The sequence below is a fragment of the Harpegnathos saltator genome, unplaced genomic scaffold (assembly GCF_003227715.2).
Source record: "Harpegnathos saltator strain DR-91 unplaced genomic scaffold, Hsal_v8.6 scaffold789, whole genome shotgun sequence".
Taxonomy (NCBI): Eukaryota; Metazoa; Arthropoda; class Insecta; order Hymenoptera; family Formicidae; genus Harpegnathos; species Harpegnathos saltator.
The window spans coordinates 1,109,701-1,645,327 of NW_020230636.1; the positions used below are offsets into that span (position 1 = coordinate 1,109,701).

A 535,627-nucleotide genomic window follows, 5' to 3' on the forward strand; every position below is an offset into this window, starting at 1 on the left:
TCTAAACGTTGAATTCTATCTAAATCTGAAAATAAATTCAGTCTTCTAATTGATCTTTCAAAATTCGGTGTCTCTTTCAGGCAAATCAATGCAAATAAAACTGACAGAGAGACATGCATATTAAATACGGCATATTGAGCGGCTTTTCGCGATATACTTATGTCATAATCATGAACGAAAGTAACAATTTTTTCGAGGATAACCCGAACTTTTGCTACAGTATAATCCTACGGTCGCTACTTTCTTTTATTGGGAATTGAAAAGTTTACGAAGAGTACAACGAACTCGTCGTCTCGATATAAGAGTTCAGCAGTGGAATAACTGCGCGCATTCGAGAGTTCCAGCGCAGCTCGCATGCCTGTTATCAAATTCTAAAGTCGTTCGTACCGAATTGTCTCACTCATGCTACGATATTGCGCAACCTTCTTCCAAAGCTGTCGACATAATCTCATTTTTTTGTTATACACTTATTGACCTAAGTAAAATCAGGATATATGTCAAGCTGTTAAATATATTGCTGCAGCATACAAAAACGAAAACTGAAATATAAAGAAACCTACTGTTTTTTTTTTTTTGCGGGCAGAGTGGAGTTTAAATAGATATTTAAATAGATATATTTTGAAATAAATTGAAATAAATTGAAATAAATTGGTATATATATATATATATATATTTAAAAATAAACAAGTCAATAATGAGCGTGAAAATCTTTGTGCTGAAAGGAGAGATTCTTTCGCGCGTTTATTACACATATTTTCCATGATGCGCACGAAGATTCGCGGTGTATCATTTTCGGGGTAGTGAGAACTTGGAGACTTGATGAGGACAACTTATCGGGACGCAATCGAGCCCAGGAGGAAAACGCGCGATCGTAAACTCTTCCCTCGGTACCCTCGGTGAAGCTGAGGACGGCGAAGGGAAAAAGGCTGTAATATATCCTCATTATTGAGCTCGCGATTCGCGCGGGTCATGGCGCCATTTGGGGTTTCGCCAGTGGTTCTTCTTAAAAGGAGGAAGTCGTAGTATATTCCCCCCGAAATTTCAAGATATCGCAAGAAAGATACTTGTTTATGCGCCATACACGGAAATTTAATGACAGCACAATAAATTCAAATAAATTGTAATATATAGCAAATGAGAAACCCTCTTCCCGGAATAGAATGGCAGTTTTTTACAAGCCTGTGTATATTATCGATCATAGAAATTATCTCGCTACACACACACACGTCTCAGTGTTTGAAATAATATACCGATTAAAAATACATGTACGACTTCACATTTGGTGTAAGTTTAATATGAATAAATTCCGAATGGACGAGCAAGATTTCCTTCTTTTATGTAACGATATTCTTGAACAGGACAGGTTGTCTCAAACAGGCAAATTCGAGAAAATAAATTTAGATGCAGGATCAAAATATCCTCGATTCAGTTCATAGAAACTTTAATGAACGGCAGCAAGTATTTCTATTTCTACCCTATTCTCTATTTCTACAGGACTCTTGGAGAAGCGGAAAGTTATTTGAAGCAACAAGAACGGACATGATTGAAATTTATTTTATTAATATTATTTAAAATACTCAGAATAGAAAGGGGATGCTTGAAACTAACTGACAGGTCTGGGTATGCAATGGATCTCCCTCCCCCTTGATCATTGCGTATAAATCCGTATTGTATAAATGCAAACACAGGTGTGTATGTGCACGTTCGCTCTTCTGATATTTAAATGCTAATAAAATTCGACGAGAGAAACTTCGCCGGCCCCGCAATTTCGATCAATGAAAAAGCACGCAGATTGCGGTCTGTCAACGACGGAGGATAGAGAGGCGGGGACGACAAGAGGTGTCCCCGCGACAGCTAAGAGATTCCGCCGACGCGGAATCCGGGATCATTATACGGAGGCCAGGCATGCGGTTGCGAATTCCGCGTAAATAATCCAGCACTTCCGGAATTCGGCGGGACATAAATCATGCAAATGAACCGTTTGGCGTGATAAATATTGCGTCCTTGTAATCCGCTCGTTCCTCCCTCGCCGCACGATTGATTACTAGCAGATAAATCCAGGCCGCACATTAAGCCGGAACCACACCGCTGCGGTACGGTGCGGTGCGACGATGCGGCGATGGCGGCGATGGCGGCGACGGCGGCGGCGGCGGTGGCGGCGGCGGCGGCGGCGGCGGCGGCGACGGCGACGATACCGCGGCCCCGACGCGGTGAAGCTCGTGGCGGACTTTGCGCGAGTAATAAAAGCGTTGGGGTCTTAGAGCGGGCGAGAACGACGGCGAGCGCTTTTTCAAACTTCCCCGCTCATCTATCTGAAGCTGGAAAGTTGCCGCGCAAACGACGGTGCTACGACGATTTTGCGACTACCCCATCCACCAGCCCGTCGCCGTCGCGCCATTCTGCGGCCCGACTTCTCCGCCTGTTACCTCTATCTATCTAACTCGGGCGCGCATATCAGACGTGATGACTTCGAAAGAAAACTCTACATGGTGAGAGAGGGAGAGAGAGATAGAGAGAGAGAGAGAGAGGGGAGGAGTGAAAGAGGAGGGGAGAGGGAGAGAGGGCGAGGAAGGTGGAGAAAAAGAAAAGATTCCGTCTTCCTTGCGCGATATCTCGCGCAAAGCCGGCTAAACGAGACAGGGAAGTCGACGCGACCGCGGGTAAAACCACGGCTGATGCTCGTCGTTCGCTGCGCCACGCCGCGCGGAGACTGGCGCCGTCGGATCCATCATCCTGTCTCGAGGCCGTCAATCGAGCAGAGATTCTTATCGCGCTCAACGGTGAATCACGATAATTGTATTATTTCCTGTGATCCGTTTGCAATTTGCGCGACTCGTTTCGTCGTTTTTCCTGATATCGTTGCGATATAATCCTCCGCTCTCCCATCTCGCGCGTCGAGGAGCGGACGGAACTTGGCAGATTTCACTTCGAGATCGGCGAGAGTTTTCTTTTTCCAGTGAGAGTATCGAGCGGATCCTCGGCGGAGGATAACGTTCGCTTGTCGTGGGGGATGGAGACAAAGAGTCCAGCCGTCACGGGCTGGAAAATGGAGAAATTTGTTCGAAACACAAAATTCCGCGCGGGCGTGTACGCGAGACCTCGTTGGATGGCACTCGTTGATTGGCACGTTGGAGGGCGTTTTAGAATCGCGCCCTAAGCGATTAGGACTGAACTCGCGATTAGGCGGCGTAAGTTGCGTTAATAACGGTTTGTAAGTTAGAATTACATACAATTGCGTTCCGCAGCGTCATAATAACATCCGGCCGTCTGCACAACAACTTAGGGGAAATGCGTTTGTATCGCGGAAAGGATGAAAGTTCCTTAACACGGCTGCCAGCCGTGTTACAAGGTGCGGGAGAATGATAATTCGTTGGTGCGAAAACTCTTGCGGTTATCGCAAAGAGTAAAAGTGTAAATACTTTTTCAGCTTGTAATATCACTGCCCAGCGCTTTGGCGAGATGGCACTTTTACGCGAACATTCCATTCCCGATATACCAACGAAATCGAATGAATGCTCACGGAGCATCAACCTCTCTACCGAGAATCGATTCTCTCGCTTTTTCTAAAATCCTTCTCGGCAGCACGAACTTCCAAATTATCTTACACCCTCGGTTTCGATATCCCGCAGTTTGAAGGAACGCCGAATCGACGCGAATAAGAACGCGACCGAATTAGGGAATTATTTTTATTCTCGAAATTCTCCAGAGCTACTTTTAAGCTTCCTGCAACGGTATGCGAATTCAGTTAAACTTCGCATCCCATCTTATAGTGTATAATCCTATTTAGCCCGCCGCAGCTAGACATCGCTAGACTAGATTCAATTTAGGCAATCTCTGATTATCGGGATTATAGTACCAACAGATTAACGTCTACCCCCACGTCCTTGAGATTTCTGAAAGGGATGTACAAGCGCGCATCATAATTAAATCTCTTTCTCGTCTTCGGTCGCGGAACGTTGATAAAATGTAAAAATGTTTAATCTCAGTTAAAAGCGCAATAAACGTTGCGCAACACATTATTCTTGTAAATCGAATTCGGAATAATCTCGAAGGGCGCACGAATCGCACAATCCCCCATTATAATAATAATTCAAATAACGCGTAGATCCTCTCTTTTTTCCTGCCATACATACACACACACACACACACACACACACACACACACACGCGCACACGCATACACATACAGAATAGATACCTGTTAAATCATTTATAAGATTCGTATTCAATGCGCACTGTGTGAAATCGGAGCATTTCCATTTGATGAAAACTCCTTGGCTTTTATGGTGCGATTTATTACATCACGTCTACACGCGCGTGTTACAATTGTTATTCCGCCGGATTTATTTCTCTCCGTTTTACATGTCACGGTCGTAAAGCGCGGCCGTTAAATGTTACTCGTGTTTCGTTGCGGCGGGATCGGATTAAGGAAACCGGCCGCGACTTGGAATATAAGCGAAACACGATCCACACATTTTAATGATATATTTCACATATATCCGAGGTATATTACTAATTTGAATATATGAACTGTATAACACAGAAACGTTATTATAGATTTATATATATATATATATATATATATATACATACGTTATTATATACACTTTCAAGTTGTCCGCGCGGCGAAGAAGAGTAGAGGAGAGGAGCCGAGAGACGACATCGGCGAGACGTGTTTCGCGAGAAACACGCCGCGATTATTCGTGCCGGACCCGTTGCCGGCCGGTATTCTTATTATTACGATGAATCCATTGTGCAAGCTGGATACTGCGAATTCCGTTTGAATTCGCGGACCGACGGCGGATTATAATGGTCTCGCGACAGCCATGTATCCACATATATATGGCAGCGTGTGCCATCGACCACGCGACGTGATGAATCGCGCCTTTATCACCGCGGCGTTCCCTTTACAAACCCCCAAGCGCGTGTCAATAATAGCCTTTATTCGCAATTTACCCAGTTACTCTTATAATTTCCTCATTTCCATTTCACGGAGATGGTCGCTCCTTTCGCTAAGAAGCTCCTGAGTACCTCGCCCGCGGACATTAATATTCAACGGTTTCAGTTATGAAAGTAAAGTGAAAAAGTAACGTCCCTTCGTCTCCTCGCGCGGTTTCCTACCGCCGGCCGTTCTCTCCCTCCCCCGCTCCGCCCCCTCACTCACCCTCCCTCCCGCCCACCCTCTCCCTCACTCTCTCTCTCTCTCTCTTTCCCTCTCTCTCTCTCTCTCTCTCTCTCTCTCTCTCTCTCTCTGCTTCTCTCTCTACCCGCTCACCGCCGACGGCACATAGTGGAGAACGGCATATTTAAGTCAATTATACTATTTAGCATTGTACTCGGATAATAGCGTCAGTTAACTCAATTATTTCGTTGAGAGATTTAGCGATGCGCCGCACGTTCCAATGAAACAGAAAGAGAGAGGGGGAAGGGAAACGAGAGACAGAGAGGAGAGAGAGAGAGAGAGAGAGAGAGAGAGGGAGAGAAAGCGAGAGCAAGAAGACACCCGCGAGATGTACTATATGAGACGAAAGGAAAGTTCCTGCGTTTCCTGAACGCTTAACGATCCGTACGAGCGCCCAATTTGTCTGATGCACGCAACGCGAATGGGCAAGAGCTCGCAACGAAAAAAATTCATCCTGCACGCACGTGCAATACGCGCTCGGCCGAATTCGATTATCGCAATACTCGCGCAGCATCGCGGAATGCTTGTCGCTCGAGCGAAATTACAAATGCGTTGACATGTTTTCCTGAAAAAAGAGAGAGAAAAATATACATTTTTTTCTCTCTCTCTCTTTCTCTCTCTCTCTTTCTCTCTCTCTCTCTCTCTCTCTCTCTCTCTCTCTCTCTCTCTCTCGTTACTGCAACGTGGCCGCGGAAGCATTTCACAGTCGGCTCTTTCTTCCTCTTTGTTTCTGCCTTTCCCGCCTCCTTTCTCGATCTCTCGCGCATACATTCATGGTAATTTTATTATGATAAGAATACCGGAACGCGTGCTCGAAAGAGAGAGATAGAATAGAAATAGCTCGTACAAAGACACACATACACACACACACACACATACACATACACAACGTAAACAGAAACCAATATGAATGTCCGGAATAGTTTTGGTCATGAAAAGCGGTATCCGATTCGGACTGGTACAATGCGGGCTGTGTATTCGAGCGGGCATTGATTACTCGCTTTATGAACCCGCGGACAATCATAAAAATAAACAGGATCAAGTTGTAGTTTGCCGCCTCGTTGAAAAATATAAATCCTGTGCTATTTTTGCCATAGTTGCGTCTATCACGGTCGGTCTACAATCAGTCATACGTAGCAATCATAATCTCACAACTGACAGCCGACACATAAAAATCAAGATTGTACGCATGCGTACGACATACGACAACATATCCCGACTGATTGTAGACTCACCCTTAATACGCGAACATATCTTACAACCGAGGGAAGGAAAAAAGAAAGGAGCGATGAACTTTCGATCGGTGGAGATGTCAATTATTTGACTCTCTCTCTCTCTCTCTCTCTCTCTCTCTCTCTCTCTCTCTCTTTCTTTCGCACGAGATGTTAATCGGCTTAGCAATATATTTTGCCTGTTGCGAAATTAACCCGCGCCGTGACTCTCGACGCCGTATTTTCGCGCTTTAACGGCACGTAATTCGGATCTCCGTACACGCTCGGAGTGCTCGGAGTTCGTTATCGCGTTGTCGCGATTAACATCGCGCCCGGCACTCGGCGGACCGGCGTGTTATTTTAAGGTCGTCAATAAACCATTTCTACATTTTACGTTGACTGTAAAATTCTGCGCGCCGCACGGCCAGCCAGTAAAATTTATGTTGAATCGTTTACACAATGCCGACTGCGGAGTCGCTGTGTGCTCGTCGACGCGTCCCGCAATTACCGAAATAAAAAAGAAAAAATGGGAGCATTGCGCCGCGGTAATGGCTCAGCGCCACGAAAATTGCGACGCCCACGTTTCGATCGTTGCCCCAGCTCTTTATGTGTGTTTATTATTGTAAGTTATGTTAATAACCATCCGGTTCGTTCGCCCCGCACGACACGGTTCTTACGACCGGCTCTGATACGCCGCGGGCTATAATTTATCGCGCGACCTACTCGGCTGACTGGGAGATGAGAAAAAAAGTGACTGCGAAGCAACACGTAACGCTTGCATTTGTTATAACTTCTATTTCTGTTCCCTTCGGTGACAGGTCTGTGCTTCGATCGGAGAGCGCGTTAATAAATGCTAAAACAACTTTCAGAGTACAACTATCGTATACGCGCGAGTATGATATTACCTTATTTTTGCTTCTATCTTTTCTCTCTCTCTCTCTCTCTCCCTCTCTCTCCCTCTCTTTCTCTCTCTCTCTCTCTCTCTCTCACTCTCTCTCTCTCTCTCTTGCTTTCTTTGGCGGAGACGCGATGATGAGCGTAGAAAGTTTGAATGGAAAATTGTTTTAACAGCGTTTGAATTTTTATTTTATTGACGAATAAAAATCTCGACAAAACGGATATGCTATATTGTGCAGAACAGCCGAAAATATTCACAAAAATCCTCAAGCCTTTGTATTCAATCGCTGCGGAGTAAAATAGCATTTACTACGTTCAAAAAACATATTCCGCATACGTGTTCGCGTTGATAAGCTAAGTTTATCCAGCAACATCAGCGGAAACCTTAGATTGGGAATTATAGTATAACTCAACGAAAAACACCTTGATAAATTTTGGTAGGAAGCGTCCGATCGAATAAAAATCAATAACATCGCAAAGGTAGCTCCACTGATGAAACATCAAACGGGAGAGACCGACAAATCGATTAGCTCGATCGTCCGCTTGTTGCATTTTACAAGATCCGAGCTCTCTCGGACAAGTCGTCGCACTGACGTTTGTGCGAAACCCATATAAAACGCTATGCCTTTGTGGATTCGACCGAATGTGGTGACGAGACGACCCTGCACGCCGTAAACAACACACCGTGCGCACGGCGAAAGTACAAAGTGACGTAATGCGACGTAAGTGAAGTATAATATGCGAGACATAATTATCGTCATCTCGTGGCTTTCAACGCGGACGCAAAATCGATGACGGATGTGCGGTTACGTAACGGAACAATAGTAACGTTCGTGAAATCGGAGAACGAATTGCTGCCACGTCGAGGGTTCGAATTGCAATCGACAAAACCAAATTATCCCGATCGCGCGTACCCAAATCGCGGCGCTAATTTTGTCCCTCGACGCGGAACTTGATGCCGACACCCAACCTTTCCGCGCTCGCCCTTCCCGCCCGCGCCCACTCGCGCTCACGTTCGTCCTTTTCTCTCCCTCTTCCCTCTTTTTTTCTCTCGCTCCGCAACCAGAACAGAATTTTCTGCGCGGTCGCTCACGAAGAGCGACGCCCATTGATGACGTTTTCGTTACGTTACTCGGCTTTATTTCCCGGCGTTGCCGATGAATACGAAATTTTATTGTCTGGAAAAAATGATCGCGCACGCGTCCCAGTATTTTCCATTATCCGTGACAATCTCAAACGCGGGTGTTATTTTAGCGACAAGATTCCGGCCACTCTCGTGTATCACTTTATACACACCCGTGTTGATCTGGAAATCAAGCGATCTGTAAGGAACCATTAATTCATACGGAAATCTGGTAAGCATCATTAATCTCCGCTCGGGGATCGTAACGTCTCTCTGATGCAGCTGCGTAGAGCATAATGGTATTCCCAGAATGTTGCCGGAGCTATTCAGCTCGGCTATAGCTTTCGGGGGAAAGCGATATTAATAATTTTATCTTGCCAACCCTCGTCTCCCCTGCCCTCGGCACGGCTCCTACGTAAAAAATACAAGCGAACGAATCGCGTCGCGTCTTCATCTTGGCGCGGCTTTTTGTGTCGCGAAATTAATGTCATGCGGACAACGCGCACCACCTGCAAAATAAGCGTTCCAATTAATAAATTAACGCGCCAACGCGCGTTCGCACGGAACAGACAGCGCGTGGCACGGCGTGGCGTGCGACCCCATAATTTCAGATTTAGTATGCACGTGTAAGGTCTGTCGCGAAATCCGTTACGGCAGCGACAACGAGGAGGTAATAGATAAATTTGGTTTCAGACTGCGTGTCCTTCCGTGAATAACAATCAAGCGCACGTTACGCACGTAACGGCGAATGAGAGTAGTAAAGCCGACGTTCGTGGGGCGAGAGATTAACACGCTCGTAAAGCGGGCGAACAATGACGGAAGGGGTCGTTTTTGTTGCCGGGTAGCAGGCTCGTTGCAGCATCCCTCCCCGCTGACTCTTTAATCTTTACGTCGTAACTTCACGAGACGATTTCCTGGCGCATTAAATGCGGAAACGAAGGGAGCGTCGGGAAATTTTGAAACTTTTAATGGCGTCACTAATACGAAAGACAAATTAGATTACAGGAATTCGTTAGAAATTACGTTGTCACGACGGCCTCTCGCGATGAGCACGAATTCTTATTCTCGCTCTCTCTCTCTCTCTCTCTCTCTCTCTCTCTCTCTCTCTCTCTCTCTCTCTCTCTCTCTCTCTCTCTCTCTCTCTCTCTCTCTCGACAATTTATATGTATAAATCATATACGTATGTACATTCTTGTCTCGGCCTCGAGTTAATTCTCGGATTATGATTGTATTTAAAGTTAAATTGTGAAAGTTATATTTTCATGATGCCTTTGTCTGTTAAATGAAGATGAAGAAGCAACCAAGCAAAGCACGCCGTTGAAATGCATCGCTGCAGCTGCGCCAATTCGTTCTCTTGAATATATCCGCAACCTCGCGATGAAGGGAGAACAGCGGAATCCACCATCTCTTAGGGAAACCGGTCGGCGAGAAAAAGAGAGGAGAGGATCGGCGCAGAATTTTCGAGTTAAAGCCAATGGCGTTGAGCGTCCGCGAACGCCATTGGCCTTATAATTCAGTTTCGATTTAATTATTAGACTCGCACCGCGCGTGCGCTATGTAACCCGTGCTCATCTCCCGCTTTAATAGAAACTATGCCCGAGTACCCGAGTCTTAAAGACGTTTTAATAATGAATTTTGCTACGTGTATAACGCAAGAAATGACGTTGCGAGTAGAAAATATCTATAGTTGCTTCCGCAGCGAGATATACTTTTATAGGAGCGTGTATATTCAAGAGTAAAGAGTTACAGCAAAATGAAAATATTCAAAAAATAGACAGAGAGAGAGAGAGAGAGAGAGAGAGAGAGAGAGAGAGAGAGAGAGAGAAAGTGCGCATTGTGCAATGTCCATTTGATATGCGCCTTTAATTGCAAGATGTGAGAAAATTAATAATCGAAGAATCTCAATCCAAGAACCTGATCAGTCCCAAATTCGCTGAAGAGCGGTGCAAATTATAAAAGAATTAATTGAAATTAATTGACAACGCGAAGTTCAGTAATTAAGATGAATGTCTAAAGCGTATTTCACATGATATATGAATGTTTACACATCGAACCATGAGATTATCAATTCGCATGTGATATAACGCGCGAAAGAGAGACAGCCTCATCGTCGGTGGCATCCGCGTGCGCGACGTTTGCCGTTTAATTAAATATTTTGTTAATATTCATGTCGTCGCCGGATGGAGAAATTCAACGTTCGAAACCGCAGGTCGCGCATTAAAGCGCGATGAATAGTATTCGTTTGCAATTGACATTGTGAGCCGGGCTGACAGAAACGGGTCGGCGCCAGAGAGTTCACGGTTTTCTGTATAAATCAAACAGCGGACGAGAGACGGCGGTGCTGCAGAAAGGTTTGCGTGTGACACCTCTCTTCGCCTCGCGACTTTGCTTCGACGCGGAAACTCGCGCTCTTCGTCTCTCGTCGCTCAAACCTCTCCTCTTGCCCGCCCGCGAGCATCACGAACCGTCGCCCTCTTCTTCTTGGAATATCGTCAAAATACAACGTTTAGTTCGACTCGCACGTAGCGTTTATATAGGGTCCTCTCGCTTCTTTCCCCGCATTGCGGATCACCGGGATCGCATTAACCCTCTCGTATGGTGGCGTACATCCCCCGGCGACGAATCGGAAGCCCGTCGCAGGATTTAATAAAAAGTTTATTTCCCACGACGGGACGCGGATAATTGGAGTCCATATACGCGTCGCTGTAATGAGGTTATATATTGATAAGGGCGCAGGCACGGGCGCGCGACACACTTGAGGGTGGAAACGAGAGACGACGCGCGCCAAGAGGAGAGGGCATAAGGTCGGAAGAGACCACGCGCGCGCGGGCCAGAAGGGGTTATCGAGCTTGACACGGTGATCCAATCATCCCAAGACGCTGTCATGAAATTGCCTCCGAGCTCTATTCTATCCGCGTGGCACGGCCAATTGCCCGCCGCTCCAGAACTCTCTCTCTCTCTCTCTCTCTCCCTCTCTCTCTCGAAGAAACTTTGCTGCATTTCGGATTAAGTCGGCCGGGCTTAAAGCTCTTCGGCGCGAGATCGGCGGTAGAGCGTAACCGTCGCCGGCGACGGGGTGATGGCGTTGGCGTTGGCGTTGGCGTTGGTGACCGGCGGCGGCGGCACGAGAGGCGATGGGGCTGAAAGAATTGTTCTTTCCACCGAATTACGTCCATTAAGTCCGAGGAGCCATGCCGCGCCGCATGAATGGAAGAGCGACGAATAAAGAGCGGTTATAACGAGCGCTCTCTAATAGAAGCGAAATACCGGTGAGATGTCGATTAATAACTTCTCGGGTAAAAGTTAGCGGACGTTACGCCGTTAAGGATAATCAGGCCGGCTGGTTGAGCTAGCGGGAAGGGAGAGGATGAGGAGGGGAGCGGCGAGTCGGAAATATTGTTTCCTCCGTCGGATCGTGCGCTATTAACTTGAGAAATTGCTCGCGTATAAGCGCGACGTGCACAGTGCACGGAAGAGTGTGGCGTGAGTGCGTGCGAGCGACGGAAGCTTCCCATCGTGATGTTACATTTGTTGGTGGGATCCAGTCGGTGGTTAATGAATAAGCTCGACTGCCGTTAGGGTGAAACACGAATAGTTTGATAAGCGGTTAGCTGCGTTTAATTGTCGTTCGTTTGCCAGGAGGTGATAAAGCCACGACGACTTATTTCGTTTCGTGCTAACGAACTACATCAATTGCCAATTAGCCGAACGGGACTAGACAAGTAAGTCGCGGCTACTTAAATAGTTAAGTCGAATATCTAATACCGCCAATTATAACGGGAAATTTCACCCTCCGCAATAACTGACATGGTGCGAGAAAATATACAGGGCGTGTAGCGGGCGCCAAGATTTTACGAGAGAAGAGATGTAGCACGCGAAATGCGACAATCGATAAGGGATATTTTTAGATAGTTTCCAATATGGGTTTATGGAAAAGTGATATTGGAACACGAAGCTATCGTAAAACTGGCCGAAAACCAATGTGAAATTTTCGGTCTGGTGACTTTAGTGCTTGAAATAAATGAAGCTGACGTTTCGCCATAATAACGTCACTTTCGCAAAAAGGAAAATAACGCCCGCCAAGCGCGAAGCATGTATATTGAACTAGAATTAATTTCATGTATTTTCTACATTTAAAAGCCGATCTCACGTCGGCTTTTTGATTTTTATTCTTTCCCGGTATCGAGCGAAAGCATATCCTTATCGCAGTTCTTCGGTCTGAATGTTCAAATACGTATGATTACGATATTCGATATTTTATGTATTATTTAATTCGAACATTTTTTGTTTCAATATTTTCGACCGAAATGTTTTTCGCAAATATAAAAACCGAGTCGATGTTGTTAATAAACGTAACATATAAAATCCGCAAATCTCTTTCTTTTCATCAAAAAACGGGATAAAATCCGGGATTTGTCTGACGGATAGCGCAACGATGAATAGTAAAAATATTAATAACGCGATAACATTAATAACATCGTTATATATAAATGCGTTATATTCTGCTGGTTAAACGCTAATAGAGAACATGCTTCGAAGAATGCTCGCGATATATGATATCACTCACATACCTTGCTCTCTTGTCTCTTTGAGAGAAGATATGACCCAATTACGCCCACAAAAGACTGTGGCATATCGCGTATATAAAGTTCCATAAATAGCACAAGGACGAGATTATTCTTTACCCTGTTCGCCTTGAACGCAGGAAGCTGCATACATTTTTAACCTGTTTTATTTAGGTATCCGAGAGAAATACTCCTCCGTCTTTTCCTCCCGCTTGTTGTTTCGTCCTTATTGCCTTGCATGCATTTTTAAACGCGATTCCTTCGAGATAGCGGTGATGTACGATGCAGTCGATATCGCGCAATGTCATAAGGGGTTGATGCTCTAATTCCGCGAGAGTGTATGCCGGCACACCCTAGAATGGCATGTCGATGCATCTTCCCCGAGATGGATATGTTGAATTAATATACGCAGAATGAAATTTATCGACACGACGGGTTCATGCCAATATTTTTCGCGTCGCAAATTGAAAGGATATATTGGCCGTGACGAAATATGTATTTCACGAGTGTTCGCACTCTCGGGAAGGAAACAAATCCACGCGTTATAACGTGTCTATCGTGCGCGTATATGTACGCGAGTCTTCGTATAATATCGTGCAATATGCTGCATACTATACTTACATTATTATTTCGTGCGCATTGCGCACGCATGCATTCTCTCTCTCTCTCTCTCATTATTCTCTCTCTCTCTCTCTCTCTCTCTCTCTCTCTCTCTCTCTCTCTCTCTCTCTCTCTCTCTCTCTCTCTCTCTCTCTCTCTACCTCTTTCTCTCTCTCTCACCTCACCCTCTCACGCGCTCACTCGCAAATCGCGAGTATTACACGAGGCGATACGAGGAAGACAATTATGCGGCGTGTAACGCACAGCGAATATTATGTGTCGAAATTAGCCTGAAACCTAGACGCGTTCGAACGCTCCGATTCCGTTAATTCAATTCGCTAAATGTCAGCGTACGGCATGCGCGCGATGCTACATCGTGCCTCGTCGTAATTTAATCGTTTCTTAATTACTTCGTGCACGATACCGCACGTTTCCTGCGCGAACTTAAATGGTACTGCTTGTCACTTGCTTATCGTGCCTCCGTCGCACATTAAATCTTTGACAGATATATACCTCCGCGTTTACGCAGAAACGCCTAACGCCGTAAACCGCGCTTATAAATCTTCCAATTATTGCAGTGCGCGGCGCGTAGGTCGCAAACGCGTGAATATTCCCCTAGTGCACGCTTTGATTCGCGCTACTTGACCGTAGCGAGCGTCCGTTTTCACCGAAACATCCAACATATGCGAAGCAATAAAGGATCAGGCAGTATTTGTTAAATACGCATCGAAAAAAGAAATTAAACCGCGCGCAAAATGCACAGGGATGCATCGACGAGTCAGAAACGTGAAGCACGACTACGAGAGAGCCGGGACGACCCTTTGACACATTTACAAAATGGAACGTTGCATAGGACACTTTGAAGAGCCCCCTGTGTTTACGCGCCCCCTGCGTCACGGCAGACTTTCTGCAAAGCTACGAGCGGGATCCCGCCGAGTCGTCACATACGCGAATAACGCGCATACCGCGCGTCATTACGTCATGATACGCCAGTGAATGCACGGGAGGAGGCGAGAGGAGGCTCGATGAAGAAACGACGGGCCGTATTATTCCAAAGCAGGTGAGCCCTCTGCTTCATATACCGTTCTCGAAGCAGTTCTTCACGGAGCGACGTGGAAATCCAGGAGAAAGGCTTTTGGCTGCCGCCGCCGCCGCCGCCGCCGCCGCCGCTGCTCTCCGGGAGAGCGGGAGAGACGCAGCGAGAAAAAAAGAGTCCGGTTGAGAAGGGTGACGGGAAGAAAATGGTCGGTGCCGGTTCCTTAACTACTCGCACAAGAACGAGGGATTGCGCGTTGCCTTCTTTTCTCCCGAGCGCGTTTAATTTAGCTCCGGAGCGAAAATCGAGCGAGTCACGGTAAACCAACGAACGAATAGATGGTGCACTTACGGGGAGATAAGTGGCAGCGGTGCCGGCTCCTTGTTTGCTAATCTAGAAGAGCACCCCGGGATCATCTGTTGCAAGCTGTTGCGGCGAAGAGCGATCGCTAATGGTGTTAGACCCCTTGCTTCTCGCTCGCTCACACGCCCGTCCGCCGCCCTCACTCGGGCCCTCATCCACCCATGGTGCGGATACACGCGTGCACGCGCGCGCTCCAACCCTTACCGTCTCTCTTTGCATGCCTCGAGGAGCCGGGACAGAAGGTAATCGATCACCGACACTCAAACGGAATACCGCGATAGCGCCACGTACTCGCGCTACGATCGGCCCGCTCGATCCTTTAAGCCGGAATAATAAATGCGTGCAAAATCAACGGCCGGCCGTCTTGCAAGCGACGGATGAAGGAGATACCTGCGTCGCTACTGCGTCGAAATGCGAGAATGCACGAAATAACGATATTTAGATTACGATAATTCGAGATATCGCAACAGCGGTGTCAATTTCGTCTGAAAAGAAAAAATAAAGTCTAGGAGAAGAGTGACTTTAGAGACGTTACATCTCGCGTAAGATATTCATGATACGTATCTGTAAAAATTCCAAGTTACGAGGCAGGCGAGACATTTCCACACCGACGAGGATCCTCGGCATTGAAGAACGGGATGGGTGATGATTCTTACGTGCGTGAATGTAAGCGAGCGATATCGCGAGATCGTAACGTCGGAGTGCACACGCGTAGAGAGTACGAATGGCGCGCGAGTACGCGATCGCAATTATATTCTCCGACCCGATGTAAGTTCTTACGCGGACAAAAGCGGGATTTCAATCTCAAAGTTTTCGCCGTGGTTCATTACTCCGTGCGCCGCGCCGCCGCGCCGTGGCACAAAAGCTACGGAATTACATCGGGTATTAACATTGGATTCAGTATGGCCACTTATAACCCCGGGATACATCGGAAAGTACCGAGAGGTCAGTAACAAGGTGAAAAAGTTTATATCGACGTAAAGAAATTATAAAGTTGAGAATCTCATTGCGTTTAATGAGAAAGTAGCCCGGGAGTGGCGGCCACCCCTCTCCGTCCTGTTCTGCGGCCGCGCGCGACCGGAAGTTACCTGCGCGGCCGCGCTCTCGCGCCTAGACGAGAGGAGAACACGGCCGGATGGCTGGCCGGACGCGATACCGCGAATATGTTTCTCAACAGCGTGGAAATTTATTTCCAATTCTCTCAATAGCGTATCCTTCTTATCTCGTTTGATATCCATTTATCGGGAATCCATTCATACCGCGCGCGCCTCGGATTCCCGATGCAGGATGGGCTCGCGAAATTTCTTTATTCCTCCCCGGAGGGCCGTTTGTTCCGTTACCGAGCCCGCGGCCACTCGTCAGGCCGTTCATGCCCGTTTCATGGACCATTCTGGCGCCACTTTTGAATTCATAAATTTCAGTTTTCCGAAGCGGCCGTTGCCAGCCGGGCGGCCGACCGGCTAAGAACAATAACGGGAATTAGACGGAGAAATGCGTAATACGCCGGCGTTCCGGCGCGCGTACCACGAATTAACACCCGCTGGCCGATAATCCGATTTTCCGTCGGTCGTCAATGCGCACGATCGGTGCACGGATTACGGATTGCAGACTCCGGCACAAAGCACAATTACAGGCTTCGTGTATCCATCATTGTATCTTGCTCCTTTCTACTCTTGTCGGGTCTGCTCTCGAATGGCGATTCCATGGGAAGTTGCGCGATTGTCGGCTCACGTTTCATCGCGCCTTAATAATGAACAGCATGCGGACGCACCGCTCGAACGTGCCCGCTCGAAAGTCCGATTTTTGCCCTGCGAAGGGCCCTGCGTGTTTGCGCGTCGGCGAAAGTGCACGCGAAAGAAGGTCAAGATTTCGTATTCCGCTCAATCTGTCTCTGGATTTATAGATATCGCGCGTAGCGTAGCCCCTTCAGTCGTTATGTATTTGTACGCGCGGCACGTTATAAGCAGATACAGAGCAACGCTGGGCAGCGTATCATCTCTGTCTTGTCGAGAGAGACGTGCAGCGTGCGTGCATTTTCATACGCCCGTGTGAAAAGGATCGCAAGGAGAAGCCCGAGAGAGAGAGAGAGAGAGAGAGAGAGAGAGGCAGTAACGTACCGTACAAGTGCCTCATGTACCGAAAGGAAAGCGAGAGGCTGTGAAAGGCACAGCGAGGAGCAGCGACTGGGGGGGGGGGGGGGGCGAGGAGAAGGAGGAGCTGCAGTGCGGGAAGGGTTAGGGGGGAGGGGAGGAGGGTGCGAGCACACGAAGCCCCGTAAATCGTGCTCTATGTAACGATCGGGCATAGTAATGAGGACAAATGAAGTGGCTGAATTATACGCGAATGTCCCTATGGGAAGCAGGTACCCGCTGCTCATGAGTTATTCATGGGAGTCTATCATAGCCACTCCATCCAGATTGCGAGATTAATCGAGCGCGCGCACTCCTTTGCTCGTCTATCGAGCGCGCGCTACCCCTTTACGTCTGAACGTCTCCCAGGCTTCTTCGCACCTCGGACGTTGCCGTCGTCGTCGTCGTCGTCGTCTACGTCGCGAGCCGGGCTCCTCTGTTTCCCGTCGCGTCTACCGAGATTCGACAAACGAGTTTCCCACCGAGTCGAGTCGCATCGCCGCGGCCGATCGTATATTCGCGTAAACAAATCGTTGCGTGGCTCTCTGGCGCCGCATCTCCCCGGGACACCCCGGGTATCTCGGGACGTGCGAATGATAGCTGAGCCGGGCCGACTGTTTGTCGAATTTGGAGGATCGATTCTTCCTCCACGGGAGAAGATGAAACATCGGCCGTGACGTCAAGATCGATTAGCCCGGTGGGTTTCTAGGTAAGCCCAAGTTCACGAATCAATGCGCCGTCCGCGCATTTGTTTGAACTTGACGCGTTAATTTGTTCGGTTAACAGGCAAGTGCGTTAATTGCTATTTGATCGCGCGCGCGCGCAGATGAGCAAGCCATTTGTGAACTGCTCATTAATGTGAAAAGAGCGACTTAATGCGTGGCCAGTTATGCGGGAGGGTCAATTGAGAATCGAATGCGAATGCAACTCGTCGTTTGTGCTGATATCGTTCTAATCGACCTCTTTATAAAGCCGCGCGCACCAAGCCGTCTGTTTACTTGCTATTAAATCACATTGATTTGCACACGCTAATACGCTTTCATTCTCATTACGACCCGACGTTTATTCTCACCCGCTGTAACTGATAATGATAACGGTTAACGATGTCACGTTCTGATAACGCGGCACAAACGGCGTCGTGGATATAGTTTCAAAGTGATACCTCAAATACTGCATGCGCAATTAAATGAGAAATTCTCACCATCAATTCGAAATTGTCACAAAACGGACTGGTTGCTTTTATGGATAATCTTAATTTTGCATGTAATAATTTAATTTAACAAACAAATTAACGCGTCAAGTTCGAACAAGTCGCGGACGACAATTGTTTTGTAAAGTTATTTAAAAACCGACCGAACTGATCGATTTGGACGTCTTGACGATCGTGACAGCCGACATTCCATCCGCTCCCGGCGAGGAAGAATCGATTTTCCAAATTCGATACAAACGGAATTCAGTCGAAACTTTTGACTTATTCTTCCTCATTGCTGATCGGTAAATCAATCGGCTTCAAACCTTTTCAGTTCCATTGCTTTCCGGCGCATTTGACGTTGAGTATTAAAATTTTATCAATTATACATCAGTTATGCACTGCTTGACACATTTTTCCATAACTCGTTCCAGCGTGTGTATGTGCGACGATCGTTTCCGCTGTGATATCGACAAATTAATTATGTCGTATGTATTTGTTCCGTAAAGTGGACGTAAAGTGAGAAAAATAGAAACAGAAATCTTTAATTTACGGTCAGAAAATTCGTAAAATTTCGCACGCATTTCACAGACGCAGCATTCCCGTGGCTGTGAAATACCTCACATCGCGTCACGTTATTCCAACGATATAAAACACACGCAATCTTCTTACCACTACCACTATGCGGCATTAACTTTTAACTACCGCAACCGGCTCTCGCGACGCAATACCCCTTTGTATTTATCGCGCAACGCTTTTACTTTTTGCGCTCTGAGTAAAAGTTTATCTGCGGTCTACGATCTGCCTTGCGCGCCGCGCCGAGATATACGGGGCATCGTTACAATCAGAAAGAAACTTAGGTTCAACGTGCAATTTTCAATTCCGCGCTGTAAATTTCGCGACGCCACAAAAGCGTGCCCGTAATTGCCGGTGTCGCTTGAGCCAATTAAAGCTTGAACTCATATAAAACCGTTAAAGCGACGTCCCCTGCCCTGCTCGCAACGTGACACGCGTACACGCGATATTGTCCGTGGGCGGAACGTTAAAACGTTTATTTATATTGTCCCCGATATTTCGCATTATTGTTGCCACGGCATCCGGGGATTAGTCGTCAGCTCGATCGTCCCGTGGCAGGAGTGTGATTCCAAACTCGTTTAAGCTTTTCAAAACAACGCGCGTCTTTAAAGTTGCCTTCGATCCCACGGAGGTGAGAATATCTCGCTATAATAAAATGGCAAGTCAAATTTGTATCGGATTTAACTTTACATCCCTTTCTTTATTTACCCCTCTCTCTCTCTCTCTCTCTCTCGCTCTCTTCCTTCCGCCTCTCCTTTTGCAGCCTCTTCGAACGAGTTTCCGACGCCGCGTTTGCCTCCAACGTGGCTTGACGAACGCGCGAAAAATAACAATCTTGAAGCGAAGTACAAACTCTTTGTATCGGAACGTGCTTCAGTCTAACGTAATTCTTCCTCCCTTGGACCTCGCACTTGGCGAAACTGCGCCTTACCACTCCCGCCGGTATACACGTAATTTGATCGACCTCGCACCGCAATACGTCATTTTTCCCCGGTGCACGCTCCGTCGTCCTTGCGCCCTCGCTCTCCCCGCTCTTCGCGCTCGATCCTATACCGCTTCGGTCCTTGGGCGCAATATGACGTTTATCCGTTCGATAAGCGAGATTTTATTGCCCGTGTAAATCCGGGCTTTCATCGCGCACGACGTGCGCGACGTCGACCATTTAGATTTATTATCGGCAACAAAATTATATCGGCGGGTCCGACGACGCTAATACTGGCCGGCCGCGAGGGCACGTCGCCGGAATCGGAAATACGCCGAGATTAATGTCGAGATGGCGAGAGCGATGGCACGGGAGGGCGAGGCGGACAGGCGGGCAGGCAGGCGGCGAGCGAGCGCAGACGACGCGGTCCCACCGAGGAAAAGTCTCGAAGCTTGAGACTCGCGCGACAGCGAGGATAACTTTTCAAACGGCAGCGCCGGGGCCGTGTAATCCGGCAACAAGTGAATATACGCTTGAAATTGAAGTCTGTCATCGCGCTGCTTGGGAGATTGCCGGGGGTCAGATCGATTCGGAGCTTGTTCAATCAGGAGGTAAAGCCTCTTTGCCAACGACCGAAAGTCCCTGGCGCACCAGAGACGACGACGATATCGCCAATGTCGATAGTAGTAGTAGCATCGACGATAATGGCGGCGGAGTGAAATGATTTGTCCTTGGCCATTATTGCTGCAGGAACTCGTTGGTGACGGCGGCGGCGGCGGCGGCGGCAGCCGTAGGCAGCAGTCGGCGGCAGGGGTTAAATCGAGTAAAAGCACCGTGAGAGGGAGCCCGGTAACGTGAAAGGGTTTCTCTCACGTACGCGGTACGTGTATGTCGATACTGCCTGTCGGACGGTAAAATAATAATGGAGGGAAGAGAGCAAAGACGTAGAGACGCGGCGAGAGACGGTTTTTCCCTGTGCGCGCGCGCGCGCACGTTTCCAGATGTCGAATATTTTTCCAGGCGACACGAGCGGCCACGAGAGTTGCGATTGTCGCCGAGATGCGGAGATGCACCGGGGCGTGATCGCGCCTGATGATCGGCGAAGGGTAACGAAACTGCTGTCACGGGCGAGAACGCGCGGGCGTTTGAAATCGGCCAGCCGACCTAACCGTTTGTTCTGTATCCGCCGCACGTTTTTCACCCGTGATCGCGGAAATTAGTCCCGCTAGACGACCGTCTCCTCCACCGTGCATTCAGATTTTCATGATCCTCGACGACGACGACGACGACGACGACGAGGGCGCGCGCGAGCCGTGAAGATCGAGTGTAAATCCCGACGACGCGCAGTGACGGGGGGTGAGCAGCGTCGTGTGAAATTTTGAAGAAGCGAGTAGATTAAGGATCGAGTAGATGAACAAGAGAAACAGGGAAAACAAACGAGTAACCGATAGCGGGCTAACGAATACGGCGCGAGGCGCGAGGCACGAAACGGCGTTCGGATTATTATTATTATTATTATTATTATTATTGTATAAAGGTTAATAAAATTTAGCGCAGACTGGATCGATAATGCACGTTAGGTGGCCTAACGGGGCCGGCGATACGCGCGCACACTTGGAACAAAAGGAGAAACTGGGTGGAAACGGGGAGATGTAATTCAAGCGTGTTCCGACGTCGGAGCGGCGCGACGTTGGCACTGTATGTGCCCGAGACAAATTCCTCCTCCCGAAAAGCGCTTCTATCGATAATTCTTCCGCCAGAATGTGGATTTATCCGTGGGATATCCAGTCGCGGTGGAATAAAATATTACAAGAGCCGTGGGCGCGCGCGGTAAAGAAGATGTCGATTGCACGAAACTAGCGGCGGAAAATGCCGGCAGCGAGACAGCTTAAGAGCAACGTACGCATTAACGTCGCTTCCTCGCGAAAGTCAACGACACATATCCGTTGCGTTGGCTCTTGCCTTCGACGCTGAAACGTTAAGTTGCTACCGAGACTGGACGGTGGCCAGCGATTCCGAGTGTCTCTGCGTGCACGATCTTCTCTCTTTGGGGGGTGCAGGGGATGCCCTGAGTAATCTCTCTAAGTACACTCTCTCTCTCTCTCTCTCTTTCTGCGTCGCGGATACCGAGAGTCAGGCTACAAATAATAGCCGTCTCGTTTAAACATTCAGGCATTGACGATCCTTTACACATATATAATAAATGCTCGGAGATATCGCAGAGGGTTTCGATCAAACAACAGCTGATCGATGAAGAATGCGAGTGAAATATTCTTCAATATTTTTACCGACGACAGAAATCGACGAAATCAGGGATAAATTAGATGCGGGCCGTGAAGCCGTCGCTAGAAGTCATCAGGGAACACACGGTCGTCGTAAAACGAGAGAGTCTTCGCCGACACCCGGGGTGCACGCGACGCGATTGTATTTTAAAGGTCTCGCGATGGCAGCCACGAAACGACGGACGCGCTAAAAGAGAGAGAGAGAGAGAGAGAGAGAGAGAGAGAGAGAGAGAGAGATCATGATAGTAACGAAGACATGTCGGGAGCCTGAGGGAGAGTGACGCACGGAAAGAACAGAGGGAGGTGAGATCTTTCTGTCTCTCTTGCTCTTCCGGTATGGATAGACCCGCCGTCGCTACACCACGGAAACCATTCTCCTCAGGATCCTGACATCAGGACGGCTTGGAGCATCAATTTTCCTCGGCTCTATCGTGCGACTTCGTTCGACGATCGTGCGGCAGCGTTTCCGGCTGTACCAACATCCGCCAGTCCCTGCAGGACGCCGTGTACAACGAGCGGGAAAGGGATTGGGGAAGTTCTCTGCTCGGGCACTTTGAATACACTTTGCCTGAAACGACGTAACCCCGTAGACAGATCGAATTCCCTGCCTTCTCCATCTTTCCCTTTCTTTCGCTCTTTTCTCTCCGTCTCTCTTCCCCGCGCGGCCTGTCGTCCTCCGCGGACGCTGGAATACACGTCGTTTTATCGTTCTTTCAATGCGTGCTTTTTATCGCCCGCTCATCGAAAGTATCACTATGGAGATGCGCGGCGAGGGATACTTCAGCAAAAACAAGACGAAGCTGCGAGAGAGCCGGAAATCGAAGCGAGAAATCTTCGGAACGAAGTTTTTCGGACTTTATCGCGGAAACGCCGTTCGTTTGCGTACGTTAGCACGTTTACGCGTCGATTTCCGACCACTAACTTTCTTCGCTTCTTGTCATAATTCAATTAATCGCCCTTTAAGCGAGTCTCGACAAGGACTACCGGTTTGCGTAACAAAGCACCACGGTGTAATGCAGACGGTACAATGTAGCAAAGTATTACTGCGATACGTTCTACCATGGACGCAATATACACCGCGCGTTCGGCAAATACAACAAACCAAACGCCGCCTGCTCACCCTCTCACCTCCCAACGAGCTATTAACATGGCTGTATCGTTATGAATTTAACATTATTTGCCCTGGCGCGCTTAATGCCGCCCCGGTATTATGTTTATCGTATAGGTTCGCGTATAATCTGGTTAAGCCCTGACTACTCGTTGAGAGCAGGCGCTACTGTGCCCGCGCCGGAGAATATTGTGCGGAGGAATATTCGAAGAAAGTTCGCCGTACGCATGAGGAAAGAGCGCGTTGAAAGAGAGGAGCTAACGTAGAAGAAAAATTCTTTTACTGCAATTCAAGGATGTCCCGTGCAAGTCTTCTCCTTTCTCTCTCTCTCTCTCTCTCTCTCTCTCTCTCTCTCTCTCTCTCTCGCTCCACAGCCTCCGGGGTTTTGGCCAGCAAATATTTTAGGCAAATCCTCTCCGTTTCACCTCGCTGCGGTTGCAGATATAACGAGCTAAGCAACGATAAGCTGTTTTTGGCGCGGGTATGCGAATAATCCATATGAGCCGTTTGCTCATCCTCGTCCGACCTGGTGCGATCGCACCTTATGTGCGTCGTAAATAATGCGACCTCCTTCGCGCTCTTCGCGTCGAGTCTCGTCTACGAGCGACAAACTCCGAATCTCTACGTCCGTATCTGCGAATCATCGTACGGGTTCCAGTTGTTTCGTCGAGTTCTCTTCCTCCGCCCGGCCGCTCGTCCTCCACCCGGTCGACAGTTCGCCCACGATCGATAGCGCGCGTCGTTGTATCCAGCGAGGCGAGAGGCATCTTGTGTTCGTGCGCGTCTTCCATTCGACTTGAAAGATCCTCGTGCTTCAGAGAGAAGATACGCTCGTAATACGGGGCGATACATTCATCGTGCCGGTGCTGTGTGAGAATGCGTCGCGCTCTCGCGACAAATGCGAAACGACTGTTTGAAAAGTCACTGCGCGCCTGTAATACGATGTAATTGCGACTGCTCGAAGAGCCAGGGAACAATCGAAGGTTCCCTTTGCGAGTAGCACCCCGGAGATTACTCTCCTTGATTGTGCAGAAAGATACTGGAAGATTCTGAATCATACGGTAGATTTCGTGTCTTTAATTAAATCCTACGACCAGACCGACGTCGTGAATGCGTAATGTCTGTATCACTCAGCGATCGGCCATTGCGTCTGCGACCTACCGATTGTCTCTTAACCAATAAAGAAGAAATGGCTCGCGACCTGCAATTCTCGTTTAGCCGTCCTTCTATTTTTCATGATCTCGTCTAGGAGACGATTTCCCGATTAATCGAGGGACAGTCGCCGATCGCTAGTGATACGTTACAGGGATGCAATGATTTTTCAAAATATCGATAACGATATTATCGTCGTTCAGAACCATCGATAACGATAATATCGATCATTTTGGAAAATATCGACATTTATATCGATATTTATATAAAAAAATGTATACATACAGGGGTATGTGTGTAAAGGGTATACGCGAGAAATTTAGAAAGATCTTTTGAAAATGTTTATCTTCGTATAATTTATTGTCATATTCTTATTGGAAAATATATAATAAATCCGCCGTCGTTTGTCGGAGATCACCGCATACATGGAGCAGATCCATTACGGTTCAACGATTGAGATGAAAATGATGAAACTGAGCGAATTTACTAGACATCGATCAATTACATATAATATTCCCGTGAATCATCCACTCACTTTTGTCATTCTCATCTCGGTCGTAGAACCGTAATAGGCCCCTACAACTGTAACTGAAAAATACGAAATATCAGTAAAATTCATATCGATATATCGATTTTGTCGGAGACAAACAAATATCGATAAACATTCGATATATTGTCTTTCGATATATATATATATATATATATATCGATACTTCGATATTATCGATTTATCGTTGCATCCCTAGCTGATATGGGCGTAACGCTCGTTCGCTTCCTCGTTCGCTCGGCTGTTCGTCGTCGAGCGAATTATCGTACCAAATTTAACTGTTGCCCTGACAAAAGTGGCGTTTGATATTTTCGGGATGAAAATATCGATGTTGCTTAATAAAGATTAATCGGAGCGAATTTCACAGCGAATAAATCCCGTTAGTTTTCAGCGCGAATCTGCGTCGCGACAAATTGCGATGTAAATTTAGCCCGCCCTGCTCCCGGCATGTAGCGGTTTCAATTTCCGCTCTAAAAATGCCATCCTCAAATATAACACACTTCTTACGTCGACTGATATATCTCACAGTCATGTGCAACAGGCCGTTTTTCGATGTTATCTCGGTGTGGTAGCTGCAGTATAAAGGAATTTCTAGAGGTGAGCTCTGAAATTCTGCAGAATGGCTAAATCGCATGTTGCATACGTAACGTAAGACACATCGCCCTCCGCAAGTGTGCGGCGCATTTTTGCGAGAAGTGCAGATGATAGTCGCGCGACGAAGAAACGAGAAGGGTGCATGGGTCATGCCGCGCCGGGCGACGTCATAACGAATATTCGCGGAATCGAATTAATATAGCGACAATTTATCAGTATGGGAGCAAAATAACTCGAGATTAGCGTCGCTCGCGCGATTAATTATTCACGATGAATTGCTCGAATCGAGTTGATACGCGAAGCGTTCGCAGCAACCTGTCGAAAAAAAAAAAAATGCCGACGTCCCACACTTTCTCGCGCAATCCTGCGTAATCGCGTCGCGCGCGCGCGCGCGCGCGCGCGCGCGGTGCCGAGTGCTTCCAGGGTGAGACCGATTACAAATTCGTGAAAGAGCGCACTTTCGCGAGCACAAGTCGCCAAGTTTGTTGCCGAAGTCGACGAAACGCCCGGTATATCGCATAAACAGCTGTACAGCAGCTGATACGTTCCCTGATATTTCAGCCATTCACGCGTGACGACTCCCGTGAATGCTGATGCTCAAAAGTTAGAAGAGGGCGCGTGGAGAAGAGACGGAGTGAAGGACGGGGTGGGGGGGGGGAAGCTTTTCCAGCACAGCACGGGGGGAGAGGGGATGAAGCTGGATAAACGCCGTACACAAAACGTACGAGACGTCCTTAACTGGAAACTGCCTCCGACACCCCGAGGCATAAGACGTGCCCGCTTACAATTCAAGGCATACACCCACCGGCAAGGAACGGCGAGGGGGGATGCCGGTCCACGGTAGATACTCACGCGGTAAACGAATTAGGGGTTGATTTCTCGGGTAGGTAGCCACCTATCCACTCTTCTCGAGCACAGCGCAGCACAACGACCACGCTCTAGCATGCCGTATCGTTCTTCCTGCCCGGTTATCTATCGTCCTCTCGCCACGAATCGAGGCAAAGGGTTAGGTATACCGTGGCAGCGAGCCCGGCGTGAGTGCCGCGGCACGAGAGATAAAACCAATCACATGGCACTATACACACAGAAATTTATTGCCGCAGATTATCTGGCGGCAGTCCAAACACAAACACATTTCTTCCTTCGGCCACTCGTGAGAGAGACGGGCTCGTGTACGGGGGATAACGGGCAGGTTCGAGGGAGGGGATCGAGTGAGTGGTGAGGACGAAGAGAATTGTTGGGGGGGGGAGGGGAGGGGGAGAGACCGCCGGGGAAAAAGGAGGAAGATAGGAAACGCGCAACCTCGGAAGGATGAAGAGGAGATACAGTGAGCGAAAGAGCGGAAAGCTCCGACGATAGGTGCGGGTCGTCGAGCTTTCCGCTCGTCCCTACCATCTCTCGTGCCCTCCCGCCCCACGCATTGGGGGCTCCTCGCGTTTGAATCTCGCGGAAGCAGGGGATTTCCCCAGAAAAGACGTGCATCGCTTTTTATTGTCGGATAGACCATTTGAACAACAGCCAACATGGCAATCCGAGCCCTCCTATGCGTAACGTTGTCCTGTCCGCGTCTCCGCGACCTCTTCCTTTGGCCCCTTTCCCCGCTTTTCGCCGGCGGACTTACTCCGCTATAGCTTACAGCGCCTGTGTCTTCAGCCATGCGAGCCGACTTGTCTTGCTGCTCGCGCGATGCCGGATGCGCGATTTATACGTTTACCGGGGAAAATAGACTGCTACGTATCGAGCTAAAATAATGCGAGAGCTCGCTACGCTGGCTGACGGATGTGCGGGGTAATCCTGTAAGTAATGAATGCACGCGCTTCGCCTCTAAAACGCGCTTAGATTTTACGTTTAATCCAAATTTATGAAACACACATCGTGAATTATTGCATATCGCGTCGCGCGTGAGCGCGCATGACGCAGCCTGCGCGCGCTGATCTTCGCTGAAAATATGTCAAAGATCTCGATGCGTTTAAGCTCAGCGAGTCACGAAAGAAACGATGACGCCTCGATTCGGAGAGCTGCTGTTGCACCAAGTCCAGTTTATTTCCCCGACGGAGATGGGTCTCCGTTGCTGTCAGGAAAATTATCTTAATGGAAAATAACTTGATAGCGAAGCACGAAAAGAGAGATTTACGGAAAATACAAGCATCTAAAGAAATCGACAGGTAGGATGACAGGGAGAGAAGGGGGACAGAAGAAAGAGAAAGAGAAAAAATTCCTCTACCTTTTGTTATTTTAAACGAAACAGCGGAATGAAAATGGAATTGAGATATTTGTAAACAAATAGCGAACAATGTTAACCGTATTTTCTTTAACGGATTCTCTAAACGGTAACATATATGTATATATATATATATATATATATATATATACATATAGATATATATACATGGCTAATCCAATAAACGCACATAACACAAATGTAAACGGTTTTATAATGCGCTAAAAGGTTGCTTTCGTAGCGCGCAAGGCAAACGAAAGCCCGGACGCGCGGGAATAAGAGGTAGCACGTATACGCATTTGCCAAGAATACTGCCGGTATCCAAGAGAGCTGATATCTACTTCCGTATCCCGGCCAATAATCTATCTTCGAAAGTAACTTAACGGGAAATCGACGGAGTACGCCGAACAGAAGCCGCCTATGCTGTGGATCGGGGAGTATCTGCAACGGCAGGAACAACATTTTCCGCGGGGATGAGGCAAAGTGAAGAAGTTTTCCTATCGTTCGCGATCTGATATTTGCATAGCGAGATCAATACCAAGTACCGCTAGATCGAGAACATTGGAGAAATATCTGGTCGTTGTTGGCATATCTCGCGAACGCGCGCGCTCGCGCGAAACCGAACCACCGGAACCGGTCAATGGGTCTAATTTTTCATATTCGCGAATCGAGTGCTTTTATCGCGCGACAACGGTGGCAGCGAGATCACATTGTAATCGTCGAGCGTCGATATATCTGATATCAATTGCGTATATTATTTTTACCGACTTTTCTCTCCCTCTCTCTCTCTCTCTCTCTCTCTCTCTCTCTCTCTCTCTCTCTCTCTTTCTTCCTTCCTTCTCTCCGAGCGATCGGTTGCAGCGTTGAATTACAGCGCTTGAACGTGCAAGCCTTTTGCAGAGCAGTCGAAACGGAAGAAAAAAAATAAAAATTCGTATGAGAATTCTTCTACTGATAAGGAATAAAATATCTGCTCATCCCGGTCGGTCGTATTAAATTTTAAGATTAAATCCACATGACGAGAATTTAAATGGGCATCACGAGCATCCGCTGAGTTTAAATATTACATTGTAGCTCTCTCGCCAAGAGTCACTCCGACGTAGCTTAAAAGTAGACTCCCTCTGGCGCGTCGTACGGAAAATACGACTGACTAGACTTTGCTCGACGTTCCCGAATGTCATTCAGCGTAGATTTGAGGAAATGGCGGCTTTTGTCTTCTTCTAGGTGGCCCATTCGTAGTCGTAGAAGTGGACGATGAAGCAATCGTTTCAAATCGGTCGTTAGTAGGAAAGTCGTTTGGAGAATCTTTCGGCCCGAGAAGAGAAGGATATCTTCAGAAAGTTTCCATCTATAATCGCCGTGCGGTCTTTAATCTGAAATCGCGCGAAATCCGAGTCTTTCTATTCGGTTTAACTCATTCTTTCAATCCAAAATTACGAATTCCGAGGGAAGATAGCGCTAAGAATAACAGAACATCGGCGCGGTCATCCTGTCTTGACTAATCCGAAAATTATCCGTGTGTACGTAAACGCAAGTACAAGTCGAATTACTAATTTCTCGATTCTCCGCTCGCAACGAACGCGGCTTAAGTAATTATTAATAAAGTACCTTTAGTACACACTACTACAGCACATTCTGTGCATTCTGTGTAAAACGGTGCAACAAGCAGCAACAATTGCACCGTAATAATTAGTCGAGAGTGTACACGCATTAATACAAGTTCCGCCATCGTTGAAGTTTCTTGTACGTAGCGCGTGTGTTGTAAACATACTTAATAAAGCAACCGCGTTAATTAACAAGCGACAATTTGTCTTTCCGCTAATGTTTCCTAATGTCTAATAATAAACCGATAAACACCGGCGCATAATATACCATTGTTTGCCGTTACTAAACAGTTCGCTCATTTTAGTTGATTCAGTATCCCATTGCTCCTCGCAAATCAAGCTTATTCAGCGCCGACCGGCCTTTAATTTGCGCAACAATGCTTTTCGCGCGCTATACGTGCCACGGTCGGGCACGACCCACGGTTAAACGTTCCGCGCGGGCGATAGGGTTCCATTAAATATTATCGTGACATTAGAATCGCCAGTAAAGTTCGGGCGCGCACACACGCATATACGCCCCTGCGCTTCCGAGTGCGCGGGCGGAAAAGTTCGGCCGGGATGTCAAACAGTTTCCACCCACAAATACCGGCAGACCGTGAAACTTGGGAAACGATGCGCCCACCAGCGCGGCCGAGCACAATACTTCTTGGTATTCCCGTCACAATGGCGCGGTCTCGCATGCTTTATTAAGGAGTTCCCACCCGAGACCTCGAAAGGTTAACGTGGATTACGGTAGCGAGGCCCGCGGGGCTTCTTTCTAATACTCCTAATTCCCCGTACGCGCGCGCGAGCGAGCGCGCGCGCGTACAACTTCCAGGTCTCTCTCCGTTACCGCTTCGCGCTACCGTTCGAAGCCCGTTGGTGGCCCCGAGGATACCCCGAATCGATCAGGGGGCTACTACCCTACTCGCACCGCCGGAACGGACCGTGTAAATTTCCACCTCCGCATCGTCGACGTTTCTCATTAATCGCTGATCGATCTCCTTGCCGGGTGATTAACGTCTCGTACGGCGATAGGCGAAAGAGTAACGGCGACCGGGGCCGGCTAAGGGGAATCCAGACCGGAAGAAGCGAACAATCGAATGTAGGAAGGAAGGAAGGAAGGAAGGAAGGAAGGAAGGAAGGGGGAAGAGGAGAGAGAGACAGAGAGAGAGAGAGAGAGAGAGAGAGAGAGAGAGAGAGAGAGAAGGATACATAGTAGGTCAACTGAGCGGATGGTCTGACGAATTGCCAAAGTGCGAAGGGCGATCGTGCGCGCAGGGTGACACTCGAAATGCAGCTCGGAAGCGTTCGCTTGCTCGTTCGCTCGTTCGCTCGTTCGTGCGTACGCGGATTCGCGTCGAGACAAACAGCCAGTAGCGCGGTTACAGGCTGTAAGCGAGATTGTAGCGGCGGCTGTTAATTCGCCGAACATCGCGCTAACAGCTATCCGTCTTCCCTACGTCACGTAAGTATGCGCCGGCACTCCACTCGCTGAGGTATTGGGGCGTAAGGAGACACGAGGCATAATTTCCTCCCGTCCCACTGCCATCGCTACGGAGCACATAATGAATACACGCGCCACGGTTGCATAGCGCATAGCTGTGTCACGTGTCGCACGTGACGCGACGGGGGAAACTTTGAACGCTTGTCATCGTGAGGTGGCATTCGCGTGCGAGCGAATGCACGCGCTCGCGCTCGCAACGAGTGCAGCATGGTCATCAGGTTGTTACGTGACGTTTGAGCAACGATGACGACGATAAAAATCCGGGGGGCTCCGGGGTACTCAGGTGACCGAGGAACGAGGCCGAGAAGTTTGCTGTGTGACGAATACCTTTTTCTTCTTCTCTTTTCATCAGAGAAGAGCGAATCTCGTAATCCGATGCACGCGGATTATCATTCAGGATGCCTGATTCGATGGCCGAATTCCTGCTGCAATTTATTCTCAAAAGTGACATCGGAGTGTTTTAATTCGCTCCCCTTGCTAAAGGCGACCTGCGGCGTACGTAATTGTTCCATATTTCTCGAGAAAATCGGCACATAAGTAATTTTATACGTATATACATACATTCTCCCCGTATATGTGCTGCGTATAGGAAAAGTGGACGAGTGATCAAGAGAAAGAGAAGGTGGCGGGAAGCAGGGAGGGAGGTGGAGACAAAAGTGGCGAAAAAGGAAAAGCACAACTACGTTTTATTTCTTTTTGATACGAGTTCGACGAGCGTCCGATAAAACGGTAATCGTTATACTCCGTTGCGTCGTAAAATTCGCGCAGCAAAAGATCCGCCCTCGAGAAGATAGATTTTCCCTCTCGGAGGAAGATCGAGTAATAATTTTAGTAATTTAAATTTTGCGCCGCGATCTCGCCGTTACTTATCAAGCAGCACGTAGTTTCCGTTTACCCGTTAGTAGTCGAATAAGGTCTCCTTTATTACCTCGTTATGCAAACACCTACGACGTCACGCACGTCCAGCACGTCGGTGCGCACAACGACAAATTCTTCGTTGGCGATGAACATATCCGGCAATAACAAGGAATTGTCCGATTGAGGCGGTCGATGGCGACGTGGCTTTCATAATGTCAAAGATTAAATGTCACGCGGATGATGAAACTGTCCGAGTTTCGTCGTAACACTCGATTAAAAAAAGATAAAACTCCGATGACAAGTTAATAACCGTCTGCGCGAGGAGCCGATGAGCCTCGTAAACTTCGGACGATGACTCCTGCGAAGCTGAAAACTTCCAAGAGTGGAGACCATCAACATCAATGCTGTACATCATGCTGCAGCGGTTGTCGCTCCGAGAGACATGTTGCGTCCGTATTAAACCACAAGTTTCATTAAAAGTAAGAAAGTCCGCGCGATAGTCCTGTAATACGCAATCCGAACGGATTGCAAAATGTCGCTGACTAGTGTAATCGGAAGTGTAAGTAGAAACGATCGGAAAATGTTGCGCGAAGATAACTTTCGAAAGGCGTGAAAGTCGATATCATCGAGAATTTCTGAATCGCGAAATACAAAGTAGCCTAATTCGCGAAATACAAAGTAGCCTAATTCGCGTTATCCGCGCAGTGAGAAAATGTGCGCAATTTGATAGATAAAAGAAATTCGAGTCTTTAAACAATTCAAGACTACTTTCGCGCGAACGGAGCCAGCTGCGGGAATAAGGGAACCGTAATAGAATACCCTTTTACGGAATCGTAGACTCGACCGCGCCGATTCTCTGCTCGCCAAATGAATACTGCATTGCCAATTGTAAAATGTACGGGAAGAGAAGGCCACGTGCGTCGTAATGACGTGATATTGCCGACATGTTGGGCGATAGCGGCCGCTCGTTAACGTTAAAGTCTTACATTTCGTTTCCGCCGGCTACGCCCGAAATTCGTATTACGAGAAAAGCTCGATTCACCGCGCGCTATGTTTGTGCGTCCCCTTTCGTGCCGAGAACAATGGCGCGGTGAGAAGCGACCGACCAAAGAGCTTCCGTTTCCGGTGTTACCAAAGATTCGCCCTCTTGCGCCGCTCGTGCATACGCGCGCCTTGACGCGCGACTGAATTATTATCCGTGAGCTTGCAATCCACAAAAAAAGGCCGTACGTTCCGCGTTGCGATGAGTGAAAATACGGAAACGAATATCGCTACTGCAAAGTGGCGATCCCGGTCGCGCGGTCGTTGAATAACGGACGGAAACGTCATTGAGTTAATTGTTATTTGACCGCACGGTGAGTAAGCGGAGCGTAGCGCGCGTAAATCCGCACGCTTAATCGTGAAAATAAATTCGCATAAAAATGAAGAGATATTTCGGCAAAGTGTCTCTACCGAGACATGTACGTCACGTTTGCCCGCGTAAGCGAGTGGTAGGCGAGTGACACAATTAGCTTGAGTAATCGAGAGAATGACTTTGCGCTAGCTCAAGATTACCGGACGATGAACGGATTCGCCGTGTGCAGGAGATTTCCCTCGCGTTTAACAGCTCCTCAAACTGTTACATCTCTCCCGCGGTGAATGAAGCTCTCTGAGAGAGAATATTGAGAAGTATTATTAGACTACTGAGAAAGTGGATTCGTCTCTTATCCAGCATGTCTGTTCTTTTCATCGCGCCGCGCACCGTGCCAAGGAAAGAGGAGGCTCCCGGCTGCTGTTTGCGGTCCTCTGCCTTTGAAAGTGCTGCAAGTATCGGTTCACATGGAAACGCACTAGAGACTGCGGAGACAGAATCAGTGGTGTCAGTGGTTGCGGCTATGTCGGCGATCTGAACGCGCGCAAAACAGCACTTGCAGCTGACGTTTTACGCTTTGCGGTAGCTGATGGTAACCAGATACGTTCCTCGACGCAATTGCGCCCCTCGTCGCACGCTCGCGCGCAATCATCCCCGTCGCCCCACGGCCCGGCGACCCAAGTTCGCACCACGCGAGCCGTCCTCAGCAGGACTGACCTGCGGAGTTTTCATGAAAATTCAGACTTATCGGGAAAACGGCAGCCGTTCCACCTTTCGACCTCCGCTTAAAAGTATTTCGCGATTGGAAACCTTTCCAGGACATCGATATGCCCGAGTTCGAATGGTCTGACATAGCCGTTCTCCTCTCCAGCAGAAAGACATTTCAATGTCGAGCAGTGCCCGAAAACGCGTTTCAACCTTCGACGAAGGGATGTTTATCGAGAAGATTATTGTTCGCGCGTTTCCTTCTTTTCCTTTCTCTTTCGTCTTCTCTTCTCTTTCTTTTTCGCTTTTTACAGACGTTCCAGCTGGCGTTTATTCGGGCTAAAACAGTCAGTCGCTGAATAATTTATTCGTGTAGTCAGGAGCGTCGTGTATCGTGTATCGACGAGCGATATAATTCACGTAGCGTGTTATAAATTGATTCATAAAATGTTATGCAAATATGTTAATCAAAGAAGTGTACGGTAACACGTGTGTATTAATTGGGATACGTGCAAGCCTCTCGTCTGTTGATAATTTCGCGCAGCCTGTGTGTATGTACGAATTCGAACGATATTGTTCACAGGGAAACAACTCACACTCTGTCTCGTGTGTACATTAGTTAATATTCTCTTAACAACACTACACTGTTACAATTAGCTGAACGGTATCTGGTATCTTCGTGTTCTTAAAATTTTACATTTTTCCTTCTTGCGCATCGAAAGAAGACGGTTTTGCATAACAGATACGTGTACTTTTGGTCTCGTGCAATTTTGGTCTCGTTCGTTTCACGCTTCGTCGTAATGCTATACTTGCAACGCGTGAGAGTGTACACCGTGTAGAGACCGCAATAGTGCCGGGATTAGATAAACCGTGCAGTTTTCATTAATTACCAACATTACACAATGTCGATTACCTGGTAATTTTAAAAATAATGCTAAAGGCAGGAATTGATGTTCTCTACTGTGTGCGAGGAACAGGAGCCGATTGGCGATTGGCCGAGCAACCGCGTGGAAATTAATTAGCGAGCCAATTTAACTTTAACGACCGTTCGATTCCATGGAGTTTCCGACGAGGTGTGTACATTGATAATAATTTCCCCGAATGCACACCACTGCCTTACCAGAATGCACCCCGTCAGAAAAGTTAGCAAAGTTAATTTTCTGATCGGCGGTTGATTTTACCGCGAAACAATGGCATACGGAAGATGTGCATTTTAAAAATTTCATGACGTTTGCACTTTCCGTTCAATTGACCGAGGATTTAATTAAAACATGCAATACTCTCGTGCAAATGTGAACAATTGTAAGACATTAGAGAGAAATCGCTCCGTAAATATTGCGTAGGAAGATTCTATCAAATATTCAGCAGCAACTTCAAACTGTCGAACTATTCAAGCTCAAGATTGGACAGATCTGTATGATCAAGATGTGTGATTATACAAATATATGATCGAAATATATTAACCTTTTGATCGGAATAATAAAGTTTAACGTTTGAACAATTCAGGAACATTCGGAACCGTTTAAATTCATCCGCTAATTTAATTTCGTGAGAGATAAGATAAGTCAGTTGCTCGTAAAAGATTCAGCTGATTTATTTACGAAACAATTATACGTATATATATACCGTATCGGTCGTATGTCGAATATAATCGGAGCTGTCGAAGAAAGACGCTGTATCAATAGTTATCGCACATACGCATACTCAATGTATCGAGCACAAGCGCGCCAGCCCTCTCAAAGCAAGCGCGGCCTTTTGCAACAGGATTTTATTTCCGTAAGAGGATCCGAAACTTTCAGTTACACTTTAGACGTACACGTCGTGACGCAGCGTTCAATCGACCGTCTTGAAATTTTTATGAAGTAACAAATCCGCGCTACTCTACGTGACTTTAAAGTTTCAAAATCACTATCGTAGATCGCCTTAAAATGACATTGTCTCGAGTCTCACGACAGGCCGTGCTGAGTGACGAGGAGATTTGCCGAAATTTTGTTAAACTTCCGTAATCGCGATGATTCATTGTGTTCTCGTGTGCACGAGAATCGCGGCTGTCATCATATATTATTTGTAATTATTGTTTGCTAAAATAAGGATCACGATGTATACAATGTATCGTGTTATTTTCACGTATTACTGTTATCATATGGCACGCGATATATTTTGCAAGTCCACCGAAATTGACGGTATGACGAACGTGAATATCACGGAATGAATGAATATTACGTCCGACATTCTGATACTTCATCGCGATTCGCGTGCGTATTACAGCTTAAAATGCAAACACACGTTAACGATGCGTAACCCAAGTGTAGCTAATGCAAGTTTACATAACGAGAGATCCCAAGAGTCTTTTTCCTCGCTATTAAACATCACTCTGCTCGAACGAATGAACGAATCAAGAGTAATCGTTGACGATGAGAGGAAAAGGGATATCGTTTAATGGGAAAAATAAACCCTGTGCATCCTGCTTCTCTCTCTCTCTCTCTCTCTCTGTCACTGCGAAAACTCCTCGAATCGTCGCGTAAACTAGTGGACTAATTTAATATGTGCCAGTCACCCAGGAATGGACTGTCGTCTGTCAGGATCTTATCAGGACGCACGCGATGAAACGGACCGATAGGGTGGGACAAAAAAGGGCTACCGGTGTCCGGCCGCGCAACTGCTCGCCCTTGCCGGATACGTACGCGTCAACTACGTCGCTAAGTTAAATACTCCACGATGCTCAGAAGCGCTCGAGCACCGAACATCGCGTAAGAGATCGTCCGCTCAGACACGCGTCTCTATTTGCATAACAGAGGCGCGTTGCATAATAGAAATTGCCCCGCGTTGTATAACATTGCGTGCTCGCATCGTGCTTGCGCGCGCGCACGCGTGCACCCTACCCGCCGAGAAAGAGAAAGGAATTTCTCTCATTCGCGTGCTGGCGAATAATTAGCAGGCCTGCCCGTGACATGAAGTTTGAAGCTGTTGCTGACTGGATCTGCACAGCTGCCTCACATTTTCCACATTCCTTGGACGGATCGAGGTCGCTAAATAAGAAATTATTTCGCACGAACACCGCCCGCGGGTGTTCTCCCTTCCTCCCTTGGCCCCGGTGAGTTTTTTCTCAACGATATAACGCGAATAATTCATTAATCTCTGCCCGAATTCGTCACGGAGACGTTGTAATGACCGGTTACCGTAATAGATCACACGCGCGCACGTGTCGCCGAGAATTTGTGACGTTACGTATTTATACCGTTGTTATCATTATCGCGCTAATAGTCGTATTACCCTCCTTCTTTCTTTCCCATCGATCACGTGATAGCGATTATCCGTTTGCTCGTTTATTTTTATTTTCGTTGATATATTCTCGGAGTAATTACACGTTCATATCGCTTCACGTAGCCAGAAAGCGGAAGATTGATTGCAAGTGCAATGCGCTCGGTAATGAAAACGCATAAGCCCCAATCGACCACCGTGTTTTCAGATCGTTAGTACGAGAACACCCCGGCCGGCTCTAAGCGTCGATCCATTATGTGTACGCATTGGGAAACAGGTACGATCGACAATGATACGGCATCTTGATAAGAAGATCAGAGTCATATCAGCATCGATTAACGCAACCGCAAGGCTACGCCGTGCGGTTGTCGCTGCTCCGCGAGCGTTTAAATCAATAAAGTTCGAATGTAATTTAATTTTATAAGCATCTCGCACAGCCGAGAATTTTATTTACGCGAACACGAGTGTGTGTATGGCGTTTCGATAGACGTCTCCTAATGGAATTATGACGTAAAATATCACGCTGCCATTTATATTTCTTGCCGCCTTTGGATGCACACAGTTATCGGGGAATAATTGCATATCACGTAATCATTCCACGACGTAGACTGCTGAACATTAAATTCGCGATTTATTTCACGTCGAATTTCTCTCCCCATTTATCGCTGCGGTACGCGAAATCGCCCATCGCGTGAATACTTCCTTGAAACAAACGAACTATATTTACAGCGCGCTACGCTCGTCGTCGTCTAAATAACGATCTATAGAAACGCGCGATGGTATCGTGAGTCTCATGTTCAAACTAGTATTACTCTGCAAACTCTCGGTAACAGTAAGCATTTATACAAAATTGCAAGTGTGCACGTAAATACACGTGCATGTACAGTCGTGACAAAGGAAGGTAAATGACGATGACCAGTCGCCAGTATCTCGAATTATTCGATGAAGAGAAATGTGTGGGAAAAGGTACTCGACAAAGAAGACACAAGAAGAGATGTGTGCATATTTCACGAGTATTTTAATGGAAGAATCAATTCTTGGGCAATAATTCAAGGAAGAATCAATGCGGCAGAAATTTCCGAATCCTCGTGACAATTATCCACTAATTAATAATAAAGATTAATCCGCATGCTATTTTCAGAACAGACATCGCGGTGATAATCTTTTAATGCGCGACCTGCCATTCCGTGCGTTGAATCGAGTACGATTCGTGCTCGCTTGACAGTTTCCGTCGCTCGCGCGACTCGTTGCTGCAGTGGCAGTCCGTCCACCACGTGTCACTGACTCTCTGAGGGAAGAACTCCCCCGGGAGAAATCGAAGGTAAGACTGAGAGAATCGACGGAGTGTCGACCTCGAGTGTCGTCTCGAGCTTTAATTTTTACTCCCGCAAGGCAGTTATCGGATAACGAGGCGGAATCACGTTTGGCGATACGTCCGAGTCGAGAATCCGAATCTACTGACGTATCGGACGGGGAAAGCTCCGACATGACGAAGAAGGATGTTCTCGGTCTCTCACTTGCCACGCGACTCGCGTCTCCTCATCGAATCACGACCGCGTCGACATTCGCCTCTCGTTCGTGTAATCGTAACGCGCGTTCGAGTGATTACATTGTAAATTTGACGTACGCCACGCCGTGCGTTGTAATAACTCCAGTCTGCCATTGTCGCGGAGTGACGCTGAATCCTTCCGACATATCCGACATATGAAGGATGGGGGTGTTTCTATAGCACACACTTCCTCACGATCGTTTTCCCTCCCATATCTTATCGCAGAGACATTCCGGATGTGTACTATTCAACTTGTCGCTATATCAGTACGATTCAACTATCGTCGAGACAAAGCTCGCGAGCTATTATATTCTCAAGTATAATTACTGTTATAATATAATATCTCGTAACGTACCGTGCGTAATAATGATGTTGTGATATCGTTATTTATATTAACGATCAATCGATAAGTTCTACGATTTCTGTAATACTCGATAGGTGAGTGAAAACATTTTAGGTAGTGACAATAATCTACGGTTGGTCATGCATACTGGAACGCGAACTCGAAATGTTATGCTGACGTTTGACACGGTCGTCTAAATTCTAAAGAAAAAAAAGCACGCACACACACACACACACACACAACAGGGAAACAGAAGTTAGAAATTATAGGGTTGCCAGTGTAACCCCCAGGAACACGGCTACGGCAGAAATAATGTAAACCAACATATAGCTGGTGCATTTTAAATCCACCGCTTCGTACCGTCCGGTACCTGTGCGCAGTATACATATATACACAATATTGATCCGTGCTATTCACGATTTACTTGTTCTTTTCGTCCGCGTTGTGCTCCTGTTTCCATCTTTAAAAATGTAAAGCGGCGATAGTCATGCCCGGCCAATCTTTCATCCGATAAATCGTCGGTTTAGCGACCACCTATTCCTATTCCCATCCAGTCCTTTTTGTATCGCGCTATAGGGCGATCGCGCTATTATTCCCGCTTGTTTCCGCTAACAATACCAATTAGCACTTCCATAAATTCGCGGCTTTTTCCGTTTTCTCGTGGATAATACTTCTGTGTCACGCCACCGTGTGCACTCCACAAATTCTCATTTAACTACGCGGGTTTCATCGTTGTTTAAGTCTTCGCCTCTATACACCGGAGAATTTACTAAGCACCACACACACATTTTTCGTTAATTCCGCTCGCATGACAGTTAATGAGACTCAGTTTTTAACTCGTCCTTGCGCTGCACTTTCACGTGTATTTGCGTGTATCTTTTACGTCGGTACTTAATACTTATAGCGTTATATACACGTGCGTGTTCTCTGTGCACTCGCGATGGTAACAAAGTGTTCAACAAAGTGCTTCGTTTCCTCGCTCCGCGTGTCTCGATATTCCTACGATTCATATAAAATCGACGACGAGAGAGAATCAACTCGATTTGCTTTAATTATGACCGTGAGACATTTTGGTATAACAGGCATTTAGGGGAAAGATCTCGTTCCCGCGCGTATTCTGTCGTACGCGTAGCGCGGCCGATGATGTAAAGTTTAATCACGTTGTCCAAGAAAGAACAACGATAGCTGCGAGAGAAGTTGCATGCACAACGCCCGACACTCCAATATCTTCTGCGATATTACGCTAGAAGCTAGAACGACGCAGCAGCAGAAAGCATTAAAAAATACTGAAATGGCGGCGTGTGACTTTATGAAGAAAGTTTCGCAAAATGGCATGTCAAGTTAAGTCAGATTTATGATATAACCATAATGGACGGTGTGCGAAGAGCTCGTATTTAGATGTCGCGGTTCTCTCTTACGCACTTTGCCGAGTGGAGCCGTATATTTTTTTTCCCGCATGCTGTAAACTCTCATACTTCGATATTCGCATTCTCGAGATGCGTTAGCCGTCACTGCGATGCGCGCACTTGCGGCGCACCTTCGCTGTCTCTCTCTCCAAATCGCGACGATAATGATTCCCCGTGGCGAGAAAATGTCGAATCGCGCGAGGACACCTCCGATGCGAGAGACGAACTCGCTCTGTCGTTTGTTCGACGAATGTTTGCGCGACGAGAGAGCGCACTGTGAGCTTGAAAGCGCACTTACCTTCGGATGAGTGCACGAACGCAACGAAGATCCACGCAGTCCACGGGACAAGGATGGCAGTGATTATTGTCATACTTATTATTTCCGAGAGTTCCGCCGTTTAATTTCCGTCACGTACACGCACTTGGTACAAAACCACGCGAGCCGGAGTCCAGATGCAGACTGACTTGTCGTACCGAGTCCTGCAGGAGCAACACGACACGCATGCGTCCTAGCTTCCACGTGCCTGTCTCTTTCGTATCTTTACTAGTTACAGGGACAATTGTGATTTCTCGGACAACTCATTCTCTCCTACTGCGCAGCAGCAGAAACCGAACATACCATCGAACATACCGTGCGTGATATAGCGTACGCTGTGATATACCGCACGATAAGTCGCGAAGGATATAAGGACGACTTGAAGGGGTGCACCTTTTTCTACCGCTACTCCTCCCTGCGTTTCAAACAGAGATGCACGAAATAGAGCGTGAAAATATTTTTATTTAATAGAAAATTATCGAGATACGTATTTTTAATAATTCTACTCTCACTATCGCTTCGATCACTATCGCTCGCCTGACTGAATCTCGCGCGGTTTTAAACTCGCGACGACTTCGGATTTTGTTTGTTCACTAGTTTTTGCCTCACGAGTAAATCATAACGTCATATAAAATGACAGATGTGAAAATTGCATGAGCTCTTATTCACCTGAGAACGGCGGGCAACGTGGTTTATCGAGTACCGTTGTGTCACGTACCGGCATATAACATTGTTAGCTGGAATCACGGCTAAAGGCGGATGGAACAAAAAAGTCAAATTTCCGCGCGATCCTTTCGAAATCCCGTTTGCTCTCGCTTCTCTTTCGCCGGGAAAGAGTGTATCAGGAACCGCTCATTGTTCCCGAAATTAATGCCGGAAACCGCAACTCCGCCTTTACAAACGGTACACACCACGGCGCGCACACGCTTTGATAACGCGAGATGCACGGAAATAGGGAAACGGAATGGAAATAATTCGCCAGGCTGTTGAGGCAGCCGGGATTAGTGTAAGCCGTTAGGTACGTTCTCGCGTCTCGAGCGTGCGTGTGGCAGCGTTTCTTCTCTGGGAACGTCGGGAATGAGGGAAGCAAAAGAGAGGACGAACAAGAGAGAGGGAGGGAGAGAGAGAGAGAGAGAGAGAGAGAGAGAGAGAGAAAGGGGAAAGGGAGAGAGAAGGTGAAAACGGGATGGTGAAGAGGAAGAAAAGGAGGACGAGCGAAGTAAAGGGAAGATCGGAGGAGGATGCGAGAGAACGACGCCGGAAGTGAGCAAACATATTCCACCGAACGAGCATCGTTAGCTCGAGATTCAGCCTTCGACTTTTCGCGTTTGATATGAATTTTTCTCCTTTGCCGGCGGGCATTAGCGCGCGCATTTTTCGTTTAGCGGATTCCCGGCTGAAAGTCGCGCACGACGGAAACCAACGAGGTGGAGCCCGCGTTCGTAACGGGGAAGTCAAACGAGAAAACTTCGCGGATTAAGCGCAATCAAGTACCGATAATTCCCTGGTGAATCGTGTCTCCTCTCTCACTCTCTCCCGTCCACCCCCGGAGTCGTTTGGTCGGTCGGACCGGGCGCAGGACGAAAGCGGAAACGAATGGGTTGGAGAGACCCCTCGCGTGTCCCACAGCTCGAAGGAAAACCGAATTGTTCGGATTGGATGCCGCCATGTTCACGGCAAACGCTATCTCTTACTCGGCATCGACATCCGCGAAAGCACCCGCGGGCGTTATCTACCGTATTAATCAGGAAGTTCCTCGCGAGAGAGAGAGAGAGAGAGAGAGAGAGAGAGAGAGAGAGAGAGAGAGAGAGAGAGAGAGAGAGAGGTCCTTCAACTATATAACATTAATTTTAATATCAATTCGACAACTCGCGGCTCATTCTCTCGCGACGATGACGCTGTTCGCGATTCTCCGCTGCCGCTCGCCGATGTGAATTAATGCAACACGACGTATCGCGGCATAAGTTAGGAAATGAGCCGCGAATTGCATTGTTCGACGGTACTCGAGGCTCTTTTGTGAGTTCCCTCGATCGGGAAAACTCCGTTTCATTCCGAGTGCAAAACAATTATCGTGAATTTGGCAAACACGCACGTTGCGCGGTTTCATTTTCGTATTCAATTATTAATGTGAAGAGAGGGAGAGAGAGAGAGAGAGAGAGAGACAAAGAATAACGTTCGAAATTTCGACGGTGGGGAAACAATTTCGATTTCGATAGAGACGGTATTGCGCTCTGTTCGTCAAATTCATCAATTGCCAAACTTGTTGAACACCCGACGCAATTATGCAACTTACATCACGAGTCGAGAGTCGAGTTCGGCAGTTCTTGGAAAAGTGTAAATACGCGTTTCCCGCTGAAACCCGTGTCGTTGAAGTATGTTAATTATATAACGGGAAGTTCGAAAGGGACATTGGATGTACGACTAAATACTCCATAAGCTCCATATAACTCGAGCATATAACCTCGCTAGATATTACGGTTGCGTCAAGCGCAACGCCTCGTGCAACCACCATCAATCGTCATTATTCCCTTACACATATGGCATTTATGCTTGAGAATCCTGAAAAGTAACGTCCGTCATTTCAAATATATGTATATGATATGTGTGTGTGTGTATATATGTGTGTGCGTGCGCGCTCAACCCGTGCAACTCGCGCTCCTAGCACGTCGGTGTCAGCGAAATCGATCGCGACATAAAACCCCGGCCTTATCAAATAAACATTACAATTTATAAATTATAATATTACGCACATTTCGCCCTTTACAATTAGTTTTCAACGCCGTGATTATGCAATCTGCATGCGTGTGCATACGTAGCCGTACCTTGAAGAATACATCTGCGTCGATAGTTAGTTAATTAAATTGAGCTATATACCGTCACGCATACAAATAGGATCTCGCTACGCCGTGCAATCGTATCCGGCACAACGTATCTAGCGCATTGCGGTTTTCATATTATTAATTTAACGTCAACGCGAAATAAACACATTTCATCGGGAACAATTATTTTGTAATAGCTGACTTTTTAACGGCCAGTTTATTTTAGATACTGAGATGAGGAAGGTTTATGTAAAATTGACGTTATTTAAAATGATAGGCGCGGTAATGAGATCCGATGGGAGCCGCACTCCGTACTCCGCGAAATGTTATTCACGTACGCTCATGAAATTTTAGCGCGACTGTAAAGAATCTTGCGATAAGAATCGTTGCCGCATTTCAATTTGTACAAAACGAAACGAGAGCCATGATATCAGATATTTTTTAATGCTGGCGAAATTATATGCTGGTATTAATGATGTAATATTGTATAAACGTTAGAACGCGTGGCGCAATACGTAACGTCAATTGCTTATTGTTTAAATCTTAAATGTTTCCTCCGAGTAAATAATGTTTAACAATTTTCTTAAATTTTACAAGACGTACGGCAATAGCATTTTATTTATTAACAAGTTAAATTTCTACAATTGGCAGTGCACTAAATAAATACGATAATCTTATAACTTATCGGAAAATGCAAAATAAGCGCTGTGATCAAACTTACGCTGCATTAAATTATTAAATATATAATGAGGCGTAATATATTAAACATTATATTATTGCGTGAGTTGAATTACGAAGTGTAATATGTGGCAAGGAAGACACGTCATTGGTGTGCTAAAGTCACGTGATCTTTGTCATGATACAGCCATCAAAAGCGATAACTCTTGCCGCCATTACGATTCTGAACGCGGACTCGTAAACACGTTAAACGTTCCTTCGTTATTTTCAATATTTTTAATTTGTCAGAATTATATATAAAGCGCGAGTTTACAACATTACAAGGAGTTTTAGCAAGCAGTTGGAACATATTAAAATTTCAAGAGTAATTATCACGCGTTGTTTTTATTTTCTTACAAAAAAGCTATAGTTGTGTCTAGCTTTCGTATCTTTAATACAGTATTATATAACTAATATGAAAAACTATATCTTTTGCTTCAAATCTAACAGAATTCGTGATCACGCAGCGGATACAATTTTGAGATATGCAGATGCTGCACCGAAGGAATACGATTCAGGTTGAACACGATCAAGCTAGAAGGTAAGCTCACTGACTTCTTATATTCCTACATTCAAGTTTTTGTAGCCGAAGCGTCGTAAATTTAAAGGATTACTACCACGTCTTGTTTTGATTAAATTTAAAACAAAAGCGATATGTCAGTTCCGAGAAATCTAAAGTAAGAGACAGGAAAACACGCGAACGTCGAATTCTCGCGAAAAAATTAAAATCGATTAATGAGCTTAAGTTAGAAATTATACTTTGAAATTTTCTGAATGGAATTTTCACACAGAGTATTTCATTTTACGCGAAACACAATATGTATTATATAGTGTAGCGCAACGTAAATATTTATCTTACGGTAGCGCATGTATATAACCTAAAAAGTCGCGCGTTACTACAGTCGAATGACAACTGACGTGTTAGACGCCGTGCGAACTTCGGAGTGACAACACGCACCGTAAAGCGTCGGATTGAGTTACGATTATAACAAATCTTGGTGAGTAAAGACATCAAGACGATTGCATGCGACCCTGTTAAATCAATCCGAACTTACGTAAAATAATATTTTATGTAATTCGCGTCGCTATCATCGTGTTATTAGAATTGTCGCGAGCAATGAAAACTTTCTAAAATTTGTTGGTTATGTTGGTTTGTCACGTTTCGTTCTTTATTAGATTTCGACATAATCGACATCTTTCTATCTCCTGTTTGTCTAGATCGAATTGTAACTAATCATCAACAAAATTATTTCGCTTTCTGTGTATAGATTCAGCAGAATCTACGATCGCACGGCAGAATTGCGGGAAAGGAAGGAGGAGTTCCAAGAGGAAAGCGGTTTCGGGAGACTCGTTTCCACAGGATGCAGGTGTTGTCTCAGAGGATTCAGTTCGGGTTAAACACAGTCAGGTCAGAAGAATAGTGAGTTTACAGAATCTCTACACATGCGAGTCTTGATAATCAGAGCGTCATAAATTTAAAAGAGTACTGCTACATGTTACATATTGTTGAGTTAGAAACAAAAGCACTTTCGATATGCCAAGACCGAACAATATAACGTAAACGTGACGAAAAATTGAGACTGACTTATATTCTGAAATTAAACGTTAGAGTTGGAAACTTTTGAAATAGAACTTTTGCGAAATACTTCATTTCACGCGAAATGTGTAATATACGCTCATGTCGTAAATATTTTGAAATAGCGTACGTCAAATAACCTAAATAGTCGTACGACGTTGTTTCCAAACGGCTGGCGGCAGCCGGCGGACAACGCGCGACCTTCAATATGACACGCCGGTAAGTGTTGAGTTCAATCGCGTTCATAACACATCTTGCCGTCAATGAATGAGGACGTCAATACAACATCGTGCGTCGCTAAATTAATCAAGATTTGTATGAAGAAAAGATTTATAATATTCACATCACGTTATCACCGGGATTGTCGCAAGCGGTGAGAGCTTATTGAAATTTACAAATTAAATGCGTTTTGTTTTCTATCAAATTTGAAAAAAAATAGCCGACGCCTTCCTATTTTCTATTACGATATCGATCGAACTGTAACTAATCTGGAAAATTATTTCTCTTCTTGTTGCAGATTTGATGAAACCTACGACCATGCGGCAGATACAATTACGAAAGGAACAGAGAGCAGAAATGCGGTACCGGAGGAGCCGGGTCGGGCAGAGCGGGGTTGGCTCGAAGGTACATTCACAAACTCATTGCACTTCTTTTCTTAACTCTTTGCGGTCAAAACCTCGGATGATCCGAGGTACGATCGCGAAAGACTAATCTATTCGTATCTATATGCATTTGTTCGTTCAGCCAGATCTCTGAGTCTAACTAACGAAACTATCCTCTTTTTTGTTCTAGATTGTGTAGCGGAACGTTGCCGACTCTGCCGGTGAGTGACAAATGAGTATTGAAATCAATACTCTGAAAATTTATGGTGATGGATTCGTAGATTGAATGTGTTGAGAAAATATTGTCAGGTTCAATGCGATTTACGTAGAATTTTTGCATATACGTGTTTATGTATTATGTCTAACGAGATGTATCTCTGAAAACAATTGGAAGATTGTTTCTTTATACGTATGCATTTTCTAATATGTAAAATTAATATGTAAAGTATTGATATATTTAATAAATAATCTCAATCGTTAGCAAAATATATCTATAGATAGATACGTACGCAATTTTTAAATTGTCAGACTTGATTCAAGATACAGGATTATACAACACAGTTATTTACTCAGTCTTATCTTCCAACTGTTTCTAATAATACATCATGCGCATTAGAATTACGAGCCAACGCTCGCAAAACTCGTGATTATCTTGCTCACGTTTTACGATTACCACGGTCTTTAATTTTTTCTTATTTTTATATGTGCTTCTGCGTCTCGTGATTAAATTCCGAAAATAGACGTGAATATCGTTAAATTAAATTCATTATAATGTGACGCAGATTAATCTCAATAAAGTACCGCGAAGAAATTGGTAAATTCACGTGTCTTGTTTTGGTCGCGCAAACAATTCTTTTGTAAAGTAAAACTCTTGCTCGAGACTTCACATCAAGATTACGTACATAAAAAAAAATAGGATTTTTTCATTATAATCGTTGTTACATCTTGCTCGTATTTTCATATTGATAGATTTGATGAATCCTGCGATTTTTCATTTCAAATTTTTATGCAAACATTCAGATCGCGATTCCGTTTATTAGAGAAACATCAATTTGTCCGTGATGTTAAATTCACAAACATATTTCGAAAATATACTCCGCTGTGATATCGCGGAACAGTCTTCGCAAAAATATTGCGGAACTGCCTTTGCACAAGTATTGCAAAGCTATGTCTTCGCGCAATTATGGCGAAGCTGTGTCTTCGCACAAGTATTGCGGAACTGTGTCTTCGCACAAATATAGCGAAGCCATCATGCGTGAAAACTTCACGCTAGTCATGATTCCTCCGCGCGCGTACCGCATTGAGAAACTTCGCGGTCGGCGTATTCAGTCCTCCTCAATTCGCGATTTTTTACACACGATTCGCGCCGCGAGTGTGATCTTGAAGTGCCGAAATTTATCGTGCCGCGAGTGTGTTGCTGAACTTCTGAAATTTATCGTACTACGACAGACGTTAATTTAACAAATTGACAAATTCGATTTCGTCTTTCGTCAAGTAAATCCGTACATTTCGTCTTGAAATAGACCGACGGTATCGGTGAGCAATATCTTATCAATAGCTGTAAAATCGTAACTTTTTGAGAGGATTATTTCTGTATCTTTTTCATTTCTCATTTATTGGTTATAATAATAGAAAAAGGTACTAACGAAATGCAAAAATATAATTTAGTTTTAAAAAAATTATCTTGTTACAATTACGACGCTTGTCGAGTCGTTCTGTTAAAGTAGTTTCGAAAGCGATAAAAATTGACGATACCGAAAATGGCAATGACTATACAATCCATTGATGCCCGGCATCGAGATGCTCGGTGAATGCCGTTAAAATAAATATCATGTAAATATCGATCGCGCGTCGCAAGTGCAGTGAAGTGAGAGTAGTGAAGTGCCATCGACACGGGACGATGCCGAGAGGAAACTGGACAGTACAAAGTTCCGGATGCGAGGGGATGCAGCAGTGAATTTCGTCGTCGGTGGACTTGACTGGACATCGGTGGATTTCGACGCGAAATGGTGAGCGTTAAATTCCAACGCTCGCAGAGCGTCATAGTGCATGTTGTAAGTCGCATTGATTTTCCACGGAAAGGTACACTAATAAATTAGTGTTCCCGGATGTGAGCTTCATATTACGACTTATTATTTTCAGCTACAAAATCTTTTATTTGACAATATTCCGGTATAATTCCGTTTCATTTCGACATAGGGGCATAAAACGCTCTCGTAAAAACGTAGAACGATTAATGTTGCATCGCTCGTATCCGTTTGCTATTTTAACACGACACCATGTGGTATCGGCGATCTTTATTCGCCAACATATATTTGATTTTGTAGCATTAAGTAATGAGAGTAATAAAGATTCATATAGATAGAACAATATTATCCCGAGTCGAAATTTAGAATCTACAGTAAGCAATTTAAAATCAAATTTACCGTAAGCCTCGCGAATTTTTATTTGTGCTTCTTACAACGCTCAACAGACCGTGAGTTCTATTTTGAATCTGAAACAACGCTGTTTTTTCATTTTTGCCTCGTTATTATATCGAGCCCAAATTTAAATACACATTAATACTTCTATACACACAATTGCTATTTTCCCTCACAATTTTTTCTATAGCATGTATAGCTTAATGTAGAAATTAAATTTCGCTTCGAATAATCGTTCACAGATTTCTTTGATTTATTTGGTATTACAAAACAATTGCTATATACTATAACAATGATCTATATTTGCATATATATGTCTGATTATGTGATATTATATATTGCTATACATGTGATATAACAAAAACGATAAAACGCACAGTCCGATATAAGTTATCTCATAATTAAAGCAACTTAAGGGCGGGCAATAATAGCTGAATATAACTGACCTATCTCTTCCATTTTCGAAAAGTGGTAATTTAGCGGTAGGGCGGATTTCGGCCGTTCGGCGAATCCTGTAAACTATACGATAATGAGGTTAATAATTCGCGCGCGAAAGCTTCTCACGTTCTACGTAATTCACTACTCTAAGTACAATCGTAACATCCGTGCCATTAATGTTAATATACATCGTAGACGCAAACGTGGAGCATCAGATTTCTAATTCTAATAAATCCAGCGCGGAGCGTGCCTGCTTAGATCGCACCCGTGAAATACCGGCAATTGGAGCCTGTAATTCTTTAACGAACAACTCGTACGTGAACACGAGCAGAAGTCAGCTGCACGGTTTGTGGGCGCAGCCACGAACGGATGCGCGAAAGTAGAACAGGTCATACTTAATATATAAAATCAGAAATGTCATGAAAGGTCGATCGATGAAAACGATTCGAAATAAGTATCGAGATCAGGGAAGGGTCAAAATTTATTTTGGATTCTCATTTCTTTGGATTCTCGAAGACCCACGGTAAAACATATCTTGTTTTGTATTGAAAAAATCTGTCCAGAGATGCTGATTTATCAACAGCTCTGAAGAAGCTCTAATATTACATTTGCGATATTAATGTCTGCGATAGAAAATATCTCTCGATTGGAAAAGATTCGAAAGATCAAAACCGTGTTCTACTTTCGAGGAACTTGTATACGCGCACCTAGGGTCTTTAACTTGGTGTATATATGTGAGGAGCTGTTTCTATCATGATTGCCATTAATCTGTTGTGCCAGTTTCATCGCTATTTGGATCCTTAACCGGTCGATTACGAGTTCTGCAGGACATTACCGGTTACTCGGCTGAGATAATTCCAACGTATTCTATATCACGTCGCCGAACGTAGTCAACAATATCCTGGTAATTAATTATGAGACGTGTATTCATAGCGACAATCATGTCGAAATTGTGATAATATTCACTCGCATAAAAAAATTTTAGAATCTTTGAGATAGCTAAAGTAACATTAAATTTAATATTTTCTTCTCGAATACATCATAAATTCTATACTTAGAAAAATACAAGTTCTCTCTCTCTCTCTCTCTCTCTCTCTCTTTCTCGTGATCCTCGTGGTTTCACGATGTTACTTTATTTTATCATTTGAAAGGTATTTTAACGTTTTACTCTGTGCAATATGAGAAACATATAAACTTTTCGAGGAACATATTAGAAAAATATTAAAAGCCGGACTATATTAGAGATTTACACCTAATACCGCGAGCTCTCGTGTCATTTTCGTTGTACGGGGGGGTACGGTGCTCCGGGGATTCGAGGGAGAACGATACATCGGGAATGTTGCACGAGATACAGCCTCATAGACGTAGACTCGCGACTACGGACAGTAAAACTGCATTCACGCGGTAGAAGACACGAGCCTTCGGTACGTTTCTGTCGGGCGTGCTGGCGGGCTGACGGCACCGAGAGGACAAAGTTACCTCGTGGAATCCCACCGCCCGTAATCTGGCATTTATACACGTGTATACTGCATATAGTTCGTCGGGTCTTCAACCGCGAATCCTCGAGGTCCCCTTGATTACATGTGCGAATGTAAAGCTCCTCCTTGCATCACGTCGGCACGCGTTTCCGCCTCCGCTTTCAAGCTTTGTCCGATTTAATGCGAAGATGCCAATTATCAGGCTGCATCGATAGGAAGTCTACAGAGATTACGAAAAGCGTAGTGACAGTTTACTAGTAATTTGTGGTGTATATATATATATATATATATACATATATAGATCTTCCTGCGCGTTATTTTGAAATATATTTACAATAAGTTTTAGGAAATATATTCGTTTGCAGCGACAAAAGTGGGATAATTAAATCTAAATATGTATGTATATGTAAAATACTTGAAAATACGTGTTCATATCTTTTTTACCGCAATTTTCCAATTATTCCCAGAAGAAAGCTTGAATTTCTCTGCTATTCAACAATTTCTTCTTTGTGCAAATGAAATGGTTTATTTTAATAAATGGTTACTGCCCCGGTTTCTCAATCTTATTCAACGTTTTACGAGCTATACGACACGTTTCAACGCAAAGTTCGCGCAACGGACGACTTAATTATTAACCTCGATGTACGTAGCATTAATCGTTAGTTTCATTACGCCAACTTATATTACTTTTTCATTACCTGCGCGGCGGTATGCAAGGCGCGCGCAAATGCCGGGACTTAAGATAATACTTCCCACATCATATTTTAAGCGGCGGATTAAAGGACGAAAAGTTCCCCTCCGGTTGGAAATCGAAACATCTGAGACGTTTCACGACAATTCCGCGCGCTGTCGTATTTCCATGAAGCGTGTCACTTAACGGTGAGAGCGCCTTAAAGTTTTAAGACGGTAACAAGTCGACGAAGGAAATTAAAGCACTTTTCAGAGAGTCTACCACACGGCCCGCGTAGAAGTAGCTAACGAAACAAGTGGTTAATGAATTATTGAAAGAGCCGTCTGCGTTAGCTTCTTGGTTCTCCTCACTAAAAACCTCCCGTGCTACGCGGGATCGTATAATTTTATAGTACGAGCCATCCTCAAAGAACGAAATCTCATTCCGTGTTTGTCATAAACCATGAGGCACTCTCGACGGCATGTGTAGTGTATACAGTATCATTCTCGCGGATGTGTATAATATAAATAGAAACCATAACGTATAACACGAATCTTCGCTAATTCCTCTTACGCGCGTCTCAGGATATAATACCGCTCGAGTCTCTAAATCCACATTGTACACCCGTTACACGTCAAACCGAAGAGCACCGTCGTAATACCTATTGTTAATGTAACCGCAACTTAATGTACCGTGACTGATATAAATGGAATTAGCATTATTTCTCAACAGAGGTTGGAATCGTTCGCGCAACGCATTAACTTCGACTACATAAATCTCCACGTTAATACGACGGACGATAGCTAATTCGACTTCCCTTCTCCGTTCTTATTTAGCTTCTTATCTTTCCTCTCTACATTTACGACGTAATTCTTTCGATATTATCTTCTCTCGCATCCCTGCCGCTTCTTATATAATAATAAGAAAAAAAGTGGGAAACGTTTATCCCGCGGTCAGATTTATTCGTGTTGGCGATATGTCGGCGATAAATATGAAGCGATAAACACCGCGAAGTTGTTAAAAAGCGACAAGTTGCGAAAAGTTGGACTGAAACGAGTAGACTACAGTTCGATGAAATATCCGGATGTAACAGTGTCGCCAAAGATTTAGAAGATTTATCATATTAACGAGAATACCGTTCGCGAAATCGCATAAAATTATCGTCATTGAACGCAGAAAACAATATACATAACGGACGAAGCTCGATCTCGACATCGCGAAGGAGATGCGAATTCGCGTGAAACGTGTAATCTCGCAAATGCGCCACGAAGAATTTTACTGTACGGGAGCGACCGGTATAAATATTAATCTGCAGATTCCAATCGTGCTTACGCAAACAACGCGTGTTCTTTCGAGCATCGCACGCCGACCAGACTAACGCGCACGCGCACGGTCGAGTCAACACTTCGAAAAATATAAATTTAATATAACGCGAAGCTCTGTCAACGAAACGTGCGTGCGGTTGGAAAAAAAAAAAGAAGGGCAGAAAAAGGCACAGTAGCCCGATGCGAAAGTGCAACGGCCTGCTCGCACGCCAAGCAGAGACCCGAGCGCGAAACACGCGCGCCTTGGTCGCGCGGTTTAATTAAATCAGTTGTCATTGTAAACAAGAGCCGGCGTTAAACATTCACCGGCAAAAATTCAGATGCGCCAAAAAATAGCAGCGTGCCGCGTGCCCGCTGCCGGTGACGTCGTGACGTATCGATGCGCTTCGCGGGCAGGCCGAAAAATGCCGAAACGATTTGCAGGAAATAGAGAGAAAGTGTCCCCTCTCTCCGCACCCCGCTCCTCTCCTCGCGGGTTGATTCGTTTGATCAGCCGACGGCAATCTCGTGGAAAAACGCGCGCATAAATATATAATCCGCTTCTCTCCGCGCGCGCTCGGAGAAATCAATCACCGCTGCATGCGCTCGAATGACTCGTGCTACTTGTCAAGCGCAGAACTCGGGCGAATTAAATCTTGCGTGGATGAAATATGTCTCTAGCCGCGCGGCCGGGATACGTTTGCGGCATTACTCGCGCAACGTTCCCGCGCGAGTCATTCATTACCGCGTCGGTCGATTGTTACCATTTTGCGTGCCTTATTTGCGTAAGGCGCCAATGACAGACTTATACCGCGAGGCTCACGGCACTCGTTAGTCACGTCGTCATCGATACGTCAACGCGCCTCGTGCACCGCCCGTCGGTGCATCGTCTGTGTCGCGGGTATAGCGTTTATATCATTTCGTAATCCGTCATAATGCATTAAATGAGTAACACCTTCTGACAAGGCACAAATACATGGGGCAGCTCGGGACGGAAACACGTCACATCTTGTAACGCGGCCTGGCAATAACGTAAATGCCGCTTTCTCTCGGCGAGAGAGCGACGGAGAGAGCGAACAAGTGCACGTCGTGCGGCCGTAACGCGCGGATGCGCCGCGAGTAACACACAAGAAGGCTGGCTGTCGTGCAAATCCGGGAAGCTACCGGAACAAATGCGGCATACACACATTCTTTGTCTCGTTCGCCATCCTTTTCCGAGGCATTACCGCCGGTCCGTACAGAGAGACCGGCCAGCTAGTGGATCCTCGACAGTATTTCAGTGAAGTATCTAAGAAGTGAAATGAAATGTAGAGGGCCGGAGGCGTGACTCGAACTCGTATGAGTCGCGCCAGATGTTACAATATTTACTGCGAGGAAAACCCCTAACCACCCTCTGCACACGTTCCCGACATAGTCCCTTACGTCCTCGCTCGGATATTTGCGATGTGTATATCGCTTAATAATATTAATGTTCCGGCGTAATGACGAAGAGAGCGAGAGAGAGAGAGAGAGAGAGAGAGAGAGAGAGAGAGAACGTGTGTATGTGTGTAAGTGGAGAAAGCACCGATGTCGAGAGGCCTATATTTCGTCGCCGCCCCTCGTCAAGCAGAGTTCCAATAAACTGGTCACGATTACAAGACCTTTGGGCATGTCACTCTTGCTTCGCAAGCTTCATTCTGTTTCTCTTGAGCTCGGTAAAGCCGTTTGATAGCTATCGTTAATTACATGAAATTGAAAAATGAAAATATCAGCGCGTACAGCGGCAATGTTGCAAAACTCGTGCGTTTTCTATGACCAACCAATTTGAAGATCTACTTAGATATGGAGAAAATATTTTCTTGTAGCTTCTGATTTATACAGATGATCACAAGGTACAAAGATTGAAAGAATATTGCGTATTAAGTTTCAAAAATGCTAGACGATCGATGCATTCTCTGTTGTTTGCATAAATTGTGAGAGAATTTTGCGCAAACGCCGGAGAGCCTGGGACTTAATTAAACGCCGCGAGACAGTTAACGTTGAAAATCAAGAAGTCGGGCGCGATGGACGACGCGCGATGTCGAGTCTTTATTAAGGGAAACTATTACTCGAACTCCAGTTTCGTTAAAGAATCCGCCGCCGAGAGAACACGCGCGACTTCTCGCGTATTGTTGCAAAATAGCGAGGTCTACGGGTAAACTTGTCCGCACAGCTATAGCGAAGCGCAAAAGTCTCGGAGAATTTCGCGATCTCTCTCTCTCTCTCTCTCTCTCTCTCTCTCTCTCTCTCTCTCTCGCGGAATACATCCGAAAATAATTATCACTCGCGTCTCGTCCGCGTGTTACACACCACCCAGTGCGTTTTTCCCCCGGCTCTCTCGCAACAGCTCAGATTGCCGCAACAAATTGAGTATATCAGTTTGTACCGCACGATCCGCATCAATCAATCTGTGCGATACGACACGGCGTTTCTCGACTCAATCTTCTCCTAGATTTGTCCGGACGGATCGAGCCGTCAGAGCCGTTAGTTAACGAGATGCCGCGCCGTCGATTCCACTCGAAATTTCATTACTTACGTATGCGCGGCGCGCTATCGCGACGAAGTCATCTCTAGCGACAACGTTGCTACACCGTGAACTTGCGCGGCTATACGTTACATTTGAAACACGTCCAATCTATATCGAAAATACGTGAAATAGCATTCATCCTCCGGCACATGGTGCTCTCTGTGCCGCGAACATTCAATCTGAAAATTGTATACAACGATCGGCGCGCAATCGACGAAAAACCTGGCACAAAATAGTTTCCCATCTTCTCGGCGGGCAGCGTTGATCGAAACGTTGCGTCAAGTGAAACTAGGTTAATTGACTACTATACACTGGAAGAGAAAGAGAGAGAGTGAGATGGGGGGGGGAAGAAGGGGGTGCAAGGAGGAAGAGAGGGAGAGAGAGAGAGACAGAGAGACAGAGCGACACGCGCACGGATGAGAGGGTGAGAGATACATTCCCAAAGGATACCCATCGGCCTCTGATCCTTCCTTCCTTGTTCCCCATCACTCCCCACTTCGCACATCGTCTTCGGATAACGCGACGCCGCATTAATGTGTAATTGGTGGCGAGTCCGGAAAGTGACACGATACCACGCCACCAAGAGGGACCATCACCGGCACCGCGTGATGTAGTGGTGGCAAAGCCTGCCGGCGTCACAGACATTTTACTCGTGGAAGACGCATGGTTCCTGCTAATATGACGTTTGAAATATGGCTCAACTCGCGGCCGAAGATACGCGCCGGGACGACGAGCGGTAAGGGGGTTAAGAGGAGAAAAAGAGCGGATAACGCATGCGAGAGAGGTGCAGTCAGTTAACGGAAGCCATCAAACGGTCGGCTAATAGGGAAATATTCGGTGGAATATAAAACATCGCATTGCCGATTATGTGGTGAATTTTCGGTTGCGCGCGTCATCGCTCTCCGCGCTGATCGACGATAAGTTGCCAGCGGTACCTGTTTTCATGTGTCATTTTTCACGCGTCCCTTTCACTCGCTGCTAATGAGCCACGCGTTGCCGATGATGGTGGTGGAAGAGGAGGCGGTGGCGGCGGTGTCACGGAATATCTATTATCGTGACAATTAGCTATCGCGAATCGATAATCAGACTCCAGGTCACGGGTCGCGAGAAAAGAATCTCTCTAATAGAATTATATTTTTAAAATGATGGTGAACGGTTACTGACAATGAATGAACTGCCAATAATATGTATTTTCATCTTTTTCAATGAAATAAGAGAGTTTACTAATACAGATTTTCTATTTAAAAAGTAGCTGGACATTTTATAAAGCAAGTAATAAATAATTTTGAGTGCATAAGCGAATTATCGTTTTTACAATTATAGAAAATTTCTTCGCAAAGGGGGTAATCCCCCCTCTCTTTCTCTCTCTCTCTCTCTCTCTCTTTTGATCGTAAACTGCAACGGCGCCATGACGTGTATCATTTGATGAATGTGAATATATTGTTGTTTTATATGAAAAGGAAATGAACTTCGAGATGAAGTAAATTATATATACCGGCGGGTGCTTTTTAGATTATAGATACAACGGAATGAAGGAACCAAGTAGTTGATGTTTATCTTTTACTTCGCGGCCCCAAGATTACCATCAAAGTTATATAGACACAACCTCTTCAAAGAAAGATTGTGTCAATGTCTTTTCCGAAGGAAACACATAAATGTTGTAGCAGCAGCAGTAGTCTACAGATAGTCCTCGCTAGAGTTGAAATATTGAATGTTTATTACTATGGCCACTGTATAGATTAACATTTCTTCTAACTTATTATTCATTAATAGCAAATATCGCGATAACATCATCGCTTCTCACTGTTAATACCCTACTTTCCCACAATTTATTTTTATTAATGTTATTTATGATTATTTCAAAGAATATCCTATTCGTCATGTTTATGTAAAAGTAGCTTACACGAAAGTAATTTCCTTTTGGACTTCGTCCTTTTCATTTACGAAGCCAAACGATTAAAAATAAAAAGTGCTTTCGTACGCACGACCACTCCACTATACTCGGTGTTTCACAAATCCGTGCGGAACTTTATATTTATTTATGTTCCCTCGCGCGCGATGCAATATATCTGACCGAATTTTCGAATAAATCCGTAAGCAAGCTAAAAGTTTTAATCGCGGCGGAATTTGTCATTTTCTTCTCCGGCAGACATCGGACATAGCTGGGAGTTTCGTTCGGAACTGATGCATTTTGCAGATAAGTTCGGAGGAAACTTTTGAAACAGTCGTATCTTTCGCGGTATCTGCGTCACCATCTGCCGGCTGCCCTGGTCGCGCGTGGCTCGACATATTTATTAACATTTATTTCATTATCATACATAGCGTAAACTGTTAGTATTATAACTCTCTCGCCCGCTTCAATAACAACGCTACATTTCTGCCTAATTATCTTCGCGACTGCTGGCAAACTGAGTGTTTCCGCCTATATTACTGCCAGCTGCTCGATCAATGCCGATGTATAGCTATGCATGTGTGTACATAAGCAAACGGGCGTGTCGGTGTGCGCGTAATGATGGCTAAATAATACATCATTGCCCGTTACACGCTTGCTCAATGATCGAAATGTCGTGCGGATTGGCGATCCATTACCAAACCGCGACCGATGAGCAGCGATGCCACCGAAATACGTCGGTCACCGGTGAAAATGTTAGCAAGGTGGAACGTGTGTCGTGCAGCAGCGCCAGTATAGACGGGATTTACCGGAAATAAATTGATTTATACGACGTTATTGACAATGCGATTTCCTACGTAAGATACGAAAAAAAGAGAAGAAAAAGAACGCCAGAAGAGAAGCCGTCGATTTATGCAGACCGTGTGCATAGGTTTTTTTCGTGTGATTATTGTTTTCCGCCTTTTAAAAATCAAAATTTGGTTTTCTAAAATTTCCAAAAAAAAAAAAAAACTCGTTCGACTCGTCTATGAATTTTTTTAACTTTTGACACGAGCTGAAATTGCAAAAGCATCAGAGAGAATCATATATTTTTCGAGAACGCGACGGACGCTTATCACTTACTACAAACGCATCGATCGGATACTTATTCCTTTCCTCAGACAAATATGAATCTTTCATCAGTACGGAACCAAATTTTTTTGTCCGCGTCGTTTTCGGAAACGGAGGGATCAAGTCGATCCGGATTACGGAACGCGGATCTTCGGCGGGGTTAGGGAAGGTCTGAGTCAAAGTAGACTCCGTTATAGTCGAGAGCGGTGCGCACTCCGCGTGGTGCCGATTTATTCGAAAATCCAAGAAAGTGGCACGTTTCACCCGTTGTAAGGCGCCTCGCCGTCACCCTTTACACCCCACGGCGATGTCTCTCTCCCTCGCGCCACCTGACGCGGTCGCTCCTCTGCTCGCGCGATCTCTCCTCTTCCTTCGGGCGCCTAACGCGTCCCCGAGCTTCTTACTCTCCCCGTGAGGTTTAGGTATTCCCGTAGCAAGCTTCCCGGAGCCTCGGAGCCAGTTTAGCGTCCTCTCTCGCGCCCCTATCTGATTTCAATGTGGTTCGGTTACGTGCCTCAAATCAAAAACACGAACGTTATTTCTGCACGTGGTCTCCACTTTTCTCGTTCTCCTACCTCCTCTTTCCCCCATCCTTTCCTCTTTTTCTCTGTCACTCTTTCTCTCTCTCTCTCTCTCTTTCACTTTTCGGCGTTTCCTCGTTCCCAACCAACAATCTTTCTGTCGTTCTCTCCACTTCTGTCGTTCTGTCCTACCGACGTTTCTGCTTTCCCAGCCTTCGCGGAGAGCAACGTATCCACACTCGAGTCTTACCTACACATACGTACATACACGCGTTAGCTTATAAACTTTTATTTTCGGAAACGTGGAGGGAAAGTAACAGGGAAGAAGAGAAGATGTGAAAAGGAAAAAGAAAGAGGATGAGGAGAGAACATAGGGGGAGAAAGAGAGAGAGAGAGAGAGTGGGGGGAGGGGAAGAAGGAAGGAAGAGAGACAGGAATAGGTGCAGGGACGAAACGATTCGAGCGGGAAAGAGCGTATGTTCTGTCAAGCTGTCGCTGAGAGGGAGCTCGCCTGCCAACTTATGGGACACGTACAATGCGAGCCAAGAATATTGCAACGTCTGTCGCCCTTCTACCCCTTGCCACACACCCCCCCTTTCTCTCTTCTTCTCCTACCTGCTTGTCCCATGCACCGCTGACGCTTCCGCCGAAAGTATATGTAAGATGTGCGAAAAAGTTCCCACTTGATAGGAATATTGAAAATGAATTTGAGAAAAAACGGACGCGCGACATGACCGATTATTTTTATCGGTGACACCTACCGCGCTGAAACGTTGGACAATCTCCAGCAAAGCGTTTCTCGATAAGCGAACATTTATGAAATATATAAGAGATTGAGAACCAGAGAGAAAGAGAGAGAGAGAGAAAGAGAGAGAGAGAGAGAGAGAGAGAGAGAGAGAGAGAAAGAGAAAGTGAGTGAGTGAGTGAGTGAGTGAAGAAGTGGAAAAAAAGAAAAATGCGAGCCAAGTTTTCGAAGATATCTGAGGAAGAATCGGGGGCAGTCGCGCGAAAAGAGGAAGAGAATTATCTCGGGAGAATTTAAAATGTTGATGACATCCTTGATATAAAAAGTTGAACTCGTCAGTACGAAGAAATATACCGGCCTGAATCTTATTTTGCTTGTTTAATATGAAAATATTTTCGTTATCAAATTTCTTCTTTTGTTATCTTTAAGATTACATTTTTATTATGTACTGTAACAGATTTACTATGTTCTTAAGTGCTGATGCGCGCAACGTTGTATTTTATATTATTAAAATCAGTTAAGTGCCATTAAACATCTTCATCCGCGTTATACATAACATACTTAAACTCGTCTCATAGCAAACGATTACGACGTAATTATATTCTTCGTACATAAATCGAGTGACGTTGCATAATAATATTATGGCCAATCAATTCATCGATTTATATGGTCGTCATAGAAACGGAATTCCGCTGTACTTGATCAAATTATGTGCCTGTCCTGAGACATCCGCCATGTCGTGAATTACGGATGGTAATTCTAATAAGACACGTACAAAGTAAATAAAAGTAGGGCAAACGCAATATGTTCAGCTTTTCTTTGTATACAAATTTAACGGACATTTTAAAATTGAATGATCTCTTGAAAATTAGAACAGAGTAAAATTTTCAAAACATCAAGGAAAAATTAATATTATTTCATCAACAAAAGTAATGGAAAATAATGAATTATTTTGCCAGCTGGAAATAATGTCACAAATCGTCTTCTTTCATTCATTTAATCGATAAAAAGGAGTGTCAAAATATTTAATGGTGAATAAAATAAATAAAAGTTGTTTTTTTTAAATATACAACGTTCTCAAAAATACTATCGCCGGAGAGCGTTAACCGTTTCATTTCGAAGCGTTGCATCTACAATTTAACAATTATCGCGAAAATTCATATTGTAATCTGAAAGTATCTCGCTTGGAGATAATCACCTGATTTCCTCCGCGCTGATTCACGTCTCTTCTCGGCGACGACTTATCGAGTGTAAAACCCGACGTGCCGACGATGCGTCACTCTCAATCCATACCTCAAATCGAGATATATCTTGGTATTCGCGATGCTTAAGACACGCGTTGTAACGGTTTGCAAGGGAGAGGAGTCGCTCGCCCGCGACTGCGATCGTTTGTCACGTCGGCCGTCGTCGAGCCGCTTTTTACGTCCCAACGACGACGACGACGACGACGACGATGGCGATGACGACGACGCGACGCGACGCAAGACTCGCGGGGATTTGGCTTAACGGCGGAAACTCAGTCGCCGATTCCTCGTCTTCGCGACAAGAAACTACCATAAGGTGTCTCCTTAGTGATGTAAAAGGAGGGAGGGATGTCATATAGAGGTTGGGAATAAGGATATATAATACAGAGATGTATGTGAACAAGAGAAGAAAAGATAGAAGAGAAAGAGAGAGAAGAAGAAGAAGAAGTAGAAGAGAGATCATCCGCTTCAACATTCGCTCTCTTCCTATCCGCTCGTGTCCCTATCTTTCCGGCCATCATCCATTTTCGTACGCCATAAGCGCCGACAAGTACGGACACAACGAGATATCTCGTATTTCCGGGTTGCAGCGCGACGCCACTCGACAGACAGCGGCAAAATTTAATTATCGTCGGACATCCTCAGCGACACTTGCGCACGCGTCAAAGTTCTCACGAATTGGCAAATTTTGATAATCTTTTTGACGTCGGAAAAGCGACGAAATAACTATTACTATAGCTTTGAGCGTGCTGCTCGATTGGGGTAGCGAGTAGGCCAATAAAGATCTGAAACAAATGTTTTCACTCTTTAATTACACGTTTTGCTACTATTGATTTTGCGTTGCTGTGGATAATTTTTACGTGATATTTGCATTCACATATCAAAATCATATGACGTGTTCGTATTCAGCAGACCATTCGTCGGCTTAACGATGTTGGCCGAAGCCGAGAACAGAGAAAGAGATATCGCGATATTAAAGCGATCGCTTTTACGCAACATTCGTATTTACGATGTCGCTAACACACACACCCTGCAGCTATGCAAATTTTCACGCAAATAGGGTGAACATAAAATGACGTTAATAGATGCAAATCCGTAATAAGGAGTTATCGATGCCCTTAGATGTACTTCTCGAAGAACATACCTTGTTACCTCGGTCCTTAACCTGACGGTCCTGGTAACCGAGTAACAAATCCCGTTCCGGAATACTACAAAAGTTGAGAGTTCAAGGAATAAAGTTGGAATTATGAATACGGGAACTACAGGCATGAGAAAGTTAAAATTGTCCCCTGGGCAGCTGCCTCTTTTCTGCCGGTCGTTAGAGCAATCCCCGTTGAGAGTTTACATATCACAACACTTAAGAATTAAAAAAGTAGACCGAAATATTATCACAATGCGGTGTAGGTCGTCTCGAAAATAAAACACCGAAATCGAGTTACCGTCTATTTTTCCATAAAACTCAGTCACTCTACTGACATTAAAGACAAAATGTAGCCCAGTTAATTAAAGTTGTACTGAATTGACGATGTTACAAACTGCTCGAGTTGTGCAGAAAGATCGTCAGTGAAGTTTGTTCAAGCGCAAGACGTTTTCTTTTCTTTCACTTATAATTCAAAATTCAACGGGAAAGTAAGTCGAAGTGAAAAGCGTCTCGAAATATTTTGAGCACCCTTGTATATATGTATATATACACAAGGGTGTATATACGTACACTAATCTAAAAGATTTCATACGCTATTACGATCGCATTAATCTTTGCTACTTGGCGATCAGATTAAGCCGTTCATGCCGGACAACATCGCCGTCAACTATTGCATTTCGCTACGAGTATCTACACAATCATACGCGTTTACGTAGGAGAGAAACGCGTATTGATTTCGTAGACCTTCCTCGCGACATTCGATACAATACGCATGATCATTAACGGAAATTATCAAAATGATGTGTATAATGTTATCACATGCATCAATAAGCTCATCGCATCAGGAGCTCAACGTCAGCGCTTGCATTTGGCAATGCTGTTCCTGCCTACCTCCTATATCCTACTCGTAACAAGCAAACTACTTATCTTTGTAAATCTCAAAAACTAAGCTTCAGATAACATTTTGCAAGAAAAAAAAACGTTTTAGAATTTGTTTAAGAACGTGTTTTTTCAAAGACAGGAAGTTCTTTTGGGTCTTCTTATATATATATATATGTATGTATGTATGTGTGTGCGTGTGTGTGTGTATATATATACACACACACACACACATGTTAAATTCAAAAATCAAGCTGTTGCGTAAATTATATATAATAGTTTGTTACAACTGCACCGTTGAGCGATTAAATGCCTGGGAGAAACGATTAGACGGACTTAAGCATTATAGTTTACGGTCTAAGTCGTTCGGTCACGTATTCAGGCCACGATATTAGCGTTGTTAACCCTCTTATGGAGTTTACCTGGAATATACATTTAAGCCGTTCACGTCCAAGAGACCTGGTGCTTTGTGAGACGCCGTTTATCGTACGTACAATAGCACGGCGTTGAATTTCCATTGTATTTATCTTCCGTATCTGAATCATATCATTCTAAATACATTCCGCGAAATTGTTTGAGCTGCGATAATATTACCTCAAAAAGAGAAATATCGTGTTTATAAAGTGACAGAGAATCTCGCGTGTAATGCTGACGCGCGCATGCGAAATCGACTGAAAATAAATCCCATCGAATTGCAAGACTGAAGGGATCTTCGCGATACGGAAAACCCTCACCCTTAACCCTCAGCCTAGCTTATTACCCTTCATCTTATTTATACCAGCGACTATATTTATAATCATTTTTTTTTATACACTCGACTCTTTTTCTCCCTCTTTCTCTCTCTCTCTCTCTCTCTCTCTCTCTCTTTCATCTCTTGATCTAGCATAACGCAACGTAATGTGTAATGTGTTAAACGCGTTATGTTGCGGAATTTAAAATGAAGAGCAAATCGCAACACACATACACACACTCTTACATATAACTCGAAAGTTAATAAAAATTTGAATCTACGCGCCCGGCTTGGATACACTTTTCATTAATTTAATTTTAAACATCGCCGCTTGTGAATATAACCCGGATTGCGGTATCCCACAAAGCGAATATTGCGATGCCGTATTCGTTTATCGGACTTAAAAAGTCGAAGTGACGAGATTCTCAGCGGACGATGGTAAATAGGAAAGAAGGAAGAGAGGGAGGAAGGAAGGAAGGAAGGAAGGAAAGAAGGAAGGAAGGAATAAAGGAAAGAAGGGAGGAATGAAAGAAGGAAGAAAGGAAGAAAGGAAGGAAGGAAGCAAGAAAGGAAGGAAGCAAGAAAGGAAGGACAGAAGGAAAGAAGGAAGGAAGGAAGGTTAGGTGGATATAGAAGTCGCTTTCGTAGCAAGCGCGACCGACGAACCCGCGTCTTCGCGAGCTATTACACCTACCTTGACCGTCCGTAGTTCGCAGATTTATTTCCGCTCGAGGCGGCACGATGTATCCACGCTCGATTTTATTCGCGGCCGAGCAAATTCCTCGGGCGCGAAACTTAGAGTTGGTGGAATAAAATTGAGATGATGGATACGGTAACGCGAACGGGAAGGAATTGGAATTGCGGCACTGAGCCTTAATCGTCATACTTCGTAATGGCGTGGCGCGTGGGCTACTTTTCTTTGCTGCGGAGAGGAATCCGTTGCAAGTTCAACAGGGAATAAAAAGAAAACTAAAAAGAAGAAGCGGACGTGAACGCAAAATTAAAACGACGGAGAATAATTTACTGACGCATGGAAATTGAATTACGCTGAAACGTTAAACCGACACGAATAAAAAAAAAGCCGTTTTTAAGATATATATATTTCACAATCTCACGATTAATTGATATATCTATTCGTTGAATAAAATGCAGAATGTGATTTTTTATGAGGTGTGTAAATGAGAAAAATAACTTCAACGGAAAGTGTAAGTCTCATGTATTGGAGAATAAATGGACCTCGTATATATTACTACTTTTTATGTAAAATAAAATTTTATGTTATATATTAAATACGTGTAAAATTTAACATCGTGCAATAATACGAATAATAAAATATGTGATATAATGTAGCCAAATTGTTAGCCATTTGATGACTGGAATTGCACTGATTGTACGAGTTCTAAATTTATGTGATCTCTTTGTACGTTAAAATATGTTTCAGTGGAATATAAATTTTCATAAAATTATCCCCATATTGAAACACTTTTCGAATAACGGTAACAAATTCAAGATGAACGTTTCATAACTTGGTGAAAGGTCAGAATGAATTAAATACATTAATACATTATGAGCTAGCACATTATAATATAATATGATTGACATGAAATCTTCTGCAAATAACGATCATTAAAGTCCACAATATATCTGTATATCTAACAATGTATGATCCTGATTTTAATTTATCCGTCGGAGACGTTCGTAATAATATTGAAATTACGAATAATTGAAACGATATCGTAAATCGCGCTTTTGAGAAATTCAACTTTATCAGCTTGGATATTTCTATTCCGCGAAGAATTCTCCGCGACAACGACGACGACGACGATGATGATGGTGCTCTCGGAGGGTGAAAGAGAACTCGATCATGATTCGTTGGCGTGCCTACCGACGAATAAAGATGGAAAACGCGACGAGGGTATCGGGTCTCCATCCGATAGTAAAGAACGACAGTCATTCTTAAAATGATGTTAATCGAAAACATCTCGCGACGCTTGTTACCCCGCGCACGTATCAGGTACGTCAAGGCAAGAAGGCAAGCTAGGAAGAGGGTAGTGTAGGCCGCGAGATATCTCGAAACGACCGCGCCATGGACGGCATTCGTAGCTCCAAATCATTTCTCGTCTCTCCATATTGTCAACTACCGTACCAAATTGCGAATCGATGTCACATTGGGCCCTGGGATATTACACGGGGACGAGCGTAGAACCCTTCGGGCCGGGGTAACAAGGTATGAGGGTCATTTCACCTACTTCCCCGCGCATCGAGTCGCAATCGATTAATAAATACTCTCATAGACGACTCAATAAACACGACATGCTCCCGGTAGTCGTACACACACACACACACACACACACACACACACACACACACTCATATATATATTTTTTTAATGATAATACCAATACCAAAATTTAACTCTTACACGTTCGTTTATTGTGTCATGTTATTAACGATAGTAATGGAAATAACTTACTCATTAAACCATCGATAAAATAATTATATACACTAATTGAGACAAATCGAATGTAAGCTTTTAGAGCTTCTTCTGTAGCTAATTACCGCAAACTAATTTGGCTCGAAATGCTCATTTACTGGGTATAAAATAACAAGAACGACCGATCACGGAATTGCTCTCGTGATGTCTTTAATCTGAATAGATGTCAGTACAAGTCATTTTTTCTACAATCTGTTCGCAACTCTATGATGAATATCAAAATGTGAGCATATAAATATTCGTATAAAATTAAAAGTTTTATATGTACATACAAACTTACATTTGCATTATTCCACATAGATATCAGTCCTTATCTTAAACGTATCCATTTATAATTGTCAACCTATTTGATTAACGTATGCTGATAGAAATTGACGATCATAATACATTTCTCTGAATTGAGAGTTCGTAATAAAATGATCTTAATAAATAATATTGGATGGAATATAAAACATTTAGTTACTATCAGAGCATACTTAATAAGCGTATTAGTTTTGTATGAGATAATCGGGAACTGCGTACAGCTCGTACAGAGCGAGTTTTACGATATCGATTATGAATATAAATATAAATGTGACAAATCAAGAATAATAAAATTATTTTGGTGTAGATGAATATGATAAAAATCTAATACGAGATGGGTACGACGTTACAATTAGAGGCGCGCTTGTTGCAGTATACGGTTAAACATTTTGAATAAATGTCTTAAACAACCTATAATTATTTAAACATTGAAACATTTTTCGCTAATTATCAGACTAATTTTTTATTTTAGTTTCCCCACATCTCGCAATCCGTCTTCAATAAATTACATATTCTGTTTAGAGCAAATTTCCATAGCGCAAATGCAACATGCTAATTTGCCTTTATATTGCTCCACAATATTATTCTCATGAGACGTAGCTGTTTACACGGAATACGCAGCTAACAAAAATAGCATTTATACTTGCATTATGGAAATTTCGACGCGTTTCACTTAAACCAATATTTTTGTCCGCATCGGGCGGAATTGAGCTTCAACCCGAACATGGCGTTCACCCGAATACACTTCCCCCTGAACGTTCGCAATTGTTACTATGTCACCTACCGTGCGACAAATTACCGACGTGTAATAAATTACAAATCACCGATAGTTGGTCACATTCCTTCCTGCATTCGCGCTTCTTTAAAATATGAGATCCTTGCAGTACGGTTTCAGTAACCGACGATCGAACACCAGTACCCGGCCGACGTTGCAGGGACCTTCATCGCCTTCCTTGTAACATTGACGGTTGTACGGCCAAAGTATCATGTTATCGGGACATTTTGTAGCGAGCTTGATGTAGTCCGCTTGGTCGGGAAAGTAGAAGGAATCAGAGTTGATCATTTCTGTTATGCCGACAGTCGAATGTACCAGCAGGCACACCGTGATAAGGACGAACGATGCCGACAAGTGCATCTTTGATAACAGCGGTGCTTCGTTAGTTTTCATGAAAATACAACCTGAAAAATACGCATTCGTTATTTATCAATTTGATATGTATAATCATATATTTTGACAACCGTTTTCTATATGAGATGACTTGGAACGTGTCGTAAGATCTATTTCACGGATTGATTGCGAGATAAAGCGATAGATATATTTTATGGCAGCAGCAGAGGAAGATATTCAGAGGATACTAAAACTATTTTACACACTTCACTTATGCGTCTTTTTTATGCAGAACCATACATTTTCGGATAAATGAGACTTAAAGCGACATTTTTAATATCAGAACGTCCGAACTGATTTATCGTGCGATAGGACTGCGAAGTAGAGAAGTAGAGAACGATAAAATATCAGATTAACCAATATTTTCATGGTAAATAGAACGGCATTGAGCTACGTTCGCTGAAATTCGAAGAAAAATCTGTATGAAATAACGTGAATGCATACGTGGTCGTTTGCAAATATTATTTTTTGTTTATACATATTCTGCGCAAATGAGAACATTTAACAACAATTTTGATTCTATTGCACGTTAGATCTGACGAATAAGATATATTTTGTATTTTTACGGAGTACTCTGTCTTTATGGAGTATTCTGCTCTAAATTCGATTTGCCACGGCCATCTGTTCCTCGTTAAGATTGAGATCAATTCTTTTTAATGAAAATTTAATTGGTTCTTCACAATGGAGGGATTTTTTCCGGAAGAACTTAGTAAAATCAAATACCGTCTGTAGTCCATTTCGCAAAATTGTTATATTATTTTAGGGTGAAAAAGAAGGACGAAAAAAGTTTTCAATGGAATTTAATTCTCTTTAATTCGATAATTCGAATCGCGAATAATTCCGTGATAAAATAAATGCGCTCGATAAACTATTCTGCATATACCAACTAAAATAAGCGCATTCGATTAAAATAAACGACCCTCGATTCAATACATATATTTCAACGCGATACTGTCCGGGCATTATTACTTTGTCGTGTATCCTTAACGTTTCCACGAGTTTCCACGAGTTTGCTCTCCGAGCAAATCACTTCGCATCTTGCATCCTCTAATGTATTCAGCGACCTGAGTTACGTGGCAGTATTTCACCAAGGAAAGCACCTTCGGCATACCTCCGGCGCATTAAAATTCGGTAGCACCTCGACAGCAATTAACGTACTAAGACAGCGAGAAGTCCATTCTCTTGACGACAATTTTATTCCATTACGTTTGCGGTCTCCCGAGCCCGATGCGTCGATAACGCCACGCAAATGAGACAGAATAACATTTCGTTTTGCGGAAAACTGCAGACGCCGGATGCATCATCGACATACGGTGCCCGCGCGCGTAATATACGAATGCATTTCGATTCCCTCGTTACAACTTTTCGGAAGCGAGGTTGACGAGAAAGAAGCGCACAGGATTTAGATATCATATCGTAAACAAAATACTTCGCGAGCGAACAGAACACCGCGACCACAGCGGACAGCTGATCTTCGCGTCGCGTCTTGATTGTTGTTTTTCATACACCCGACAAAAATCAAAATTACATTTCGAACGCAACTGACGAATGCACCGCGAACGATTTCGCCCACGAAAGGCGCGACGAGAAGAGATGATACAGTTTCCGTTCTACAATGCGTGGAATTCTCCAGCAATTTTCCATGCTCGCTATCAGCCGCAGATTTCTTGATTACTCTCGCGCGCCGAATCGAATGTTGGGAGATGTCAAAAATGTAATAACGAATTAGAGAAATACCAAGCATTTATACATATATATATATATATATGTATATATAGATATATGGGGACCAAAGTTGTAACCCACGTGCGCGAGTAATACCCAACTTAGGTAGGAAGCCAACTTAGTACGCACGCATAACTTTTGAAGAAAAGCGTCGGAACTCGGCGCAACCGCGGTGAACTCCGACGGTAGGTGAGAAGTGCAAAGAAAGGAGATAATATCGAGTTCCTGCAAAATGGGCGAGGGATACGTGTGCTCGCGCGTGCGTGTTTGTTCCGCCGCTATCGCATTTCGCGAGAGATTTTCGCGGCTAGTTGCCGCACGAGCGCTGCGGTTTACCCGCGCGTTCAAAGGAAGTTCGAATTTAATTTTCCGCCGGACAAAATAGCGCGTAAGCGCCCCGTTTAGACGGTACGGTTCCTGACACGTCGGCGTCGCTTATTACAGCGGTGCGTCACGAAGAATAGGAGAAGAGAGAAAGAGAGGGGCGTGGGGGAACTCGACGCGATAAAGCTCTTGGAAATGCCTCAATGAATGCATGCTGTTTGATATCGGAACAATCTCAAGCTGACGCTGACGTATCTTTCGGTCTCAGACGTACGTTAGATTAGTAATTAGCAACGCAGGCGATTTCGCGCGCGTCGCGCACGAAGACACTCGTCGCGAATGATATTTCCACCATTGCGAAATCGTATTACGTATTTTCGCGCGGCTCCGTATACCCGGATACTCCGTACGGAGATTACTAACCTTCCAGCCACGACACGGTGAATACGAGCCAGATAAGCAGCTTAATGACGGTGTTATTGCAGTTAATACCCGCGTAATATTTAAAAGCGCTCACTGTTTGGCGTCCGCGCGGTCTAATCCGAGTAAAAGCGCTCTCATAAGTAAAGCTATGTACGAAATACTGCCAATGTGGTTCTCGGTTAGGCAGAGAAGACGACAATCGCGCAACCGCGACTGCCATGTCGAATGCCGTTTACGCTTATCGTCGGATTAGACGATTTGAGTATCCAGAATGGAGCGCCGCCCGTTTTATCCGCTCGACGCGCGTCCGATGCAGCTGCTGATGCGCGGTTTCAATCGAGGTTACAGCGCGAGCACACGAGAGAAGTCGTCGGTGGTGGTGGTGGCGGGGAAGTCGGGATGACATGACAGGTCGCGTTGTAAATATTGAAAGCGGAATTACTCGCATACTTATTGGCGCAGGAATGGTTCTTTTACGACGACACAGTTGAATATCGATTCGTCGAAATAAGTATCCGCGGCGATGACGCGCGGTATAGTGCGTTTCGACCGATTGCACTTTAGCGTGGTACAACGGCACTCCCCCCGATGACTCCAGCTCGCGATGTGGCTACTTTACGGAGGTCGTAGCATCGGCAATAAAAATTACGTCCGCCGGCATCGCGATCTGTGACAGCCAGTTCAGAGAACGCCGTAAAATCCCGACCGTAATAGGCGGGCAGTTCTTTCGCACGTTGACGTAAACTTTTATGAAGGATGCACGGTCGACGGGATGCGAGGGTAGGGCAGGAGAGAGGAGGCGAGCAGGGAGAAGAAATATTTTCTTTGGAAAAAATCTCGCGGCTGCAGTGAAAAATCGCGTTAAACGGCGGGCGTTTATCGTCGTGCGAGCACGCGGTGTTCGTATTAGCAAATAAAAATTTTCCGTCGCTTGTTCGTCGCGCATTTGTTTCAGCCAAGCGAAAATAGCGGTGTTTGCACCGGGGCTATTAAAAACTTCGTGTTCGCAACTTTAAATCCAGGTTCTCCTCCAGTTATTTTTAAGCATGATGAAAACGGAAAATATGTGAAAGACGATATTATAAAGTGTAATTTAGAAATTAATTGCTCTCGTTATTTCCTGGAGATTAGACGCTTTTGAATTTGCGGATAGAAAGAGGGGAGAGTTTTTTCTCGTGTGACCACCCAATCGCGTCGTTTGACAGAATTTCATTCTCGTCTGGCCTGAAAATTTGACGTTCTTGTCGTTCTAGATGTTTTTTTCAGAACATCAAGAACTCAAATTTCATAGTCGACAGTATCGCGAGTGCGTGATTCTATTTTCCCCGCGAACTCGATCGGAACAAACTTCAACAAGACCGTTTGCGTCAATTTACGCCGTGACGAGAAATCGACGTCACGACGGCAATCTATTTTCCATAACATACGACGTGTCTCGGTGTCGTGGTTAAACGTCCTTGCAAGAGGACATAAATCGCGGGGAAGTACTTGCACGACTTCTTTCATCATATTCTTGCGGCGGTGGTGCGGCGACGGCGGCGGTGGCGGCACGTTATGTTCCCGCCAAAGTATCCATTAGCGTGGCCTCCGAGCACTTAAATCGATATCGGCTGGAATCGCTCCGTGGGAGCGACTAAACGTTCGCAACAATTGCGTGACGGAGTATCTCGAAGCAATATGTGTATCCGAGACGCAACACGCAACGTTTTCATCAAGATTAGTCACCGCCGTCGTCCCGTGGTGGGTAGCCGACGGTGCACTGGGTCGCAACTACTCGCGTCGACTTCATGTCGTGATGTCTAACGTAAACGGGACACCTGAGACGACAACGGTGGTTACAAGCAACGTTGTGGCGAAATTAAATGTGTATTATACGATGCACATCCGATAAATCGGCCGATCGATTCTCGGCGTGATCGCATATACTCCGCGGAGTTGTGTATGAAGGTTCAGCATGGACATGTAATAAAAACTATCGCGATAACGATAACCTAGCGACGCTCTCCGCGTGATTAAAGACCAGTTAACTCTGGCCTGGAATAAGTCGCGTTATCTTCGTCCTGAACGCTTAAATCCCAAGCATAGAGCGAAACACAATGGGCATGTCTGGCTGCTTCAGGCAAAGTACGCGCGATAATACCGGAGGAAAGTTTCAACGTAACTGCGCTATACAGTGACCGGCTCTTTAGACTAAGTTGCACCGATAGTCTAAGTTAAGTAACCCTCGGTTAGCGCTTCGCTGCTCCTTTCTTGATTGTAGTCTTGCCTGAGATGTGTATATACACATAGAGAGAGAGAGAGAGAGAGAGAGAGAGAGAGAGAGAGAGAGAGAGAGAGAGAGAGAGAGAGAGAGGGAGAGAGAGACAGAATTCGGTACAATTAACTGTTGAAGGGACCAGAGGTAGAGTCGCAAATGGAACTTGCCTCGTGGCTTTTCCATCGTCCACATCTCTATACGGATTTGTAATTTATCTCACGTATCGATAACGATTCGTAGCGCGACCCTTCGCCCGGTGGCATGAGCCGCCGTTTATTCAGCGGCGCCCGCACTTTCCGTCCCGATTTTTTTTTTGTCATCGCGTCTCTCGCGGAGCGAGAGGATTATGGAGCGTTTTCGAGACCAGATATCCATTATAAATGCGCAACGGGTTTTAAAACAATTTATCGCCTAGCCTTGCCAGGTTGTCACGCGGCGGCCGATATATGGTGCAGCGTAATTTAAAAAAATAGGTCCATCGCGCCATAATCCGCAATCGTGAAAATGAAATACACGCGAATACGTCTGCGTTTTCTCTCTCTCTCTCTCTCTCTCTCTCTCTCTCTCTCTCTCTCTCTCTCTCTCTCTCTCTCTCTCTCTCTCGCTCTCCCTCTCTCTCTCTCTCTCTTCTCTCCTCTCTCACCACTGTTCTCTCATTTCTTTATCTCTCTTTCTCTTTCTCTTTCTCTTTCTCTTTCTCTTTCTCTTTTTCCCCTCACTGTGTGATTGCTTTTTTCTTCGTTATTTCTTCCTCCCTATGCGATACCCGTGAGAAAACACAAATCGCGAAGATTACACGCACGCACTAGTTCTCTCCGACCAGCCACCGACGAGAACGATTCATTTTTGCCCGTCTCTCCGTCAACTTGGGCGCATGTCGGTAACCGAAACCGACTAATTTCATCTCTCGCGCACGAAAAATTCGGAGATTAATTCTCATTCGCAAGCAGAGAACGCATACTTGCTTAGTGTCATTTACATATGCACGTTCGCATAAATGCAATCCCCATAGGACGTGAATAATTTTGCCGCGAGGTTCACATGAAATAGCAAAATCCGCGTTCTCGAATGACGTGCCGCGCGAATGACAACGCCAATATATATGATTATGAATAACAACAAATTACTAGTTTTATGTTAATTTTAATTAATTTGACAATACCTCACTCGTGCGTATCTCGGATTCTTGTTGCCGCGCATTCATGCTACTGTCGCCGATGTTTTCGAGTATTATATCTTGTTAGTAGATATTCGATTCACGTCACGTGCGAGTGATCACGGCGAGTAAATCGTTGTAAATCGTTGCGAGTATCGTTGATTGTTCGATGATTATTGATTCCCGGATAATTGAACGACTTCGCTCACCGTTTCACATGAAAATACACACGACTCATAGACAACCGCTGATGCACAACCGCTGCGTGTTTCCACAACATTTCTTACGTCAGAATATTTAGATTCAAGACGTACAACGAGTTCTCGCTCAACATTATACGATGCATTCAGTATCGTGACGAAACTTTACACGAACGTATGAACATCTTCAAGTAGTATTTGAATAGTACGACTGTCTGGATGAAGGAATACTTTCGGACTTTTCGATAAAATATTCGCATACGTTATATACAAGAACAGTTGAGTAATCTCCAGTACAGAAAACTCCGTCAGATAGATCACGCGTTAGAAATCTTTCTTTAATCGAGATATTTCAGACCACTTCATCGTATTGGATTTCTCTATTTATTTTTCGCTGTCGATTTAATTAAAAAATTGCCTTTCTGGGCAGAAAATATACAATCGCTTCGGAAAGAGGCACTGGAACAAAAATGCCAAGCTCGATGGGACCTACGAGAAATAACGGATAGAGGAAATGACGGCTTTCCGCCAAATACCGTAACGTCGCAGCTGTCAGATTGTCCTCGAAATTTTTGATGGGACACTTCCGCGCGGCATATAAACGTTTCTCGAAGGCGAACGCAGTCCCAGGCTGCAAACGATTTTCCCGAGTTGCTGTGGAATCACGACCGTCGCAAGATCGGGCATAAAACCGCGCTCAGTTTGCTTTGCGAACACAAAGGGTTGGACCTAAAGCGCCCGCCAGCGATGCAAATCATTTTGCATAATTTAGATTAAACTTACGCCGCACCCCTCCGCGCTTCTCTCGCGACCAACAAGATTAACGATTACTTTATACTTACGTTCGTTCCTTCGTTCTTCCTTCAGCTCGTAGCAGCTCGCTCGATTCTTCCCTTTCTCACTGCTCCTCGCTTTTCACCTATCTCTCCTCCTTTCTCGCTCTATCTCTCTGTTTCTACTTCCTCACCACCGGCTTCTCTTCGCTCTATACCGTGAACCTACCCGTAATGCCTTCACCTCAGGTTACCAGTCAAATTACGCTTTACGAGCAATTCGCCGGCGCTAATATAAATTTAATAATCGGCAACGGAACGTGTTACGCCGCACACGTACAAATCGGCGCTTGCACGAAGACTGGAGACGCGTATCAAAAGTTAATCTGCGAGAGACTCCATAAGTACTCGGCAGGTTGGTGGTGGAAGGAAAATGGTAGGAGGATGAGAAGCAGGAGTAGGAGGAGGAAGAAGTATCCTCACTAGCTCGAGACGTGTCATCGTTTTTAGACGTTCCGAGAAGAGGAGAGAAAGGAGGAAAAGAGGAAGGATAAGGGACAGATTAATCCGAGGCAAGAGGTGATCGTCTCCCAGAATTGGTCCGATCGTGAGAGGACTACCTTTCCGTTGGTGGTATCTCTAGCTAAGCTCTCGGGAAGTCCTCGGGGAAATGAAAGAATATATTTTATATTTCCAATGTAGCATCGTCCGCCGGGACGGCCGGTTATTCAATGAATTATACGCCCCGCCGCGCGAATAAATAAAGAAGCACTATGTATATCGGGATACATCGCCCCGGCTAGATTTGTTTTACGTTTTGCGTATTTATCAAGTGATGTGAATACTCTCAGGGAGAGTGCTTCCCACACTGCGTACGTTAAAATGGATCATAAAGTAAAGTCCTTGCCGGCCCAATCCGGCCACCTGACGCGCGAAAAATATTTCTGGCACTGTTGTGAGTTTGCCGAAAACTCAAGTGGTGCGTTTTGGTGGAACAGAATACGGTGCTGTTCGATAAAAATTATCTGAATTGTACTTACAAGCCTGTAAGATAAGAACTATCGGAACAAAATGCGATAAAACACGTGCGCCATTTAATTGCTTTAAAAGTCACGAAAATTGGATAACTTATTCGCGGTACGGACATTCTCACGTATAAGTTTCTCTACATATGCTATCGAGAATAACAGAAAATTATCTCAACTTGATCTTCATTATTTGAAATCGAGCAATGTGTTTGTATTAGATGTATAATACATCTAATACAATACAATAATACATAAATCACTAAGAAGCGCTGAAAAATTTATTACATTTCAGATGTTCAAAATGGAGGATACTTTTATCGAGTTTGATTACTTAGCATCTCATTAAATTTTTCCATTGCCTTACCCTTGGAAATATTTCTCGTTATAAAATAAAATATTCATTCCAAGCGTTAGTCATCGCGACGGACAAAAATTCCAGTGAATGGTAACGCAACGTGTCAGTCGTACTCGACGGACGTCCTTAAAACGCGTCGCGGAAATTCGAAATACCGGCAAGCTATTTTAGAATACTGCATGACATTTCGTTCCAACTGGATACATGCAATTAGTCAGCGAGCACCGCGGCAGTCGCGTGATTTGATTGGCATCGGTCTTGTGCCGTAACCTTCACACATGTAAAATAGCTTTCGTAAGTGCTCAGCCGAACAGGTTGAGACGTCATAAGTGAGCACGTCATAAATAATAGGGTGGGGGATCTTCAGGGACGAATGCGCCGAGGCGCTCCGAGAAATGCGTTTTTTTTCATCGCGAAATAATGGCCGAATGAGCACGGAATAGCGCGAGAAAGTCGATCGATACCCGGAAATAATGTGCATTTCCTTTTTCTGCTTCTCAATGTTCTATGAAATGGAGTTTCTTAAGAGCCGATACCGATCGGCTTTGTTTGATGGTAAGCTGCAATTTCGGTCCGCGAAACCGCGAAAATTGGAATATGTAATTCCGAACCGGATATCGATGTGGCTATTGAGATAGAGAGATATTTCAACTTCACTTCGCAACGAAAGTTACTGATTCTGGTCAACTGGTGTAATACCTACTTTAACCGCAACATGTCTCCCTCTCCCTCTCTCTCTATCTGTCTATCTTTCTTCCTTAGTCCACGTGCTCGGCAATGTTTAATTGAGAATCCCAATTAAAGGCCGGTTGCACAGTCAAACGGGTAATTTTTCTGCCGATCGCTCGTGAGTCATTGGCAATAAATTTCTGACTCAACCGCGACACAAAGGGGATTTCTTTGACCATTAATAAGTCATTTAGCATAAATAGAATAAAAAATGCTTTTCCGCTTATTCGAATCTGTGCGATGTTTACACGAAATTTCAGATTAAAACTATCAAACAGGGATGTCCGCGATTAACAGCGCGAATATTCAAGGAAGGAAGCGCAGTCCGTCGGTGTGTTATATTTTAGTGGAGCTCATGCATTTAATTTCCTCATATTGATATCACACATAAGCTATCTGCATGTGACGGAAACGAAAATCAGAATCTCTTCTCCTGAATTTAATGGAATATAATCGCATGGAACGAACAGTGTTTTCCCCAACACTGCTCTTCCGTCTCATCGCGATAAACGCTGCATGAATGTTTTACATAAGAACTGCCGCCTGATAAGATCGGCCGGTTATTATTAATCGTGAAAATTGACATGATTAATAATATCGAAGACTATAATCTCAAACTCTCATCCGAGCAAAAAGTTCACGTACATTTTGCGTCATTCCAATATTCGTATTCGTTATCGTTGTACACATTGTGATTTATCGTTATTCGATTAGCACTTAACGTCGGTCAAACTCGATTGCTGTGAAATACGACTTGTGCATCGATAATTTCTCGCCAGTATTTTTCGACGTGTTAACGCGTAAACATTTGAAATGTAATATTGATTGCAAGGGATTACATAATGTCCAAAAAAATCGCACGAATGTATATATCTATATATTATTAGCTTATAAAAATTCATCAAATTTTTAGCTATATTTCTTTTGTTAATAGTAACAAAATAGCATATACCTTTTTCAAAGTATATATCATCGTTGTTCGACGTTTTTATCGTTTATTAGATGATTGTTTGATTTCGCATGTGTAAAATGACTTCTTTTTTTTAATCAACTTGCGACCAAATGAACTTTCGCACTTTCGAGTTCTTAATAGAAACACATTCTACGATATTCGAAGAAAGAATTCCTATCGACAAGACGTCGGTTCTGCCGTGAAGAACAGAGACATGAAATTTATTGGATTTTCAGAGAATGTTCCAGAGATGAATAATAGAACTGTTCACTCGCTCGTAAAGATTCGCATCTTGCACGATAATGCATTACGCACGATTGCAAAATTAAGCTACAGCAAGAGATTTCTGGAATAGCGAAATTCGTCAATCGTCGTAGCTAATTCTTTTTAAATTTCCGTCATTGTTCCGTCTTTGACGTTAGTTTCTTTAATTTCCTGCTATAGTAGTTCCTTATAATCACTTGTAACAAGAACTTGTTTATGAAATCTCTTATGAAAATGAGATGTTAATTTGCACGTAATTGCAAACGTAATTATAAGTAAGTCATATAAATGCTCGTGATATGTAAATGGGCATTTCGCAATTCTATCGATGCAATATGATCGATGACTTATGTCTTACATGAAAGATATTTTGTCGTGTGACAGCAATACTGAACGACATGCGTCTGTAAAATCGTTTTGCATTTTATGAAAATTAGAAGACTTGTACACGTTTGATGAATCAGACAACAGACCATGTTGTACAATATTACAGATATCGCAATTTGATGCCGCACATGAATATTTCCTCTTTGTGGTTAAAAGATACGAAAGAAACTGTTGCTTCATTATTAATCCATGTGCGAGTGGTTAAAACAGTTGCAATGAGTTTGACGTGTTTGCGTAGGTACGGGCAATATAATGACGAAATTCGATGCAATTATTAGTTACATAGCATCGGCAAATTCCTTTTGCCTTACGTTACGATGATATGTTGTACAAAATGTTATATTGATGACTGCATATCTTAACGGAGTCTTGTGAATATTTAATTATTTGTTGCGGGGAAGATTTGCAAAATTATACATATTGTTACATGTTGTAGCGAAGTAATTTCCTTCCAATATAAAATGTAATAATCTTGCAATATGCATTTCTGATCGACTGATCTGAATCAGCGTTTGTTGAAGTTCCTTTAAATCTTTTGTGTTTTTGAGAGCATTTACGCGATATCGCAGAAGTGATTTTTGCAAATATAATAGTCAATTTTTTATCTAGGTCGTTTGTCTTAATAATCCCTCGACTTAAAATCCCAATTAATCACCCATTGAAATCATGAATAATTTATTCAAGGGGAAAGAAGAAATCGCGTTTCCGAAAATGTCTTGCTTCAGTCGATCTTAATTCACGCCGTCGAGACGAGCCATTTGCTTCAGCCACTTTCATCGCCAGGCATACGTTTTTTTTTCTTTTTAATTACATTTCGGTCCATTTCATTTAGAATTAATAACGGGCCAACTTCTCACGCCCAACGTCTTTTAATATAAGAGTATTAAATATTACCGCGTATAAATATTACCGCGGTTGAAATGGACATGTGCTGCACGCAGTGCAGTATATGAAAAATAGAATCTGGAAGGTACGTTACGATTATACAAGAAATTATGTCTCGGAAATTTATTTGCGAAGAGCAAAAAATCCGATTAACGACACGCTTGCATTTTGAATATATCTTCTCACATAAAATTGTAACGTTGAACATTTTACTTTGTTTTATCTTAAAATCTATCTTGTGAGTGTCGGTTTTATTAGCTAGACAGATTTTTCGTTGAATATGTACAAGTAGTTTATGACGTTTATAACTGAGTTGAAAGTGCTCGGCGAATTTTAGTACAAAACTATATATGAAGATTATATTGCACCGTAAAATGAAAAATGCAAAAACAACACATCGATAAGCATCACGCAAAAGAAGAATTGTTTGTATGTAAAAGTATACATAATAAGAATACATAAAACGTGCTAAAACAAGTTAATTGAAAGAAAAATTATTTAAAAAAAAATGTATAGCCTCCTGTCCCACACACAGATATGCTATCCGCGTTAATAAGAGAATCCAGTAATACCAAATATATCACATGATATATGTGTATATCTGTAACACAAAAATACATTCAAACATATTATCAAAAATGCTTATTGTGTTACGCGATTTTCTTTCATATTTTATATTCTCTATTATAAATTCGAAATTGTTTCTTGTCTTGACAAGAATTTAATAGTGCCTTTTCTTTCCTCTCAATTTATTAATATCAAACAATAAATATTCCTTTGATTAAATTAAATTTCATTCCGCCATTAATAAAATTCCATCATATTACAACTTTGTCGGTATTAAAATTGAATTAAAATTAAAATTAAATTTTACGCGTAAATAGAATATTTTCCTTTATTTGTATTTTTTAAGATGAATAGAATCTATGAGAGATTTAATCGTGAAAAGCAATTAATCGCTCGTAACCCAGCGATGATTGATGTCTGGGCATTTCCGCTGAGAAAAATCGTTAGTCAGTTTGTTCAAGAAATCCATCGTTAAACATGTGTCGAAGAACTCGTAGTCAGATGTGTAATCAATATTCGGAGAAAGTATGTAAAACGGGATCATATATATCGAAGATCGTGGCAGAATATCCATTAGCGTAATTAAAATAGCAACGTGCGAAATGAAATGGAAAGGGAGTTATACGTTGGATAGTTTATGACGCTATTACTAATGTTAATAACCATTAATCTATCCGTCTCGCGTGTGTCGCGCGAGTCGCCGAGTCGCGCGTATTCCATCCGGCGTGCACAAATCGAGCAAAGTTGGCGCGTATGTCTCTCGATCCGCGTAGAAATTAATTTCCGAACGTTTGTGTCAAGCATTTCCGGACGTGCGAATGTTTAAATGAGAAATTACCAACTACAAGAAATAATAATGAATTCAGTAAAATATTATAATTATTTTAGATATAGTAATTATTTTTACCTATTTCCCGCCAACCGAGACAAAAGGGATACTTCGATATTAATGATATTTTGGCATGCAATATTGTCTCGACTAGCGTCGACTTGCGTAAATGCGACCGTGTAAATGTTAAAGGAACGTAAACACTGTGAAAACGTTATTATAATTACTAACGCATGTGCATGCCGTACGTTAACCACTAATTAAATTTCGTTGATTAAATAACTTTCATAATACAAGCGGCCTTTGTGTTCTTTGCGTGTAACCACACACCTAAATTTGTCGCTCCAATTGCACTCGGGAAAATATTTATAAAATGCAAAAAGAGTAGACAATGTTGTGATAATTCCAGATACTAAGCGCGATCTTGCGCGGCTCCTCCTAAGAAATTTCTCGTAACGTTCAAAGCTCAGCGATTGTGCACGTGACTAGAATTTTATTACGCGTTTCTCTCGTCTTAATGGTACCAATTTATAACATTAAAAGAACAAATTCGCGCGAGACGTTCGCATTTGTCTCCGTATTTCCCAGACCTCGGCGCGATTGCGGTGCCGGCGGATCTTCGGCGGTGCAACGGGACTAACTGGCGAAAGAGGGAGGGCACGCGCGGAAGACCGAAGTGTCATTTAATTTTCCGGCTCTTCTGAGTAAATCTTACCGTTAATAGCCGATATGGATGTTTATGCATTCAGCTGTGATTTAGAGCCGACGTCCATTATGGAATGTGGCGCGGTATTCGGGTATGTATTGTACACAGGATCATATACGTATGCGCACTCACATTACATATACGCGAGTCCTTATTAGCGCCTACCACATACACATACACACCGCACTACTCGCTTGGCATCGATTATTACTTACGGCTTGCACTAAATTACCCACAAAGCGCCACCGCCGTCGCCGTCGTCGCCGTCGTCGCCGTTGCCGCTGCCGTTTCGCCGCCGCCGTTTCGCCGCCGCCGCCAAGGCAACTTCGAAAGACAATCTCGATAATTTCGCTGACTTATCGTTGGCCTCCCGCAGCCCCAGCACATATAGGCGATCCGCGTACGGTATCTCCACGGTTTGCCGATTAACTACAAGTTGCAGGATGTGCTGACTTACAGCACGACTGACACGAGCTTCCTTCCGGATAGGATTTGCGAGTCGCAGTCAACGAGAAAATTACCGTTCGCGTGAGGCAAATTGTTTAGGGCGCTAAGACAGATATCGGAAATAGGGGGCGAAGAGCGGGACCGGGGGGGAAAGAAAGTGAATTTTAAATGGAACGGCTACAAGATCGAGAAGATTTATAATCCGAATGGATAACTCGATAATAATTAATATAATATTGACCTGATTCTTACAACTCATCGAGGTTTGATTGACCTGCACTTCGCGGACGTATTATATTTTACGTCATGAAAACTGATAAAATGTTTGACAGATTGGTATGTAATTCTGATAAGCTTCTTTTCCAAGACTCGTTATGGCGAGCAAAATAACCAATATTTAACGGCAGACTTAACAAAGTGCACGTTATATGACATGCGGGATCAACGGCATAACGGCCTGTACCATTTTCGCGTTATGCATTATGCAAAATTTCTGATGCATTATACTACCGGCGATTTGCGAGCACATCGACCGAGTCGGCGGACCCGTGCTCGTCAATGCGCTTCACACAACGATCGTTGCTCGCTCATTACGTTCATTAACAAATTGTACGCCGTGATTAATACCGGAAAAACGGACAATTATACGTAATTACCCGATTTTGCAATTTACCCGTGCTGCGCCATCGCCGTGATCAATGAAATATTTACGTCATCGAGTATCCGGGGCGCTAATGGCGACCGCGTAAAAAAAAGCCCATTTCGTTTTTCGTTCGCCCCGCTTTCCGCCGAAATCCCCCAAATTTGAACGCGTTTCCCCGTCGTATAATACCTAATGACGTTAGGAACCAACGCTCGCAAATCGTTTGCCTACAACAAAGCTCTGGAAGTAGAGAGAGGAAAAGAGCGGGGGAGGGAGGAGAGACGAGAGAGAGAGAGAGAGAGAGAGAGAGAAGAGTATGTTGAACTTGCCTAACCGCCGGCCGCTCAGTCGCAAGAATGAATACCACTTCGTGCTTTTAATGACGTGCTTTACTCGGTCTTCATCTGGTTAAGCGAAAACACTCGCATACACACGAGGATAAAACGATGGATGGGCGGTGCGCCGACCACCACTGCCGCCGCGCGCCGGTACGAAAATTAGGACACCCGATATATAGATAGTGAAGCCGCGAGTCTCGGCGGCGGTGGCGGCGGCGGCAGAGACGGCGAGGTCGGTATATACACGCTGGGGAAAAGCGGGGGCGTTTAGGAGAGAGAGGATGTGTATGTGAGGGGGAGAGAAAGAGAGAGAGAGAGAGAGAGAGAGAGAGAGAGAGAGAGAGAGACTGAGAGAGAAAGAGAGAGGGAGAGAGAACGGTTGGTAGAGGTTGGAGGGTGTCGAGAGAACCCGTTCTGAAAGCGCGAATGGTAGCGGGGAGTCCCGAGCGAGCTGTTTGCAGTTCCTTCCACAAGCCTCCAGTTTGCATTAGTTTGCATACGTGAGTGAAAGTTTAAAGTTTAGTAATTTAAACAGCCGCGCGCTGTCCCTTTTCCGAAGCGCCGTTGGATATACACGCATACGTGTATGCGCACGTATATTATATGTGCATACACGCGGCATCCCACTGCTACTGCTGCTGCTACTGCTACTACTGCTGCTGCTGCTGCTGCTACTGCTGCTACTACTGATGGCAGTGACAGTGGCGATGGCAGCAGTAGTGATGGTGATGGTACTGGTGCGTATGAACTCTTACGCGGAATGCATTTTCCGTCTGCGAATATTCAAGGATGTCCGCAGCCGTTGGGAGACTCGCGTCAACCCCGTCAATCCTCTGCAGGCTGCTTCTTCCTTTTCCTCCTCCTCCTCCTTCTCATACCTCTCAATTCTCATAAATTCTTCTTCCTCTTTTTCTGTCTATATCGCTGGAACAACAAAAAACCCGTCCGCGCTCCTCGTAACCGGTCTTGTTTCCTTTTGTCGGTCTCCTACTCGAGAACCGAGACCTGAGAAATATATACGTGATAGTGTGAATCCCCTTTCTGGCTATGACTTCAGCCTGGACGACATTAAGTTCTGTTTTTAACAACGACAGTCCAAGCTTGTGTTAGCGAAGCTAATATAAATTAATATATTTTCTCTTTTGTTTAATTTCAACTCGTTTCCACCATCCCTGAATCTTAACTCGATCGTTTCTCACGAAGGTAGGAGACCGAGGGAAGGATGACACAAAATTAAATTTTTTCCTTTCTTTCTTTTGTTAATCGATGTCGATTTGGTGAAATAGCCCCGGCTTGAAAGAAGCCGCGCTCGCGTACCAGGAGACCCTGCGGAAACTCATTTACACAGTAATTACCCAGCGCAGGATTATTAAGGTTATATCGCATTACGGTGGCATCGCGGTTAATAAGTAGTTCATAAGTATACGATAAAGTGCGTCTTAGCGCACAACTAAATGGACGTGAAGAGTTCATTACGCGAACGACGGTTCCAGCGATACCGAAGCGATGAGAGTCGCACTTAGTCTTCTCCTCTTGTCTTTTCCTCGAGTTTAACGGCTACCTGACTCATGTGTCTCGAACATGTACACGTACGTGCGTATATATAATCGTTCCATTCTCACCACGCTGCGCCGAGACAATGCGTCCGTGCGATAAGAAACGAATAACGTTGTGTATAAGAATTTCGACTAATAACAGCCGCTTTCGTCTCCTCGCGGTTCGCGAGTCACGTCTTCGCGGGAAACAGAAAGTCGTTTGCTCTCGCCGCGTGGCTCGCGACTTTTTCCCGAGCTGCCTTCCTCTCACTATCTTCCTCCCTCGCTCTGCCTCTCCTTTTCTCTCATCCGCACGAAGGATTCGCGCAGACACGGGCGGACGAAAAGGAGGAAACGCGCAAACGTCGTCCTTTTGCTCCTGTTGACTTCACCGCGATACCACTTTCGAGCCCCGGAGTACGCGTTCCTCCGCCACTCGCGTTCGTCCCCCTTCGCGCATCACCCACTTCTCGTTTCCCCCGCAACGCATGTGCCGACGGTGTGGTTATTTTTCGATGGAAGATTCGACATCGATACGTTATATCCCCGCACGAATACATTACCGGCTTGCCGAGCAATACACGCGCGAATGCATTACGCCCACCCACAATTCGCCGGCCGCCTCGTCCACCCACCCACCTAGCCAACCAGCCAACCAGCCAGCCAGCCAGCCAGCCACCCTCGACGGGTGTATACGCGATTGTGATTTACGACATCGCAAACTACTTTCGAGAGCGCAGCCCCGAAAACGCCAGGCGGTTGCATTAAATTTCTAAACAGCGATATGACCGCGACTAGTCGACGTTGCCTGCCGCCGTCGTGGCGAAAGGTCGCGCGGCGCGGCGTGGCGCGGCGCGGCGCGGCGGTCGCACGCCGCGGAGATCTTCTCGTCGAGCGACTTGTCCCGCAAACAAGCTAGTTCTGTAAAATCCGCTAAAGTGAATTTTACGCCGCGGCCGAGCGCAAAAAAGGGCGGCCGGATTTCGCTCCGGTAAATAGAAGTGTCCGTCCCTCGAGCGCGATGATATGTCGTGACGGGGGGAGAGATGATGTCAAAAGGAAAAGTGATGTTAAAATTACACGCGCACACGGCGGAAGCTTACGTGACTAAGGGCACACGACTTTGAGCCACACTTCGCGATATTGCAAATTACGCGCTTTACGGAGCCGACGCTGGTATGCGTTATGCGTCAACGAGGGAGCGCATTGCGCCATGCGGCGTTCACAATATAATACTCACAAATACATAGAAATAATCCAGTTTTTCCCGTTTCTCCAAATCGTATTATATTTGCCGCCGTAGTTATAACAGCATTACATAACCGAGAAATAGCTTGCTCAGCGCGGAAGTGATAGAGCGAAAATGGCGATGAGATGCCAGTTGAAAATTATTTATGTGAAGAAAATCTTGAGAGCGGAAAAGTGCATTCCTCGGGGGAGGTATTTCACGAACACCGAGACCTTAAGTGCAAATTGAAGGAGGGGAAGGCACGTCTCGGCATGCCTGCTATTCGGGTAGTCTCGTTGCGATTAGATTTTCATTGCATCGCGCCTCTTCTTCTTTCTTTTGCTGCGTCAATAGGTGCGGGAACATGCGACTCTGTTTGTTTTTCGGCATGAGTCAGATTCACGTACGTCGAACGGCAGTATCATGTTGATAAATGGATATTAATAAACGCAATAAGAAGCATGAATAAAAAATTTGCTATTTAACGTGCTACTCCTCGGAATCTAATATATTTGAAGAGTTTTTTTTGGGGGGGGGGGAGACCCCGCCTCGGAGAATGAGAAGGAAGAGAGAGAGAGAAAAATTGCATAACGTAAATAATTTGTCTCTCCTGATTCCTCCAATTTTTTCTCCACGTGATCCAGCATGTCTTTACGTTAAAATGTTTGGGCACGGCGCTTTTTTCAGCAAACGCGCGCAAGATTCTTTTGCAATTTAATATTTTAAAGACACGGCCCTCGAGGAAAAGAGAGAGATATGTAGATTATATTATATTTCCACACACAGAGAGAGTTGGAATTTCATTATTCATAATATTCTTGCCCTCTGAAGTATTATACATTGTAAGTGCCATCATCTCGCGGAAACTACTTACATAATACAAACATATTACCATGCAAAGTATGGTACGAGAAACTCGCCATGTGTGTGCTCTGCTTTGCAACATAGACAAAAGGTCGCTTATCGAACATTCGAGAAAGTAGGACAACACCGCGTAAAACATTTCGTCGGATATTTTAGCATCATCGTTAATATTAGGGAAATATATTAGGGAGGAAATAATATAGGATAATGTAGTTTCGGTTCATTAAACGGATTAACTCTCGCCGCGATGACTTTCGATTTTGCGTTAAGGACACCTGAACGCACGGACCCGTCTGTCGGGAACGATCGATTCTCGCGGCGCCCTTCAGGAGCGGACGGACGGACGGACGATTTTTCGTTTACGTCCAAGTGAAATCGCGGCTCGGTCCTGCCGGTTTGTATCAGTCTTATTTGCATTTAATTCGACGATTCGGCCCAAGGATATCGCGTTCGGCTCCGATTTCCAGCGTTGCAACGGAGAGAGCAGCGCCGAATGCGCTCGGTTGTTACGGGTACGTGCGCATCAGCCGGTTCCATGCCGTCCATTTCCGGTGTCTGGATGGTTTTGCGTTTGTAGCTTAGCTAGGAAGCCTTCCCTACTAACGATGTCGTCTCGTTGTCGTCCTTTCGCCACTTCGAGTACTTCGACCCTGCATCTCGTTGCATTTGCCGCTGATCCCGGATAGTTTCGGATTCTAAGGGACTTCGTCGCCACCGGCAGACAACTCCACTAGCCCGAATTGCTCTCGGTCTCTTCCTTTCCCTCCCTCATCTCTCCCCCTTTCTCTCTCTCTCTCTCTCTCTCTCTCTCTCTCTCTCTCTCTCTCTCTCTCTCTCTCTCTCTCTCTGTCTCTCTCTGTCTCTCTCTCTCTCTCTCTCTCTCTCTCTCTCTCTCTCTCTCTCTCTCTCTCTCTCTCTCTCTCCCCCATCTTCTCTTCCCCTTTCAATCCCTCGCTAATTTCATAGAGACGTGCATCAAAGTCTGGCAAATTAACGGCCGAAGCTTATTACCTGTCGTAACGTAATCACACATAAGGATTACGCGGACAGAGTAGACGTGCGATGTGTCGCGTTGCATCGCATCGCGTCAAGATATTATATTCTGTTACTTCGCGCGTGAATACGATAGCAATAACAATGAAGATAATGATAATTTTTATTACTTTGTAAGAAAAAGAAAGAGAGAAAGAGAGAGAGAGAGAGAGAGAGAGAGAGAGAGAGAGAGAGAGGGAGGGAGGGAGGGAAAGAGAGCGTAGCGCAAAGATGCGCGCCTATCAAGAGATTTTATTTTTCCCTATTTTCACGAATAATGATAATAACGCCAGCCGCTTTTACTGCTGTAAAGACTATGTAAAGTATGAATTAACGTCTCATGGTTCCACTTTTGTTATTATTAGTCTTGCACCGAATAACAGTAAAAAGACAATGTTAAAGACGTAAGGAAACGAGAATGGAAGAAACGGATAATTTCATATTTCGTCAGGCACAATTCTTATTATATCGCATTTTCTTTCGTATTTTATTTGTCGTTTAGATTGCATCTAATAGAAGCGGAAATATTTGAAAGATCGCATGCTCGTGCATCTTCCATTTTATCGACAAACCGCCATTCCTTTTTGAGAAAGATTTTCAGCAAACGTGATAAAATCGTTACGTGTTTGAAAAAAAGAAGGGCGCTTACAGTTCGGCTTGCATTTATCGTTCTTCCATCACTTTTTATCGGGCTGTCGTTAGCCTGTACGACCCGAGCTATTTTTTTGAACGGGTTTTCAACATCAAAAACATTCTCGATCGGGTTCGGTCGAATCGGCCGACGGTGCCAAACCAACCAGGGCATTTCTGTGGTCGACAAGGATAACGAGTTAAAGTTCAGCAAGCTGTTTCTGGCCGTGTGAAGTAAGGTCTGATTAGAATGCGGATGAGGTCGATCAGTTCGTGGTAGTGAACATGTATATTCAACGCGGTTTCCACGAGAGGCGTCGGAAAATCGATTTTGTACCTTAAAGCTCGCTCTTCGAAGGACAGTGCTGAATAAAAGTACGCAAACTGATTTTAAAGCGCCGTCACAGTGTTTCAGCGGAACGTGGACAAAGGTGCGTTGCATAATTTACGAACGAAATTTTATTAAATATTTCACTAGAAATGTAATCCCGTCTGTGTGATTTATTCATGCACGCGACACGCGTGCACGTTGCCTGTTCGAGTAAATGAATTGATCGTATTTCACGATGAGAATTTTATGCTCGATATAACGGTATGAAAATAAAAATTGCGAAACGCGAAACTCTCTATATGTAATAATCTGTTAAAATTATCCGTTAAAACAATTAATTAGTATTTCATCACCTTGATATCCGTATTATACAATTATTATACAGAATAATTGAGATTACGCGCACGCGAAACAATTAGATAATACTAAATATGTTACATCGCATAATATTTCTTTGCCGATGCATCATTATGGATCGGTGAGCTCCAAAGGATTCCCAGTTTTGCGTAACTCGAGATACAAGCTGCCACACAATGTTGTCGAGAGCGCATCTATTGTTGGGATTCGTGTGCGACGTCGCCGCGTTTTCGACGCGCATCCGATAATTCGAACAGCTCGTTTCACATACGTAAATGCCCCGAAAATCGCGCGGCGGAGATTCTTGCTTAAAGTTATCACACATGCCAGCCCACGACACATTTCGGTATACTTGAGCGACTCGAAAGCCGGAGTACCTGCCAGACCGTCTTCCTGGACTGCTCGACTTTTATCGCTGTTATCGAACATATATACTTTATAGATTGTATCGAGGCACAATGTCGAGATACATCTCGGCAGAATGTCGTTACCTTTCACCGTACGAGAGTGAGGTTTCCATTTGCGCCTTTCAACGAATTCTGCAGCGGAGTATTTCACGCCCGCTGCGTTTTTCTTTGGGTGTTCCCGATCGACCTTTATTCTCTTCGCGGTGCACTATCAAAAGTCTTCCAGCATCAAACGTGTGCATTCACGAAATATGTGGGAATCACGATAGACGTTACAAATCTCCGCTCTGGAAAAATTCTTGCGCTATCGCGACGCTCGATAATCGCTTTCGTCGTGTAACATTTAAGGTCGTAAAATTTGCAGGCGTTTTCGCGAACGTGAGATTATCCGAATGTAGCTTATCACATGTTCCGTGCTTATTTAAACGGCGAGTGTTGTTTGTACAAGAAATTCTCTCTCTCTCTCTCTCTCTCTCTCTCTCTTTCCCCCTTTTCTCATCCTCTCTTTCATTTTTGGGATTGTGTAACGTTATGCACAGTTAATAAATGTATTTCTTAGCATAGCAGTAACTGTAGTTTGCATCTAGAAATAAATCTAGAATATGCATGAATAGATTTGGAATAACATTAAGATACGTGCAAACAGATTTCAATTATGTGATAAAATCCCGAGTGCCATAAATATAATATATGTACAAATTAGACACGAACGATAATATTTACGATTGCAATGAAATCTGTGTTCCAAGGACATAAACGCATTTTCTTAAATATTTTTTCAAAGAAATTACGTGCATTCTTTAAAACTGTAGAATTTGTTTAAAAAAGAAGATGAAAAAGTAAAAGAAAAGAAGAGAAAAAAAAAGTAAAAAGTAAGCGGGGTTGACAGCGAGACGAAGAGAGAACATGGAAGTAAGGAGAAGAAAGATGGGTGGAGGATTATAGAGGGAGAGAGAGATTGTAACGCCAGAAAGCGCTCATTACGCGCTCCGACACGGTATTCTCTCAAGCGTTTAATATTGTGTAAGCAAATTTAGCAACTTGATGAGATTACTAATATTTGTTAAAAATAATAATAATAATAATAAGATAATGATAGCGATAATAACTACAAGTAGTTGCCGCTGTAGCTTTTAAAGCGTAATCAATATAGTAAAAACAAATCCAATAAAAATCAGCATCAAGGCTACAAAATGACATAATTGAAATTACAAGACATTTGATGATAAAATGTTATCAGAAAATTATCAGGAAATAATTAAAATAACATATATATTAGAGATGTACGAACTATTCGAATCGAATCGAATCGAATCTAATGTAATTCGATTCGATTCAAATCCAAATCCGAATATATATGATCCGAATAATACGAATAGGAATCAAATACATTATCGTTTGCGTACATCCGTAAAACGGGCCATCTGGGCCTGTATATTTGAACCCTTAACTTGTAATTAATTTAAATTATAATTAAAACTGAATTATAAATTACTTCAAATATTTAAATATATATTTTATTTTGAGATAATATTACAGTATCAATATTCCCTTTCATATTAAAATCTTCCATCATTATTTGCATGCTTAATAGTCATGTTAAATTTTTTAATGACTCGATTCGACTCGAATTCGAGTGAAATTTCATAGATTCGATTCGATTCGAATTCGTATTTAAAAAATGAAATTCGATTCGATTCGATATAAAAATTCTTGATTCGCACATCTCTAATATATATATATATATATATATATATAGGTTAATAAAACAACAATAGTCATTACATTCTCAGCCTTAAATATAAATTTACAACAAATTAAATCCAAGTACGACGAATACTTGTAGATAGACAAATAGATGCATAAATGGACAAAGAGGAAAAGGAAAAGATGAAGACAGAGAAGATGCAGATAAGAAGATACTGTATCCGCAAGTATCGTAGTTTGGAAGAGTTAAACAAGAAAAAGAAGACCAAACTCGGCAGCCGCATTCCAGCTTTGCATCTCCTCGTATGACTCATCACTTCCTTCTCTCTTGTATTTATGTAAAACTATGCGAAAACTGCAATGCCGCCGTGCAGGTATAGTCGAGCAGCCGATTTTCCTTTTGCATACACAGTTAATGGAAATACGATGGGAATGAAAATGTTATCGCAGATATAAACAATTAAATCGTAAGAAGGATACAAGGTAGAATATAAAAATGAAACTGTCTCAACAGTTGCATAATGATAAATAATTGTCGTTACGGGGAAATACTCTCCAGATTCGGAAATACACAATAGTGATACAACGTTTGTCACAACCGTTTAACGTTGTGTCGACGATCTCGCTTATAAATCTATCTGTACCAGGTAGTAAAATCGGGACGATTTAGAGGGAAAGGTCCAAGAAGAAATACTGTTTGTGTCGACGGCACGATATAACATGGGTCCGAGAAATTATTGCCCGATTACCGTGCGACCCGTTTGTTAAGCGATTGGAACAAGTATACCGTAACCGTATTCGATGGAACTCCCGCTGCAGAGCTTACATTCCCTTAATCGCCGTGCACGATAGCTACAAAATAATCTTCCCCTTAGTATTTCTCCCGCGAATTACCATTTTCTTGGCCCACATTCAACGATCTCATATCGGCAGTAATATCGGCGCGCGCGCGCGCGTCCCCTCTCCCGCACTACCCTGCATTATTCGCGGCCCGCCGCCTCTCCCGCATTCTCGGGTTTTGCGCGATCACGCAAATCGCCGAATTATTCCTCGGCTGCGCCGACCGAGTACCACCGTCGTCGATTCCGTCGGGCTTTACTATTACGTACATACTACTGCGCTTCTCTAAGTTCGTTCTCTCCTTCTGTCTCTCTCCTTCCCATCGCTTACGGTACGAATTTAAAACCCCGCCGAACCATCGTTCGTCGACAGAGCGTGACTCTCATTTGCCGGCTCTCCCTCTCGTCCTCTTTCGTCTTGTCGCCATTGCGTTTACGATATTTTATCGGCGGCCGCAAATAGCCGGGACCCAATCGTGATACCCGGTCGAGTATCCCTGGCTCAAAGGGCTTTTCAGCTAGCGGGTTAGCTGGAGAATTTGCACCTCGCTCTCATGCCGATAAAACTGCTTTCTCGCCGTCGTCCCGAGCACCTCCACCCACAGAACGTAACGAGGAGTTTTAAAAGCTCGAGCGTCACTCCGGAAGGCAGCCGTAGATTCGAGTTTTTCTTGCGCCGCGCCGGTAGATTGGGCTCCGGTGACCGCGCAAGGCATCCGCGGATGAGATAAACGCGCAAATTGCTTCAGTCCACTTGCTATGATCTAAAAGTGTCTCTCGGCAGCGACGCTGCACTTTCAACCGTCGACCGCGTTAACGACGCTCGTTCCGAATAAATTAATTGTAGGGCGTCGCGCGAAATACATTCCCGGCACTATGTATGAGGTACGTGTGAGAGGTGTCGTTAATGTAACATCTGACGACATAGATCAAATACGTTACGGCAAGTTAAAGATGAAAAAGAGGCGAGATAAAACTGAATGAAGCACCACGTTCGAACCAGTCCGAATAACGTTATCGCCGAGATGATCGCGCTAAAGTACGCGGCGCGCTGTTACGTCCTCGAGAAAGTATTGGTACGTACGAGAGATTTCCTTCGGCAAAGTTTAATTTTGAATACACAAATACACACACACACACACACAAGGTTGAGAATTAATAACGACGCCGGAGTGCTTGGTGATCCGGAGACCCGTGCTGTGTTTTACAGCTACCACGTCGTCAGTTAAGGGGTTAAGCGAATTACTGCACTACACCAACTTCGTTTCATCTGTGTTAGCGCACTCGACCGAAAGCCTCCACGTGAGAGGTATAAATCTGCATTGTATCCCCTGCGAGGTAAAGCACAAACGAGCACAAACGAGAGGAAACAAGCGTTGCAAAGAGAATGATGATTGCTATCGCATGACCTTTTGAGCGAAAGTACAACCGGCGGACCCAGATATCGTTCGCGTAAAGAACTACTTTACTCTTACTTTTCGTGTGCGATGTTATCAGCACAAATGAATAAATGAATAAATATAATAATACATCTTGGTGTGTCTGATATGTTAAAGTACGAAACCTTTTTAAGTGTGTAACGCTAATATTCGAAATATTAGTAGGGCATCAAAGCTGCGCCTCCATTATTGTTTGAATAATCACATATAAATTAGCGATCGGTTATTAAAACAAAACTGCGATTCGTTATCAGTTGCCGCATCGAAAATATCACTAGAGTCACATGTCTGAATCAATGACTCGGTATTCTTCCCCGAAACACTACTAATTAATTTTACACACGCAACACATTTCTCCTTTCCCGTCCCCAATTTTTCTCTTTCTCTCTATCTCTCTTCTCTCCTTATTCGTCACTTTTCAAACCTTTCAGTTTTCGCTCGAAGCATATTTTTCCCCAAGTCCAGCGACATTATTTCGACATGCTTTACGTGTCTCACATTCACGGGCAAACAAGCCAAGTTTATTATTGGCGATATTCTCTCGTCGTGTAATAACGTCGACCAGGTAAATTGCGTCACGTGCGCGGCAGCTAGAAGAGAGCACGAACGCGCAGGCCCGTGCGAGCAATTAAATAAACGTGTTTACCTACTTGGCAAGATGACACAGTACGAAAGGAAGAGAGAAAGAGAGAAGGAGGTGGAGGAGGAAAAGAGAGAGAGAGAGAGAGAGAGAGAGAGAGCGAGCGTTGGTAATAATTGTGTTCCGCCGTAAACACGCAGTAAAATATCGTGTAGCTAGACCGTCCGGCCCGGGAGGCATCGCGGGAGCGTTGCAGCGCGGTGGAGACGCGGGGTTGTCCCGAGGGTAATGGGGCTGGTAATAAAATGCCGACGGGTCTAAGGAAAGGGAATAGAGGCACGCAGGAGCAAGGCGCCTGGGAGCAACTTTGGCCGCTGAAGAGTCGAGAAACGCGGGCGGGACGGAGCGCGCGATAGAGGGTAAAGTAAGGTGGGGCGGGTGGGTGACGAGGAGCTGAGGCGCGCGAGAAAACGGCAAGACGTAGTCCTAGGTAAAAAAAAGGTGGAGGGGGTGGAAGCGTCTTCGGTCGAAGAGGACGAAGGGAATCTTGAGAAAGCTCGGCACCGGCCGGGACACTGACGCTATGAGAAAGAGGAAGACTGATCTTAGCGAAGAATGAGAGAGAGAGAGAGAGAGAGAGAGAGAGAGAGAGAGAGAGAGAGAGAGAGAGGGAGAGGGAGAGAGAGAGAGAATGCGTGGGTGAGGTCTTGACGCCGGTAACACCGGGCGAGGGTATGGCGCATGGAGTTGGGAAAACGGGACGCGCGACGCCAGGAAGTAAGCGGCAACTACGAGAGAACAGCGAGTTGTAAGTGAACCGATATAAAGGACACTCACGATCCCCTCGTAAAATATTATACGGCTACGTGTCGTTCGGCGACGGGGGACGTTTTTTCACGCGATAACTTCGTCTCTCATCCGCCCTGACCTGTCGGGGTCGCATCCTTGCTCAGGCGTCGTCCGCCCCGTCGCGCGTTCGGCGCGACGAACGGTGTACAACACGATAGGATACCTCGCCAATCTTGGGGATGGCCCCAGCGTTGATACAGAACATCCTCTTCCCCTCCCCCCCTCCTTCCTCCCTCCCCTCTCGCACTCTCTCTCTCTCTCTTTCTCTCTCTAGTTTTCATGGCTGTCTATGCGACACCGGTATGAACACGCGCCATGTACATCCGCTCGAGAGAGGGAGTCGAGGTGGAGATTCGTGTCCGTCGCGCAGCAAGAAATACCGCGACGAACGCAATCAGGTAAGAAGCTGCGCTGTCGCTCCGCTTACTCTCTTCTACCGTGAGACTTCTCTCGCCAACGCGTACTCGCTATTCCCGTCACTCGTGTACATCTTACAATCCTTTTGCGGGGCAAACTCGATATCGATTATAACGACGCATTGATTATCGTGATTGAATCATTTATGATGATTCAGAAGATTCGGAATCACGGACTTTTCACTCCGCGCGAGATTCACACTTCGCGTCTCGAGATATTCTTTGCATGAAAATATCCGCCAAGAAAATAACACAAGTATCGGATCAGACGGGGACGGACTGATCCGCGTGCGGTTAAAGAGAACTTGACGCACGTGATTACGTCGGGTCTTTTTTATACATCATCGCGAGAGGCGTGCGGTACGTATAAACGTCGCCGGCTCGGACGGAAGCAACGGTTTATACGGCGCTCGGAACTTCTGTAATTACACCTATCAAACGCAGGATGGTTCTGCTATCCTAGCTGTTAGCTCAGCGACAAAAAACAGAGTCACTGCGAAGGCGCGTGGCGCAAAAAGATAGACGCCCGGGTTTTAATTAAGTATCGCCTGTGACGCTTCTATTTGCGATGCTGCTAAATGACGTACATGCGTATTTACCTTTTTTTTTATCGCGCAATCGATAAAAAAGGAAATCAATGGAGGGTATGGCGAACTATGTTAGAGTAAACCGCGAGGTAAATTATATGTTGCGCGACATCCGATCGTTTCATCGTCGACATGACAGAGCGCGCGATAATTCCCAAATTATAGACCGGCAGATGCGGCGCAGTTAACAAGCTCGTCGTAACGTTGAACGATGCAATCTGTCAAGTTGTTAAATATTCCATCTTCTCTAGGCACTCTTTCGCACCTCTCTTTTATTCTTAAAGGAGTTATCTCGGAATTTAACAACTCCGTTGACGCGCGCCATCTGAAAATGTAGTTATCTTCCAACGCCGCATCGGGCATCTTTTCCTTTTATTCGACACTTTCGCTGGTTGCGCGAGCGCAGCGGATAACGCGTTTGTTTATCCCGGCTGGCTGCATTCGAGCCAGCGAGATCGCGCACCGTAGCCTAGCACTAGCGAACTCTCTTCGTTATTTATATCCGCGCGCACGCGATTTTTAGTTAACACACACGCGCACATACACCGCGTAATAATACGCTTCTTGCCGCGGCAGTAATTGATCTCCCCCGTGCTGCGAATGGTTCCGAGCGCTTTCACAGAGACAACGTCACACAGCGAGAAGCCAATGCAATAACGAGGGCCTGTGAAACGTGACGCAATTCGTTACTGCACAAATTGGCCGGGCATCCCGACCCTAGGGTATTTATTCGGCCGTGTTTCCTTCATGAATATGGACCACGGCGGTGTCAGCCCTCTCGTCCCGCCGCCGCGGCCGCGGTCGCGGTCGCTCGCAGCGGCAACAAAAGAACGTGCGAAACGCGGCGGAGCGCTTAAGAAATATAACGTGACCGCATAACGTAACGCGTTTACGGGAGAAGCGAGTGCATGCAGAACGCGCTACGCCTACATACACGCGTACGTACACGCGCGTACTCGTGTTACTTCCCGGTGCGAGGGTGCGACTGTACGTCATGTGCGGAAAGCGGCGGCGCTCGGTAACTTGGCCGTGATACGTTGCGTCGCATGTGCAGCGAGAGAGAGAGAGAGAGAGAGAGAGAGAGAAAGAGAGAGAGAGAATATCGGCCGGCATAATGCGCGCGGGATATAAAACGCCATCGAGGGCAAGCGAACGACGGGGCCGGTTGACAAACGGCTCGCGATAAATATACGAGGATCGTCGCGCTTTTGGAAATACGTAAAATTGTAGGCTGCGAAACGTCGGGAACGAAGCGTCGGGATAATTGCGACTGTAATTTGCAGAGTGCATAAAGCGCAGCACGTGTACGGTGCGCGCGATGTACGTCGGAAATGTTGACTGCCCCGTTATCGAAACTCGGAGCCACCACTTGGGCGGGATTAAAATTTTAATGGATAATTGGCCGGCAATTAAGTGGAATTAAATTCTTAATTCGTTCTCCGTACAGCACTTTCAGCTGTGTGTATCAATGTCCCGCTATTCCAATGGCATTGATGAAGCTTCGATTCACCGTCCGACAGACACGAATTTTGTTCGGCATTGATATGAGACGCGAATTAATTTGCAACGCCCGACGGTAATATCAGGCTCAGCAAGTAGCGCAAAAATGATCACGTAATTAGGAGGAGCGTGTCTCTGTTGGGAACAACGCGAAGAATACCAACGACAGGCGAAATGTACGTTAACTAAACTCTTCTTTTCAAAAGCGTACCAAACATTTTTCGTTGTTAAAACTTGGTGTTGATTATCGTTAATTCGTCGCGATGCTGCTCTTTGGCTCGCACTTTTCGAAAATTAATAAAAGTCACTCAAAAATGTACTTCTATGAAATGTACGTCACATACGCGTTTCAATAATAAACAAGAAATCGTGAATTAAATTACGATGAAAATTGTGCATTATGCAGAATGCATGTGTGAATCAGCGACTGATATATTCCCGATCAGTATTTTGTCGAATTAAAGTTTAATTGCTCAACCCGGCAGATTTTATCAATATTTTAAACAACGGGCAATATTTGTGAATTAAACTTTCAAATTTTAAATAGATAATTTTAGATATATTTAAATAGATATATTTTAATATATTTAAGATGGATTTTATAAGAAGCCCGAGTTTTTGAAAATTCATCGTTGGAATCTGAAAAAATTTGTGAAATAATGTTTCGTCGCAATTTTTCACTCGCAATGTCGACTTGAGATCTCCATTAAGATATAAATTGCCTCTGACTGCTCTATTTACCAAGATATTTATGAGTAAATGGATGGCAAATTTAGTCTCAGCTATCGATTCGTCCATATGCCCGGAAGCTGGTAATGTATATTGCGCGCGCAAATATGCATGCATGCGCTCAACCGGGGGTTCTAATGTGTGTCGGCAACGATTCATTGTGCTGTACATGTACATGTAACTCGAAATAAATCTTGGCTTCCTAGCCTCCGAAGTTCGTGATGTCAGCATAAAGGAAAGTTGATCCGTATCCGTTCGTCTGTTCTTCCGCCATCGTACACATTAGTAATATGCGTCTTAACAAAAAAAAATATATATATGTACAGTGGAGACGATGATACAATCGCAGTGCGTCATGTCATGATTCAACATGAATTTATGAGATCCTTTAAACGAATAAATGCTATTCGTGAACAATCTTCATCGATTATCTCATCCGTTTCGCTCGGACGTGTTATCTGCATCGAGCATCTAATTAAGCATCGCTTATCCTACTATAATTCAAATTGGGATGATCAGGAAATCGAGCATGGATTATGCTACGACCGAGAAAATATTTACTTGTCGTTTCTCTTTCTCTTCTATCGTACGCACAAACCCTGCCTTCGTTTTACAATGAAATATGTCTCGTGCAAAACACCTTGTTGTCGTAGGAGAACAAGTTTCTCGTCGAAAATCGATTATTACTTCCATTGAGAACTCTGATACGGAGTAGCAAAAGACGCCGGAGTTTCGGTCAAAGTTACAAATTCAAAACTGGACCGTTACGCGCTAACCTGCATTGAATTCAAAGTTTCAACCACAAATTGGTAGGGCGAGCAATTAATTGCAATCCCTCCCCTGAAAAGGGTGGACCGATTTAGGATCGTTGGTTTGAGTGAACGCGCATTAACCTGTAACAGCTTAATTAAATTTGTCGTATTCGCCAAAACTGCGTAGCGACTATTTTCGTGCAAATTAATTATCGTTAAATTTTGCACTCGCGCTGATGAATTCGACAAAATAAAGCGGAGGGACTAAATACAATCAAAACAGAAAACAGAACATCAACAGAAAATCTCAGCGATGCGACGAATGCGTCTTCTCGCATCATTATTACACAAATATTTTTAAGCAATAATTACGATAGCGTACAATATGCGTCACGGATATATCATTGCGGATTATTATGCGTATTACGGTTATTATCTAGCGGAATAAAATCCAAGATATCAAGCTGCTTGCCGTCTCTCGGTTTCGAGAGATTATCGACTTGCAGACAGTCCCGCCTGTGAGAGCTCCTTACCGGAGGAGTCTCGAGAAAATTTAATGGATCCGAAGATATATGATTCAATGCCCCTCTTTTATCAGACGCGAAATTGATTTCTTATACGCGCGAGCAAGTTGACTTGAAATTATCGTAAACGTAAAACGATGGAATGCGCGTTTCAACGTGCGGAAACATGTCAAGTTGGACGTCTTTAAATTTATTCCGACTTTGACACACGCGCGATATTCGAAACACTTTTGTCTCTCACGACGCGAATATGCAAGGAGGCAGAGTGGGAAGTCCCGAAATTTCGTTTCCGAAAATCTTCCCCGTCGAGATTGTTGACTGCGCCATGCGAGCGAAAATTCTCCTCTGCGAAAGAACCGCAAGGATGTTGGCTGGCTTCATTCGTCTCAGAGAGAATCCCGTCCCTCGGGCTTCTCTCTCTCTCTCTCTCTCTCTCTCTCTCTCTTCCTCTTGCTGTCTTCCCTTAACCCTTCGCTTTTATTTTCTGCGCTTTTTTACCGGATAACTCGCACCCCGATGTAACCTTGTTTCCCATAAAATCATCCTGGACTACGGTAACGTAATTGCCGAAAGCTTGCGCGGGAGAGCGCCAGGCGATCTGAATTTAAGCTTTCGTGATCCCTCTAATAAACTTACGCTCACATTCGTCGCCGTACGTACTCCACGCTAAAGGGGTTAGGGTATTACCATAAGGATGGGAGAGCGGGGTATTTGTCTACGATGTGTAAACTTTGGATCGCGGTATGTGCTCGATGATCAACCGCCCTTCTGAAAGTCTAATAGCTCGTCGCGCACCTAGATGGTTGCCTATGGCAACCTAGACACGAGAAATGCTTCGCTAGAGTTGCCCCAGCTCCCGGGCGCAGCCCGACTACGGCGGAGATTGTCAGGCTGCATCTGGTTTAGCACGAGATTTCCGGTGACTCTGATGACATCGCTAGAAACTATCAATCTCGAATTTCCTGCTAATTTCGCACACGGTTAAGCCACTTTTTCTCTCCTGTTTATTCTCAGCATGTGTATGTTTGTGTGTGTGTGTGTGTGTGTGTGTACATGCACGCGCGCGTCTTTACCGCGTAATGTCATGGCGTCGAGAGTTCACTATCTCGGTACATCGTAGATACGTTTATCCATGGGATTATACGATTGTTTCGCTGTATTATTACATATGCATTAATCCATCCGATGTGAGAATTTCGAGTTCGGTTATCCTCGAAAATCCAAAAAATAACCGAACCTCTAACCCAAGCAAAAAATATGAACATGTGCACGTGACACGCGCGCGCGCGCGCGCTCGCTGTGCCAATGGGTGCGCTCACCGTGAGATTGATAAATACAATTTACAGATACGATTTGACACGAAAAAAAAAATACAAGAAAATATTTTCGGGTGAATAAAACACGCATATCACAGACAGAATAATCGTTCTCGCAAGCGATACTGCGATTTCGAGCACTGAATTATACAGTGCCGTGGATAATCTCTGGCGGAAATAATTCATCGCGTAAGATGAAAATCGCTGTATTCTATAATACAGAATAGAACACAATTAAGCTGTGGAAACGGCGAGTCGATTAGGCGAAACTAATAACTGACGTTTCAAATTCATGGAATGCCTTTTTATTTGCTCGATGGACCAATTACTTCCGGGGGAAAATTCACTGTTAAAACGCGACGTCGAAGAAGGTCAATCGAAGCCGCAGCAGCGTCGAGCCGAGGCAGCTGCGCAAATATCATTAGGCTTAACGCTGGATCAACTTGCAGCATTGTTTATGCGCCATGGCGCGTTGCATATGCTACTTCTCGTATTGGCCGTGTATTGCTAAATGAAGTTCATGAAAGTTCCACGTACGTACGTGAAGCAAATATCATTAACGTAGCTCGTCCTGCTTCAGCCGTTTCCGGCGACAATGTATACGATCGTTCTTGTTCATAATACACGCAATTAAATCCGCCAATTGTTCTGTAAAATGAAAATTTAACGCTGACGTAAATCACGGTGCATTTTCGCCGGCGTTGTCGCGCGTCAAATTTTTCGCAGTTGGCACACACCGTGTCCTCCGTATTTGCCCGCATTGTCCCTCATAAACACCGATTGCTGCCATACTTATCCCCGCTTCTATTGTGCGTCCAATTCAATCGAATGCTCGCCGATACGCAGCGCGGCGAGTATTGGCGATCAAATTATAAGGTGGATACGGATCGATCGGTAATAACCTCATCTAGCTTCCTAAGCTCCGACGATATTTCATCGCTCGGTGACCGAAACATTGATCATTCGGGTATTGATTAGCACACTTCTCTCTTTTTCTCTCTCTCTCTCTCTCTCTCTCTCTCTCTCTCTCTCTCTCTCTCTCTCTCTCTCTCTCTCTCTCTAACGTTATAACCCTCTCGTTGGCGCTCGCGACTGAAATTTTTAACGTGCCGTGTACACAATTGAAAATCCTCACCGTGTGACGGAAACGGAGGGAGGCGGTCGAGGCCGTGAATCATTTCTGCTTTCTTTCTCTTCTTTCTCTTTCGTTTTCTTGTTTTTCTTTGTTTTTGTTTCTGACCGATCATTAATCAACAGCGACTCATAGTTATTCCTTTCACGAGAAACCCCGCATATTTTCGCGCGGGTCGTGCGCGATACGTTCGTGCGCGCGCGTAAAACCTTGGAAAGGTGGAAGTTAATCGTCTAAAAAAGTTAAATCGATAGTGCCCATGCCGGACACATAAATGCGGTTAAAGCGGAATCGATATTTTCCAATGCTCGTAAAGCAGGATATTTCCGCGATAAAATCGCGGTTTATTGCGGATTCGTTTATAGTCGCGGCGGGAAGCCGCACGGTTTGTACGCCCTCGAGGAGGGTTTCGCGCCGAGTCGAGTTTTACAGCGTTAATTAGAATTGTGTATTGACCACCTGAATCCTCGAGCGTCTGATTTAATTTCACCGCGAAGCTCGATCCGCACCCGACTCTCCGCCGCGACGCTTCCTTCAGGGGCTCGGATAAAGCGTGAACATCGGTCGCGCCTCGCAGCGAACGCTGAGAACAGCATGTTTATTTATGAACGATTTACCGAGAATACGTGACGCACTCGCGCCGCGGGAAACTGCGCGCGTCAAGCATGAGAAGAACAAAAAAGGAAAAATTGAATGGAGAGGATAGGAAACGCAGCGCGCGCACGATGATGGTTGCTTAAATGCACTCAAATGCACGAGATATGCGCCATTTACGATGCACCGCGAAGAACGAAGCGTATCTCTTGCTGACGTTCGAATGGCAATTACACGTCGGTGATCATTAAGCGCACAAAAGCGAAGTGGTTCATTCACAGAGTGGGGTAATGTTAAAGAAAGGCCTCGAAACCGTAGATTGAAATGATAAATACGCCGGATGTATATGAGCGCGTGTCTCGGTATGTATGTGTATGTATGTTTTGTTAATCCGGCATTGAATTTTGAAGAAGTCTGAATTTTCAAACCAAAATCTTTCAGCGCAAAATCCGAAAATTAAATACCCGGTTAATTTCAAATATCGTCTGTAATTATACGTAATTATACGATTGCAATTATTCACGTGGAGTGATTCTGTGATCACCTTTCTAGATCCGTTGATAAACAGCGGCTTGAAAACCGGCCGTTGTTCATTGTGTCCGCGAAAAGCGCGATACACTTCGATATTTGTGCGGGAAACGCGCAGAAGTCCGCGCGCTGTGCTTTCACTTCGTAAAAGTGACTCGTAATTTTTTGCTGCCGGGTATTTTTTCAGACAATATTTATTGCACGTCTATCTTTGTTCTCGCTAAATCCACGCGTGCGTTGCGCGCACAGCAATGCTATTTCGATGCTTGTTTTTTCGATGTTTTTCGGTATCAAACGAGAGATCTGAACTCAAGTATCTTATTTTGTGATACGCTGTAACTTCATCAAACATTTATCGGCCGTGGAATCGTTGTTTACTCGTTTGACCACACAAATTTATTTAGTAAAAAGAAGCACATTCCATAAAAAATGATTGAATATTAAAGAAGCTCGGTTCGATTTATCGGCTTTTTGAAGGTAAACTTTTTACGGAATTAATTTTAGAGGCACACGAATATTCGACAAAACATTGTCGAAGAATCATAGATAAGGATATAAATGAGAATATAGCAAAATTCCCTCTGATGATAGATAATTCTTTTTTTTTTCCGCTGAATACAATCGGACCGAACTTTTTTCTGATCGATTCAATGGTTATTTTACACAATATCATTGATATAAAAGCCCCGAAAAAATACTACTTCCCGCTGCCAGTGATCGCCGGGCAAACGAGTGATCCAGTGTTGATGATCCTTGTACAGGAGTCTCGATAGTCGGGTACAGTTTCCGTTTGAAGCGACTGTTATCTCATGTTTGTTACAAGCGTTCATTGAGTACGGCGCGGTACGGCTTTGTCGGGTGTATTCCCTGAAAGAGGAATAAAACTGGCGGCTGGGGGGTATTCGAGATGTGTTTACGGGATACACGTGTATCCCGTAAAACTACACGCGTGTAATGCTCTTTCACGAGCGCTTTCGGGCAGTGTATCCGCCACTGATCGCGTACCGCGAACTTGAGCAGCGAACGAGCACACCTACGAATTATGCCGCGCTCATGCGATCACCCTCGTCCTCCTTTCCGTCTCGTTCATGAAAGCATCGTCGCCCGGTGCCAGCGGGAGAACTTGATACCCCGCGATCTATCGCGTATCAGAGTTCGCGTTCTCACCCGTTCTCAATGGATCTTTAATTCGCTATCGCGCAACGTGGCCGACGAATCACGTCGCCAGACGCCGTCGGATTAATCACCGTGTCGTAATTTCACAGCAGTCGTCGTCACGCCTTGAATAAAGTCGCGCCGGAATTTATCCTGCCCCCCTTCCCACTCCGTCAGGGACTACCGCTCGCCGGTAGATTAAGAGGCGTCTGACATCTTAATTGAATCTCTATTAAGCGGATCCTGTTTTCCGGAATCATTATCGGGGAACTTCTGCTGCAAACATTCAGAAGCGAGAGATCCGGCCGGCTTCTCTGTATAATATCGGCCATAAAACGATTGTCGTCAATGATAACGATCCGTGCTGGAAGTATTCGAGTAAGTGGTGGATGGACGAGCACCTTGCACAAAGAGCGCCTCCTTGATTACTCGACAAAAGTTAGCTCCACGATCTTTCCAAGTATACCGCCGCGCCTCGGTCTCGAGCACCTCCAACCCTCCCGGTTTGTCTATCCTCTCGCTCCACTCCGCCCCTGCCCGCTCCGCCTCGCTCCCCTCTGTTAGCTCCTGCGCCACTCCGCTGCTATTAATTGCAAAAGTTCCTCTGATCGGAGACATCGAACGTTGTGTTAAAAGCAACACGGAGCCGATAGTAATCCAGCTATCAGCGATGGAGTAAAGAACCGCGTACACCGGTGCCGTTATTGATAAACGACAAAGAAAATTTGCTGATCCCCCCCTCCCCCCCCCGCCCCGCGACGGGAGATTATCCACCCTTCACTTGAACTTCCGGATCGAAATCTTTAAGCGTCGGGCGTGCTATGTAATTGCACGATAATAGGTTCCCGACAACAAGGACGGGAACGTCGGTCTTGGATTTGTTATCGATGAAATTATCGAGAGAGATTTTGATTCATCTGATTCGAGATAAGATTTCACGCTATAGGCATATCTCTTCTGCGGAGAGTCCACTCAACGAGAATTCATTTCCGAGATATTCTGCGACATTTGAACACACACGTTAAACATGTGACAATGATATTTCATACATTTTTATATGCGAGAGAGGAAAAAATTATTAGGCCTGCGATACATTATAAGCAATGGTTGTAAAAAGATATAACTCTCTCTCTCTCTCTCTCTCTCTCTCTCTCTTGCGCGTACTCGCATAAATATTTCAACTTTACGTATCATCGTTTTTCTCTCATTTTTTTCTCTTCTTTCTCTCTTCTCTTTTTTTATAATATCAGACTCGAGACTACCACTCGAATAATGCGCATCAGTCTTGAGGTGCCTGAACGCGAAATAACACAGACATCGATCAACGTCAAAATAAAACAAGAAATCGTACGCGGCTATAGGATGACGGAAGAACGTTTAATATAACTTCGATTCTTTTTTCGATAAAAATCTTCCGTCAGAATCAGAATCAACCGAAGACATGATAAATAACTTCATAAGCTACGACTCGGTTTCCTGATACAATAACGTCTAATTAATAAGCGAGCTAACGACTATCATATCGCGTTCGCGACAAGTTCGAGTCATTTTCTGATGTAACAATGTTCTGTCAAACGCAGATATAGTACGTTTTGCTGTTCCACGAGAACATAGAAATTTTTGACATTAAAAAAACATGGACGTTTTTTTGTATACTTTTATTTTCTCCGTCATACAAAGATTATATTATCGTGGAAAGCATTGTCATCTCAGTTAACCGGATAACCCGTTAATTGCCCGTCGACCCGTCGACAGAGTAATTGCCGTAGCTTTCTGTGTCGCCATCAACGATACACATTTGTTTAATTTAACTTTAATTTAATTTAAGTTTAGTTTAATTTAATTTTCCATATGTAACATGTAATTAGTTTTTCAACATGTAACGTAACGAATCTCCACTGTAGAGGAGCAAGCCTGCAGGGTTGGCAGGAAGCAACGTGTATATCGGGTTGTTCTTTTATTAACTCGATACCGCGCTACACAGTCGAATAATCCTTTCGACATGTTCGCTAAATCTATGAGTTTCGGGCACATTTTTAATACTCGACGATACCAGCGTTTTGTGCATGTTGAAAGCGGACGATTCGAGCGGGAGAATCGCCGATGTGTGTTCGTTTAATCATGCAGTCGGTGCGTCGGAAAACTCCCGTGAGAAATGAATACTATAATGTAGCCGGAATCGCGCTCTGGGAAGCGATGCAGCGGAACAACACATAGGCGGTAAGATATGAATTGTTGAGGCTACTTAATTTATGCTTAACTTTTAAAGAAGTAGTACTTTATATAATTTTTCTCTAAAGTGACGCGCACGAAATAAGATAGTGGGGTCCGTAGTATTAGTTCATTCCGAAATCGAAAATATAATCAGAAGTGAAAAAACACTGTGTGTGCGTGTGTACGCGATTGCGGATATAACAAAGATATCACGATATCGTGCTTGTTAACTGCAGTAAGCATCAATTTTCAAATGCTCACGAGACGAATTAAACCTATGTATATCTTTTCATGATATAACAACAATGGTGGAGAGCTCGCCATAATTGATAATTGCGCTCGATATTAGCGGCGCTGATAATACAGCTGATAAAATCGCCAAAACAATACGTATTACAGCATTGTGATGAAATATAAACCGACATGTTTTATTTGCAAAGCGTTGGAATTTTATAAAATCGTCCCGCTCGTAACGTATTTTAATTATACGCGCGCGGAGCAGCTTTTATATATCTTGTGAAAAATATATGTTTTTGAATCTGCAGCGATCTATAATAAAATTCGCCGGGAAATCTGCATACGAACGCAAATGTAATGCATATAAAGTGTTATTTCGATCCCTTCGAGATATCGACTGTCGTATTTTTCAACCAGCACATGTTATCGTTAATAGATTGGCGACGACATTCGAATGAATTATCCTTCCGCAAATAAAGGAAAGACAAACATCGCGTATTTTCATACATCGGCCGATGAAGAACAAATTGCACAGCAATTGCGCGCTGTCCTTACGGTGTCGCGTCACAAATTCATTTGTACGAAGCTAATAATAGTATCAAAAAGCACCGAGATGCGTAATCTATCAAATTCTCGAATCTTACGGTGAATCTTTAGACTCGAAAAGTTCGTCTGAAGTAAAAAATTTACTAGAGGCTCGTCCAGAGGTGTTCGTGTGAGATTTTTTAATAGCTATACTTATTCTATTACTGGTAATATCGAACAAAACGTTCGTCATCTATTATCCACTGCTTTCCGCCAGCTTTCAAATGATTATTTATTTCTGCACAGAGAGAACGATTTAGTTGAATTTAACAAATACTTATTTGGAATAGTCGAAATAAATTTTTTGATTGATCGAACAAAATTTTGTTTGACGCAACAAAAACATTTCGTTGGGACTAAGCTGCAACAATATAAATATTTTTGTTGCGTCAAACAAAACTTGGTTCGATCAATCGAAACATTTATTCGGACTATTCCGGGTAAGCGTTTGTTGGGTTCAACTGAGTCGTTCTCTCTGTGTGCTACCTCGCGTAAAAAATGAATCATTTCTTGATTGAATCTTGATCGCGAGCATCCGATAACTTGACGCGATCGCGCATTATAGCGTTAACAGGCGGGGAAACAGAATCTAGCCACTCGGATTGACGATTTTTCCGGATATGTCTCCGGAACTTTTGAGCCGCTAGGTCTGACTATGTACCAGTATGATATTGCGACAACACCGATCCAGACATACGCAGCAGATGCGTGTAACTCGCGTGTGTAGGTGCGTAGGTAGCAGGGACCGCTAGTCTCGTCATAGCTCATGGATATAGAGAGGTGCGACGAAACTGCCAGCATGTGATGCCGCAGATACACGGGAAGCGCGGAGACGTGCTTCGAAGGGTTCTCATCGCATAACACTATCGCGAAATTTCGTCGTCGGTCCGTGCATCCGTATCGTTCGCGCGCCATTAATTTCATTCCCGCGCTCAAGGATATCCTATCGACGCCGACAATCACGCCGACGATTTGCCACGTATCTCGCGAATAGCACGCGACTACATACGTACGGAGGAGGCGCATGTACGCATCCGGATCGCATCGACGTCAAAGACGCAATAGGCTCGCGAGGAATTGGAGTAAGCTGACGTTAGAACCCTTTAATCGGATCTAGCAGATATTGCCACCGCTGCAAAATTCGTTGTGTACACCGTACCGATATTAGTGGAGATTGGCGGCGGTAAATTCGTAATCGAGTGAGGGAGAGAGAGAGAGAGAGAGAGAGAGAGAGAGAGAGAAAAAGAGGAGAGTAAAGATCGCATATAATAATTTTCACGATGAGATAGGAAGCTCAAAGGCTTCATACCTCATATTATTATAGCTCGTGTTTAGTTTATTAAAGCAAACTAGAGTTCAGCGTGAGTGACGAAATGCACTTTGATGACGAATACCACCTCGAACTACCGCAGTTGGAATGTCAGGGGAAGCTCACGAACTCCCGGCGTTGTGTTTTAAATTTTTTCTCACAGCGTTCAGTTTCTTTATATCATTCGTGATATATATATATATATATATATATATAATACATAGCAATAATTAAATTCGTCTTTTGTTAAAAAAGAAAATTCTCCAGGGTTTAATAACAAGTTAATAGTAACGCAGCAAAGTGTTTTTCCGACTCACGAGAAGTTTCATTCATTAATGTTTGAAATAAGACCGCCTCTTTCTCCAAAACGAACAGCTCGTATATTCTGCAAATAATACTAAACGTTATTTGAAGCTATAACTCTATAAAACTCCGGAAAAATTAGCTGGTCGAGCGGTTTAAGGGCCGCTGCGATTTCAGTCCGATAAACTCTCTCTGCCTTGATAAACATCCATATTACGAGATAGATACTCGACTCATTTGCGGTTTATCATTTATATCTTGTATTGTAATTCGCCACGAGAATTCTCTCTCGCTTGCGAAGAAGAAGAAGAACGTAAACGGAAATCATTGCATCGGCATCGTCTCGGTGATCATATTCACGCGGGGGATTCGTTTATAAATATAAATCTGTGTATACACGATCGATCGAGTCGCGTATATACATGCTTACACTTAACATCGGTATAACGAAAGTGCAAGTTTGGAATTAACTGGATTAATTAACAGGCAGCGAGCAATTAATTACAGTTTGACAAACCGACAATTAATTCGAAGCGATAAACAAAAGTCCGATGACTATGAAACAGTAAATAGTCAATGATTCGCGATGTGCGAATTTGAGAGGCCAGCCAACAATTGCTGAGCACTGATATGTGATTAATTATCCAATCGAATGTTCAAAATAATGCGCGATGGTGTCCCGGCGATGGTGAATGCTATTTCTGGGTAATGTAATCTTTCATAATGAACCGCTGCCGAGACAACGAAGGAGAACAAGCGTGTTTTTCCTTTTCCGCGACGGGAGGTTGCTACGTACAGGATAAAAATGCAAAATAGCTCGGTATGACGTTAATCTACGCGCAGATATCGCTATTAAAACATGACGTACGTCTGCAACGATATCAAGATAAAAAGCTCGACGCAGAAAACACGACGTTTTAATGCTACGCGCGTTGCATTTCCCGGCGAGTCTGTCGCGTTATGAAATATATACGTACGATCGGAACGCCCAAGTTTTGTCGTTTATCCGCTTTTGTGGCGCGTTTTACAAGCTGTTTGCAAACTATTCTCCTGATTTGCAACGACAATGTTGCTGTCGACAAATAGTACGTTTTTCTTTTTTTTTTTTTTTTCGCGTGCCTAGACATTCAAGTGTGTGCAGCTTCCGGTAGTGCGATAAACGCGCAATTAGAGCCAATTGAATCAAGTTGAAATGAAAAATCGGGCCGAACTTTTCGACCGCTCCGTCAACGTCATAACGTCACGCACTCGGCGCGCGAATCCGGTGAAATAAGCCGCCGACGTTGTACCTGACCGTATCGAACATAGGCACTTGCACGTCCATGCAGTGCACTAGTCATGCCCTCCGGAAGAGACTAACGTGTCTCGTCGGGCGGCGTGCGCACTATTGGTGCGAGCTTCTTACAATTCGACCTCATCACCGAAGTGACCCGGAAAGCTCCGTGTATCGCGGCCGATCGACCGTCGAAGATGGTATGCAGCCCTGCGAGACGATACTATTGAAACTGTGCCTCTACTCGACTAGAAACGGCATATCTGGATCTTTCTCCATCGGCAAGCAACATGCTCCAATATATTCGAGGCCGGCCTGACGTTGTCGACGCCGATATATCGCCGTAATCTCGATATATATCGCGCCGTGTGTGTACCTACGTATCAGAGCATACGCCGGGGATCTCCTTGCAAGACGCAGAGCGAGCCGCGAGGACCGGGCTATACGGGGCGGTACGGTTTCAACTTTAATAATTCCGCGCGGAAAATGCTGATTCCTCGCTCGCGAACGCAGCCGCAGACACGTGTCTCTGTTGTTCCTCCTGTTTATTCTTCGTATTTCATACTTGTCGAACACGCGGATTTTTTCTCTCTTTCCTCGGTCATATCTCAGACAGGAGGCAGCGTGCATCGGCATTGCGCACGCTGCGCAAGCTGTACGGGGAAGCGATTATCGACGCTGGATTTGAAGTGTGCTCAGGCAGATCGCAATATTTTCAGAATCAGAATGAAAACTGGACTCCTCGAATACGATCACTCCGCTCTTATCGATCACGCGGACACCTATTCAGCGCGGCGGCATTGCGGAGACGCGGAGTTCTCTTCGTCGAGGAGAAATGTAAATATGCGATCGCGAACGTTAGTTCTGCGCGTTGCACTCCGTTCGATGGACGACATCGCGAATAAACGCGCAGCCGCTCGCGATGCCGGCAAATTCGCAGCGACAGTTCCGAATGCGCCTCATTGTCGCCGAGGGATCCTCGCGCTTTATAAATATTTCAATGCCTTAATCATCGTGTAATCAACATCACTTCGATCACAATATAATTTCCATCGCAAGCATGACTAATTCGCCTCTTTATATGCGAGACGTTTCATAAGCCACGCGAATAAATCAAATGATTAACACTACGTCCAGCGTTAAAGTGGCAAACACATTTTTCCCTGACTGAACACATTTTACCCGAACAGCCCAGCGAGAGAATGTGATTAATATTAAAATTTGAAGCCATAAACCAATCAAGACTCCGGCATCTATCGGCAAAGAAATATGAGCTAGTTAGTCGATTCCGGAATCAAGGAGAGAGTAGGTGGAGGTATATCGTTCATTCTAATAACTCTTTCAATCATCGACATTACGACTCTTCTTTACTGTCGTTCGTTCATTTGTCCGTCCGTTCGTTCGTTCATTCGTTCGTTCTTTCTATCGATCATGAAATTAAATACGACGCCCCGGCGACGGTTTTCCGCGTGACAAAGGAAAACGTGGCGGACGTGGGAGGACGACGAACGACAGGAAGACGGTGTCTGGCGAGTGGCTGCGAAATGGAAAGAGATTTTACCCTACCTCTAAGTAAGGCGGCAGGTGCAATTATTGATGAGAAACGCCACGCGATCGTGTCTCCGACTTGACTCTAGCTTTCTAGCTTTCTCGAATCAGTGACATTTCATAAGAGCGCGGCTTTCGTCGCACGATATTTTGCACGATATTGTGAGCGAGCTAGTAAACGAGAGAGCGCGTGTGACGCAGCGAGATGCGTAGCGAAAGAAACGCTATCACTATCTCTTATTTCTCGGCTAAGAAGGCGCCGTTACGTATCCTCGAGACACACCCGTTGCGCGTCACGTTCCACTCACTATTTGGAAGTATAAGAAATATGTGCAGCGTTATAAATTACTTGGAGATAAACAGCGCGGTCATTAAGGAGGAATATAGGACACAAAACACCGCGCGCGCGCGACCACGTAGCGCCGAACAACAATGAAGAAAATCAATTCCCCGTCTAGATCTTTATCATCCTCCTTACCGCGGGGAGATCTCGAGAAAAGCCGTCGGGGCCGACATCGTATTTTTCAGCGCGTCAAAAACAGCCTGGCACATTTATCCAGCGGGCAGTACGTGTTTGAAAAATTACAGTTACTGGAAAAATAAATAACCGGCCGCCACATCGCCGGTCCGCCTACAAACGTATATTTTATAGAAGGCCGGGTGATAGTGCCGTGGGACGGGGGAGGGGAGAGGAACGGGAAAGCGACTGGCCGAGGGAGGATTGTAGCGAAAGAGAGAAAGAGACAGGTGGGGTCAGAGAAGGTGGGTGGGTAGAGAAAGGGGGGGGAGGGGCGGAGGAGTGAAAGGGGATGGCATGTATGCGAAATAATTGCGGGATGATAAAGCGGAGTCGGCACGAACGTGCAACGTGGAACGGAGAGAAACACGAGGCGAAAGACGGAGAGAGAGGGCGAGGAAGAAGACCAGAAAGATTGACGCGAGAGAGGTGGAGAAGAGGTAGACAAAGAGAAGCCGGCAGAAGAGGATATATAACGTCGAGTGGCCGCGAAGGCCGCGTATAAACGCAAATGGTACTGACTCCGCCGCTCGTTTCTGCCTTCGTCTCTGCCTTTCCTGCTCCACGTTCTTCGATTCTCTCTCCTTTCATTCCTTTCTCGCTCCGTCTATCCCTCTCTCTCTCTCTCTTCTCCTCTCGTTGTAACTGCCCCTCCCCCCGACCCGGACTGACTTCTCTGTGTGCGCCGCAATGCCTTTATTTCGCCCGGTAAAATCTCTCTATTTTCTCAACGATGAAAGCTGCCGTATGTCTTAACTCACGTTGGACGTTGTTACGCCTTTAAGAGCCGGAATCGCGAAACGCGACTAAATCGGGTATCGTAAAACATTTCGATTCGATCGACGGGGGTAATGTCCAGCGCACGAAAGATAGAGAGCAAGAAGAGGGGAGAAAGCGAGACCCTCGAAGAATAACCGACTCCCTGCCTGAATCTTTTATTACCACTGTACACCTTGCAGCTACGCGGTAGCTGCAGGCGGGTCCTTACCGGTGAAGGGATACACCGGTTGCAAGATGATGGAAATAACTCCCGGAATGCTCCAGGGGGAAACAACGTAACGTACCATGTCCCGAGATCGTTTGGAACTCTCGCTGTCAATAGGCATCCATTCCGCGAGCCATTGCTTCGCATAATAGAGAGGAGGCTGCCTCGCTTCGTTTTCGGCAGGGGTGAGAACGACGGACCATTTCCATCGGGGCCATTTCGTCGCGCCAGATGACACCGGATACGTGTCCCGTTGATACATCCTGTTCGAACAAAAAAGAAAAAAAAAGAAAAAGAGAAACGGTGGACTGGCGAATGACGTCACGATATTCGTCGCTGTCGAGAGGACGTAAGAACGCGGGCCGGCCGCGGCGTCGTCGCTCTGAAAGGTTATCGATGGAAAGCGGAAAGCGTGTGATTCAATATGGCCAAATTCAATGTGGATTTCAAAATAACATTTGCGCGGGCACGAAGTGCTGTGCAGTGAGTAACTATCGATATATACCGAGGGTGCTTCACGTCCTCTCTGTAATTCCGAGTGCGCGCTACAATCCCAAAAATATCAGCGCGTTGGCATTTGCCGGTGTGGAGAAGTGCTGCGAGGACTCCGACGATTCGTACGATTGATATAGTGCGTACGGGACGTATGTAATATCAATTATCGCGCCAGGCAGTTCATAAAAACGACGTTGAACGTTGCAATCACAGACCGATAGATTAATAACGCATTGCGTACACGCACACGCATGCACATACACACGCATAACGTGTACGTGCGTACAATGGTACGGCGTTGTCGTATTTTACATATACTTATTGCGACTGATCGGTATTAAATTAAAGAGTCATCAGGAAATACACGAAGGCAAACGTGTGCGCACGTACGCGCGCACTTACGATTAATTGTAATCTGCAATTTGCGTAATTCGGAGGCATTCTGTCATTTTATAATTTATTGTCCGAATTTATATCTGATTATGTGTCTATTTTACTGTAATTTGTAGCACGTTGTAGCGCGCGATAATAATTTATATATTCGGAGATATCGACGAGTACGTATGTATTATATAAATTAATTTACATATCGAATCTACGTTGCGTTATTTTCGGCCGATTTCGGCTTCGTTCTCGCGTCAGAGACGCGTCACTCCTGCCGCGTTAAATCGAGCATCATTGTTGACATCGAGTGTCGCCTCTTTCAAGTCCGATCTCGTCGACGAAACACGACGCACGTACGGTATTGGCGCGCGTACGCATAGGCTTGCAAATCCACGGCGAATCGCCGTACGGTGGCTTGACTTGATAAGTAATTAAGTCGATTCATCGCCGTGTTCCCTCCCGACCGCGCCGACGGTCTCGCGCACCAGAGAAATTTCGAGCGAGTGGCGATTTATCCGTTTTTCAAGTGCTATTTAACCTTCCAATTATCTCGAGTTTACGACTCCAATCTGCAATCAAGATTGGGAAGCTGAGGTCAGTGAGTACCGGTTTGAATTTCCAATTGAAAGTTCGCGCGATAATTCGTTTCGATCGGTCTGCTCTCTCACGCAGCTAGCTCGCGCTCGAACGAAGGCGTGTAGAAGAAGAGGCCGGTGCCAACTGCGGCGGAACAGCCGATAATTCAGCGCGGACGGATTTTCTACGGGATTTTTAAACGCGACACCCATCATACGCGGCGCGGCTGAATGAAAATGAGCCGCACGTTCGTGCCCCACGCGAGTATCGAGGGATGGTACGATAACAGCGCCGTCGATGATCAATAATTACACTCGGCCGAACTTAGGTAACGGTCTAATATCGGCGTAATATCCAATTTTCCATAATCAATTCCGGATCAGCGTGTATCGGTCCTGACAAACTTTGATACACCCGACGCCCCGGCTGGCGCATTTCCGCCGTTAAAGGCCCCGTTAAACGAGGACCGCGTGACAGGCATCAGTTGGTAAATACCATGATTTTCGGTAGTATCGTTCTCACCGTGACGATCGAGATAGCGTAATTTGCGGGAACGCTCGTGTGTGCAAATTCTCACCGCTAAACCCGCTCTCTCAAATGATACAAGTGTATATTTGTGCTCGTGTTCAACCGTGCGAATTCATGATACCCCAGCGATGATCCACGAGTTCCCCTTACGAATTCCAGATCAAATCAGCCGACTCGATGGGAATCGATCACAGCTCAGGTTTACTCGGTAAATTCTGAAATCGCCTGTATCTCGCTGTGATTATCCTGCGTGCGAATAAATCTCAATGAGAGAATCAACGCCCGCCGGCTGGCTCGCGCAATCACTTGTCCGCGTGTCCACGAAGGACGCGGCTCGACGACTGCAATAAGACACGCATCGCCGGCTTATCGGCCGGCTAGGGCAATCGCTGAACTATAATGCCGTGCGAACGAACAAATCGAGCGAAATGAGCTGTGATGCGAGACGCAGTCGCGCGATGGAGTGGTTAACGATGCAATTTAGGCTGAGATCGATTTACACGGGTCAAACCGTAGCACCTGGGCATCTGACGGCAACATTAGTGCGGCAGCAGATTGCACGTCTTTCATCACGTCTGATACGACGTGCATGTATCAAGAGCGTCTGAAGTTAATACACCCCTCCTCCTCTCGCCCCCCCTCCCCCGTGGAACGTGGCTAATGACCGTGGAGCGCGAATTAATAGCCCCGTATTAAAGGGCAATAACGCATACCACTTGCATAATTTGCTTGTGCGAGGAGACGCTCAACGCACACGGCCTTTTTTCATCCTGGATACTCCTCTTCTCGCGATATTGAGTATCGCAAAAAATTTCAGTTTTCCGCTCCGGCTGACGCGTTAAATGTTGCCGGTGCGAGCGTAATTGCTGTATTATGCATTATCAGGTGTTTACCGAGTAATTCGGCTGTGCTGCGTGTGTTGAACGCGAAAGCGCGAAAGGTTGGAAACTTGGCGATTATTTTGCGCGTATTCATTGCGCTCGTAAATGCGACACACACACACACACACACACACACACACACGTGCACGCGGATCAGTGATTTATTTTGTGTTATTACGACGGGACTAATTGTGCACATACGGCTACGCGGCGACAACATGGCAAAATCTATAATCAAGCTTAACGACTGTTCCTTGGCGTAGAATCGAGGTTAATAGCGAGGCGAGATAAGCGCTAAGCGTATAAAACACAGTAGACTTCCTTTAAAATTTCCCCTCGGGAGAGACTATGGAAGAGCGGGATTTCCGGAAGACTGTTCTTAATGGACGTGTTGTCTTTTAACCCGGGGATCCACTTAAACTAACTTGTCTATTAATTACGGCGCCGCGAAGCGGTGGTTGTGTCGCAAGAAGTGGGGATTCTACGTTCGAATTTAATTCGCGGCGTGTTTAAACGATACGGTCGAAAATTACGGAAGACCTTCAGGTATTTGGCGAGAAAGATTGCAGACGCAAACGCGCACGGCATTCGGAAGGGACGAGTCTCGCCAAGTCTTCGCCTTTAATAAGGCTCGTTTTTCACAGTTTATCCAGTATTCCGTATTCGCGAATTATTTTCCGCGACGCGAGCAATTCCGCATCGTCGAGATAACTTCCTCGCCAATATATTAACGACGAGGGTATGTAATACGAGAGCGAGAACGCGCGAAACGCTCGCAAATAAAACGCATACTGCCACGCGTGTGCTTACTTTTAGTCTCGAAGCCTCGGTGTGACATTTACAGAGCATTCCAATAGTATTGATCGCGTGCAGCACCATTTCACCGCGTCGCCATCCTTTCCGAACGAGATCTGCGTCTTTTCTCAGAAAAGCAGTTTCATGCGGATATACCCAGCGCACTTCATGACCTCATTATAGCAGAAAACGCGGTGTGCTGATAAATGCGCGGGGAATACGGCATGCATATAGATGCGGATTGTGAAGAAAGCTGCAACGCAGCATTGATTGCTACTTCCACGATTTTGCCCGTCACGCGAACTCCCGAAACAATCGTGGCTCTCGTCGGTGCAGGGTAAACACGATATTTCACAATTGTCAGTTGCCGCTAATAGAAAATTGATAACGGGAATGCATTTACTGAATTCGCAGTAACAGCAGCAGCAGCAGCAGCGGCAGCAGCATGAGTTTGCTCTTGACTCTGTAACGGGCATCGCCCGTAATCATCGCATATTTGGATAAAGAGAGCACTCGCGAGAGCGAATATATTTATCATGATACCGTTTCACGAAATTCTTCCTCGAAGGAATAACAATAATTCCTCGTCCGACATGGTCGGTCAGTACGTTATTTTCTCAACACAACAATCACATCTCATTAAGATTCCACATCTCGAGACAAAGCGACGTCGCACATTCCTGCAGCTACCGAAACGAAAACGCCGAGATAGCCGCGTTTTAACTTCCGTAAGACGAAACGTTATCATTTGCATACACGCCTCAATCGATATCTCGCTTTTAGAGCTAACATCGCACATTTTCGCACGACATTCAATCCGCCGCACTTCTCTCCGCATACGTGTTTCGCCGCGCCGCGCCGCGTATTTACGGGGCGATAGCAACAGTTTATATCCGAGGCTCTTCTGGCCTCGCCAGATGGTGTCGAATTTTCTAAAGCTCCCCTGAATAGCTTCCACGTTTGCGTACGTGGATGTCGGAGAGTGACAAGGTTCAGCGTAGAACGCGACCCCTTATCAAGCTCGCTCGCTTACCCCGCCACATGACGTTTAATATCCTTTTTGTAAATTTGCTCGCGAGAATACGACTATTATCCCCGGACGGCTCGCCCCGGAGAGTCGCTCTCGAAAAATCAGCCTCGCTCGGTGTCTTGAGGTGTATTGAGGCGAGTCAGAAGCCAAACATTTAAACAGCCGACTCGGTCGCGTTCCGCGCGACCAGCATTGTCGCGTCTCCACTTTTGCCGCGACGCATTTTATCTAATTGTATGCGCGATGCACGCGATACACATATGCGAGGACAGAGCGCGACGTTGCGCGCCAGTCTAGGTATTCAAATCACAGCTTGTTAATTCACACACGCCTTCGTTTGCACGACGTCGGGAACGAGAAAGCGAAATATGTACATGTATATCGCAAGCAACGGTACGCAGCTTGATAAATTAACAATAGCCGACGGTGCGAGAGCACCTCTCACGTCGTCGGGCGTTGTATCTCGATTCTCCGCGCGAAATATCCCTGGCGTTCGATATCCGCCATGAGAAATAAACTCGTAATACGTAATTATTCGTCGTTTTGCTCCATGAGAAAATATGCAGCATGGGAGAAAGTGAGTGAGAGTGAGAGAGAGAAAGAGAGAGCAAGAGAGGGAGAGAGAGAGAGAGAGAGAGAGAGAGAGAGAGAGAGAGAGAGAGAGAGAGAGAGAGAGAGAATAAAAACTGAAAGCAGCGACGCGATTTTCGTTATCGCGTTCGTTAAACGATTCTCACAATGCAGAAATATTTCCAACATGTGTCGCCAGATATTCGTCGGTGCAGAGTTTAATAACGGTTTAACGCCTCCAAGTGAAACAATCGTGTTAAAGTGAGGTGGACAACGAACAATGCGACATATTCACGCGGAATTCGCGCGTTATTACGTAAATAAGAGGGAATTCGGTGGGATAATTTAGATAGTCGTGCAAAAGTCGGTCGACACGATGATTCTCCAGTGATACAGCATTAATAAATACTGCAAATTGAAACACGCAATGTATCCGACTGTCTGTCTACATCGGTTGATTGAATGCAAGTCACACATCCTCTACCTATCGACGGACGTCATCGCGAGGCGACTGCTTAAAGATGACGCGCGCTCGCTCGCGCACGGAGCTTGCTTGAAAATTGCAGCTGCATCGTATTTTCAGGGCAACTTCCGTCGTACGATTTCTCGGACACAGATCACCTATCTTCCCGTGCTAGCGAATTGACCCAAGTCCGTTGCATTATTCACGATATCGGACGGAAGCGACAAGGAGGGCATACGTACTGTCCCGGCATCTATTCATCGTGGGAAATCTTTCGGAACGAAATCCCAGCGCTTTAGGGAGAAACTTTTGTAGTGCGCGCTTTTCGCGATTTGCGGGCGCGTGGCACGCCGTTCGAAAACTGCGCGACCGCGCGAGAGTCCATCGCGCGTACTGCGGCAGACTTTCACGAACTCAGGCGAGCTTTAATCGCGCAACCTCGAGTTTTAATCCGCGGGAACCGACGTACGGCGTGCGCGCGCGCGCGCGGCGCTTTGTGTTGATTGATAGGTGTTTCAAAGGTGGGGAAAAGCCGCGAGCTTTGCGCGTCTAGTTAGCGAGGCACGTGATGCCAGAGCAACGCCGTTTGATGTTCCCTCGGTGAACCCCTTCGACTTCACCATGCATGCAATAAAAATCCGCCGGAGGTGAAACGGTTGTTACACACCGGCAGAACGGAGACGCGTGTGCAAATTAACTCGGGACTCGCAAGTCACATACGATGATGGTAATGTCGATGTTCCAGTAAAACGACACGCTTGACGTGTAATCTCGACGCACCGCGCGCGGAGGAAGAAATGCTGGTGTGTGCCGCGATGGGATTGATCAACAGCGTCGTAATCGAAATGGATCTTTTCGTTTCGACAGAGATATATTATTATTGAACCCAGTGTATATTACATATTTAATAATACATCAGACATTTAATAATTCATTGATAAATCGAGCATTAGTTTGAATGATATTGTTGTTGAAGCAAGAAAATTTGCTCCAATTTTGCGCTGTCGATCAATTTTATTGATACGGCAGCACTTTTCCCGTGTACAAATGGCGCGTTAGATTATCTTAGATTTTCGTCGTAAATTGTTGTCAAAAATGTTCGAGAGAAAAATGGAAGCTTTCAGCTTTGTACGAAGATCAATTTCCATGTTTACTTTTAGCTATTTTGTTGTGAATGACTATTGGCATACTCGAATGCTAGATCCGATACCTTAATCCTCTCCTTTCGAATCTCCAGATTCACAGGGAACATTTAATCGTTCTGTTTACAGATCATCCTGTGTGAAATGATGTTCGTTATTTTAAGATCTAGAAACGTGACTTCACAGCGCTGTGCAGAAATATCTACCGGAGCAAACGATCGGGAAAATATGTCCCGGGGGATGTAAAAAGAGGTCGTAAAAGCGCCGAGAATCCTATGGAGAATATATTCCACCACCCACCTCCTCCCATCGTATTATCTACGCGCGATTATTAAATCGACTCTTCTTTTTTCTCCTTCTCCATCTATATTGCTCGCCGTGACTAAATTGCATTAAAGGCAGTTGTCGCGGAGCCGTCGCAGCGTTGTAAAGCGCCGGCTATCAAAACAGCGTGTCTCGAATCTTGCGTCGGACTTCACCGGCAATTCACGTTAGAAGTCTTAACGAGGGCCCATAAAAACGCGCTCAGTGAATGTCAATCCCGCAGCACCCGCCGTCTCTCCCCCGTTCCCCACCGCTTCCATCTAGCTATCCGACTCTCTCTCTTTCTCTCTCTCTCTCTCTCTCTCTCTCTCTCTTTCTCTCTTTCTTTCTCTTTCTCTTTCTCTCTCTCTCTCTCTCTCCCATGCTTGCCCGTTCCTACCTACCTCGTATCCTCGTTGATGGCTGTCCTCCATCCAGCCACTACCACGCAAACAGAAATTAATTAGAAGTAGTAGAACGTTTGCTCTCCTTACGACTCGCAGCAGTTCGCCGGCGAGTCTGAAACAAGATTACCGGATTTGCTGTTTTTGTTCGGCCGCGCAACGTAATTCGTTTGCAGGCACTCGAATCGTCGTCGCCGTCGTCGTCGTCGTCGTCGTCGTCGTCGTCGTCGTCGTCGCCGGCGGCGGCGGCGGCGGCGGCGGCGGCGACGACGACGGCAGCAGCGGCGTCAGCGTCGGCGTTGGCGTCGTCATCGTCGTCGTCGTTGACGACGACGACGTCGACGACGTCGACGACGTCGACGACGCCCGAATGTCGACGGCACCCTGTCTCGCCCTCGCAAGATAGTATTCTCGTTTCTGCCACGCTGCGCGAACAGCGCGCGTCGCGGGGCGAGACGGTGGATTACGATTTGGCGAAAGAAGCATCGGAGGAACATCGCGAGAGTTAAGTTTCAGATTTTCCGCGAAACTTGCAACCGGTTAATTGGTTTACTTCCGGCGCATACCAGCGGCCAAGGAACTTCCATCTCAGCCTGTTTTATTCGACCAGGGCTGTAAATCGTCGACCAGTCCGTCTCTCTCCCGTTGTAACGTCCCTCTTACCGTCGCATCGCTCTTCGTGTTTGTGCTAATCGGAAAGTAGACGTCTCGTCGAAGTAGATAATTTATTAATCGCTATCTTTCTGCTACTCTTTCTCTCTCTCTCTCTCTCTCTCTCTCTCTCTCTTTCCCCGCGCGTAAACAATTGACAAGCGGCGGGGCATTTACAAAATTTATTTATTTTAGATGATCGAAATCTGCAATTTTTTAAGACGATCTCAAGAAATTGTGTGACACTTTGCATTTTTTAATCACATTTCCCTGAACTGTTAAAAGGAAGCAAGATATTGAATTGAACGCTAACACATCGCAATAGTAATGTTCGAAAACCGTCAGACTTCGAAACACCTTCGCTCCATGTTGTTTCATACAATTACTGTAATACGCTCAGAGTACACCGTAGTATTCGATAATGAAACGTGCAATAACATCACTAATAATAGTCTTTCGCGCTTACTCGCCGAAAACACGAACACAGGCGCGCGCATGCGCATGCAAATAGGCGAAACGTAAATGGTGCGCTGCATTATGAAACATTCGCGATCTCACACCTGCGAGACCGTACGTACCGCGATCTAAGATGGAGATTCAATTACAAGTTAATACAAAGTTGTGGAGCTTTTGTCTAAGCTCAAGTGCGCTATACATTTGTACTTTGCGAAATGCCAGGCATCCGCTTGGAGGAAATTTATCGCACGGGGTAGTCGCACGAAGGATGCTAGAAGGGTGCAAGAGGGTGGGAGGAGGGCGAGTGGTTGAAATGAAGAAAATCAATACCGCCGAAGAAATAACATCCCAGGTATAAGGGAAAGCCGCGCCATCTAAAAATATTGATACTTTAACTAAGGAGAAAAGTTTGGTCGTGAGCGCGCGCGCACGCTCTCTCTCTCTCTCTCTCTCTCTCTCTCTCTCTCTCTCTCTCTCTCTCTCTCTTATTGCCGCGCGGTGCCGACGGGGGACGACGGAGGCGGCCCGGCATCTGCGGCGGCTGGTATTGACGGGTCTCCAATTCTATCAGGCTCCGGGAAAATATATATATATATTGGATGGCACATTATCGCATATTAGTCATAAAACTTTTTTTTCTTCGACGCGAGGACCAAGAGAAATAAGTTCCACGCACGCGTGTCCGCGTAGCTTATCGTCGCGCGTAGGCATCTCAGGCATCGCATTAATCACGCGGCGTGACCGTCACGTCGTTTTGATGGCAGAAAGAAACGTTGAGATTAATCTGTAATTTTTATATGGCGATCTCTCGCAAAATCTTTATTTTGCGCTTATATATTCGTTGATCAGACGCTACTTCGCTACCATGATGCCCTGCTGATTTCCAAAGTAATTGATACAGATGGTGCCGAAAGAAAGCAATTACGATTGCATTGCACTTTTGCTTCTATTGTATATTTCGCGTTGCGATTAATAAACAAGTAGTCGCACTTATTATATCGCTATGGTATACATACTGATACTTGTTCACAATTATTCCGTGTTGAACACATACATTTTATGGTTCTTGATCGTACGCACGTGTATGTGCGCGTACATGTGCGCGTGTACGATAGAAATTTCGATGTATTGTATAATTATCAAACTGAGCTTAACGACTACATCGCTATTACATAAATAATTCATGAAAATAGTTTAACGACGAAACCCTGTGTGCAACAGTATCTGACGCAAAATAAAATTATCATATCATGTTACAGAGTTGATTCGTGGCGTAGAATGTTTTATACATCAAAGCCGTCACCGCGCGATTTTCAAACTCTTTGAAGAGCCATTGTTGTAGTCTGGAAAAAAACTTCAGTTACGAGTTAATTCTGTCGAATATCGATATCATTTGACAGGAGTTGATGCTCTTCGGTGTTATCGTGTCCGGCATATCAATGTTATATGCTCCATGCTGCTTACAACAATTCGCGTTCCAGCCCTTCGTCGCGGCCAGATTAATTTCGTAAACTCCACGGAATGTTGCCGTAATTTCGCTCGCGCCGGTATTAAATTCAACAATTGCATTCGTGCCGTGTCGAGTGCAAGAGCGAGTTATTAATTATGGGAGAGTGCCGATCAGAAGAACACGTCGGGCATACTGATAAACGAAATGATTTTCTAGATAGAGTACAGGCAGTACGCGAGAACGTGACTGTAGAAGATAATGATTGACGGATATCGACAGTCGGCGCTAACTGGTCGACGCTAACCTGTCAACGCTTGACGGCGATCACTTGTCTCGCTGTTACGGAGTTCATCCCGCCGATGAATCGCGCGACAGTGCGAAGGTGTCACTACTCCGTATCGATGCGATTCGTACAACAATGAGCCGTATGATCAGATCTATAGTGGACACATGATATTATATTAATATGTGTGTGTGTATATATATATATATATATATATATATATATATACAAGGTGTTTCATTTTAACTGATATGGTCAATGATCTCGTGAACCGATGATTTTATTGAAAAATTTTTTCAACGAAAGTTGTATGGTTTGAAGGGGCACTCATGATGAAAATGTGGACTTGACCTTGAGTGACCTTGTCAAAATCAGGTCAAGATCATTAATATCTTTTTAAATTCGGTGGTGATCAATGATCGGTCTTGCCTCAACTTTCAAGCCTCATAACTCGGAAAGTACTCAATAAAACGTAACTTTATTATAGTGTTTTGGAAAGCTCTCGAGATAAGCTACAAGAATATATAAAAAAAAGTAGGGGTTTCTATTTAAAAAAACATGAATGACCTTGACCTGATTTTTACAAGATCACTCAAGGTCAAGTCCACATTTCCATCATGTGTCCCCCTTCAAGCCATGCAACTTTCGTTCGAAAAATTTTTCAATAAAATCATCGATTCGCGAGATGATCGACCATATCACTTAAAATGAAACACCCTGTATATATATATATATATATATATATACACATATATATACACACATATACCGCCGCGTGGCTCTGCGCATCAATAATTATCGTTAGCGCGCACGATAGCAGCGCGGGTGAAACGAAATCCGTAATTTGCATAAATTATTGCAACAGCAAATATCGTGAGCTTTTAAGCGGCGGAATGAATACACTAAATGATATGTGTCCGAGTGTTGCCACAGAAATGCGGCGCGACGTATCAGAAATCATGGCGACTGTAATCCACGTGCATTATCAACGGATAGCAAGATCCTCCAGTGCGAACGATTAGTGGTGTGATTCTAGCGCGATCGATTTTATCGTCTCGTTACGCGGGAACGCGTGTACCGTGTATGTAATTATATACCGACGGTACAGAGAACTGAAAACATCGTAGAAAAATGTAATTGGAAACATAATTTGACCGTGCATGATGTAATGCGAGCGTCCGTCGCCACCGGCACGATATGTATATATTCACGAGAAAGTGTCTCGTAAAGTATCGCGAGGATTTTCGCAATTGAGGGACAATTAGAGCCAGCCGATCGTAATCTTTGACCGGACCGATGAAATAGAGCAAATTTCGAGTTTCAGTCGCAGCTAGCAATACATTTCCCGTTTATGAAGAGAATTAAAATCTGCTACTGTAGTTAAAGTCCGCTCTCACGGAACGAGACCATAAATTTCGCTCTTTGTTAGCGTACCGCTCGAGCTGGTTGCCAATAGATTCCCCGGTCCTCCGCATTTCCGTCCAAGTTCGATTTTCGAGCATCTCAAGGAGAGAGAGAGAGAGAGAGAGAGAGAGAGAGAGAGAAAGAGAGAGAGAGAGAGGGAGAGAGGAGGGGGGGGGAGAGAGAGAAGGGAAAGAGAAAGAGAAAAGTCGGTATCACTCGAGCTATTATCCGTAGCCACGAAAACTGTATTCCCGTTGCATGAACTGCATGACATTCGAAGGGATACGCGCCATGAATCATCCGGCGCGCGGTGCGCGTGCGACATCGCGGATTTCATTTATAGAGCAAATAAATCTTTAAGGCGGCAAACCACGCGGGTCAGCAGCATCGACCAGCGCTGGCGAGAGCTTGGGTGGGCCAGCTTTCGCGGCTGTGTTCGTGTTTCGCACGAGCGCAACCAGTTCGCGGGTTAACATCCGGAAGATACGATATTAGCGATTTGCTTCGGGCTTTGCGCACAACACGAACCTTTCTCTCTCTCTCTCTCTCTCTCTCTCTCTCTCTCTCTCTCTCTCTCTCTCTCTCTCTCGGGGCAACGGGGGCGGGTGAATTTTATTAGCGAAAAAACACGTACACCAACGTGCCATTCGGATGCCGCAGCGCGCTCGGACTCTAGTGATCGATGCGCGAAGATTGCGACGTCTAAATAAATCCTTGCCGACACACGAACGAGTAACTCGTCGCGGTATTTTGACGGTATTCCCATCGTTGTTGCGCGTGTCGCGACGAAGGGGCGATTTCTCCGCTTTTTCGCGTTACTTGCAGATTCAGATGCAAGAACACGTGTCTCCGAAGAAACGATGCTCTCTCCTCCTCCTTTCCCCACCCTCTGCTCTCTCTTTCTCTCTCTCTCTCTCTCTCTCTCTCTCTCTCTCTCTCTCTCTCTCTTTCTCTCTCTCTTTCTCGCTAAGTCGTCTTACTAGGAAAGCGCTTGATCGAAACAAATCCAATTATTCGCATCGCGATCAATCAATCCACTCGCGCCAAGCTCCTTTCTTACAGAACGGCGCACCGTGCGCAACTATGTAACGCGATGCCATTACGGATGGACATTGAAACGCAACGCGCGCAGCGAACGGTATTTAACACACAATTATTTCGATGCAATAGCAACGGTCGTAATTTAGCAGGATAATTTGACTAATGTCGAGCTAATTTTGCTTATCATTAATTAAACTTCATTAACGAATCAGCATTATATTCTTTTCGCATGACTGTAATATCAATAACCCAGCGCCGTTAATGATGCGCCGTTACACAGAGCCCGACGCGATACGGCAAACACATTCGACGCGATCCATATTTAATCGACGCTGCGATACTGTTCTCCAGTCAGTATCATTTATCGATAACATCTTCTCCAGCTCCCGGCATACTGCCCACCTCCTGCTCCTCTCATCCGCCGTAATTCGGGTAAACAGAAAATAAAGCCGCGATTAATCTGATATATAAATAATGCATTTTATACGGGAATTATGCGTGTTTGTCTCGATATGTTTGTTTAGCAGCTCCTCTCCTCCCCTCCCGCCCTCTTCTCTCTGCCTGCCGATCCGGTCGTTTCTCGGACGTGTTGCACGTGTCCCGTTGCGTTCGCATACAATCGCAATTAGCGTAGCTACGTATTCGAATATTAATCTCGTATACCGAAATACATTAACCGTTTAAGCGATTAATGACGCAACAAATAACATTTGCAAATTGATTCTCGCGCGGGACGACTTGATCGGTGGCCCCTCGCGATCGATACATCGTTGATCGTATTTAATCGCGCGTTTCAGCGCGCCGGTCGAAGCTGCGCCAGTTCTTAGCCGTTTCCGAGTATAAACAACGGAGATTTCGCGAAGAGATGTGTGATCGCGCTTAAATGATCCCTTCTCGGTCGAGCTTCGATCCCATCACACCCACCCTTCAATCGTGCAAACACGGAAAGTTATCGGCGAGCACACACCGTATGTGTTACCGTCAATATAAAGTCGGACGGAAGGGACGACGTCGGGAACTTTTAATCGGGAGCTAAGATCGTTATAGTTCTTGATTGTAGTCAAGTGGACGACGTCCCGGCGTTCCGATGTCGCTTTGCCGCATCCAATCAGGCGTGTCCACGTGGAAATAGCTGATTCAGCACGCTACAACGATTGCCTGTACGTGAGGTCGTGCCGATATATACACATATACCGTACCGGCTCGCTTCTTGAGTTTGTAATATCCTCTCTTTCTTTCTCTCTCTCTCTCTCTCTCTCTCTCTCTCTCTCTCTCTGTCTGTTTCTCTCTTGCTCTCTCCACTTCATCCCTTGTTTCTTACTTTTCTCCTTTTTCCTCGACCCCCCTTCGAGTCCGTTTCTCCGTCCCGTCGCCGTCGCGTTTTCTCGAAATGTCGCATCGTGGTTCCGTTGCTCCCTCTCGTCATCTCAGCCACTGGCCTTGTTTCACCTGCCGACAAACCTTCGCGAATTTCAATTTTCACGAACACATTCATCCGTTTGAATGAGCTGGCATTAAGACCGCCGAGCGATCGGAGTCAACTGGACGGGAGAGCTGCGGGAGAGTTGCCACACGACCGCGCGTTCACCCTTTCTACCTTGCGCTCGCTTCGGCGCGTTACGCTTTCATTTGCCGTCGCCGTCAACCGGAATCGGCCTCCGAGCTGCGCGCTAGGTAATGGTTTTTGCGGTTATTAACGTCAGAGTAACGTAGGGCGGCCGCCGCGTTGTGCCGGCACGACTCGCTAAGACAGAGAACTCGCGGTGGGGCCGCGGTGCGCGCGCGGCGGTTGCGCTCGTCGTGTACACGACACAATGCGAACTGAACTTCCGGAAACGAAATAATTGAGTTCCTCATTTTCCTACGACCGCTATCCCTCACGTCGCCTTGGCGTGAGCCGAATTAATTGAGAGGGTCGGAAGAAGCAGCTCTAGCCGACGAACAAGAAAGCGTTCCTCTTTAGAGTTCGATCTTCCTCCGCTTTCCGTGAGCTCTTCATTTTTTACGTCGCTCCTCTGTCCTTATCTGCCTCTCGCCTTCGATGCAAAATCGAGCGTCATTAATAGGACGTTCTCGTCTTGCCGTAGCACTCGATCGAGGTAACGCGGTATTTCTCTTCGCATCCTCCGTGATGCCTCGAAGTAACATGCCTCCTTCGAATCTCGAGTGATTAATTTAGCGCAGCTGTTGCGCGATTACAATGTCAGGATATATCTTCCCCCGGCGCGCAACTACCGCGTTCAGGACTGGGGGGAAAAAAATACATTTCGCTGCGCACGCTGGAAAAAGAGAGAGAGTGAGAGACGACGAGAGAGAGAGAGAGAGAGAGAGAGAGAGAGAGAGAGAGAAAAGGGGAGAGAGAGACACTTAAGAAATGGCAGTACGCTTCTTCTATTGCAGCCGCTATCATCTATCCATTTATTCGGCCGAGTATCGTAATCCGACCGCGGAAATCCCCTCGGGCATCGCCCGGCGCCAAAAACGAGCTGTTCCCATCTGTTGAATATCCGCGAAAAATGCCACGGTTTTAGCGAGAACGTGCCGGAGAAAGTATAAACGCTGAGATTTTGTACACACAGCCTCTCCGCCGCCGCGACTCACGTCAAGGGATCAACCTCTGACCGCCGGTTAGCAAACGATACGTGACGTTGGTCCTGTGCAAAGAGCACAGAAATCCTGAAAAAGAGCCTTATCTCCTAGAGCGAGGCAGAAACGCGCAAGGGTGGCTGAGCTCGCAGCGGGTCGCGAGGGTGGGTAAAAGGGCGGTTAGGACGGCGGGCGAGAAGGGGGGTATTCTCGTTCGGGCAACGGTGGAGGTGAGGAGGTTTCGCGGTCGGCGTCGAGTCTCGCCTCGTTTCCATATCGAGCGACTTTCGGGAGGGTAGCGGTGACATCGTAACTCAATTTTCACCCCCGCGCGCAGCCACGGGCCGGGGGATGCCGAGGAACGAAAGTTCCCTCGGCTCGAAGGGAAGGGACGCCGCCGTAAGACGAATCGATCGGACGCTCGTTGATGCTCGATAACATTTCGCGCCTCCGTGCTCGCCGCTCGACCTTTTTCCCCCCGTCGCCGCCGCCCCCCCCCCCCGTCGCCGTTCTCCACCGCGGCCGCCCGCGCCGCCGACGTTTCTGCTCACGTGGAGCCTCCGCCTCACCGGCGGCGGCGGTGGCGGCTTATCCCGCCCCGGAAAGTCCATTAGTTCTTAGATCGTCCTTACCTGTAATTCAATTCCGACGGGTTTTCCAGGTGAGGCAAGGTGAGACGGCGAAAGTTACGGCGAGCTGAGAGGCACAAAATAAAACGCGAAAGCGCGAGGTAGAAAAGTATTTGAACACTTTTACCGAGCTTCCCGACTCGGTGTTTCCCGACGTATCGCAGCTCGGAAGGAGAGACCACGATGTGCGCGAGGATACTTCGCACGGCGGGGGTTCCTCGGTCGGAGCCCACTTGTGCTTAGTATTAATAGTCGAAGCGCGCGTAATTTTCTCATTATAAACAATCGTTGTTGTCCCGCCAATTGAAGCGCTTGGCGATGTACATATCGGCGCGGTGCCGCCAGCGGAGAAATATTTTGCAAATATTGATCTCGAGTGTAGTTTGCGAAAATCTGTCAGAACTCGGATAGTAACGCGAGCGCTCGCTATTAAAGACTCGTAAGTCTCCATCGCACTCGCCGAGCGTGATTTACAAGAACGCGCAGGGCTGCAGCCCGCGACTACTAATTGTGAGCTCTTGCGTGTGAACATTAATCCGTTCTTGTAAAGTCGCCGTTCTTGTAAAGTCGTCACCGGTCGACGTAGCCGTAGGTCACGTGCAAATTGAGTTAGTACGCGGAACATTCCAGCGATTTTCTCGCGACTCTTAAAGCATTTGCGGCGTGCATTCCTCCCGGGGAATGAAACCGTTGCGAGCAGCGGCCGATTTGCAAGTTTAGAGGAAGATAATTGAACGCGCTTGACGCGCGCGCGCGCGCGCGATGCGAAGCGATTTTACAGCGGAAACCGAGTATACAAAATGACGTAAGCGCCCGGGACACACCTTCGTCGAAGATTCTCACGCGCGGATAATGAGTCCCGGCCCGAACACGTTGACAGAATTCTAACGCGAGTGATCGACGATTGATTCGAATTACACGTTGCCGCGCGTGTAATTCGCGCGCGAATGAAAATTCAATTGGCGTAATCCACCGAGGGGACAAGATAAAACGGACAGCGTAATCTGTCGAAATGGACTGACGACAAATTTGGATATGTTGCAAATTTGCCGACGCGCTCGCGCATACCCCCGTATACACAAACATACACACACACACACACACACACACACACACACACACACACACACACACACACACACACACACACACACACACGCACACACACACACACACACGCACACACATGTACACACGCGTATACAGGAAACGAAGGGTGAACTGCGCGTCGCCGACCATTCGCGATATAACACGATAATGATTGCCGGAACTTCCATCCTATCGCGAAATTAGATCGGGTCATATCAGATTCTAACTTTGTTGCCCGGGCCGTAAGCTTTCCTCCCGTCCCGCCGTCGCCACATAGCCGCCATAGTTTACGCTCTCTGTGCCCGTGATATCTCCTTCCACCGACACCACCTCGCACAGAGCCCGGTCCTCCGTCCTCTCTGCGCTCTGCACACCGCGAGCTCGCAACACCACCACTACCATCAGCACCGCGCCACGGCGCTATGCTGCGCCCTGGAATTAGCTTAATAGTTTCTGGCCAGCACGCCATTACGAAGAAAATCTAATTGTTTTGCGGCTCCACGGCCGGCTGAGCACCCGGCGACCGCGTGTCTTAATACGCCGGCCGGATCCCGCATGCGGGACACGAGCGCAACGTGAAGACTTTACGAGCGCTCGCGCGCTGAACGACGATGAATCGAGGCCTCGTCTCTTCGCGCTGCCGAAGCTCCTAACCTCGTCGTCGTCGTCGTCGTCGTCATCGTCGCTGTCGTCGTCCTCGTCGTCCTCCTCGTCGTGCAGTACCGTAGTTTCGCCAATGCCTGTCGCGCGGCCGCGATGAACTTTATACGTGCTTGCGTCTCGGTGTCCAACACGTAAAACGATCCTAATAACGCAGAGAGAGAGAGAGAGAGAGAGAGAGAGAGAGAGAGAGAAAGAGAAAGCGCTGTTTTCGGCGGGATACGCGTTACGAGCTTAAGATACAGCTCTCTGATATATCCCACGACCAAAACTCGAGATATACGAGCGTCCCGTAAACGACGCTCTTTTCGATCTTTAGATTGCTTCTTTAACTAGCGCAGCTCAAACATTGTTCCCTCTTCCAGGCATGTTATCGCGCGCGATTCTGCAAAGCGCATAAAACTGCGTATGCGGAAGCAACGGTATTCACGTTCCTCGTTTATACTAGATTTCTCTATGTCTTGCAGCCGCGAGTCGCGTTTCTCTTAATTACCGAGGGATTCAGCGGCACTGAATGTTTTCCTTTTCTCTCTTTTCTCTCTCTCTCTCTCTCTCTCTCTTTCTCTCTCTCTCTCTCTTTTTTTGCCCGCGCGCATGTTCCTAATTAAGAGGATAATGTTCTTTCTCTTGTTTGTAATTTTCCTGGATATAAACGTCAAGCGGCAGTTTCCCTTACACTCGGGACATTTCTCCAGCGATTGAGCGAGAAGCGGCAAATTTTGAGCGAGCTGAAAAAACCGATATAGGCCGCAATACACGCGAGACGTGTCACGTCGACACGTCGGATCGATGATCATTGACGAAAAAATAATCTATCTCCGTTTCGACGACGTTTCCTTGTGCACATGTTCTTCGCATTCTTTCTCACGCAAAATCCCCTTCTCCTCTCTCCACATTGCCTATTTCCTATTTCTAGCATTGCCTATTTCCTATTTCGATCTTCGTGCATGTATCGAACGAAACATCATTTAGAGAATCTGCCGGGGGAAAGATTTTTCGCATGCAACTTACGGCGCTGAATACGCCCGATGTCGATGCACGACCCGCGCCACTATTTCTCCGTGTGTGTACGTGCAAGTTCTTTACATAGTTCTTTACATAGATACACCTTCCTTATATTATAGGTAGATCTACACGTGAACACACACGTGTGCAGACCGGATGATACATACGCCCCGTTGGTTTCCACCCGCGGAAATTTTTATATACCAATTTCACGTGAATTTTTTTACGATATTTCGCCGTGGCCATTATTTCGCGGGGAGTTTTCCTGTACCTTATGTTATCGCGTATCGTTAGCGAGCTAGTGTGAGAGATGAAAGGCTTCTGTTAATTCCGGCTGTTTTTTTATTACCGAATCTTTGTAATCGCATATAATTCGAGTCGCTCAATATTACGCGGCCACCCGAACATATTTTCAGGAGGAGAAAACGCAATCTCGCATATCTCGCGCAAAAGCGTTTTTTAAACCTGCAGAGCGCGTCGAGATCAACTCAAGTGACTGATGCATCTCGTATCCGCTCGTGATATCATGATACAACGACGTGCGGTGCTTTAACGCGACCTTTGACACGTTCCACTACAGTCTGTCGGCACAGTAATAGCACACCCTCCACATGAACTTGCCCCGAAAAATATCTCGTATTTCTTACACGTGTTACATCATTCGAGATATCCCGGCGATAACAAAACGTATGATGAGGCGCGCCATGGAAATTGTAAACAACACCATTCGTGTTTGCCACGTTGTTGACCACGTTGACTGCTCGATCGAGTCTGCGAACGTTTTCGATACGCAACGTTATCGATCGTAACTATGTGATATACGATTGATAATTGATGGCATTGACAGTATTCGATAGAACGACTACATCTGAACATCTCGCGTGTTGCTACACTTAATACGCAACTTAATACGGAATGGTTCATTTCGCATGCATTTTTCAGCGATAAATTATTTCATCTTATCGGTGAAACAACATTGACCGTATGATGTTGGAACCGTGCGCGCGCTGGATAATCACGGTGAATCAACGAATCATCATTAGCGTGTTTGCATCAAGAAGTAATCGATAAGATTAATCCCCCGCGAGTCTAATTTTACCGGCTATATAATCAAGCCTGATTAACGATTTCCGGCGATTACCTCAAATTAGTTGATTAACTCCTGTACCGTTCCGTGGCACGAACATACGCGCGAGTGTTTATCAGATATGTACTGGTGTAAGCACCGCCAATTATCCACACGCATTTCACTACCACTGAACTCGTCGCGGCTATTGTCATTTGATTTACGCACAGCAATAAGATCAAAGCAGTTGTGAGGATTACGTCAACTAGTCGTTACTCGTTGCAAAAGTCGCGATTATCAATACGATATTCTCCGTGCCTCTCCCCTCTCTCGGTGCATATATATATATATATATATTTTAAAGTACAAAAATAATTTTGTGCATCGCAAGAGATACACATTCCCCGCAACAAGATGATCCAAATGAATTATATAAATGATTTATTATTTATTATATTAAGGTATAAAAAAGCAGTTACATATATTACCAACAAGTCTTTTCTAAAATACATACAAGTAGTTATAGATGAACAATTATTTTTGACGAGGAAATGAAATTACGACTTTTACTTCTTAATCGTCAATATATTTCTCCGTTGTTGACACTGTTAATATCGAAAACATTAATTTAATGTGTTAATCGATGATCGATGATCGCGCCTAAGATATTGTTTCCTTTGCATAGCCGTGCGTACAAAGGCGAACGGCCTTGCCTCTACCATTGCATTCTGCATGTCGATAGAGCGGCGTGCCACGAGCCACTCAACCACGTGCTTCTTTCCCCCACCACGGCGCTCGCAGCACGTGCTGCTGCGTGCCGAGCTGCTGTACCGTGTTCGTTGACAGCGAATGCGGCGGAGACTTACTCGAAGGGCTACTCGCGAACGAATCGACGTAGAGACACGAGATGAAAAACGATCTCCTTGGCGCGTGATCTCGTGCGGCGTTTCGTTGGCGATTCGGAAGACAATCTCTCGCTGACAAATATCGGGAAACGGTATAATTTGCAGGAAACTCGCGACGCTACTTGTCACATTTTCCACTTTTGCCGTTTATCGCGCGCATCGAGAGCGTGAAACATTTGTGTGCGCATGTACGAGGGCACTTTATACGTACGTACTTGCGAAATTAAAATCTGAGTATCTCTCGAAGATATGATTAAACGGCGGATTGATTTCAATCAAGGCTTGTTCGTGTGTTTTTCTCTCTTCGTGTGATCGATGCTACCGCGATTTCTCGGTAATTTTGAAGTAGCCCACACGTAGAAGAGGAATCGTCCGCGGAATTCAAAGGTATCCTTGACAAACACGTTGCGAACAATGGCGGCATTTTACAATATCGCACACCACAATGAAACTACATCTGTGCCGAGGTGACGAGAATTTATTGCCGTGACACGTTACAGCGAGACGCGTCGATAAACACATGTTATTAATACTTCATCTGATATACGGATTAATGTAATACATTATAATAAAGTCATTGTTTGGCGCGCTCGCAAATGTTTGATAATGATATCACCGGCTTGATTACCGTCAAAACTGCAACGCATACTTGTCAAAGCTGCGCGACAACAGCCCGCCCGTCGCGCGCCACGGGGGATAAATGGTGTGATCTCTCTCTCTCTCTCTCTCTCTCTCATAGCGCAGCACCAATTTATATATTGTAACGCGATAGGACATCAATTGGCGGGATCGCGTCACTTTGATTGGCGCGTATCGGCAACGGAGAAATTCCCCGATAAAACCGCAATTAATGCAATCGCTATGCGCACCGATGCATCATAGACATCTCTGTGGAATCACAGGACGCTGTTGTACAACCGGATATCTTAACACTTTGTGGCCGCTGTCAAGTACGCGTGATTTTGTCCTGCCTCACGGTTTTATCATGCCTCGTGAAGAAACGTTTGCCGACAATAACAGTATGTGATTATAATATTATACAGACTGCATGAAAGTAGTAGAAAAGAATTCGCATATGTCCAGACTCTTCTTCAGATACAAAGAAATGTTTGTCTCGTTAGGCACGATTCAAGCAAACTTTCAAAATCTGCTGGCGAATATCACGTGAGAATGTCAAATAATAATTTCACGAGACTTTTAAGGGTTAGCCATGGTAAGATTATACCGATTATAATCATATCGCAACGATGTACAACCGTGACTTTAACCAAGAACATCTTAACGCGATGGAATTCACCGCCTCATGTAAAAACGTGCACGTGTCGTATTTTAATGCATGTGCAAGAGTACTTACATTAATTTCATAATAGAACCTTTCTGTGCGGAAACAATAACGTATCAGAAAATTAGCATCGCGGCTAATACCGCGTTCTTGAGCTTTCGCAGCCGTAGGGTCTCTCCCGCGGCGCAGCGCGGATTCTCAGCTGCTTTTTCCCACGGACCGCAGCGCCCTTTAACTTCCGGCGAGGATCGCACGGCTGTTTTTCCAACGTGCCCGGTCTTTGACATCAGAAAATAGTCGACTGTGGATCCGTGCGGGCGGGAGCGGGTATCCTCTAAGAGGATAAAGCGAGAACGACGTGGTGCCTGCGCCACTCGGATCACACTTGCTCTTTAAATACACGCTCGCGTCGGAACGTTTCATACGTGAGGCGAGCCGGAGATGCAAATGTATATTTTTATTTCGCAACCACCCAAGGCGCGCATAAAACTTAATTCGACCTCTTTGAGTTACGCTTCACTTCCGGATATTCCCACGTATGTATGTATATATGTATACATATATATATATATATATATATATGTATCAGACACACTACAGAACTGTGCTTTCGTTCTCTGCCGCCGGGCTTATCCCTGAGCGAATTGGAACGGTTATCTTTAAAGTTTGTATTTTATCCAGCCGCGTAGTCGGAACGGGAAAAGTGGGAGATTTTCTTTATCGCATTTTCCGTTACGCGGGACACATAAAACCATGCGGTAAAAGCTAGGGTCGATTCCAGAACGGAACGATTGCAGCGGCCGAATTCTTTCAATTGCTTTATTGAATATAATAGCTGAGAGAGAGAGAGAGAGAGAGAGAGAGAGAGAGAGAGAGAGAAAGAGAAAGAAAAGAGTGCTGGAGAGAGGAGAATCTGCGAATGTAAACACTCTCGGTATGGAAAAATTTACTAGCTTCGGTAGCGGATGCTATTTTTTTCAAGGATCCACCGCGTTTTTCCGTCGTGCAAATAGAATTCTGTTCTGGTAAAATTCTTCCCGGATTGAAGCACGAACAAAAAAAAAATACAGATAGATTCGACCGAAGCTGCATCGAACGACGTTGCTGCACCTTACCTTTTCAAACAGCCCAAATATACCGCCAAATCGCGATTTTCGCCGGGAAATTCACCATTCTTTCCATTATCCTCCGCTATTGCTCTCAATTCGTTACGACAGTCGTGTATTAATACGGATATGTTAATTAGGATATTATTATGGACGTCGATGTTAATTCTGGGAATAATCACGTCGCTAATAGTATCAGTTTACCCTTGCTACATGCTCTATTATATATATGCTCTATCATATGTATGGATATATATATATATATATATATTTAATTATATATACACACACGCATACATACACGCTCGCAAATAGGGGGATATGGTGTTACACATAACGTCGACCGATAACGCGTCTCAAGGGGGATTAATTTCATGAATATTTTGTCGTGGAATTCACAAACTTATCGTCTGTGCGAATCAGTCGCCGAGGGCGGAATAAGTGCGTCCTTCTTTACGAAGCGGCAAACGCGTGCGAGTTTCCAGCGCTCGGTCGTCTCCTTGCGAAGTTTCGAGATATCCATGAAGCCGAGCACGCGTCCTCGACGCTACGAAAACACAAACGCAGCGTGGGAACCCCTCGCTTTCTTTCCGTAAAAGTTTCTGTTGCAAGAATTTGCCAGTGTTCAATATTTGAGCGTTTTCTACATAGCTCGAGGATGTCCTTTCCATACTCGCATTGGCGAATCTTCGCAAAACAGCGAATATACGGTTACACGAGACGCGTGTTTTATTGCGACGACGACGGCGGCTTTCATCTTGGCTCGCAATATAATACGGACATAATATTGGAACGATGCCCACGTTTTGTGAGTTATTTTTGTACAAAGACCGCCAAATCTTTTGTAACAATCTGACGTTTTGTTGTTTTCTTTTTTTCAAGAGCACGTTTCAGAGGAAACCTCGTGCTGTGTCTCGTACACAAATAGAATCGCGCGAGCACGCGATAAACTTTTCGCCTGTCGGTGCTTTCGCGCGCTTTGACAAGATGCAAAATAAAATAACAGTTGCCGGAAGTTATTTACACGAATGACGAGCACGGGTTGACGAGGATCGTTCTTTTACCATTTCGTGTAATGACGGGTTGGTTTCATTTCACGTACATGTAATTCCTTTAATTTAAACGACGAATGTGTATGTGTGTGTTTTTTTTTTCTGCTATCGAATGGCCTCGTATAGCGTGCACGCGTTGTGTACTCGAAAAGCTATCAAGACTCGTCCATTCATCATTCCATGACAGAGAGAACGGCTAACATGAAAAGGCAATGAACACAAATTTTAAATAGAAGTATCGTGACCGATTCTCCTCTTATTGTCACAAATAACCGCGATCGACATGCCTGCACATTCCCGTCGTTAATTTGTTCGTTAACATTAAAATAGACGTCTGATTGCGCTTTAATAGCTGTTTACCATTCATTAGAATGCATGCTCCTTTGAATTTTTATTCTCGAAAGAAAACGAAAGGAAAAAGAAAGCTGATACATATAATGACGCGTTTCCGCCTAAAATTTCTCACTGAACGATACTGAAGGAGACAAATAATAAAAAAAAAAAATGAAGAGAGAGAGAGAGAACTTGATTGAAACAGAACGAATATCTATTCCGAGATGCAGTCAGAAACGCGTCATGACCACTCGACTTCACTCGTGCTATGCCGCTTTAACGCCGAGAGAGCTACTAGAGTAGCTTGACTTATATACATAAGTTCCTTGATAAACAGGCCAGCACGCGCGCACGCGATACCTGTAAACGTGATCCACATTAAAAAGCAGACCGCATCGCATTGTTAGAGAAATACTCGAAGCTCTGAAATATGCGCGACCTGTCCTGTCGTTCGTTTGCGATGTACCGACATGTGCCGAGTGTTCTGAGTCCGATATCGATTTTCATCGGTGGATAGTCCTACTCCGCCATAGAGGAATCCACGAATTTAGCGCTAACAGAAGTAACTCATGCCTCCCTTCCTTCTGCCAGACCTCGACGTTCTCTAATTGAATGATCTGCCGATGCGACATTCGGGATTCGTTCATTTTGTCTCTCTCTTTCCTTGCGCGTTTTGTTACTTTTTAATTTAAATGCCTTGTCAACGTGTCATCGCATCGTAAAAGCGTTGTTTTCGTTGCTGACTCCATGCCCTATATCTTTTTCTCTCTCTCTTACCTTCTCTCTTTCTCTCTCTCTCTCTCTCTCTCTCTCTCTCTCTCCCTCTCTCTGCCAAAACGAAAAATCACGAGAGTCTATCTCGATGTTATTATAAAAGATCTTTAACGCGCGTGTGTTTCTAGGTAAACAAAATATTTTCTATTTGCCTAACCTATTTACGAAGTTTCCCGTTAACTTCAGCGAACCTTCCTTTGCTCGAACGTCGCTTTGCGACCTGACAGCGGAAATTGCTATTTAAATTGCTTTTTAATGGATATCGTGTATTTATCATTCCGCACTGAGAAAATGACGTTTTTCTAATTCGGCAGGCTACAAGTCTATTTGCGCGAGCGCCTTCCTCGTCAGCGTTATCCGACTCGTGACGTTAATCTCACGTTAACGTCAACTGTGTTTATGGTCTGTTCCGAGAGTCCTCGATAATTGGCCATCTCGTACATCCTATTAATTATTCAGCGAGCGTGCATTTAACGAGAATTCGCCAAGACAAAACAACAACGATTTATCGCGCGTCCGTTCCTCCATTGTCATCTTTGTTCGGGTTTCGCGACGTATTAGCGTCAAAAACCGAGATCCGACGTGAATCCGCTGTTGATGCACGCACGTCCGCGCTTGCGTCTTCTTTTTGTCGCGACCGAATGCGTATTTGAAGACATTAATAGCGGCTGCTGCTGACGGTATCGTCATGTCCGTCGACTCGCGTGCGCATGTGTGTGCATTTATGTGTGCGACTGGACAATTTAACAAAAAAAAAAAAAAAAAAAAAAAATTCGTCCTCCGCGCGAGAGAAACACGACGAGTATCAAATCGATACAGTGACCCGCGTTGCGCGCGCATCGAATAGTCACGCACCCACTTCGGCTGCACTTAGCGCATCGGTAAACAGCGAAGCACATATGCGACACACGCATGCTGAATTATTCGAGCCCGGGAAGTTATTAGTACACGTCTGATAACGAGGCGATCTCCCTCGTGCGAGGACGTGCGTACTTTCCTTTTCGTGTGTTACGCATGCATCGATGCGTGCTCTTCATAAGAGCAGCACGCATTCGCGGGATCGTTTCTCCTTGCTATCCGTTGCCACTCATTTACCTCTTTGCGCTCCATTTGCCATATCTTTAATCACGAGTTTGCATCCTAAAAATTTACACGGCGGAACAGCGGAGAGGTATTATCGCAGTTTGCGTTTGCGAGGTACACGTGAAAAAAACTCGTGAAAAAAACTTGCAACTCTCAATTACCGCCGGATAGGTAAATAATCAAAGGCGCTCACACGTGTGCGCGTTGAGTAATATAGGTCTGATGAATTAATTCGACGCGAATACGCGCGATATGGCCGCGTTTAATGAGGATTCAAAATTCATATTGGACGAAGTATATATTGATACACCGTGTGTACGCGCGTTGCCGTCGACCGGCACGTATGCTTTGAGACGGCGTCACGACGGCGATACAATCTGAAAACGCAGCGAGTGCGATAACGCACCATCGCCGGCTCGTTGTTTGTCAGCGAAAACGCTGGCGAAATCAGACGCCTTAAAAGCACGACCGGATTAATATTCATGAAAGTGTAATCGCGTCGACGAATATCTAAGGGCTGTACGTTTAAAAGAACCATTAACTGCCACCGTGCGTTCGCATGCGATACGCACGGTCAGCAACGGAATTATGCAGAAAATAATAATCGTCATAGGAAGAACAAGAGTTATAAATATCCGCTCCTGTATGACGTGGGTAATGGTGATAAAGTATGTTATTGTTATCGCGAAATTTTAACGATATTCTCGCTCACTCGTTCGCACGCTCGCTCGCGCGAATTCACGCTGAGAGCAAACGAATATGCGCACTCCCCCCCCCCTCCTCCCCCTCCCCCCCTCCCGACTGTTCCCGATTCTTGTAATTTATACTCCGGACGGTTCTTTGTGCATCCGCGATGCCGAGCCGCTTAATTTAATGAAACATCCGACTGTTCAAACACCCAAGCCGCCGCGTATGCTTGCCCGCTTTTCCATTTGTTGTAAAGGCGGAGTGTACACAATTAAGCAAAGCGCCGCACGTCGCGCGCGTGTTATCGCGTAGAGACAGTGGCAAGCAAATCGCGCCAGATTAGAAAATAACGCCCGCTCGGTCGCATGATGCCGCGTAAGGAAACGAAGAGAGCCGTGAGAAGAAGAAGAAGAAGAAGAGAGGAGAACGGAAAGGAAACCAACAGAAAGCACTCGAATTCCAAAACAAAAACTGCCAAAATAGGAGGAACATTTTCCGACAGTCGCGTGTGTGCGCGCGCGCGCATACGCTTATAATTTTAATTTCGCACGCTCCACGGAAGACGGAACGTGTGCGCACGCACGTCACGAAACGTTAAACGGCAGCGGGGCGGAGCGGGGGGAGGGAGGGGAGGGAGGGTGGAGAACGTCGCGGCTGTCATCGGCGCGTCTATCGAATGTGCAGCGACGCGCGAGCCTATCGGCTGGCTTTTTGAGATGCAGATTTTACGCCTACGCTCGGCGATATTCCGTCGTGTTTCACGATAAACGCGTCACGGTACATACATACGCTCGCACGCGCCATGCCGACCGAGCGTGCTGCGAATTTGCCCGGTCAACCCGGGGATGAACAGCAACGCGCGCGCGCGTCTGCGTGTAACCGGTTCGCAGCCGGAGCGGACATAAATTCCCCCGATTTTCGTGACGAGAAAGAGATAGAAGCTCGGCGTCTCTCCAAAAGAGCACGGCCCGGGACAGGCCGAAACTTTTCCAATTAAAGTGCTCGCGCGCACTCCATCCGGAACGATCGGCAGGACACAACACGTTGATCCGCCCGGTCTCATTAACGCTCCTCCAAGGTGGATACAGCGCGAGACGCCACGGACGTGGCGAGAGGGGGAGGGTGGATGGACGGTGCAGCGGGGGCAGCAGTAGATGGATAAAGAGACCAGATCGGTCGGCTATTTTTCTTGGCTCCGACCATAACGTCCCCCGGGCCGGAATGATAACACGCTCCTCGAGATAGGTAGCGGAACGTTCCGATTCCCATCAACGATCGGACCGCTGGTGTATCGTGAAACCGGTGTATGTGTGCATGTGTGTATGTGTGTGCGCGCGCGCGCGCGCGCGCGCAGGCTGAAGGAGAAAGGGGAACGCGAATAGACCGCACTCTGCGGAGCCGGGGCAATTTTATTCGAAATCGCCCGAGTGTTAAACTATGCCCGATTGAAAATCGATATTTCATTCCGGTCGGACTGCCGACACGCCGGGAGGGTAGACCGGCAGATTTTATACGTCGAGTGGACGGCGCGCATGCCGAGGCTGGCGCAAAAATTCTGATGCGCCGAATAGTTTTGCCGTCTGCCCGATGGATTAACCACGCTCAAGACGCGCCGCGGTATTTTCCCCGTATTGCACGTACACGCGGCTTCGCTCGGCGCTTTTTGATCGATGGTCGATGGGATATTGACAGGCAGTGGAAGCGCGAGAAGGGGGATGTCAGGGGAATAAGACGAAATGCTCGCAAATAGAATTAAAAGCTCTCTTGCTCTCGCGCGCGGAGCATAACGCTCCGGCGATTAAAGTATTTGCGCCGAGTCGTAAGTCGCGCCGCGATCATTTGCATCGCGAAGGCGTCGCCGATGAAAGGGCTTTCTCCCTCTTCCTCTGATGGACATTTCGGCGGTGTGTGACTTTTTTTCTTGTTATCCCATGTTTCCGAGCGCACGCTCGGCAAATTTCCAGTCGCTTTGACACTTTTCTTGCGACAGGAGATAACGCGGGAAGGATATAACGCGCGATACTAATGACACACAAAGTCGAACGGATTTATAGTTTCTAACGGACGAGTTGTCCAACACCTGCTGCGCGATACGAAAAGTTGCAAGATAAACGTGCGACCGAGCGACGCGAGAACAGCACAAAGTACTCTTAAATAGCTTCGACAATTCCGCCCCGTCCCCCCGCGGTCCCCGCGGTCTGAAATATTATACGACGCGCGGACTGCAGACACAACTTTCAGAGTTAATGTTGAGCGGCACGGGAGACGTCGTATATAACTCGCGAATTTTCTTCGCGGATCGTTTAAGGGAATCGTCAGATGCGTGCTCGTTCAGTTCCCATCCGCAGATCCCGCGATTGGAGGTCTCACGCGGGCTCGCTATAAAATTATTCGCGACTACGCGGAGCAGCGCAACGTCATTAGCGCGCCGTCGACGCACCGGCTCGAGTACAACTGAGTTAGGTGGGCATGGTAAATTATTTGACAACGGAAGCACGCAGCCCACTTTGTCAGCGTCGCGTTCGTAGTATCTAGTGGCCAACCTTGTACATATCGCGAAGGTGCGGTAGATAGTCCTTTAGCGCGGGCACTGAAACGAAGTAATAAAACGTGTTACTACAGCGCGAGCTGTTTGGCCGCGCTACCTGGCAATAGTTAGCAAGATTTACAACTTCTACGGAGAATGATTCTTCATTTTCTCGCGCCTCGAACTCTCGAATACTTCCCGTTTATCTGTAAGAAGATGAAGGATGAAGACGTACGGCAGAACGCGGTGGAGATTTATGTTGATATTTAATGCCGGCAACGTTACCGGGGCTGCATTACGAGCATCGAAATAATGAATAGCCTAAACGTGTATCACGAAACACTTTTTCATTTTCGCTCCCGCAGGCTGGGGGGAAATGCGCTTAACTGGGGGAAAAATTGCCCCAATTTTGGTGGATGTTACGAAATTCGTAAAATCACATTTTTTAATTAAGAACTGGAGGGGAAGAGACGAAAATAATATCGCTCATGCTGGAGTGATATCTCTTACGCCGGATTCCCGCGGAATCTATTTGCGATATTATTTCGTCGCGTCTGTTTTTCTCGCTCATTTCCCCGATGAATTCGAGACTGTGAAAGAAAACTCGACTGTTTCCGCGAATTTTCAAACGCGCGTTTGGAGCGCGTGGATAAGTGCATCGGCGACATTTGTATCGCGTTTATTATGCGCCTCGAGTGATTGAGCGAAACGTTAAAATATTAATAGCGAAATGAATGGAAAATGTCAACGAGATGGGACAGATTGCCCGTTTATCGCGTGTCACTATTGTTCCGCGGACATGTGCGCGCACGTACGCGTACAGAAACGTAAATTATATCCCATTTACCGTTACAGAAATATTTTCGTTCGGTGGCCAGGATTAATTTCACTTGGTACATCTCAAACAGGGAAAAGGGCGCTTCTCTTCGCGAGATATATCAGTTGTGCCATTTAACAACACTGCTGCCCCCCTTCTGCCCCGCCTCCCTTCTGATCATGACAAATTCTTCGCGCTTACGAACTCTGCGAGAATTGCCGTTACTTATTGCTCGGTGAATGCCGCGAGTGTCACTGCGTCGTAAATCGGCCAGACTTGCGCAGAGCGGACGCAATTACGGATCTTCCGTGCTATGTAGTGCATCGTAAGATATTAACAGCCGCGCGAGTTGTAATTTTTGTCCCGACGTGTTTTACCCCGGACGCGTTATTGTCCCGCTCGTGAGCGTGCAAAATAAAAAGAAAGAACGGGGCAAAGGAAGAGATAGGGAGGGCGGGGTGGGACGAGACGGGGAAAAAAAGAGGGAAAGGCGATGCCGACATTGAGAAATTTATGCCGGCTTGTTTGTCGCGCAGAGTGTAATTTTCTTAATTCTGCGCTTAATGTATGCACCTTGCGCTGCCGCGCAATAGCCAGATAATATTTCAACGTTTCAACCGTCCTTTTTTCGCACTACACGCCGCGAGACTACATCGAGCAATCAATTCTCCCGCGTCTCCCTCGTGTTTGCGATTGCGACCACGTACGCGTGCATTAGCGGAAATTGTCTGATAAAGTGACTGGCGCGCTAAATAATGCGTGAGTTTAAATGAAGATTGATTAATGGCTCTAATAAACACACGAAGCATGAAACACCTTTCGGTTTGTGATTGCGAGCACCTGCCGAAATCGTTCCAAGGACTTCGCTGCGATGATTCGAGACACCTTGCGTACTACGTAGACTACCTTGCGTATTGTATTTTTATCGTACGCATTTTGTTTGTTCATAGGCAACCGATATTACACTACAAACACACGAAACATATTTACATATTTATAATAATTACGTATTCTTGCAACAATCATTATATAATTCCATATTTTTCCACGATTAGCGTTGAAAATTGCTTGTCTTGCTTTAGATTGGATTCAAATGACTGCGTGTGCGCGCGCGCGTGCGCGTTTTGCCTGAAAAGCCGGAGGGAGTCATGAAAGGGAAAGAGTCCTGGGGATCTTTTTATATCTAAAAATCGAAATTCTCGTGGGTGGCATTAAAATATGACTTTTTTTCTTAGCGACATATTATTCCGAGCGGTATTGTGCCGGAGAGCGTGCGCCCGCATGCTACGACCCAAGTGCTCTGGGCGCGCGTGTGTGTGTGTGTGTGTGTGTGTGTGTGTGTGTGTATGTTTGTTAATCCTTTGAAATACGCCAAGGGAAATACCGCGGTGTCTCTGTCGCGCGGTGTAAAAGCACCGCGGTCTTCTCTAACGAGTCCGAGCGGACTGCGCCGCGATGCGCAATCGTGTATGTTTCGCACTTTTAGGATTAATTAGACGCACTAATTAATTTACATCTCAGGACCCCATCCTTATGACCGACTTATGAGAGCTGCGCTGCCGCGGAAAGTGGGGGTGAATCGCGCGCGCGCCTCGAGCCGTCGTTATCGCCGACGCCGTCCACAGCGGGGAGAGCTGTGTCGCGAATTTTTGTAAGCGACATCGCATGTGCGAGCCGCCAGAGCCTGCCCGCCAGAGATGAATGGCTTTACAATATCGCTAATTGCACTTTTGCCGGGGATTCAAAATCAAGCATACGATCGATCGACACGCTTTTTGGTCGAACGGTCCGACGTGGCGCGGCTCTGGTCGAACGGAGGTAGCTTCATAGGATTCCAGTGGCTATCGCTTCGTGCCAGTATCGAACCGCAACGTCACGCGGTGATTGACAAAGGCAGCCTGAGACAGACAGAGAGAGAGAGAGAGAGAAAGAGAGAGAGAGAGAGAGAGAGAGAGAGAGAGAGAGAGAGAGAGAGAGAGAGAGAGAGAGAGACGTGGCGAGGAGAGCGAAAAGGAAGAAGGGAGAGACAAAGGAGAAGAGAGAGGGAGAGAGAGAGAAAGAGACCGAGGGATGGAGTAATTAGTCGCTCTCAAAATTATCTGCCCGCGTACGTGTGACTAATTAATTACGCACATGTTTGACTTCCCGACATCTTTTCGAGAGAGATGTGGGCCGCGTACGTACGTTTTCATTAATAACCCTTCCTCCGCGCATCGCGCTCGTTTCCTAACGCTGTCGAGATAAAGTACCGCCGCATTGTACGGCTATGAGTGGCCGTGTAAATCAACAGAATACGCAACGTCGCTTTTAATAATTACCAGCTGAATAATTACGAATTAAATTACGCGGTGTTACGTACCGCGGGGGTGGTGCGCGACGCGTCATATGGCCAAACGTGAAAACGCACCTTTTTACGTAATTAGCGATAGAAAGCGGCAAGCATCTATAATTAAACTTGTTCTCTCGTGCGCAGCGCGAATAAATATGCAATCCTCCGCGCGCGACTTTGTCGCGCGCAGTTCAACGCGGCGAACCGAACTCCAAGTCGCCGAGAGGAGGAGACGGCCGTTGCGAATGGTGCTCCAGAAGCAGGAAACGTTAATGTAACGAGGCCGCTCTCCTTCAGCGGCCACGAGAGAACCCGACCTGTCCGACCTACTATCCTTGAGCGTACCAATCATTGATCGAGAGCAGAGAACGACGACGGTGCGATGCGCCACGCAAATGGCCATTATGTCACACTCCGTACAGCCGCATTGAACACACGTAATCAACACGTTGTACATCGCAAAGTCAACGGCCGTAGGAGCGGGAGGAGGAAGCCGAAAGCAATTATGAATCATGAGCCGGCGTGTGTAATGTGTAAGAGAGAGAGAGAGAGAGAGAGAGAGAGAGGGATGCCCGGCGTACACAATCTCGCGCGCGCGTGCGCACGCTCGTGGAAAGATTGGCCGTAATTTTTTGTGCGAATTGCGCGATGCGTCCGTCGACGCGATACGATGGGAGATTCTCCCATTGGAGAAGAAACCTCGCAGACAAAAATTGCGGGCAACCCCTGTGCTCTCGCGATCGTATAACGCGCGAACTCCGAACGCGCTCTCGATTATCCGACCGAGAGATGATTCGTGAAAAAAATTAGTTTCCCGGCATCGCGCGCGATGCAGAGGCAGCGTTCGCGAGATGATCGTTCGCGATGGCGAGCGGCGTTAGCATGGACTTCTTGCAACTTGTGGCAAATGCGATAATGCAAAGTAGAGCGAGGAGAAAATAGCGCTGTAAAATACCACCGCTGCCGTCGCTACCGCCGCCGCTGCTGTTGCCGCCGCCGTCGACGCCGACGCCGACGCCGACGCCGACGTCGACGTCGACGCTGGCGGAGAGCCACGGAAACGACCTTCGGTATAACGAGTAAAGAGCCTTTTTCTTCGCCGCTAACGTTAAATTGCGTTCTAATTGCGAGCACGCGGCGTGCCTCGGATGCCGACAGAATTATGAAAATACGTTTTCTGATCCTTCCTTTATGTTTTATTACGAGCCGCTGATTCTCGCTGCCACCCCCGTCTCCGCCCGTCTCCTTGTCTTCTCGTCCGTCGGTTCCGCTTGTGCGCGTTACAATCCGCCACGGCCACGTCAAACGGGTAAACTCATTGTGCGCAAGAAAATATCCGCGGCTCGCCGCGGCCCGGTAGCACGGCATTTAATTATATTTTTGCAATTCAGCCGAGCACCCCGAAGTACGTAAGTCCGATATCTAGACTGCGCCGCAGCTGCTCACGGCGCTGCATTGCGGCTGTTTCCGCGCACGTTATTCTGTTCTTGCTTTCATCACTTTTCCCGGCGACTCTGGGCGACTTTGGGTAACGCTGGGCGACGCTGGGCGAAACAAAGGCTCATATTTTCGCCATAGATTTGGCGGTAAATGTAACCGTTCGGACTTCGGCTCACGCTCGCGTTAAATGCGATCTTTGTATCGGACGAAGAATTAGACGGACGCATTCAGCGCTTTTGCGTGGGTCGCGAGTGGGCCTTTGAAAACACGCGGGCGATTGTCGCGCATAGTTTGATGAAAAAGCTCTTGTTTCGACCACGTTCGAGGTTCCTTACACGCTTACAAAGCGAGTAAACGTACGATCTCTCATTCTCGTTCTTTTTCTCCCTTCTCTCTCTCTCTCTCTCTCTATTCTTCTCTTTCATTTCCTCCCTCTCCCTCTCCCTCTTTCTCCCTCTTTCTCTCGACGAAGCGTTTAAACCGCACGCGCAGCGGCGGTATCGAAGAGATTGCGCGTTGTTTGCCGAAGATCGATGCGTCGAACATAATTTTCCCGAGCCGCATTTTAACCACGAGATAACAACGGACGGTAGCCCGCCGTGCGTGGCGAGTAATTTCACCGCCGCAACATTGCAATTCAAATGTTAATAAAACGAATCGCTCACACGCCGTGCGCAGCCGATAGCGCACAAGCGGGGAAAAACACGTATAAACGCTTTAATTCGACTAGCTCAATGCAACCAATTCGATGTAACTGATCAAGTCTCTGACACCGCGGGCGAGCGGTGCGATATTATCGCGAAAACGTTGCCTGATTCGGTTGCCCGGCTTGGTACTTGAACCCGGCGTGTACTTGAAACTCAGGTTCGGGTCCTTCCTCTCGCTGAGCTGAAATGTTCACGGAACGTCGGAAACAAACGATGGGCGCGGTACCAATCCGGAAACGGAGGCAAGCATCTCTCTGCACAACCAAAGTCTAAACTACTACACGAAGATGTTGGCGCGTCGAAGGGAAACTTCTCTCGCGAGCTCTCGTCAAGAAGAACGCTCATCGAATTGAAGATCGTCGCAACTGCGACGCGGTTCGCGTATCATACGCGCAATTAGCCGACGCATACGCTCTCTCTCTCTCTCTCTCTCTCTCTCTTTCGGATCACAGAGCTCAAGTAGAAATTTCAGAGTTTAGTCGGACGCGCGTCCGACGTCGGGGCGTACGTGACGGAACTCCTTATGAGCGAGCGCTCGTCGGCTCGATTACTCGATACGTCTACGGAAGGGCAAAGAGCAGCGCAGTCACCCTTAAATTGCCCCGATGAAACGGCAAATCGTCGGCGATACCGTCTACGAGGGAGACAAATGAGCCGCGGCCGTCTAGTCCCGTCCCGTCTCGGGGTCGATCGCGGCAAGCTCGCGGAGCATCGTAGTGATACAAAGTGCCGGAGCGCTTTGTCTCCCGTCGTATCAATCCCGTTGATCGAAGCAGACGCGCGCGAGCTGGCGTTCGATCGAGCGCGTCGCGGAGAAGAAATGCTTAATTTCCTATCCATATGTCATAACGCGCGCGGCAATCTGCGCAACGGAAATGTAACCGCCTATGAGTCTCCTGCCTCTGTGACGAGCGTTGCGAAAGGGATCGCGTCCCCGTGTGACGTGTGCGATGGTGATGGCGGTGGGCGCTATTGGCGAGTCCATCGGTGGAATTCAACGTCGCCGGGCCACGCATCCGTTCCGATGTCGGTGGAAAGCAAACGGTGTACTCGGGACGGGGACAGACACGCCGAGCCATTCATGTTTATGGAAGCCGGTCCATTTGCCGGGATCACCGCTGGAAACTATCCGGCATGAGCTTTAACCCCGACGCTGAAACGCCGAGCTGCCGGCGGTGCACTGTCGCGCTGTGACGGTACATTCATATCTCGCCGGGCCGGACTCGCGCCTATCTTATTCCCGAGAACCGAGCCTAGTGGAGCTCTGCCCGCCAGTGTATTTGTTAGTTAACGCGGCAATGCTCAGTCCCCGGTTACCGGCGATCGCGACTGACGCGTTCGTCTGTTCAGTTTTACGGCGGCGTTAATTACGCTTCTGTTGCGCCATGCGGCTCTCAAAAAAGGGACTCGCACATCCGCGTGTCTGTCTTCTTTAAGAATCTTATTTTTCTTATTCATCGTAGGTCGTTATAACTTTAAAACAATGATACTGCCACCGAACAGTTTGTTCGGAGCAGTTATCACTTCCTGCTTCTTAGACTGGAATGCGTGTTGTTCAAAGATCATCAGACATCTATAAATGAAAATTCGGCTACATTGATTAACACCCCAAATTATAAAAGACACCCTAAAATCTATGTTTCATATTTTTATATTGTTATATTGGATTTCTTGGAAGCAAGAAATTGCTATACAGACGATTAAATTCCATCGTTCGACTTTCGCGACTCGTCGATCCCCGCGGTTTTCCAGCAAAGTCAATATAAGACAAAAAACCGACGTTTCATGGAGAGAGTGGACTTGTTGAGAAATTTTGCGCGAATATTTCAAGCGGCGATCGCGCCGTACACGTTTCGCGAGGATAGACAATACAGCTTTTCGACGTGCGGTAGGGATTTCATAAGTTCTTCCTGTCGCGGACTATTTTCCGCCGATGAAAGCGTGCGCGCACGACAGAGTTTTCGACGGAAGTATCAATGAAAATGGCGTGTCTCTAACAATATGCGCGTACTTGCGGAACGTTCTATCACTGTATGTACTGACGCGGTAGGTACTAAAAGCAGAATCGGCAATTGTCATTTATTTTAACATGCCGAGCAATCGCATTATAGTATTAATAATGCGATCACTGCGGTTGACATCTCCCGTGCGCGTCCATGCGATACAACTAACATTATTATAACAATGTCACGATGAGATTACCGCAAACTCGGGCATGAGCGCCGATCAATTTAGCGGCATCATGTCCTCCAGTGTAAATTATCGAGCGGCTGTCGAGACGTAAGAGTCGATTCGCTGTTATCATAGCTACGATTACAAAGCTATCCAACCTCTCATGAGCGGAAGTTGATTTGGCTCAAGGCAACAGAGCGCGATCATAGCTCGTCTGTTTGCTTTCTCGCTCTCCTTCCCCTCTCTCTCTCTCTCTTCTCTCTCTCTCTCTCTTTCTGTGTGTGGTGGTCTAATTAACGAGACTAATTGACAAAGTTCTCTCTGTGAGATTTGTCTTGCCGATCTCGCGTTTATAATTGGAAATACATTTCGCGACCAAGTCGATAGCAAACCGCCGGAATACTCTGCTGATCCGTTCGTGCGCCGTTCAACGAAATACTGCTACTTATAGCAATACGCACATCTACACATAAACGCGTGCATGTCCTCTGTGTAGTCCAAATTTCGTATTAATTCTCTCCCTTTCTCCTCTCCTCTTCTTCTTCCCCCCTTCTCTCTCTCTCTCTCTCTCTCTCTCTCTCTCTTTCTCTCTCTCTCTCTCTCTCTCTCTCTCTCTCTCTCTCTCTCTCTCTCTCTCTCTCTCTCTCTCTCTCTCTCGCTCTTGCCCGCTCGCGTAATTTTCACAGCGCGTCATGCGTGTCCATGTGTACGTTTTGTATGTACGAATTGTGCAATATTGTAACCGTGCCGATCGTTAATAACTTGCACACGGCGTCTATAAACGCATGGCACATTCGTTGCAGTACAGATGTGCAAATTAATGTAATTCGATATTCAAGGTATGTTAATTAAACAGCCCACGCCCCAATCGGAATGTTCTAATTGATCATCCGGTGCGCACGGCTGACGCACGTTACGACTATGCGTAGAAATATTTCGGCGATTATTTATTTGTCGCTCAACATCGTGACGCCTCTCTCTCTCTCTCTCTCTCTCTCTCTCTCTCTCTCTCTCTCTCTCTCTCTCTCTCTCTCTCTCTCTCTCTCTCTCTCTCTCTCTCTCTCTCGCGCGCGCGCGACGGAAACGCGAGTAGACAGCACAGCTCTTCAGGAGAAAACATTCTTCCGTTCATATTCCGGATTCGCGCGAATAATGACATAGATTCACGGCCGAGTTGAGACACGGTATATTTTACATATGTCGAAAAAATGAGGATGAAGCAACGCATTTGTGTTGCATAAAATATCATCGTGAACCAGCCTTCTTTTATGCACACGGACAATACGGGCGACTTTTCATGCGACAGGTATCTCTCTCCCTCACCTTTCTTTTCTCTCTTTAATCTCGCGCGTGATCCACAAACCGAACATTTTCAAAAGAATACACAGCGGTGCTTCGCGGGAGCGTTCAGCTCGGAAACCATCCATCCTTCAATCGCCGATCTCTTTGCTTGGACCAGCGCGAGACTGTGGTTCCGAAGTAAGACTCTACGAAGCAGAAAACTGTATATCCGAGGTGACGGCAAGCAGTCTCTGGGACACTTCCGACGATTTTGCTGTCGGTCGAGCCGTTCGCGCCGGTACGTAGCGGCGAAGTATGAAAATTGCCCGACCACTTTGTCTCCAAGCAGCAAGTAGATGCGACAGCGCGGGGCCGCGCGAAGGGACACGACCCGTTTCTCACGTCAGAACAGCTATAACGTATGGACAGCCCGGCGGCGGAATAGTATACGTATGTGTATGTGTGCGTGTTGGGATATAGGTGGGGTGGGTGAGAGAGTATGCGGAAGCCTCGCAGAGAAAATAATAAGAATCCTCACGTGCCGGCAGACTCAAGAGGCATTTGGATTCGCGCCACGCCACGCTGAAAGAATAAAGCTGTTCACTCTTGATACGTACACGAAATCCATTGTAGAGGTGAGCGCTATTGACAAAATGAATGATGGTTATACGGCGCCGAGCGTCCCGCCGTCCCTTACCGACGCTATAAATCGTCTCTTGCAGAACCGGTCGTTTTCAATGTGGCGAATACGCTATCCGCGTGCCGCCTTTCTTCGTTCTCCCTTCTGGGTTATCATCCAAGCGCGGCGATCGCCGAGAGATCAAATCGCGCCTGTTCGACGGTTTCGGAGGAACGATGGTTCGTTAACAAGTTGGCTCGGGGAGGAAATCGTTTTCCTTTTCCTTTTTCTCTTCTCTTCCTTTTCCTTCCCCCCCTCCCCCCTTTCTCTCTCTCTCAAACCGTTATTCTCAAACTCGAAATACCGAATGAATAATTGAAATTCTCCAATTGTCGCCCGAAATTATTCGCACACTGAGAGAAAAGTATATGATATTTGGAACTATAATGATATAGTAACTAAATTATAGTCCAAAATATCATATTTATAGTAAGTATTATCACAATATCGGTAATAATTACGATATAGGCATAGTATAACCAACCATATAATATTTCTACTAAGAATTATAGTAAGTTAAACTAAAATTATTGTATGGATACAAGTATAAAATGGTAGGTAAAAGCAACTCTTTTTATATAGTCGATATTACCAGAATATTTGCTAAATGATGACAGAAGTAACTATATGAATATTAAATCTCACTATACTTGCGAATGAGAAATTACCATACATGTGGTGAAAGTAACTGAACAATTATTTAAGACAATCATTGACTATACATTTGTGTAGTTTTCTTATTCTACTAAATTTGCAGGTTTCCACGAACTATAAAAATATGGTTGACGCCAAAATGAACTATAAGATATAGTGAGATTATAGTTGATTCAACTGTATTTTTCCATCAGTGCACCGATTATCGCTGCAAAGCACGACGAGCCTAACTCTTTTATTTCGCGATGAGTTTAAGCCTTTCCGTACGATACAATTCGTGCTCAATTACGTGCTCGTCTCTCTGGCGCATCGATGATCAGGCTCGCTTTTCGCTCGTCGCCCCGTGAACTTGCGCTGGTTTCGTTTCATCTCATTAGCACACCGCACGTACGTGTCCGCCGCGCGTGCACGTGTTAATAGAGAAATAGACGCGGCTAACCGCGAGCGCGCCGACATTACGAGCAGCGTATCAGAAGCGCCGCCGCGCGCAGTGAGCGAGCGTAACGAGTGCAACGGCCGAAATTAATTGCCATTATTTCGGTAGAATTACATTCACAGGCAATAATCGCGTTTGCATAGCGCGCTGAACGAACCGACTTTCGCGGCCGACGCGGCACTTCGAGGACTCGCAACGGATGACTGCGTCCATCACCGGATTGGGAAGCTATTTACCGACCACTCTGCGTCGAAGTGACATCTCGTGCTGGAATGCATGTTGTTCATCGTATAATCCAATTCAACTTCATTACTTCACGATGACTACATAAGTCCTCGGAGAAATCCGCGGGATTATGCGAAATACGCATTGATTGAGTTATAACGTGCTATTTCGTTTTTTCTCGGGGTGAACTTGAATTCACACGGCCGTCAAGTCCGCCGATTAAATAGCGCCCATGTGAGGGTATTCGCTTGAGAGTACTCGCCGTACGTGTTATTGTGTGTCATCTTCTCGAGCAATCCGACACGAAATTCGCGTCGGAGGAGCACGCGAGCGTAACGCGCAGCGTAATGCGCGCGCGAATGATGCGATGCGCGGATCGATGATAATCAGACCGTCAAGCGCGGCTCGGATCGCCTCATGGCCGCCGTTCGCATTTCGTCGCTGTGATAACTCGCGCGCCGAGGAGTTGTCAAAGTTACTAATGTCAGGTAACAAGCGTCATACGCCTGTACGCGCGCTTACACACCAGATGCATGCGATCGATCGATACGCGCGCGCGCGCGCGGCCATACACCAACTAACGCAAATAACAATCCCGCCGGGACCCCAAAAGCATGGCCGCGCTCCGTCTGTCACTGATATTTGCCCCGTGGTGTAATCCTACATGCGTGCAATTGCGCCCGTGCATCGTCGCCGAAAATAACCGTCGCCGAGAGAACGAGGTAGAGCGAGTCCTCTCGCCGGACTTTCAATCGCCTTTCAAACGCCGCTCTCGGTTCGTTTCTTCCGTTTTACCTCGCACCGTCCTTCTCGCGTTCGGCTCTTCTCTTTCTCCTTTTCTTTTCTTGCCTTTTCCATTCTCCCACGATCTGTCTGTTTCTCCCTCCCGCGATTAGAACATTTCCCGCATCGTGCGAAAATACGAATTATACGGGCGTGGCGAATGCTTTCCGCGAATGAGGACCGCGAAAAATTCGGAAGTCTTACGCGATGATCGCGTGACCACGTACGGGTGTAACAGCAACATACAGGTCAGGTATGACGGGTTGCTTGCTCCTATTCGGATGATAATGCAGAGGTTGCCGAAAAAGTCACTCGTTGACTTTGTTGATAATGATATTCGCAGTGTACCTAGTTGTGACAAATGCAACTAACTTTGCACCGTGATCGTTGTGACAGTTCATCGTCGCGACCGTTTACCGACAGAAGTCAAGCCTCATTGAATTAAAAAAGATATTTAACAAATGAAATTGAGAGATAAATATTACGGAATAAAGCAGAGTAAATAAAAGTAATGCTTAAAAAGATAAATAATACAACGTATTTCCTGGTTTTGCATGATTTCTTAATTGTTTTCTCATGTTGGGAAGTTCGATAGGAATTGGAGATTAGAAAGAACGATAGAAAAATATTTGAAAGTCTTGTACTGTATTTCATCCATGTTTCTACAAAAGATCGCTTCTGAAACTACTAGAAACGCAATATAAATATTGGTTGCAATTTAATCGACCGCAACTATCAAGCGACATATTTTCGGTACATTATAGTCTTGTATCTTGGCATCTTTTATCGAAAATAGGGCCTGTTTTACGAAATTTTTTGCAACGTGATAGTTGCGGTCAATTAAGTTGCAACCAATATGTATATTGCATTTGTAGTCTATTCGTATTTTTGCAGAAGCGGTTTTTCGTAGAAACATAGATGAAATACAGTATATAAGACTTTTAAATATTTCTATAACATTCTCTCTATTCTCCGATTTCTATCAAACTTTCCAACGTGAGAGAACAATTGAAAAATTATGCGAAACCAGGAAATATATTGTATTATTTGTCTCTTTAAATATTACTCTTATTTATTCTGCTTTATTCCGTAATATTTATTTCTCAGTTTCATTTTTTAAACATCTTTTTTAATTCAATGAGGCTCGACTCTTGTTGGTAAACGGTCGATAAACTGTCATAACGAACACGGTGCAAAGTTAATTGCATTTGTCATAACTGGGAAATATCTGCAAATAGCTGCAAATATCATTATCAACAAATATCATTATCAACAAAATCAACGAGTGACTTTTTCGGAAATCTCTGCATTATCATCCGAATAGAAGCAAGCAACCCGTCATACTGACCTGTATGCTGCTGTTACACATGCCGCGGCGCGCTTCTTGAGGGGAATAGTTTTGCGTCATCGTGCGCGACGTGTGTTAAAATTTCACGCGCAAGCTGGTAAAATAGTAACTAGGTATCAACGCGGTTGCATAAACTCACGAAATAGGAATATGTTGCGCAGAACGAAGTCCCGACAATTTGGCGCGCCGTAACATAAATGTCTCCGCGACAGAGGCTCGCGCACGTTAGATTGAAATTCAGAGCTTATACTTTCGCGACCATTCAATGGAGCGAGAACCATCTGTCGTTTAACGCGCACACACGTGTACGTGCATGTGACCCGGCCCGTAAATATGCGATGACCCGGTAATATGGAGCACATTCTCCGAGCCGGAGACACAAATCACACAGTGAAACATAATAGTCACATGGAAATATCAAAATGTCCGTAGAAACGTATGTGACATTGAAAACAGAAGAATCTTAGAGTGATACTCGTCAGGAGCGTAAAGGATTTCGAAGGTATTTCGATGATGAGATTAATGGAAGAAGAAGCTCTCGTTAGCAGCCGTTTCATTGCCGGTTAATTATCCGGCGGATTTCAGCCGGGAGAAAATTATCTACAGATTCACAGAGGGATTTGGGGCTAATCGCAAATATCGCGCGACTTTCGCAACCCATGCAAATGGATAAAATTCGTGTAATGAAAATTCGCACATTTTAATATGGCAAATACCTAAAACAGGGAAAATAGAACGAGGAGAAAGAGAGAGAGAGAGAGAGAGAGAGAGAGAGAGAGAGAGAGAGAATACCGAGGCGAGAAATAGCCTCGATTATTTGTTCGCCGTAAATATCATTGCCCGCGTTACCAAAGAATATGCTACTATATGCTATTCTGCGCGCAATCGTAAAATTTTCAGTCGTAGCTAATAGCAAATATTTGCACGAATTTCCGATTTCAAACAGGATAAGTGTTACAACGCGATCATCAACGGAGGACAAGAATCGCAGTGATGCGGAAAATGCGGAGGACTTCAAAGCAAGCGACAGTGGCGCTCGTTTTGATCATCTACAGTCCTTGTGTGTCCGCGCTCTAATTCCGTTTCATTTAATACAATTACAAGGGCTATGTACCACACCAGCGCAGTACACACACACACACACACACACATATATACACGCGCGTGCGCGCGTTGCTCTCAATCACCGAAAGCCGCGTGTGAACGCGTTTTATTGTTTAATCTTAATTTGCGATTGTACACACTCGTAAGAGTATCGCACGCAACCGGTAAGGCGCGAATAATCAATGCAATACGTGATTCGTCATAAACTAAAATGATAGAAAGAACTAATAAATACGACAACAATTAACTATCAAATAAATATAACATGATAAAAGTAGATCGGCGCAATGAGAATGAGAAATGCACAGGAGAAAATGAATGTGTGATGTCCCCGATGTATAAAATATAGTTTATACACAAAAAACACAACGAATAATGTCAATTCACGCGTGAAATTCGCCTCTTGTTTATTGCTAAGAGAAACCGCTTCTTTTAATTCCCGTAAAAATATCCCACGCGCTCCATCGAATCTGACCCGAGGGAACGCGTTTCTCTTACAGGCATTATCTGTCATCTAAGGAAGCAGAGAATTTCCCTGCGAGAAATTCGCGAAGTATAAAGTCCAGCACGTTGGTACGGCACGTTCGCGCGTCTCGTCGCAGTCACGCAGAGCTGAAATCTTGCGCAGTGTCCACATATCGAGATATAGAAGATCGCGTGTGTATGCAGCATCGCAGATGCCGCAAAGAGGCTATGGAAAGAAGGAAAAAAAAAGAAGACAAAAAATGCGAAAACGACAAACCAGCTCTCGCGCGAAAACACCGCGAGAGAATATACGGAGAATTACCGAGGACAAATGTCGTACGTATAATATTTAAGGGCGAGTTTTGCCGTCGTCATTGTTATCGTCATCGCGTTTTCTTACTGTCCGCATTTTTAGCCAGTCGTCCGATCTATACCGCGAAAATGCACGTAAATAAGCGCATTTTTTTCAGTGCTCTCATTTCTTGCACTACGTTTATATGTAAGAATAATATTCCACTTGATTGCCGACATATACACCGCAACAGCCCGCGAAATGCGACGTATGTTTGTCGGATCTTCATATTTTGTATAGTCTTTTTACGTGGCTTCCAATCCGGAATATATTTGCCCACAGTGTATTTGCGATCGCTGATATTGAAATCTCCTGCGGTATCTGTTGTACGATCCACAGCGGTACCGCACGGCAATAAAAGTCTAGTAAAAGAGGAATTATTCGTTGTCCATCTGCGTACAGTGAGCTTGGAAAATCTAGCAATAAATAACCATCATCGACGTATTCGCAAAAATAGAAATATGATATATATCTGTCAAGATGAAAAATTAGTTAAAAATAGTGCTCGATTGAAAAAGGAGATCTATAACCGCACGCACGCGCTCGCGCTCTATTTAGGCCATTTATTATATCCAAACATCATATCTTTCTAAATGGCTTTTTAATATACGGTTCGTACAGAAATCGATCGAGCGGTATTTCTGTGTTTAAAGAGACGGACGGAAGAAAATAGAATCTGTGTGCGTACGGATACGAAGATGTTTCCCTTCGGTTAGCTCGTGAAACGATACGGATTGTTTATCGTGAGTCAAGAAATTGCTTTCATATCGTCGGATTTTAATCTGCAATACCGCGCGCGCGCGCGCGCGCTATATTCACGTTGCTGTCGCTTTGAGGTATCTCTCAAAGACGGAAAGAGTTTTCTTTTTGTTCTCGAGCGAAAACATATTTCATGGATTCGACGGGAAAAATAAACGCGGACCCAATCGCCAATTGCACGGGCGCTATCCGAGTTAGAATATCCTGTTATCATCTAGAGTAGCAAAGAGGTCGCGAAGCAGCCCCGTCGACTCCGTGCTGACGCAAACCGAAAGTATCTCGATATATCAATATCAGGCGTGCCAAAAACTTTGAATACACCGCCCACCTTGACGACGTGCTACGTGCGGCGGAAGTTTTCCTCACTTTTAGAGTGCTATCCGCGGAAAGGTATTCCCGCTAAACTTCTTCCCCCGAACGAGATAAAGCGATAGCAAAGTCGATAAGCTGATTTGATCGTAACAATAGAACCCCGGCTTACAAGGTACATATTGTGTGATAACCAGGAGTTGCTCCACAGTTCCGGCATATCGATTCGCGAGAAACGCTACAAGATGAAGCACACACCGGGGACCGGGACAACCCCTTGCGTATAAATATTCAAACACGTGAGGTCAATAAAATGACTCGGGGCCTTCTCTGCTTCTTTTCTTGCGGATGGGACAGAAGTTCCTCGTCACGTAAGAAATCCAGTCTCGGGCTTACCCTCGAGTTTTTCCCTCGGGATTGTCTTGGCAATTACGTTCGTTCGCTTTTACGTGCGGCGTTTCTCTTTTTGTTTGTTTCTCTTTTTCTTTATCACAATAATACGAATATACGTTCGAATTGTATTTGTATTGTTGGAAGACCACGCGTAGAGCATAACTATTTCCTTGAGTATACCTCGAATATTTTCAACTTTATACAAATTCGTAGTGCATACGAGAGAACGCTCATTTTAGTTACGAATACATTAATAACACGAACTCCGTATAAAACAGAGCTGAAATCGATCGATACGATTGAAATACGATTATAATTTAGCGTATAAATTACTGCGACCACGCGCGCGCGCGCATAATACGCGGTTGGAGTTCCAAAGACCTCATTAATGCAACGCTCTCTAAGCCACAATGCAACGATAAATAAAATCGCGAGTTGACGAGCGATATTAAAAACAAAGGGAGAAAGGGAAGGAAGTAGAAGAAAAGAGAAGAGCTAGGAAGAGCAGCGTAACGCGCGGGTACGCGCACGAATGCGTTGAGAACGATAGTCGGAAGTTTAGCAATAACCCGATACGCGCGCACGCTGGACTCGCGCCCTCAGAGTCAAACATACCGAATTAACGATCGACTTTCCTCGACGCGGCGCACTTTTATCACGTCAATATCCACCGGTATAACCGGCGCAGTCTACGTTATTAACACCGTAAATGCGATGCGGCGGGCCACGGTTGGCTGGCGGGAGCCTCGCAGTCTGCGTAAAGTTTGCGCAGCACGAGATGTAGGCTCGAGGGTAGAACTCGCGGTAGGTACGTACTTGGATCTGGTTTCTCGATCGTCTTGCTCGCCTGGTACAAGGGAGAAACCGCCGGATCGTGAATGTACCGGTGATGTCGCTGGTTTAACGGCACCGTATCCAACGACGGCTGTGTAATTTAATGAGCATAAAAGCCAGAGGCACGATTAATACGCGCGCGCGCTCGTTTGCGCTCACTCGCTAAAACAAGAACGACGATGTCGGCAAGACGCAGTTATGTGTGTATATGCCTGCGCGTGTGTGTGTGTGTGTGTGTGTGTGTGTGTGTGTGTGTGTGTGCGTGTGTGTGCGTGTGTGTGTGTGTGTGTGTGTGTGTGTGTGTGTGTGTGTCGGGTACGAGTGGGTGGATGTGCAACAGCGCCGATTCCGGCCGACACGTGATGTCGACACAGGATCAGGGAGTAAATTGTAACTTCGCAAAGTTTCATTTGACACTGACGTGTCCTTTAATCCCTGAGCACCGACGCGCACCTTCGTGACGTCCACACTCAAGCGGAGGGTGGTCAAACGTCCTGATGGTTATTACATCGAATCTCAAAGACCGCGTGTGTTTATACGTACATGGGCGAAAGTACATCTCGTCTTTTCTGGCACTTTTGCGATAATACTCGACGAGACTCGTGGCGACATTCGTGGCGACGACACCGAATAAACTTTATGGAAATTTCATGCGAGCGTCTCTTTTGTATCGATATTCTCCGCACCGGTGCTTACATTAATGTATTATAATTCAAAGTCATGAAGTGTCGCTTTGAACATATCTCTTTCTTTCTCTCTCTCTCTCTCTCTCTCTCTCTCTCTCTCTCTCTCTCTCTCTCTCTCTCTCTCTCTCTCTCTCTCTCTCCTCTCTCTCTCTCCCTCTCTTTGTTTTTCTTCGCTGTCATTCTTTTTTCGTATCTTTTCTTTTAATGTTATGCAAAATATCGTGCGTTGTCTGTTATCATCATTTCCTTTAAGACACACGAAAAGCATCTGCATCTGTATGTATCTCTGCTTTTCTAAAGTTAAAGAATTTATCATCGCAAAAATCATTCTATGCAAAAGTTTCGAGAACAGAGGAGAATTTCTTTTTATTCGCGCTAACGTTGCAATTTACTTACTACGAATATCTTTTCTTATTAGAAAAGATATAAATTACTTTCAATCTTCCTTAATTTCAATGGTTTCTTGCCTTTCTCTTAAATGTGATGTATAGAATTGCATTTTTCCCTATTTCTATCACTTTATCGCTATGTCGAATGACTTATTTGCGCATCGATATTTACTGTTGTGCTATGCACTTGACGAGGAAGTATGTTGGAAATAACGATGATATAGAGAGAAAGAGTAATTAAAGAACTCATAACTGCCTCAGATTTTCTTCAAAGACGCAAGAACATGAAAAAATGCAATGCTATTACTCGGAAGGGCACGTATATCGTATCACCGCTCCTAATTAACACCAAAGACATCTCTCTGAGATCTCGGTACAAAGGGACCAGGGACGCGATCGGTATGTTCATACGCTATTTTCGTTTCTTGAAAGAAACGGAAGCATGGTTTCAGTGCAATTGCAGCTTGTAGCTGTAACTTGCGGCGTTGATATACAATTAAAAAAAGGAGAACGCGGCGAGATGTATCAATATACAGATATTTCGCAGTAGGTCACCGAAAGCTCTCGGACATACATTATCATTCGACATGTGAGCCGAAAAATAATAAAAAGAAAAAAGAAAAAAGCGGTAATATGTCTCGCAACATCACAAGTGCTGCACAATCGTCGCAGCTTGTGCTGCACGCGAGCGAAATGATGTCGCCTGCGACTTGCAAGTTTGCCTGACCGACCGGCCGACGCACCGGGGTACGGCAGTAGAGGGTTAGGGGATGTGGGCGGAAAGGGGTGACCGGGAAAGTTCAACTTCAGAATTTACAGACTGACGCGAGGAAAAAAGTTTCGGCACACATCTGGATGCGGCCGACCGATAATCGATATGTGCGGCCATTCTTGCCGTGTCGCCGGCACGCCACTCTGAAATCAAAATTTTTCGACTAATTTGGCCCGTAATGCCGCTCCGAACGATTTCCGAGGATGCCGCGAGAAAGTGGGAAAAATTGTCGAGTTCTAACGCTCAGAAAGGATATTTATTTCACGCCGGATTTTGTGTCCTAAGACTTTGTCGCAGTCGCGACTAGGACAAGCGCGATTCGCCCATCCGAGCGAAGATTTCTTTCAGGGACAAACCGTGAGTGCGCCAAATCGGGATACAATTAGAATTTGCAAACTTTCGAAATGCGATTAACGGAGGATCGTCCTGCGATTCTCGCGGGAGAAGGAGTCGAATTATACGAAATGTTGAAAGTTAATTACTCCCCGAGTTGAAATTTTGATGTCGCGTTAATCCTACAAATTCCATCGAACTTGGCGAGCACTATTCATCATATTATCTCACCTTTGATGCTACAATATTGTTTTACTTATCCATTGAGTACATTAATCTTTATTCGAATAATTATTTATAACTACTTAAGTTTTGCTACAATATATTGCTTATAAAAATTTAAGAATACATATTAAATACGGATAAAGTATTGAGATGATTATTATATAATTCTAAAGTAAATCCCTCTTCAAGAAGAGAATAGGTCATTCACTGTTTAACACATCAAGATAAGACAGTAGTCTTTACGATATACTTCAAACTCCTTCGTTGATCCTTCAGAGTTTGGCGGAATTTGCTGGGTTATAATACAGAGAGAAGCAAATCTTCCAGTCGAATGAAATTGAAAATACAGCGCGACATGGAAAATTTGTGTGTTGATTCCGCGCGTCGACAAGCGTCGACCGAATCGAAGACATTCCAAAACATCGCAACGTTCCGCGATTTTAGACAATTTCTTATTATTATCTGCAGAACATACAAATCTCTCTCATGCCCTGTCTATCTCTCTCTAACACTCTTCTGTTAACGATAATCCGTCCGGAAAGACAGAAGGCCCACGGTCATCTTCTTTTCTACCCCATCTACCATATGCTCTCCCTCATTCTCTCTCTCTCTCTCTCTCTCTCCCTCTCTCTCTCTCTCTCTCTCTCTCTCTCTCTCGTTCACAACTATACTCTTCGCCAGGCACTTTCGCTCGAGTGTGAAACACGCCGCATCTGTAATTTCCGTGCAGGAACTCCAGAGTTCCTCTCCTAGCCGCGTCTCTCGCTGTTATCCGTTTGCGTTTTCCTCTCCCTTCTCCTCGTGCCCCTTCCCCTCGTCGACTCTATCGTTTCTTCCTTCGTCGCCGTGTCGTCTGTACATTCACGGGTGCTTTCGCTGGCGAGCGAGTGTCGTTTCCCTTATTTCGCTTATCGCGCAGACCGATTGTTCGCATGGAGAAAGGGAGAGCACGAGAAATAGAGAGAAAGAGGGAACGAGGGGCGAGGATAACGAACGGCGAGTACACAAACGCAGCAGAGCCAGGACGGACCAGCAGGATGAGCGTCGCGCGCGTGAAATACGCAGGTACGTCACGCACGTGCCGTCGTCTCTAAATCAGTCGCGAGTGCGCGCGGGCTCTCGCTCTCGCGAAATATTTAACGACGACTCGTATCCTCCGTGCCTCGTTCCCGAGCCGCGCGCCCCCCGCGCTCCGAGCCTCCCCGCTGAATTTATTGCGTAATTTCAAAACGGTTCGGCGTTTCCGTGCCGACCGGTGACTCGCCGCGGATTGCACGCTCTCAAACGCGCGATAAATTAAAAGTCGCGACGTAACATTCTCCAAACTGCCGTCCGCCCTGCCTGTAACCCGGAATGAACGGTTGTTACGGGATAACAATAGGCAAAGTTGCGATGCGCAGCCCTCCGGCGAGCATTCGCCGCGCGGTATCAATGGTAACGCGAACGTTCGGCTGTAAAGGCTTATTATAATAACGAATCCGCATCGGGGGGTTATAATGGTTCGCAGCGATGAGTTCGAGCAGCGATTATGTGTAATTGGCAGAAATATACGATGTGTGCAATTCAACTCGCGATTCGATACTGTAACAGCAATGTTAAGAAGCAAGCGACAACGATCGATCGATCGGCGCGTTAACTCCCGAAACCTCTTTGACGGCTCATAAGGCACATCAGTTATCAAATATATTTCAAATCTTATATCTAGTGGCTCTCTTACCAGATGGTAAAACGCAGGCATCTGACCAATTAGAGCCAAACGCCAGATATTTGTTAATATGATAGCTTGTGATGGATTTAAGTTATATAAGAGGATAATGTTTCACATTGAAAATATTTATTTATTTGGATAATCTACTGTCTGTCAAACTCACAATTTCGTTAATCGTCGAAGATACTATACATCGAAAGATGCAATGTCTGCACGATATCCGGTAAAATTATTGTAACATTTATTTAAACTACGAATATATTCCTCGCACCTTGCCGCACTCTAGCTGCACGAGAGGCGTGTAATAAAGTACAAATTGGCTGTTGGAGAGTTTATCAGATTCTAGATATTATTACGTGACAAATGATACTACAGCAATATTAACCCCGGTGGTTCCTCAGGCATTGTTTGATATATTACCACGGTCACACATTAAGCTACTGTCAGAACGATTAATTTCTCAGGTCTATCGCTAATGTCGGGCAGAAAAGGAGCTGTCTCCTGCAATTATCCTTCGAAACGATATCATCGCGTAATAATCCAAATTCATGAACCCTTGACATTACAACGGCGTGGTCACTGCTGTGGTAAGCGCAAAATAATAATTAAGAAGAATAAATCGGAATTTTCTTTTTAAATAACGAAAACATAGATGCACATAGATGTAAGGCTTTTCTTGATGAGAAATCAATCGATATGTTTGCTAACTAATAACGATTATTACATTTCTTAATATTAAAATCGCAACAATCGTTCCAGTTAATAAACATGATGACTGACCTTTCTTATCGAGGAAAGCCGTACAATATGCATTTACGTTTCCGCTCTTTGAAAAAAAATATTTTTTTATTTTATTTGATTACCACTTCACATGTTTTATTATATATTTTTTTATTCTAATTTAATTACAACTTATGAGATAAAATATTCCCATATAATAATATTCGATGAATACCAAAATAAACTAATGACAAATGAACACCGCAAAATCTAATCAACCTTATCTTAATAGCATAATGTTTCATTCGCAAAACGCTTTTTACTCCGAATTAGTACTCGCGTTAGACTACTCCCGTTTAATTGGAATAACTTTCATGCGGATCGGACGTGAGGTGCGTAATACAATATCCAACTTGAATGAAACATCCTTCAAATAATCAACGGGTTCCAAGTAAAAATTGTACACCAGGCTGGCTATCATAGCCTTCAACTCCAACATGGCAAATCGTTGACCTAAAGATTTTAATATCATTAGAATTTATTTGCGATGTAGGAATATAGTATCTTATGAATTACCTATGCAATTTCGTAACCCTGCGCTGAACGGTATATAGGAATAAGGGTGACGTTTCTGTATATTCTCTGGTAAAAATCTGTCTGGATCAAATACCTCCGGATCCGGCCAAAAGTTGGGATCGTGATGAAGACAATAGATAAAAAGATGCATCGTTGTGTCTTTTGGTATTATATATGATTCTGAAAATAACAGTGAACATACTAAAGTTCTTTTTTTACGAACAGCGAGGAGAAATTTTAATTACAAATATATCCGTATATAAATTTTATGGCATATAGATCCATTAATTACTCACGTAATTTTAAATCAGTAGTGCAAAGGCGCGATATAAAAATAACGCTGGGATATAATCTTAATGATTCTTTTAAGCATCTCTCCAAATATGGTAGATTCTGTAACGCGTTCATCGTAAGCTTCCCATTATTTTCCTGCATCACCTCATTAATTTCATTTCTTACACGATCCTGCAAACAAAAGTTTATACAATATACATTGTTCACATCCATATTGATTGTTAATTAAATCGAAATTGTTCATATATTTCGAGAATAAGAATATTTATAATTTCTAAGACAATGTTATTTAATTAGAAACAGAGAAACAGAGAGAAAGAGAGAGAGAGAGAGAGAGAGAGAGAGAGAGGGAGAGAAATTTATCCTACACAAATTTTTTACAATCGTAAAGTTGCCTCCAATTATTTGATAAAAACTGATTTACAAAATATGTGGATATTTATAAAATATATGAAATAAATACATAGAACAAGTTTAAATAATTGTATATATATTAGTAATTTATCAGCAGTCGACATTATGGCAAAGAGATTGTTGCAAGATTATTACAGAAAGAAAAGAAATACCTGAATATCTTTATGCTCAGCTAATAATAGGAGACTAAAACATAAACTTGTTGCCACGGTGTCATAACCCTGTAATGATAAAAATTTCTTTGTACAATTTATCATTGTATCAATGATCATATGACCAATAATAATTATACGCTGCAGAGAGCACACAAATAAAGAGCAGCCCGAGAAAATGTTTCACACATATAGTTTTCAATAATTGCCATTTAATATACAACTAGTAATGCCATGTCATAATTATTATTAAAATAATTAGCTTGCAACATATATGAAAACGGAAATACAGCTATATTTTTAAACAATTTCATAAAACACAAGCATTTACCTCGAACACGAAAGTGTCGATTTCTTCTCTGATATCTAAATCACTCAGATTACCATTGCGAGACTCTGCTAGCAAAATGTCCAACATGGCCATTCGTTTCTCTTTGACTTAAATAAACATAAAATACGTTATCTGTGCAAGTGAATTTCATGATATACAGTTATTTTATATACGAAACATACTCCCTATCACTTCTTCATTTTCTGTTTCTGTATTGTTTTCAAAGTACTTCAAATATCGTCCTCCGGTTTCTTCATGATAACGTTTTCTATTCGCAATAATCTACAAAGTCAACAACAACAAAGAACAATAAACTACAAAGATCTACAAAGACAAAGAAAAATATAACTCCAATGTTATTTATTTCAACGCTTCTTAAAATATTTCTTAATTCATCTTTTAACAAACTGATAATTTTTATTTATACAGGGTGAGTCAATTAAAGTGTTACAGACTTATATCTTGGAAATGAATAATTTTAGAGAAAAATGTTTCAGACAAAAGTTGTATGGTGTCAAATGGGACATAAGAAGGTATCACTGATTAGACCTTGATTAGCCATTTGAAGGTTACGTGAAGGTCACCAACAATTTTTCAAATGGAACGCCTACTTTTTTTGGCATATTCTTATAACGCATTTCAGGAGCTTTCCAAAACACTACAACAAAGTATTTTTTTGTTAAGTACATCCCGAGTTATGAAGCTTCAAATTTACAGTATCGTCGGCATTAGCATTACCCAAAGTATACCGCGTGGAGGTTGCACGATCGGATTTACACCTCTTGTGTGCGTGCGTGTGTGTGTGTGTGTGTGTGTGTGTGCGTGTATTTGTGTGTGTGTGTGCGTGCGTGCGTGCGTGCGTGCGTGCGTGCGTGCGTGCGTGCATGCGTGCGTGCAACACGTACACACACACACACATACAAAGAGGTGTAAATCCAACCGTGCAACCTCCACGTGGTACACCTTGGATAATGCAAATGCCGGCAGTATTGCAACTTTGAAGCTTCATAACTCGGGATGTACTTAACAAAAAAATACTTTGTTGTAGTGTTTTGGAAAGGTCTTGAAATACGTTATAAGAATATGCCAAAAAAAGTAGGCGTTCCATTTGAAAAACTGTTGGTGACCTTCACGTAACCTTCAAATGGCTAATCAAGATCTAATCAATGATACCTTCTTATGTCCCATTTGACACCATACAACTTTTGTCTGAAACATTTTTCTCTAAAATTATTCATTTCCAAGATATAAGTCTGTAACACTTTAATTGACACACCCTGTATATTTGCAAGAAGAATGTTTTCTTAAACGTCCAAATAATATAATAACGTCTACATAAGCATACTCACTTTTTCAGTAAATGAATGCAAGATATTCAAATATTTAGATTGTGTGGTGCTCTGAGATGTTAAATTGAATATCGTGTCAATGAATAGCCATGGCTTGAAAAACCTAAGAGTAATTACATAAAATTAAATATGTTTAAGAGAAAGAAACTGTATCACTTCTAAATAATTTAGGTTCATTTCTTTTAACATAGACATTTATATGTTACCTATTGATTATAAGTTTACCCATATGGTGAATGGTCTGCCGATACTGTTGAGACTGATCAGAGTCATTCAAAGAAATACCCATAGACGTTTCTGGAAATATACTTGCCGAAATCATATGAAAAAATTATTGGTTATACTTGTTTCACTACAATAATTTGATACTGTTACACGGATGATATTCACCGTTTTTCATTTGAAACTAGTAGAATATAGAAAGATATAAAGTGCAATAAAGAGCCCCGTATGTGTTTGCTACGTAAAATTACCTTCGGTCATTGCCCGCGCGCGCAAGTATTCAACATTTACGACTATATGCGCGTATGTATCCATTACACACAGAAGAAGATATCAAGTTATTTGAAATAAATACAGTAGACACTCAGATTCTATGTCATTAGAATTCCACATTTTTTTATTCTTGATTTTACGTAGTTATGATAATACGATGTTGTAATATAAATTTGTTCAAAATTATGGAAAGTACAACATATTTCAGAACGGAGCAATTTAACCGAGATCATTTTTTCATAAAAGATATATGGAGTCCTTTAGGACTGGAAGCAATTCGTCACACATTAAAACATACCAATTTCAAAAATTGATAAAAATAATAAAAAGTCCACGCAAAAAAGACGCAAATTTTCGTAAAAAAGGCAAAATATACATATATATACCACATATTGCATTTAATGTATGATGACTGGTAAATAACATCACGTCTGCGATAATTGACTCTTCTGCAGGATTAAAAGATTTCACTGCGCGATTACCCTCTTCAATCAAAGTTTTGACAAATTTCTTCAGTATAGAGAAGTGAAACGCAGGCGTTAGTATCTTTCGTCTTTGATGCCACTTGACTCCTAAGAAAGAGATAAGATAATATTATATACGTGCATAAGTATTATTTTTTAATGTGTTATCATGTAGCACATGTAACGAAAGATGACATTTATTCAACTTATGTCGCGCTAAATTAAGATTAAGCGTACTCACTTTGATAATCGCTAGCGCTTAACGTATCATATTTAGTTTCTTAGGACTCTATTATGCCGTAATTGTTTTCTTCAAAAACTATCAAAGGCAATGATACTGTTCTGCATGAAAATTACGCATGACAAAGATACCTTGACTAGTAAGAAGGCCATCGCCTAACCAAGGATGTATAAGTTTGTACTGATAACCTTTCACAGTATGCTCCATACTGCTTAGTACTTTCTAAAGCCATAAACGACACAGGATTAAAAATCATGTTATTATTATACAATTAACAAATTATACAATTAATCAAGACAAAATGTGACATGCGAGATATGTGTGTGATTTTAAGTAGAAGTTGGTTTCATTAAGTAGTTAAATTGGTTTAAGTAGAAATTAGCAAACATTGGTTTCGATTAACGTTAATGCGAAAATGCTTTATAATTAATAAGATAAATATTTACTTTAACGAATCCTTCGTCAATGATCTTGACCTTGACGTATACAGGGTGGGGGGTTATACCATATATTTACAACCCGAAGTGTGAAGATAGATTGGGTTAAAACAAACATAAAAGTCCCATACCGTTTTGCGAGATTCACAATTATTATCGAGTTATTAATAACAGAAATTTGAGGAGTGGGAGCGCGCTGGCATAGATGATTGGAGAAACGTTGCTGCTGCTTAGGCTGCAACGCGGCCCAATCTACCTTCACACTTCGGGTTGTAAATTTATAACCCCCCACCATGTATTATCAAGGACACGCTCTTGGGTAACATTCAAAAGGTTTTAGCCATCGCTCGTCATTTGTAAAAATATTATTAACAAAAGAAGTTTCATTAACAGAACGTAATTTTTCGGCACATTGTGTCGAAAACGTGTACATGTAGGTATGGCAAACATTACACATATGTGAGCACAGAAGAGGCTTCGCATTCTTAGAGAAACGTACTGTTTATAAAGCAAACGTTACTTATATATTCAGTACGTCTCGAACATTGAAGTGGTTAAGATGTTACTTCACGAGTTTCTGCATTTAACGTACAATTAAGATCAACTATTAGAATATTTATATAATCATTACGTGAATCGTCAAAAAATAATATGTCCTCGGTATAAAACAGAAACTCTTGTGCGACATGAAACAACTACGTTATATTTCGTTGTATAAACAACTATTATAAAATTATTCGTGGTCAAAAGAGAAAAAATGAAATGCAACTTCTTGTATATATTCGGTACAATATATCTCGAACATACGTTAAATCTCGAATGTATATTAAAAATGGTAAATAGTACATATAAGCGAAGCCCCCCCCTGCTTATATGTACTGTATTTCGGAGTAACCTCCTGCAAGTTTTAGGTTTAAATATATATTGTGTCGAAAAATTACGATCGATTAAAGAAATTTCTTTTATTAATAACTTTTTAACAAATGTCGAACAACGGCTAAAACATCTTGAATGTTATTCAAGAGGATGTTCTTGATAACATATGTCAAGGTCAAAGTCATTGGCGAAGTACATATTTACCCATAATAATAGAATAAAATAATAAAAATAAATAATAAAAATTTAAAAATAAAAATGAATGACACAATAATAAAATAATAATAATAGAATTCTTTTATCAACCTGTATGTCGTCCGGGTGATAAATGACTACGTTAGGAATTGTGAAAACCCAATATTTAGTAATTGGATAAAAGCTCTTCAGATAATCGAGTATAAAGAGCCATAATTTTTCTAAAATATAAAGAATATTAAAATTAGATTTTTCATCTTTTCTTATAGTATTGTTCTTTTCGACAACTATACAATTTAATCAGAATTAACAACTTGCATTTTGCTAATAAGCTATTACGCAATTTTAACTACTAATATTGATTTCATTTTTAATTATGTGTTAGAGACAAATAAATCAATAGCTTATTATGTAAAATTTCATATAAATTTTTATTTACCTGGCGAATACCAACAAATTAGTAGATTATTTAGAGTAGGCAGACATATAGATCCTGGTATTTGATTAATAAGTCGTCCATTTCTTCCAAAGTGCGCGACACAAAAATACATGATCACGAGAAAAAGGCATGTTAATAATATTGTGATGATCATTATTCGTCAAAATGATAGCTGCTTTGTCTTTTTTCTAATTCTTAAACGCTATACTGCAACACAAAAAGCAAACGTTTTATGAAAAATATGTCCGTGATGATATGTAAATATATATATAATATATATATATATAATATGTATATTTACTTATTTATTTGTTTATTTATTTATTTCTTTATGTATTTATGTATTTATGTATGTAATTTACACACACACGTATGTAAAATTGCAAATATTCAATAATTTATGAATAAAGCAATTATAACTGTAGATAATATCCTTATATAATTTATATCTTCTGAACACTTTGCCGGCCGCTTACTTCTCGCATCGCCTTTACGCTGCCGCCGGCGAATTTCGCGCGGGTTCTACTGCTCGCCGACGGTGATATTAAAGAATGTCAAGAAAAGACAATCGGAATAATTAAAACAGAAGAATAGTGGAAACATTGTTACCGCGCTGAACCGAAGTCACGCATACATGACAGCGGCCGATAACCGTCGCCGAGCAAAAGTCACGCATACGTGACAGCGCCAAAGTGTTAAAAAATATTTAGTAAAAAATACGTTTTTTTTATATTATTCAAACCCTATTGAAATATGACATTTACGTTGACAAATATAATTGATTGAACAATATATGGTATTTAAATAAAAGTCATTTCAAACGAAGAGATATATAACTTCACAATTCAGAAAAATACAATACAAGGAAACACATGAAACTCACAGCGTTCGAAACTTCAGCAGGCGTTCAATACGTCGTCGAATTGTGTCTGAAGACCTTGTTACAAACTGATGTACATTAACTGAACGTTGAGTTCTGCACACAAACTATCCGCGTAAGTGTGAAGTAGGACTTTATATTATTTCATGTTTACTCAGTCACACATATAAATTATACACCAACGTTGTAGTCACTACTGAAATCAATATTAGAGTTTATAATGTACAATAAAATTTTGAAAATATCATTATTAATTACAAACAATCAGTCAGATACTCGTCATTAGGTGATAAATATCCAAGATACAGAAAAGAAAAAAGCAAAGTATGAAAAAATATGAAATAAATATTTTCGTAGTTTTAATGAAGCAAAATATTACGCACTGTTTCCTGATCAAAGTAGTCGTACAAAGAGTAGCAAACAGCTACTACTATGATAAATATACACATGCACTCATGCGCGCATATAGATAAGAAGCGTGCACAATCTAAATGATATGCCATTTTTCTGTGAATGTTTCATCAGTCAAGGTCAGCAATTTAATATGATAAGATTTTTATTTATTATCCAAGTCCAATCTTGAAGAGGTTAATACTTAGTACTGTACTCGATATTTTTAACCTACAATGTCTTGCGTTATTTGTGTACTTCGTTTGTATAAATTCAATTTGTCTAAAATTGAAAAATGTTTAAACTCTGAGAGAATTGATTTTTCGATCCGTTTTTTTTAAATGTATTTTACTCAGAATATTGTAAATACTATTTACCTTATAACCCTGGAACTCTCTTCTTTAAGGAGATCCTAGATCTGTTTTACCGACATCTGTTTGATTTCAATCTTTCCGCGACTGATCCTTTTATTAACTTCACAGATTGAAAAATCCTTTTGCACAATGAAAATACTTATAATAACAAAGTCCGAAAGACAAAGTTTTACGTAAAATTCAATGAAATATTAAAAAAATTACAATTTCGTTATCGTGTTCTGCGTCATGTTCGTAATATTACTTATTAATTATAAAACTTCTGCAGTTTATTCATGCAAAAGCTTTCGGCCTGCCATAATAGAGAAGAATAATATTAAAGTAAAAAAATGAGCTTAGAAGTCAGTGTAAAAAGATTTTTAGTTGAAAGTAGATGTATTGCATGCGGAATTGTGTTTGCTATACTTCGGGGTAAAACAAAACAGTTGATTAGTTCAGCATAGTCGTGATCGATGGAGCTGCAGCCAGACACAATTGTACTATCCTTGGTTGTTTCATGCATAGAGTACTGTTATGACAATGAAACTGTAATTGTTAAGTTTTCTTTGAATTTTATATGAAATTGTTGCTTTCGACCTTCGTTATTATAAATACTTTCATTGTGCAAAAAGATTTTTCAATCTGTGCAGCTAATAAAAAGATTACTAGTTGAAACTTTCTCGTATCTTTGTCCCCTCGATCGCACGCTTATTAGGCTCATATTACGCTATTGGTTCGCCCACGCTCCACTCACGGTTCGATCAAATATTCTTCCATTGTTTATATTCTACGTATGCACGTTATGAGCATTAACCGTAATATGGATTAAACTATACATATATTCCTCGTACCTTGTCGGAAACAGTTCCTTTTCTCTCCAACATTAACAATAGACCTGAGAAATTAATTGTTTTAACAGTATCTTAACATGTGGCTAATGATATTGAAGAAAGCCGTACAATGTGCACTTATGTTTCCGCTCTTAGAAAAAAAATATCCTTTTTTATTCAAATTTTGTTACCACTTATAAAAGAAAATATTCCTATATAATAACATTCCCATATAATAACATTCGATGAATACCAAAATGAACCATTGAACACCACAAAATCTAAGCAACCTTGTCTTAGTAACATAATTTTTTTAACACGAAACGTTCTTCCTTTCGAGAGTACTCGCGTTAGACTACTCCCGTTTAATTGGAATAACTTTCATGCGGATCGGACGTGAGGTGCGTAATACAATATCCAACTTGAATGAAACATCCTTCAAATAATCAACGGGTTCCAAGTAAAAATTGTACACCAGGCTGGCTATCATAGCCTTCAACTCCAACATGGCAAATCGTTGACCTAAAGATTTTAATATCATTAGAATTTATTTGCGATGTAGGAATATAGTATCTTATGAATTACCTATGCAATTTCGTAACCCTGCGCTGAACGGTACATAGGAATAAGGATGACGTTTCTGTATATTCTCTGGTAAAAATCTGTCTGGATCAAATACTTCTGGATCCGGCCAAAAGTTAGGATCGTGATGAAGAGCATAGATAAAAAGATGCATTGTTGTGTCTTTTGGTATTGTATATGATTCTGAAAATATCAGTGAACATACTAAAGTTCTTTCTGTACGAACAACGAGGAAAAATTTAAATCACAAATATATCCGTATATAAATTTCATAGCATATAGACCCATTAATTACTTACGTAATTTTAAATCAGTAGTGCAAAGGCGCGATATAAAAGTAACGCTGGGATATAATCTTAATGATTCTTTTAAGCATCTCTCCAAATATGGTAGATTCTGTAACGCGTTCATCGTAAGCTTCCCATTATTTTCCTGCATCACCTCATTAATTTCTTTTCTTACACGATCCTGCAAACAAAAATTTATACAATACACATCTGTTGCGTCTATATTGATTGTTAAATCGGAATTGTTTATATGTTTCTAGAATATTTGTAATTTCTAAAACAGTCTTCGTAATTAAAAAGATCGAGAGAGAGAGAGAGAGAGAGAGAGAGAGAGAGAGAGAGAGAGAGAGAGAGAGAGAGAAAGAAAGAGAGAAATACTGAGAAATTTACCGAGACGGTCTTTTACAAGCTTAAAATTCCCTTCAATTATTTGATAGGAAGTGATTTATAGATATTTATAAAATATATAAAATAAATATATAAGACAAGTTTAAATAATCGTATATATATACTGGCAATTTATCATTGGTTGACGTTATTGCAAAAAGTTTGTTGCGAGATTATTTCAAGACGGGAAAAATACCTGAATATCCTTATGCTCAGCTAATAATAGTAGACTAAAACATAAACTTGTCGCCACAGTGTCATGACCCTGTAATGATAAGAATTTCTTTCCGTACAGTTAATTATTGTGTACGTGAACAATAATAATTATACGCTGCAGAAAGCACGTAGATAAAGAGCAGCTCGAAAAAATGTTTCGCACTTACAGTTTCCAATAATCGCCGTTTAATATGCATCTCGTTGTACCATATCATAATTACTATTAAAATTATTAGCTTGCAACATATATTAAACAGAAATGCAGCTATATTCTTGAACAATTTAACAAAACATTAACGTTTACCTCGAACACGAAAGTGTCAATTTCTTCTCTGATATCTGAATCACTCAAATTACCATCGCGAGATTCCGCTAGCAAAATGTCCAACATGGCCATTCGTTTTTTTTTATCTTAAATAAACATAAAATACGTTATCTGTGCATCTCATGACGTACAATATCCTATAGATGAAACATACTCCCTGTTATTTCTTTGTCTTCTATTTCTGTGTTGTTTTCAAAGTACTCCAAATATCGTCCTCCGGTTTCTTCATGATAACGTTTTCTATTTGCAATAATCTACAAAAACAAAGAAAAATATAATACCAATGTTATTTATTTCAACGCTTCTAAAAGTATTTCTTATTTGATCTATTAACAAATTGATAATTTTTATTTATATATTTGCAAGAAGTATGTTTTCTTAAACGTCCAAATAATATAATAACGTTTACATAAGCATACTCACTTTTTCAGTAAATGAATGCAAGATATTCAAATATTTAGATTGTGTGGTGCTCTGAGATGTTAAATTGAATATCGTGTCAATGAATAGCCATGGCTTGAAAAACCTAAGAGTAATTACATAAAATTAAATATGTTTAAGAGAAAGAAACTGTATCACTTCTAAATAATTTAGGTTCATTTCTTTTAACATAGACATTTATACGTTACCTATTGACTACAAGTTTACCCATATGGTGAATAGTCTGCCGATACTGTTGAGACTGATCAGAGTCATTCAAAGAAATACCCATGGAGGTTTCTGGAAATATACTTGCCGAAGTCATATGGAAAAGCTATTGGACATATTAGTTTTACCACAATAATTTGATACTATTATATAGATGGTATTCACCGTGTTTCATTTGAAACTAGTAGAATATAGAAAGATATAAAGTGCAATAAAGAGCCTCGTATGTGTTTACTACGTAAAATTACCTTCGGTCATTGCCCGCGCGCGCAAGTATTCAACATTTACGACTATATGCGCATATGTATCCATTACATACAGAAGAAGATATCAAGTTATTTGAAATAAATACAGTAGACACTCAGATTCTATGTCATTAGAATTCCACATTTTTTTATTCTTGATTTTACGTAGTTGTGATAATGGAGTTGTGATAATGCGTAATTGTAATGTAAATTTGTTTAAAATTATGGAAAGTGCAACATATTTCAGAACGGAGCAATTTAACCGAGATCATTTTTTCATGAAAAATGTACGGGGTCCTTTAGGACTGGAAGCAATTCGTCACACATTAAAACATGCCAATTTCAAAAATCGATAAAAATAATAAAAAGTCCATATGAAAAAGACACGAATTTTCTTCAAAAAAGATAAAATATACACATATATATACCACATATTGCGTTTAACATATGATGACTGGTAAATAACATCACGTCTTCAATAATTGACTCTTCCGCAGGATTAAAAGATTTCACTGCGCGATTGCCCTCTTCAATGAAAGTTTTGACAAATTCTTTCAATATAGAAAAGTGAAATGCAGGCGTTAGTATCTTTCGTCTTTTATGCCATTTGGCTCCTGTGAAAGAGAGAAGATAATATTATATGAGTGCATGAATATTATTATAGTTTATTATGTTATCATGTGGCATATGTAACGAAAGATGACAATCATTCTATTTATATCGCGCTAAATTAAGATTAAGCATCTCCACTTTCATAATCGTTAACGTTCATCATACAATATTTATTTCTCAGAACTCTATTATCTGTTGTAATTATTTTGCTAAAAAACTATCGAAGATAATAATATTGTTTTAGTTGAAAATTACGCATGACCAAAATACCTTGACTAGTAAGGAGGCCATCGCCTAGCCAAGGATGTATAAGTTTGTACTCGTAACCTTTTACAGTATGCTCCGTACTGCTTAGTACTTTCTAAAGCCATAAACGACATAAGATTAAAAATCGTGTTGTTATTATCCAATTATACAGTATTTATTAACATAGATAGAATGTAACACGGGAAATATGTATGCGATTTTAAATAGAAGTTGCAAACATTAGTTTCGTTCAGCGTTATTGAAAATTCTGTACATATAATAAAATGTATTTAATTTCCGTAACGATTCTTTTGCCAACCTGCACGTCGTCCGGGTGATAAATGTTAACGTTAGGAATCGTGAGAACCCAAAATTTACTAATCGGATAAAATCTCTTTACATAATCGAGTATGAAGAGCCATATTTGTTCTAAAATGTAAAGAATATTAAAATTAGATTTTGTACATTTTTTATAATGTTGTTTTTTCAGCAATCTACTATATAATTTAATCAAAATTAACAACTTGCATCTTGCTAACAAGCTGTTACGTAATTTTAACTACAGATACTAATGTTATTGTGTATTAGCGACAAACAGATCAGTAGCTTCTTATATGACACTTTATACAAATTTTTACTTACCTGGCGAATACCAACAAATTCGTAGACCTTTACCTGGAATAGGTAAATGTATGCATCCTGGTATTTGATTAATAAGTCGTCCACTTCTTCCATAATAAACGACACAATGATACATGATCATGAGAAAGAGGCATGTTAATAATATAATGATGACCATTATTAGTTGAAATGGTTGAAATGGATAATTTAGGATTGTGTCTTTTTTTAATTCTTAAACGCTATACTGCAACACAAAAAATAAAGTATCGTTTTATGAAAAACATTTCTATAATGATATTATATACAAAAATGTATATAATATATGTACATATATATATATATCTACGTATATAATTTACATACACACACATGTGTAAAAATATTCAGGAATTTATAATAAATAAAGCAAATATAATTGTAGATAATATCGTTATATCATTTTAGATAAGATTTATTAACAAATATATGTTTTTCTGATATTACGTAAACACTATTAAAATTAATGACCTTTGTGTCGACAGATATAATTGATTATATCAATTGTGGTATTTAAATGAAAGCAAGTAATTTTAAATGAAAAAATTATAATTTCAGAAATAGAAAAAAATGCAATACAAAGAAGTGCATAAGAAACTCACAGCGTTCGAAACTTCAGCAGACATTCGAGACTTCGACGTATCGTATTTGACCTCTTCGGACTTTGTTACAAACTGGTGTGCATTACTTGAACTTCTACATACAAATTTTGCCCGCAAGTGTGAAGCAGGACTTTATATATTATTTCAAGATTATTCAAACACATGTGTAAATTACACATTGACATTGTAATCACTACGGAAATCAATATTAGAATTTATAATGCAGAATAAAATTTTGAAAGTATCATTATTAATTACAAACATTCAGTCAGATACTCGATACTAGACGATAAATATCCAAAATACATAAAAGAAGAAACAAAGTATAAAAAAATGAGATAAATATTTATACTTTTAATGAAGCAAAACATTACGCACTATTTCTTGATTAAAGTAGTCGTACAAAAAGTAGCAAATAGCTTGTTATATAATAGCTACTGCTATAACAAATATATACATGCATGCATGCGCGCATATATGTAAGTAAGACTCTTACGTCTATGCACACTTGAAATATGTAATGTTTTTTATCGGTATCTTATCAAAGTCAGCAATTTAATATGATAAAATGTTAATTATTATGCAAGTCCAATATTGAAGATGTTAGTATTATACATAATACTTTTAATCTACAATGACTTGCGTTATTTGTGTACTTTGATTGTATAAATTCGATTTGTCTAAAATTGAAAAATGTTTATAACTCTGCGAGAGTTGATTTTTTCGACCTATGTTTTTACCAAGTATATTTTACTCATATATTGTGAATATTATTTACCTTATAAGACTGGAACTTTTTTCTTTAAACTCTCCATGCAGACTATTTATTAATTCTACAAATGTAAAACGTTTGGTAAAATATATGAGATTTTAGCAAAACATTTTATAGAAACGCATAAGATTTATGTAAACATTTCCTTGCAATACAACATGATAATCGTATTTTCTGTATAACAAAGATTGATTATTGAATAATAATAAAACTATGAACATCACTAAAATTTCGCAAAATTTTATTCTATGTTTAACCGATGCCGTGTGACAAAAAAAGATTGTTGGTTATTATCTGAGATATAGTGACATAATATCGAAAGCAGTGTCACAATAATTGTACTTCGAGAAGTTATTCAAATTAATATAATGATAGCAAGGAGTCCGCAAATTATATTAACAAACGGTATCAAATATAGATATTAATAAAATGCATTAATAATATTAGGTGTACAACTTTGCTTCCGCCGTTTTTTTTTCGAAATTCGAGACTTTATTGTAAAAAACTGGTTATACATTTATGATTCAAAGTATTGTCCATTGCTGGCCACTACTTTCTCCCATCTTTCGGGCAGCATACGAATCCCGCGTTGAAAAAACTGGTCATCTTTTGAAGCGATCCACGAATCGATCCAATTTCTTACTTCTTCGTAAAACCGGAAATGCTGATCAACCAGGCCGTGTGCCATTGATCGAAACAAGTGATAGTCAGAGGTAGCAACGTCTGGAGAATACGGCGAGTGGGGTAGGACTTCCCATTTCAACGTTTCCAAGTATGTCTTGACCACTTTCGCGACATGGGGTCGAGCATTGTCATGCTGCAAAATCACTTTATCGTGTCTCTCGTTGTGTCGCGGCCGTTTGTCTTTCAATGCTCGGCTCAAACGCATTAATTGCATTCGATAACGATCGCCTGTGATTGTTTCAGTCGGTTTTAACAGCTCATAATACACTACGCCGAGCTGGTCCCACCAAATACAGAGCATGACCTTGGAGCCGTGAATGTTCGTGGAAGTATAGCCGGGATATGCCCATGATTTTCTGCGCTTGGGGTTATCGTAATGAGCCCATTTTTCGTCCCCAGTCGCAATGCGATGCAGAAATCCCTTCCGTCTTTGCCTTTCAAGCAACTGTTCACAAGCAAACAAACGCCGTTCAACATCTCTCGGTTTCAACTCGTACGGCACCCAATTTCCTTGCTTCTGAATCATTCCCATGTATTTGAGGCGTTTTGAAATTGCTTGTTGAGTCACTCCCAATGATCGTGCCAATTCTTCTTGACTTTGACACGAGTCTTCATTAAGTAATATCTCCAATTCTGCATCTTCGAAAACCTTCTCTCTTCCATCGCTATGCCGGTCTTCGACGTGAAAATCACCGTTCTTGAAGCGTTGAAACCACTCACAACACGTTCTTTCACTAATAATGGCCTCACCATACGTATTTGAAAGCATTCGATGAGCCTCAGCCGCAGATTTCTTCATATTGAAGCAGAAAATTAAAACCTCCTGCAAATGACGAGAATTTGGCTGGTGAAACTGACATTCTCAATCGAGAATAACTTTATGATGCAGACACAAATCGACTAATGTTTCTATGGGGTTATGTTGACAGATGCTCAAGTTTATTGCATGACGTCTATGATCTACTTATTTCGACCACTACTTACCGCTAAAGCCATCTATAGGAAAACGGCGGAAGCAAAGTTGCACACCTAATACTATGATACAAGATACTCTTACACTGTCTCTTACACTCTTAAACTATCAAATAGATTAAGTAATTAGCATCGATATTTCAGCTGAGGTATTGACCCGAGCAAGAATATTACCTATTGTCGAAGTTCGGTAAACACCATTCAGACTTAATAAATTAATTTGCATGAGAACAAGTTTGCTATTTATTTCATACCAAACACATTGCCATCCGTAATTTTCCACAATTTTGACTGCTTAAATTATTTCATTCATGATTAAGTTGTATATGATCGAGGCTATCTCCTTTTTTGATTCCACTTGAGACGTTTTGTTGCCTGCTCTTATTGATATTATATTATTGTGTTGTCTTCGATCATTGACTCTCTATTAAAAGCTTACGCTATCAAATATAGATATCCTTTTAACAAATTTATTTAGATAAATGTTCACTATTAATAAAAGTTATCAGGAAAAGATTGACTGATATCGGAGATACACGTAACACATAAGTAATATTGCTTATTTACCATGGATAATAGTATTGATTATATTATATCTTGTTCTTTATTTAGGTTTTATTTACAAATACATTTAATATCAGAGTATCAAAAATTATCTAGTCGATAGATCTATCTTAACATCTACATTTACTGAAATAAAGTTAATTCTAAATTTACCAAGGAATTTACTTTTAAAGTTTAATAACCTACCGTACATTCTTATCTATTTCTGTATTTATTAATATTTATGCATGCTCGTTTCAAGCAACTTCTATTGGAACAAATCTTAAACGCATCGGATGCTTAGGCCGAAGTATCAAACCAGCGCATATCTGCATGTCTTTCAGATAATCTATGGATTCTAAGTAAAAATTGCGTATAATGGGTGCTATCATGGCCTTCATTTCCCACATAGCGAATCGTTGACCTACCAATCAATTTGTGCATGAGAAATTATCCACATATAAAGGAATAAGAATCACGCAACTTTACCTATACAATTCCGTGGTCCTGCGCTGAACGGTAAATACGAATAAGGATGTCGATTTTGTATTTTGTCAGGCAAAAACCTGTCTGGGTCGAATTCCTCGGGATTCGGCCAGAAATTAGCGTCTCTGTGGACGCTGTAAATATTGAGATGTATTATTGTTCCGCTGGGTATTAAGTGTGATCCTGTAAAGTGTATTACATAATTAAATATAATTTATAAATTAGAGATTATAATAATATCTACGTACGAGGGTGGTCCCAGAAGTACCTGACCTGACGTATAGATAGCGGTTGTTGTTTGAAAAGAATGACTATGGTAGAAAGTACCAACCTTATAAAGCTTAAGTTTGAAGTTTGACGGCGCTACGTTGTTTAGTATTTGTTTGGCAGCTATCAATAGTGAACGCTCTCAGTGAATTTGTAAACATGGAAAAAATTGGTCATCGTTATGTGATACAATACTTTCATTTGAAAGGCCTCAGTCCAACCAATATCAAAGCGGAGCTAGATTCTACTCTGGGGGAGTCTGCTCCTTCGTTTACAACAGTAAAATATTGGGTGACAGAGTTTAAACGAGGCTGTACGAGCTGCCAAAATGAACATCGCAGTGGTCGACCAAATGAGGTGACCACGCCAGAAATGGTGAAGAAAATCCACAAAATGGTATTGGATGACCGTCGACTGAAAGTGCGCGAGTTAGCAGACATGGTAGGCATTTCAAAAAATGCACCTCTTATATTGACTGAAAATTTGGACATGAGAAAGCTGTGCGCAAGATGGGTGCCGCGATTGGAACAAAACAGCGTCGTGAGGATGTTTCAATCGAGTGTTTGGCGAAGTTTCGCAGCAATAAAGCTGAGTTTTTGCGTCGATTCATAACCATGGATGAAACATGGGTCTATCACTTCACACTTGAGACGAAGGAACAGTCAAAACAATGGATCAAGGTGGCTTAATGGCTATTTTGAGGAGCTCGACGATTCCCACTATAAACAGGGTATCGAAGCTATTGAACATCGCTGGCAAAAGTGTATTGAGCTGAAAGGAGACTATGTAGAGAAATAAAGATATTTTTCCCAAATTTTTTGTGTTTTCTTTGTTAGGTCAGGTACTTCTGGGACTACCCTCGTATAATGTGAAAAATATATCATATTACTTATGGACGTCATTCTGATTTAATTATATAGTTAATTTTGGAACGTTTGATTTTAAGTATGTATATATATTGAATTATTAGAATTATAATAATAATGAAATTATTAAGAACAAAAGCAAATTTCTTCCATTAGTGGCACATTCCATTTTTTTGTTGTAATTATTTAATAAAGCTTCTATGGACATATATATATATATATATATATGTGTGTGTGTGTGTATATACATATATATATATATATATGTATTTGTAAATATCTATCACTGTTACGCACGTAATTGTGCATCCTCTCCAGCAACTCGCGATATGAAATGCACGGCGGGGTACAGTCGCATCGATTCCTTTAAACATCTTTCTAAATATGTTAGATTCTGCAATGAGGCCATAGTCCATTTTCCCCCACATTCTTCTATCACAGTATTAACTTCCTCCCTCACGCGATCCTATATCATCGACATTAATTAAAACTGTATGTCTTATTACTACGTAATATTTTTATGTACATGCAAAGAAATAGATTTAGCAAATTTTTACGCGTATATCTATATTTATTTTGAAGAGAGATATTTCTGATTGATTTTGTTCAATTTATCATTTTCAATTAATTCCCGAAGTAATACGCTGCAGCAAATACATCTAATATTTCTACCTTTTTAAATGTTTAATCGAATAATGATTTAATGATTGAACAGCATTAATTAGTCATCCCTTTGAGTTATATCATTTGTTTTTCTGTCAACAAGTACCTGTATATCTTTGTGTTCAGCTAACAATAACAGAGTAAAGCATATAGTCATCGCTGTAGTATCGTGACCCTGCAATCAGTTTGTATGTTGAGTATCGTCGTATAATATATTAGGTTAGAAAAAAATTAAATGAGTGTATACTTCGAACATGAACGTATCCACTTCTTCTCTGATATCCGAATCACTCAAATGATTTTCCTGCGAAGCTGCTATTAGCAAATCTAACATAGCGAGTCGCTTTTTTCGACCTGAAACAAACGGGAAAGCTGTAATCAATAAACTGTAAGCAATGCCTATCTTAATAATGCATTTTTATATGTATTTTAATATTTTTATGTATTGTAATTGAACAACATCAATTTTGTTGAAAATTAAAATCCAATTAAAAATTAGCAAAATTAGTATCATTTTTAAATATTTAATTGATATACCGCGACTATGACTGTGCGGTATTAAAACAAAGTCAAAAAGCTTGGATTACGTACTTCCATATATTTCTTCATCATCCATTCCTCCGGAACTGGCATTTGTGAAATTCTGCAAGTATTGGCCTTTCGTACGTTCATGGTAAATTTTTCTTTCTGTAACGATCTATGCAAATATAGAAAACAAGAAATATTAATTCTACTTATGCTTTTTTCGATATTTCGCTGATATCTCGCTATTTTAATATTTCTGATCTGAATTTATATACAGCATCTATGTTTAATTATTGCACATTGGTAATATTAATGAATGTTAAACAACTTTATTCTTACGCACTTTGTCAGTAAATCCATGCAGATCCTGTATTATCTTCTTTTGTAATCTGCCTGTAGGTGACAAGCCGAATGTCAAGTCCCAATACAACCAAGGCCTAAATAATCTAAACAGCATAATTGTGTATGTATAATATTAAGTATAATATTAAGTATAATATATAATGTATAATATTAAGAAAAAATCTGAAAAAATAATGTATTAGTCTATAAATAATTACATCAAAGAAACGAAATTAAAAATTGGGTATACGCCAAAGGCTTCTTCCATTTATCGTATTTCTCTTTTCCTATTTTTTACTTCCCTTTCTTTATTACATATTGTCCAGCTAACACAAAAACAATGCTAACTTTTATTTGATAACATACTCAATCTTTTTCTAATATTTTTCAACATTCAGCATATTAAGAGATTTAAATAATCTATCTTTAAAATCGAAAGACTTAGTAGGTCTGGTTATATGTACACACACAATGCGTGTCATTTAATTATAATTACTTCTCTTCATGTGATACATTAATAATTACTACGTTTGTCGTGCAATTATATAGATTCATACATCATTTGCTGCATTTATCAATTACCTATGAATAACAATGAAACTCATTTGATGAATATCTTGTCGATATTTTTCTTGGAGCTCACCAAGACTATGCAAAGAAGTGCCCATAGCAGTTTCTATAAATACATACAGCAATGATTAAATTATGAGAGCACAACAAAATTATAAATAAATATCATTAGTTTATTATATCGTTGTGTTGCATAAGTAAGTTTTTCCGTTCTCAGTTGTCCCTAGTAAGATCTTTATGCAATTATATGATGAAAATATATAATGATTTTTACCGCATATTGCGTTCAGCGTATGTTCAGAAATAAAGTGTATAATATTTTTTTCAACAGGTCCACCAGCATTCTTTAAAATCTTTGTCATACGTTCACCCTCCTCTAGTAAAATATCAACAAACTGTCGCAGTATATTGAAATGAAACGCAGGCGTTAATATCTTCCGTCGTGAATGCCATTTGACACCTATAACCAGAATAAGATTACGACTTGCATTATTTTTCGAGTTATTTGCGGCGAGAATATTGTCACGAGTTGTCCGATAACGCTGCATAATAAAAGAATAACAACAATTAATCTCGCATGTAGAGAACACTCTATGTACATTGGAGTTTATCAGTTAAGTAATTCATTTTTAGGTGATTTTTATTATTTCTAATTTATTTCTCTTTTATCATCTGCCTCGGTAAATAGCCGTCAAATTATTTCATAAATACGATAAAGACGACGAGTTTCATTTAATAAATGTCTTCTTTTCAAGACACTTATACTGAATAAAAAATATTGACATAAATTCAATGTTATCTTGTAATTAAAGTTACGTTAATTGATAAGAAAAAATTTCTCACCCCACATTTGATAGTTACGTAAATAGAAACAAGCACCGTAAAAAGATACATCGGCAAAATAATTGCATTTGCATTGACCTCATTTTTGCAAGTTTAGTTACAGTTTAATCGTCAAAATTTATGGTAATTAACAGATATATATTAACATAATTAGCAATAATTAACAGATGACTGATATTATTTTATCTTTTCAAATAGTATTTCAGAGCCTCTGTTTATATGTAAAATATCTTCTAATATTATTGTATAATCGTTTTTATAGAAATGCAACAGTATACATCGGGAATGTATAATGGAATAAACACTCAGTATACAATATACAATATTTTTTACGCAGTATTAATATATATGTTTATAATATTAATTTTATTGCATTACCTGCGCTGGTAAGAAGCCCAGTATTTAACCAAGGATGCAAAATGTCGTATATCATGCCTTTATCAATATGCTTCGTGCTACTTAATATTACCTGAAACCACGAGAGATGAAATCGTATATAATAACATTAAGTTATAACATTCAAACTACGCACGTAGCATAACCAACTAATGAATCATTTCACAAACAATTTCAAGCATTGTTTCATCTTTTGAGAGATTATATTTTAAGAAATTATCTTTTTTGATGTGCAAGTAACAAAACATACAAAAAATTTCTGATTCGCAGGATTATCGATATAGCAATTTAATTTAGAAATAATTTCTTATTATATCTGTATTTTTTATTTATTATATATATATTTTTCTCTTAAGTCGTCTCATATTCTTTTTTTTTTAATTACATACCTCGAGATCATCTGGATGACGGATAGATATGGTGGGTATTAATAAATTCCATATTTTAATAATAGGATAATATTTATCCGTATAATAACGCAGTAACGGCCAAAGTTTTTCTGAAGAACGTTCAAATATATTATAAGTAACAATATGCAAAAAATATATATTGTTATTGATCTCGTTCTTTGAGTATACTATAGAAAGCGAAAAGTTAAAGGTGTTACAGGTTATTTTAAGATTAAATAAAATATGAAATTTTTGTTTCCTATTAATCGTTTTATATCGATGATAACATTATATGAGTTATTTTTTTTTTCTGACATGGGAACCGTCTAAATTGTCCCTCACCAATTTCGATGAATTAAATATGTTACAAAGAGTCGAAAAATAAAAGCTAGTTGTTGTTATATATTTTCTAACGTACAGTTTACAGATAGTTCGTTATATTTTTTAACGACGAGAGTCTGAACTACTGCCCAATTTGCTATCCGAGGACGTAGCTTCGAAAAATTCAAATAATTTTTATTCAAGTGACTCTGACAATTTGGGTGTATGAAATTGGATGTCGGAGACTCCGCCGAAAATGTCGGGCAGAGATTGTGGGCGAGCAATGCTTTCGTTCCCTAATCGAAGCTAAATTCTATAACCTTTGCTAGCTAGCCCCCTATGATGTCGTCGGTGAGCCGCTGTCAGGGACACGGTCAGGAAATCCTGATTCAAGAGGAACCGCCTTCTCTTCAACGCCCTCGGGTCAATCAAGACTGTTAAAGTCTTATAAGGCATTCAAGTGAAACATTTCGGTGGTCAATATTATTCCTTTGCATATTATTACATACATATTACAGGGTAAAAGTATATCCTAAAGTATCCTAAACTATATACTTCTAATCCCTACCTTAATAAGGCTTTAATAAGAACATATATAAAGAAATATGAATTTTTATTTTTCGATTCTTTATAATATACCTAACGTCTATCAAAATCAGTTAGGAGCAGTTCTGACGGTTCCCTTGTGAATAAAATCGTCATTTAAAAGTTATTTAAAAGAAACCTTGATCTTTTAATGATCAACATTATTTACGTCAACTACTTACAACGAAAGAAGATTAAAGATTTAAAACTAAGGATATGTAAAGCTTGCGCTAGCATGATTCCGACGCTAGAAATGTTGTTTAGAGTTAGATAAAATTTTGTAAAAAAAATTAATGAATATTTAAGTAAATGGTCAACAGTTCAAACGTTTAATAACATAAAAAATAGAAAAACCATGAAGTCTTTTATAATTATTTTAGGATTTATAGTTTATCATATTAGCTTGAATATACTCTGCTTTAAAGTTTAAACTTTTAATAGAACTGTTTATAACTTTTAATAGAAGTATTTTTCAAAGAGATATTCCAGATAAAGTTTATTTGTTTTTTTTTCCTATATCTAAATGTATAATATTTTTTAGGAAGATCTTTTGGAAATTGGAAATTACCCTCCGCCCCCTTCAAAAGAGAATAGGGACGAGTTTGGTTCATATAATTAATATAATAGAAAGATCCTTCGAGTACATGAAACTTTATCACAGATAACTTTTTGATACGAAGAATATTTTTAGAATTTTCGGGTTGTTACACTTTACATAAGCTATCTTATATATTTAAATAAATATATATCTGCAATCTGACTATGATCATACGTAATAAAAAGTATATATAGAAGTATTATTATATAGTTGAAATATCAAGATATCTGTGAAATAATCTTAATGATTCTACTTAGAGAAAACGATCTTTATCATATGATATTACTTTTGATACCAAATGACTAATAAAAAATAAGAATTTTAAATTTCATTTAATTTTAAAAATAATAATTTGTAACATCTTTAACTTTACACTCTATATAGTTATTTAAGTGACAATAAATTATAGCAGTTAAATGTAACGAGCTAAAGAGAAAGATAAAATCAATTTTTTATAATGTTTACAGTTTTGGTATATTAACACGCAAACTCGGTTCCTTCTTGCATGAATAAAAAGTTGAATGTTAATAAATTGAATTAACGGTGATCATATTTTTTATTTATCAGGAAACTTCTACTTACCAGGTCCGACTTGATATATCAGTATATTACCAATAATTGGCAAAGGCTTTGGTCCTGGTATTTTATTGATTAATTGTCCGAATCTCGAATGATGTACATAAAAATCATAAGCAATATATGCAACAATAATAAAAATAATAAACGTTAATAATACGGCGATGATCATTTTATAATACGACGATAAACAGTAGTGTCTTGTTGAATGTTTGCAGCGCAACTGAGCATTTTGTCAAAGCACTGCGTTGCTATAGAGAGAAATTGATAAGTCTGTGCGAATTGCCACACTACTCACTCAAGTGGGTATGCCGTCCAGCGTGCAAAGTTCTAAATTGATTGATAAGTTTATATCTGAATGTTGTTATTGAGGATATTAATTATCAATATATACGTATATATCTTCCACAATTACTTCTTAATCTTTTTGTCACAGTCGCATAAGTTATTACCGAAAACATTAAATTACTACATACAGTGCCGTTGGCCGATTTACTTGAATCTAAATTTTAAGTCTAAAGTTTAAATCACAAGTGCATTTTTTTTAACAAATTTGAAGTTATGTTATATGTATAGAGATTACGTATTATTACACGCATAAGAATTGTCACATAAATCAAAAATAATTTTATCATACTAATTGCTGCTTAGTATTAGGTAAATCGGAAAGTTCCGTCCGTTTAGCGACAAGTAGCTATAGCTAGAACTGTCATTAACCTGTAATGTCTAAACGAAGCTTAATAGTTTGTTTTGACATCTGTCAATAACATTCAGTACATAAAAGTATACGTTTGCATCAATAACATTGTTTTTCACTGCATCGAAAATGTCGAAATTTGAGCCAAATAAGCGTCATTTGCGCGAAATGTTAATCTTCTGCTTCAATTGGAAGAAAACTGCAGCTGAAACTCATCGAATGCTTGTAGAAGTTTATGGTGATAATGCTCCTTCCGATAAAACATGTAGAGAATGGTTTCAACGCTTTAAAATTGGCGATTCTGATGTAGAGGACAAAGAGCGTTCTGGACAGCCAAGAGTATTCGAAGACGAAGAATTGCAGGCATTGGTGGACGAAGATCCATGTCAAATGCAAAAATAACTTGGAGAAGCATTAAATTGTGCTCAATTTGTCATTTCTGATCATTTGAAAGCCTTAGGAAAGGTTTACAAGAAAGGGAAATGGGTCCCATATGAACTGAATTCAAGAGACATTGAAAAGCGAAAAACCACCTGCGAAATTCTGCTTGCTAGGCAACAAAGAAAGGGGTTTTTACATCGTATCATCACTGGAAAAATGGATTTATTTTGACAACCCCAAGCGTCGAAAAACTATTTACGATCCCTGCCAACCCTCAACATCGATGCCAAAGCGGAATATCCACGGAAAGAAGGCAATGCTCTGTATTTGGTGGGATCAGAAGGGTGTGCTGTACCATGAGTTGTTGAAAAGTGGTCAAACAGTCATAGGGGATCTCTACAGAGAACAAATGATCCGTTTGAGCCGAGCATTGCACGAAAAACGAGTAGAATATGAAACGAGACAGCATAAAGAGATTTTGCTTCATGCAGATAACGCTCGGCCTTACGTCACAAAATCTGTCAAAGAAACGTTAGAAGCACTTCGCTAAGTGCTTCCCCCATGCGGCTTATTCACCAGATTGTGCCCCTTCCGACTACCACTTGTTTCGGTCAATAGCACACGCACTTGCTGAGGAATGTTTCAATTCTTGTGAAAACGTCGACAAATGGATCTCTGACTGAATAGCCTCCAAAGATGAGTCATTCTTTCGCCGCGGAATTCGCTTGCTGACCGAAAGATGGAAAAAAGTCATCGCTAACGATGGACAATACTTCGATTGATGTACTTTTTCATTTTGTTTTTTAAATAAAGCCATACGTTTTGCAAGAAAACAGACGGAACTTTCCGATTGACCTAATAGTTTTCTTAACACTGCAAAACTTAATACCTTTTGTTTTATTCGTAGATTTAGTCATCGTTATCGACTAAACTTGAATATCGACAACGTTGAGATGACATAATGTGACGACATAACGAAAGAGATTATTAATGAGTTGAACAAATTAATTCAAAAAATAAATTAATGAGATGAATTAATGTTGAATATATTATATATAACTCACACATACACACACATACATACATACATTCATACATACACACATACACACACACAATAATGTAATTATTAATCCATATGTGGCGAATAGCATCAGTCATTAATGTGTTTGTTATAACAAATATTTTATTAATTCTGCATGGTCCACTTAATGACATATTATTTTATAAATTATACTATCTTACAAATATCATAGACAAAATATCAATATATTTTTTATTCTAATGTTTTGCGATTACTTCCGTTTGATAAAATTGATTAGAAAATAATACTCTTCATAGAGAGTAAAAACTAGGAAATACAAAAATTAGGAAGTACTCTCGATAGAAAATAAAAAATAGATAATATAATTAATTCTTAAGTTTTTTTAATACGATAGATGGTTGGAGTCAATAGCCTTTATCATTATCATCATCATCATTACCATCATCACCTGTTTTCTTTTTTTATTAATAAAAACCGCGCGTCGAATATAATAGACAGCTTGAGTAAAATTATATTACAACAAATAAAAATATTTGCACAAATAAATAATACTAATAATAATAATTTTATAATACTGCTTGTTACATAAAGATGTCCATTATCGTTGCAAGATATCGTTAGATGCATATCGTATGCAAGAATAAGTGCTCTCAAACTTTGTTACCGGCTACTGAATAATAGTACGTAGCAGGCTCTCGCTTTCTCAAGACAATTACAAATTCAAGTATCATATTATGACGTTGTATATATTATGCATTATTACAAGTACAGGTTACAGTTCAAGGAGACTTACCGACACATTATAAATACAAGTTACAACTATTCGGAGTCAGTTTCCAAGAATTCTTGCAGAGTCTTCCAGAAATAAATTACCGTACGAAAGAATCATATTCGACTGCTGATTCATTTCATAACAAGAAATAAAAAATATTGGGAGTACAAATTAGTTCGGTCCGTTTTTTTGTGTTAAAAAATGTATTTATTTCAGAACAAAATGAATGGACAGATCAATTAAAGTAATTTCCATCACTGGCTACTGCTTTCTCCTATTTCTCAGGCAACTTTTGAATTCCATCTCGAAAAAGTGACTCGTCTTTTGAGGCGATCCAAGTTTGGAGCCAATTTTCGATATCTGCGAAAGAAGTGAACCGGTGACTTGCCAAATCGTGCTGCATCCTTCGGAATAACCAGTAATCAGAAGGAGCAATGTCTGGAGAATACGGCGGGTGCGGTAAAACATCCCATTTGAGCGTTTCCAAATATTTTTTTACGACTTTTGCGACATGAGGCCGAGCGTTGTCATGAAGAAGAATAACTTTATCATGTCTTTCTCCTCGTATTCCGGCCGTTTTTCTCGCAATGCACGGCTCAAATGAATCAATTGTAGCCGATACCGATCGCCCGTAATGGGATTTCCAGGTTTCAGCAGCTCATAGTAAACAACACCCTTTTGGTCCCACCAGATACAGAGCATAATCTTCGAACCATGTGTGTTCGGCTTTGGTGTTAATGTCGATGGCAACAATTGGCTTGGCGTAGTATTTTTTCTTCTTGGGGTTGTCGTAGAATATCCACTTTTCATCTCCAGTTACAATCCGATGCAAAAAACCTTTTCTTTGTTGCCTTTGAATCAGCTGCTCGCGAGTGAAAAATCGCCTTTCAACGTCTCTCGGTTTCAGTTCATAAGGCACCCAATTTCCTTGTTTTTGAATAAATCCCATGTCTTTCAATCGTACGGAAACGGCTTGTTGAGTCACTCCCAATGATTCTGCAAGCTCCTCTTGCGTTTGACTCTGATCTTCTTCGAGTAATGCCTCTAATTCTTTGTCCTCGAATTTTTTTAGCTGTCCAGAGCGAGGCTTGTCTTCGACGTTGAAATCTCCATCCTTGAAATGTCGAAACCGTTCCCTACATGATTTATCAGTTGAAGCAACGTCACCATAAACTTCAACAAGCATCCGATGGGCTTCAGCTGCACTTTTCTTCCAGTTAAAGCAGAAAATTAAAACCTACCGCAAATGCTGCTTGGTTAACACAAAACTCGACATTTTCAACACTGTAAAAAGCAAGGTTTTTGAATGAAACTCACAACGATATAAACTGAATATTATTGGCAGATGTCTAACCTCTCTGAAAGCGCCAAAATCGGCAGTCACTATGAACCATTCATAAAGTCGGAGCCATCTTTTGAAAACGGACCGAACTAATTTGTACACCCAATAGATAATATAGTTAATACTTAACTTCTTTAGTACGATAGACGGTTAGAATCAAAGCCTTCATCATTATCATCATCTTTTTTAATCGTATTTAATCTTCTTTTTTTATTGACAAAAACCACGTGTCAAATATCCGCGTTGTATCCGTTGTTACCACTTTACCGTTATACTTCGTGCAAAGAGAAAAAAAGTATCATTGTTTCTAAAGATATCTTCAGAAACAATTTGATATGTCTCTTATCTTTTAGCTAATATATAATATTTCTACCCGTGTCTCTTACATAAAATATCTTAAACAAACACTATCATTAGACAATAATTGAATATTATTATATATTGACAAAATACTACCTCTTCTCTTCAGCAAACTTGCCTTTTCACATATTTTTGTACTTTATATTTTCTAACGTAGCAACAGATTTCAACACAGTTCCACATGTGAAATTAGCATCGTAAGGGAAACACGCGAAATAAACGGCATACGATGCTGCTGTAACGATAATGAGCGTACTACTACGCCATCCTAACAATACCGTAGCGATATACATACGTATTTTGTGACAGGCGAATCAACGGGATGAATATTGATACATTTGCGCACGGCCCAAGGCAACATGCAATTCCACCCGGTCGTGAGATGTACGACGGTCTTTAAACATGTCAACGAAGCGGTCTATACACAAGCCCATTCCTCCTCTATACAGCAGCTCCCCGTATTCTCTAAAGTCCGACGAAATCGTTAAACCGAACGACGTGGCCGCGCTGCAATTGGAATTCCTCCAGCCGTATTACTCTGTCTAATGCACCAGCTCCTATAATGTGGCACGGGCACAAAAGGATCCCCGAAGGCGTATACGTATACATTCGCGCGTGGCTTGTGTGTGTGTACATATTCGCCGGATGCGGAGAACGTTAAGAGATTTCTTTCTTTTATGGACGAAAATTCGTCTCTTGTCCCCTTCCCCTTCCCCCTTCCATTCCCTCTCTCTTCCCCTCTGTTTGCCACCCATTCTTCGTTCCCAATGCTTCGAGCGCGTCCCAGAAGCTCGTCCTCGGAATTCTTAGAACAGTGGCTTAATCGATATTAGTAACGTTAGAGCCTTCGATATGTGATGTATCCGACGCGCACCTCACAACTTCGTGCGAACTGCAGTGAAGTTCCAAAGCCGGCTCGACGTATCGCAGAGAAGATACGTCGCTGGCTCCTTAGACTTTCCTCATCAACACCGGAATTCTCGGCGTTCCGAGTGCATTTTAATCAACCGCGGCGAAGTAACACTGATACCTCCCACGCATCTCGATACGCTATGCGATATAACGCGTAAACGACAGCATTGTTATACAAGCGCTGGATAATTACTCACGACGCGCAAGAGGATGCGCGGTGATGCGAACGCGAAGAAATTTCGGCGGGGCGAACGCGTAAATCTGTAACTATCCCCACGGGCGTAGAGACGCGATGCGCGACGCCTTTGTGATATTTAAACAATAGTAATAAGCTCGTCGGTCGAATGCGAGGCGCCGTTAAAAGCGTTTAATGCCGTTAAGTCGTCAGTCCACTTTGGCGCGCGGTCTCGCCACGATGGATAAAGCGAAGTGACATTCAGCACCCGGGATGACGCGTAACAATGACGAGGAAGAAGCGCGCGGCTGTCCGGCAAGATAAAAGGGCGCGAGTTTCTGTTTTGCAAGAGATTTAACGACGGAGAATGGCGCGGAGCACACGGCTTACGGCGAGGTTAATGGTGAAATACAAGTAAGCATCGGACCGAGCGCGGCAACAAAAGGGACGCGGGCGAACGAAGGGGAAGAGATGGAATGACGGTGAAAAAAAGAATGGGGGGGAGGTAAGGAAGAAAAGATGGGAGAGAAGGACAGCAGAAAGAGAAGAGAAAAATGGTGAAGAAATGGCCGCGGGTGGAAAGCGGGGTGGAAGAGAGGGACACGGAAGAATAGACGAGAAAAATGAGGTCATGGTTCTCGGTGGGGAATTTGTATCTGCATTTTAGCGCAGTGTATAATCCGGTGAACTGTGCCTCATTTCCAGCGACTCGATGTAATAAAAGTCGAGTTCCTCGCCGGGTCGCGAGCTCAGCGTTGCCCTCCGTTCCTCCGTCGTTGAGGTTCGCGCGGCCCCCTCGCCTCTTCCGTCCGAGCCCGCTTCCTCGTTCTCCCTATCGTCCGTTCCTCTCTCTCTGTCTCTCTCTCTCTCTCTCTCTCTCTCTCTCTCTCTCTCTCTCTCTCTCTCTCTCTCTCTCTCTCTGCATTTCTTGTCCAGAAAGTACACAACCGCGATGCGATGCAGCGACCACACCCTGTCCCGCCGAAGAGAAGAGGGGTTCAATGGTCTCCTCCGTTCGAGATTTTAAAGTGTCTCCTTCAATGCTCGATATGGAAAGTTAGCGTGGAGTAGCCTGTAAAAGGATCAAAACTTAAATGAAGTTAGCGGCGGGATAGACAACTCTCCCGCTCACCTAGCGCGGCGCGAGAGCCACCACGGGGGATGGCAACGGAAACTGCGAGAGGTATATTCCCTCCATCTTCGTTCCTCCCAATTCGTTGTTACCCCTTGCACGCTTCGTCATCCTTTCACCGCCGCTTTGAATAATATTTTGCACAACATTCGAAAGAAAGAGAGGGGAGAAAGAAAAAGAGAGAGAGAGAGAGACAGAGAGAGAGAGAGAGAGAGAGGGTGGGAGAGAGAATGAGAGAGGGTGAGAGAGAAAGAGAGAGAGAGAGAGAGAGAGAGAGAGAGAGAGGGAGAGAACTCCGCGAGATCCGAGAAGGCGCTCACTGACTCCGGCGTTCGACGTTCTGTTGGCGTTTTACTTAACCCACCTTTCCTTCCTCCGCGTAATTCCGCTCCCTTTCTAAGAGTCCATTAAGACTGTTTCATCTTTCCATACAATTTGTTTTCCCTACCCCCATTCGAATGCCGCTTTCGAGATTTCGCGGGACGGACGGTGGAAATACCTCGGAATAGAGTAATCGCGCAAGTCAGACGTTTTCGCGCGAGAACGAGAGAAATCCGCGTCCTTCGAATTTGCTTTCCCGCTCGCGGCTTTCCCGAGTTCAGCGGGGCACGTGAGGACGCCCACGACGGTGCGCGAAACGATGCGAGAGAGGTACCGCTGAAGTCCATTTGCGATTACGGAAAATTTCCTTGCCACGCGACAAAGGAGAGCCAGATGTCCCCTGCTGCTTGCTACGGTTTCGCGGCACCGCGGGACTGAATATTTACTCGGTCGAGTCGCACCGCCGCCCCGTGAAAAATTGCCAAAAGAGACCACTTTCTCACTTTTAGCACCGGGAGTTCCCTCCACGAGGGAGAATAGTCGTCCGTAACACCTTAACGCATCCGAGCAACACGGTCGCAGCGGCGCGAAACGTCATTTATCTCGCTAAACGTGGTATTTACTAAACTTTAATTTTTTTTCTCCCCCACGACTGATTAGCGACTGTCAGTTGCACACTCAGTTTTCATGACTCATTATTTACGCGGCAGCATCATTTGCCGGCTGTTGACAGTTGTGCGAATTGCGAATTGCGAACGCGACGATGAAAAATTATCATTTTTAATAATCACACGATATCGCATGATGATTTGACAATATGTCGCTCTAATCATCGTTCGCCATTAATGACTGCTCCTGTGTCACGCCCGTTTTAAAGTCTTAATTATCGCGCTACACTCTGACTGTCAAATGATGCGGATATTACGCTCTCGGTAAAGGGATATAATTCCTACGTTAATTCCGTCAGGATCTTTATTTCTCGTAAACAATTTACCGGTTGATCTTCCATCCAATTGCCGGTATTAATTACTCCGGCAGCTTTCACGTCCATTACTCGGCGACAGAGAGAGCCGGTGAATACGTTTGCCGAGGGACAGGAACGGAAACGGTAAATGAGGAATGAAAGAAGAAGAAGCGGGAGAAAGACAAAGCTATTACTTGCCAGAGCGTAGCATGGCTTCAATGGCGAATCTTCAGCACCCTACGCTCCAATATAGCCGGCGCTGCGATCAGAAAGACAAGCGCTTCCCCGTAATACTCTAAGATCCGTGACATATATCTTCGCCGAGTTCATTTACGTCGTGCCCCTCCAGTCTCCGACTAGTCTGTACTTATTAATATCCTTTCAATTATGCGCGAGCAGGAAGGACGCGTTCAAGCAACCGGAATTACTCGAGATCCTTTCAGCAAAAGGGATTGTACGCTCGAATATTGTCGTGGAACTATGAGTTTCGCATAGCTTGTTCTTCGTTTAAATGGAAGATACGGCAGCAGAATGTAGGTATTAAGGTAGACCGTCTTAAGAAGAAGCTCATACTAAACGATGATGACATTAAATTAATATGCTAAAATTCCGTTGAATCCATCTGCGAGATAGAAGGAGACAGACAGAGACAGACAGAGAGAGAGAGAGAGAGAGAGAGAGAGAGAGAGAGGGAGAAAAAGAGGGGGAAGGAAAAACAATGGAAGAATTAAACGCAAGATACTTTTTGTGGCAATTTATCGCAATTGATGCGGTTAATGACAATATTAATGCTCAAACATTATATTATGTTCGGCATAGATGATGTGATATTTCGAAACACGACATCGACTCTTCATTGTTACGCGATTATATTGCTTTACCTGCAATTTTTTCTCTCTTCTCTGTGCCACCCTTTCATATTTATATTTTACCGGCTGTCGATCAATTACGCGCGCACACACACACACACACACACGTGCGTACGCGCGTGTTTCTCGATATATATTTAATCGTTAAATGTCGAACATGTCAATACGGTACTTTTTAACTACCCGAATGAACACACTGGATCACACATGAATAATCGATTAACCAACATCGTATAAAAATCATGGCAGTATCGGAGAGATAATCGGTGGTACTGTCGCTTAAAAATTTATTCGCCTGCAATTACATGTAATTGAAAAGCACACAGCGAGAGGAAAAAAGGACAAGCGTAAGAAGCACTCAATTGGTTTTATTAATTGCCAGTAATATTTTAACGGCACATTTTCACACAGCGCGCACACCGGAGAGGAAGAATCATCCGTTGCGCCGAAAGTGAGGCAATGAAGTGAAGTCGGAAATTGCAAAGAGACCTCCGCCGCCGACGCGATTGTGCGAAGATTCCACTCTCCAGCGAAACAACCCTCCGCCCGTTGATACGGATGGCTCTTCACGACGAAAAATCCGCTGAAAGTTCCGTGGGGGATTATCCGTCGAGTTGAGAACGAAGCCAAATAGTTCTTCATAATGCGAGAGCATATTGACCGCGACGTGCGGGAATAATGACACGGGCGCGAATCCGGGGTGAGAGAATCTATCGCAACGTTCTGCCAGAGTTATTGCGGCTGGTTAGCTTCTCTATATCGTGAGCCGCCACGGCGGGCCGCGCGATACGAAGCCGTGAAAAGGGAGAAAGCGAGGATAACACGATGCGCGAGAAACGGAGTCGGAAAACGCCGGAGCGGCGGCACGGTTTGGTGTCGAGGGACCCCGAGAGCGTGGGAATCCGAAGCGGGAAGCCTGGAGAACGGCGACGGCGACCGGCGCGGGCGGGGGGATGGAAAACACGCGAGGCGAGAAAGGTATACACCCCCCGCGACGAGTAAAACTGAGACAGCAGTTATTAGCTCTATGCAACTAGCAACTGGGAACAAACCAACGGCGTTGCCGAATCCTGTGGTAATTACCCTGCACGGACGGTAATTTAGATCTTCCCCCGGCAGGGATTTATGCAAGTGCGGCGGCGGTGAGAGACGGCAAAGAAAAAAGGAAACAATTAAGTTCGCCGACTAATCCGAAGGCGTTCGACGGCGGCGCCCCGCGTGCTGTTTTATTTTTACCGCCCGGACGAACGAGCGCGCTCTTCGTTCGACGCGGTGTTAACTAAGCGGTTGGCGACGGCCAACGAGACGAAGCAGTGTGTACGCACGAGTGTGCACAAAGTGAGTAGTCTCCTCTCCGAAAATCTTTTTAAAGCCTTCCATCGTTTCCATTCCATTCATCAGCGAGATCGTTTTGTAGGTGACACTCGCTTACAGGATATTCGATAAATTCGCGGGGATTTTCACAAATAGTTCGAAATCGATACTTTTCACAGTTGGACGTCACTTTGTTCAATAATGTATCAATAATGGTCGTTTTTTCGACGGCAAAAAGTCGTAAAGAACGAAAAAAGACAAAATTATGCTTGACTGCAGAGTTATCGAGTTTTTCATAAAAGTCCCTACAAACTTATCGGACGGCCTAATATATTCCTCGATCAGCAGACGATGCTAATACACGACGGAAACTTCTCGCCCCTTTCCTTTCATTCTCCGCAACGAATTCTCCGACGTGTATGTCGCGGTAGTGTTCGCTCCAGTTTCTCCAGTAAACGATAATCTTGCAAACATCCCTAACACACGAGCGACCCAATCACTAATTCAATCGTGAGAGACATGAATTTTTTTACACGCTCGCATCTCTCCCGCAAGCTCCCGCGGAAAATCTAAGATTTTTACACTGCGTAAATACGCGCACATTTCCCCTCCCAAAGCATCCCTACGGAACGCGCAGCCACACGCGCGAGTGCGTAAAATATGCGAGCGATCCGACGTAGCTGCGACGACATTGTTAGACGTTTGCATGGAGATTATGGCGTGGAGGAGCGAACACACGCCCGTCTATGCACGTAGACGTAACAAGATACTTCCCTCTCGTAGGGCGACGTCGCACAGGTTAACACTTGGTGGGACGCGTCGCAGCCGCGCGACGTTAAATGTGATAACCGTACTTTGTAACAATACTTCGTCGCAGGTATAATGGCGCCGCGCGTTGCCGTGCAAAGTTATCCCGATTCTGTGAGACGCAATCCACGTTCGAGCAATCTCGCGAAAATCTGCGCGACGCGTTACCCGGCGGCGCGGTTACGGCGATGCTTTATTCCCGCAATTTCGGCGTTCTTATTATTTATAAGGCTATATCGTCGCTGCGCGGAATAGGAGAGCGAATAATACATCGCGAAGATAATCCTCGCGAACAGTGGACGAAACGAAACGCGAACGCGACGCAATATTATAAGAGTGAGGTTCCGCGAAGCGTAGTTGGCTTTGTCTATATCTTGTTTCTATTAGCTCCGTCACACGTTCTCTCATCCCGCTCTCTTTCTGTCTGTAACTTGATTTTCTGTCATGTGACACTCATTATTCGGTAGCATCAAAGTACAAATTGGATTCAGCAGGTATTGACTGAATTTGCTTCGCTATGTATTTTCTTTTCGAGTTTTTGAAGCCAACAATCATCGACGCCCCTTTATCTTCGCGATGCTGTAATACGATCTTTTAGATTCTGGACTTATTGGACGACGAATATCTGCAAATAAACCAATTGCAACACAGGTTGAACTGTAAATTGGATATCCGCCGTACTAATTACGAACACACGATTTCCTTCTCTTTCGATTCATTTCTTCAGCTTGTCCAACATAATGTATCTCATATCGCAGCGTCGCATATCTCGGGCATTCGTATAAAGAGCTGCAGAGCAGAAATATCGGCGGGAAATTAGCGCGAAGTCGCGTCGGAAATCGTGAAAAGTACGTGAGTCGAAATACTGATGAAGAATTTCGACGAGTCGCAAGTTTACGGCGGGTGTATCGCAGCGAGCTCGTTGCTGGAAAGTAATGGTCTAGCAACAGCGTCGCGCGCATACATATATTATCGCGAATATATAAACTATAAACAAGAGCCCGCGGTAGAATATTTTGAGCTCTTTGCGCTAGGAAATGGAACGTTTCCTTTCCCCCGAATAACGTGTTGCGAATTTCACATGAAAACGTATAATGCACCGTCAATTTAAGACGGTGCCGTTTATTCCAGCTACGAAATCCCACTCGCTTGAAACACCACGTCAGTCGCGTTAGCATATTGCACTTTCTAGGCGAGATACAACGACGCGCGAATACGCTTCGAAACTACCTGATACCGCCAGCAACGCATTTAAACAAATAACACCCGTTGTCTCTCGTTTTCAGTTGATTACTGCTTTATTATTGCGCTGTCTATCTTGACGGAAAACTCCAGTGAGCACAGCGTTTGCGATCTCTCAAGAACGTCCAAAATAACGCTACGTAAGAGTGATTAACGAATTATTTTTTTATGTTATTTTTTACATTATAACTATATCTCTGCCAATTTGATGAACTTTCCACACGACAACGACGCGCGATTCTCGCTTTCTAGTGGATACGACTATAGTGATGTCGAAGGAAAGCAATCTGCGGTTTTTGTTAAACACATGGGAGGCATGTGTGTGGTGTCCATTAATGTCGCTGTCCCGCCACGTCCAATCGCGTGAACCCGTAATTGCGCGAAATGAGATTCGGGGCCCTTCCGTAATTCAGATGTGATCAACACAATAAAGCTTTATTATCCGCTTATTCCCCGGCTGAAACAACTTTCGCCGGCTCGTCCTTCTCCGTCGCGAAGGGTGGATACGCACGAGACGTGGGCTTTTTCCGTGGTCGTGGGCACTTATTTGTGCGTTGTTGGCAAGCGACAGGATGAAATGTGCGAGTTCGTAGGATTTCGAAGTCCCGGCACAGGCAACGGCGACCGTGCAGCGGAAACGCTGTCGCCGAAAAACGATTGTGTTAGCACTGAAAGCGGGGTGAGGAGGAACAAACGTTTATCACGAGTTATGACGTGTGAAGATTGGGAGCCCGGATGCCGAAGATATTTCTGTTGACAATTTTCGACGACGAGTTCTCGTCGGCTGAAGAGTATCGCTCGCCGCCGAGATCACGTGTGTAAGAGCGGCCGCCGTTACATCGGACATAAAAATCACCCTGACGACCCAGACAATCCTGAGCGATAACACAGATAAATATCGCGCGAGCAAAATATCGCGCACGCGTACGCGTACGCGTAAAGCGTGAGCTTTAAAGCGTCTTGTAATGATTTACACAGCGCGCGCGCGCGCGGCTACGTCTCGTGTAATGTAATATATGTTTACCGCGCACCACGCAATTAGTTGTCGAGTTAATTACACTGAACCATTAGCTCTTGAGTCGGAAACTTCGGGAGGAAGTTCTAAAGGAGTCGCGTGTGAGGTCGACAGGACGAGTTACGCAAACTATTCATCGCAGCCGTTTAACCATATGGAGAGAAACTGTCATAAATAATTATCAACTTATTTAGTCAGAGTGAGAAAGAGCGCGCGAGCGTACGGGACGAGACGTCGCCCGCGGTGCTGCGTAATCGCCCTGACCGTATGAACGGTAACCTACTTGAAAAGTTTCGCAGTAAGCAGAACCATTTTTCAAGTTTTAGGGAAGAGAAGAGCGCATGAGCTGTAACATTTTGAGCTCGCGGCTCTGCAGCCCCTCCCCACCCTCTCTCTCTCTCTCTCTCTCTCTCTCTCTCTCTCTCTCTCTCTCTCTCTCTCTCTCTCTCTCTGATCTTTCGGCCAGGGCATGAGATGGAAGGGAAGAAAGAAGAGTGGAATAGCACATGCCGAGGACGAAGGAGACGCATCGAGGCGTGAACGAGGAAATCGATGTAAAGTGAACATCAAGGAAGAACCCGAAGCGAGGGAAAGTTTACAGAACCAAAGCAACCAAAGGGCGGCATTGGTTCAGATGACAGCGATTTTACGCGCTGCCATGAGGAGAGAGGTAGCGAAAGAGGCGGAGAGTAAGTACCGCGAGGAAAGTTTTTCGTAAAAATTGAGTGTAATTAGCGCAGGACAAGTGATTCGCACAAGAGTCTGTTTAACGGCGCAACTTCCCGAAGGCGAGAGCCTACGGCATTTCTCATTACTCCCCCTTTCCTCGATCTGGAATTTCCGGATTCCCACTGAGGATTCGAGGACGCGTCGGTGGAAGGTAAATTTGCAAGGAATTCGCGAAGATAACAGTCAAACGGGTCACGTTGATTTCAAGAAGCGCTTTCCGCGCTATAAGGATCGCGTCTCGTCGATCCGAGCCGAAAGTAAATAGATTCAGGGTGGAAGTGACGTATCGACGGCGCTAAATTGAACGAAAAGAATGCTGCGGAGGGACTGTCCCAGACGATTACGACACCCCAGCATCGCTGTCGTCGTCATCGGCAGCACCGTCTGCGACGGCAGCGTCGGCGTCGGTGACGTTACAACATCGCGGCGCATCCAGATAGGTATCGGAAAATGTCTTGAGTGGTGTCCCCGACGGTACCATACGTCATTTGAGACAATCTGCCGTGGGAAGGTTTCCTCATCCGTTACCTTCGATCCTGATTAGTTTTCAGCCCCTCACGAGTATCGTCGTTGATCTACGTCGGTGCAGGCTTTGAGCAGAACGCCGGGACCACCGAAGCAGAGTAGATCGCGTCCCATCCGTGGTTGTAGTCAATGAATTATGGCCGTTGCGGAGACACGTCCTTGTCCTTCGAGCGCGTGTATTGAATGGACCGGACGTAAGCCGTCGCGGATCGTAAAGCTGGATCGTAATTAGTAAGAGCTGGATATGGTGCTTCATGCTTCATGCGCATGAAGATCCCTCGCGGATTACTTCATGGGTATTAAAATTTGAGTACCTCTCGATTGCGCCGTATCGCTAGTATAAGCTCGTTGGGTCTTCTTAATGGGGGATTATTAGTTTACCTTCGTGTGTTTCTCACGATACTATGTCGCATATACGACACGTATCTTACGAGCGCGAGCCGATTCTTCCGACGGGAGAATCTGATGCAGCCAGGTTGAGATCTCGCGTATGGAAAACGACGTGTTGATTGCGAATGCTGAAATAAATTTTCGACAATGTCGTCCTCGAGAAAATTATTTCTAAGGGAGAGGGAAATAATGTCGATGCGAACGCGAGACTCGTAATTCGCAAACACTTGATAACATGCGCGATCGTGCGATTGTGCCGTTTGGAGTCGCAGTTGAACACGAGCCCGGCCCGCCCGCGGCTAAATACATTGTTACATTTTCGCGTTATTAAAAATGTCGCTTCGTAAAAATAAATGGCGCATTGTGTGCGCATTCCGCGGACTGCGTCGAGTGTGTGTCGACCCCCCGACCAAAATATCCGGGACGGACATTCAGGAAATGAATAAACGCACAATAGCTTGTCGGCGCAGAAAAGACGCGATCTGATTTATCGCACGGCGTCCATTTTAAGCGCGTCCAACGATCCCAACGTCATTTAACATTTTGATTAATGCGCGGCGTTATACCTTTTTATCATTTTCGGGGACACGTGCGAGAGAACAGCGATGTCATTCCGCTGGCGCGTTAACCGAATGAAACCGTCAATCGGTACGTTCCGTCGAATGAAGAGAGAGAGAGAGAGAGAGAGAGAGAGAGAGAGAGAGACTGAGAGAGAGAGAGAGAGAGAAAGAGAGAGATTCCCGATAAAATGCGCCAAACAGGCGTGAGAAATTTATATTTCGCTTTCACGAGGAGTGTCGACGCGAAGCACGGCAACGAAAGCGGGACGAAGGAACGTTATGCTAATTGCAGTAATTGGGTTCGGTCGTAACGCAGTATTAACTAGGCCCGATAATGTATTAACATCGATAATGTATACTTCCGCGATACGAGCCGCAGGTGCGCATATAATTATGACCGCGCACACGTGTAAACAGAAACGCTTCTCTCCCCCCCAGCCCATCTCCCCTCCCCCCCCGCCGCCCCCAACCCTTGATCATGCGGAGGCTGTGCAATAAAATGCAGCTGTCAACGATTGATTTGTTTACAGTCAACACGAGAGGCTCTCTCATTCGCTTTTGGGTAATTTAGAATACATGGCCCGTGCAAAGTTTATACAGGCCCCCAATTTATTCTCGTCGTTTTGAAGCCGTACATCTAGCCCATGCGAAATGTATCGCGCGGTGTAAATGGAAATAGACAGCGGGCATCTCTGCTATTTATTTCGCACAAACGGATATGCGTCATTGAGGTGTCGGGCTGGAATTAACCGTGCGCGGTAAACCGTCGTTAAGTAAATGTTGATTGCGCGCGTTCGCGTTTGCCCGCCGCACGGTGGGAATTTAAGACAAGTGATGCACAAATAGCAGTCTCCATGCTGATATAACTTACCGCTTACGAAGTGAAGTTGTCGCTCGGAGCCTTGGACACTAGCAAAAGACACGAGTATAGCGCATGTCATGCGCGATAAGCTGCTCGTATAAAGTTGAAGTGAATGTTGAATGAACTTTGACTTTACACACGATTCAACGTAACTTTCATGTTTACTTACGACTAGGTTCAAATAAATTTCTCAATTATGCACAATATGTCCACATATTTGTACGTCATAACTATGGATTTATTTCGAAGCGACTCTATTCGAATAATCAACAAGCACGATTCACAAATATATATACACATATATCAGGCGTAAACGAAACATTTGTTTGGAACTAAACCTAGTAAATGTCAAGATTATTACGTGTGTGTATACCTTGCTCTTGTTACCACCGCGTTATAGAGACCAAGGGAGAGCTACCAAGGGATTAATTAAGTAATATTAGCAAATGAGTACGTCGGAAGTGGTTCTGTGAAAGTGAAGCTCTGTAAACAATGTCTTATTTAAAACGAGGTTCTCCAAATTGTTGACACAATACCGGTTTGAACATCAGCATAACAACAGTGACAACCATTTCAGAATCTATGAAGCAGAAGCTTTCTGCTTTCTCGTTTGCAGTCTACGCGTACACGAGAGTTAAATTATTAATCATTAGATATTCTGTAGAAGACTAAATAAATCGCTTAAAACAACGTTACCTGCTCCAATAAAATAATATATAATATTACATTATGAGAGATTAGTTTTAACATCGTATCAATTATTTCTATAAGTAATAAATTAGTTGAGTCGTCGCTAAAAATCCTTATCATTTTTTTTATACAGTATTTTTATTATCGGTGCAATATTATTATATACACTGTAAGAAATGATGTGTTAAATTTAACATATTTCATGTCTCAAATCATCCACTCTCATTTATATGTTAATTTAACATACAGCAAATATGTTAAAAAATAATACACATAATATGTAAAAAATTAACACAAAAATTTAACATCTGAATGTCGTCAAGAATCACAGTTTGTGTTAAATTGACACACAATGAATGTTACTTCAACATTTGGGAAAAGTAATGATCTATGATTTAATGAAATGAAAATGTTAGATTGACATAATCTATGTGTTAAAAATCTAATCTTTACATACCAGAAATGTTAACATTATACATTTAACACATGATAACTGTTATAATGAGGAAAGTAACACATTTTAGGCGTTGACTTCAATATATAAAATTCATAGCAAGAATTCTTGCATTTGCATATAAATTGTGTTATTTTAATACTTGGAAATGTCATTTTAACATTTGAAAATAGTTAATCTTAATTTAACACAAGAAAGTCTAGCACAACAACGATATGTTAAATTAACACACGACTGTGTAAAAAATTTAACACAAAACTTTCTACACACAAATAATTTTAACAAAAGTACGAAATGTTTTTAACTGTATAAGCAACGTCTGACTTTCAACTGCGCTTGTATCTAATACGTTCATCGGGAAGATCTCGCGACCAAGATCTCTTGCAGTGTCTTGCAATGTCTTGCAGTGTCTAAGCGAATTTCAATTATCTTCTCGTAATATTTCGCGAAAAATTAGAGGTTGTCGACTTCCCTGCACGGAGACTTCCCTGGGATCGTCTGGTATCACTCACTCGTGTTATTAGCGTGCTCGAGCATGTCCAGCCTAAAAGCACCTTGTTTTCGTGAGATTGAAACTTAAAATCTTGCAACTGTGAGTAATTTTGAAGAGATTGAAGTCGTACACGAATGTTCAACGACATAAATTCCCGCGAAAGAAAAAATTCGTGCCGTTTAGCTGGCGGAGGAGGAAACGGAGTAGAAGAGAAAGAGAAAAAAATTGATATTGGTATAAAAATTAATAAGAAAAAATATTTCTTGATGTGCGATCGATATGTATCGTCTTTAACGCATAGAGAAGAAGCGCGTGTCTGTATTACGTATTAGAGAAATGTATCATACCGACGAAGATATCTCGCTCGTGTAATTACACATTGAATAGACTGATCACGTAGGAAAATGCATTAATCCAACGTGTGTGATATCGTTCGCCTGTTAGATGTCATAGTCGCGTCAGTTATACGTTCAACACTCATGACTTATGCCCATTGTGTTTCCTATTGTATACATGATACCAACTGCACGCTTCATCACAGCCAGTACTGTTCGTCATAATGTTAATTAAAATTTTTATATATTTTGGAATATAAGCGGTAAGAAGGAGGCGTAGAAATAGAAAGTTTCCTGCCGAGAAATTGGATTCGCTTATATGATAAGATTTGCGTTTGATTTTTGTCAAGAACATAGAGACAAGAAGAATTTGATTATTTTTCTTTTCGCGGATTAATCCAATGTTGCCTCTCTTAAAGATTATATTTCACCTTTATATGTGCGATTATTTCACTCACAAAGAAATGAACGATAATGCCAAGATTATTTATTTTTCTCGCAGATTATTGTGCAGATAATTGCACGACGCTCGATATAAGAGATAAAGATATGTAATATATGTTATTAATTCTAAGATATTAATTCTAAGAATAAGATATGTTATTTATTCGTATCATGTTTTTTCTCTTTCCCTCTATTTCTGTGAGCGATAAATACTTGAATTTTGCTCTTTATTCTCGACTTTCTCGTCATCAAACATTGAAAACTTTTCGAGTGAAGAGTACTTCGGTGTCAATCGACAAAGACAGCATACTTGATCTCTCAACTTATAGATTATAAATAAATTGATAACAGATATAATAATAGATTTCTTGAAATTATATTATAATACCGGAAATTACAGATATAAATCCCGGTAGCAATAATTGATAATTGTTGTTTATATCGAGAACATGAGCCGAAAAAGATATCAGACATATATATGTGCGTCCGTATCATTCAAATGAAGTTAATTAACTTACAAAACTGCTACCGTTTTACGATATCCTGATATTCCGGTGTGTTAGATATGTCACGCGTCGACGCACCAGTAGAATCCAGTTTCTTCCTGAGCGGTCCCAAGGAGTACGTGTCAACGACGCAGCGGGACGTCCGCGAAAATTGAACCGCGCACCGACAATTAGCGAGCCCGCTGTGGTTTCGGTTATGTCCAGCGAGAGTTTCTGTATCGAGCTCGTAAAAGACCCGAACGTAAACTGAGATAATGGGCCGACTTGGTCCACTTAAGGCGCTGGAACTTACGACACGCGTTCCACAGGCGAGCACCACGGAGCGGCTCGTAACACTTGCAGCCGAAGGGTTCAAGTACGGTCCAATTTATACGCGTACCATATTACTACTGACGCGTTATGGTCGACTATAGTACGGAGAGTTGGGCGAGTCTATAAGTTTCGGCCCGCGCGAGCCGTATCGCGCCAAATGACGGGCGGCGGTTCACCGGCTGATCGTCGGAGTGGTCGGTATGATTGATGTTAATTAAATGATTACCAGTAACGATTAACAGTTAGTCGCGTCGTTGCATTAATGAGAGAGAGAGAGAGAGAGAGAGAGAGAGAGAGAGAGAGAGAGAGAGAGAGAGAGAGAGAGAGAGGCGAATCATGAACAACCCTGCCGTCGAGCCTCCGGCATTTTTATGCCGCGTAAATATTTGCGCCAAACTGTAACAGTTCTGTTAAACTACGCGCGACGCGTAAGAGCCAACATTTTATGGCTCATGAAATAAAGAAGTTAAACGCCGTTCCGTAAGAAGAAAAAAGGTGCGCATCTTCGGCTACTGTATAGTATAAAAACAGAAGCTTCTCCGGCTCGACGATAATGAAATCGTAATTGCGTGTAACTGATCGTAATTGCGTGCTGTGATGGCGACGGTGTCGGCGGCGATGATCGAGGTTATTTACGACGGAATCAATTCGTGCGTTATAATCGTTAAGTAATGACAGCTCGCCGTGAGTATTTATGACAATGCAAATTCGGCCGTTTGACGATCGGTAACGAATAGCATTTTGGCAGTGGAAGCTGCAAGGATGCGAATGCAATTGTTGGCCCACATCCATTTTTATGGAAGACGCTGGAGCCAAAAGCGGTGTAAGAAATCCGGTCGTATCAGCAGAATCCAAAAACGGAAGTGGATGATTGCTTCCGAAACATTGCACTATTTCCTAAGATTTTCTTCTTGCGTTCTCACTCTCACTCTCCCTCTCCCTCTCTCTTTCTCTCTCTCTTTCTCTCTCTCCCCCTCCCTCTCCCCCCTCTCTCTCTCTCTCTTTTTCTTTTTTTCTTTTTCTTTTCTACTCCGTTTCCTCCTCTGCCAGCTGAACGGCACGAATTTTTTCCTTCGCGGGAATTTATGTCGTTGAACATTCGTGTACGACTTCGATCTCTTCAAAATTGCTCACAGTTGCAAGATTTTGAGTTTCAATCTCACGAAAACAAGGTACTTTTAGACTTTGGACATCCTCGAGCACGCTAATAACACGAGTGAGTGATACCAGGTGACCCTGGGGAAGTCTTCGCGCAGGAAAGTCGAAAACCTCTAATTTTTCGCGAAATATCACGAGGAGATAATTGAAATCCGCTTCTTTTGCCTCCTCGATAACTTAATTAACTTCATTATTACGTCTCGTAAGAGACCTCGCGCGATGAATAAAGCACAAAGCAAAGAGGAGCAAGGAACTAAATCAGCGGTGCAGAAACAGCGTCTCAAGAGTTATTGAGTTTATTTAAAAGATATATTTCAACATTCTGAGGCCCAATTCACCGTAACGTGCTTCTATCAAGGATCGTTTCAAAGGAAGAAAGAGAGAATGAGAGAGAATCCCCGCTTAAAGAATTTTTAACAAAACTAAAAGAGTCACTATGTTTTCGTTCGATAATCACACGCTGTTAGATTATCTTCCGCCGCGACAGATAAGAAAGAGAGAGAGAGAGAGAGAGAGAGAGAGAGAGAGAGAGAGATAGAGAGAGAGAGAGAGAGTGAGGAAGAAAAAAGTTAGATCGCGCATGGCAGAAGAGTGCATCAACAAAAGGATCCCGCGTCGTCGAAAACACGGAATGTCTTTTACTCGTAAGTTTCTCACAATCCTGGAAGTTGCGCGAGAAACAGTCGAGTCTGCCAAAATTTAAAGTGGTTCCAAAACGCAGAGCGACGAGGAAAGGGAGGTGGTAATGGTGACGATAGCGGAGGGTTCGGGGAAAAGAAGGCGACGCGCAAAACACAACGGGGCAATTCGCTTCCGCCGTGGGATGAACGGACCGACCGACCGACCGACCGATCGACCGACCGACCGACCAACCGACCGACCGGCCGGTCGGCCGGCCGGCCGGCCGACTGTCTGTCTGCTGCACTGAAAAGAAGTCCGCGATTCAGCCAATTCGCCTGGACACAGGAAGTCGATGTGCGCTTTTTGCCGGCGGGAAACTTCTCCTCTCGCGAGTACTCGTTTTCTGAGTGATATCTACGCGAAGCTCCTAACGAGTGACAGCTTCTGTTATGTCGCATGCGCTCACTGGTTCTTGTCTTCTCACTTCCTCCTTTGAAAACCTGACTGACGAGCCAGTCCAGAGAGCAATCCGTGACAAAGGAAGAATGGAAAATGCAGAGCTTTATTCGAGAGCATTGGAACGCTCGGAGCAGTAGTGGTAGCAGCGACAACTTCTCGAGTTAAGACCAGACGGTGCGTGTACGGCGCAAATCGATCGATCATCTTTGCATTTATATAAACACGCGTGAAAAAAGTTGACAATAACCACGCGATGTTTATGTATTATCCAATGTCTTTGTCTTGCTTTGTAGTGCCAACCATCGATCAACGTGATAGAATGACCGCATTAGGCTATTTGTGATAACTTGGAAAATAAGTGGATAAGAAATTATATCTCCTGCTGGGAGCGATCGTTTTTATATCTCTGCGCTCGGATTATTTCGTGATTCTTTATTTAATACGCGTCATAATTCTACGATGGATTTAAACTGCGTTATCTATGATTGGGCAGATTGCAAATAATATACTACGTGCCATATCACGCGTGAAGCGCAAATTATTGTAATATGAATTGAAACATTCCATATAGTTGTATCAATCAAATTATATTTTCACTGAAAATACCTCTTTCCTTTCCTCCATCCTCTCCTCCCTCTCTATCCGAAAAATTACCTAATCTCTGTATTTTTACGATTATATCGTGCGATTATAGATTACAGATAAAGAAATATCAGCGATCGCGTCGACAAATATTATGTACAATAAATCTAATTCTTATCTCTCGAGGTTCTTGTTATCGTCGTCGTCGTTCGTTCTTCGTGATTCAACGAGACAGGCTTCTTCCATGCAGATATAAGACGATCTCGGAGATTGTACCTCGAGACGTAGAGTCCCTATGAGATACATTTTCGAAAGTTCATCTTGATCGAACGGGTCACTTTCCAGCACGTCTATAGATATCGCCGTCTCGTATTCGAAAGTAAAAGTAAGCCTTAATCCGCTCTACTGTATTATTGCAACGGATTTCATCTCTTTGAAAGCTCTAACCCGACAGCGAAGACGACGACGACGACGATAACAATTTTCCACTGGATCATCCGCCACTAACGGCGTGACAATCCTTGGAAAATCGGAATCTAATGGGGCGAGGAGTTAGCAGGTGTAATTACGGAATTATGAAGTTGCCCAACGATGACGTTGTCGTCTCGCGACAAAACGGTAACAAAAACGATCGACCAGCAGTGGTGGCGGCGGCGGCCAAGAGAGAAACAATACTCAACTCGTTTCTGGGTCGGCACGCTGGGGAAACGTCGCTTTTTCTTATTCATCGCGGCTCAAGTTAATTTTCTCGTCCGACTCGACCGGCAATTACAACCCTATCCGGTTATTTTTCAGCTCTAGCCTCGTCCTCCGCGCCGCTCTGCACGTTTAGAATCGTGTCGCGGGCACGACTTTAATTTGTTCGTTACATGGATAATTAGCGGGGGCAACGTGCCGTGACCAGCGGGCCGAGGCAGGAATTTGGCGAGCATAATTATTTCAGTTAATGCCGCGGGGTATCCTTTAAATGGCGGCGCCTTCCTAATATCGCCGTACATTAAGCCGTATATCTCGAAGGGGCGAAAAGCGCACGCGAAAAATATATCAATTTGTCTCACGGAATTTCGTGGTCGGCGTCCCGTGAAAAACATAAAACTACGAAATGCTTACACAGTAACGGCGGCGTGCGCGAGCACGCCGCTCTCCTCACGTTCCTAATAATAATAAGAGGAGTCGGGGGTGAAGGAGAGGTAGGGGGACGGTAGTGGGAAGGCGAACGAGACGAACAAAAGTGCCGGAGGAAACGCGACCTACGCGGCACACTGATGCCGGACCCGTTACTTATGCTCGGCATTTTGCCAGTAACAATGAAAAGCATCTCGGAATAATGTGACTCGCGTCCGGGGAAAATGACGGCGCGCCCGCGCCCGCTCGCGTTTGTGCAACGTACGCCACGTTAGTAGCGCTCTATCGTGGCTTATAAGTTATTCATATATGCGCATCACTCCTGCACACATAATCAGCCGCACATAATCAGCCGATCGTCCGCGCGCCCGGCACTGTGCATACCCGCGGCGTCGTTCTGCCGTCGATTGTTACGCGAATCGCTCTCGAATCGATAACTCCGATCCCGGCCGGGCGGATCGTTCTTCTCGCGGTCTGGCCGAAAACTTTTCCATACACGCCAATCGATTTGCGCGTATTATCGGCCAATGAGCGGCCGATTCGCGCGCGCGCGTTCGTACGTTGGAAACCGCACATCAAACGTCGCCTGCCAAGTTGCAGATTTATTTGCATCGGCAAAAAACTTCGGAGATATTTCTCTCTCCCCTCCCCCCCTCCCTCCCTCCCCTCCCCTCCTCTCTCTCTCTCTCTCTCTCTCTCATTCTCTTCTTGCTACTCATACACCACATTTGGGGCAGCGCCGAATAAATACTGTTTCTCTTCCAAGCGAGCGATTTTTCGAGCAACGGGAACCGAACAATGCGGCATGCGATGGAAAAACTCGCGCACAATTACGTAGCGCTGAATTTCAGATTCGCTTCGCGAGCTGCTCGCGCTATTCCTTTGTAGCGCATTGACCAAGAAGAGAAAGAGAGAGAGAAAGAAAGAGAGGGGGAGGGGAGAGAGAATTCCGATTGATTATATTATATATTTGATAATTACATTAAAAATTGTTATTTCTCTCCAGTAAAATCGTTTTACGTGTTAATTGGTGGCGTGCAAGGAGAGAAGAATGTAAAACCTAATTTGTGAAATTCATCATGCCATCTTCATCTCGGGATCCCTCCGACTTAGTCGCGTTAAGCTCCAACTCGATTAACGAACTTCACTTTAACGCCGATGCCGCTGATTAGACGGAGATCATGTAACGCAGCGTGTATCTGAGATCTGTCGCTCACGGCGCGTCGCGTATAATTCCGAAAAATAAAACCGATAATTCCGGTGAAACAAAAAAGCGACATGAGCGCTCGGTAGGTAGGTTAATGTCAATTTTACGATTTTCGCGTTACAAAAGACCCGAATGTTTCATTGTAACAGAAAAGCGGAGAAAGAGAGAGAGAGAGAGAGAGAGAGAGAGAGAGAGCGCGCTAGCACATGAACAGCCGAACGGCCAACGTCACCGTCAGAGAAACATAAAACTCAGCTACGATATCACTCGTTTAATGAGTCGGAGCGAGGTCGGAATTTCGTGGCTGAGCATCCGTCGTCGTTTGCGGCCGCTACAGAGTCGATGCGCATACGGTCCCTTTTTTTTCGTCGACGGCTCGTAAAAGCTTGGATATCGCATAGCCAGCCGACTGACCCGGATGTGCGGATACTGTTATAAAGGGATGTCACGTTTCGCCCTTCGCGCTCATAATACTCGTGTCTCTGCCGCGATTGACGGCTCGGATTCTGTAATGCGTTGGCGGATATTTAGGCGACGTTCTGCCTTTCGCTTCGGCTCGAAATTCTTCTCGCGACAAAACGTACGCGCCTACGAGCGTGCATAATCGAATTTTCCCGTAACTTCATAAGCGCACGAAGTAACTAATTTCACGTGCGACCTCGTTGCGGCAAGATTCAAGTGAATTGCGGTCGTCGTGACACCGCCACAGCGTCGATAATTGACTTTGGCTACTCGTGAAAGTCTCAATTTTCCTATATTTTCGAAGTGCCTCAAGCTCTTGCATTCTGGCTGCGTTAAACGGAAATCCTTACAAAGACAAAGAAGTTTTACTATAGTAAAGAGAGACACGACATTTTGTTTTTCATATTAAAAAAGTAAGCAATTTTCAATTGCAGTTAACTATTCGAGTCCTGCAGTGTGTCGGACGTTTAGATGATGTCTAGAGTTTGGCTCTAAATATTTTCACCGAAATAACGTATGTATCTCTGGTCGTGTATAATCGAATCCCCATGTAACTTTGTAAGCGCATGAAATAATTGGTTATACTCTAACTTTGTTGGGCCAAAATTTACTGTGTATTTCGGAGCCTCTCGTGTATAGCCAGTCGCGATAGCGGTGCAACATCGGTAATTGACTTCGGCCGCGCACGAAATTCTCAATTTTTTCCATATTTTCCAAGTGCGCAAAACGGATTACGCTGAACGGAGGTCGCACGAAGCGCGATGTACTTTGAACTTACGACGAAACCGAGCCAACAACATTCTCCAATGTTAAATCCAAACGGAATCGCGGAGCGTCAAGCTCGTAAATAATTGTTTCCCGTCGGTATGATTTACGTCTCGTCAGACATGCAGATGCATGCTGTACAGTTATTTGTTTAATGCAAAACGTCAAATAGAATTTTTGTTTTAATTAATATCGAGAATGCAAGCAATTAAGAATTACAGCGCGAAATATTACGTAATCATCAGCATAAGTAAAATCTCTCTGCCCTGATATAATTCTTATCGCAATTAGCAACGAGGGCAACGAGTTACTTAAAGAACGGGCCGGGTATATCTAAAGACAAGAGTCGAACATCAGTTTCATCCGTCCTCAAGGATATATATTTATCATTTGGAGGAGGAACATTTATCGCTTAAACGCGAGCCGGCCAGCTTCCCATGCCGCCCGAGGTATATTTTAGACATTTATTTACGATCATAATCCGCGCGCGAGGATGATAATTTTGAAGCTTCGTAATTAACGCGAGATGCGCGTCGTCTTTGCGCGACGATATGATGAATAACGACAAATCGGCGACGATCGGTATTGCACATTATATCGAGATAGGCAGGCTTACGAAAACTTATACTCGCTACATACACGCCGTATACTCATTAACGCAAATGCGTGTGTGATGACGCAAATGGCGGAGCTAAAGAGCAACAAACGACCAGCGTTCCGTCTCTCTCAGCCATTTCCATCTGCAAATCCCTCGGATGGATTGAGGATCGATTTTTCCTCGATTCTGCCGCGACAACGATGGTTTTATGCTCCAATAAAACCTAAGGGTTCATTTTTATCCCGCCGATTGCCCGCGTACGTCATAAATTAAAATACTGTCGGAAAAGGCCAATGGCCGAGAGATCCTCGAACTTTCGTCGACTCGGGGAAAGAGAGCATGCGCGCTTTTCGAGTCGCAGCTAAAATTCGAGTCGCGTAGCCATGTGCATCTGGCAGACTGGGCGAATAAGTGGCTGGACAACCGAACGAGTAAACATCGCTCGCCGACGTTTCACCTGCGGAATCGGCTTATTTTTTAATTATCTTTACGCGGCGCATCGCCGACTTCGATCGAGGACGCGTGCTGCTGCGTAATAGAGGTTTCTCTCATCTCTTTCCTTTGTGTGGGTGCTGTCCGGGCTCGAGACTGTGCCCCGCTGAAATTCTGTGTTACGCAAGCGACGTCCATTAATGAAAATCGATTACCCATCAAGACCGGTGCTTACACCGGCGCGCGTCAAAAGCTCGCGTACACACACACTATCTCGCCAGAGTTAGCAGGCCTGTTGCCGTTATACGTTGTCTAGCTTATATACGTTGATTCCGGAGGATTCGAGGGGACACATTAGCTCTCGGGCTAAAAGACGAGCCTCCGCACTTATCCCTGGCTAAATGTGCTCGATCACCGTACGCGTAATTACAATCGCGTTAATAATCTCGACGCGCGTACAGACACCGAGCCGGAAATAACGAGCGGCGATAATGGACGCGCGAGGACCCAGCGCAGTTTAAATCTGTATTACGCTCGTTATAAACAAATTATTGTCGCACATCTCCGCCTCGCTCGTGCGGCGCTTCCGATGCATGTGTAATGCATCGCAACGCGCCTCCCGCGAGGCTCCGGCCGGCCGTGAAATAATAACGTTTGCGCCACGTGAAACTAACGAGTCACTTCCACAGTACCTGTGCCGACGCGCGTGTGTTTGAAAAATGTCGGATCGGTAAACGAATGCCTCGAACGGTGCGTAAGTGTTGATGAACAGCGCAGATTATCGTGATCCACGACTCGATCGCTCAACTCTCCGTCTGTCCTTCGTATCGGATCGAAACATCTCGCGTTTATATGAAACTCAGCCGGATCATCAGCTCACGTGATCACACGGGCGCACGCGCGCGCGCGCGCGTGTATATGTACAATTACATTTTCTTTACTTTTACACTTCATATCCTCAAGTTGTACATGAAGAGCTCGCAGAGAGAGAGAGAGAGAGAGAGAGAGAGAGAGAGAGAGAGAGAGAGAGAGAGAGAGAGAGAGAGAGAGAGAGAGACGGTGTGGCGTCTTTGTTCGGTCGACTGAATTTCCAGCGGCGTGATTTTCCCAAAAGGGTTACACGGCGCGCCGAGCGGCAAGTTTCACATCGAGCTATAAAATTCTCCGGAACGTGGCGCGAAGGATGGTTGAAGAGGTGGTGGGATGAGGTGAAGTAGTAAGGAGCGAGGGCGGAAAAATCAATTAGACTGCCTTCGACAGCCACGTCGCCATGATTCAGGAAACCGATAAATCTCAGCTCGGCGACATCAGCACCGCGGCTGAAGTCTTGAGTATCTCGCGCCATTTCCACGTTCTCCTTCTGATCCTTCGCCTCGCGCCGCGTCGCGTCCGCAAAGAGTGTCTAACGAAGGCAAAAGCGCGATACTTTATTGGCGCCTGGTAATCCTCGGGCGAGAGGAACACCACGATCCCGTCGACAGAACCGAATCCGAAATTGTGTCGATGCACGAAAACACGATGTTACGCAAAAATTCGAGCGCGGAGGCTTATGCCGACGTGAATATATTCCCGGAGATAATGCGTCGCAAATGCGAATGCATAACGATCGCGTGCAATTTTTATCGCAAATGCAATTCACGGCGGTTCTTTTGTGACTCGAAAATACCCGCCCGTCCGTATAGTTTGATAGGGATGAGTCGTAACTGAAATTTCCAAATTTTCCTCGTACGTCTGCTTTCGACGGCTTCAATTTAACACAATCCGCACTTTAAGCGAATGCAGATGAAAACATACCAACGAGAAGAGACACTGAAGATTATCCCGAGGGCGTAAAGCGCGCTTACCTACGGAAATATCGCGCGGAGATGGAAGACGCGTTTGCGAGATACAATGTTGCGGCATCTCTCTCTCTCTCTCTCTCTCTCTCTCTCTCTCTCTCTCTCTCTCTCTCTCTCTCTCGCTCGATAGACTGAAACGAGAATCGTTGAAATTATCGCCGAGATTCATGCAGGTTCGCAAATGCAGATACGCCATTATGTACGTTCGCATCCGATGTGGCGGGTTAACCGATATATTCCGCTTCACAGACCGTTGTCAATGGCACTTTATAAGCACTCGCCGACTTGAATAATTTTGAACCGCCTGGGAATCGAATCGATAGAATCTATATAAATCGCGATCACAATGTCCGCGGCGACTTTCCCCCGCCTCCCCCGCGTAGATATCGTGAGTACGCGACCTACGTAGTAGGTGCAGATAAGGAATTACTACCATATACCGAGTGAAAAAGGTCCCCCCATGTTCCACCGAATGGATTCTTACCAGGAATATGTCACCGTATTTCTCGTGCTCCGTGCGGCAGCACGCGAAAACGAATAGCTGCATTATAACGATTATACTCGTTCGATTTACAAGCTACGAATTTACAAGCTCCGCACGTCGCAAAGTTTAAATTTTCAACTCCGCGAGATTCGCGTGTCGTTCCACGCGCGTATATTTCATCATCATTTGTCATTCGTCCGCATTTGTCTCTCGTGTTTCACGCGCGTGTCAGGGCGATTTGCACGTTTGCTCGCGCGATAAAGAAACGCGATACGTCAATATCCAAATTCGCGTTCGTGAAATATAGCCCGGTGTTACTCACGAACACCGTTTAATGCCGTGCAATTTCCTCCTTTTTCTTTTTTAACGTGTATGTAAGTGTCATATTGGTCACCGACCGGGAAAAGTTCAACCGCGCGAAAGAGTGACAAAATGGAGTTACTTGGAAAGGACATTAATGACCTAAGAAGGATTTAAGGACGGCGCGCGTTTCTGATGTTTCCTTGTGTAAAAGACACGTTTTCCATTATGGCGACGACAAAGAAATTTTTCCGCGCTTTTTCGCAAAGCTCGAGGTACAAGACGCGAAATGAGCCCGGTATGTTTCACACTTTCGACGATATTTAATACCTTCTCCCGCAAATCCTATCTTCCGTGAAGAAAAGTTGCTAACTCGGAAAGCTTCGGAGCGCTAATTGGAGGACGATTGCGAAGCACTTCGACTTCTCGGCGCGGCCAACGTGATGCAACTCCGTCGTAAGTCACGAACTCCTGTAAGATAGAGGCAAAGGGATACACCGGGGCGATGGATTTGTGTCTTACGGAAACTTCTGAGAATGTGAGGTGAAACATTGTGCCGCGAAGTGATCATTCTCTTTGTTATCGCTATCGTATAAACTGTGTGACTCTTGATGCTCCTGGGTAATTTCTTTTAAACAAAACGTCCTCCCGTATATATTTTTACGCTCAAATAAAACTTTCATATTCTAATGCCTTCGGCATTCTCGAGAGAGACAAAGTTTCTCGAAAGGGAAATCTCAAGCTGCTTTGTATCTTGATGAATAACTTACATGAAAAATCACACTGGTTTGCGCTGCCAGTTTCTGCGATACTCGCGCGTCAGAGGAAAGGCTAGAGAGAAAGGATTAACGTGCCGCCATTATACCAAGAGCGATCTGCACGCAACCGAAAAGTTAGGTTGTATTTTCCAATTTCAATAAATAGATCGTCCTGTAGCAGTAACACCCCGAAAGAAAAGAAAACTGGTTGCGAACAAAGTTCGTTATCGAGTTCGAGAAGGAAAGTATAGCGGGTGTCCAGTGAACTTCCTACTTCATCTTTAGGGACTTTGTTTCGAGGGTTACGGAAAAGAAGGGAAAGCTAAGTGGAAAGGCGATTAAACCAATATACCAGAAGCCCATGTTGTGTTCAAGTACGTTCTTCGTTTCCTTCATTTTCGTCGCTCTCGCCTTCCTTCTTCTTGTCCTCTCTCGCTCTCTCTCTCTCTCTCTCTCTCTCTCTCTCTCTCTCTCTCTCTCTCTCTCTCTCTCTCTCTCTCTCTCTCTCTCTCTCTCTCTCTCTCTCTCTCTCTCTCTCTCTCTCGCTCTCTCTCTCTCGCTCTTTCTCGCTCTCGCTCTCGCTAAGGGACTAACGACTAATTGCATAACTTTGTTTTCACCGTGGCTGATATTTTTCCTTGTCGATGTAGCTTGTAAATGCCACAGCGCACCGTGCTGAATCCTCGTCGTATTACCGTAGGGCGCGATAAAAATTATCAAATTCAGAAGCCGCGGTTGTAATTCAAACTGTCAGATCGCAACGAGATCTGGAGAATGTTATCTGCTTTACGACGCTCGATTTCCATATCTATGTTACATGAATATTCAAATAAGTGGCGTGCGCGTGCATTACGCCAAGTGTGGGTATGTACATAGCTTTTTGATACATGCACTTCTACCGTGGCGCGCGATAAAACGACCGCGGCATCTGGCCGCCATATGAATATCTATTGTATGTTTATGTTGTCCACACACCGGAGACATCGTCTAATATTCAATACGTACGGATCCGTCACGGAGATACTGTTCGCAGCATCTGCCGCTGTGATTTTTAGCATCGCAGCTTTATTTGCCTGCGCTATGAAGTCGACTGTCGATCATCGAGAATCCACGTGCGATGGTTCTTTCGTACTCGCGACTCTGATGGCATTGTGCCGTCCTTTGTTACGCGAGAGACTGGCTAACAATATCTCTAACTGCTTCCTGAGACGCGTCACGGCTCTCTCGCGTTTGCCGAGTGTAAAACTCGATCTTCGATATCACGCATCGGCATTTATTGTAAGAAAACTCGCAAGACACGGAGTGATCTCGAAGAATATCCAACGCGAGTAAAAGCAATCGACATGCTATCGACGGGCGGAAAAGCGCGTCTTTCTTCGGTCGGGAACCACGTGAACACACGTGTGCGCCGAATATTTTCTTTCCTTCTCTCCTTCTGCAGTTTCACGCTCGTTCTTACAAGACAAACCGTAGCGTTTCGGATTCCTCCGCTTTAGATGTGCGGTCAATTAAGCTTACCTCTTCTCGTCCTCTGCATGTGAAAGGACACAATTTTGGACCGAGTTCGAAGCTCGCCGTATACTCTCACGCATGAATCGGTAGCTAATAGTTTAATGTCATCTCGATTTCGCGCTCGATCGTGCCTGTCTAACCATGAGAAACGTAATATAACTAAGGAAGTCCGACGAAGTTTGCGTGCTGCAAGTAAATGTTATGGAAACTCCTGCTTCTCTCTCTCTCTCTCTCTCTCTCTCTCTCTCTCTCTCTCTCTCTCTCTCTCTCTCTCTCTCTTTCTCCGGAAATAGCCGGGGTGAATCGTTTTTTCTTCTCCCGCGTAATTTCTAATTGTCGGGAAGAAATGAGCGAAGATCTCTCTCTCTCTCTCTCTCTCTCTCTCTCTTTCGAGGCATATTTGAAACGAGTCATTCCCCGCTGAATTTGATTTATCATTACGTTAATCTTACTTTATTATTATATCGGTGATCTCTATCTCAGTTTGTCGTGTTCAACGGATTCAACGGTATTCAACGGATATCAAATCCGAAAAAAAGAAAAAATGAGAGAACTGAGGAAAAATAGGTCTTATGCGAGCCGATTGCCGATCAGAAAAATATAATTTCCCAAATTGCCTCGATGATGCGGCTACTTTTCGTATACGCGCCGCGTTTGCGCAACTTACATGGATGTATCGCACGAATTAATCTTTTTATTAGACGCGAAAAAATGTCTGACACTGCAATAGTAATGAATCGTAGCGCCAGCCGTGCATATTTCGTATTTTTAACGTAAATAAATTTTCGCAACACGGACCCGGCGAGTCCGCGTTAAACGTTCTTTCGTATTGCGGATGAACAAAATAAAATACGCGCAGTTGTACGGTGCTGCAGTTGTCCCGACTTACCTATACCACTAACGCATACTCGCCATTTGTTTGCAAGTGAGGAATGCATCCACGATACTTTTTTTTCGAAATAGGACGCTCAACCACAAAAAATATACGTATACGCGCCGCGAAGTAATCATTTTGTACAACCCGTTTTAATAACGCACCTTTCCAAGCGGTATCGAAAATCGCACGATAAAAGCTTCTAAGTTGAACTGTAGTTTCCATGTTTAATTTCAAATACAAATTCCATTATAGGTTATATTGGCGTAATTTGTGCGCGTAATACGATAAATCATTATTTAATTTCTCTGTATCGAATTGTTATAAAAAAATCAGTATTCAGAATTACTAAATATATTTAATTATTATCTCTGCATTTTATCTTTATTCTTAAATTCAATATTCATTATGTTGGTTATATAATTTACTCAGCTGCAGATACAGTGAGATAAGCAAATGCTAAATAATCTAAACGGTAAATGTCCAAGAAAGATAAAAAAGGTCAATGAGTAAGTGACAATGGACATGATTAAGTGGACAAATAAAGTAAATTTTGTTTCTTCATAATCTCTTTGCACTTTCTTCTTTGGCGTTGAAAGTGTAAGAGAAATATATCAATATACATCTAGAAATATATTATACGTCCTAACAAACTGCATCCTCGTCTTCCGTTTTAGTTTCCAGCATCTTGCTTTTATCTGCCTTGTCGTGACAATCGGGACTGATACAACTCGATTAGAGTATGTTAATTAACGCGAGATGCCAATAAAAATCCCATGAAACGTACTTCAAATAGCGGGTGAAATATTTTGCAAGAAATATACCGCTAAGCTCAGTCACGAAAACATGTATGACACCTGAGAGTACACACTAAACAATCGGCAGGAGAGTCATCCCTCTGTCCATCAATTACCATCCGTCGCCGCTCGTTCGCGAGCGATCACAACAACCAAAACATTCCGGGTCCTTCAAGATGGTCAGACATAAACATATTTATATATTACTTCTTCTTCTCCCTTTTTAGATGCTTAATTAGGCTCTCGTTAGTATCACGTTATTTAACACGTACTTGAATCGTGTCGCAAGCATCAGTGTCGGTGTCAGTGTCAGTGCTAATATCAATATCAATATTAGTATCAGTCACGATGGAGCAGCCAAAATGTTAGGTTGGGAAGCCAGGACGAAGGATGTAGGGTACACGAGGCAGCATCACTTCATATATTTACCGAATATGTCAAACTTATTTATTATACAGATTTCCGTTTCGAAACGTTTGACGTTTGACGAACGTATCGAGAGTAAAGAAATACCTGAGTCAAAATTTGGACTGGCATTTTCATAGCTTGTTATCATTTAACAAATAATTGTAATAATGTTTCATGCATTTCCAATTCACCAATCTGCATCTGTAGTTATTACATTATTTCATACAACAAGAAATATTGACCCAAACAACCGAACGGTCCATGTATACGAATTTATAATTTATTATGCACTCAATCAAATATTGTAAATAATTTATAATTATGAATACTACGGCCTTATAACATTTAACATTAATCTTTCAAATGCCGATTTCTTCGTCAAATAATACTCGTTGGATTGCACGTCCTATTTGGAATCTAGTAACGACCTTTTTTGCTTCTGTTTATCCTTGTCATTGTATCGGATCTAAATTTAAATCTCTATGGTTAAATAGCATTATTGGACACATAACTATAACTTTTCCTTTTACAGAGTTCTGATCGGTTCTTTTAAGAGCTTCAAATTTCATTGAACTTTCAAAAAAAGAAACAAAGAAAAGAGAAAATTAGAAAGAAATGAGAAGAAAATGCGTTATATATACAGGGTGCACGATTTATCTGAAGACATTGAAATATCTCGAGAACTATGCATTGGATAAAAAAAAATGGTTAATGAAAGTTGTTAGTCTCGAAGGGGGACATCCAATGATACCAAACTCGACCTCCCACCCCACCCCCTGGGGGTGAGGGTTGGGGCAACTTTGCAATCTTAAATGGGAATAACCATTTTTTATTGCAGATACGGATTCTACGCTACAAAATACGTAAATTCTGTCCGAAACTTTTTTTTTTATTCGTGATAGATGGCTCTGTAATCGCAAAAAATTATATTTTCCGTAATTCTCCAGAAATGATCATTGGATTGAGAAATAAAAAATACCTGTTCAATATTTTTAAAGAACATAATAAAAGTTATTAAAAAGATAAGGTTTATCAACCTAACCTAAAAGATAAGGTTTATCAACAAGTGCCAACAACTCGTGAAAACATGATAGAACGCATAAGAAACGCTTGCGCTGAAACTCCCGCAGATATGCTTCTATCCTGTGTACAGTCATTTGAAAAAAGGATCAATAAGTGTATTGAAGTTGAAGGTAAAAATTTCGAACACTTACTCTAATTAATTGAACAGTGAGAAGCAAGGGGACTCACATTAAAAAAGCACCCCGATCTGTGAGAGGCAAGGGGACTCACATTAAAAAAGCACCTGAAGGGAACATAAAACTACTACGTCCTCGTCGTTGCTCCTGTGTAACGCTAAAAGTAGTTTCTCGGAAAAATTCAACGCTATCTATCACGAATGAAAAAAATTGTTTCAATAAAAATTTCACGTACAATCTAATTCTGCAATGAAAAATGTGGGTCCCCATTTGAGATTTGAACGTTATCACCCACCCTACCCCGAGAGGATGGGGGGGATAACTTTTATTATGTTCTTTAAAAATATTGAACAGGTATTTTTTATTTCTCAATCCAATGATCATTTTTGGAGAATTGCGGAAAATATAATTTTTTGCGATTATCTATCACGCCATCTATCACGAATCAAAAAAAAATTTCGGACAAAATTTACGTATTTTGTGGCGTAGAATCCGTATCTGCAATAAAAAATGGGGGTTTCCATTTAAGATTTCAAAGTTGCCATCCCCAGGGGGTGGGGTGGGAGGTCGAGTTTCGTATCATTGGATGTCCCCCTTCGAGACTAACAACTTTTATTAATCACTTTTTTTATCCAATGCATAGTTCTCGAGATATTTCAATGTCTTCAGATAAATCGTGCACCCTGTATTTTTCACTCATTACCTACCTATCAATTTTTATTGATCATTTAAAAGGTGATTATCTTATGACACTGTCTGCAGTTAAGTAAATACGTGATTAACATGTTGCTCATTAAAAAATTAACGGGAAAAATTAAGTATAAATGTAATAATTGTATTAAAAAATGTAATTATACTAAAATATAATTGCATATTAAATAATAATTGTTATAAATATCAAACAATTCTAAAAAAAAGCCTCTTTCAACACTCGCATGGAAAAGACGGCTGCAAATAATCACAGCATCAAAGTAAATAAAACAATAGTTTTACATCTCGAGATTCCTCATTGGTCTTTTAAGTTTGACGGAATTTGTAGGATTAACGTGGAACTAAAATTTCGACTCGGGTCCCGGCTTCCCTCTCTCTTTCTCTCTTTTCCTGTCTCTAGTATCGTATAACCCGTTACATAAATGTACCACACGAGCGTGCACAAAGCTACAAAGCGACATGTACGGAACGCGTTCCCTGTATGACTGTAGATAAGCCATTGCATTCGTAAATGGACGCGTTTCGTTGCACGGCAGCTCAACATCGCGAGAAGATCAGGATGCACCTTGCCGCGAGCTAGAAACTCGCCAGCTGTTTCTGAAGTTGAATTACGGAAATATCTAGGCGCGCCGCACGATTTGTTTTGTTTCGGTGAGATGAAGGGAGAAAGAGAGAGAGAGAGAGAGAGAGAGAGAGAGAGAGAGAAAGGGAGAGAAAGAAGTGTATATATATTACGTTTTACAGTCAGGTACGGGGCGAACCACCCCCGACTCGTAGCGTATATTCCGCAGTTTATAATTTTCTCGGTGCTGCGAACAAAAGGATGCGCGATTCCAGAGCCGGGGGAACCATTTAATTAACCGATGCGAGAACAGCTACGTGCTATCGCGTACACGCCGGAGAGGGAGAGAGAGAGAGAGAGAGAGAGAGAGAGAGAGAGAGAGAGAGAGAGAGAGAGAGAGGCGGACGGGTGCATAGAACGGAAAAAGATGCGAATAATCCGTTTCAGAGCGAAAGCGGTGTGACAAATCTAGAACCGCCGGATGCACTCATCATTCTGCGCGCTCGCTTCGATTACCCCGACATTCGTTAACAGAAACCGATACACACAGCCGTCCTCTTTTCACCCTTACTCGCCAAACTAGACGGCGCTTTGAATTTCAAGCACATCCCGTGCCTCTTTCACGTTGCACGCGTTGTGCGACTCTTACCTCGTTATTTTATAATTCGAAATTCCCGGATACTATTTACCCATGTTTCACGTTAAATTGTCAGTAACGTCGTCTGTGTTCTCTATATCTCGCGTGTGTTATAATTTCTGATTAAGTATAAATCACGTACCGTATTACTAATTATATTATACGGTATTACTAAGTAAATTTCAAGGAAAGTCATAACCGGTAATCCCATTCACAGTTACACACAGTAATAAGATTACGTACTTATGAACATAATTTATTGATAATAAATGAGTCGATAATGTATACCTCGTACATCAAGCAAGCATCCAGCTGATTACGAATAGCATTCGATTATCAAGAAGGAGTAATCGGTGTGAGTACGGGTATGATTAAAAACCGATACATTAAAGTGGCAAGTGATAGATAACGTCTGTTTCACCTACGACAGTTCGAACGCGGATGAATCGCGATATTAATGATGTGACAGCGCTAAATGACGTGCAATTTCCGTAATCTCTTCACCTCCACCATCATCTTTATCTGTCAAGAAACGCCTCGTGATGCTCACGCGCTTTGCTTCCCCCTGAAAAGAAAAGGATATCGAGTTTATTTGATTGAGATTATATTTCTATTAGATAAGCTATATTCTATTCTATTCTACTTTATTCTATTCTCGTTTCTATATTTCTTTCTTTTTCTCACAGTGCATATTTCTCACGTGTATCTTTTTTATATCTCCGTAGCTTTACGTTTTGAAATAATTGAGTATCTGTGTATCTGTGTACAGTTTTTCGAGTATGAAAGGTATAAGCTCTTAACGCTGCGTCCGATAAATTTGAGAGCTTGCATAATTTACTGTTCTCTGACACAGTATCATATATAAAAATACACAGTCATCGCGATCTATTGCACGATATTCCTCTTTAATTCTACATCGAGACAGAAAAACGGTAACGAGTGTGGTGGGCATTGTTTACTCTAAACGTAAAGAGTGACGTACACATATATGTAAGTCGGGCTATTAATATATTTCGTATATTAATATATTTCGTTTTATATTGCTGCAACATATTTTCATCCACTTCAAACGCGATTTCATGATTTCTCATCCATACGACGTAATGGTCGCCGTATAATGCAAAACATTTTATTAACAAGATTAATAAGATACCCGTCACCATAGTAACCGTTAACTGTACGTCGATCGTTTATTATAGACGTTTTATTCACCGGACAAGTGTAATACCTTCATTGTTATCTTTTTCGCTATTATAGCGTGTGTAAAGTTGGTTAAAGCATTTCATTACGTAAGTCACGAGTAATTAAATTCCCACGAAATGCGTCAAACGATTCCTCGCAGATATGTATGTGTGTATTTATATATATATATATATATATGTGTGTATGTATGTATACACATATGTATATACACATATATATGTATATACATATACATATATATATATCTATATTTTAAAGAAGATTTCTCAAAACGTGATTACTATGCAGGAGAAAGTGGCCATTCACTACGGAAAGATTTCTTTCCTTTTATTTTTTCACCAAAGAAAGCCCCGTAAGTATCACTGTGAAATATAGGCGTCTGCTTTCGACCCCCCTTTATCTGTGGTAATAGGGTATAATATGCTCACATCCCCCTCCCCCTCCCACTCTACAACGGCAATAAATCTGACCGGCACATTTAATGACCCTCGTAATTTAATATGTCTAATTCTATGGAAGATCTACCAATTACCATGGGACAATACTCTACCTGGACGCATAAATCTCATCGATAATGCTAAGGGATAAAGCGAGACTTATCTGGCTATAATTCACACTACACATTGTATCGCGTTTCGTGACGAGTCCCGCAATCTGATGATGACATCACCGCGACGTATCAACATCCTTTCCGCACTCACACGTCCAACGTTTTCGTGAATCTTGCGCGCGCCCGCGCGCGTCTGCCGGATTAATTGAATTATTATCGGTCGGTCCCGATCGAACTAGAGGGTTTGAGAGCCTGCCTGTCGATCCTTGCGAAGTCGTTGAGTCTATCACTTCTAAACTCCGGGCAGCTGCAACGGAGCAAGTCAAATCGGTAGGCGGCGAGCCAGGCTGAGAGAGAAAGAGAGAGAGAGAGAGAGAGAGAGAGAGAGAGAGAGAGAGAGAGAGAGAGAGAGAGAGAGAGAGAAATCGGGAGAGCGAGACAGGAAGTGGAATTTCCTTAATAATTAGTCGCTCCTGACGGAAGTCTCCAGACTTCTGACGAGGCCACTCTGTTCTCCCGTCTTAAGCAATCGTTCGTATTACGAGACATCGGGTGCCGCAACAAAAGATGGAATTAATTAGGATGGTACGATCGCCGGTTCGGTGAAATCCCGTTGGCAGCGGTCCAGTAAACAAGTAGGTATTGATTCAGATGGCGCACGACTGGGCTGGTGCGAGGGCTGAGGGCGCGGAGGAGTCAGGGTGGGACTCGGCTCGCATTAACCGGCTGTCGTGCGTATTTATCCGCAAATTTATATCTTCGCGCATATATGCCGCCATTTAAACACAGTGGCCGGCGCGATGAAAGTTGAACGCGTGAAATACAACGGGCACGCCTCGCATGTGTCAATTAGTATTCAATTTATGACTACCGGCCGAAAGCAACGGGTCGGTGCGGCGCGGATTCACCGCCGCCGCCGCCGCCGCTGCCGCCGCTGCCGCCAACGCCGTCACTATACGGTATTACTGCCCGTGTCCGTTTGTCGACGCGAACGCCCGCAACCTGGACTCTTCCGAAATAACGATAGGCCGGGGCAGTTACGCTTGAAATGAATATCGGCCGGCAAACGCGATGAAAGGTAAATACAGGGGCTCGCGCCATCGCCCGTGTCATCCGAGCGTGCGCGCTCGGTGTGTATATGTCAATCCGTGCGAACGATATTCCGACGGTGCGCGACGAACCAACACGCACGGACGCGCGACTTGGCGAACGTGGTAGCCCCCCAGCGGCATTTCTCGTGAAAGCGTCGTTAAAAGTCACCACGCTACTTTGTAGCTCCGGCCGCGCGATAAAAATGTGATTTGCGCGTAGCGCAGACACAGTGAGCGAAGCAGAACGGTGGGAAAGGAGGCGATGCTGTTCGTCCGCGGTATTTTCGTCAAAAGGATATAATTATTATGCGATTGATGTGAGGGTGGATCGTTCAAGTATCTTACGGGCGACACTCGCGCGCTAACAAGCGGGTGCTAATGTCCGACTAGTGACGTTCAGTTTCTACTTGCAAAGTCGACGCGGCTGCTGCACACTTCGTGTGTATAGCGACGACGTCCTCTCGAACTTCCGCGTACAGTACGTGCGAAGGTACGGTTTAAGGGCGCGCGGATTGCGACTGTAATGGTCCAGAAAACTGTCCTCCACCGCATTACCATAGGAATAAAAGCGATCGAATTTTGTGCGGAAACACTCGGCTGAAAGCTTACTTTTATTATACGGGGCGAGAACGGATTGTCGACCAATAAAGATAACGGTAGCTTTGCGCCTCTCAGCCTTCCTTCTCAAAATTATCCTCAATCTTGCCGCCGCGCCCGTCGGCCTGCTTGTAAGGTTGCGGTTTGAGAATTTGTAGAAAGAGAGAAAGGGGAGGACGAGAGGAGACACGAGAATATTAGAAAAGACCGTGAAATCGCGGAAGTTTCGGAATGTATCGTGCTACGCGCATTGTCCCGACTTCGTTTTGCGTCGGAATTATTTAAGTACGAATAAATGGAAAATATCGCACGGTGTATTTGTATAATCCGCGTATTTTATTTCTACGGATTGAGAGGCAGGAACGCGCGCGCGTGCGTGCGCCCTCGCGTGCAACTTTGCTTTCATAATGTAAAAATAACGAGCAACCGGCAGATATAATTCCGACATAACAATGCAAGAAATTATACCGCGGTATCGTTGCTGCATTTTTGCCTGCATTTTTGTTATTACACTCGTGTAATATCGTATAAAATATTTAGACATTACGTAACATCAGCGTTAAACAACAAGAGACGCATATCGATACAGAGAGGTGCATCAGGGACAGCGTTTTTAGGGGAGATACCTTTTTTCCTTCACATCATGCCCGTGTCCCAATTAAAACCGTTCCCTCGTCGTTTCTCTGGACGCGGAGCGATTTTGCAAATATGTATACCGAAACACGCGCGAAAATAAGCCCAAACGTCGTTGGCGATCTTGTGATTTTTCTCTACCTCTTCTGTACTTGTCTTTTTATAAAGCCATTTAAGAGCCGAACGAAATTACATGGTCCGCGCGTGGTCGGGGTTAAGCGGGACGCTTACGTGTACCTTATATCACAAAGACCGACTTTCCGGTGCCATTAAAACCGCGTCTGGAGAAGCCACGCATCTTCGCGGGATTTCTTCCTGCCGCCGGGAGAGCATTTTCTTGGTGGCGCCCGGTATTGCGGTAGTGCAATGCAAGCCCATCCTGTACGACATCCTTCTATCCCCGACTTTTATCCTCTCCCTCCTTCCGCCCTCTCTCTCTCTCTCTCTCTGTCCCTCTCTCTCTCTCCTTCTCTCTTTATCTTAGAGCCCGTGTTCACGCTCGGGGAGTTCTCCTTGTCCCTGTGGAGAACATTCCGTGGGCGATGTTGCCGACGTTAGTTCGTTTAAAAGAGTTTCGCGAGTTTGCGAGGCCAGCCGCAACGCTATACCGGCCGCGCTAAATTTCTCCAATGGCTCGCGACGTACACGCGTCTCCTCAGTATTTTCTGAAATTTTCTTCCTTTTAGCGACTTGGACTCTGACCAAACTTCGTCCTCGAGTCGGGGCTCAGCCTAACTTCCGGCTCAGGGAGACGAATGATCCCGGCCTCGTGTTCCACCCGCGTCCGCCACCCCACGGCAGCTCTCCGCCTTCCTCCCCCGCCCCCTCCCTCCGTGCACGAGCGTGACTCCACTCCCGCCATTTCCAGCCCGACTCCAGACTTCCGCCCTTCTGCTTTTTCACCCTTAGTCGGGTGACCCGTCGTCGTCTCCCTATCCTCATACCCCGTAGCCGGTCGCACCCCACCCCGCCCCGGAGTCGAAGTTACTTATAAGTTATGTTTTCGAGTGAACTTTGCTGGCACCGCGAAATTTCGAAACTTTGATATTCAATAACTCCGCCTCCGCGCACGGAATCCTCATTTTTCGCTCTTTCAACGGAAAAAGGCCACGTCCGTTCGTACGGGCGTTCCCGCGTCTCACTTCTACCCGCTAAGTCCGCGCCAACCCCCCGCAGTCTGATTCTCACGGCATCTCACGATCGTCTCTCCCCCGCCGCGGCATCCGCCGCCGCCGCCGCTGCCGCCGCCGGTCTCCCGTCATCCGGCTCCCTACGCTCCACCGCCATAGCCGACGCTGACGCCAAGGTTGGATATCCAATCCTTGCGAGACGCTCTATCGCGTTTCCTCGGACACGAGCTCGCGAAGAAATTAAATTTCGTCGGAGTGAAATTCCATCCAGTCGAACGCCCGTTGCCGACCATTGTGATGCGCTCCCGCCTCTCGTCAACACGACGGCCTGTCCACAATAGTTCGTCAGCGCTCGCGGGCGCCGGGAGACCGCGCGAAAAGACATTCTTTCCCGCTCCATGGGGCGAAGTAAGGAGCACCACAATCGCGCGATATTAGCGATGTAAAGGGCCCGGGTTCTCGCTCCCGTGGAGAGTACCGGGTCGGTACCGGCCCAGCCCGGCTCGGCCCGCGCGCGGCCCGAACTTTCTCTCTCTCTCTCTCTCTCTCTCTCTCTCTCTCTCGCTCTCTCGCTCTCTCTCTCTCTCTCTCTCGCTCTCTCGCTCTCTCTTTCTTTCAGCTTGCTTGAACGCTTCGCACCGCATTTACGATCAGTCGCAAATGCGCGAGCAAACGAACGAGCGAGTGAGCGAGCGAGCGAGCGAGCGAGCAAATTCCTGAGCTGGCAGTGCGTGCTGATAACCTACCGGCCCCTTCGCGAGCGTGGCTACCGTCGTACTTCATCAGCCCTCCATTCTCGGAACGCGTCCTTCGCTTCCGCTCGCGCGCGACCCTTCCTTCCGTTACTGAGTGTACATTCAGTCGGTCTCGTCAACTTCCGCCGCCTGTGCCGCTGATGAACGACGCCGAAAGGGAAGCCTCCTAGGGAATAGTCGTTCATACTCGGAGGAGGGAGAAGAGAGCGAGCGGGCGGGAGGGAGGCCTTCGCGTTTTTCGGCGCATTTCGCCGCTGCAGTCGTCTTTCTTATATCTCTCTCTCCAGAGCGTTGGCGTAGATATCGTTGACGAGTGATTGGCTTCGCCAACGGCGAAGTGACTAATGATACCGTAAGAGTGATTGACCTCTCGAGCGCTAATGAGTCTTAAACTTGCGGCACTGTTACTTACGCGGTAACAGTACTCGCCTCGCGCCCGTTACGCGAACTGCGAATCGCGATCTTGAACCAATAGCTTGATTAACTTTATTCTCTCATCCTACCCCTCCAAGACGCACGGGCAAAAATGAATTATGTCAATGGCATAATCGCTTGACATGTCAAATCGCTTTACACGCTCTCTATCTTAATTTGCCAAGGCTTTATCGAGCGGTTGTGCATTCACCCGCCCGACCGATCGATTTGTGTATCGAGACGCATAACGCGACCGTTCGCAAACTTGATTCAAGACACACATACACATACACGACCATTGCGAGAAAATCACGATTAGAAATGTACCTCTTATCCAAAGACGTCAGGCGACGTTAGGGGAGGAAAATAATTGCGAAACGCGGCGCTTTCTTTCTCACGGGAAACTTTACGGATTTATCTCCCACCTCTGTTCCGTTTCATTGTACCTCTCAATCCCGTCTCCAAAGCGTTATTAAATGCGATAGATTTTCTTTTCCATCCTCGCCGGTTAACGATCGTCACGATTGTTTTTCACCCTCAAGCCATTTATTCAGCAGGAATTTTTGAAGGATCGCCGCACGCGATCTTGACCGCCGCCCGTGCTTTCAATTTTCTAACCGCCACCATTCCCCCGGTCGTTGCGGCTCCGTGGATGAATTAGCTAGTCGACTTGCCAAAGGAAGGCCGCGGTGATGCGCTCCCCTCGCGAAGTGGTGGATCCATAGTTAGCGAGGGAGGCTAGTCTGAGAGAGGTCGAGTGGGATGAGATGTGAGAAAAGAATAGGTAGATGGAGACCCCAATTATCCATGTAATCTCAACCAACGAGACAGTACCTCCGAGGTATAAGTCGGTTTCCTTTTTGCTCGATGAGACGAGGTTAAATATAGGAAGGTCGTAGCCCGCCCGTCTCTCGTGGGATGTTCCAAAAGAGAGTTGTATTAATGTAAAGTCTTATCAAATCGCGCTGCCTATCTCCTTTTTATTCATCGTACTCCTTCCGCTCTCGCACCTCCCTCTCTCACTCTCTCGCACTCCTCCGCGACCCCCTTCCACCTCCCTCCCTCTCGCGCGCCCCTCTATATCCACAGATATAGCGCAGATCCTCTCGACGGAGAATTATCTCTTCTTCTAGACGGAGCAAATCCACGAGCTTTATCGACTTTTCGCTCGTGGACATAACTTAACTTTAATTATCATAATGACTGCAATTAAAATCAAGGAGTACACGGTGATTTGTATGGGTGGGTGTGCGTATACTCGCGCGTACACGTTTCAAGTCAAACATCGCGAGATCTTTCTCGCGATGGAGAACATAGCGATAAGGAATAAAATTACTCGGTCGTTATTTACATTTTAATTCATCGTGCGCAAAAATGTACGTTTGCAGATTATATAGAGACTTGTACTTTCTTCTCTCTCTCTCTCTCTCTCTCTCTCTCTCTCTCTCTCTCTCTCTCTCTCTCTCTCTCTCTCTCTCTCTCTCTCTCTCTCTCTCTCTCTCTCTCTCTCTCTCTCTTCACTCTCTTTCATTTCTCTCTTTCTTTTCTGCAAGTCCCTGTAAAAAGTAAGAAGAATTACGCGCCGGTATAGATGAAAATAACATTTCATAACGCGGTTGAGACGCATGTGACACGACGAATATGACAGCAAACGCAATGCTGGATAGAGAATTATACAGCTGTGTCCTCCTAAGGGCGTGAAGAGGGTAGATGACATTCATTAAAGGTTAAAAAAGATGGCCGTCAGAGAGAGCGGAGATTAAATCGTGTAACTCTTCAAAGACTCTGAGTTACTTTGGTCTCGTGATTTTAATTGCACGCGGAAACGAGAAACGAAGAACTGAACAAAGCCGAAGCCGGTATTGTGAGTCATTGAACGCGTTGAGCCAAAATACCTTTATTTATTGTGCGTTCAACATGAAAAGAATGGCAAACTGGATAAGCAGGAGGCAGAAGATCGAGTTAATGAGCCATAACGGAAAGGTCGTCAATTACGATGCGCGACGTAGACTCCAACGATGGAAGGAATAGGGGGAGGGACTGCCCGCGTATGTATAGAGCTAAGATTTGGCCGCGGGGGTTGACCGTCGATGTGAATATATCCCTCTCTCATCGTAGATAATCCCATATAAATTAATAATAATTTAATGGCAGCAATGCCACTGCGATCTGATATATTGATATGCAAATGTAGGATCGGGATAAAGAGCCGATATAATGGCTGTAATGTATTTAATAACGAGTTAGATCCTAAAAGTATTAAGTATACAGGAAACGCGATGAAATAGTGATGTACGGAATCATAAAAATACTCTCGGATTGACGCTCGCCGGTGATCGCTACGACACGCTCTCTCTCTCTCTCTCTCTCTCTCTCTCTCTCTCGCTCTTTCTCTCTCTCTGCGACTCTGCTCTCTTCTCTAAAAAGTTGACGATGGCCTTCGTCTCATCGCTACACCCTCATGCGTGAAATGCTTCCTCGCTGTAATTGTCCGAAACAAAACATCTCGGCGTCGCGCATCTTTCAATATTCTATGCTCCTACACAAATGCTATAATATGTAATAATATGTTCGTTTTAATTAATTCACTAGTCATTAGCGTATAATTTATGTTTGAGGAGCACAGAACCACATAATGTGGTTCGCGCGTGAAAATCGGTGTAGAGAACTGGGATATTAATTTAAATACGCGGTTAATGTGTAATAAGTTAATTGTGTGGAAAACAACCATTCTTCGAATGCTATATGGCCGTGTGTATGGACATGTTTGCAGACGATTTTTAAATATTGTTTATACGCGCGTATCAATAAAGTTTCGCCGAATATTATTAGTTTATATGCTCAAGTTGAATATTATGCAAATCACACGTACATACACACACACATACACGCGCGTGCGAACGCGCACACACATGTTGTATTATAGTGAAATATGTGTTTCGTCGGAACGAGTATATATATGCGCGTGTGCGTACATGATGCGATAATGCATGTCGAAATTCGCAAGTAAACTGCGACTTGCCGCAAGCAGCTCGCAATACGTTCCAAAGTGGCATTCTACTTGCGCGAAGCGTTTGTTCAAATAATAGCTACTTGTCGCGCCATAAACTCTTGCCGCATTGCGTTTCGCGTTACATCCCGCCGCACTTTGTCGTTCATCATCGAGCGTGTCTACGCGCAATAAACGCAGGAAGTTTCCCGTACACGCTCGCGAAATTAACTACTGCTAGAATCGGTCTGAGATCAGTCGTAGCTGCCGATGACGACGACGACGACGACGACGACGATGACGATTTGGTAAAAATAGCTGACCGATAAATTAAACCCGCAACTTTTGACACGAGAGCGTCGTAATGAAAACACTGCTGGAGAAGAAGAAGAAACGAATATTGGTCCATACGTGCTTGAAGCATCGACGACCTCGTGTCGCCCAGCTGACGCGAGATGAAGGAAGTGTACTCAGGCGATCATGAATGCGCGAGGTTTTCGTTCAAGAGACGAGCGCAAAGAGACAAACGCGCAGAAGGAGGAAGCCGGCCGCTGGCAGCAGGAATAAAGAAAAGCGGACATGCTCGTCCCGTCACGACGCGGACTCGTCAAAGCGTCGAATCTCCGCGCTCCGTGGAGAGACTAAAGTCCCGTGTTTGCCATGAACGGAGTCGATCAATGGGAGCGACGCGTCGTCGCTCCGTCGACGACGTGATTGAGTCCTCCTCGGCGCATCGCGTCGCGTCCTGTCTTCCTCTTGCCTTGCCTTCGCATTCCTCGTCGAAACCGACCGCCTCGGCGACGACGACGGAGAGCGACTCTCTTGCACGACATGCATATCCGCAGACTACCTCTGCGACTTCGTGCAAAGTTGCACAACTCCGGCGTCAACAATACGTACACCTCCGCGACTCGGCGACAACGTCGCCGCCGATGTCGCGTCTATACCAAGAGCGGCAGTCACCGTCTCGATGCCGGCCAGCAATTTTACATAACGAAACGTATCGCCGGCGCGTCAACTGCTACGCAGTAAGTCGCGTGATAAAGAATCTCGGAGAGTCATTACACTTCCACGTTGCCACGGAAGAAGATCTAATGAGAAATTCCGTCGTAGAATAGACGGTGTGTAGAAAATCACAAACCGACGACGTGTCTGCTACCGATAGCTACCGATCGGGCAGAATTTATCCTGATTTATCCCGATGCGTAATGGAACTGATATTGATTGTAATTCCGAAAATTATTTCTGCCGCTGGAAATATCACTGCCCACTCAACTGCCGCGTCAAGTGTCTTTCTATTTTTTTTCTTGTTCTTTTTTATCAAGCTCCAGCGAGGTCTCGTGGGTCGCTCGCTCCGTGATCAATTACCAATCACGAGAGTAGCCGTTGTGTAGCCCACGTATCGTCCAGCCGAATAACGTTGGTCGAGACGTCAATAGCGCGCACGTGTTCTCCGACTTACGCCAAAGAAGAAGAAGAAGACCACTCACCGTGCCGGCCCCGAGCCGGCAAAAACGAAAAGAAAACGAGGCAAGGGCGAAGGCCTTGGAGTCATAGTCGTTCGCAGAGCCGATGCGGAGCCGACGATGAAACAAGTTCCGACGGTAACGAGAGTTCCGCGTACTCTCCGTCCGCGATACGTCGTCTCGTCGGAGAGCCGCGGCTCGTTCTATTCATGGCGATCCTGTCATCGCGAAACGCTCGAAGCGACGGAGACATTAGATGCAGGCAGAGCCTTTTCATTGGGGTTCGTTTCTCGAAACTAACAGCTTCGCCACATCGCGCCATCCATTCCGTTGGCGTTACGTTCCTTTCTCTGGCGCTCCTCACTATCCTTCCCAGGCGTCCTTCTCGCCTTCCGATACCAAGGCACGTTTGCCTCCCTTAGCGCGCGCCCGCACACGAGAAACAGACAGACAGACGAGCGGACAGACAGACAAAGCGAGAGAGACAGAGACAGAGAGAGAGAGAGAGAGAGAGAGAGAGAGAGAAAGAGAGAGAGAGAGAGAGAGAGAGAGAGAGAGAGACGGAGAAAGAGACAGAGAGAGAGAGAGAGAGAGAGAGAGAGAGAGAGAGAGAGAGAGAGAGAGAGAGAGAAACTTCCCACCCTCGTTCGCTGAGACTAAGAAAGCGACTTCGTTATTCCGTCTAGGACGGTTGAAGGACGCTGTGTACAAAACGTAATTCCCCGGGAAAATGGGGGAGAAAAGTGCCGAAAGTGAGACGAAAGACGCGGCTGGCTTCCAGACTGCGGCATTTACGTGCCTTACTTATGTATCTCGTCTTCAACAATGGGGTCTGAGAATTTAAGTGCACTCCGCACTAAACTCACTGGCACTCATGAATATCGGTCGACACGAGCGGGGGGGAATGCAAATTCTTACATAAAACACAATTTTCAGACGGCTCTCTTTCTCTTCCCCCCCCCTCTCTCTCTCTCTCGTTCGCTTTGCGTTTTACATCGATTCCCGGGGATGGTTTCGGATGATCCTCGCTGTGGTGTATCCGCTACAACGAATTACAAGGATATTCAGCACAGCGATATGGTGTATGCCTTGAAGCGAGTTTTGCATTTTGCGTGACGCTCGCAAAGAGAGAACGCGGTATCAGTGAAGTACGTACCGAAGCCGCGGTAGGAGAGCGGGACATTTCCGCGTGACGCTGGAATGGCACACAGACCTGCATTCCCGCGAGGAGATACATAATTACCGAGATTTTTTTTAATTCGAACCGTCTCTTTGTGCATACGTGTGTGATTTAATCCCTGGGAGGTAACGCGGCGTTCGGCGAATTTTACTTGACACGCGTGTAAAGCGCAGACTTTACGTTGCACGTGTGTTTTTACAGCTTACACGTATTATCACTTATCTCCATGGGAAATCCCCACCAGCGAATGTCAAATAATAGCAGACGGCAGTAGGCGACGAAGCTAAATGTAGATTCCGTATTAAGCTGCTTTTATATCACGTTTAAGTCGGGCCGTCCGAATATTTAGAGGATTGTCGATAAACGTAAATACGTTTGCATAGTTCGTACGCCGCGTGACTAATATTTCGCGTGCTAATCCGTCAATTTTTTACTCGGCTTAACTTCGTCACTTTACTTCGGTCGTGGCGCATCGCGTATTTCAACACATAGATTACTTGGACACGCTCATTTATTATTAAATAATTTTTCCCTTTTATTGCTGTATTAAATTTTGGCACTATCAACTGATTTAATCAAGTGATTTAGTTTAATTTCGTATTCTCACTTTCTGTCTCGTCGCGTTTCCTCTTTCTCTCCTCTCTCTCTCTCTCTCCCTCCCTCTCTCTCTCTCTCTCTCTTTCTCTCTGCCCCCTCATTAACAAAATATTCATGTTGTTTCAAATTTGTTGCAAATATCATGATAATTAATTTATAAGACCAACTCTGGCCAGGTTATAAAATCTACTGTGTACCGCACAATTTATAATCAGATATTGTTAATTCGTATAATTAGTAATTTACATTACGGGCGATATAAACTATTTATTATATTGCACAATATGTAAGTTACAGGGGGCCGAAATAATGTAATAAAGAGTAATACGTGCGGCAAAGCCGATAATGTCGTTCGGAGAAGAAAAGAAAAAAGATTTATTTTTGCGACACGACGCGAAAATTGGTGTAATTTCCGTGACGTGAGAGCGCGCGATTCATAAAACGCGGTTTTCGTAAAGCGCGCAATTTGAACAAGTATATCAAATCGTGCCTAATCATTGATTCGCGCGCATAAGTGGAGGCTCGAGGTGCGAATTAAATGCGGTTAAAATATGTGCATACATTAAATGCACATCTGGATGGTAATACATACTTATGAAACTTGAATATCGAGATCTTGAATATTGGAATTTTGAAGAGGCTCCGCGTCAGTGTTGAATCGTAATTACAATTTTAATTGGATTCCAGCTGGTTCGCATCACGAGGCTAGACGCTCCCTCGCTTCGGGGGAAGAAAGTTGACGTAAATTCGCTCAGCCGTGCAGATACTCAAAATACAAGCGTCCACGGCTGCGAAGAGACATGACGGCACATTGCAATATCGGAGACAGTAGTAGTGTATCGTTGTAGGTACCGGCGCTTCCCCAGCGCCCCGCGTATGACAATTCTTATATTTATACATTAGTCCCGAAAGTGCGCGTGATACTCGCAGATAGTATACGGCCGGGATCAAGAGAGATGCATTCGACTTCAAATCCAGCCAGGTAGCGACGCGTCACTTTAGATTTATCGAAACGCCGCATCAAGGCGTCCGCTTATTTCGCACGTATGCTGAGTCTTCGCTCACGAGAGAGAGAGAGAGAGAGAGAGAGAGAGAGAGAAAGAGAAAGAGAGAAGGATGGAAAAGAGCGCCTTTCGATAGCTTTTTCGGGAAAAACCCGCGGCTTGGCGAGTAAAAGAAACGAGAGTTCGTAAACTGGAAAAACTCGGTTTTAACTCTCGTTCGTACCTCGAATCTTCTTCGGCAGGCGATATCGATTGTTTCCCCTCCCCCCCTCTGCCCTCCTCCCCGGTCTCTTCCGAATTGATGAAATGACATACATTCTGCGTTTTTACGTTGTAGATGCGCAAGAACGGAGAGCTGCTATATAATATCGGCAAGACGGTGCGCGTCGCTCAGGCGAGCACCCCCGGAAGCAACCCCTATCCGTAACTACGAGATCCTCTCTCGCAGAGGGCAATTCCATTTTATCGAGTACCGCCGACCGTGGCCAGCTACTCCGACAGCTTCGATCCATTTCTGATATATTATACGCGTGTCACTCGCGACGCAGACACATCGAGTCGATTTCGGCGGCGGCCCCGCCCGCCCGCGCGCGCGCGCTCGCTCGTCGCGATGAATTAACTAAAGCAGATTAAGGGAAAACATGTCGCAGCAGCCGGCTGGGAGAATCGGCGCGGCGCTGCGCCAGCGGGAAAAATCGCCTTTCCGAGGAAACAACGGCGTGACCCGGCTATAGTGAATGTACATAGCAGGTGGTGTCCGTGGCGCTTCCTCGCGAAGGAGGGAAAGCTCACTCTCTTGGCTCAGAAAGGCTCAGAGGGCTCACCGAGCCATTGTAAGAGCAACGAACCGACCAACCGGGGGTAAAGACGCCAGGCGCCTACTTGCTACTGCGATCCCACCAATCATTTGTGCATTCAAGCAGCTACACGGAAACTCCAGTGGTTCTCCGCCGGTCCGCACGACCGACCTAATTCACCCCGCCGCGCCGCGGCGGGCAATCGAGCGATATTATTATTTCGGTGCCGTCGCCGGAACATCGGGTCGACGCTTCGAGGAATGTAATCATTGGCTCGGATGCTCTCACCGCTCGAGACGAGAATGCGTGCCGGCGGCGAACAGGAAACTTCGCCGCCGTTGGTGCGCCGTTTTAGTCTTATTCGCCGCGCCGCGCCGCGTCGTTGCGAGCGTGTCGGAAAATTGAGGGCCCCGCGAGCCTCTCATCGGGAGATATGTTCCCCGGTAGGAATTATAAATGAGGGGATATCAGCGCGCGCACGCGCGCGGAGAGTGGAGAGTGTGCCGCGTAAATCCCAGGTAAATCCAAGGCAAAGATGTGTCGCTCGTAAAGAGGAAAAAGGGAAGTTACACGCTGCCTCAGTAGTGGGCAGTCGCGCGTTACGACACGCCGCGCCGCGTCACGTGGAAGCATTAATTTTATGACGACACAGCAACGAGCAGATCTCGCGAGATCACGAGGGCCGGAGAAGAAAGAAAACCGAGAGAGATCGCGCGGGGAACCATATCGGACGTTGGGCGTTTCGCGTTTCGCTTCGCTCGTAAATACCAGCGAACGATACGATCGCGCGGCCCGCATTCGATCGTACGTTTTAATCGTCACGAGCGTCTGATAACGACACGCGATATGCGCGATATGAAGCTCGACGGGGACTGTCAAAACGCCGTCCGATGTCGGATCTCCCGATCGACTTCGCTGTCGCCCGCTCAAATTTTTCTCAGACACCATGACTGTCCCATGCGCGGTTGAGCAAACAAAACGAGCGACGCGCGATTGTTCGATCCGCGCGGCCGGGCCGCGTTATTAACAAACGTCGAGCCGCGAAAACACACGGTTATGTATTCGACTCGAATCGCATTATATCTTGACGCGGGCACTCATCCGCGTGACCGTGGCTTATCACACACAAGACACTTAGACACGCGGTGCATAATACACGCGAGCGGCGAGTAAGCTGACGAATGAGTCGAGATGAGGAATCTTTCTGCAGGTAATACATCACGCCGTTATAATTCATCGGACTAACGTTTACAAACCGGATGCGGTGCGGCCTCATCGCTTGAATGCCGGCGAGTGGAATGTTCCACGGCGGCGATCGAGTTACTTCCGCTATCAGAGTCTGGAAGATATATCGACGCGGTGAGAGACAGCCGTTGCGGCGAATTCCAAGTGCCGCTGCTTACATGCGAGCAATTACGACTTCGAGCCGAGCTCTATCCAGGAAACGGCACACGCGTCTCGACGACCGTCTTGCTCGCGTGTAGATTACAGCGTCGCGCGTGGTCTCGTCGTTTTCCCAGACTTCTGGGCTCGGCTGCGTCGAGCGAGCATCGAGTGATGAAATTCGCGGGACGAAGTTATTCCGATGGAAAACGAGCGAGAATGGCGCGACAAAACGCGTATCTCTCTTTGTCAGCGATATTTTTGTTTAACATTTGTATTTAACGATGTTTAACGATATTTAACAACGCTTTAATACACTCTTTTTAACGTAACTAAACATTCTTGTAATGGGCTGGGCGACATTGCCATCAATTTATCATGATTTTTTCCGATGATATTTTCTTTACTCCGGAATGATGGAAAATATAATCTGTTAACAATGGCATTTTCTCGTTCTCTCTCTCCCTCTCTCTCTCTCTCTCTGTCTCTCTCTTCTCTCTCTCTTCCTCTCTCCCTTTTTCCCTTTTCCTCTTGTATCTCGTCCGACGCGCACGGTACGCGGTACAATCTCATCACGAGAATCACTCACGGCGTTCCGCATTTATTTATCTGCGCTCGCTATCCAGCCCCTATATTTTTATTGCGTCACTCCCCATTCGCTTTCATTTACTCTTCGCGTAATTGAAACTGCATTCAAACGCACCGATCACTCAGCCGCTCGCGAGAGACGACAAACATATCGAAACGCCTAGCGTTCCCCAATTGTGCGTCAGGCGTATGTGAATTAGATCGACGCAAATTCCCGGCTTCATTCTCGCGACGAATCCCTCCGCCGTTGTCGCCGTCGCCGCCGGCGCGGAAAGTGGAACTTTATTTTAATAATTGAGCGAACTGTCTATCGCGCGCCCAACTTCCCGGCGCCTAGCGCGTCGACTTTACGACCTCTTCATCCTAGATTGCGGACTGGAACGAGAGCCAACCGACGCGACGGGCGGGGAGCGGGGGGGAGGATAGCTTGCGATCGCACGGATCGATCGCAAGCTGGTCGATCCGTGCGATCGATCCGTCGCCGGTTGGATCAGCCGACGTAACGCTGACAAATGTCGCCGCGCGAAAGTATCAGCGGGCTGAATAATGATAAATTCGCCGTCGGCTGTCATCGTCGTCGCCGTCGACGGTGACAGCACTTCATTAGGAAAGTTTAGAAGTCGAGCCGACCGGCTCGCCAGCCGCGCACAGATGATTCCCGCCGGAGTTGTTGCGGCCGGCTTTATTTGAAAAAAATTTGTCAGACTGTCAGCCATCGCGGTTGAGCGCGCGGACGGTCGTCAAAGACGGCCGAAGAACTAGAAAGAGCTTTGCCCCTCCTGTATGCGTGCGTCAGCACAGCGCAAGGGCAGAAATATAGAGTCTCATTAAAAATAACTAGCGTGCCACCAACAAAGAGCCAAAAGGAGAATTATTCGCGCGTGCGATGCGGCGAAATTTTCTTTTTTCCCCCTCTCCCTCTGCCAACCCCATCGGATTTCTCACAATGACCTGCCCCCCCCAGATCGTTAACTCAGAACTCACGTGGCAAAGTTTAGTCGTAACGCGTGCGGCTTTATTGCCGGCGTAAAATTTCGTTTGTTCCGGAAATTTACAACGACGCGCGCGAGCGCGCGATCCCTTTAAAAGGCTATCGTTTAGTCCGTCAGGTTGTAAAATCATGCTGTGTCGCGCGAGATTACGAAACAACGAAACGCGCTTCGGCGCCGCCGTCTAACCTACAAACAAATCGTGCGATCGATTGAGCTGTTTCCCGTTCATTTTCCGCGCGTATTACGCGCTTCTAATTTGTCCCATTCGTCAGTCACCCTTGACTGCTAACAGTCGATAATTTTACAAACGGTTCTTGGTATTCCTGCATTTATGGATGTTTTTACGAAATATTGAGTAATTGCGTATCACGCTCGCAGCGTTCCGCGTATATTCCACTATAACATTTGAAATATGACAATTTTATAAAAGCGTGTCAATGATGAAATGGGACGCTTGAAAATATGCAAATACATCAGGCGTGTGCTTAAAATCAGTGTGATATTCGGAGACAATTTCACATAATATTTCCCCCGCGCAAAATTACAGAATATTTTTTTCTTTTTTAGAAACGTCGTACATCGTACGACGTTGACAACCGTGACAGCGTGACTGTCATCGTGTAAAAATTCTCTAATATTTGCCAGGGTAATACAATTGTAATAACAGCTGCGATTAATTTCAAACGATTTGCATTAATATAAAGTGTAATGTTTATATCAGTAGATATTTATTTTTTATTAAGTTAGATATTTATTCGTTTCGAATAAATATCTAACTTAATCAAAAATAACAGAGAGAAAATTTCGAAAAATCGAGAAAAAATATTGGAGGTTTCGATTTGGGAAGAAGAACTGCAAGATGCGAATGTTATTGTAAACTGGGCAAGCGTATATGACGTATTTAAATATTCTGCATTTTATCAAGAGAACCAACGACTGGAGTCAGTAACTGCGGTGTAAACAAATGCGGTGTAAAAATATCGCGTCGCGATATTTTGACGAGCGAAACAAAATAAGACGATAAGTCAGTCTGTATTTTTACCTCCACCTGCGCTATTTTCCAAATGTGCGTGTTTCCAATACATACATACGCATTTATACGTACATATACATAAATTGAATTGGTGAACCTCCTTGATATATCGTCAATCGATAATGTAACACATTTAATTAAATGTAACACATTTAAGAGCGCATTCGAGCGAGACCGCGTAAGAGAGAACGCTGACATGAAACGAACAAAAATCGTCGGGCGCGCGAGGCATTGTATCGAAATAGCGATGAAAGATAATTTGGCTCCGGTCACCATTACTGCATCGCTGGCATTACGCAGACATCGCATTAACCGTGCAGTTAGTTTATGCGATTTCGGGTAGTTGCACATAATAAAAGGTCGTTGCGGATGCGATTAGGGCGTGACGCAGTATGTGCAAATCGAGGCGGACACACGCATGACTATATCCGCAATCCGACGTAAATGCGACGCAACGCGACCGATAGAGAGGATTATTTCGCGCGAATCGCGAATCACCCTGCGATTTTTGTGCAGAAATAAAACGAGACCCGGGAAAAACGCGCGCGTAAGATAATCGGCTCGGCGCCGCGGCGTGTTAAGTATGCCGAATATTTCTGATCTCGTCGTAACAAACAAGGCGAATGATCACGCGATTGAATTCTTCACGCGACAAATTCTTCACACTACATCCAATTATGTTCTGTACCCGCAGGAAAAATTGCACTTCCGAGCGCTACTCGCACGGTCCGCCAAGTCCATGACCCGCTCGCGACTGACGAAAAAGACGGCCTTTTGTGCGCGCTTTGTGCGTGAGACAATAGCGCGTACATACGCGCCTGAGAGCGTGCGCGCATACGTCGACGGTAAATCGCGGCGGGTGTTCCCGAATCGACGATACAGCCTGGATCCCGCCATTGAGTTTTCGCGAACTTGCAGAGAGCGAGGCTCTTTCAACCGCTCTGGCGCACCGACGCACGACTCTACGAGTGCATTGCGAATTCAAGTGCGTTATTTCGACACGCATAAGCGCGTAATTGGCTCCAGCTTTCTGCTCCACGTTTCTCGTCATCTCAGATCACGTCTCGTTTCACTCGTTATTTAACACGCTCAAACGTTTGAGAATGTGTTAAACGACGACAAGATTGAAGACGACAAGAAACGCGTAAAGGAAGCTTCAGCTTTATGAATCATACGTTTGTGCGTGTCAAAGTAACACACTCGGATGTACTCGCGGTGCACCTGCGAGTACACTCGATACGATTGCAATTGCCGCTGCAACGATCGAGAGCGGAGTCGCTTCATCAACGTAATCGATTATCTCAACATTCTGCTTACACGTTTAGCCTTTATTCCTAACTTCAGTAATATACTCGTAGCATCTTATTAGCAGTCGTGCTTAAGGTGAATATTAGCGATGATCCAACAGAGGTCAACGCAAGCAGATGTACTTAATGGACGTGTCGAACAACTAGTTTTGTCTTTACAATCTCTTTATTATACTTTTCACATTGGTTTCGGGCGACGGGATCGGACTCAACCACGGGCTGGCCGATAAGTCGCGCCTTGGCGCGTTATCGCAGCAGCCGCGCGCTGTTTAACGTGTTTGCGGCGGCGGCGGTCTCGCGGCACAGGGACTCGCGGGAAGTATCGTGTAATTAACGTCCGTCAGCGCGTAGCGTCATTAAAGCGTAGCTGCGAGTCGCGTTTTTTAAACAGCGCCGAAACGCTGTTTCGCGCTTACGACGGGCCGTTGCGCGCGCGCGTCCCTCGCGCGGCGCCAAAAGTTAACGGTCTAATGCATAACACCGCTCGCAATCGGCTCGCCCAGGGTTTAGCACGGCGAGAAAATGCGCCGTGACACGCGGCGCCGGAGAGGACGCCGGGAAAACTCTATATTTAATCATCGTTTCGCTCTCCGAGCGGCCCCCGCGTTGTTCCATGGATGTCCTTTGTTCTCATTTGCGATACGCGAACAGAGAGATGCGTGTGTATGTGTGTAAGCGAAGCACCGTCATAAGTTCCGCGTTTTTTACCTGTTTTCAACGTCCCCAGCCTCGCAATTTCGGCACCACGTTAACCCTCCGAACTTTATCCAGCTGCAATTTATCCAGGGCTTATTGTCTCTTTGATGCTGGAAATTGTCAGTCACCGCCGTCCTCTCCATGTAGAAATTTAAATAAGGAATTACTTAGATTCATTCAATATATTCAATTATCTCAATGATCTATCCCTGTATTTAATTTGTATCTCTAATCTCAATAATAGCCATATTATAATTGTGTGTGACTTAACCGTGGCTGGAATATGCGGGATAATAATTAACGATAATCCGACAAAGAGCATCCGATGGGCAAGTATAATTAATGGACATATAAAACGGCTCTAGTTCTGTTTCCATAACATCCTTATTATTATATATTTCTTTTATTATACAGGGTGTCTTAAAAATACCGAACCCCCCCCCCCCGGATAACTCTACAAGATCAAGTTGTCATGAAAAACTTTAAATACAAAAGTTGTAGAAAATCGAGTAACGGACTTGATGGTGACCTTGAATTTCTAATAGTCAGCAAGATATCGTAAGTTAAATATTGCCAAAGTTATCAAGTTTTCCTCAGATATCTAAAAAAAATATTAGGCAAATAGAGAAATGTTTTAGACAAAAGTTGTTCAAATTAATTGGTAGAAAAAAAAACAGTGTAATAAAAGATAAATTTAAAAAACGCAAGTTGACCTCCAAATGACCTTCAAGGTCATGGCCAAGGTCAAATTCAAGGACACCATCAAGTCCGTTACTCGATTTTCTACAACTTTTGTATGTAAAGTTTTTCATGAAAACTTGATCCTGCAAAGTTATCCGGGAGTTCCCCGGGAGTGTTTTTAAGACACCCTGTATATTTCTCACATTGGCTTTGGAAATGTAGAGAAAATGTCTGATGTAACTCGTATCAACGCTGTGCGCACAGGGCTCACGAAATTGAATAACCGAACCGTTTTAAAAACAATAACGATAATTGTTCCTTCGTCTCGATTAAAAGTAACAATATCCCGCCGCGCTATTAGAACAGACGAGATGAAGGAAGTAATCTCGGGCGATTTTATCGCCAACGACGCAAGTTGCATGAGCTCGTGCAAGCGTGTTTACCGCGCTCTAATCGATCGCGCACGATGCTCGGCTCTTCTCTTTTACCGCTCTTCCGTCGATAAAAGAGCAGCACAGACTTGCGGGAACGCGTGCCGAGTAGATTACTTTTTCCTCCACGTTGCTACGTACAGTCTGTAAAGTAAGAGCGTGCACGGGTTAAATGTGTAGAAAAATTTATTTTTAATGATTTTTAAGTACATGGATTTGTTGTACTCCATGAGAAGAAAAATGCTATACCATTAATAATGAGTCCAGTCACACCACCGGCATTGATAATTGCCTGGCATCTCCGAGGCATATTTTCCACTAAGTTGACTGCGTATTCGTTCGGCAAAGACCACCAAATGAGACGAATTTGTCGTGTCAGCTGCTTCAAAGTGCACACTCTTTTTCCTCGAAGCTTGAGATATGCCCACACATTTTCAATGGGATTTGCATCTGGCGACTGCGATGGCCAATCAAGTGTGACGATGCCAGACTGCTCTTTCCACTCGGTGCAAAGCTTGCACCGGTGTTTTGGGTCGTTGTCTTCCTTTAAGCTCCAGTCCTCGTTTTTTTTTTATGAAGCATCGTTCAGCAGTCGGCAACAAACACTTCTCATAAATCTTAAGCATTAAGGTCGGGTTCCGCTTAAACAAATTCACAATTTTTTTTTCCATATTCGACGTCACTTTGCCTATCGAGCCACGTTCTGGCAAGTCATCGACATTTTTGATCTTCTTATATTGCTGAACCCTCTTAGCGACGAGCGATTTTGACTTTCCCATGTATTTAGCAGCCACTTTTGCAGCTATTTTTGGTCCTTTGGGGTGGGGAACAAAGGAACACAGCCTCGTAGCGCGATGCGTATGCGGCACTCATGCCGGTTAACGTGTCTCTCAGGTTAGAGTTCGACGCCAACTGAATCTTCTGTGACAAAGCATTCACGACAAAGATTTCATCTATCGGCTCACGAAGAAACTAGGACGATACTTGAAGCCAACTGCCATTTATGCCGTGCACGCTCTTACTTTACTCTTACTTACAGACTGTACATAGACTAATTAGCGAGTTACAGCCGTTTAAAGCCGCGGCGTCGATATTGAATCTCAGCACAACATTAGCGCCGAGCGCTCCAGCACTAGTGCTCGCGCCAGCGTACTGCGTTTGTTTTCGTGTTGTACTCTTCTAAGAGCGAGATGATAAATGATCGCGTGACCGCTGCGATCATTTTTGTCACAAGGGCCGCAGAACCCACGAGGGCAAGGCTGCGTGCCGTCATGTATGACGCGAGATATGGCTTCCTGGAAAAATGTCTCTGACACGCGTCTATTGTTCTTCATTGCGCTCTGTGCGACCTACCTACCTCACAGCGATAGCGTTGACCGATCGAGAGAACGCGGATTGACGCGCGTACTAGTCGATAATTCCGACTAGATGTCGTCCGACCAGCAACTTGGGACAAAGCTGTTGCAAAGAAATTAACGCGCTCTCGACAGACGTGAACTCGTGCTTCTCCGGGATAAAGTTCGATTAGCGCAACATAAATAAAGAAATAAATAAATAAATGCATAGGACTTCGGCTTTTGTGCTTTCGTCAGAGTGGACATTGATCTACATTAAAAATCGACGAGAGACTTTGGATTTTTCACGCTAAACATCAGTTTCGTGTCTCTAGCGAATATAAACAGTGCAATTTGAAGGGAGATGAAAATGATCATAGACAGCGAGTTTAGTTCGTTTCTGACACAGTATGACGTTTCATCTGAGGACGTTTTTCTCCATCAACGCATCTTGCGCGATAGAACGAATCCTACGACTCGTGTCCTAAGACTCGTCCAAATCAGAACGAGATAATCGAACGAGATTGTTCTTTTACGCTAGATCGTTATTTCTGCTTCGTACACTCGTTCGGCCCTCACGCCAAGTATAACTACACAATTTATCCGTTACGCGCGTCTACTTCCCCAAATTGTACACTTACAATTTACACACTTCCGCGGTAATACCCGAGGGTGCCTCCAACGAGATTAAATTATTTGCGATCGCGCGCGCAAAGTCGCGCGCGGAAAGATGGCTAAGGAGAGGGAGGGTGCAGCGATAGCGAAGGCCCCGGAGGGAGGATATCGGTTATTGGTCACAAAACGTGCAATCTCGAGGTCAGGACTGTAAATCTGCCGGAAAGTTTCGAAATTGAAAGCTTATCGATTTTGCATGGCAGTCCAGGAATTACAGCGATGAAATCGCTCGTCGGGCGTCCTAATGCACGGCGCCGCGCCGCCGCGCGCACATCGACGCGGAACGCATCTCCACGTAGCAAGAGGGGGGATTCGGAGGGGACGTTTGTGCGTATTGTTATCGGCTGCAGCATAAAACGGCAGCCGTGCAGTAAGCTAGGCTAGCTACTCTCGTCGCCGCTGCTCGTCGGATCGCCGACTGACAAATGGGCCGCGAGTCGCGCGGAATGACAAATCGAAACTCCGGATTCCAGCGCGCGCGCACGTTCGCGGAGCAAAATTACGCGCCGACCGACAGCTCCTTCCGGGGATCCGCGTCGTAATACTTCCCCGTCGGCCGAAGTAAGCCATACGGGCGAACGTAGAATTTCTACCGTGAAATCTGTCTTATCATTGGCTACGCATACGTTATTTCTCTGCGCGATCCGCACTCTTGTCTGCCGCGACGTGCGAACATCGGTCGCTCGACAAAGTGCCTTTGAGTGTCTTGTAACGGCAGCGCGCGCGCGCTACGTTAGCGCGGAAATTGCTCTGCGTCGCGACGCAATATTTAACTATCGACGAGCACGACTCGCACACGCGGTCATATTGGGTGCGTTCACGATTGCGCGACTGTTGAGTGATTACGTCCTGAACGCTACTGAGCGATGCGCTCACTCGCAACATGTTGAGTGACCGGTCGCCATTTTTCTCCCATCATAAATATTCGTCGCTACCTTTACTGATCAGTCTCCGATTCAACATGGCGCAGCTCATGAATAAAGAAAATAACAAAGAAAGTAGTCATATAAATCCATATATATATATATATATATATATATAGCGGGGAATGTCAAGGATGGTGTAGAATACATTGTAACAGACACGTATGAATTATATTTATAAAGCAACAAAATCGAGCAGAACTCTGATCAGTTGCGTGATTCAGTGTACATTTCTACTGCTCACTCATCGCTCTCACTCATCGAATGCTCAACTGTTGTGCAACTGTTGAGCTTCGTGAACGCACCCATTTTGAGATCGCTTCGACGCTACCGAATAAAACAACAACGCACGCCGTGCTTGGGGGGCACGCATCATCTCTCTTTTCTTCTTGTTCCATCAAAGTAAATGTAGTAATAGAAAACTGAAGATACATCGTTGAGAAATATTTCTTCGCGTAGTTTTGGTAACGTCGATCGATTTCAAATTGAAGGAAATTGCTCGCTCGGAAAGAAGACTCGAAGGTGCGAAGAGAATTGTTCATTTCTCTCTTTCTCTCTCTCTCTCCCTCTCTCTCTCCCTCTCTCTTGGCACGAAGCTGAGTTGTATCATTGTAACAAAATTATATATGAATAATGAATTAGCGATATTAATTCTGACATATGTAGCTACATATTCACTTTTTATCCATCTGCCTCGAATTGTTTACACTCGACGTACACAATACGTGTAAAACGGCAATATTGTCGTTCAGAATTCTGTATATGATTCTGTTTTTTATTTTCAAAACCTGCTATCGCTAAAAATGCACATTTTTAGAACATTGGAAAAAAAACATAAAACACGCCAAAATGGAGTTTTTAAATTTATCATTCATGTATTCACGAGGATGTGTTTTTTATTCGCGCGAGTCGGTTTACTTCAAAAATACCACGCTGGATCCGGTTTATGTTCTAAAATGCAGAGAGTGCATTATCAATAAAAGTGAGATGCGGGGTCGTGCGCCATTGGTGAAAGACTGTCATATTAGTAAACAAAACATCATTCGGGTTTGTCTAACAGAATTAAAATTGGGCTTTGGACCGTTGGAGGAAAAACTCCAACGGTCTCACTCTGTAAGTGCATAATACACGAGCGACTCTCAAAGATTTCGCATCTACATTCTGCGCATTGTTGAAGTTTCTCTCACGGAGTTGTATTTTTCTGCGAGCGCTTACGTTCGAAATTACATTAGCAGATACTGAGAAACGCTCCGAACTAATTAAAGTACCCGCGACTCTCTCGCGAACTCGCCGTTCTGAGGCGGCTATCATAGACCATCAGCAGAGTTCCGTAAAAGAGAGAAGAAGCGAGCCTCTCTCACTCTCGCCTGTTGCCTGATAAATATCGTCATGGCGTGTCCTCGCCTCTCGAGACAACGCGTTAAATATAAAACGCAGCGTCGTTCTCCACCGTCGCCGTAATTCTTCGCGTAAAACCTTCCTCGTCTCACATTAACGACGTCGCTCCTCCCGCTCTTGCCGCGAGCGAGCCGCCGGAGGGGGCTTTACCTTCGGCGCAATGAATCTTGCTTATAGGCCTATAGATCGAAGGGGTGAGCGTCGTCGAGGTGTCGAGAATCACGGTGGTCGACGTCGCGGTGAGCCGCGTCCACCGAGAAAGTGAAGAACGTCGCAACGACCGGGGAAGGGGGTGACGAAGGAAGATTGAAGAACGAGGTGGTCGGTTGCGAAGGGCCGATGATGGGAAGGACCGTAGCAATGAGAGAGAGAGAGAGAGAGAGAGAGAGAGAGAGAGGGGGGGCGGGAGGGGAGACAGTCTCAAAATGTCCCTCTCGGCTTCCGCTTGGATAGAGCGGAACTCGGCAAGTAAGGTAGGTGGCCGAAGTAACTTATCGCCTAATAAATTCCAGCCATTAGACTGCGGGGAGTAATGGATGTACCATTTGCACCCTCCAGTACTCCTCGCGGTAGAGTAGGTAGGTAACGACGCGCGGGGAGAGGGTGGAGAAGGGCTGCTGCTACCGCTACTGCTACCGCCGTTGCTGGCGGTGCGCGTGAGCGGTGCTGCTTCCGCTGCTCGCAGACGAATCTGAGATATCGATTTGAAGTTTAGCGTTACTTGAGCGAGGCGAACGTTCGCGAATGCGAAGACTCGATTAGATACCGCTTGCTTGACTCTCGCGTCATCGAGTCGCGCTTGGCAAGACGGCAGGGACATGTTGGAGGGTGGATCATAGAGCGACGAGGCGCAGCGGGCGACTCGTGAACATCTTCGGACTGGTCCTCGAGGATAACGATGCCCGTAGATCGTGTGTGTGTGTGTTCATGTTCATTTGAAACCGTGGTTTGACTCGCCGTGGATGAAACGAATGGGCGACCGCGCGAACATTGTCGTGTTAGCTCCCGCCCTGCTGCTCGCAGCAAGCAACGGCGTGAACGTAAGCGAGAGACCGGTTGTTTATTCGAGCAACAATGGCAAAAGAAGGGATCCCTCTTGACCTTATCGAGTTTGAAGGGCGCCCCTCGATGTCGCCATAGGTCCCGATCGTTTCCGCAACTATGAAAAGCTCTTGAAAAAGTTGCGCCACCGACGATCTTCGCAAAGTATGATATAGACGAAAACTTCTTAGCTAATGATGCGACCTCTTCTCCGAAGCCCCGGAGTTGGAGTAAGAAGTGGAAAGTAGGCGAGTATATTCAGCCGCCAACTTCGCGAGTGATTTAGTCGAACGTTCCGCGAACTTTTCACAGGGCGAGCGCGCGGGCGTGGTTGTTAATCGTTGCGCTTAATGAGCTATGTACACGTTAAGTTGATACGCAAATGTATACATATTAATCTCTAATTAATCTGCATTCTGCGCCCGTAATTAATCTAAATCCAGGCTAATTGATTGCTGAATTTCTCCCGCGCGATAGCAGTTTATTATTCCGCTCCCGTGTCATGTAGCGTATCCATAAATTTAACGAAATCTTCCTATTGATCGCGCAATCGCCGTTTCCATGCGGAGTTTTCACGCGAGATTCGATTAACGTTAAACCTTGTGCAGTGCTATAAACGATACAGTTGTATCAAATATAAATTTCGAGTGCCTTCTTTCTTTCGCGTGAAAGACCACATTATTTGAGACTACTTAATTAATGGAAATTAATACACGTTTCAATTTCTTACGTTATTTTTACCGATTTCTTTGAAATAATCTAAATAGAACCGCAGGAATTAATGTCATATATTAAGACTATAAATCTCGTGGAATTAATAAAAAAAGAAAATGAAACGATCTCTACGTCTACTTTTCTCTGTCCGCTTCTCTCTTCCTGTCTAAAAGTACAGCGCGTTGTGGCACAATTATACAGTCTCTCTTTAAAATGAAATAATCATATAAATCAGCACAGTTCATTAAAATAGTATCATTAAAATAATGTAGACGCCACAGCTTACAGGACAGTTTGAATAATCCGCTTTATAACGGTATCACGTAATTAGCTTGATTAAAACAAGGTCCTTTTGGAGGGACGACATCTCTCCGCGACGAGAGACATAATCGAATAAGAGAAATGTAATAACGAGCGTAACACTTTGACAAAAACCGCACAATTTCGTATTCATAAGTGAGAGCATTTAATAGCGTAATCGAGAGCGGTGACAAATGACGCGTCCGTTAGATCCACCAAATGAGGACCGCCATCTCTTCTCTCTTTCTCAGCTTCTCTCAAGAAGAAGAAGAAGAAGAAGACGAAGAAGAAGAAGAAACAAAAGGAGTATTTATGGTGCGCCTAAACGAAACGGGTAACGGGCCGGGTCGGGACAATAGAAAAGCCAGAGGAGAGAGAAATTTCCAACTATAGACGTTTCTACGCACGACGAAGCGTTTCATTTCTATGGACTCCGGTTTTACGGTATTCTCGGCCCGTGGAAACGACTCGTACGACTCGAATTTCTGTGATACCGAGCGCGCACGAAAGCTCGACTTACGAACGTGTGTATACTTGGCGCACTTGGCTCTTTTAATAAGATACATCGCGGCGAGGGTGCGATAAAAAGAAAAGACAAACAGGCAACAGATTGCTCTTTCGAGCGGTCGTCAATAGCGCGAAAGCGCTTTCAGGTCTTAACTTCCGCACACGCGTACGTGTTGTGTCCACAGGTACACCACGGACATCAAAGAGACCGCGTCTCTTGCAGGGTTAAACGTGCACCCGTACGGTATTCCGGACACTTTAGAGTTGTCGCGTGTAATCGTGCGCGCACGCGCACACACACACACACACACACACACAGTGACGCGCGAGCGCCGTCTGACCGGACAGCGATACACGCGTGAAAGATTCAAATCGCAGCGTGTTAACCATGTTAGTCGTGTTTTATTGTGTGACGTGTCACCGATGAGTCATAGCGCGTCCCGTCTATTTATTCGGGCAGCAAACATCCAACGGTCGTTCTGTCATAGGCTAAAATAAAACACGCGTATATCGCATGGAGCTCCGCGTCTGCATAGAATTTCATGCGTTTCCATAAACCAAATTCGCGGCATTGTATAATCTGTTTGTATAATCGCCGCTCGACTGCCGTGTGTCTCGCCATCTTGCGCGAATATGAAATCGCGCCACTCGACTCGCCCGCGACGCTAACACGGTGGACATTTTAAGACACGCGTCGAATTAACGCACGACGTACACGACAGTCACGACAGTAGCCGGCAAACTGGAGATTTATTCGCCGAAAAGCATGTCCAATGGCGTGTGACGCGCGATACGCGCCATTGATTTCAAACCGGTACGGAGCGATGATCCCGTCCGGCCGAATGCTTCATGACAATCTTGCTACCCAATACCCACGTAATCCATTATCGCGACATTTAATCAACTTACGCTGTATAACAAATACAAATAGCAACCCACCGCGGCGCAGCTGGGCGTAGTTGTGACACTTCGTCGGCCGATTCGCCAGTTGTTTGTTCGCCGTCGCGCAAGTCGCTATAATACAGAATCGAAATAACGGGCGCGATATACTTTAAACGCTATCCGCTACACGTGTAGAAAGACGGTCACGTTAGGTTCTTTGCGCCGTTCTCGCCAGTATCTTTTCATCGTACGTGCCGATGGCGCGAGTTCATGTGCGCGTGTGTGTGTGTGTGTGTGTATGTGTGTGTGTGTGTGTGTGGTGTATAGTGTGAAATCGTCGGATGTGATCGCGCACATGCACACATGTAAGTAGAGCACCTACACACACACACACACACACACACACACATACATATGCACACACGCACGCACATACGTGCGCAGCGTCGAGCTGGATTTTACGATGCAGGTTTTACGGTTATATTTATTACAGCGGGCTTCTACTCGGGTTCGCGCGCCGAACGTTTCCCTGGGAGCGATCGCGACGTAAGTAGTCGATAAAGCAATTCTCAATGAGCGCGGGAAACCCGTGTACAGCCCGGTTATATCCGCGCCCGTCGACGGGCAAAGCCTCAAGGAGAAGCCGGAACCGGAAACAGGCACGGACTACGCCGTCGGCGCAATCGGGAATGCGGGGAGTAATTCCATTATGCCCTCGTGACGGCGGCGGCGGCGGCGGCGGCGACGAAGACGACAACGACGACGACATCGACGACGTCGGCGACGCCGGTAAGCCTCTTCTTCCCAATTTGTCGCGCACGACGCTAAGGAGGAACGCCGCGCCACGGACTATCGCAAATCGTATCAGTGTCGATCGATCGCCTCCCGTCGCGCGTATCCCGACCACCGGTGGGTACTTCCCGAAGCATTCTGCGCGAGTTCTACACGGCCCGTGGGAGTCCTTTGAGCTGTATAGCTCCTCGCGCACTTCGGAAGGCCGTCCGACCGATCGACCGACCGACCGACCGAACGAACGAACGAACGAACGACCGAGCGAGCGAGCGAGCGAGCGAGCGAGCGGACAGCCGAGCTCCAGCCGGACGTCGTCGCGCAACATCACGTCTCCTTTGTACACAATGGCGCCGAGCGTCCAAACAACAATAGTCTACGCGCGGAGTATCTAAATTGTCACTTCGTACGTGATCGCGAAGTAGACACGCGGTAAAAAGTAATCCTCTTCCGGTTGCCGCAGCTACGCGCGGAAACGAGGAGTGTACCCGCGTGAAATGTAGTTTATCCATCCGCGATGAAGATTTCGCCCGATGGGGGGTTCCTTGCTTTCCACGCTTCGCCGGATCTTCCGTCGTCGAAGGAAGCGCGATGCTAATCGCTCCTTCGATTCCGCTCGTTTTTCTTCAGACTTATTTCTTGCACCGAATGAAGCTCTGTACATACAGTCAAGCGAGCGAGACAGAAGACGACGCGGTTATTATTATTTCAATTACATTATACATTGATGTTGTTTCGAAAGAATAATTCCCAGCCGATCGCGACTGATTACCTCTTCTTCCGTGTTCGCGTTTGACGGTGGTCCGCGACACATCCGCGTATCCGGCGTGTGTACTCCGAATTACGGACGGTAAACTAACATGTTCGATGTCATTTTAGCGTTAGCTTGCGGTACGTAAAGCTCTTTATCGATGAGGGAGGGATTGTGAAGTAATTGGGGTATCGCGCGGACTAATAAAAGCAGCCTCCAACAGCTCTCGCCGCCCTTTATCCCGGGACCTTCCTCGATGGCCCGCAATCGCCCGGAATGTAGGGCGGTCGTTAGAATTTATAGTTGCGTAAATCACTAAGTGGGTTATCCGAAGAAACGGACGTTCGCGACGCGCACAGACGCGACGATACGCTTTTACGGAAAATTTGAAATATCTCGGACGTTACGAACCATCCTCGCGGCTCCCTTTCCTCCCCGTCCTACAGCAACGACCTACAGACGCTAATACATTGTAGTCTACGTGGCACTTTTACTTTATTTTATATCGGACCTCTGTAACCTCCGATTTTCGCCGATGTCAACGGTTATATCTGCAAAGATCGTAAATGGAGATAATATAGTAGGCTTATAATCGCTATCGCCGCCCTCGTCCAGGCGCTCCTTTCGAATTTGATAATGTTCTAAATAATAGGTTACGAATTTTGTACCCAATTCTCGCTCGATTAAGTCTGTAATATCTGGAGTCTCCCTCTCTCTCTCTCTCTCTCTCTCTCTCTCTCTCTGCGTCTTCAGTATCAACTAACCTCATAGTCTCGATTTAGACTTCGGTTTCGATTATAGTAGAGAAGTTATCGCCTCGTTCATTCCGTCGACAAGTACTTTATACATGAAGCGAAGTCGTTTTCGCGCGTCCCACACAAACTCTCCCCTTCTCCCCCGTCTCTTTTCTCTCCTCTCTCTTTCCATCTTCATTCTCCATACTCTATACTCTACAGTCCGTAGTCCATAGTCCACAGTCCATACTCCATGTCGTCGGCGTGTAAAATCCGGTTAAAATTTTATCGGGACTGCGGATCGGGGCGGTGGCGCGCGGTAATTCGCTGCCAAGTATCTCACAGTGGCGGTTCGGCTGATACAGCGGTAATTTCGTAATTTGTACGCCTCTCGTGTGAGCCGCGCGCGTGTTCGCTTCGAAAATCAAGGGAAACCACCAGGGATCACCTGTGTGTCCCAGTTTCTATTCTCTCGGTCCGGTAAGCTCTCCCAGGCACCGCCGCAGAGTTTCTGAAAGCGCAGGCACCTCCAAGACTCGCCGCCTCTTCGAGCTGGATAAGTGGGTATTAGGCGAGTCGAGGGGCGAACAATAACGCGGATCGGTTAACTTAATAATGGACATTAGGGCGTTATACCGGGTGGGGTGCGCGGTAGTCGAGAGGTTGAAACTTGGCTGGCGTGATATGGGTGATTTGCTTCCAAGATTTTCTCGAAGCACTTCGGGAAGTCGAGCTTCCTCGAGACCGCGAGGACCTAACGGCCCCCGCTGGTATAGTAAAACACTTGCGCGACTATCGTCAAATTTGCTAACGCATGACGAAGAGCCGTCGTTTCCCTTTATACGCGAGAGAGAGCGCTATCGCTACTGCACTACGTGTAATCGCTGCAAGATGAGAGTATCTTTGTCTCTCTCTTTCACTCACTTACTCACTCTCTCTCTCTCTCTCTCTCTCTCGCTGTCTTTCAGTGTCCTTCGCTGCGAGAGAAAATCTTAATCTGCACGCTCATCACATCTCTATACATCCAGAGAGAGACTCCGTACATACTTAACATTATCTGCCTGTAAATTAATCCGCCACGCAGTTTTCTATCCTCGTTCGAACGGGAAACCAATGCAAGTGTGCACGGAAATTTGCCCGCGTAATTTTTCGTCTATCCTTCCAGGCTTCTGAATACGCTCGCTAAAGATTGAACGATTTTACCCGGCAATTTTACCGAGCGTAATAAATACTCGTTCAGCACGTGCGTCGTGGAGTTTTATATCGAGCAAGTATTTCCACTGATCACTAATAGCTTGCAAGTTATGATTTTGTGGTAAAAACCGCGAGCTTCGAAATTTCTCGTCACTTCCATCGCAGATTGGACAATGCTAATCAACTCCCTTACCGCGTGTGGGAGCTACCATAATTCCGTGCAACTAATACGAAGCGAGAGACTTGTGCAGGAAAAAAGTGAAATGAAATACCATTCAGTCGGCAGTTTCCAACATTCCTCCGACATTCCCTTAATAAACGGACGAATGCTTCGTATATAGCGATCGATTCGGTTGGTCATTTGTTTCATTTAGCGGATTCGGGCTGACGAGCGCGCTGTTATTTTATTATAATAACGAGTGATATGTTTCCCAACAGAGTGTTGTTTCAACGAGCAGAGATCGTTGCAAGCACCAAACGCTGGGCGAATTCATGGATCGATGCATGAAGCGAAATTGCCTCGTCACCGTGCCCGCGGCGGCGGGACCGTTCACATCATTCGTCGAATTTCTCATGATCGCGATCGCCGTGCACATACGGCAAGCCAGGCGGCCGTGCTACTCCGACCTTCGACGGCGAGGTCGAGCGAACTAATCGTGCCCGTCAGATTTTTGATCGATTCTCTCGCACATCGCGAAAATCGTCAAAATCGACTCGCGGCTCGAACCTTTCTGAAAAATCTCCCTCTCGTCTCTGTCTCTGATGCGCTCGGATAATCGCTTCTACAGTCTTACGTGTATCCCCACCTCCTTCACGTGTCTGTATTTTTCTTCCCGTGGGCATCCGAAATTTTTACAAATTTTACCAGACTTTTACACTCCCGATCGAGCGCTATAAGCTTATATCTCAAAACGTCGCTTCTTTTTCTCCTTCTTTCTCCTCGGTGTACATTTCGCTTCAGGCACGCATATAATACACGCATATAACTCGCACACACACACACACACGCACACACATATATAACTCACTCTCTCGCAATTATACGCGAGAGCGCGTAACGCGGACCAAGGGATCCGAGGTTTTATTACGCACGGGCGGTGTGTAATTGTTACGCGATGAGCAAGATCGGTTTACGTGCGGCGAAATCAGCGGGATACGTTAGCGCGCGATGCGCGAGATAAAACCGGCATAATTAACGCGGCGGCGGCGGCGGCGGCGGCGGCGGCGATGGTGGCGGTGGTGATGGCGGTGTGGCGGCGGCGGCGACGACGACGCACCGGTGATAACGCAATTCGCGTTGCCCCATTGACGGGGGCAGAACGGGCCGCAATGGAAGGAACGCAATCAGCTTAATTCCAGTTTTCATTAATATAATGCGTGTGTCGGGGCAGAGGCTCCTCCTCGTCTCCTCCTCGCCGCGGAGGGGATAGGGAGAGACGGAGATCGCGCATCGGGGCTTCATAATGAGGTAAGTGTACGTTATTATAGTCACGCGACACGCGTTGCCTTTGCCTCCGCCCTCCCCTCCCCCCTCCCCGCCGTGTCCGTTGTACATTTGGTCGCGTGACAGCCAGACAGTCCCTGATAAACCGGAAGCCGAGTCTCAGACGGCGTGCTGCTTTGCATGCCGGCGATAACGCTTTTTGCCCATTAACGTGATTAAACGTCGCGCAAGATTACCGCGCGCGCACGCGGTCTTTTTCAAACACACCCCCGTTAGCCCGGAGACGACGTAGTCGCGCGCTCCTCCGCCGTTGCGTAGAGGGGCCCCTACGGTCTGCCGCTAATGACAGAGAGATATGTATTCTTAGCCCGAGGACGTTAAAGAGGTTAACGTCGCACGGCCATTTTAATTACACAGCACGCACCACAACGTGCTTCTCCTCCCTCTCCGCGCCGCCCCGTCCCAACCCCACTATCGAGCACGTGAATTACACGCGACTCTGATTCCAATCTGCGATTGTACATCACGCCGGCACGACAGCGTTGAATACCTTGGGGGTTGTCTCGCGTAATTTGATAATTACACGATAGAGCCGTCTAGACGCGTCGCGCGCGCGCGCGCGTTCCCCCTTTCTTCTCGCCAACTCGTTTATCTCAACCGCTACGTCCAAGATGATCTTGAGCGAGAAAGGGGATGCACGAAGAGAAGTATCGGCCGAAGGGGTGAAGGAGCGGCGACGGGAGCGCAGCGCGAGCCACCTGAAGCTCTCTCGCCTCGAAGCTGTACGTCGCTCGGAGTCGCGAGAGTGCGCCGGTCGGGTCGAGTTTGAGGACAATGTGGCAGTGTGAGTTATCGGAGCGCTCGAAAGCAATAAACGCCGCACGCGTTGGTGATAAAGGAACATTTTTTTCAGAACGTCGCATTGTAATACACGCTGGAGATGATATTATCACCGGCCGTGAAATGAAGTCGCGCTTTATTATTGCGCGCATACTACAGTGTACGCTAGCGCGGGAATTACGGTATATCGTTACCGCGATATGATACATTTTATTGCGTCTGTCGAGATGATACATCTGTGCGAAATTAACGATTAGTCCTCGAACGTGGCCGTCGCTCGCTGTAATGTGTAATGGCGAATTTCCCCGCCCTCGGGAGGGGGAGGGGCGTGTACGCAGCCGAATATTTCGACGCCGGCATCAATAAATTCGTAAAATCGATAACAAATTCCACGTGTCGAGGAATAACATGATTGCGTATCTAGCGAGATATTATTGCGATGTGCAACAATAGATACGCGCGCGCGCCAAAAGAGGATAGATTTTAACGTAGAATACTACGCGTAACGTTTATCTTTTATCACGTAATACGGTGCGCAATGATACGCGTAATTTATGTTTATGCATGAACAAACGCAGAAAGATACAGATATAGGAAATTCTGCCGATAAATACCGACACACCGCCACGCCGCGTTGTGAACGATATAATACCGGGTGAAATGTCGAGCCGTAATTTACTTAACAAACGAATTTTGAGTGTGAGAAGTCTCGTGGGAGAATGTCGCGGACAAAAAATACGCGGAAATCAAACGGCGCGGACCAACGAGCGACGGTAAAGTATCTCGCGGTGACGGCGCGGTGACGATGCTGTGTACATTTTACGCACAATTCTACTGATTTGATTTGCGTTTGAACGGAAATTAATTTCGGACACCAAACAAATCTATTTGTTGTGTGAAGCTTATCATCATACAGCCCGGCGTCATACACGCAGGGACGTTTACAACCGCGCGAATTGCCGATATATGCAGTTTAGAAACATCCAGCATTTTCAAATTCTGATGTGTGTCGTGCGTATTGATAATCTTTGAACGTACATATGAGCATCAAACATTGTTTAGTAAATCAAGCCGCGCCCCTATATAGCCGCGACACATGAAGGAGTCAATTTAGATTTGAAAAGGGACCAAATCACGCGCGGAAGGGGGAATCGGAGTGAATGACATCTGTTAATCCTGTTAATTAGCGCGAACGGACACTATCGCGCGTGTTATAAATTTTTACACACTAGGAAAAACGTATTGTTGCGTGAACCAAAATTTTGTTGCAACAACAAAATAATTTGGTTAAAATATGCCCAACAAAACTGTTTATAGTTCCTGCAAACAAATATCTTGTTTAATTACGGTTTGTTCGTATAACGTAATACCTTTGTGATAGCAACCAAAAAGCTTCAACTAAATGAATTTTGTTAAAAGTACTATAATTTTTTCTTAATATACAAAATCTAAATTTTAAATTTTTGCACAGAAAGACAAAATAGTATCCATTGGGTATTGTTTTAGTTTATGTAAAATAACATCTCGTTATTATGTAATTTTTATGGATGAAATTACTAAAATGCTTAATTTTTACATATATGAAGTCTAAGAACAAAATCATTTGGTTCAGAGAACAAAGTTTAGTTGAGACAACTAAATATATTTCGTTGTATAAAACAAGATATTTGGTTGCTATTAAAAAAATGCTTCGACCAAACAGTTTTGTTACTGAAGAGATACTGAATTTTTTTTCCCACTGGCACACTCACATTTCCGAGGATTGCAAGCGTAGCCGATCTTTTTATCGAAACATTCATCATCTAAAATATTTCTGCTCTTTCCCTCGGTATTGTCTACAGTCGCATGTAACGTTAATACGCACGGCGGAACATCGACATTGTGCTCATTTCGCAAATGTCTTTCGTTGCTTCGTGAGATCCGACGATAAGCTGATAACAGAAGGCGAAAGGGCGCGCTGGACTGTAGATCTTGGAATAATCACGAACGAACCCCGATGAATTCGATAACAATGTTGGCGCGTGTCCGGGTGCCGCCCATTTGAATAATGCCCGAGAGCGCAATGACAGCTACGTCTATCTTTCGTGAAATTGATGGACGAGACTCTGCCCTTTAATAAGTAAACTCGAGGTTTTTCGTCCCTATTTCGTTTTTACGAAGTCTCGTTGTTATGAAGTCTTTTTAATACTCGACTTATGAAAAGCAAAAAATACGCGATCTTATCTAATAGTGCGCGAAATATCGCCTGTCATTCGGGGAATTTTGCACGCGCACGCTCGGAGGGTGATTACATGCTAAAAATATAACAATTAAGAAATGAAATACGCGCGATTAATGCGCCACTAACAATTAATAGAGTCGATCGGGCCAAATTCATTAAATATGCCATGTGTGAAAAATCACTTTGAAAATTTCAATTTTAATTTACCGGTTTCCTACCGATTCGTACGTATTTAACTCACGATATTCATCGATCGATCGCGCGCTTCTTCGTTCAGTCCCCTCCGTCTGCGCATTGACGAAAAGGGATGCCGAACGCACGATAGGCACTTAGAAACTGACCGTTCGCGACAAGCATCCCCATGTACCGACCTTCACGGAGTCGCCCTGGAACTCTCCGCTTCAAAAATTTCATTTCCTGGATATATCTCCGGAGACAGATCGATCGTTCCGGAAATCCCCGTACAAGCTGAGAGAGAGAGAGAGAGAGAGAGAGAGAGAGAGAGATTCACTTTGACACGTCTAACGGGGATCGGCGTGGACCGCGCGTACCTTTATCCCTTTCCTTATAACCACCCTCGATTTCAATCCCGTGAGCTTCTTTTCCTCGCGTGTTATTCTCGCAAAGGGGACGGCGCGAAAGGAGATCCTGTTTCGAGGCACGACGCATGAGTTACCACGGACTTGTCGAAATTTCGATCAATATCGCGCCATTAGTGGCATGCGCGTGGATATCGAACGAATCAATAAATGAAACAAACGAATCTCCGATTACGACACGCAGATTTACCCAGCCAAGTGTCACCCTTGCTCCTCCAAATTAATTGCCCATCAGGCTGCGCTCCGATCGCGCGGCCGGACAAATTCGCAAATGGGTATTAAAATCGCAATCTGCCAACGGACGCAGAGCGACTCGCCAACGTAAATATATCGCGGGCGCAGTAAACCCATGAACGTCGCAGAGCTCCATCAATGCAGAAAATTCGCGTCAGTCGACCGAATTCTCATGTTACCGCCACACCATTGTACCAATTCCCGCTGTTCGATCGACAGAGAAAATGTTCCCGGGCGTATCCTCGGTGGTTGTTTGTGGCTTGTTAGAAGGACGTAACAAATAAGGTAATCTTCCACACATATAGCCGGCTTGTTGAGGCCGGGTGCCGCGTTGACTCTAAAATAGCGCAGTCGGAAACCTTCCCTTTTCCGTTTTGCTCCTCTTTCATCCGCGCGTAGGAGAAAGACAGTGGCGAACAAAAGGAAAAAGTCGCCCGCGGGAGGGGTGGGGAGGGGAGGGAGAAAGGAGAGGCAGGACGCTCACTTCCGAGGCTCTCCCTGCGCTGCTGGTGGTTTGCGCACGTGCGTGTAGTATATATCATATACGTGCGCGAAGTACACGTACATGTGTGTACGCGTATAGGTATAGATATATATATATATATATATATATATATATAGATATATATATATATACGCGACACAGAAAGGAAAACACACACAAACACACCTAGAGCCGTGAATCTACCAGGTGATTTTCGAAACCACAGCTTTGCAGGTGGTATGTACCTGCAGCGTGTAACGCACGCATATGTGTACGTGCGAAATGACGTAGTTGTGTAGGTCCGTGCGAGCGTACACACGATAGACAGGAACGCTGTGGTCGTGAGTGAGTACGTGTGTGTGTGTGTGTGTGTGTGTGTGTGTGTTAGAGACGCCTCTTAATACTACCAAGTAAGTGTGTGCGTGTAATACACGCGCGCGATCGTAACGACGACGGGAGAGCAAGTATACGTGCGAAGGCGTTTAGGAAGCACGCGCGAAATAGTGGCTGAAGAATGGAACGTGTTGCAACGAGGAGAAAGCGACGCGGGAGGGGGGAGGCCAGAATACGTGAGTCAGAGAGAAAGGACGTGAGAGAGAGAGGCAGAGCGGGAGAGAGAGAGAGAGGGAATCGTGGAAAACGGGAAAAATGCCATGAGAGAGACGAGAGCGAAGGGACTTCGCGCGCGTGCAAGGGGAAGCGCGGCGAGTTCACGCATGCAGAATACCGGCGGCTTTACGTGGCTGGAAAGCGCAAGACATCGGCCGAGTATATTCTGGATTTTCTTCATTACTGGGTCACATGCTCTGCAGACAGTAAACAGAGTTATTTATGCGGCGGGAGATATGTGAGCGTGCGCTTTCATTAGGCCGGAACTGATCTTCATGCATGAATATCCGCGCACGAATATAGCCGCGCTCTCGAGTAAACAATTATTTTCCCTCCTCTCGGACGTGCGCAGGGCGTTTTTCGCAGGGGTAAAACGCGCGCGGGTGTCTTACGACTCCTGTGCCTTCGTTCATTTAATTAAGGAGGACAATTGCGACTTCGTGACGCGAAAACTCACGAGTTTTGAACAGGTCGCGGCGGCGCTGTCTGCGTGCGAGCGTGTATATATTGGACGATGGTGGTCAGCGATTTCGAAAATTGTCTCTCGCGACTACTCATCGCAACGACCGGCCGGAGACAACGTGTCTCCTCTACCCACTGCGACTTCATTATTATCAAACAGCTAATTATTTTCATTATTCGTTTTAATTAGCTTGCTGCGAGAGCCGTGTAACTGGCGCGGCCGTGACCGTAAACCAGCGTAATTGCTCGCGCCATTTACGGGAAGCCGACAATAATAATAAACGTGAATCTGTCTTTTGTTGAAAATAAAAGTCTCATCAGCCCGTAAGCGTACATGCGTGTTCAGCTGACTGCAATTGAAAAGGTACGAGACGTTATCGTTCGATGAGTTTGCCGAATTTATCACGATTTATTATCAACGGAAACGGACTGGCTCTCTCTCTCTCTCTCTCTCGCTCTCGCTCTCTGAATATTACCTCTTTCAATAACTTAATGTACCGGCGGTCACGAGCTTGACGGACGTTTCTCAAGATGTCTCGACAAAGCCCGATGAAGATATCGAGCTGCAGAACGTCGCGGCCTTCCTCACCGCAGGGGAAGTAATTTCATCGTTTGCTCTTAAATTAATTACGAAACTGGAATTTTCGCGAAACCTTTGAAACCACTCGTTAGCCACTCGTTGGGTCCCAAGCAAACACTGGCTCTTATATAGCGGCAGGACCTCTCAACTTGGAAAACTGAAATGGCGATGTATATAGTTCTCTCCCGGTTTCTGTTTCCTTAAATTAAAACTGCATTATATTTGCGCTAGTCGGAGGAAATGAAAAAGGCTCCCGTCGCGATATTTATGACAAATCGCCGGATATTGCTATCGCGAGCCGTCAGCTACTGACTGTTCCTCTTCTCGCTCGCGTTCGTGCTTGTCTCTAAAATCTACAGACTGACAGATATGCATGTTTTATCTTCGTCAATATACGCGAGGCGCGCGCGTCTGCACGAGACGTTTGCAGTCGAGACGCGCGCAGTCTCCGGGCTGAGCTGAAAATTTCAACAAGTCTTGCGAACCGCTGTGATATCGAGACTTAAACGCGAGAGGTCCTTGGGATCATCGGGATTCGAATTGCTTCATTTTCGGCAATAACCGGCGAGGCAATTGCGTGGGCGTGGGCTGCGCATCGAGTTCTAATACGCGTCAACGTTATCGAACAATACCGGTTGACGGTACCGCAGCACTTTCGCACGCGCGAGTTAACAGCGTTGCGAACAGCCCGATTTGAAGCCCGGCCCGCGGTGGTGGTGGTGCTCGAGCGCGCAGGTTCGCTCCTGAAAACGCGGCCGACATAATCGCAGAAATCTAGCGGAATCCATATGCATCCATCGCGAACGTATCCGCGATACAATACACGCGCGCGCGCGCATAAACACGTGTGCGCACACACGATTGCCCTATACAAGTGGGAATTATCGTCGCTCAGGAAGGATAACCACACGTTCAGCGGTTCGAACGTGCACTACCCCCGTAACAACGATTATTTCGTTACGCCTCCGCGCTCCCCGTAAACAGTCGCGGCTCGTTAGAAATCCGCAGTCAAGCCCGCTACGTGCAAATTCCCACGCTAAAGTGAGAGAACGCGGACAGCGCGGAGAGTGGATGAGAGAGCGACTCCGAGAGGGCGAGGAGGGACGTGAGGGTGTCCCCTAGCGAGCCTGTAATGCTACCTCGGCGACCCGACGTGTCTCTGTATGCGGGCCAAGCATCGGACGAATCTCGGTTATTACCCCTTTCGCTAAGAAGACCCCTCTCGACTCGCGGCCCGTCTACGGTATCGCGAATATAAACCAGGGGACCTCGGATTTCGACGCCGCGTGTCGAACACACGGCACGCCGCCTGGGCAGCGCTGAGAGAACACGCGGACCTCCGCGGACGCGCGCGCAATCGCGTTTGCACGCGGTGGATTATTATTTCCTCGCCGGATCGTCGTGGCGACGACGTCGTTCCGCCGAGGATCGCCCCCTTCGTCGGCGTTCCTCCCCCCGCGACGTCTCCGCGTCTTCGAGAGAAGACGGCGCGCCCCATCGAGGCGACCTAAAGCGCTCTCGTGTCCTCGTTAGAATACGTTTATCTTCACTTCATCCCGGCCAGAGACACATTCGCTCGTCCCCCCGTCGCCCATATTTATCTTATTTTCTCGTTAGCGTGCCCGGCACGCATTAATATTTATGCCGCGGAAGGAGTAATGTATTCTCGTATCCCCCGGCACCATACTCGTGTCTTACGACCCCGTTTATACATCGCGCAATGATTTTTACCCCCGTCGTCGTCGTCGTCGTCGTCGTCCTTCCCGCCCACCCGCCCGCGCACGCACGCACGCACGCACGCTGCATGCATGCGCGGAGTGTAGATGTGTAGGTGTGTATACCGAGTGCGTTGTTTCTTGCGAAGATGCGCGAATCTAAATTTTTAATATCGACTCGGGCCAAGAAGCAGGAGAACGGGGAGCAGGAGGACGCGCCACCGCACTCGATGCGCGCTTTCTTATTTGTCGGAGTAAATATTATTTTTTTGCTGTGGTAAAAATCGAACAAGATTTAATTCAGCGCATCGTGTAACTGCGTTACCTGCGCGGGATGTCGCATTAAACCGCGCTCATGACAATCTTCATAGTTACACGTAATGTAATTGCGTAGCTCGTTGAAACGGCGTGTGTCACGCGAGGTAAACGGTGCGCTGCACCGCTGGGTAGCTCGCTCCGTAAAATTACATTTTCTGCACAGACTGAACTTCTAGCAGTTATTGTCAATAACACTTATTAGCGAGAATTCATATTGACGCGTGTGTTTATTGCGGAAATTGATAATTGTTTTTCTCTCTTCCTTTCTCCCCTCCCTCCCCCCCCCTCTCTCTCTCTCTCTCTCTCTCTCTCTCTGTCTCTCTCTGTCTGTCTCTCTCCCTTTCTGCCTCTTACTCCCTTCATTCTCCCAACGGCGGAGCACCTAAATGTTTTTGCATAGTGACGAATATAAGTCTGAAGATAAATAAAAATTGTTTGCGAGAAATATCGGCGAGAATGAAGAATGGCGGGATAAATCAAATATTCTCGCGGAAAAATGCGATGTGGAGGGGAGGGAGGGGGGGAGGAGGAGGGAGAGTGCAATCGAGAATAAACCACGTAGCTAATGTTCGACGGTGGACAACGCAATCTCAGCGGCATATAGCGCGGATCTATTTCCCGCGAAAGATACGATGTCACGCGCTGACGGTTTGAAACGCCGCCCCGTTAAAACCCAAAGGGGATCTCTCTCGGATCGCGGCGCAGCGTCGATACTCGATGTTTACCGGGCCAAAATTACCTCGTGAATATCTTATTCAACAAAACGCTACATTTCATTCGCACGGCTCCGGTTCGAAAACGCGAGCCCACGGCGGCGGCTCGATAGTCCGGATTTATCGAAAAGCGATCGGTCGGACGCGCTTAGCCGTAGGCGCGATACAGAGCAGCGAGGAAGAGAGAAAGAGGGGGGATTCCGCTTGATGAGAATTTTTATTGAAATTTGGTAAGGCATTCCTCATCCATGACCTCTGAACCGAGCCCCGTGCGCGCGCGCCTTAATCCCGAGCGCGCCGAAAAATTGTATTTCCACCTGCCATACGCCGCGCCATACCCTTCGCCGACGCGCTCAACTTCGAGACCCTCATTTCCATACAAGAATACGAGCCACAATATACATATTTCACACGAAGAATTCCACCGTCGGCACCGGCACAAGCCGATACCGCCGACTGAGTGGATGTATTCAAATGGCTGCATTGACTAGGGGCGCAATTCATAGGGAGACAAAGAGAGCACGACGATAATAAATACGTCGTGAATTTCAGGCGAGCACAAAATCCGCGCGGTCGACTGCGGCGGCGGCGGCGGCGGCGGCGGCGGTGGCGGTGGCGGCGGCGGCGACAACGCGCGAGAAAAATTCTAACGCGTGAGAACGTTCGAATCGATGAAGAAGTAACGCGAGCAAATGACAAAGGGTGGCCGTGTGAGCGTCACGGCGGGAAGCCGTGATTCGATTTGATCGTGCGGACGCCTATCCCTACCGAGGTCCCGCTAACTTTGGCTTCTCTCCCGAATCCGATAAATGACGCACGAGTGGACACGTATAATTTCGGGGATTCGTCTGTATGTAAGCAGGTAGGCGCCGTAAATTGCGGTACGACGGAACGGACGGTAAATTCATCGACAGGCATTAGCAGGGCGGAACTTTGAAGAAGTCGACAATGTAGCAATCGCAGTTAAATCGGGGGCCCCATTCTTCGGATGGAGATCCCGATTCGTTCCAATTGAAACTACCATGAAGAAACATTTCGATCGGGAAGTTCTAATTGCTCTTCAGCGGATCGCAGAAACATTGACATCGTTAGGCGATGACTTCCGCGTCCGGCATAGTTCGAAAATCGTTAACTCCGGCAAGAATTTACGCGAGCGCGAGCCCGCGCTCGCGCGCGACTCGCTGCCGCGAAACCGACGCGCTTCTTCTCTGCCTCGACGGTGACTTTCGTTTCCACGGCGCGCTATGACGCCAATGCCCCGGCAAAAACTTGCGCGTAACTTCAAGCGACGTCTTAAATCACTCAAATTGTCTATCAAGGAAGCGCGTCCCGAACTTAGTTACAAGCTACAGGCTGAACTTTATAATGTTAGAACCTATCTTATTTGGATACCGCGAGATCCATATAATTAACGAAGGAAGTGCTGTAAAGCGTGGGAGAAGGAGAATGGTGCGTTTAATGCGCCAAGAAATTATTCGTATCGCGCGCGCTTGATCGCGCGCAAGTAGGCATTGTTGCGTACGCGTCAAAAGTTGTACTTGCTCCTTGCTCGTTCGACGGCTACGCCGTTCCATTCTCGCGAATTGTCACGAGCCATAATTATTGCAGCGGCCTAGCCTAACCGCCCCTCCTTCAGAATTTCAATAATGTGCAATTTCATTATCGCGAAATAACCCGCGCGAAAGCTCGCGGACGGGTTCTTCATTCCGGCGAAGGAATATACAACTCAGGCGGCCGTAGAAACGGAGGAGGATCGTATCCATTCTCTCGATTATCTCCGGAAATAATTAGCGCGGTCGATCACCGTGTCCGTTCGCCACGGGTGAGAGAGAAACAAGTAAACCTATAAAAATACCATTAACCGAGGTGGCGCGCAAGGTGCAGCGGTTCGCACACCGTGCGACCGACAGAATGAGACGACGCCGCGCAAAAAGGAGTGTGAGACAGAGAGAGAGAGAGAGAGAGAGAAGGAGAGGGAGGAAAGGAGAGAGACAGAAAGATAGTCGAAAAGAGAGAGAGAGAGAGAGAGAGAGAGAGAGAGAGAGAGAGAGAGAGAGAGAGAGTCACGAAAGAGGATAGTGGAGAACAAGACAGAGAAGCGGAGAAAGGAGAGGACAGAAGGTAAGGGGCAAGGTCCGTTAATGAATTTCGAAGCTGGAAGCTCTCCGTTCCCTATATCCTGGGGACTCTCATTACGTGAGAAGCTTTAAGAATTCCTGGTACTCGTAATTCACTGCGATTCTGGAAGGCCGGAAGGTTGCTGGAACAGTGGCGGCGTATCCGCGACACCATTAGAATGCTCGTTCGCCTCCTAGTGTCTACCCGAGCATGGTGATAATCCACTAATTCAACGGGGCAAAGCGACGTCGTTCGGATGCGCTCTATCTGCTCCATCGGACTCGCGAATTCTCGTGCGTCTGCCGAGTTCTCGATGCGCGAGCGCGCTTTCGGATAATTTCGGGTCGCCGCGAACTTTAAGAGTTCTCAAGTATCCTCTCTCCCTCCCCCTCCCTCCTCTCTCTCTCTCTCTCTCTCTCTCGCTCTCTCTCTCTCTCTCTCGCTCTCTCACTTCACGGAGAAGAGATCGCGAGGATGCGCGAGCAATTAAACTTCAAATCACGATTTTCTCTCTTTCTCTCGCGTTCATCCTCTCGGTGGTGTTGGCTCGCAAACTGACGTATTAGTTAAGTGTTGCCGATCGAGATAATTTACGTAAGCACGAATCTTTCTCTGCAGACGGGAGGAACAATCCGCGCGAGGAACTTTATTAGTAAAACGCACGGGGAGTGTAAACGTAGGGTTAACTCGATTATTCCTCGGATTTCGAGGCTGTCGCCTTTTACACCTAAGATACGATCGAACTCGCTCACCCCAGCTCCGTTCAAATGTTCAAACGGCGCTGTTATTCGTCAGAACATACTCGTTACGAGTTTGCGTCGTTATCATCAGTTTTCATATCAGCTTTCATATCGGTTTAAATAGAAGAGCTCAATACAGAGAAAGAGAGAAAGAGAGAGAGAAAGAAAAAAAGATAGAGGGCGCGAGAGAGAGAGAGAGAGAGGGAGGGAGAGGGAAAGATAGAAAGAAGAGAGAGAGAGAGAGAAAGAGAGAGAGAGAGAGAGAGAGAGAGAGAGAGAGAGAGAGAGAGAGAGAGAGAGAGAGAGAGATAAAAATCGAGAGAAAAGGAGAGAAAGAGTGAGACAGTGTCTGGAGTATAAGATATAGCAGTTTGCCGACGCAAAGTATCGATGTCGCGTCCATGAAGGAAAACAAAGCTCCCTCGTAAGCATATCTTAAATACCGTGCGTATTGCGCTCGCATTAGACACGCATTTTAAAACCTCACATTTTAAGTAATCCCTCGCGCGCAATAAGCGCAGTAGGGAGTTGGGGTATGACTTTTTATTTATGTCGCACATAAGTCGTAGTAGAAAGTACACGCTGGTTATGCTAATTAGCAAAAAGCTCTTCGCGCGTTTGTGCGCACACACACACACACACACACACACACACACACACACACACACACACACGTATACACATATGACGTACAATCGCGTACATACGCATTGCGTATCGCAGCATGCCGCGGATGATACAATAATAATTTTGACACGCGCGCCGTGGTGTCGGTAAGAGATAAAGCGATCGCTCGCAAACGAGCCGTGAAATTTCGTTTCACGTTTGGCCTGCCGCGATCCAAACGCCAACGCGACTTGTACATTCATACGCATACGTGTGTATGTGTATACGTGTATATGTGTGCGCGCGCGCTCACGCACGCACGCACGCACGCACAGCAGGAAGACAATGCGAGAGATACGCGCCGCACCCGATGCGTGAATTCCCGTTGCGTGCGAGCGTCAATCGAACGCTCATACGCTCGCGTGCCTCGTAAAAGTGCTGAGGACTCATAACGAAGCAGCGATTGTAAGGTAAATATTATTCCGGAAACTCCGCTCGATCTTCCTCCTCCTCCACTGCCTCCACTCCTCTTCCACGTCGTTCGCGGCTTCGCTCCTCGTCGTCGCCCAGCCTTCCCCATTTACACGCGGGCAAATGGGAATATTTCTATGGATATGCAATTCAGCTCGCGATCATTGTTGATCATACATGTATGCAGACCGCTGCGCAGTGTGTGTGCGCGTGTGTATGTGTGTGTGTGTGTCGACACCGCTTCATAATTTAATGCGCATAAATAGAGCTGCCGTCGTTCGTACTGACGGGCCTTATTATCGCGCGCGGTGGTCCGCTTCGCGATTAAAAATCGCGCATCTTGCTGGCGGAGGTGACAGTGACAGCTCTCATTGGAGGCCCCGCGCGGAAACGACGCAAATCAGACTGCAACGCGAGGAATTATACGCTAATACGTAGCGAAGTACAAACAATACACCACCCCGGCCGAACAACTTCTCAATTTGGGTCAATTAGCTGACCTATAACTAATGACCTCGTCGCCAGACTTGTGCAGTTACCGGCGACACACGCGAGAGTTCCAGTACAGAAATATGCCGTACGTGTGTGGCGTACGTACGTGTGCACGTACACACCCGCACATACGTGCCGATTTCAGCCGCAATATCCGGCAACAAATTACAACAGGCTCAAACATTTTCGCCCCGGCGAGCAAATAAAGTAGCTCGAGTATTTAGATAGCAAACACTTTTCTCCTTCCAGGCGATCTCGCCTGCCTTTCACAATAGAGAAGGCCATACGATATTCTCCGCTGGATTCTTGCCTTTCCTTTATTTCTGCGATCTCCCCCCTCCCCTCCCCTCCCGCTGCCCTCACCCACCGTCCCATTCCACGGCTCACTGTCATTTATATCTGAATGCGTTAAAGTCGACGCGGAGAGTCGCGCAGTTCCGTCGCGAGTCCAATTTTAGTCATAAAAGGAGTCCTTCCTGAAGCATATAATAAACATTGTCCTTATCTTCCCGCTCGCTCCCTCCGTCTTCCCCCTCCACTCACCCCTCCTTCTGTAGCGTTTCCATTTTTCTCTTTTTTGTCTCTTTTATCCGTACTTCCTCTCGCACGACTCTGTTCCTTCATAAGTAATATCCCTAACGCTACATTTTTTTTCCTCTCTTCGCCTCCTTCTTCCTCTCCTCGTCCCCTCCGCAGTTACGCTCACTCGCCGACAAGACGGGAAGCAAGAGAGGGAGGGGAAGCGAGAAAGGTAACGGAATGTGAAAATAAGCTAAATATTTAGCGCACAAATACATCGGGGCGCGATTGTGTGGTTTATGAATGTCAGCTGGCATGATTCCTCCCGGGGATATCCTCCCTGCCGCGCCTTTCCCTTTTCAGCTCCGGGCGATGGCGAAAATGGCCGAACGGACGGCAACGGCCCCGATTCGTTACTGGGACGACGGTAATTGATGTCCCCGAGAAAAGGGGATTCTTGCGCACATCTACCCTTTCTGGTTTATGAAGGGACACCCTCGGAATAAACGAGACGCCTCGGGAATTTAATCCTACAACACGCAAGTCCGCGCGGACTGCTTATTAAGATTACTTACACCGTGCATGCCGAGAACTCGACGTATAACGCTCAGTTAAGAGACAAAATCTCAAAACGACGGGAATAAAATTACGTCTGTTTATCTTCCGCGGGTGCGCCGCGACGAAATGAAAAACTCTCGCCTATGTTTGGCGAAGGTGTAGCTGGGGACAGATTATAAAAATAGCGCTTGTTGTACCGCGTAAATGACCCTCTTCAACTTCTCATTGTTTTACATTTACCTCGCGTACATGCCGTAAGTGACGTAGCGTTTCCTCGATCTGTGCTTAGGCCGCGCGCACGATTGATCTTCTCTTATGCCATATCTATGCGAATAAATAGAGCGTGTTGCGCATCAATACCTTATATAAAATGCTGATATCCTCTTTATACTTTTCCGCCCTCTCCACAAAGGATTACGCGCTTCGGCAGGGAGCTCTGAAATTTCGCGTGAGTTTTATAAGAAGAGATATTTTCATGTTATAAAGATAAGAAGTCTTTAAGATGTACGATAAAACCAGAAAGTGGTCCGAAAATTCGATTGTGCCACAAAGCGCGGTATATTGGGAAAAAAGCATCAATTTATAAAAGTCGCGTAAAAACAAAGTTACCGATCCCAGTCGTATTTTATCTACTTTCTCGCCCGAACCAAGCGGTCTCAGCTATATCCAGCAATATTATTCTCATATCAGGAATAGGTTGTCACAAGCCTCATATATTTACGAGTGACAAATTCTCTCGATGTAAATCTCACTAAACGGCAGACAAACGCCCGTACGACACGCGTTGTTTGGCAATGCGACGCGCGGCTCGCTTCCTCAAACAACGAAATACCTCTTTCTCATCGAGCTACCTTCTGAATCCTGAAGAAATCGAATCCCCTTCCACGGGGGCAATTCTCGAGATTAACTCGCGCGCGAATATCCTCTGAGATACGAAGCTACGTCCACATTGACATGTTCGATCGTCGCCGAAATAGACGTAAGATGTCACGAACGCGTTAACTTGTCGGCCTACGTTATCGATCTTTCCGAAAACTACCGAGCGGAGAAGCGTAATCGACTTAACGAGAACGACCTATTTTCGTCGGGGAGCTTGCCGAAGCAAAGCGATTCGAAGATCGGCGAACGCAGTTGCGCCATCGCGACGTTATTCTAGCTAGTAATCAGTTGCTATTCTATCTTGAAACCCGCGCGCGCAGATCGTTGTATCTGCGATCAGTTAGAAGCGTTTACGATAGCGAATTCAGTATTTAGCATATCCTCGGCCGATGAATATTCCGGCATATTACTCCTGCAATGGAATATATGCATGCTGCGAGAGAGAGAGAGAGAGAGAGAGAGAGAGAGAGAGAGAGGGAGAGAGAGAGGGAGAGAGAGAGAGAAGAAGAGGGAGCTTCAACCTCCTCTTATTATTGCCGTCGCGACGTTTCTACCCTGACGTTCGCCGGGATTTACTAATACGAATCCTAGGTACCGCGTCCGCGATAGTAGGTACGCCGTAGGATTTCAATTCGTATAATTGTCGCTTTTGAGCGACGCCACGTCGCAGGGCTCAACGAAGTTCCCAGGCACCATCCGCGAATTATTCCGAAGCTTTTGTGTCTCATAGACACGGGCGACGCCGCGGCGCGCCGGCGTGCTCCCTCGCGCACTCCAATTCGTATCGAGGATTTCACACGCGAGGCATTACGCGTTAAGTGGCAATGAAATTACACGCATCGCGGCGATCCGTAGATATTTGCGTAATGAGTCAGCATGTACGTACATACATTCTGACGTCACTGTCTCCTACCTACGTGAGCGTGATGTGTCTGCGACTGGCGCGCGTGCGAATCCACCTTTGCGATCGCGACACGCACGAAGAAGAAACCATTGACTAGAGCAAAATCTACCGGAGAGGAGAAATTGATCCCGATTTAAGGCTGATTCTTATTGCCCGTGTAGGTGCCGGCAGTCAGAGGAACCCATCGATCCTCCGTCAAGACCCCCTCCGACGCTTTTGTATCGAAATATTCTCGGAGTATCCGTCGCATTTCAATGATCTCAATCAAAAGGAAGTTTGACGGAGGAGACTAAGGAGGGGGGAGGGGGGAGGGGGGAGGGGATCTTCCGTTTTCCTCGCCATCTAGATAGATGGTGGGAATCTAACCGGACGTTAGCTCTGATCGAAAAATCCATCTACGTACCATGCGAAAATCCATCGTCGCTCCGTAAGCACGAAGGGGGTGATTAGATCTCAAAGGGCAGCGCGGAAAAGATGAAGCGCTCCGCCAACAGAGTGCACGGTTTAACCGACGAGCTCAACCGGCAGCAACCATTGACCCCCGGTCGCACTCGATCGTAGATTCGACGGGAGTTACAGCGAGAAACGCTCCTCTCGCCGTAACACGAGGCGCAGCGGCGGCGCGGACCTCTCGACCCGCTCGGCAGCCCGAAAGAGCGGCGGCTTCCAACTGCGGAAGCAACAAATTGCCTCGTCTAACATAACAAACAGGTTGCGGGGCCGGCGTGTCGGCTGTGTAATGCTCCGGGGGTGTTACTGTCGCGGCGGGACAAAAAATTATCACTTCAAGTGGCAATTCCGCGACTGTGCAGTGCACGTCATGCGGTTGCACATGGATATATACATATATGTGTGTATGTGTGTGTGTGTGTACATATAACACACATATACACATGCATGTGTGTTGTGTGGAGAGGCGCGCGTATACACACGTATGCACATGTACTCATACACAAAGGCGTGCACGCGTGGCGCGCGGGGGTGTTCACATTCGCCAGCGACATGTGTATTGTATCTCATGGACCCGACCCGATGCGCGTTGCACGTCAGCAATGGCCATTTGTCGTTGGATGGGGCTCGGAACGGACAATTCGCTTAACATCGAGTCAACAGCAGATAAAACCAGGATCGATCGTCGTCGTATAAATGGCCGATCGGAGTCCAATCTCGCGTAACCCCGCATTAGCTTTTTGCCCTTAACGAAGGGTGACCGCCCTTTGCTCCTCGGGAAAGCGCGCCGCATTCTCGGTCGTAAGCTCGTTTATTTTTTTCCTCTTCGCACGCCCCCCCCAACCCCCTCCCCCAGGCTCCTCCCGTCGCTGTTTTCTTCTTACGCTTTCTATCATCCTCTCTCTCTCTCTCTCTCTCTCTCTCTCTCTCTCTCTCTCTCTCTCTCTCTCTCTCTCTCTCTCTCTCTCTCTCTCTCTCTCTATCTCACTCCAAGGGCGTTAAAAAGAAGGGTAAAGGGGCGGAATATCGTTGAGTACAATCACGAAGTTTGGTGGAAGGGAAAGATACGCTGGCAAAGACGACGGCGGCGACGAGAATACAGGAGAGAGACGTCCGCGCGAGTTACGATCATTACAAACAGTACTATAAATATTCAGAGCAAGAGGCATCATCGAAAAATCGAGAGGCGACGGAACGTTGCTGCTTCACAGAGAGATAAAAGCTCGGTCTTCCCATGGTTGAATCCATGAATAATGAAAGAGAGCAGCTTGTTTCGATAAACGCCTACTTTCTTCAGCGAGAATAATTTTTAATACCCGTCGGCGCGAGAGCGAAACTTTCGACGTTGCTCCTGGGGCAATGGCGGCGAACGTGCTCCGTTGAATTTTGTATTCTCGATTTTAGGGAAGAACCCTCTTCTCCGTCTCCCGGCCCATCGCTGTCGCTGGGGAACCAACGTCGAGAGTCCCCGAACCGGAATCGCGGCGGTTCTATACTTCCGCTATTGTCCGAAAATGTCATAGAAATAATAAAGGGATTGTTATGTCGTAAACGGCCGGCCCGGAGATATCGTGAAAGCTCGCGGAAAGCGCCCTTCTCCGGATTCCCCGTCTGGACGACGCGATAAAAGGAGTAAAAGAGACCATCAGACCTACCCCTTATCTTTTCTTCGCTACGCGACACAGTGGTCCGTCTTTATTACGGAAAGACACGTCTACGACGAACCGTGAATACGAACTGCCTCATGCTAAAAACTCTCGTTCGCTCTTTCTCTCTCTCTCTCTCTCTCTCTCTCTCTCTCTCTCTCTCTCTCTCTCTCTCTCTCTCTCCTCTCTCTCTCTCTCTCTCTCACTCTTGCTCGTGCTCATTTTTTTCTTTCTCTTTTTATATCCGGCAGCGCAACGTAGAATCTACGATAGGAAGCCGGCTACACGAAACAAAACAATACGTACAGTGAAACAAACCCCGCGCTCGGCTCCAACCACTTGCGATTGCAGACAGGACGGCGAAGATGGCACGGAAGTGACACTCTCGTCCTTGTTTTATTTCTCGTGCGGTTACGTAGCTACTTCCGCGTGCGCGAGGGGCTGTCTACTCTCAGCCAGGGGTTGCACGCGCGTACCACATTCATGACGAGAATAGGATACGAGCTCGCCGAAAAAGAACGTACAAAGTAACATCTTGGCACGAGGCTCGAAAATCGACTCACGATTGAGAGTGAGAAAGAGAAAGAAAGAAAGACGCGGAGAAACACGCGCGGTCTCTTACCGTTTACGGTAAGGAAGTCATATTTTACAGTTTGCCGCGCGGTATCTTGGTAAAAAAAAAAAAAAAAAAAAAAAAATGAACCGCTCTCAACAGGGAGGACATTGTAATAGAAGGAGACAAAAAGAGCGATTGAAATTAGGATACTATCGAGCAAAAATCTATTTGAAACTGAACGAATAACACGCGGTCTTGCAATTTCCCCGACTTTCGCGGGGGATATTTTGCGGGAATAGCTCTCTGTATCCGATAGCTCATAAAATTCGTTGTATCGGTAAATGAAAAATTCGATGCGCCGTTATTTTCACGGAGAAAAGTAGGCACCAAATTGGTTCGGAAGCGCTTACAAATTTCAACACGTTGTTTCGGGGAAAGCTTGCGCATACGTCAAACGTACGTAATAGAAAAAGTTGAAACGGACGAAATGGACGAATTTCGATTTCAGACTATCGATACCCGCGATATATATCGTCGGCGAACGAAAATAGGCGTGTACCGTTGGTGCGACGTAACGATTGGCGCGTCCGCCGCGCACAGAACGCACAGATGAGGAAGGGAGCAGTTCGCCAACGAAGTTCGCGGACGAAGTGGCCTTTTTCCACGATGTGGGTAATATTTTAGTGTTCTTTTCCCTTTATACTCACTCGGCAAACTTTCCGTCATCTCCCGCTGCAAAGACTTTAATGCTCTCAACGCGAGGAATATTGCTTGTCGACTCTCCGGGACGAGCGGGCGTTTGAGATCGCGGTCGCGCGACCAAACGAAGACACGCTAGGTGAATCGAATAAAATATAGAACACGTTCCCGCATTCTGTCTGCCGAGCTCGCTCTCTTATTTTCGCGCACGTTTGAAGTTCCGAGTTCTTAGTGCGACTTCATACGAGGTCGTTACGGAGTACTCAAAATTATAGTTACAGCCTCGGCGACATTCGGAATACTTTCTATGCTTCCTGGGCGTTCTCGCGTGCCGGGAAACGTGCTTGATTCGGAATCTTACAATACGCGAAACCAGTTAATATCTCTCGAGTTGTACGAAGTTCTTGTCTCTCAATCCATCAAATCTATTCAAACCTGAAGAACCTATAAAAAATTAAGTTGCATAGAAGCCATATTACGAGCTGTATTAGCTGTACTGTCACCTTTTCCAGACTGAGACTTGAAAACCGACCTATGCGAAAATAATCGAATACGTAATCACATATCTTCATATTTTCTCTCTAGCTAAGTTTGATATTTACTCATATTTACAATCGTCAATGTATCGATGATATACTTCACGAAGCTGCAAACAGAACATGTGCACTGAGCGAGTATTAATTAATTATTAACTATTATTAATTATTAATTATAAAGCATAAACTTTATTAACTCGTCTATAATAAAAGTGAGTGATGAAGTGAAAACCAATGGCTAAATAAAGCAAAAAAAATTTCTCTTTTATAATTATTTAATTTATTTCATCAATATTACCAATTTCGATAGAATGTGTATATTCGATAGAAACGAGAAGAGAAATCGTAATGGCATCGCTACATTCTATCTCCGATGTTTTGTCCCGGAATCATCTTCCGATCATCATCATAAGCAGGCACTTAATAGTCTCACGCGAACAGTATAAATCGATCGAGGGTGCAGCGTTAATTAACAATGGTGCATCAATCGATCACCAAGCAAGCACTACGGACGAAACTTCCGACGCGTACTATCCTTTGACCAACTTTGATTTTCCCCGCGCACGAGGTAACGCCTTGTCATGGCTCACGTAAGCTGAGTAACCTCTGCAATTAGCGAAGGTGAAGCCAAGTTACGTCCAGAACGTCTCCGAACTAATTTAGATACATTTAGATACGTTTAATTGTTCTTTCTTCCTTTTTACTTGAGGACATTGTCTTCATCGTATAAATATTCACCAAGATGTTTCGCAATGAAAGAAAGAAATGTCCTGTTATATAATAGACAGGTACCATATTTATATATCACTTTTCTTCGTGACATTTATTCAGCTGTTCGCATAGATGAAAGAAATATGATACCGTAGAGAAACGAAATAAAATTGGCGTTCTTGAGAAAAGCTCGAGACGCGTATCTAACGTGCAATTAGTACAAATTAAAGGCAAAATTCTACCTTTCTAACAAGCTGAAACTGAAATTAACCAGTTAAACCGGGTTCAACGAATATAACGCGATTTTATAGATACTCGGTACTAAGAGCTCTCTTTCTATCCGGGAAGTTCAACTTTATACAAACCAAAGTGATATTTGCGTACAAGCGATAACAGGATCCGTTGCTCTTTTTCAGTTCCACGTGACTCGTTCGTTCGGGAACGCGAGTGATCGTCATCTTTTATCAAAGTGACGACGCGCTCTCTGCGCACGAATACCTTCGTATCTCCGCGTTCGGAAAGCGAAAGCGGATTAATATTTTTGTCTTTTCAAGAAACTGCGCGGCGCTGTAATCGCGATTAAACGCTATAACGCTATAGCGGCTGCGGCGGTGCTTCGCCGTTGTAAAAGCCCATCGAGAAATGGGATGACAGTGCGCTGCTTGCGATAATACCCAACAAGAACTTTCATTAAACCCGCACAATGCGCCCGCGCGATCATTACCCCGTGTGCTCGATAACGTTCTTTTTTCTCCTCTCTTTTCCTTTCTTTTCCATTTTTTACGAAAACACCGGCACCGGACCACGCGTTATATCCGGCTAGCGTTATGTATTGGGTAAACGTTCGACGGACTCGCGGGCCCGTTCGGTTCGTTATTAAAGAACGCATTGGACTGACGTCTATCGATCATCGTTCTCGACCAGAAACGCCACGAGGGGCAAGAAATAGAAACGTAAGTGACAGCTCGTAAGTGCGCACGGTGGTCTCGATGTGTCTCGAGACGAAAGATTTATTCGAGGGCAAAAACGGCCGATCGATTGTTGCGAAAGAAACGGGACGTTTCGTATTACCTCGCAGAGCGTGCGCATCGTGCCTCCGATGAATGATTATCACACCTTTATTACGATCGATTGCCTCGTCGTCGTTACATCGTGCTTTCGGGACGGATCGATCGCAAATTTTTCTCGAGCCGGCGGCTGCAACGCCGACGTCTCTGCTTGCACGGACGCGAGGGAGTCTTTAGCGGCGAACAAATTATTTCGTTAACAGAAACGCGTGCCACCCATCGTACATTCGCACCGACGAGCTCTCATAACGCTACGTTTTTCCTCTTTTAAAAACAGAGAGAGAGAGAGAGAGAGAGAGAGAGAGGGGGGAAAGAGGATCGTGGTAATTAGCAGGCTGCTATAATAATTCGCAGCGTGAAACGCCGTACTCGTTGCGCGAAGTACTCGTAGCTTTTGTACGCGATGTACCGTAAGCGTTTCTTCTCATTTACGACATTCCGTTTTATTACGAAGTGCCCTATTTTCATTTACATATCCCGTTATGCGCGGCAAAAAGATTCTTAGTTTAGACAAGGCTTTTAAACAATATTTAGACGTCGGGTCGAATGTGAACGGAGGGAGGATCTGCCGGGAAACGCGCGCACACGGAATTATTATTCGTTCATCTCCGAAAAAGGCTGCTGCTGGGCTGGGCTGGGGGAAGGGGATCGAGGGGGAATGAAAAGATGGGGAGGCAAACGAGAAATGTTTGCCACGCGGGCTGCTAATTAACTGGGTGGGATCGGCGTCGTCCGATACTTTTCAGCCGGCGTTTCGCCGGCCGATCGCGCTACATATACGCAATCTTACTCCCTAACGAGTCGCGCGCGCTGAAGCGAAGGAAAGAAACGGCAACGCGATTACGCGAGGCGCGGCTGGCGAGCGGCTCTAAATTATCCCTAAGCAAAGTGGAATACATTAAACGGCGAGTCGATAGAAATCACCGACTGTACCGGCTATCTCGAGACAGCTCGCGATACGTACCCGCGCGCTTGTCGCACGAAAGCCTAACTTCTTTAATTCACGCGTGATCCACAAACGTGATATAAGCGCGCTTGATCGAGGCCTGACCGTTTTCCGCAACTTCTATTTCCCGTCGAGGATTTTAACGAGTCGCCTAGGCTAATCCCACATCTCTCTCTCTCTCTCTCTCTCTCTCTCTCGCTCTCGCTCTCGGCTCTCGCTCTCGCTCTCGCTGTCTCTCCATCTCTCGCTTGCTCTCTTTCGGCCATCGCGCGCGTCGTTCGAAAGTTCGCCCTCCGTTAAATATTTCGGCGGCTGTCGAAAAAACGCCGCTTTGAGAAAGTTGAAGTAAACGATATGGGGTGAGGTCGCTCCGGGAGTTGCAGGCAAAACGAATGGAAAAAGTTTCCAGCTGGGCCTGATTAACGGGAAATATGTCGCGGTCGGGAATCGTCGTTTGGGAAGCGAAAACCAATTAAATGCGATAAGTGAACCTTAGCTAATTTGTCACCTCGCGAGGAATTCTCGCGCATCGAGCGCTTTGAATTATCATAGTCCGCATAATGAGGTTATTCTGGCCGCTTGTGGCCGATCGATTAATTAAATAACTCGAGATTTGCCGGCGTTATCAAGTTACGCGTGCGTGCGCGCGCAAGAGAGAAAAATAGATAACACGCTTGCATATTTTATTACTCTTTTTAAATAAATTTTTATTTTACCCAAAGTCTCTCTCTCTCTCTCTTATTTCAAGAGATTTCAATCAGAGAGAGAGAGAGAGAGAGATTTGAATTTCATGAGATTTCATTTCTGCGAGATTTTATTTGTTCCCTCTTATTGTGCATTAATAATAGGCACTAGAAATAGCTTCTGTTAATTAACGACTTTATCGCGGATAGAGTATGTATACTCTTATAAATTAGAGATTTAATCGCGCCGAAGATGTCTTCAGAATCGCGATGCAAGAACATTCTAATGTGCCGAGAATTTACGACTTTCGCCGATACGTTTATATCACGCTCTTGGAAACGGAGATACGGCCACGGCGTTAAGTCCGTAAGCTTAACAACGGCAAAATCAACATCCGTTGCCGACGATTAAAAGGATTTCCACGACTCGGCTGTGTCTATAATTCATTTAGTGCAAAAGATTACGATTGAAGAAAGGTATTTAAGGAAAACAGACGTAGACAGCAGGGCCGTAAGCCAAAAATAATCATTATTATTATAGCGCCATCGTTGTTGCCACGAAAAAGTAAGCCGTTTATATTTCCTTTCGCAGCTGCCTGATTAGCCAAAGTGAAATAATTAATATAATCAACGGTATCTATGTTTCTTCGCGGAGAACGACGCGACTGTGAAATTATTAAACTCGACGATGAATTATTTCTCACCTGGAGATTTAGCCAAATGATCCCATTTATTTATACAACCCGTATCGATCACTGTACGTCATTTTAAGCACCTTACTTGTACGGATGATGAACGACGACAAGTAAAGTTTACCCTAAACTATCCAAAACTGAAACTAGGCGATAGCTTCTTAGCGACTCAATCGAAACGCATTAATCATTTATACGAGCGGCCTATGTCGCCCGTAAAATTCAGTCAGCAAATAATGAACGTGTTGGACGAAACGATTGCATTTCTGCCTTCGCGATGCCGGGGCGCATTTAAATGCGGGTCGATGTAATTGATAATTCAAAAGCGGATGTGTAATCGAACGGACAGATTTTATTTCAACATATAACAACGTATTTGGACGTAACTTATTGCGTTACCGCGTGCATCGGGATTATCTTACAAAAAGTAATTAATTTCGTGTCGCACGGCGTATAGTCGGTGCTCTCGTTTGAAATTTACCGCTTTATTCGCTCGCGAGAGAACGAGGAGTCATGTGTCAACGGGCGCGATGCACCAGGTCGCGAAATAAAATAAATAAATACGCGGGACAAAAGAAAGGCACGCTCTGTGTGTGCGCGGGCGAGCAGTCTTTTACAAAGTAACTCCTCTTCGCAGCGGTCTGATTTACGGAATGAGACGTATCGGTGCAGTTTACACACGTTACACGCGCTCGCGCAACACGCCGCAACGAACAGCCGCGCGAGTGTGTGAGAGCAAGTTTTGTTTTGTACGAGTACACGTGACACTCGAGACGATAATGGTAAGGAGACTTTGAATAATTAAACTTCGCTTCTCGGCAAACTCCGTTTCCCGCTTTGACTGCACACGAACATCTCTCGATGCTGCTGCCCTCTGTGCGGAGTCAAAGTTAGTTCGAACGAATGCCCAGAGTAAGTTGTCATTGTCGTTGTTGTAATCATAGCCGTGACGTCGTCAAAGAGTCTCTTGGGCGTCCGTACAACGTAGAGTCGGAAAAGTCTCCGAGGGGGAAGCGAGCGCGCGTTTACATATTCATGCAACGATCACACGCATCGCCGCGGTCATTTATACGCGTTTATTGTATGACGGTGTCATTGGCGCTCGTCGCACACGAGAACTGATAAAATTCCGCTAAATCCCCGCGAAATGGCGCTTGTGGCCCCCGTAATTAAAGGTGCGCATTGTGCGCGCTGTTGCGAGCGCCGCGAGGCTCGCCAAGAAGAATATTATTCCACCGTTGAAATATCAGTTAAGCATACGCTCTTCGCACGACTCGCTCCCGTGTTCTTCCTCTCTTTTTCTCTATATCTACCCCCCCCCCTCTCTCTCTCTCTCTCTCTCTCTCTCTCTCTCTCTCGCTGTCTCCTTTTCTCGTTCTCTCTCCCTTTTTCATTTTTTTCTCTCCTTCTTTTTATTCTCTTCCATCGCGGCGAAGAGGCTTTATTTGATTCCTCCCGGTGCCGAGCGGGCTTAACAGCAGCCATTGAATTTCTGTCCTTCCATAAAGAAATCGCACGAACAGCTACATGCGGAAAAATATTGCGGCACGGCGGTACTGCATTAGCGCGACTATAACGTCTAGCTGAATTCGTATTCTCTCCCTTCCTCCCATCTCTCTCTCTCTCTCTCTCTCTCTCTCTCTCTCTCTCTCTCTCTCTCTCTCTCTCTCTCTCTCTCTCTCTCTCTCTCACTCTCACAAGCAGTATGGCAAGTCGGATAGAAATATTGCTTAACCAAACGCAATTACGATAACCCCATTCTCGAACTCTTTCACCTTTCCCAACGTCTTCCATTCCGCGGTCTCGTCCGTACGCTCACCTGCGCTGCTTCAAGAAACCTCGGGAAAATTAGGAGCTACTAGACTGGCAAGAATCGAGTCGCACAAAGGTATCGCGCGTTTCCTGTTCACGCAGTTCGCAAGAACGCACGCGGATGCGCACACGGCGGTCGGGAAACGCTCGAGCGCAAAGAGCCGACAAGTAGATTTCGCGCGAACGTTTTTCGCGCGCGGATCTGGCAATAAAACAGTCGCGGGGATCTCTCTTTCTCTCTCTCTCTCTCTCTCTCTCTCTCTCTCGCGCGCGCGCGTTCCCTTCCGCCCTCTCGCTGTTGCGACGCGGCGACAGTTATTTGCGTCGTGTTCCCCCGACCGCGGGCCCGCGACGGACGACGCGCGAAGACACACAACGTGTTGTTTGTAACGCGACGCAGAAATCGCTCATTTAGAATTTCCATTATGCCGCATTATCCTGTGGAATAAATAGCTGCGGCCGTGCCGCGCGAGAAACACCTCAATACGCGCGATATTCCCTCAGCTAATATATCGCGGACGCGCGCGCGCGCGCGCGTGCTTCGTAATTACGTATATTGTCAATTACGACGGAGTGTATTCAACGCAGTTGTCGCTAGACTTTTATCGAAATGATGTTTAATTAGTTCGTAGCGCGGCGCAGTGCTCACGATCGGTCATACGGTATTATTGATGACTGATTGTCGTTGGCCAGAAGTTAGTAATTCCCCAAATCACGTGTCACCTGCTGCAGAAGAGAGGGAGAGAGAGAGAGAGAGAGAGAGAGAGAGAGGCCGGTGTGTTGCAGATCATATCGTACATTTTTATATTTTATCTGCCAGTGAAGTTTTCTACATCCGATCGCGGCGCAATGATTGTTTCTGCACGATGGGATACTAAAAATTGCAGACACTTTTTAACATATGAAAGAGCGAGCCAAAGCACGACGTCAGTCAGGAGCTTTCATCATGCCTCTGAGAGCTGAATCATATTTCGAGTACAGAGGGAAAAATTAATGAAGGCATGTTACTTCGATCGCGCTCTGTGACGTGAGCGTTTGTCAGAGATTGCAAAGACAGAGATTTGGCCCCTATTTTTCTCGAACGTCACACTTTTGGCGTCTCTGAGCCGCAAGGTAGGCCGCGTTTGCTTTAATTACGTACGTCCCGCGTGTAAAGGATATCGCGCGCCGCAGCTGTAGATGAAAAGAAACAAAGAAGAGAGAAAGACAATAAAGGGCGCAGCGTACAAGAGAATATTGAACATCTATCGGCGAATCACAGCGTTTCACAACGGGTTGTTTCTGAGCCATGGCCGCGGCCAAACGTCCCTCGATCTTTGTTTCATGCAGTTTTAGCGAGATCGATCGATCTGCGGCGAGCTCTCCATTAGGGGGCCGAGATATTTTCGCGGAAGTTATACATAACGGAGAGGTGCATGTTGAAAGATTTATTTTGCGAAAAAAAGATCGCGACCGCGGGAACAAAAAAAAGGACACGCGCGCACAGCGCGTCACCTGAGCCACGTCAGAGAATCGATAGCGCCGCCGTGTTAACAGAACTACGTTGCAAATCGTCGACGCGCGAAGGACTCCGCGCCATTTCGTAGTACAGAAAGCGCTGACAAAGCGAGAACAAAACGGATCACGTCGGTTCACTTTTGAAACTCGAGCCTGGCTCCCACTCAAGTGACCCTCGCCTCGCATCGGGAAGCCCGCAGGCGTCAAATGTCTCGTCCTACCCGAACGACATTTGCGCCTTTAAGCGGTGTAAACCGTTCTGCGCAACGCTAGGCAGAGGTGCGAGCGTGCAAAAGAAAGGCAGGCCGTTGTTAATTTTCAGTTCAGCATTCACATACCCCGAAAACAGTCTCGCAATGCTACGCTGCTCCTCGCTTCGCGTGTTGTGATTAGCGGAAACTATTTACCAACGTCGGCATGCGTGCGCGCGCGCGCGCGCGCGCGTGTGTGTGTGTGTGTGTGTGTGTGCCTGTGGCAGACTTTAGAGAGTAACACGACGAATAATCCGACGTGGAAACTTGTTTAATTCCGTTGTGCAATGTCGCGGACGTGAAATAATAATTTTTAAGAGACTAATTTTTTCTCCTCCCTTTTTTCCTCCCTTTTGCTCTCTCTCGCGCTCAGTCGACCCAAATTTTCGCCGGACAGAGATGCGCAAAGAAGATAGCGCGCCTCGGGTGAGATTGGTCGATCGATGTTGTTTTGTATTTTTGCATGATGATTTTTAGCTGCGTGGAAAACAGACAACGGAAAGCCGCCGACATAACAGATGCAATTGCACAAATACATGCGCGCGCGCGCTCGCGCATACGCACAGCCGTGGCGGACGAATTCGTGACACAGTTTCGCGTTAAATTTATCCGCCGCCGGACATGATCCATTTAAAGATCTTGCATATGGCACCCGCGCAATTTATATGCCCGCGGACGTTTCGTTGAAGCACATATGAGCCGAGATTACATTCGATTCCAATTCAACGTAAATTACAACGCCACCTTGCTTATTTGCTCGTTTTGCAACCGTCGCGATTGTCGCATTTTGAATCCGAATTTCGCGTCTCGCTTTGTCGCATATTGCAACATTATTTGCCGAAACAACAACGGCCCGGCAAACTTGACGAATGGCGGTGGGGCAGGGGGAGGGAGTTGTGTCACAGAAGTAACTCCATCGTGACGCGCGGTGTGTTGAAACGCTCCGGGCATGAAAAGAGTCAGGGTTTATGAGTCGTATCGAAGCCATCTTACGCGCTGCCACGTCCGCTGCCGTAGTCGGGACCGACCACGTTTGCCCGCCCTCTCCTCTCCCCCCATACGTTAAAACGGCGCATTTAATAAATCCCGCGCGCTTGACGCGACATTTTTCTCAAAGCCTTGCTTTGTTTACCATTTCGATTGTGCGACGTCCACGAGAGAGGCGGTCGTTACGCCGTTGTGCGCGCGCGCGCGCGCGCACACACACACACACACACGCACGCACGCACGCACACACACACGCACATACACGCACGCACACGCACGCGCGCGCGCGTACAAGACTGTTACCGTCATAGCATGCGCATTTATTAAATGCAAATTTCAGGTAATATGGAGAATTTCGTCGGCGCGGAGGTGCTTGAAAAAGCTAATGTATGAAAGGAAATTTCATCATTTCGTCCGGTGCAAATGAGTACGCGATGTAGTAGCGGACAAAGCTGCGGACCGGCCCATAACGATGTCATCGCAGAGGCGTCTCCATGGCGCGTACGTTTCGGCGGTGTACGGCACGGTGCGAGAAGAAATCAAGGGAAATCTCATTTTGCGCGTCGGGAACGTTCTCGCATCGTTCGCTGCACGGAGCGCAAAGTGTGTGCATGTGCTCACCTGCTATATGTGTGTGTTTGTACCTAAACGGGACCCGCACGAATCCTTCGGGAACAGCGTGACTCGGATGCACCGATATCCCGGCGTCGTTCGTTCTTTACCCTCGCGAGCAATGTGGAAGACGGAGGTGAGAGTTGAAGGAGAGAGAGAGAGAGAGAGAGAGAGAGAGAGAGGGGTGAAGTTTACCGAGCGATCCCCGAAACTTCGAGAGCCTCCTCGAGAGAGGTTTCCGCGCTTCGCGGGAATACGCGATTCTCCGGAAGAAAAACGTCGGAGTGGCACGCGATTACGTGCACGTCGTGCGATTCTCGTCGACTCCCGGCTAACAAGGCGATCACTTCGAGTAATTTCGCATGTGAGCAGCCGCAAGTCGACGCGAACCGGTCGAAAGTTGTGCGGGAACGATCGACGTGCATGTGTGTGTGTGTGTGCGCGCGCGCGTGTGTGTATGCGTGTGTCTCGACGGGAGGTTGCCGACGAGAACATTGGACAACAATTTGGACGGGCGGTGATTTTTCGTGGATATTTGCCGGTTTCGTGACGGAGAGTTTCGCGCTCGAACATTTCTTCTTCTCAATTCCCTCCTTCGCCCGTTCTACAGTAATTCGCGGTACTTTATACGCAATTATATCCACACGACTCTACGAGGTTATGCAATCCTTCGTGTATCCCGCCGAGATAGCGTCGCGGTTTCCGCGCGACTGAGAGTTCAACTCCCATGATACGAATTGATTAAGATAGAGTGAAGCCAAATACCGTCCACTTTAGTCGTGTTGCATTTAGATCATAAATTATGTAAGGAGATACCGAGAGTAGTGTGTGTAAGTGACTCAAACGCTCATGTGAACTTTAGATATTGCGCGTGGTGTATCACGCACGAAAATGCCGCGTTACTTTCGCCTTCTCGTGCACACATCGTCTCATAAAGAGACGCGCGTTTCTTCACGCGCACGCACGCACGCACGCACGCACGCACGCACGCACGCGGGCGCGGGCGCGAGCGCGGACGTGTTAAACGATGAAAAATGCTCGGAATATGATAATCAGATTTTCGGCAGTTTCTCGAGCACCTGGGTAACCAGATATATTAACGGTGTCGATATCACATAGCACTCTCTGCGCGAATGGTGACTACCGCAGGACGAAGTAATTGAATGTTTAGGACCCAATTACGGCGGTCCCCTTTATGGTAGGAAAATTTAATGGCTGCATATTTCAATTTCTACGACCTGCGAATGCTCGGGGAGACATAATTGAAGGTTAACGCGCTATTAACAGGACGGCGGTAGACATTCTTTACCGTACACCCGGTTAATTGTTGGAGCGAATGCCGCTTTCGCGCGATGCGACACGATACGTCTTCACCGGTGGCTCTCCTCATCAGGAAGTTTGCCTCTACTTTCAGTCGCTTGAAAGAAGGGTGCAATTTCTCTCTCTCTCTCTCTCTCTCTCTCTCTCTCTCACGGGTCTTTTCCATTTCGATGTGAAATAATACCAAGCGAATGAATGGACGAATGCGGATTCATCGATGTACTTTTTTGTAAGATTAATTCCGCGCGTTAATAAATATCGTTATTTTATCTTTTTTTTTTAATTTAGATCAATCAAACAGCTCGTTGGGACGCAATGCTCTAATTTACATGGAATATGCGTACTAAGTACTATATCCGTACTAAATCGCCTGCAGCGCACGGTATAATCGCTCATGAATTATTTGAATGCGCTACAGCCTGATACTCTCGAATCCACGAGTATCAGATTAAGTTGGCACGCGTATCAAAAATACTAACGCGCTGTAAACGCTCGGTTAGATTTGGATCGTAGCAGATTATGTTGTACATACCACTGCAGCTATTAGATTAGATTTAGGCTGAAGTAGAAAAGTAAAAAAGAATGCGAGCACAAGTAATTCATTCCTCTTTGTTGAAGGTGCAATTTTCTCAAATTTATCCTTACACGTTTTATCGCACTCTCAAGACGTTTTTGCTGGTTTCTAGCTGCATATGTAAAATTTAAAATTACGCTATAATTGATGCTGTAATTTGTTTTACATCTTTCTCCCCTTACTTACTTCCGCAATTGTTGCGGAATGTCGATGAGAGGATGAGTATTACCAAGATGTTAAATTTGAAATCAACGTAGAATTTTATCTGGACTGTAAAAACCTAATTTAATATATGTTGAAATAGATCGGTGGAAACGAGGACGTATCAAATGTTTAGTTAACAGCTTGATGCGTATATTAATTTAATCGATTTAACGGTATAAACTAGAGCAATGACGAAGCCAATTTGCAAAGGAGATTATCATTGTTGCGTTGATCTTCCTGCATTTCGCGCGCAGATAGATTCGTTCTTTCTCTCTCTCTCTCTCTCTCTCTCTCTCTCTCTCTCTCTCTCTCTTTTCTCCGTTTTTCATTCTCTTAAATCGATAACGGAATTAGTGTTTGTGAATTCACACGGATTCATCGGATTTAACGATCTGCGCATCTTTTCTACACTATCGGAAAGTAAACTCCTTCTCGTATAACGTCCGAGAGCACTTTGAGCATCGGGCGTGTGGAATTTACGTTGATCACAAACGTGCGTTTGTGAACGACTCTAAATTATCCTCGTATATGTGCATTTTGGAGCAACGCACCTAATTAGCGCACACGTGTACACGCCAATATCGGCACAATGGAAACATAGGAAGAATGAAAATGATCGCTGGTAGCACGTAAATGTTTCATCGATAGGTTTAATTTTCTCAATTCGGAGTCGATATCACGGATAATTTCATGAGAAGCTCGCTCGCGTGTGAGTATTTAACGTCCAAATTTTAGATTATACACGAGTCGCCGAATTCTCTTTTAACATACTCTTTAATAAACTAGCGAGCTAACTTTGTCTGACGAGAAATTTCAATCGGGATTTGCCGCACGAAAATGTACCTAACGCCGAGAATCAACAAATAACGAACGATAATAGCTAAATTCTGCTTAAAATATAGATTCTCGATTAAAATATCACACGCTACGCCAGTAGCGTACATCGTCGACGTCTCCGGCAGGCTATTATTGCACGTGACATTCAAAGCGTTGTTTATTTAATCCACTATTACAAAACAAATATAGTATAGTACAAATAATGATCGATATAGTAAGGCGTAACTAAAGGAACTAAACGCGACGAAAGGAAGCAACAGCGTACTCTCTGTCATGCCGACGAAGCAGAGACAGTGATAGATCTCTGCATGTAAAATTATTTGCGCAGATTTGAGGATATGTGAAAAATGGAATATTAATTTCGCGAATATGATAAATGCGTCGCCGGGCGCTGAATAGCCACCCCGTGGATTTTTATTATTTTTATTAAACATACGCGCTTCTTCCAGTCAATCAAACTAAGTAAGGTTCAAACTTCGACGTTTCTGCCAATACTTTCTGCCGAGGTGAAAGTTGGAAGAAGTAAGGAGAAAGCGTTTAACAGAAATCGTTCGATTTAGTTGGAGCGCGCGCGAATAACTTGGAACTGGTTTCAAACTAAAACTCAAGCGTCCTATCCCGTAACTCTTGAGTGCATCGTTGAAGTAATATGTCATAATTTCTCCCCTTATTTATAGTTCGCGCGTCGCTACGTGCCCTCCCGTTTCGCGCGCACCCCTTTTCAACGAATACTTTTCCATCTGTAAAAAGTAATCGTATACATAATGAATGTAATATCGCGTGCGTTTGCTCGAAAATACGAATCGGGGATCGAAGATACGAGGGAGATCGAAAAGGCGGCGAGGATCGCGCGTCTAATCGCATGAATCCTATTTCGCTAATACGCAAAGCGTTTTCGACGTATAAGCCCGCCGTATAAAGCGCGCCAGTAAAATTTTCTGGCGCGCTGTCAAGAGCGTCTTATCTCGACGGGCCTCTCGGGAATCCGCGACGGAGGCCCTAATAGTTACAAAAGTGCGAGCGCTCACAGGCGTGCGACGAACGGCGAAAAAATCGATGTGAATCTTATTTCGCTCCGTCGAAAGCGAGCCGTTTTATGAATATACGTGTATTAGAGCTCGCCACGAGCCCACCGGGAATATTGTGATTCGGATTCAACGATCTCCGCACACTCTTTCTGTACATGTGTGACGAAATGAAGTTTGCGGAACAGTCCCCAGACTTTCAGGCTCTCGCAGCTTCCGAGCGTCCGCCCGTGGGACTCGCGGTTTCCCGTTGTAAGGAAAACCACCGTACTAACATTCCGACGGAAGAAGCTATCCGAATAAACGTCGACTTAACTTCGACGTGAAATCGAAATCCCAAAGTCGAGTCACCCCGGGAATGATTGCGACAGTACATTTCCGGCGTCCCCGGTCGTGAGCGCTCACCTAGCAGAGAGGAAAGTCGAACCGACGCTGGAAGAAACGGCCGGTATTGAAACAACTTCCGTTCGCGTGGAATTCACAGATTCGCAAATGAGAGAGAGAGAGAGAGAGAGAGAGAGAGAGAGAGAGAGAGACAAGATCCATCTCCACGGTTCCGGTAAGGTGAGCTTTGCGGAAGAAACGCGAGGCAGCGATCGGAGATACGATATATCGATTCTTTGAGTCGCGAAAAGCGCGAACGCATAAGGTGCGCGCTCTTCATAAGACGAGCGAAAAGTGCCATGAGTGCGATAACGTTTCTCAAAAGTCGACGTGAAGATGCGTTTGTTACGTCTCGGTAGGTTTACGAATGCTGATTATGTCAGTTTCAGTGATTAATCGACACATGTTTGCTTATAGTATTAGTTACATATTTATCATTCGGATAAATAATTCCGCAGCTCTCATATTACGCTGCTCTGTCTTTTCTTCCCAAATCCTTCACTTCCGCGAACATTTCTCTAACATTTCTAGCGAAATTATCAGGAAGCAAAACACTATTCAAAGAGTTAATAAAAAAGTGCGCGAAAACGAGTTCAAAAATTCAGAGTGGAAACGTATCTTCGAGTTTCACCTCCCAGCCGCAGGAAGTATGTCCGCGGAGTTTCATACTTTTCTATTCATCGCGCGTTGAATGCTCACATACCCAAGATCGTAAAAAAATATAAAGATCGCAAACAATCGCAGCCGCGTCATGAATGCCGAGAGAGAGAGAGAGAGAGAGAGAGAGAGAGAGAGAGAGAGAGAGAGAAAGAGAGAGAGAGAGAAAGAGAGAAGTGACATTTCAGTGTCACAAGCGTATCGTCGGTATTTTGCGAGTGACACGTCGGCCGATCGATGTTGTCGCGACGTCAAATTCGGCGTTAGGCCTTTTTTTCCTCAGATTCGCTCGTGTAACATCGATCACGCGAAATTGTCGCAAAACAACCGCGCGACATGCATATTCATGTCGCACCCGCGCGGCAACCTGCAAAGCGAGCGCGCGCGCGCGCGCGCGCTCGTCACGTTCTTACCGTTCGAAGCGCTCTCCTCGCCCGTGCGTTGCTCTCGTGTTATTAATGTAAACTCACTTGCCGTACTGAGAAAATCGTGGGATATAAAGTTATTACCGCGTCAGGGTCGCTCGCACGCACGCACGCAGCTAACTGCGAAGAGGGTAGCTGCATCAACGGCCGACACCGGTTCTTCCGATCCTGTTGTGTGTATATTGTTTTGCGAGTCATCCGCCGAAACCGCGCGAAAAAACTCGCCCCGTTCCCCATCATTTTTATATAAGTCGTCCTACAGGCAAATATAAAGAAAGCAAATGAAACGAGAAAAGCAACCGTGGGCTGGGGTGACCGGGGGGAGGGGCACGAAACGAAAGGGTTTACGTCCGGCGTTATACGTTGTCCGCCCTCCGTTTATAGAGCGGCAGCAAATTGGCCGGGCCGTTCTGTCGGTTGCACAAAGTGTGTGATTCACAATACCAGTATACACGCGCACACACACACACATACCGAGCGGTCGGACGGATGGACGGACGGACGGACAAACGGTCGGTCGGCACCTTCGACACGTGGGGGACACGCTTCCGTAGTGCCTTGCCAAATTGAAAAAATTACACTTTCGCGGCTGCATTTCAATGGGTATGGTAGGTGAGCAGAGTAGGGTAGGGGTAGGGGGACAGGGGGAGAAGGAAATGAGGCCGAAGAGCTTGAAATTGATGTAACGGCGGTGGCTCGGAACGACTCGCGCGTTTCGTTGCGTCTAGTCGCTTTATAGCTCGTAAAAAGAAAAAAGGAGCGAGAGAGAAAAGAGGGGAATGGACTCGCGCGCGCGCGCGCGAGCACGGACTGCCCATGAAAATAAATGCATCAGCGGCGACGAGGCACGTAGGAAGGAAACAGGATGGGTTAATTGTACGCGATGTGCGCGCGCCTCTCGGTGCTACGTAATTACCTAACGTGACCGTTGTCGTCGTTCAATTGATGAACGTCGGAAAACGCGTCGGGCACGAAATTTCACGTCCCCCATGGCAAGAAGGGCAGGAGGGCGAGAGTGAGGGCGAAGGGCGGCGGCAGGCCGACGTGCACGCGGCGATATACTTTTCCGAAATGAATTTCTCTTGCGATCCGCTACGGGCTTTTTCATGCTCGCGGAAGGATCGGCTCCGCGCGCGCGATACCTAGCGCCCCCGTTTTCGCTCGTTCACTCGCTCGCGGCTCGCGATGGTACAGCTGGCTCTGAGTGAAAATTGCGAAAAAACCGCGAGCGTGTGGACGCGCTTGCGCGCGGCGACTTTTATCCGTTTATATCAGCCGTAAGTTGGTTATGTTTTATTTAACACAACGCGCGGGCCGACAATTTCGCATCTGAAAGGAGCGGCACGACGGCGGGTATGGGGAGGAGGGGGGGGGGGTAAAAAAAAAACAAGAATTTTCCGCCTCGCCCATAGAAATTTGTCCCGGCAAATTTAATCTGGCTACCGAACAATTTCGACGGTTGAAAATATTTTCCGCCACAGCGGAGGGAATGATAACGAGTAAGGTTACCGCTTTTTGCGGCACCTGCTGCGCGCAGCGCGTTGCGTTTGAAGCATTCGGCGCGCGGGCTCTACGTTTGTCATTCTTTTTTCCCTTTTTTTTTTCGGCGAGGGACGGGAGGGCGACGGGTTTTTCGGTAGCACACGAGAGTAATGGAAAGTCAATCGCTACGTCACGACCGCATCGCGAAGCTCCGTCCAATTCTTCGGACGCTCGTGAACGGCAGTGATCGATGGAAAAAAAAGGCGTGGTCTCTTTTAAGAGGAATATCCCCAGATTGATCGGCGCGAATCGACGAGGAGGATAGGTGGAAGAATGGAGGAGGCAGAGGTATCGAGTCGATGCAAAGATAATGAAGATCGGCAATGGAAGATTTAAATGCCCAGTTTAAGGATACTCTGTTTCTCCTCCCCTTCCCCCGATAAAGAACTTTCCATTAACTACTTTATTCGGTGAATTATGTAGGTTCATTTCCGGAATTTACGAAACTTCGCGCATCTCGCACAACGGCATGCGGCGGCGATCGCAAAGCTCTCTGCGATGCGTTATTTAATGCAACGGAAATAAGGAACATCACTTCCTCTTTCTTTTCTCTCTCTCTCTCTCTCTCTCTCTCTTTCTTTTCTGTAAAGCGTTACAGATTCAGAGAAAGAGAAAAGAAATCATGTTGGAGATATATTACGGCTGCTCCGTTCTCGTAAGCAATGAAAAATCTACTTGTCGTGCTCACATCATGGTTCATATCGCGAGATTCCTTCGTGATGCTGATCGCTCGCACACTGATGGCCGTCGATTGGCGTAAGAAGAATGGCTTCTTTCGGAAGGAATATCGAGATACACCGACTGAAGCGCAGCTCGAACGGCCAAGTGCCGAATCGACGCAGTCACGATGAGAGAGAGAGAGAGAGAGAGAGAGAGAGAGAGAGAGAGAGAGAGAGAGAGAGAGAGAGTCCGTGGTGGAAGAAATTAAACGCTCGATTTTAAAACGTTTCTTTCTCTCTTACTCTTCCTCCCGCTAACGAACCTTTCATTAATACCTCCGTCTAATTAATTATATAAGTTTAATTTATCGGTGTTTACAACACACACTTTCCTCGAGAATTAATGGCTCATCGGCGGAGGAAGCCGCGGGGACGAAAGGGTGCGCCGCTTCGCATGTAACAACAATTGATAATTGTGAAAGCGCCTTGTAGTGGAACGTGTGAAAAATGGAAGCTTGCGTTCAGAGTAGCGAATCTTTAAACGTGTCTGGAATTAAAGCTCGCTGAAGAGTTCGTAGCGTTTTCCGGGGCGTGTTCCCTTAACTGGTGGAACTCGTGTTTTTTTTCTTTTTTATCAATCATCGTTATCATTCTTCTCGCAGAAGGCTATGAAATAATAAGGCGTTCCCGCGCGTGCACGCGTGCAACAACATTTTCCCCGTGAGCTTGCGTTTCCGTTATTATCTCGTTATTATTATGCCCGCTTTTTATGCATCAGCCAAATCTCGACCCGCTCTCTTTCTCTCTCTCTCTCCCTCCCTCTCTCTCTCTCCCTCCCTCTCTCTCTCTCTCTCTCTCTCTCTCTCTCTCTCTCTCTCTCTCTCTGCGCTGCTCTGTTTTCCTCGAGCAGTAGAAATCCCCCGTTTTAACGCGCGTCCCGTTTATCTCCATCGGTGAGTAACCGTTTTTGTAAAAGCTCTGTCGGAGCATCGCGATAACTACGAGAAATTATCCCAGGGCGCGCCAGCCGAGCTTTCCGAACGGCGTTTCGGCCGTGTTTCAGATTCAGCCCTGGATAAAGTGTCCATTCATTTTCGCGTAACCGGCTGTAGAAAGTACGTAAGGGACGGAAAGAAAAAAGGAGGGAAGAGAGAAAAAGAGAGCGGGCGGCAGCGAGAAACACATCTGCGCGCGTGAGTAGCGATCGCGAGGGCCCGTAGTTCCTTATCGGCGTGCGTTTCCTTTCGATATCTCGGGGATAAGATCTCGTTTCTCCTCCGGGCGATGCCGAGGAAGCCGGGCCAGTCCGGGTCGAGAGAGCTGGGGCGGAGGGCGGAGGGCAGAGGGCGAAGGGCGAAACTGCTACGACGAATCCGCGGCACGTATGTATCCTGATTTTTATCGCCGATCGCAATTTACGAGACAGAGGGAGAAAATGAGAACGGGAGGAGAGCGTAATTTTTATGGGCGCGATGACGTAAGCGAGACGTCCGCCGCGCGAGAGCGTCGTCGACTCGAGCGAGTTGTGTAGCCCCGCGACCCGCTCTGTGCATTGTGCTCGCGACAATGAGGCAGGGAGCGTATTCGTAAACACCGGCGGAATCTCCGCCACGAAGATAACTCATAAAAGTCCGGAGATGACACCTGGGATTTGAGTCCCGCTAAGTTGGTCGCCAACCCGGCCTCTTATCCGCGAGATCAAGCGTGGCTCGGTACTGTTACGTGAGTTTTCCGTGTGCAGCCGTAATTACACGATATCTCCGGGATATCATGAGAACCGATTTCGGGCGCATGCCCGTCGCTCGCACGCTTCCACAAGGCTTTATCGTCCCGCGATGGCGGACTTCACATAGTAGTTGTTTGGTTCGGCGAACTGAAAAAGAAAGACAGCTAGCAGTGTATCTTAATAATCGGCGGAATCGCATGTTACGGAGCTGTGAAATTCGCGCCGTACGGAAACCTGACTCGACGGTCAATTTTTATTATCCTCCTGGTCGAGGTCCAATATTTTCGCTCCTCCCTCCCCCCTCTCCTTCCTCATCGTACACATTTTATACACGGTATATATTCGTTGTTTGCGAAGATTAAAAAAGAAAAAAGTTCCCTCCAGCCGCCCTCGTCGATCGGGGGGTGGGGGGAGGGGGGAGGGGGGAGGGGGGAGTCTGAAGTTTCGCTAAACTTTATAAAAAGAAAAAAAAGCAACGCCGAATGTTTTCCAAAACGATTCTCCATCAACCACGAAATACCGCGTGAGATATTTCGGTAGCCGTTAATTCGCAACGGCATTCCGTTCTCGCCGCGCATACTATCGCGGAATACCGCGATTCGCGTCGATTCCGACCGGCGCGAAAACACGCGGACGTTACCAGCCGTTAGCGCCGGCCATTGCGCAAAACGACGAGGCGATGCGCCTCTGCATTATGAGCGCCAAGAAGCTGTTCTTATACGCCGGGGGCGCATTGATTCCTCTCCCCCCCCCCTCCCCGCGGGGCGAATACGTAGCGAACGGCAATAGCGTAATGGGCTGATGATTTAAGGACGCAATTAAGCAAAGTGGCGGGCCCCGTTAGGGAGCGTTAAGTGTCTCCAGCGTGAGCTTCCGGCTGTTTTCGCGCATACGCTAATTACCTTCCTCGGTCCGCGTTTCTTTCCTCCGTCGCGCCGGCGGCGAGCCCTCCAATCGATTTCCAAAAGCGAAGCGCTCTGCGAACGACGCCGCCTGGTAGCCGCCCCCCCCCCCCTCTTCCTCGAAAGCTACACACAGAGTTCTACACCCCCCCGGAAACTTCCGCCCTGGTCATCTCCACTTCGCCGGCGGCGTACATGTAAGGGTGAAGGAGGCTACTACCGTCGTACTGGTGCCGCAAAAGAGTTAAATAGGGGAAATGGAGTAGCCGGAGAAAGTGAGATAGAAGGCGCGCTGCTAAGCGGCTAACGGACAGGCAAAAGGACCGGGCGAAAGACCGGGGGAAGAACGACGGGGGTCAGAAGCGCACAGGGTCGCGCAGATGGGGATGTCGGGAACGGTAGCCCGAGGTCCTTTTTTCTCGCCGGTTATACGTAAAGATACGCGAATGGGGGGCAGCAACACGTCGCTCGTTGTACGCTTGCGAATACCAACCCTCGCGCGATTAATCACTGCCATCCGCGCGCGCGCGCGCGCTCGCTACGACACAGGGAAAAGGTATGCGAAAGCCGCGCGCAACGAGGAGTGAAGCCGGTCGAAGGGGTCTTGCGAGAGAGGAAAGCGAAAGAAGGAGAGGAGGAGGCGGAAGGTCTGAGAGTGTGTTCCGACTGCTGTATCGTTGTCGCTCCGAGCGAAGAGACGGTTCATTGTCGACGATCTCTTCCGAACGGGCCTCGGACGTATTTTCGCGCCGATCGAGCCGATACACCGCGGGCACTTGTCGGTTCGTTTCGAGGTAAAGAGGGACAGGAGAGAGAGAGAGAGAGAGAGAGAGAGAGGGAAGGAGGGGGAGAGAGGGAGAGAGAATGAATTTGCCCGAGTTGATCTTCCGGGTGACTCGACAAGGACGATTGAACCTTCTGCGATCCTTGAGCGCAGTTATTTGCCTTACTTACTTTGTAAGTCTAACCGTTTCACGGCCGCAAAGGCTTCAAAGCCGCACGGACGCGAAGACAAGCGGCGACGATCTGCGCTACTAAAGCGGAAAATGAAGTTTCTCGTTACGTTATCGCGCGTTACTATAAGCGGAAGAATGGAAAGCGAGGTGTATATCGATATACATGCGCATGTGAGGAAGGGCGTGGATTGGCGGAGACTGTAAAAGCGTGACGAAACAATTTTCGGAATGAGACGCGGGAGACGATAAATCGCCGCTGCGGCGGCGCGGAAGAAGACCATACCGAGAAAACGGTCTCCCGAGCATTTGTTATTCCGGCGTCATGCGCACAGTATGTCTATAAAGCTGCGTATATCGAGCTGGAACGCCACTTTCGAAACTGTTGTCGTCGCGACTTCCGCCTGCTGTAACGCGCTGGAAATTCGCACGCGCGGACGCATTCAATATCTCCCTTTTTTCTCGCGCGCGCGCGCGCCCCCGGGAACTCCACTTCTCTCTCCCGAGCGATCGTTAGGCAGCGCCGAGGAATCGCTCGTTGCACTTTTTCCAAGTGTGACGTATGGCGCGATAAGAAATTCCCTATGCCCGATAAATCACCCTCAGATCGAACCGGAGATATTTTATTACTGCGCGAATGTGTTTTCAGGGGAGAAAATAGTCAATTTCATCGAGACGATAAATTTTTTTTTTACATTTCTCTTATTTCCTCGGATAAATTCTTAGTGTCTTGTGATTTCTGTTTCTCGTTTCTTTGTTTTTCTAGCCGGTTCTCCTCATCGCCGCGAGATAATATTCATCGGAGCTCGTAACGTACGTGGGACAAAGCCTCTCTCGAAAGTCCTTTCCTTTTGACGCGGCGGAAATTCATTCGCGCACCGCGAAACTGTAAGAAACATTCTTCTTGAAAAAGTAAATTCAGTAATAAATACTTTTTTAATAGGACGCGCAGGAAGGGGAGGGGAATTGCAATCAGGAGAGCAAGGGAACTAATTGGCGAGAGGAAAAATCGGAAAATCCGTCAATAACTCCGAAACTCCGCTGCTCGCAGAATCAATCCTGCCTTCTGTTATCCGTTCGTTGCTAATTTTTCTCGTTTTTCTTAAAACGAAATGTACGAATAATACGGCTGTGTTATCCTCTTTCCCGCACGCAAGCGAGGTCGATTTCGCGGACGAAGACGCACGACGAACGCGCGCGTTCAATATTTACCTTCGGCGAAGCGTGGCCCCGTTTAAACCGCGCATATTTTTAATTCAACCGCGGAAACGCGAATGAGCGGCCGGAGCGGCGTATTTTTTTCGTTGGTGCATCCCGCGTTTATCAATTCTCCATAAACAGAAAAGTTTCTCCGCCGGCATCCCCCCCCGGGCGCTCGGCCCGAACTTTGGGCGAGAGATCTTCGCGGTTGTGATACAATCTCTCTCGCGTCGCGTCGCTCGGCGTCGAGGGCGAACAAACGGCTGAAATCCAGGAGCAAAATACATCGCGCGGAAAAAGGCGGAGCAAGGGAGAAAGAACGAAAAAAAAACAAAAGGGTACGCGCGGGAAGGGGGTATCGCTTCGATTGTCACCGAGGAGAGTGCGTGGCGCGCGTCATCCAATATTTCTGGTGGGACGATGTGCGTTGCGGTTCTTTTTTCCTTTCTCTCTCTCTCTCTGTTTTATTACATATCTCTGTCTCCTGCCGACCGACTCTATTCCCGATATCTCTCGGGTGGACCGCGTCGCGGCGTGGGCGAAACGCATAACTTTCATCCTCCGGCTCGTAGGTAACGCATACATTTTCGGTGCCGGCAACCAACAACGAGGCACACATAAAGAGAGAGAGAGAGAGAGAGAGAGAGAGAGAGAGAGAGAGAGAGAGAGAGAGACTCTCGCTACCAGGGACAGCTTTAGATAGTAGATCAACACGATCAACGCGTTTCCTCGTTTCCTTTTTCGGACGCGGATAAAAAAGAGAAGCGATAGAGAAATACATCTCGCGCACGGTCTAACGACACACGCAAAATATATGTGTGTACTCTCCAATTAGCGCGTTTACGACGCTACTTATCCAATTAGCAGCCGTCGGGGAAACACGAACGATCAACGGATTCCGTGTTCGGTCGGAGGTGTCAAGTGGAAAAAGTCGAGAGAGCGCGCGATGGTACTTCTAATTACATATAAACGCGACTCGCAGAGCAAGGGAGGCAGGGAAAGAAAACGACAGCCAGAGAGAGAGAGAGAGAGAGAGAGAGAGAGAGAGAGAGAGAGAGAGAGAGAGAGAGAGAAAGGGAAAAAGGGAGGGAGGGGCAGAAAGGGAGAGTACATATTCTTCTCTAACTTCTTACGAACGCCCTAGATCTCTCGCGGCTCAGACTAACGCGGCGTCCGCACACGGCGACGCCCAGCCCTGCGCTTCGTACATGTGCGCGCATCCGAGGTAAAGAACGATATATAGAAAGAAGAAATAACTCCGCGCGATAATTCAGGGGTCTCGGCCCTCCGCCTAGCGCCTCGCTGCTCTTCCTGTCCTCGTAAGAGTAATGCCGGCGAGCCCGGGTACGACCGAAAAAAGCGTCCTGTTTTCTCCCTCGCCTTCCTCTCCGTTCTTTTTCGCTCTGCCTCTGCTTCTCTCTCTCTCTCTCTCTCTCTCCCTCCCTCCTCCCCCCTCTTTCTCTTTCTCTCTCTCTCTCTCTCTCTCTCTCTCTCTCTCTCTCTCTCTCTCTCTTGCGCCTCACTCGCAGCGTCCTATTAAAGTGCGATTTCGCGAATCTCGAGCGCTCGATTCGCCAATCGGCCGACTGCCTCTGTTCGGCAGTCCGCTTCGCTCCGCAGCAAGTCGCATCGCCGTGCCGCCGTCATGAATGGGGATGGAAGGCGGTTTTATGCGGTCATAAGGAGGGTGGCGATACGGATAAACGACGCAGCGGGTAACGAATGATGTCTCGGTGATATTTCAACCATCTCCTCTCCCTTTCGCGCCCTTCTTCTGTCTCCGCTCGCGCGAGCTCGCGGCTCGCCCTTTCTCCGCGACGTTTCCGGGGTCAAGATTCACGGGACGAAGGAGGAAGAAGAAGAAGAAGACGACGACAACGGCGACGGAGGAGTCGGCGGGGCAGGAGGCGAGAAAAGAAAAGCGACAAAAGGAGTGGAAAGGCAGCGCCGCGGAGGAGCGCAGGAGGCGAGAGATAAATTGCGGGCGTAGATACGTCGGCATAAAGAGCGTGCTGGCCGGTCCATGACGCTTCCGCGGCGACTCTACGTTTAAGCAGCAAATCATGCATCAAAGCGATTCATGAGCGGCGAGCGGGCGCGCGGAACCATGCGCATTTCGACATGCGCCACGTTAATGAAGACGATTAGGGCGCTCTCAATCGTCACCGCGCGGAATCCGGAGTCGTATTGAATCGCGGCTCGCGCTTCGCGATTGTCTCGTTGGCGAACGTGGCAGGCGAAAAGTATTTTCACTTGAGACACACGGGAGGAGGACTATCACTTTCTCTAACTTTTGTATCATTACTTCCGAATCGATCGTGGCGCGATCGATGCGACCGGTTTCTCAACAAGCAGGAACTTCCCGCAGCGGTGCAGCTGCGCAGCTGGAAATGCGCGCGTAAATCCAAGCAGAACTATCTGCTCCAATCTAAAGCCTCGCATAGCCGAAACTTCCGAATCTCTTCGCCCACGAGGAGATATTCGACGAAAGTTTGACTGCGTCTAAGAATAGTCGCGCGCCAATTAATCTGCGAGTACGTTTTAGACATTTGCACTTCATTAAACGCGCAATCGCGCGATTAATGAGATATGCGAGATACCGCGGCGCGAATTGCGGCCAAGTTTCTCGCGGGGTTAATTGAGCTGTTAATACTGAAAGTGGCGTAAGTCAAGTTTCGAAGTGCGGCAGATTAAGACGCGACGAGGTCGCAAATTGATGATACACTTATTTTAATGAAAATCTTCGAGACGCGACCTCGCGCGCGCGCGCGCGCGCGCGCGCGTGTCGCTTGAAGATCAAAGCGGCAGCGGTTTAGCGTCGCATATTCCGCTCCGCGCGCAAACAACGACATTGTTGTCTCGCCGTGTTTCGTGCGAATTCAGCGGCGGGGCGAGTTCGTTCGGGGCGGTTTTTAATTTTCTCCTTTCCTTTATTCCCTACTCGCGCGCGCGAGCGATTCGCAGCGCGGAGTGCGCTTCGACAATGAAGTCGCTCGCGCGAGATTGAAGTGCGCGAAGAAACAACGCTCAATATTCGTCGTTTGAGCGGGCGCTTTCCGACGAAACTTCGCGGCTGGGCGGAAGGGAAGGGACCATCGGGGGAAGGTGTTATGCGGGATCCTGAGAACAGCCGGAAGCTCAACCACGTTTGAAACAATTACCGCGCAATTAATGCAACGAGACGGGAAATACGCGGTGTACCTCCCCCCCTCCTCCCTTCCCGCGCGTGTATATATATATATATATATATACATATATATAAATATTACGTCCCAGAATTTCGCGCGGTTAACCAACGTGACTTTAAACGTTGCCTATCGATGTAATATATTCGATTGATTGAAGAATGAAATACTTGAGAGATGGAGCTCGTAACGGGCTCCGGTCTGCGCTCTCTATTGTGTGTTGAAATATCGACTCATTTCTAACTACAATCGCGGGAGTGGCACAAAGCGCCGGCCACGCCGTTGTACGCGAGCCCCCCCCCCCCGCCCCGCCCCGCTTCCCCCGGCGCTGTATGTGCACCGATATAACGTCTTACCGTTTTTGTCCATATCTCCTCGACAATATGTCTTCTTACACATAGCTCGCGTCGAAACTAATCGCCTCTCTCCTTATCTCTGATTCACCATCGATATATTAAGTGACTCTGTACGCTCCATGTGCTAAAATGTAGCCGGACAGCGGTGACAGGTTCAGGGGAGGGAGCCGTCCTTTACTCGATTAAATAACGCGGCAACCTCGCGCGCTGATACACAATGATGCGCGCGGGAGAGTGAATTATTTAACGGCGGATTTGTGCGACCGTCGAGAGTCATAACGGCACTATATTGGCGTCGATGTTAATTGCGGACTATATTACTTTCGGCACAGGACTTTGACGCGATTCTCAGCCATTTTGTGTGTGTGCCAGTGTGGCCCCCGGTATTGGCTATATTATAGCGATTTGCTCGGCTTTGTGCGTATACAATGGCACTGTTGTACTTCGAAAACCCGGTCCTGAGCAAACGGTAGCACGCACCGCCACGCGGCTCTCCACACAGCGACGCCTGCGAGCGATGTAATCTGGCATCGGGACCACTTGCGAAAGTTGGGGGGGGGGGTTGAACGCTAGAGTGCGGGGGGTCGAAGAAGACGCGCGTTTTTGCGCTATTTGTCAGTTCATGGCGTCGTCGCGCAGGACGATCGTGGTTACCTGCGACGGTCGTGTCTTCGCTCGCGCGACCGGCGCATAAGAGAGGCAGAAAGTGCGACGTTGACATTTTTGAAAAGAAAGAGGACGGAAACTAGTAAGTTTACTACGCGCCCCTGTCTTTTCTTATCTCTTTTATTGTTCGACGATGTGACGAGTGTAACGGAGCGACCCGGATATTATTAATCCTGCGCGGTGTCGCGGGGTCGCGATGCGTGTCCGATCACTTTTCCCCTCCGACATCTCGCTCCGATGAGGGAATCTGTGATTTAAGCGGCCTCCCTGAGGAGATTCTGTGGCTTTCGCGTCTCGATAAAAATATGTCAGCGCAACCTCTCGTGTTCTTTCTCGAGGGTGCGCGCGGTTGGGGTGTAAAATAAGCCGTGGAGTCAAACGCGGAGCGTCCAGATACGCACTCGTGTATCGCGAGCACACCGCTTGCAGGGTGAAAAGGGGGCGGAAGATCGAAACGAAGGAACACGATTCTTGGCGATCGAGACGGCTGATCGGTCGGTAACGAGAGAGCACGGTGCAAACTAGGGTTGCGGCCGTAGGGTGACCGTATGTGCTCTTCTTAAGGTGGTAAAAAGAGTACTCTCTACTTTTTACGTATCGTACTCTTGTGTGCACTCTTTTTCCGTAATGTCAACTATACTATAATGTCGATAATGACCAGAGAGCAGACTTCGGTGACGTTTTCGTCACTCACAGCATTTGAGCGCCGCGAGCGCCAATACCGATTATGCGCAGAGGATCTGCGCAATGGTGCGGTTGGTTCTTATAAGTCGTGCGGCACAATCGACACTGGCGCGTAGCGTTTCTGGCTGTTTGCGAGTGAAAAGCGGCGCTGATGTCCCGCTCTTTGGTAACGACAACAGTGAAAACCGAAATTGTCAAGCGATGTACGGAGTAGTGCTGCAAAATATAATTATAAAATATCTTAATAATATAATAAAATATACGTGTTCGACTAATATTTCTCGGTTTATTTCTCGGTACCCACTATGTTTTATTTTGAATATTATTACCTGGCAATCATTGTCCCAGGTAAAACACAAAATCGTTTCGACGTCAAATGACATAATTTTTATATTATTTGACGTCACCTTGACTTTTATATGATTTTGTGTTCTACTTGCTGTACTCTTTTGGGACCGTAATTAGCACTCTTTTATACACTCTTTTTTCTGCCCGTCTTTAGTGTTTTCTTATGACTGGGATATGGTCACCCTAGTTGAGGGAGGTTGCGGAGTCACGTGACGTGTCGAGGTCGGCGCCAAGGAACGCGGCGTGCGCCGACAATCATCATAATCCCGGCCGAACGATGACACGTAAGAAACCACATTGAAGAAAAACTTTAGACCGGCCGACAAATTGAATCCGAAGGGCTCGGAATTGCCGGTGGCTCCTTCCCGCGCCCTTCCCGCGGGAAGGATGTCTGGAATAAGATCACGCGGCTTGCAGGCCGTGTGAATGTGTGCCGAGCCGAGGGGTGCAGACCGCTCGTTCGGCGGTGGCGGCACACGAGAACGTTTGGTAAGCGAGCGCCCGAAAGAGAGAGAGAGAGAAAGAGAGAGTGAGATAGAGAGATAGGTAGAATAGAAGGAGAGGGAGAGAGAGAAGGAGTAGGAGAGGCTAGAATCGGCTGTAGCAGAAATGAGATAACCCGCTGAGAACGCGAGACGGAGGAAGAGCGAAGGAGCGAAAAGCAGTAGAGGTGGAGGTGGAGGTGGAAGTGGAGGTGGAGGTGGAGGTGGTGGTGGAGGTGGAGGTGGTGGCGGCGGTGGTGGTGGTGGCGGCGGTGGCGGATAGGATCGCGGGGTGGAGAAGCGCGGCGAGAGATCGTCGGAGCTTCTGGTGGGGATGAAAGGGCGGCCGACGCAAGCGCGACTCGCGACAGAACGGCTTCGCGCGGCGACGCTCAGTCTCGTCCGTCGCAATCCAGTGCAGATATACGTGCAATTACCTTGTCAACAGTGCTTAAAATCGCCGTCCGTGTTCTCGTGACCGCGCTCGTTGGCACGCGGTAATCGATAACGCACGCGAGCCGCCGTCGATCGCGATTACCGTCGCCCGGCGACGTCGCTCTCGTCCGAGAGAGGGGAAGATAACGAAGAATAAAAGGAAAAAGAAAAAAATAAACGGGAAGAAAGACATATACGTACACGCAAAAGTACAGCCTAGGGAGGACTGGAGAAAGGGGTGGTAGCGAGCGAAATTGAGGGAGAAAGAAGAGAGTCGCAGGAGTGCGGCCGCACGGGGGGTAAGTTCGCGGCGCGCGGACATAAATCCAAGCGTTTCCGGCACAGCGATTTTGAATCGAGCGCTCTCTCGGTGCGTCGCGTGAGAAGCGTAGGGACCAGTGAAAAGTTTGACGGCTCCCTCGATGAACGGCGTGTCGTCCGGTGCGACGCGTCTCATTCCAGTAACGTGCATCGAGTGGTAACGTCGAGTGTGCCCCGTCGATCCCGCGTCTCTGTGTGCGACACGACGACGACGACGACGACGACAACGACGACGACGACGACGACGACGACGACGACGACGACGACGACGACGACGACGACGACGACGACGACGACAACGTCGACGTCGACGAGAGTAACGACGACGACGACAAAAACGAAGATAAAGACGACGAGTCGTCGAATCGGCGACGTTAAGCAACGAAATAAAAGATCGTCAGTAACAGAGCAGATGTGGTGCCGGGTAGTTCTGCCGAGTTACGTTTGCGCGACTTAACTGCCGCGGAGGATACCGCGCAAGTACACAGTGTCAGTGCGTGTCTGTGTACGCGGAAGCCGGTCGTGAGCAAGGAGGATTCACCGCCACCCTGAGGACTTTGCACGGCGCTATCGAGATGAAGACTCGCCACCTGTGGCTAGAGGCGCTCGTCGTTCTCCTCGCGATGACAGGTAAGTGGTCGCGTGCGAGCCGTCCATCGGCCTGAGATTCACCCCGGACGTCCTTGGGAAAGCCGGAAAACGTGGCCGCCGTGCAGCCTACATGGCTGCCTGGCTGGGTGTTTGTATGTGTGTGCGAGGTGCGCGTGCGTGTGTGATATGTGTGTGTGTGTGTGTGTGCGCGCGAGGTACGATCGCTCGAGATGTACGTAGTAGCGCGTGATCCCGCGAAGCATTGAAAAAATAACACAATGTATCTGTTGTACTCCTTTGTTCTTGCGGACGAACAACACGACGTCCTTCGTATCTTTTGACTCCGACCGCTCATCGGGACATTGAAGTCTGATCGCGACTTCGTCGCGATACCCGTGCAGCATTTTTCTTCGATTTTTATTCTAATTTAATCGGTGTCATCGCGGCGCGCGCGATGATGTCAGGGCGATGGGTTTCTGCTGTGATGGGGTTCTGCTTGGGAAACTTCATAACATAGTGCGACGCGAAATATCTAAATAACTTGTGTTATCTCTCTTATTGCACTATCTATTTGCGGTCTTGCGGCATGCGCTTGAAATAAATTTCACGAGGCGATAAGAACTTTTCTCGTCTCGACGAGATGAATTTCTTTTAAACGAGTTTTGCAAGCGCGTTTTACGTCGTTCCTTCTGTCGGAATGACGAACATAACGTTGCGTGTATTAGAAATCGCCGTGTGAGTTTCTCAGGCAATCCACTCCAGTAGTATCGGCGAATTCTCGTCAAACGTGAAATAATTTTTTTTTTTTGTTTTTACCTATTATACAACGTGGCAAATACTTCTGTTGCACGACACATTTCCCAAGTGTATGCGATCATAATAGCATTTAATGTCCGCGGCACACTTCTCGGTGAATTAACACTTTGTATGCGGAATATTTCGAGTTTTGCTTTCGCAATTACGATTCGTATTCCGACGATGAATCTGCTTCGCAGATCGATAATACTGTTTTTCGGTCCGAGATTGTTAATCCTCCAGTTGTGGAGGTATTTAAAAAAGAAAATGCACAGATCAAGTATAAACGGAATTTTCCGTTGCCCGCAGATAAACGCCATAAAATAAAAGTAAACATGGAACTCCATCGCCCGCGTATAAAGTGTTAAAACATAATCTTCCGTCGAAGAAAACGCGAAAACGCCAGCTCGCGATACCGAAACTTCGGGTAGCTTAAAATAAATGGCTTCTTGTAAGTCAAATTTTCAAGTTTCCAAATACGCGGGAAGAGAGAGGAAGAGACCTCTCGTTCTTCGTTTGACTTTCAACGTTATTTATTTATTAAGCTTAGCCTCATATACAGAGAACCAGCCGAACGCAACCAGCGCAAAGACGACAAATGAACAAAATGCTTGCTACTAAGCGCACCGCGACCTCCGGCTTTTTCGCTAACGAAAGACAACATCGGTCGGGAAATTCTTCAAAGGGAATGTCGTTAAAGTTTGCTACGGTGAGGACGCCTCGCCGTCGCCGCTGCTGTCGACGACGTCGTCGTCGTCGTCGTCGTCGTCGTCCCTGTGCATCCTTCACAATAGAGGACATAATAAATATTTTCTTTCGATCTTTCCGCTGTGGCGCGCGCGGGCGGCGACGGCGGCATCGCGCCAAGACGCCGCGGCGCTTCGCGTTTCCGGCTGAGGAAACTCAGCTGGCGGGGACGAAAAACGCCGTGACGAGACTAATGCGTGTGTAAAGCGCGGAAAAGTAAAGCTCCCTTCGTGAAACGGCGGGCCGCCTGCCACGGATCCCGCTGCTTTTATTCCTCGCCCCGAGTCGCTTTCGGTGACTTTCGGCTGCGCCCGCGCGAGCGCGAGCGAACAAAGGAGCGGCGCGCGATACATCGCGCGGCTGGACCGCGCGGAAACGCCGCCGCGCGGCGACGGCACGTCCGCGTATTCCGCGAGTGCGCGGCGTGTTTCCTCTTCTCTCGCTTTTGCGATGGAGCTTCTATGTGCGCGCGGAGGCAGTAGCGCGAAAACGGCAGGTCCGGTGCCGCGAGAGCCACAATAGAGAGACGACCGTCCCCCATCTCAGAGCTATTACCGCGTCACGCGTGAACTCTCGCGCGAGCTTTATCGCGTTAAACGACAGGATTAATAAAGTTACGCTGCATTTTGTAGATGCCCTCCGGTCACGGCCCGGGACTAGCCGGGAGCGAAAGCTCGCGTTTGACGCGAGCGCGCGATGCGGCTTCTCCCCTCCGTTATCAATCGCGAGATAATCCCGATTCTAACGCTAGTTACGCCCTTCTCACCTGCTCGTCGATTGAACCTTGACTTAAGGCTAAACTCTATTCAAGACAAGCTTGAACTCGGGTTAAGATTTCATCGGCGTGGGTGGACACAGGCATTCACGGCATTAATATCGCTCTTAAAATATCGTTCGCTGAAAATTGCCGGGAGAAGTTACGTGACGTGTTTTAGATCGACGAAAGTTTCTTCTCTTCCCCGATTCGTCGATAAGTGAGGTTTCAGTTTGTCGCGATTGTATGATTTGTTTGCTGGACTTGTGTGCTTCCACACGCGGCGAAGAGTCGTTGCGTCAAGGTTGAGGGCAACGCAAATTGCTTACGTCGAGGCTGGATCGCGATCGCTTTTCTTTAGTTTTCCATTAGGGTGGAGTACGCAATCCTAGTTACACGCTCGCATGCATCTTTAACAGTGAAAGACGCTCGTGGCTCGCCCCACTTTCCGCTCTTGCACCGCATTGTAGCTGCGTTTACGCTGGCATTCTGCACATTTGCAGAATTTCCCGCTGCAACGTTACTTCTGTGACGTAACGAGGCACGATAAAATCTCGCTCATACCTCGACAGACTTGTACTTTGTCCGTCTATTTTAAGACGATCTTTATCACTGGATCAATTAATGGAACTGGATCAAGATGTCTCTCCGACAGTGAACTTTAACCCTTCCGTCCCTGAATATAAATTTTCCCCTCAAATCGAAGATATAAGACAGTGATCAGCTGTTTCAAAGTCAAATTGAAAATTATTAGCGAAAGAAATGAAATTATTTTTTGGGAGTGAGCGGGGGGGGGGAGGATGGTACCGGTGGAAGAAAATCCAGCTGGTACATATACCGACTGATTTAAAATATTTATGGCACCTACGTGTAGATTCAATTAATATTTTAAAATCGTAATTTCGTGCAGTATTATTTCTTTGTCGTGTTTATCCTTTATCGTGAAGCAGACACAAGTACAAAAGAAACTCGCGAGGCTCAACTATTTTTTAAAGAGAGGTGAACACGCACGCTGCTTATGAGCGATCTCTAGCGTCTCTTGCGCAATATAAACATATTTCTTTCGATCGTTAGTCGTTGCTGTAAGCAGATAACGGCGATCACACGAAAACAAACGTTAGATGCGTGCGGAGACGGATATAAGCGGCGAAAGCGGAAAACATTTCAGCGTGATTCATCGCCTGAGAAAAGAGTGTTGCGAGACAGAGGTCTCGCATTATTGTTTAGATTTGCGATGACGAGACGCGTTCCAAGCTAAAGGAGACGTGGACCAATAGAGAGTTGCGGAATTATGAAATATAAACGCAGTAATCTTCGGGCGTGGGGAAGAAGCTTTCGAACGTTTTGGAGAACCACGCTTACGCTTTGTGATATAATTATATACGAGTCTAATCTTAGAGGCTTTGTTCTTCGTTTCCCGAACTGCGATCCTTATATTTCTTTGCCCTTTTCCTTTACTCGCCGCCTCTCGGAAACCCGCCTTGAGATTTGACTTTATACGCCCTCGCTTACATCGCGAAGAAATACAAATAGTCAGGATGCCGACAAGCGAATCATATAGGTTCACCACGTGTTTTTGACTGGTCGATCACGAGATTGAGAAGTGCCCGTAGGCACAATTGGTTGCACAAACGATAACGAACGAATAGTGTGTACCGAATGTTTTTTTTTTTTTTTTTCGATATTATTAACAATACTGACGAGAAAATAACAGGAGGAAAGGACAGATTAAAAATCAACCGCGGCGATACCAAAAGAGAGAAGACGACTTGACGACGAAGAGAGAAGAGATATAGACACGATTTTTGGGCACGATTTCGATATTCGAAAAGTAGAAACGCAGCGAATCTTCTGTTTCTTTTGTATATGCGTTTAATTTATTAACTACAGAATCAAGTTCTGATATCGTTTTCATTGTTATTTCGTGGGAGTGTGACTATTCTCCCGACGGGGCGCAAACCTGCATGTGTGCTATTTGGAACGAAAGGGTTAAACGGATGGACGGGCCGCGCATCACGCTTCCATCAGGTTTTTGCCAAACAGAAAATCGATAGCGACTGATTTAAACGGCGGTACATTAAAAGTACGCACACCCACACACACACACACACGGTGATCTCGCGGCAACATTTTCCACGCATTTTTACGCTCTATCGCACGCGATCTTTTATTCATTCCCCGGCGAAATGTCATCGCGCGCGGTATACGCGAGTGATAGTTCCGGCCTTTCCGTTCATTCCGTTCGTTCGTTCGTTCATTCGTTTGTTCGTTCGTTCATTCACTCGTTCGTTCGTTCGTTCGTCCTCTCGTTTGTTCGTTCGTTCGTTCGTTTGTTCGTTCGTTCGTTCGTTCGTTCGTTCGTTCGTTCGTTCGTTCGTTCGTTCATTCGTACGTTCGTTCATTCGTTCATTCGTCCGTTCATAGATTCGTTCATGCGCGCTAAGAAGAATACAAGTTCTCGCCGTAGATAGGGCATTTAATCGACGGCTCAATTTCGAGTGTTTAATTAAGGGTCCGCATCGCGCGCTTAATTCGAACGTCTCTATCGGCACGTCGCGCCGCGGACAATTTCTAGACGCTATCGGTAGCAGCTCCCGTTCCCTTTTGCGTGGAAATTCAAATGCGGAGGACGTCCCCTCCGCGACGGTCCTTTTTCCCGCGCCACTCGTAGTAGCTTGATTACAGTCGCGAAACTCCATTGTCACTCCGGCGCAAACTCATTTGATTTCTCTCGCTTTTTCGACGATTGCTGTATTTGCCGGATGGGAGGCGTGAAAACGGGTCGGTGAGGGTCGAGCGCCGGAAATGGTAGGATGGATGTTTGGAAGAAGCGGCGAATTAACTACCGCCGCCGTATTCCGCCGCTCTTAGAATAGCGAAGTGGTCCGATTTTTGAGTCGCGTCAGCATACTCCGACTCGTTCTCTCGTGATTTCCGCTCGCTAGATACACCAATCAAGTAAGCGCAATTTACACGCGTGCACCACGTTTGCACCTCTCGAAAATCACTCATCGTGTCGTTTTATGACTATCAAAAATTGGTGTAAAAAATAATGCATCTTATATTTGCATCTTCTCGAGAAAAATACCGTGGGTTATCGCGATTTAGATCGAAATCGTAGCGCTTGAGAGAGAAGTGAAAAATGTATTAGTTTCTGCCATTGATCTAATTCTGATAAGAGAAGCCTGCATTCTCCCCCCCTCCCTTTCTCTCTCTCTCTCTCTCTCTCTCTCTCCCTCTCTCTCTCTCTCTCTGTTACTTTCTCTTTCGGCCTCTTGAAGGAAAAATGATTTCCTCTGCGGACGCCGTAGGAGAGAAAGCTGCATACTTTATATAACCTTATCTCTGCTCCGCGCTAAGACTGGGGATGAGCATCGATCGATATGCTGCTGCTATCTGCAGAGAAAAACATTTTCACCTCTTCAGTGTCTTTAACACTTCGCAACTTCTGACGGCGCCAGAATATTCACCTCGCGCCGCGCCGTAATCGTTCGAGTCGGCTTTTCCGGCGATACACGATGCTTTCCGTTACACGGAAACGGACGAACGCCACGTGTTTCGCCGCGCTAAATGAAGTAATTCGCATGGGTTTACGATGAGCAATGTAAAAAATTGCTGGCTCGCGCAATTAGCGAGTTAAAAAACCAAGCGTGGAAAACGTGGGATTCATAAACCCGGGGCGGGGGGGGAGGGTGCGCGCATTGCGCTCGCTGCCGCGCGCGCATGCGCGTGTGTGCGCGATCCCGACAAAGGCTCACCGGGCGTTTAATGCGAGAAAATTACGCCTGTACTCGTTCCGCGCGAATTTATTTACAGGCTGCCTGTCGCGAGCGCATTAGCCGGCTGAATCGAGAAGTACCTGTACGGAGTTTAATTACAATTTTGATGAGCACGGCGTTAAGCCAGCGGAGAATATCACGTGCAAGTGCTGCGCTTCGTCGCATAGGACACCACGCGCCGCGCGCGGGCACGCATATACGCGTGCGAGAGCGCGTTGATCCCGCAGTCGTAGACGCGCGTTAGACGCGGCACGCGCTCCGCGTGCTTCTCTGTACAGACAGGTGGCTTAATTAATTACGGATTAGCACGAGCGAGTGGGCTTTTTTTAAGCTCACCGCCATCGAAAGTGCCAACTAAACGCAGCCGCGCACGTGCGCACGCGATTCCGTGCGCGCGAACAACGGGATCCTCGCTTCTTATCTTTCTCGTGCAACTTTGCAAAGTTAAGCTCGCTCGCTCGCTCGCTCGCTCGCGCGTAGCCGAGTGCGCGCGCGTATCCAGCGCGTCTCGAGAGCTGTCTCGGTACCCCGACGTTGTTTGAAGCTCAGGTAGAGACGCGTGTATTGGAAGCGAAACCGCTGTCACGAGTAGTTATAATTGAGAGACTGCGTTAGCGGGACGGGCGACCGGGAATATTATTCGCAAAGACGATTCGAAGTTTAACGCTGGAAAAGGCAAGTTAGACGCGAAGTTTCATCACGAACGCGAACATCCCAGGGAGACGACAGGATGTAATTCGATTTCTCGTATTCTTCTTTTCTCTCTCTCTCTCTCTCTCTCTCTCTCTCTCTCTCTCTCTCTCTCTCTCTCTCTCACTCTCTCACTTTCGTTCTTTCTTTTTTAATTGGCTGGCAGAAAAGAAAAAATCTGTGAAAATATTTCTCGTTTAGCGGAAGTTACGCGAGCGAAACATACCCGACGACTGTCGTCGATTCACAAGAACGAAGCGGTCGGATGAAAATATTAAAATCATTTTCGCCGCGTTCGCTTGCGCGAACGACTTGTCATATATGTGTGTGACCACAAAGTCCTAATAATTCAAGCGACGTGCCATCCCGCCGCGTGTATGTCGCGTCATGATAATATCATTGTTAATACGCCGGGTAATATTAATCTTAATCATTGGCTTCTGCCGGTGGTAAATGGCATGTCCGGTGATAATTCGCTTTAATCGGGTTCACGCGGTGTGCGTGTTACTCTCTTCTTTAAGTCTTTCAGTTCTGTCCACTTTATACAAGACTTTGTTAAAAACATTTTGCAGCTACAATTTGGTTTGTATCTGAAAAAGTTTTATATGTATATCGAGAAAAGGTATGCATGTGTCGGGTATTTATTAATTGTTTTAAATGTTTGCTTCTGCTCTGATTTGCATATAACATTATATTATCGTTATTATCTATTCTAATGTTATTGCATAACTATATTATTGTCATATCTCATGCCATATCTATTGTAGACTAACAATTATTAAATGTTTGAATATTAATAGCCGCCGATATACGTGGAGTATTGTTTCATTGGAAAATTATTAAATTATTACACTACCTTTTTGTTTATCCCCCTCCCCCCCCTCTCTCTCTCTCTCTCGTTGCATCATAACAATATCGTTCTTGCCGAGCTCAATTATATTGATCTCCTTGATCATCTCAGCAGAGTAACACTAAACAAATATAGCTACGATATCCGGTGATTCCTCATTTTAATTCACGCAGAGAGAGAGAGAGAGAGAGAGAGAGAGAGAGAGAGAGAGAGAGAGAGAGAAAGAGAAAGAAAGAGAGAGAGAGAGAAAATGAGCGAGAGCGCGATTAGATGAAAATGGATAATAAATATATATCCACTTCGCGCGCGGCTTCTTCATCCTCGCATGAACGCCAACGATGATCGCGATCATCATAGAGCGAATACAAAGTTGTAATAATACAAATGGCATTCTGTCTCGCTGCGTGTCGCACGATGATAACATCGCCGCTGTCAGACTCGCTAATATTAATCTTAATCATTGGCTTCTGCGCCAGTAACTGCCGTGTCCGGTGATTATCCACATTAGCTGGCTTGGTTTGTCACGTACCATTTGTATTTGGCGAACACCGTACTTACGTAGATTAACTCCGTGTTACGTTCAGCCCGTGTGCAAATGTCTCTATGGAATGACGGGCTACCTTTGAAGAAGTATCGATCAAAATCGTGTGGAACGAGCGCGTTCGACTACGGTATGCGGCAGTGCGCGCCGGTCGCGATGTCAAAGGCCCCCTTTGTCTGTGTCGCGTTGCGTTCATCGTACATCTTTAAATGTTCAATCAGGCAAATCGCGATATACTTGACGTTTTTGTGCGCTTTTTTCTCTTCTATCTCATATTTGCGCGAGTGCACGTCCGTTCGCACGTCGGGGCCGGCGGAGTTTACGCATTGCCGGGAGAACGCGCGTGCGCGCGCGCGCGCGGATACTCGTAAAAAGATGAAAGCTTCGTCGATCATGCGTGTAAAAATATACGCCAGATTAGACCCGATACACAATTCAATATCGTGGCAATTGAAACAAGATCAGATAAAAATGTAGAAAATGGAGACACACGTGTTCTCCAAGCGCTCTCTCTCTCTCTCTCTCTCTCTCTCTCTTTCATGGATGGTCGTGAATCTTTTTTTTTTTCGCTTTTGGTTTTGTATTTTAAAATTTCATAGATCTCCGATAATATAGGCCGACCGGAAGGACGTCGAGAGATCCGCGCACCGTGGAAAATTTTTCGAAACGTCTACCTTACCTCCCTCTTCGTAATTCCGCTCTGCCGCCGAGGAAATTGACGGCAGGAAAGGCAGGTTCGAGACAGCGCCGCCGATGTTTCTCGCACAACTGTATATTATTATAAGCCGTACATTTTATCATCACCGACTCCGAAACTTTCAGAATGCTATTAATTTTTTTCCGGGTACCGTAATGAACTTTATAATCCTCTGTGCTCGAATAAAGGCGCGTATAAAGTTTGTTTTAAATATCTCGCTCGCAAAAAGAATCCCAAGGTTGTTCCATCATCAAAGTTCGGGTCGGCTTATGGGTTAAGTACATTGCTGCGGCTCGGCGTTTCATTTTTAGGGGAACGGCTTGATAATAAAACGATTACTATCTCCAACGGAGCCGTTCCCCGTGATTGCGTTTCACGCGGATATCGATTTATTATCGATATTGCGTGCGCCACGTCCGCGTAATAGGATATATGGACGCTTTCACGGCTGAAAAAGGCATGCGCGAAACGATATATAACAGCACTCTGTAAACTAAAAAGATTTTACACGATTTACTTTTCCCACTTGAAAGCCGAGGCCAGACAGAGCAAAAAGGAGGAAGAATGAGAGATGGAAAGAGAAAGGGAGAAAAGACGATTGCTTTTTACACACATGATGAGTTTATCAACGCGGCTCAATCGTGTAAACCGGCTGAAATTTTTATAAATTTATAATCTCGCGCTCGTATGCGCGTGAAAGAGGGAGAGAGAGAGAGAGAGAGAGAGAGAGAGAGAGAGAGAGGGAGGGAGGAAAAGAGAAAAGTCAGAGAACGGCTATGACCCTTTCATTGGTCATCTGGCGATTGATTGTTTCGTCGAAATATTCTTACGCGTCGGATCCTCCCGCCTCAAAATAACTTGTTTGTCAATCACCAAGAGCGAATCACGCGCGGAATCGCCTTAACACGCGCGACCGCGCTCGTTTTTCTCATCGGGCGCCGTTGACGCGGCCTCGAGCCTCGGCATAAGTCAAGCGTTTTAATTGAAACACGCTCACCCAGTTATCGGGATACGTTTTACATGGAAATCGCCACTTTTCCGAAAAAACGATCCCGAGCCCGTTCGCATGCATGAGAGAGAGAGAGAGAGAGAGAGAGAGAGAGAGAGAGAGAGAGAGAGAGAGAGAGAGAGAGAGAGAGAGAGTGTGTGTTGCGGCAGCGCCGCCGTTCGGCACTTGCGCGAGATTTCCGCGATATCGTGCAATGTCAATCTTTGATCGTAAAAGTATAAGTTATCTCGTTAAATTCCGGGGAATATTCTCCAATAACTAGAAAACTCCTCTTGGAAACTCGTAGTGCCTTCCGCTCGGGATTAAGGACAGCGGCTTTTTCTAACCGGAGGGGGTTGGCGAGCGCTCTTTCCACCTGGCGATCCGACCAGTTGAAAGGAATGTCCTCGCACGCACCTATACCTAACGTACACATAGACACACACACACACACACACACACACACACACACGAACGTACACACATCTCGGAAAAGACTTGCCGCGGCAAGAGGTGACACTGTCTTTCGAGTGGCCGGCGTTGCTACCGTCGTCGACCGGAACCCCGGAGGGCTGTAATTTCATCTCGCATTAGCCGAGAAAAGTTCCCGTAGGGGATATACTGAACCGCGCGCGTCTTAGAGAGTCCGTGGTATCCTCCCCCTCTGCGCGCCGCGCGGCTACCGCAAGGCTAGCAGAAAAAAACGAGCGGGCTTTGAATGAACCTCTCGCGCTTCCCTTGCTCGTATTTCCGTCGCGCCGTAGTTGCCCGCCTCGCCCGCGGCTCCGCGTGGTCGTGACGATGATGACGAGGAAGCGCGCGCGCCAACTATCCGGCCATCCTCGAAAAGGCTTGTCCCGGCCGAGTGCAACGAGCGTTGACGGTGCGAACTGTATGCCGTGGCTTTCAATGCGCGTGATTATGCGCGAAATTATGCACATGCTATTCAGAACAAATATCTCGTCATATTTGAACAAAATATTCTCAACTGCCGACTGCGGTCTTCGTTTTCCGACACGATTGATGAGAGAGGTCGATCAACGCGAGGGAGGCTTGATCTCGGTTTGAGACTCATCGTTGTTCTCGGTGACTTTGAAATATTTTTAAGTGACCAAAAAATATTTTATCGCTTAGTCGATTAATTATAATACGTTAATACGGTAACCGATATGCTGATCATCAGTGACCAACGCAATACGATTCGCCGCATCTCATTAATTTGCGTGCAAAACCTGCCCGTAACCAACTGCTTATGACGAATGAAACATGCAGCCAACAGAGAGAGAGAGAGCCGATGAAATGAGCTAATGTTCAATATATACACGGGTAATTGCATTTTTATCGGGTCTTTGTTGGGAGCTTCAGTCGAACGTCGAGGAGAGTTGAAGCGTTGAAACAATCGGAGATCAACGTGGCCGATGAAACCGTTAAAAAATTATATCGTGTAACAATAGCGGCAACGTGCGCACTGTATTTTTAACCTCGAAAAATTCCGCTGGAAGTGTATCCATCTCCGTTATCTCCGAGCGATGGCTCGAATATCCAAGACATATTTTTCAAATCGCTCTCGGCTCGTGCCGAGGAAGCGGGCCTTCGGAATTAGTTACCTAGGCCGAGGTAGGCTCCCCGAGTCCTAGATTCCGGTCCCTGCGCATTGCCAGATTGCAAAAAGGAACTACCGAACTAGACGAACACACAGACGGCGCGACGTGCACGCGGAAACAAAGGGTTTGTCAATTTTCGTCTTTATTCCTGAGGGAGAGGCCGCGACGTGAAGGGAAGAAGATAGTGCGGCGGTTGTGGGTGAGAGGATGCAGAGGGACGGGGAAGGAGGAGGTTGGCGGAGAAGAAACACGGAACTGTAGCGCAATGAGTCTTTGGAGACTCGTGCCAGGTAAACGTCTTGGATCTGTCGAAGCTTCGAAGCGAAAAGAGACACTCGCCGGGAAGAATCGAGGTTTTATATAGGTACAGCCGGCGATTTATCTCTCTAACGACTGGTTGACAAGAATTCTCGTTATCGTGAGCAAACTGTTTTCGGTGAGGGCCCAACGGAGGACCGTAAAATGGACAGTTAAGTGATCGTAAAAGCCCCGCGCGTTGCCGTGTTATTAATCGGGCATTTGTAAGGACGCGATGTGCCCGATATTTCGTCGTTCGCTGTTCGAACCGTGAGGGACTAACGGCGTAACGGGGATATTAACGCAGTTAAGCCGCTTTGTTTTACCGCTTTTCACCATTTTTAACCTCTTATTAACCTTCAGAGGGCCGAAAAACCGCTATAGTGGTGGTAGATAACAATTACTTGCATTCATGTTCAACATTCATCTACTTGTGTGTGTATAGATATTCACATATCCAGATACAAGTTTGTACCCCCTGCCCTCTCCCCTTCTCCCATTTGCAATTTTTTTCTTCATAAACGCGAGTCAGCGGAAATATGTAAATAAATAATTACGTGCTCGCACATACACGCACATATATATGACAATACACACACATACGCGCATGCAGGTGCTCGCATCTGCAGATACACACAGTCCTAAAAAATGTACAGATAGGCTCTGACTATAAGCTTGTTACTTGTCGACATGTACGGATGTCAAAGGCTTATGCGTTACACCCTCATAATATGCGTACGTACATAAAGACGTGCTATAAATTCTCATGATTTATAGAAACTGACAATTCCATTTCACTCAGCGACCTCTAGAAGCCTCTAGAAACCTATTTTTTGTTTCAAATTTGAAAATTTTAACATTGTCTTTACTCCCCAGGGCCGGGACCACCACTTAAGTGGTGGTCTCCGTGATCAGTACTTTGTATACGATGAATATACGATACAGAGTACATTTTTTATCGATTTTCTTCGGGGAATCTTCCCCGAAGATTCTCAAATGCCGGCCCTCTAAAGGTTAACATGATAATTTCGATATAATATATTTTTCCTTGACACAGGGATTCGAGCGGGATTTTTTTCTCTCGTTCTCTTCGTGGTTGCATTGAAAAATTCAATGCTGTTGCGTAATCAGCAGTTTCATGCTACATTGACGTATTAACCCTTTCGTTACAACACGGGGCACATATGCCCCATGCGGAAGTTTGAATTCGTAATGAAAGAGTTAATACGTCGTCCAAATTTAACGCGTCCTACGCGTAGGGTCCTTTAACGAAACGATCCGTCTCGATCGTAATTGACACGCAAAGTTTTCAGTGCGTGTTAAGTGCGGGGAGTATATTCAGTGATACGTAAGCAGCAACAAACAGTAAGTATCGCATAACACTCGTGGTTGCGCTGTGACTTTAACGCTAAGATGAGTAAAGATTAACAGGAACTTACGAACTCGGATCTCGCTCACAGATGTAATGGTGTTGGCTAGTAGCCGAAGTTACCGCTGCTAACCTCACCAAGTACAGGAACCTCATTTACAATTCAGTAAGCTTTGTGATATTCGTATACGGCATAATGGATTCAGCTCGAAGTAGTCTTGCGCTATCGTTGCCGAGCGCGTGTCATGCACACGCCTAGGCATAACGTGTAACTACTTGTAATCTATACCGGTGTATAAATTATATAAAAGGCAATTAGAGGCACAATACAAAATTAATATTTTTGTGCGATAATATATCAGGCGAACAGAGCTGTGTGTGTAGACGTGGCTGCTGTCCCACATGCGTTTATTCACGCAAAAACGTGAACGCGAAAGAGTTGCAAATTACTGGCGAAATTTCGCGCACCGTAATTGATTTAATTAACATCAGTTGGCGGAAAATTGAATTAAATGAAATTAATTTCTTCATCGACAAGGTTTGAGTTGCTTCGTCAAATTCACAAAAATGACGGACTCGAAATTAATTTCGGTTAACTGGTGGATTTTTTGCATATTCCTCATACACGGAGGAACTTCTGTTCTTGTAGTTTACAAGTCAACGCATTTCTGTTTTACTCGCGATCAAATAAAAAGAAAAAAAAAAACAAGAAAAAGAAAAACAGAAAAGTTCATAATGAAACGTCAATTCCGGTTGAACATTGTCATAATCGGCCGTGTCTCCAACTTTTCGTCCGCGTGAAGAGGACGGAGTTCTCTTATATTCTTTTCCTTCTTTTTTTTTTCCTCTCTTTTGCTTAAGAAAACTTCTCGAACTCTTAAATGACTTCGCTGCTCTTTTCGTTTCGCGTTAAATTACCCATGATTTCAGAGATGTTTGCGTGCATAAATTTTCTCGGCAACATCGACTTGGCAAACCGCGCGCGTATACGCAGTTTAAAACGGTAACGGTTTTCACATTACGGTCCTCCGGGGCAGTGACAAAGTAACGATAAAAATAACGCATAGCCACGCTGCACGAATGTGTGCGCTTTAAGCAGTTCAAGAAAATATATTTTTCATTACCGTCTTACGCGAAGTACAAGTTATTATCTGTTCTGCGCGAGGGATATTTACTGCAAATATTTCGAGTAGATAATAACGACGGAAGTTTCTACTTAAAGATTATGGAAACTTTGCCAACTACCTGGTTTTCAACCCCGTGCGGCGACGAACGGGGAGAAAGAAGGGCTGATCGCAAAGTAATATCCACAAGAGCGGGAGAAAGGCAATATCTCTGTATAATTAAAAATAATATTTTTAACCGCACGCAAGTGTATTTGTATTTAAATAACGCAAAATTAAATTTTGCAAAGTTCCTTACAAGTTTCGCAAAAATGTTGATATTTTTCTCGGTTACGGCATTTAAGCTTGATAATTGAAACTGTTTTTGCAAATTGGACACGCCGCTACATCGAACGATCGAAAATATATATGTATATATTTTTAATATTTTTTTAACGTTTTGCATACGTTTGCAATGATGAAAAATTTGTTTATTATTTTTCTTCTGTTCCCGTTCCTCTTTTTGCTTTTGCTTTTTGTTTTTGTTTTTTCGATACTGCTTCTTTTTATAACCTTCGATGTAGCTTGTTCGTTGTAGCATAAATACGGTATTTCAGTGTTTCTAAAGTAGTAAGCAAGAGCACTGATGCATAAAAAAGCGGTTTTTGATACCTGCCAAATGGATTTTGTCTCAATGCGTTGTTCTTTTTCCATTAACGACGAGTCGCGAAATTTTGTCGAACACGTCGACGACATCGTAGTCGTCGGTCGCTCGGCCGTCTAGCTGTGAACCTGTTAATGCTCCGAGCGAGAAAGTCACAAGCGTCTCCGCACTGTCTCGCATTTCGAGATACGTCTCGTCGGTATTTGAGGTTTCGGACGAACACGGCGCAGCGTAGAGAAGACGCGCGCACGACGAGTGCGCGCAAGTGGAACCAAGAGGATTGTAAAGAGACGAACGCGAGACCGGGGAAAAAGAAAGAGATCCCGCGTGTAATTTTAGCGACGTGAGTAAACGTAAAGAGATGGCATACGCCGAGGGTGAAGATGGTTTAATAATATACACCGCGCGTCCAACTGGCGCAAATGCGATAATAAACGGCCCGACACCGCGCACCCGCGCGCACGCTGATACGACGCGTCTTTCCGAGGTGGATTTATGTGATTATTATCGTTGCAGTCGTTGCGAGATAAATAAGAATGCAGTCGTGTCGGATCCTCGGCACGACGACGGATACGAGCGAGCGGTGTTCCTTCCTCCTACATCTCTCTCTCTCTCTCTCTCTCTCTCTCTCTCTCTCTCTCTCTCCCCGCGTACTCTCGCAATAAAAATATACGATCCCCGCACGCCAGAGTTAAATGAATTTATCATACTGTTTACGAATTAATCACTCGCGACGGGAGATGAAACGGGCGCATTTACGAGAAACGACTGCGAAACGCGAGGATTCGTCTCGTCTCGTCTCGTCTCCGCCACACTCACTTGGTTTCGCACCATGGCAATATCAGACGCGGCCCGCTCGTTGCAATATTGCAATATTGCTCCTTCCAATCGACCTCGGCGATAATCTTCGTGCGGCTTTATTGGCTCTCTAATGCACGTGTATGTCGTCGCGAGATTCGATAGGTCGTAAATAACAAATAGCTCGCGTCGTCCTCGACTTCGTTTCCTCGATGCGAATAACGTTCGGGAAATAAAAAGTGTCGATATATCTGGCTCCGAGCGTGGCAATTTTCGCGAACGTTGTCGTGTTAGAGAGAGAGAGAGAGAGAGAGAGAGAGAGAGAGAGAGAGAGAGAGAGGCGGGGGGGTCAGAGGTAAGATTGCGGTGCAATATTTACTGGCGCTGAAAATTCAGCCTTATTTGGCTGCTGCGCGAGATCGTCGAGATTTTTCCTGGCGCGACGTCTCGCGGCGACCATCGATCTTCGGCGAGGAGCCGCGGAACGCGCATTCCTACCTCTACCTGTCCTGTCCGAGACAGCGCGACGTTCGACCGCACTCTCGCGCGCGCGCGTACGCGAATATTGCGGCCGATGTAACGCGTCTCCCGGAATATTCTGTAGCATTTATACGTGCTCCCTCGCTCGTTCGCTTGCGTGTGCTTGCGTGTGCGCGTACGCGTATGCACGTCCTGTAAAAATATTTCATGCACGACAGTCGGTCCGTTGCTTTATTGCTCCCGCTGCGTACAGTCCTAAGAATACCGGTAAACGGACGTTTGCGCGTTGCGAAAATGTTTGAAACTCCGCCGCGGAGCGGCGAGAATAACGAGCGGTATTACCCGAACGGGATGCAAGAACGCGCGACTATTCCGCCGCCGGCCGGTCTCCTTTTATCGCGCACGCGAAAATTCGCGACGTTGTTCGCCGCGTTGTACGAACGTCGCACCGCGTACGCCCGCTTTACTTTCGGAGATGCACAGCCGCATAATTCTATTGCGAATGGAGGCTGCAGCAAGTACTGGGCGAATACGAGACGCGGGGAAATCTGATAACACTGGAAGAAGGAGCTAACTTCTCCCGGTGCGCGCGTTGCCCTAAATTAAAATAACAATTATAGCGAGCGTTGAGTTAGAAGAGACTGTAAATGAAGGGCTCTTCGTGAAATAAGCTTCGGGGAAGCAAATAGACAACGCGGCGTTCCTCCTCATTCAATTTCCGGCGGACCTCAGTTTCCCAGATTACTAATTTCAGGCTTAGTTACGCGGGTCCTATATAATCATAAAACAGTTGTGCTTTACATTAAAGTGACGAAAAGGAGCAAGATCCGGGAAGAACGGAAGAAAAGGGAAAATTGGGGAGAATAATGTCGATCAAATTATGACGAATTAAGACCAGAGGAAAGAAAGAACACGGTTCGAGAAAAAGAAAAATGTGAGTGCGTGATGATTTACGTGCGGAAGGGAAGGAGGAGGACGTGTTAACGTAGCTGTGTAACGACATGCCGTAAAATCATTGCGTAAAATGTTTCACCCAAGCGTGGCTCTTGTTACACGAACGCTCTTTGTTTGCTGGGTTACTTTTGGGAAACACTAGCCGCTGGAGTTCTCTCTCTCTCTCTCTCTCTCTCTCTTCCTCTCTGTCTCATGCGCGCGTGTGGTGGTTCTCTCGTTAGAGAACAAGTCGACAGTGCTGGACATCGTTGAATTTCAAGGCGAGGCAATGCCGAAGGGATTTCGACGTGTAGAGTATGCGGCAGAGCGAGCGCGGATTTCTTTTTTGCTGCGGAATAACTGCGAGAGAAATGTCGTGGTTGCTGCGGCAAAGCACGCAACCTCGACCCTAACGTTATCAAAATTCCAACTGTCTCGCCTTTCTCTCCTACCATCCCTTATTCTGTCCCGCTCTCTTCTCTCTCTCTCTCTCTCTCTCTCTCTCTCTCTCTCTCTCTCTCTTTCTCTCGTTCGTTCGCTCGCTCGCCTCTCCTCCTTCTACGGTACCTGCTGATACTCTCTACTTGCGAAACGCCCCTGTGAGAGAGAGAGAGAAGCGTTTCCCACGGCACTTCGCGAGGGGGAGGAGGAAGAAGGGCGAATAGAAAGGGTCGGGCGAAGGGGAGAGACTTCGTGCATAATTCGGCAAGAAATCCCACGAGATGAAGGAAACCGTTCGAGTAGTTCGAGGTTTTCTTACCATGTACGCGCCTTAATTAATCCCCTTTCAATTAGGCGCCACGCCCTTCTTCGCGCCATGACAAAGTCCCAAGGCGCGGAAGCTAAATGCCTGCACCTGCAGTTAACACCTAACCGGGAACGTATAGGTTCAAGCAGCTATGTCTGATTAGCAGTTCTCTTTTGCCGAACAACGAATCGCGACTGTCTGACTAGAATTGGCGCGGTTCGAAGTGCGTCACGTATCTACGTGGCGCCCGACGAGCAGAAACTTAATTTCATCACGCAATTAAATCAGCACTCGTCACAGCTTCATATCGCCGCGCTTTATATCATCAAAGCGTTTCATCCATAGTGCTCTTCATCTGACGTCTTTGCTCGGTGTGCAAAAATGAACGATATTTCGGAGGAATTTGATGTATACAATAATTATTTTAAATTGAACCTTTGCCTTCTATACTCCCTACATTTCTTCAGAAACTGCACTTATATGGTGTGTATTCAGTTTTTCCAGAAATGCTGAACTTTTCAATTTATCTCTTTAATTTTTCCCCCATTATTTTTGCAAATTTTTGAAATTTTTATGGAAATTAGAAGCAAGGAAAATTTTGCGTTCAATTAAAACCACATGTGACAATATCGGTTTTCAAAATCACGTATTTGCCGAATGACGAACCGTATATTTGTCAAATCCTTTTCCTTTTCGCGATGGTACCAATCTAAAGGACGCTTTTAAAAATTATTCAGCATCTCCTTCCTCTCTCCAACACTATGACGATGAGAGACACAGTACGTTTAATAATAAGAACAAGTACAATTAACTATTGTAAATTATATCATTTTCTTTGTCTCTAGGAAGGAAAGGAGGAAATGACATAGGACAAGTTCGCCGCGAATCCTTTCACAGCTGCGCCATTGTCCGATTCTTAAGTCGACTCACATCACAACGGATAACAACAACCGTTGTAATTTCTACGGATATTTCCGCTATATATATGTAGGAACTTTAGGTTGTCGGTGACATAGGAAATTAGTCGATTATCGTGTTACGAGTATTACGAGCAGGATTCGAGATTCACGCAGACTATCGCCCACTGAATGGATTACTTGTTGGTGGCGATGGGCGCTCTCACGGAATAAACGCACTCGCTTCCGTTATTACAGTTGATATCGAGAGAACTTATAGCTTCGACGTGCAGCATAAGAAGAGGCTCTCGAGATACAACCATCTGTGTTACTTATCATTACGCTTGAAATTCGGTTATTGTATTCGAGCCATAGTACTGTCTCCTTCAAAGACAAAACGACTCCGTATTGATAACGGCGCCTGTATATATTTTAACGAATTTAAAGCCGAGGCAAGACATTCAGGTAGGATTGGAAGTTTTGAGTGATTAGAATTTAAGAAGGGAAAGCCCGAAAGTGTAACGAACGGAAATCAGTGGAAATAAGAGTTTACTTGATTTTACGGTGTATTTCTATTTCGATAGATTTCCATTCTAGATAGAATTTTGTATCGAAATAATCTAATACGAAGTATTATATTAAAAGTTCGGTGGAAAGTGGTGATGTCAGAATTAAGCTGATTTCTATTTTCTTTCAGTTAGGGAAATTCATAGTTTCGAAAAATTTTGTTAATCCCGGTGCAATCTGTATATTCGCGTGTCGTGGCGTACATAAACGTTTCCTGTTACAAGTATAGCGTTATCAGGTGTATTAAACTTACCGTGTCACGTCTCGGTTATGGATTCTTGGAGTTCGCTATGGTTCAACGAAAACTTCACGGGAGGCAATTATTAGTCTTAACTTTTCAATTTTCAACATTGAATTTCTTAGCGATTAAGCGTTTAATGAAATTCGTGTTGAACTCAAATGCACTTAAAACTAACTAAAGAACAAGGTTTCGTTATGCATTAACGGGATCCGTTTCGGCAAAACTGTGTTCGAAATCGTTTGCAGCTTGAAACTGTCAACGTCGAGGCAATTGTCATTCGTTTCAATTTTCATCGGACAGCTGCGATCAATGTACGATAGTCTGTGCGCAATTGTCTGCAATAAATCGGTGTTCTTTACCATATTTGATAAAAATTTCTTTTTGCCTCGATATTTTACACATCGGCATTCGTCAGTTAGTGTGTATGAACGTAAAAATATTTACACATTACATATCACAGTTTAACGGTTAAAAAATTAAATTAATTAATATCTGATCGTGGGTATTGTTACCTCCAGGCACTAAGCCTGTTATAATTTCAATAAATTTTTACGAGACCGGCATATTTTGACATTTTTCATTATTTTTCAAGTGAATCGCGTGTGCAGGCGCATCGTCAAACCAATGAAAAATCGTCGAGGAGTTATCGAACGGGAACGTCGGATTTTCCGAAAAATGGAGGAATGAGTGAAGTCTCCGAGAACATCTCGTGCGAAACTTATTACAGTGTATGTTCGCCGCGCAAGTCCGACCGTGACAGTGTTTCGCGGAAAATACTGCTCGAATTCCGCGCGCAAAACCCACCGCGCGAAAATCCCGAGCTCGCGCTCGTCATCGCGATTCTTGCATCGCTCGACACGAGCGACAACGCGAGCATTCGCACCGCGGTGTCGCACGTACACGAGCGTGAATTAACGATAGTTATCGCCGTCGTATGAAATTGCATTAATAAGTTCCGGATCGCGCATTCGTGTGTTGCGAACTTCTCCGCCGGTCGATACTCGGGTAGCGAGAAGAAAAGCGACGGGAACGGGGCTCGTCCCCGGGGACGTCTCTGCAATATAGAGAAATGGAATCCGCGCGCGCGGATATTCAGCGAGGCAGAAATAACTACACATGACTTGACAATTACTGGAATAAACCGCGATATTTGCCGGCGGTTGCTGTGCGCATACAAATCCTCCGCTACGGCCGACGTGCACCGCGGCGCAATATTGTCGTTCTCGTCGCATTACATTATGCGCGACGTAATTTCCCGATTGCTACATATTTACGGAAATGGTGCGCTTTAGCCGCATTAATTACCAGGAGGGGGAGGGGGGGGTGGATATAAATATACGTCCTGCCCTGCCTGTGTCGCCCGTGTAAATGAAGACGTGACTCGCCCGCACGCTCCGAGCAGAATCGGTATTTGTGACGGTCTGTCTCGTGGGTGAGGCGCGAATCGATTAATATTAAAGGCACTTGGCAGGATACCGCGCTTAATCCACGATGATGCGGAGAGAAAGAGAGGAGGAAAGCGAGAGCGAGCGAGAATGTGAACGAGTTGGAGAAAGAGGGAGAGAGAGAGAGAGAGAGATAACGAACAGACACGTATCTTTAGGAGGGTATCCGAGCACTCGGGTAGCAACGCGCGAAGGGCAGAGATTTCGAGTAGTTATCATCCACCCCCACGGTGTCGCGATAATAACGTCGGGATATTCCCCGAGTAATTAGCAACTCTTTATACGAGAGCTAGTCGACATCTCGCACATACACACACACGCACACACACACACATACGCGTCGTGTTTTCCTTGGCATTAATAACGTACGTTCGTTTATCCGCACAGCGGAGGATCGCGTTTATTCGCTGTTTACCGACGTAATCGTCTACGGTGCCTTCGCGGTGGTCTCGAATGGTTACGCGAGCTGCCTGACGCGCTCCAAAATTCAATGCTGTCTAATTGCTCACTTATGGTCCGCATTCGCCGACTTAATTGCTCCACCGGGGGCATCTTCGAGACGTCGAGTTCGCAAAGTGCCGGCGGTTGAATGCAGAAAATTTGGGCAGTTAGAAACAAACTGTGTAATGTACGCAGCCACTGCACGGTTGCTGCGGGAAGTGAGAGAGAGAGAGAGAGAGAGAGAGAGAGAGAGAGAGAGAGAGAGAGAGAGAGAGAGAGAGATAGGGCGGAAGGGATACCCTCGGCGCACTTCGATCGCTCCCCAGTCGCGAGAGTGCGAATTCGCGACTCGGAAATTTTGTTCGTATACGAGGCAATCGGATCGGAGTTATATGCGAGGTGGATGCAACTACCGATGCAAATTCGAGCTAAATCCACTTTCGCTCGGCCATCTTCGGATGATATAAAATTGACTAACTCGCCTGCGGTCGAGTTTCCGCGCAAATGGATCGTCTAGCGGCCGGTGGTGTAGCGCACGTAGATTATATCTTTCGCATAACTATCCGGCTATTTCTGGCTTTTCTAATATGTCCTCTCTCTCTCTCTCTCTCTCTCTCTCTCTTTTCTCTCCTCCTCTCTCTTTCTCTTTCTCTTTTTCTCATTCTCCCACTCTCTTTTTCCCCTAAAACGATCTCGCAGACGAGAAACGGGATTTTTTAATTGACTCTTGCCAAGCGCATAACCCCGCTGCCTCTCTCTCTCTCTCTCTCTCTCTCTCTCTCTCTCTCTCTCTCTCTCTCTCTCTCGTCGTATTCAGCTCGCTCGCGGAAACCCACCTTCGCGCGCTGTCTGACCCCTTTTATCAGCAGTCGTGGTATACGAGGAAATACACGAGGACTGATGTTTAACCGGCGCGGCGGGCTGCTTCTCGAATATCTCTCCAACTACTAAATGCAGATACCGAGAGAGATAACTCGAGCTTTCTTTCGGCCCTATGTTAGCTATTTTAGCTATATTCACAGTGGAACAGGGCGCGTTCTATGCAATTACGATGCGTCGAGCAAGCGTTCGCTAATAAGAGCGCTTGCCTCAACGGACGCAATGTCCGCAAAGCGACTCCTCTCTTCCCCCTCCCCCTCCCCGTTCCCCCCCCTCTCTCTTTCTCTCTCTCTCTCTCTCTCATTCACTCATCGACCGTGCTGTAATAGGTCGCAGAAATATGTATTCCACGTACGTCGCTGGTGAGACGCAGAGTAATTAAATGGACTTCAGCGCATTCTCCAAGCAATTAAGGCTACGAGAGAGAGTATTTCCTGCATTTCGTCGCGGACGTGGCGACGCTTCGCGAGCGGGGTGGAGCAGAGAGTATCGATTCCCCTTCGACGATTCGCGCGCGAGACGTCGCGCCGATAAAATTAACCGGCGGGTCTTCCTTCGGCGATGCGATTAACTAGCAATTAATTTTAACGCATCGTCCGCATCTATTTGAGCAATTATTTTACGTAATGGGCCGCGCTTCCTTCTTTATGCGCGGTAATAGCGCTTCCGAGTGAAGCACGGCGGCCAATTAAATCCGGTTAACAAACTAACAATTAAACAGTACTTTACATTCACGTGTACGTGTAGACAGTACGGGGCATGCGAGTTTCGGCGAGTGTTTGTTATTCCGGGGCGTATAATGAGACTCGGGGCGCGATGCTTTACACATCCTCGATCCGGAATATAAATCTGCTTTTCCCGGATATTCCCCGTATCCAAAGATAGTTAGCGAGATGCATATCGCGCGGAATTACATCGCGAGCGAGCTATGTTGATTCATGCGCGCGCACGCGCGTGTATGTTCGCTTATGATGCGCGCGCGTTTCATTAGCCATTACATTTTTTAAGGATTTAATTGCGACTGTACATTTGACTAACAACTTATTTGAAAGGCGCGCGTTTGGGAAGATATTACTAATTTCCAGGCAACTATTTTCGATACGATACCGTGCAACAACATCCTTTATTTATCGAACCGCATGAATAAAACCGCACGAATACGAGGCTACGCGAGCGCTCTTGATAAAAGGTACAATCGAAAATATTCGCTTCAAAGTGAAGGTACAAAGTAGAAAATGTATTTTACGTCTTGTATGAATAAGTAAGGTTTTCCTTTTGCGCGCCGCAGCGAACACTCGCAAGCGGGCTCTGGTTGCAAGCAGCTCACCAACATAAGGATGCATCACCGAGTTGATATTCATTACACATGTCCGAAGCGGCGATATTGCAAAGTAATTTCACGACACGTTGAGACGAATACGCGCGATACCGATCGCAACGATCCCCGCGTGAACAAAAGGCGAACCGTTTACCCGTTTAATCCGTTTAACGCTTTCGTGCATATTTCCATATCCGCAAATTTTATTTTGCAAACAAAGATTCATGCGTCGGCTCTACGTGTATCCCGCCGTGTATGTAAGCCGGCTGGACGGAAATTCACCGCCGGAATCGAGAAAGGGAAGAGGAGAAGAAAAAGAGAAAGAGAATGGGGGAGAGCGAGGGTGGAGGCGGAGACGTTGAAGGCTCGGCGTTGATGTCGTCGTCGCGGTGGCTGCGCCTCTTCTCCTTAATGGAAGAAGGCACCGAGGGGAAAAACGTGTTCTACTGTGCACGCAGCGTCTGGTACCAATTACGCAACGGATTATTGAGGACACGGTCCTATCCGTTTGGCCGAGAGAGCGTTTCACGGCCGAGATCCGACAGATGCGCCGGCATCAAAGCTCGCCGTGCTCGGCTTCAGGCTCAGTCCGGCACGCGGCATTCATCCGCGGAATAATTCAGATCCTGTCGAAAAAATATGACGGACGCGAATGCGCGCGCGCGCGCGCGCGGTGTGCGACGTGTGTCGAAGGTGCGGCGCTGTTTCGTCGTGACCGGAGCGCGTAATTAACAGGCGCGCGCGACCGGGATTCCGTTTTTCCGTTTCTCCGAACGTATTAACGACGGGATTCGTGAAACTTTCACGAGCGCGTAATTTTACTTTGACGTGTGTCCCGACGGCGCGGGCGGCGCAAACGTTCGCTCAGGCGCGCAATTTTTTGTCCTGTCTAAGAGAGATACCGAAAATACGCATAAATGAGCACGGAGGATGGAGCTTCTGCGCGCTTCTGAGCCTGCAGATCTCCTCCCCGCCTTTCCCCGCAAAATTCTACCGATTAGCATATCTGTATCTATTTTCGTATCGTTAGAATTTGTCTCTTCGTTGGAAGTAGACTTGCACGGAGAAAATAATTACTCGTATGATGTATCGCGGGGAGAAGAAGAGTTCACGACACGCGTTGTCGCGCGCAGACTCAAGCTCAGGTTTATCTCACAAACTGCCCCTGTAAAGTATCGGCCGACCACACGTGACACACAGTACATAATGGATGCGACTTACGTCGCCCTTTACATGTCTATCGTGAGGTCGGGCAAGGAGGTGTCGAATTAAAAGAAAACGGACGGCGGCGACGAGGACGGGGCGGGCGGCAGCAGCTGCGAGGAATCGATCGCCGCCCGGCCGGCGGGATTGTGTTGGACGCTCGATCGTCTTGGGAATAATTCATACGTCCCTTGTGAATTTTTTGAAGGAAACGTTACGTGCCGCCGCTCTCGGGCCGTCTCACCCTCTTCACGGGCGCACGCGAGTAATTGATTTTCCTTGCTGCCTTAACACCCGCGATTCGACGCGAACTTTTTACACTTCGCCGCAGCTTTTGGCATCGATCCGGACACGCTTCGCGAGTCGGACAGTTTCCCGCTTAAAGTAGCAGCAATATTCGTTCGAGACTTCGCCCAAGAAAGAGGGAGGCTAAGATGAAGAGAAGGGAGGAGAAAGGAGAGAAAAACGTTATTGCCATGCTAGCTAGGGCGAACCTCTTAAGAACGCTCGCCGAGGAAGTGTACGCAGATTGGAGAACTTATACGCGTAAACCGAAAGGCTTGAAAAGCATAGATTTCAAGCGCGCTCGCGATATTTCCATTTACTCGTGTCAACATTCACACCTTGTGACGCGAGAGAGAGAGGCCACTTGAGAATTCCATAGACACATTTCGTAAAATTTCTGTTTATATGTAAACAAGACGCAAGACGTGTTTAAAGTTCTCTTTTTCCGCGTTATTTGAATCTTTTATCGCTCACTGCTTGAGTATACAAGGTGGACAGATGAAACATGGTGACTCTCTTCTCTGCCGCGTTATGCGCGAGCCAAAAGAAAAAGAAGAAAAAGAAAGAAGAGATATTAATCCGCATTCTCTAAGTTCCGGAGCGGTTAAGGAGTCCAACTTGGAAAATACTGGGGAGCACGCGGTAGAAGTGAGAGAGAGAGAGAGAGAGAGAGAGAGAGAGAGAGAGAGAGAGAGAGAGAGAGAGAGAGAGAGAGAGAAGGTCGGGGAGAAGCGAAGAAAGCGTTAGAGCTCGCCTTGGTGGATGACCGTTCGTGGGACGATGAGGAACGAATCGAGTTGGCATATAACAGAGGGAGAAAGAGACAGGCGGAGAAATAATTAAAAGAAAAAAGCAAAAGGGTCGCGACATCGCGACCTCCGCTCATCCGCTCGACCGTCATTCTCCGTGCGGATAGACTCGCGGATATCCTCGCGGCGTTTGCCTGTCTGACGACGGCGCGGATGATAAAGTATGCAAATACGCGCGAGTGGTGACGACCGCGCGGCGCGGAGGGCTAGAGAGAAAGCGAGAGAATAAAAGAGGAAGGGGGCGCGGAAAAGAGAGAAAGGAAGCAACGAACGTGGAACGCGAGGTGAGATTACGGATATGACAACGGCACGCGGCGTTGTCGGTGAGGGAGAAAGAGAGAGAGAGAAAAGGGGGAGGGGAGAGAGAGAGAGAGAGAGAGAGAGAGAGAGAGAGAGAGAGAGAGAGAGAGAGAGAGAGAGAGAGAGAGAGAGAGAGAGAGACGAAAGCCGGGGAAATAGCGAGCGGTGTAAATCCAATTTGCACGACATCGGGGTTACTGCGTTTCATTCATTAGCCCTTATTAGGCTGCATTATGCAAAAATGAGTCAACTCGCGCAACCAGCCGGAAATTAGGAGTGTAACCCTTTCGTCCCGACTCTGATGAGAGAGAAAGAGAAAGAGGGAGGAGAGCCCACTCGCAGCCAGGGCGTTCGTGCGCGAATATGAGCGGCGTGCCGATGGGATTATCGTGCCTCCGAAGTACCCAGGACGCCGCCGGATTTTTCTTGGTTTGCCGCATGACCTCCATGCGGAATTCTTTCCACGAATATATATATATATATATATACACACACACACACACATACATACATACATATATATATATATCGCTTTTGTAAAGGGAGATATATATGTGCAAAAATTCAAGTAATAACGGAATAATTTTCTTTTGTAAAAAGCAATTTCACTTGGCTTAAGGACGGAATAAAAGGCACATCGTTTAATAAGCTCGACTCCCAAACGAGAATTTCATGTCGGATAATTTCGGGAACGATCGCGCACACGATGCTATAACATCTACATCTCCATACGTTTCATGCAAGCCGTCGATCAGAAAGAATGGGACGCTCGAAATTTCTCATTTCTCGCGATTGCATTGAGGCGTCGATAATATCACGACAGTGTCGACGCCATACTCTCTGTGCGTAGGTGGGTACGAAGTGGACAGAATGAAAGCTATCGATATGAAACGTATCAATCATCATTTATAGCTGTTCATCGTCGTGAATACGTCGCGTCATCATTTAGCTCTCGAAATCATTCGATATCCGTAGAAAATGCTCGAAAATGCTTGTGCCAGCCAGTACAAAGTACCGATATTGAATCTCGTGAGGAGGGGGGAGGGAAGAAGGGGTACATTGCCGCCGGCACGCCGCTGATACGCGGGTTTCAATATCGAAAAGACATGCAAATGCGAGGTCGTTTGTAACGCTCGGAATATAAATCGCGCGTTAATTGTTTCAGTTTTCATTTACGTAGCACAAGAGATAAACGTTCACGCGACCGCTTGACGAGATCGTTCGTTCGTTCGTTCGCTCGTCCGCTCGTCTATTCGAAGACGCTATCGACAACGCATGGACCCCCCCCCCCCTCAGCATCGTATTCTCGAGTGCAATTCGCAACCGTCCGGGCGCGCTGGAAAGGTTTGCGCGAGACGAGTTCAATCGCGATATCTCTCGTATGCATAAGGGCATCGGATCGGGCGGCTTCGGATCGTATAACTCGATATTATCAATCGCACGGAACGTCTGGACGGTTCGCGAGTGACTTGGCCTCAAAGCGTGATTCGTTTCCCCTCGCGTGCTGCGAGATGCAAATGTCTCCCGTATCGCTCAGGGTGATTATGAAGCTGAGACGGCTCGCCGATATTCTCTCCCTTCCCCCGGCCCATTGCCAGGCCGCTGAAATGCTTCGGCTTCTATTAAAGATAAATTTGCATACCTTCTGCCGGGCGCGTTATAATGAATCCTGAAAGCAGGTATGAGGGCCCTCCTTATTATAATTAATTGCGCGATAACGCTCACGGGAGCGCGTTTATTTTGCGCAGTGGATCGCAGACTTTCATCAGCACGTCTTAATAACTCGAATTTGCAAAGAGCATATATAAATAGCGTACAGAAGCGTATCCGACGTTCGCTCTCGGGGTGCGCGTGCGCGCTGGAGGGAGCGCGTTCCCTTTTATTGTCTCATGAAAAATTCGGACTACTGCGCGCGCGCGCACAGAGTATGTTTTACCTCGCGATCTCTAGCCCTGGTTGTCATTGAACATCGACGAGAATCGTGGTCCTATCAGTCACCAAGGTATCTCGCCGCGAAGTCAATTGTTGCGTGTTTCACAAAACACATTAACCGTTCGTGTTCTAATCGATGTCGGCTCGTTACGACCGGCCGATGACACCGCATTCGCATGCAAACTCACCTGCGTGATTGCGTTCTTTTTTTTTTTTTTCGTTTCCGCCGCGAGGAAATATTGCAAAAGACATTCGATATTTCGCGCAGATAGGGGCGCCGGACGCGTTACATGTCAAACGGCGTACATGCTGAAATATCCTACGCAACCGCGAGTCGCATCACAGCCGGCGGAAGCAAGAGAACAGAGAGAATGAATGACCTCGATTTCGCGAGAATCCCAAAAATTGCGCGATTGCAAATATTTTAAAACCGCGTGCGCGTGCTTACTGTGTGGAAGAATGATCTTTGTCGCGCTAAATATTTTAAATTAACGCTATACATGTAATAAATCGTAATGTACATCAGTTGTGTGTGTGTGTGTGTGTGTGTGTGTGTGTGTGTATGTGTGTGTGTGTGTGAGAGTGTATGTGGGTGAATGGATCGGCAGTTGACAAACGAGTCTCGTCGCGCTCGCAGCGAAAGGGATAGTTTAGATTAATCAAGGAGATGACGCGTCTGATAAATTATTCGATTTCGCAAATTAACCAGACTCGATTTCCTCATCGATTCCACCAGAATTGTATTTTTATTTCGCGAATGCACACGTAAATGAATCAGCCAGCTGTGAGTAGAGCGACAAAATCAATCCATCAACGGTGCGATGTGGACGGGTGAAGAGAGAAAGAAAGAGAGAGAGAGAGAGAGAGAGAGAGAGAGAGAGAGAGAGAGAGAGAGAGAGAGAGAGAGAGAGAGAGAGAGAACGCGCGCTTCATCGTCCGTGCGAGAGGGAATTTTTTAAATCTCCCACCTTCTTGAGAAACGTGTAGCGCATTCGAAAAGAAAGAAAACGATCTTCTGAATTAAAGAACACCGTGGTTCAGGTTGTAGTAGCGGTGCGATCAGCCGCCAGCACACGTTACCATTTCCATGTTTTGCGTTGGCCGTGCCAGCTTGATAGACGTGGTAAACATTAAACTGAGAAACAGGCCCCAAGTAAAGCGACAAATAAAAGCGGAAAGAGTGCCGTTCCGACGATCGTTACATTTTTCCAGAAGATTGACGCCGCGATCGGATCTCGACGAGGATATTTAAGCGGCGAGGCACGCCTCCGGCTGTTTCGCGACATCGTATAAAGATTAGCCCTCGCTATTTCGAGCCTTCGCCCCGCCGAGGAGAAGTCCTCTAAGACTTCATTACTAGCTTTTTTCTTATTCTCTCTCTCTCTCTCTCTCTCTCTCTCTCTCTCTCTCTCTCTCTCTCTCTCTCTCTCTCTCTCAAGCACTTCGTTCTCACTCTCGAACGTGTGCTTCTTGCCTCTTCGGCTCTCGTTTACCCCCATCCCTCTTGCCGCCGCCCCCTTTCACAGCCAGTGACCTGCGGGGAAGTAATTAAAGTAAACACGCTCTTCGTGTGCGCGCGTGCGCTCGAACGAAATGCCGCTAAAGAAATGCGCCCGCGGCAAATGCGCTTCTTCCACTCAGCGGGATCGACGTATCCCGTTTCCATTCGACGGCGTCGAAACCCCCCGTGTGTTCGACCCCTAAGTAAGGGGCCGTTTCGCCAAGGTGTTTGGAGAAAGAAACCGTTACCATGCCGTCGCTCGCGCGCGCTGTTTCGCTCCAACCAGCCAGTCAGCCAGCCAAGTCAGCTAGAGCTAGCTAGCTAGCCAACCAGCCACTTCGTTCCTCCTGCAATCTCGAAAGAGGCGCCCCGTCAGGATACGCCGCCGGGATACGGCGCCATTCAACACCGAGGCCAACGATAGTAATGCGCACACTACACCCAACCGAGTTTCCCGTCAGACGAAAGTTCATTTAATTAAGGAGGGATAGCCGTGTCTTGTTCTAAGGCAGAAACAGCTGTCATTGCATTTCTCCGCCAACGGTTTAATATTCGTATTCTTGTCGAAAATGTGTCTCTCTCTCTCTCTCACACACACACACACACACTCTCTCTCTCTCTCTCTCTCTATCTTTCTCTCCGCTCTTCCTCGATGTGATATCGGGAACGTCGATCGCACTCGTTGGATGACGCCCGCACTGCTCGATTTGTTCTATCGAGCGAATCGTTACGGCGAAATGATCGTCGATATAAAGTAGAACGAAAGTATGCCCGCGACGAGACGAATGGAACTTGTTAAGACGGACATATCGCACCGGCCGGGCACCGTCTCTCTTTCTTCTCCGCCGGTTCGGCCCTTAGTACACGGCACACTCGATCAAAGACGAACAAAGAAGAAGCCTCCGAAGTAATAGATTTCATCTGGAAACGCGGCACGGATTAATCGTGCGTCCGATATCGACAGGATGAAAGAGGATGCTGATTCGAAAGAAATGAAGGGGCGGTAATTCGTTGTGCCTTATGACAGGGACGTGTTCCCGTCCATAGATCATTTCTATGTGCTCCTGACAAACGAGCTGTGTTATGTACGCCATGCACAATGACACGGGGTGGGTCCCGGCGCGGCGCGGCGCGCAAGAATCGTGAAAACGCGAAGCAGCGCGCAGTGGGACTCGCCGAAACGCCATCGCGCGATAATAAAGCTCGATCTGTCTCGCGCAATTTTCCGATTTAGCTCGATCGATCCTCCTTCACCGTATGACAAGACCTCATCGAATGTTCGTGAAATAATTATTCATCTTATTTGGTTTCTCCCTGGTTTCTCCTCTTTCTCGGCGGAATAAACGAGATGTATGTGTTATTCTCATGGATATTCTCCTCCCCCTCCTCTCTCTCTCTCTCTTTCTCTCTATTAGAGGAACGTGCTCTTAAGATTAAGATTATGGATTTATGCGAGCCGCCGAGTGATTGATAACGCGCAACGTTCGTTCGTTCGAATATCGATACACCGCAGGGAAACGATTTATCGGCGCTTCGCCCGGCTATTTGCCAGCTCGGAGGAAGCTCTCGGAAGCGCGGTGGATTTTTGATCGCTCCAGATGACGCTCCGTTTTCTTTGGGCACGCCCTAAGCCCGTTTATTAGTGCGGTCTTCCGGGCAAGCACGAGCTCGCGCGACGAGCCCAATCGGGAATGATTTAACGGCCCGCTCGTAAAAACACACGGTTTACATAAGTACGTCGTTGTCATTCGCGCCGGAGGAGAGAGACGCGGAATCTTTTTAGATGTCTCACTCTCTCTCTCTCTCTCTCTCTCTCTCTCTCTCTCTCTATCTATCTATCTATCTCTATCTTCCTTTCTCTCTGCCTGCCTCTCTTCGCTCTCTCGCTCTCTGAAGCCGCTCGGTTACAAGTGGCCTCTCGTTAAGGTTTCTTGTTAACGCTGAACGAGATAGAAATCTCAGGATACGGGGCGCGTATGTGAGAGTAATCTTTGTTGAAGCGAGCTAAACTGCGAGATGTAATTTGTATGCCGAGCGTTTAGCCGGAGCGGGATATAAATTTAACAAACATCCGCCTGTTTGTAGAAAATCTTGCCGCAGCGGCGCGGCGCGGCGCTTTATTTTTACGTTGTTTCGCTTTCTACCTTTATGGAAAATCGCGTTGCGATGTGTTCGTTTTGCTCCTTCTTTTGCTTTCTTTCTATCTTTCCGAGGCAACATTGAGTTTCCGCTTTATTAGCGGCTGACGATAAACACGACGTTAACGCACTACGCTGAGAAACGCGGAAACGTTCTAATTTTTCAACTTCCATATTTTCGCTCACAGCAGAAATTGCGAACTCCAATTTCGAGGTGATTAATTTTGATACGAAACGTCGGCGATTAATGAGAGCGCCAAAACATGTGTACATTCACGTTTAATATATATCTCGTTGGATCTCCACGTTTCATAAATACTGTCGACGAGTTGGACCAGTTATTATACTTCTGCTAGGTGATTTATAACGCGCGATTCTCCTTACGGTGAGACGGGCGAACCGACACATCGCGTGCCAGCGTTACGTTACGCGAGCGAAAAATCCGAACGCCCGACATATCCCAAAAATATCACTTCCCCGCGCGTGTCCCCTTTTGTCTCCGAGAGCTAGCTGACATATGACACGCACCCTTAAGGGTCCCCCTTTCGGAATCGCGTCTTTACGTCTGAGGCCTTTTTTCAACGAAGGGTTAAGCCCGCTGAGCTACGGCTGGCACGAGGGCCCACATATGTCAAATGTCGATGCAGCTGCACACATACCGCACTCAGACGAGCGTTCGCGGATTACGCACTCGTCGTCGCGGGGACGCGTAACGGCCGAATATCGTTCGAGCTATTTGAGGCATTAACAAGACCCTTTGCGCTTTTGCACTTTGCGCGGAAATGCAGATGCGCGTCCGCGCGCGTGTTTTCCGCAGCGACAAAATGGCTAAACCGATTAAACCGGACAGAGCAGCGCAGACGTGCACGCGCGCGCACACACACACACACACACATTTTTTGAAAAGAGGAGTCTAAATTATTCCAAATTCTCTCGGCCCTCGAAAAACGGTAAAAATTCAGAAAATCCGGAAATGCCCGACATTTCGCATGCATTGGAAATTCTGCAATAGCTCTGGGGTTATCCTCAAATCGCTCGTTAGACGCATTGTTATAATTCCTTGCATTTGTTGGAATTTTATCGTAAAATATTATGAGTGAGATAGACGATTTTATGCACGACGGTGGATTTGCTTCTTACCAACGATCGTACGTTTATTTTCCGCGTTACGTTAGTCGAAAATACGCTGCACGCACCGCGGTGCAAATAACTGTTGGGCTCATAAGTTTAACTACAAACTTTGCTTATGCAATAACATCGTAAAAAATGATTAGCGTGTAGCACAAGTATAGCAAGTTGGAAGGATCGCAGCCGACCGTAAACTCGCAATAAAAAGCGCCACCGCCGCGCGCAGCGTCTCTCGGAGCACGTTGAGGCGCGATTTAAAAAGTTATTGGGTAAGCTGCCAAAAAGTCCGCTCTCTCTTGCGATCCGCGCCACGTATATATTTTTTTTTCGCGCCGTAAGGCTCCGCAAACTTTGCAATCTGTGACGTTATGTCGCTATAAACGCGGACAAATTTCGAGAAGGACATATCCGTCGCTGCGCCACCGAGGCAATGGAAGCGAACTTTAAATTATTTCTTTTCATGTCGGATTGTCCCTTCTCGTGTCGTTACATGATATATTCGTTATTTCTCAACGAGATTGCGCTCGGAGACCATTGTGAACAATTTAACCATTGTGTTTACACTCGTCCCTCCAATGTGACTCGGCGATTCGTAAGTTTCTGGTCTTTCTTTCGATTTCGCAGCAATTATGTCGCACTATACATGTGCGGATTATTCTACGCCCGTCGAGGAGCTAGCTTCTCGTTGACACGCATTTCCAGGTTGACCGATGTCGCGTCGCGATTTCAACGGAAGCGCATCCCGCGTGATATATCGACGGCCTAATATGTCCAGTGATTGTTCAGGCGCCAGGAAGCAATAGACACGCGACCCCTCGATCTGCGCATTTGTCTGCACTCGAGATTACTACAAATCAGTTCCCGACCTCGTCAATGGTTCGTTCTAAAAATATATCGGCTGTCCCTTCGGTAGTCGGAGCAGAGCAAAGTGCTCGCTCTCGCTAGTCATGTCGAGGCGCGACGCCTTTACGCGCCGACATAAATACGTCGACGAGATTTGTGAGAGCACACCCGAGCGTTTTTAGACAGCCCGGACTGCTCGCGGGGACGGCCGGCGGCGCTCTTCCTTATTTCCCCCTGCGCGAGGAATTCGGGGTTGAAATAATTGACACGGCAGCGCTGAGAAAACACACGCTCACGCGCGCGCGCGACCACACACACGCATTTTTATTTTCTCCGCATGCTCTCTCTCTCTTTCTCTCTCTCTCTCTCTCTCTCTCTCTCTCTCTCTCGTGTACAAATCAATTTGCGCTCTCGTTAACATAACCCGCTAAGCCGACAGCTCTCCGCAGCTACCGTAAATTCCCCCAACCATTAACGGACGAAAAATTAAAAGCGAAATCGATGTAGTCTCCGACGCTCTTTTGCTATCTCTCTCTCTCTCTCTCAATTTTTCTCGCAAACGTGCACCGGAGCGTAGAATCGTTTTCTAACGAACGATTGATGAATTCCTTTTCGCGTCTCCTGATATTTCTGCGATGAGAGATGTTAAGCCGATGGATTCTTACCGCGACCTGGCGACGGCGGCAAAATGTGTATATTGGGATGTGTTGTAATTTTGATATATTATATATTTTTTTTATTCGCAAGGTGCGCGAGCAACAAATCCTCATTATAATTGGAGACTTGGAACAACATGCTAAGTCATATAAGCTCATAAATGATTTATGGCACTTCTCTGCCTCCACCAAGGAGGTCATGAATCATTAATGACGTTTTCCATTCTTTCCCACGGCTCCACGGTGAACTTTTATTTCTCTAATACACCATCCGTATCCCCTCCTCAAAATTGCTCGCGCTTCCGTCTTGGAACCGAGCGCGCAAATTATGTTAATATTCGCCTGCGCTGCGTAATCAACCGCTGTTTAGACAAGAAGAAGAAGAAGAAGAAGAAGAAGAAGAAGAAGAGGAAGAAGAAGAGAGGAGGTGGTGGTAGGAACAGAAGAAGCAGAAGCTTGACGACGTATTAAGTCGTCGACATCGAGACGCGAGACAATGGCGCGTCGCGCGGCGACAAGGAGCCAATTATCTCCGCAATTTCGTCGCGGCTACGTATTCCGCGCACGTCATAGCAAAATAGCCGGTGTGCGCGGGTCGCGGGCAATTACGCTCGGGACGCCAACGCGACACGTTTTTGCCGGAAGGTCTCGCCGGACGCGCGGACTCTCTCCAAGATGACCACGCCGGATACCTTCGGGATTCACGGACCTTCCGCTCTCCTCCCGGGGAGAGCTTTTCGAACCGGCGACGGCCGCGAGTTGGACTGCTGCTGCTGGCGCGCGATAGAAATAGACAGCGACGAACCAAGCGCTAATTGCACCCGCGCCGCGCGTTGCAGCCGTTGCGCGAAGACACGCAAGTACGACGCGATTACCAACTTATCGCCCTGCGGCGATGGGAGGAGGATCCCTTCGGAGCTCGATCGACTGGAGACGAGGGAAGACTAATATACCAGAGCTCCAGGGGGAGGGATTATTTCAGGTGTACAAGACGCGTTAGTGCGCCTCCTGGCGGCGCGCGAGCACGTTCGAAATTTCGATCACTCATTAACGATGCCCGGCCGGGTGGTCCCAGCGTCGTTGCCGCCGCCTTAGCGTACTCGTACTACTAATTACACTTTCATAGTTGAGCCTGGGAGAACGCCTGGCAACAGCCGATAGATACCGCACCGCTGCCGATTAGCTTCTGCCCGACTTTTCTCGTCGTAGGCGCCGCTACAGCTCGGTACCGCCGCGCTCGCGCCGCAGCGATGTGCTTCAGATCATTAATTATTCCTTTGGATCTTTATTACCGACGTAACGTGTCTTGGCGTGAGTTAATGGTTCAGACGAAGCGTGTACGCGCCTTACACGCGCATATCCATTTTTCGCTTCCCTTTGTCTGCGCCGGCGTCCAAGCGGACGATCGATCGGATTTGTCATGGACATGAAAATACTAACGAGAAATATCACACGCGTATATAAAATATAAAAAAATACATATATATGAAATATACACTATGCATTATGTAAAATGTAATGTATACATGTAGTGTGTAATATTGTATAAAATCATTCAAAATAACATGTGTGATGCATATAAAATATCTTTGACGAGACGAACTTCAATTCCAATTAAGCATTGGAACAATCGATGGAGATTAGCGTGGCGCGACGGACATGTACGGTGATGTAGAAGCTTTGTATGAAAATATATTCGTTGCATTAAGATCGAGGCGTTTCAACGGATTCGTTCTCGTACTCGAAGGAGAGCGGAGCAATATTTCGAAAGAAAATAGTATTTGTATGAATAGATAGAAGTATCGATATCCGATGGGGAGCTTAAGTATCCCTACGTACGCGTACAAGCAGATCGGCTTACCTACCTCTATAGGATACCTACACGATGGCAATCAAACGGCCAACGTTCCCGTTCACACGTCGGCTTGTTTGAGCGCGCGCGTACCTTGACGGCAACCCTGATAACATCCCTGTACGAAACTACCCATCACGCATTACCTCGCGGTCCTCTCGAACGTCCGCTCCCGTTTATGCCACGGTCGGAACAGCAATCGTGCAATCATCTGGAAGAAGGTAGTCGCCCGCGTCGGATCCGACGCACTCGGGTTTGCTGCAAGCACCGATAGGATTCAGGGGGTGTTAAAAAGAAATGTTGCGCCTTCTACCAAGATTGTGCTGGACACCGCTCGCCATACCGCTCGGCATAAACCGCAAACCCGAGTGTGTTATTTTGACACGTGTAAGCTGAAGCTTTCTTCACGCGTTTCTTGTCGTCTGAAATCACGTCGTTTGATGCATTTCGATACCACTTAACGCGTTTAAACGCGTTAAACGACGTGATTTCAGACAAGACAAGATACACGTAAAAGAAGCTTCAGCTTATACGCGTCGAAATAACACACTCCGGGTTTGCAGTGTATTCGTGATGAGATTATAATATTCGGTCAACCCTCGAGAGAAACGGTTCGGCAAATTCAAAGGATTCGACGATTATATGTTGTACTATTATATAACATTAGAAAAAATATCTCCGATGGAGAACATGTATTTATCAACGTAATGTATTTACAAATGTGTCATGCGACTAGAGAGAGAGAGAGAGAGAGAGATTGCCGGACAACCCTTCGGTTCGTGTTAAATATATCGGATTTAATTTTGAGTTCAATTAGTATCCGAATATCGGATTTTCAGACAGGATATCTGCTTATCAAAATCGAATTCGATTCCCCCCTGCTTTCTCTCTCTCTCTCTCTCTCTCTCTCTCTCTCTCTCTTTCTCTCTCGAGCGATTCACGAGAAACAGTCGGTTCAATTAAAAAAAAATGTGAAAACTCGGTGAAATTCGCACGATCGGATGCCGCGTTCGACAGGAAGAGGAAGTGGGTTCCTGTAGTGCAGTTACTCGATAAAAAGCATCCTCACGTCGAGCGCACGAGCTGCGCGAAACGCGCGCGACTCTCTCTCTCTCTCTCTCTCTCTCTCTCTCTCTCTCTACCCGACGAGGTAGTGTACTCGTATAGCTACGTGCGTGCGACTCGACGACAAACACGATAGCCGTGCAGTCGTATGTGAAGCTTCCTGTCGCCTCGTCTCCCGCAGATCCGTTCAGCCGTCTCAGATTTCGTTACCCGATATTTTATTGTCTCTTTATGGCGGATGCACCGTGCCGGTCACAGAGGTTGAACGGCCTCGCCCTTCGGCGTGCTACGCACGTTCTCCCGCGCTGTGTCGACAGCATCAAGAAACGGTAACGGTACGGTCGCGGAAAATGGAGGTATCGGATGGCCGAGTTTTACTAATAAGTCCGCGCCGATATCTCGAAAACGTCGACGATTTCTGTCTCGCGAATTAGACGCTGGAGGAGAACAAGTATCCTCTCTCTCTCTCTCTCTCTCTCTCTCTCTCCAACGGCTCGTCGCTATCTCGAGGCAGAGCGGAGGCATCGCGCGCCTTCACGATTCGCAAGTTGGCCGATATTTTCTCGTTCTCCTTGATATTGAGTTTCCATCGGCAGTTTCCCCTCAATATTGATGTCAATGCAGGGGTGTACATCGGTGCAGTAGTTACATATTGGCATGCGTTATCTGCGTCACGCGTCGAGAATTTGCACGTCGTGCGGGCACTGTTTTTGAGCTGCTCGTTAACGCGGTGAAATTATTTGCAGGGATCCGGATACGCGCGCGATTTCCATCCCGCTGTATTTGAACACGAATTTATGTCCCGTCACGGGGTTTCACAATATCGAGACGACGGAGCGCGTAATTAGGTTATTATTATTGGCGCGCGTTTCGGATCTGTGCATCGACACAAATTGTTTCCGGATATAACGTCGAAATGTCCCAGCGTGACGCAAGCGCTCGTTTACACGCTCGTACTACGTCGTCGTTTATCCTCGTTTATACGTTTTTCATTGTCCCCGACGCAGATAAGACGGATCGATCTCTCGTTTTAGAAACAATTGGGTATGGCCGTCACGGACGTCTCGGCGGGAGAACGTTCGCGAATTGCAACGTACCGAAGAATTCCAGTCTCGCCGACGTGTCGGCACGGTGCAAACATGCGTTAATCTTAGACACGCGTTGCGAAGCCCGTGTTCAGAATAAATTATTTCTCCCCCCCCCTCCCCCCCCTCCCTCGGCTAATGTGTGTGCGCGCGCGCGTGCGCGCGATCGATTCGCGGCGGGGACTTGATTTTGAATGCGAGATTTGCCTTTGCTACAGACGATCCCCATCGTAGATTCGTCCGGACTTGATAAACGATTGAAATTGCAAACAAGCGGAATGTACGCGATATGCACGCTCCGTCCGTTTTCTTCGTGTCCTTCCGTACGTCACACACGTGCGCAAAATTGTAATTTATATTGCGAACTCTCGAGGGCAAGGAGGGGGGGGGGCAGTAATTCTCACTCGGCATCTTAAATCTTGGTCGACGATATGAAAACTGTTATACGTCATGCATACACATGCGCGCACGCACGCACGCACGCACGAACGTGTACCAACAAGGATATACTTTCTTTTATTTCAATTTTTTTATTTGTAATCTGCAAGTGTACACATAGAATGTGTTATAATGTAACGATATAATGGATAAAAAATAAAATACAATGATATATAACATTATATTTTTATTACATTTTATTTCGCTATATTTAATTCCTATATATTACATTACGTGTGTTGGATTATATCATATTTATATTGCGTTACATTATAACATATCCTGTGTATATATTTGCAAACTATAAATAAAAAGGCCGATATGAAAAAATGTATGTCCCTTCTTAGTGCGCGCGCGCGCGCGGCATTTTATGCATTCAAGAACGGTGTCTATAAAACACCTGATATTCATAATGTGTATCACACTATGAATACACGCCGGTAGAATACATGCTTCTTATATACGTTGGTAATATCAATACCCTATGTACGTAACTCGCGCGACAAAGTTAATAGAAAATATGTATGACCCTCCGGACGATAAATCGCGTAGCCGACATAACGTTAATGTACGATATTCGTGATACATGGTTGCGGATTTTTTAATCGTCCCTTTGCTATAGATTTTATTATCGGATGCACAGCAGCAGCAGCAGCAGCAACAGCAGCAAACACATAACGTAGAAATGAGGAATCGCTCCCCGGAGATTTTACACGTATTATATATAACAATATAATTTTGCGCGCTGTTTGAAATATATTTCCGCGCGCCAAACTTGCTAGACGCACGCGTGAGATGCACACACGAACATATCGCTGTACCTCCACGTGTCTCATGACGATACTTTTACATTCGTCGTCATGCTCGCGTCTTGCTTGTTCACGTCATATAATATCGTGCGTTTTGTGTCAACAAACGGTCCCGTTCGCGGGCGTGCCCTTTCCGTCGGCAAACGCATCGGCAACCAGCAGCGGCGTGTCGGACGCTGCTGTGCAGCGTCACACGCCGGGAATATGCCACTTTTCGGCTATTGACATTACGGTCGTCTATGATTTCACCTAATTATCCCAGAATCAAATATAAACACATCCTACGCTCCGTTTACCCGTACAATCGGCGAGCCATAATTTTGCGTCGGTAATTTCGGAGCACGCGCTTGGTCGGTCTACGGCGAATCGATGCGCCGGTTAACCTTTATAGATAATCCAATTAAATTTCAGCCTACGGCGGATATCCAGGTAAAATCACGCTGGCAATTAATTCCCGGCTATGTTCGATATTTACGTGCACGTGTGATAGAGTGCCAACGTCGAAAGATGATCAACGAGTGGGACCTCGCGGAAAGGAGAAAGGAGCTCCGTTCTTTTTTTTTCTCTTGCTCCTTCTGACCCCCCCACCCCCACCCCACCCCTCCCTCGCCTCTCCCTCGGTTTCGATTTCCATTCCTTATTTTACACCCTTCAGTACATCGATACATCCTGCGGCTCCGGTATAGATGCACGGGTGGAAGTGAACGCATATGTATACGGGGTGATTTTAAAAGAGAACCAAAGAATTCGAAGACACGTAGTAATGGTCAAGATGGACAGAATAAACATTTATGGTGTCAACATGGGTCGTAAGACCAATCTTTTTACCAGACGAAAGCGACTGTTATTTTCTTAAAATGCTTATGCACTTCTGCATGAATATAGTATTTTTCTTATTATATAAAACATATGTTTATGTTGAACTTAACTTGCATTACTTATGCATTTTTTGCAATTTTTGTAATTGCCTAGATTTAATTTGATTTTATTTCTAAAATGGTGTGTTAAGTTTTGTTTTAATTATCTCGCGTGAAAAAATATTAAAATAAGGTAGCTGGAAAATGAATATTTTACAAGATATTGACATAATTCTGGTATAAAATATATTATTCCAGGTCGAGAGAAAAGATATTCTTTTCGTCATATGTGTATTATATGTGTAATATATAGAATATAAACTATTTATATCGATAATTTTAGAAAATAATTAGTAAAATCTATTTATTTCCAAACAGGGTTATCCAGATACGTGCAGAAGTTTGCGAACAATTGATCTGTATCGCTAAAATTGAAAGTCGCTCATTTCCAAGCAGATCGTTATTTCGATCCATGTTGATTAACCATTTCTCGTCTACTTTTGCACGTTCCGCGCGTCCTGAAATTCTTCGACCTTCTTTTCTAGTTTCACCCTGTATACGGGCTCAGAACCTGGTAACGATTACGTGAACAAAAAGGTGGGTGGGGCAGCGGTGGTGGTGATAGTAGTAGTGGACCGGCAAGCCGGAAGAGAGTCGGTCTCTCTCGCTTGATTAATTAAAACCAGGGCCGCGTATTCCCGAGGAATCGAATGTTGGCACACGTGGCCACATCGACGTGGACGAGGGAGAGAGAAAGAGAGAAGGAGGCAGGGAGAGAGTTCTATGCGCACCCGCCTGGTTTTCCGAGCGGCGGTGGTGCGGTGCAATTTGTCGGACGAGAAAAGGGTTTCCCGAATCTCCTCGGGCGATTTTCACGGGCCGAGGAAAATCCTCTGTATCCGTCTGAATCTCCGTCCGTCCGTCCGTCCGTCCGTTCGTTCGTCCATCCATCCTGCAATACTCCTTTCTACGTTTCGTTGTTGTCCGCGCGCGTACCAGCGGCTGATCGGTACGATCGGTTCGTGATCGACGAGATGGATGACTTTATTTATCGTACGGGACTTGAGGCGCGTTCTGCTCAATCACAGTCAACTTGAATGAATCACAATAATTTATTCAGAGCGACGTTAATTGTATCACAGCGTGTCAATCGCGAGGCGTGGCATTGTAATATGAATTATCAAGAATGGGTGATGCGTAATCACGTAGTTGCTAAATTATATCAACTCTTTAATTGTATGAAAACGTTATTAACGTTAACGACACGTGCATTTCAGCACGTTAAGGATCGAGAATGGCCGTATCGAATTTAATTCAAGCGAAACTATAGGATTAATATCGAGAAAGAGAGAGAGAGAGAGAGAGAGAGAGAGAGAGAGAGAGAGAGCGATAGAGAGGAAAACGAGGCAGTGCCAGGCGTAGCGAGTAATATCCGATTGATCGAAGAGCAAAGCTGCCTTAGCATCTTCGCGTACGCTCGCCTATTATGAATCCTGCTAAGCTCGGAACGAGCGGAACGAACTTAATAAGAAGACTCCTCCGTTCGCTCGATGAAGAACGTAAATCACCCGGGATTTCCATTCCTCGTCGGAGAATCTTACGCGTGAGCATACGTCTGCGCGCGATAGTTGACGAGCGAAAGAGAGAAAGAAGAAGAGGGAGAAATCCGCCGCGGTGCTTCAGCGTCCCGTCGAGATACATTGTGATCTCCGATTCGTCCCCGAGAAGTAAATGTCTCGAAAACAGCGATTGATACAGCGATAACAAGCGCTTCTTCCTGAAATTGCTTACTTTCTTTGGTTTTCTTCTCCACGTGCATTGGCTGTGCCGAAGTCCTCACGGTGATAATTCGATCGCAAGTCACTGTCCGATTTCTCGAATTGCCGCGAACGTCGGATATCTCGATAGTCTCAAATGAGATTCCACTTCGAAATGAAGGCCGGGAACGTGAATCCGTCGCGCGTCGACAGCGTCCTCTAGCGTCCTCACGCGCAAGCACCGAAAGCAAGCGCCGAAAGCATGGAGATGCACCACACACACACACACACACACACACACCGTTGGGACTAGCGCGCGCGCGCGCATGCAAACGCGTATTTCTTAATTATTCTTCGTGGCCCTCGGCGTCAGCCACCGCGGTCGGTGGACTTCGAAGTCAGCCGTGCGCCGGCTACGAGATACGAGCTTTATAGCGGCTGCGGCTGACGCGAGCTCATAAACAGAATTTCGAAGGACCTCCGCCGCATGGGACGAAGTTGCCGTTAAACACGCGAAAGAAGTCGGTCTTGTCGGCGGAGTCGGAGAGAGGAGCACCGGCAGAAACAGACAGAGAACGAACTCTATTCCTGACGCCCGAGGCTACAAGTCGGGCGGCGGGTAGAGAGCGTCGGTGATAAGATTAGGCCAGTTTTCCAGGCCGCCCCGTAGCGCTAGCGCGTCATACATATTCGATACCATTTCGAGTCGGACGGAGAACACCTGGGGAGTTCGCGGATCTCGGCGGCGCCTGCAGGCAATTTCGATGTCGATCTCCGCGCGCCGTTGCGTTTTATTCCCTTCGCGGGCGAAGCTAATTATCCACCCACGCCTTTGCCTCGCGCGCACCTTCCGCCGATGGTCGTTGTTGGATTTTTCGGAGAATATCCACTCTCTGTCTCCCTGTCCTCCCCCTCCCGCCCCCCGTCTCCTCGGACAGTCGCTATTCACTCGGAGACACTGCGAAAAATCCGGCCGTGAGTGGCAGATTTTATTCCCTCTGCCGCGTCGTCGCATTTTTGACACGGGGATTACGAAGGCGATCCTTTTCGGCTCGTAAGCGCGCGCGCGTCCGTGATATTTTATATTTATTTGCACGTCGGCTGTAAGGATGAGAGAGGGAGAGAGAAAGGGGGAATGCAGCAGCGCACGAAGGAGCGGTGGTTAGGGCACGATTATCAGAAAGTTTGCAGGAATTTGCGCGACGCACGGTGAACACCGCGCACATCGCGTCACAGCGAGAGAGACGAGAACGTCAACGGACGACGAGGATAATTGTGTTCATTCACTGTCGCGTATCGCCGCTTCTTCCGCTTCAATGAGCTCTTTCTCTCGGGAGAGCGTGCAACGCGCAGGCCGGAGAAAGAACTCGGGCTAGAAGTCCGAGTAATCCGGCCACTTAGTGTTTTGTCAGTTATCGCGCCGTCCCCCCGACATCCTCCGGTGAATAACGATTGGCATCTTCAAAGATAACTCTCCCGGGCCTCTTCCTCGGTCTTTCATTTTTACGGCCGATGTGTGCGAAATGACAGACCTTCGCGAGCATGCGCGAGCGCGCGAAAATCGATTTCCACCGTGTACTCCAAACTCAGTCTCGTGTCAGCGACTTTTTATCTCTTCCTCTTCATCTATGTCTCTCTCTCTCTCTCTCTCTCTCTCTCTCTCTACCTACCTCTGTCTCTGTCTCTGTCGTTCTCTCGTTCTCTCGTTACCGATTGCAGAGCCTTTTGCTAACTCTGTCGTGACGCACTGTCCCCGTTCAATTTTCCGGAAAATATCTGCCAGCTCCTCGCCGCGGCTTGTTTTTCGCGCGGCTGTGTTTTTGCGTTTAGCTTCTGCCTCGCTTGAAATATATTGAGAGTGTGCAGCTACGGGTCGAGTATTCCATTTATTCTTGCAGTGCGCGCGACACTGATACCACTGAAAAGTCAATTTCCAGCATGTGTCAAGTGGGACCGAGAGATCTCCTTCGTGTTAGCGCATCTTTCTTCGCCCGCTTGCCAACCGCGTTGACGTACAATATTATCTTGCACTTGAGACTGAAATAGATTTGTTACGCTCCAAGTGTTTTCGGGGTTACCTTACAAAGATAATATTATCTTCTTTATTGCTTCTTTCTTTATTGCTGACTGTACGTACACAACGCTCCGCGCAATTTCCACGCCCGTTTTCGCGTCACCCGACACTCGGCGGGCGACAATCGATTATATCAGAGGACGGCTCGCGCGGCGGAGGGAAACGGAGCGCCAAGGTGCTCGTTTCCCAGAGATTTAGCGGAGGACGTGATTAGCGACGATCTAAATAATGACGCGAAAGCGAGTCACTTCTGGCGAGCCTTGGCGAGTGATGATAACTTTATCAGCGTATTAATGAAAACCAACGTCGCACGACGCAATAACGCTGTCGCGAGCGTTTATATTTATTATGATCCTTTTCGCGCCGCCGTATCAAAGACGGATCAAACGGTCCCGCAGCGTCCGCGCGTCCCTCTCGCGTTTATGCTACATGCAATTTATTCGCCGCGCCGCGGATAGAGCGAAGCAATTAAATGCCCTCGCCAAATGCAATATGCTAATAGTTCGCGGTGGAAAATGCAGACACTCGTACCGCACGCGTGAGCGTTTGTAGCCTCATGTATAATCCTTATCCACGTGCATGGCTTTACGAGCGCAGTAAACTTTTTTGCGACGCACACACGGCGGTTTAAAATCGTGGACGACCGCCGGGAGCTGAGTCGCTGGCACTTTTATAAGATGTCTGCGTTTCAAGCGCAGTGCATTATTTTTCAATAGCGCGCGGGCGGAGAAAAAGCGATAAAGCGACGACAAGCGGTGATATAAAAAAAAAGGAGGAAAAACGGGGAACGGTGGAAATCCTCGGAAATCTGTTTAAGGTCCGCGATCGTGAAATTACGCGAGACACGCGCAACGCACGGAGCGATTCTTCTCGCATGGTCATTGGTCCGTCTGCGAAATTTCGAAAAAATTTTTCGCAAGCGCGTTCTCTGGGATATTTTTTTTTCCTGACATTTCAGGAATTTCGGGATGTTCTCTCGCTCTCTCTCTCGCGCTCTCTCTCTCTCTCTCTCTCTCTCTCTCTCTCTCTCTCTCTCTCTCTCTTCCTCTCTCAGGAGAGAGATTCAGTTTTAAAATTTTAGAATTTTACACGTAGCTCACGCTGCAGAAACTGCCACGTACCTTCATGTTTTAAAGAATCCTTTTTTTTTTTTATCACGTCGTAACACAATTTTCATTTTATCTCATATTTATCAGAGCACATTACATAAATAGCGTGAATGTCTCGGCAAGAATTCCACGTTAAGTCGCTTACGATACTTTATGGATGAGAGAAAAGACGGTGGTGAGAGCATGACTGCGGTAGGAATCGCGAAACATCAAACGCCGGTGTTTGCGGCGTCACCCCGATGCGTGTTGTTTCGTCGCTTCGTTACGCTATGCTACTCTATTCAGCTTCATTCTTAGCCCGATGGCCGTGGCATTCCCTTCCGTTCGAGTCGTTCGCACCCTCTGACAGGATCGCACGAGGGTGTGTGTAGCCGCGGGTCGTGCTCACGGCCCCTTTGTGTCTCCCTTATCCCTAGGAAGGACGTGTTAAGGAGATATTATCGCGGCAAATTGATAGCGATTGACAAATAGAATGTCGAATGGCGCGAACGTGCTCGAAACTTAATGAAGGGAAAACTTGCGAAAGAGGCGACGAACTGCCGAAAATAATCCCGGGATGTCGAAGCGCCTGTTTCCGAGCAACAAACCGACCTCAAGACTGAGGTCTTGAGAGACTCTGCTCTTTTGGACTGATCCAGATTACACTATTTTTATCATTGGAGCGAAACAAGTGTATAATTTAGCGTTGAAGAGAAAAGAAACAAAGTTTCTGTGCAGCGACGCACGGGAAAAGAATACTGTTGTGGATCAATGGAACTGATCGCCAGCTCCGTAATTGGAGTAAATATTCTCGATTCAATAATAATGCTGTTGGAATCGAGAGACTCGAATTATTAAACTAATAATATTGTTGCTGTTGCTATTATTATTATTATTATTATTATTATTATTATTATTATTATTATTATTACTATTATTATTATTATCGGTCTTATAATACCGTTGACCAATTCTACTGACAGAACAACATCTTTTCCATATAATCTATCCAAGAAAAACAGGCCTGCGATATCAAATCGGTAGCGCTCATAAGGCGCGACACCACGATTAATCCCGAGCTCACCGCGTCGGGCAATTTTATTATCGGCTGTTAGTTGTTCCACGGGCTACGGAATTAAGTGGAGTTAATGCAGGTAATTTCACGCGTGCTGCATGGCTCCGGTCCCTGAGGTATCATACGATAATGATATCGGTGTACGCGGGTAAAGCAAGCGAGCGCTTTAGTCGAGCTATCTGCAAAACGGTTCACTGACGCTTTTGATGATCTATGTATCGTGTAACGACGCTCCGGTCGCCCCGAATTTATCGTCGTCGAAAGGGCCCTATCCCTCCGCGAATCTCCGTCGAGCCACCATTTCCGCTGTCTTACGTAACAAATAACGCGACGTTACAGCAGACCGAGATCGAGAATGCGCACGCTGGAAGGATATCGTGCATTCCGTGAATCTCTCGCGCACGATTTATCACTCACTCTCTCTCTCTCTCTCTCTCTCTCTCTCTCTCTCTCTCTCTCGCTATTTATTTCATCGACCGAGCAAAATCCGCCTTTCGGCGCCATCATCGCGTTAATTTTCATTAGCGATATGTGAGCATGCGGGTGAGACGCGCGCGTTCTTTACGCGGTAATTTCATTAATGTGAAAGAGCGTGTATAACGCACTTTTATCTGGCAACTCCCTCCCGCCGTTTAATAGGCGAACGCACTCCGGCACCCTCCACCGCGTAATGTTTTTTAGCCGGCGTGATGAAAAAAAGGCATTCGCGTGTATCGCCGGATAATCGGCTTAACCGAGCCAATTACTGTCGTTTATTTCTCAGCAACGCGAGATGCACGTCGGTTAATTAGCGCGCGATCACGCGATAATGTGAAATTTTAATCTCAGGCCTTTGACGCGGAAAACGCTCTAATGCGGCAGAATCACAAATATCGCGGATTTTCGCCAATATTGATCGCAAATCACATCGGGTCCTTTAGAGCCATTTGGACAAAGATTTAATCTTGCATGCCAATTTAAGCGCGCCGATGTGCGCAACAATATTACGCGCGGAGAAGCGCGATTAAATCGACCGTCACTAATAGGGCCACTTTTCGAATGCGTTTTCGATGGATGTGTGCTGCTCCATAAATTACTATCGCGCGCGCGCGATCGTAGAATCACCGCGAGTGCGACGCGAGGTGTCCGAATGTGTAAAATGTAATAAACGCTGCCGCGCGAATGCCGCCGGTGCACCGCGGGATATCGAAACAGATGTAAATAAAACGCGGAAACCGATGACTAATATTAATCCGCGACGATTGTCATGAGAGGCGAGGCGCGACTCCTTTCCGCGCGGATTTACAAATTGAATCGTCGACAATTCGCGCGGTGGGCGATATTTCGGCCGAACAGGAGAATTACCTCTGTCCGTCGAGCAGCCTCAATATTTTTACTCTTCAATCGCTTCGAATTCGGAGGAAATGTGTCGGGCGTAAATTCTTTTCTCTCCCTCCCTTCCTTCTTTTCTTTCTTCTTCTCTTGAGATTCTCATGTACAAGTTCGTTAAACATTTAACAAACCATCGGTAATGAAGTCCAAAGGACGAGGAGACGACGTCTTTCTGCTCGCCGCGACAATGCGACGAGCGAACTGGAACTGGTTATTTAGATCAATCAGACTCGGCGGCCGGATCATTCCGACCGAACACAGATTCCCACGAAGTTTCGCGCGCGCTTGTCGGAAATTGTGAAAACTCTCGCTCGCAAGGCTCGGGCCCCGCATATGTACCGGCAGCGTGCATTTTAACAACAGCTGAACACGTCCGTTCGTTAGTGCTTGTATCCCCGACTCGTTGTACTCTTTGGCTGGACCATACGCTGGACGCATGAAGGGGCGGCGAGGGAAGAGTGAGAAGGTGGAGGGAGGGGGGGAGGGGGCAAGCCTCGGGATCGTTGATCAATAACTTTCGGACAACGGGAATATTTGATCTAACGGCGCCTGACGTTCCGGAATATCGGATGGCGAGAGCTGAATCCCCGACTCTGCAAACATCGTAGCCGCGAAACACATTCGAGGGCAAACTCCATGCCGCTCACGCCGCGGCGCGGGCGGTGCGCGCTCGCATCCGCAATTCGGACTGTTACTCGCGCCGGAGGCGACGATCGCGCGAGGTGACTGTGTTTTCAGCGAGGTCCATAAAGATTCCTGCTATTCCTATTGTCGTATATCGCGCGATCTCGGCGATGCCGCTGCTGTCTGATCACGGCGACGGCCACTGCGAAAACACCGCTTCCACCGGATTTCACCCCGGCATGCACACGCGTGAGTGTGCATGCGAATCGTGTCGGGGAGAGAGAGAGAGAGAGAGAGGATCGATTTACAGTCGCTCGACGATCGATTCGTACGATTTTCTTTTCCCTTTTTCCCCCCTTTTTCCGCCTCCCTCTACCTTTTTCATTTTTCTCTTTCTCTCTTCCTCTCGTCTGTGTACATACGTTGCGCACACACGTCGACACGTGTGCGCGCGCCATTTCGGTCGGTGCTTTTCAATTTCCTCCGCGAACAGCAGCGACAACCACGACAACGGCAACGACAACGTCGGCCTTTTCCCGTCCGGGCCGCGCACGGCGGCAGTCATCCTTCAATGCCTCGATGCTGTGCCAGACGATGGCGCGGCGGCGGTCATATGCAGATTTCGGACGAACTACGTGGACGATCCGAGAGGTATTCCGACCTCATGATATATTCATAAAACTCACAGTTCATCCCCCTCTTTGCTTTCTTTCCCCGTCCTCCGCCTTCCTTCTCTCTCTCTCTCTCTCTCTCTCGTCGCCAGCGCCTCCTTCGTCACCCCCCTCATCCGTTATGATCGCGAGGTCGCGTCAGGACTTTCGTCCCCAGGCAGAAGCTTAAAGTAAGGGGATACGTGATTATCGTACCACCGCCGTCAGAATGTGATGTACTTTGGGAACATTTTTACGACGTCCCGCGAACGTCCTCGCCCGCCCGGGAAGCGGTAACTAATTAATATTTAGCCGTTACGCGCTCCTGCAGGCCTGCAGAGTATCGCGCGAGGATTCGCCGGCGCGATATTCCAAGTTGGCCATACTTCTTCATAATGGAACAGTTTCCTGGCTCGATGAAGAGCAAATGAACCAGACCCGAAGTGTAATCTCTCGAAGACATCGAGCGGAACGGGCTGCTCGGGAAAAATGTTTGCCGTGGAAGTTTTACGCGCGCGAGATTGTTCTTCGCGTGCAAAGAGTCGCGCAACTTTTTGAAGGATAACGCGCCAAACGCGGCGGAATTCTTTAATCGTTTGCTTATCATTAAGCGCGACGCCAAGACGCCCCGAGACGATCGATAAGTCTTTGTGCTTGCTTTTCTTTTATCGCGCGTAATAAGAGAGAAATGTATCTTGAGGAATTTCGCGAATTCCACGTTCCGTAAGAGAAGCTTAGAACGATTAAGAGCCCTTACTTGTTCTCGCGCCACGAAGAAGCGCACAAAATTGACAAGAAATTACAGAAGCATGTCTCGAGACAGAGCCGCCGCGCGAGGACGACGCGGCAATAACTTCCGTTGAAACACGGCCCGATTTGTCGCAAACAGATAACAAGGAATGTATGAAAAGAGAAAGAGGAGGAGATACGAAACTTTTCCCGGTGCATTCCGCCTTACGAATTAAACGAGAATTCTTTGTTATACGGACTGAGAGATAATTCTCTACATTGCCCGAGAGGGGAATGATATTTTGATATGCGCGCGACAAAGGGTCAAGAATGCCGAATCGTAAAACATTCGAGTGCACCGTTGAATGTTTTACGCCGTTTCTATTATCCTCAGGGAGCTTTCAATGCGCACATCGCCGATATTGCGTCTCCCTGAATCATATCGCGTGTAAAGAGAGAAGACAGAGAGAGAATAATATATATAAAATGCGAATATATATGTATGTGTGTGTGTGTGTGTGTGTGTGTACATATATATATAGAGAGAGAGAGAGAGGGGAGAGAAAGAGTACATCAGTCCTCTCAATCACTCCGGCAATAGTCATCGATCACCGCCGTCACATTTCTGTGTATTCTGTATGCGGCATACAGCGCACGTGTCATACGCTGAGCATCGTCAGCTTTGAGGCATTATCGCGATAGTGCTGGCGGGAGTTCACTCCCGCTTTGAATCGCGACCCGCGCCGGAAGTTATTTTGCGTGCGCCCGCCGTTTAGCTTCTCCACGGAGTCGCGGATTTTAAGCGCGAAGAAATTGCCAATTTTTCCGTGCCGTATCGCGATCTCCGCGTATTCGTCGCCTGTGCCGCGTTGCCGCGTGAGATATCTCCCGGAATTTCGCGATTTGTGACTTTATCGTGGTTAACGTTAACTCTCACTCTCTCTCTCTCTCTCTCTCTCTCTCTCCCCCGTCGTCTGTTGTTGAGATAGAGCGAAGGATGGTGGACCATGAAGAAGACAGTCGGTAAATTCTTCATGTAAGATTTTCTATTTTGACATGAAAATTTAATTTGCATGCCCATTTAGGTTACACGTGTGGAGGAATTCGTTTAGCAGAAGTTTAATAAAATTAAAGGGAATATGAGCGCATGAATATTATATGAACATAAATATTTATGATGCGCGCGAGAAACTGGGGGAGAAATAAAACAAGGGCAACGACGACGTTTAGCTACGATACGAGCACACATCTTATTATATGTAATAGGATACACGTAATCTCATCTCTGTTCATTTTTTTTCGTAAAATACATAATTCTGACAGTTTTTTTTTCTCTCTTCTTTAATGCTTAACAACGTTATCTTGCCGCATATCTGTGAGGTTAATAAAGAAACGAGACCGCTTGCTATCTCGAACAATTTCATCGTTCAGTTTTTCAGGAAAAAAGAAATTGTGAATTTAAGCGTAACGACGCGACAAGTGCAGGCTCGAGAGAATAATCGAGAGGAATATTGATGACACTCTCCGAAGATACAGTTGTGAACAGCGTAGAAGCGGTCGAGAAAGAAGTGTCTATGTACACAGGGGACAAACGCGGCGCTTCTTTGGAGAGAAAAATTGATATCACAATGTCGATCGATCGATCGTCTCTCGTATCGCAAGCTCGTAACAACGAGCGTGTTCGCGTGCTCCTGTGCAACATGCATTACGCAAGTTCGCGATTCACGGCGCGCTATCGCAACGGATGTTTCCCCCGCTATTTCGGTTGTCGTAAGCTGTATTAAAGATTTATCTGCTCTCATCTAACAATAATAATAATAATAATAATAATAATAATATTTTTTTTCCTCATTTCATCGGTAGACGACGATGATGTAAAAAATTCCGGCGTGCACGGCGCGGCGGTGGAGGCAACCCTCCCGCGACGCCCACTCGTCCGCCCGGGATCGATCGGGAAAGGAAAATTTGAAAAAACGCCAGCGTCGACGAAGCGACGCGCGACGCTTAATATTCTTCCAGGAAGGACCACGACGTACCCCCCGAACCGCGGCGGCGACGAAGGTTTTTGCCCCCGGGACATTCGTCAGATCGTTCCGTATTACGTACACTGGCGTGCTCTCTTACGGAGCACGCAGCGGAGAGAAGCGCTGGCGAAGGCCGGAGGGGTTGCGGGGCTTGCGTTCTCTCGAGAAACGATTCGTGGAAGAAACGAAGGCGACCTAGCCAGGGGGTAGACGAATGGCTGTTTATCGCCGCTGAAAATATTCCGGTTATCCGGCCGCCTCCCGCGGAGAAATGTGACTCGCGATCGTTCCGCGATTTCTTATCGGGGATGTAGATGTTATTTTCATAATATCATTAACACGATGGCGACTTTATCACGGATATTTGTACTCTCTCTTTCTCTTGTTCTTTCTTTCTCTGTTTATCTTCCTCTTTCTTATTCCGTTCGTACAGAGTTTTGTAGTCCGGTCAAGAAGAGAAGAGTGGTTTCCGATGAAAAATGTATGTTGAAAATGTAGAAGTATCGTCTCGTCCGGAAGTCGATTTTCGAGAGCGACGACTTTTAGCGCCGCGTGTGATCCATGTAAACTCGACCCGACCGCTGAGGATCGTAAATTCGATTCGCGTTTACACACACAATCCGCGATACGTAACTTGAGAAATATTTGCCTCGCCTGAAAATTATTATTCGCGTTGCCTTCTGCGTGAAACTGGGTACATTGAACTTTACACTCTCTATTCTGCGAATATATTTTGCGAATGTCCGAACGATTGTTCTCCCGTGGAACTCTCGCACGTGTTTTCTCGGCTCATGTGAATATTTTAACATTACTCTTTTGAATCGACTAAATAAATTTCAGTCTTTTAACGCTAACACACACGTGTGTGTGTGTGTGTGTATGTGTGTGTGTGTGTGTGTGTGTGTGTGTGGAACTATATATAATAAAAATCGTATGCAATAATAATGACATGTACAAATTAATATATAATACACGTGCGCACAATACTTCCATGTGTTATTTTATCTTTTCTTCTTTTTTTTCGTTTACTTTTTCTGTAAACATATTGTTTCTGCCAAAGTCACGGTCGATATATCGAATTTCGATAGGCCGGACCAAGTCAATACATACCGGATCATTTTCCAAAGCTGCTTTTGTCGAAAATGAAGCCCACGGAAAGAAGCTTTATTCTGTATTTTCAGCTTGTTTTTACAAGAAACCAGCTTCTTTTCGAGTGTACAAGGACCGTCGGCTTGGTCTGTGTTTGAAAAGTTATGATTGACGTTGGAAAAATATCCAAAGATACGCGCGGGATATGCGAAACGGAACGGAAGGAATAAGGACGCGCGTAATCCAAGTTGGTTCCACTGGCGTGTTTAAAATCGTCGGCCTTTTATCAATGTTCCACTCGTTTTATTTTCGTTCATTCCAACTTGTCAAACTTGTTTCAGTGCGAATCAACGGCTGAACGGGAATGGAAGTTTAATCAGACTTTTAAATTAAACACTCTTACCGATCCACTTCTACTCATTTCAATTTGCTCTACTAATCCTTCTAGTCGCCGGGAAACATTGGCTCTCATTCATGAGTAGTTTCGGAATTATAAGCGGTGTTGAAAATCTAAGAAATTTTATCAGATGAACTCGAAGAATGTAAGCCAACGACGACGAGCTCCTCTTCCTACGTTTTTTCCATTTCAATTTTATTTAAACGTATTTTCCACTCGCGCACTACGAAAGAGCGTTGGGAAAATCCGTTAAAAAGATACCCAACGTGCAAATGCAATTTTTCGATGAAGCGATTATTGAAACGAAAAATGGATATCAAATTGATTACAAAATCCGTAAAAATATTTATCGTGATGTGCCAACACGTCGGGACTAATTCTCGTTTTACACGATTGTATTCGCAACGTTACCTCGACGCATCAATTTCCACTTGTTTGCGAGGAATAGTGCATAATAAGCAAGAAGAAGCGGGAGAGAATTTCAAATGACGCGGACGGCCGGATTCTTCGGGATCGCTTGGCCGAGAACATCGCTACGACTTTGCGGAAGTACTCATGTATCTATACATTGCAGATACAGCTAATTCTTCCACAACGTGGAGACCAAAATATTTTCGGATAGGGAATCGCCGTGTATTAGCCGAATTCGATTTAACGGATCGTCTCCCCTTCTGTTTCCGGCTGCGAACAAAATCCCCGAAAATCCTCGGTGGAAAGTTGAGCGCGCGGCCGGGACCGGGAAAAATCGAAAAATCGCCGTACGCGCGCGGAGTTAAAAAAAGGAGGAGGACGCGGGTGCGCGCTACATGCCCTTTCGTAAACACGGCACCACGGTTTCTCTTTCTTTCGTCCGCCGCTTTCCGCCGCGTGTTCCCTCCCTCGCGCGCATAGTCTCGCCACCGCCACCCTCTGTCCACCTACTTCCTGCAACTCCGACTCCCTCCTCCTCCCGCCTGCACTTTCGTCCCCATTCTCTATTCCGAGAGTACTTTTTCCCAATATAGGAATAGGTCCCGTATAGGGGCGTGGCGGAGAACGATACGTCCTGCAGGAAGAAAAATCGTCCTTTCGTAACAACCACCTCCCCTTCCAACCCTTGGTCACCCCGTTGCGCGTATACACACATACACACAGACGTTCACATAGTGAGCCTGTTGTACATCCACCAGCAAGTTTGCGTCGGGTCCGTTGTGACTTCTTTTCCACCGAGAGAAATTTTCTTACTCGATTTGCTGGCGCGGAATAAACAATAAAGTTGTCTACTTATTTTTATGTATATATATATGTGTGTGTGTGTGTGTGTGTGTGTACGTGTATATAAATATCTATATGTATAGTTGGGACACGTCAATTGAGACTTCAAGTAGTCTTTCATCTCACAGAGTGACGGTGAAGAATACTGATATCTCCCTGCGTCCCTTTTCTCCCTGTCTCTCGCTCTCGTATTCTCTCTTTCTCTTTATTTCTCCCGGTCTTCTCCACCAAGATCTATATGCGCAATAGTTTTCGTCGAGTTTCCTCGTTTCACTCCCATATTTATCTTCCGCGAGCGTAGTATTCGACATAGTAATGGGGAACTATCGTAAATAAAGAAGTCGTTCGTTGTGAATGTATTGTCTGGCCGCATTCTCGGGTGAGCAACGGGGTGCGGGGGGAGGGGGGGGGACTTAGACATTCGTCTTCTCGAGTTACATCCCTCTCTCGGACCTATCCTATTAGGCATTACGTCTATTTGCCGAGATGCAGGCAGAACGCGGGCCACCGAACGCCTCCACCGAAAGAGCAATGATGATGATAACAATCAAACACAATGAACGTTAGGCGCGACGAGAGATTGCTGCTTACGCGAATCGCATTTGAAGCGGCAAAATGTGTATTAGCTCTTAGTAGTGCTAATTGGAGGTGCAGACAGCGCTCCGTCTGAAAGAGCGACGCTCCGGATGCGCTCTCGTTTTCGAAACGTTCTCGAAACGTTTTCGAACGTTTCCGGAATTGTACGAGAATTAGAGGAAGAGTTTGGGTCTCTCCGGGTCGAAGAGATATAAGCTCGTAATTATTAGATCGCGATAGTTGAAGCTGCTAAACAAGTTGAACTTCACTCGCAATTAATCGAGCGCGTAACGACGAACAATGAAATACAATAGCCCGAGTTTTCAGCGGCAGCTAATGAATCTTGAATAACATCGGATCAGCTCCGACGCTCTTTACACCGCGCGCTCGTTGCACGCCTGTAATAGCGAGATATACACTTATATACCCGTCTATATAAATTACTCTAAATTTCACTCTGTCACTTTTTGCGATCGCTGTGTTATTACGTTCCTCTGTCGATGCGCTTTCAGCGTAGGGGGCATATATGTCACTTTTTCAATAGATACAAGTTCCGCGTCTGACAACATGTGTATGTGTGTGTGTGTGTGTGCCGATATCCCGTTATCAATGGAAACTAACAAAGTTACGTCAGGAACTTATTCGATTGGAAGGAATCGTTTCGACTGTGTGAACCGCGCGCGCGGGGCTCAAGCGCAAGAACAAAGGAGAGATAAATCCGATAAGTTCTCTGTAGAGTATACGTGTCTAAATGCGTGCGCATTCTTACACATAAAAGAAGTAACGCGACCTTTTAAAAGCTGCCCCGCGCGGCCACGCGCACTAACCGGGGATAACCTCGCTCGCTCGCCTTCCGAAGGAGCAACCTGTCCGTCTTCTCTTCGGATATTTCCGTAAGTATTTAGGTTTTAAAGTCTGCCGTTTTATACTTTCGTGACTTCTATACAAAGTTGTGAGAAGTCAGCATCTTTTTAAAGAAAGTGTGTAAGCTGAACGCGCGAGAGCCCCGGTCTCGCTCCTTCTCCCCCGGCTCCTTCCTCTTCCGGCGTGGCCGCTCGCCCGCCGCCGGAGATGAACTCGGTTTCCATTTACGTGAAACGGTACTTGCGGCTTTTGTAGATTACAGCGGTATCATCTTTTGCCCCGTTCAAATCTCATATAGATCCCAGCCGCGCGCGCGCTGCGAGTTACAAAATCGTATTGGCTTCTTATTTTGTCATTAATCCCGATTGACGGTCCGAAATGCGCACGTATCAATACCACGATGGAAGTCGTGGGGGATTTGCTGTTCAAGAGAGAGTTGAAGAGTTTAAGTGAACTTTCTCACTGTGACACTGTATTTCTTTCTCTTTCTACGTATAACGCGAAAACACCGAAGAAAGATTGCACACGGGAGAGAGAAAGAAATAAGGGAAGAAGTGCGGAGAGAGAAGTTGACACCTGCGAGTAAATAACACTTAAGTTGTATGAAAAATCGTGAAGTCAAACGGGAAATCTACCATTTGCAGCGAGGTGTGAAAATACACACGAGATATCGCGCCAAGCGGTGGTGGAAACGAAATAAAGAAAGAGAGAGAGAGAGAGAGAGAGAGAGAGAGAGAGAGAGAGAGAGAGAGAGAGAGAGAGAGAGAGAAAAAACGGGATCGTATTTCCGAGTTGATCTAAGATTACGATACGAAGAAAAGGGAGAAAGAGAGAGAGAGAGAGAGAGAGAGGGTGGGAGGGAAAGGGAAAGAGAAAAGGATACACCGTTGGTAAGTATTCTCATCAAAAATCCCCGTTTCCAGCGCCGGAGAGCGTGAGGAAAAGCTAACTGCTCGGCTCTCTCGGACGATGCGGTTTTCCCACGGGTTGCTGTCTCATAAAAGACGAATAAAACTAAAATACTCGCGGAGTACAAAGGGTGCACCTTACCGTGGCTCGATTACCGCAAGTCATAGATTCGACGTTTCGCGTCGAGTCGAGAAGACGGTCGATGTTTTTACGCACTCTGCATTATGCCTTGGCGGTATCAATGCGGTTTACAAGTAAACCTCGGGGAACGTCAGACGCCGATTTGTTTCCAATTTTCTATAGTTATTTTTAATGCCAAAATATAAAGATATCTGTTATCATTTTTAGCTTAAATTAATTTCTTCAATTTTTTCGAAATTTTTCAAGTTCTTTGTTCATTCTTTCTTTGTTCGTTTCTTGTTAATTTTTTACCAGATTCTGACGTTAAAATGAGCTTGTTTGCTGGATAGCGAGCCGAAAGATTACCCAACGTCGAATGTAGCATAAAACTGAACACTTTCAACAATGACGTCAGCCATATTAGATCCGCCATTTTGAATTTTACAAAATACTTCTGATTCATAATCGGCGACATGTGTGTGCAAGTTTCAACAAATCAGATATATATATATATATTTTCGAGAAATATTGTTTTAAATATGTATAAAATAGCGTACTTGTGCAAAACTTGAAAAAATGAATTTAAGCTAAAAATGATAACAGATTTCTTCATATTTTGACAGAAAGAATAACTATAAAAAATTGGAAACAAATCGGCATCTAACGTTCCTCCCCGAGGACTTTACTTGTTAGCCGTGGCTGCAACGATTGATTGGATACAAGCAGGAACGGGGAACGCTGAATGAACGAGGTATCTTCGACCCTTTTACAAATCCAGCCGGCTTTTTTCGCCAGCTTTCGCCATCTTTCAACTTTCTCGTCAACGTGTCAAACGTGCTAAGTCGGTAAAAGAAAAGTATGAGACTCTCGTCGTGTCACACTGTTGTGGCTTTCTCGATTTCCGGGGGAGGGGGGGGGGTTGACGTCATCATTCGGCTTCGAATTTATTACTCGGCGACTGGAGAACTTCCAGCACGGCGGCGTGTAAAGTATACATCAGTCGTGCGCGATGCCTCGTCCGCGGGTATTTCTCACGCGCTCTTGACAAACGGCGCGGTATCGCGCGAAGCTGTGACGCATAGCGATAAATATCGCGAACTCTCTCGCGTTACATCAATCTCCTCCCAAGACCACTCCGCGCAGCAGCGGGCGCGATGGATAAGCGTGTCGTGCCGGTGTCTGCCGGTCAATTAAAGATACGTCTACTTCGTCTCTCCATTGCGTAATCGTCGCGCCACAGATGCGAGAAAGAAGTGTCAGACAACGAGAACACGGACAGAGAGGAGAAACAGTGCCGCGCGGAGCGTGATCGCTCATTCAACTCGTATCGTCACTCACTTCCCCTCTCTCTCTCTCTCTCTCGCTACGCGTCATAATACAGTCATAATAAACGTCGTTGCACGCGCGACGACCGCGGAGCGAAGAGCCGCGGCGGCGTCTACGTCCGATTTTAAACGACCGTCTGTCATACCCTCGAATGAGAAAGAGAGAAAGCCAAGTGGGGTCGCGAGACGTCGCGCTCCGCGTTCGTGCAGGTTCCCCGGATGTCTCACTGCGGTTCCCCTCATCGACTGTGTTTGTTTGACGTACCCGAGGTTTGTATCTTCAAAGGGTCAAGCACGCGCGCGCGCGTTATCTGCTCCCTCTTCGTCATCCCATCCCTCGCGCTCGTTTCACGTATGGGTCCATATGGTATGGAATGTATAAATAACACGCTCCGTTCTATTGTGGGATAAGTAAACCCCGAAAACGTATGGAGATAGACATAGAGAGAGAGAGGGAGGGAGAGAGAGTGAGAGAAAGAGAGAGAGAGAGAAAGGGAGAGAGAAAGAGAGGAAAAGAGGGAGAAGCGAAGAAGACGAACTGACAAAGGGCCGCCCGGGGCTCTCGGGGTGTGGAGGAACACGAAGACGAGGAAAGAGGAGAAAGGTGAGAGAGCGCGGAAATAGCGGTGGCTGAAGGAAAGAAAAGCACACTTCACTTCGGTATGCTTGACACGACGGCAGAAATGAGAAGGAAAACGTGATACCACGTGCGGCGAAAATTGGCGGGGGGGGGGCGAGCGGGGGACTGCGGGCTAGAGCGGCTAGAGGAGTGCTAGAAAATAAAAACGGCGAAGGCGCTATGAACTTGTTAAGTTGCGGGCGGGCCCGCCTACGTCGAAAACGGAAGTTTTCGCGGGAGGAAGCTCAGGACCGTGTAGGTAGATTAATTTCTCGAATGGGGAGCGGCTAGATATACGAGCACTTACCGCGTTTTAGTATCTTCCCGTGGCCGGAGGGATTAATTTCTGCCGTTCTCGTACGAGTACGAAAATGTTCGGGAAAGACGTATGAAAGAGGTGAAAAGTTACGTTCTCCCGCTGCGCGTTCTACGCTTATTTCGGATGAAAAAGAACACGCTCATCGATCGCCAACGTCCCGCGCGATCCTGAAAACGTCGCGCGCTGACCAGCGCGCGAAATATTTATTTACGAGATAAATCCCCGGAGCTTTAATTCTCCTCGCGAAGAGAGAGGAGTGCACGCACGCGCGCGCACGCGCGCGCGCGAGTCGAGGAACGTTATTTCTACATTATTCACCTGGCTAATTCCGATGAATCTGGAAGATTCATGAAAAGACCAAAATTTCGACTGAATCTTCTTAAGTTACGACACTCTTCAGTGTGATAAAATAAAACGGTAATTCCAAGATATAGTTCCAAGAGCCGTCGGCTCTTGCAACACGCGATAACGATACGCTCATGCTCCAAGTTAAAATAACTTTTTCATTCGCTGTGAATCTCCTTTGTTACGTAACTCGTGTTCGCGCGCGACGAGAATGCTGTACAACCATCTCCGATCTCCCGGTTCATATGACTACCTAGTTGAGTCGGGGATTAACGTGAAGCAGGATTTATTCGATTCGCGCAAAAAGTGCCTTCTCTCTCTCTCTCTCTCTCTCTCTCTCTCTCTCCCTCTCTCTCTCTCACTCTCTCTCTCTCGTACGGTAACGTCGCCGATTTCGAGACGATCATTCATACCGGGTTATTACGCCACCTATATATCACCGTATCCGCATTCTTGCCAAGACTCACCACGCGGGGTCAAAGAGAACTTATGGATATTAGCAGTGAGAAGATGATATGAATATGCTGGCGGTATCCAGCGTCGTAAATCAACGGCGAAACCGAGCGACTGGGAAGGCTCGGCCGCAGTACTCGCACTTTATCATCGCGAATGACGAAGACAGAAACGATCTGCACACCAGGAAGAATTAACGTTGACAGTTCTCGCCGTCGCCGCCGCCGCCGCCCTTCGTTCCGATTGTCTCTGCCAACTCCTCGAGAGACTCGAGATTATGAATTAATTATCACGGAGCGCACACCGCCTGCGTGGCCGCGATGGATTTTCGATGACAAACAGAAGCACCGGTTTCCGCCGAGCATAATCGACTGTAGTCATTGAGCGTGGTGAGAAAGAAAGACGGAGAGAAAAAGAGAGAAAGGAAACGAAGGGTTGTCTGAATAAATTGATTGTCTCATCTTTTCCGCTCGACACTTTATTTCGAAGATTTATGCAGCGAGACACGGCGCGGCGCGGCGCGAGCACGGGGATAGACCCACAATACCGAGAGCGCCCGAGCGTCTCTCGCGCGTTTCCTTCATCGGTAATTCGCGTGGGCGTGATCGATGATTCCCGTTGCATTCTGTAATAGAGCGTATGTCCGCGTACATTCGTGGAGTTTCCGCGGCTGTTTCTCGCGTGAAAAGATTCAGCGCGGCGTCGCGCTTTCATTCTTCGTTACATTTTCAACGTCCACGACGACGACGCACATCGTCGCGTTTTGTTTAACACAACGGCGACAGCGAAGAGAACGTCGTCGTGGATGAAGAAAAAAAACGACGAAGAAAGGAGGAAAGAAAGTGTATTTCCGCTCGAGATTCGCCCGAGCAAATTCGTTAGATATCCTGATCTCTCTCTCTCTCTCTCTCTCTCTCTCTCTCTTTCGCGCACGCGCTCTTTCTCTCTCTCTCTCTCTCTTTCTCTCTCTCTTCCCATTGTGCATTGAACACACGCGAGCGCATATATCACGGATACGTACGCATTTTTCTCCGGCGTTTCTGGCGCGCCAATTTCAATTTCGAACGGCGTGTCCCGCGACGTAACGGATGAGCGGTATTTTAAGGAGTTAGGTATCTCTTCAGCTTGAAATTATAGTCGTGAAGAATGTTCCCGGTAATACGATCAGCCGCCGCCGTATAACAGTGCCATTTTTCCGCCGGCCAATTGCAGGTCACGTAGACGTCGCCGCAAGTCGCTTCCCCGCTAGTGCTTCGTACTATCGCACGTGCATTTTTGGTGCAGTCGGAAAAAGACAGAGAGAGAGAGAGAGAGAGAGAGAGAGAGAGAGAGAGAGAGAGAGAACCCCGGAACTGAGAACCGCGCTCGCAAAGAGACACGTACGCGCACATCGCCGCGTGTACCTTACATCTTCGCGACATTTCATCCTCGGAGCCCTCAGCCCTCGCGGCCGAGTATACACACACGCCGTTGTGGTGAACAAATTTCAGCGTGATTCACGTTCTTAACTTTAAGCGTATGCGAAAGGCGCTCGACTGCGACTTTCTCGCTTCCCGGTGACGTGTACGTGTGAAGCCGCGGAGGAGATCGCGGTTCTAAATAATCCTAGAAAATCTCACGACGCGATAAATAATTGCCGCTTGACATTTTGACGCTCGCTGTCGCGCACACGTGGCTTTATTCTCCGCCATAACGGTTATCGTCTCCTAAAGAAATATTTCTCGGTCCCAGCAGTTTGCAGTCGTAAACGTTTTATAGGAACTGTACAGAAAGTAACTATGTGTGTGTGTGTGTGTGTGTGTGTGTGCGCGAATTTATGCGCACGAGGAATATCCCGTCTCTTTAGATACGTGCTCTCGGCGGCGAAATCTCGGCGGGGGGAACGCCGAAATTTTCCGAAGCAAAAAAAAACCGCCGCGCCGCGCCGCGTCGAGGTGTCGAGGACGCGCGTGCCGCCTCGTCGCGAAGTCACGCGACGAACGGCTTTTACTCGAGTCTCGTCACAGCGAGCCGTCCGTTCGCGCGTCAATTATCATTATCGTGCATCAGTGTACTAACTGCAAGACGTCGGGCGAATATCCACAACAAATCGTGTCGGACACGAAACTCTCGTCGGACACGAAACGTCCACTTGCGAATCAGGAGCGTCTGCGCTTTCCAGCTCGCCGTCGCGTCGCGTCGCGTCGCGTCGCGTCGTCTCGTCACCACCGACTGTCCACTAAACGTCCGTTTCGCTCCGGCCGTCGTTTCGCCGCTGGATTTTAATCACTGCCGAGCGTGCTGCGTAAGCCGGGGGGCCTGTTCGCCGGGCTATTCTTGTATTTTGATAGCGAGCGCGCGCGCCTACTCGATCGCACGCGAGGGCGGCCGCTGAATAAAACAGCCGCCGGCCGGTATTACCGCGTCGGCGGCGCGCGCGGCTTTCGAGCGGCCGCGATAAAAGCTCCCTCGCACGCGAATGCAAATGCGAATCTTATGCGGCGCGTATGTGTGTGTGTGTGTGTCCGGCCGCACTCTTTTCGAGTGCGACTACGCTAAACGCGCGCGCGATGAAAACGCGCTCTCGAAGGGCATTTGTTTGTGCCGCGTGTTGACATTGCATTAGCCCCGGAACAATTACTCCGCGTATCGATCATCGGCCCGGCTGTAATTGGTCTGGATGTGGCTCGCCGGCCTATCTGGCACTTAAACCGCCGTTCGCACGCGCGATACATCGTCCTGTCCCGTCACGTCGCGTCGCGCCCGCTGGAGGATCGATTCTCGCTCGATAAAACGCCCGGGCGCAAAACTGCGCCCCCTTCCCTCCCGGCTGTGCGTGCGTTCGCCGTGCCTCCGGCGCGTTTGAACGAGAATGAAAATCGAGGCTGCATCGTTAAGTCGGCTAATTAAGTAAGGGTACGTGCGCGAGGCATGGAATTATGGACGCGCGGTATCTCGTTACCGTCCCATCGGCATTTTTGTGCTGACGCGCGCTTACGGTCGGCGTATCTAATAATTACGCTAATAGAAAGTCCACACTAAGCGCATCATCACGCACCCGCTTTCCTCCCCCCCCCCTCTCTCTCTCTCTCTCTCTCTCTCTCTCTCTCTCTCTCTCTCTCTCTGCCACCCTGCATCCCACCCCGCTAACGTAATTCCCGTGCGCTTCCGCGGCACGTACACTCGCGGGAACGCATTATCTTCTGATTTCGGACCTCAAACGAGCGCACGCGCTATGAAGAGTCGAATGAAGAGAGGGAAAGTAATAATGGATTTATCGTGGTGCACGATTAACGTTCCGAAAAATAAAAAAAAAAGAAAGGGAGAGAGAGAGAGAGGGATCCCCTCGACGAGCGTGGTGAAGCTTTTATTAACGCGATGTGGTAACGGTCTTTATTGCTGTTCAAATTGGCGCGTTACGCGCAGATCGCTTTTACTCATCGCTCTCCGCGTGTCGTTACGGTTCCTCGCTGTGCGTTCGAGTATGGAAATTCCGCGTGTCCGTCATCTCTCACTCTTGTCGACTAGAATTAAAGCTCGCGCGTGTTTTCCGCGATTCGTCTATAGTTCGTTGTGCGTTGCAGTGCGGATAATCATTTGGATAACGATAGAGGAGGAAGAGGGAAAAAGAGAGACAGACAGACAGAGAGAGAGAGAGAGAGAGAGAGAGAGAGAGAGAGAGAGAGAGAGAGAATAGAAGTTAAAACGCTTTTGTTATATAATCAGAGCATAGATCAGCCTCGAAGACACCTCGTTGTATGCGATGAAATTAATAATACGTTGCGAAACGTGTCGGAATGTTTTTTGCCGCTTGTCGAACGGCCAGTGTACGCGAGATCCATTTAACGCGGTACGAGCGATTTGGTGCGAGTTACGCCCGGGAGCTTAACGAATGCAAATGCTGGAAACCATGCCAACGGTATCATCCGTTTTCGTAATTGTGCACAAGCCTCCGGTATTAATGATGAGAATTACCGATGATTCGACTCTCGCCTGTGACACGCTACATTAAATTGCACGGCAATGTCGATACTACCTGGTAACGATGATCATTCCTCATAGTTATCGAAAATGTCAGTTTAATTAATACCCTCGGCAGAATGCCGTACAGGATACCGTACTGATTGACACAAAGCATTAAGCACCCCCCTCCCCCCGTTGATCCAGTACAACTCAATATTCGCCAATTACCGCGGCATCATGTCATGACTCTAATCATTTCTGTGAAACTGGAGAAACGAAAGAATTTCGAAACGTGTGCTCTCGTTCCGCCCGGAGAAACCCGTAACCATCGTGTGACCGAGCTGCAATTATACGCACTCGTATTCACAGGGTGTGTGACGATTATTTCAACTTAACTCGCACACATGGCACAGATCGTGTGTGAATACAACATTCGTTTACGGGTTAGCCCGGCGCGTGTTGTTGATAATAATATGCAAATAATATGCGATAATCAATATGCGAGCGATAGAGATCAGGTGGAATGTACTGGAAGAATTCGGCTGCGCGTAGCATGAGAGTGGATTTTGAGATACGCATAATTACACATGTTTACGAATATATCTCTGCCGCGCGATAGTATCGTTAATGCATAAATGTGTTACTAATTATCAATGCACTCTACGGTGTACGGTCTACGAGGGCTATCTAATTATTTTACGGAGTCAAGGGCGCGCTCTCTCTCTCTCTCTCTCTCTCTCTCTCTCTCTCTCTCCCTGTTCGCGCGCGAATGAAATTGATTTTCTTTTCACGAAGAAAATTGAATTCGAGCCATCTACTGTGCGTCGTTATTATCGCCGTGAGTGAAAATTGCCGGCTGAAAATTGACAATTACGGCTCCGCACGTTTCTCGTTCTCGATTTACAAGCGTCGCTCACCTTTAAAGCTCTCGACGCGCCAGGTAGCTCGGGAAAACAAAGTTCGAGAGTCGCAGAAAAGTGTCGAATTGACTGCTTCGTTATAACACTTATCGCCTCGCCTTTATGTTAGCTCACGCAGAGTCGTCTCGTAAAATTGACGGTGTAAACCGACTTTTAACGAGGGATCCTAACTAAGTTTAACGCGATCCCTGCACAACCCACTTCCTACCTCGTGTTTGCGTATTTGCGTCCAGCTGTGTCTACGCTCGTACTCTAAGTAGTCGATAAAAAACGCCCTCGGAATGATAGCGGCTTCTGAATGCCCGCTTTAAATGCAGACAGGAAGACAAAGGTCGACGATCCGCGCAACGTCTGTTCATCTATCCATACCCTCGAGGAAGTCGAGAGTCTTGTTTGCGCACTTCGGCATTCGCACGTAAACGTCGAGAGCGTCTTATTGGGACAATAGAAAAAGAGAAAATCGCTTCCTTCACAGATTCAATTAAATCTTCGATAAACCCTTTTCCCGAAATCTTTTCGCGCTGTCATCTTGTTGTCGTCGTTATTGCACGACATTTTGTATATCCTGAGTGCAAAATCACATCACCGAAACTCTCATCACTGAAAATTGACTCATTTCTCGGATTTCGAAGGGAAAGAGGAGGAGAGAGTTTAATGAGAATGAAAAATCTAATTTCTAATTTATAACACACGTACAATAATAACGAAGAGTTTTTCCATCGTAATTCAAAGTTTTCTATGCGGATATTTCGAAGCCTGATGCCGGCTCGCGGAGAAGTTCGCGGGAAAGGAATTTCAGCCGCTCCGCTTGCGTCACGGAATGCAGTCAGTACTAATGGAGGAAGCTTCACTCGAAAATTTTTCTCCTAGTGGCCTGTTAATGCCGGAAGTTGAAAAAGTTGGCCGCATGCACACGAATTTATTTGTGTCGCAGGTGAGCGCTTCCTTTTTGCTAGCACAGAGCGATGAGTTGGAGGGAAGTGGGAGAGAGAGAGAGAGAGAGAGAGAGAGAGAGAGAGAGAGAGACTCGCTTCTTCGCGGTCATCTCGTCCCTTTCATTTCGTCCCTGTGTTCCCTTTGCCGGCATTGTCCATTTCCCCAAGATCCTAATGGAATGCAAGAGACGACGCTTTTTGCATAGCCAGCGAGTGCGATCGCGTATCTTTTAACTGGGGCATTTTACCGCCGCTTAACGACGGTCTATAGTCTTTCGACTACAAACGAAAACGTACAAGTGCATAATCACAGCGCGATATTCACTTGCTTCGTCAAGTAAAGCTATTCGTTAATGACGCATCAGTTGAAAGAAGAGTGCGAACATAATTCGCGCATAATAACGAAATGCATGAAAAATTAGATCTTCAGAAATAGCCAATGAAATGATCGCGCACCGGCTGTAGAAAATATTTTACATATTTCAATAGCTGGTATTATAAAATGGCAGCGATTCCAAGTAAAGTTTTATTATTAAAAAGCTGAGAGAAACTCGTCGTCCGAGGTAACGTGCTGAGAATAAGAGACGGTTCGAGAATTTAGCAGGCTCCTTTATCGCGCATCACGACTTCTTCCCTCCTGAGATTTCGACGGAAACTTGCAAATGAATTTCCGATATGTTTCTAATAAGATAGCCGGTGTCTCGCCGAGGCGGAATATTCGAGAATACGAACAAATGGCGCGAAGAAGACGCGTCCGGTGAAACGGAAGCAAGGAAGAAGAGGTTGAACGCGCGGCGACGAGCGTAACGATCGTTGATTCACTTGGCGAATTTCTGTCCTGCCGAAGGAACGTCGACATCGAGACGGGACCGCGTTGTAATTAGAGGCAAGCCCGGGCTTCACCACGCCGGAAGAAAGGTCGGCTTTGCCGACGATCCTGAAGCGGTCGCCGTTGCTGCCTCGTTGAAACTTTCGTGACTGCTCACGACTCGTACGGCGGCCATTGAAAGCGAAGAGAGCCGAGGCGGCGCGCGGCGGCAGCGACGGGGAGGTAAGCTTCCGCTCCGGTGAATTTATCAGGACCGAGGACTTCGTTACTGTCGTTATATTGTCCCGTCATGATCCCGGTAATTTTACTCGCGTGGAGGACGCATCGTTGCGATGCAAGTTAGCGCATTGGAAACTCACAGCGTCGCAAGAACACCGCGGCGAAGAAGCGGCCTGGAAGCTGGCGGCGGTTGGGAAACCCGCCGGCACACCCCTTTTGTTATTTCGAGCATCGCGGACGTCGATGCAATCGTTGCGGCTCTCTGCGAGAACCTCGCACAATTTAACGTTAATTTGACGGAGCAACCGTACCGATTGCTGTATCGCGTTGTGACTCGACCGTAAGTACTGAGATAATGAGGAAATTTCGGAAAAGAAATATTCCTACACTGAGAAAAATATCCGAAATATCCGATTGTTAATTTCGTTATCACCGGATATTTGATCGGATAACAAAATTAACAATCGGATATTTCGGATATTTTTCTCCGTGTATTATAATCCGATTGAAATTTTCGTTTCCTCATTCGCATTAATGTGTGTGTGTGTGTGTGTGTGTATATATATGTGTGTGTGTGTTTCTTCATACAAGATGTACGTCTATTCATACTTTCTGTATTGTGAGTTATCGGTATATATTATTTCTATGTATTATGTATTGCACCATATATTGTTTGTATATCGGGGCTCGAGAGGACGTAATTTCTCTCTTCGCACACTAAGCCCCACCCGTTGTTTTACCCCGTGCATCTTCAGAAGAGGTAGTGGAAGGTTCGCCGCGGCCCCGCACAAAAGCCTTCCATAAATCACTTGTTTTTCACCCCGACAAAACCCCGTTCCCGATAATTAGCTCGTAACTTATAACCGCGCAATATCGTAAAGAGCGCCATCAGAATGGGACGAGGGTTATTAGTAACGAAGTTACCGGGCTCGCGGGAGGAATATTCCGTCGCACGTTCGGCACGGTTAACTTTATTTTCCCCAGGTATAATTTTTCTTCCGCCGGGGGAGGACTTCATCGGGTCGCGCGCGCCTTCCGTTCGTGTATTTCCCGGACTTATCGATTTTACGTACGTATCTCGGCGGGCAGTAGTAGCCCGCCTGAAACTGAGGCTAAAATTTCGTAAAAATAACATTCTCGTCGAATTAATTAAATAATCAAACTTGCTAGCCGTCCAATGCCTCGCCGGGCTCTTAATTCACCCAAGTTCCGTGTAATTTTCAATCGTGCATAGCTCAGAAATTAACGACCCCCGCGCCCTCCCCCTCCCATCGATATCGGGACGCTCGCGCTGTTTTCCTTTTCTTTTCTTTTCTCCCTCCTCTTCCTTCCTCCTCCACTCCCCACCCCCCCCCGCCCCTCGTTTCCTGCCCTTTCTCTTTCTCTCAATTTCGTTCCATTATCTGCCGCAGAATAGGCGTACGCGGACTTCTATGTTTCACTGAATAGAAACACATAATCTTCAAGAGGTACATAGTGTTACCGGAAAGTAGAATAGATCTCAGACCATTTTGCGAGGCAGTTCATTGTTCGCTTTTAATCGGACCATTCAACGCTCTAGCTCTCGGTGCGAGACTGCAGATTTCCTATCTCGCGTTTCCTCTTATCCCGCTCTGCCTGGCCCATTCGGGCCGTTATCCTCGGTGCCTCGTAAATTTGCTTTGCGTCGTGCACTCTCGATCGAGACTCATGTTTCGAGATCCGGACGTTTGCTTTGCACGACGACGGCATGTCACGTCCACGTATGTAGAATAGGAATCGCACGTTTCTGTCTAGCGTAGCTAAAACATGTATAGCTACAAAATTACAAACGGATTGGTATTGTTATCCGCGATATTACTTTCATCGCTCGATTCGAGCGGATCGGCCGATATTGTCGGCAAATATTGCGCAAAAACAATTTATGAATTTGGATTGCGAGTAGCTGGGATGCATTCCGGAGATTCTTCCGATTGTCCGGCAATATTTCGTGTGTATATTTCTCCTGTACTGAGAGGCTGCAAACATCATGCTGTTGAGCGAAGGTACTGTTCGGAATTTGCGTTATTTGTATAGTTTTACCACTATGGTAGTGTTGAAAATGCCTTGGGCACCGGTGTGGGCAAAGTAATTGTTCGTAGGCGGGATACAATCTGCAGAAGCGCAGTTTGCAAAAGCGGAATTATACTCTACGCGGTGGGATAAGCCGAGGCGAAAAACGAACATTTCCCGACGTTAAGGTCGATATTTTATCAGGAATTTTTATTCTAATTTTTTTTTTTTCTCTTTCCTATAAGCCACGAGCACCTGTGCGCGCGTGTGCGTCACGTTGTTATGAATACACGTTTGATAGAAAATACTAAAGTGATAGATTGCTCGATCGACGTTTTATAAACGCACGTCCAAATGCGCAAGAGTACTTTTATTGTACTTTTCTGTGCCGTGATTAAAAACAAGATATATCACTCGTTCGCTTGCCGCTTGGACGACTGCTCATAAAAATATCCATTAATTGCTCGCGTAGACTGAGAAAGTCTTTTGAAAACATATCTGAAAGAGTTGCGCCGACCCGTGTATATAGAAGCTCGCTTAACCCACTAACGCTCTCGTGAATCGCTTAAAATGAGACATCATTCGCGTACTTCATTTTAAACGATCCCCACCTTGCACGATTATCCGAGTAAAATATGTAAACGGTGTTTCATCCCGAATAACTCTCGTAAGAGAAGAGGGTCAAAAGGTTTCGTTTCGCGCGTCATCGCGTATATAGGTTGGATCTACGTATGACACACGGTATCATTTATAATTGGATTCTTGTACAGATATGGCAGCCAATTATCTACAAACTAACGACAGCAGGTTTCGCATTTGTTAGCGCGGCACGACCGTCCAATTAAGTTTTGTTTCAGCTTACACCGCGAGCTTGTAGTTCCGCTCCACCTCTCTCTCTCTCTCTCTCTCTGACCGATAAAATTTTACGTTTCAATTTCGATTCGAACGAAAAATCGTTCGTCAAATTTACTTTGCCCGAGATATCGATCTGAATAATCCTGAATGGTGTGAATCTGCTTTCACAGGCAAGATATGTCTGTGTGTTTCCCGCACACATATCTACGCTTTCCGTAACACTGTTCTCCCTCCTCCTCCTCTCTCTCTCTCTCTCTTTCTCTCTCTCTCTCTCTCTCTCTCTCTCTCTCTGTCTCTGTCTCTGTCTCTGTCTCTGCCTCCCTTCATTTCGTTTCTTGTCGCAGTCACCCTTTTGGCTTTTGGCGTGCCCGTTAATTGCTGCATTTTGCTTACAGGATCAGATTATTGTGACAGCTGTCGAGTGCAGCTTGCGTGGCGCTTTCGTGTCCGCTGGTGCATTTCCCTGAGAACGCAATTCGCGAGCCGGGTTACGCACAGCGGTTCACGAGGGCTCGGCATTCGTCTCTGTAATCGAATGGTTACGGCCCGCCTCTTTATCGGGTCGAACCGACCGATCCGTTTCAGTCTAACTGTATTTGCAAGCGATTTGTTCTTTTGCGCGAACGCATTTCGCCGGTTCCGTCTGTTTTAACGATTACCGCTTTGAGACGTATTGTCGGAGTTACGACCACACACACGTGACCACACGTCGTAAAAGTGCGTAATGAGATGCGCTCTTCATCCCCGGGCGCTGTAAAATGCACGACGCACTCGCGCGGTGTATTTACGAACAACGGTGTTTTCATTGAAAAATCGATAGATCGTGTTTTAACCGGCGCGGCGGGCGAAAGGTAGTAGTCGAAGAAAAAAAAGGAAGAAGAAAAGAAAAGCGATCTGCCCCCCGGTATCAACGTTGTGAAGTTGCTCGCGCGATAGCGTAATTACTTTCTTCTTCGGTCTTTTTGCTCCGAGATAATGCACTCGCGTTGTAAAAAGGGAATTAAACGCCGTAGATCTCTTCTCAAGGGTATTTATGATGGCGTCAAATCGCGATGTACTCTCGTTCGGCTCGATCATCCCATTGTTATGCAAATGCTGATCGATTAATGAGAGGTCGATTATTTAACTGAATCGGAAGTTACCGGAGAATGTTCACGGTCTTCCTAACCGTTCATCGTCGTCGTCGTCGTCGTCGTCGTCGTCGTCGCCGTCGCCGTCGCCGTTGCTGACGACGACGGCGATGTATAATATTAATAGAAACACGCGCGAGACACCATCAACGCCTCGCGGCCGCTTGCTTGCCGCGACATTTAAATTTTTGATTCAGCGTGCTTTAAAAAATATACTTGTTAAAATGCTCATACATATGTATGATTTTTCGTTCAACGCGGAGGAGTGTTCCACAGTTTCGATTTACGTATGCGCGCGTCACCGGCACGCCCGCTACCGGTTCGAAGTGTCGCCCCCTCCCACGGCGACAAGCATCCTCGTTAATAAATTGGTGTATTTCACGAGCAGAATTATGTTATCGTGACGGCTGCCTATGACAAAGCACGTCACGTACTTGGCTATTTGTTTTCACGTTCTTCTTCTCGGAGGCGAGACCGCAGACTCGGCGACCCTTGTCGTACTTCGGCCAAGAGAGACAGAGAGGGAGAGGAGATGGTATTAATTAACGTAATGCGACCTCGTAATTGCGCGCAACAAATCCCCCTCGTTGCCTCGCATTGTGCTGAAGTCAAATCCGCGAGGAGATCGCGTGTTTTTTCACGTGAACACGATGCAGTTACGGGCTCATTTTTTCCGCGACATCATTTTCATTTTTCTCTTCAGCGATATTTGACCAAAACATTCTGTTTCGCCCTCGCGTAATGAATAGTTCGTCGGTAACGTAAAGTTTAGCAACTATGTGAAAGTATAAGAGTCGCGAGCGCCGAGAAAGTTAAATTCTATAACCGTTTAACGTTTCGTGCAACCAACATTGTGGATCTGAGTCTGTTGATTACATTCATTCAACGCGAGCTGCTTTCGCAAAAATAAATATGCATACGTGTTCGCTCGAGGGGGCCGCGCAACATAATAACGCCATAACACCGCTGCGTCTCGGCAATAAATTTATTTATCCGTCACAAATTTATCAATTCGATACAAATTTCCCTTGAAAAATTGAGGAAAGCGTTGTATATCGATCGGATAATATCAACAACGTGCAAAACAATGGCAATTAGATATATTTGCGCGCACGCCGCCGAGTGATGCAGGGGGATGACGGAGGTATTTATTAACGAACTCCGGTTTGCGTCGCAGGAAGATTAACGCCCGCGCGCACCGTCAGTAAGGAGTAAATCCCCGAATTTTGGGGCGCGCTTGCGTGTCGCGTGCAGCACACTCGCCAAGTTACCACGCTTGTACGTGACGATGGTGTCACAACGTTACGTAACCAACGACGGCAGGGACGCGATCATAACCGAGGGTGCTCGGAAAAGCGGAGCGGTTTGTTCTGAAAACAAGGTCGCGAAACGCGAGGTGCGCGACAGTCAGCAGTTTTTAACGCCAATTCCACTGGCGGATGTTTCATTCGTAACACGTCGCTGAAGTAGAGAGAGAGAGAGAGAGAGAGAGAGAGAGAGAGAGAGAGAAGAGACGATCGGGGGTAGATAAAAGGCAGAGACGAGAGGAAGCTTATCCAGGTGCTCGTACAATGTCGAAGCTGCGAGCTCGGTTCGTCGCAGGGAGAATAAAAGTCGCGCGATTCTTGGTGGTACCCGCGACGCGAGCGAACGAAAGAGAAAAAGAAAGAGAGAAAGAGGGAGAGAGGGAGAGGAACTTCCCAGGTGAATGTTCCTCTTTCTTTGAGATTGCACACACACACACACACACACACACACACACACACACACACACACACACACACACACACACACGCGGTAAGAGGGCAACCGAGCGTGCGCGAATCGATGAATACCAGCCGATTTCGATCGTGCACTCTCGATTCGTCCCCGACGGCAGAATGACGGGAAAAAACCGGAGAATGGCGGTGAGTCATGTCGTTGGCGTTCTTCCGCGAGCGCGACCATTCATTCCCCGATTCGTACCTACACCGACGACCCACCTTCCCGCCGGTCGCCGCGCGTCCGGATCCGGTATAGAATTCCGTAAGCACCCATCGAGCTGATGCGGTAGACCTATCTGTTCGTGCAGGGCGGCAGAGTAGTTCACGAGAAAGCAAGGGAGAAAGGGAGGAGGGAAGCGGGGTTGGTTGATGGTAGCGAGCGGCGACAGATTCGTAGGGCGGACGGCGAGGATTGAATCGCGCGATTCAGCCGTGCTATCCTTTTTAGCTTTCTCTTCTTCTCGGCTCGGATTCAGCGTACGCGAGCTTTTAAACTTTCGAAACTGTAGCGTCGTACTTGAAAATGATGCCATCTACCTGCGTGACGTCGATTACCTCGTTCTTTACGTCCGTCGACATGGGGGAAGTTGCTTTCGTTTCCTTTCGGTTCCTTTCGTTTCATTTGTTTGTTCGTTCGTTCGTTCGTTCGTTCGTTCGTTCGTTCGTTCGTTCGTTCGTTCGTTCGTTCGTTCGTTCGTTCGTTCGTTCATTCGGCCGGCCAGTTGGCCGAAGTCGGGAAATTTGTCGTTCGCGAGACACTGGCGCGTTACGTATAGAAATTTCAGGACACTATTCAACATTGTCGCCCGTAGAAACCCGGCCCCTTCGCCGCGACCCTTTCGTGAGACACAAACGTCTATTTTCTCGCTTTCGGTAGTCGCGGTTAGCGGAACTACCCGCTGAAAGGAAGTTAATTTTTGCGCCGCAACGTCGCGTCGATTCAGCGTTTAGCGACCCGTTGCGCGAGAGCGTCTAAAATGTAACGCCGGTAGCTACCACCAATGTTCGCGGCTCCCTCGAACCGAGGAGCGATGCATACAGAAGGGTTAGGTGGAGAGGCAGGAGGAGCGTATCGTGAATTGCATCGATGTGCCGCGATAATGGCCGCTGCGGATGTAGCGCGACGATACACGCAAACGGGAAAATGAATAATCCAATGGACACATTGGCATTGGACAAAGTTGCCATGATTTACGAGACACATTGTCTGTTCCGCAACACAAGAGAACATCGCGTATCGCATCCGTGGATTAAGCTGATTTCGCGCGATGCATATCATTTTAATACGTCACGCGAGCGCGCGCACGTTGAAAGGACTGCTGCAGATTTTCCAAGATCGCACGCGCAATCCGAGTGCACAGCGTTGTCGAGAATTGCAGGTGTTCTTTTTTTTATGTTTCTCGTTGCTTTCATCGCGGCGAAAATTAATCGTTTCAATATATCATGATTTTTCTTCTATTTCATCGTAAAATATGACTTCTCGGAATTTAATATTTCTTAAATTTAATATTTGGAGCAAAGAAAAGAATATTTCTGAACGAAACGACGCACAAACTAATCGTCGCGGATTTTCGTACTTGTATCAAAACTGTGGACATTTTTCTTTGATTTTTAATCACGATTTTCTACACATTAACGATTTCTCCTTGCCTCTCTTTCAAGTTATTTACGATCCACAACATGTTATTGCGCGCGATATAAGAGTGCCTACTTGTTTACACAGCATCGTTGTTGATTCGTTTTGCTGACCCGCTCATTATCAGTCTAATTATCACGGCTGATCTGATTTACCATGAAATCGAATCCACCAGCGGTGTTGCTGATTCCGCCGGTCTTAACGTTTCGCACTGTTGAATTAATGAGCGACATTGTATCGCGCTTAGAAATGTGCTCCAACTGGAGAATCGATGCTATCTGATCTTCCGCCTCTCGATTATTATTCACGATGTGTGTGTGTGTGTGTTTGTGTGCATGTATACAGGCTGTATATGTATGTATAAAGGATGTATCTAAAAGTATGTTACAAATTTTGATGGCATATTCTAGGAGTCAAAAGAAGAAAAAAAAGTTCCTATAAACATGAGTCCAAAAATGCTTTCCCTCCAAGTTATAGCCCCCTAAAGTTGGGGGGAAAAAGGTCATCGAAATTTTGCACAGCGTAATAATTAATAGTGATCTCGATAGTGACCTTCATTTTTACGTGATTTTGATAATTTGATCAGATTTTGAGGAGGAGATATATAGGGGGGTGCTAATTTTCAAATGGCCATATTCGATACGACGAAAAATAAAAGAATATGGCCATTGATTTGAAAATTAGCACCCCCCTCCATATCTCCCCCTCAAAATCGGACCAAATTATCAAAACCACATAAAAATGAAGGTCACTATCGAGGTCACTATTAATTATTACGCTGTGCAAAATTTCGACTCTTTTTCCTCTCAACTCTAGGGGGCTGTAACTCGCAGGGAAAGCACTTTTGGACTGATGTTTATAGGAATTTCTTTTCTTATTTTGACCCCTAGAATACGTCCTTAAAAATTGTAACATACTTTTAGGTACACCTTATATATAAAGCAAAATTGAGATTTGCACCGTGCGTGCGCACAAAAGGCAGAAAAGGAGACAATAGTAAAAAACATTATTTGATTCCCTTTTGGAAAAACCTGTAGCTCGAATTACGCGCTCTGATAATCGTCAATCGATTCACCATTAACCCCCCATTCATCGGCGTTGTAGACTATGCTGGATAACATTTGAATATTTTGGTCGACGCGCATTCGCCAATACTTTTTTCTTGTCTTCGCTTTTCGTTTATCACGTGATCGTTATTAAACAAGATTATATCAATTCAATTGACATTCACGCTGACGTAATGATACGGGATGAGATAAGAACTGTCAGGCACTTCTCTTTATTGGGATACCATCTAGCCCGGTTAATCAAACGCGCCTTCGCGGAAAGAAATAGACATGTTGAAAATTATCAAACGTAAACAACGAGCAAGAGATCGCGCCTGCCGAAGTGTAAACATCGCCGAGGTCACATTAACGAGGAACGCAGTTGCTAGTATTTTTGCTAGCTCGAAGCCGAAGCACGAGCGTGAGAAAAAATATGTCGGTATATATCGAGGAAGAGACTGCCGTAGCAGTGATTCGTTAAATTTTCTTTAATTGACACTGCATAAACATTATGCATATAAAATATCAGATTAATATTCTCGTATAAAGTGTTGCAAAAAGAAGCTAACTTCAATGCAATCAGTATAATTTGTCATTTGTCAAATATATATTTTATCGATTATCATTCTCAAGGTTTCGCGTATAATTTTTCGCAGAATAAATATTTCCGCAATAATCAGAGAGGAAGCAAACGGTGCTTCTCGCAATTCACATTTTTATTAAACTAGATATGAACGCATATTATCGCGCACTATTTTTTATTATCTCTGGTCGAAAACCAATGCGATTTATATATGAGCATGCATTATAAAACATGACGCTTTCTGAGCGTTCGATCTGCACACTCACCGACTTTCGTTGACTCCTGTGACACCTGCGAGTCTGCATCCGTCCAACGTCCAGTCTCCTCAGCATCCAGGATAAGTTTCTTTCTTCATAACATTTTGTCGCTTTTTCTTTTTCTTTGTTTATCTTTTCTCTTTTATTAATTTCGATAAGATTTAAGGAAAAGGAATGGCGAGACGAAAAAGCATATATGGTCGCATTCAAGAGATGAGATTTTTATCCCAAAAAGAAGTAAACACGATAAATTGCAACGTTCCGAGAATGTATACATGAGATCCGATTCGCGCAGAATCAATCGCGAATGAAAATTACGACGTTTAGACAAGAGAGAAAAAACGAAAATGTCTTGTTTCGCGAACGGTAATCCGAAAGAAACGCACGTCTTGTTTCGTAAGGACTAAGTTGTAATGTAAATAAACGCGTGTACTGAATTTATCGGTAATTTCAAATGAAATATTATTGCTTCTGACACGCGTGAAAAATGTAGAAAATTGATAAACTCGACAGACATAAAATTTATCAAGCCGAATAAGATAAATAATGGTGAATTTCACGTGCGATGGCGCAATTCTGGTCAAATTTTAACATTACACACTACTCGAAGCAGGAGTTATATTGATTGAATCGCAGCAAATAATTCCATATCTTGATTTCAATATAATAACAAACTAAAGCATTTATATCTGTATCTTCTAATGATTCAGAGTAAATATAAAAGAGAAATATATATTATATCTTAAAGATTCTGTTGTGTAATACGGTCATTGAAAGACACGATCTCCTGATTATTTCGAGCAACGTGTGAAAGTGTAATAAAATCGCATTGATTTTCTCGAGATATTGCAAACACCCACCACCATAAAAATGTCTTTTCTTCTCTGACTCACCGATACACAGCAGACAGAGTCAGCCGCGTTCTGCTGCGGATCTGTAACAAAAGATATAGTTTCGTTAGTTAAACCATTAGATTAAAAGTTAGGTTAGGTTGAGTTCAGTTGGCGGAAGCGCGCGCGCAGATACAAACGTTGACCCTTTGTCATCGTAGTTCAACGCTTTTATTCCAATCGCTCGGTTTTCGATCGCAATGAATCAAGAAGAAGTGTACAAACGATCGATGAACCTCACCTTCAAGCCGACTCTGCTCGGCCCGAACCGGATCCTCCGGTGCGGCATCGGCGTCCGTCGAAACTGCGTCCTGGTAACCGCAGCTATCGCGTGGTCGCAAGCTCCAGCAGATCTGTAACAAAAAACGAGTTTCCTCATTAGTATTACAGCGACAAATGCGCCCCGTATCAAAAGACTCGAGACTACAAATTAGCTTCTTCAACTTAACCAAGTTAACCAATAAAAGTTTACCTTAAAGACCATGAAACACTGCTATTGCTCAAGATGTTCCGGATCGCGTCATGCATGCACGCACACACACACGAATATTACACGTTACACGCGCGCGTACACTGTGATCGTACACTGTGAAAATTCGGAAATTATTACACGCGGCGATACGCCGATCCGTCCGCCGTCGCGGCGTAAACAATAATGGAGGCAGTCGCGGTAGTTGCGTACTTATGAACATGTTTTCAAAGTCGCGCGACCTTGTCCCGTCGGGACACGTCTCAGAGAGCCCGTAACATTATATAAAACTTACCTTTTTAAACAAAAGGGTAAAAAGAGGCGCCAAGTACACGCGCAACACATATTGTATTTTTTAAAATTTCAAATTATTATTTTTTCTTTCAAGTTATATATGTAACATGAAATTTTACAAGTAAAACTTATAACTATAATAAAACTCTACAACACTATTCTACTTTACAAAAGAAATGATATATTAAAATAGTAACGTCAACTGAGAAACCTAACACATATATATATATATATATATACGATTATAATATAATTCTTTATTCAAAATAAACGGCAATGTTTACGCTTTTAGTACTGCGCATCAGTACCGCACCAGAGCGTGTATCTTTAGGCAATGTAATTTATTATTTTTGTTATACAAGTAATAAGTTTGTACAAGTAAAACTTATACCTCTAACAATAAATTCTTCTATTGAATACTACAAATAAAACTTGACAAAACTGTTCTACAAAAAAATGATATAACAAAACAATAGCATCAACTGAAAAACTGTACTCAACATCAACTCTGCAAATGAGAGCGATTGGCAATCTGAAGATAATTATATCGAAAACTTCCGATGATACACAGTCCGGTACTTCAAAAACAGTGTCTTCATTATTTACTAGAACACTGAGTTTTGTGGTTATTTTACTTGTTATTATAATAAATTACTTATTATAACAATGCAATAAAAAATATTTAATATAAAAAATCTTGGCTTCCCCCCCTCTCTCTCTCTTTCTCGCTCTCGTTCTCGCTCTCGCTCTCTTTCTCATTTCTACTCTTGTATTCTAGCAATATTCTTCTCTCTCTTACTCTCTATTGCTTGCTCACTCGCACTCGCTGCTTCTTCAGTGCGCTCATAACGCTTCTGGTATCGGAAAAGTGAGATGCACAAATCCCCTCTCCTCTGCGGTCTAGCGTTTCTTATTTTCTTACTGAATCGAAATTTTCCGTGATTCGGATTTTATCTTAAAATATCTACACTTAGAGACAACGTACACAAAAAACACAAGGACACTTTTCTTCCTATTTTTTAAGACCGAATTGATTGGGACTGAAAAAAATCTTGATCGGTTTAGCCATTGTTGAGATATGAATATCTCACCTCGTTTCAATTTGCAATTTCGCGTACGTAATATAGGCACGGTGTGCCTCGCGCCGTTCGGGTGCAACTTCGTTGCGCTTGAACTTGGTGCGAGGCACTACCGTGCCTCTTGATAAATGATATTGTTTGGGTTAACACGTTCCTCGCCATATTTCATCCGCTCCGGCATCAAAACCATTTACGAAAAAGACATAAATTGCGATCAGCTTGTGCGTACGTGTGTGTGTGTGTGTGTGTGTGTGTGCAAGTGTGCGTGTGTAATCCAATTATATTCAGAGTCTCGCACCGACCATGCGAGATCGACGTTGTTTTCCAAAATATTTTTTCCTCTTCCATTATTTGTGCAGGAACGACAATGTTAGTTATGACGTAACGAAACTTTTGATACATGCATGCACTCGTAAATTCAATCTATAAGACGAACTCCGCACGAAAGCTTATCGGAAATTAATCGTATTAAAGTCACGAAAAAGATGGCGAGACCAGCAGAATTCGTGCGATTCTTGTTAGTCAATAATCGGGCGGAGGACGATTCTCGAATTAAACCAGCGAATAAGTGACATAGCGCGTCAAAACGTACGTCGGAACTTGTCCTAATTGTCAACATTGTTTGCATTCATTAATGAGGAGCGTGAATACACACACAATATATGCGCACTTCGAAATATCTAATTAAAACTCTATTGTTGTCATTTATACAAGGCATTCGCGCGAATGAAAAATGCGCCTCGCGCGCGCGTGACACGAAATTATTCATAGCTGAGTAAATCAGAAAATGATGACGCCAACAGGCGGAATTTAAGCGCTAAATTTCGACGGTGAGTTATTGTGCGTGTTGTAAGGGAACATTCCCGGCATTTTTTCACTTATTTCACTACTTATTTTGCATTCATGGTGTAATGCAAAATGCAAGGTAATCACATCCACGGTACTTTTTTCTTATTCCCTATTGATCTAGTTTCTTCGATTCTCATTCCCGTTGTCTCCGCTTTCAGCAGAAATTCTATTGTCCCGCTTGTCAGAGACATTCGGAGTATTATTGTCCTCGACTTTCCAGGAGTCGCACGACTCATCTAAAGCGGAGGAGCGAGGGAGAGAGGAGGTATCTTTTGGCGCCGACGATAGTTGGCAGGTAATTAATCGCTTTCTTTAACATCTGGCGCGTCGCAAGGTTGTCACGCTGGAAAATCACAGCTGGTATTCTCGTGGCGCATTTCACGCTAGAGATCGCTCGCTGTCCGACCTCAAATCTCCCCGTGGCCGGGGTAATTCGAGATTGCGCAAAGGACACGCGCCAATAGTCGCGTCTGAATATCAGAAATTAAAAACATTATCGTCATCCGTAAGAATCGCGCCCTCCAAATCCTGCCGGTGCTCGCTCGATGTGGCGCTACTTTTCGACTCTTTTTGAGACTCGCGTCGATTAAATTTTTCGCAATTTCCGTCAGCTGTCCATCGCGAAAGGCGCGGAATGTCGATAAACGGCAAGCCGATGCGGACGCACCGCACGACGTAGCGCGATATCCACTGCGCATTTTGCGCGGACACACCGTCCTTCTCAGTCGCGTAATAAACCCGTTTGAGCATGCGATCAAAATGTCTGCGGTTTCTATTTCCCGTGACCAAGGTACATCGCGCTCTGGCAAGAGATCAAGATACCGCACGTAGCCACACTAACCCTCCTGCGCTGCCATTATCCTGCCCAAGCCAACCGCAGTGGAAGGAAGGAATTCCGGCTGATTACGCCGAGTAATTTTTAAACGCAGAGATTATCGCGATCGTTCTTAATTATTTAATTAAGCTTCTCGCGCGGCTGGGGTGTTTGGTCGATTCTTTAACGTTTCCCGTATACTTCGAAATGTCACCGTCGCTCGACGTCAGACGGAGTTATTGGGACGCGGGGTATGTTGTATCGATTCGGTGATTACTCGGCTGATTACTTTCCGGCGGTATCGCGATACCTTTAAGAGCATGTGAAACAATTAGTGTCATCGTTACGTTATCACTCTGTATTAGTGATGAACGACCGCGATTTGATTTTTTCCTTCAAAGATTGATTTTCTAAATGGATCTTTTTCTGTCTGATTTCTATACAAATCGACTCTCTCAAACGGCGACCCCAATTGAATTCTTCATTAAACGAAACAACATTAATGAATAAGTATATTAGCGAATCGAAAATCGATTCTCAGTTGAAGAAACCAATTTGAAAGAACCAATTTGAACCAAAAATCGAAAAGAACAGAAAAGAACAGATCTAAAAGGATCGATTTCTGCAGGAGAAAGATTGATGATTCCCTGAAAACCGAAGATCGAGGTCGCTCACCACTACTTTACACATGATTATCATGATAAACAAGCTTAGAATTTATAATTTCGCAAAGCAAACGCGTTATTCAATAGTGAGAATGTTAGCAGAGAAGATAATATAGAAAGTAATAAATGTCATATAACGCTAATTTGTTGGGAAAAGTTCACTGATAATACCAATTTGGTAATTAACAAAGTGTTAGTTTCCCCCTTGTGAACGCGCGCGAAGCGCGCGTGCATTGTAATCATTGAACTACGCTTTCGAAATAATTCGAAATTTAATTCTGACATGCGCGTGTGACACTTTACGTTATTGCGAATGTATCTCGATAACCTGCGGCGGTTATATGTTATAACGAGTGGACCGAGGCTCCGATTTCACGTTTCATATTACAGTCCATTTAACATTACATTGTACTTTCTATTACTATTACAGTATAGGCACTCCTGGCACACGATGAAACCGCAAACGATTCGATCGGGATCGTCGCCGCAATGCGATACAGTTTCGCACAATTGCTCACTAACCGCCGCTGAAATTACTCACTTTCGGTCATGAAGAGCTCACTTGTCTTTCTGTCGTCCACAAAAGGCGCGACACAATATCGGTCGTGGTCTCGCGAGCACCGAAACTTCCTAAACCCTCGCATTATGTGAAGACTTCCTCTCTGGGACGAACACACACACACACACATATATGCACGCGCGCGCAAACACACACACCTACACATACGCGAACTCGAGTGCACCGTCTGGCCGTTCTTTCTCTCTTCCGGGGAAATTCCATCATCGCCCTTGTCAGAGACAATTGGAGTATTATCGTGCCTCCTCGACAACATCCGGAAACTCGGCGAATCGACGCGGCAAGAAACCTCTCAGAAAGACGTCGATAACCCTACGTCACCGTTAATAAAGGATCACCTCGGCCGCCAGCTCGGTCGTTGTCGTCGTGATAGTCGTAGTCGTAGTTATAGTCGTCGTCGTCGTCGTCATAGTAGCGCCGAGTTCTCTTTTGTCGGCAGACGACTGGCTACTTCCAATTGTCGATACTTAATCAAACTTATTATATCGGGCAATCCGGACTTTCGGGGCTCTTCGCTCACTTCGAGCGTCTAATCGCAAAACTTTCAAGGTTTTTGCCGGACAGCTGCTCTTTCCAGCGCGCCGTGAAGAAAAACAGCTGTCTAGCTCGGTGATGTATCTGCCGCTTACGAGGATTTTTGCGAGCGTTTTGCTGATATCAGGATAACGTTGCCTTGAGGACTTCGCGACTCTGTGAGTGGCTGCAGCAATGTCAATTCGGACGATTGACGTGAAAACGAGAATTGCCGACGGGATTATTGCGAGAAGTGTGTGTGTGTGTATGTATGTGTGTGTGTGTGCGTGCGCGCGCGCGCGTGTGTACGCTCGGAGCCGATTTCATCGGGAAGCAGAGAGACCGAGAAGGGACTGTGTTACAATTTCTAATTACAAGTTCAACCATCATGAGACGCCTCTTCGAGTTGCGAGTCGATCCGCACGTTCGAGCCGCGGTTTCCGCACCCAAAAAAAAGTAATTTCAGAACAAGCGGAATCATCTAAGTTTTCGAGGATTTTACTCTTATATATGGCCTCAAGAGGATTCCTCTCAAATTAAGAGGAAAATATTATAAACACATTATTCTTAAAGTTAGAGGAATTATATGTTAGATATATAATGCAAATCATATTGATTTTAATATAAATTTCCTCTTATACATAGATTATTTAATCTCTTTTTAAGAGGATTATTATTTATTCTTATTGGTTATACATTCCTCTATAGGGAAAGGAGAAAATGATCGGATGGAATGATTACCTAAATTATCCCCGAGCAACAACACACACAACAAACACATACTGAAATAAATATGTTCTTTCTTTCATTGTACGTTATAATTAATCCATTTTTCTCTAAATCAATCAGATCTTGAATTACTAACTGAAATAAGTTTTCATTTCCATGAATCTTAGCGTCAGACAAAAACAAACATGCTAAAAAAATATTTTCAAGCTTAGACATGTACTCTTGACATAGACATGCTACGGTATAATATAAAAGAGTCCCCAATTTCTAACCACCTGCATGTTATCCAGTGATATTATTTGGATCCATGTCATCGAAAAAAAGAAAAAGTGGGATTACAGTTTTACTTTGGAAATGACTGGCTATTTTCTTTTTCCACATTTCGGTTTGAACAACGTTAGTCAATGGTTCGTCCATTTTGGTCAGACGGTCTAAATTTGACAAAATTGCTTGAAAACACTCTGGTAACTCAATAAAATGTTTTAAAACTTCCTTCATTGGGACATGTTGGCCAATATCTAGTTCATGGTTCATTATTGTTTTGTTACTCTTTACTCTTGATCGATAATGACTGCCAATAACATAGCTTACAGGGGTTATATAACAATCACTTAAAGTCTTTAAGTACTTCTAATCTTTGATGATCAGTTTGAAGACCGTCAAAAATGTTTTCATAGTCATCAAACATTAAATAAAGTTCCTGCAGATCCTTACTGCTGTGATTTAATTTTTGCAAAATATTAAATACCTTATTTTTTAACAAACCCAAATATCCAGTAAAAAATTCTGATGTTGAATCTATGATTTCTTGAATATGAGTTCTATTTAGAGTGCTACAAGCATAGAGTTTTGATACAAAAGTAAGAGAAGATTCTACCAAAGCTTTTTCGAAATCATATAATTAGTAATATCAATATTACCAGAAATACTTTCTTCACCTATTTCAAACTCCGTTGAAACAGGTGGAGAGTTATTCCCATTTGGATATTCCTCTACTGCATTTCTTTCAAAAGTATTTAAAGGCAATGTCTTATTGTGTAAAGTATCATTTACTTCAAAATAACATTTGGCTAAATGTCGTTTGAAAGCTCGCAATGAAGGACATATTTTAATACAGTTATCAATAGGGCATTGTATAGCACTATGCGCTTGAATAGGATGAAATACTTTTATGTGTGTAATTAGAGACGAAGTAGTCTTAAGGACACACTGACACACAAAACATGTCAGTCCCATAATGTAAGTCAGAATAATTAATAAATCATTAATAGATTATTTACTGTTAATAATAATATAAATATTACTACAATCGTTGACAATATTGTTTTCATACATTATGCGATAAAATAATAGAATACGATACGGTAAAATATGAAATATATATCACAACAATTTTAGAATTGTAATGAATAACTTATTAATATTAAGTATCTTTCTCTATACATATAAAGTATCTGTATATAGATATAGTATATGGTACAGAGATATATAATACGTCCTTGCATTTCGTTCATGACGACACAACATACATTGAACAATGATTTCTCTTCTTTTCTCCTTTGCTCGACGTTTCTCGACGTTGTCCATAAAACAAAAGACAACAGCGACGATCGTCATATGCACAGAGAGAGTGTCTCTATGTGAGTAAACGGAAGAGGAAAAATGCCGACAAGCGTTCCTCTTGATATAAGAGGAAAATTAATTGAGATAAGAGGAAATCCTCTTGAAATAAGAGGAAAACAGTTAGAATAATATCTAACAAATTTTAGATGCATGGTTCACGTTAATCGCTTTATCGAAAGAGGAATCCTCTTCCTGTAAAAGACTTCGCTTAGAATATGACACTGTGGGAAAAATCACTTTAAAAATAGAATACTTTTTTTCTGGGTGCGTCTTTTCACATATGAGTATATCTCTTTTACTCCTCCACGTTTACCAATTTATGATCCGCTCAAGTTTGTAAACTCCTTGGTTTGTAAAAACAATTTGCCAAGTTCCAAATGCTACATACCCTCATGGTGTAGCGAGAATCCATTCGCGCGGTATGTCAGAGCTTAATTTTCACTCAGCTGTTTGTGGAAATCACCATGTAGAATCCGCGAGAAAATTCCGAACGCGGTCGACCGGCCAGCCACCGACTCGGGAGGGAATCAACTAAAAAGGAAACAGTGCAGGATACAGCCCGAAATCGGAAGTGTAGCGAGGAATTTCTCGAGCGCTAGCTGCCGTATATATGGCGCACCGATAAAAATGTCCAAATGTTCGCGATGGCGCCCCCGCGCCTTGTACACAGAGACGAGTTCGCAACAAACGGCTCACATATATACGCCTGTGTCCGTGTGTATGCGCGCGCGCGCATACACACATACACACAGCTCGGGCCGTTTGTTAGCCGGTGGAGCTGAAGAACGTTACATCACTCGGCTGGATAAGCCGGTACAACGGAATATACTTGAGATTAGGAGCGCGATAATTCACTGTACCGGCTCTTTTCTTCCCCGACGCCGTTCCCACCGTTGTATCCGACGCTCGATTTCTGCACGTAGTCTCGATGCGGCGAGAAAAAACTCAATTAAGAGGACAAACGGCGGAGGTCGGGCTCGGAAAAACGGTGAAAAATGCGCGCGGCCGACGGCGCGCACCCACCGGAGCGCCGGCGAACGCCAAGGCTTGCCTGTCCGGTGACGCCAAGGGCCGTCGGATTCGTATCGAAGCGAGCGAACGACGACGACGACGACGACGACAACGACGACGACAACGACGACGACAACGACGACGACGATGGCGGCGGCGGCGGCAGCGGTGGCGACCACCCTCGCCCTGCATTTCGGCTGAATGCCGCAGCCAACTAACACGCGAACAAACATCGACAAAACTCACCCCTTGAGTATACGTATATACACAGGAGATATCCCGGATGCAGAAGAAACGCGGGCGAGAGCGACGAAGCGACTACTTCTAGTCGGCCGGTTATAAGAAAACACAATAGTTTCTCGCAGTAGTTTAAAAGCAGCCACCAGCGCGGCGGAACGAACGAAGTCACGGGAACGGCGGGAGGATAAGGGAGAGGAACATCGTCGTTCCACCCTTCGTCGCCGTCGTTTCCACCCTTCTCTCCCCCTCCCTTGCCCCAACTTGTAATCACGGACTCGAGTACAGCGGATATCGTCCTCGTTGCGACGTCGTATCGCGACGCGGAATCATAAAGGCATTAAAAGGTAATACGGAATCTCTGCGACTCTCCAGAAGTTCGTGCTTCCTACATTTCCGATGGCGAAATGCTTTTATGATGACAGTCTACTTGCAACTTTTTCCCTCCCCTATTGTTCCGCGTTATGTTGCAAGCTGCGGCTATGTGTCAAGTATCTCACACGCTAGATATCCGGATATCCACATACATCGAGATATCGGTGCGATAGCGATGTTTCCTAAAGGTTAGGTCTAATTATTAATGATCTCGACGCAACAAGGCTCGCCCGGCTAATCTCCACCGTGGCGGGTGAAATGCCTTATAATTAACGAGCGATCGTTATCGTCATCGATTTCAGCGGATCGCGAACGTTTCAATCATGCGATATGCCAGATAATGGAACATGGCACAACTCGATATGAATCGTCTCTATGCTCCTCTCGTCCTCTCTCCTCTCTTCCTTTCCCCTCATCAGCATCTGGCGTAAATTGTTGCACAGCCATTGCTGCATCTCACATTGCAGTCCGTAATACGCGCGCTAGTCTTCCATCGTATGCATAATTTCTGACGGCTGTGCATCGCTTCGGGCTGCTTTATGGAAGTGGGTACATATCCAGTAATAACCAGGTGTTTGTTTAAGATGGCGTAAATGCAGCGAAATGTATCGATTAGATCCCGCGATACTGCTATTAGATTATTCGCCGGGCTATTGCTGGCGTTTATTAGCTAGTTTATTTATATATTCGCCACCGCAACTAGGGATCGCAAACAAAGGGATCATGCTTTACGGATGTTTGCCATGTCGTCGAAGTGCGACGGGCGTTCGCTGGCTGTTTAAACAGATACGTAATATCGCCGAGATCGGAACGTGCAGTTTCGATGAGATGGCAGCTCGGCGGCTTAGCCCGATAACCGGCCCTCGATAGAAACGTGTAGGCTTCTCGGCGAGTTCCACGACGCAGACGCTGAAAAAAGGGTCGAAATAATAAGAGACAAGTTGTAATTTATGATCCGGCAATCCGTCTCTTATGAATCATAATATTACACATCGATCAAAGTCTCGTTATGTCACGCCTATCACGATAACTCAATTTCTTCTGCCGATCTAATAATAATGTTTCTTCTCTCTCGTATGATGAATAGTTACCTCATACGAGAATATCCTTATTCCATTTTTGTGCGCGCACTCTCTCCCTCTCTATTCTCTTTCTCTAGTCCTAGCTTCTCGTTCTGTCCGCGAGAAAAATGTGCCGGCTGCGCCGTGTAATATGAACGCGCGTTTTACTACTAATATTTAATATTTTACATATATTAAATATATGTGTGTGTGTGTGTGTGTGTGTGTGTATATCACGCGTTCACTCGTTCACATACTATATAGAATTTACATACTCGTTTAACTGGAGCGTGAAATGTGCTCTTACATTTTTCTCGGAATATACCGATGCAAAAAGCACGCGCATAAGCGCACCGCAATTAACGGAGGACAAGAGTTCAGTGGATTCAGCGGCTTTTTATTTTCGCTGAGAGAAAATTAATTTCAGAAAGAGGGACCGCAAAGTCGAAGGAAAGCGGACTCGATACCGAAGCACCGAAGCTCAGGACTCGACACGAGTCCTGAGCGCAAATACGTTTCTTGTCGCGCATTCGACGGATCATCGTCAAGCGACTCACCCACCACGCCACGCAAGGGAACATCTTTTCAGCTTCATCGATCCCGCCGTCTTCTCCCCGCGGTGGCATAAATCCCGTGCCGTTTACGCGGCGTAAATAATAATGTCCAACAGGTTCGGCAGCTCTACTCGCGGGGGTAGATTTCTATGGGTTGCGCTTCGTTGCTCTCTCGCGGGAGAGGCGGAAGGAATGCGGCCGAATCGAAATTTCGTTTCATGTTCGACTGACGTTACACATCGGGCAATCGCGTGATGCACGCACGCTCGTTCGCTCGCTCGCTCGTTCACTGAGTTGTCGCGCGTGCTGTAACGAGAGTCGCGTTGGCAAGTAGGACAAGAATGAAACGACATGTAGCCGGGGACGTTTCTATCTTCCTTGTGTACATTACGTTCGCCCGAGTAAACCGAAATCCAAGGAACTATACAAAACTCCCCGTGCACGTCCTCGTGTGCATTCCAATCGGATTCGCAATACACAGTTATGGCGCGCGCGAGCGCGTCTTTCCCGACTGCGGAGCGAGCGCGATTTCCTGTCGAGCGAACGGCAGCGGCGGCGGCGGCGGCGGCGGCAGCGACGTCGCTCCCTTCGACGCGATTTTTCATGACGATCCTTCCCCTTTATCGAGTGACTGCCTCGATACATCACCGGCTAATAGCCGGGCATCGTGATGCCCGCATTAATAGCTCGTAGACGAAGGGAGAATTCCGCGCGCGCGACTGCCCGCCGCGAGGAGGGTCGACGCTCGTTCGGCCCGTTTTACGATGAACAGTGGTCGGTGTGTGTACGCTTATACGCCGGAAAAATGGCGTGCACACGGCGCCATGATATCACGTTAGAAGATGAGCGAACGAAGGGCCGGCGGAGGGAACAAGACGCAGAGGGGCACGCACGCATTTTTCAAGTACGCCCACGCAACAGCGGCACTCATTAAGCTTCATGCTAAACGGCCGCCGCCGCGGCAGATTACGATGCTCGCGGAGAGAGACAGTAAAATGTTTGACCTCTCTTTCGCGCTGTCTCTCTCTCTCTCTCTCTCTCCCTCTCTCTCTCCCTCTCCCTCTCCCTCTCTCTCTCTGCCGCCCCCTCCTGACGATCACGTTTTTGCATTCGGCGAATTTACGCTGAATTACCGTCGGCGTGTTTAATTCAGTGTTCGGGCTCTTATCGAGATCGGTAGTTCGATCATGTGGCGGAACTGCGATTTTGCTGCGCGCTTCCCGCCCGTCCGATCTCCCCCTCACCTCACCTCACCTCACCCCTTCCCATCGCCGCAGCAGATCGTTTTGCATGAATCGACGCGTTCACATTCAAATATTTGAATATCCCCGACCGACCGCGCCTGTTGTTCGTGAATATGTTTATACAAGAGACGCAAGATAAATCGCGCGAGCTGATTTACATGACTATTTTCCAGTCGCGCCGATAGCTCCGGTTAATTAACTTTGGTCAGCCACTGTGCACTCCTTTCGGCGAGTCTACTAGTTCAATGCGCTCGCGCGTCGTGAGTATTTTATATCTGTCAGGACACAGAGAAGCCATAGGATGTGAAAGTTGTAAATCAAATTGTCGAACTTAATTGAAGCGACTCGCTCGGATTGGGAACAAAGATTTGTAAATATGTATCGTGCACTTTCACATTTCACTGCGCCAAGATTTTTCAACAATTCAGCGGCCCTCCCTTTTTTGCAAAATAACTGGTTTATCTATCGGAATATATCGGTGCCCCAGTGAAACCAACAGTCGACAGATTGGCAAACCGTGTATATTGATTGGATATCAAATTCCCACTTGCGCACTATCTTTTTATCAGTCTGTCACGTGTGCAGTGACCCGTAACATACAAATATTACTACCAGCAAACCAGCGCGCGAGTAACGTTTGTAATTTAATAAACGTTTGTGAAAATGGTATCGCTACAGGCTTGTTTTCGTTTGTGTATTTACGTCGTTTCTTTTCAGATTTTATTCATCTTCTCGGATAAGCCAACCGACTCTTTTTACTCTCCGTATCTCGCACAGCCGCGTCAATTACACACGCCGAATAATAATAATTATTTCCTCGAGTTTCCCGCGGCGCTTCCCGTCACGAGTCGCGAACAGTTTGTCTGCGGACGTCGCGCGAGTCGCATTAAGAGTAACGAAGCTTTCAGGAATTTGTTGTGACGCACCGTCGGCTTGAGATTGTAATTAAGAGAGTCCGCAGTCGGCCGATTCAACCGGTTTAACGAACGTCATCAATTATCGTTAGCTTCTCTTCGGTGCCAGTCGGCCGTGCTGCGATTAATGCTCGTCGAAAATTTGATAACGCTCTGATAAGTGCTCATTAAAGAGCGGACCCGTTGCTGGGCGAAATCGCGCCGATTTTCGAGCGCTATATGCGTGTTGTCTGATAACCAGCGATACATATAGAGACTTTAACCGTTCATTCAACAACCCGACATTTTTTTCCCCTCATACCTATCGTAGCGCTGTCGTTCGACCGCTAGTCGTGGCCATCAAGCTCGGTTCTTACGTATGTAATTAAACATTTTATTTCCGCGCAACGTTCACGGCGAGAGCCAGGTCGTAAAAATATCTAGCTACGACTTCGTCGCACAAGTACATGGAAATCGTGTACTTACGTTTTACGGCTACATCGTGTCATTCTTCCGGTCCTTCTTGCTGTCCCCGAGGATTTTTGTCTCCTCTCTCCACGCCAGTAAAACCATAATTCTATTCAAAGGATCCGCATTTTCTCTCTCTTTCTCTCTCTCTCTCTCTCTCTCCCCCCCCTCCCTCCCTCCCTCCCTCCGCTCGTTTTCTCCGTTTCGCCGTGTGGGAGTGCGCGCTTTATTCGGGTCCAATGATGAAGTTATATGTTTCCCTGCTCTCACGCAATTACGATATTTTCTCGGGATTTGACAACCGGCCGCGCGGCCAGTCGTCGTTACATTTTCATTTAGCCTCGCGTTGTTGTGTGCTCTCGCGTCACAATATGTGCGGGCACATATACTCGATGCAGCTGGCGCGCTCCATCTCTCTCTCTCTCTCTCTCTCTCTCTCTCTCTCTCTCTCTCTCTCTCTCTCTCTCGTCGTATGCGCGATTTCGTCCCCCTCCCCTCCCCGTCGCCCCTTTTTGACCCCATTTGTTAACACGCCACCATCTCCCACTTCCAGTTTTGATGTCAGCCAGATTTTTGGGGGGATTATGTGTTACGTTGTCTTTTCAGTATTACATGCTGATGCATTTATTCATCGGTGTGATTGCGCTTGCTCATACGCGATCATTAGCATTCATTTCGAGCGTGATATTGGGAGCATAAATCAGATGAAGCAGGGGGATATCAAAATGGGCTGGCTGATTTTTCATGAATTTTGCTTCGGCGTATATCCGTGCAAAACGAGTACACGTACGCTGGCTGCGCTCAGATATTCTCGATTGTCGTGCGAGCGCCGAGTGTCTGTGTTGTAGACTGCTGTTTTGTGAAATTCAACATTTGTATTTAATGTGAATGTCGTATCGTGCGCTCCGTTCGCTCGCCTAAACTGCGAACGCGCGCGTTCGCACGCGCTCACACCCGCATTAATCAATTGATGACGTTTGTTCGAACAAGTGCATGTATGAAAGGAGAATTCCAGGGAATTACTGTCTCCTCCTCTCTCTCTCTCTCTCTCTCTCTCTCTCTCTCTCTCTCTCGCATAATAAACATACAAAGTGCATCAGTTTAATCACATCTTGTGTGCTTCCACGCAGAGGTACATTTATATTAAAGATACGTACCTTCTTGCCGAGAAAGAAAGCGCGTTAAAAACAAGCGAACGCGCAGGCGTGTTCGCCAATTCGTCGCGCGAAAACTGTATCTCTGGTTAATTAAGATTATACTTAGACGTACACGCGTGTACCGGTAATTGGCCGGCGCGAGGACTACTTTGGGTAATTACAAACTCGCGTAATTGAAGCGGAGCTACGCGCGCAGCCATGCACAAAATGTCAACGTTCTCGCCCGGCGCTCGTCGTTTAATATAACCCCCACTTATGTCACTGTGAGCGACGATTAAGTCACTCGCGCGCGTCTTTCGTCGCACTATACAGACCCGTTATTTTTATTTGCACGGGAGTGCAATTTGTCCCACCCGGTAATAACTCCTCGGATCTCGCCGACAGTCCGTCAGGTCTCTCCGCTTTCTTAGCCCCGTCGGAGCTTCTACCTGTTCTCGAGGTTCCCCGTGCTTCATCGTGTCAGCGTTTCGAACGAACGTCCGCCAATCACCGGAGGATCGCGTTCCAATTGCTCCCGAGGAGACTCAAGACATTTTGCACCATTATCGAACAGCGAGCTTATCATGCGCGATCAATATTAGCTGTATTAAAATCAGTAAGAATCTTCGCCGACTTCTCGAAAGCCCGAGGACTCGCTCTTGGGCGCTTGTGACGATTCCTCAGGCCAGTCAGGAGTTTTATTGCATTCGATGGAAACGAATTATTCATCAATCAAGTGACTTCTATCGCTGCCTGGTACTTTTCATGAACGTTTCGACAGCAGAACGTTATTAACACGACATCATTTGATAGAAATCAAATCGTACTCTTTGATTGATCTAACACATCATACTTCATTCTAATCAAGTCGTTTGAACAAGAGTGACGAATCGTGAACGAAGTATCATTAGATTTTCATGGTTTGACATGATTTATCCTCTTTCTCTCTCTCTCTCTCTCTCTCTCTCTCTCTCTCTCTCTCTCTCTCTCTCTCTCTCTCTCTCTCTATCTCTATCTCTATCTCTCTCTCTCAGCTCATCGAACAAATTGAAACGAATTGCTTCGATGTTGAATTTATCTTTGGAGGAAACACACACACACACTCTCTCTTTCTCTCTGTTTCTTTTTTCTTCTGTTTAATATTTGATACATATTGTTGTCTGAACACATCATATTGTATCGCCCGTCGAGCAACCGACAAATGCAATTGCGAGCGATATCGGCAGACGAAGGATGGCGCCGTCCGTTGGTCGAGGAAAATCATGAATTTTCCACGCGCGCGCCGCCCACCGCCTCTGATCGAACTACCGAACTTCGCGTAATAATTCAGAGAAATTCGTTAACTTGTCTCGCAGCCGCGTGTACGCGCGGAAGTAAATCTCGGTATTCGTCTTCGATGCTAAATCTGTTTGTTATTTCCGCTTGATTCGCCGCGCGGTTCACCGCGAGCGGTCTCGCTACTCCCCGAAGTTGAAAGTTCCATCCCAACTATTCGCGGAGGAATCGCAATGAGCCCGGCCGGATCTCCGGCGAACATAATCAGCGTATTCGAGAGAGAGAGAGAGAGAGAGAGAGAGAGAGAAAGAGAGAGAGAGAGGGAGAGGGAGAGGGAGAGCGAAAGAGACTTTATTCGCGAGTGTCGTACAGAAGAAGCGCATTCCGCGTCTAATGTTTATCCCCCAGCGAGTCTTTTGCGCAGCGAATCGAGGAACATCCGGCCGCGGATTTCACGCCAGATGAACACTAGAACGCCGCTGGAGGTATCGGGAGCTTGTTTTACTTCCGCGCAACGAGGAACTTATGCGAGGCAATGTCCGTCGAGTAACTTTATAACTTTACGTTAATCCTGCATCACCGTCGTCGAAAGACGAGATACCCGGATTTATCCGTATAATGCTCTCTCTCTCTCTCTCTCTCTCTCTCTCTCTGTCTCGTCGCGCTCTCGAACATCAAACTAATTGAAATGTCGAATTAATTAAAAGGTTGCGCGCTTCAGCTTCCTCCCCAGACGCGGCCGTCGTCGGGCGAACGAACAGATAGACGGAACGTGTGTTAGCCACGAGGCCGTGACGTGTGAGGAATACCTCGTGCAAACTTGTGCACTTTGGCGTTTGCACCAGCATGCCACGGCCAACGCTCGCTGTGATGTTTGTTGCGGACCGGCTTGTTAGCCGCGCCGCACCGCGCACAGTGCCCTTTTTATCGGGACGTCTTGCGTCGGAACAATTAGGAACGTATGGCTATCGCGCTCGCCTCGTATAAGCGAATATAACAAGCGAGGAAGATTTTGGATCTTATGAATTATCAGGGTGCAGGCGAACATGCGCATCGCGCAATTTGCCGCGACAGCTGCTCGCAAGGAAACCGGCAACAAATACTCGTTTTCTTTCTCTATTCTTGTCGCTCACTTTGGCGCAGGGTTGCACATTGAAACGCGTGAAGGATGGAAAGAGAGAAACCGAATCGCCGTCCTTCTTATCCTCCCCCCGAAAGCTACCGGTGTTTTTCTTTCATCTGCATTACCTTCGCGAGAACGTGAAGAAACAAGCGCGACTTAAAGCGCCGCGCAACTGAAACATCTACGTGTGAGATCGCGAACCTGTGTTTGTTCCGTCAAACATTCGGGCAACAATGCGCCCGAAAATATCCGCGTGTTTCGTGAGAAAGGCAAGCCTCGCTCGCCGCTTTTGTTTCTCGGTGTGTATACCGGATGCCGCAGTTATTAAAAATCTCGCCGCAGCTGCATGAATCAGGAGGTCATTCTGCGCGGAAACAAGACCCATCCCGGCAATTAGCAACCGCGTACTCGTTTACAGTTATATTTGATTGTTACAATTGTATTGACCTCGATCGCGCAGCGATCCAACGGGCAGTCTTTGTCGCCTTTGTCGTCTTTGTCGCGTCGAGAATAGATCGGAATCTATCGCCGCGAGGATTGCGGCGAAGGAGAATTAACGAATAGGGCTGTTACTTTTCAACACCTTCGAATATTCGAAGCTTCGAAAGATTCGAATGTATGAAGGAACAATCGGTTAAATAGCTCATCCGATTTTCAACAATATTAGATATAATATTTATAAATAAATATATATGACAGATAATAATTTTATAATAAATGTATAATAAAAGTAAGGAAATTAAAAAAACATTCATAAGTAACTAAACGCAGTTCGCCAAAAAGAAAAACTGTAAAGATGCAAGATACTTTAGGCGAACTATCGTCAGATTCAACGTCTTAATAAATATTCTTATTATTTATAGGATTATAATATAACAACCTATATATGTTATATATGATTCCTACATATTTTTTGTCATAAAACTGAATTACAAGTTTACTTTTACTTTAAATTTACGTTTCATGATGAAAAATTTGACAAAGTATCGACCTTTTGCATAAAATTGTTAATAACAAAAAGAAACTGACCGTTTTCCAACTTACTCGTAACCAAGAAATTTCCTTTTAGCGCATCAAAAAAACCGTGAAGAAAAAACCGTAAGAAAACTGAAGATATCGAACCTAAAATTTTACATTCAGATGTCACCCGCGCCCGGACTAAATTTTTTTCGGAGGAGCTTCGGTATTCGAAGCTTCGAATCTTCGATTCTTTCAAACTTTGAATATTTTTGTACGAAGCTTCGAAGCTTCGAATCACTCAATCTTCGAATATGAGTAACAGCCCTATTAACGAACCGTTTTTATCGAGCCTGTTGTTCGCTTCGGTGCGAGGTGCATCTCTCGGGGTATAAAGGTCGGTGTCACAGGGCGCCGAGGGTGAGAAGAACGCGCCACGGGACTGCAATTCCGACGTTCGCGAGTGTCACGAGTGGCAGGCTTAATTTGGCGGGAGCGCGCTCGCGGGTGTTCCGCGTCACGCTTTCGATCCGCCCGGCGACGGAAACGCCGGAATCAGGCCGGAATTACACCGGATGGCTAGCGTGCGCGCGCACATTTCATGCGACAAAATCGCGTAAATATCACGAGACTCGTCGTTGTAGCGGAGCCGGGTGTCCGCTTTCGCGACGCTTTCGCAAATCGCGCGCCGCTCGTATTTAACGAAAATGGCTTTATTCGCGTCGATTGCGCCGTTTAATACTCTTCCGCTCGGCAATACCCGTGGACAGGGGTTTCGCTCTCCAATGATATTTGCAGGGATTATCTTTTCATTCGGTTAAATCGATGTAATTTTATCGCAATCAAAGCTGCTTGCAGCAACTAAAAAGAAATACATTGTTATCTTTTAATATGGGATCAATATGGGCATGTTGTAATTCTTTTTCCGACCCCCTCCCCCTCTCCCGCCCCATGCCGCCGCCCGAATATTTCAATCAAAGCTCATAACTAAGTTTTTGAAAAAGGCCGAAAAAGAACTGATTCCGACGGAGTTTTAACAAAAACCGATCGTAACCGATACCTCTGACAGGAATTAGTAAAACCGGTGATCTATCGATGTAAATCGATTGTTCTCTAAATTAGCAATTATTGACGTAACTGGATAACAAATTCGCATTTTGTTTTCGTTCTCTCGACGCATCCTCGATGGATATACATTTTGATGTCACACACTTTGAACAGCAGCGCGCGCTTATGCGATGTCAAGTGTGGTGACACGCAATTTGGCAATTCGTCACTCGAAAATGGAAATGATCGTCGAGATATCTCCTCGACAAACGTTTTTAACAGCGGCGCTTGCGAAAGCGATTAATCTCGAAACGTCTCGGACGTCACGGCGGCACCTAATTTTACCGTCATTTAGACACTCTTAACTGCGGAATATTAAGATTAATCTTTATGCGGGCGGTCGAATTATCGCAATTTACCCAGAGTCCCGACGTTAAAGGCTAAGAGTATTCAAATTCACATTTCTCTTCGTTATGCTCTGCTCTCGATGCAATGGATCTCCCCGACTTCCTTTACTCGCAACACAGGGAAGACGAGTTGTTAAAACTTTGTTATAAATTTCAAAGTTAGCGAAAGCGGCAAGACGCGATAGGATGATGATGGCGTCGGACGAAAAGAACGAAGGCGCGCAACCGCTTTCCATCGGGAAGAAGCTCTAATATTTGCTAATTATAAGGAGGAAATAAAAATTATTCCCTTGATTTATTCGCAACATATACACACCCACCAGCCGCGCGCCGCCTTGCTCGGAACGAACAGAAAGACGCAACCTGTGGAATAATAAGAATATCGCGAACGGACTGAAGCGCGGTACTCGTGGATCGCTAGTGACAGCTCGCTGAAAGTTACGAAACGAGACAGAAGCGAGGAAGGGCTGGTATGAAGTAGCATGCGATTGCGTGCAACTTTTTCGAGCGCTCATGCGCGAGCAGTCTCTTTTGTGAATTTTATTTAAAAGCTCTCACATGTACATAGCGCGCGTTCCTAAATTTGTGCTCTGCGCTGGGCAGCACATTTCGTGAATATGCGGCGTTTTCTGCGCGACGCTGACGCGCCGTTGCTAATTTGCGCATTGTTTTTTTCAGCGAGTCTGTTTATCAAAAGTTCATTAAGCCGCTTTTTTCTCTCTAAAATCTAAAGGCATTAATAATAAATGTTTCATAGCCGATACAGAATGGGCCGACTTTATTCACTGGTTTCATAAAATATACTGCCGCCATCATATTGGCTCCTACCGCTCGCGGAAATGAGCGCCTTTATGAAAGTATAAAAATCCATCGTCCCAATTGATGCCGGAGCGAGCGAGCGAGGCAATTTCGTGCTGCGTGGCGCACATTCCCTCTTTTCAAAGGAGATTGCCGAGAGACGTCGAGTGTTTCGTTAAATTAGCTTTCTTTACGAATAATTAGTCGTAAGAAGCGGCGCTACCGAGCATAAAAAAACTAAACGAGGTCTTGAGAGAGGGAAAGAGAGCAAGAGAGAGAGAGAGAGAGAGAGGCGGGGAGCAGTTAAATGTCGGTACGTGGGTCGGTAGTGCACGGCGCGCGCGCGGAAGTAACGCAAGGAGAGAACGAGAATCGTAAGTATTGCGTCCCTCAAAAGAAATCCGCGGAAATTCAGAACCGCCGTCATGTCGGTCTACATTTTTCAGGATGCCTTTCAAACGAAAATTAAGTAGGAAAAAGCTTTCTCAACTTCCCTGGGTCTTCTTTCTGGCAAATGCGTCTGGAAATTCGCGTCTTTTTGCCATCAAGAGACTTATCCCGGCGCTCTTCGCGCTGAATGAAAAATGCTTCGAAACGCGATGCCGCCGCCCCCGCGGGCTTAAATTGTTTACAAGGCCAGCCGAGATTTCCTGCGAGAACGTGGCGTGTCGAGAGAATCTTATCGACCGCGGGGCAGGGGGCAGCCCCGCTTGCCTCGACATATTCCGGCGATCTTCGCGACATTATATGCAAAGGCATGATAAGATCGTTTCGCCGAAGATGGATGGAGATAGAATTTTCATCCCTTCACGGCTGTGTTCGTTCGCTTCTTGCCGCGTTTGACGCGTACGCGAATTTACGCGAATTTACGCGATCGCCACCTTACATTTAACGCTGCCCTTCCGCTTGCACGCCTTTGCGGACGTAGATTCCTGCCGTTCTCATATCGCGCGTGCAGATCTCACGTGCTGCCGTGCGTGTTTCTTTCTCATTTCTAAGGACTTTGTGTAACACGTGTGCGCTATATATCAAAACACGGTCGACTCTCACCACGTCCATTCGGACGTGTGCTCATTCCGAGTGTAAGTCGTACGGATAAAATATCATTTATTTGCTTCGTCCACTTGCATGCGCGAGAGCGAGAGCGCGGAAGAACGCGCGTTTTGTGCGCGTGCCGTGTGCGATACCGCGCGAGATGACAGTAGTGACGTGCCAAAGATATTCGGAAATTTTGCGTGTATATCGAAACTGTTGCATATCTCCCTCAATCTTGTCATCGATCGTCGATGATTATCGTGGTGATTATCGTTGCGCGTTATCGAGAAGGATATAAACAGTGGCGCAATGACATATTAATTATTTCATTGCGCGTGAAATATATGTATATTGCAGCGCGTAATATCATAATCCGCGTAATGAAGCTTTCGGGAAAGAGCCGATAATCCCTCACTCGACTCGAAAGAATCGAAAATCCTCATATTACCGGCAAACAGGTCGCGGGCGTAGCAACACGCACGATAAATCCTACATGTCCATAATGAGAGAGAGAGAGAGAGAGAGAGAGAGAGAGAGAGAGAGAGAGAGAGAGAGAGAGAGAGATTCAGCCGGTCCGGCTTTTAGCGTGTAAATGCGCTACGCTGCTACAAAGTGGCGCATTTTCTAAAATATAACCGGCGCGAAATATCCACGTTTCCGACACCGCTGCCGTCGGAAAGCATCGAAGAGCGTGACACCCCCGCGGAGTTTTGTTCCCATTCGGGGAACTCGTCTCGACCGTAGCGAGTGCCGGTAGCCCGGGGTTACCACGTTAATAAGAGAGCTTTATCCCCATCCTACCTCTCGCACGAAGAAGTGCCCTCCTTCTCTCCACTCCGACGTTTTAATACGAACACGCCATCCGGCGCTCTCGCGACGACTCCTTCCGCGGCTTAATAGGTCGATTCGTCGATAATCCTCCCCGGTATAACGGAGTTTCAGCGAAAAACACGGCGCGCTCGTTCGAGCGGCGAGGTTTAGAGAGTTTGTGGGAGCCTAGAGAGAGAGAGAGAGAGAGAGAGAGTGAGAGAGAGTGAGAGAGAGGGGGGGAGGAGGAGTGAGAACGTCGCGTATAGATTACGCGAAAATGTGGGAGCACCGAAACGAACGCGGGGGCGCGCTTAATACACGCGGTGGATGTGTACGCTCTCGACGTCGGACGTGAGAGAGCTCGCGCGTGCGTGTGTTTGCGGTCGCATGCAGTTACCAGGGGAGTGCGGACGCGGTTCGGTGGCGGGAAAGCCGCTGGAGAACGGAGCGAGAACGGGTGAGAGCGAGTGGTGAGGCGAGCGAGGGAGGGAGGGAGGGAGTGAGGGAAATTGTCATTCGGCGGAATTGCAATTTCTCGCTGACGCGTGCTGTGCAACCTCTCCCGTGCTCGGGCTCGCGCGACGAGTAAAAGCGGACTAATGATGCGCACTAGACTTAATGCCCCGTTCCTGTTCTCATTTTCCTCAAAGGTGCGAGCTGCCTGCGAGAGGTCAGTCTGGAACTAGTTCCGGAGGTGGTGCAACGCGGCCAGGAGGTGGTTCTACGTTGCCATTATGATCTGGAGAATGCGCCGCTCTATTCGCTCAAGTGGTACCGCGGCAGGTACGAGTTCTACCGATTCTCGCCCAGCGAGGACCCGGACACGAAGGTCTTCAACATCACCGGGATTCATGTCGACGTAAGTCGCTCTCGCTCGTTGTCACTTAACAAGATTGCGCCAGGTCCCGTCGACTTTTTTTCGCTTTCATTCAGATTGGATTCCTCTCTCGCTGATGTAATGTATTTTCTATAGTCTATACTATATAATCGATGATGTTACGCGCGCGCGCGCGCGCGCGCACGTGCTGGACTCGTTATTTTTCCCTCGACGCGCAGTTTCTCCCGCGCTGCTGGAAAGGAAGTGACGCAAAGCGGGACAATCTAATTTTCTCCCTCTTTTCTTCCTTCGCGCATGCATCTACGCTTTTTTCCCCGGGAAATGTCAACTTCGAGGCGAACAGCGTGCGTCGCCGGCGTCCCTGTGTGCCAACCGTGCGAAAAAAATTAATTCGTTAAATTCTAACTGCGCTCGGTTTTTGGGCAAATACGGGCGAGTTGTCCGCGCGCGACGATAACGCGACGTAAAGACGGACGCGGATCGATGAATGGAGAGACAGAAGTATACGTAGATGCCTGAGCGAAAGTCGTATCCTTTGCAACCGCCATGCCGTGACGACGTCTCACCTAACGACGTATCTTCGCGATACCGACTACCGTTCGACTTAAAGTAGCCACAGGGAATCGTGATCTACGTGGTTTGCACCGTCGTTGCTCACTATTCCGTCAGCACTGAGCAAACGTGGACCTCATTTCCGTAACGTCGCGCAACCGCTTTACGTTCGAGACGCACAGGTAAATATTGGATAGCGTTTAAAGAGCTCGGGGAGAAATTTCATATTTCAATGTACATACGCCACAGTAGCGACTACTTTTAATCCTATCAATTTGCGCATCCCTGCCTGATATCGATGCCGTAAAAGCTTCGCAGAAAACGATTTTCATCGTACTTGAGGAAACCCGAAAGATATTCCAGGGTATTATGTTAGATGTTACTTTATCCCCTGAATGCAAGTAGAACCCGGAATTATAAGAATCGATCTGAAACTTATCGTAAAACGCATCATGTGTTATATCCATATCTCTTTTTCCTTAATCGGTTTTATCTATTTGTAAAAATAATTCGATTTTAACGAACACGGTGGAAGATGGATTTGTTCAACACTTTTTGTCATAACATTCCGCGTATAATATAACACCGTATAATTATATCATGAGAGTTAACTCCATTTTCAAACATTATTCTGTATAAATTGTAGTACAAAAATCCTTCCTTAAACATATAGAGCACGCTTATAAATTTTTAAATGTTTAACGGCTTTTATTAAATAGAAAGTTCTACATCCATTTGAATATAATTCTTTGTAGCAAGTAAAAATCGTAATATGAAACGTTTTTCAACGATGAGCATGAATAGAATTCACTAATGCGAATATTTCAATAAAGCGAGCGAATTCCAAATGACGGCAGATATTTGCTGTTTAATGAGCGTTAATAAAATCTAGAACGAACCATTTCTGCACAGATAATAATATATTGGCGTATAATTATCGGGGAGTGAAAATTGAAAGTGGATAAAAGCAATAATTACATATGTAGGTAGCGCGGCGAAATAAAATAACTCAATCCAAGTGACGGCAATGCGTATAATTCGTTATTAACATAAACATGAATATTTATTAGAAGCAAGTATTTATGATAATTATATTTCTTGTTACTTTCCCCTCCCCCCCCCTCCCAAGTACCATAATTCACGCATGAACAGAATACCATGCTCGCGTACTTTTTTTCTTCACATTGAAATTAACACTCTCTAGGGTCTTGATGTAAGGCTGAAAAGACTCGAATAACTGGCCGAGACTTCAACTCGAACGAACGAAACCGGCGCACAATACATATTTTCCAGACATAGATTTGAGCGCAGCGGTACTCCCCAATCGCGTGCTCGGTCAGCGTACTCGAAAAATCAGCCGCGTCGTTTGTATAACACTCCAATAAATCTCTCCCCCCTGTTTTTTTCCCTCGCGGCTTTGCTCGCTATATGATACGACTGTATATAATAATCCTATCCCTTTATACACATCGAGCACTCGCGTCGTTAAATAAAAAAGAATAAAAGCGGGATACAGAGCTCCGCCGCGCCGCCGGGGCGGGGGTGGGGGGGGGGGAACGGCCGCGGTGGTGTAGCGCGCACCAACACCGCGGGGTATTTCGTAACTGGGACACCCCTATATAAGCCGACGCTATGAAGCTACCCGCTATTCTTTCGACAGAAAGCCGGCGGCGCGGCGGCAACGAATCGACGGGCTCGGGCGAACAACGAGATATGTGGTTTTACCGTATCACCGTAACGCAAACCGCAACGTGCCGGCCCCCTCCCCCTCCCTCTCCCCCCCTCCCACCTAGTGCCTCGTTAACAGCACCCTTGACCGCTGTAATCGCCGTAAAACAGTGCCGCGCTCGGGCGCTTTTATCATCGCTCCAACATTTCCGTGAACTGTTACGCGCGTCGGGCACGTCGGTGGTTTCGGGGGGAGGGTGGCGTCGCGACCGCCAATCGAGGCCGCGTTGCGCCGTGCCGCGCCTGCACGCGCGCTGCACCAAAAACAAGCCCCTTCGGTCCCCGTTGTTTCGGTACAGCCGAATGAACGACCTGACAAACCGTGACAACGCCCTGCTCGCGCGCGTGCTCGCGCGCGTCCCGTTTACGTTTATCGTTTCGGAACACGGTCGGTCGGTGCGCGGCCGTTCTCCGGTGACGAACAGGAAGTAATGCACCCCCTCGAGCGCGCGACTATGGCGCGGTGCGCGGGGCTGCGCCCGCGAGAGAGCGGAGCATCGCTTTCGAAAAATACGTTCGCGCTCGTCCGAGCGACATGCCCGACGCGTTGCCCCCGGGGAACGGAGTGGACAGAGGGGGTTCGGGGAAAATTTGGGGAAAAATTGTTTTGTTACTTTGTCGTTTATCGGGGCGATATTTGATTTACCGTGGTGTGCGCGCGTTTCAGCCACACCGACCCGGCCCCGGCCCGGATCTGCGCGTTTCGGAAATATGTTTTGTCGGGTTTTGATGCATGCCTTGTGTTTTCAAGTCGTTAATATCGAAACAATCCGCACGCGTAACGCGGCCATACCGGCCGCCCGCGCGACGCCGCGCTACCACCACCCACTCGCTGCCGATTGTATTTATTTAATAGACATTTATCGGGGATGAATCGCGTACGCGTTCGCGGCGCCGACTCTCGTCGGGGACGCGGAGGAGCGAGGAGAGAGAGAGAAGAGGAGGCAGGCGACGCGGCGGTGGGCACAGGGGAAAAATGGCTCCCGCTCCGTTGTTTTTCGTCGTAATATTTGATCATCCGTGCGATTATAGACGCAAAATTATTGCGTGTCGTGCAACGGCACTAGCGGCTAAATATGAAAACTTTATGCACAGCACAAATCTCGCGTATAGCTGATGCGCGCGCGCTCGCGCGATCCTCATCGTCGTTGTTGTTGTTGTTGCCGGGATTCCGCGCGTAGGTGGCAATTCTGCGTATATGTCGAAAGTGCGAAACATCGAGTTAACCAATTCGACTCGAGGTTTGCGGAGTCGGAATCGCGGAACGTTTATATGGGTCAACAAAGCGTCGCGTCAGGCGGATGTCGCAGCAGAGAACATTATACACCGTGCTAAAAGCGCGTTCACGATGAAATATAAGGCTCGATACCGCGAAGCGCGTCTCGGCGTGTTTAACATATTTCACCGTGTATACGCGCGCATGTATGTTTATACGCACATATGCGCGAATTGTGCTTTCGTCGTGAATCGCTTTCCGCGATTTCCGCAATCACGCGCGCACGTCTGAAAGGATAGGACCGCTCGTGGCTGTTCAAGATGATCGCGACGTTAAAGACGACGAGCGTGGGTGGGTGGGTCAGCGAACAAAGAGAAGGGAAACAGGAGGCAAGAAAAGAAAGAAGACCATGAGAGGACTATTATTCCGCGACAGTGTTGCCGAAGTCGCGATGGCATTCGCTCCTAATATCTACTTGCGATTCTCGTGCTATCCGAGCATTCGGATGTGCTCGCCGGAAAAGTACAGATACCACCAACACCCTTGCAGTGTATATCGACATTGTCGGCAGTCTGGGAGGAATTCCGACGAGTATCGGACAAGCGACGACCCAGAAAACGATCGGGAATCTGTTTGAACACGTTACCGCACGATCGGATCTCGTTCGGCACGGCGCGCGGCGACGCGGCGCGGCGGAGAACAACGACTTCGCGTTAGACTTCGCGCAGGTATCGCTGAAAAATTACCAGCGGCGGGGGCGATATGAAAATCGCGCTATCTACCACGGACGATCGGGGTAGCTCTGCGAAAACTCCAGCCGACCCCGCCGGACTAACCGACTGAATCCGCGCACGATAATCGGTTACGATTATCGCAGCTTCGGGGAAAAAGCCCAGAGGCAAACACTCTTCCGCGTCATTCTTCCGTATCACGGCGATCAGAAAACACGCCAGCGGTCTTTTTTCCACCAGAGAGCGATTACTCGCCGATACTCGCGCGTTCGCTCACGCTCGCTCGGCACTGCGCGCGCGCGTCCTTAACGCGGAGTACTCCGGTCCGGTGCATCGTCAATTTTTTTTTATGCACGCTACGCGCAGCCCCGTCCGACGGAATTGATATCTCTCTCGCTCGCTCGCCCTCCGCGCCGTTACCACCCCGGATATTGGTAACCTGCGAATGATCGATTCATACGCCAGGAACATTCGGTATCTCGCGAGGACGGGATATCTGTGTCATCGCCATTCGCGGCAGTGCGCGACAAGACGTTCTACGCGCCGGAGATTATTCCCCAGATAGCGCCGACTGAGAGAGAGAGAGAGAGAGAGAGAGTGCTACGGTTTCATATTTATTCCTCCCGTGGCGTGCCACGCCTTTTGTCCCTGCTTCTGTAAAGTCGTCGCGGCTGCTCCGCCGCCATCCACCTACCTGAGCGAGCAAGCGCGTACGAGCGTCCACATAAATCAACGAAGAAAGAGCTCGCTTGCCTTTCACGCTCCTTTTCCTCGTCAAAGAGCTCGCGAGGTTCACCCTTCCTTTTTCTCGCGCCAGCCCCATCGGCGCGCCGCGCGACGCCGTCCGCTCTCTCACTCGTGTGTTTCGTCTTTCATTATTTAAACCCGGTTAATTATGCATGCTTCGTTTTGCCGGTTTCGATTAAACCTCCTCTCTCCGTTCCGGGTCTTCCCTCCTTCCTCTCTTTTTCGGTTTCTCCACCTCACAGGCGCGCAAGCTACTTTCGCGAAGCCCTTTCCGTCTCTCGTTATCGACTTGGTTTCTCGGATGATTTTAATCGAGTGCCGGATAATTCCTGATAAGATGATCGTTTCCTTGAGTGGACCAATCATCCACCGAAAAGCGGGGAATGTTTGCGGCGACATGCTCGACGGAGAGCATCGCGTCTCGAGGAGATGCTCTTTGATTTCGCTCCCGAGGAAAATGCGACGGATAATCCACGCGACGCCAAGTTTATCTTCGCGATGACACGTGGTGACGCGGCGCGGCGCTAATAAGGCACGTACGGTAATTCCTACGTGTGTGTGTGTGTGTGTGTGTGTGTGTGTGCGCGCGTGTTTCGTCTGAAATAACGTAATCTCAAGGGATTAATCTTTCTTTGCACAGCGACTTGCACAGCGACAGAGGAATAGAAACGCACCTCGGATGTCGGATTTATCGCGGTTACCCTAGCGTTACACGCGGCCTTGTATCTCGCGCGATCGCGCGAGCTGGCGAAACTCGTCGGCCCGACGACGACGTCTTTCGACAAATTAGATCGCATGTTAAATCACGTTAGTCGTGCATGTAAATGACATTACGACTTCGCCTTCCACGCGTAACAACATAGGCCGTCTCGGCTCTGATACGTACTTCCCCTGCCCCTTCACTTCCCCTCGTCTTCTCCGTACATCTTAACACGGACGTGTGTTTCAGCGCGGCAACTCGAACAAGAGCCAGGTAACGCTCTTCAACGTCGACTTCCCTCTCTCGGGTACATTCAGCTGCGAAGTTACGGCGGACGCGCCGACCTTCTCCACGGCCTCCGGCCTAAAAAATCTCACCGTAGTAGGTAAGTACATGCTCCAGCGTATTACGCGGCATCACACAAAACTCCGCAGTATGCGCGAGACAGACGACTGACTGCGCCGTTCTCTCCCTCGTTCTCTCTCTCTCTCTCTCTCTCTCTCTCTCTCTCTCTCTCTCTCTCTCTCTCTCTCTCTCTCTCTCTCTCTCGCTCTCTATTTCTCTAACTCTCTCTCTCTCTCTCTCTCTCTCTCTCTCTCTCTCTCTCTCTCTCTCTCTCTCGCTCTCTCTATTTCTCTAACTCTCGGAGTTTACCGAAGCCACGATCACGCACGGCTGAATTAGACGAGTCTCGACAAAAGGAGAGGCTCGTTTTCATGAGGTTTTTTTTATCTTATCATTGAATATGTATGCAGTGGCCACAGTAGCGGAGCGAGAAGCGGAGCTCGATTGTGTGGCTAGCGGGACGCTCGCTCGCAAGCTCAGGTAAATTTTCTCTGCGGAATATCAGAATGACAAACACAGTTTCCGCGACGAGCAATTAAAAGTTTGGTTCATATCGTTACAATTGCCGCTTGGATTACCATCCTCGGTAATATTTTGAAAGAATTTCTGATCCGCGCGCGTTCGAAACTCGTCGCTAGCGAAATCGGGTCAGTGATTTTTTTTTTATTTTTTTTTCAATCGAAATGGCGTTTCGTCCGGAAGCTTTGTTCCCGCTGTTATTCGAATGATTATTTGGTTCCGGCAATAATGTGTGGTAATTAAAACCAGCATAAATATTTGCGCGTATTTTCTTTTCAACGATGCACTTTACTTTTTTTCCTTTTTTTTTTCTTTCAAGCGAATTGGATATTTGTAGGAACGTTTTGTTTATTCAGTTTGCGTTAAAAAGGGGTTCAGCACGATTTCATTATGTACATTTTCCTCATTTGTAGAAAGAAATGAAGTGAGTTGAATCATAATTAATAATGTTAGTTTGAATTTACCAATTGCAATATGCGACTGCCGCCATTATTTATCGTCACTTCTGACAATGCAAACTGAAACACGCGGTGCTTCAATTTTGAAAACCTGGCCTCATTATACGAAACAGATTTCATCGATCGAATCATTAATACATCTGTCAGATTAACAACAGGTGAAACAATCTGATAAAATCGATACCTGCCATTAGTAGTGTTTATTATTATCACCGTCCGATTCCTCCTCTTGTGTAGATGAAAAGCGAAGAAGATAAAACGCATAATTAACGAACACTACAACAACAGTTTAACGTAATACGATGTTCGTGATAAAGTTGCAGATATACACCTACATAAACGCAACATGCATCGGTTGTTGGAATCTCGCATTACCTCCGGAGTATCAGTTGCAAAGACCGTATCAATGCAATTTGCTCGCCTTGACATTATTTGCGCTAATTATCTCATCGCCACGATGCGCATTTGCGCGATGCAGCGTCGTAAGTCGAAGCACCCAGAGAGAGCTGTGCACGTCTCCGCGGCAAAGCACACAGCTGGTGCGGAAAGTTCCCCTGGCATCGTTATTAACTCTGTCGCGTTTGATCCGAGCATTGAATCCGATCCGTGTCCGTCGCCCCTCGTCGTTGAATTGATATCAGCTTGTCGTGCGTGTTCACTCTCGATATACGCTATATGTATACGCCCGGTATCTCATTTTGGTTTCGCGTGTATACGTGCGCCGTGTGCTGAAATTTATGACTTCCCGTACAATTTCCGATCGCTCGGAATTTCACTAGCGCTTTTTCTCCAACGCGCGCACTCTCGGTTTTCCCATTCACCGGCGGCTGGATCAAAGAGCATCATGTAAATGCTACTCGCCATTTAGGCATTCGCCAAGAATATCACCGGGCAAATTTATTTACATGAAATTACACGTGCTTCGTGTGTTTCAAGCGCTCAGTTTGATGACAACGAGGCGACCTGCACTTGGCGAAATTCCAGCCGCGAGATTCATGCGCGCACACACGCACACACACACACACACACACACACACACACACACACACACCCACACACACACACACACACACACACACACACACACACACACACACACACACACACACACACACACACACACCCAAGTACGTTGCGCTGAATTAGAAGTTGAATCGTTCGTTAACGCAATTAGTTTATCAACCCGTCTCGTCAGCGAATATAATTTATCGCGCGAAATTTTAAGTGAAACTTGTGTAATTAAAAGTACGTCATATTTTACACTCGGCTGATAATATCCTGCGATAATTGCATCACGAACAAACTCGATAGAATGAGTCGAGTCATATGCTCAAGATTTCGTTAATTGAATATCTCATTGCGTATGTTAATTCATTTGTCTGTTGCCTTGAAATTTTTCAGGTTTTTTGTATCTTCGCGAGCGATAAATTTCGGAAAAGCGACGCGCCCGTTTGCAGATTAGCCGTCTCTGATTCTCCGTTCGCTGCGATAAATCTTTTCGTTCGTTATCTTTCCATTATTTTTTTAAACGTTTAGACTGTCATTGCGGTCGAAAATAAGAGAGAGTATGCGATAGAGAGAGAGAGAGAGAGAGAGAGAGAGAGAGAGAGAGAGACCAGCCAGTAGGATATCCGATTAGATTTACGAGCACCAAGAGATTTCCACTCTTTGGCGTCTGCTGCCGCTATCGAATGTAAGGGACTCGCGATTTATTCGAGGACGAGAGATAGTAATTTCGCCATACATCTATCTATCCGCCGAGCTTTTTAAATCTGTCCGCTATGCAAGATATTAACGCATTGTCGACGCTGTCGATACCACCGACAGTACATTGTTAATCATAAACCCTACTTAATTTTATTATTTCACAGCAACGAGATCTTAAAAAATCAAGTCAACAACATGTAACTGTCATTCGAGTATATTTTCGTTCTTTCCGATTGTGAATTTAAATTGAGTTGAGTTGATACGGGGAAGCTTCGTCGTATGTTTGTCAGATAAAATAAGAAACAAAACTATTCAATTTCGAGGAATTAATAATTCCCACTTTTAACAAAATTGTTATTTTAAAAATGGATAACACCGACATGTTTCTTTTAATATGTTTAATGCCGATTCCCTGCTCTCTCCTTTTAATACTCGAATATCCTTTTAATACTCGAATATCCGATGAGAAAACAATAGTAAAATAACGAATCTTTTGCACCAACTTTTGATGAATCCTACGAATCTGTGTGTGACATAAATACCAATGCAAAAAGTTAAAACGAGTAAGTGATGATGCTGCGAGTCACGTAGGGTTGCAATTTGCGCGAGGACGAAGATCGAAACTCGGGGTGCACGATCGAAGCCTCTTGCATACTTTCGAAACACGCCTCTGCGCCTTTGTACTGTCGCGTATGAGAGTAAAACTCAACGGGCGAAACGTGTTTCCTCGTCGAATTCTTTACAGCCTGCTGTGCCTGTGCGTGATGCTGCTGTTGCTGTTGCTGCTGCTGCTGCTGCTGCATCGCTTACCGCGGCGCCTTACTCGAATGACATTGCACATCCCGAGCATTTGTATAGAAACGGTCGGAATCGAACTATGATGTTGCAGATTTTGCAGAATTTCTAGCTCACTGATTTAATCAACGAACCGACTGAACGTGAACGCGAACACGCGAAATAACCACCGCAGACGAAAATGATACAATTATGCTTTTGTTCACGTTCAAGTAGTGAAGATCAATTTTGGATTGACCGGAGAGTCAGTCGAGTTACCCGAAAGTTTCCTCGGATTATTCTGGTTATTTTAATTCTTCTCCCGAAATATTCGCGAAATTTGTACGTAACGCACCGATGAAAAGCGCGCCCCGTCTGAGATAATAATATACGCGCTGGGAAGCGAGCAAAAGAGTGCTCTTTATTGCAAATTACCGTTTCATCAGTGTGCGTGCCCCATTTTGTACAACGCGGAAGAAGAACTCTTTGGCGCTTTTACGTGTGTTTTTATACGACGCGCGTGCTTATTTCTGCTCTTTTTTTACAATAGGCAGATTTAAAAAAGTACGTTTATAATTTTCAGCTTTTTCGCGATATAACGAGATAATGTGTTAATTATAAAATTCTATTACACCGCAGTTTATTTGATTTGCAATCAGATCCATACGTGTTATATATTTTGTGCGCGTTTTATCGTACTCGCTCACATAGATTCCCTATTAATTTTATTTCTTTTTCTCTAGGAAATATGAGATTTTTGGAAGACCTTTGAAAATTTTCGGAGAGACCCCTTGTACATTTTTTGTACGATTGCTGTATATCTCGGCGATATCGCGATGGAATCAGATAGCGAAATTGACATATTTTTTCTCGTTCCTTACGGGCGTGTTGGGAGTTCGAGTGGAAAGCTATTTGAATAGAATCCATATTTCGAAATTACGAAACCCACGTGTCGCGACGCTATTCTTGGAATGCGCCCCATCGTCCCCGGGAAAAAGGAAGGGAGTTTATTTCGCGACTCTCTCTATCGGGAAAATTCGACGAATGGTCTCTGTGCAGCGTCTTAAAGCGCGCGTGAGCATGATTCCGCGTGGGGCAGTCGGGGAAAAATGCTTGAATATCAGAAATTCTCTTTTTCCTCGCTCGTTTCGCGACTTTGTTGCGTCCTTCGCGCGGAAACGGAAGCAATTCGCCGAGTCGGCACGATACACGGGGCACGTTGGAATTAAAAGTGACATCTCCGGCTGTTCAACGGCGGCGTGTTCGACGAACGTGCAACGTGCGGCTCGTGCCGCGCCGACTGCTTGTTCCTGAGAAGAGAATCACGTGAATTTACGATACATAACGACAGTGCGCGGCCACGTACCGCGGCACGTCTCGTCCGTGGCGTCCCTTGGCAGAGTTGTGTGTAGTAATGGCGAAGTCGCATAACTCGTGAACGGCATTACTGGATTACCCAACTCTATACCGCGAGCATTGCACCGTTAACGCGTACACGGCCATCGGCGGTACACTCCATCATTTCATTATTTTATGTCCGACGAGCTGTGCTGCTTTTTCTAGAAAGCATTCCATCAGCAAAGAAAATTCCCAGGAAACCCCGTTAGGGATATAAAAGGTCGGATCCTTCGAAATTGCACAACGCTGTCCGCTAAAGTGACTCGACATATTTTTCATAATCGCGTTACGCGACAGTTGGATGTATCATGTGTTCGGATTGCTCTGAAATTTACGCACTTCCACCCTCGCGCGAATGTGGGTCGCTGCTTTAATATTTATTCGATTCCGTGGCGAATCTGTAACTGTGACAATTTTTTTTATCTTAATACGGAACCGGCTCGAGGAAGCAGAGAGAAAGCGAGAGAGAGAGAGAGAGAGAGAGAGAGAGAGAGAGATGCCGAAAGGGCAGAAAGTTTCTCACAACCGGTGAATTTTTAATATTTAATATCTTGCTGCAATTAAGCTCTAAATTAAACTTACGTTAAAGTAGAATTTAGTAGAAATTAACTGTGCGGAGCAAGGGTACGTCATTCGTTGCACGCTTGAAACTTAACTGCGTTAAATATTTTTAATTTTCAATGTTAAACACGCAGCTCTAATTATTCACGCCATCTGTCTAAAATAACCGCCGCTGCGCTTCGAGCTCGAATGCTTCTGGCCGCTAGATTATTTATATAATTCGCCGAACGTATCAGTTGTATCCGTAAACGTGTTAATGAGTATTTACGTTCGCGCACTTTCGAGTTCGAAATATTTCGCTTTATTTCAGTTTTTCTTTTTTATTTTTTATTTTAGTCGATAACAGTCAGATAATCTCAGCTGAGTTTCGGCTCGCGTCAAGTGTACACAGCGTAACTCTACGATTCTACGGAAGTAGAGGTCACGTGTCCTATGATCATGATAACGAACACTCGTGAAAATATCGCGCAATCAATTGCAAAATTAATGAATGTAATAGATTCACACGAGGCTATGCCAAAGTCGCGTTCATATTTGCATTTGGTTCCATTTTAATTAATTGTCATACGTGTATATTATTTAGCGCGTGTGATTATTCCATAATTAACGTTACTCTATTATAGAGCTTGCGTAAACTAACATGTTGCACTCTATTATTGATATTTCCTCTAGCTCGGTTACTGCACGATAGTTGTCACGTATAAGCGTACGCGCGGACAGTTCGCGGCGTTCTCGCGAGTATTTCATAGGCGACAAATATTTGCGGACGCAAGCAGTTTTAGAAGCGAAGTTGCATTTTCACGCGCTGAACTTGGACGATCGATTAAAATTGGAAAGTTTTCCGGCACGATGATTTACCGTAAAATTCGCACGAGAAACGCCCGGTGCTGAGCTTCAATCTTGTCCAGATATATGTAGTCGAAGGAAAATATGATGGAAATAGAACACACGGTATAAAGTGGCTGTTATCACGCTAGATAAGTTTGAAACTTTCGCCGCAACGCGCGAATTCTAGAGGTATCTCGCGCGAACGAGTGAGCAAGCTGGCGAGTGAGCGAGTCACCCCGCGATTCTGTGGTTCCTTTGACGAAGATTTGGGTTACTCTTTGTCGAGAGGAAACGAAACACGCTTCGGTAACACTCGATCATTCAGCCGCACAATGCGAGCGATAATTACTAATCTCGGTAACGTAACACGCGCGACACATGAAGCGCACCATGGAACGTAATATTCCGCTTAGCGCGGAATTACAGATTTTCCGGAAAATCTTGTGTAATTTCATTTTATACGACAGAGATGGGGCCACCTATCAAGAAAATTGAACATATATGTTAATTTCGAAATTTCTCGCATTCACTGATGTTCTCATGAATGTAAAATAGCTTCAGACTTTAATGTAACGAGAGAGAGAGAGAGAGAGAGAGAGAGAGAGAGAGAGAGAGAGAGAGAGAGAGAGAGAGAGAGAGAGAGAGAGAGAGAGAGAGAGAGAGAGAGAGAGAGAGAGAGAGAGAGAGAGAGAGAGAGAGAGAGAGAGAGAGAGAGAGAGAGAGAGAGAGAGAGAGAGAGAGAGAGAGAGAGAGAGAGAGAGAGAGAGAGAGAGAGAGGAGAGAGAGAGAGAGAGAGAGAGAGAGAGAGAGAGAGAGAGAGAGAGAGAGCGAAGAGATTGAAGAGATTTGAAGAGATTGTCTTTTATGTCTCCCGATAATGTTAAAGCAAACGCCTCTCGCGCCAATTAAACGGTTACACATGAATGTACCGTCTTAATTTTAATCGGGGAAACAAGGTCGAGTTCATAATCGGCGCGGCGCTGCGTCGTTCGCGGATGCGGTACGGGAGATAGCCGTTAAAAATTGATACATATAGTGGTAGTGGTATATTGGCCCAACTTTGAAATTGACTTCCAATAAGCGGAGGACAAAATTGATGATCGAATGATGCTCGATGCGCTGTTGAAATTTCTGGCAATTGTCGGCCATTTCAATCTGCGAAATTCAAGGATCGGTCGTATCGTCCAATATCGCAGCCGTAAAATGCAGACAAGCCCGGGTGTGCAAACTGTTACGGGGGAACTGTTGCGAATCGATGACAAGTCAGTCTTTGTGTTTGGATTAATCGCGGAGCAACGCCCGTTTTCCCGCAAATGCTCAGCCAAGCCGCAATTTTGATTCTGCATTAGTCCTGCAAATACCTGCAAGTCGATGCTTGAAGGACCAGTGCTTTCGTTACAAATCACCGCGAATTTGCGACGTGCAACGCCAAAACAGAAATCAAACAGAAGCAGCATTTCAACCTGGCTGCGTAACGAAACCGGTTCGAGACAACATGACGTATTTTCCGCACATGAAAATGAAACCTGCTGGAACGATGAGGGGTTCCTATGTATGGAGTATATATATATATATATATATATATATATATATATAATTTGATAAAATTAAATAGAAATTTTTTTCTAAAGGAGTTTACTCGTTTCTACATTGCAAAAAAACTCGGAAGAATACTGGCGGCGCGGCGGAATGTATCTCCCGTTTCTCCGCGTGTTTCAACGTCATACATTCGCCGCATATTACGCATGCGTTCATCGCTTCATCACGTCGCTAATGAGATAGCGAATTAAATAATTTCATATCGGTTTACTAACAGTTATTAAGCAAGCTATTTACCGTTCATTCAGCCCCTTCGTATAAATTCCCTCGTCGTCGTGTTGCAATTCCTTTCTTTCTTGTTGCACAAGCACCGCCCGTCTTATTGCGTTCCTGTCTCTCCTTCCTCCGTGATACTTTAACTCTTATTTTTCGCCCGTCTATTCCCGGCGCGCTCCCGTCAAATATTTAAAGGTTTCCTCGTTTTCAGCGAGTCGCTGTAAACGTATCGCATCTATTTTTCAACAGACAGCCGACGCAGGAAACACCCCTGCCTGCCTCTCTATAGTTTTTCCCCGTTATTCCTGCGTTCTAATTACCGTGCGTTTCAGGCCGTCGCAGACACGTTGCAACAGATACGCGCGATATCCGCCAAATCGATATTTCCATTCTACGGCTACGCGCGTGATTTGTGCGACGAATTCCGCGCGCCAAGACGGCCGGAGTGCGCATCTGCTAGGGGGAAGGGCGGGGGGTAGGGGCGGGGGATATTCGAATCCGGGAATCCGCGATCGGAGTGATCCGCGAAGGTTCCATTTGTACCGCATAAGTCCACCATCGATCACGGTAGCGCCCGAGATCCGTTACGATTGGCAGAGACATAATATCCACGGATCGCCTTCTTTATTAGCGGCACTTGAATCCAGGTAACCGGGAGAATCCCTCACGGTGAGATGCGCCGCCGTCCTGGCGGACGGTGGATATGAATTTCATATTTTACGATAATACCGCGGGATACGTTCCGCAGGGCAAACGAATCTTGACCCCTCGGTGCAGCAGTTTTCACATCGCCCGCCGTGTGGGATTCGTATCCGCGCGTGAATTTTCCCGAGCGTTACTTCACTTCAACGTTTCATATCGACTACCTCCTCCTCCTCCTCCTCCTCCTCCCCCCCCCCTCATTCGCTCTTTTCGTGCAGCGGCATCGCGCATTGAAATTCGCGTCGATAGAACGCGAACTGATAAATCGATATCAAAATGTGCAGTTAATCGAGGTTCGGTACGAAAGAAACTCGACTCTCATGGCTGGCTATCCGTATCACGGTAAAAACTTTATCGTGCAATTCTCCTGTGCTATCTAAAGGTTATATCTGTTCTGTTACGTTTTATTTCCCGTTCCGCGCGCGCCTCGTTATTTCGCGAAAAGGGGCTCGGGGAGGGGCGGGGCGAAAGCGAGGCGTAAGTAGTAATTATGAATCTGGCCGAAAACGTTAATAAACTCTCGCGTTAATGAAGAGGAGATGAGAAATTGAGAAAATTTTAGCGCGCATCACGGGAATACGCGTGCACCGTCGTAATGCGGTGGAATTCGAACATTTCCAAATTTAAAGCTTTCGGTCGTGACCGTGGAGAAATAATAATCAGGGAGAGAAGTTCCGTTGTGTCGACGAATATTTCATCCATTCTGAATTTAATTCGAGCGAAATTTCCTCCCGGGCGAACTTACATTCCCATTTGAGCCGCCTACCGCTGGCTCCCACACGATGATGTCCGGATCAACTAAATAAAATTTGCATCATGCATATATATTTAAGTGACTGATTCACCGGTTGCATTCCGCGCCACGCGCGAGGAATCGCGAGATATTTCGACGGGACGGCTCGCTGCCACGATTATCGTACGCTGCTGTGTGCTGTCGATACTATTCATAGACAGAACGTGCCAACGTAACCGGTATTCGATTAATCGTTCTATCGTTTTCACGAGTCGTCGGTTTATCATCGCCCCGGGCAGAGCTTAGCAGACTCCACGGTTATTTCCTTCGCTTGACTTGCGAGCAATAGCTTCCGGTTTCATCTCGAGTACGTTGGCTTCAAGTGCTTCGCTGTATAAAGTGTACGTATACGGAGCCCGTAGTTAAGAACGTGAGAGTAATCGGAAAGTTCAAGTCGAGAGCTAGCTAGCTGTTGCTAGCTAGCGCCTCGTAATCGAAGGGGATCGATCGAGAATCTCGGAAGAGAATATCCTCTGTATTCGTGTCACGGTGTGTTATATTCCGTTGGGATAAAAAATATCCGAAGACGGCGGCGCTGATGCCGCGGAATCATTGGCGGAAATGTAATTGCGGAGGTACAAGAATCGCGCGCTCTGTTTCAGCACCTCGACGGCTGCATTTGTGCCAGTGCGGAAAAAAATTGTCGCCTGCGGATTATCGCTCGGAGCTCGCTTATCTAAAGAGAGACGGTCATTTTCTTCTTGCATATAAATTCGTAAATTTCCATTTATATATACAGTCCCTATATAACATCACAATTATAATACTGCTGTTATCGGCAGGTATTTTTTGACATGAGACGATAATCGCCGACGAAATGAAGTCACGCGTCCACAGCAGCCATCGCGAAGTGTCAACGCTTCGTCGCTCGTGTCCTCGCGATATCGTTTGGCCGATAATTTTGCGAAATTTTTGCGATATTGCTCGAGATATATCTTTGTCGAATAAACGAGCCGTTCATTCTAATTCGCATTGCCCGTGGCCAAAAATTACCGAGAACGGAGCTCGAGTTAGTACGGCAGATCCGCGGCAGCTTGGCTCGACTCTTCGTTTGCGGATTGTTCCTTACGACCCGTTACACCACGACCATTTGCTCCATAAATGCTATCCGACTGAACTGTCATTAAATATGTGATAACAAGCCTTAACCGTTTTAATTTTAACCGCGAACCGGTCCGAATGCGGCGGTATGAATCACGAACCGCCAATTAGCATGCGACGGAATGAACCGCGATAATTTTCCCGCGACCAGTTGATGCCTGGAAATTAACTGCGGAAGTCGTTACATACATACTTCTCACTCCCCACTTCGGATTGCCATATTTTAATTAATTAAATGCGAGCGAGCGGACCCTTAACGTGATTAATGAGTCTACGGATAATTCTCACAATGTCTCGTTACATACGCGACTGTACGAGAGTACGCGGAGCATTCCAGTGGCTTTCTCATCGTCATCGACTCCATTTTATAATTTTTCCCGCGCGACGCACAAACGGCAAACGAGTTGTTCGATGCCCTCCTGCGGTTCCAGCTTTTGAGCGACATGGCGACAGAGTTGGAGGGTTCCGTAAATTGACAATCCATTTCAGGCGCATTCAATTTCTCCGGAAGTACCGGAAGCAACAAATAAAAACACAAGCGCACGCGCGCTCGGACGCAAATTATATTGTAAATATCGATACCATCGATAGAGACGAAGAACCAACGAAGAGCTCCCTCTCGACGCTCTCCCTACGACGAGGTCGATTCTGATCGAAGCCGCGACCGCTTCATCACTTTGTTACACACAGTTTCGGGCTCTATTCGATCGCTGATACATTCGATTTACATATTTGGAATTCCTGGAAAATTGCGTTACGCGCGCGCGCTCCTCCTCCTCCTCCTCCTCCGCAGTATCGCGCTTCGTCGAGTGCCGCGCACTCGCGATTAGCGATGATTTTTTTTCCCAATGGCGAAATTTTCTTTATTACTTCACACGAGTCCGTTATCTGCGTGACGGCAATGGCCGGAACGCTGTTCGCAGACACTTCATTTCGCCAGAACAAACAAGCTTTTAATCACAGTTTCAGTTTGCAGCTATTGTCTTTGCATCGCGACCCCGCGCGTTTACCCCCGCGCTCGCGCTGCTACGGCAGAATCAATACCCCCCCCCCGTCCTCCCTTTTCTCACCCTTCCTTCTCCTGCTCCTCGCCGACCTTCCCCTACGCCAGCGTCGCCATCGCCGACGCGGCCACCGCCACCGCGCCGCCGCCCCGTCGTCTCGGAGCGCGCTTAATATTTTTCCACGGTTACGCGTCCGTTTAGCTACCTTCCCGAGGATGGCGCCGGGATTACGCAATACACGTAGCCCATTGTATTCCACAGAAGCGCATAAAGCTGGCGACATAACGGGCTCCTCATTGGCGCTTGAATATTGGATAAGTTCGGCGCGGCGAGCTCGGAGAGAGCGGGGAAACTGCGCGATTACGGCGCGCCCGACCCGCAGAGCCGGGTGTCGGGCTTGAGAGTTTCGTCGACAATGACTATAAGAGAGACCCGCGAAATTATTATGTTTCAGCTCTGCCCGGCGGAGGCCCCGTTATCGCATCGGAACGCGAGCGCTACGACCCGGGAGACACGCTGAGGGCAAATTGCAGCCTGCCGCTGTCGAGGCCGCCAGTTCAACTCTCATTCACGCTCAACAACCTGCCGGTAAGCGATGTCTATCGACACGATTGTCGTATTATCGAGTTGTAGAGTGTGTGAGAGAGAGAGAGAGAGAGAGAGAGAGAGAGAGAGAGAGAGAGAGAGAGAGATGGGTAGACGATAAATAGATAGACAGATAGACGGATGAGCAGACGGATGAAAAGGCGGCAGAAAGTATCGGCGCAATTAGGGTGCAGGGTAAAGCGTTGTCTACAATGGCAGTGAGCAGTAAGAAGTAAGCGTGAACAGTAAGAAATGGACCAATCACAGTTGATTATCTTTGTCACAATCGTGATTGCTTCATTTCTTACCGCTTATGCTTACTTCTTACTGCTTACTGCCATTGTAGACGACGCTTAATTTGTGATTGTACTAACGTCACTTTATGTATTCGCGAATCTTCAATCCGTTAATTCTCTGCTATATACAGGGTGTTTACGACCATCTGTCCATCTCGATTTTTTCGAAAACGCGACATTTTAGGGAAAACTGTTTTGGACAAAAGTTGTATGATTTAAAGGGGGGCATAAAACGACTATATCGCTTTGTTTACAGATAGCGCCACTTTTGAGATATTTACTGGTTATTACTTTTTTTTAAATGGAAACCCCAATTTTTTATATCATCAATCAACCAATCAATCAATCAGTCAATCATTATATCATCTTTTTCTACCAATTAATGTCAACAATTTTTGTTTTGTTTTTTTATCTGCCTGATATTTTTTTTAGATATTTAAGGAAAATTTGATAACTTTTTCAACATCTAACTTACGATATCTCGCTAATTGTTTGTCGGAGGAAGAAGTGGTACCAGACTTTATTACTCTACTTGATCTCAAAAATATATTGTTGCAATAGTGTCCTAACTTTTGTTAACTTATCGACTTTTGGAAATTTCAAAATCGTCAAATTTATTCATACATCTAATAAATTACCGTATTGACGCGTCGCAACATTGTTTCACATTTGTTCCCGATTTGCTTCTGTTTCTCCGTGACTCACGGTCGAAACACAAATAATACCGCGTGGGCCGGTCAGTAACGTCCGAGTTACTGGAAAAACACGAATTTCCTCAGCGATCGGTCAACGGTACTTTAAAAGAAACGCAGTTTTCGCGAGGGCCCTTTCGGCGACCGCTCGATACAATTAATGACCCGCGCGAAATGTCGCACGAATCTTCGCTTTTGCGGCGGAATCCGCAATGTTCGTGATTGTGTTGCAAGAGCAATGAGAAGTAATTCGCCGCACTTGACGCATCTCTCCCCCTAATCGAGTTCATGTAAACTCGTTAAAAATGCAACACCGAATACATTCAGTAGGAGAACGCGCACGATTTGCCGCGTTTTACCGCATCATCAAGAAGGACAGAAGAAAATTACGCAAGTACATCGCATCTCATACGAAGGCAAAGAAACTCTTAATTTTTAATTGATATACAATCGCGTTCGCCTGCGCGCTCCGCGCCTGTGCCGAGTATTATCGCATACTTGGCGCATGCATAAACCAAATTGCACCCTGCCCTTCCCCCGCACGCCTCACGCACGCAAAGTTTCCGCGAGTCAATAAGCATTATTCGACCGCAACAAATTATCGCGCGGTTTAACTTCCGGTTAATTATGGTTTTATGCGGCCTCCGACCGTTCGGATCGAGTAATACAATTAAACGCGGTTAAACAAAGTTATGTAATATTTAAATAATTAATTTGACACACACATAGTGTCTCTCCTTCTCTTTCTCCCAGTGTGTTGTTGGACGTGTGCTATAAACATTATTATGCGTGCGTGTCGCAAACGTGTGTGCAATGCGATAGACTCGATGGCGCGCGTTATCATCGTTTTCGATTTATACACTAATTACCTGTAACAAACGCTTATTATGCCTGTCGGCGATTGATTCATTTGGCACACCCGACGATTAGCCAAATGTGACAAAAGCGCGAAAACTGGTCTGGGAGTCTGGGAAGTCTGGGAGGATATATTCTGGAGGGAGGGTCTACGTCTGGTAGGCACATTTTGAAAGTATTTCGGGCTCGTGCCGGGACTTCCTCCCTCTCTCTCTCTCTCTCTCTCTCTCTCTCTCTCTCTCTCTCTCTCTCTCTCTCTCTCTCTCTCTCTCTCTCTCTCTCTCTCTCTCTCTCTCTCTCTCTCTCTCTCCCCCCCTCTCCCTCATTTTCTCTTTTTATCAAACGGTCCATTTAACAGTTGTAGCCGTTTTAACTTCCTGACGCTCAATCGGAATTCGCTTTTCTCACATCTCGCTTCTTTCCGTATATGGGTCTTCCTTTTATAAAAATTGTTCAACGGAGGACTATTTGCTCTCGCCACCCCATCGAACCTCGTAAGGCTTACTGGAAATCGCGCGGCGGATCACGATATCGATTCTCAATTTACGGAATATATGTATCTGCACCGCCGCCGCGCTATTATCATCGCCGCCGATGTTTATTGCAGCAGGAAACTGCCTTAACCGTTTTCGGAAAAGGGATCGTTCCCGCTCGCTCGCCCGCGTCCGCGCGCGCCGCCCTCGTTTCTGTTTTTCTTTTATCACCGCGAAATCACGCGCTCGGAAATGGATTCCATTTATTACCCGTGCCTTCTAACTGGTACCTTAATGTGCGCGCGGCGTTCTCGCGCGCGCCTGCTTACTCTCCCGAGCGCAATGACGGCTCATTTTAGAGCTCAATTTAGTCCGAAATAATTCCGACGTGCGCCCTTTCGGGAGCAGCTGAACGAGCGAGGGGTTGGGGTCATCGATGGACTTCCTCTTTTTCGTTCTCTCTCTCTCTCTCTCTCTCTCTCTCTCTCTCTCTCTCTCTCTCTCTCTCTCTCTCTCTCTCTCTCTCTCTCCCTCTCTCTCTCTCTCTCTCTTCATTCCCTGTCTGTCTGTCTTTTCCCGAAAAGAGGCGGCGGAAATTGACAGGCTTTAAAGGGGCTAAGCAAACTCTTTGTTCCGCGAAAATGTGTAGTAATATGCGTATCGTCTGTTTGCCTACCGTGCCGCGATCCCGCTCTTACGGCGAATTGAAATCCCGCCGGAATTGGAGCACGGATGATTAAGCCTCAGCCAGTCGCGCCGCGACGTCGTCGCTGAAGTAAGAGGAGGTTTTATCAACCGCGTCCGCGGGATAAGGGAATTTGAATAATCGGATAATCCAAGTGAGATAGAGAGAGAGAGAGAGAGAGAGAGGAGAGAGAGCCGAAGAGCTCTCCGAACGAAATACTAATAACCGCGATACGAGCAAAAATGTTGTCGGCCAACTTTTGCCGCGCGGGACACGCCGCACGAACGTAGCCGCCGGCGATGCATTACCCGTAATCCCTACGGATGATGTCGCGTGATCTCATCAGCCGATACGATGCTAAATGCAAAATGGGAACAGCGCGCGCGGTCCGTGCTTGATCGTTCACAAGATTCCGAAATCCGTCCCGTCGACTTTGACCACGCGGGATTCCACGCGCTTAGCGCGACCTGTCGTCTCTCTTTCTCTCTCTCTCTCTCTCCCTCTCCCTCTACTTTTCTCTCTCACCTTACTGCTGGCGACCACCGTTTTTTTCACGCAAGAGACACGTTGAACTTTTATCGAACCGCACCGACGATGAGGAAACGCTCGTGTTACCTATTGCGACGGACACTCTGCGATATTAGCGGATTCACTTCGGACGTTTTTCACACAAAGACGGGGTGTCTCTCGTGCGTCCCCCGAGGCGAATTCATTAATCGGTGATCAAGATCGAATTAATTTCCGCGTATATCGACTCGGGGGATTACCGCCGAGCGAGCTTGATAATCGAGGGATAAATGTTTCGCTCGAGTCTATCTTATACAACGCCCGATGGCGTCATCGATTATACACGTTGTAACGCAAATTCGCCCGCTCGTGCGGTGTACACACTTAGCGCGCAGCAACTCAACCCGCGAGACAATTGCCGACAGCGAATCGTAAATTCGCCTTAATGGACCGAGTTGTAATGATATTACCTCTCGGCCGACGGGACGAATAAGGAGCCGGGAAAATACGAATCCGAAGAAACTCAACCGCGGCTTTCCCTTCTCCATGAGACCTGGAAAATTAGTATCGCGTATATACGGTAAGCGCGAGTAACGAAGGAGCCGTGTCGACGCGGCGGCGGCGGTGGCGGCGGCGGCGGCGGCGGCGGCGGCAGAGGCACGGCGAGGGCAGGAGGAGGCAGTAACGAATTGCTCGGACCGGGAACAAGCGGGTCTGCTGCTAGCTTCTTACGGTTAACGTCTTGTCGAGAAACTCGTCGAATTTGCAGGGAACGTTTCTAAGAGCATGGAAGATATCTTGTCGCGGAAACAACGGTTTCTTGCAACGGGGCGTTGCCTGCAGTGCAAGTTTACTCGCGCCGGGGAAAGTAGTTTACCGCCGGGAAAAACTTTCAGCCAGCGCGGATCCCGTTCCCACACCACGATTTATATTCCCTCGCTCGGCGAAAATCTCGTTCGATGTCGTTACCGTGTACAGCTCTGTGTATTATTTGTTAATTAACGTTTCGACAGGCGCCGGATTGTTAGACGGCTGCCGCAGACGCGCCGCTCGCCCCTACGCGTCCCCGTTTCTCCCTCTCCCTCTCTCTCTCTCTCTCTCTCTCTCGCCCCTAACCTCCCCAGATAGTGTCGTGTGAGAACTACGTTCATTGGTATCCGCTGCGTTAATGATCGCGCGACATTCGGTTCCGTGCTTCAGCATTGTTACGCAAAAACGTATGAGTCAAACGCGCGTCAATATGTACCTGTCAATTAATTAACAATTATCATGACAAACAAGCGTAAGTCAACGCAAACATCGTGTGTTGCTCGCGCGAAATGGTATACCCGCGACGCGCGTATCGAGTGCGTGGACATTAATAGACGCATTATCAGCGGAATATCTCAACTATGCGGATACGCGATAAAGCGACGAGACACAGTTCTTCCTGCCGATAAGCGCACTTCGCGTGTTATTTCAGATAAGCTCGAAATGGACAAAAGAGCGGTCGCGATTGACATGATCTTACGCTTATCAATATCCTGCGTCACATGTGGGACATCGCGCGCGCCAGGACGATCGCGATAAGCGCGAAAATCGGCAAATTGTGGCGGGCGCGTGTGTCGCGAAAGAGAGACGAGCGATTGAAAATCCGGTTAGTAATTACCGAGGACATTACTGTCGACCAGCGAAATTATCGAACCGCGCTCGTATGTCGCGTAAAACCGGCCCCCGCCTCTTCCTTTTAATTCCTTAGTAACGCTAAGCGCGCGGCCGAAAAATCCTATCTATGTATACGCAATCGTAATTGCGCATGCGCGACGCGTCCGCGTATTTTACGGCGACCGCGCCGTAAAATTCCCCCCAACATTAATTGGCTTTCGCTTCGTGCGGCCCAAACACTCCTGAGATTAATCCGCCACTGTCACGGATACGAATATAAATGTCGTCGCGCGACACTGGCGTGTGCTCTCTCATACAGATATCAATACGCGCTCGTTATCCTTTAAATATGTCACGACATACGGCGCCACAAGCGACGCCTCTCACGCATAGCCCCGCTTATCTTACATGCGCACGTATGAAGCGACAGAGGCGAGAATGTTTAGACATTCTCATCCGCTACATAAACCGCGCTATCTTTCTTGAGAGAAAAGAAGCGCTATGAGAGACATGAAGAAAGAAGCGCTTCTCTTTCCGCGTGGATCGAGATACGCTCGCTGATGACGGTGTTTCACCGTCGCGTCGCGGCCGGCGACGTAGTGACAGAGCTTGCATACACCGTTTAAAACGACTGAGAGATCGCGCTGAAGCAATAATTATGCAGCTTGAATTGGAAATACAAGAGTCGCAGCAGCAGCTGAAAGATCGATACGTTTATTGGGAATTGGGAAAAGGAATGTTCTAAGAGAGCATTCGATCCTTCCCAAATATCTGCCACTTCAATCAGGTATTCGAAGGAACGATTTTTCTTAATGGCTTTAAGAAACGTACCTATCGAGAATCGATTCATGAAAGATTAAACTGGCACACGCTATTTACAAAGCGTCGAAATAAATAATTATACAGCTTGGACCAAAAGTACAAAAGAAGGTAACAGAGAGATAAATATGTACTTATCCAGAATTCAGACGGATGCTCCCTGGAAAGGAGTATTCGGTTGTACCGAAATATCTGTTTGTTTAATTAGTCAAGTATTCGAAGGAGCGGTTCCTCTTAAATCGTTTTGGAGAAGTGTGCTTGTAGAGAATCGACCGAGTTATTAAACCGATGTTTGCGCCACGCGAAGTCAAGCTTGGAGGCAGATAAAAAAGTCGTCGTACTCGGCAGAGACTAAACGAGCAACTTGCTCCCCGTCTCACTCCCCACCGCGCCCCTCCGTGTCATTTCTTCGCGTTACACTTCCGCGGATCATAGCCAGAGATGACACGGTTTCGAGTGGAAGGTACACCGTGCTTATTATCAGTCCCAGCGCTCGTAACGTCTATTAAGTAAGTTTCCTCATTTCGAAATTAGATGTCAAGCACGTACAGTTAGTTCATAACGTCTTTCACGAGGAATCAGTCGCCATCTTCGCACTCCGCTCGGACATCACCGGCAACATCGATTCCGTTCTTATTTCTCTCTCTCTCTCTCTCTCTCTCTCTCTCTTAGATTTCACCCTCGAACAGTAACCGCTCCATTCAGGTATTCTTACGATCCGCGCGAGTCTTACCCCCGCGCTTCCACCGCGTCGTCACTTCTCTTCCCTCGTGAGCTCGTCACCCGAGCTCTCGGGTCGCGGGACTCTTGAGCCGTCGACGAACGACCCGCCGGGATAGCCTTGTATCGCTCGATAATACAGTCGGGATTTATCGTTTGAATGAGACTTATCGCGATTTTAAACGTCGCTCGACGCTCACAACCACCTTCGCCGAATCTGCAAAGCGATGACAAATTACGACGACATCGCGATCCTCCTCCCGAAATCTTCGCGAAATCAGGCGTGTCGCGTTTTTCCCACGAGCTCGGGAACAACCGTATTTCCATCGGATACGAAATTCGTTTGGCCGTCGCGATGTTCACGATGTTCGCGGATCGACGGCGGCGGCGCCGATTCAACTTCGATCCGTTTCTTACTCAGCGCGCTTATTTGCGCGCTCACATTCACCACCACGCGAGACGCGAACATTGAAGTCTCTCGAGATGAGACAGAAGCGCGTCACGGATCGTTAAGGATCTTCGACTATACCAACGACTCTCTATTCCTTTACCTTTTACTCGCCCCCCCCCCCGGCCCCACGGTCTCCGTCGCCCTTTTAGTTAAGAAAAGTCGCGGCTTATTCGCGCATCCTTATCGGAGATACCGAATTTACCGTACCGCGACGAAACCGAGCTCGGGGGGTTACCTGTACAAACAGAGAGAAAGAGAGGGAGGAGGGAGGGAGGAAGGGGGGGGAGAGAGAAAGAGAGAGAGAGAACAAGAGAGCGAGTCTCCGCGGCATTGTCTGCCGTTGTGTCCTTAATCAACTTATAACCCGCGGTAACTTTTGCCAATCAGAAACACATCCCCGCGGGAAAGAAGATCGGGGCCGCAGCTGTGCCGCTACGGAGAGAAGCAAAAACTTTATTGGATCGTAAGTCGCCACCTGAAGGTAGCGCGCGCTCGCTCGTGGGCTCGCTGGGGTGCCCACCCGACCGCGCTGCTGTCCGTACACTTACGACTTCCTAGGACGACAACGAGTATTTTCTTTCTCCCGCTTGCGGGAATGTTATTCTTGTAATCTCATGAGGTGTCCCGGTGCTAGATATTGTAAAGCGGAAGCAGAAGGACTTAGGAATACATAGTAAAATAACGTCCGCTAGTGCTAGCGAAAACATGTCTCCAATTGCTGCTCCGCAGCTTGACGCTCACCCATCCTCCCGCTCTCCCCAATCGCGGCCGATAACGCGATCCTTTCCCGCTCTCCGTGTTGAGGGTGCTTGCTGGTGGCTGCGAAGCGAAAAGAGCGCGCGCGCGCGCTCTTTTCGGTTCTCTCCAACTGATTCTTAAGCCGCACGACGAACCTCTCGCACGCAATCGCGTCCCGTCGTTTCGTTCTTCCGTCTTCTCTTCGTTCGGCCTTACGATCCGTGTCCCGCTGTCGAAACGAGATCGCAGCGAGACGACGACGAGACCGCCGCGCCGCGTCGCGCCGCGCCGTCGCCGCGTTCTCGGCGGTCGATGCCCTCGGGAACGAATAGCACGATGACGCGTATCCCCCTGTTCGCCGGAATAATTGGCGATTTCCCAGTCGCGATGAGCAGGGAAATCGAGTACAAAATCCGCCGTACACGAGAGAGAATTCCCTTGAATTTGTTTTAATCATCGGACGGGTTGTTAAGGTTGCCGGAGGTACAATCCGATATCTCTGGTAGTGAGCAAAATTTTCGTCATGGCTGTTATTACGATCTCTTTGCAAAGTAAAACATAGAAACATGTGCCCGTCCTGTCTGTTCTGTGTGTTTGACGATGCGAGAACGTACGAGAACGGAAGACTCGACTGCGGAAGCCCCGATCTTACACATGCGTCGAGCCTGACCGGATTTGCTTATGTTTGCGGATCACCTGCAGACACCTGCAGACACAATGGCGAGCGACGCGTGTGTTCCGCGGCGAATCGATCGCCACGTCATCGGATCGCCTCGCGGGGAGACTGATTGAGTAGCGTTAAAACTAACAGGCCATGACATCGGGCTGACAATGTAACGGCGACAGCGCCTGTCTACCCTCGTTAGCGCGGTGCGCTGTTCGCGAGCAACGCGTACCGCGCGCGATTTCGCGAACTCTCAGGTCGCCGCGTTGTTGCATTCTCCGTGGACCTTCCACAATAATATGAGAGAGAGAGAGAGAGAGAGAGAGAGAGAGAGAGAGAGAGAGACGCGCGTTTAATTAATAAATATTTCCAGTTACGAGTCCGCGTAGTTTAACCATGCTGTCGAAGTGAGGAATCTAGCGGCATCGATGCGACGCGCTGGAGGGACTGCGATGTTATTCGTTCGCGCGCGCTCGATATCGAAGATAACGACGCCAAGTGTAAAACATGATTTCTCGCCGCGGCAACCGTGTGCCTGGAAATTAAACGTTTAATGAATAAATAACGCGCGAGATTACGTGCACGCACACGCAAAAACGCGAAGCCAGAGCTTCGTGCGGCTTTTCGCCATAAACGGCGATATAGTTGAATGCCTTCCAAGAGCTCATAGAGGAACATATGCAGATGATTGTTCTCACGTTAGTGTCCCCGCCCGCCTTAACAGCGCACACATTCTGCACTTTCGACTTGGTTGTTGGCCAACACGACATTACTTTTGCATATATTTGAATATAAGCACAGCGCGCTGCGGGAAACGACGGGACATTAAAAAGTGGCAATATCGTCTCGCCGCAGTGTAATCTTTTCCGTGAACGTGAGCGCAACTTTCCGCGGACCCTCTATTGCCTCACGTGAGAGAGAGAGAGAGAGAGAGAGAGAGAGAGCCTATCGAATTATAAATTTGCGAAAAACACGCGTACGCGCCACACGGATGTTACCGCGCCCTGCGATTCTGCCTCGTGTCCAAATTATCGCGATTTTCCTCGCGTAAAAATCAATCGTGCGTGTAACCGAGAGAAACGAAGAGAAAAACGAGGGAAAAATAACGCGCACACGCATGCGGGCGTGCGTGCATGCATTTTCGCGGGAAATCGGCCAAAGGATTTCTCTATCGCTTGGCGCGAATTCGCGCAACGCCACCGAATTTACTGCATCATATACCATGACTCCATGTATCGCTCGCAATTGCTACACGATGTATCAAAAGCTTCGTTCAAAGTCGACACTTTGTTACCATTTCCCAGCGTAGCACCTGCGTCCGCATGGAATTACTGGCAGCTCGAACGTATACTACGCGCCATCAAAAATCTGTACGTATCTGCCGCGCGAGGCGCGAGGCAATAAATTTTCGTCGCCATGCTTTTTTCAAGGGTATTAGTCCTCATCGTCGATCAGTTAAATCGCGCCGATGCCACGATGATTTTCCCTCTTTATCCGTTCACTTAAGCAGCCGCGCGGAAGCTTCGTGGATCACAATCACGAGATATTAGCGGTAAAATTCTTCAAAAAGTTTTACAACCAAATTTTTCTCAACGATTTTATGGAAGACTCGATGACGACGAGAGAACAACATTCACGGCAATTTCCCGTAAAAATTGCGCTTAAAATCGCCCGAAAATATGTCGATAAATTTCGGCGTGCTGAACGTGGAGCGACGGACAACCACGAGGTGTCGTGGATTGAAGTCGCACGCACTGTACAAATGATCATCGTTTCCCACGCTCGAAGGACGCGTGCATCTCAAGCCGGGCTGATTGATCGGATCTCCCGGGATGCGCATTAAAATTCGCATTCGATATACAACATGGCGAGAGAGAGATCGGACCAACAACGGCGCCATGCGCGGTAACTTCGACGGAACTATTCGATCCAGCTATTTAATCCGACGCAACACTTTAAAATAGCGTGGCGTAACGAACATTCCTCCAGAACTTGATGCCGGCGGGAGGGAAAAGGGGGGGGGTGAAGCGAGCGAGCGATATATGTAAAGCGCGCGCGAAAGGAGTGTGCGCCGCTCGCGCGATTATTCCGAAACGGTGTTTCCCATTCTCCGCGGCAAATGGACAGGTGTCTAAAGTGATAACGGGAAAGGATTTGCCGGCGACCGCGAGTCTGCCCGTACCCGCAAGCGAGTCCCCCGTCCTCCACCTCCCCGCGCGGCTTCACCCAAGCCGGCGCACTGTCGGCAAACACCGGCCCACTTTCCCGCATGGCTTCGGCGTAATGAAATGCATCGCTCTTTGAGGGTATAATCCGATGCAGATTAAAACCCCGAGCCGTTCCTTCGCAGTTCCGCCGCCGCGAAACAAATTACGGCGCAACGCCGCAGGAGGAGGCGTCGGAGCTAATCTGACGCGAAGCTCGTCACACGGCTTTGTACGGCTGAATAAACGAAGACGTGCCCTAGGCGACGCCGGCCACATTCCGAAACTCATCGAAGCTGCACTTTTAACCCTTGACGGTCGGCCCGACGTTTCTCCCTCTCACTCTGCCTCTCTCCCAGTCTCTCTCTCTCTCTCTCTCTCTCTCTCTCTCTCTCTCTCTCTCTCTCTCTCTCTCTCTCTCTCTCTCTCTCTCTCCCAGTCTCTCTCTCTCTCTCTCTCTCTTTCTCTCTCCCAGTCTCTCTCTCTCTCTCTCTCTCTCTCTCTCTCAGGACACTCGACGTCGAGTCTTATTGCAGGGGGATTCACTTTGTTACGGAGGAATTAATATCGATGCGAAGGCACGGCAACGGCTTGACGACAGTGATTTACTTTTACGTGCGATTTATCCGCGGATGCATTCACAGCGGCGATTGAAGATCGATGTTGCATTTTAACGAATACACAATTCGCGAACAAAATATTGACCGCGCTCGCGGTCGATCAAGCGGCTTAATTCGGACCCGAACTCGAGTCGAGAACAGACATTTATCGCAATTACCTGCACGCGTTTTTGCGTTTCGCGCTATTAATTAATTCGCGATACTGATTAGTTCGTTAGCGTGATTAGTTAAATCTAGCGGAAACTCGGATGTATTTGCCGAAAGTCGATTATACAGGCCGGTTCTTCGATGGGGAAATCATTATTGACTTTCACGCCGTTGAAACTTCCACTCCCCGCTTACTTCTCTCTCTCTCTCTCTTTCTCTCTCTCTCTCTCTCTCTCTCTCTCTCTCTGTCTCTCTCTCTCTCTCTCTCTCTCTCTCTCTCTCTCTCTCTCTCTCTCTCTCTCTCTCTCTCTCTCTCTCTCTCTCTCTCGCTCGCTCGCTCTGGTATTGCGCAATATCTAAATTCATAGGATAAACGACGTGTTAATTTAGCGATAACACGAGAAAAACAATGCGAGCAATATACGTCGCGCGGAGAGAAACATGACACGGAGAAAGGAGAAGAAGGGGAGGCGACGTGTGACATAATAGTGTGATATAACGTCTCTCTTCGTCGCTTTATGATCGAAGTGAAACATTTCGCGCGCATCTTCTCACATCGTCGCCGATCTCGCTCGAGTGAACACGTAACGTACGACTGCGGAAAAAAAGAAATTGCGCGGCAATTCAACCTCTAACCTCCCAACCACCCGACCCTCGTGCGCGACCTGAGCTATCAGCTTTCTTCTTCTTCTTCTTCTTCTTCTTTTCCTCTTCTTCTTCTCTGCTCTCGCACCATCCCACCACCCCGTCTCAGAGCAGTCGTTGCTCTTTCTCCTCCCCCCACACCGGTCCATTCATTAAGTCTCGAGAACGTCCTCGCAATCTCTATAGGGTCGTCAGTAGACGTGTACACGACGTGCCGTTTGTTCTCCTCTGAAACTCGAGATGTCCTCCTCGGATAACACGGTGAGACCGTGTGATGGCCAGCGCATACACGCACACACACGTGCAGCCCTGTATAGAAAGCCGCGTACACTCGGGCACGCGCGACACACGCAGTAATAGAGTCGCCGAGCTGAGAGATAATGAAAGCTTACACCCGCGACCTACGACTACGAGAGGAGGGAGGCAAACGATTGCGCGAGCCTTGACCCGCCGCGCCGACCTCGGAGCTTCTTCTTCTTTTCACGGCGGCGCGACGCGGCGTCTCTCCTCCTCCGTCAGGTGGAAACCGACAAATCGACGCACAACAGCAGAGTGCTGCTCATGATTGCTTGTTTATAAAATATCTCTTACGCAGGCAGAATCTGAATGATCGGGGAAGGAACTGGCCGTGGCCGTGGGGGTGAAAAACATAGTCGAATGCGATCGCGATGTAATTTCGGACGTCGCGCGGCGTGATTTTCTATTCTGCCGAATATCTATTCGCGGAGCCGTCGTGCTACTTTTAGCCGATTTTAAATCAACCGGAAAAGTCGCAAATAGAAAAGTTGTCTCGTTAGTTTTGGATACTTAGAAAAATATATTGCGCACCACTCGTACGCATTGAATGTACTGTTAATCGCTTGCGTCATTGTATACCAGGTAATAAGAATTTTAATGGATATTGTGCAAGCACAAAGCGCGACTAACAGTGTACAGTGAAACCATTTAACTGATGGTCTTTGCATGTTCATATGCGCATATATTATCGTGATGTAATAAAAAACACAGTAAATGTCGCATTTGGAGTACGCGGAACGAAATCACCGACCAGGTTAATTATTATATGTTTCCACTCAAGCATTTGTGCAGGTAGCGCAACGTCTACTATTTTCGGCGTTATTCGATTTTATCCGTTCGATGTTATCATTTTTTCCCGCGCTATTAACGGCGAGCTGTTACCTTCACAGAGTACAAACAAATGCTTTAAAATTTTCGTTTATTTTTCCCGGGGCATCTCGCGTCGATAAAAGAAGATTAAATACATGTTCCCCGCTTCATTCGTGTGACTCATCAGACGCGAGCACGAAATATGTACTCGGAATTGAATAAAAATATAAACCGCGCAGGAGACTTTTCAAAATAACTTTCAGCAGAAAGTTTACCGTTTACCAACTCGGTAGCAAATGAGAAAAAAGGAAAAATGTCGAGAAGAATCCCCCTACACACTGCACTATCACACACACAGCATTTTTGTGGGAATTAACGTTTCAATTTAGGAAAACAATTTCAGAGTGTTCTCGCCCGTGTGACGCGGTAAATTATGTTGCTTGTAATATCATAAGCAACGCAGGAGAGAATGTCTGTAATGAAATGCGCTCCGGCAATCATTAGCGCGAGATTTACGACCTGTTACCGACCAATTAATGTTTTGCAAATGTCTCCGCAGCGACAGCTGCATAACATAGATATCACGCGAAAGTTATTGCCGCGGGTCGCGAATATACAGCGGAAATTAGATATCCAGCGGACACTGAATTGCGATCAGTATATGTCATAAATATTGACGTGGCGGGAATTGGTCCTCCCTCAAAAGTTTATACTGCATAATCAATTTTATTGTTATGCAAATGTGTATTACGCGCATTATTGCAATTACAACCAATAAAACTGTTTGTACCCATACACGCGTTCTCCCCTGAGACGGATTTCGATTTTTTAAAGAGGGAAAACGTAGTCAATTACGGGCTGAAAGGCAAAGGGAATTCCTGTACGGGACGTGATGAAATTACCGAATTCCAACTGGTGATTTCCCTAGTTGACAATACACGGCTCGATCGCACCGGTGGTTTATAAGTTTTAGCTGATATTTTTTATTTAATAAAAGAGACGAAAAATGTGTACAAAATATCCGTAAAAGACCGTAAAAATATTTATTCACCCTCTTTTTATTTTACTCTTATAAAATACTTCATTTCACTCTTGTAAATATTTTATACATGTGTTCGATTTAACGATAAAAAATATTAAATTTGCCTCTCGGCCGGGGAACTCTAACGGCCAGATTACCCTCGAAAATCCTTTACAAATTGGAAAATATGCGTCAAACGATTCAATTCCGCAATGTATGCATTTGATTCTCACATCTTACGCGCATAGTCGTTTCACATCGGTAACGTAGACAATCGTTATTTTGCACAACACGCGAACGTAAAAGCCAGACTAAATTTCTTCGCTATTATTAGTAGCACGAGCAAACGTAGAGAAGTGGCGGCCAAACAAAACCTCCAAGTAGATTGGGAACAGAAAGAGATTAAAAGGGATGCTTCTACGTATAGTAAACAGCGCTCTCTCTAAAGGGTTAACGTATCCCATTTTTCCATGCATGGGAAGCAGCAGTCTAGACGATTGAACATGCTTTTGTTTTTATAGGGCAAACGACCATACATTAATTTATACGTTCAAACGCGCGGCAGCTTCGCCTCGTTTACGCATATATATAGCGTGAATCTAAGCGTATATACTCCGGGCTTCTCCAATCTGCAGTCTTCAGCGAATGTTGACGAATTACTGGATTCTATAGCCGAGCGCTTTTCGCACAAAGGCAGGCTGGACGCGTTACTCCCTTTTACATGCGCAAGCTATGAAGAATTCGCAAGTAGCGTGAAGCAGAATTTAATGTTTCTCATCTCTGCGCCCACCGTGTGTGTGCAATCGGCGCGGCGCGATCTCCCCGGGTTTTTTTACACACAGAAGGAAAATCGAGCGAAGGAGAGAGAAAGAGAGAGAGAGAGAGATAGAGAAGGAGGGAGGGGAGAGGATCGGGTCGGGTCCCGATTTACATGGCTCAAAGGGGATTCGCACATAACTTATCGGACGTCCGTCCTTTGTCCGTACATCATTGCACGGCGCTCGAGGTTCATCGACTTCCCGGCCCGTGCTTTTCCCCGATGACAAGGCTCGCTGACCGTGTAGATCGATAGAATCGCGATCGGCCGATCCTTGTATTCAACGTTCACGCGATATACCACACATACGCGCACGCACGCACGCACGCACGCACGCACGCACGTACGCCTTCACGTTACGTCGCACGAGGAGTATATATACGCAACACGGCAACGCATATGCACGCGCGTGCACGCCGACCCATCACACGCGCATTAGCGTGCACACGGCGCGTCGACGGTGGGTACTGACGGTGTCGGGTAGCTATTACAATTTGCGCGCGGTTATATGCAGCCGAACGAAGCCCCGGGTCCCGCTAATTGTGGTTAAGTTTAATTCGCGCCGACGTGCGGCATGGGACACGCGGCCGGAGAATGGCGAGCGTGCTCATTCGCTCCTGTTTGATGTGCGCGGCTCGGCGCCGCGCTGCTAGTGCCGTCGCGTTGCGGCCTTGCAGCCGGTGTATCCGACGTATACCGCCGCTCTATATCACTGTAGGATATACACAGTGTATATATACGCGCGCGCGCGTATAATTCCACGTCCGTCGATAGCAGCGGATTATCGGCCAATAACACCGAGGAAAACCGTACCCAGCTTGGAGCGGCCTGCCCTCGAGGCTTCGGCCTCGCCGACTTTCATTAAGCGATCACGATGAGCTTGTAGGAGGAAGAGCGAGCGAGCGAGAGAGAGAGGAGCCGAGGGAAGCGTGCAGGGGCGAGAGATGAGACGGAGATGAAGTTACCCGGGGATGAGTGGCGGTTAATAAGAGAGAAGCAGATACGAGAGAAGCGCGCGCGTGAAAGAGGTGGAACGGCCACTTAACGAATCATCGATAAACAAGCGGGGGACTCTCGGCGTCACATCGTCACGATCGCCGCCGTCGTAATGGGAACCGATGGATGCACGCGTACCCCCCATTGTTTTCGCCTTCCCCTCCGCGGCAAGGTCCTTTCGAAGAGACGTCGACCCTGGACACGCTTCTCTCTCTCTCTCTCTCTCTCTCTCTCTCTCTGACTCTCACCCTCGCACTTTCGGTATCTAACGGCTTCTCTTCCGAAACCACTAACTCCCCGCTCCATTCTTCGCCGCTTCATCAATTCCCGACCTACCCCCGTCGTCGTCTAACCCGTTCCCCAGCGGTCGCTTGTGTTCCGCGCACGTTTCGCTCCCTTTCAATCTCTCGTTTCCATCCGCTCGTACATGCTCGTCCTTCTCCTCCTGCTCCTCCACGCCTCGTCTCTCTCTCTCTCTCTCTCTCGCTCACGCCCTCGTTCGTCTCGTGTTTCCACATCCACTTCGTTCTTCGTCAACCCCGTGACCGAGCTTCCAACCTGCGCGGTCTAATAAAGCGTCCCTTCGTGACGGTGGCGCACAGGCGCGTACACTTGACACATGCACATCAATGCACGCAGCCACACACACATACACACACACACGCGCGCGCGCGTATGTGTACACATGCGCACAGATGCACGTATGTCCCGAGCCGGCCGTTTCGTTTCTCCGATAGCAGTGCCCACGCGCACACATGTGAGACGCTTGTCCACCTTTGCTGAAAGGAACTGTGCGTTTCAGCCGGCGGTAAATTGAAGCTGATACCGTACAGTCGATTCAAACGGTTGACGAGTTTATCGGGAAGCTTAGCCGGTTGCTGGGTACTGCCAAGTTTAACCCAAATGCGCCGGATCTACCTACGGGTTAGGGACAGGCGGCTAATGCCAGCCCGTCGTGAGCCCCGAGCATAACATCCAGGAAGGCTTAAGGGCGACGGCAGCGATGTAGTTGGGGAAGCTGCTTATATAAAATGAAATAAATCTCCCGTTGATCGATAGCGGGCGAACTAGTTGCTGAAACTAGTCGCGGCGGGAGTTGCGCGAGGAGCTGCGAGCCCGTAAGGTGAAAGTCGGAACTTGCACGAATTATCCGGTCCTAATTACGCACACGTCTCGTCTTGCTCCGGGAATTGTTGTGCATTTAACGCTCCAAGAGTTAGCGGAGAGTCATCGGGGACACGTTCTTCGCGCGCGAATGGAGAATTATACGCGAAAGTACGTTCGTAGATTACGCATTATAGAAGGGTCACGATCTCGTGACGTGCCCGAGAATTCAGATTAATGTACACTCGGGAAATTTGCTCCGCCAGTAATATATTTATGCGGCGGATCTTTAACTGCCGCATAAATCTCCGGCGCTTGCGTTAAAAAGTCCGAAGAAAGTCGTCGGGAAAGTCGTCAGAATTACACTGAACACTCCGAGTTCGCTTGAAATATCGCGGTCTCATCCGGCGGGAGAGAGAGGGGGGAGGGGAGAGGGAAAGACAGAGAGAGAGAGAGAGAGAGAGAGAGAGAGAGAGAGAGAGAGAGAGAGAGAGAGAGAGAGAGAGAGACAGAGACAGACAGACAGAATCGAAGGAGACGGAGGTACCCCGGTCGAATACCTAAAAGGCCGTTGCATCTCTCGCGATGTAACCTTTCGACATAACGTGTGAAGCACAAAGCGTTCGTCGAAGGTGAGCGCGGCCGAAGAAAGGAGAGCGGTTCCGGCTGTTGCGAAAATAGATTATGCCGTTACACCGTCGGACCGGAGGATACGAGGGTGGGCTAGCTGGCACGGACGTACGCGCGTCTGAACGATGCCCTCGTTGGCGGGATAATATCTCGCAAAGTTAAATTCAGCGAAGATTTTCGGGCGTCGTGTAATTTTCCAAGACGACGGAGGGGTCACCATTTCGCAGATTTGCCGAGCTCAGCAGAAACATGCTGAATTTACTGCGAGTTGCAGACGGCGGACTAATACCCGCTCCTCCTCCGCCGCGTCGTCCTCTCTCGTCCTCGCGTAACGTAATCCCGCGCGCCGGTTTATCCTTTGCTAAAGAAAGTCCGCGCGAGCGCAGCTGGCGCGCACGGGCGCTTTCAAAGCCCGCTGCCGCGACAGATTCGCGCGGACTTCTTTAATTTTACGCGTTGGGGAGTAAATTATTTCTTCGCTAACGAGTCCCGCATTCGCCGGATAAAACCCTCCTTCTTCTTCCACCCCTCCCCCCTCTCTCACTCTCACTCTCTCTCTCTCTCTCTCTCTCTCTCTCTCTCTCTCTCTCTCTCTCTCTCTCTTTCTCTTCAGACACCTTGTATTTGCGGATTCCTAAGATCTGCGGTATGTCGGGATAGTTACACGGGGTTACTCTTCAGGAATATCCAGCGACGCGCGCCATTTTCGCCCGACGACGATTGTTAAACCGAGTAACAACTGTCGGCTCTTTTCGCGGCCGCTTCGCGTAAGACAGTTGCGACAATCGGCAGCGGCAGCGACGGCGGAGGCGGCGGCATATCCATGAATACATCAAGTCGACGCGTGACGTCACGGTAACTGCAGATTGTCTCCGCCTGTTGCGACATACTGGTCATTATAGCACTGCATGTAGCGCATGCAAATTACATCACGGTCATCATGTTGGTGCAGTTGCGCGACTCAATCAACTTCCCGCGGCGGCTTCCGCTCACGGTTTAGCGTCATCCTATCATCCTTACCTCTTCATCTCCCCTCCCTTGTCTCTTTCGTCCCGTGTAACTTTCGTAAACGCTTTTAAAAGTTTAAAAGCGGACGCTTTAAACATGCTCCCGTCGTTACGTTATCACGCCGCCGCGCGCGCGCGCGCTGGAAGGAACGGCTCTAACGAGAAGATGAGATACAATAAATAATTACGGTGTACCCATACGACGTGTAACAAATAGTAGTATACGGAGCATCGGCGCGACGTAATTGAAAATAATTGCCGCGTGATCGCGAGAGCGAAGAAAACTTGTTATTGACACGTACACGTACGTTTGAAGTATACGTTTCCAATTAAAAGAGACGATCGTAATGTTTCAATAAATCTACGACTCGATCGCGGCAAATAAACCTGAAATAGCCTTCGCGCCCGAACGGGCGCTATATAACTGACTTTGTTACCGTTCGACTGCTCGCCGTCTCACCCGCAGAAATAAATGGACTCGAATTCTCTCGCCAACGCGCGCCCACCCCCGCCGAAATCTCTTAAAGGCGCGTCGTATATTAGAAATTAGGCCGCCGCGCCGGTGCGCCTCCTTCTCCGCTACCTCCCCTCTTTCTCGCTTTCCCAGCCCGGCTGGCAATCGAGTATCAAATAGGACGCAATAATTCGCATACGGGAGCATTAATTACCACCATAAATCTGAACGTTAATGCACGGGCGCGCGGCTAATTGCGCGAAAGACCGTGCCGGTGTAACACGCTGCGGACCCACTGAGTGGCCTCGAGGAATCTGACATACACTCGACATTCACGAGGAGCGCGTATCTCGTCGTCGCGTCGCATCGCATCGCGCTGCATCGCGCTGCGCTGCGCTGCGCTGCGCTGCGCCGCCCGGGGTTACGCGCTGCGCTCTGCGTGCAACCTGCCGGCTCTCCATGGCCGACTCATTCGTCATGTCCCAAAAGGGTGGCTCTCGCGCATTGTCAGTGCGCGACGCTCCCTTTGAATCGGCCTTACTTTCGAGCCCTCCGCGGCCTCCGCAATATCCCTCTCGCGCGTCGCAATCAAGTGGCACCGGGCGGACGAACAGTGACGAGCAGCGGAGGCGCGGGCGGAACGGCAGTTGGTTAAAGACGGGGAACGCGGCTTTTGTCTCGCAGTGTCTACTGTAAACCGACGATCTTATTGCGAGGAGTTAGGCGGCTTTGAAGTCGCGCGCGCGCGCGCGCGCGCGAGGGACGGGGATGGAACGACGCGGGGACATCGCGGGGCGTCGCGGAAGTCGGGGAAAAAGAGAACAAGAGAGAGGGAGAGGGGAGCCCGTTTGCGAGGAGACGCAAGACGAAAGGCGACGACGACGACGACGACGACGACGACGACGACGACGACGACGACGATGGCAGAGGCAGAAGAAAAGGAAAGCGCAGCTTTCCCGCCCTCTCCCTCTACCCTCCTTCTACACCGCCGTCCTCTCACCCTCCGACTTCGACGCGAGATAGCGCGCGCGGTAAAGGAGGAGACGACGAATAAGAGAGACAAGGGCCCCCTCGGGGGTTCAATCGCCGTGGAGCATAAAGCACCGACGACACACACACACACACACACGACGAAAGGTAGAATGTCGCTTAAGCGCCGTCGTGACCAATGGCCTGGAATACCTTTTCCGGTATCGGGTCAACGACGCGTTACACGTTGCTACCGAGTTACACGTACTCGTAATTTTTCGAGGAACACGACTGGCGGGTGTAGGAGGGGGTGGACGACAAGAGAGGGAAGAGAGTGTAGGCCGAGAGAATATATCGGCGAGAGGGGGACGAGGAAGAAACAGGCCGAACGCGGTTGTTCCTCCCTCCCTCTCTCTCTCTCTCTCTCTCTCTCTCTCTCTCTCTCTCTCTCTCTCTCTCTCTCTCTTTCGCCCGCCCTCCCGCCTTTATCCGTTCGTCCCTCGCTCTGCCGTTTTCTTCCTGCCTCTCGATAGCACACGTTATATCCACCAGATCGATCTCACTATTCCTCCGCACATCGGAGGAATGTCACGGAGAACGTATATCGGCTGCGTAACATCTGCGCGACTGCTCGCCGTCGTCCTGGGTCACACGCTAAGTCGCCGCGTGGTCACGTATAAGAGATATCATCGGCACCGACTCTCGATGACGCGCCCCCATCCCCTCCGTTTTTATTGTTTTAATATCAGTTCGGACCTCTCTGATCCCCGTGTGTGTGTGTGTGTGTGTGTGCGCGCGCGCGCGCGCGCGACTGTTCCCGATAGAGCACGGTGCGCGCGTCTTCCGACACATAATTTTGAGACGTAGGTGGCTGCTGTACGCGTTACCCGACTAGAAATTTATCCCATGGTCCTGATCAGGTTAACCTCATTTGGACATCAGATCCCAATAAGGTAATACTATCGAGTCCTAGTAAGTCATGTAACGCAGCGTGGATATCAGGACCTCAGTAAGGAGTCAGGTGTCCTTATTGAGTTACCTTATGGAATCCTTATTACGTTTCTTTTTTTCCAACTATGGCTCCTGATTACTCGCCACGGCTATATTGGATGGTGACATTAGACATAAGAAATGAAAACGCTGAAAATTCTTTCATGTCACTTCCAAATAAAAAGATATTTGCACGAAATAATATTTTAGATCGCTTGAGCATACTTGTAAAATGTTTCGGAAAAGAAACATAAGATGAATATCATAAGATCATAAAATATCACAAAGTGACAAGACATAAAGCAGTGTTAAAGAGAAAAGTTGCATGTCACGTTAATTTTACAACTATTTATTGACTGCTACAAAAACGATAGTTTCTATAGCATTTTACAAATATATTCAAATGATCTGAAGTGTTTTTTCAATGCAAACATCTTTATATTTAGAAATGATACCGAAAAATTATTTTGTTAAAACTTGATGATGCAAATCATAATTAGATACAATGAATAAGATCCCATAAGGACGACAAGGAGACAAGAACCTGATTAATTGAACCATATTATATCATACATTAGGTTGCTACGTACATTAAGGTCCTAATATGGGCCCAATCATTATAACCTTATAAAGGTCTTTCTTGCTCATTTGTCGTTAGGACATTATAAGGACTGACTTACTTAGGATTACCTTCCATTCACCCTATTAGGTCCTTATCAATGTTAGATGAACCTGATGAAAATTTCTAGTCGGGTAGTTAAACATCCGTCCGCGAGAAAGGAGAGAAGTCACGAGAGATATGTCATATGACGGATTTAACGCTCGACAAATAATTATACAGAGGCCGAATGAATGGCAATCACCCTCAAGCTATGTTGTTATTACGGGGTTTATCTCCACGCTGCCCCGTGAATTCTACGAGTATGCCCTCGGTCTTCCCGTGTCGTACTCCCCTCCCCTCTCTGTCCCGTTTTCGCTTCCGGATGTGCCCGCGACCGTTCCTCTCGACTTAGGTTCCTCTCCCCGTTTCTCTCGACTTCCGCTGTCCATTCCCGGCAAAACGGGGCCACACTCGTAGGTCATCGGTTAATACTTTACGAATCCCTCCTGAAACGGACGGGAAAGAACTTCGGCTAGGAAAGCGAGTCACCCCGTCGGATGGGTCGCGGCGACGACAGCCTCGCGTATGATTCGCAGGCGACAGTTGGGCTATATCCCGGAGATGATGCACGGGAATACTTTCGCACACACTAGCGTGCGCATCCGCGTATCCATGACGGAGCGATAATACTCACGGGAGCGGAATGTGTCTACCCCGAAACGACGACGGCCACCGACACGAGCGGATCGATGGCCGGCGCGAAAGTCACGCTGGATCGCAGACCGAATTCTCGCTAAATTTCGCTCGGCAAAAGACGAGAGGGCAAAATTTTCCCGTCATCGGAAATCGCGCGATTTATTATTCGTCTCTTATCATTCGTTAACCATACAGTCACTGTAGAATAACGGTCTTTATCGAGCTTTTTCGTTACGTCGAGAGAAGTTACGCCATTTTTTATCGTCGGATGTTCGATGGGTGTCGACACACGTCCTCGGCGAAGAACGCACAGAAATCGCGTGAGATTTGTCCGATTTCCACTCCGATAGTAAAATCACCGACCGGTTAGGAAACAAATGAGAGAATATCACGACGGAGGGGAGAAAGTTGGGTCCGGATTGTTTCCTAATTATTCGCGACGATAAGCTTCCTCACGGCGCGGATAGCTCGTTCAACCGGATAACGTTCCCTCCCCTCCGCTATTCACGGCACAAATTCCGTATAAACGTTCCGTACGGATCTCGCGGAATATATATGCAAATTTAATTGCGCATATATATCATCTTCAAGCACTTCATCGGTGCGCGAAATAACGATGCGTGTTAAGCATATATTACGTGCTCATTCCTTACTCCGTTTCACCGTTCGACCGTCACCGTCGCGCCGTCATCGTCGCCACCCCTTGTGCCGGTTCGCCGTCGCTCCGCACGAGAACACGAATGTGCGCGCCCAAACCGTGTTTCAGGAATGGAATGGTTCCACGTTATATAAAACGATCGGGCCGAACCCGCGAGCGCAGATCCACCTTCCGCAATCAGCGTCGATCTCTCTGTCTCCGCTGATCGGACGAGAGAAGAGAGAAAAAGAGAACGACGGGGCCAACGCGGCCGATCCGCGCCCATAAAGTTTAATCGCCGTTATTTCGCGGGGAATATGCACCGCACCTCTCTGCGGCTGGTGGGTGTACGTACGAGCCCGCGGCAAATGGCTTGTGAGAAAGAGAGAGAGAGAGAGAGAGAGGGGGGGGAGGAAAGAGAAAGAGAGAGAGAGAGAGAGAGAGAGAGAGAAAGAGAGACAGAGAGAACGCTAGACGCTTTTAAATATCCCGTTCGTCCCGATAACGTGCAGAGTATACCGATTTTCCGCGATCGCGATTGCCGGGTGCCGGGCCATAGCCTGAGGCGAAGTTCGCGAAATCTGTGGGTCATAAATTTCACGGCGGACGCGTGACGTCGGTGAACGCTCGCGCTCGCGCTCGCACTCGCGTTCGCTCGGCGGACCGCCGCGCCGTCGATACGGGAATTAATCGAACCGAGCCGAGAATTGAAAGTAAACGACTCCTGGAGTGGCGGCAGAAGCACGGATATGCCTGTGTGTGTGTTTGTGTGTGGGTGGATCATAAATAGAGAGCGACGGGGACGCGCGCATTAATACACACGCGGACGCGCGTCACCCCGCGCGCGCGCGTTTACGACGGACCGGACGGTAATGGGGACGATCGTTTGTCCATCGGGGTGACGTCTTCGTTTTTATCGCCGCTTTATACCCTTTCTCGTATTATACTCCCTGAGATTTCTTCCTCTCCGAGACCCTTCCCACCCCATTCCATCGCCGCCCCATCGGCGATTCGCCTCGCCTGCCAGTGTGGGAAAAAGGGGGCATTCGACGCTGTCTCAGCGATGGCGATGGCGATTTATCAGAGGCTCGCGGAAACACGAAGGGGCGCGTTTATATTTTCGGCGCGGTATTATTGCCGCGGGCGCGCGCGCGCGCGCTTGCTGGTAGCATCGTTTCTCTTTTCAATTGTGCGGACAAACCGACGCGTATTTGCACGCGTTTTACTTCGAATAGCACCGCGCGGCAACAGCGTGGATGCATGAGCGTTCGTTACGTCGCCGACGGCCTGATTTTATTTCTCCCCGCCGCGCCGCTCGAGAAACTCGCGCAACGAGACGTCTCAGACTGCGTATTATTTGTCACTACTCCGTCGCCGCGCCGTGCCATAACCATCTTCTTCGTGTTATACACGATACCGTATAACGTGAAAGCTCCATGACGTATCGAGAGACATATTTACTGAGACGAGTCCCATTCGGGCTACTTACCCGGCGACTCTCGGCAGAAGCTACTACTATAGCGCGGACTAAGGTTGTTTTTACAAATGTTCGGAGCTCTCCTTTTCCCTCTCTCTCTCTCTCTCTCTCTCTCTTTCGTGCGGGGAGACAAATCGCGTGCAACACGCACCGCTCTTCTTAAGCACGATTTATATCACTTAAAGTTAACTTCCCGCGGCGTATTAGTCGCGGAGGAAATCCGATGCGAGCATAAATGCGACTTTTACGCGACGGCCGCGACACTCGAGACGAGAGTTCGCTATGAATTCCGCGAACTTAAGCCGGCGATTTACGCGCAACGCGCTCTATTAAACGCGATTCGCAACTCTCGCAATTGATTAGCGGACGCGATGCACCGGCCCGAAGAAAACGGACGCATGTATAATGAATTCGGCACATTATCGTGCTATCGTGCAATACGAATTGATAATCAGTTGCTAATTTGTCAATTTGATTTGCATTCTGTTTGCTACTGATAATGCACTGTATGCATAACGTCATCGAATTAGTCATTTTTATAACAGATAACACAGAGATGGATTGAAATGGAGACAATGATAGTTACAACATGACGTCAACGACGTGTGGAATTAAATTGTTGAAACATATAACGAGATCCGCGTTTTTTAAATCCGCGCGTCGGAGCTTGTTTTTCAGTCAATTTGAACTTGGCAGACTTTTAGTTTGAAAGATTCATTCAGCCGCCGAAATATTTAATATTAGAAAGGATAAATCCATAATAAGCGATAATGGGTCTCTCGTAAAATTTTCGTCAGGGAAAATGCGACTTCACAGGATACGAAGGAGAGCTGTCGTTAAAATATGTACTCAGACAAACCGTCCCTTCTACGAGTCTCTTCTACGAATTCTCTGATGAATTTCGAGTCGACCTTGAGGAAAACTCGATGGAGAAGAGACCGGCCGGTTTGTCAGTCGGTTTTCAACACTAAATATCTCGGAGCGAATATTATTTCCGTTTAAATCAAAAGGAAAGCTTGCTTTTGCAGGGAATTAATTAAAACAGAAAACACCAATGTATATATAGCGTAACTCGAACTTAATTATCAGTCGCATTTAGCTGAAACTTATTGATCCCGCTCGACACGCGAACATATACACACCATTGTTCTTAATTTCGCTTGTGACATTTGCGGCTGAAATATAACCTAGCTTAGTAATCTGGGACGCTCTTTGCATCCGCAATAACTCACTCATCGATTATTTGGATTAATCGGAGGCTCGATGCGCAGGAATCGCGAGTTTTCGAAAAATTAGCTTCCCGCCAAACAGCCTCGTGCATGGTGGATGTAAGCGATATCACACAGGTCTTCTCTCACATACGAGAGAAATTATCGTTCAGACAATGTTTAACGCGAAGAATATTCTCTGTATTTTTACCAAACGAACAATTACCCACGAAGTAGGTTCTTCCCCTGAGGACTTGAATTTTTTGACGCTTTATCGAGAGAGATTCTCTTCGTAACGCAAATCGTTGATCGTGCCGCTCCCCTAATCGCGATATACGCAACAATTAACACATTCCTCTCGATATTCTCGTGTCTTTTTGCCGAACATGGAAATAACGTAAACGTAGCAACGTGCCACACCAACAAGAGTCTCCTTGATTGGCCTTGCGACGTGCACAATGCGGCGATGCGAGCGTAAGCGCAGCCGCCTGATCAAAGTGCACCGAAGACATTCCAGGGCGCAAACTCCCCAGTTTGAAACTGCTTCGTTAAGTATTAACGCAGACGTAAATTAGTGTATCGCGCACATCCCGCATATCGCCGTAATCTCCGTGCGCCGTCGGGAAACTGATTTCCCGACACCGCCGGAGTTTTCGTATACGCGCGCGCTCCTCGAGGATCAAACTTTCGAGTGGCCGTTCTCGTGCATATCAAGCGGCCATTTATCGGAGTGCTCTTAAGGGATTTTTACGGCAGCCCGCCCGAACTCTGTCCGTCAGAGCGTACGAATCGCGGAGGAGCCTTACGGATCGTCGGGCGGGAGTGGAGTGTAACCTGACAGGGGGATCAAGGCGAAGAGTTCGTTTTCGACCTCCGTCCCGAGAAAGGATCTCTCCTCTCCCCGCTGTCCCGCCGATCCCATCCCCAATTCGCCCACCCTTACGAATTCAAACGTATTTCTTCTTTTCACCTGAGATATATCTCTCCGGACTCGGGGCTCGCAATCACGCCGAAGAGTATCTTGATTCGAATAAATCTCCTGTTACTCTTGCGGCGAATCCGGCGAACGCGAAAGAGGCGTTCTTCCCTCTCGCCAGTTCGCCACCCTCGCGCGTTCCGCGACAAGTACACGCGTAATAGGGGAAGGAGCCGCTCGGGATACCGAGTGGGGTGGTGGTGGTGGTTGGTTCACGGGGCTGCGAACGGCAGCGCTCCATGAATTCAGAACAGGCCGGGATCCATCCCGCCGCGCCGTGGCTCACGCAATTATGCGCGCCGCGACGTTCGCGTATTCTCTTTAGCGACGCGATTCGAAAGCGGCGAAACCCCCGCGCGTCGCCCGCTCGCGTGGCGGCTGCCGCCACGCGGCCGATTATATTTAACGTTTCGTGAAAACCGCGCTTCGTCGGCCGACACGCGCCGAGATACGCGAGCGATAGACGAGAAAGAGAGGCTGTGAAAAGGAGATCGAAAAGGATGATTCATAATGGATACGCCGTGCTTCGATATTGAAGCACAAATTTTAAACGCTACGCGACAAGCAAAAAGGGGGTACACACTCGCCCGTTCCACGAGACAAGGCGAAGTTTGCCGAACGAATTTATGCGATCTCTCTTTGATGATCATTTCAAATCAGCCCGATGTGAATATGCACTGAATGATAAGTAGGTTAGGAGATGACACACGGGTTCGCGATATTTCAACGTGCATGGAAAAACACGCGAGTGTTTCCGGAAACGAAAAATCCCAAATATTTGCTGTGTATACAGGAATTAGTTTTTTTCTTCCACAGCTTATTGTTTTATTTAAAAAATATAAAAGATCGTGCAATAATCAAACAGCCAGAAAAAAACATTTCCCGTATGTCAAAAGCCGGCCATCTGTCCTGTGTGCACATGTGAACTAGTTTTATAATTTTTTCATTTATTGAATTTCGAGATGATTGTTTTTATCATCGCTGCGAAAAGATCCGCTGAGAGCGAAATGCTATTTTGTTAACATCGCGTGACAGGGACGGACGAGCAAGGTGGGAAAGGAAAAAGTGAATAATGATGATTAATCCGGAATAATAATCAAGAGCGAATGATGGAATTTCATCTTAATCGGGACTCACCGGCGCGAAGCGTACCACGTCGGTTACCTCGGCGTGGAAGCAGCTGTTACTAACTCCCGAAATCGTATACTGGGATCACCGCTAACCGCAAGCTAAATCCTTTGAGGGATCAAAAGGACCTTATCCTCCGAGTTGTTGACCTTTGTGACACGATATGGCCCTGCTATTGGATACGGCGGTGTCAGTAACTTTGGCGTCGCGTAAGTAATCAACGCGACGCGCATAATGCCGCCTTGTTACGGATTAGTACGGCCGATAGCACTGTGTATATATAGTCGTCTCGAACACCAGTGACCATTCGGATGCAGCGTTCGCCTCGGTAAATACACATGCATATCGCGAGTACGCATACCCGCGCTAACCACAAATGCCGCCGTTACAATCGATTCTCGCCAGAGGAACTTTCCGCTCCCGCGACTTTCTTCGTAGGAATCTTTAAAGAAATTCAAGTGCTCGAGAATCTTATACCGAATGCGTTCGCAATCTCGTAAAAACAACTACCAAAGTAAAGAACGCTATTTTAACTCTCTCTCTCTCTCTCTCTCTCTCTCTCTCGAGATTCGAATTCGTCAACATTGAGTGGGAATTATTATTGTAGATGTATTAATACAAATTATCGTATTAATCAGGAGCGTATCAGGAGGATTAATAGGAGAGCGTAGCATCTCGCAAGAGCGAAGAATTTACGATTCGGTCCAAATTCCACTAGATAGATCGCGGGATTTCAATATAAACCGCGCTGGAATGGCCAAACGTATCGCGCACGATAATTATGACAAACGATGTGGCTTGTATCCATCGTCGACGTATCCGCGTCCGACATCGTCGACAACCCGGGGGAGCCGTGTGCGCGTCGAAGCGCGGTAACCCATTTCGCGCGCACACCTTGTCGCGAATTTTACCGATTTATTCACTCGCATTGTTCCCGTTACAAATGACAGAGACGCGACGCGTTCGCAAACGAAAGAGACTCGAAATACGAGGCGTCATAAAGCGTTCTTCGCAGTGGTACATACGTACCATACGTCCGGCCGTACGAGACACGAGGATACGAGGACACACGGTGTACCCCCGCTTAAATCCCGTTAGTCTTCCGCACTCGTACGGCGCTCTTACGCAGCGCGATTTTCGCGAAAAGGAGGCAAGGAGAGCTCTCGAGTGGCTCGCAACTCGGAAACGAGGAGTGCCGGCACTCCGACGGCCGACCCGAAAGCACACACTTCCCTTCCATCCTTTTCGCTCGGTACACCCGGCTCTTTCCCTGGATGCTTCCTGTACGCTCGCATATATAATTCCTACTGCTTTCGTTACAACCGCCGGAAGTATTCTCGCCTGACGCGACGAAGGAGAGAAAGCGAGCGAGTGAGAGAGAGAGAGAGAGAGAGAGAGAGAGAGAGACGGAAAAAGAAAGAGAACGAACAAGCCTCCCACCGATTCGGCAGCACGTCACGTTCACGTCCGTTCGCATATTTATCGATGAACACTAAGGTAGTTTGCGCGCACCGCCGCGCCGGCACCGACGCCGTCAGCGTCGATGTGCAGTGTGTTCTAGACGTCGTAAACTTTCTCCCCGTAATGTACTGTAAAGGCGCGGTGAAATTTCCTTAGCGCCAATTGCGCTGAATGAATATCGAAGCGAATACGAAGAGGAAAAAAGATATATCGTTTTAACACGCGAGGATCGTGTCCTTTTGAGAAACGCAACTCTCAGGTGAACTTTCTGAGAGGGTTTACGATAGAGAGAATTAAGGGGTTTTTGGCGAATCAAGCGCCAAGTATGCAAATAGGCGATACAATTTTCCCTAGTTGGTCTTGGGAGGACTTTGAGAATTTTAATCTGTGGCTTTTTACTTATACCACAGGATATTTAATGCTTAACATTATGAAAATTGGGAAAGAAGACGGTAGCTTATTAAATTTTCTCCAAGGTGAAATGGGCTCCAAATTTGCATGAAACGTGCTAAATTTTAATTCCACTTTGGATCGGACTATCGTGTGTTCACGATTTTCAGTACGATGCATTTCTATAATGCGCGAGGTGCCGTTAAATAATTTAACGTTTATAAATTAAACATTCCCATGCGTCGGAGAGGTGTTTCGTTAAATTAAAAATTAATATCGGGAGACACAAGGTCGCACGCTTATTTGCTTTTACTCAGAACTCAATCTCTTGAAAATCCTCATTCCCCGCGAGTGTATGTCATTCCTTCGCTACTGATTTCTCGAAATTGCAGCAACCATCATTTTCTTGTCTGACTTACTGTATTTGTTGTTGAAAGGACATTCGGCAGGTCGGGCACACTTTGTATACTCTGCTAAATTGCATGAACAAGCGGAGTCCGAAGGGCGAATATTACCGCGAATATGTCACAGTACCACGCTCGAAATCGCATTTCTCGGCGACGCGCCACCGTTTCTTTCTTCCGAGTTCTATCGAGTAACACACTTTCCATCACTGGAAATTCGAGAATCGCGCAGATACTGTTTCGTAAACTTGGTTTGTCTTGTCTATTAAATTTTCCGAAAAATATGCAGCCGGAGACGAATTTTGATGTGAACGTGAAGGTTAGCGTTGCGAAATGGATTTTCCTGTATTGAGTTTTTTTTTTTCGGGAATAGATAATACGGATTACATGTATAATCTGCATTGATTGAGAACCAACAATTTCAATCGATGTATCTGTACAATAATTATCGTGCGATAATTACGATCGCTGCAATCTACCGCAAACGAAAAGAATATGAAGGAGAGACAATTTGGATTAGAGTTAAAAACTCGCAATCCCGTGAAGCTACAATGCCTGGCTGTAAGAGTAAGTGTGCTTCCCGGAAACTAAGTTAATTAGTGAGCCAAGTAAGTTTAAACCGACGGAATTAAGTAGCTGAGAGAATTTGGCGATTAAAATCCAATTTATTCCGCAGCATAATTTTCACCGCGTCATTATTATCATCGTTATTGCGCTCTCATCATCATGATAACATCATGTTAATCGCTGACAAGCGGCAGCGTAACCGTACACAGTCGGACTAGAATCAAACTTCCGACGGCAGCAATGAGACGGCACCAACAACACGCGGCAATGTCGATCGCGCTCATCAAGCCGATTCTTCATTTCGCGATTGTCGCGTGACGTTGTATCTGTTAACAACAAGCAGCGACTGTCATTGCGGAATCATCGATCAGGGCCGAACACAAGGGAGACGCGACGTCCGAGAGAAACTGCAAACGTTTGCCCTGGACGTTCGACCTGTTTCGAATGGCACCCCATGCGCGCTTCGAGCTCATATTCGCCGTGATTTATCGTATTCGCGTGTGCAACCGCATGTAGGCGCGTCACTCCGCGCAGTCGGTGGATCAGATCTGTCTCGTAGATCATCGGTCGAACGTACGTATGCGCGCGCGCGCGCGGGTCGAATAACACGGAAGTGAAATAAAACAGAGAGAGAGGCTCACTAGCCCCCCTGAATGACTAAAAAGGGCCATCGAATCGCGTACGAATAGAGATTCATTCCGTCGCCCGCAGCTTCGACGCGTCGCATATGCGTCGCGTATGCGCGAGCGAAAAATGCGCAAACGAGTGGTACGCGAGCGTTGCCCAAGTTAATGCGACAGAGCGTGGACGAGATTTCTCGATGTGTGCTTTCCTTTCCCTCTTTTTTATCTTATATTTTCCACTGGACTCTCTCTCTCTCTCTCTCTCTCTCTCTCTCTCTCTCTCTCTCTCTCTCTCTCTCTCTCCCGTGGTTGCGCTGCCGCTACTTCTATTCCGGGAGAAACCGTTTTTCGCGATTGTACGTAACACTAGCGCCGTGAAAAGTTTCGCAGCACCAAGCCTAACAGAGAACACATTAGGTTTGCGGAAGTTGGCGTACAAACTATTACGAAAGTCGCCAACTTTTTTTCCGCACCGTGAATACACACAACCAAGCTACGTACGAGAAATAATGTCTTTTAAATGTCGACGATGATGCTCTTATCATTACAAAAAAATGGAAAAATTCCGATGAATCTCCCAACGTTGCGGGCAGCAGATAATTCAACGCGACACAATACGGTTTTACCTCTCGGTTTCACACTCGATCTCCAATTGACTTGGTTTCAGCGCAATTTCGTGCCTCGTTTAATTATCGAAATATCGGATATATTATATATTGATATTGATTAAATATTGGATATTGAAATTAAAAGAGTGCGGATATAAAATCGTCAAGCTGTAGCGTTCGGCCAAATTTTTAGGAATTTTCCGAATGTGTCGGAACATTCGTATTGGATGAAAGCGCAAGCGTGCTTCCGAGACACACGGTATATTTACGTGAAGCACGCCGAATGAGCGCCGTAAAGTGCGGAAATGTTACGTAAACTTTAAGACTGGATGAAGAGCAACGTTTACGAGATCAATCTGAGAAAACTGAGCAGTCAGACTAAACACACGAAACGCGAAATACGTGCAATAAAAATGTGTATCGCACAAGCGCGCGCGCTTTCATCTCACGCTTCGAATATAATAGCGGATCTTAATTTAAATCTTGGTCCAACAAAGCTGAATTCTTTGATTTATATCGATTTCTAATATTTGCCCATCACTCATATTCTATCTCCAGTGGAATAAATTGTATAATGGTCACGTTTCTTATTAAAATTAAAGTTTGAGATCAAATAAAGAATATTGAAATAATCGAATATTAATAATTATTATATATTTCCCAAAAATGCTTATGTTATTCTAGACACTCTTGGCAGATTTTTACATCTTCCCAAAATGGGAAAAACTGCATTGAATCTCGGAATTATATTTTTATATCAGTATTATTTTTATATAAATACTGTCGATATTTGAAAAACCACTGGAAAATCTCAATGTTTAGTATTATAATATATCGGTTTATACCGCAATGCGCTACAAGTGACGATTTATTGCTGTTTTCTCTATATTGAGGCTTAAAGAGAAATACTTATTTAATAATTATTTAATATTCGATTATTCACAATATTCATAAACAATGTATAACTGTTTTGTTAGAAATCAATGCGAATATGCGCGGTATATATTATGTTATAAGATAGCTCTGCACGAGCATTGGATTGAACACTCACTATTGCATGTTGACATCTGACATCCAAAGATCTAAGGTTCAGCCGGGTCCACGTTCCGCGTGCCTCCATCCTTATATCATTCCACGTTGATTACACTTTACACTTCACTCGCGATACGATCAATATTTACATTTAGAACTGCGGCGATATTCATATTTAATAACGAATTTTTCGACGATATTAATAAAAAATTTTTATTTATTTCGAGATGAAATCTACAAACTATATTATCGAAAAATGATAAAAATTAAAATGTGTATACTCGTTTATTGGTAATATTTGTCATAGTACGATAAATTCCGACGTTTTACGAAGCGTCTACTAAAAAAAAGTCTATTAAAAAAATAATAATTTGAAGGTCGCCACCTTCGATGAAATCGCTGTTTCAACACGCTCGCGACGCAAATTGCGTATGAAAAATCGACAATGAAAAGTATGAATCGGTATCACCGAATAAAAAATAATTGCGATATGTACGTATGCACACGTATATATAAAAATGTAAAAGAATATGTATAAATGCCGCTAATTAAAAATCAATCGTAATTGTCGTTAACACGGATAAAGTAATCGTGAATGGCGTGAAATTCTCACGCATGAAAGCTTCGTAATACTTTGTCGAAGCATACCTCCGAGATATTTTAGCAATTTAAAAAAATCAACGTGGCACGTGTCTTATTTGCAAAAGCAATCGCGACGTAAACACGCATAAATAGATAATCGCTGCGATCGCGATGTCACATTCACACGAGCAAGATAATCTCCAGCTCAGTGTACGATGATGCAATTTTCGCGCGCATTATATACTATTTGAAATAATTAAGGGTCGTGCTATTAATACTGTGCAATCCCTATAATTTAAGTCAAATAAAGGATAAAACAGTTAAAGTATTACAGTATTTTTTATAAATGTTTCTACTAAAGATTATCAAAAATTAAGGGAGAATTATCCGATGTTTCTGTGTGATCGATCTGCTGTGCGATTCAATTAATAAAGCGATCCCGTAATTATTTCGAGTAATATATTTTCTTTAACAATATAAATATATATATATGCAAAACCCAATATGCAAAAATCTAAGTTATTCGCATTGATTTCAATGATATTCTATCAAATTTATAAATCTATCGCCTAAAATTCTATTTTTCACTCACCCAAACGACTTGCAGACAAGGCCAGTCACGCTTTGCTTCAAATCTGGAACAAAAAATGGAGATTCGCTAATTAGATTAAAAAATTCAGTTTAACAAATGAATACGGGTAGGTAAGAATAGATATAATTATAATATATTACCCTTTACGATCGTAATTCAAGTCATATTGACAATTGTATCTCAGTTTTTGATAGCAAAAAGTTAAATGGAGGAAAGCAGGATACGTGTAAACTTACCTTCAAACTGGCCTTATTAGGCCTGAACCGGAGCCTCCGGTGCGGCATCTACGAATGCTGAAATTACAGTTGTCCTTGCGGAATGCGGAATGCAAGATCTACCAGAGATCCTTGAAACTGAAATAGAATTGTTCTGGTTAATGAAGAAAGAGAGAGAGAGAGAGAGAGAGAGAGAGAGAGAGAGAGAGAGAGAGAGAGAGAGAGAGAGAGAGAGAGAGAGAGAGAGAGAGAGAGAGAGAGATTAGCGATAAAATGATTATTCGGTTCCGACGAACCGAGAATACGAAAATATTCCGGCCGGAGATACTAAAATTGCGATGTATGCGATAGTGCTTTTATCTTAAATATAATAAAACTAAATAAAACTAAAATGTAATAGTTACTTTATAAATATCAGAATGTCCTCGCAGTTTACGACGTTCTCCGCAATATGATCATACTCGGGACACGTTGCAATTCGTTTCATACATGTTTGGATAAATGTAAAATGATCGAGAATACCGTGTGACGCACTCGACACGTTCGGACATGCGAAAATATTGTTACATAATTGATCAAATAATTTAACGTACTTTGTCACCACATCAATATCTTTTACACTATATTATATTGTTTAATTATTTAATACGCGATAACGATTATCGCGTGAATATATGTTAAACAGCTATTATTGATTATCAATATATTAAGACCGCGTATTACTAAACACAGAAAATTCCTTAAAAATAGGCTAGTAAGCACGCTACTATTTTACACATTAATTGTCATTACGGTGTACGAGAGCATCGCGCGCAAGTTTCGAAACGACTAACCTTTCATCGTTGAAGCCGCGTGTAATTTAAGACGATTTCATCGTATATAAGATGACGTTGATGCATATGCATAATATATAAGATTGTCTCGACCAATGGAAAAAAAGTTGTGTTATGCTCTGTAAATCAATATGGCTACTTGAAACTCGATGCTCATTCACCCATACGAACTTGTGCTATGTTTATGCAGCTATGTCATTTCACGTGAAATGGGCATAACGCACGAAGATTGCCGAGAATAAAAGCGCTTCTATAAAATTATGCATTACCATTTGCGAGTTTAATGACGCGGTACATCCGCGGTACAACATTTTCCATTGGTCTTTGAAGTTGAATGAAATTTGTCGAGTTAATGTAGAACCGAAATTTCCGTATTATCTATACAAATGGAATTTTGATTGCCATTACGTGGCGATGGATATTTGCATAAATAACAATGTTAATTATGCCCTATTATCGATTATTATTATTATCGCGAACGTATTGTTTCAACTGATTCGATCGAGTTAGCATTTGAGTCCTCGGTTATCGCAACCTCGAAACGTCGGGAGCAACAACGCTGCGCTATCGCAAAAACATTCGCGCTTGCTTTATTCTCGCGGAAGCAACACGCGCGACGGATACGTTTGCAAAATTGTCGAGACCCGAGAGAACTAATACGTCGACGTGTAGCCGTAGACAGTCGATTGGTTCTCATAGTATGCTCGAGTAAATCGCGCCGCGGGAGGAAGGGGATTTCGCTCGACGAGCCGTTCAAGTTGTGCCTTTTGATTTCTCCTCTCTGCCGGAAAACTGCGATCTCCCTTCTTCTTTCTTTTCCTCCTTCCTTTTTTTCTTCCTTCCGTCCTGCCGCTTGCTTGCGAGAGCGATGCTCCTTTCCTCCTCCCCCCTTCCCCCACCGCGATATCGTCCTTAAAAGCTCACATCGCATTCGATAGCAATAACGAGGGCGGAAGGGGACAAGTCATGCGATAGGTGGTATCTCTTTTCCCGGTTCCTTTGTGTCCCCAAAGTCGGTCCGCGTCCTCTTTGCTATCATATCCTCACACATATACCTCGCATATATACAGACGCTCCGAATATGTGTGTGTCTGTATGTGTCTGTACGCGGTGTGTCTCGCGATATCTACATCTAATTCAATCGCGCGTCCGTGCCCAAGAAGGAAGAAGCTTCCCTTGGACGTGCAACACGACGAACACGCACACAGACACACAGGCATACACACACACACACACGACATTGCACCGTTCGCTCGCTCGCTCGTTACGAACGGGCCAAAGTCCAGACACGTCTGCCGATCCTCCGCCGCAGACAAGCAAGCTTGTAAAGGGATACCAGGGGAATCCTTTATAAGATCGATTCAGCTTTCGAGCGTTGGCTTCTGTCTTCTTTCTCCCGCCGCACGATTTGCCACGAGCACCATCCCTCGTTGCGTACCGCTCGCTCTGTCTCGTTCGATGTCGTTTGGCTCATTCGGTACCACCCACCCTCCCCCGACCCGACTGCCACCACCGCTACAAGCTGAGTTCCTTCGGCGGCGATAAACGCGCTTAAATACCCGCTCGAATCTCGGCGCAATGTGGAAGTCGTTGAGGTACGATCGCTAAAGAAAACGCCGATCGGGCCCGACCGGGGCTGAAATTGGACTGCTCTCTCGGTATCCATGACTACGTGGGCGCTTACACGAGCACGTGTGCACACAGCAGAGCACACGTGGCCGCACGTACGTGTGTGGCCTATACACGCGCGCGCCCAACACCGAGAGGTCGGAGCGTTGCAGCGGAGCTATCCGCACCACCATCGGCGGTCAGGATTTGCATGCACGCTGCGTCAAGATCTTTCGAGGGAACTCGGCCCATCGGCGGGGGTATCTACCGCCTCTTATGGGGAGAACGAGATAGCGGGGCGGCGAGGTACGAAAATTTGCCAGATAGCGGGCAAATCGGAGCGCGCCCACGCGAAAGCATTTTGGAATTCCTCGCGCAGACGGCGCGGCGGGGTCCATCTGCGGCCGTAACGACGGACGGATGCTCGCCGTTTCCCGGTGATTTTTCCTCCCCTTTCTCACCGCGAGATTCAACTCGCACACAGCGTTACAGCGTTTTACCTTGATTTTATCTCTCCAAGTGTTATCGGTGAGGTGCGGTGCTCGAGACGATATCTCGAGTCGTTACTGTGAAATCTTTTGGATTCTTGGACCCGCGCGCGCGCGACTGCGCGTCATTCCGCTCGACGGGAGAAAAACGTCAACTCGCGTGCCGTCAGACACGCGACGTTGCACCTCGAATATATTACATACGTCGTTCGGGGAGCCCACGCCGCTAATTAGAGCCTGCACCAGGTACAAAAGATCGAGGACCATTGTCGCGGGAAAGAAAGGAAAAGCAGCGCGCAGCAGCTGGCGGACCGACCGACTGACCGACCGACCGGCCAGCCGACTTTAATACCGCCAATTTCGCGACAACGTTAAATTCTCGGCGTAAATGAGTTAACCGACACGAAGAGCGGCAGACGGTTATATTTCATAAGCGCGAGTGGTTACACCGAAAACCGCGCGACACTTCAAAGGTGCCGGGGACTCGAGGGGCTCGAGGTAGAATAACCGAGGTCAAAAGTATCCCGTTCCGGCGCTCCACGCCACGCCGCACCGCACCGCGCCGCGCCGCGCCGCGCCGCGGCACGCCCGTCTGCATAAATTCGAGGGACAAACTGTCGTCGTTGCAGAGGTTTCGCATGGCTACGCCCTTAGGTGCAATGCACATCCCGGACTGCAGTGCATTTCGAGGCGTAAGCCCGTGGCACGGCGCGCTAGTGGTGGTGGTGGTGGTGGTGGTGGTGGTGGTGGCGGCAATAGCAATAGCAATGGTCCTCTTCTGTATGTGTGTGTTGGTACACGGGGTGTTGTGCGAGCTGCCGCGCGTACCGTTTTACGTGAACACAAGCAACCCGATGTGGCGCGACCAGGAGGTGATACAGTGGTGCGTTGCGACTGCTTGCGCCAATAAGTCGACGTATGGGCGCTCTTTTACATTTTGCCGTCATGATGCGCCGTAAACCGCGTCGTTTGCCACGGCACAATCGTCTTTTCACTAGGTTAACGTTGTCGTCATCGTCGTTACGCGTTACTCGTCCACGTTCTCGCTTATCCGTCATCCGTCTAACACGCTGGCACCCCCAACGAAAAGGGTTCTTATAGTCGTCTCCGTTAATTAAAGCATGCGCGATGGATTTCACGTGTATCTCGTATTGAGCTGGCTCTTTCGTACTCGACGCTCCAATAACGAGACTAACGCGGGGCGCTCGTTGCGACTCGCACTATCTACGCCCCGACTACTACTCGCAATTCGCCCGCGATTGAAATCGGAAGAAAGACGAGAAAAACGCGACGCTCCATGACCGCGCGCGCGCGCGCGCGGATAAAATGGTTCTCTGTTCGGGAGAACTTTTTGTGGGAATCTCATTTGTCTTGTAGCGAGGAGATTTTTAATCTATTCCCGCCTTGCCTCGCGGAGATGGCAGTAGTTTCTCGATACCAATCGGATCCCACGTTCGCGATATCAATCGAATATATTGGTTTTCAGATGCACGCGCTTTCCTTCCCCCTTTCTCCTTCCCCGACCCCTCATTTCCCTCTCATAGATTCAACAAGTACCGTACGTGCAATTAAATGTGCATTACTGCGAGATTTCATATCTCGCTTGCGTTCACACCGTGTGCGCGGCTATGTAATGGCCTGCGGCTTTCGCTGCCCCTCCCCCTCCCTCCGCCTCTCCCCTCTCCCCTCCCCCTGCCATATGCCGCTGCATTTCTGGTAATCTGCGCCTTGAATAGCGGGGGAAAGAAAGAATTCCATTTTTAGATGACGAATAATGAAATGAGAAAATACGGTCTGTCCCGCGAGAAACATAAATCAAGAGCGCGGTAATAATTCCTAATAACGGCAAAGATTTTTCCTTTAACGGTAATTATGACCCACTTTAAAAATTAATATCGTAGATTAAAGAAGTCTCGTTGTACAATTACAAGTTCATAGAGAGAGAGAGAGAGAGAGAGAGAGAGAGAGAGAGAGAGAGAGAGAGAGAAATTTCGAAATTTAAAGAGATAAAAACGTGTATTGTTCCATCGATCCTAAAATATATTTCTTTGGAGTAAGACGGTAATTTGAGATGATTTTTAAGTAACGAGTTCTCCCGCTTTTTGTTTCGCAGGACGGTGTGAGAGATATTATATTTCGTTCTTTGTAGGATCTTGAAAAAGCATTACGATGGAGTGGCTAAAGTTTAAATTAAGTACTTTCAGAAGTCCTTCCGTTTCGTTAAAGTGAGGAAAATGTAATGCCGTCGTTTCGCTAAACGGCTCATATAATAACGTAAATGTCTCCATAATCCTATCGGAAATATTTTGAATGCATCCGCTTTAAGTCGGTCTCGAATTTCTCGCTTGATTACTTAACTTAGATTACACACGTGGCGCTAGTTATATCTATCTTAACCTATGTAGGCTTTGTGGGAATGCGGGAATTCTAGAGAATGCGGTTGAGCATGCGAGGCAAACATCGTTAACGTTTCTACCTCGGCATTCTTGATGTGTGCGAAGTAACTAACGTATATTCACGTTTTGCAACGTCTTTTTTAGATATTTTTTTATCTCATAAAATATTTGCGAAAAATCGATTGCGTATTTTCGCAAAATCGATCGCAAGCATATTTTCGATGATTATTATAATTGCGATGAATGTCAATCGAATTGTAAATTCGTCAATTTCCCCGAGTCTTCCTGATAAACTATGTGGAAGTAAGTATTCGCAAACAGATTCATACGCACGATTAAAAATTGAAGCGTTCTGATGGTTACAGAGCTTCGGAGCAGCGATCCCAATATTTAAATTGGAATCTCTATATAATTCCAAATGTACTTGTAAAAGTACCATTTTAATAGTATTTTAATGTAAAATTTAATGCGCGAGATATTTAACATTAAAAATTCTTCCGGAGCTTCTGGAGAAAGGGTGACGATAAAATCTTGACCAATAAAAAATCGACTCTTAAAACTCAAGGATGCACCTGAGAGTGCATCCTTGAAACTTTTGACGAGAGTAGGCAATTAAAGACTCGAAAAGAAAGTTTCGCGAGATCTCGCAAAACTTACCTTTTATTCGTCGAGTCATGCACTCTCCTTTGTTCCTCGATCGAGGAATAAAGTCAACGATATCGTCCGGTTTTTTGCAAGCTCGTGCAGAATTTCGACTGAAAATCTCTTATCGAGATCCGACGTCGAGATCAGACGTCACACAGAATGTGACTTTGCAGAAATGTGCAAATTGCGCCCCCGTCAAAGCTTTCTTCATAGCGCGTCAAGTAATATTAAAGCGGGTTTTTTCTTCAATAAGACGTACCGCGACCAGCACATTTAATCTCATAATAGAAAATTTCACGATCCGTTAGGTAAACTGAAGCGTTTTTTTTTAATTTTCCATTGCGCGGGACACACGAAAGTGTGCCGATGGTAGAGAGAGAACGAGAGAAAGGGGGAGAGAGAAGGAGAGGGACGCGATATAGCCTTCCCTTTAGACGCTCACAAAGAAAATCCGGGGCGCTTAAATATGACGTAGCGGCCGCCTTCTCATAATCTGTATTCAACCGCTGTAATCACTTTCGCTCACTTCCCTCCGAGATTGAATTTCGCGCCGGTAGCTGTTTAAAAAGCGGAATTTATATTCGGCCGGGTGCACTTACCATGGCGAGGGGATAAGCATCAATGCTACTCGGTCATTAATCATTAGTCGAGATGCTTTTTTACGCGTGCCGCCGTATATCACACCGGATCGCGCGCGAATTGCATAATTTCTCCGTTGAGAAAACGTAAAGTCAGCAAGTGCTCCCGTGACGCTCGCACGCCCCCGCCGATATTGTTTGCCCGAGGTGGCGTGGACAGCTTGACATATCAATTATCACGCGAATATACTCTTCTACAGACAGACTCGCGTCGACTCTTTTATTCACTCGATGTTCTATGATATAATTCCGCGAGCTCAGTTTTATTCATTTATCTTTAGAATCTTTAGAATCAAGCAGCGTTATATTTACAGAGAAACGCGATCAAGTTATATAAGGGTTTCTAAAGTTCTCTTTTTTAAGAGTTATATTGTCTGCGATATTAAACCGTTATATTCGGAGAAGTGATTTTTCAAAAAATATAAATAAACTAAAAAAAGCTTTCAACGGGATAAAACGGGATGGCGGAAAGTCTCCGCTTTTGAAATTACGCTAAGCTTCGAAACCTGTTCGGCGATGCTGGAAACAATCTCGAGCTCACGGGAACTTATATAAATCACAAAATGGATATCGTCGTTGTAACATTTCGTGCGATACAACAGTCGCTTCGTTATGAGATGCTTTCATTAGTTCTCTGCTTGGTTTCGTTTGATTAGCTACGAGCACAAATCATCATCCCCTAAGATCGAATTTCACTACTACAGCGCTGATTGTCACCCGAGACGGTTAGCTCGTAACATTCGAATTTATATAATCGTAGCATTTCTTTCATAATTATTCCTGTAGCTTCGCGCTTGTAAGCATTCTCACTTTTTATAGGGAATTTTATCGATCCCGTTTATCCCGTCTCGATTATTTGCAGCAACATTGTACAGTGGTAAAGAGGGGAAAGATGCATCCGCACTGCATCGTGTTGGTAACATATAAATCAGGAAAACGTTCCTGTGTAATTTAACGTCGATTCGACGGTGAATGTAGCTAAACTTCGTAACAACTATCTTCTCGAAGCACGCCGGCATCAGGTGCGCATATAACACTGCGAACCGGGAATTATGTTATTACTGAGATTATTATCACTTGAGAAACTATTAAGCAAGATTATTAGGGTTTAACTTGACGTCTGGATGGGAAATGAGCGCGTGTGCACGTGTGTGTGTGTGTGTAAATTTAATATTTATCGCGAATATATATATATGGATGCTGACTAGCTTTTATCGCCGAAACGTCCCGGAAGCGAGAATCCTTCGCGACTGGACGCGCGTCTGGACGATTTTCGCGATACTCGCGCAATATTACTACGTCGAAAATCAAGAATTCCTTTTCCGAGAATCTAGTCGAGAGTCCACGATATCGCGCTTAGCACTTCATTATTTATTTATTATATCGCATCTCGTGCAAAAGTTACGTCTCAAGGAAATTTAAGAGTGACAATACGTACGAGCGAGCAGAGCGGCTCTATCGATCTGACGTCGCCTACGTCGTCGAAAGTTTAGGTAAACTTCTCGCGATTCACTTACAATTCACTCTACCGTACGATTCATTCGAATAACTCACTTTCGACGCCATCACGTTCCCGAGGACGATAATGATCCATTAAGGAAGCCGGAACTCGGCCATTCCGGCCAATACTTTTGACGGGGGTTCGCTCGCTCGCTCGTTCGCTCGCTCGCTCGCTCGTTCGTTCGTTCGCTCTCGCTTGCCGCGACTAGACGGGAGAAAACCGATTTCACGCAGGAATGGAAAAAACGGGCGGGAATGGGCGAGGGAGAGACATTAATCGGAAGAACACGGCGCCGGGTATGAACGAGAGTTTCTCCGACTTTTCATCGAACTGGAAACCCTCGTCTTTGTACTTGGCGCAGGACGACGCGCCATTGAAGGGCGCGGGATGACGAAAGAGTGGGCGAGAAGAGGATGAATCGGACAAGCAAGAGTTCGCCCTACGATTCCGGATGAACGGGTCTCGCGGAGAGAACAGATTTACATCTCGCCGGCTCTCCTCGGCGTCTCGCCTCTCGTTCGCGATTCCGCACCTTTTCGCGCGCTCGTTGTTCGTACGCACGGCGGGCGACGTTCGACGTCAAGCTCACACTTGATCTGTCGCGCAGGTGGAGGCAACCACGAAGTACCAGAAGACGAAGGATGACGAAGGTGCGCAATGGAGTGAAGTCAGTCTCAACCTGAAACCGTTCCATTACACGAACGGCCAGCTGAATCTACGTTGCACCGCACAGATCCCCGGCATATACTCGGCGGTGAGCGAGCTGCAGCTCGGCATGGGTATACGCGAGCCAGTGCCCGAAAGAGGTGAATATAAATTTTATTTCCGCTTACTCCGTAGCGTACCATAAACCTTCGTTCTCTCTTTCCCCTCCCCCTCTATCTGTCTCTTTCTCTCTCTCTCTCTCTCTGTCTCTCTCCTCCCCCCCCTCCTCTCTCTCTCTCTCTCTCTCTCTCTATCTATCTGTCTATTTATCTTTATCTCTCTCAAACCTCCGTGTCCTATAAATTCTCCTTTCGACTTCGCGATTCGTCGGCTGTTCAACGAGGATCATCGCACGATAAAGTGTACCATTGCATCCACAGCTCGAGCCGGAATGAAACAAGCCGTTCAAATGTAATTGCGATGAAACAAGGAGACCCGTGCGCTTAGCTTGATACCTTAACATCTCACTAAACTACGGCTTAACGCGCTTGCCATTTAAGTTCAAGTTGTTTTACGGAGAGACATGCATCAAATCGTCTTGTCGAAGTGAACGGAATGTGATGGTTCGAATGGAATATTTTCCAAGACGGGAATGTATTGGAGCTGTTGTAAGAAGTCGAGATGAATTTCACATCAACAAATCGATAATCTTCTTTCCGGGTCTGACTCGAGCTACGCTCCGATTACGAGGGTTGAACATCGATATAGGTCAAATCAGATCAATTCGCTTATGTTCAGTCAGTAGTCCTATCTCTCTATCGCGACTTTACGAACGGATACGTATGACATCCTTCACATACAGGTTCACATCTAGTTGCGATCAAGCTCAAATAGTTCAAGTGGCAATTCACGTGGCCAAGTTCTTAAAGTAAAGAGCTCGACGAATGGACGAAACTGAAATCCAGGTGGTGAGCGAAAAGATTCCCGCGACGATTCCAACGGCGTGTTGCGGTTTCTCGTTCAAGTCGCTTGGCAGACTTGCGAGTGCACACCTGCCTTGCCCTTACGATGAACCTGCCTGCGATGAAGCAGCGCACGACGCTGCGGGTAATAGTCGCACGCTCGGGCTACCCGAGTCTGGATTAGTCGGTCGCTGGCACGGACTAATAAATTTCGAGAGCAGGGTCCACCCACTCGAAATCGGTAAGGAAGCCTCCGGTGCATGCCGCGGTCTGCTTCCTGCACGCGACGTCGACGAGATTTAATTGAGCGGCCACGGGTATAACCTACGCTCCCATTACCTTCCGGCCGGCCGACCCGTTCTTCCACCCTTTGCCCGGCGCAAATCCCCGCCAGCGCTTCAACTTTCGTCGCCCCGTGTACGTGCTAGGTGGTCGGAGGTGCGTCGATGATATCCGCTTCTGTGAATGTCGCTCGGACGAGTTTCGTCGGGAACAGGAATATAGCCAACGCGATGACAACGCGTATTGTTACGCGTGAGCATTGTGAAATATTTCCGCGTGTCGATGGAAAATGATCGCATGTCGACCGGGAAAGAGAAGTTATCGATTTGTTACGCGAAACTTTGACTTTCGCTGATTATAAGCGCAACGTGTGGCACCGAGAGGTACCGTGGACCAGTTCTAATTTCTATTATATATTTTAACATGTATGTACTCGCGTATGGTATAATTGTAAAAAGAAAATTGAACTCTGCGATCGCTCACGATGATCGGCCCGGAAGAAATGCACGATTTTTTAAGTCGTTTGAAATTTTAGTCTACGCGAAATGGTCATCGTGCCTCCAAAATTACAATTGGTCTATTGACGCGCAGTTTAATCCGCGGAATTTCGTCGCGATGACAAGCTACGTTTTGCGGTTCCGACAAGTCCCATTTTGTTGCTGTCACGCGGTACGTACTCCGTTAATCCTATACCACTAGTTTTAGAACCTAGCTTTCGAGTTGCAACAGTGTGTATCAATAGATTACACACGGATGCGGTGGCAGCTACTAGCACGTCCCCGTTGGCAACCTCAATTTTATGATCGCGTTCGTACCCCGCGGAATCGAAAAGTATCGTGCGCCGATAATCTATATCCTGGTGTTTTGAATCTGGCTCTCCAATGGATTCCGCTCGAAATACGGGTGATTGGATACTTCCGTTCGCTCGACGACCGGGAAAATATTCAGTGGGTTTTGCGTATTGTGCAACTCGCTTTAGGAAAACATGACAAGCGCATAAGCGCCATTGTGGCCTTTTTTTGTCTGTTTCGTATCTTGCTCGATAATACGGCATTCTTTGTATTTCCCTGCCCTCTAACCCTTTATAAAAACGTAGCTTTATGCGGTTCGGTTATCTCCGATTACATATCATACAATGTGAGTTATAATTTAATAAATCCGCTTTTCAATTATTATTTAATAAATCTATTTTCAATTCTTCAAACAAACAATATTGCAATCGCGTCGCATACGATGAATGAAATCCAATATTTCTTTCCTTTTCATGCTGTCCTAGATTAAATTCACTTTAATTTTCAATTTACTTTCCACGCATTTCTGCATTTTAAGGAGTAAAATGAGAATCTGATTGCGTATGTGTGTATATACGAGAGGTATTTTTTCCGAGGAAGCATGTTCAAAAATTCACAAAAATGATCAATAAATCCAAGCAAAGGACAGCGCAGGAGACATTCGGTACAAATTTTAGCGGATCTCATTTTTAACGTAGCCGACGCGTGTTTTGATACGCGAGATGTTATCAAATGTTTGAAATGCTCGAATATGTAATACTGTGAATAAACGTAGACTTTTTGACGATTTCCTCGCGCTCCAACGGCAACGGAAATTTAATATACGAAGCGGGTGCAAGATAGATGGATGACTCGAAGAAACGGCTGGCAGGTGTTGTCGTGAACCGACAGCGGCGGCGAATTTTCACGAATTCGCCAATGCTCCCGGAAAATTTCTTATCGCGCACCGTCCGACACATCGCCCGCGAAAGCGCGGCGCGACCCGGCGTGTGTGTGCCGCTTTAATGCGGACTGATAAACTCGCGTTATTTCGATATAGCCAATCAACTATGCAGCGGTAAACCAGAGTTATTCCGGGATAGGTAATCAACTATGCGGCGGTAAACCGAGATATCATGCGTAATACGAAGCTGAAGTGCGCGATATTACGGTATCCATTGTTAACGGCACAATGTACGTCGCGTCGTAAGTTATAATGTGCCCCGTTTCTTAGCAATCCCTCTCCCCCTCCCTCTTTCTTCGGATCCAGTCGCCGAAGCGTTTTGCAGCCCGGGTACAGTTCTAAACGAGCCGTGGATCCATTAGTCATCGCGCGCTGATAAATTTCGTCGTCGCTATCGATAAAACATTTTGACGCACAATGCGGGGGTAATCCTGTTTCGCCGGTTGCACCGTCGAACTGACACGTACAATTCGCACATTCGCAAATTGTGAAAATAAAGAAAAACCGTTTGCGCGCGGAAACGAAATTAACGTGAATATCCAATCCCGTGTATACGGGCCCCGGCTTGACCGGTTGCCAGCGTGAATTTAATAAATCGCGGCGAAACGCGGATTAACGGAACCGTATAAAAACTTCGATTTCAGCGCGCGGCGGCATTTATCAAGGGTGTAACTCCGACGGCATTGTAATCACTTCTCCGTCGCGTCGCGTATTAGCCCCTTGACATTTTTCATTCAATGTTATTTGCGTCCGTCGTCGTCTCTTTCTTTCTCTCTCTCTCTCTCTCTCTCTCTCCTCTCTCTCTCTCTCTCTCTCTCTCTCTCTCGTTCAACTCTCTCGCTTCGTCCTCTCTATTGTTAACCTACCGAAGTTCAGTTCGTCCCGTATTTATTTTGCAAAAAAAGCCAACAGAGGAAAAAAGACCGGCGGTCTGTGCTCCGGCCGAAAGCGGGACGTTCATTTTATTTTCAATGACATTTGCCCGATAACATTTAATAAGCGCCGGTCGCATGCAGCACGCGGCATTCTATAAAAGACTGTGGCGTTTACGGGAAATAAAAGCGACCGCAAAAATGGTATTTTCCGTTACGCTAGTTCTTTTTTCCATGGCAGCGCACCCGTCTGTCTTTCATGGAGCATCCGATTCATATGCGACATTGATCTAATAATATGCGATATAATGAAAACACTATAAACCTTGTGTGACGTTGCTGATTCGGTGTGGCGTCATTTCTCTCTGCGAGTGCATTTACGGAATCGCGCTAACGCCGGGCGAGCTCGCCACATTGTTATCGGCAGCGCAGTTTCGAATATTCGCTTTGCGTCTTGTTATACTTTCCGGAGACATCACAAATAATGTTTAAATTAATTGGTGTACGTTATAGTGCACATTCCGTGCGTATATCCGAACGTCGTGCAATCTTTCGGTATTATGTGCATTAAACGTATATTATATTTTATATATATATATATATATATATATATAGCACCGTATAAATCAAATAAAATATAAAACGGATACGCTGTATAAAATTATAATACCTAAAGTAAATATTTCGGTTTGGCGGAATAATACGAAACATTTTGTGTTTGGCGTAAATACGGTCGGCGATGTACGTATGCGCGCGTGCACATATATGTATGCGTGGAAAAAGCACATCGGTGTGAGCAAATATAAACGATAAAAGTGCTGCGCGTTTAAAGCGGAGATTGAAACTGCTATAATGTCGGTGTGGACTTATACTTCGACGTTGTGAACACACAAAAAGTAATTTCTAGCTTTATTTGCGCGTCATTGAGCGCGGCATGTTCGGCGTAAGGTCATTTTATGCATATACACACACACACGTGCAGCATCGGAAATTGACTCGTCGAATTGATATTGCACGCGCGTGCGGTTTCGCAGCCGTCGATTTAAAAGCCGCCAGCGCGATACTGCGAGTATAACGCAATGAACTTTACCCGCGTATCTTGATAATCAATTATGTGTCGGTAGACACATTCGAATGTAAGCAACAAACCCGTCGTATTACAAATGATCGCGAAGCGACAGGCCAAAATTGAAACAAAAATACCGTTGGCAGCGGAATAACACACACGACACACGTCATTTTACGCTTGGGCTTCGGGTCTTGTGTTCGAGGGGAGGGAGTGAAATCGCCGAATCGAGGGATGCATTCGTCCCGGGATAACGTCGTAACGCGGGATTGTCTTTCCTACTACGGGGAGTTCGCTCTGCGTAGAAAAACTCACATCGCGTACGCGAAAGTTTAACAACGGGCTGCCGCTGAATTCACATGGATTCCGTACGTACGCCCATCCACCCTTTGCGTCTTCTCCTCCTCCTGCACCCCCCCGATGTCTCTGTCCCGCACGTAGCACACATATGCATACGCGCGCACACACATACACACACGTGCACGTACACGTACACGCCGATAGCGCGAGGCACGAAAGATTCGTTGGGGAAACTTGCCCGAGAGGAAACGTCGGTTCTCGCGGCGAAACTTCGGCTCTTCTGTCTTACACTTCTCTCCTACCTTCTCGCTCCTCTGCGTCCTCGTCGTTCCCTTCCCTTCCCTTCTCACGACATCCTTCTCAGCCCGACACGCACCCTCTCCAATGCAGGAGCTTCGCGAATTACCCGAGTCCCGGGACGCTAATCTCACGCTAGAGGACGACGAACGAGGCAAGAAGAAAGGAATTTGAGCGTCTTTGGGCCCCAGAGAGATGGCATTTCGCTTGCAAAGGTTACCGTGCACCATGCGTATTTTGCGTTTGAATACGCGTATGAAAATCCGTACGGCTCTGCTTGAAGCTACGCGCGGCCGGAATTAGGAATAACTAGCCGTAGTTGCTCCGCGAATTAGTTTTATCTTCCCCCTAGATACTTAATTAATTCGCTTGTTTAATCAAATCCGATTAACGTTATGAAACTTTTTTGCGCATATAGCAGGTTTTACGGTAGTTTTGTGGTAGTAGGTTTTACGTTTTACGTTAAAAGTAACATATAGGATGTATAAATAACAACGCTCGACCCCGATGAACATTAGAAAACTATGATTTGATTAACACTCACCAATCTTCTGCACGAGTGACGACGGCACGTCTATTTCGAGCGTCCAACAGTGACTAACTGCCTATCTCTATCGCGACATCGTTTTTATGATCCGCGTCTCTATCTTCCGAACGTAAACACATCGTTTTCCATTGACACATTGACCATTGACCTCACTGTGATCGTTATTGCTTCTCAACGCTCTGAATGCCCATTTCGGATTTTCATACGCAATACTCACATCTCGTACGATATGGTTAGATATTAGAAGCAGGAATAAATTCAATATTTTTACTACAATTGTATGCTTTTCTTCAAAGGTATACGCAACAACAGATCGACGACATTCTTTAGAGGAGGGAAAAGAAAAAGGGGCGAACGAGCAAAGAAAAAGAAAAAAAAAGAATATTTGTCTCACAGTTTAAAAATTATAATATGACTGTTCATCGCATAATTAATTTTATTATCCAACGTCCTGAAATAAATATGCGTCGTATGCAGCATATAAAAATATCTCGAAGAAAAATCGTCACGTCACATCGCGCGAATTTATACGGCATGTTCCACAACCGACGTAACTATTTTTACTGTTTTCATGAAAATTACTTCATAATATATGCCTGATGTATGAATGGTCTTTTTATATAAAATATTTTTTTACCAACTGTGGCTCCACTTTTCCGCTTAATTTCTCGATTGTTTCGGCCTGAAACCAGCTCACGGGACACGAGCGAGTACGTGCAATTAAAATGCTTTGAAAAAATAACGTTAAAATTGTAAAGTATCTCACCAATGCAGCTGACCTACCTTACAATATAAATTAAATCTAAATGTATGATTCTATCTGTGCAACACACATTTTCGTTGTTTTAAACATTTTAGTAATACGTATTAATGTATTTCATCAAATCCACGTAGAGGACGTTGCAACGGAAATGTCGAGTCTTAGCCAGGCTATATGATTAAATTAAATTATAATTCATTCTTCATTAACTCACGTTCTACGGTAGACGAAATATTATACTGTTATTATTTGTAACACGTTAATGGTCTCTAAAAGCCGGCGGTACATGATCAACATGATGATAATAATAAGAAAAGGACGAGATTTCGTTCTTCTCAGCTGCATTCTTCGAAAACATTGAAACCCCCCCCCCAAGCCTTTAATTCCTTATCAGCATATACATATTCTCATTCCAGAGCCCGATATTCAGGCCCCGCATTTATCCCGATCGCCCATTTCCCGAGACACGCTATACACATACCACGCGCGCGCCTGTAATTTCGCGCCGAACGAACTTTCGGAAGCGCAGGCGCGCTCGCAGATATCCCAACGTGCCTTAAGAGTGACTGTTATCAAAGCTTTGCATACCCTGATTATTCGGCCCTTCTTGTTCCCGCGCAAACTACAGGGCGGAGAAAACGCGCGACGCTCCCCCGATCGACTAACACCCTGGGAGGCGACGCTTATCGGCTGCTCGGCTTCGCGCACAGTAGACACAGCCAGCTCCCGTCAACCAGATAGGGAAATATCTCGGCGCTGCGTGACGACGCGCGTTCGTTCGTTCGTTCGTTCGTTCGTTCGTTCGTTCGTTCGTTCGTTCGTTCGTTCGTTCGTTCGTTCGTTCGTTCGTTCGTTCGTTCGCTCGTTCGTTCGCTCGTTCGCTCGCTCGCTTGCGCAAGCGGCATCCGCACGAAAGCCCGGGCGTGATTGATCGCTCTGACACTCGGTAGCGTGATTGTTGAAAGTGTCACGCAGCTTATCGCGCGATTATTAATTTAGATAATTCCCCGGCCTGAACAAGTCTTTCTTTCGCGATAGCCTGTAAAATCACGCGTTGTTCCTCGGGAAAGCCTTTGAGAAGGCGTTTCAAGCGCGGAGCATTAATAAAGCTCTTCCGAAGCGTATCTTTACCCGAATGTCACGCGACGACGTCCCAACAAGAAATCCCGGAAAGAATTTCCGGAGCGGGCTAAATCTCGTTTTGGAAATCCCAGGATAAACCATTTCTAGGCCGCCGCAAATCCGTAAAACTCCGCCACTCAAAGCAGCCGAGCTTAATGGGCGATAATGCGCGGCAAAGAACGGATACAACGCTGGAACGTTGCGAAGCGTGTGGGAAATTTTCGTGTTGCGTCGAGCCGGGATTCTATTCGCGGGATTGTGTGTGAGCTCGCGTATTTGGGGTGCCTGAAATTTATTGGTTTATGTCGAACTCCGCCGAGTTTCTGATTACTTGTGAATATCCGATTAGTTTCGAGCGCCGGGAAATAAATGGATTACCGTGAGACATGGAAAATGCCTGCTTTGCGATTTGAACTTGTCTCTCGCGTAAATAAATTTTATCGGATCGATTTGCTCTTACAAACTTGTAAGAATTATTACAGTATATCGAACTTTTATGTTTCTGGGCTTTCTCCAAAATATAATAACGTTGCGTTTGCCAGATATGATATAATTTTTATCATCATATTATCGTTATTATCGTTACATTGTATTATACGGTATTATTATGATTTTAGATAACGTGTAATAATAAAAATTTTGGAAGCCCTTTTAGTTTTGTTAGTCGATTGTGGGTTATTTCTCTTGTGTAAGTACATTTTTCTATGCGTTACGTTTTAAAATTTAAATTTCCCTTGCTGTTAAAATGCAAATCCAATGGGAGTTAAATTAACTGCTAAAAAATAAATTTGATTTATTTCATTGTAACGCTTTAATCCTGACAAAAGTCGGATTCGTGCCAGTATCCCTTATTGACGAAGGGATAACTTGCGCATACGTTACATAATCGAGCAGCTCTAGGCATCCGCGTATAAAATAACATGGGCAAGCGCGTGAACATCGTCAGGCCGGAATATCGTACGGTTAACGGTATGCCTCTTACAACAGTAACTTTGAGCAACTATCTCGCTGCGACGTTGCGTCACGAAATCTGCATGCACGCGAGCGACGCGAGGGAGCGACAAACCACATGCCCAACGGTAACGCACTTTGGTTGTACTCTAAGTAAATCGTTTCCCCGAAACTTTCTGAGCACTCATGTCGCCAACTCACGAGCACTGGTTCATGAAGTTGGCTGAAGAGTTTTTACATCAAGAATCCTTCGGATTTTCGCCGCAGCCTAGATCTCGCCTCCGTACTTTTCACAGGCCGTGCGGACGCTTCAATCCCTCTCAAAGACTCTTACCATCCATCCATGAAAATCCATGAACGGAGCCTCATAAGCCGTTCTTACGCACATCGCGTTTATACGCGCCATGAGAAAAATCTGATTGCGCGTTTACGAACTTCGTCTCGAAAGTTGCGTCCGTCGCAACGTGCTACATTTTCAAAGGAGTGGGGAGGACTCAAATATTAAAAATTTCGCATGACTTTATTATTATACGTTCAAGTAGCCTCTACCCAATGTTTTGTATTCGCGAGATATTAAAACACGCGAAAAGCGCGTCAACTGACTTGACTTTTAATTCGTATCAAGGCGCAAAAAATTCTTTATTTTTAATGTGAGCAGAACTTACAAACGCGTGTGTCGTTTTTGTGTTAGAATCACATCTGCGAGGGGTTGCTCACTGTTCACAAGCCAAAAACGTCGATCACGTCTCAGACACATATCGTGCGCTTTTGTCCTGAATGTCGACTTAAATAGACACGTATACGTTCCCACGCGAACGTCAATGAAATGCCAATGTGTAAGGTTAATCCTCGAAATTCTGTCTTTCAAGCGAACTCGATTTGTCAAAATTCACAAGCTGATGACCTTTTCTCGTCGGAAATCAATGCGATTTATGTCCGAATATGCACTGCGTAATTTGACGCTCTGTGAGCGTTCAGATTGTACGCTCACCATTTCATGTTGACATCCAACGACGTCCAGCCGTCCAGGCCTGCCGATGAAACCGACCGCTGTGTGTCCCGACTGCGTCGTTCCGCAATTCGTCCAACGTCCTCGGTGTCCGGCCTCCGTAGCCTCCAGCCGTCGTCCCACGTCGATTGCTCTTCACTCACTTCACTGCACTGCGCTCACAAGCGCGATCATTTGAACGGCACTTAACAATTTGACGAGTTAACGCTCGAAAACGATTTTAAGCGGTCCAAAACGTTTAAACGATTAAAAGGTAAATGCGATAAATGCGAATGCGCACTCGCGAATTGCGTGTGAAAAATTGTCAATCGCAGGTCACGGTACTTTCGATGAAAACGATCGAATGAGAGGAGGAAAATTCGATTTCGCGAGGGCGGATTTTGTCGAGAGACGAGATTTCAGCTTCATAAGAAGTTTAATATTTAAGAGAAAGTAACCAGTATATACATGTATATCGAATTTACCGATAGTTTCGATTTGAATGCCACTATAATCCTTCACGTTTGAATAATTTGAAAAATTAATGTCCACGACAATCGCAAAATTAGAACGCGCGAAATAAGTAATTACGAATACCGTGTACGAATATGACAACAAAAAGTAAGTTTCCTGATTAATTTCATAACAGTGTGTCGATACACATTTAATACTATAATCCGAACAATTAGAAAATCGTATTAATTGAACAATCACCTCGAATAATTTCTTGTTTCACATAAAACGTTATAAATATCAAGAGATTTTTATTAATAGGAATAAAAACGTACATGCAAAATTTGCATGCAAGGTCTAGCAGTAAATCGCATTGTTTGACTTTAAGAGTCCTATTTCTGCAAACAGCCGCAAGCTTAAATCTTCAAATTACTTTTTCTATTCATTTTTCCGGCTCACCGAAACAATTAGAGGGGTACGAGGGTCGACGACTTTGTAAGAAAATTCGATAGATACGGACGTATTTAGGTCTTTAGGTTCATTGAAATTCGATGAACCTTTTTGGTCCGGACAACTATGTCCTAGTTTTCGGCCGCGAAGAGTTAAATACTAGAGGACAGAAAGTCTGTAAACCTACCTTCGAGCCGACGTTGCTAGGCCCGAATCGGATCCTCCGCTGCGGCATCCGCATGTCCGCTTAAATTGTACCCCCGGGAACCACAACCTCCGCTTGCATGGCCGCAAGCTCCGGATCTGTAACAAAAAGTGAGTTTCCTGATTAGTTTCATGCCATGATGGATACCAACTATGGTATTAAGAATTCGTTGCTATCGTTTTAGTATATCGTTAATATTACAATCAGAAGATGATTAAAATCCGGAGATTTTATCGAGCAACCATCAACATGCGAAAAATAGTCAGCACAATCCGCGGTTGAATGTTTCCGATATACCATTTTATATCTCGGCGTTTTGTTTAAAATATATATTAAAATTTTTATTAAAAAGACACGGTGCGCACACGGAGCAACACGGCGACCGATACAGATCATGAGATTATACGTCGTGTTTTACGTACAGGCGAAATATTCCGAAAGTAATATCAACGATTACCATCGGCAAGCGCTATCGGGGGAATCCGGGTGCTCGCGATTTCGCAATCGTTCGCAAAACTCTCGTACATTTTCGGATAAATTTGATAGGAGCGGCGGACTAGAGGGGAGCGTACATCGTAAACCCCGACGATTGATAAGCGACCAAAGGATTTCGGCCCTCCTCAATTTTCGAACCTGTCGGAGCTTATTCCACTTTAGTCCCTTTACCGTCGAGCCACTCCTTCCCTCCCGACTCCGCTACCCCCCCCTGTACTTCCCCTACCCCTCTAGCTCCTGCTGCCTACGTGCACACAGGCGCGCTGCCGCGCGCTGTTACAGGAATTCGTTCGCTTCTGCGCCCGTAGTAATTTCATTTCGTTCACACCGGGCTTTCCGCGAGCGGGGCTGGCTGGTTGCTTGATTCGTACGTATTACTCCCTGGGCCGTGGTCGACAGAATTGTTTTTAGGAAATTGACTTTTCCATCCGACAGAAGGAACAATGCCCCGCGGAGGAAAATCCACTGACGTTCCATTTAATGGCGCGCGGCCCCCTCGCGCGCCGCCCGGAGTTTCCATTCCGAAAGGGATTTTCAACAGTTGACACGCCTCGTCCTGCCAGGCGAGGTTTAATCTTACGCGGGCCCGGAGAAAAATGTCGTTTTACGCGACATCGCTCCCCGATAATCTATCGTCTCCCGACCCATAAAATATATAGTCCTTATATATTTGGCTCTCTCTCTCTCTCTCTCTCTCTCTCTCTCTCTCTCTCTCTCTCTCTCTTCTTTTTTTTTTTTTTTTTTTTTTTTTTTTTTTTTTTTTTTTCTCTCTTCTCTCTCTCTCTCTCTCTCTCTCTCTCTCTCGCTTTCTCGCGAGCTGAGCAAAGGAACTCGGAAGTCGTAACAATTGAGGGGGCCAATCGCGGGAAGTAATTGGATAAAGGTGATATGTCTCGCGGGAAAATGAAACGTTGGGCAAAAATATCCGTGGAAATCTTTTTATCGGAGCTCTTTCCCAGATCGAGCCCACCTCGCTTTTACAGATAGTGACTCGATGTGACGATATCGCCGCGTTTATTCCGGCCCAGATGATATTATACAGAGGCGCACGCCCGGCGAGATATCTTTGTCGAAAAATGCAACGCGCCAGGATCGCGACGCCGAAGACCATCGTCCAGGATGCATCGGCATATTGATTCTGCCGTTGACGCCATATGGACACACATACACATACACTCGGCGATTATAATAACGCTCGCTGCGTGACACATCTGTCAAAACATCGGAGTCGTGCCCGATACCCTGTGCACTTAGCTTTCATACGCGTTATATTCATGCGCCGATAACGCGCACGCGCGCGCGCGCGCGCGCGCCGTATGCAAACAGACCTGCAAAATCAACTGATTATCGCCGTCGCGCTTCTCGGTGAATTTCATATCTATTCATCAGATTTGCCGCGCCACATTTCGACCGACCGGCGCGGCGGCGGGAGTATGTTGCGTCGTTATTATCGACGCCGTTATTGATTAGAGGCGTGTCGACTCGGAACGTCGCGCCGCATAATGACGACCTTTTAATGAGACGAAATGCACACGTGGAATGTGTTTACCGCTGGTAATCAGCGAGCCATCCCCGATCGCGGCGTTAATGCGAATCATTTATCCTTAGTTTTTCGTTTCCTTGCGTTGCGCGACGAACGCGCGCACGGTCTTCGCGCGCGAAATTCGCGTTTAGACCGTTTAACGCAAAGAATCCGTTAAGAGATAAAATTTCAACCGGTACGACCGATCGATATACGCGCCGCGCCCATCGTTCTGTGCAAATGGAGAGACCGCGCAGCGCATACAAATTCTGCACTGCCAAGATACTAGAAATTCGAATGCAGCGTGCGCAGAGCGCGCGGCGAAATGCTCAACTTGGAAGAGCTTTCCCTCTCTTATTGGACCTTCTTTTTATTTTACAGCACGATGAATAATAAGAGCCGTAATACTTTCGCATACGTCCTTTTAATATTAAGCTGTTACGGGAGAGCGCAGCTGGCGGAGCTAAGTCGGGCGTTAAAGGCGATAATTTCACGTATTACACCCGGCAACATTTTCCAATTTCCTCTGCGACATGACACCGTATTATCTCGCGCGAGAGGATTCGTTATTTCTTCTGATACTCGGCAACGGTGCCCGATAGAGTCTCGGAATGTCGCAAAAACTGCTGCGCGCACCGCGGGGCGCGAAAGCTCCGGGGCAGTACATTATTGACCGATACGCCGCGCAAACGAGCGATCCTGATGCGATGTCGAGAGCGCGCGGTCATTCACTCACTAATAAACTTGATTTAATTACACAAATTCACTCGCCGATCGACCGGTTAATCGCAGCACGCGCGCACGGCCAATACCGCGGCGCGCGGCGCGCCTGTTAAGACCACCGGAAATTCGGAATCCGGCCACGCGATTATCGCCGAGTGACTGGCCGAATAACGAGATCTTTTTCATGTGTGTTGCAGTAACTTCAGAAAACGGAAGCGGCACCCACACGATGACCTTTGCGACAATACTCTGCCTGGGCACGCTCCATCTGCTTCTGAGATAGTCACGATACGCCTGAGACCACGAGAAGGGAGCTCACGGGCGTCGCATGATAAATAGCACACTAGTCAGCAGGAGAAGGGCCTGGAGAAGGAGACGATGGAGGGAGAGTTTGAGAACCGCGTATGGACGGCGCAAAAACAAACGATATTGTTAAAACCGACACGAGACTACTTTAAGTGTCCTTTTTTTTTTCCTCATTTCCTTTTCACTTTCTTTTTTTGTTTTTTTCCACTTCATTCGTTTCACCGTCTAATTCATCGAGTTGTACGTTTGTTTGAGGGGTGTGGACGGAGAGTGTAGAATCGCGGACTATACCGCGTGTGTTTGAATCCCACCCCTCGAGAGCTCCGTTTACCGTTCGTCAACCGATCGTTGACAGCAGCACGACGGATGTTTGCCGCCTGCGGCTGGTGAAACCATATTTTGGGACTCGAGCACACTGCCTCTGTGATTAGAATCAAAAGAACACGACGTTTAACGTTTGATACCTCTGTCAATCGAGACCGTATGGATTGTTGTACCGTTATACTTTACGGCCGCGGCTCCTTTGTATAGCTCATTATTTTATAAGATTTACGCCCATTTACGCGCGGATCGTTTCTCGTTTGTCTTTTCGACGAATAAGCGAATAACAGAAAGGAGAGCCAGAAAGGACGACGAGAGCGCATTACCAGTCAAGGGTTAACGTGCATCACGGATTGAACCGCGCCCGGTGGAGAGATAAGTAATCGGATGAAGCATCGCTGCAAGCTAAATCCGCCGAATTTCGGAGGATCTGCCGCTGCGACGCGCTTCACGGCACCGGAGAATCGAAAACAGGGAAGAGCGTAACCAATTAGTCGCGTTCCATTACTGTCACACGACGCTCAATTTGACGCATGACGAGTATGAACAAAAGAGGGTGCGTCCTCTCGGAACTGGAGGAGCGACGACAGCGATAGAAAGAAAGCAAGGGACAGGACTTTGAAGTCGATTGCACGTATATCGTCTATAGGTGCTTATACACAGTCCGCCTCCGAAGGATTTGCGATCCTTGCTGCGACGAAGAGAAAAAGGAAGAAAGTATGTGTGGATCGGTATACATGCAGGTGTGTGTGTGTGTGTGTGTGTGAGAGAGAGAGAAAGAGAAGGGGGAGAGGATGGGAAAGGTAGCGACAGGGTAAGAGAGCGAGAAACGTTCTCTTCCGTTGCACCGTTGACGAGAGAGACCCGAACCGGAGGCACGGATAAGATCGCACAAAGCAAGAGGCACAGATAAAGCGGTGCGAAAAGTTTTCGCATACCAGCGCAAAGAGAAAGATGGAAAGAGGTAGAAGGAGGGAGAAAGAGAGAGAGAAAGAGAGAAGCTGCACCGTTCCGCGACCTCCTCATGCTACCAACACTGCCACCGCTCCAGTAACATCGTGCGCGATTCGAGTCCATTCGTCCATTGTCCAAACGCCCGGACTCACTCGCGTACGCGGATCAATGTCGCGAATTTCGAAACGGCAAGCTCCGCGCCGTGCGAATACGCGCGCGGACTCGGACGCCGCGCGTCGTGGTGCAGCGGTGCTGGCTCCTCCTTTTTTCTCCGGCGTTCTCGTTTTTCGCATTTTCGCATGCGGAAGAACGACATGGCAATTGCGCTCGTTGCCGTTGGCCGCTGCGGACGAACGCGACCGTAGACGGAGCGCACGTATGTACTTACGCCGACCGTTATTGCCCGACCGCGTGCGGTCAGCTCTCTAACGAGTTTGTTACTCGATCGGCCGCTCTTTAACGGCGCCGCGGAAGAGAGAGGAGAAGAGAGAGAGAGAGAGAGAGAGAGAGAGAGAGAGAGAGAGAGAGAGAGAGAGAGAGAGAGAGAGAGGCGACCAGCTGTTTGACCGGTCTGTTTCTCTCTTCAACTTCCTCTTTTTTACCTTTTGCTTTTTTCTCCTTCTCTAACTCGCGACACGATGCATGTCGCTTCTCTCGCCCCCTTTATTGCTCTCTTCCGTAGTCTCCTTCCAAGAGGTAACGTTTAAACTGGACGACACGTTCTATCGATCTCCGATCGTCTATGTTGCGACGAGTTCTAGGTGAGTGTCATCGTATAGCCTTCTCTCACTCTTTCTTTCTCTCTCTTTCTCTCTCTCTCTCTCTCTCTCTCTCTCTCTCCTCTCTCTCTATCTCTCTCTTCTTCTCTCTCTTTCTCTATATTTTTCTCTCTCTGCAGGCATACGGCGTCGTCGGCCGTATAATTTGGAGAAGGGCCCGTTTCGAGATCGATTTATCGAAGGAGATTGAGGAGAAAACCGACGCGCGCCGTTGGGAAAAGGCGACACGAGCGTTGCGTTTTTCATTCTTCTCCCGTCCGCCTGCCTCTTTATTAAACGGACGATAAAGCTTGCGGACGATTCCGCGCGTCTATAAGCCGGTTATATACGCGCAGCTTGTTCCCTCATCCTGAGCACACACAGGAATCGCCCGTATTGTCCCTTTTACCTTCCTTCATCCTCGCGCGCGCGTGCAAGACGTACCACCCTTCTTACGTTCTCCACACACGCGCACGTGTACACACACACACACACATATATGCGCGCGCGCGCGCGCGTATGGCATTTGGCACGCTCACGGCCGTTTGCGAATCTTGGCGAAGTAACGCCCGTAACGTACACGTGAAACAGCACGGTGAAGTCTTGCGAAAACTACGGTACACGCTCGAACCGCCGTCGTCTCACATTTCTCGCGCGAACGGATTCGTCGCGTCAAATCGTGCCGATGATTCGCGCGACGTACGAAAGCGAAAGATCGAACGGTCTCGATAGTCTCGGACGAAAAATGCGCTCTCCGAAAGTCGTAGGATTGTTAATTTATGACGGTGACCGTGAAAGTTAAGTTTTAAGGATAGAAGCGCAGAATTATTATACGTAAGGTTTTTACGGCCTCGTTATCAATATTTGATTTATTACTTATAGATCGATGAAGTAACGTTTTTTTTTCTCTTTTTTTTTCTCTTAATTTACCCAAACGAAATGAGGAGAGAAATTTTACTGTGCGAACGAGTGCGTGAATTATATCACCGTGTAATTTCGTGAAAGTTTTAGTTTCAGGGATGAAATGTGGCGGCGACGGGGTAATTCCCCTGCGAACGGTTAACCTTTGCGCACCTTAGTCAAAGTTCGTTTTTATAAGTGGGTAGCTGCGATAAAGGCTCGTTAGGTTTTTGTTACTGATAGTTTATCGGGGTCTCCAAAGAAGTTACGATAACCTCTCCGAGATGAAATCAAACTTGTCGCAATCGGATGTAATGCAACTTACTCTTTTAGAGATACGATATAGAGAGAGAGAAAGATAAAAATATAGAAATATATATTTCACATTAAGTCGGACTCTCATGAATTCTACTTAAGTTTCTTTAGTTTTAAGGTCCGCTACGAGCTGTCGTATTATTGTTTTTGGGCATTATACTACTTTTTTCCTTATTGTAAATACTTACTTTTACGAGGCATAATAAACTATTGCATGAACGATTGTCTCTAGTTTGTTTCTTTCACTGACGTTAATCATCCCTGCGCTCCACTGACACAAACAACGGTTTATTTTCCGATAATTTCCCGCATGCTGTTGAAATTTTGTTTGCGCAGATCTCCGACGATCTCTTTTTTTCACTTCATAGATTCAAAGCATGGAAACACGAACATGGCATCGCGAGCCACACTTTGTGTGAATGAATGTAGTTACGTAGCACTCGCAAAATCTTCATCTGCAAAAACCGTGTTCGCGCAAATTAAGCGACTCTCTACAGAGTTAACATTTGTAGAACCGGTTTTTATAAATAGCGAGTTGAGAGATCAAATCGAATCCCGCGCTAGAGGTTGGTTCGCCGGCGCTTTTGGGGATTTTATAACTCCTTTGAGATTAAATTAAACTCATTCGTTCACACCGAAATTCCGAAATTCACGATGTTCAGTTTCATTTAATTCGCGGCGACTTGATATCGAGGAGAGATCGTAAAGCGCGATCTTCGTCGGATTTCGTTTCGATTTTCGCGAGCTCCTTCATTCGCAAGATCCTTAAGCCGTCGTTACCATCGGTATATCGCGCCTCCAATTGTAAATTCGCTCGCTCTTATCAAGCGCGACACGCACAACTTCAGCGCGAGTACAACTGGCCGTGCTCTTCTTTCCCACACGCTGAAAACAGTAGCTCGCTAATGCAGACATTTTCATTCCCCCCGGTAGTTTCTTCGCTCGTAATCAGATCGAAGAATTTCCACGAGCGCGCATAAATATATCCGCCTGGCAGTGCATGCGCCCATCCTCCCTCGCCTCCTCGCGTCTCAGCAGCGCGCGATACCGCGCGCGCGACTCCTAAAATTCATTGCCCGAGAGCACCGGGTCTATAGACGAAGCCCACAATTAACCCGAATCGAGATCTCTCTACGCTGGGTTCTCCCGCTCTCTCGTTCTCTCCTCTCTCTCTCTCTCTCTCTCTCTCTCTCTCTCTCTCTCTCTCTCTCTCTCTCTCTCTCTCTCTCTCTCTCTCTCTCTCTCTCTCGTTCTCTCTCTCTCTCTCTCTCTCTCTCTCTCTCTTTCTATCTCTGCCTCTCTCTATACAGAGACCGACTCCGGCGAAGTCTTAGAAGGAGCTAGCGATGCTAGCCGTGCAAGCTCCAAGTTTGCACGAGGAATACCGTCGCGCAGGTACACCCTCCGAACAACCCTCCGCAAGATAGGGTGTACCGTCGAAACGCGTTACGTGCTTGTGTCTGTATCTGAATGTGTATATACACACATATACAGGTACACTGCTCGTAGCCGCGCGGCCGCGTTCGTGCTCACGTGCGTGCGCGGTTGTGTGCGGGAGTGTATGTGGCATGCGGTGTGCGGTTGGAGCTTGGTCGTGTGGGGGTGCGCGTCTGTACACCCCATCGAGGACAGTTCCTTCCTCACACAAACGCGACAAAGGAAACGACGTTTCAGCTAACTGAAACGTCGTCGCCGTAACAATCACCATCGCCTGCTTTAACGCCATCCTCCTCGTTCCGCCGTCAAGCCCCGCGCGCGCGAGCGCGCGTTCTCGTCCATCGTTTCGCTTCTCTTCACTGTTTGCCCTGGGTCGTAAGCTCCGCTTCTACCTATATGTCTGTCTGCCGGTCTGTCGGTCCGTCTGTCTATCTGCTTGTCTCTACGTTGAGTCGATGTTGAGAACCGAGCTGCGGCAGAATACCCCGCCGTTGCCGAAGCCGCGCACGGCTCTACTGCGGCGGTACTCGTAGCGCTATTCGCCGGCGAATAGTGCGACTCGGTTGCCGTGGCTGATTCAAAATAAACTTTGTTTCGCCACTTGCTGGCATTCACCTGCCTTGATGCTTGCTGTCTGGTCTGGCTGGTTGGCTCGCTGGCTAGCTGGCTGGCTGGCTGGCTCGTCCGACTGCGTACGTGATCGCGCTCGTTGCTGACGAAGGTTCTCTTCTCAGCTTTCTCTCCTTCGCTTGATACACCTGCTTCGAGCGACTCGACTACGGGTAACCTGACACTCTTCGCTCGTTATTAATGCTCTGGCGATGCTCTCGACGCTGGATTTCGTTCCCGTTTCCCAAATTAGATATACACGTTTGTATCAGAGGGTAGTTCACGTTCTCACAGCTGATTGCTAAGAACGAGCGAGTAAGAGATCAGCCGATCGTGCCATATGCCACTTTCAGACGTGACGACAATCGACCCACCGCGCCGATCTGTCTCTTACTCCCCGTAGAAGGAGAAGAATTTATTCTCGCGTATGTAAAATATTTTTCCATTATTTTTAAATGTACTTTTCGCGACATTTCCTTGAATAAATAAGCAACAGCACTCGCTCTCTAGTTGTTGTTGTGTCTCGCTGTTGCCTTGGCTTCAACACACATACATATGCATATTCTTTGACTGCTACCCTGTTTTGCATTATTGCCACTCTTCGAGAGAGCCGTGAAAGCGAGAGGGACTCGAGGAATTTTTAACGAATTACCATAGTCTCATTGCTGTCGTTGTTTTGCATTAATTAACGACACGATTAAGAGAGAGAGAGAGAGAGAGAGAGAGAGTAAGGTGCCGATTATTTTCGATGTCGTTTGTCCTTCGAATGGTTCGTTGGCGTTTTATTAAGTCGCTTAATTAATGCAGTTGCTGAAACGTAGCGAAATATCTTCGGAGAAAAAAATCGACAAACCAAACGAACTCCGGGTGGAGAAGAATATAATAATCCCGTTTCATCCGTATGATTCGCGCGAGCATAAATTTTTCTTTTTCTTCTTTTTTCCTCTTGGCGAGACAAGAAAGAACGATGATGAAAGAATCGTGTTTTTATTTCTCAACCAATTACGACGATATACTTACGAATATATACAACACGGCCGTTTAAGCGAACGGATCGCCTTCGTTTATCGAGAATCCATTTCTCAAAAACTCCCCACATCCTGATCGATCGCAATAGCCAGAAAACAATTTATAAGCTGTTTTCGCGCGCGCGCGCTTAGCGGACATTTTCGCACAGCCACGATGACAATACGGGTGTCTATTCAACAGTAAGGGCGCGCATTATCTTTGATAAAATACGGTATTAGATATAACAGGAACGGCTGGAATTGGGTCGCGCGCGCGATCTTCAGCGTCGGTACCGATTTACTAAGGCAGAGTAATGGAGCCGGGTGCTTTATGCCCTCCTTACGCCGGTCGATCCGCTCGGGAACGACCCTGCAGATACTTCCCGCGCAACGACCTTCCTACCGCCGCGTTCCTTGCCGCTACCTACCGCGGATTGATACTACGGAAAGCAAATGTTTGCCCGCGATATCTGAGAGAAGAAGTCGACCCGAGAGAAGTCTTCTCGCTGTTGGAACGCGTACTTCATACGGGGTTTAATGAGAAACCCCATTCGCGAACTCGGCGGAGCAACGTGTCGGCGCTACGCGTCACGACCACCCACCCAGCGCTGTTTCAAACCGGAGTGAGAGAACGAGAGAGGGGAGAGAGAGAAAGAGAGAGAGAGAGAGAGTGTGTGTGTGTACGTGTATGTGGGAGAGTCAATCTCTCATCTCCAGATTTGAAAATTTTAAAAATTTATTTTGCTCATTAACCGTATTATTTAATCGGATAGTCGAACGTTTCGTGGAAGGGAAAAATGATGTATGATGAACGAAGATAAAAAAAAGGAATATCGAGAGAATGGGTACGAGTCGAACGTGTCGGATATATTATGTTAGATCGAGCAGTTATGTGCTTCCGTTTGCGCAGAAAGGCGAAATTTAATCGCGTAAAACTGTGGCTTTTTAGCGTCAATAATTCTACGTGTACGATTGGAAGATAATACGACTTGTCGAGAGACAATTTCATATCGTCGACTGTTATCGCCCACAGATTGAGATCCGCGCAGAATTTAACGAGATACGAACTTGATGTGGATCTGATAATCGCGATTATACGTTGTTATTTAACACAGTTCTCGTTGAACGTCGTCATATCAGGCACCGCCTATTTTACTTGACTGTCTAACAAAGAGATAGATTTGATGGTGTATTTGATGTTAACTCACCGCGAGTAGTCTTGCGAGTTGGTGGTAACTTAGTTTGAATGGGACTTAATGCTATAATATGCGAGAATGGCTCTTAGGTTGTTGTGACAATAGACTATACTTACCACGGTACATAGTACACGCGAAAGCTATTGTCGTTAGACGCACTGCTGGTCCCGTTTGCTTATACAGTCTCTTGTTACAATATACACGATAGTCTATCAAACTATATCGGTTTTTTTTTTCAATTTTGAAACTTTGAAATTTTCTCACGGTATATACAAGAACGCTCCAATACCAGAGAGTAACGCTATCGGAGAACATACAAACGCCATGAACGAATATATATTTTAATAGCTGCGTTTTTTTAAGATATATATCTTGCCCGCAATGTCTTGGTAATTCGCACGAGAGACCACATGGAAAAATATCTTCAAGTCCATACGGAAGACAATAAGAATGTTCGTTGTAAAACATTAATTTTAGTAGTATTCTTGAAATATATTTTTCGTAGTACTTATTGGGGAATCGCAAACACAGTCCAGTCGCCATGTGCTTCTACAATCAGAGAACAAAGTCGAAACAGCATACTCTTGAGAAGGATACGCTGTAGGCTACTGACCTACATGTCGGTCTCCTTGTAACGGCGCTATTAACGTGTCCCGTAAACTGACCCTAACGTCAACTGTCGCGTGTTAATTGTCGCGTTTACGAGTAGCACGCAATTTTGCCCAACAACGTCACCGTGGCGAGATGAAGTGAACTTAATAGAGGTTTAAATTCATCTAAATTTATCGGCGCGATATTTTCAGTCTACTTTAATATTTCATAATATTTCATCGCGCTTATGCGTCAGGGCGTTTTCGCTCGTCCGTGCTTAAGGTTAATGATTCTTTACCAACCAAGAGCGCAACCGTGCACGAAGACGACGAAGAAAGGATCGATTTTGCGGTGCGCCATTATGGTTTATTACGCGACTACAATTTACCTCGCTTTCGAATTACTAAATAAAGATATAACTGTCAAAGAAACGGTATTATCTCGAATCGAACTCTACTTCTACGAGCTATAATACAAAAAATATTATTTTACACACACATATATATATATATAATGCAGAGTTTTTTTTATATTTTGTCCTTTTCCCTCTCTCTCTCTCTCTCTCTCTCTCGAGAGAGAGAGAGAGAGAGAGAGAGAGAGAAATCGTAACTGACAAAATTACGAAAATCTTATACTGGATTATCCTGGAATCTAATGTGCTAACGCGCTCGTACCGTTAAGTCGTCGTGCGAGCGGCTTCTATCTCGCCGTTAAATGATACGATCGTAAGTGGCGCTCAATGAGAATCGACCGCTCGTCCAGCGACATTATCGCCGATATCGGCGAATTGATTCGTCCCGGAATTATCCCTCGAGCGTCGTCACACGTCGCGACTTAAAAGCACCGTCTCGGTATTTGAGCTGCGCGCGCGCGCACGCGGAAAAGGTTTCCCGTTCTTTTTACGCTCGTAAATCGGGAACGCGAGTTTCAACATGGTCGCGCACCAAGGAGCACGTAGCCACGTAGCCGATAACGAAATAGCAAAGTCGAACGAGCCCGGCAGCTGCAGGACGGCCCCGACACTCGAGCTAAGTACCTGCCTATGGAAATTTAACGCCGCACTTTGCCGGCGTGTTACATTTGTAATTCATCGAGCCGCCGCGTGTTACAGACAGCTTCTCGACGTACACGCCTGTTTAATAGAATGAATTGATATTGATCGCAAAATTGACGGTGTACGCGGCGTGTGAGTGGATGGATAGGAAGGGGAGGGGTGGCGAAGGGGTGAGTTCTGCTTCCTCTATCGCGGCCTGATGTATGAACTATTACGGTCGCAGGTGTTTCGTATGGAGTTATCATTGTCGTTCGCTTATTTATCGCACTCGGTATCGGGAGTTTGAATAACGATTACGTCGATTAAATATGCGACGTTATGGATGTAACTTCCTTGCACAATATTCTCTCGCCGACGAGCGCTCTGTTATTTTGATGAGTTTCAGCTACGCTCTACGAACTGCAGTCACAAGATACAGCGTACATGTTTTTAACGTTTATACTTCGTTATTCGCGAATTTCCGCCCTGATTATTCATCGCCCCGGCATTCTCGATTATATTAAAAAGCGGACATTGTTTCGCAGATTCTTCAAATTCTTGCGATTAAACGACGGCGATTGTACATCGCCTGTCCTCTCATTCTTTTTCATTTGTTCGTCGCCCTCTCGCGTCGCGCTCCGTTGTACACCTTCTATTCCTCATCGTATCGCCTCTTGCCGCGATTCTCTCCTGCTTTCGACCCCGTTTTTCGCCTACTGTCCCGCTCTCTATTCGTAATTGTTCGGTGTACAGAACGTATGCGTCCATCGTGTGCGCACACATACCCGCCCATTCGGCGTATACACATTCCCGCATCCACGTTGTGTGCGCGGCAGGGCGAGTGGGTGTACGAGCGAGAAGGAACGGTAATAGGTCTTCCTCCCGGGTCCCCTATGTAAATTTGCACATGCTCGCAGTTACTCGTCGACGAGGTCCACACGCTCCCGCGCGATTGTGTGCGCCCACTTTTCCACGACGAATTCCAAAGGATCTCTTCCTCGCATCGTCCCGCCATCGCAAAATCGTACGGACCACGCGCGCGACGCGCGTTGCACGAACATCACATTCCGAAGCTATCCCTCGCCCCTCCCCTTCTCTCTATCATCACCACCACCACTACTCTCACCACCGCCACTACCACCCCCGTTCGAAAAATCTCCACCGGTGCAGCTACGTTCTCCGCCGCAGAGATCCGATTCCCGCGATTTTCGGAGCACGTACGGTGCGGGAACCCGTCAGCCAACCCGACCGACCGGTATCTCCCAGACGTATCGGATGGCTCGCCCGTCCGTAATTGAAACGAATTTCCGCTAGTTAGACCGCTAGAAGGCGGCGCTCGTTGAAACGTCGAAAAAACCTCAGCCGCTCTCGAATTTACGAGCGAACTTAACGCTCCTCCGTCTGGGCATCGTTCAGGGCGCTGGTGCTTATCGCACGTCGTCCGGACGCTTTAGCGAAACTCGTCCGGGGAACGACGTTAACTTGTAACTATTAACGTTACCCCCGCGGTTACTGCCGTCTAATGGCGCTGAGGACTAACGGCGATTATGCGTTCCGTCGCTGCAGCGCCTTTGATTCGAGCCGCTCCGAGGCGTTCCGGATTATCCTGTTACTCGGGTAGTTTGTATTAATTATAAACGCACAGGTACAATCTTATCCGATTGACGGAAAGAGAGAGAGAGAGAGAGAGAGAGAGAGAGAGAGCACAGTTTCGATCGTATGACAGTTCAATCGCATCTAAGGAAGTAAAAGCGAATTGTAAAAATCAGTCGAGAATTGATCCTGTCTCACGCTGTATGAGAGCGTTAATTAAAAATTCCTTTCATCATGTCACGGGGAAAAATCAAAAACACGCCACTCCATGCGCGTGTCTACGCGCTGTTCGTTTTTCGTTATACGATGAATGCACATGCCAAATTTGAAAATTGTCGCGAGGAAAATATGAGAAACGAAAAGCCGGGAGACGAGAAATGTACGGTATATAAGACGATTGAATTAATGACAACCGTTCCGCCGTTCCGACGGCGCGCCGGTTTGCGGAGCGACATTAGTTGCATTCTGATTAAACAGAAAGATGTCCATGCGCTAAGCTTATCTCTGTAAGAGGGCTCAACGTTGACGCAGTTAGCAGCGCGAATCTCTCTGCGATGTCATAATTAACGCCGATTATGGCCTACATAATACGATTCTCCGGGCTTAGAGATCCGAAACGTAACAAACCCATTAGTACGGCTGTACACAGTCGCGTTGCATTAAATAGGCGCTGAATGATCATTCTATTTCGTCCCGCTAATTAAACGGGACGTCTGATGTCGAGACGCCGCGCTGATTACGTGATATTCAACACGCGCGGCTCGTCCGCCCTCGGATAATCTGTCGACATCGAGCCGATCTGAATAATCGAAGTCAGGCCAAGGAGCGAGATCGGCATCAAGTTCTCCCCTTGGATGGACCGTGACACGACGGGTATAGCGTTAACAACGACACGTCGATGTAAACGCGTCCTTACATGGCCGTGAAGTCACGCGAGAGGGTCACCCCTCGAACAAATGCGAGAACGACGTGTTCGACGAAGTCGTTTCCTCTTTCCCAATTTGTCGAATTTACACGTAAGTCTAGATGTAATGTGATTAACATAAGGTAGACGGATTAGCGGCTGAGAGCGCAAGAGCAACGACAAAGCTTGAAGTAACCACGAAATCGTCCGTTTGGCAGCAATATTTATATATTTCACACGGCCCGACGGATTTGTTGTATTCCAAATGTTTTATGTATAAATTTACACTGCCAAATTATTTCTCCTTAAGAAGTTAATAACGCCGAATCGCGAACCAAAGGAAAAAAGAAGAAAAAAAAAGAAAGAAGAAAATTGGAGCGATGAGCGTTATAAAAAATAAATACACAATGTTATGAAAACCGTGTGTGATTATTTTAACGATGTGGAAATTCATTCATCCTCTCGACGAACGCGGCGATCTGCGCGCGACGCCTCTGTTTTCGTATAATGCGCCAATTTTACATCGTAACGCATATTATTATTTCTGCAGCAAGAGCACACTCTCATCGATCATAGTTTAGGACACGTCGTGTGTGTGCGCGCAACGGAGCATTATAAATATTTTACTTAACTTTATTTAAACATTTGTGTGAAGCAACTGGGATGATAACTTCAACACAATCCGCCTGATAATTACACCCAAACATACTCTCGTATTAAAACTTAATTTCGGAACTTGTGCTCTGCATGAAAGTCCTTTAAATTTTACTGTATCCCTTCAAGCCGGGAGTAATAACTCAGTTTCGAGTTTACTATACGAGCGTGAGATGAGAAGTAAGTTTGTAACTTTGATTCAAATCAACGTTGCCTACAGAAGGTCTGCGATACTAAACTTAACATAAAATTAACTCGACAAACACACCGAGGAACTAGCTATAATGTATTACATGTTAGACAGTCCTACACAGTCCTATAATTCGATGTTAAAGAAGATCTTGTGAAAAGCCATTTAATATATCGCGTACGGGGATATCTCATATAATGTACTAAATAATACGAGAAATAAGAGAGAGAGAGAGAGAGAGAGAGAGAGAGAGAGAGAGAGAGAGGGAGGGAGGGAGGGAGGGAAGGACGTGCGCGTGTGTATGAGTGTCACGATAAGATTACGAGCCAACAACGCGCAAATATCAGCGTTACGTTCGCCCAAGCGTCTCGGTAAATCTCAAGCCGCCAGCAGACTCGGGCGCGCCAATCTCCGGTTGCGACTGGAAAATTAGAGAACCCCCGGCGATAAAGGGTGCCGGGTACCCTGCCTCGATCTTTGAAATTTCAGTTAGCCGCGCTGCCGTAAGCACGTAAACGATAGCCGCGTCGAAGCCGTTACACCGCACCGTCCCCTAAATTGATTCCATTTTAGCCTCCAGTATCTTATATCCGCAATCGATTTCGCGATAGTGAGATTCGCGAAATCACGTAATTCCGCAAGAAGAGCCTTCCCGGGTGCGACAGACGATCCGATACCTCCTACCTCGATGCAGGCTCTCGTGCACGCGCGTACACAACACACACACACACACACATACGCACGACACAATCACACAACCGACACACCTCAGCGTCGTTCGCGCGGAGGGTAGAATCCGAAGTCGCTCTTCACCCTCGATTCGAGATCGTAACGATCGTATTTTCGGCGACGGCAGAGTCTGGAGGATAGGGCGGCGGCATCGAGGTGGCGAGGATATATCGTCGCTACAACGAGCTTCGATCACCCCGAGAGCTTTCCTCAATGGCCTCCGACCGACGCCACGCTTCGCCGCCGGAGCACGGCATAAATCGCCAAGCGCCTTCCTCCCCCCGTCGCTCTGCCCTCGCACTCGGTGGCCGTGTGCTTAGCCGACGAGAACGCGGCGAAATATCTCGTATCGCCGCGACGTTTCGCGCGCTGCAGCACCCGGAGCTAAGGGAGACCGCTCTTCGACGAGCGGTCGTACTCGCCCGTGGCGGTACTTCGGTATCTTCAGGTAGCGCTTTGATTCCGCGCAACCAAAAGGCCGGAGAACGGAGAGAGACGGGGAGACCAAGAGGCTTAGAAGGTTTCGTCGTTACGCGCGAGCATGAGCTGCGCTTTAATTAACCATGGATCAAAGCCGCGCTTAATGGAAACCGACGATATCTGCGCGTACCGGCAGCGCGCGGGCGGGCACCGGGAAAAAAAGTCAAAAGGAACGTAAGTCAGACGCGGAGGGAATCGTTTGAAAAACTCGCGCACGTGTATGACTCTTCGACCGGCTGACTCCTTCATCGTTGAGAAGTCCCGCGCGCGCGCACTCGTGCTCGCGATGCCCGAGTTGGCGAGTGATCTCCAGCGGATGAAGGAACCGCAAGAAATAAAAGGAAAGGGAGAAAGCGAACGGTCGGAAACACAGACGGAAGACCGCGGAATGACACGCATGTACACCGGCATTATGTGCAGGTGAGCTTTAAACATTCGCGTGTACCGACGCGTGATCTGACGCGATCAAACAAGCTCGCGCGCGGTTGCAAATCCGGTCGAGATCGTTCGCCCGTTGTGCAAAACCGTAAACCATCGAGGGTTCTTCGCTGATGTGTAACAACGCATGGTAGTAGTGGTACACCCAAGCGGGCTTTGTGTTGAATTTCAAGCGGTGCACCTCCGTCTGTGTTCCGACACGCGCGCCGCCGCCGCCGCCGCCGTCGTCGTGCGCCTCGTGTTTTCAAAAAGTTAACCAGAAAATTGTCGCGTATTACTTTCGGCCAAACATTCGTCGTGAAATTGTCGAAACTGTCGACGATATCGTCCGTCCAAACGCTGCTATGTTTTCAATGTAAACTACGAGTCCATCAACAATTAGTAATAGATTCGACGAGTGTTGCGTGTCACGGTCGCAAGTAGAAACAGACACTCCGTCGGCGAACGCTCGCTGTCGATCGATATCGCTCGGGCCTCTTCTGACGCTGTAATACATTGATTTCGCGACGCTCTTCGATTATCGCTTGCAGATTCGACTACTTCCGGGGTATTGCAAGAACATCGCGATTCGAAGCACGGCGAGGCAGTGAACATCGAAAAATCTCATGAATGTCATCTGCCTTGCGTGTACCGTGATTGCGCTTGTAACTTTATCTTACCTCATAACGTAAACGAGCGGCCATCGGATTCTCAAGCGCGAATACGTTCGCGCAGCCACTCACGTGTCACTACTCCGTGAACCGGTCGCCTCGTTTTATACGGGACGAATTGTTTTTCACTGACCGTAAAACGGGACGAGAGTGACACCGCGTGAGATCGTAAGACACCCGTTCCAAGTGGTAGTTTCCTTTCACGGATCAGACCGTCGACGACCGTGGTCGTCTCATTCTCTCTTTCCCTCTTTCTCCGTCGTTTTATTCTCTTTTTTCCTCTTTCTTTGTCGGAGGCGCGAATGATCCTTATTACATACTTGTGTAATGCTTTCACGACTTAGCTCCAACTTTACCGTTGGGTCGTCTCTCTCTCTCTCTCTCTCTCTCCCTCTCTCTCTCTCTCTCTCTCTCTCTCGCTAGCTCTTTCTCATTCTCCCTTGCTCTTTCTCGGCAGTGAGAGACACTCGACGGGATTTCTCCGATCGTATTCGGTATATCCGAACGAGCGAATCTCGTGGGCGTGAGTCATCTTCGCGGCGCGAACATAGAAACGCATAAAACAAGGAGCGCGAACCGATGTTGCGGCTGTGGGTGAATAGTAATAGATCGACTGGAGTTGCGGGCTCCCGCGCGCGTATCGAGATATTCATGTGCTCGTTTATCACCATCGAAAGCTATTTTATCTTTATGATACGTTAAGCGACTACCAATGCCGCGTTACATGAGAAACTTTAACTCCCTCTCCCGCCCCTTCCTCTCTCACGTCTTCCTCCTTTACTCCGCCGTTGCGCGCGCAATGATCGAAAAGGAATAGATTTATGCCGGATATAGCGCGAGTACCCGTTAACGCGAGGAAATACGATTCGATATATTCGCCCGTATATTCCACGCGATATCCATTTCGAATAGCGTAGTGTAGTTATTTATGAAACTCGCGAGCGCACGAGAGTACGAATGCTGCCGCGCGGGGCTTTCTTCTCTTGTTTGTTTTTTCTGCTTCCCTGGACCCTGTCTCGAGTATGCCTTTATCTTCAGACACTCCCGCGACTCCTCTCCCGACGCGCCGAGCCGATGTGAAAAATTGACCGTGGCCGACCGCGTCGTCATCAACATCCGTCTTCCTTACGCTCTCCGGCGGAAGAACGTGAATCGCGCGAATGCGTCCTGTCATACGCTGTCATTCCCCGTGCATTTCTCAGCATTAACCCGGTGCGTTTACGTCGTCATACTCATTCATCCACGCCAGCGTCCATTTCTTCGCGTGACTCGCGTCACTCTGCTATTTCCATAACGAGACTGACTCGCGTGTAAAGTATCATTCTTGGACTGTTCGAGGCGAGAACGGATTGCACGCACGTTCCGGCCGTACGCGCATTCTTTATTCATTCATTCATTCATTTATTCGTTCATTTTTTTTGCTTGTTTGTTCGTTCGTTCGTTCGTTTGTGCACCATCGCCATCGCCATCGCGTTTCTCGCGTTTCCAGCCGATTAAATACAGAACGAGGAATCCCAACTTCAACGAACGTCAACGAACTCTTGCCCGTTCCTCCGCCTCTCTCTTTTTCTCTCTCTCTCTCTCTCTCTCTCTCTCTCTCTCTCTCTCTTTCTCGCCTTCTGGGCCCACCAATTTCGCATACTTTTCAACGTACCCTCGCCGCGTCTCGTCCCCGCGTGTCTCCCATTCGCCCCTGATCCGACACTCTTTCTTGGGAACGTCGCGCGTCTCCCTCTTCCCCGGTGACAGGGTTGCCGGGGCAAAGTATTGAAAAAGTTTTACCTTCCTCCCGATAATTTTACCGCCAGGTCTCTTCCTCTTTTTTCGGCCACGTAAGCCTTTCCGTTTCCCGGGAGTGTCAAGCCAACGAGTCCGACCGGGCCAACCAGCCAGCCAGCCAGCCAGCCAGCCAAGCCAGCCAGCCAGCCAACCAACCAGCTTGGTTGGCGCATAAAACGCGACCTATCGCCGGCAGGTTGGAAATAATCGGAATAAAGTGATTCCCGGAATAATAGCGGAGTTGCGACTGTGCCACCCGCCGCCACCTTCCGCTCCTCCGCGCGTCGTCGTCCCCTGCCTCCCTTCGTCACCAGGATATAGCGGCGGACGGAGCAGGAGGTACGTCGGTACGTTACGGAATCACATTGTGTAGCATCCAGGTCAACAATATATATCCTTCCCTCGCTCGTACAGCATAATGGAACGTCAAATAAGTAGGTGCACGCAGCGCACAGAGGATGACGAGGGTGGCGGGGCAGCTGGGTTGTACGCTACAACCGGGATTTTATTTTGCAACGTCATTCGTCATGGATTATATACCCGAGTTTCGTTTTGCCCGGCGACTCTACCCCCCGCCTCCGCCTCCGCCCCCGCCATCGTCGTCACTCGCCGCCGCCGCCGCCACTTCCTCGTCATCTATCCTGGCGCGCCGGCTTCTGGATTAAGTGCTATATCCGCGAGGAGCCGCCCGGTTATTATTAATGCGGCAAATTACTCAGCGAATTCCCTCGCATATCTCGCCTCCCTCCGAACACCCCGTTTCTTGGATCTCGCGTAGTTCTCGTACACCCCTTGCTCGTTCGCCGAATGAATTTGCAACGCTTCGAGGGAGACGAAGGGAGAAAGACAGACACAAACAGAGAGAGAGAGAGAGAGAGAGAGAGAGAGAGAGAGAGAGAGAGAGAGAGGGAGAGAGAGAGAGAGAGAGAGAGAGAGAGAGGGAGAGAGAGAGAGAGAGAGAGAGAGAGAGAGAGAGAGAGAGAGGGAGGGAGAGAGAGAGAGAGAGAGAGAGAGTGCGAAAACTAGAGAAAAGCAAGAGGAGAAGGAGAAGGAGCAGAAGGAGGAAGGGCAAGAAACGATCGGCTCCAGGACGAAGACGTTCGCGGGAGGTTCCGCTTTACCGCTCATCCCGCGGTAGTTCGCGCTACAATCTATAGACTACGAGCCGTCTCTCTCGGCGTTCCTCATCGCTCAAACGATGACAAGTGATGCTGACTGATGTTCGCCGCATAAGCGCGTGCCCATCCACTACCACCGTCACCGCCACCGCTAGCAACCCCCCGATCTGCTATCCCGAAGGATCACTCATCCTCTACGCGCACGCGCGCACGTGCGTGCGAAACGCTTGTAATGGAGCGATGGAAAAAAGTGACGGCTATACCCAGCCGCGGAGTCTGATACGGCGCTGTTTCCGAAAAGGAGAAACGGACGAATAGGAGGGAGGAAGAGGATGAGCAAGAGAGAGAGAGAGAGAGAGAGAGAGAGAGAGAGAGAGAGAGAGAAGGAGGGAGATGTTATTAATTCCGGATGGCGAGTTCCCGCCATGCCGCGAGACAAGTACGGATAATGATGGAGACTCGAGCGAACAATGGAAAACAGCACGCCGCGAGCTGACACGCGAAAATAAGAGCGACGAGCGGCACTTTTAGCCGCGCCCGCCGTGCGATCGCCGCGGAGTCTGAGTAAACAGACCGATGTTTTATGCAGCGTTGCGCGTGCATTCTGTCTTGAAGCGTGACGGATCTGTCTCGTATATAGCTGCGGATCCGGCGATAAAAAGAACCGCCGGCGTTGTGTATAAGCGCGGACGTAACACGCGGAGATTCGTTTTCAATTTTGTACATTTATCGGATCGTTTAGATCCGTTTAGCACGACGTTTGTCAAACGCTTCTCTCTCTCTCTCTCTCTCTCTCTCTCTCTCTCTCTCACACACAGTATCCAACCGAAGATTACCTTGCTTGAAGATCTTGGCGAACTCTTCAGCGCATAACTGTCGAAATCACGCGGAAATCTTACGTAATATTTCATACGGTAAATCAAAATGCGGTAATTTACGGTAATCTACCGGGGAATAATGAGGTTAGCGGCGAACGCACTCACGTATTTAGGTGTTTTACTTTTTACGTGCGGCGCTTGTGGGACACAAGATAAGGAAAATTTTGTTCTGATTTAAAACTTGAAAGCAATCTCAGAAAGTGCAATTTCTGCGGAAGGAATTGCGGCTATTAGCGGGGAGAAAACTTGTACAAAAGTTCGGCCGTTTAGATTTAATTCCCGTTGCAGTATATCGCATTTATCGGTGGTAACTGCGCAACTTTAAACTCGCCTTTCTTTCTCTTCTTCTTTCCCTCCCTCTTTCACACTCCTCCTTCTTCCTCTCTCTCTCTCTCTCTCTCTCTCTCTCTCTCTCTCTCTCTCTCTATCTCTCTCTCCCCCTCTCTTTCTACTTTTCTGTTATTCAAAATTGACGAAGAGCGCTCGGCCGCCCACTGGATGCTGGTGACGTAAATCAGTTGCGGCGGTAATATTTTTTTCCGCGTATAAGAATGTCGGCGCACGCTTGGAGCATAAAAATGCGTAAAATAGGGAAAAACAGAGGGCGACGGTACAACTCGCGAGTTGCTCGTCGCATTTTAAATATAACGAGGCCGCAAGCAGGCCGCGGTTTGGTCAACGTTGGATCATTTTATCGCTGCGGCATCTCCGCGCGCATGCTGCACCGTATAATGTCGGCCGATCCAGCCGTCGTTTCGCGACGGGCGAGTGCATTTATTATTTTACGAGACGTCGAACGCGCACGTCGTTACGTTAACATCGGATAACGATAAAATATCGTTAGCCGGCCCCATAATGTGTCCGTTAACGCTATATTAGCTGTTTACGCGGCAGCATATGTCTATACGGCTCGATCGTGCCCATTTTTTACGATGGCCGCGCTCACCGTAACGCAGACAACATTTATCGTATACGATTACGTTCAGTTGGCGTTCTCTCTCATCCTCCTCTCTTTCTCTTTCTCTACCTCTTTCTCTATCTGTCCGTTTTTCACCGGACGTTAACTCGTTTCAGGCCACTCGTCGATATGAAATTGATAGGCGCGTACCTTTATTTGCGCAATTTTGCCTGCTCTTCCGCTTTCCATCGACTTGCACTTATTATACTCTCATAAACTTCGAGCGCTGTTTTTCAATCTCACGAACTTTGCTGTTTACCCTCGCATCTGGCGCGGCGCGATATTTTACCGAAAGTTCAATCGTTCAAAGTACAATTTTTTCCCGCACTCGTTTGGAGAGATTCGTTTCGAATAATCACTACGTAGTGCTATCGTATGAAACCGCTGCGACTGAGCGTCGCTCGCTAAATGAATACAAAAACGATTGTCGACAAAAAAAATGACGATTAACACTCAATATTTCCTCGATATTTCACGAATATTAAAACATTTTGTCTCGTATTTTCTATTTGAAAAAAAAAAAAATATTCATTACGACACATATACTATATATAATTCGAGATTCGTCTCGCGACTCTGGACCTGGTAAAACTTCCGTTTCTCGTTCCGTTTCTTGTGTGCAACCTCCAGTAGCCGGGTTAGAAAAGAAAATCACAATGTTATCGAGCAACTCTTACGCGAGGCAAACACGTTCCGCTTCTTATCCGCTTTTTAAAGCCTCGCCGCGCGTGAATTACGACGTTATCTGGCTAACCACCTGAACCGGCGGAGCCCGAGAAGAAACGAGCGCGCTCAGGGTTGCGCATTCCAGCGTCGCTGCGGAATATTAATTAGTCCATGCGCACCCCCGCTGCAGCGTCGGCGCGGTTGTCGCGAGCTTAAAATGTACGGCACGCGCGTATCGGACGCATCGATCTCGTTTGACTTGTGCGCCGGCTGTGTGCGAGTTTGTCCCGCAATATATCCCTCCGAACGGCCAACGCGAGGCGAGACCGGGCGGCATGACGGTCGCGCGACAAAAATCACGGCCGACGCGATTCCGCGACGTCGCGAGACGGGAAATTCTTTAGCCGGGTCCATCTTGCAAAACGCCCGGCGGGAAACGTATGTGCGGTATGAGAAAGGGTACCGACCGGCTTCCCGGGAATCCGGAACGATTTTCCACGTCGTGCTAGTCGTTTCTTCGGCGCGCGCGCGCGCGCGCGATATCGGAATTCAATTCTCTTTGGCGGAGCTACGTGTATAACGCGCGTAATTCGTTTCCGCACGCGGGGCCGTTGATCCGCGAGCGAGGCGCATTTAGGGGATTGATCTATATATTTCCTGTGCGCGCAATATGAATTAAATCTCGTGGAGTCGCGTATTAAGCTCGCTCGCTCGCTCGCTCGCTCCTTCGCAATCAGCAATGGTAATTGATAGCACGGCCGAATTAACGGGTCGCAGTCAGGAGCCGCGCAGTCACGGCGAAAAGTACTCGCACAAGCGGAATTCGCAATTAAGGCAGAATTTATAATTTCGTCGAGCTCACGATGTGCCGAAAGAGAGAGAGAGAGAAAGAGAAAGGGAGATGGGAAGTTAGGAGAGACAGAGAGAGAGAGAGAGAGAGAGAGAGAGAGAGAGAGAGAGGGAGAGAGGAAGCCTGATTACGGCCGAAGCCGTGCATTTCGGTTCTTAATCGTCAGCATCAATAATCGCAGACGTGCATTGATTGATCAGATGTGTTTGACGGCGCGCTAATCACGCGTAGCGCTGCGTAAACAAATGTACGCGTGTAATGAACATCCCTGCTTCCTTCCGGCGTTACTCGCTGCATGAAGCACGGACGTTGAATTACCGGAGGACTTATTCAGGACTGAAGGAGCTTGCGCCTTCCTCTCGATCGGCCGGCCTTTTTCTCAATCTCCCTCGCGTTAAGCAGCGTGATAATTAAAGCGTCGATATAATTAACGCGAGTCGACAGGGTTGACTACATCGCGGCACGGAGTTTCCGCTACCGGGAACATAACTCGTTTACCGTATAATGCATGTACACGAATGTTCCCAGCGCGTGGGTATTAAAAAAGCGAGCACGCAGTCGGCCCTCTCGCCAAAGATCGATAACGGATTTCATTTGCCGTTTGATCACTTACCGGGTTTAATTATCAGGTCGTTTGACGAAGTAAATCTAAGGCCGTTAATCCGGCACGATCAGCGGCCCGCCGACATTAGTGGCCGTAGTGGTGCTTTCGATTGGCGCGGCAACTGACCCACCCGGATCGTGTCGGTGGATTCGGATCTGATCCTCGGGCTAGCCTTAATTGAAGGATCTGGTCCGCGAATTCCGCGTGCCGCTCGAAATCACGCAATCATCGGCAATTCCGTTCGCGCGCACTTACTGTACGTAACCGTCGAGCTGTGGCGCTTCGCACGCGCGATCCGTTTGTTTTCTTCTCATTTCCATCTCGCGGAATTAGCGTCTTTCTTCCATTGTGCCGTGTGGTTTCGAACGCACGCACCCACATACGCCCGGTCGGCAGTTTCGGAGTAACCATCTGCAGTCATCGCGATAAAATGCCTCGCGCTTCGGAAACCCACGTGAGGCTTCGTTCTCATCCATAGGCGTCTATTTAATTTGAATTTCAGACTGCTTCCTAAGTCGATTACAGGACAAAAATATTACGTCGTGTACGCGCCACACGCGCGGGCACATGTACATACAGACACACACATGCAAGCGAACACACCGGTACTATAATATAGCTTGCGCTTACATCAATGCTCGCCAGCGAGAAGCACGTTATATGTATCCCGTAAATCAGCTTTGTCAGAAAGCGCGGAAAATATACTCGTTTAGCACGGTCCATCACCTTTAAGCCCGGTCCCGGAGCGTCATCGGGAGCGCTCTCGAACCGATAGCTAGGCATTAAATACGTCCGCATGCACACGTAATTCTGCCTCTGTCGGTAGCGTATCGTATACGAAATTACATTTCCAATAATCCCGGCAACGACGACGGCGGCAACGGCGGCGGCAGCGACGGCGGCGGTGGCGGCGCGCTCGATCGCAAAACACGTTCCTTCGCGCAAATCTCCCTTTACTCTGGCACCGGTTTTTCCGTCCGCGCTTTCTTCCACCCTTTTCCCGCCCGTTCCTTCTTTTTTCGCCTTTGACACGTTCTATGCCCGCGCGCGCACACACACATGTACACACGTCCCCTTACGCTCATCCGCACCGCTTTTTCCCGTACGTACCGCGGCCATGTGTCGCGACGTTAAACTTCGGCGAAATTCGAGGAGGAAGTGCACCTGCTCACATGGCGACACAATTGGTCCGGTCTTCTTCCCCGAGCTAGTTCGCACGTAATGCGCTGCGAATGTAGGAACTTGCCGGACTACCGCTGGCCGTATTAACAATCATTTTCGGATAAATTTCCGAAAAAAAGCCCCGATCTAAAGCCACCTAGCTCCAATTTCTTTCAAATTTCATCCATACGTCATTCGCTTTCGAAGGGATGTGTAACACGCAAAAAAGATTTGTGGCAAAATGGAAAAGATAACCCACCCCGCGATCTGAACCCGGTCTCATAATATAATGTAAAGTAGAAACGTGACAAACGTTTCTAACGCGGCATCTCGATTCGCAACAATACCGTTAGAAATACGCACATATATACACATACACACACATGCGTGCGTACGCAAAAGCGCATATTTATACAACCAGACCAATAAATAAATTCGACTGACTAAAACGTGCGCCGTCATCGATACGCACCAATACATGTTCGATGGTGTTCTATCTATTCTATATATTTATTGAATACGAATACCAATGTTGCATGTATACTTGCTCGTTGTAAAGCAACGGGTTGTACGCGCGTTAAATTTCCATCGCGAAGATTTAATTAAAATACAGAACTGTTCTCTCTGTCTCTCTCTCTCTCTCTCTCTCTCTCTCTCTCTCTTGTGAAAGATCCAAATTAATTGTTTTAATATTAATTACTCTAATATTAATTGCACAGATAATTACAGGTTATTATTTCCACATTTTTATCCCAGGATTAGCTTCATTTTTCACGTGAAATCCGTGCTGTAAGAGAGGTCAATCAGAATCATCATAGCAAGACCCGTTATGATCTCTCTGACCGTTCGCGGCGCGTCTGCTTTATTACGTTCCGCAACATTTGCGAGGCATCGCACTCGCGGTGTGAAAAAGCGACGACCGTCAACGGAACATCCGGCTTTTATGAGGCCATCCGGTGATCGTGCCCGGTAGTCATCGATCGTTAAACGGATTATTTAGCGTACGCATAGCCATGAATTTGCACCGCTTACGCGCCTGCGGTTACTGACGGTATAATGGCTGCGCCCAACGTGGCCCTGCCAATTACGGTAATCGATGTTTAACGTTTGCCGTCGAGACAAAAGCTAAACATCGTGCGGATTCAGCGTCACGGCTCGATACGCATCTATCGCCAAGATTCGTAGACACGTGCCCGCTTCCGCTCGAGATCTCGACGTGAGAATGTTCACGCATGCAGCAGATTGCGCATATTTAGACGAATAACACTGCACGACCGGATTATGCAGGCAAGTTGGTTAGCGTAAATTTAAATTGGAAGGGTTACAGAGACATATTGACAGCGAATAATGGCGAGCGACGAGGTGATAATTAGCGCTTAGGATTTATCACAGTCGTTCGTTGCAGATTTATATATCTTTTTTTTGTCATATTACATGACAGACCGTTCTCGTCGGATTAAACAGCAGGTACAAGACTTTGAAATAACATATCTTGCGAATCGCTATTGTTTCGCTTCGTACGTGACAACGTTATAATTACGTATAATTGCGCTGCAAAATATATTAATTGATAGAGAATTTCCTCAAATTCGATTTAACAGATTTTTTCCACAGTTATGAGAAATTATTAAAAAAGAATATATGAACACACACACAAAACTTTTCTGCAGCAGTGAAATTCATGCGAGATGAATTAAACACTAGTGAACACCGACGATATGTGTGATTTTATATTCGAGTTAATAGAGTTAAAAGTGTTGCTAAAAATTTAAAAATATCCCTTAATAGCTTCAGTATGATTTTCACGCTCAGAATTGAAAAATTTTCATCCGACGCGTTTACCGTTAATAACGTTGCTGATAATTAATACGTCACAAGTCATCCATTATCGATTATTATGCTTATTCGTGGCACAATTAAGTAGTCTGATCTGATAATGGAGGATGGACATAAAAATCCTATCATTTAACTTTAATATCTTCGTATCTGAATAGATATGTAAAATAATTGATATGAAAATTGCCACGTGCGACGATGTAATCTTTATCTACATAAATGTTCCCTTTTTGTCGAACATTATAAGGTATTTCGGTAATAATCCCTCTTGTACGTTGCGTCTATAGATTGAAAATGACGGTGGAAAGAAATATCAATGTGGTCGAGGCAACAAGACTTTTTTGGAAAAAAAGATACGAGAAAGGGAGAAATCGCTGAGAAATTTTGTCATGGATTTATCCGAAATTTAAATTATTTATAAGGACTAATGAACGTTACTCAAGTAAATTTATTATTCAATATACCAATTTTCATTCTTGTCGAAAGTTTTTCGCCTAATGTTTAGGACAAGCGCCGATATTTCGAAAATACTGAAGATAAAAATATTCGAGATAACGTGAATCATTGATTTCACTCGAAATTACTACGGCCAGAAGTTACGTGCAATATTTTAATGTAGCGCAATCTCGAGATTTGATATATTTTCTACCGTATATGTATCCGGTATATATATTTTCCTCTAAAATATAATAAAAATGGAATGTAGCACTCACATGTCTCGAAGTTCACGACGCTTCACGTTTGTCATTCACGAACGTTGCAGCACGATACGTCCGTCTCCGCGTCAAGGACTATTATGACCTGTAACCAAAAATACAAATTATATTATTGTTTGGTCGAACCTCACACGCATCGAGAATGACTGACTTTTTGCATTTTAAACATGTTTAAACTGGTCTCGTAACTGGATATTTCTGAAAATTCGTGGACCTCACTTGAACAAATAATTAATTTAATGTATCAATTTTTATACCCTCGTCGATGCTAAAATCTATGCGCTACGAAAGTTGCAAGAGTATTTGAGTAACGTGAGTTATTTGGAAATCACTCAAGATTGCTGCGGCTATCAATAATAATCTAATAGCACATCGTTACGTATTATCGGTAGGAAGTACCACTTAATGTTCGACATTGTTCGAACTAATCCGACAGAATTTTCGATCGATAATTTACCCTTTCCGAGTGAAAGCATACGATGTATCGATTTTCCCTTGAGACCCCCCCCTCCGTGTATTCCTTGAATATATCCCGCGGCAGATTTCTCGGATTTTCACGGATGTAAGCGCGCCACAATCTCGCCCTAAAAAGCTGTGCAAATTTATCTTGGCTACTTCGCATCGGACTGAATGAGTGTTTCCGTGTACGATGCACGAAGCCCGAAGGACGACATGTAGAGATCGAACGTGCTTACTACGTGGTTTGACGAAACCATTTCGGATTTATAGCCGATAGAACGTGCTGCAACGATCCCCACGGCGATCGAGGTCTACTCGGAATATTACAAAGGACCAAGCGATAGGCGGACCGTAGCTATTTGCCAGCGCGCGATCGTACCGATGGCTTGATGACTTCTACAAGTCGCGAAAGTTTCCTCGCTCTGTACGACGACCGGAAGCTCGCGGTTCTACGTATTTAAATCCTGTCATTTTGTCCGATCAAGGTCGATGGGGAATAAAACGAAAATATTAGAATATGCCAACCGTAACAGTTTCCATGCAATGAGCGAGATCTCCTGTATGTGTATTTCAACCAAAAGATTATAGTAAACACATTGGAAACACGATCCGGCCACCGCCTTGCAAAATACAAACAACGAATGTCGAAGCGGGCACCAAGCGACCTGGCGCTTTTACACACACTGAACTACCCATTAACAAGTTGCATCATTCGCGATTAACCGTCCAAACTTTACGAGCGGAGTGACGCCTATCTAATGATGGTGGCGCTCGTGAGAACGAAATAAAAGGCGAACGAAAAAGAGCAACGCTTTCCGAAAATATACCCGCGTAAACAATCTTGCCGCGCACGAGCCGACATTAACGGGCTGCTACGGATCGTTCGCGATCGAGATATCGTGGTGAGTAGCAATTAGCGGTAATGGGGCCGCAGTCAACAACAATACAGATACGCCGGCAATATCACGATGACGGTACCAGCATAATCCGGTACAATTGCGCCGATCGGCGGAGGAAGCGGGAACGAACGAGAGAGAGAGAGAGAGAGAGAGAGAGAGAGAGAGAGAGAGAGAGAGAGAGAGAGAGAGAGAGAGAGAGAGCAAGAGCATTGGCGCGCATGACGTGAAATACGACGTCGAGTTAAATCGGTATCGGGAAAAGGGCGAAAAAGGGTGGCGGGGGTGTGCATTACGCGTACGTCGCTGCCACAAAGAGGGAAATGGGGGAGAGGGAAGCGAGCGATCGAGCGTAAAGGATAGGTGACATTATGCAAGTGTGCCGGCGGCGCGATCCTCGGGCGCCCTGCGAGAACGCGCGACCCCGAGCGCTAGTCCAAAAATCCCGACGCGGCGATTTCTCCCCGACACGGCCGCCGCTGCCAAACAAGACTGACGGCGAGGCGAAGGGCGGCGCGCAAGAGCGATATACTGCAAATACTCGGGCTCTCTGGATGCATTTCGGCCGGGAGATACGACTGCCGTCTGAATAGGAGACAAGCACAGACCGACCGACCGACCGACCAACGGACGGGCGATGAAGCTGCGGCGGAGGACGAGAAAGGGGGAAGGATGGGCGCCAGAGGATAGGAAAGCGAAGTTGGGAATCGAGGCTCGATGCACTGCGGAGACAGCATAGCCATCGGTCTTGCCGCGGTTTTCCAAGATCCTCGAGTTTATCTCGGGGAGTTTATCTTCGGGAACGCTCGCGCGCGCGTGCGCTCGTGAGAAAGAGAGAGAGAGAAAGAGAGAGAGAGAGAGTGTGTGTGAGAGAGAGAGAGAGAGAGAGCAGGAGGAAGCGAGCGCACGGGGGTGAAGTGATCTAAGTTTCATCCGGGGCCGGGCGGGATGTCAGACCCCACGTATACGCTATCCGGGCTATCCGGGGCTGTGGGGCGGTTATCTTTCAGTGGTGTCAGGAACTGCCCGCTGCACAGCCGATAACACCTTCCTCGCGTATTTATATGTCGATGTAGCTTGGCGCAACGCCGGAACCTACATAAATATTGCTTACAAAACGCGCGGCTGCTTCCGCGGGATGCCGGCTAGTGTCAAGGGATCGTCTTCGCGTCGGATAAGCCGCGCATAATCGGCGACGAGTTCTGTTTTCGAGAAACAAATACGATCATAGGCCTGTTCGTTCTAACGAAACTTTCCTGCACCTGCTGCATTTCAGATGAGATAGGTGTGTGTTCAGGCTTCTTCCTCTCGGCAGAAGAGGTAAGAAGGAAGGAACAAAGCGCAGAGAATTAAAAGTGCCCTCATATCGTGTTTTCTTTTGAGTGTAAATTTCGCGGTTAAAGCCCACGATGAAAAGAAGAGACGAGAAGATCTATCGAGATCTATCTCCGTAGCGAATTATCCCCTCGTAAAGTCGTGTACACAATCGCGGAGAAAACTTTCGGCGAACTTTTTCCCTCCTTTTCACATCTCATATCATCTAATCATCTATCATTAAATAACACGAGAAATGTATTCTCTACGAAGCCGAAAATTGAGGTTTCACTGTCAGATTATCGGATAAACCCATAAGTAAATTCCATGCATTCAGCGATCAATTATCACGTTCGAGTTAATGATTATTGTAATTCGTTAACTTGAACGTCTTGACTGAGTCTCTGACACCACGATATTCAAATAGTACGTTTCTTCAGCTTTATTTAAATCTGCTTTTCGTGTAATTGCCGCAAGTTTTTATAATAACACAGGTTGTTGTAGATATTTCAATAGACTTCTTCGCTTCCAAACTCGTTTATATACCATCGTGCAGTCTTAAACGTTTTGCTAACTTAACATTTAATCTCTGCTTTTATTTCGCCACTTCGGAGTTAATATAGCGAATACATTTCTCGAATATACGGGCGGAGGAACGTTTTTTTATTATTGTGCCCCGTCGTAAAAAAAGAATATACCAGTTACTTTGTTCTCAGCGGTGGCTTAATAATCATTTATTATACCATATTGAATAGCAAATAAGCTTGTTGCATTATCACGTAACGAATCAACTTGAGTTAACTCATCGACTTTCCATTATACATATAAAGTTACTATCCCTGCAATAAACGCGTATTATAATTTACTAAGCTGTTTAGAAAGTTCACGAAGTTTGGTAAGGCAATCCGCCCGCATTTTGCACCAGCAGAGTAGTAAGGCTAGAATCCTCACAAATTTCCACACTCTGATGATTATTACGACTAATTCATTCTGATGCAATTAATTATTCCTCAGACAAATGGGGGGAGGAAATGGAGGAAGTAGATGCTTTATGTATCACGAGAAATTACCTCGAACGTCACATACACGCATGTACATCGCGTCAATCCCGTTTTATAAAGTTACCATCTATTCGTATGTCTCTCGTAATGCCGTTTCTCTTCTTTATTTTAGTAAAGTGCATGATAAAATTTGAGCACTCGGTACTCTTCATCGGCGGAAACGAAGTTTCGTATCGTGAGTCACGTACGACCCAGTTATACTCGGCAAAAATATTTTGAACATTCAGAGAAGCAGATGCAACTATCTTGCTATATCCAACTTGATTTCCAAAGTTTATAAGTGTTTCACGAGTTTGTACATGTTTCATTAAATACATTCAGATATTCCTATAGGCGACCGATATCATTTCGAAAAGCGTGATTCGAAAAAATAAAAATGCAAAAGGGAGTGAGAGAGAAAAAAAGAAGTCAGGGTCTATTGCAATTGCTATAATAGTAGTAATCATTGATATGTGTTCACAGTTAATTGATTTTTCATTGAATGCGAAAGTTCAGTTACTTATGTTTCTTTTTATAATCGCCAGCGATATGTCTCACATTATTTTTTAAACATGCTTAATATAAAACAACCGCGCTTTACTTAATCGTAGTCGAGGGAATATCTTCTTTCTTTCGTAAGTTACCTAACATGTCTTTAATTTATGACCCAAGTCAGCGCGGTATCGCGGCAATTCCGTCACCATTGAGTTCTCGACAGTCGACGTATCGACAGTGCAGGCATCGAAACGAAACTCGGAATGTCGAACGCAGCACAAGAGCTCCTTCGCGTAATACTTCCGGCTGACAGCGCGCAGCTCGCCATTTTTTTCCCACGCTCTCGGAGCTCTTTGTTTTCTGTACTTGACGGTGTTTTCGCTCCTTTCACACGCCGTGGAACGCCGTTGTCGATGTTCGCTCACTCCCCTCTCTTTCTCCTTTTGCTCTTTCCTCGCTCTCTTCTCCCTGATCGCTTCAGATTATTGATCGTTCGTTCGGAAGATTCCTGTCAGCGGGGTCACTTTTGCTAGACTGCTAGACGAGCAGTCTCGCAGGAAGTAGAGAACGAGTAGAGTTGTTACTGAGAAGAAAATCGGCTGGCGAACCTATCGATTGTACTTTGAAACTCTCGTTGTCCACTCGTGCGCTATCCTGCCTGCCTGCCTGCTTGCTTGTCTAACTGCCTGCCTTCCTACCTATCTGCCTGCCTGCCTGCCTGCCTGCCTGCCTGCCTGCCTGCCTGCCTGCCTGCCTGCCTGCCTGCCTGCCTGCCTGCCTGCCTGCCTGCCTACCTGCCTGCCTGCCAGCTTGCCTGCCTGCCTTCCTGTCTGTCAGTCTTTCTGTTGACTGTTACACATTGATTGAAAGATTTTTCACCACAAGTTGCCGCTCGTCGAGAGTCGTTGCGTTCGCCGATTTTTTCCCGAACCCCTCGTCCTTTCATTTCCGGTAAGCTTTTTCGACGCCCTCGATGCGACATCGACGCGTGTGCAATATATAGAAAAATATTCCGGCGTCGAGCTCACTTCAAATATTTTTCTTTCGCGCACGTACGATTCTAGAGATGCGCGTGCCTAGGACGCGTGGGTGGGTGCGTGTGTGGGTGCACACATGCATACGTACATACGTTCATTCATTCGTTTGTCCCGTTTCTTTAGAAAGATGCCGTTCGCAGAGAGGCATTTGTTTTCAAATAAAGTAAATTTTTTTCTATATTTGTATACTACACTGCTGTGTTCCTACTAATCTGAACGTTTGTTAAAGTCTATTTATAACAGAATTATATGATCTGAGATGATATGCGAAGAAACAATATTATCGAAAACAACATCCACATTTTTTAAGTTATCATTGTATTATAAGATAACATTTTTGTAATTATCTTAGAAACATTTCATAATTGTTTTAATATTGCGCAAAATTTTTAGAATTTTGTTAATCAGTTAGCCTAATTTGTTTTTAGTAATTATACATAATAGACTGATTGCTAAATCGAGGAAATCTAGACTGCTTCTTGCTTCTCTTTTTTTTTAATTATTATGTTATGCAATTCAATCTTGATATGTAGTGAAAAAGAAAATGAAAAATTTTAGTCAAAGAAGTTCGAGAAAAAAAAATTTAAGATTTATTGCATGTGCGAATCCCAATTACGAATCAAGAAAAGATAATAACATGCATAAGTTCGTACTTTAAAGTTTAGGTCGTTACTAATTATTGAATGTTTCTAAAATAGATGTCAGATTCGCACGAATTTAAGTTCGTGCAGTAACATTATCTCTCCAGAAATGTAACATACTATCATATATCTCAAGAAGTATCTAATGCGTATGTTCACGTAACCATAAAAATAGAAGAAACAGAAATATATAATAAGAAAGAGATTTTCATCTCCCTTGATATTTTATAGCATCTGACTGACATAGAATGCATAGAATACTGAAAAGTTGAAGTTTGCTTCAGTCACGGCTTTTTTCGTATCGCATCGTTCGATTTCATCTTTTATTTTACCAAAATTGCCCTTAGGCAATACGCGTACACAAAGCGAGGCAGGCGTTGTAGTTGGAATTTTTCTATCACAATACACGAAATCATCCGCATACGACAGCCCGAAAATACGATACTATATTTTTAATAGTGTAATTTCGAGAATGGATATATTTTCGACTATGTTAGATATATTTCCTTTTCAAATATTATATGACAATGCCACATGTGTAATACTCACCATGCCTCGAATTTCATGTCGCTGCTATTACTCACGATGATCCCAGAATTACACGTTCATCTTCACGTAAGGAATTGGCACGACCTACGATCAAAATAAAAACTATTATAGTTGAGCGATTTCTTATGGATGCGAAAAGCTGTCTGAAAAAAACGCGATTATTATCTGACTTTCCGTATCATCTGACTTCCGTATGCTTAAATATGTTGCATATATTTACATGTTTTTTATTATTTAACATTGTAATTACGATACTATAATACGTCACTATGATATGTCAGAGAACAATAATTTTGCAAAAGATTTTGCATGTGCGATATGCATACGCTATAATGTGTACTGTTACTATTAAAGATATCGAAATTTTGCTCACTGAAAGATTGAGACGTGTCGATCTCTAAATACCTATAATTTTTCGTACTAAACAATATTCCAATTAACGTTTTCAAAAGACAAAATGATTATAAAACAACAAAGGAGGAATTTAGTGTTTTGTCGAAAATTTCGCACAGTTATGCTGCGTCGGAAGGTCAATTATACGTGTTTTAGACATTACTTTTTGCCAATTAGGGACATCGAAATATATGATGTAATCTACACAATGTAAAAAAATTTCATAAACTCCAACGCGGCAACAAAATCAATCGATACTTTCCTCACATCGTTATCGTCTACGTGAGTGATTAATGCGTCATTGCGGACGTCAGGGAAGCGAAAGAGAACGCAAAGAGAACGATTTGTACTATATAGATATACGGATATAAATTTAGATATATTTACCAGTTTTACAAATAAGATTAACCGTATGTTCTAAGTAGCCATCAAGTGTCTGGTAGTCTTGGTACTTTCATGATTGTATAGCGCGCGCGCGCGCACACACACACACAAAGGAAAGCTATCGTGTTTTATCGTCGTGAATAAGTCACGACTACACGTGAAAGTTACGAAATTTTTAGTGATATGAAAGAAAATCTAACGACACGCGAATATTACAGTGCATAAAACGTTCTTTGATGATCAGTAATTTTGAATTCCCTGAATTTCTGTAAAGATTATTTATCCTTAATGAAATAATGAAAATAAGACTTTTCGAGGCCAATTATATTTAACGATCATTTGCATTGAAAATTTTCGATAAATAAGCCCCTCGATTAGAATCGTCCATGACATTAAGTGCCTACGTTACGTAATTAAGCTGCGTTAAATTTTCGTTAAGAGCAAATCAATTTCGTCGAGAAATTCCGTTCGTGCCGAATTGCGTCGCGCCGACAATCAAAATTCCGTCGAAATTTTTCCGCTTTTTTGCGCTTCTCACGTACGACAGTCCTCCCGCATTTTGTTATCATTTATATTTGTCGCTAATTAATAAGGTTAATCAGTATTCGCCGCGGGCGGCGCAAGTATGCCCGCGTCCGTGAAAGCGTGTCGTGTTGATCGTTGCAAATCGTATCGTGATGTCGAGCCTGAGTATTTGCTCTGCCGAAGGTTTATATGCAGGAACTTCCGCGTTAAGCTCCGGACATACAACAGCGTCTCGAATGCAAACTTGACGTGAAATGCTAACACGCATTCCTGTACAGTGTCATCCTACATACGCACACACGCGCGACGTACGTCCCGCACTTGTACGGTCATATTCAAACTTGCGTGGATTGTATTTTTCAAGTACACCAAAAGAAGCTTTCGGGCCCGCTTGCACACGCTTCAAGTGTGTAATTATTACCATTAACCATTAAGCCGAGACTTACGCAAAGTGAAGGCAGATCACTTGTCTTGCAAGTCAAATGAACTCATATTATCTACGTGAGATTTTATCTCACACTATAAATTAATATTGTATAATATTATTATATCTTGCTCTATTCCTTTTCTCCATATTTAATTTCATTATATAGTCATGTTATACTATGTTATTACAATATGATGTTAAATCAAATATTACGTGTCGCATTTTCGAGACTGAGCTTTCCTGCGACGTATTTTATTAAATTTTAAAAGATGCGAGACGCACGCGCGACCTAAGCTTCAAGCAGTCGGACTTCACAGTTTAAATTCTTTTTGAAGGCTGATGTTTTAATGAAAATTTTCATAGGGTGCCATTTGGCACCGCTGGGATCTTCCCGAGCGTAGGCTCTAATTAGTGCACCAATTAGGAAGCTCTCTCGCAGTGTTAAATATTTAAACAGTCTTTATCGTACTGTGTGTGTTTATAAGCGAAAAGGTTCTCCAAAATAAAATTATAAGCCATTATGAATTAAAGGTCCACAATGAAGAAATAGTAATTAATCTTTCTCGATACGCGAATGTTTTTTAGTTTATTGAAGTGCCTTTCTTTGAACGTATTTCTTATCAAATGATTCCATAATACCGTTTGATAAAATCAATAAATCCTGATGTAGGAAATGTTTCTCTGTTTTGAAAACTTAATTAATGTATTTAGTTGGAAATTATATGCAGATAGATATATAAATGCATAGATATCTAAAAAATGTGTATTATACAATGTGTATTATACAATAAAAATATGTATTATACGTTTATAAAATATAAATTTATTCTATATATGAATTTCTCGCCTCATATAGAGTATGTTAATTAATTAATTGCGACATTAAATCATACTTTTTTAAGATGATACTGACTAATTTCTACTTAATGGTTAATGGTAAAAAGCCAATACTTATTAGTGAACAATATCTGCGGCAGCAATTCCCTACTAGTTTAGGCGAACCGTTTGAAAAAGTAATCGCTGGAAGTAAATATACTAAATGATGCGCTAGAATTTATTCGATCGTTCGTTAGATAAAATTAACATAACATTGTAAAAGCCGCCACAACTATGTTGAATCTAGCTTGATTGATTTCTGGCTTGTAATTAATAATCTCAAATTATATACAAAATTTATATTAAACGAAATAAAATTTATATTAAACACAAAATTTATATTAAATAGAACGAAAAATTAAAGAGAACATCGAGAATTAGAAACATGCCGTTGTCCATTAAATTTTCTTACTGCTAAACTTTAACTTTATTGGACAAGTTTTAATCCGTTTATATATCGCTGTCTCGTATAGTGGTAGAAACTGATTAGCGATACATATTTGAAACAGATAATTTATTTTTTAATTAACGCGTTAATTATCTCGGAATAAAATATTGATTTTCAAAGTAATCGATAAACTCGAAGCATCGATATTTAAGCCTTTTATGTCTTTTTTTATAAATGAATGATTGAAATACGTCGCATAAACGATCGACTACTTTTTAGTGCATCCATCATACTCCACGACTGAAGATTGACGCTGTTATTGATACACGGTATAGCCTAATGTGATATTCATAATACCATAAAAAACTTCCACGCACATACAAACATACTCTTCCCTCCTCCCCCCGCCTTACTTTCTCTCACACTTTCTCTCTTTTATTCGTTTTTTTTCATTCTCTTTTGTGCAACACGATATGAAAGTGCATGTGACACAAAACGATTCACGGTGTATCTTAAACAGATGTATAATATTATATAAAAATGAAGTAAATATTGTAGCCGACCGAGAAAGGAGGTGCATTTGCATTACGAAAACTTAATAAAGTGATATGTCAAAGAACCGTTGTTAGCCTTTCTCCATTACAACCGATACCTCATTTCCGGAATGTACAGAGCCGCTTCTGAACTTATAAGATATACTAGCTGCTTAAATTTAATGGTAATTACTTAACCCACAAAAAGCGAAAGAGGAAACTGCTTTTATAGTAAAATTTTTTATATCATAATTTCTCTCTATATGAGAGGAATAGTACGTCACACGAAGTTCTCTCTCACCATTCTCTCTTTCTTCCCCTTTTTTTTCGATAGATGGAAAATAAAAAAGGAAATGAAGTAAAATTACTGAAAGTTATGCGAAACTTCGATCTCGTTTATCTCGAAACGAACTTTCGTAATATTGCTACGTAATATTCATTGTTACGCTGAGAATTTCATATTTTATTTCGAATAAATGGACAAAAATTCATTGCGTGTGAAATTAAATTCCTAATCCTCGAGGAAAGACATAAATGCTTTAAAATCTCTATTACTCCCCCTCATGAGAAGTAATGCTTACTTAGAGCAGCTGTCGCTCTTTCGCTGGGCCATCTACTTAATTTCCGCGGTATGAATGCCGCTCCGAAAGAACTTTCATCGTTTGTTCAATTTAACTTACTGATTATCACATGCCGATATACTGATATGAAACTTTACACGTCTCATTTTGCCCCGACGACATGTTGATATACAAGACATATGTTGCAAGACTAACGGTCAAAAATAACCGTTGACAAATAGAGGTTACTTTTCGTAGCCACGAAAAAATGGTAATGTAAACGAAAGTTATCATAATTTTGTCTATTTTACACCGATTATCAATACTCACAAAACATCGATGAAGTCAATACGATGTAGTGGAATATTCCTCGTCACTCAACAACAACGTCTTGATTCGATATTCTCAAAGAAACTTTCGTTAATATTCAGAATACAATTCAATGTATCTTACGTGTAACGTCTCCAACGTTCAAATAGGACGACAAATTGCTAATCTTTTCCATATACTATGCGCCATCTGTAGGTAGAGCATCTATAACATAGCGTCACCTAGGAGCATCTAAAGTCACTAGATATATAGGAGCATCTATAACATAGCATCACCTAAGTTTGATAATTCTAGGCATGAATATTAATGTTTTTTTCTGCAATGTCTTTATTCTGCAACGTCTTTATTATGCAACGTCTTTATTATGCAGGAAAGACTTTGACAGCCATAATCGTGGCCATTTTCCATTAAATTGGAATTTTCTAATTCCATCTACAGATTTAAACTACGTAGCCAATGTCTATTATTATTTTTCTTTTTCAATGAGTAAGAAGTAATACCCACAATTTCATGGTTCTGTTCCGTATTCTAATCATGAGTGGGTTACATTAATTAGACAAAAATAGACGATCAACCTATGTCTGTTCTTGTCTCCCCATTGATGAGCAATAATCGCAGCGGTAGAGACGAGACAAGTTATTGTTCGCATTCAGAAAAAGCTGCAGTACACTGTTGTAAAATTCGTGAATCTAATTGACATATATTCTTAAATTTGACTGAATCCAAGAGCATACATCAATAAAATTCACAAATTTTGCAATAGTTACGAAGCAGTTTTCTCTGCTACATAACCATTGATGATTTTATTACAAAGCAAAGTTCCTTCTCCCGGTCCTACATTTCAAATCTTATTCATTCTCATACAACTCAAATAATTCATAACATATAAAAGTTTATATTATTTTTATTTTCTGATAACAATTATTTTGACGAAAATGTTTTCTTAATAAATAAATAAAATGGTTTTAAGAAGGTATTCTACTTTGAAAAAAAAAACGTACTTTTTTACATTTTAATTTTTGTATTTTTAAAAATACACCTAATGCAAATCTATAAAATGAATAACGAGTTCATTGAATCTGTTGATCATACCGTCGACTTCTATTTGTGTTGTATTATATTATAAAATAAAAAACAATTTTAGAGTATGCGGAAAAACGTTAGGGATTTTAGAAATATTTTATTCTACAACTAATCAATGAATTCAACAAATTTCCCTCAAATTTCCAACAAATAATAATTGCCTGTATATTATACATTTGTGTATATATATGTGTGTGTATATGTGAGTTACTATTTTGAAATTTTTTTTATTTAAATTATATAAAAATGAAGTTAATTTAAATAAGAAATATGTATGTATGTGATAGCTATGAACCAAATTGAAAATTTTACTATATAAAGTAAATGTTATATATAAAACATGATTAAATGTTAAAATATATAAAATGTTGATTTAATTTTTTAAGAAATAAAGTATCATATCAATATTGTGTTAGATTTATATATTTTTGGTAAATTCGTATATTGAACGCATCACTGACATATCATCTCGTTTCAACAACCATTGTTTGAGAAGTTCTTCAATTTTTTTGGCATCAACCTACAACAGAGATAATGTTAATGTTAATTTTAACCATAATAGCAATGAAAAAAGAAAATATTTTATGTACATAATATAATACTTTACTATTCATAATATAATATATAATAAATATTTAATATAAAATTGATACAAAATTGATAAAAAGATATGCATTTTTAAACATACCTTATTTATATCGATGTTAGTAATTTTCAAACCCTTTATTAGACTTGTAATATCTATAATCCATATCTGTTCGCAAATTGTAGCTATCCATAAATTGGATGTTAATCGACCTATTATATGATTGTTTTCAAAATTTGATCTGTGTATAAGATAGTTATTAGAATATATCACGAGATGAAATATATAAATTATTGTTATCGATTCAGACTATACCTTATTGTTATTCTATCTCTATCAATAATCCAAGGTACTATCGTTCTTATTTTTAAATTCTCTTTCTTCTCATTCTTTTTATTGTTTATTTTCTCAAATAATTTTAAAAGCCTATTTTTATTTCTTTCCGAATCTATTTTATTTGCTTCAGTTTTTTTCTCAATCTTTTTACATTCCTTATATTCGTCTTCTTCCTCTGCAATATCTCGATAATAACCACGTTCTTCGGACGACAATTGCTTCCAGAATTCAGTAATTTTTTTTGCTGTTTGGGGTGCTGTCAATGTAGGATTTTCTTTCACAACTAATCGTAAAACAGATAGTAATTAATATTGTTATAATTTATTTTTGTGCTTTTCCGCAATAACATTATTGGATATAGATATGTGAGTCTTTAAAGAATTTTATAATAATGAATTTAATACTTATATTACATACCTTGCGATCTAACATGTTTTAAAAATTTAAGTTCTTTATGGTCAACATGGGTTTTATTTGATTCTAATATTTCATTATTTTCCTTAGCGAAATTTTCACTTAATTGGTTTCCAACAGCAAAAGCAGAGTTTACATCTATACCACTCTATCATATTGAATGATAGAAACAGACATAATTGAAGCATAACTAAATTTAAAAGAAATATGTACATGAGTAATCGTAAAACTATTAAAACTGTACCTTAAGACCAGGTATATGTCCTTTGCTCCATGTTTCTAGTGAAATTTGTTTCTTCTTCTGTAACTTGTTCCAGTTATTCTGATTTTCATTTGTAAGAATACTTAAATTTTTAGTTTCTATATTCTCATCTACAAAGTCAAAATCTTCACCAAGATCTACTATAGGTAATTGACTCAAAGTTTCACGTTCTTCTTGTCTGTAATTTATATTAATTTAATTTTTACCTTTATTTATATTTAATGTAATTAAGATGTTGATATCATATTAGATTGTCTGCAACTAAATTTCAATTTTCTCAAAGTATTATATTTTTTATAATATTCTAAATATAAATGTATTTTACAAGATTTTCTCTCATTCTTCTTCTCCCTTGCTACCACAAGAAAACAAACTGAAATTATACTATATATATTGAAAACATACACTGATATGCTATTATTAGATGAAGATGGAATGGGAAAAATATCATTTGAATCAGAATCACTTAAATTCGGTGCTTGTATATGAGTTGCTAGAATTAATGCATCTTTATAATGTTGCTGATTATAAGTCTGATTAACCCCTTGTTGTTTGTTCTGCAGAGCTTCTTCGCATTCATTTATAACAGCATTATGGTGTTTAGGTATAATTTTTTCTTTAATTATATCTTCCTGCATATTCTCTTGGGCATGTATTTTTCGTTTCTTACAAGCAGACCATTCATTTTCAATAATACCCTCATTTGTATTAAGTATGCAATCTTCGTAACAGCTAGATGCATCATCAGATACATTTTGCTCAGCGATTCTCAAAAATTTAAGCCCATAGAATGTTCTTATGCATTTATCTATGGTATCAAGGACTTTATTCTACAAATATTGTAACACACAATTTATAATATTTATATATACATATATATCATATTATCTTACCTGATCTTTGAAAAGAATTGTATCTTTATTTGGTTCTAAGTTGACATCAATGTTAATTGGTTCTAATACAATATACACAAGAAATACCACCTTCTTTCTGCATGACTCTTGTTCAAAATATTCTAATATTGTATTAATTACTACCTACAAATATGAGGAAGAGAAATGAAAAGATCAGGAAGGAAATGAAGAACAAAAAAAGTAAAAAAAAAACAGATGAGTGTGAATTGCATTGTGATCTAGTTTGATTTTAATTTCAAAAATATCATTTAATAAGATATCATTTATAGTAAGATATTTAATAAAATTAAGTATCATTTTTAATAAAATTAATAAATAAAACATACCTTTTCAAGCTCTTTATGTTTAATAGACCTATTGTTAACAAAAATATACTGTAATCCAGAATGGGTAATTTCTGATAAATCCTTCACTTGTTTTGAAGGTAACATTAATTGCAAAACAAACTGGAAATTTGTCAAGATATATATTGTGTACAAGTGTGTTGTTGTTAACTTTATTTAAATATAAATATATAAAATATTATTGATCTTTTCAGAATTATTTCAGAAATATACATACTCCTATATTTTTAGGTTCAATCCATTCCATGTTAGATGTAATTTTTCTACCTAGTACATGACATGCAGCTTCTTTGATATTATTTAAACTTGGTTTTGCAAATATAACATTGTTATCAATTCTGAATTGAATTCGTATATTTGGTTTGCATATACTAAAACTTTGTATCAATGTTTCTAATAATTTAATATTTTGATTAGCTCTTCTTGTATTGATAATCATCTGTCTCCTCACAGGTAATTGCTTAAATAAATTTTTTGCTTGTACTGTAGTACCTAATAAATTAATATTTTATAAAAATATATGAAAATATGATTATATTTCATACAATATTATTATATAAATTTTAAAGAACAAATATCTGCAAGTTCATTTACCAGTACTTCTATGACAAGGTTCATATTTTATAATTTGTCCATCATGGTCCATTGTATATGAAGTCCCAGCAATATCTTCCATTGTTTTTGTTATAATAGTAACTTCTGCCACTGCACACAGTGCATTAAGTGCTTCTCCTCGGAATCCAAATGTATATAACACATCTATGCATAATAAAGATATGAAAATTTAATCTACTACATACTTAAACTTTATATAAGACTGAAATATAAATATTTTTGTAATAATTTAAATATTTTAAAATGAAACATTACCTAAGTCTTCAAAATTTGATATTTTAGATGTATATGAAGATAAACCCATAAATAGTGCATCATCTTTAGATATGCCACAACCATTATCCTTTACTTCTATCAAAGATGTACCATTATCTATCTGAAATTTAAAACAATGTACAATTAGTCCATCTTTTTAAGAGATATATTTTACAAATATATCGAGTATAGATTTATTACATACAAGATTAATTTCGATGTTGTCCGCATTAGCATCAAGTGCATTCTCTATTAATTCTTTAACTGCAGAGTAAACAGAAGTTATTACTTGCGTAGTAGTGATTAATTTCACAGTTTTTACATTTAAGGCTAAAATTGGCATTTTTTAAATTTATTCTGTCGAACAACACTTTTATAGAAAATATAAATGTTTAAATCTATCTATCTACATGATAATTGCACTTAATCAAGTAAATTTTTACTATTTTTATATTTTTCACTCTTGTTTATTCGACAAACGTGCTGCATTTAATTTCGAGCACCGACGAGACGCCGATTCCAGTGATGACAAATCGTGGGAATTTTTCCCATAGAGCCCATTTCCCATGAGAGCCTACATCTCTTGTAAGGGGAAGTAGAGTGAGCAAGAATCGTGTTGCACGGATTATTTTATTGGCTACAGACCATCTGAAGATAAACTTAAGGAAGTCTTAAATATAAGGCCTGACTATGAATACGGGTGTTAATTATGAGAAAAATGATGATAGTTGCGCAATCAAGATAAGCTTATGGTAACAGTGATCAGTATGAAGTTATTAACACATCTTACTGTAAACGCCTACAGACATATAGGATATCGAGGAATCACTCTGCCAACTTGCTCTATTGGTTCGAGAAAAATGGCGACTGAAGTCGAAAAGGCACAGTCCGCCGCTCCGGGCGGTGATACGATATTTGGAAAAATACTACGCAAGGAAATCCCATGCAAGTTTATCTATGAGGATGACAAGGTAAATCATAGTATATTTAATGAAATTTGTGTGTGTCTTGTGAAACCTTACAGACAGATTTATGATTTATCACTGCCTTTCTACTTCTCTGTGTATGATATTGTTATTATGAATTTTTGCTTGTAATTATTACATAATCGTGTAATCTGTTCTGCTGAATTACCAGTTAAATTGCTCTTTAATTAATATAAAGGTAGAATATGCTTATATACAATCATTAGAATGTAATTAATATATCTATATTTTACAGTGTGTTGCATTCAACGATATAAATCCTCAAGCACCTGTGCATTTCCTGGTGATTCCAAGGAAAACAATACAACAACTATCCAAAGCTGATGATGAGGATCAGAACTTACTTGGTCACTTGATGATTGTTGCTCGCAAGGTTGCAAAACAAGAGGGTCTAAAAAATGGATTTCGTCTAGTTGTCAATGATGGAAAACATGGTGCACAATCTGTGTTTCATCTGCATTTGCATGTTCTTGGTGGTCGACAGTTACAATGGCCACCTGGCTAATTGTTGGTACGGTTAAATATACAAATGTGACTTCAATTTCACAATTCTTGTTTACTATTAATAAAATACTAAAAATATGAGATGCATATTGCTAAATATGTCAATAATTATGTGATTGGTAAAATCAGTGAAGTATTTGTATCTCTGTTAGAAACAAATACAAGTCAATTTAGCAAACTATTAAAAACAATTTATTTTTTATAATTGAATTCTATGTTCATATATAATTTATATGGAATGTAGCTCTGCCATTATCTTTTTTCGTATACTTCATATACAAATTGAATTCCTTTTTCTTCTTGTATGTCTTCCGGTACTATTGGATCTCTGAAACCAAATGTTATTAAAAAAATGTTATAAATAAAATATTAAAAAATGTACAAATAATTATGAATACTTACTGTACCAACACAAAGTTATTTGGAATAGGTGGAAAGAAAGTGTCGCATTCGAATCTTTTTCTTATACGTGTGAGGTACAATCGGCCAAAATATGGGGATTCCATGGCTTCCTAGGGCAAAATTATTCGGTAATTATATTTTTAATTCCAATTTAAATTGGATTAAATGTTTGACAATAATTTATCGACATATATATATATATATATATATATATTACACATTATAATTTTCGTAGAAAATACCTTGTATACTTTACTTCCACCTATCACCCATACTCTTTCTACTTCATTCTGTATTTTTGTGATTATCTCAAGAGCATTTGGTATACTTGTACATACTATCGCCTTATCTCCATAATTCCTAAAATTGGCATATTTTATTTTTTGTTACTTATTTTTCTTCAGAAAAACATAGTATTTTATTGCATCGTTTAATTCGTTTATAACTACATCAATTGCGACGTTAACACCATATTTATGCGGTTTCTCAGAGGACGGTACGTTTCAGGCAAACAATCCCACGTGCGCCGACCCATTAGTACGACATTCTTTTTATTTTTGTCTTTTGTCTCGGTTGTCATGCGTGTAAAGTACTCCATTTCGGTTCTACAAATCAAATAGCCTCGCTTGTGGATAAATGCTCCCCAATTTTTCAGTAATAATCTCTTAACCATATGAACAATTATTATTATTGTAGTAACAAACTTACTTTAAACGCCACGGTAAATCACCCTTTATCCCGATGCCCATATTTTCGCATGCCGCAGCGATCAATTCTAATTTAGGTAACATAATGGCATGCGAAAGAAACCGAAAAGCTACAATCCTAAAACATATACCAATATAACCATTAACTTGTCGATAAATAACGATAAACGATAACGATAAATAAATTGTAATTAGTACGACTATACGACTATCCAATCAATGTTCGAAAGATTTAGGATTTTTAATTAACAAAAATAGTAAAATTGGTATTGATATGATTACAATTTTAAACAATAAAGATACTGATCGCGCAATTGTGAAAATGGCGACTGAATTACAGAACATAACAGTATACGTTTATTTTTTGTTACCATAATTATCGAATGATTCATAAAATAATGAGGCGACTCGATTCCTTTCATCTATGCTGACATTTTTACACAATGATGTAGTGGGTCTGTTCTTTTTGAAGAACTTCTGAACTGGTGCAATAGCGTGAAAGAAAAGGTATCTTTTTCATTCTAACTTATTCCACTAGTTCAGAAATTCTTCGAAGAACAAACCTTATGATCAGTCCGCATGTTATACTGCCGTTAACAATGATTAGGACAATTAGGACCACTGTCTATTTTCGTTTAAATTCAAGAAAAAACCAAGATAAACATATAATTTAACTATCAGATAACTTACCAAGAAGTTGGAACAACAGGTCCTTAAAGATATCAACAGAGAGAAGAAGGAGAGAGGTCACGGGCCGTTTTTAGCCGAGCCCAGTGTGAGGCGCCCTCTGTACAACCGTGCCAGAGAGAAGCCTGAGAGCGGGCATGGCTGCATTTACAGCGTTATGGAAAAGTTGGCTGATTCGAAGCGCCAACTGGGTCCATTTTTCATGGACATGAACTACTAAGTCAATATCCACGATTTGTTAGTACTATTCCGTGCTATGTCCATAATTATTTGGTTCTGTTTTGTGTTATGTTCACGAGCGAGCTAGATTAGTTAGATAAAAACGAAGAATCGGTCTTTATCTCACCACCAGCGAATAGACAATCGCGACGAAGCGAGCCAGCAGCGATGTTATCGTAAGGCAGACGTCGCCGTCCCCTCCTTTTCATCTTCGACTGTGCGATTTTTAATCAGATATAGGAATATATACTTTGTTTTAATTTAAATATTACTTGGTAAGTACTTCTGAAACGTATTCAAGAGTATCTATATTGGCCCATATTCTGAACTATCTTTTATCGATAAAAGTACCTCTAAAAGAAAATTACGAGCCACCTAATTGACTGAGAAGCCTCATTTAATACATTTTTGTCGAGTGTTCAAAATACGGACCATTGTCTTGTATGTTACATTTTAGTGAATATTTGTTTCAGGCATTTACGAGCCGTTTTCGGTGTCTTCGGTTGATCACAGTCTGTCAAGTAACCTAAAAATATGGTAATTTTGAAACATGTTGATTGGAAACGCGGCAAATATGTGAACGTTATGATTGATAGGCTACAGGACAATAGATACAGAATTCCAACTCGTTGGAAATTTTGTCGCTGTTGCCTGTTCCGTGTTCCATTCTGCATTGGCATATGCATTCCCTAGGGCCGTATTCATGCTCCGGTCTTATATTTAAGATCGTCTTAAGTTCATCTTCAGATGCTGTATAGATCATTTCATTGGCTATAGAATATCTGAACGTGAACTCAAGACGGTCTTAAAAATTAAGATCCGACTATGAATACGGCCCCTAGTGTCGGAACTTTCTGTTTCTATTGATATGCTATCGCTATCATTATTGCCTAACGCTATCGCTATCGCCTAGCATTGTATTTTGGGCTTTAAGTCTCTTGCACAATGCCAGACAACAGGCAATAAGAATAAAAGTAGACCAATCACAATAGATTATTCTTGTAATAGTCGATTGTGATTGGTCTATTTTTATTCTTATTGCCTGTTGCCTGGCATTGTGCAGAGGGCTTTAGCCTCGCTCACGTCGCTGAGCGAGAACGAGAGCGAGAAAGAGGGAAAGATATTCTCGCTCGCGTCGCTGAGCGAACATGAGAGCGAGAAGGAGGGAATGATATCTCTCTGTCGCTCGGCGCGCCGACGATTGCCAAGCACGTGGTCCACACGAATAATTAAAATATTCGATATTATCATTGCTTTTTAATTACCTCCAGGCCCCTCGGGGCCTCTTGATCAATATAAAAATTTACCTAGAGCTGACAGTCTTTAATATTACCTCGTTGGTGGCGTAGCTAAAGCAGTCGGTATTATCATCGCTTTTCAATTACCTCCGACCCCCAACCCCTGAGGTCCTCTGGGCTGATACGAAAATTTACCCAGGGGCTGTCAGTCTTTATATTACCAAAGAGTAACCTGAGAGCAGCCAATACGACATTTTCTGCGATACCGACTTTCCGCACTGGGAAAGGACGCCATCTGCATCCATTTTGAGAGGGGAACTACGATAGTACATCCACTTTCAGGTCTCGGTGGTAAAATCTGCATATGGTGGAAGTCCATGCTACATCCACTTTCAGGCGGTTTATGTCCGTGCTGCAATGACAGTTGCCATCTCTATGCCAGACTATGCCCGGTGGTCTAAAAAGAGCGGGGGAGGGGGGGGAGGAGCAGACAAAATAAAAGTACGTATTAAATGTTAAATCTTCGAATATATATTGCCGTATCAAAGTCTCTTCTATAATAAACAATTTGACATGTATGGAGACGCATGATGTATCGTTATCCGCGTCCCGTTCACTTCGTCTTGTTTTTTAATTCAGCATCCCGTTCGCTCCGGACATTCGCTCATGGCACTGACAGTGGCCGTCGGTGAGCATTCGGTCTGCTCGGAGGAGCACGTGTTATTCACGTAATTAACGTGACGAGACTCCGATTATAAATATCCCGCGAGTCGACGAAATATTTGAACTTTTAAAAAAAGTATCAAAGAAAATCACGTTAATGTTGTCATTGGTAAAATCTCACCCCGGTATATATTTTCTTATTTTCGAAATAAAAAAAGCCAAACGAATGCAATTAAATGTTATTTATCATCATTGAATATTAAATGAAAAGTAGAAGAGTTATTGTCCGCAGCGGATAATCCCTGTATAAAATGACGAACTGAAACATATTAAAAAGTATTGACATTTTGAATACGTCTGAATTCTGCTTTCTGATCCGAAGAAAGGGAAAATAAAAAGTATTAGTTCCCATTAAATTTCACCGCGCTAAATGCGAGATGGCAGTAGTGAATGCTTCGCATTAACAAGGATTCAATTCGTTTCAAATATGCCTTGTATTCAATCGCAATCGATAATTTTTAAATGCGAACTTTCGTATTGAAAAATATTCACTTCTTCTCCTAATCGTTTTCGGATTCAGAGGCATACAAGATTTTCACGTTCTATTCCCCGTCGCATTAAAAAGTATTCACCCGCGATCCAATCTGAGAGCAGAATTCACGACAAAATCTCGTGAATGCGAAACAATACTTTTAAATACGACATTTTATACAGGACTAATATTTAATAAGAGCGCGACTAAATTCGCATAGGATGAAATTCCATTCTTTAACGCTACCATGACCTTTAATTATTCTCTGAAAACGGCGTCACAACAACTTACACTCTGTACAATTAGTTGCTAACACATTTTCTAATCGTATACATTCCTCTTTAATTAACATAAAGCTAACAAATGTCCGATGCTTCGACAGAGTAATTTTCTTTATTTTCAGTAATCAATAAATAGAGTGCATCAATGTCGCGTACAGTTGAAAGGCCTCCTCGCATTCCCCTCGTCGTTCCGAAACCTTCGAGAAAACAAGAGATGCTCAAAGGCAAGTCTCTCTTGCTTCAACCGCCGCCGAGGCCCGCAATGTTTACATCGCGCCGATTGTGTCGATCGGCTCGCGAGCGACGACACTTTTTGCCCTTCGTATTATAATACTCGCGCACCTCATGTATTCGACCTCATTCCATCAGCAGCAGCCGTGCGCGACGCTCTCGTCACTTCCATCTCGTGTAATTAAAAGAAATATATCTCGTCGGTCCTCGAGATACTCAATCGGCATCGCGTCGGCATCTCATTCATTAACTGCACGGTCGAATCGCGAGTATCAGCATTAGAAGCATGAGCGAGTGAAATCCGGAGGACTTCAGCAGTCGAGAAGCAGAACGCCGGCAGCGATACGTCACGTTTCCAGGTATGTGGAATCATTTATTACGCGGGAGGTCTCCGATAACGAGAACGTACGTTTGACGAATTTTCCGGGAATAAGAAGTCGGAATTTCGCGCTCGGCATTCACAATCCGTCATCATCCGACTAGTAATCATCACTTTATGAATTTGCAATTACTCTCGTCAATTTCTGTCTGTCTATCTATTTATTGCGTTGTTATATACAAAAGATATTGATCCAGACAGAGACGGATAATGGTCCATGGACGTGGATCTCGAATTCATCATGTTCTCAATCAAACATTCTGAATCATTCCCAATTTCTGTGTGAGAATATTGGTCTTGTGTAGAATATTCAACGTCATATCGCTTCTTAGACTGCGACCTTTTTTGTTTTCAGTCAGCGCTTCTTTCAAGTTTGTTTACTCTTGTTACGGGATCTGAATTTAAATGTCCATCCGTAAAAGAATATTTTCGAGAGCACACAACTGTTGTCTCCGCTTCTTATTGTCATTTTCTTTCGTCAGCTCTTTCAAGAGCTCCTATCTAGACATTCAATGTCAATAAAGAAAAAAAATCGTAGCGAATATTCTCCACTCATCCCGACCAACCATTTTTTCTCTACCGCAGCTTACCAACCAAGAACGCTAAATTTTTGTTCCAGACGTTGCGGGAAACAAGTCCGGCGGACGCGGATGCCGCACCGGAGGATCCGGTTCGGGCAGAGCAGGGTCGGCCGGAAGGTAAAGTTTACAAGTTTCCTACACATCTGTGTCCAACTCTTTACGATCTTTGCCTTTGTAACTTGTTCCTCATCAGCTCTCTTGAAAGCTTCAAGTCCCATTTAAATTTTCAATGTTGGAACAAAAATATAAAGATAAAAATTCCGTATCAAAATATATCCGTATTTTCGATTGGTCCCGATCAAAGATATTCTCTCTCTACAGCGGGTTATCAACCGGGAAAATTATTTTTCTGTTTCAGTTGTTGCGAAAAGCAACAGCAATCCAGTGGACGCGGATGCCATACCGGAAAATCCGGTTCGGGCGAAGCAGAGTCGGCTTGAAGGTAAGTTTACAAGTTTACTATAGTCCTCTGTTTGACCCTTGGCGATCTAGAGCTGGGATATAATTTCCGGCTCGACTTGAATTACGATCGCAGAGGGTAAACTACTCTTTTACTCGCCCGCACTCGTTGGTCAAATCTGATGAGCAAATGTGAATTTTCTGTTACAGAGTTGAAGCGGAACGTGGCCGGCTCTGACTGCAAGTCGTTTCGGTGAGTCAAAATGAAAAGAGAAACAAAATTCTGCATGACGGATGTGGGACTAAAAAATATCGTTCGAGTCAATGCGAATTGCAAATAGATACTTGCATGTGTGTATTTGTGACGTTGAATAAAATACATTGCTCGAAACAATCAGGGGATTACTTGATCGATAGCCTGCATTACATACAAGATTTAAAATACTGAATGATTCTCTTTTGATGTTCAGTCATCTGAATAAGAGAATATTCATATGTACAAACGCGACACCGACATCAGCTGCTTTATTTTTATTTTTCAAGCGGGCCGCAGAATTACTCAATGATTTAATTATTTGACAATATTAAATTGTCCGTATAAAATATATTCATACCTAAATGCCGATATCGTTAGCTACTTTTCTTTTATTTGCAAAACAGGCTGTAGAATTATTTGGCAATATTGTCCATTCATCACAATCTCTATTGTCTCGAGTAGCGTATAATGCGCGTAGAAATTGCGCCAGCGCACGCCGAGCTTGAGGTATCCTCGCTCGCGTGCCTTTGAATATCGCGACCGCGGTTGTCAATATACGCGTTTTTACTCGCGTTGCTAACAAAGAAAACTTAAATTCTCATTTCGCCAAAGTATCGCGAATGTAAGCTTCGTAGTGACAGAGCTATAATGCGTGAAAACTTTGCCCCGCTCCTCTCTCTTTGCGCTCCCTAAGGGGGACCAGTCTCTGATTGTCTAATCTTTCCTCGCGTGCATTCGCGTCGCGAATATTTCACTCGTAGATATCGATAATCCCACATTTTCGCGACTTTTCAGACGCAATCGCGAAAAGCACCGTAAAAATCCGTTGGACGAATCAATAAATTTTCACACGGTTCTTACTCCTCGCCGATCGAGTTTATAGAGTCCGTTTCGCAGCGCGCAAAAAGTTTCCACCGATGACGAGTAAAACGTTCGTTAATTGATGTAAATATCGCCGTTCTAATACCGCGTATTGACCGCACCGCGGAAGTGTGATGAAAGTGTAGCGATCACCGTGGGACGAGCTGTAAGATGGATGTTGCGCGACATGGAGAGCGGCAGCGGAAATGGGCGGATATTGGTGGATCTGGTTGGATGCAACAGGACATCATCAATATCATCATTGGTGAGTGTCTGACTCAAAGCTCGCAGAAAGAACTTTTATTATTACTTTATTATTACTTTTATTATAACATTGTGCATGCCGCAAATTTGCATTGACTCTTGTAACGAAAAATATATTCCATGAATTATTGTCCTATATTATTGCCATATATTGTTGCCACATATTGTTGCCATATATTGTTGCCATATATTGTTGCCATATATTGTTGCCATATACTGTTGCCATATATTGTTGCCGTATATTATTACCATATATTATTCCCATATATTGCTATGTATTCTCGCCATATATTATGGCCACTTGAAATCGCGCGAGCAATCAAGGAAACTGAATTTATCGGTAATTGCAAAGGCGCGGCAAACGTCACAAGTGGATGTTAGCAGCCGGTCTCAGGGTTGACCTATAACAATACTGTTGCTGCAATTTAACTTTAAACAACAGCGGCCTCAGATCGCAAGAAACTTTTTATCGCGGACTAACCTTTCGAACAGAATGTTCCCGAGAAGCGCTCTTGAGATAAATGGAAGTTATAACCGAACCTCATCGATAGCATATTTAACCTTCGATATCTCCTAAAGGTCTCAAGATACAGGTCTTTTGCAATATAGTTCTATATCAACCCCACCATATCAACTCTTTGACCATAAAGATCGACTTTCAATTCACAGTAGAAACGGAGATATTAACACCATAAGTTAAACAATTTAACTCACTATATCTCCTAAACGGTTCAAGATTAGGGAACACGCTCTTGCCACAATGTAGTCCTATACCAACCCTAATCTTACCATAAATTTCCACTCTCAATTCCCAGTAAAAGCAGAGATATCAAAGGTACAAATTGGAAAAATTTAACCTTCGATATCTCCTAAACGGCTAGAGATACAGGCCTGTTTCTTGCACCAAAATGTAGTCCCCTAAAAACCCTACATTTTCCCGTAAATGACGACTCTCTACTCCCAGTAGAAGCGGAGATATCAACGGAGAAAGGTTGGAAAAATTTAATCTTCGATATCTCCTAAACGGTTAGAGATACAGGCCTGGCTCTGGTACCAAATTAAAGTCCTCTCAAAACCCAACATTTCCGACTACATGGACGACTCTCTACTCCCAGTAGAAGCGGAGATATCGACGGAGAAAGGTTGGAAAACTTTAACCTTCGATATCTCCTAAACGGTTAGAGATACAGGCTTCGGACAGGTACCAAATTAAAGCCCTTTCAAAACCCTACATTTTGGACTACATGGACGACCCTCTACTCCCTGTAGAAGCGGAGATATCGACGGATGAAGGATGGATATCGACGGAGAAAGGTTGGAAAACTTTAACCTTCGATATCTCCTAAACGGTTAGAGATACAGGCTTGACAGGTACCAAATTAAAGCCCTTTCAAAACCCTACATTTTGGACTACATGGACGTCCCTCTACTCCCAGTAGAAGCGGAGATATCGACGGATGAAGGCTGGATATCGACGGAGAAAGTTGGAAAACTTTAACCTTCGATATCTCCTAAACGGTTAGAAATACAGGCTTCGAACAGGTACCAAATTAAGCCTTTCAAAACCTACATTTTGACTACATGGACGACCTCTACTCCCAGTAGAACGGAGATATCGAGGAGAAGGTGGGATATGACGGAGAAATGTTGGAAAACTTTAACCTTCGATATCTCCTAAACGGTTAGAGATAACAGGCTTCGAACAGGTACAAATTAAAGCCCTTTCAAAACCCTACATTTTGACTACATGGACGACTCTCTACTCCCAGTAGACAGCGGAGATATCGCGGAAGAAAGGTTGGAAAACTTTAAACCTTCGATATCCTCCTAAACGGTTAGAGATACAGGCTTCGGACAGGTACCCAAAATTAAGCCCTTTCAAAACCCTACATTTTGGACTTACATGGGACGACCGTCTAACTCCCAGTAGAAGCGGAGATATCGACGGATGAAGGGTGGATATCGACGGAGAAAGGTTGGAA

At 45.5% G+C, this 535,627-nt stretch overlaps 9 protein-coding genes and 1 long non-coding RNA gene across 17 annotated transcripts in view; 2 read left to right on the top strand and 8 right to left on the bottom strand.

Moving 5' to 3' along the window:
* Nucleotides 1-40,731, bottom strand: part of LOC105181704 (neurotrimin) — a 182,910-nt gene extending 142,179 nt beyond the window's left edge. For both annotated transcript variants that reach the window (XM_025306574.1, XM_011138660.3), the window contains exon 1: nucleotides 40,559-40,731. In XM_025306574.1, coding sequence (XP_025162359.1) covers nucleotides 40,559-40,631 — 73 coding nt within the window. In that variant the 5' untranslated portion in view covers nucleotides 40,632-40,731. The remainder of the gene's footprint in view (nucleotides 1-40,558) is intronic.
* A 25,085-nt stretch (nucleotides 40,732-65,816) lies between these two features.
* Nucleotides 65,817-74,614, bottom strand: LOC105181705 (uncharacterized). Its single transcript, XR_002162697.2, has 2 exons — nucleotides 74,299-74,614; nucleotides 65,817-67,382 (listed from the first exon to the last, which is right to left on the bottom strand). It is a non-coding gene; the product is annotated as an uncharacterized LOC105181705 (long non-coding RNA).
* Nucleotides 74,615-164,121: 89,507 nt separating this feature from the next.
* On the bottom strand, nucleotides 164,122-171,251 carry LOC112590350 (cytochrome P450 4C1-like). Of its 2 annotated transcripts, XM_025306541.1 has the most exons (13): nucleotides 171,068-171,251; nucleotides 170,185-170,391; nucleotides 169,857-169,966; nucleotides 168,369-168,459; nucleotides 167,919-168,104; nucleotides 167,244-167,334; nucleotides 167,038-167,140; nucleotides 165,871-165,970; nucleotides 165,689-165,795; nucleotides 165,358-165,426; nucleotides 164,794-164,962; nucleotides 164,498-164,677; nucleotides 164,122-164,434 (listed from the first exon to the last, which is right to left on the bottom strand). In XM_025306541.1, the coding sequence occupies exons 2-13, from the start codon at nucleotides 170,336-170,338 to the stop codon at nucleotides 164,268-164,270; spliced, it is 1,527 nt and encodes a 508-aa protein (XP_025162326.1). In that variant the 5' UTR covers nucleotides 170,339-170,391; nucleotides 171,068-171,251; the 3' UTR covers nucleotides 164,122-164,267. The 2 variants fall into 2 exon arrangements, with proteins under 2 accessions (XP_025162326.1, XP_025162327.1); XM_025306542.1 differs by lacking the exons at nucleotides 168,369-168,459; nucleotides 169,857-169,966; nucleotides 170,185-170,391; nucleotides 171,068-171,251 and adding an exon at nucleotides 168,238-168,256 and having other exon boundaries at nucleotides 164,126-164,434.
* Nucleotides 171,252-172,982: 1,731 nt separating this feature from the next.
* Nucleotides 172,983-177,541, bottom strand: LOC140265575 (cytochrome P450 4C1-like). Its single transcript, NM_001436843.1, has 13 exons — nucleotides 177,445-177,541; nucleotides 176,828-177,050; nucleotides 176,505-176,614; nucleotides 176,210-176,300; nucleotides 175,756-175,941; nucleotides 175,064-175,154; nucleotides 174,858-174,960; nucleotides 174,589-174,688; nucleotides 174,414-174,520; nucleotides 174,090-174,158; nucleotides 173,519-173,687; nucleotides 173,223-173,402; nucleotides 172,983-173,159 (listed from the first exon to the last, which is right to left on the bottom strand). The coding sequence occupies exons 2-13, from the start codon at nucleotides 176,982-176,984 to the stop codon at nucleotides 172,993-172,995; spliced, it is 1,530 nt and encodes a 509-aa protein (NP_001423772.1). The 5' UTR covers nucleotides 176,985-177,050; nucleotides 177,445-177,541; the 3' UTR covers nucleotides 172,983-172,992.
* A 3,081-nt stretch (nucleotides 177,542-180,622) lies between these two features.
* Nucleotides 180,623-188,104, bottom strand: LOC105181718 (cytochrome P450 4C1-like). Its single transcript, NM_001436842.1, has 12 exons — nucleotides 187,849-188,104; nucleotides 185,763-185,872; nucleotides 185,356-185,446; nucleotides 184,409-184,594; nucleotides 184,147-184,240; nucleotides 183,566-183,668; nucleotides 183,289-183,394; nucleotides 182,945-183,051; nucleotides 182,804-182,872; nucleotides 182,332-182,500; nucleotides 180,905-181,084; nucleotides 180,623-180,839 (listed from the first exon to the last, which is right to left on the bottom strand). The coding sequence occupies exons 1-12, from the start codon at nucleotides 188,012-188,014 to the stop codon at nucleotides 180,673-180,675; spliced, it is 1,548 nt and encodes a 515-aa protein (NP_001423771.1). The 5' UTR covers nucleotides 188,015-188,104; the 3' UTR covers nucleotides 180,623-180,672.
* Nucleotides 188,105-215,942: 27,838 nt separating this feature from the next.
* On the bottom strand, nucleotides 215,943-479,514 carry LOC105181706 (uncharacterized). Of its 3 annotated transcripts, none has more exons than XR_003114142.1 (6): nucleotides 479,324-479,514; nucleotides 460,707-460,823; nucleotides 460,471-460,513; nucleotides 385,330-385,441; nucleotides 385,092-385,132; nucleotides 225,516-225,544 (listed from the first exon to the last, which is right to left on the bottom strand). XR_003114142.1 is itself a non-coding variant. In XM_025306572.1 (5 exons), exons 1-5 carry the CDS (start codon nucleotides 385,570-385,572, stop codon nucleotides 217,913-217,915), a joined length of 306 nt encoding a protein of 101 aa, XP_025162357.1. In that variant the 5' UTR covers nucleotides 385,573-385,624; the 3' UTR covers nucleotides 215,943-217,912. The 3 variants fall into 3 exon arrangements, 1 of the variants encoding a protein (XP_025162357.1); XR_003114141.1 differs by lacking the exon at nucleotides 479,324-479,514 and adding an exon at nucleotides 475,497-475,846; XM_025306572.1 differs by lacking the exons at nucleotides 460,471-460,513; nucleotides 460,707-460,823; nucleotides 479,324-479,514 and adding exons at nucleotides 215,943-217,992; nucleotides 385,561-385,624 and having other exon boundaries at nucleotides 225,484-225,544.
* LOC105181707 (uncharacterized) lies at nucleotides 306,795-483,913 on the top strand. The gene is made up of 6 exons (XM_011138665.2): nucleotides 306,795-307,904; nucleotides 407,782-407,990; nucleotides 413,893-414,028; nucleotides 426,103-426,236; nucleotides 469,402-469,600; nucleotides 483,366-483,913. Exons 1-6 carry the CDS (start codon nucleotides 307,850-307,852, stop codon nucleotides 483,449-483,451), a joined length of 819 nt encoding a protein of 272 aa, XP_011136967.1. The 5' UTR covers nucleotides 306,795-307,849; the 3' UTR covers nucleotides 483,452-483,913.
* Nucleotides 483,914-521,136: 37,223 nt separating this feature from the next.
* Nucleotides 521,137-525,081, bottom strand: LOC105181709 (PMS1 protein homolog 1). Of its 2 annotated transcripts, XM_011138668.3 has the most exons (13): nucleotides 524,899-525,081; nucleotides 524,661-524,719; nucleotides 524,456-524,576; nucleotides 524,180-524,344; nucleotides 523,803-524,077; nucleotides 523,568-523,687; nucleotides 523,221-523,364; nucleotides 522,733-523,157; nucleotides 522,310-522,505; nucleotides 522,069-522,213; nucleotides 521,631-521,934; nucleotides 521,418-521,556; nucleotides 521,137-521,249 (listed from the first exon to the last, which is right to left on the bottom strand). In XM_011138668.3, the coding sequence occupies exons 1-13, from the start codon at nucleotides 524,942-524,944 to the stop codon at nucleotides 521,148-521,150; spliced, it is 2,241 nt and encodes a 746-aa protein (XP_011136970.1). In that variant the 5' UTR covers nucleotides 524,945-525,081; the 3' UTR covers nucleotides 521,137-521,147. The 2 variants fall into 2 exon arrangements, with proteins under 2 accessions (XP_011136970.1, XP_011136969.1); XM_011138667.3 differs by having other exon boundaries at nucleotides 524,661-525,081.
* Nucleotides 525,082-525,164: 83 nt separating this feature from the next.
* Nucleotides 525,165-526,023, top strand: HINT1 (histidine triad nucleotide binding protein 1). Its single transcript, XM_011138666.3, has 2 exons — nucleotides 525,165-525,426; nucleotides 525,677-526,023. The coding sequence occupies exons 1-2, from the start codon at nucleotides 525,205-525,207 to the stop codon at nucleotides 525,944-525,946; spliced, it is 492 nt and encodes a 163-aa protein (XP_011136968.1). The 5' UTR covers nucleotides 525,165-525,204; the 3' UTR covers nucleotides 525,947-526,023.
* Nucleotides 526,023-527,844, bottom strand: Dhfr (dihydrofolate reductase). Of its 3 annotated transcripts, none has more exons than XM_011138670.3 (6): nucleotides 527,426-527,526; nucleotides 527,056-527,172; nucleotides 526,797-526,952; nucleotides 526,590-526,707; nucleotides 526,348-526,457; nucleotides 526,023-526,273 (listed from the first exon to the last, which is right to left on the bottom strand). In XM_011138670.3, exons 2-6 carry the CDS (start codon nucleotides 527,136-527,138, stop codon nucleotides 526,198-526,200), a joined length of 543 nt encoding a protein of 180 aa, XP_011136972.1. In that variant the 5' UTR covers nucleotides 527,139-527,172; nucleotides 527,426-527,526; the 3' UTR covers nucleotides 526,023-526,197. The 3 variants fall into 3 exon arrangements, with proteins under 3 accessions (XP_011136972.1, XP_025162324.1, XP_011136971.1); XM_025306539.1 differs by having other exon boundaries at nucleotides 526,144-526,280; nucleotides 527,426-527,527; XM_011138669.3 differs by lacking the exon at nucleotides 527,426-527,526 and adding an exon at nucleotides 527,745-527,844 and having other exon boundaries at nucleotides 526,192-526,273.
* Nucleotides 527,845-535,627: the final 7,783 nt, after the last annotated feature.

Excerpts from the sequence above, each read along its gene's own strand:
- LOC105181707 (XM_011138665.2), top strand. The coding sequence starts at position 307,850 with ATGAAGACTCGCCACCTGTGGCTAGAGGCGCTCGTCGTTCTCCTCGCG. Across the intron at positions 407,991-413,892 it reads TCACCGGGATTCATGTCGAC|CGCGGCAACTCGAACAAGAG; the intron begins GTAAGTCGCTCT and ends CGTGTGTTTCAG. Across the intron at positions 426,237-469,401 it reads TCACGCTCAACAACCTGCCG|GTGGAGGCAACCACGAAGTA; the intron begins GTAAGCGATGTC and ends TCTGTCGCGCAG.
- LOC105181718 (NM_001436842.1), bottom strand. The coding sequence starts at position 188,014 with ATGATCATCGCCGTATTATTAACGTTTATTATTTTTATTATTGTTGCA. Across the intron at positions 184,241-184,408 it reads TACGCTGAACGCAATATGCG|AAACTGCTATGGGCACTTCT; the intron begins GTAAAAATCATT and ends ATGTATTTATAG. Across the intron at positions 183,052-183,288 it reads TGATGAAGAAATATATGGAA|GTCGAAAAAAGCGACTCGCT; the intron begins GTACGTAATCCA and ends CGTTTGTTTCAG.
- Dhfr (XM_011138670.3), bottom strand. The coding sequence starts at position 527,138 with ATGTTACCTAAATTAGAATTGATCGCTGCGGCATGCGAAAATATGGGC. Across the intron at positions 526,708-526,796 it reads GTGTTAACGTCGCAATTGAT|GAATTATGGAGATAAGGCGA; the intron begins GTAGTTATAAAC and ends TGCCAATTTTAG. Across the intron at positions 526,458-526,589 it reads GTGGAAGTAAAGTATACAAG|GAAGCCATGGAATCCCCATA; the intron begins GTATTTTCTACG and ends ATTTTGCCCTAG.
- LOC140265575 (NM_001436843.1), bottom strand. The coding sequence starts at position 176,984 with ATGGTCATCATTATATTATTAACATGCCTCTTTCTCATGATCATGTAT. Across the intron at positions 174,521-174,588 it reads AGACAAAGAAATAACAGGGA|ATAAAAAAAAACGAATGGCC; the intron begins GTATGTTTCATC and ends TGTTTATTTAAG. Across the intron at positions 174,159-174,413 it reads TTGACACTTTCGTGTTCGAG|GGTCATGACACTGTGGCGAC; the intron begins GTAAACGTTAAT and ends TTATCATTACAG.
- LOC105181709 (XM_011138667.3), bottom strand. The coding sequence starts at position 524,798 with ATGCCAATTTTAGCCTTAAATGTAAAAACTGTGAAATTAATCACTACT. Across the intron at positions 523,688-523,802 it reads TTGAACCTAAAAATATAGGA|TTTGTTTTGCAATTAATGTT; the intron begins GTATGTATATTT and ends ACAAATTTCCAG. Across the intron at positions 521,250-521,417 it reads CTAACATCGATATAAATAAG|GTTGATGCCAAAAAAATTGA; the intron begins GTATGTTTAAAA and ends TCTCTGTTGTAG.
- LOC105181706 (XM_025306572.1), bottom strand. Across the intron at positions 225,545-385,091 it reads ACTCTGTCTGCTGTGTATCG|GGGGAAGCAAAGCGCGTGAG; the intron begins GTGAGTCAGAGA and ends TTTTCTTTTCAG. Across the intron at positions 217,993-225,483 it reads AGATAAAGATGATGGTGGAG|GAGTTCGTGACTTACGACGG; the intron begins GTGAAGAGATTA and ends TCTATCTTACAG.
- HINT1 (XM_011138666.3), top strand. The coding sequence starts at position 525,205 with ATGGTAACAGTGATCAGTATGAAGTTATTAACACATCTTACTGTAAAC. Across the intron at positions 525,427-525,676 it reads TTATCTATGAGGATGACAAG|TGTGTTGCATTCAACGATAT; the intron begins GTAAATCATAGT and ends TATATTTTACAG.
- LOC112590350 (XM_025306541.1), bottom strand. The coding sequence starts at position 170,338 with ATGATCATCACAATATTATTAACATGCCTTTTTCTCGTGATCATGTAT. Across the intron at positions 165,971-167,037 it reads TGCATTCATTTACTGAAAAA|ATTATTGCGAATAGAAAACG; the intron begins GTGAGTATGCTT and ends TTGACTTTGTAG. Across the intron at positions 165,796-165,870 it reads AAATGAAGAAGTGATAGGGA|TCAAAGAGAAACGAATGGCC; the intron begins GTATGTTTCGTA and ends TGTTTATTTAAG.